The following is a 498312-nucleotide window of genomic DNA, read 5'->3' as shown; positions in this document are numbered from 1 at the left end:
TTTATTTAAATATTAAATATTTCAGATCAAACAAACTCTAATTTTAGATAAAGTTTTTTATATGATCATTTTAAGGGAAACATCTACCTGGCGCTGTGTGAAAAAGTAATCTCCGCCTAAACCTAATAAGTAGCTGTGCCACAGAACATTTTCCCAAAAGTCTCAGGGATTGTCAAGATGTTGTTGTTTTTTTTTTGGCAAATGTGAGACGAGCCTTTGTGTTCTTTTTGTTCAGCAGTAGTTTTCTCCTTGGAACTCTCCCATGGATGCCATTTTTGCCCAGTCTCTTTCTTATTGTTGAATCATGAACTCTGTCCATAACTGAATCAAGTGAGGTCTGCATTTCTTTAAATGGTGTTCTGGGTTCTATTCGGACCTCCTGGATGAGCCATTGATACACTCTTTGAGTCATTTTGGCATCCTAGTGACTCCAGGGGAAGCTTCACCACTGTTCCAAGTTTTCTCCATTTGTGCATAATGGCTCTCACTGTGTTTCGCTAGGGTCCCAAAGCCTTAGAAATGGCTTTGTATCCCTTTCCATGACTATGTTTCCCAGTTGTTATTGAATTTATTTAGATCGCAGCAATGGTGTGTTGCGTTTTGACATCTTTTAGCCTACTTCCCTTCATCAGATAGGTTTTATTTACATGATTTCTTGATTCAACAGGCCTGGCAGTAATTAGGCCTGGGTGTGGATCAGTCAATTACTTTTTGGGACAGGTAGGTTTGGATAGCTTTAAGACAATCTTCAGTTGTAAAAATCACAACAGCCCTCTTACAGAATACAATACCCCCTATATGAAACAAAGCATATAACTTCCTGCACAGTTGGCATGGAGCTTATTGTACATTAATGCTATTCTCTTCTATTCAGAACCATGTAAAAGAAGTTATCTTCACTTGATGGTCTGACCCTTAAAGCTTCACAGAGCATGCTTATATCTTAATTGATGCACAGCCACTTATAAGGCATTTAAATGTAGGGGGAGTTATTTTGTGCAATACTGGGTGTTGCATCTTTAAATAATGCAATTAAAATGTCCACAATACATGGATAAAAAGTGTTTTCTGATTGCAAATAGCATTAAATACCTATATCAATGCATATGCGCTATCAACACTGACTTAACTGTAAATCCACAACACAGCTGATGAGCTGCAAAGGCAAGAAAATGTAAGTGTGTCACACGGTCTTTATCTTTCCTGCACTGTCTTCACTGTGAAGATCTCTTCAGAAGGCGTTTTCCAGCCTGGTGGCAGACGGCTCAGAGGCATCTTAAATAAAAAATCAAAACACAACATCCAGCCCTGGTATGTCTCCATGGAGCGTGTCTGACATGCCCTACGTGCTTTGTGGTGAATAGCAATGGGACCACCGACCCACAGCTTGATCTGTGAGCTGACAGCACCCATCCCCCCACACGCCCATCTGTGCTACTCTGCATAGTCAAGCAGCCTTGGTGCATGCAGAGGCTCCAGAGTGCTCACAGCACAGAAGACACATGTGAGGTTATCTGCTAATCTCTGCCCATTTTTTTTCTTCTTTGTGCATTTTTAAGCATGCACCAAGGTGTAAACATCCCCTTTGTCTTCAGGATGATAATCACAGCCTTGTTTGTAGTAGATCACTATCAGTGCTTCCTATTATAGGTTTTCTCTCTCGTCAGCCCCGGTGTGAGCAGCTTCATGTCTGGTGTGCAGATCCACCGCATGCACGTAAACACTATTCCTGGAAGTTAATAAACACTTGTGAGTGTAGGCTGGTGCTGATGGATGGACATGAACAGCTCTTCTGCAGAATAAGGTGTAATCAGTGTACTCAGCTTTTTGAAACAGACGAAAATGTTGACTTTGAGTTTCATTGCAATCACTATGAGCACCACATAAACATCTATTAAATGTGTAAATAGGAAAAGAACGTGACAGTCTGAAGGCATTATAAGGAAACATGGTAATGGAGGTATAGGTTACCATTATTATAGATTTTATAACATGCATATTAAAGAACAGGATTATCAGGACAAGCGAATAAATACTACATGAAGTCAGATGAACAGACATGAAGATAATAAATGCAATAAAGATTTGAAAAAGTCTGAAAAACAAATCTAGACAAATCTCTGTGAAAGGGACACCATTGAAAAGCAATACTGGGTGCCCATGACCTTTGGTTCCTCAGGAAGCAATGCTTTAAAAAAGGGTGTGTTTTTGTCATGAAAATCCCTGCATGTTCCCGGGAACACTTTCTAAACTCATCATCTGTGAACATCAGTTCATTATGCCACATATGCCAGTTAAAGTTTTATCATGTCAAGAAGAAGCTAAAATGTGACATATTTTTAATGGAAGATCTTGCATTTTTTTAGAAAGACAATGCTAAGCCGCATACTGCCTCTATTACAATAGCGAGACTTCGTAGTAGAAGAGTCCGAGTAATAAACGGCCCTGCCAGGAGTCCAGACATGTCACCAGCTGAAAACATCATGAAACGAAGAATGCAATGCAAAAAAAAGAATCTTATATGAGACAAAAATGGGAAAACATTCCAACATGTGCGTATTTAGACATGCAAAAATCCTCAAATATGTACCAAAAGCTTCAGTATGCTGGCTAGTTATCCTGATAATTTTAATTTAATTAGCTAGTGATGTGTTCAATGTGCATATGTATGTAAATATACACATTTCTGTCATTTTTTTCTTGGTTTTTACACACCCAACAATTTTCACTGTAGTTCTATCAATCTAGTTTTACTTAGCTTTAGGCTTAGTGTTTTTATTTATTAAAATAATTTAATATAACTGTAAAAAAAATACACACGTACACATATTGAATATTTATTAAAGCCTGGAGTATTTCATTTATGTGATTTTACTGTATGCTGAATTATGGTGTTACAGCTTCACCTCCTGATTGAAGAGCGCAAGTGCGCTTACTGTGCGTGGGCGTAAATGGGCAGCGCGCGCACGCTGCAAACGTCAAGACGAGACGAAACGAGGCAGAAGCCAGCGCGCCCCGCCCCCCTGTGTGTTAGCATCATGGATGAAGGTGTAGAAAAATCTGCCAGGTATGATTTAAACAGTAGGCAGCTGCTGGAAACGGGTGTCCAGGGACTCTGCGTCAAGATTTAACGTCTAACTAGATGACCAAAAAAGGTAAGATCTAAAAAAAATAATCGGCACGGTGTTGTTACGCTAGTGATGGACGTCTGGTTTCAAATGATCGTTAAATGTGATGCTTTCGCCTAATAAAACATCTATTATCGATACTTTCCCGGGACATTTCTGCATACAAACAGCGTCAATTCATATTTTTACTACTCTGCCGTTTCTCTTCGATGATGTAATGCGACAAAAGATATAATAATATATGTGATGTGAGTGAGATATTTTCACATTAGCAGCCATTAACGTCGGCATCAGTGATATATTCACAGTATTTCATTAAACAGAATTCGCTCAAAAGGATTATTATGGACAAATAACTAAAGTAATCATTAATGTAATGGTATAAATGACGTTTTATTGTTATTATTATCATTGCTGTTGTAGAAAAAGTGAGCCTGGTTTAAACAAATTATGCAAAAAACAAATAAACACATTAATAATAAGAATAAATAAAAATAATAAAAGAAATGTATTATTATTTATTGATTTTTTATAATAATAATAATAATAATAATAATAATAATAATATATTATTATTATTAGCGATTATTACTTAAAATACTTCTGGTTCTGTTTAAATAAATATTTGATTTTGTAGTGAGATAATTTTGATAATCACCATGTTTTTTTACAACAATTGTTTTTAATAACAATTCTATGGAACTTTGTTTCTGCCACAATTCTTTTTAGGTGTCCAGAAAACTTCAGGTTATTGCTTCAAAACTTATGCTTGTTGTCTTGACATTTTGACTTACTCACAAGTAACTTAAGTTTCAAATAAATTTGACGTTATTATTTTATCCAGTGTTTAGCATTTGGTCCAAGAGTTTCTTTCCAAAAGGTTCATTAATATTTCATTATTTTTATTATAACTGTAATCTTTTTTTTTTACCTGATCTGTTCCTTCAGCCTTTTTGCATTCAGTCCACTTGTTCTATACATTTCGATTATATTGATTTAACATGTTTGCATTAAACAGGTGTACTGTGTTAATCTGAGGCTTGTTTTAATTGTGGTGGAGGAGGTGGAGAACTGCTGTGAACCTGAAGATGAGGCGTCTGTCAAGAAAGAAAGCGCTGAGCCTGGTGAAGGAGCTGGACGCCTTCCCCAAAGTGTCAGAGAGCTACGTGGAGACATCGGCGTCAGGAGGAACAGGTGAGATGTCCCTGCGAGGACAAGACAGCAGGAGCAGCAAAAGGGAGGAGTAACACTCTCTGCTCATCTGTCTCCTCCACAGTGTCACTTTTAGCGTTTAGTGCCATGGCACTTCTGGCTGTCTTAGAGTTCTTTGTTTATCGAGAGACTTGGATGAAGTATGAATATTCGGTCGACAAGGATTTTTCCAGGTGAGATGTTATTACTAGGTTATTAAATGTTAATTAATTGTGACTTCAGTCTGTTTTTCTTTTTTACAGTATGATGTCACGGTAATCTTTTTATCCTGATTTCAGTAAATTGAGAATAAACATTGACATAACAGTCGCCATGAAATGCCAGCGTGAGTATCTCACCTTGTTTGCCGTTGTCAATGTGGAGAAGTTGCTACCTGAAGCGCTTACATCACATTAGCGCACATATTTCATCTCTGATTGTAGATGTGGGAGCAGATATTCTGGACCTGGCTGAAACCATGATCACATCTAATGGCCTGCAGTATGAACCTGTGAGTCAAGCATGTGTCTGAAAAACCTTAAGGTCATTTCTGAGGTGTCGCTTCTGTAAAGCAAACGCTCCTGTTTGTGTCTTTGAGCAGGTTATTTTTGAGCTGACCCCGCAACAAAGACTGTGGCAAAGGTAAGGTTTTGTGCAGTTGCGCAGTAAGTTTGAAAAAATACAAAATTCTGGTAATGCCTAAAATTTGGTTATCAAGTTATAAGAGATTTCTTGTTGTTTGAAAGCTTTTAAACTTGTTTAGCTAGTTCTGCAGTCTGTTTGTTTTCCAGGACGCTGCTTCTCATACAGAACAGGCTGAGAGAGGAGCACGCTCTGCAGGAAGTCCTTTACAAAACTCTCCTGAAAGGAGCTCCTACTGCTCTGCCACCACGGTCAGTCTCCTATGGGAAATAGTTTTTAATAATCACGTCTCCATTCATTTTACAAAAAGGCAAACACATAAGTGCCCACTGGATTTAGAGTGATGGATTTAGAGTCTGTTATAATAAAATGATGTGCTCAAACATTATGTGCGTAGGGAGGATGCCTCCATGGAGCCCCTCAATGCCTGCAGGATACATGGACACGTTTACGTCAACAAGGTAGCAGGAAACCTGCACATCACTGTTGGAAAGTAAGAACCTCTGTAGCGTAATAAGCATGAGACAAACATTTCTGATGCTGGAGACTAATAGTGATTCTTGATCTTTTTAAGGCCCATTCACCATCCTCAGGGCCATGCACACATTGCAGCTTTTGTGAGCCACGAGAGTAAGTTAAAATCTGGTTTTCTAATAACACTTCTAATTACACACTTTTATAATCTACAAGCAGACCAGGGAACATTATCTGTCACCATAATCGGTGCTCCCCTCAGCTCTCCCTTTTTCTGCATTCAGCAATAAATACTGAGGAAGGCCGTGGCATTTAAACAATGTTTAGACGGTACTAAGGGACTCAAAGCGTGCCAAGAAAATATCCCATTACATTACCAACAGCAGCCTGATTTGATAAAAGGCAGTGTGGATCCATGCTTTCATGTTGTTTGTGCCAAACTGTGAGCTGAATATTGCAGCAGAAATTGAAATTCCAGGTCTGGTGAGCCTGTGTGAGTCGTAGCCTTAGTTTCCAGTTGACAGGAAGTGGCACCTGATGTGGTCTTTTGCTGCTGTAGCCCATCTGCTTTATGATTTAACATGTTGCACATTCAGAGATCCTCTTCTGCAGTTTTTGGTTGTAACGTGGGGTTATTTGTGCTCTAGTCATTTCCTTCTGAGAACTGGCTCAAACTACTTATTTTCTAGTTTTGGGAACATTCTTGAGATGGTTGTGTGGGAAAACCCGAGTCGATCGGCAGGTTCTGGAATACTCAGATCAACTTAAATCACATTTCTTCCATATTCTGATTTGAACATCAGCAGGTCATCTTGAGCGTGTCTACATGCTCCCATGTGATTGGCTGTTTAGATATTTGCATTTACAAACAGTTGAACAGCTGTACCTCAAAAAGTGGCTGTGAGTGTATTAAGCATTGTTCTTACACATTTAATAGGGAATAATTTAACAAAAACCCCTGAAAACATTAAAGATGTCAAATATGTGAGCCAGATTTAATGGCATTGGAGATAAAGAGTGTTTTTCTGTTACTAAAAGAGACCAAAGTTGGCCAGATGAGAGCCTTAGGAAATCGAGCTTATAAGGTCCTGCTACTAGTTAGAATGATTGTCCACAGCCTTGATTGAATCTGAGGGTTCTCTCATCTTTGCATTACAGCGTACAATTTCTCCCATCGAATCGACCATTTATCTTTTGGGGAGGAGTTACCAGGCGTCATCAATCCTCTGGACGGCACAGAGAAAATCACATATAACAGTAAGTCACATGATTTCAGAGGATAAAACATGCAGGAAACATTTGAAAAGGATTTTCCATTGAATGAATGAGTGCATTTTTTTTTTCATAAAACCCTCAATTATTGTTTCCTGTGTGCTTGCATCCCAGATAACCAGATGTTTCAGTACTTCATTACAGTGGTGCCCACGAAACTGAACACATACAAGATATCCGCAGACACACACCAGTTCTCTGTGACTGAGCGAGTGAGTAGCTGCTAAGCGCAGAGCTTTAAACACAGCCCAATGTTGTGACAGCAAGTAGACTAACCACCACAATGTCTGCTGCCAAGGAACGGGTGATAAACCACGCCGCGGGCAGTCACGGTGTTTCCGGCATCTTCGTCAAGTACGACACCAGCTCTCTGATGGTGACGGTCAGCGAGCAGCATATGCCGCTCTGGCAATTCCTGGTGCGACTGTGTGGTATAATCGGGGGCATATTCTCCACCACAGGCGAGTGGGCTTGGACATTTAGAGCAAAACAATTAAATATGGTTCTAGCTTTGAATTCATGCAGTTATTTTATTCTTTTTTTTTTTTTTTACTGTGCTCTTCTCACTTTTAAGGGATGCTTCACGGGCTCGTTGGCTTCTGTTTTGATGTCATCTGCTGCCGCTTCAAACTGGGACTCTACAGGCCCGGAGAGGTGCTAAACCAGGACGCACAGCTGCACCAGATGAATAATCTGAACCACCACCATACTCCTCTGCTGGCTGACAATCCCCCTCGGTAGTAGACGCCGATTCCTCGGCCTGCACGGGTGACCCGACAAATAATGATCACAGTTGCTGCTTTCTCATCAGAAACTTGAGTTTGGATTTTCAGATATTTGTTTATTTATTAGAGTTTATAAAGGTTTTTCCATTGCCAGCATTACCGTACTGTATATCACAATGTTTTTCTTCCAAATGACCAAAAACATAAAAAAAAAATAGTAGAGTTAGCACTAACTATTGCACTGTAGGAGAATGTGTACCCTGTGACTCTGGTCACATTTGATAACGGTGATGCTGACAGTTATGTTAAAGTTTAAATTCCCAGGAGGTCATTAGCACCGCTGGTTTGTTTCACAGCATTAAAGTGTAAAAAAAAAGAAAAGAAAAAAAGAAGCCCAAAACAAATAAAAGTTGATTCCTAAATGAAATAACATGCAGATGGTTTTTAAACAGGTAAACCATGAAATGATGGCAGTCAGGTTCAAGAAGGATGACTGAGCAAGTGTCATGTTGCCTATTAAGCAATCCTCTATAAGGAAGACTTATTTATTTTATTTGACTTATTTCAATAAGTCAAGAATGTCTTTAGCAGGTCTACCACATGACATGAGTCTTTATTTAACAAAAATTGAGCCAATGTGTCACTAAATAGGCCCTTACTGCTTCCAGGAGCTGCTAATCAAACCTGCTTGATTAACTGATCATCAGCCAGCTGGCTTGGTCAGAACTGAAGTGGTTCCAGGAAAAATATATCTTTCGATTTTCATTTTCTCCTCTGTAACCATGAACGAGTGAGCTGGAAGGCGAGCATGAAAGACTGCAGCACATGTGCACCTTTACTCTTCGAGTTTATTTCAGTTTTGCCAAGCAGACTTGAAAGTGTTGTCAGAGCAGGGAATACAGGCAGTCGGACGTTTTGCAAATGACACCAGAAGAAACATGAAGTCATTGATTAAGTGATGCCGTTTGTTACATACAGTAACAGTAGCTCCAGTCTGGGGTTTATGGCACCAACAGTGCTCTGCGTTTGAAAAAAAAGAAAAAAAGAAAGAAGACAAGACAGACACACAGAAGAGCAAAACTCCATACTGACAACATCATTAATATAGCCCTGTAGCTCTTTGAGAACAATCTGATGCAACTGCTTCATCGTGCAGGCCTTGTACGACGTTTCGGGTCTGAAATTAAGAGGACGGTTATCATGATTTCACCAGACATGGGCTTTGCATAAACATTTAGTTTTGTCCCTTTTTCTCCCATAAAGACTCATCACTGTTAAGTATTTTTAATTCTGTCAAGAGTAATGCCTTGCAACATATACCATACTGTACACAGCTGTCTCATTCTTTCAGTAAAAATCATACCAGCCGGTCACACTTTTGGTACACTCTGTGGGAAGCTCTGAAGACACTCAACCAAAATAAATCAACAGTCAAATAAAAGCTTTTGGTAATCTATAAGAATAATATGCAAGCATCTATTTACAGATATTCCAAATATGCAGAAAGGATGTAATGCCAGTAAAGTTTTAACGTGTTCCCAGCCCTTTACTTGGGACTTTTTAAATATAAATCTGGACTCATATCTCATGGCTCTGTCTTGGTCCAGTTATCTAGTTTTTACTCAATTTAGGAAGAATAATTTGAAACTGGGTCATGAACTTTCACATATATATGCAGATGCAGCTCAACTCTGATTGCTCAGTGCCCTGCCCCTTTAAGACGATGAAGCTGAAGTACTCTGGCATAGGGGATACAATGCCAGCTTAGATTGTAATTTAACCAGTACTTTTAAATTAATTATTCTGCAGAAGCCTCATATTCACACTGTATGTGATTTAAAAGTACCTCACGAGTCTTTAGATATCTTAGTCTGCGTCCAGAAATCAGAAGAGAAAAGAGCCTTAATCTGCACAGGTGTGGGCCTTTTTTTCTTTTTTTAAACTGCAAGCTGTTGGACATCCCAGCAACTACTTCTTTCCATTTTCTTTGGATCTACTGAAGTTGTAGTGTGTGTGTCTCTTATGCACTAACATAATGTTAAAATCACAGTGGTAAAAATCTTTTTTTAAACAATTTTCCAGCAGTGTTTGAAAAACCAGGGCTCGAGATATAACAACTGTATTTATAGGAACCTCAAAATCGGACATTGTCTTCTGAACAATTTGACCCATTTCCCCAAAATTGTTTGGTTTGGTAAATAAAAGTGCACTCTGTTGTGCAGCAGGCAATAATTTCATCCAGACAGTTTAGATTTTTAGTGGTACCTAATGGGTACTGCCAACTCAAATTTCACTCATGTTTACCACTGTGACAAGGCTGGTGAAGTCTCCTCAGGATTTCAAGTGACCTGACTTTCTATGCAATTAAACTGCCCTCTCCAACCCCACGCTGTAAGGCGTGGCATTCCTCAGGGCTCAGTACAAGGCCCACTTATTTTCTTTCATCTTCCATTGGATCATTTTAAATATGCATTATTAAATGGATCAGTTTGTCGTAGCAGTCCATTTCTCCATTCTGTGAGGTGAGGCATCTCTTATGGCTTTGTATTTAGGGTTTTAGGAAGAATTACTTGAAATTGGGGCATGACTTTTCACTCATATGCAGATGACACTTTACTCTGATCACTAAATCATAATTAATATCTCAGGAGCACTGAAAACATCTCTGGATAAGTTGAATGGGTACCACTGCTCAAATATAACTCATGTTTACCACTGACTTGATTCTCCAACTTCACTTTATAAGGTGAGACATCCCTCAGGGCTCAGTAATAGACCCACTTTTTTCCCTTTTTAACCTCCACTGTGTTGTGCACTTGCAACAAGGGCATGAATTCAGGCTCCTTTGCTGCAAGTAGCTGCAATGGTCTTCAACTTTCATCTTCTATACTATGAGGCATTGAACCATTTTAACTGAATCACTCGCTCCTGCTTTGCCTGTGAAATATCTTTCCCTAACGTGCTAACCTTTTGGGGAGTTGTCTTCTTACAAAGTTTGCTTAGAAACTGTTGGGAAACAATGTGCAGTATATACTGGGCTATACAAATAAAGTTCACTCTGATTTACTCTTATTTATAAATTCTACACAGCCAAGGTCTACCACATATAGTCGGACTAGCCTTTGGCGCAGGTATAAAGATGTAAAAGTAGTAAACTTAGTTTCAGTACAAACTGCTGTACAAACAGGCAAAAAAGTGGATGAGCATTCAAACAAGACGCACGGACATCAACATCTGTGGTCATAAATAAGTGACAACTGTAACAATAGGAAAGGTGGCATCTGTATTTGTAGCCATAGGTGACTCATGTAGTTTGAGTTTAGCTTTAATACTATTCTTAATATACTTCAGATCGGTATTAAGATGGAAAACCACCGGTGAGTTTTTTTTGGGGATGTTAAAAAGGCAGTAGATGCACTCATTGCAAAGACATACAGATATCGGAATCACCCGTGTATTGAAGACAAGAACTGGAGATCCCCACAGTAAAAAAACAAAACCGAAAAAAAAAAAAAAAAACATGAACTACAATGATCTCATAGAAATTTTCCTCCAACGATGCAGTGCCAGTATTATTCAAGTATGAAAAAAAGTACTTACAAGGCAAGGCGATGTATTGAGATTTAAGAGGGTGGAAAAGAAAATGGAAATCACACGAAAGGCTTATTGTTGCATATATAATTGGCCACTTTGAGACGAAAACAGTAGGTACAAAATGAATGACAACACTTCTTTTTGGACGGGGTTGGAGATTGAAGAGTGCACAAACCGATGACAGATATCCAAACTGAATGCTTAATTCATGGCTAGTAGACCTCATTTTTCCCTTCTTCTTCACATAACTGCCACCCCCACGTGTGCAGAGCCCTGCTTGTCCACATTAAGAAGGATTTAGAGTGTCCACAGTGGATGTTTTCCTCCTGCTGACAGCTAAAGGCGAGGGCTGCTGACTCTGGCTTGAGGCGGTGAGGAAGACTCAAATGGTTAAGGTGCTGGATGCACGGAAGTAGGAGAGGAACTTGAAACAGAGGCTGACCACAAAGTACCAGATGTTTCTGGCCATCTGGGAGCGGGCGATAAACACCCTCCAGATGAAAACGATCAGCAGGGTGTTGAAGGTGTAGCGAATGTTTCTCAGTCTGGAAGAAGACAAGAGGGAAGCAGATTAAAGACTTAACATACAAGTTCTTAAAAAGCTTAAAGATGTAAATGAGATGATAAACAAGGAAGCTTGTGCATAGGTTTTCCTAATTAATTATCACAGTGAAATTCTTCCAAAAATAGAATGATAACTGGTGGGGAAACACATACTTGAATCCTGTACTTTTGAAGGCTTGTTGACTTACTTTCTCAGGTGCTGCCTGGCAGCAGGAATGTCAGACATGTCTTCGTTCAGGACATACTTCTTGGTGCCGATGCAGTAGTTCTCAATGTACTCGGGCCAGTTCAGCTGGCGCACATCAAAGTTAAATGTCTGCAAATAAGATGGCAGAAGTTGAAAATACTGAAAATAGAAACTGAAAATAAAAAAGCTGCTATTTTTGTGACTAAAAGTGCATGTTCACAAGTGTTTTCTGTCTTGAGCTCTGTTGCAGTTGTGCATGATGTGCTCAGCTCATTTACTTATTTACAAGTAGAAATACCATTATGTACTGAGAAGGTCATGGATTCATTTTTGGAGTCAGTGTTATCTATAAAATTTAGGCTCCATGTGCGGCTGCAAAAAGGAGAATTTTTATGGAAGCTTCTTTCTGCAACTAGGTTTTTTTTTTATTTTTTAAATCAATCCATAAAGTCAAAGTTTTGGGTTATTATCTCAAAATGTTTAGGTAATGAGAAGTTCAATTTGTGAGATAATAACTTGAAATTTCAATTAAGCCCCGACTGTTTTCCCCCTCAGTGGCATAAAAAGGCTTCCATAGAGGTGTTTCACAAACTAAACTTTATTTATACAGTATGCTTCTTTCAAGGTGGTGCTGCTATAAAACTAATAAAGTAAAACATTAATATTAATCCAAGCATAATTAAAAACAAGCATGCAAGTTAAAAACCCATTAAGACAACTTCCCCATCCTCCACAAAAGTAATAAAGTAAAATAAAATTATGAAGACCAAAAAGTTTAAACCAATAAAATAACTAGATGGTGAGGTAAGTTCTGAATATTATTATTATTATTATTCTTCTTCAACACCTGCATCTTTATGTGACCCTAAAAGGTGTATTATTGGTCCAAAATTTGCACCACGTACATGGTTAACCCTACCTTCCTGTCCTCAGGGGTTAGCTGGCCCATCAGCATGCTCATGTTCTCAGAGTTCCACTCCCAGTCCTGGCTGCTGAAATACTCCAGCAGGCTGATGGCCTTGTGCAGGCGATTGAAGATGCGCATCATCCTACAAAGACGGAGGAGGTGCAGATTACAACAGGCACAAATTGATTTCTCTTTAGGCTAAAAGTGGGATTAGAAGGAAGCTGGTCTTACTGCGGCTTCTGCCCGGAGAGGCGCAGGAAGAGGTCGTAGATGAAAGCGGGGAACTTGTGGCTGACCAGGATCCAGTACTGGTTTATCAGGTAGTTGGAGGTGATGTTGGCGTTGGGTCTTCGGAAAGCCTGCTCCAAGGGGTTTCTCTTAAAGGAGGACATCACGTGGTGCTCTGCAAATCGAGATAATTGAGGAGGATTAGTCTCAGTGCCGTATTCACCTCTGAGCAGGAAACAAAAACAGCAGGAAACTGGTTACATTAATGAACGTTTATGCACCACCAGGAAGTGACCAGAGTTTCTTTAAAAAAAAAAAAAAAATTATTAATATAATGGTGACAGAAACCCAAGGCCCCTTGATTTGTGGCGGCGATCTGAATATTCGCCTGCGGCCGGATTTAGATAGCTCTAATAGAAGCATGCCGGAATCAAGTACTTTGTATAAAAGAGTCTCTGCGCTTTTTGAAGAGGTAGGACATAAGACGTATGGAGAAATCGTTTCCCTACATGGAGAGATTATTCTCATTACTCAGCTCCACATTCCCTTTACATGACGTTTGGAAAAGATAGGGATAAAATCCAATCATGTGAGATGGGTACAATAGACATAAGTGACCATGAACCACTGTATCTGACAATTGATTTAAACGTATACCCCAAAACATCAACTTGAAACTTGAACTCATCTTTGCTTAAAGATGTAACATTTAAGAAAGAAGTAATGAAAGAACTCAAAGATTACCTTGAAATAAATGATAACGGAGAAGTGTCACCTCCAATACTATGGGATGCATTAAAAGCTAAGAGGGGAGATCATAGCATTCGCCTCTTTTCAGAAAAAAGCAGACACAGGACGATATACGCAGAACTCTTCACGTAATAAATCAGATACAAACATCTAAAAGTAAAGCCATGCTTATGAATATCGATGCGGAAAAAGCTTTTGACTGTAAATTGGGACTTTCTTTACAAAGTCTTGACCAAATTTGGCTTACATCATAGTCAAGTCAAGTCAAGTTTATTTATAGAGCACATTTAAAAACAACCAAGGCTGACCAAAGTGCTGTACAGTAAATACAGATAAAAATACAATAGAACACAATTTCGTAATAACACCTCGCTGATAAAAATAAAATAAAAATATATAAAACAAATAAATTAAACCTTTCTAAAAGCCAATGAAAAGAGGTGAGTTTTAAGAGCGGTTTTAAAAGTTTCTAGGCTTTTGGAGAGTCTGACGTGAGGAGGTAAACTGTTCCACAGTCTGGGTGCAGCCACAGCAAACGCCCTCTCTCCCTTTGTCTTTAATTTATACCTGGGAACATCTAAAAGCATCAGGTCGGCTGACCTCAAAGATCTCCTGGGGCGATAAGTACTAAGGAGTTCTGACAGGTAAGAAGGTGCAGTGCCATTTAAAACCTTAAAAGCCAGCAATAAGATTTTAAAATCAATCCTAAAGGCAACTGGGAGCCAGTGGAGAGAGCAGAGAACCGGAGTGATGTGGTCTCTTTTTTTTGAACCGGTCAACAGGCGAGCGGCAGCGTTCTGCACCAGTTGAAGGCGATGTAGACAGGAACGATCTAGGCCAGCATAGAGGGAATTGCAGTAGTCTAGCCGTGAAGTAATAAAAGCATGGACCACTCTTTCTAGATCGTTCCTGCATTTCATTTCATTTCATTTCATTTTTATTTATTTCACACTTGGTACTACAAATCAAACAAAACAACCACATCTTCTGTCAACAAAACACAACAACCATGTGTGAAAAGGAGCAGGAAGAAGAAAATATTCTTATTAAACCCTGCCCCCTATCTACCATCGAACTTATATCACCGATGGGCACCAAAAATCAGGAACAAACTAATATTGACATTTCTCTCCGGTCGAATCCCAAACCAACATCACATTCATTCGCATTCTTCATACTGAGTTATCGTTTTAAACATATAACACTTTTTAAAACATTGTAAATTTATACAATTCTTTAAATTATAATGAAGTGAATTCCACAGTCTTATACCCCTAACCGTTGTGCTCATTAATCTTTGTGTAGTCCTGGCTAACTGATGTTTAAAATAAAATTTCCTTCTATTCTCTTCTCCCCTTGAACACATCAAAAATACTCTTTGTAACTTAAAAGGCAAAATATTATTTTTAGCCTTAAACATAATTAATAATGTCCGTAATTTCACTAAATCTCCTAATTTTAATAATTTTGATTCTATAAATAATTTGTTTGTATGTTCTCTATATTTAACATTATGAATTATTCGTATAACTTTCTTCTGTAATAGGTTTAAAGGTTTTATGGTATTCTCATATGTATTCCCCCAAACTTCAACACAATAGTTGATATATGAAAAAAACAAAGAAAAATATAAAATACGCATTGTTTTATAATTTAATAAATCTCTTATACTACCCAAAATATAAATACTTTTGACCATTTTCTTTCTAATATGTTCAATATGAGATTTCCATGTCAAATTCTCATCCACTATTACACCCAAAAAACGAAATTCAGTAACTCTTTCAATCAATTCTTCCTCTATAAACATAATGACTTTATCCTCCTTTACACGATTGCCAAATATCATATATTTCGTTTTTGTCAGATTCAAAGATAATTTATTTACATCAAACCATTTTTTTATTCTTAACATCTCAGAAGTCATAATTTCAACCAAGTCTTTCAAATTCTCTCCAGAGCAATAAAAATTTGTGTCATCTGCAAATAAAATCGAATTTAACCTTTTAGATACGTCACAAATATCATTAATATATAAATTAAAGAGTTTAGGTCCCAAAATAGAACCTTGAGGAACACCACATACAATCTTCAGTCTTTCAGAAGTATTGCCAAAATAATAAACATATTGCAACCTATTCTCTAAATAACTCATTAACCAATTCAATGCTACTCCTCTCACTCCATGGTTATACAATTTAGAAATCAAAATAGAATGTTGTATCGTATCAAAAGCTTTTTTTAAATCAACAAATACTCCCACTGTGTATTTATTATTATGTGTTGCAGATGAAATATCTTCAATAAAAGTCAACAACGCTAATGCCGTTGACCTATTTTTACGAAATCCAAATTGGTTTTCATGTATTAGTTGATATTTTTCAATAAAACTATCAAGTCTTTGTGCAAAGAGTTTTTCTAGCAATTTTGAAAACTGTGATAAAAGAGACACTGGCCTATAATTGTTAAAACTATGCTTATCTCCTGATTTATATAATGGTATTACTTTTGCCACTTTCATTCTGTCAGGGAATACTCCTGACTGTAGCGAAAGATTAAAAATATAACAAAGAGGAGTACTTATACAATCTATTGTCTTTTTAATTATGACCATGTCTATACCTTCACAATCAGTAGATTTTTTATTTTTACAATTTTTTACGTCAATAAAAACACTTTTCCTTTTTGTATACATTTCTTACAAATAAGCTTTCTCACTCAACTGAATATGTGAAGATATTATGGGAGAAGGAGGACTCAAATATGGGAACGTGGAATCCACTTCCTCACGAAGATGGAGAGAATTTGGATGGAAAACTATGATAAGGTTCTTATCACCCCTTGCCAAAAGACTCATTATGACAGGAATCCCCCTGTATGTTGGAGAAAATGTGGACACCAACGAGCACACCACGCTCACATAATGTGAGACTGCCCTTTGATCAGGACTTACTGGAAAGACACTCACGAAACACTACAAGAAATTTTCAACTGTACATTCCCTTTTGGAAGGAAAACAATTTTTTTTGGATGTACGCCACAGGAATGGTTTAAAAAAAAGATAAAATGTTTACTAAGTGCCTTGCTAGTTGCAAGTAAAAAATGTATAACAAAGAAATGGCTATTACAAGATGTACCAACTTTATCATTGTGGTGGAAAATAACACTAGAGATTTATAGGATGGAGGAGTTAACAGCATATGTGAATAACAGTAAGTTGGTTTTTGTCGTGCTGGGATAAGTGGGTCCAATACACTAATATACATAAGCGAATTTAATTCTCAAATTTTAAAATCAATAATCTGGCAACTGGTCGCTCCCGATTGTTCAGTGTTTCTCTTTTGTTTGGTATTTTGCAAATTGTGTTAATCAATGCCTGTAACCAGCATCGTAAACTGTAAAACTCAGACAACAAAACAAAAAAGACAGCAGGAAACTTTTGGACTGTGTATTTTAATTCAGTTTCAGGTCAGACTGAGGTTTAAGTAGGAGAGGGTTTATTTCCAGTTTACAGTTGCATGCACTTCTCCAGCATCCTTTACTTTAATGAGCCTTCTCATTAAAGAATTGCCAGGAAAAGGGTTCTTAACTCTATTCATTCATCCCTCCCATTTTAATAATTAATTTGTACATTTGATTCATGAATTATTAGTTTACTTTCTGACTGCTTTTACACTTTGTTTTTAATTTTTGGCAGTCTTGGTCCGCCATATTCGAGCTCTATGGTTCAAATGGAAGCGTGCTTTTCAGAGGTAAACAAAGAAAATAAAAGGTCCTTTGAGGACAGGGTTTTAATACAAGGATCAAGACTTCCAGAAACTCAGCTGGCCTTAATCATGGCATGACCCTGTTTCCTCTGGAGGATATCAGGCAGAAAGTGACCATTCAATGATTTCCCCACTGGGCAGCATGGGTGGCTCCTCCTCTTCCTCCTCTCAGCATCCAGTGGCGGCCAGCGGCAGGAAGCAGCCATGTGACCACAGACATTACATCACATGGCATGCAAATGAGGCCTTGTAAGGTTTGTTTCCATGACAACAATAATGTAGTGGTTCCAGGGACCGAGATGACCAGATCCGAGGTGACAGCCAGCTGTGGCCTGGCTCCCTGCAGCCTGGTTGGAAGCACCGTGGCAAACACTGAGCTGCTCTCAGAAACCTGGGACACTTGTGATATAAATATTTAAAAAAAACAAACAAAACTGAGCTGCACTAGAGTACTTCTTTTCTTAATGTCATATTTATCTAAAAAAAAAAAAAAAAAAAAAAATCTGTTTTCTCTGAGGGGATGTCCAGTGTTACTGGGGCTCTTCTGATCCTCTTGTTTTAAATTGGCTTCATTTCTAGCTCTCTTCTGGCCCAGTGAGAGTGCAGAGTCCACACTTCCTCTTTCATAACGCGATGAGTCGCAGTGATCAGACCTAATCCCGCCACGAGCCATCTGGTCACGATTTCCTTGGTGAAGAGAGCGTGCTTGTTAATCTGAGGGTCACTCGACATCCTGCCGGCCGGATATCCACACCCAGAGGGCAACGATGTGAGTTTTTTACTCTTCACATGGAATCCAAGCAGATAGATAATCTTTTTCCTAAATTCTGTGAATTCATTTTGAGACATAGACTTTTAAAATAATCGTTAACAAAAATCAACTAGAAAGTATAAAATAAAACACTTTAATCCGCCTTCAGACACTAAATGTGTTTACTTTTCAAACATATTGCAAACAAGCTTTAAGATTAGCCTGCATCATTCACTCGCCACCAAATCCATCAAAAACTTAATTTTCTGCTTCTTGCCAGCAGGTGGCAGACTCCCTCCTCTTGAAGCCTCCACCACAAACATCACAACTACATCACAGACACATTATGTCACAACACCCGAGTATTGATTTATGACGAGGAAAGCGAACACAGACGACAGTGTTGCGGGATGCCGGCAGGCAGACAAAAACAGCTCTATAAATATCCGCCTGCAGTGACAGGTTTGTGTTACCGCACAGCAAAGAGGGTACCTACCGATCTCTCCCCAGTGAAAAGGGTTGATGCCGCCGGTCGTGCAGTTGTACACCAGGGCCGTTTTAGGTCTGCAAAGTGTGGAAGATGAAGGTCATAATGATGTCTGTAGAAGGCATTTGGTGTATAATTCCAGCTTATCTGTTTGTGTGGTGAAACTGTGCTGATATAAAAGGCTGATCTTATATTTAAAACTGTTATTCACCAGTGTTTTTAACCCTTACAGTGCACATAAAATAAGTACATAAGCCTGGTATTGCACAACATTCCAAATGCCTGTACATTACAAAATTTGAGAGGTTAAGTCTTTTCATCAGCCTCTCTTAGCAGTCTGAAATGGGTGTGGATGCTGCATATTTTCTCTGCACTCTGTTTCCCGTATGGAAAATCTGACCCTCTGAGTTTTGGTAAGACTGCAGCGAAGCAATGAGTCAGACACTCCCTGGGAAAAACATCTGGCACGGCGTGGAAATGACTCACTTGAGTTTACTAGTGTCTTCTTGTTAGTGCCAAAATAAATTTGGTAAGAATCAACAGAAAAATCTTTCAAAATCTGGCATTTAACTGATTTTCCCAGACCATTCTGGATTTTTTGTGACAAGTTCTCAGTGCAATTGTTCTCTTCACATCAGGGCCAGGTTTAGATTTACACTTACAGCTTCTTTTATCACCTCAGGCTGTTATAAAAGTACTGAAGTATTACCGTTACTCTGACGCTCACTAACAAGACACACAGGAAGACCGCGACAACAGGTTTGTGTTGGGCTGCTGGTGGAAATAGCTGCACAAAGAATGTATGCAACTCTATTTTTAGAGTCACTGTTAAAGCATCTATCCAGGTGCTTGTGCCTGAACTATATTTGGTGTTCATAGAGTATTACCCCCACTCATAACAGATGTCTTCTGTCCATGTCACAGTTTACCGAGGCCAAGTAAAACAGAGTAACCTGGGAGATTTACTCTATATACAGACGTACGACATATTCGGACATAAAACTATGCAGAATATCTAGAAAAGGGACAAGAGATTGGGTTTCTGAAGCTTTCTAGCTTCTGCTTTGACTGGCCAAACTTGCCTGAGCAGGCAAGCAGCTATTGTCATATGATCATAACTTTAAGTTTATTTGCTTGTTTTGCCTTTTGTATTGAGCCCAAACATCTGCAGGTTACAGCAGAAATCCCCACAAGTTGGCCGTTGTCCCTATACCTAAAGTGCGCTTGGAAACTACAAGTTTTTAATGGAAAGCCCTCAACGTATGCATTATGGCAAATGGAGGACATTTTAAGTTTAGGGACTGAGTTTTGGGGTTTGTTTACTCACCTGTGTACAGCAGTGTACCAGCCAGCAGCCAGAGTGAGGCTGATGACCACATCCACAGGGATCAGATCTGCCACCGCATCGTTGTTGGCCCTCATGGTGCGCAGGATACCCTTTCCCGCCTTATCACAGGATGACATCATCTTAAAACTCCAAATCTTGCCACTGCAACCAAGAGCTTTGAGATTCAAGGGTAACATGTCTTACTTACAGCTATAAAGACGCCGCTTGGCCCGTTGAAGTTGTCGATCCAACCCTGAGGCATGAAACGGAGAAGAAAAGAAAAACAGCAATGAGACTGAATCAACATTAATTGATTAATTCCAACAGCAGCACACGTGTGGTTGTGTTTCTGTGCGCTAAAGCAGCTGTTCGGGGTTATGTTACTTCCTGCGGTGGGAGAACAGAGAAGCGGGGATTGTCGGCTTCAATTAGAAACCATTAAAAATGGATGAAATCACTGGTAATAGACTGCAACAGTCTCTAATGTGCGGGGCTGTGGATTCATTATGTGGGCAGAGCTAAGCCTTATCCTCGCTCTAATAATATGTTCTGGTGCAGATAAGGTGCACAGAAGAAGAGCAGGCCACTGGGGCCAGGGGTGTTTTTAGCGTGGCGATCGGCTGTCGGCTTCACGCCAAGCTGAAGACGGAGATGCAGCTTTTATTTTGCACAGCGTGTTGGGTTAAATGGGACATTTCTAAAAGCACAGACTCCCAGAATGACAGGCGCATACTGGGGTTATAAATGTACACAACACATCGACACAAACACGCTCTGCCCATCCCCCACCCGCCTCACAGCGCCTGCTGGCACGGGCTGCCAAGGCGATTGCAGGGCCAAGCGTGAGTAAGGTCTTTTGAAGAGTTGCTGCCAGGCCGAGTTTAAAACTGCAGGCAGAGCCAGAAGCTACCAACAGTCCCACTGCACAAACACAAGACCTACATTTCCTGGCTCCACATAAACAAGGACTTTCCTGTGTTGGTCTGGTATTTGTTTTCTTTTCATGCTGCATCATCTCTTCAGAGCTAGTCCTTCAGATGAACTCATGTTTTTTAATTGGGAAGAATCTGAATAGGCTGTTAGATTTCTGCTGAACATCTCTTTGAATAATCGATACATTTATGTCATCACGAGTCTAAGGCTTTTTCTGCAGTCATCAGCCTTGAGTGATATATTTATAGCTTTAACGAGGAGTCGCTCAGCAAAAAATATATATATAAAAAATAAAATGAAATGAAAGAATAAGTAAATATCTTATAAAAAATGAATAATTATTGGCAAGTTTAAAGTTTAACTCTTTCCATGCAAAATCACATAATTTCAATTAAATATTTACTGAGAAGCAATCTCGCTCACGCTGATTAGTCTGGTGCAAGTTTTCATATAAAGAAATCCACCAGAGACTGACAGCAATAATGCACTCTTCAGCTTTCATGTTTGGGTCCTTAGCGAAGCGGCCTTCAGTCCACAGCCTCCGATTTACCCTTCTGTCCTTGACGTCCGCCCAAAATCTCCCATCCCAGCAGCTGTTTAGCTTGATGAAAGGTGACTCGGGTGGAAAACGCCGGTCTTTAGCACCGACATTAGCCAATTTGCTTTAATCCAGGGCCACTTAAGATAAAAGCCACAGGAGAGCAGCACTGACCCGGGCAGGATTAGGTTGATCAATATCTTATTTCAATTTGTGTCAGGAGGACACATAATGAGGGGAGGGATTCTAGAAAAACTAGTCCGCGTCATTCATGGGTGTCCAACATGCACCTACAAAGAAACAACCAAGTCAAAAAAGGGGGCACGTTCTGAGCAGAAAATGAGCCAGCGATGAAATAGGAAAGCAAACGACTTGCACTCTGTGAGGATCCAAGCACCACAGCTCTTAATCACGACATGCATCACAGACTGTATAGAAAAGATGCAAGCAGAAAAAAAAAAAATGGTCTGAATTTCTAGTTTTGACTCTTGTTTGTGTTCATTTTCAAACACTATGGTTCCTTTATGAAAAATGACCAATGACGACATCTGGTACACAATCCTTTAAGCCTGTTTTTATTAAGCAAAGTAAGCATAAGCATGAAGGTGGCCCTACTAACTCGGCAAATCACGTCAAATAAGGATCGTACAACCATCGCAAGAGAAATGGCTGAAAATAAAGAGTGGAATATATGTTACGGAGCAATTAACTCACAAGACTTTGAGGAACAGTGTCGAGAGAAAAGGACCATGTGTAGGTGTCAATGATTGGGTGAGAACTGAAATGTTGATGTCACAAGATCAAACTGTAGAGATTAAGCTATCAGACAATTAATTTGTTGCTTTGTTTGATTTCAATTTTTTTTATGTGATTAAAATGTAGGTGTTCACAACCCAATGACTGACATCAGTCGCTGCATCCATCGTTTTTGTACACGTCTTTACAAAAACTATGTCCTATGTCTTTGACATATAGGCTCGTGAAATTCTTTCACAAAGACGTGAGCCATAGTGGGCGTGTCAGTTCTCTCTCAGCAAGATTAAAACTAGAAAAGGTCATGGAACTTTGTCAATACTTAAAAAAAAGAACATATATAAGTGTAATTATGCAAAAGTAGCTTATTTCTAAAGAGAGCAAAGTATTCAGTGAACTCACAGGAAAGGGCTCTTGCCAACTGGCTCCCACTATGGAGGGTCTGATGATGCCAATGTTGAGCTTGTCTTGCTCCTGCTGCACCACGTACTCAGCCAGGGCTTTGGTGTAGGTGTACGTGTTGGGCCTGTCGCCGATGAGCCGTGGCGTTATGTCCCGCACGATGCCATCGTCCATCCACCTGAAGCCAGAGACATAAAGCTTCAGCACTAAGCACCCATTTACAACATAATTGAGCACTTATTTTGGTGCAGTCTGAGATTTATTATGATAAAAACAATTTTTAAAAACATAGGTAGCAGGTTTGTTTTGCAGAAGAACATTAGAAGGTACAGGTTTATGAAAAAGCAATTTACAGTCCCCAGGTCATGTACGCTTACTACATTTAGACCAGCATTTTAACTCTTTACCCTGTGAATGCTGTAAAGGTCGTCATGTTGTCTTTATGGGAAAAGGAGTTAAGGCGACTTCACCTATAAGCACTGCCAAATAAATGCATGAAATAAAATGCAACGGAAACACTCCATTAGGCAATGTTCTCAAAGTTAAACCAAACCTCTGGTCCTTACACTTGAGCTGATGACAAATCTATGTAGGACGTGGCACTTAAGCTGCTTTAGTCACCCTGCAAGCCGCTATCAACCCATCTCAACCCTAGCACTTCCTTTTCATGCCGTTTCAGACATTAGTGTAATATCTGCTGTCTTTTATCATTAGTTATGCATCTCTGCCTCCCCCCCTCCCCCACAGTGTCTCTTTTGTCCCGTCTTCCTCCCCTCATGCCCAACCAGTCACGGCAGATGGCCACCCCTCCGTGAGCCTGGTTCTGCTGGAAGTTTCTTCCTGTTAAAGGGGAGTTTTTTATTCCCACTTTTGCCACATGCTTGCTCATAAGGGGTCACCTGATTGTTGGGGTTTTCTCTGTATCAAATAAAACACCTTGAGGTAACTGTAGTTGTCCTTTGTTGCTATATGAATCAAATTGAAATTACTGTGACCTTTGATATGTAGGGAGAGTCTTTGTTACTGCTCTTCAAATGCACGTGGAGGTGTTAGTCCTGGACTACATTATGAATATGAACAGTTTAAAAGCAAAGAAAACCTCCTTTCACACGGAAAGGTGTGCATGTTGCCCAACTTTTGCAATTACTTCCATGGCGCAATCTGACAATAAAGCGCTTTTTTTGACAGCCAGTTGGCCAAATGTGTGCACAGGTGTGAAAACAGGCACATAATCATGAAATTCGTGTCTCCACATTCCTGCTTTTATCCCAGTCCAGGTTCACTGCTGAATGTAAGTGAATGGATGAGATCTGTGTTGGTATCGTGCCCAGGGTGGTTTAGGCCCAGCTGGATGTGTTGTGAATGACTGCATTGTTTGTTCGTTCCTCGTAATTACTGGGCTTGATTCTGACACACTCGCCAAGTGATGCAATAGTTTATCCACTCACTATTTATTGATCTTTTGAGCGAACCTTGTTACAATCCCTTGTTTGGGAGGCCCTGTCGCGGTCTCTCCCTTGGTTGCAGCTGTTGCACAAATATGCAACTTCTCTTTTTCTTTGGGATTAATTTCCACATCACATGAATTAACCCCAAGTGGAAGTATTTCTGTGACATGGGTGAACAAAAACATCATCCACTCACTCAAGGGAGTCTATGAGTTTCTTGGGCTCGACGGGCGGCGGGTAGATGACCTCATCAATGTGCTTGCGATTGCAGTTTGCATAGGCGGTGGAGATGTGAATGAAGGCCTCGAGGTGATGCATCTGCTGGGCCAGGCTGAGGAGCTGCTGTGTGGCAATCACGTTGAGCTGCAGGGCGTGTCTGCAGGAGAGGAGAGAGAGATTCATACGGTGTTAAAAAGACTGCACGTCTCTGGGAGTGTGTGTATGTAGATGTGGGAGGAAAGGTCGTGCAAATGAGTCTGTGTGGGAGGGAAAAGTTTGTGTGTGCGTGCTCAGGTTCAGTGTGTGCAGGGAAAGTCGTTGTGTGTGTGTGTTCGTGTTTGCTAGACTACTACTATCTTTGTATTTGCATGTATAAGCGTTTGTTTGCTGACGACTGAGTGTACCATTCAAATATGAATTTGCAAAGGAGCAGGAATTTGCAAAAAAATTCAAGCCGGAGCAGAGTGACACGGCGGGATAGAGAGGCATGAAATCAAACAGAGGAGAGGGAGAGAGAACAAGACTAAATGAGAAGGAGGAGAAAAACATGTATTAGCCTCATCATTTTCGCTCTTTTCATCTTGTAGTACCAGTCAAAGCCAAGACTGAGCATTACAGCATCTACTGCGGCTCTGAATCGATGCAGAGAACGGTCCTGAACAATGCACGCTAGGGCTGTTCGATATAACGATATATATCGGATGACAATATAAAAACTTCTATCCTTTCATTTTACGCTATCGTTTGTTTCGTGGTGTCGCAAAATAAACTGTTTACGGCAATATTTTTTTCATCGTTTTGATGGTCACTGTAGTGGCTATATTAATTTCTTAAAGTTCTCTCTTTCTCTTATATTTAATATAACCACACTATGGACAGACAAGCGCCTGTTTTTATGCGTTGTGGTTAGCAACAACGACGGTAACACCATCGCCTGTCCGCTTGTTTATGTTCCACATAAACCTTTCACAATAAAGCTCAAGATCCTGTTGAGACTTTTCAAAGTAAACTGAATTACGTGAAAGAGCAGATTATTTACAGATGAGAAGTAAAAAAGAGCCATCAGGTGCTAAAAAATAAACCTTAGACTCAAACTTTAGAACAGGCTTTTCCCCGCAGCACGCTGTGTAATAGAAAACGGCGGCCGTTACAACTTATGTCTAAAAATATAGTTTCATGCATCTGTTAAAACACTGGACTCCAGCTACATGACTCGCAGCTGGAAACGCTTCCCGCAAGATGAGCTGCCCGAGATTCACAGAACTTACAGAAAATGTTACATTTTTGTGATTTATATCGTTATCGGACGACAGAATTCTTATATCGGGATATGAGATTTTGGTCATATCGCACAGCCCTAATGCACGCCGCTTTACACCTGCAAAATCTGGCAAAGTGATAACTTGTTGCTCCTTCTTTTGTTGACTTTCTCTACTTAAACACAGAGACTATAACCTTATAAATGACGCAGCAGCATTTCACCTCAACAGTCCAAAAGCAGAAACATTTTTTAAAAAAGTGTTTCTCTGAAGACAGAAAAATCCCGAAGACCACAAAATGAGAACAAATGCAGATAGAGTAATGAAGTTATTAATTGCATGATAGTTTAAGAGATTAAATCCCCCCTCCCAATTTAAACCATTGATAAAGTAGAAAATAAACATAAGTAGGGCCTAGCTGGCCATTTATTTATACAAGTCTAATAGATACTGGTCTTATAATGATGAGACAAGTGTTGTAATTAGCAATCCTCTGACTCTATACTGTCTAAAGCTGTTACAGCCTCCTCTTTCTGCTCTCCCTGCAGGGTTCCCTCCAGTAGGAGGCAGTGAGGCTTGTTAGGAGAATACTGGCTCACCTGTGTAGGCCTCCACATAAGCAGCCAGCCACTCATAACACCATGGCACATCTCATTCATCACCACTCTTACCCTGACTTCTCACGCCTCATGTTTATCGCTGCCATCATCTTCATTCTGCCAATGAAATCTATAATTGGCGTCCTCACCTGTCTTGCGTCACCTCTATAAAAAGACTCCATCTCTGGTGAAAGGAAGCACGTGTATCCGACTCAAACTTATGCAAGAATAATCAAGGTGCTGGCCTTTATCGTTTTAAAAATGTTTTCTTAAAGAGATGACAACAACAAAATCCTAACTGCCAGAAGAAGAAGAAACAAAAACAACTCAACCCACATGTGATTGATAATCCTCCTGTAGGCCACCCACACAACACATTTCACTTTATAAACCTCAGCCCTCAGCTGTGGATGTGCGTCAGCTCTGCAGCAGAACTACAACAACATACAGAGTCCATTTTGCCTAGAGCAAAGACGAGAAACGCTGTGGTCAGTTTCAACAGACACTGCATGATTCTCCGGCTCAGCGTGGGTGTCGATCACGAGGTTGCGGGAGAACCGAGAGGCAAAAAGCTGTGGGCGAACGGTCCAGTGGCACGAATCAGGTGCGGTCAGGCTGTTGGCAGCGGCAGGACGATGAAGACTGCGGTGGCGATCACCCGGTGAGCTTTTGAGTGCTGTGGGGGCGTGTCATCGCCCCTCCATCTTCTGGGACCATATGCAGGGCGTCACGCCAGCGGGACTACAGAGGGAAGATGGAAGCACCACTGCGCCCCTTCCTGCTCCTGACTCATCACCCATCTGTCTTTGCAGTTATGACTCAGATGCAACAACTACAGACCAGTATAGGCACTCATCAGAAACTACCAGCTATTGAGATCTGCTGACTGTGGAGGCCCTTTGAGTACAGCGTTCAAGACACTGAAGACGGTCCAATGTGGTCATAAAGCGATGGACATGGTCAGCGACAATACTCAGGCAGGCTGTGGTGTTTGAAGAGTGAATAACTGGTGCTATGGGTCCAAAGTGCCGAATGATTCATGCTCTCATGTTGTTTACAACAAATTCTTATCCTAACACCTGAATGTTGCTGCTCAGACGCTTCTTCTATTGTCCCAGTTTTCGTGGGCCAGTGTGAATTGTAGACCCAGTTTCCTGTCCTTAGCTGACAGGAGTGGCACACTGTATGGTCTTCTGCTGCTGTAGCAGCAGGGTTCAATGCGTTTTGTGTTCCGAGATGCTATTCTGCATATTTGGTGGTTATTCGAGTTACTATTTCCTTCCTATCCGCTTGAAGCAGTCTGACCAGTCTCCTCTGTCATCAACAAAGCTTTCACAAAGCTCACTGGATGTTATCTGTTTCAGACAGTTGTCTGTAAGGGTCACGGTCCTTTAGAGAAAAGCTCGAGTTAGCAAACAAAAGAAACTCCCAGCTGCTGATTTTTACTCATATGAAGCCACCGAGGTTATAAGACTTCAAAGTAATAATCTTAGAATAAAATCACTTTAAGGGTTTTTGTAGAATTTGTTTATCGGATAATTTTCCTAAATTTCAAGAGTCGTTTAATATCTGCTTAATGCTTAGACTGCCCCAAGTATTATCATTACTACTGTACATTTTATCAGTACTTCTCTGAAGCACAGAACTGTGTATTGATAAAGTGACAGATCGATGAATCAATATTAAATCACTAGCAGCTCTAATATTAACACTCAGTGCTGCTTTCTTCTTTAAAAAGGCCACTTCACCCCAAAAATCAAACATATTTTCCTCTTATGGCTTTCTTGCAAGTTCATTTAAAACTACAATGTCAGGAAGCAAGCTAGCAGCTACCTGACATTGTAGTTCAGCTGAGGGGAGGATACCATGAATGTTTACATCCTGTCACAGCTCATTACGAAGAAGAACCTCTACCCAAGGGTAGAGGGGCACTTGTTTCTGCACACTTCCTGGTAACCAGGTCATGATTTCTAGAAATTTTAACCCACTGCGCAGAACATTATAGGGTGAAAATCTCTCTTTACTCACAGATTACCTTAGTTTGATCAATCTTATGATAAATAGAAATAAGTTTCAAGTTAAAACCAGCTTTCAATAAATAGCAATGATCCTTTAAGTGTGGATAAAGACTTGCACAGGATGAAGACCAGCTGAGGTGTCGGGCTGAAAAGCCCTGGACTGACTCTCGAGCCTTAAGCAGACTCTTCTGATTTATGGCCTCTGCACTGCTTACAAGGCTGCCGGTCACCAGACAAGAATAATGACTCTGAGATGACAAAAAGGGGAGGCGTGAGTAAAAAACCCAGTGAAGTCATATGAAGAAATAAAAGAAGAGAGAAGATAAAGGCCACTGAGAGAGAAAGATACAGAGACAGAGAGAGACTAAAGCACTAAGAGATCGATATGAATCGGTGTGCAGCTCAGTGCAGTGCAGCAGTCCTAACTGAGCTGTCACTCAAACTGGCCCGCCTCTGAACACCCATCTTCAGGGAGCTTTTAAAGAGCAGCACTACACCACGTCAGACAAATGATCTACCTCCACTCATCCATGCACACGGAGGCTGCAAACACACTGAAGGGGCGGCCTCACTCGCTTATCTTGGGAGGAATTTCCCTGCTTAAAAGAAGCTAAAACTGAAGATCTAATCTATGAATACCGGGATCATCACGTGGGGTCAACATGTGTGTAATCAGACTTACAAAATCCCAAAAATGCAGTGCAACTGAAAGTGTCCAGACACAAGCTATAAGCAGGAATGCCAATCATTCTTCTCTTTTCGGTTTCTCGGCTCATCCGTTTCACTCTGCAGATAATTTTTTACATGAAGGATCCAGTGCAGTCCAGGCTGGGCATTTGTACAGCAAGACAAAGAAAGCTGCACACCATGTTTGTATATTTTTACACAAGCTTGCAGGCTCAGGCCCAGTCTATACAAATGGCTTCCCTGCCGCCTCCCAGCTATGACCAACTGACCTCAGACCAGACCTCACCGGCCTAGGCTGCCGGGGGCTTCCCATAATGGACTATTTCTTCTTCACTCCCTCTGTGTTTATACAGGACTCTGGATTTAATCATTAGATATTAATAATCTCTGGCTCTCAGACACAGTGAGTCTTTTGTCCAGTCTTCCTCCCATCACCCTATAACCAGTCACGACAGATGGCCGCTCCTTCCTGAGCCTGATTCTTTCAGATGTTTCTTCCTGTTAAAAGGGAGTTTTTCCTTCCGACTTTTGCCAAGTGCTTGCTCATACTGGGTCGTCTCATTGTTGGGGTTTTCTCTGTATTATTGTCGGGTCTTTTGGTGAACAGGATTCGAACATTATAGGACGGATCGTTGTTGCTTATGACAGGAAGTTACAGGTATGACTAGTCGGAGGAGAACATCAACACATTATCTAAAGGAGCACAACATAACGAGGTCATCACAGTGCTCACATCAGAATTCAACAACTCTACATTCAGCAAAGCTCCTCATAGACCAGTAACGAGCGAGACGTCCTCACTGGGACGTTGGAGCCTCTGAAGACATCACAATCAATCCAGACTGACCGGCTATCTTAATACCGACTCAACACTGACTGAATCGCATCCTACCAACACTCCGAACATGCCACGACTCCCTGAGTAAAATAGGAACCATCTATTTTCTTATAGGTGATTTTACAAACTCGTAGAAACGGTTGATTTCTCCACACCCTCATCCTGCTCCACTTCCTCTTTGCGTCATGTCAATGAAACATTACCGTCATGCTCATTGAATTGCACATCCTCTGGAGTGCACCCTCTCAACAGCAAGTTCCTGCTACAAGCAACATTTACTCAGCAATAAAGACACCTTGCATAAAGTGGAACAGGATTGTAATGAGGTGTAATAATGAAACAAAGCAGCAGGAGTCTGTGTGTTCATTGTGTTGGAAAAAAAATAAATAAATAAATAAAAAAATGGATGAAATGCACGTGGTCCTCACTTGAGCGGCTCATCGAAGCGGATGGTGGCGGCGCAGTGGAAGACGATGTTGATGCAGGTGGTGAGCTTCTCCACATCCTCTGGGCTGATGGCCAGGCCCGGCTGCGTCAGCTCGCTGCTGATTGGGATGATCTTCTGGTGGAAATCGGGGTTTTCCTCCCTCACACGGTCGAAAAGCTGCCAGACAAAACAGAAATCACTAAAGGAAAGACTTTTATGTCTTAGCTAATTCATCAGCAGCGTTCAAATAATCGAACATTTAAATGCCATATACATTTTTCTTAAACTTGAAGAAGGCTGTGCTTTCTCGTAAGATGTGGACATTGGCATTGCATTGATGCTGTGTACGAAGTGAGCTGTATAAACAAACTTTGCTTATAGCTGTCAGGGAGAGAAGAACTATTACAGTCGACTCAAACACTAAAACACCATGGCAAGGAACGCAAATGTACTTTGCATAATCGCTTCAGGTGAGGAGATTGTTCTGATGCAAATGACCTGTACATTTTCATTTCACCAAAGCAGCGATAGTCAACGTGGACGAGATAAGACCGGTCAGACTGGACTGTTTAGAATCGCAACTTAACTCAAAATGTGGAAACGGCACATAGAAAGGAAAGCAAACAGACTGAAAAGTAAACTCACCTCATGAGTAGTAATGTTGTATTAGAGTGCATCTGTTTTAACAGGGTGGACCTAGTAACTCTCATTTTGCTGCTCTACCTTATTGAAAGCTACTAAAACAAAAGGAAAGATGCGTCCAATTGAGTTTCAAAGCAGCATTAATTCCAATTATAATCATGACAGTTAATCGATAAATGAGCTCTGTGAATTGACTATGAAGTCTTAATTAAAGGTGCCTTTTTTCACTAATGAATGGCTTCAACTAAAAGAAGATGGGACTAGGTGTTAAGCCAGGTAGGCTACAGATGTGAGAGCAGAGAGAGAGAAAAAAAAAAAAAGTAGCGTGCCTGCCATCGACCAATGAGATTTATCCATCTGTGCCATGAGTCACACTGTGGAGTGTTTCTTGATAAATGTCTCAAAGTAAACACGGGTCAGTGAGTCAGCTTGCAAAAGTAATCTCCTCTCTAAAGAAAGGAATTCACTCCCCGTTTTATACAAAAACACTATCAGGGCTGTAAACCTCTGACCTGTATCTGACAGGGCCATTTGTGCCGCTGTTCGCCGCGCTTTGCTGTACATTCATGCTGAAACGCAAACCCTACTCGTGTTATTCCACCTGTTTACGCTGCCGTTCGCCGACTTCGTGCCGGAGAAAATATTCCAACATGGAGGCGGGGATTATGTGAAGTCTCGTCTAGATTTACCGGCTCGTGTATCACACGCCGTTCGCTGCCCGACACCCTGCAGAGAGCTGAGCATGTCAAGCCAATGTTTGAGTCAGGAGATGCTTCCCAAAGGCAGCGGAGTCAGATGTCATGCATTTATCTGTGCAGCTCCTACCAGGAAATTTGGCTTTGCCTTGCTGCACAGAGCAGCTGTGTTCAAAAGGCCTTTCACAGACAGATATTAAAGGATGAGAAGGAGAAAAGAAGGGGAGTGAGAGGGGAAGTGAAGGGATTGGCATCAAAACGCGTGCGCTCTGTTATGGAAGTGCCGCCCTGTGTGTGTCAGCTGTCCTAAAAGCAGAGATCTCTCGCTTAGAGGACAGAAGTTGACTTAAACAGCTCTTTACAGTCATGCTCTGTATCCTCATCAATCCCTTGCTTTTTAATGGCACCCTACTCGCTCCCAATACTGTACACCATACTGCCCATATTAGGAACGAGCCCGCATGTACAGTATGCACTGTCATAACATCTGAGAGAAAGGGGTGGGGTTGGGGGGGTGTAAGGGATTTTCTCCATGCTCATGTAGAGCCGTTATTATTATGTAATGAAAAGTAACAGCGTTATCTCCCTCTGCTCGAGGCCAACAGCTGGTAGTAACGGAGTCTGCAGGGAGCAGGAGCAGAGGAAAAGATTCTGTGTGCAGCTTTCTCCAAAAAATATCAGCACTGCAAAAACTGTCCTTTCTGTGCTGCATGATTCAAGGAGCCGCCTTTTTTGGTTTTTCCTTGAACACAAATATAACAAAAACTGAACTTTCCCCAAGTGCTTATGCTCTGCTCTACTCGCATGTGATGAGGCTCAAGGGTAGCTGTCATCAGCTAAAAGAGCTCCGGCGGTAGGACAACGTATTCACAGCTCTGACACTTAAAGAAAGAAGTGTTAAAACTCCAACAAGTGTTTTCACAAATGCCGCCCAAGCACACGCAAAATTTACAGTGCAACTGTGGCTTAATGAGATTTGCAACATTTCTTCAGGCTAAAACCACGTTAGCAACCCAGCAACTGAAAAAGGGTGAGTAATTTCCTCCATCCTCTGACCACAAACGGTGCAGAGCATGACGAACATAACAGTATGTAAGCTGATATTCTTGATATAACACAGACAGTGCAGAAAGACTAAACTGATGAGGTTACTGCTTGCCAACTTTAAACAATATATAACAAGCTATATAATGATAGTAAAGCTGCCATTTCTCCACATCAGAAGTAGCCAGTTGAGGTGGGAATCTGGGCATCTCACTAGGATGCCTCATTGGACACCTCCTAGGTGAGGGCTTTAAGGAATGTAGGGACCCTGGGGGAAGTTCCAGGATATACAGGAGAGATTATTAATACTGCTAGCTTGGGAACGCCTCATTCTCCAGAAGAGTGGACATATTGAATGTTGAATGTGGAACTGCCAGGAAGGAGGAAAAGAGGAAGACAACAGAGAAGATTCATGGGTGTAGTGAAAAATGACATGAGTGTCACAGAGAGGAAACTGGGGATAAGATGAGATGGAGGCAGATGATCTACTGAAGAAGAAGGCAAGTATTTCCTGGTTAACAGTTATCGCAGATATCGGCGCATCTCCAATATTTATACTTAAAATACTACTGTTCTTTGAAAACTAAGTTTATTTTAAAAGAAAGTGAGTGCAGCTTTTATGTGTAACAGTCCTCATCCTTCCCATAGTTTATGATTTGCAGTAGAGCTTCCTGTGATGTTCTGGATGATCTCTTAAGAGACAAGTGTCACTTTGTTGCGACAGCCCCGTCCTGACTTCACCCTACCAGCACACGTAATAAAATAAAAATAGGGAAATACAGCATTTACTCAACAGCATACGTTTATCAACTTACTGGCAAAGTCCGCCTGCAAAACATAGCTCAGATTTTCTTTGGCAAAACGAGAAACGAGCTGCCAGGAACAAAGAAAGCCTCCTCTACATTTGAACTCGTAGTAGGTGAGCAGGTACACAAGCAGCTCTGAGCAAGAAGCTTCTTCTTTCTCTCCCAGCTGCTCACTTCTCTCTTATCTGGTTGTGTGAAACTGTACTCTCTGCTACACACAGAAATGCAGTCTCCATGCACTACACAATCGGTATGCACATTTAAAAAGGATTAAATGAATAAATATTACATTTTGTCGTGCACTCTGACTACAGCTCACCAAATCATGGCACGTGCAGATCACTGAAGCACTTGTAACCCAAAGTTAAACTACAGAAAAAGCCAGAACGGAGAAAGAGCATCAGGGTCAAAAGGGTGAAAGAGGGCGTACAATGTGAGCTTCAGAGAGCTCTTTGTTACAGGCGCAGGCAGAGAATGGCATTGTGGGATTGAGGCCCTGCTTTGTAAAAAGCTCTCTGGGCGATAAGTGGCCTGTGCCAGCCTTCCACTGCACGTATTTACCACTGCACCCTTCTCCAACTCACGGGTGTTAGTGAGCTAACCGCCTTGTACAGGAAGACAATAGCCCACCAGTTTGGAGGATGCTGTGAGGGTGGGGGTGGGTGTTGGAGGGTGAAACATCACCACAGCCAAGTGTTTCAGTGCTGCATCCTGAAACAAAGTCATGGCCTTGAACAAGCAGCAGTTTCAGAAGTATAAAGTAACTCCTTTGGTTTAACGCACAGGTCTGAATGTGGTCATCACCTGTACTTCCAGTGCAATCGAGTGTCATTTTGTAGACCCAAAGGGCAATAAATCCTCCATCAAGAGTGCTTCAAGCAGCCACTGTGTGGACTTTCACAGAAACCCAACACTAATGGCACTTTCCTTTCAGCCCACCAAACCGAGATGCCATTTGAACAGCCTCACTTCTCGCTAACTGCCCTTTAACTCCACTCTTCTTGCGTGTTTTTTTTTTTTTTTTTTTACTGGACCCTTCACACAGACCATTTCCTCGATTCTCCAGGACCAAAAAAGTTCAAAGAGAGCTGCACAAAATGAGCAAAAAGACGACACACAAAAGCTGTGAGATCATTGGCGATGTCTCAGACTGTTATGCTGCCAAAATGTCAGGTAACAATGGGACACAGCACAAAGCAGAGCTAATGATAGGTATGCTTTGCACGCTTCAGGTCCAACGTGACCTCCTGAGAGGCTGGTGGCCCCGGCAGCAAACCAGAAGAGTCATAATGCTTTTAAACAAAGTCCCACATTTCTTTCTTCCTCTTTGTCTTTCTTATATCAGACCTAGGAGTGTAATTTCTGTAATTTTTCTAAAGCCGGCACCTCAGTTTTGTTTACATGCAGCTCTTCTGCACTTTGAATGAGTGACAGTACATATAAAAACATCCTGTTTGGTCACCTAGGTGACAATACATCCTGTCACCGCCTGTTGTCTTTGTTCCCCAACACGTTTTCCAGCACGGCTTCCACAACAAATGCATGCAATACCCTGAATGTTTTCAATGCTTCCGTCAGACACAGGGTTGCATAACCTTGCTGGCTTCATCAGTCTTTTCAGCCCTGCAGCATGCAACAGTCCCCCTGTGGATGCATCCTGCTGCTGTCTGATACAAAATAAAAGTTTCATAAGAATTTTCTTTTTAAAATTAAATTGACTTTTTTTTTTCTTCAGTTGGATCTCGTCAGAAGTCTATTTGTAAAGTAAAACTTCATTTCTGATCCTCACAAAAGTGCAAAATAACGGGCGGCTGGCTTAGCCTCAACTTTATATCGGCAAGAAAGTTTGAAATGCACTGCACAGCTGGTTCTATGGACAACGAATGGGAAGCATAGAGCAGATATTTTGATATTAGCTTGACTGCTTTGAAACCTGCACATGTAGGTTACTCAGAGGTCATCAGATTAATGGAAAAGAATGTGTGTGTTTGAAAGGAGATAAAGACAGGGGTACACAGCTACTGCCTAATGCCTCTCCATCTTTAATCAGTAAACAAATTCAGTTTCTTGACCTCGAGCCAAGACTCACATTCATGGAACCCTTCTCTTTTAATCTGTTCATTTGTAGCACCTTTCCCCGCCGACTACCTGAGACGACCATACCGGGTAGTTTATATTAGCCGGGGAAGCTCTACCACAACGTGTTAGAAAGAAGCAATTAATGTATCTGTACCTCCAGTGCCGACCTCCATTTCCTGGCATGCACTGACTAAATTAGTCAAATAATAGGATACTCGCACAAACCAAATCTCCTCCTGGGCTGTCAACAAAAGGTTCTAGATAGGGTGAAGGATGCTGAATAACCATCATTATATTTCCAGATACCAGTGAGGTTCCCTCTCTCCCGTCTGCCTCAGTGACAACACCCGCGGTAAGGATGAAGCGCTGAGCCTGGGGAGAAATCAGAAATGCAAGGACTCTCATGGGAAGCTGTGAAGGAGGACAGATGTGTCTAACCCTCCTGAAGCTCTCAGCAAATTAAGGAAAAAAATGGGTTCATTTCCAATCGTCTCCCGTGATATAAAACATACATTTTACAATCCTGTGTCACAACACATTTCAGCACACTCCTCCTCACAGTTAAAAACAAAACAAAACAGAAAACCCCCCCAAAACAATACCTGCCGTTTCAGAAATACCGCCTTAATAACGATTAGCTTTTTCTGGGTACCTGGCACCAAGATACCAAAAAATAGTTGATGAAAATAGGTGGAACAAGGTAAATGCAGGAGGGAGAGTTCTGGTTTACCTGGCAGCAAATGCCGCCTTTACAAGGCTTTATATTTCACGACTTGCTTAAGAGAGACAATACCCATTCTCTCTATTCAGCCATCTCATCCAACTGATCACGATTTGTGGGGAACAGCTCACTAAAGCAAAGTAATGAAAATGGAGGGTTTTCTCATGCCTGTGCTTACGTCGTACACTCAACTGAAGCGATCAATACGAGGGCAGTAATCAAGTCTGCGGTGACAGCAAATGCAGAGTTTCTGGGCTTGGCGTTCGGGAGGCCGCTGGCTTCCAGTCTTTAAGACAATGACCTCCTGCTGAGCGAAGGGGAATTTTATTACCCTCCAAGAGCAAAAGGAGAGACATAAGCAAGATTGTGTGCGCTGCTTGCTTTTCTGCCCATATTAAATGCTGCAGATAATTAGCTGTGCTCTCTTACCATTTATAAATGCCAAGTTCACTTGATAATTAATTCCAGCACTCCCCTCCTCAGCGTTAACTCTTTGTGCTTGCCACAGGAAAGCCCATCATTGTTTGAGTACCGGATTTACAGCAGTCTGGTGCCACCAATCTACAAGGCCTCTCTGGACCTTTTATAGTTTTGCTCAGGCAGTAAAAGGTCAGAGTGACATTAGCTCAAAACAAATCTCATTGCATTCGCAGCCATTTGCACTCTGCTTTTATGCAGAAAGAATGTGATCATTAACCACATGTGATGCACTGGATTAGACAAATGATGTCCGATTTGAGTCAATAGTCATAGTAATGATTTATTAGGTGCACCTGCTCAGCGACTCATTAATGCAAATATCTAATCAACCAATCATATGGCAGAAACTCAGTGCATTTAGGCATGCAGACACGGTCAAGTCGACCTGCTGAAGCATCAGAATGGGAAACAAAGGAGAACAGATAACCACAGTGATAAATAACCCAAGCACCACTCCCGTCAGCTTGCTTTACCCACTATCTGGGGACCACTGGGCATCACCATCATGCCAAAGCTCAAATCCTGAACATTACCATTAGTTCACGGCTCTCAAATGGCCTCGACAGCCAGCAGATCTCAATCCTGTAGATCACCTTTGGGATGTGATGGTGCAATGCAGCTGTGTGATGCTATCATGTCAACATGGACCAGAATCTGAGGAAGACTTCCAGCACCTTGTTGAATCTGTGACATGACTATGAAAAGGCAGTTCTGAAAGAAAAGTGGGCCGAATCTCTAACAATAAAGTGACGTTAAATATTTCGTTTGAAGACATTCTTTTTGAAGAATGTGGATCATCAACAACTGTGTATATTATTTCCGTCTACTATTAAAATATCATCTTTAAGGCAACACGTCAGAAACTAGGTTCTTTCACACTGATCTGAGGGTGTTTCCGAGGACAAAACCGCCTCTCTGTGACCCTCTCTGCCCCTTTAATGACAGGAAACAGGATTGCATTCATCTCGACCCGACCAAATCTGAAACCATGTGTTTTCGTTCTTTAGTTAAGCCCCATTTGTTGACTTCACTTGCCTCCAGCTGTTCATACAATATTAAAAAGCCTTGATTCATGATTTGATTCTTTAAATACTTCAGGGTTATTTTTCTTTCAAGGATGAGATACAGAACATAAAACGCATTCTCAGACTAGGGCTGTTCGATATAACGATATATATCGGATCACGATATAAAAACGTCTATCGTTTCATTTTACGCTATTGTTTGTTTTGTGGTGTGGCGAAATAAACTGTTCACGGCAATATTTTTTCATCATTTTGATGGTCACTGTAGTGGCTCTATTAATTTCTTAAAGTTCTCTCTTTCTCTTATATTTATTATAAACACACTATGGACGGACAAGCGCCTGTTTTTATGCGTTGTCCTTAGCAACAATAACGATAAAACCATCGCGTGTCCGATTGTTTATTTTCCACATAAACCTTTCAGAATAAAGCTCAAGATTCTGTTGAGACTTTTCAAAATAAACTGAATCACGTGAAAGATGCAGAGTATTTACGGGTGAGAAGTAAAAAAAGAGCCGTCAGGTGCTAAAAAATAAACCTTAGACTCAAACGTTAGAACAGGCTTTTCCCCGCAGCACGCCGTGTAATAAATACTCAAAGAAAACAGCGGCCGTTACAACTTATGTCTAAAAATGTATCGTTTCATGCATCTGTTAAAACATTCGACTCCAGGTACACGACGCCCAGCTGGAAACACTTCATGCAAGTCGAGCTGCCCGAGATTCACAGAATTTTCGGAAAATTTTAAGTTTTTGTGATTTATATCGTTATCGGACGATAGATGTCTTAAATCGGGATATGAGATTTTGGTCACATCGCACAGCCTTATCTCAGACAGACATAAAAGTTGGCTAACAGACACAGATACCAGCTGTATAACAGCCTAATAAAATACCTGAATTTCATTCATCAAAACTGAAGCACAAACTTACTGGACATTAACATTTTAACTAATTAATTCTAGTAAAAATACTCCAAAAGACATCAACACTACAAATAGAGACTTGAGGTACGGTTCAGGGACTAATGGTGCAGCCGGTGTTGGGACACCTGAGAGAATACACCCACTAACTTTAAGCCTTAAGCCAACAATCTGTTGAGGTAGGAACAGGAAACTGAAGACGTCTGGAAGCAGCCACATGTGGCACCTCCAGGGACTGCAGTTCTCAACACTTTCAGCCTCACAGAAACATGGCGTTTCAGGTAGTCAGGTAGTCTCCCTCCACATACATCTGTGGAACACTGAGCAGGGCTGAAACAAGCTCCGGAAGAACACCCCCTCTTCCCAAACGGCTTCACCAGCAACCTTTATTATGCTGGTCTGTTTCATAAACTTGACTTAATTTGTGGACTAACTACATGCAATCCTTTTCATTCTCTCTCGAGGGAGGAGTGTTAGAGCTTTAGGTCACCTCATTCTGTTTGCCTAATTCATGCTATTGCACGACAAACAACCACAGAGGAACAAATGGCATGCTGAAGGCCAGACTAGCTGCCATATCATGTGCTCTAAATAGTCATCTCTTTGCAGGAGTCAGAGCAGCAAATGCCAAGTCACTGCACGCACCTTCATCCTTAGATTGCTGTTTAAACATACACACCTCAACACACCTTAAACACACTGCAATGCACACTGGCACACATTAAGTGAAGGATTTAGCTAATAAGCACTAAATCAGGAATTAACATTGGGAAACAGGATAAGAACAGGCTGACGTTTCCCCGGGGAGCGATAGATAGATGCTTCAGATGCTGGCAGCTGGCACGAATTTCATGCCCAGCTCCACAAGTGAAGCCCAGGGTTGCCCGTCAGGGACAGCAGCAATCAATGAAACTTGAATATTTATACTGCTGGAAAGATCACCTGGCTGTGGATGCAAACAAGAGGAAATCAATACAACAGTGCAGTTATATTAGATCAAAGTGTAATAATGGGTAAACGACTGAAAACCACAGAGAAGGGAGAGGACCCCATCCATAGTCACGGCTGTTTTCACATTGACATTTAATTTGTAAAAAACGAAATAGTGTCACACTTTTGTTACTTGTGTTTCACAGAGCTCAGTACTTTGGCATCACAGACAATGATAATCTTTATGCTGGTATCTATAATGGATCATATCCGTAAGCACGTGTTAATACTTGAATACTTTTTTCGCTCCACGCATACTCGGGTGTGACCATTTCCATGACGTGTCTTAAGCGGAGGTATTTCAGGCATCTTATCATACATCAAGCAGTGATGCACTACATTCATACTAATAACTCTCTTTATGTTCAAGTCTGGGCAGCTTCACAATGACGCAAGTCAGCCTGCCGTAATTGCAACGTCTCTAAACATTCCAACTCCTTCCTGAAGTGCCTCCAGATGAACCTAATGCAGGCAGAACGTTTATGATCATTTAGAGCCATCTGTGCTCCAGCTGCCACACTGATCAGTGAACAGCCTCTCCAGCATGACTACAGAGCCCCCCCCCCGGTTACAGGATCCTGCCTTGTCGGCTAAATTCCAGAAGACCCCAGTTCCTACCGCAAGCATTCCACTTTCCACCTCTTCAGCTGACAGCCCAGCACATCCTTCACAGTTACAGAGCTGGTTCTGCAGTGTGCTGTAAAGCCTCAAACACTATGACTAGGCTTCAACAGCCTGCTAGTGGGTGGGAAAAGCATGCCACAGAGCAGGAGAGAGGCTTTTTTGTACCCAAAGGCCTACTTATCAAGTGCCTGACATGCCATTCGGCACCCGGTACCGCAGAAAGAGCTGCAGTCATCCAAATGTTTTCAGTGAATCAAAGAAGCCTCAGCGCAGACAGAAACAGAGAGAGACAGAGCTTAAATGTCAGAGTCGGAGCAGCGGAGAAGCACAGAAACAATGAGATTCCTATCGGTTTGTCCTTTTCCTGCTCGGGGCAGCTCATCTGATTGCATCCTTTGAAAAACACAATGGGACAGATCTCTTGGCCGTTACCTAGCAACAGGTGGTAAGAAAAGATACTGGCCTGGTTTGAAGGAGGAGAAGAGAGGCTACTTGAGAGACGAAGCGGTTCGCCTTCATGAATTATCCCAAATCTGAACAGAATAATACTGACCCGAGGACTTGCATGAATACCAATTAGTAGTTGAAGCTTGGTCATGGAAACTTAATGACATCACTTCTGAATGCAGACTGAGCATGAGCGAGCCTGCGGTTGGCAGAGCATCAAGCAGTGACCTGATAGCAGACACTAATAGACGGATGCCAAAACCAATGAAAAACCTGATGGCAGGGGAAATACTGCAAACACAAGTGGGAGATGTGTTAAAAATAATAAAAAAATCTGATTGTACACAAACAATTTACAACATTATATTTCCTTTTATTGATTTTTTATTTTTTTTTAATTTGCCTGCATGGTGCTGCTGTGTGACACAGATCTGCTAGTGCAGCTTTGTGGGGTTTCCCAGTGACTCCTCCAGGACTTGTTCTTCATACAAGGCTTCACTAATCCAGCTTAATGAATCCTCATTAGGCTGAAATTGTCTTGGAAACTTCCATTCAGCTAATTTGGCAGCAGTAAAGAATCAAACTGGCACATTATGATGACTGACAGATTTCATTAAAGAAAAAAAAACATGTATACAAAAGGTGGACGACTGGACAGCTTCCCAAAACACAGATGTGGGGAGAAAAAAAAAAGCCAAAGTCTAAATTAGATAAATTTCCTTAAAGATGGCTTCTGTCATTTATGTAGTTGTTATAAATGTTCAAATTCCTTTTTCCCTTGGTAATTTTGAATTAAAATGGCTAACTGATGCCATAAAAAGGCAGGCAATGATTGATAACCATAATTGGTAACTGACTGAATCAGACTGCTCCCAACTGCTGAAGCGACTTCTTCTGCAGTAAACTGGAGTAAATGACCTTTAGGGGTCTGAGCAAACCCACAGTAACTAACCAGAAGCAGTGTATATATGTCAGATGAAGTGTGATTTGTTTGTGAAGCCTCGAGCTGAATGTTTCTGCTGTTGCCATCATGCCAACAAGAGAGGCATGGATCTGCGACTGCAAAACAATTAACAGCGCACATCCTAATAATCCTGCCCAAAGAAACTTGAAATAAGCAAAATGTACAAAATGGGTTTCATTTTTTCTTTAATATGACCCGAAGAGAGCCAGGACCACGGGTCATTTTCCGACAGACTTCAGTAAGGCCACAGATACTGCCCCCGATGGGCTCTAAGAACAATGGCCTTACTTTTCAAACCCAGAAGCTGTCTGATGCCATCTCAAACGATTTTACTTTCACAGAGGCCAAATGTAGAACGCTTGAGTTAGTTTAATGTAGTGGCTTCAAAACAATAGCTAAGACACGTGCAACCCTAAAAATGGACTTTTTGTATGCATTTTGAAGAACTATGTGAAAGATCTGATGGACTCTGTCAGTCAGTGCTTAGCGCTCCTACAGTTTCCCCATTGTTTGCGTTGAGTACCCTGGCTTTTATTACACAAACACCATGTTATTTACTTTGTTTTATTTGATTTATTTAGTGCATAATCATTGTTCATTTAGTAACTTGTATGTATAATGTAGAAATTAAAAGTGCTCTTTAATCCAAAACCCTTAGACTTCTTACAGGTTCAGGCTTTCTAGACTTGCAGCATTAAACCAAGTTAACATAACCCTAAGTATACAAATTATGCAGCTCTGTTGCTGAAGCGTCGACAAATAAACCGTTTGATCGTCAACGATTACTTTTCTCCCCTGAAAGCCACAGCAGAGGAGGGCCGTGCATGTGAAACTCCTCTCCTTGTCGCCCACTCTCGCCATTTCTGCTGAGCCTAAATTACAGGGTGTTATAACTGGCACTTTTACAGCGCTGTTGTGTCAGAGTAAACTAATTACATGGTGAGAGGCAGTCTCTGAAGCGGAGGCATCGCAGTCACCTTGACAAGAGGAGGGAGAAATAAAACCAAAAAAAGCAAAAAAACTAATACACCCCCCCCCAAAAAAAGTGTTGTGCTACGTTAAGGTACGCATTCTCCAACTGCTGCTCCACTGCCATCACAGCAGCTGTGAGAATAATGAATGCAGCAGCAAGGTTCAATGAGAGCAGTAAAAATAGATGCTATCACAGGAAGGAGGAGTGATACAGAGGAGGTTTTCTTAGGTGTACTGACAGTTTGAGGCTGATGGTACACAGAGAGCAGAGGCCGGAGCACGCATCGCCTGCGAGCGAGCACATCGACGCACAGCCAGCGTCAATCCTTTGGTCCTCATTAAGTCGAAAACAGTTTGGAGGTTTTTGTTGAGTCATGCTTTGCTGCTGATACAGCTGACGCCACATATTCGGAGCTCATCCTCACCTCTCTCCTCCTTTCTTCCCTCTGCTGTTGTCTCCTTCACCCATTTCCTCTCAACCCGCAGCTTTTCTCTCTGATCTTTTTGTCCTTAGGACATCCTTTGCCCCAAAGCCTCCCGACTTTATTAAACATCCAGTGCACTCATATTCTCCTACTTCTCAAAGCACACCAGATACACAGGGGTGAATAATGAAGTGGACCCCCGGATGAACTCAAATCACTCCGGTCGGATTTTGGAGCCAAGTTGGACAGCATCGATATAAGACTGACTGGGATGGCGAGCGCAGTGACTGCACTGGAGGGTAAAGTCTCGGAGGTAAAGCAAGACATATTGAACCAGGGGGCTCATATCGAAGAGGCCGAAGCCCGCATTGCCGAAGTTGAAAGCACACTTGAGAAAACAGAAACGTCACTGAACTCGGCTATCAAACGAATCGCACTTCTTGAAGCCAAAACAGATGATTTGGAAAACCGCGGACGACGAAAGAACCTGCGCGTCTTCGGCATAAAAGAGGGAGCAGAGGGGCAACAATCACTCTTCCACTTTATTAACATCCTGCTACCTAAGTGGCTGGGGCTAGCGCCCGACAAGTCATTCACACTGGAACGAGTGCATCGCACGCTTGCCTCCGGGAAACCAAACCAGAGCAGAGCGGTGCTTGTTCATTTCTTAAAATTCCAAGAGAAGGAACTGGTATATCGGGAAGCAAGAAAACAACAAATTACACATGATGGGGCCAAGATCACATTTGCACAGGATCTGTCTGCGGAGACGGTTCGGATCCGACGGTGATTTCACCCGGTTGTCAAACTGTGTATTGATATCAATGCCTTCCGTGGATTCCAGCACAACCCGTGCAGACTCGGGATCCTGTACGGTGGAAAGATCCACCTCTTCTCAACACCTCAAGAAGCCGAAAAATTCTACAAGAATCTGCCGAAGGAAACAGCAGAAGATGCTCAACACCAGTGAGTCGGTTAAACAACAGGTTAACCATTAAGACACTCCATAAGACTGCCTCTGCTTCAACATAACTGACCAGTAATTGAGTCACTGATAAGAGACCGATAAAATTTTGAGCTCGAATTTATGTGGGACAGACACTATCTCTACTTTCAAGATTAGGCTTAAAACTTTCCTTTTTGCTAAAGCATATAGTTAGGGCTGGACCAGGTGACCCTGAATCCTCCCTTAGTTATGCTGCAATAGACATAGGCTGCCGGGGGATTCCCATGATGCATTGAGTTTTTCCTTTCCAGTCACCTTTCTCGCTCACTATGTATTAACAGACCTCTCTGCATTGAATCATATCTGTTATTAACCTCTGTCTCTCTTCCACAGCATGTCTTTTATCCTGTCTTCCTTCTCTCACCCCAACCGGTCGCAGCAGATGGCCGCCCCTCCCTGAGCCTGGTTCTGCCGGAGGTTTCTTCCTGTTAAAAGGGAGTTTTTCCTTCCCACTGTTGCCAAAGTGCTTGCTCATAGGGGGTCATATGATTGTTGGGTTTTTCTCTGTATCTATGAAGCGCCTTGAGGCGACTTATGTTGTGATTTGGTGCTATATAAATAAAATTGAATTGAATTGAACTTATGTTAACATAACTGAGCGTTTTTAAGCGCATATTCGTTCTAAGTTTGATCGCAATCGTTTTTGGGTTGTATATTAACAGCTGAACCTCAACTAAGTCTTTTTTTGTTTTGTCCTACCAAGGGTAAACTTTACTTTATTACTGGGGAAAAAATCTGTATCATATGGTTAGTATACACTGTCTGATTTATGGGGTTTTGGAGAGGTCGCGTTGACTAGTTACTCCTCAGTGACGTGGATTAACGCCCTCCAAATAATTTGTTCAAGGGAGGGGGGAGACATTTCCAACAAGGAAATGAAAATGTTCAATCAGAAATTGTTTACAAGTTCTTTATCTGGTATGTGTGAGTGTGTGAATGTATGTGCAAACCTGCTTCTTCAATTTTTCCTTTACTTTGTTTATTTAAGTAAACAGTCTGACAATATTTTATGGAGAGGACAACTAAAGAAAACATTTTGAACGTTAACATTACGACCTGGAACGTTAGGGGGATACGGAAGTTAGCTAAACTGAAACAAGTATTAAACCGACTAAAACATTTTAACTCTAGAATTATTTTCCTACAAGAATCTCATCTTACTGCATCAGAGATACATTTATTAACCAAAAGATGGCAGGGTCAGGTCTCTTCTTTTACTAGACATGCCAGAAGAGTCATTACTCTTATACATAAGTCAATCCCATTTCAAACTACGAGGGTGATTACAGATCCAAACGGGAGATATGTAATTGTGCAGGGCCGTATCTCCATGTTAGAAATAAACCTGATAAATATCTATGGCCCCAACGAGGATAACCCATCCTTCTATGAAAATCTATTTCTCACAATATCAACCTTGGAGGGCCTTTATATCATAGGAGGGGACTTTAATTGCGCCCTGGACCCTAACCTGGATAGGTCGTCTCAAGCTGACACTACTCATACCCAGACTAGAAAAATACTTTTTAACTATATGAAAGATTTGAGAATAAATGAGGTCTGGAGAACAAGGAATCCAAATAACAGGGAATTTTCATGTTATTCTAGTTCGTATCAAAGTCATTCGCAGATAGACTACTTTCTTATCTCTACAGAGTTACTACCTTGTGTTGAGAACTGTTGGTATAACAGTATTGTGATTAGTGATCACGCAGCAGTATGTCTATCAGTTAGATTGGGTGAAGTTGATCAAGGTGTAAAGCGATGGAGGATGCAAACATTTTTGTTAAAGTACCCATCATTTGTCAAATTTATAGAAACTCGCATTGATCAATATTTTCAAATAAATAAAGATGAAACCACAGCTAATATTAGGTGGGAAGCATTTAAAGCTTACATAAGAGGGAAAATTATAAGCTACAGTAGCAACAGGAGTAAGCAATATAACCAAGAATTAAAATCGTTAGAAAGACAAACTAAATCTAATGAAACAGAATTTTACCAGAGCAATGATCCCACTAAACTAAACAATTTGACTATTCTAAGAGCCAGGTATGATAAATTAACAGCAGAGAAAGTGGCAAAAAGTTTAATGTGGACCAAACAATTCTTTTATGACCAAGGAGAGAAGGCAGGAAAATTATTGGCCTGGAGGATAAAAAAAGATGCAAGCGGAAAAGGCCATCACCCACATAAAGTCCAAATCGGGTATTATAACAACAGACCCTTTAGAAATAAACGAAAATTTCAGAGAGTTTTATCAATCTTTATACCAATCTGAATATACGGGAAACAGAGAAACACAAGATGCATTTCTTGATCAGTTAAAATTTCAAACCCTCTCAGAAGAGGATAAAACAGCCCTTGATAGTCCTTTAACAATAAAAGACCTGTCAGAAGCCATAGACGACCTGAATAGCGGTAAAACGCCTGGCCCTGATGGACGTCCAATGGAATTCTATAAAACATTTAAAAATAAATTAATGCAGCCACTTCTTAACATGTATGAGGAGTCATATAAGTCCGGAATACTCCCAGACTCACTGAGATTAGCTACAATAACCCTTTTATTGAAGCCAAATAAGCCTCCGACTGAATGCTCCTCTTATAGGGGAATTAGTCTTATGGGATGTGATTGTGTGTAAAGCACTCTCTAGGAGACTAGATAAATATGTGCCTAATTTGATAACAGACAATCAACAAGGTTTTGTTAAAACGAGACAAGGCTATCATAATATAAGACGTGTCCTCAATGTACTTTATGAGAAAAACAATAGGGAGGACACTGCGCTGCTATCACTAGATGCGTGCAAAGCCTTCGATAGAACAGAATGGAATTATCTCTTACAAGTGCTCCCCAGATATGGACTAGGTGAAACATTCCTGAAATGGATCAGATTATTGTATACACATCCAACAGCACAAGTTTTAACTAATAATAACGTATCAAAACCTTTAATTTACAGCGATCAACCAGGCAGGGCTGCCCTCTGTCACCAATTCTCTTTGTGTTAGCAATAGAACCTCTGGCCATAGCTGTGAGAGCAAACGCAGGAATATCAGGGATAAGAATTGGAGGAAGAGAAAATGCATTTCATATTTGAGTAAACAACTCATGTGCTGTTCCTTTAGAGCAAGACAATATCTTTCCTTATGTAGGAAAGACCCTGAATATTGTATTTATCCCCAAACTCTATTGGAGAGAAATTACACTATACCAAATGGCATCCCATCCTTGTTATCCTGGAAGAGAGCATGATCATAAGAATAAAAATGTTTTTTTAAACCAGAGGATAAACAAGACTCCAACCTATCTCAGTAATACCAAACCTCCAGATCCTCTTATAGATTAACTACCGTATTTCCCGGACTACAAAGCGCACCTGAATATTAGCCGCAAAAGCTAAAATCAGGGGAAAATCCTGTTTTGTACATACATTAGCCGCACCTGACTAAAAGCCGCAGGTGTTTCAATGTTGACTTATCATATGTAAGAGAATATGCACAAAGGGAATTGTCAGGAAAGAGATGGCTGTTTGGAGACACACCCCTTTTATTAATATTTTGAAAAACAAGTTATGGGTACATATTTGCACATGTAGTACATAACAGTAACCTACAGCACACCAGAAAAATAGATTCGGACTACCTTTTAGGCTCAGGTGCAGTGACACGGAGAAGAAAAGTCAGTCATTCACCATCTTTCTCTTCTTCCTGCGCTCTAAAACCACCAAAGTCCTCTTCTCCAATGTCGGAAACGAACAGGCTCAGGATGGCTTCGTCATCCACTCTCCGCTTCTCTCCTTCGTTGTCACTTTCAAAACCAAAGAAATCCTCGTTGTCAGTGTCAGAGTCGAACACCCTCAGAAGGGCCGTGGCAGTGTCCTCTCCATCATGCAGCAGTCCAGCCCTTCAAAATCCGTTGGTGATCGTGGATGTTTTCACACTTTTCCACGCTGTCAGAATCCACCGGTGGAGTTGGGCATAACTTGCTTTTCGCAAGTTTATCGCCGCTCGTCATCCACGCCTCCCGCTGAATGCGTAGCGCTACTTTGAAGTTTGTTTTTCGCGCTACTTCGTACGGCACTACGTTGCCTGGCGGACGGACATGTGACTAACATACCACTCTTGAACCTCGATCCTTCCACCAGGCAACGTAGTGCCGTACAACAGCGGAACAAACAAAACAAATAGTCTTACGATATCACAAAAATCATGGAAAATCCATAGAAAAGCCGCACCTGACTAAAAGCCGCAGGGTTCAAAGCTTGTGCAAAAAGTAGCGGCTTATAGCCCGACAATTACGGTAGTCTCTCGTTTCTCCTTTAAGCCGTCTGTACTTCCAATTAAATAACGTCCATTTCATTAGCGTTTTGGTATTTTTGATCGGACCCCATATATTCTCTCGGTGCCTCTTCTGAAGCTCACAGATGAACTACTGGACTCTGGAGACCAGGGGCTGGATTTCTCATGTCGTTAAGCTTATTTCGCCATGGCAACACAAGCTGGTGTTATAATTCAAAGGCAAATTTCTATCGCTCTGCAAACATGCTTACAGCTGGCAATATGAATAAGCGATGTCAAATGTGCATATTCACTAAATGCCACATGGTTTAATTAATGGCTTCACAGAAGAACTTTTTAAAAGTGACTGCTGCCTTTCCTCATCAATTTCATTCATTTTAAAGCCTTAAAGCCTTCAAAGAAATGCATGGGTTCAAAAAAATATATGTCCAGTGTATTGAAATATCAGCAATACAAGGTGTTTCTGCTCATAACAGATCAGTGGATCATAAGGTTTTTCTCTATAATCTTTACCTTAAACTGCCCGGAGACAACTACGGCTTAAAATTGGTGCTTAATAAAAACATTTGAATTTAATGGGTTTTCCCCCCCCTATCTTTAGTCACAGGAAGAACAAGAAGTCCCACAACAGATGGTTTGGCCGCCGATAGGGTCCTAATCTCTACATCATGGATTCAATTTGAGATGATATGAAGAGACAGACGACATTAAGAGAGAATAAATCCACTGAATAAATGTGCCAGGTTCTCCAAGAGCAACAGAGTTGCCAAACATCTCCACAAAAAACAAAACAGTGTGCGCATGCATTTTCATTCGTACTTTATTAAAATAAATACATAAATAAAATTGATTTAGCCTTTTGTTTAGTTCTCATCCTACACCTTTTAAGCATGTTATTTACTGAACTTGTCAAACATACATACAGTGAACCGTGGCAAAGCTTTCCAAAGTTCTACTATACTATGTGTGGTAAAAGATCAGATCATATGTGCCCATTCGGTCAGAACATTATGCACTTGTAGCTCGTACCTTGCACTTCATCATGTCGCTGACCCTCTGCTGCATGGACTGCCCAGCTTTGGGTCTGACCAGGATGTAAAGGGCTTTGACCTCAGGGCAGGACCTCAGCAGCTTCTCCACCAGCACTTTTCCCATGAAGCCCGTGGCTCCCGTGATCAGCACATTCTTGCCAGCGTAGTATTCCACTACGGACGCCATGCTGCTACCCGTTGCGCCACCGCAGATGTCTGTCAGTCTGGTTTGTGCGTCTGTTGCTTGCTCTCCTAACCCGTCGAGGTCCCGGCCTTCACACAAGTCCTGCAGAGCGAGCGGGAGGATAAGAATGAGGATAGGCAACCTCAAACTTTAAATACTGTATCAGTGTCTCTAAAGCTGGTGTCAGTTTAAGCAATGAAGCATGCAGCAAGAAGCTAAATATGAACTGTGAATCGCACTAATGCAACAAGTGCACAGTTTCGCATGAATGTCCAGGCTTTGACAGATTTAGTCTCATGTATCTGGAAATGAAAACAAGCATTTCAATAAATTGAAAAATATGCATCAGTGGTGGCACGTCTCTGTTTTGACCTTCAGAGAAGAAGCATGTAACTAGTCTGCAAACTTTATGAATATTTATACCATGAGGGGGAGGGAGGGTGATGCTCGGGGCAGTGTGACATCAGCTGCATGTGTGAGCGTGGGTACGAGTGTGTCAGGTCCACCAGCAAGGGTTCAGCAAGATTTTAAGCAGCAACTGATCACCGCTAACCACAATAACCTTTATCATTTATTCATGAATGCAAAAAGCAACAAATCAGAAATTATTTTTAACTGTAAACAATATAATTTGGTCATAGATTGACTCTTTGAATACCACTGACATGAAAAAGCAGCTTAATATTTGATTAACAGATGAGCCATTTTAGAAGCAAACTAGTTAAAAAAAAACAAACATCAAAGTTTAAATTATTCTACTAAGGTTCAACTCACTCAAATTCAGTTTGATAGAAAAAAAAAAAGAAAAGAAAATATCAGTTTGGACTCTGTATCGGTCTTGAAGGGACTATCAGTGAACAGAGGCTATGATGCAGTCTAGAGATCTATTCCCAGGTGATTCAACCTCCACTTATACCTTGACTCATGTGCTTAATGACTCCCATGACACGGGAGAGTTGGTCAGTGACTCTCAGGACCATCTACAAGGTGACAACCCTATTAGAGGTTAAATATCTGAGTCTCCTTCAACAGTTGGAACTGAAGCAGCCTTTTGGATGACAGGAAAAGCATCTTCAAGAACCTAAAACAAATTCCAGCTGCCTTCTGCTGAAGCACTTCAGACTAAATATTCAAACTGTCTGCTAAAAATTCCCAAAACTCCTTTTATCCATGCATCCAAATTAAAACCAAACTTAGTTTAGAAACAAAGTAGGGAAGAATGCTTTCATGTTACTCTACTGCTCTGCTGTGTTCAGATTTGGATATATAATACGTAACTGAGGACATGCAAATATATCGCATAATATAAATAGCTTTTTATGATTATAAACCAATTACAGTGAGGATTGCTAGAATCAAAATTAGACTATTATTCCCAGCTGCAGTTACTGTATTTATATGTCACCGCTTTGATCTCGGAAAACCAAACCTAAAACAGGGAAGGCGTTAGTGACAATCAGTGTCTGAATATAAACACAGGCTTCCACATACATCACAGTTAAGTCAAAATGTTGAATGTTGTCATTGTGTTTCTTAAATTTGTAAAGTCTTGGTTCAAACTACAGGATTAAAGGCATTTCTTTGTCCCCCTCCCCAGCCTCTCATGCACTTGAAGTGAGCAAGTGCATGAGAAATTACATTACGCCAGGACCTTGGAGGCTGAAAAGACTCACATATATTAAATGTACAAGACTGCTGGTATATTGAAGTGAATGGTATGATTTCAGTAATGACAAAGTGAGCTGCAACCTTCAATCCCAGCAAACAAGTTTGGTTTAAAGCTATAATAAAAAAAATAAAATAAAATAAAAAATTAAATGCTAAGGCTTATCTTTAACCATCTGACATTATGCGTATTCCACATGCAATAAATCACATAACTGGGTTTTATGGCAGTTTTTAGTTTTAGTGGACACCTGTGTTGTAACACTAACACTGACTCTGTTGGACTTTGCCCTTATTTCCTGTAGACAATAGACGACTATAACTGAATGCAACCTGAGAAGTCACATGGCCGCAGATAAGCTGCGTTTGTGACTCAGTGAGGGAGGTTGTGCCATGAGTCCATCTGATCAAAGCACTGTGTTGATGTGTGGGCTAAAAGCTCACCAGCACACTGCCAGCATTTGTGTGCAACCACGCCAACTAAGCATTGATAAATCACACGGCTCTTAAAGACTAGATGACAGCTACCTGTCTCTGGTTGGTGTCACCCCCCCCATCCCCACCACACACCAACCAGTCACACAGGGAGGGTGGCAGCGCGCCCAGTCTCATCCAACTTTTTGGCAGCAGCCAATAAAAATGCAGGACTTGACTTGTAAAATTTTCACTTGGCAACAATAGGCACAACATTTAGCCAAGACTGATGCTTGATCAGCACCTTCAGTGATACAGCAGAGCTGTGATTGTACACAAGATGAAGCTACGCTCCTTCTCTTTGCTTCGTTCATCCTCTCTCCTGTGCTGCAGATTCCCAGCATGTCTGCCCAAAGACAAAAACCAAATCCTCCTGAGCCAAACGTGGCCCAGATAACAAAAACAATCTTGTATTTACTTGCTTTCCCTCCATTCTGCCGTCTGTGCATGCAATTTTAAAAATCAGATTCCCTTTCCACACAAACACGAGGAAAAAAGATGGGTGTGTGCATTCAGTTTGGGTTTCTACATGTCTGCACTTGAAAAACAAAAAATGTGTTCCAGAAACTAAACGCCGGGGCTCCTACTGACATCTATGTTTAATCCCAATTTTGTCCCATTATTTTAATTCGATATTCCCCCATCTTCAACTTTCAGACAAGGCAGTATCTCCAGATCTACCACTCTGTACACACAGATGACAACAAGAAGAGGTCACAGTCAAGGTCCTCTGCTGAGGCCCCAGACATTTCAGCCTTGTTCTTCACATAGATTCCCTGTGGACAAGAGGACAAGAGCACATGGGCTGAAAGTCACTACAGATTAACGCCTGACAATGGAAATGTTCCTGCAGCTGGAAGAGTGTTGGAACGGCCATGCATGAATCAAATTCATGAGACTGAATGCTTGTGAAACACACAAGGTTACACAACTCCACCTCCTGCTTCTCTCAATGCCTGTCAGTTAAGCTGAAGGTGTCCACCCTCTACAAGCCAACATGGAAAGTGGGGCGAAACTGTCCATTATTCTCCTTACAGGCCTTTAGTTCAGAATTATGCATTTACAGGATGACTACAAGAAGTATAGAATACATACATCCCAAGTATTTGCTGAAAGTTTATAAATTGAATTTTGGTTCATTGAGATAACTAGTAGCAATTAAAGACACTTGATTTTAAAATGACACACACACACACACACACACACACACACACACACGGTAAACTATATCTAAAGGAGTTTAGGCACCGCCTCACGTTAACAAGAACTCATATGGTGAGATCATGAAGTTCAGGGACAGCTCATTTTGAAAGAAAAAAAAAAACATTTACAATTTAAATTTTGCATCTATTGCCTTCAAGATGATCTCTTCGTGTACCTCAGGACCCCCTTCCAGCATCCCTACTAAGTTTAGTTTACTTTGGGGCGATCGTGGCTCAAGAGTTGGGAGTTCGCCTTGTAATCGGAAGGTTGCCGGTTCGAGCCCCGGCTTGGACAGTCTCGGTCGTTGTGTCCTTGGGCAAGACACTTAACCCGTTGCCTACTGGTGGTGGTCAGAGGGCCCGGTGGCGCCAGTGTCCGGCAGCCTCGCCTCTGTCAGTGCGCCCCAGGGCAGCTGTGGCTACAGTGTAGCTTGCCATCGCCAGTGTGTGAATGTGTGTGTGAATGGGTGGATGACTGGATATGTAAAGCGCTTTGGGGTCCTTAGGGACTAGTAAAAGCGCTATATAAATACAGGCCATTTGTAGGAGCACCATTCTGACCAATTGCATGTGTCCATCTAGGATTTCATCATGGACCACAAACCTTCATGTCGATCACTGGTGATTACGACTCCATCCAATTTGTCCCACCACCAGCCCTGTTTGCTCACCTTTCAAGGTGAAGGGTCACATTTCTGACACACTGGAAGAGGTTGGAGGTTTGCCCAAGTCAACCTCCATAGAATCTCATGTTAAAATCTCAGATTTTGCAGCGTTAAAAAGCATGTTCAAAGACTGGTGCAAAATCATGTTGCACCAACCAAAATGCAGCCAAACCCAATGACTGAGATCACGGTGGCTACAACTTTTATACCGTCTCCAGGTTTGACATGCAGTCAGTATGAGACTTCAATACAACAGATGTCCAAGGAGCTGACCTTCAAGTGCATAACCTCAAAATTTAAAACATGAAATAAATAAGCACAGTCTGAACTTTTTAATCACCTAAATTTCTGGGTAACACTAGAGATTCAGGATCTCAACATGGATGAAGGGTCTATAGATAGTTCTTTTTCCTCAGGCACCCAGCATATTCTCTTGGTTTATTTTTGACATACTGAATTAAACTTTACTTTTAAATCCCTCAGCCTGTCCTTGTCAATCACACAGATTATGAAGGACAAGCAGATATGAGGTCTGTCAGCAGTGACCTTGTTGTGTTGTCATTGGTGAATAAGACTGCATCTTCTTTTAGAGTCTATATTATGACTTGAAAGGAGAAGTGCTGGGCAGCAAGGACAAGGCCTGAAAGCTTAAGGGACAAGCTTCTCAGGTTATGATGCCATCTTGACAAAGTACCACATCACATCCAAAGTCACTCGGGGGTCACTTTAAAAACAGAGCTGGGTGACGCTCAAGGCATACAGCTCAGCAGCAGAGGTTTACTGTTGTCTGCAGCTAATGCTGCTGCACTCCGGCCTTATTTCATGTCTCCTTTTCTTCACACTGAGGGCATTTTTTGTATTATTCCTCAAAAGCCACTCTCCACAGGAAATCCACGCCGTTTGTCTGAGGAAGCTTGTTTTAAGCCACAGCTCTGCAGTCCTTCTGCCTCCGGCCTTTCCCCACACAACCCTTCCATTACTGGGTCAGCTAAATGCAGCTGGAGACGCAGGCAAAAATCGAGCTGCACAGCTGCACACTGGCTAAAGCCATTATAGCCGGACAAAAGCTGGCAGCGGGAGGAGGGGAGTGAGTGTGGGAAAAATAGAAAGAGCAAAATGATGCAAAATGCAGCCAATAATTAAAGCAGCATTAGTCAGTGCCAAGCAGCACAAAGGAACAGTCAGGCCCTTTCACTATCGCACAGTGATGGCAGTGACAAAAAGAAACCTGAAAAGCTCTGTTAAGTATACAACCACTACTGGCTGCAGTTTCACAGTGCTGTGCCAACATGGGACTCCAGGAGATGCACCTTTATCCGCCATCCAAAAGAACCACAAAAGTCAATACATCCTGCATTTAGAGACAGAGGAATCACCATCAAAGGCTTGAATCAACAGAAGCAATAGTGGTCATCCCAGCTTCTAACCCACAAGTCCACATTTCTAAATTTGGTTTTGTTAGGCTCACCGTGCTGTTTAAGGCAGTTTCTGGTTCTTGTCTCAATGACAATCGGAAGAGAGGAAATGAGTCTCTTTTCCCTGTCCCAGAGAGACTAGATGAGGGTGGGGTAATGACCTGACCACAAGATTAAATAAAATACATTAGCTGCTAAAAGTAACACTTGAGAAAAGCATGTTAATAGTGACTACTGGGCAAGCCCTTTAGTCTTTTAGTTACTGCTATTATGCCTGCAATTTACAGTGATAAGTGAAGTAAGCTAAATTTACAAGCCTCAGATAAAAATCTCACTAATATTACAAGCTTATAATCATACTTTATGCATGCTATTGGAAAAACATATGTAGCAGAAAAATGTAGAATGAGGAGAGATCTATTGTAATAGTCAAGCTAAAGTACTAAGTGGACTTGAATAGGTTTGAGCTTAAAAGTTAACTAAAGCTAATGGATTAGCATTACTCACTTGTAAAATATATAGCTCATAGTTTTAAGTTATGATCCAATAGTATAGATAAACAGAACTGTCAGCAACTAGTTAAAATTATAATAAAAACTGTATAAAACATGAGTAACAGTTAAATTGTTAGGCATAAATACAGCTAATAGCCCAGCCCAGCCTCACATCTACTTCACAGCTGATCAGGTGAGAAATCAACTCAAGAGGACGAAGGCAAGGAAGGCAGCAGGTCCGGATGGAATCTGCTCCAGACTGCTCAGGGACTGTGCAGACCAGCTCTGTCAGGTGGCCCTGTACATCTTCAACCTGAGCCTGAGCCTGGAGAGGGTTCCTGAACTGTGGAAGACTTCCTGTGTGGTTCCGGTGCCAAAAATCGCACACCCCAGGGAGCCCAACCACTTCAGGCCTGTTGCCTTGACTTCTCATCTGATGAAGACCATGGAAAGGCTCATCCTGCACCACCTTCAGCCACTGGTGGGCTCAGTGTTGGACCCCCTGCAGTTCGCCTACCGTTCTGGAATTGGGGTGGATGACGCTGTCATCTACCTGTTACACTGATCCCTCTCTCACCTAGAGCAGGCGGGGAGCACTGTGAGGATCATGTTTTTTGACTTCTCCAGTGCTTTCAACACCATCCAACCCGCACTACTGAGAGGGAAGCTGGAGGGAGCTGGAGTAGGCAAACAGCTGACTGCATGGACCATCGACTACCTTACCAACAGACCACAGTATGTGAGGCTCCATGACTGTGTGTCCGAGGTGGTAATCTGCAGCACAGGGGCACCGCAGGGCACGGTTCTCTCACCTTTCCTGTTCAGCCTTTACACTTCAGACTTGTGTTATAATTCGGCCGATTGCCATATACAGAAGTTCTCAGATGATACAGCCATCATTGGATGCGTATCAGACGGGAATGATCAGGAATACAGGGGGGTCATCAGTGACTTTGTTGGCTGGTCTGAGACCAACGTACTCCAAATCAACGCCGGCAAGACAAAGGAGATGATCATAGACTTCAGGAGGAATTCACCCCCTACAACACCGGTGAACATCCAAGGGAGAGACATTGAGATAGTGGACTCTTATAAGTACCTGGGTGTTCACCTCAACAAGAAACTGGACTGGACAACAAATACAGACGTCCTGTATAAGAAGGGCCAGAGTCGACTCCACCTGCTGAGGAGACTGAGGTCCTTCGGAGTCTGCAGGACTCTGTTAAGGACATTCTATGACACTGTGGTAGCATCTGCCCTTTTCTATGCAGTGGCCTGCTGGGGGAGTGGATGCACGGACAGGGACAGGAGCAGGATTGACAAACTGGTGCGGAGGTCTAGCTCCGTGCTGGGATGTCCCCTGGAGTCTGTGGAGGTGGTTGGTGAGGGGAGGATGCTAGTAAAGCTGACATCCATCATGAACAACCCACGTCACCCACTGCATGAGTATGTGAGTGGTCTGAGCAGCTCCTTTAGTCAGAGACTGAAACACCCTCGCTGCAGGAAGGAGCGCTCTCGCAGATCATTCATCCCAACAGCAGTTAGACTCTATAACTCCTCAATCACGATGTCATAAGTCACTGGACACTGTGAACATCCACGGTCACCACTTCATGCATAATGGACCTTCCATGACCTTCCAAGCTATATAGTTTGTCTTCCATATTTCAAACCATATCCATAATCACATACTGTGTATGCTACCATTGTATATAGTGTATTATCTTACTTTTTTTTCATTGATTGTACTTAATTGTATTTTTGTATTTCCTTCATATATCTGTACCTGAGCTGAGGTGACGCAAAAATTTCCCCATTGTGGGATCAATAAAGTCTTATCTTATCTTAATAGTTAGCCAAGCCAAGCATATGCTATAGCAAGGAGCTAATAGTGAGGCTATTAAATACAAATACAGGCTATTAGCGCCTTGCTAATAGCATTACCATTAACTCCTTTATACAACATTAGCTAAGACTGACATAGCTGTAACTGTGAAATTGTTTGTTACATTGCATAATATAGACATTGATGGATCTCGTTAAAAGAAGAGGAAACTACACACTAATAAAACATCACCCAAATAATGTTTTTGTTCTTTTCGTAATAAAATGTGGTTCTGATGTTTTCTTGAGATACTACATAAGATAAATAAAAGTGTAAATAACCATCAATATTTCATTGTTACAGTATTTTGTCTGGCTGCTTAACTTACATATGGCTAATCGAGTGTCAAGTTCTTCAAGACAGAGCTACTAGCATTAGCCATTTGAGCATGACTACAGCATAAAGGACATGGTGCCTACATGATGAATACGAGTGTGCTCCAGCAATGGCTTAATGTATGTTACATCAGATAAACCCACTATAAATGTGACAAGTTATACACTACAGTATTAAAGACTTTTTCAGCATACTGCAGCTCAACTCCCCCGCTCTGGTGTATGAGGCAGTAACTTTGTCCCTTACACAAACCCACATAATTGCGCAGCACTTTTTAAAAGGGCCCTTATCCAAGACTGCATTATCGCATAAAAACGGCAGGTCTTCTCTCTCCCACTCCATTTTTTTTTTCTAAGGCAGCTAAATGCTAATCTAATTAGAATTAATTATATTGGCCGTGGGCTTCAAGGATTTAAGCAGGACCTCTTTAATTCAACCTTTTCACTAAACTATGAGCAAGTGTCAACACAAAGGTCAGCGCTCTCCGTTAGATATCTGGCCGTGGGAGCGCTGGTGTGTGAGCTAATGTTTCTGTGTGCACGTGTATACGCTTGCGTCAGTGCGTTGTCGACATTGTATGCGATGGCAGAGGGATTCTGTAATTACACCAGCTGTCTCTGAGTGACAGAGCCTCCGTGAGCTGTGGTGTCCGTTTACGCCTGGCTTAGACCCAGGCTGCCAATCGCACCCGCAGTGCAGCTCTCAGGCCAAGAGGTCAGGAACTTGTATTGTGTGTTCAACATGGTATGAAACCCGTGCACGACTTTCAAGTAATAAACACTGTCCTCCAATTATTGGCTGGAATCAGCAGAGTTTGATGACAACTTTTCATTTTCTGTAATCTGTGTATGATTTCAACTCTTACCGACTCTTGGGAACAAACTGCCCTCCAGCTTTTCTTGAGGACAGTTGCAGTGGTGTGTGTGAAGCATATGCAAGTTATACCTGTGTACCAAACCAAATTTAACTAATTAAAAATAATAATAAATAATTCTGTAAGACTAAACCTGGCATCAGAAAATAGTTACACTAAGAAATAAATCAAAGCAATGCATTGGAAGAAAGAAAAATGACCTACACAACTTGTATCCTTAAATATATAGTTAAAACAAAATTTGCAACACAGTGAGTTTACATCAGATGGCTCAGTCATCCACACCTTTTTAAACAGCTTCCCTCAAGGCTGAAAAAGATATGCATGCTGCCATAAGCTTCACATGTCACATATTCATTTGAATTCAACTTTCCATATGGTAAACAGTTACAGTGGAGGAAAAAAAAAGTGTCATTGTACGTTTATTCTGAAATAGCATCGCTGGATTAAAGTGGAAAAGGTGACAAGGAAAAACTACTGGAGTTTCATGGAAGCCACAATTACTCTGATTCCTAGAAACTCAGCTTTCATGCACTGAGAGGAAACCGATCACCTGTCCCATTGTTTGAGGGCCATGGGGAGAACAGGCCTCTCCCTGAACCATCAACACCAACTCACTCACTATAATACCAAAACTGCAATGTTATACTTTGAAATTAAAATTAGAATAATTGTTTATCATGCTGATTTTTCCCTTAATGCAAATACAGGGATGTAAATGGATTCATGGACTGCACAGAGCCATAAATCACTGATTCCCAACCAGGGATCAGTCTTCAATCCGTCAACCAGACCAGCTGAAAACTGGGTTATCATCAAAACAGGGAAGACAAAACAGTGCCTTTGTACCCCTTTGTCTTGATGTCTTGAATGCAAGTTCAAGACATTTTTATTCACCTTCCTGGTCCTCCAACTCTAATCAGTTGTCACTCCTCTTTTGTTGAATTTAAATTCAGACTTTGCATCAAGAATTTGATTCAGTTCCTCCATTGTGTCATCATGCATTTTAGCGGTAGGGCAAAAAGCACGATCCATCACTTGAGTGTACAAAAATTTCAATTTACTTCTCACTACATCATGTTCATTATGTAATGAGTGATTTAGGACACAGCCATACATTTCTTTGATTTCACTGAGCAAGCTGCTGGCAGTACGAGTATCCAGTTCTTTCAGCTAATGTAAAAAACACCCATGCAAACTCAGGCTGCAGAGAGCCTGCCAGTGTTTTATGATCTATTTGAGGGAGCCATTAGCAAAATGGCTGACCAAAGTCTCACTTTCCATAGCCAGTCAAGCTTAAATACAGTATCTAGACATGTTGTGATGATGGGTGAGGCGGTCTCAAAAACCTAATTGCATAAACAGACCAGTAGCACAGGCCATAGCCGCTCTGTTGCTTATCCCGCAGGCTTGTTATTTCTAATGTGGAAAGAGGCTTGCAGGATTTAAAGCTGCCATCAGTTATCCATGCAAAAGGTTGGTGGCTCAGTCAGAGATTGGTCCAACCCAAATGCTTTCACCAAGTTCTTTTAGATTTTTGCCAAATTTGGTCTACTGCCTGACAACACGCCTCCTACTGTAGATAGCAGTAGTGAAAAGGTTTAATACGCCAACAAAAGCCCTTGTTGCAAAATGTTTTCTTCACATCAAACAAGACCAAACAGTCCAGGAAAGTTAATGCTATACATCCACTCAATACGCGACGTCCAGATGAACAAAATCAACTTTCTGGGATTTCCTAACCTGGATGATCGAGCATGCATCAAGACATGACCAAGCCACGAGAACAATTACCCCATGGTGGATATTATTAGCCTCAAACTGAAGCTTTAATGGTGTCATGTAGTCAACAATGGCTAATGATTGGTTCGTTCTTTTAACCAATGACACAAAGCTCCCTTGCATGGAAACAGGTATCTGTGACCAAGTGATTTAATGAGCTATCCAGAGCAAAGATGGATTACAGTGAACACAGAGTAATGTAGTCCTTAACACACTACAGCATCACCTTCTGTCAATGCCAGCTAGGTTTGTAATTAATGACAGAAGAGCTCTCTAAGTACCTCATCCATTTATGCATCCTTCTAAAAACCTCCACCCACCCATCCATCGTTCCTATATGCAGATTAAAGCAGATGGTTGTGAACATGAGAGGTATGAAAACCCACAGATTATTTCATCTGCTGCTGGACAGATTAGGTTACATCTCTCCACTATACAGTTATAATCTTTATCTTTGGCGATTGATTTCAGAGAGGGTGTTCCTTGTGTCACAATCACTCTGATCATTCCGGCACAGTTGTAATAATATCTGAAAGGTGTGACAAATTTGATAATAGGGCACATACACACAAACACATGTAGTGTTTGGTGTCAACTTCTGTGAATGGAAAGCAAATATCTTTGGGCCAGGAGAACATGGTTATTGTTACTGCTGCCACTGGAGTGTGTGTTGATTTCAGGGAAAGAAAGCATGCAATCGGCTTTGGCCGTCTGTTGGCAGAAAGATTAGAAGAAAGGCTGCTCTCTTACTGGGACTGGAGCATGAACGTGGTCTCTGAGGGCCCACTTAGAGCTCTACCTTCCTGCCAGAATAACACATGTTCCAAAAATGAAGGGGTAACTGTGGCGCACTTCAGACAGATTCTCTTCAGCTAAAAATGGGTTGGCCTTAAGATTAAATGTGCTTTATAATTCAATTTGGTCTGGAGGTAACATTCATAAAAATTCATGTTATTTACTTGTGTATCTCAAAAAACATCCTTGATTCCTAATACATCACTGATATTTTGACATGTCAATATAGCAACACAACGTCTAATGTGTTTATTCATAAACCAAACCAGACGACGATATGAGAGAAGCACATTTTTGCCAATTTAGCTCAAAATGGAACAAGATGAGCGCTCTAGTAATGTTTGAGGTTGCTTTCACCCTTATACTGCACATCTGTTTCTCTTTGGGTGAATCAACAGTAGTCGCTCATCATGCTCTTATTAAATTTGGCCTAATATCTGGTTTTCCAACAGTTTTATATCTTGATTAAGTTTATCCCCCATGCTCATCGCTGACACCGTCCAGTTTTGATGGGAAAAAGTTGAGATGAGAACGTAAAAAGTGCATTTTCAGTGATATTCTGACACTCATCAGCGCATTATCCAAAAGGTCGGCATAAGCCTCTGCTCTGAGAGTGCCAAGAAAATTCTGGAAAACCTGCATAAATACTTCCCATGCTGCTGATTCTGTTGGCTTCAGTTTCCTTTTTAATTCCTCTTCAAGCATCAGTTCACAGATTATAAAACCAACAAAAACACCTCAACTAGGTTTTAGCATCACTTTTTACTTAAGTGCTGAAAAACATTGCCGGATAAAATGACACCACACCATGAAGCTGATACAAAATTATTACGTCACAACCTCAAATCTCGATTCCACTGGATCAGACATTCTCGTATAAACAGAAAACAGCTAACAGGGCTGATTTAGGGCCATAATTGTGCCAACTTTTACTGCCTCCAGTACGTGTAATAGAAGGCAGCGTTTGAACCCTCGTTAAATCCTTACTTAAACAAGTCAGCGTTCCAACAGATCCATCAAGCTTTGACTTTTAAATCACATGTTGTGACCGCGTGCCTCAGGCTTTATCTGGAGATGGGTCTTTGCAAAACCCAAAAACAAAATTGTAAGAAATACATTAATATTTCATCTCTTACTAAGCAGATGTTACAACTCCAATTCATCTGGAACACCCCCTCAAGTCAGACAAGTGGGTGGCAGTGTATGTAAACATTAGTAAAACTTGCAACCTATACTACTGTTGTGTGACTACCTAAATGAGTCTTTTAAATAGATTTCAGAGGCGTTTTTAAGCTAAAAACAAAAAGAGCAAAAAAACCCCCAAACAAACAGAAAGCTTGCTTAGAGATGCATTAATTGATTCTTACCAAGTTGGAGCCAAACAAGTCCTGGTTGTCCCTGGTTTTCAAATTTTACTATCGGAACGGACTCGATTCAGTAGTGCTCTCACTCCCAGCTCTGACATAAGACTTCCAAGGTAAATTGATCATCTACGCCATCCGTCCTTTTCTTTGCATTGAGTTGGAAGTTTCCCGGTCGATGTCAGTCTTGTTTATCCTCCTTCTCATACTGTATGTTCCGAATACAGTCGGGAATTCTCACAAATAATAGGCTAAAATTTCTGGATTTACTTCAGCTCTACCACCATTTTTAATAGAAACTCCTTTTTAACTGAGAGCTGTGGCTGATGTAGCCACAGTAATCAAGGCGTATCTTAGCTTGCTGGATGAATGACAAACTACTGGATTAACAAAGCTGTTCAACTAGTCATTTCTTGATATAATGGTTTGCAAAGGTCAAAAATAATTTGCTAAAAGGCTTTGTTAAACACTGAGCTGTTTTCAATGTGTGTTGTTACAACGCTTAACTTCACAGCTCAGGGAGTGGCAGCCTTCGTCATCAGCTCTGCTGTAGATGGAAGATGCATGACAACAACTTTGACTAATCACTGGGTGAGTGAGATCTGTTCGATATTTAAAACTAAGGCAGTGCTGAGATAGTCGCTTTGGCGGCTAGCCATGTGTCCTTGTATAAAGGGCTGGGCATTTATCCAAAACATCCCAGATGCAGACAGCTGGGTTGGGCCACCCTGCCACAAATGGCCCTAATGGGGTCCCAGACAAACATCAGTCCAAATGAGCCCCAAAGGCTTATTCCATTTACTCCCATAAAAAGACAAAATCCAGGAGTTGTACTTTATGACTTAGGGTAGTAAGTTTAAGACACTCAAGCAACCAAACAAACTGAATGCCTCAGCATGAGCAGTCTGTCAGTCCAGTCAATCAGCCAGCTGTTACATCATTCAGTGGAAAATCTTGCTAGACTTGGGAGGTGAATGAGGATGTACTTGTTTGACAGGCAATACAAACCAAGACAATGTAAGAGTTTAAGATTAAAATGAGGAAACCATTTGGGGTATAGCATTGTTGAAGTTCTATTTAACAAGTAAGCACAACAGCAACTTTAAACACTAGAAGTTCATAAAAAAAGTCTAATTTTACCATCTTCGTAGGGCACGTGGAAGACACATTTAGGCTCGGAAGATTATCATGCAACAAACTGGATGAATGGATCAATGCAATTTAGGCATTTCTTAAATACTGCAGATTTATATAATAAATTCATTTTCTCTAGATTTGCAATAGAAACAGATTAAACTTCTTTTATTAGCACTAACTGCTAAATGAATCAAGGCTAACAGCTTCAAGAAGCCCCCATCAAACAAACAGTTCAAAGCAAAAACAAAACTAAAAAAAACTGTTTAGAATGATATAAAACCAGAGCTACGGGTCTGATTGGAAGATAACATCAATAGACACCCAATGCTTTTCAAACCATGTGCACAACAATGAACAAAGGAGTCTACAAATCCTATCATAGATATTACCGTCTGATTAAAAAAAACAAAAAACAAAAAACAACCCCACTCAAAATGTTAAAAATGTCAACAATGACTGAAAACATTACATTATATTTTCAGTATAACTCACATACTGTCGGAGCCCTTCAAAATAAAACTGAGTTTAAATCCAGAAAATATGATTATAACACACATCTCATGGCTTGATGCTGTGGAGGCAACGCATAAAGAAAAAGACCAAGTACCTCCCTTCTTATGAAGTTAAGCAACTCTTCAAAACCCTCACCGTGTTGGTTCGGAGGTTAGAAGCGCTTTATTCAGCCTGTTTCAAAGGAAACCCTGACACATTAAAGGAAGTAAAGACACAGTTCCCTTTGATATCCAACCTTTTTTACATCAAGTTTCTTTAAAACCTGGAGTGTGGGAATATATTGCATGTGGTGATTGTTGTAAGCCTTTGTGTTTGCTGAATTGTGTTTTGAACACACACCCACTAAGATAATGTCCAACCTATTATGCAACACAGGCCAAAGACTCAAATTATGTTCAGACATTGTGCGGTGGTTTGGGTGTTTGTCTTTTCTCAGGAAGTCTTATCAGATCATGACTGACTTTGTTTTTTGGGTTGTTGTTTTTTTTTAAATTCTTGCTCAATTACTCAAACGATGAATCGCTTCTTAAACAGTCACAGGTCATACATTAAAGTTAGTTAGGACATGCAGGAAACCCAAATTACATCCCTGAGGCTACAACATGCTTGTAGCCATGTGTGAAGCGGCATTCAGTGAAACTGTGAAACCCCCGCTTCACTCGTAGTATCGTGTTTCTGGAAAAGCTGTCACGCTCGCAACAATGGTTTAATGCAACTGAGAAAGTAACACTGCAACACAAACTTGAACTTTGAGCAAGTAAAGCCTCAAGTCTGAAAGAGGCGAGCCATCACCAAACATGTTCAAATAGGCCAACTGATAAAACAAGATTAAAGTGAAGACTAATCTGGTCTCGCCTACATTTATTTACACTATTTAATTGGCATCAATACACTGTAAAGAACTGCCTAATAACTACAACCAAACCAGAAGTGCTACCTAGAATCATTTTCTGGCACGTTCTACAGTTGTTTGTAATACACAACACACATCTATCTGTCCATCTACACACAAGAAATCCTGATGTGAAATCTTCTTCCATGCTCCGCTGTGACTTTGTTATGACTCTGAAGCGAGTACGAATGGGAGCTCCTGGTTTAAATCTCCCGAATTTAATTCAGACGTAACCTCAGAGTGGTCTTATGCTCCGAAATACTCCCCTGTGCTGTGGTTGGTCATTGACAACATTAATCAACACAGACAGAAAAAGCCTCTAAATCCTCCAGTGGGTATCACCCTCCAGTGACAAGCGGTCATCAGAGCACCCATGTCCCTGTGGGGATCAATGTCACACCGTCGCTTCGATATTCCCCTCTGGTTATTAACAGCATGGAGGCTCACAGGAACCACAGATGGAGAGAGAGTAGCAAGGTGACATATGCTAATTTACAACATCTGCTCAAACCTTCAATTTAAAAAGAAAAAAAAAAGGGGGGGGGGGGGGGGGAGTGGTGGTATTGCATGTTTAAACCTTTACTAGTAAAATCTGATTTTTCAACCTGATATGGTCTGAAAAATACACTGATAGAAAACACTTGAAGATGTATGGAAATCTTAATATTTTCAAGATTTTTCCCCATTTACACAATAAAAGAAACTACTGTCATACAGGAAGTTCACCTAAAATAAAATACAGAGAATTAGTAACATAAGGATTCCACCCTTTTGGTCCTACATCTCTTTTTCAGTGCGAGGCTAATCTGAGGACCAGTGTTGGGTGTAACGCGTTACTGTAATTAAATGACATTTATCCTCACCATCCACAGCCTTAAAGCACCAAACACTGATTCAGACGTGTTCAGGTATTCCTATGACAAAGGGCAAACTAGGGACATGTCTTCTTCATTAAGCCTGTCACAGGGGTGTGCTACTTTTAGACTATTTAGTCTTTTGGCATCTTTAAAAGGAACTTTTCGGTGTTTGTTGCCAGGGATTCAGATGTTTTGATGACATTATGCAAAAAAGTAATGCGCCTGCAAAACAAAGTAATTCTCCAAAACGGTACTTTGGTTAATAAACATGAACTTGCTTTGGAGACCATGACAAGCTGCGGAAAGGCGGTTACACTCCTAACCAGGGCTGCAACGATTCGTCGATGTCATCAACACATTGTTGACGCGTCATATTCTAAAACCACGCAAATGTGTTTATGTAAGGAAGCTAGGGGGCACAATTGCCTCTATCATCTGCCAAGACTGCAGTCAATACTAATGAAGAAGAACAGAGCGAACAGCACAACAGCTAGTTTGTTTTTTCCCCCCTCACATTAATCTTAAGGTTTATTTTGAATGGTAAACCTCTTCAACCTAACATTAGGTAGTTAATCTATGGGTTGGACCATATATATCAGTTTAATTGGTTTTGAACATGACACCATCTGAGACATGATATACAACCAATATACAAGCACAGGAAGCAGAGATAAGAGTTACTGAAATAATCACTGACTAATCAAAGAAAAATTGGCTGATTAGTTGAATACATAAATATTCATTTGTTGCTGCCCTACTCCTAACCTGACACACAGTACTAGGAAGCCCAGTGTGACTTGGCCCTCATTTCCCCATCATGCAGATACAAATGACCCCAACAGAGCACTTTGCTCCTGGGCTGCAGGATTACTTTTGGTTTCTTGAGTTTCTGAAAGTAGAATGGGAGGCAGAGCCTTCAGCTTTCATGCCCTTCTCCTGTGGGCAGGATGGGACTATGGGACTGAACTGTCCGATAGTTTGTGTTTTACTCTCGTCTTGGAGCTCTTCTGTTTCTCTAACTGGTAGCAGTACATGGCCGGCCCTCCCTGATGCCGTTTGTCCTATATACACACACTAATGCCTACAATACTGCATTGATGTATTTTATTGTGAACTGAACTTTGACTCAATTAAACACAAAATAGTTTTTCTTCATTCATTCGCAGGCTGCGCAGTACATTGCCGAGGGCTGCTGCTGGCCTGTGAGATACAGTTTGAGATGGGTGGATTTTGGCTTCTTTTAGTGTTCCTTTGCAGCATTTATCATTTAATAGCCAAAAGCATTTTAGCTCCTCACCAGTTCTTGCACTGGCTTAGCTGGTATGACTGCATGATTCTGAACCCTACTGTGATGAAAAGGCGGCACAAGTAATCAAAGGAGTGCAATCTGTAGTTTTCCACATATTCAAATCATCACAAAGATGAAGCCTCTTATGTGTTTATGAAGCTGTTGTTGTTGTTGCCATGAAATGAAGATGTCAGATGGGTCAGAGGATATGAATGAATGCAGATAGACAGAGATAAACGGCACACCCACCAACAGGATGAGCTTTTATTTCCTGTTAGCCTTTTTAAACACTCATTTCAGGGCAGTCCCTTTTGTTCTAATTAGAATGAACTGCCACAAAGTGACAATTCTTTTTTAAAATGTATTATTTAATGCCACCAGCAAATGCTAAATTCCCTGTTTACCCCAAGGAGTCTCACAGTCTAGGTGATAGATTGGCACAAAATGTTTCACTGTGTGGACATTTATGGCTCCGCGACCAATTAACTGACCTCTCTGAGGCTGTGTTCCCCTTTTCAGAAGACCTCTAAAGAAAGCGCAGTGAAATTGAGTTGATGCAGCTCTGTTTCCCTGAAAATTAATCATAAGAACTTTCATGCATAACCAGGCAGTTGTCATTCCTGAGACATAAAGCATAGTGTAGCTTTTTGCTATGGCTCAGTTGCACACAAGCTTTTGTGGGCATCACATGGCAGCGCTGCAACAAAGAAGGCAAATTTCCAGTGGAGTCCCATTGAGCATTAAACGTAAAGCGCTATACAAATACAGGCCATTTACCATTAAACAACCTTTAGCCCTCCAGCTCCCAAAGAGCAAAGTCTGTGCGATGACCAAGAGTACAGCTAACTATCCCTAACCCTAATGGTCGATCTCCCTTTGTGCTGCCTCCTGCATGCTTTACCCATGCAGCACCCGTGACAAAACCAAACTGAGCATTTTCTGTACAGTTCATCTCCTAGTTAGATGTGAGATCAGTGTCCGAGTCTGATTGCATGTGAAAGAACACCCCTTCCTTCATTTAAAGGTCTTGAGTGTTCCCCTGGAACAAATTAACCTACACACTTTAACTGGTACACTTCACAATATCCAGAGGTGAATGCATGATATGTTGCAGGTTACAATGGTTAAGCAGGATCAAATGTTCAATATGGCTCTCTCTCACCAGGCTGACTGACGACACTAACAATATAAAGAGATTTAGGGCCGTGCGGGACCCGCTTATCTGCCAAAGAGGAAGCGCAATCCCCTCACCTCAGACCACAACTTTATATCAAAGCCCTCTTAAAACTGCAGAGAAAGCAAAAGAATCATCTTCCAGCATGCAAGTAGGCTTAGTGTGCCATATACTACTACTCTGTGGTATGCACATGCACGGAGGAGGTGTTTTGGAAAGAGCAGAAGCACATCTCCGGAGCATTTAAAGATTTATTAGATACCTGAGAAAGGAGGGCAGAAAAGAAGTGCAAGTGTAAAGCAGCTGTTGAGAAAGAAGTTTGCAAGAACACATGAAGCAATCCGGAAGCTACATGAGGGACTTTCTTTTTTTGTGTTACAAAATGCATCAAGATCATTTTAAAGTATGTGCTGAAAGAAAACATACATGTGATTTCGAACTGGACTGCAAATGCAGGAAGGCAGCGGGCCTTACCTTTCTGCAGTCATAAACACTGTCTAAACGCACACACACTCCTGGACACGGTGTGCACACTCAGCTAACGCTTATCTGAGAGCCAAATATAGGCCATCCCTTGAAGATAATTAGAACTCATTTTGTGATCCCAATTTAGAAATCAGTGCAAGAAGCTTCTCATGTCGTCCTTTACGCCAGAAAGTTATGATAAGATACGAAATAAAACACGCTCCCATGAGGAGATGCAAGACTCAGAGAGGGGACAGCCCCCCTCAACCCAAAAATGAATGATTTTAACTGGTTTTCTCATAATGCATGAAATCAGTATTATAATCTGCTTTGCATATGATCGACGAGGACAAACAGGAGGGTGTTTATATCAGATATATCTGATTTTTATCTGCCATCTTCAACTTTTTGTTTGACCAGTCATGGAAAGACTTGGTATTGTGTGGGGAGTGGATACTGAACAGCGAGGGAGAGGCAAGTGAGTCACATAAAAATAAGTATTAAAAGAAAGAGCTAGGCAGATGTCATGATTTAGTACCGTTTTAGCTGTTTATGTGCCTTTCTCTGACTCACACATAGTAAGCAGCCTGATGGACAGATAAAGCTCCTTTAACAAGCGCACGATGGGGAATTTATGGTTCAGAGGTGTTAGCACACGGGAAGCCTGTGGGCAGCTACTGACCATCTGCATACCTGCAGAGAGCGTCTGTTTTCAGATGGTGGCAGAGTCAAATATACGTGGTACAACTGGTCTGTGTGTGAGGTTGTAACATCTAAAGAAATAAGGGAAAGTTTAAAACAAGTCAACTACCTTTGCTGTCAAACTACCACTGAAATTAATCAAAACTAAAGTAAAACAAGCAAATCCACTGTTCTAGAAACCTGCTGAAACTAAACTATATTCACAACAAAAGCTGAAAACCAACTTTAAAAGAGTAAATGGAAAACGTAAAATCATAATGACTACAGCTAAAGATGGCCCACCTCTTCATTAGATTTTTCATGAAGTGCTCAAAGTGCAAAAACAGATGCACTGGAGAAATTCAGCAGCGATGTGTTTCACTGGAAATCCTGATACAGTTACCAAGAAAACAAACAAACAAACAAAAAAAACTGGTTGTGAGCACTTTCAGGTGGGAACTATTTTCTTCCACCAACCAGCAGAAACTTGCATCTGGCTGACTTAACAGCTGAACTAATGTTTACCTTGGTCAGACTGAGCCTCTAGTCAATAGCTATAGGGTGACATATTTACTGGGTGTAGTTTATTAAAAAAGAAAATTGTTCCTACTTGAAACTGCAACAACAAGCTTTGCTGTTTTTTCTGACGAACTTGGTGATGAGTTCTGGAAAGGGACGCTGTTAGAGAGGTTTTCAAATACCACACACTGAGTGCCATTTAGTGTAATAATAGTTAAGAGAAGGCTGATATCAATAAAGGTTTGGGGACAAATGGTCAAATATCTTTAATATAATTATACTTTTTGTTTATTGCAGGGTGAACTGTCCCTTTAACTCTCTATGGCGATGACAGTTAAATTCACAAACTTCATGTACTCCAGCCTGAAAGCAGAAAAATCACATCTGTAAGGGAATCTGTACTCAGTTTATTTAGTTTCACGGGGCTCTGATGTGCGCTCAAGTGGCTCCAGAAAAATCGGAAAGTGATAATAATAATAAAAGAAAGCAAGGCCCTGAACACAAGCTGGTCACCACCGACTGACGCATGGTGGAGAGTGATCCCAGTCAGACCCCTGAGCAGACAGGAGGGGACTGAAGTGGGTCGTTTCCACATGGCACACACACACACACACACACACACACACACACACACACACACACACACACACACACACACACACACACACACACTGACAGAAAGCAATTTAACGGAATTTACATCATCTCAAATCAAGCAAACGCTCTCCACTTCAACTGCGTCAAGACACCGAGCTCCACAAGCACTTACTTCCGGTGTAAGATTTCAAAGTAAAAATAAGTAACAGGGAAAAAAAATGGTAGGGTACCAACATTATTTGTTTTTAATCAATCAATGAATCCCAAGATTATTATAGTAAACTGAAAATAACCTAAAATTATTAAATTAACATTAAGCACACTTCTGCAAACTAAAATAAAAATTTAAAAATTGAGTTTTAGTCCAAATAATATAATAATTTAAAAGCCAAAACCCAAATAACTAAAGTTAAATAAGCAAACAAAGAAAGGGACTGAAAGGCATGCCAAGGTGATGATCAAACACTCCAGAACTATAAATGTTTTTATTTAACAGGGATCTTAACATCTGACAAGCTGGAAACAGAGACTATTGGATATTTTTTGCCTGAAAGTCAAATTTCAGAGTTCAGGATTCATTACTTGGCATCAAGAAGCCAAGTAACCACAAATTAATTAGATAGACAGATAGTACTGTGAGGTACTACAAAAAAGCTAAAGGAAAATAAAAATTAGACCATTAATGCGCAAAAAGTAGAGCAAATAAATCATATGCACACTATAAATCTAAGAAACTCAGGCACCAATTTCCTTTCTGCTGTACACATAGCTATATATTTGGGGATTTGAAGCTAATAACAGTATATATATTTTTTTTTTTAAAAAGTCTTTATATATATATTTTATTTATTTATTTATTTTAAATGAGCAGTGTAACTCAAGAGTCGATCTAAACTATTTATGCCAGTGTGAAGCGACTCAAAGTGTACAAAGCCAAACTTCAAACCATCACTTTTCAGTTTCTAATCAACTGGTGTGGTCTGACTATAAATTTTAACCTTAATATGCAGATTTAGGCAGAAGTGTTTACCTGTAACAGATGGTATATTTGCGCCAAATCTGATCATCTTCAGTACAATGTCATAAAATGTGCAGAAAGCAACAAATAAACAATTAAAATGAAATTATTTAACAGGATCCTACATGTGGTTAGCTATAAAGCCATAGTTTTTTTTTTTTTAAATTGTTTTAATATGAAACCCAGCATTCCCACTTCCTGTCTAATTGGCACTATCGGCTGCCGGCTTTCCGCAGATGCTCCACGCCGACTGCGGCTCCCTCTGCCCCGCTACCCGCCGCCCTGACGTTCGGAGGCGGCTACAGCTTCGTGCTAACAGTGTGCTCTCTCTTTCCCTACACAACCCCCACCTCTACACTCAAACACATCACGGTCAAAAAGCGAAAACACAGCGAAATGTAGCAGCTGGCTGTTCACACGGACCCTCTGAGCGTTTTCTGCCCCGGCGTGCTGATGCTCAGTCCCGACCCCACATCCGACAAAACGGGTATAAGATGCTCGGCCAGCGGCGTGCCACGACACACCACCGCGTCCCTAAATCATTATCAACCACTCACCGTGAAAAGGCGGTCGCTTATGCGTGAAAGGAAGAAGAAAATCGCTCCCTACCGTAGACATCGGTCGGTGCTGGTGGATGCTTCCTCTTGAAGCTGTCAAAGAGGCTGTGCGGCGCAGCAGCTGCCGTCTCTTTGCCTCCTCCCACCGGCCGCCCCTGGCTCTGGCTCGTCAGTATACCTCCAGGGTAAGAAAAGCCCGGTTCTATAAAGTCGACAGACTGCCTGCTTGTCTATCTGCAGACTAGAGCAGAGAGACAGACCGCTACACCAATATGAGCCTCTGAGTGAGCAGGGCGTGTCACACAGCCCGTGACCCTCCCCGGTCCTGCTGCGTGCTGAGCCGCTGAGCCAGCGCCACACCAAATTTCATTAAAAAAAAACTGGGGAGTTAACGTAGCATGCTTGGTATGCACAAGTCATCTGTAGCTGAAAAAAGAAAGTGAGAGCTGTGTAGTGAGTTATCAGATTAAAAACTTTGATACATGACTGACACAAAAATAAAGTAGGATATTAGTAATTGTGAACGATTTGACGGATTTCATGGCTAGATTAGTACTATGGGAAATGGGGAATGTAGCTTGCAAAACACAAGAAAATGTAATAGCAAGAATATATACTAAAAAGACAAACCAGTTAATACTTATAATAAATATAGATGGCTCCAACTACGCAGAAGTGTAACGTTTTGTGCATACAAAATCCTCCTGAGAACCGACCTATGCATTTTTGTCCTCTGTAATGGACATTTGTTTTTGGTCTATGTCTTTTGATTTATTTGAGCCACCTTACTAAGTCCTGATGTAGTAAATACAGGACTTTTCATTGATATCTCATGTGTTTGGGTGGCCTCTTTCAGTGCCAAAGAGGAAGGAAATCACAAAATAAGTTCAATGTAAAGATTCCTTTCTCTAGGTTCCCAGGAGGATATGTGTCTTCTCCGTGCACTGAGGTGAATCATTATGTCCCCCTAAGACCCAGCAATTACATTACATCTGACATTTTTAGCCATCACAAATAAGAATGTTTTCAATTTAATTCACAACCAATCCCACACATAAATGCTAAGAGTTTGATTTCCTGTTTTATCCTGTCAATTAATGGAACTCATGATATGTATGTATATGCTTAAAAGTGCATTAAGCTATACACATCCTGTTTTTATCAATTCAATTTCAACCTTACTGAAATCGTGTTGAAATTGTAGTTTTTTGCATGAAACATGAAAATAGGACAACCCTGCCCACAACCACCAAATGGGTGATCATAGATCCTCTGATTACATCAAACAGAAAACAGGAAATATAATTATTTATTTATTTTTTTGTTCTTCTGGGTCTCAGCAGCCTATATGTTTATATTAACTGCAGTAGGTAGAAAATATTTTCCTACCTGATACCTGACATTTTATCACTTATGTTGAGCTCAGGTTGTTCAGCACTCTTCTCTCAGTGACTCCAAAGACAACTGAATTATATTAAAAGATCTAAGCTTCCTTGTGTGTTTTTGGTACACACTGGATTGTGCGTCATATCTCTTATCAGGGTTTTAAAGCAGACAAGGAAATTATGGCATGTGAGCAGAGTGTCCACATCCCAGCAGACTAAATGTGGGACAAAGATACAGGACAGTAATGCTGAGAGGCATTAATCATGTGAAGGACATATTTTATTTGAACATGACCTTCCCAACTCCCGTCAAGTTTAGTTTGATGTCATTGTCTTCCTACTCTGCGCTTTTTATCCAAATAACCTTTGAAACAGATTATTTCAGTTGTTGCTTTGTCTAGACATCATTGCGAGGATTCACCCATCGACTAGTAAATCGCTACAAAATCAAAATGTGGAAAAAAAAACTTTATTAACTACAGTTGTCAGCAGAAGTTCACATATACAAATCATGGGGATGAATGTGATGGCGAATTTGGATCTTTGATAATTTCTTTGAACTATTATTTCTATTGTGTGTCCAGCATACACCTTTAATAACTTTAAAAAACAAGAACTGGGTGCACAAGTTTGAATTTATTTTTTGTTCCCTCTTGTTCACATAGGGTCAAAGGTATACATGCAGATTCAAATGCATACATACAATCACTTAAATCTTTTAATAAGTGGTGTTGAAGGTTCTATAATGTATTGACTCTGACTTTCTACAATGAGAAAGTCCAAGCAACTCAGTAAAGATCGAAGACAAGGAACTGTAGATTTACAGAAGCTGGGAAGGTCTGTTGGAGCTATTTCTAAAATACTGCAGATTCCAAGATCATAAGTTCAAACATTTGCATGTCAGTACAAGTTATTTGGATGCGTCACTACTTTGCCAAGGTCTGAAAGAAGACCAAGCTATTACCCTGAGATGAGAGAAAGTTGGTTACGATGTAGGGAACAATGCAAGAACTAGCAAAGATCAAGCATGCCATGAGCTGGAAACTGCTGGGACACCAGCGTCACTGTCCACAGAGAATGATGTCAACACATAAAGGAGGATAACATGAAACTTCTGGAATGACCTTCTCAAATACCCAACCTCAGTCCTAAATTTTAATCCGGAAATTTATGGACTATGCTTAAAAGTTTCAGGTGAGTGCCAGAAAACCAACTAACTGACTAAATGAACTCCAGTTATTTTGCCAAGAAGAGCGTTCAAATATCCAGCCAGAACTATCCCAGAACCTCGTTGATGGCAACCAAAAGCATCTGTTTGAGGTGTAACTTGGTAATGGAGATTTCATCAAATATTAATGGGGGTGTGGACATGTATTTGAGCATGTATGTATACTTTGGACAATGTGTCGAGGACAGAAAAACCAAAATAAATTCAAACTTGTCGAACCAATTCTTTCATTTTTTAAACTCGTTAAAGAACAGTTCAAATAAAAACTCCAAACTTACCATCATATTCACGCCCACTGTGAGTGTATGTGATCTTCTGACCAAAAAGCAATTTTGAGCCTTTAAAAAAACCCTCATAACAAACCCACTAATCACTCAATACTGAAATACCTCTCACAGCAAGATACTTAAAGCTCCAGCTGATACTGTCATTTCCTATCCTACATCTTTGCGTAAATGCAGGACGATGTGACTCGTGTTATGACACTGAATAGGTCTGGCTCATGAGAATGTATGGTATGCACGAACATGTGTACGCTTGTGAGTGGAAACCTCCATTCAGTGGAAGCCTTGTCCCTAATGTGTCCCCTCACGATGTGAAGTCAAATCCACTTAAAACCACTGTGTCAGGATTCATAAAGAGAATGGCTGCAAACTGGGCTTTGACCCACAAACCTCGAAGTGGCTCTCACACGCTGGCAGGATATGTGGCGGCTGAGCTGGCTGTAACAGGACAGTCTCTCCTTTTTGATAACAGGGATACAAAACACGACAGCCTTCTTCTGCCCCAGCCCTTTTCTATAGATTATCCCGGTTATGCAACATATCGTTTAGATCTCAGCAGTCAATTTTTGCTGATGTTCAATATATAAAGCTGTGGTTTAAACACATTTCACAGATGGTGCTGGTGGATTGCATGAAATAACGCACACACAGAACTTTCCAGCTTTTTTTCCGTTTCTAAAATGACTTCATTATTTTTCCTGCAACTCTCTGAAAATCTGTCCACTTAAGGGAGGGAAAGAATAGACCTTTTCTGTTTTGGAAGGCTTCACATCTTCTCTCACATAGAGCTCTGTGAATACTGTGAAATGAGGAATAACCTGCTTTTAGGTACCAAAACAATTACTGACACACCTCCCAGCTAAGTATCAATTATGACGCTCAGGGCTATAGTGAAACAATCTGAGAGCCACACCCTGAAACCCTGACTTCTAATGAGGGACAAAGTCATTTTACTGGCAGTATATTTAATACTGATGAGAAGCTACAGAAAGATTGGAGAACACCGGAGACATCCATCAAATACTACTGCTGCAGATATCTGACTCATGCCTGCTGGCAACTGCATTAGTGTGTGTTTTAAAGATACCATTAAGGCATCATGTGGAGATCCAAGTCTGTGAGGCATAGTGTTACTAGTGTATGTGTGTGTGTGTGTGTGCACGCGTGCATTTTAAATGAACAATTTCAACTCATGAAATTATCTTCTTATACAATTTAGGTGTTCTACTGTGATTTGAGCCTAACCATGTATAAATGGATGGGATTTCCTTTAAAAGGAAATTGAATGGCACTTTTCTTTTCTTACTAACCGATCAAAGCACTATAAAACACATTTGCTCATGCAATCATAGGTAAATGCATTTGGATGGTGCTCTAGTCTATGCACTGTAAACACTTTACCTGACATCTGTGGTAAGTTTAGCATCACAGATTATCTCAGTGACTAAACAGAGGACGAACGTGCACGCACCCAAGACTCGGAAGGCTTTTGAATAGAGGACCTTCTTGCTCTATTATTTTCTGTTATACATGCATTGTTGTAAAGGTGGAAGCTCACATTAAACAGAGCCAAAATTTCAAATAACGAGGTCTGCGCATGGAGACATAATCCTATTGAATCAAAAGCTCCAGCTTCAGATGGCTTTCTCTACTCTTGGCTCTGTATGATGTCAGAGAGAGAGGATAGCCCTTATATGGTAATCTGAAGCGCAAAGCTCTGAAGCTCCACCTACTTGCTGTTCAGACCTTTTGTTTGTGTGTGGTAGCCAATTAGAAGAGAGCTGGCTTATAACAGCATGTCCCACCTTGGAAGCTGAAAAATGTTCATACCCCACATCCCATGTTTGTTTGTTTTTTTACTATTAACAAAAAAACAAAACAAAAATCACTGAATTTCATTGAAGGCCCAGCATCAGTAAAGTCTTGCTTGTTTATTTACCCTTACAACAGTCATTAATTCACTCTGAAGCAGCTCTTCTTAGACAGGATGAACTGTAGGGCAGCAGTTTTTCTGAACTGTAAATCATTGAAAAATAGTCTTAGAAAATAATAATATGGAGTTGGAATGAATGCTTAATAGGTCCACTTTAAGTACTGTTTGAAAAGCATTTAAAAGGAAGTCTTTCATCTCTGTCCTCCTTAGATGGAGCTGAGCAGGCTGTTAAGGTCTGTGCTAAGCTTGTTGTTTTCCCGGCAGAGACACGACTACGGCTCTGGATTGATTTGCTCCTGCGGTGAATACACACACCAGCCAGCAGCCTCCAGCTGGCAGCAGGAAGACCCGACCAACGTTGTCTCCGCAGGAGAGCTCATTGTCCCGCCCCTGCGGTGCATCATCTCACACTCTTCCTGCCTGCAAGATGCAAACATCTATATATGCATTGGAGACACCCTATTAACCAAAGTATGACTTTTTTGTGACATCATTATACCTTGGACACCAAAGTGCAAAGCTATGAGAGTGAAATATTGTGCATGTGCATGTTTTAAGACCAAAATATCACCTGGATGATGTGTAGTGCTTTTAGGAAACCATAAAATGCTGTCCTGAGCCAAGAATGTGGTACATGATGTGACAGACAGTCGTTTATGAAACTATAATATCCCACTGGGTGATGAAATCCTCTAAACATTTTATAAGAGGAGATGTCTGACTAATAACTTTATGTAAGTTATTACAATTATGAAACCAAGCAGCATTTAAAATGAAAGCTTGGCCTACACTGACCTCTAGTGAAGACATGACAAGTGTGCACACGGAGAACAGAAGGAGCAGATTCTATTTCATTTTTTCTCCAGCATATGAAAGGAAATCCCTAATAAAAAAACCCAAAAATATTAGCATGAACAGTTAAAACCATTAACACCAGACTATTTCCTTCGGTAGTTTTGTTGTTAGATTACAATCTGGTTACCAGACGCCTCCATGTGGCCAAACTGAGACACTTCATAGGCAAGAGTTGAGCAGAGGCAGACTGCAGAATATAGAGCAAATCAATGCAAAACGGTTTGCTTAAATAATTTATGAATGATACACAAACAATGAATACATGGTTTATAGCAGACTGTAAACTTACAATTTTAATGTGTATCAGATAGAGCTGTGAAGGTAGTAACTGCTGTTTTATATTTACAGTTTGAGTTAGAACTCGATGTAATAAATCACTTAGTCAGCTGATTTAGACCAGGGCAGACTCAAATAGTTTACTTTAAATTCACTAACTGCAGCTTTTTCACTGAAAATGTAGCTTCTTCTTTTTTTTTAAGAACATTTCCACATGCGAACTTGTGTTCTGGTAAACTGATGGGCTCAGCACTGTGTATTCAGGTGATCATTAACAACATCTATTCAACCAGTCACATGGGAGTAAATCAGTTCATTTAGTCCTGCAGACGTGGTGAAAGATGACCTGCTAAAGTTCAGCTCACATAACCACTCATTACAGCAAAGGTACATTGAGCCTCGAAGCAGATTGGATACCACAGCAGAAGATCACACCAGGTGAACAAGAAATCAAGCTACAATTGGCAAGATTGGAAAAATCTTTCCTGATCCAAGTTTGAATTTCAGATGATACATTTGGATGAAGGATGAGAATTTTGGGTAAACAACACAAAAACAGGGAAAACATCTTGGCTTGTATCAGCTGTTCAGGCTGGCAGTACTGACGTAATGGTGCAGAGCATGGTTTCTTGAACATGACGTGATGAGTTCATTGTACTCAAATTGCCTGTATAGTTACCAGATGTGAATCTGGTAGGGCACCTTTGGGATGTGGTGAAACAGAAGATTCAACTGTGTGATGCTTTCATGTCAACATGGACCAAAATCTCTGAGGAACCTTTCCAGCACCTTGTTGAATCCATGCCATTAAGAATTAAGGCAAAGCGGAATCTCTTATACTCTTCATATCTACTTTATCCTTTGTTTAGTGGTTTGGTTTATGCATTATTTAACTGCTTGACTCCCCTCTCCTTTTTGGGCAATTTTTAAAAATATTTTACATATAAAACTTATTTGTTGATTAATCAAATCTTGCATTTGGAAACCTCTGCGGCCATAACAGAGCAAACAAAAACAGCATCCATACATCCACAAGGACTCACACAGCGGCACATCCTAAGAAATTTCCCATCTTGTGTCAAGAGTTTAGTTTATTTTGACAGCGTTTCAGAATATCATACAGGTAAACAAGATTTTTGCAAAAGTTAATATATTCATAGTGTTGCATTTCATAAAAATAGTTGCTCCACTTACAGTCTTTGTGACCATCAATAGTACACCGAGTCATATTTATAGAGATATTTGTTCAGGGTCTATACACTGCTATTACACTACACAGTGATACCGAGCCGCTCAGGTTGTCGGGGTTTATATTGTGGTGCGAAAGCGTGTCTTTGTTGTTCTCAAACACACACTTTAACACACCCCTAGGTTTTTTTTTTCTTTTTAAAATTTCCCTAGAAAACTACTTACAGTTTGACTCGATGGAGACAGCTCAGATGTGGAAAGCAGTGATTTGTGCAAAGGCAGAGCAAAAAAAGACACACGTTTCCCTGCTTCTGCTCAAATCTGAAGTCACAAAATAAAGGAGTAGTCCAACTAAATGGGTGTGATGTGACGGTGTGTAACTGAGGCATTTTACAAGTGACTGAAAAAGCTCAATTGTTTGCTTCCGGCTGGTGATTCCTCCATTCCTCCCATTTCAAACCCTCTGTGTTGGATTGTGTTTTTAAGTCAGTCTGCTTAGTGCGTGTGTAATTACGGATTACAACGGCAAACATAATGACTTGTGTCCCTCTGCTCACTCAAACACTATCAGTATGTCCCTCAGCAGAAGAAGGAAAGGAGGTTTTTTGTTTTTTTCTTAGGCTCTTTGATTCTCATTCAGAGAAAAATACTCAAAATTAACAGTTTGCTAGATTCCTCCCATTCAACAGCCATTCAGTGACTCAAAGAATGCACTGCAGCCCTGTCAAGCTTTGGATTCATGCAGAGTGTGGTGTGCTTACTGTTTGGCACGTTTAAGGGTGGGTGATATCTCGGTGCAGTTATTTAGCCTCAAAACTAAAAACAATAGCAAAAGGAATTAATGCTTTATCTGTAATCCTTTGCAGGGTGACTTACAGTGTTGGGGAACAGAGAACTACATGTAACTAAATTAGTATTTTTAACATTATTTTATTATTATAGCTTGTTGGCAGTTGAACATTTGTTTTGATGCAGTGATTCATGTAATCCAATTACATGAGGGTTTTTCACTACAGAAACTACAAATAAATGTTCCATAAATGCAATGAAATAGTCCCACCCATTTTTCTGTCAGTCTGTGGGTTGATCACAGGGATTTTGGTTATTTTGTAGGGCTTTTCGGTTTCATTTAGCATTACCGAGTTTTTAATTCAAAGGTCTTTTCTGAATATTTTGATGGAGGTATCTTGAGATTTTATTAATTTATTAACTCAAGATTAGGATTAACGTTAGTCCTACTTTAGTTATAACTTAAAATGAAAAATAAAACTGAACTGTTGATTGTTATAAACAGCGACGGCTTTGGCTGCGCACTAGGCTCACATTTAAGACCCACACTGAACACCTCTCCAGACTATAAAAGTGTGGATGACACTTTTATGCATGCACAATTTAAAATGGGAATTTATTGCAGTCTGGAAATAAACCAAGATGTTTTTATTGTCAAAAGGAAAGAGGGGACTTTTTTAGCTTTTTTTTTTTTACTGTAATCTACTGAATACCAGCTACCGTTGCTTATTTTTAGACTCCAGTACATTTTTTTCTGGCCACTTTATGAGTGTGCAGCTATCTGAACATAACACTGACATACTGGTATTATGACTTTAATGCTGTTGTGGCTAACAGGCTAGCAAACAGCTTTTTACACACGCATATGCATATTTGACCTCAGTGCAGTAGCTTTTTCTTTTGAAACATTTTAGTAATATTAATACTGTGTAAAAAAAAAAAAAAAGAACTGACTTTTATCAAATTTTATTCTTTTCTTACTCATCATTGCACCTTATATGAAAACCGAGACAGTCAGCAAACATAAAGGAGCAGCTTTGCACGCTGCAAAGGTTACTAGGTTACCTCTTCTGTCTTTTTACAGGTTTGTTTTGTAAAATTACTAATTCAATCAAGTTTCCCCAACGCTCTTTATTAGTATCAGCGTAACTTTTGTACTTTTGTGTAGTTTATGTTCCAGCAACCTCAGGCAATGCTATCTGAGACAGATGAGACATTTTGTCCAACTTCACCTGACAGTCTTCATCCTAAAAATCTTTCCCTCCTGTGACATTAAATGTCAAGCTGCTTTCAAGTACCTCTGCCTGTAATCAAGAACGCGCCGTTTGAAGTCTTAGCGTCACCGTTTTATCAAACATTGTGCAAGAATAGAAAACTTGACAGGAACTGTGGCAGTTACCAAAGGCGGCAGGGCTTAGCTAGTTACGAGCTTGATGTATAGAAATACAAGCGTTGCCTTCAAAGTCAGTCAGATTCTTGGGCAGGAATGCTTAAAAAAAAAAAAAAACAGGAACCCTCAAAAGAGCTTTGGCATGGATATATATGTCTCAATATCACACAGTGTAGACAGAATCTCTTAAAAGAAATTTAATTCAGCAGCTGACAAAGTGTCACGTTCACATGAGCATTCAGTCCTTCCTTCGAGATGCAGATTGTTACGCAAGCGAGCTTCTGAGAAGGTGAGATTGATTCTCTACTGAATTAATATCAGATTTTATTAATTTGGTTTGGTTTAGGGTGCAAAGCTCTGTCTGCCATGTGGCGACGTTTGATTACACAATCTCATATAAGCAATTCTTCATGGAAATTACTGGTGTCAGACCTCATTAAGAAATCAGTAATGAAAAGCATCATGACCCGAGATGAACCACAAATAAAAAGGGACCGTGGATACCTCCGCTAATGGACTCATTTTCATACATAAGCTTGTGAAATAAATTATATATTTCACCGTGTCACACTAAAGAAATGCAGTTTATATTTATATCTGTAGAGTGGGTGTTGTATAGCAGCCTCTGTTGAACCCTCTGCAGTATTTTCACGGTTGAACCTTTTGTCCTCAGTCTAAGGCACTCTGCCCCTTCGTTGGTATCACGCAAGCTCCTTCTCTCAGTGTCCGACAGGACACCGCTGTCGCAGATTGCTTTGATCGTTAAGCACAGAAGAAAGGAAAATAGATTGAAGAGACACTCCCACTGAAGCCCGAGTGATTCAAACAGGCCGTGCAGTCGATCGCAGCAGGCTTGCTGAGACCCAGACCTGTGATCGCAGGGCGGAACAGGAGTGTGCAGGAGCAAGGAGCTACCTAAAGATCCGGGGCACGTCGTGCTGCTTCGCTCATTTATTTGTAGACTAGAATTTCTATATGTTCACTTAAAGATGATCTTATTTACAAAATGTTCCCACATATTCATATTCGTTATAATATATCTATGTCTATAACCATCTGATAGATTATTCAAGACAGGTTCAGGCCCAATACAGTCTCTGTTAAGGCAAAGTTTCTACTGATGAGTCGATTTTATTTCTGCGGTCGCTCTTTGATCCATTCACTCTCCTCAAAAACATCCGTTAAACATCCCTTTTCATAAAATAGACTCCACTGTGTAGATATATATAAAAAAATCCATCCGACATTTACTTCCTGCTATGTTGTTTATATTTGCATGTTTGCACCCCCCCCTCAGTTCAGCAAAATAGAGGTCTTTAAAATTCATTTACTCCACAAATGATTCCCACCACGCTACACAAAGACTCTATTTGCTCTTCTTTTGTGTGTGTGTGTGTGTTAACTTGGATGATTTTCCAGTTCTTAAGGTGGTAGGTGTAAAATATGTTTCTCCAAAATAATTTAAAATACAGTTCCATAAATAAAACTTTAAAAACACGTGGTCCAGATCACCCTGCCCCCCTCCTCTTGGTTTTGACTGTATGGGAGAACAGGTCGATGAGGGGATGCAGGAGCACAGGAGGGAGTGAGAATGGTACTTTCATCCAGATGGGGTGGTTTAGTTCAGATGAGTGTGGCCACTGCTTTCTGCTGAAGCTGCGGGGTTATCTGCTCAGAGTGGACGTGCCTGTGCGCAGGGTGCTGGGCAGCTTGTCTGATCCAGGGATCTTCCAAGGTCCAGGAGAGACTGTGGCCTTCCTCCCCGCTGCGATGCTGCTGCTGCTGGTGCTCTTGTTGGGTAGGCTAGGCCAGCTCTCTCCCTGGCCCCTTTCTAGTTCCCTGGGCCTTGGCTTGCTCTGCTCCAGCTCCCCCTGCTTTGCTCCACTCCAGCGCTCTACATCTTCCCTGCTGTTCCCGTTAATGTGTGGGAGCTTAGAGCTGCTAGGAGAGTGAGTGGACTCTCTATTGTCCCTAGTATTTCTCTCCTTGGACCTTCCTCTGTTGCTTCTGGAAGGTTTAGGCTCTCCGCTCTGCCCGTCCTTGCCCCCTTCCCCATCAGGAGTTGGCTGCATCCTGAGGCCCTTGTGGGTGGACCTGCCACCCTCCTTCTTAGCTCTGCTGCTCCCGCTGGTCGCAGCCGCTCTCCTCGCGTGGCCGATTGGGTCTGGGTTTAGCAGCTCGGCTTTCTGGGGGCTCTTCGAATGCTCCGTCCTGCTGTCTCGTGCCACCGGGTCTCGATGGACATCCTGAGGTGGCAGATGAGGAAGGTCGGGGGCTGGGGCTAGATGAGATGAAGGCGATGACATGGAAAGGCTTTCGATGGGAGGGGCTATTTCCGACAGGCTTGGGGAGGCTGAAGGGCGACCATCCCATGGGGCGGCATTGTCTGGAATGCATATGGATGCAGTCAATAACAACATAACAACACCACTCACCCAAAAACATTAAAAAAAATAAACTCTAATCATTACAGCAATCATGCCTATTCTACAAGCTGGAAGCACTGAGGTAAATATCAGAACAGGACGATAACCTACTTTCAGACGTGTCACAGGGCAACTCTACTTTTAGACAACATCCATCTGCCTCCCATAACTCTCTTAAAGGCCTTGGCCAACCGAAAATGTTGGCGGAAAATCGAAAACAGGTTTAATGAAATGGATGATGTGTCCAATAGGGTGGTGCTTTAGTGAGAATGAAAACCATAGGGGCAGAGTGCCTCTCTCTTTTTCTCTAAAGCTGGAGGAACTCTGTATCGGTGTAGCTTCCGCATTGAATCTGCGGTGCATTCCTCCACAACTCTCCACTCTCACAGACTGTTAGCTTCTGTTTCCGCACCGATGAGCCTCAGTCCCTGGGCCATCAGTCATTTTCAGTGGTCTAGGCAGGGGGCAGAGGCTAGGCTTGCTACACCGGCGCCATGAGGCCCAATTATAAGAAGCTCTGGAGCATTTTGAATGCAGGACGAGCAGGAGGTCATTTCTGAGCAAACTGGAGCTTCACAGTGTCGGATCACTTAATCTCCCTAAATTTCAGCGGAGTCACTTTAGCACATTACAAAATAAATACCTAGATCTGTGCTTATCAAAATCATCTGAAAAGCTTATTTTTAACCGTTTAGCAAGAGCAGAATCAGATAGAGGTCAGATACTGCCAAAGATCACTTCTCTGACTCACAAAAACTATAATTCATTAATAAATGTATTTAAAAACACTTTCAGTGACAGTACTCACACTTCCACACATTTTTCATGTTTACAAAAGATTTTGGGGTGAAATAAATAGGGGAGGAATGCAATGGGGAAATACCAAATACATACAAAAATACCAACTTAAAAAAACATGACAGAGCCTGCAATGTATTTTACAGACTTCTACTGTAGACAGTTTTTTAAGCGTGCCATTTATTCTTTTGTCCTGGACTTGTCCAGTTTCCTCAAATCTTTTAAGAATATGCTGCACACCACGCAGAAATATGCCAAGTTTGAACCTTGTAATACAGTTTTATGCCTGTCAAATTGTGGTATTTTGGCTTTTTGTTTTGGTAGATTTAGCTGAAGAAATTGCAACAAATCATGTTTTTCTGACAGGCCGGTAGTAACAAAAGTTACAATTTAAAACTGGATCTTCACAAAGTCTGTTCTGTGTAGACACAACACTGATTCATCCCTTGAGTTAGATGCCTTTTAATGCTAGAATGAGTCAAACAAAAAAAACATTCCCCTGAAAGGACGGGAATGAAAATGAATGAAAAAAGACCTTTAGAAAGCGGAGAACTACTGCTCAAGACCACTTTAAACATCTGGGTCCTTGGAAGCAAAATATAATGCTGAGGTCTACAGTTTAGTGCCGAGCAGTTAGTGTGAGGGTTTACAGCAGTTACACAGGACGTATTACTCAGCATACAAAAACTGTATCTGAACTGATTTCTGTTTCTGACAAAAAGCTTTTAAGAGAAAATTACTACGCAAAACAGAAGAAAAGTTTTGAACAGAAACATGCTAAGTGCTATTTTTACATAGTTTGCTTTCATGTTTCTTTACTAAAAGTAGCAAATGACTTTGACCACCTAAGTAGCAAGCTTAAGTGTAAGTTTTGATAAATTTGATAAACGCATACCCTTAGAAAGGGCGCACTCAATATCTCAACGCCACGCAGATGAACACAAAATAACATTTGTGCTCATACTCACAGCTACATCACACAGTTTATACTCTTGATTTTTGGTGCTTTATTTTGCATAAACCCTTAAAAATCTCACAGCAACCCGAAACAAAAATAGCTCGCTCCTTTGAACATTAGTATGCTAATGCTTTAAATAGGCAAATTAATCACAGCGCGTGATTTGAATAACCTTCCAGTATGCAAATGAATTGCTTGTAAACTAGGAATGATTAAATGCTGAATCAAACCCACGCAGATTAGGCCATGTGGGTTAAAAAATATCGCTTCTAGGCTGCAGGGGAACTCGGATAACAGTAGCTATCTACAGATAGGGTGCCGTGTTGTCTGGCTGACCACACCGGGACTCCTTGTGTGCATGTTTCAAGATTGTAGCTCAAGGCAAGTATTAAAAAAAGCTCTCCACACAGAGAGATTAAAACCTGGGCTGGAAGGGGACTAACAGAGAAGGGCAGACATGGGGGAGCGACAGGCCAGTTGTTGATGAATAAGCCTCACAGAGAGGGGGGTTAACAGATAAGTGAGCATCATGCTGACGCAGAAGCCACAGGAGTGAGTGACGCATTGGAGTTTTACTGCCCGCAGTGTCATACAAATAAATGTCCCCTTCCAGGCTCAATTCATGCTGCGCTGAAACTTTACTGGGTAAATAATCTGCTGTAATATTTCACGTTCATTTCCCCTGGCTGGCTCAGGATGCACGCTTATATAGCTTTATTTTTGAGCCCATAGGTAGCTGTTGGTGGCTGATTTATCTTTCAGTCAGGAACAGAGTTATGTTCACTAATTTTAGAACCTCCTGCAGCTCGGTGTGATTTTTGTTGATTACTCCTGGAGCAAAAAAACAGAAAAGAAAAGAAAAATCTTCAAGAGTTTGGGGCTTTTCAAAGTTATAAAACAAGTTTTGATGTGAAAACAACGCACAATACCAAAGCACAGAAAGCCAGGGTTAAGTGAAGAGAAAGAAACATTCGTATGGTCACAAACCGTGTCTTTAGAGTGGCCCGTTAGGAAGAAATAGGGGGAGCCATGCGTGTCACTTTTCATGCACATGGAGAGACTGGAAGATACCATTCCTATAGAAGGGGAAGTAACAACCTAGACCAATCAATTAGTGATAGATCACTGAAATGGACAGAAGATAAACTAGTGTTAGTTAAGACAGAAGAGACAATTAGTTTACAGCAACAGTGAAATACAGAACTAAGAGATTAAATACAAAAGGATGACGGCTACAGAGGCAGAAGATACAATATGAATAAAAATGCATGTCAGATTAATATTACTAAGAGTCGATGTGATACTAGATTAACAGTGAAAAAAATACTACGTGTTAAGAAAGAAATGATCTGAGAGACAAATAATTTAAAGTCTAGAACCTTACCGTACTCTGGGACCTGCCCTGTACCCCTCTTTAGGAGGAGACGAACCCGCCTGCCCCCAGACTTGATGAGCTCGATAGCCCTAGCATGGGTCATGTCCCGAGTGCTCTCCCCATTGATCTCAATGATCTGGTCCCCAACCTGCATGTCAGGAGGTTTGCAAAGAAAACAAAGAAAGAAGCTAAGAAGTCTGTTTGTACTTTCCTTGCAAGGTCAAATCAATAAGACATTTTAGTTATAACAATATGCTTACAGCTTTTGGTCACATGCTAAATCTAAACCAAAGCTAAGCAAAATCTTTTTGGATTGTAGACTGGGGTTTATTTGCTTTAGACTAAACGTATGGATGGTTTTTAAATAGTGCTTTTAGGCATTTTTGCCTTTATTTGATTAGTGACAATTTAGGGATACATCAGTGATGTGTCATGTGTGTAACTGTAAGCCACCAAAAAGCAAGTCTGATATATAGCCCTATTTTCCTACTTTTGTGGTTGCTTGGTCTCTTGTTATTAAATTGTTTGCATCATCTTTGCTGTGCAACAGACCAGAACATTCATACACAGCATTTATCTTCCATCCTTGCTTTCAGATCATGCCCTTTTTTGTCATTTAATTTTTCTTCATGACATACACTCGGAAATGACTCTTCAACATCAATAAACATGAAGCAGCAGAAATTACATAGAACATTAAATTAGTTACAGTCATCAAACAATGTAGTGGTAGGCTTGAAGACATAGGCCTCACAAAGGTAACAACTACACCTATAATATAATTGAATAAATCAAACGCAGTCTAGAAACTGTCAACCTGCTTCTGTTTGAAAGAAAGAAGAAGTATTTTTTCAGCCATGAACTTAGGGCAGCTTTGTTCTGTGATCGATAAATACTTTGCTGGCTGTATTCAGAACAGCCAAATACAGCAACCACTGGAACAAGTCTGAAGCTGTGTGCATCGATTAGACGGAGTATCAATAAAGCTCAATGACCACTGAAGGGAAAACCAAACTGCCCTCAATCAATCCAAAACAAAGCAGTAAGAATGGAGCAGATAAATCTAAATGATTAGATGACCCTTGCTATTTGTATGAAATGTTTCCTTGTGAGTTTATAAGGATCAATACAGATTTACAATCACTGGCCCCTTTATTAGTTACGCCTTAATAGTACTGGATTGGATTTCTGAACTTTTGCCTTCAGAGCTGTTTTAAGGTATTGGAAACATTCTCCACAGATTTTGATCCTTATTAAGACTTTCCCGTTCCACTACATCCAAAGGTGCTATAGTCGCTTGAGATCTGGTGCCTGGGGAGGCCATTTGAGTACAGTTTCATATTCAAGCAACCAGTTTGAGATGATTTGAGCTTTGTGACATAGTGTGTCATCTGGTTACTGCTGGGGACACTGTGGTTATTACACCACCACCAGCAGCAGCAGCAGGAGCTAGAACCAAGACTTGTTTTGATCATGTCTATATAACTACATGCATTGGGCTGCTGCTATCTGATTGGTTGTTTAGATATATGTGTTAATGAGGTGTTAATGAGCAGTTGAAGAGGAATACATAATACACTGGTTGTTAAGTGTATAAAATAATCATAACAGCAGCAGCTCAGCTAAAACCTAAAGTTAATATTCCCAGGCCTATCCCTTCTTTATGTGACCACTCCTTGGTGTATGTGAGGATGGCTCAAATATGAAACACTTCAAAGCCCTTCATGTGAGGGCCCTGAGGTTCACTAATGGGAGAAATCATGAGGAACAGGACAAAACATGCTGAGCCAATTACACTAACAAATGGAGAAGTCTCCCAGTAATGGTAGGAGGGTAATTTTAAAGTTAGGAGTGGACTAGAGTCAAGAGAGGGGGAGTCATTACGTGTCATTACAGTGGTCTGAAGAGGTGGAAGCCAAGACTGTTTCTCATTAAACCTCAGCCCCTAACAGCAGCAGAGAGTGATCTCCATTTTCATCTTTAATAAAGAGGGAAAGAAAGCTGAATGGACAGCACGTGAGCTCAAAAAGCAGGAGATGGGAGCGAAGCTCGGAGAAGTAATTAAATGTGCTGAATGATTATCGGTAAAAATCAATCACTTCATACAATTTTCTTAACAGCATCTACAGTGACATTTAACCTAAAAAAAAACAAACCTGTTAGAAATTGTAAGCGCTCCTTGTTGCTGATTATTTTGTTCGCAAGAGGGTTTTTTTTCCTCCTTTTTAAGAGCCTGTTGAGTAGAAACTACTTGGCTCAAACTCAAAATGTCAGAGTGACTGCAGGGAGTCACAGAGCATGTGGGCTTTTTGGTTTCCACACCTGAGTATGTTAAAGCGCTACTCAAATCCACAGTGACAGCCATGCTTTTTAACTACTGTCTGTCTCGCATTTGCTTAAGTTAAATGCAGATTGATTCCTCGCCGCATGCAGCGGTGTGGATACGTGGATTGCTGGAGGAGGGATCACACGGCTTACACTGTTTGATCAATCAACGGTGACAAATATGAAGCGCATACATGCGTCTACTTAAGTAAAATCCTGGGGCATTGGCTTTATTTACTTATTTTACATGTCATTAGGACACAAAATAAAACTTTACAGTTCAAAATTAACCCGAGAGGGTGACCGCATAGGTGCCCTCTCGGGTTTGTAAAACTTCTGTTTTGTACATTTTATATTTTGCTTTATTTGGTAACAACTGAAACTAACCAGTTTATTATGTACACCTGTTCAACTGCGTTTTAACCGAAATATCGAATCAGCCAATCACATGGCACCGACTCAGTGTACTGAGGTATGCAGACACGATCAAGGCAACCTGCTTGAATGGTCATCAAAATGGGCAAGAAAGGGGATTTAAATGACTTTGAACATGGCATTGTTTTTGTTTTGAGTATTTGATAAACACATTTAATTGTGCAAAGCGTGGCTCCAGTTAGAGTCAAAAAAATCAATCAAACCAGGGTTTGCTGTAGGGCGCGCCTACCTTCTCACTGACACAGTTATTCATGTGAACTTGTCCTTTTTTTTTGTTTGTCAGATCCACACGTCACTCGTCCACATCTACTTCAAAATGCTCAACTTGAGGCTTCAACAAAGCACTCTAAACTAATGTGTTAGTTACTTCCATGTTTAATGAGAACTGAATGCAGCTCTTTCCAACTTAAAATGTAACTTACTGTAGTAGACTGCTACATCAGTTAATTGGTACAACATGAAACCTGTCATAGGAGTTTTTTTATGTCCAGAAACTTTACTGGTAATCAGTTTGACTTTTTCTTTCTCACTTTCTTTGTTTAATACTAAATACTTAAAAAGAAACTATCACTACTTCACAGCAGTTTGTTTACTGATTTTAAGTAGAGCTCCACAAGTATTCCTGCTTCCTTTTCCACGTCCGTCTGGAGCCACTGGACTACAACGATTACAACACAGAAAAGGAAAAGTAATATCTCCCTCAGGGGCATTTTACACCATTATCTTTGACAGGTTCATTACAGATAAGCACTGTAGTGCATACTGAGGCTAACAGCCGCAGATGTAAGAATCGGAGGACATGCAAGAAAAAGAAAACAGGACTGAGGGAAACGCCAAAGACAGAAAAGCTGCTGGGGAAGTGGAAGGGTTTTATTTTCATTTCCACTGGATTTATTGTTATTACATATATATATGTAATTCAGAAAATGTGTGTGCTGCTTTGTTTTTTTAGCTAAAAGGATAACTGTGTCGCTGTGGAGACCATCAAACACATGACATCATGATGGCCCCATTAAATGATTAAATCTGTCTTTAACCTGCTGAATATCACCTGATGCTAAACAAAAGGAAGAAGTTAAGTTTTGGGAATTTGGGGAGGAGACAAACTTGCGATCAGCATCAGAAGGACAAACCATCTCATACATAAGTTATTTTGACAGATTATTTCTTAGCTGGCACAAAAAAAAGTTGCAGTTGCAGCGTTGATAACATCAGACAATTACAGACAACACCGTGTAATGCAGCAAAGATTGAAAGCAGCTTAACTTTTAACGATGGGGTAATCGCTTTCTTAAAGGAAATGATGTCATCAAACCCTACCCTCATCCTCCCGTTGCGAATGGCCGGCCCGTCCTCTGCGAGTCGTAGGACAAAGAGGTCCATTTTGTACTCCCGCCCTCCACGGATGCTAAAACCGAAGCCCTTCACGCTCTTCTCCAGCTCCACTGTGAAGAAGTCGAAGTCCTGTGTAAGCTGAGACAAGCAGAGATCACGCATGATCAGATGCAGTCGTACTCGAGCACAAAACAGACTATGACTGCAGAAAATTGTCTCCAATAATAGTTTTTTTGAAGGAGAACGGAGCAAAAGCAATGGGGGAGGTGCTAATAAGACCAAAACTTTAGCTTCAATACATGAGGTTTTGAGAAATAACACGGCATTTACTTTGACAGACAAAACCAGCTTTAAATAGAAAAACAAAGGGTTTATACAAAAACTCAAAATATCTAGAAACAAGCTTAGAATATAATAGAAAAACAATCTCTCTGGAAATATATTTTACTACATTATTGTACAAGAGACTGTGCAATGAAAAATATGTTTGAGGTAATTCAGTGCCACGTAACAGCTTTTTCACCATGTGAGCCCTAAAACATTATTTTAGACCCTGAATTTGTAACTTTAAAATGTTCCTCTCAGCATGTCCCTGATCACCAACCAAATTTAGAAGTATTTATACATTTATTGGCCACTGGCAGCTGAGCTGTGAACACAAGGTTGATATACAGCTCAAATTTTAAGTTTACTTGTTAGGAAGTAGTTTCTTATTTACACATCCAAAATATCATTGGTGAAATATTGGCAATTTTTTGTCATATTTATGGCCACCATACAACTTTAAGTCCATTTATCGCTCTCCTTTAACCTGCTCAGTAAGGAGAAGGAAGGTTTCTTTACACCTGCAATAATTTATAAGTGGTGGTACAGCTCTGTGCTGGGAGCCCGTTTCCCTTCTATGGAGGAGTTTGTATTAGTGCAAACAGCAGCAGGAAGACAGTCCATACATAACGGAGCACAGAGAACAGATATGCAGCATGAAAAGTAGGAGCTGTGTTGTAAGTGTGCCGCAAAATGACTTGGCATCTGTAGGCAGGCCTAAGATTTGGTCAGTTGGATGTGTACAGGGGTACCAGCTGAGCCATTAGCTCCTGTAAGCTGATCATGCAGGATTGCAGGCTGAGCTCAACTTTGTGACCTGCCTGAACGAACGCTGTGCTCAATTTTAGGTTTTCACCAACTCATGTCTGGCTCTTAATTGGATTTGTGCACAGATAGCAGAGATAAAATTGAAAGAAAAAGAGTTAACAGATACTAAAAAGGCTCCGTAGAGCTGTAGGGGACTGATATGATATGATTATGTCCTAGATTTCAAATATCAATGTTCATATTGACAATCCTGTATGATTTGACCTTCAGAAAAGAGTCTGTTGAAGGATGAGTCACTCTCATCCTCAAGGCAAAGTCCTTCCTTACTTGAACTGGTGGCATTCGGTACTCTGGGATGGCAAATTGTCTAGCATCTGTGGCTAGCTGTCGATAGTCCAGCAGAGGCGGGTGTCTGTAATCCAACGTGGGCGGCTGCCGGTAGTCTGCCACGGGAGGGTGCCGGTAGTCCACCGGCGGCTGTCGGTAGTCTGTGAATGGTGGCTGTCGGATGTCTGGTTTAACATCTTGCCTCGCCTTCACCTCAGACCTGTAACTAACAGACCAATGAGAATGAAGGAGGAACTTCCAGGGAGGATTCCTACAGCTGTCATCACCACCTTTGGACATGGAAGATTACTCGTGTTATCTTTCAGCGTGCTTAGCAAACAAAAGAAACCCCATCTCTAACAAACTGCTGGGTCATCCGGCGCTGACAGAAATGGCTTGTTTTTAGTTTTGAAATGACAACCATTAAACACAACTTAAGTGAGGAAATTAAACATCACATAAAATGTTTATAATAAAAACAAACTCTCTCTCACGCTGATGAGTGCAAAGATATCTGAATACTGTGTAAAGCAGAGGGAACGGAAATGAGGCTGTAAATTTTGGGACCCCTGTAGTTCTTGGTAAAATATTCAACAGATCTCGATAAAGAAGCAATTTATGTAAATAATTTAGCACTCCATAAGAGTTAAGTGATGTTATACAACAAAATAGTGAGTGAGCGTGAGAGATGAACAAAGAGAAGGGACAATAAGAGAGACAAAGATGAAGCTGGAAAAAGAAACTGAAAAGGGGAGAAGAGAGAGGCTCGAGCGCAAGGTGAAGAGAAAGAGAAAGGAGATATCTGACTCGCTCAGGGTACCTTTATTCCCAGAGGAACGGTGTTTCACCCCAGTGGCAGATAAAGAGCTAGTCTATAAAAAATGCTTCACTGCGTCATAAAAAAAAAAAAATCAAGGCAGCTGCTTGTAAACCAACTCTTACCTGCTCTCGTGAGTGTAGGTCTGAGGTGTCGGGGCAGGAAGCTGAGTCACAGGGCTCTGGTGGGGCATGGGGTTGGGCTGGCTGGCAGAGGGGCTCGGTTCTGTCACTGCTTGGTTAGACAGGGAGGCTGCAGTGTTTAGCTGGGCCTTAGGGCTGTGCTGGTGAGCCATGGGGCTCTGCTTCTCCGAGCTGGGGGCTGATGGAGGATTGCTCACCTCTGAAAAACAGAATGTGATGTAAGAAAATCAAACCATAAGGTATCAGCTAAGGCTGTCTTGTCACTATAACTTGATTGTCTTGGCCACTTGAGGGCAGCACAGCAAACCTATTGTCCTCTGATAAAGTTGATCTGCTGGAGTAACGGCGCTATTTATTTCTTTTCAACTGCTAAATCTGAGCGGAAAAGGAGATTCCTGTTTAGGTTTTCACCACATGCCTAAGGGCATATTTGAGTCTTCACTTTATTTACTATGACAGAAATGAAACAATGGCCTGAAAAAAAATCAAGCGGCCGATTAAAGCTGGGTGGTGGTGAAAGTGTTCTTGATTTGAATAATTCTTAATAAAAAATATTGATATGTAGACCTTTATTTTCTATTTTAAATAAAACACAACTACTGCCAGGGTTGGCAATTTCTATGGCTACACAATATCCTCAGCTGCTTCTTGCTGTGATTGGCCAGCAGTGGAGAAGTACAATGGGTTTAAATCTATCTAGCAACACAACTGCAGCTTTATCAAAGTCTATTGTGTAATCATTTGGTGAAAGTGTGTGTTTTTTTCCGGTTTTGATCATCAGTGAGTCTCGCTTACTCCTCATTGTAATGTGCATCCCTTATTGGGCCCACTAACAGTGGTCAAAAATCTACAGGTATTTCAAACTAATGGGAATACAAATGTCAGTGGAATATCAGTGGGAAGTGATGCAAAAAGAAAATCCTTTCTCGGCAGCCTTGGTTGCTGTGATTCAAGTTTATTGTGAGTAGTTAAGAGTCTCTTGTTGAATTGAAATCTTTCTCAAAAGCAACAAATGAAAAGAATCACTTGGTAAATGGGAGAAGGGAACACATTTCTCAGTGACACAGCCGGAGTGTGTTCTGTATTAGTGTTATTGTTAGAGACGTGCACTTCTGTTCCAAGCATCTGCATGCAGAGGTGTCATAAAAACAGAGTATGACTGGCTTGTGAATGTGACACAAGGCTTTGCAGCTTTCATTTAACAAAGCTAATTCAATATCTGTCATGAATCACCGTCAGCAGGTGTTTTGTGTGCGTGTGTGTCCATGTCTCACCTTCCTGTGGTATGATCCTCAGGGTGACACTAAGGCCTGCATCTTTGATCAGCTTAACGATGTCAGCGTGCGGCATGTTGACGATGGACTGGTTGTTCACCGCCAGTATCCTGTCTCCCACCTTCAGCTTCCCGCAGCGGTCTGCCGGGCTGCCCTCGATGATGCGGCCAATTTTGTGGGGCACAGCTGTTGGAGCATTCACACACGCAACAGCGGGTAAAGACGCGCTCGGCAGCAGATTGGAGGATTACGCTAGTCTGTGCTCACACACCACTCACTGCCTGACTGACTGAACGTGTCTCTGCCTCTCTCATTTTGCTATTCACCTCAGGCTTACGTAAGGCATCCAGTTTTTCTTCATGTGTGTGTGGGCGATGCACTGATGCTCAGAGCAGTGCGCCAGATATGTGTGTGACTGACGTGCTGTGGGAGGGCATGTATAATTGAGGAGCTAGAATGAGAGGCGCTTCACTTTTTACCAAGCCGTGACCTTGCCTACCCTAACCAATAAGTTTTCTTCACACTATAAAGAGACTACCTGATTATTGACAAGCATCTATGAGCTTTGCCACAATGTTTAGCACTCGAAGCAGTTGTTATGCTAAGCAGAGAATGACTGATGATGCTTAAGCACCTACTTGACTCTTTAATAATCACTGGACTCACTGTTAGTTGTGGCCGCCTCAGGCCGGTTGAGCGAGCTGATGATGACGAAACCAAAGCCCTCGCTCTCCTTTCGGCTGATTATGACATCGCTTGGTTGTGTGTTCGAGATCCCGTCTGAAGTAGCACCGGTGTTGCCCATGCCAGCGTTGGGAGCCTGGGGTGTGCTGGTGCTGTTGCCATACGTGAAGTCACTACGTGGGGAGCTGTGCTGCGTGGAGACAGAACCTGGGCTGCGGCCGTTTTCTGGACAAGACTCGCCTGTAGGGCGACGCAGAGAGGAATCAGAACAGAGGTATGTAGCTGAGTTTGAGAACCCTTCCCAAATGTGCAGATTAATGTCAAAGGCATAAAATTGTATGTTTGCACCAACAAGGTGAATCTTAAAGAGCTGTTAGCCCTAAACCTGACATATCTCAACTTGGTGTGAAGTGAATTCTTAAAGGTTGAGTGAACTGCACAATTGGAGGACAAAAGAAAAAAAACTATCTAAAGCAGATGAAAAGGATCTGCAAGTCACCTCCTGAACAAAGAAGAAAAACCTGTTAGGAAATCTTTGTCAAAATTGATGAAATTACGAACAACGAAAAGTATTGTCAGCTTTAAACCATCTGGAAAGCATCTAATTGGCAACGACTTAATTTTTCAGTATAATACTGATCCCAAACACACTGCCAATGCAGTAATAGTATACCTGGATAGAAAAAAACCACAGGTGAAACTATCAGTCATGCACAGACCTCTACGGAGACCTAAGAGGACGCAGTGTCGGATCATCTTGACAGAGAACAGAACAAAGTAAAGACAACATCCAAAGAAGAGCTTTGGATGTCCTTCAAGAAGCCTGGAGAACTATTCCTGAAGTCTACTTAAAGGAATTCCAAGAAGGCTTACAGGAGGTGCTGAAGAATAAAGGTGGTCATATCTTTATTTCAAACATGACTTTCAAAGCTCATTATAATTATAAAAATGTAAATGCTTATTTAAGATATTTTAAGACATCGGAGACCTTAAGGAGCCTAATGGGAGAGGAAAGGACTTACAAACCCTATTAACACTTACAATGTATACATTAATGATCCAGATGAAGGCCACAAGCTAAAACATATCAAAAATACATCATTGCTTCATAATACAAAAGTGCACAATGAGCATTTTCCTGTTGCAGCCAGCTGAGATGGAGTTTTTTTCAGGACCCTCTCTACAACGGCAACCCTGCTGTGTCGCAGCATTCAAATAAGGCAGCTTTTTTCGTGTGTGGATTTTTTATTTTTTTTGATGATGTAACCCTCTAGCCCTCACATTGCTATTTTAAGTAAACCATCAGAAAAGTGTAGCAGTTAGCAGCTTACAATTTAGACTTCTGAAACACAGTAAGAACAAAAATAATTTTTTTCTTCAGTAATTTGATCCTTAACAATTTGCTGCATTTAATAAGATCGTGAAATCCTTTATTTGCAGGTGACTCCAGGTGTCAAATTATTGTGGTGCGCTGAATAATACAATATTAAGTTCTTAAATGAATTAAAGTACCTTTAAACTCTTGTTACCTTCTATCAGTGCAGTTCATGCTCGCTACTACTGCTCTTGAGAACGGCATTTCATCCCAAAAATGATGTTACAAACAGCTGGTGCACCTTACAGGTTTTGTAACCAGGTGTGCGCATAGCAACAAGGCTGGAGGCATGAGCGATCTCTACATATATTTCCATGAGATGCTGTTGGAGGATCATAGAAATTCCCAGGTGGATTCCAGGGAGCTCCTGGAACAGTTTAATTCTTTGTTTCCTGCTTCTTTAATTCTTCTACTCACAATCCAGTGATAAAGCAGTGTTGTGACACTTTGAAGTAGTGTCACTGTTACATTTTTCCATGTACAATACAGAAATGTCCATCTCTATATTGCTTTTGCACTATACTAGAGTAGCTTTGCTTGATTCACAGGATCCCCCAACTTTAATATGATCATCCACAGTTTTGAAATGTTCAAGTGACATAAAATAAGTGAAAGCATAAAAGTCCCCTTCAAAGAAGCTAAAGATTCCTAACTAGAAAAAAATATCAGCAGGATACAGAGTTACTTTCATAGAATCCAAAGATCATTTTGCATGTGGAAAATCTACACAGTTTTGCCAGCAAAGTGTTTTTCATCTTCCCCCCTAAGCTGGAACTAGACCTCATCCCTGTGAAGAATCAAGAAGCGAACATAGGACAGCAATTCAAAACACATCATTAAAACGCTGCCTTATGTCAATCTGACCACAGCTAAAGTAGCTTCTAGCACCTCTAGCATACACTGACAAAAGTGTGCATATGCACTCTGGCACACTGACTGATCGAACCCAGTGTTGTTTTCATAGTTCACTAGTAAGTGGGGCTGCGCTCTTCTGTAGTTAAACAGTTCAGGATTTAAACTGTAAATGTGAGGCTATGACAAGCTTTGTTATCATTAAAAGGTTTGAGCCCACATTTAGTATTTCTTTACCCAATGAGTGCACAAATTATTATCACATGAGGAGGAAAATAGTGAAAAAAGCCAATGATTTGTGCAAAATGTGGGTTACTGGGTGCGGGCTAAAGTGTGAGCGGGAGTCAGACAATTAGGATGGAAGTAAGGGCCACACAAGAGGCCAGGCATGAGTCAGACTGTAGCCTTTGGTGGAGAAGAAATTGACAGACAGGGCGGACTAGAGTGGGAAGAATTTGATTGGTGAGAGGAACATGTGCATGTGTGTGGTGGAGGGCGTAATAATGAGAACAGGACAGGCTGTAGTTCAGAGGAAGAAGCGCCAGCTCAGTCTCCACGGTAAAGAAACTCAAGTAAGGAAAGGGAGCGAGAAATGTGTGTGCGTGAGAGCGAAGGTGTGCTAATGTGTTTTTCAGAGAGGCTTCAGCATAATTACTCAGAGATTAGTGGTTCGGTTTTCTGACTAATTAAACCTGAATCATTACAGGACATGAATGAGACCAGGAGAGGTAATAGAGGAGGACGAGAACAGACAGAGGAGAGGCACGCTGCACACTTTTATAATCCAGAGCAGTACATTTATGCTGTGTTAAACAGTGGATTAAAACAATCTATAAAGAAGGAATCCCAGATTGATGACTCTGCTGTTTCCTCACCTGCCGCCTGAACCCTCCTCCTGATAACCAGATTCACCTGGCCGGTACGTGCTGCCCCGTGCATCAGGTCAATGACATATCTGTGTGGCTTCCCCACCACTGGGATTCCATCAACAAACAGCAGCTCATCGCCGGGCCGCAGGCGCCCATCTAGATCCGCTGGACTCTTCTCGATGATCGCCCCGATGAGAATCTGTTTTTAAACGCAGGCTGTCAGAAAGATTTCGGACTCATAAGCCCCGAGACTCCGGAGTGTAGACTGTGTGGGTCACATGCAAGTGGGTGTTAAGTGGTTGTTATACTGACACATTAATAACTCAGTTACATGGCTAAAATATTGTTGTGTTACAGTAAAAAAACAGCAATAAACACCAAAGCAGCCACAGCCAGCACTCTCTCAGGGGGCAAAGGTCAGGTTAGGTGTTCACAGTGTGTGTAGTGGGTTAAGAGAGGAGAAAATGACAGGGTTCCACGCCCACTGCCATACGAGCCTTCTCACGCGTCTCCGGACTCACAGGCTGCCCCGCCTCATCCCCGCCCAGCACCCGGAAACCGAACCCGGACTTCTGTCGGCGCAGGTGGACCTCGATGTCCTGGTACTCTCCTCCTGAGGCAAAACAAGAGGAAAATAATTAAAGTCCTGGCCTGACAGTGTGCGGAGCTCCAGCGTCGCTGTAAGGAGTATGTGTTTACCTGAAGAGTCCAGAGGGAAAACAGTCCTTGGCTGCCCAGGATCTAGATTAAAAGATGAAGACAAAGGACAGGATGTCCCTGTAAACAATGCAAAATGCACAAAAAAATGCTCATACACATCCAAAGAGTACACCAGTAAACACAGACGCTCCCATAAAGGCTAGAAACAAGGCAGAAAGGCCCTGCCTCAGCATTATGTCACTGCAGAATTTCAGCATCATCCATAAAAGTCGGGAAGTGCTTACAGCGTGTAATATACCCATCCCTTATTTACAGCGTGAGGTGGGGTGCAAGCACTGATCTGCAATCAGGAGCTTTGCACGACGCCATGATGTGCAAAAGTAGTGAAATGAACTCAACCACAGACAAGTGGCTGTGAATGAAAAATTGATTCCAGTTGTAAGTGTTTTAATCATAGTGAGCGCTCTGCTGCGACTCCACAGGAATGATGAGAAAAAGAATCAGGACTACAGGTGAGCAGAGCGAGGCAGCTATTACCACAAATATACAGTTCTGTTTATAGAGAAGTGGTGGATTTCTTCAGTATGTCTATATTTTTTCTTTATATTTTAAGAACAATCAAAATTACAAAGTCAATTTCTACACTCAAAAACATCAAATTCAGGAAATAGGTTCAAGTATATCTGTATTTTTGGGGGTAGTTTATAATATTAGCTCACTGTTAGCTTGAATTAATTAATGGAGTAAACCCGAAAAAGTCGAACAGGTTGGCTGACTAGATAGCATGAACAAATAAACAATGCTGTTAACAAAACTTTACATCGAAATGCACTTACTGGCCACTTTATAAGGAGTACACCTGTTCCTCTGGACTTGAATAACTTTGCAAATATCTAATCAGCCAATCACATGGCAGCCACTCAATACATGTTGGCATGTAGACGTGGAGAATCTACAACATGTGAACCTTTAAGCAGATGGGTTACAGCAGCAGAAGACCGTACCTGGTGCCACTTGTAGCTTCAGACGCTGAGGCTACATTTCACACGGGCTCACCAAAACTTGACAATAGAAGATTGGAAAAATGCTGCCTGGTCTGATCAGTCCCGATTTCTGCTGCAGCATTCAGACGTTGGGGTCAAAACTTAGCGTAAAACTCAGACTGCTGCTGCTGGTGGTGTAATGATGTGGAGGATAATTTCTTTGTACCTTTTCAGTCCCTTTGTACCCACTGACCATTAGTGAAACCCGGCAGCCTACCTGAGTACTGCTGCTGACCATGTTCATCCCTTTATGACCATAATGTACCCATCTCCTGATTTCTGCTTCCAGGCATGCCTCCAAGTTCAAATCATCTCAAATTGGTTTCTTGAGCAATTGGACCCCACAGTCACCAGATCTATTTCTCCAACAATCTACAATCATGCAACTTCAGGATATAGTGTAACAGAAGATTCTCATCATGGATGTGCAGCCAACAATATAATGGAAAAAAATAAAGAAAAGGTCGAAACTGTACACACAAAACTCGAAAGTGGTGAAATTGGTCACCAGCTATTAAACTGAGCAGTAGTGACGTATGGCTAAAATAACACGCTAACAGGTAAGGACATCTGGATCAGATAACTATCTACAATTGAAAATTATGCCAAAAGTGTTTAGATGCAGTTTAAAATAAGCTCAGTTTAACAGATTTAAAGATCAAGAATGTTGTGAACAGGTTTTTAGAGTCCGTCTGACAGGGCTGCAGTAGTAGATGTAGTCAGATGAAAAAAGGTTGGGAGCACTGGTCTAAACAATCTTCGAACAATCTTCTTCAAAGATACAAACACACGCACACAAAATCTCGAGTGGTTTCAAGCAATGCAGCCTGCTTGGGATTTATTCACTCAGGATCTCACATGTCCGTCTTTGAAGTGTCTTTGACTTTAATGCGTATGAAACACAACAAAACAGGAACACCTGCTTTTCCCTGTCACACTGAATAACCCACAAAACCTACTGTGACCATTTTTAATACAGGCTCATAAAGCTGAGAATGTATGCTAAAGAGTTTGAAATACCTGATCCTATACCTCAGTCTGTTTATGTAATCGCTGACATTAATTTATTAAGGGTCAGAGAAGACTGAACTTAACCACAGCTGACGGAGTCTGGGCTGGCCTGAGGTTGTGATGCTAAATAAAAGGTCACACCCAGCTTTACCTACACCAGTGAGGCGGTCAAATGGAGCACTGCTAAAATCTGTCTGTGTGTTTTTCCTACTGAGCATTACCAGGCACAACCCCTGACCTTTACTGAGAGGAAGGCAGCAGTGATCACGGCATCCGCCACAGAAGAGGAGGAAGCGACAGTGAGCGAAACAGGAAGATTTGATGAGAAGACTTTCTGACAGCCGTGTCCTCTTGAATAGCAGGTACCTCATATACAGCAGCCTTAACAATAAAAACTTTACTGTAACTTTACTATAGCAATATCCTCCAATAAACCAGAGGAAAGATACTGTCAAGCCATGAATCCATGAGACCTGTTATCAGTTATATGCAAGGCAGATGTTAACCTCTAAAGAGAATCAGTGAAGAAACTGGCTTACCACTGTGAGAGTGGAAAAGCCAACTCAACATAATCCGTATTTCACTATGTTTCCCAGAAACACATTTTAATTTCAAGTAGGAAAGAATGTGAAATGATGATGTGAAATAATGTGAAAGAAACACAATAATATTTAGTGTAAATGTCTCGTTACAGAATTTAAGAAAACTAATTCTAGTACCTGTGTGCTATGATAATATAGATCTGTGATGTTACTAAAATCCTTATTCTGCAAATACAAATGTGCATAAAAAGCATGTCCTACTTTCTACTGATTAAAATGCTCAATTGAGCAAAAGAATTATGTATGCACAATCGCAATAATATGTAGAATTTTATAATTTTACAAGTCACAGGATGGAAATATAACTGTGCAGAAGCACCTGTCTGATTATTCAGGGACACTTCTCAGTTTACAATGATCAGTATTTCTAGTTATCTACACAGCTTCTGATTTTTATTTTATACTCGTGGTTATTGTGTGGAAAGTTCAGACACAGATCTTCAGCTCTGAAGAAAGAGGTCAGCAAATTTCAGAAGACTTTTTCAGATTTCTGTGGAGCAACAAAAGTGACAATGAATCAATTCTGTGATTGAGAGAAAGAGTGATCGCTCTTCACTCCTCTGCCTTCCCTCGTAGAAGCTGGCCTGCTTGATTTCTAGAGAGGAGTGTGTTTTCACAGCACTTCACCTGCAGTATCAACGCTGGTACTTACGCCTACTCTCAAAGATAGCCCTGGACTTCTCATAAAGGTCATATGGGTCTGGCTTTGCCAGGGCCAAGGCCTCGGAGGCAGACTCAGGGACCGAGGCCCTGTGAAGATGGTGTGTTGGGAAGGGGGCGCTGTGGGGGATAACAGGAGCCGACAGGCTGGTCTGAGCAGGGCTGCTCTGGCCCTGCTGGGACTCCCACTGCTCCAGCACCTGCAAAGCACAGCGGCATGAGCGGTCAGTATTTCCCTTCCTGCTCTCCCACTCCTGATGCTTGATTTCATCCTCAAAATCACAGTAAGAACCGTAAACTCCTAGGCACGGTTTCGTTTAAGGAGCTGTGACAGTTCACTAAACCCTGCCGCGCCCATTTATGGCTGCTACACCCGTCAAGCTTTGCCTGCTCGGACATATTTACAACTTAATAATGCATGTCTATTTTCAGAGAAAAGTAAGGAAAACTACTCATTTCTAACAAAAAAAATTATGCTTTCGACTCACAAAAAGGTGCCTGTCAATTTACATGTTTTTATGTAACTGTAACATCTGTCTCCTTCTCATTTTAAGATTAAAACATGTGGTGAAAGAAAAAACATACTGGAAAAGACTTGATGCTTTTAGCTTTGGCAAAAAGACAACTCAGGAAACTGATGATGATGCCCTGGGCATTAAAAAAAGCACCAAAGTGTGTCAGTTACAGACTCACTTGAACTCGCCGTTTACTGTTTTTTCCAAACTGTTTTAATGATGATGTGTATTCAGAATTATAATTTTACATCTTTGATTGAAACATCAGGAATGCAGCATTTTGCAAAGTCAGCCTTCGCCTTGTATTTTTGAGATAACTATGACAACTAAAGAAATACCCCAAATGTGACTACAATAGGCAGCCCTGCTAAAATATTTTAACATCTGGGAAAGAACAAAGCTTGACAGGCCTGCTGCACCTAATTGATGTGGTTCAATATTTCCTGTTAGGGGGCAGTGTTTCGCCAACTGTCAATTCAAGCATGTTAGTGAGGTTAGTAGTAGAAATAAGCAAAATACTGCCAGCTGTTTCTATTTGGCATTCAGATCACAGTGTTTATGGGGATGTGTGCAGGGAGGAAAGCACCTGACATATGTGATTGGCACATCTAGATGGACATTTAAAAAAAATGATAGACGATTCTAAGGGCCAGAGCAAAAGTTATTCTCTATCTGTAAGGTAGAGTGTGGTATATAATCAGAAATCGGATAACTTTCATCCAGAAAGACATCTGAAAATGTGCTGTCAAGCTTTGGAGGTGACAAAGGCAGTTTTGACATCACCAGTCAAAGTGTCAGCCTTGATGTGTCAGATAAGCGGGGCCGCCTGAGTCATGGCATGACACTAAGCAGATAGCCAAGATGACATGTTGACATGTCAAAAAAGGGTGAGCGACAGATCTGGAGGGAACAACAGGCCTTTTGAAAGCGAGACGGCGAGATTGGCTGCATAGTGCCATACTTTAATACTGAGAAATGCAGGTCATCTGGTTCCAGATGTACCGAGAATAAATATCAACTTCATGGAAGCTCTGGTCAGGAATGAAAAGCAGCTCCGCTCTTTGCAGTTTTCAGTCGCGTCTGCTATTGATGTGAAGCACGTCTGCATAGGGCAGGCTGCTGAGACTGGGGACCTTGTTAAGGCGGGGAGTAGACTTCTGCATCCTGATCTCTCTTTCACTCTGTCTCTTCTTATTTGAGATTAAGACACTGAAGCAAGCACACTATGGCGATGATCTACTTGATCACATGAATAGAGCGCACTGCAGGCTGACAGCATTGCTGAATGAAAAACACCTGTATGTGTTGCCACATTAAGCACTGTTCTCCGTTACCTACAGTATCGGCTGAGTTTGATTGGCAAATCTTAATAAGCTCATTTGCAAATAAAACTCTTGGGAGTTGTGGGGTGAGTGTTTGCAGGACTATAGGTCAATATGGCAATTAGGAGATTTCCTGTCTTCCCTTATTAGCCAAAGTCCTCCATATTTCATTCTCTGCTGCAGAAGTATTCCTTTAACAAATTACACCTAATTATACGAGTACTAAAGTCTAGTGTCGGGGGCTTTAGCACCTAAAAGAGAGGGGCAGGCGCAGGTGGGGCATCCAAAAAGGTGAACAAACAAGACAAGAGAGAGGTTGTGTATGCTGACTGCTGCACTACAAAAGCTCAGAGTTTAGGATTACAATTATTCTGAGAGAGATGAAAGACGATGATTGTGTTGAGATGGAAGGAGAAACGATGAACAATGAGGGGATTTCAGCAGACAAAGCATCTTAAAAGCTGCACAACTGAGGTTTCCTCTGATGTTAGTTGGGAACTGGAATGGGGACAACATTAGCTGGGGTCAGGGACTGGTCAGAGCAGTGCTGGGAAGATGCCAAGGCATGAAAGGAATATGAGGGTGACACAGATAAAGCAAAATGAATCTGATCTGAGAGGGTGTTTGGTGGACAGAGTTGTTAGAGGCCTGTAGGGACAGCAAATGACAGTGTAGTAGTGTATTTATAACAGCAGTGGAGGCAGGACTCGAAGCTAAAGGCAAGTTTGCAGAGATGCCACATGACGGGTTTTTGCTCTACTGGGTGGAAAAAAAAAGAGAAAGAAGGTGAAAGATAAATGACCGTGGAAGAAAAGCAGGGTATAGATGTGCAGAAAAGCTTTTGAAACATTTTGCCAAATGGACAAATGTTATGAAATGAAGATTAAAAAGGGGATGAAACATATCTGGCTCATGCCAAAGCATTGAACACAGATGGATAGCAGCACTAGAGCTGTAGCATAATAGTCCTAATGCCCTGAGTGTAAATTACCCTGATGGCACCCAGCCAGGCTATGAATCACGCCTGACTTGGAGGACAAGTCTAGTGATGTTATGAGTGGGCTACTTGGACTTTCTGCCATCTCATAACGATAAAGAAGGGCTGAATATCAAAAGCGGGACACGGACATATAGTGAGTCACCAGTGGGGGTTAGTACGACGGACAAAAGAGCAGACAAGTCACTGCTAAATTTAGAGTTTTTCCAGTTAGCACATACGTATGCACACTGCAGCCACTGGTGGTAATCTACAGAATAAAAAAGCAGAAATGTGGATAGTCTGGATTTCTGAGGATGTTGCATGTTACCTGCTTAGGGGTCTTCCAGGGTGAATAGTGACCTGTAATGTTGAGAGAACAAAAAAACAACTTATGTTTTAGACGGAAAAAGATGAGATGTGAGGCTTATTTTTACCCAATGAAGCCAGGGTTTCCAGGGTATATCTTAGAGGATAATAAAATGAAGAAAACATCTGAATTAAATTTAAACCAAATGAAGACAATAATGGGACATGACAGCAGTGTTTGTAAGTGGTAGAAAGGACGAAGAAAAGGACGTCTAAAACATGATGAAAGCACAAAGCAAGCGATGGCAAATACATTTCTATGAGGCAGAAACCAACTGTGAATGTAAAGTGAGATTAAAATAAGACCTGAGAAAATTCACTGCTGCACATACAGAGTATTTGCTACTGATAAAACGTGATTTTTATTCTGATTTGGAGATATCAGGTAATAATGTTTGCCTTCTGTTAAATAGAAAGCGAGGCCAAACTTTATACTGATGCATTTTAAACCTGCGTTATTATATTTATAGCCACTTGGGGCAGCGGAAACAAGCTGTAAACACAACACTGACAAATTATTACATTATTACACAAGTATTCCTAAAGGAAATTCAAATCTCCTCAGCTGCTAAATGCTTATCTATGAGCAGGTGCGATTATTAGAGAAATCAGCTGCATGTTTGCTGAACATTTTAGGCCATAAATCCAAATCAGCTGCATGAATAAAAAACATTAAAATGTAGTATTACAAATCCTGATCCTCACAAATACAGACACTCTGGTTTTACTAATGTGACAAACTGTTCTATATTATCATGTACTGCACACCAAATGCCACTAGAGGGCAGTCTACTGGTGACACAGGCTCCAGAGCTCAGTCAGCTGTGACAGGTAAAAAATATAAAAATGACTCACTGATAAATGTGCACCAGCCAACACACTTGAACATGTGCACACTTAGCCTCAAGAGAAAAAGTCACGGATACAGATGTAATCCTACAAACTGAGTCTTCAGTGAGCTCGCTGACTTTCAGTGTTTCAATGTCTGTCACATGGACAGCTGTCAGCAAGTCATCCAACAATAATCAAGATAAAGGTGGGGGTCTTAGTGGAGATTCAATTCCTATGTGATTAAATAAAATCTTTAATTCAGATTAAGCTCAGATTGAGCATCAGAATGGGGAAGAAAGGTGATCTGAGTGACTTCCAATATGGATTAGCTATTGGTGCCAGACAATGTGATTTATTTTCCCACATGTGGATCTGCAGGGTTTACAGAAAATCCTCCAAAAAAAAAAAAAAAAAAGAGCAAATATCCACTGAGCGCCAGTTCTGAGTGAAAATGGCCTTCAGTGGTCAGAGGAGAATGAGCAGACTGCTTTGAGCTGTCAAATAAACACTCATTGCAACCAAGGTATGCAGAAGAGGATCTTTGAACGCAAATCTTAAAGCAGAGACGCTACAGCAGCAGAAGACCACAGCTAAGAACAGGAAACTTAGGATCCAATTCACACGGGCCCACTACAAACAACACAAAAACATGCATCCATCCTGCCTTGTGTTAACCATTCAAGCTGCTGCTAGTGGTGTAATGGTATAGGGGATATTTTCTTGGTACCCTTTGGGCACATCACAGCCTATCCCAGTACTGTTTCTGACCATGTCCCTCCCTTTATGACCGCAGTGTACCAGTCTTCTGATGGATGCTTCCAACAGGTTAAAATGCCGTGTCACAAAGCTGAAATCCTCTCAAACTGTTTCTTGAGCTGTACTCAAATGGTCTCCACAATAACCGGATCTAACTCCTATAGAGTGTGGATGTGCATCTGACAAATCTGCAGCAGCTGTGCAATGCTGTCATGTCAGTATGAAGCAAAAATGTTTCCAGCATTTTGATGAATCGATGCCACTTCTGGCAGTTCTGAAGGGAAAAGTTGGCCCAACCCAATACTAGCAAGGTGTAGCCAATGAAGTAACTGGTGATTGTGGGCTACTGGTAGGGCTGCACGATTTTGCATAAAATGAGAATCACGATTTTTTTGCTTAGAATTGAGATCACGATTCTCTCACGATTTTCTTTTCCAGTATAAATATTTATTGCACTTATTAACTGCACATCAACTTCGTAACAGTTGAGACTGAACATAAAAACAATAAATAAACATAAAAACAACAAATGTCTCGTTTTGTTGTTGCTGCAAAATGTTGTACTGCTTGAAATTCCGTCTCCACCGTTGCTCGACACTGCGTGTATAGAGCAGGTAGTGCAACAATAGAAAAATAGTTGCGGGACGGCACTGTGTAGCGTTTGTCTAGGGTGTTGATCATTTTCCTAAATCCCTCGTTTTGCACAGTGTTGATGGGAGCCCTATCTTTGGTCAGGTGATAAGTAATAGCCTCCGTAATTTCTTTGTGCCTGCGGGAGATCGACGGGTATAGGGAAGCGCTGTATAAGGTTCCCGTTATTGATGTTTGGGTGGTTGACCGGGACGGATTTTCTCCTGTCACTTTCTCATCATCCCTGACGTGCTCTCCGTTGTTTTGTCCCAGCTTCTGTATCACGTGGTATAAGGCTCCGCCCTTGTCATTTGTTGAGCAGGAAGAGTGAGCGCTTGTTTTCATGCAGATTACGTCCCGGATCAAAATGCGGTACAATCGTCGTCTTTTTTTTTTTCTCTTTTTTTTTTTTAAATCGTTGTCATTTGGAAATGAGATCGCACATAAGTATGAATTGAGATCGCGATTTTCTAACGATTAATCGTGCAGCCCTAGCTACTGGGCTACTGTGTAACCAAACATTTAAACGGTGGTGTACATTAAATAATATGAATTGTTTTCAACTTAATAAATTAACAATTCTAAATTTTCTAAAGGCAACTAGTTGCTAATTTGTCTAACTACATAACCACCCAGCTACAATGATTTACCATAAAAGCCATCACATGTCCTATCCCCAGGTGATGTTTCACACCAGGAAGGTATGAAAAAAATTAACCTAGGTCTAAATCTGTTCATCTAAAGGTAACTAGGGGATCCAGAGGTAGTATAAAAGAACTGAACACTCAACATGAATCCATTGTTTCAGTTTTCACTTGAAATGAGGAAAGGCTGACCTCACTCAATACCTCTGATCAATCTTCAGCAAACATTTCATTAAAGCATTCAATATCAGCACTCAGCAGGACGGCAACTACACTAGGCAAAGAGACGTTTGTGAATATATCACTGATCTGTCAGTGCCTACAGCAATAAAACTCTGACTTTCACTTAAGTTCAGGGTGACCATAAAGTGGTTTTAGTTTGCAATGCAGTGCAGCAAGTTAAGAACATACTTTCTCCTTTCACTTCCCAATTCATCTTGCTTTGACCTTTAAAATGTTATTCCACACATTTCAGCTGCTTACAACGTTGTCCAAGCACAAGAACCAGAATTCTGAGTTGAGCGATGAAAGAAAATCATCAGTAAAAAAGTACAAGACATGCAGCAAGCATCAAACACTTGTATATATGCATTCATATACATGCAGACACAGAGTAATGAAGCACTTTTCTTTAGTGCAATTCACAGGAGCATATTAAGAAAAGGTGCATTCTCCATCTTCTTTATTCACTTTTTCTTTCTCTTGTCTTTCAAGTGCTGCCACAGTCTTCCCTCTGGGAAGCTTCAAGCACATGCAAATTGAGGGATCAAATTAAAGGGTGACTGCTCGAATTATGCGCCAGCCTTCCCAGTCTTGGCCTGGCCAGACTCCAATCGCACTGTAAAAACATTCGTCTCACTGAGCCACTAGTGGAATGGTGACAACATGGAAATTAACAAAGGCTACAAAGAGAACTCCAGCAATGTTTTTCAGAGCACTGGCTCTTCTCTGTCAAAACTAGAGATGGCACGATACCACTTTTTTATGTCCGATACCGATACCGATATCATAAATTTGGATATCTGCCGATACCGATATGAATCCGATATAGTGTGTTTTAATCAACAAAACTGTTTTTTAAATATCTTGCTGCATTTTGTATAAGTTCATACTCAAGTTTAAAACAACAACTACACTAAAGCTATTCTGTTATACCTGTATGCAAAAAAAAATATTTCATAGTTCAGCAATACTGATCAATCTAATAAACTTAAACCTACACCATCCTCCCTATTCTGGTATTTTAAAGAGTACTTAGCATAAATATTAAGCAACCTAACTAATAGGGTTCCAACTCCCAGCAACAACAAAAGTAAATAAATAAAAAATAGGGAACCACCCCTCACGCTCCACCTCATGATGCTTAATCGACGTAATCAACCTTAATTTGATGCAGTGTGAAAAAAATACACAGAAATCAATTATTTTTCAAGAAATATTAAATAGATTCAACATCTTTCTTCAACAAAATTGCAGACTGCACAGATGGTACCTTCCCAAAGGAAAAAGTACTATAGCTTACTAGGGTATATATATTAGACTTAACAGTTACTATATACAATAATGGACTTCTATACATTTTACATCAGATTAAAACTTTGGGTGTAAGATTCAGATAAATATTAAATAATTAAAAGCTCGACATTTTAAATGAGAATAAGAAAGAAAAGTATGTCTTTGTGCCCTCTTTTCCCTGTTAATGCCCTATCGGCCCCCCTGGCTAAACTTTGCTAGATCCGCCCCTGCACAGTTACCAGCCGTCAGCTACGTAGAAAAAGATCCTGGTGTAGAAAGTAATATTAAATACATTCTAACAACAGCTGATCAAGCTTAAACGTGCTGCTGTTGTTCAGCCGCTGGTTTCCTCTGTCTGGTGCAAAGTGGGCCAAAAGCAAACAAGAGACACGCGACAGAAAAGCCGATCAGCTGATCATTAAGCAGTTTCACGATTGAAGTAGCAGCCGGAGAGCGAGAGGCAGTCGCTCGTTAAGCTTAACGCAGGAATGCTTTACAAACATTCAGAGATGGACTTACACACTTGCTTTACTTCTCTCGGGGATAACTTTGTCGGAGATGAAATGCCAGGTTGCTAGCGAAGCTCCAAATGCTATCCAGACCACCGACAGGTCCCGCATGCCACAGCCGCTCTATCACGTGATGCATACTGCTCCGACGTGCTAACGTTCTGAGGTGAGTTACGGCGTGTTGCAAGTTTTGTGAGGTGCTTTCGTGATATTTAATGGATCGGATTACATTTTTTATTTTTCTCCGATATCCGATCCAGTAATTTAGGTCAGTATCGGACCGATACCGATACGTAATATCGGATCGGTCCATCTCTAGTCAAAACAAGCCAAATAACATTTTTAGAAACAAACCAGTTACAGGAGCTTATCTAAAACTCAATAACAATTTCACTTTCAATGCACATGGGAGCATTTTTATCAGCGCAAAAAAAGAAAGACTTTTGAAGTGTTATAACTTGAGGGGCAGAGAAGGATTTTTGCTTTTATTCCCAAAGAAGGTGAATCAATGAACAGCTTTTCAGAATACCTAGATTTGAGTCTTTGTGGAGGGTACAGTGAGCAAAAGAGGCAACAACAGAGCAGAACCTCCACATGGGTAAAAGAACCTGAGCTAAGCCAGACCGACAGAAAGAGGGTGAACTACCTGGCATCACTGACGGAGGTGATCCATGGGTTAAAGACACTGTTAGCTCAGGCATACCAGACATTTATGCAGACGTAGGTGTCAAAGTGCCCCATGGCTAGAAGTTGAGAAGGGGTGAGCGGCTGAGAGAGAACACCAAGAGAGAGAGGGAGGGCAAAAGGAGCTGTCCGTGGTGCTGAAAGCTCTTAGCCCAAATGCTAATCAGATCTGTCAGCTCAGCTACAGAGAGCTACATGAACCCTGCAGCGTCCAACTTGCACTTAAGTTCTGAGCTAACTGGTGTCCTGTCCTACTGTATGCGTCAGCCTTTTCCAATATAAGTATAACAACAGCAATACACATCAGTTAAAGTGCACAGGTAATGACTGCGTCTGACTCCACTCCATCCATGGCACAGCTTCAGGTAATAGTGAAGGGCATTTGGTTGAAGTTGTGCCTCATTTTCAATTCCTGGTTTCTGGGCAAAACTCTAATTAAAGAGTTTGGAACTGGAAATGTTTCCAGAGATGCTGGAGCTGGCAGGGACTTCACAGAAAGCACTGGTTCTCAAAAGCGCCAAATTAAATCTTACATGTTGGCTCATTAAAACCTGCTGCTGTCAAAATTAGCTTCCAATGGGGAAAAAATGGGTGAATGTCATTAAAAAAAAACAGCAAAAAATATCAGCGGTTGTGTTACTGTTTGTTCAGAACATAGACTGTATTTAAAGTTCTGTATTGAGAGTTCTTAAGTGCCTAAAACCTGCATTATATGTAGTGACCATTAGGGGGCTCCTTGGGTTACCAAAAGTAGTCTAATTAAATAAAAAAAACTGACAGAAAACAACCCTATTTCTTCCTTGATTTCAGCTTGAGTAAATGTTTAATTTTTATGAATGTGATGGGTCTTCGGTTTCTCAGTTCATTCAGCCGTAGCCATGCAAGCCTAGAGACCAGCTATCTGGCAACCACTGATTGCAATGCACATTCCCCAACTGGTTGCTGAGTTGTTGCTGGATGTTGTTATGAAATTTGTTCCTAAAACGTGAATGAATCAGGCCTTGAGACTGGTCAGTGATCCCCTGGCAACTGCTGGTCGCTAGGGAAAAATGTGTATTCTTCAACTGATTGGTGAATGGTTTTTAAAGGTTTTGGGCAGTCGCTATTAACACTAACTATGGGTGACTGATGAAATCTGCTGGTACCCAGTAAAAGGGCAAGGGTTTTTTTGGTGAAGCACTGTCTTTCCAACTGATTTTACCCAGCCAACAACTTCCAGCTACCCCTTGCCAAACGGTCCTGAATTGCACATATTTCCCTAGTGACCTAGAGCTTGCCAAGAGGCTGCCAACTGGTCTCTTGGCCAGTGTGATTGAAGCCTTACTTCTGGGGAGAGGTCTCAAAATAGAAGAATTGCTGTAGGATATCCACAGATGTGTAAGGAGACAAAACAGGGTGGTTGCCAATAAAATCACCTCTTACAGCTCATTAAACTGTGACCGGTGTGAGACTCGCAGCACCACCTGTGAGATTTGAGTTGCAGGTCTTCCCTGACCCAACATGCTCAAAAAGACGAGCTGTAAATATTAGCCAAGCTATTATCCATCGTAATAAAACTGTCATAATGCTGCTGAAATGATGATCTACCTCTTAACATATAGCAATTTGGCTCGCTTCTTTAGCCCACTGGAGGCTGGCCACACTTTCTGTTACTCTGGCTGTTTTTTGTGCCCCACAGCAGAGTAACAGAAAGTGAGAGAGAGAGAGATGAGAGGAACTGACTGATATCTGTCACCAAACAACTGTCATGCTTCAGTCTCTGACACGTTCTCCAAATATTTGCCAGTTCAGGGCCAGGCACACAGCTCATCCCTTTAACTGAAATGGCAATCTGATGCGGAGGACTGAACGAGCACCACAAGCTTAAGTTTAAATAGTGTGTATATGTGTGCATATGTTTGGATTTGATTTTTTAATGGCCACTCTTTAATCCTGCAGACAGATCTACCACCTTGTGACAAAAAACACACACACACACGCACAAAAACACACACACACACACACACACACACACACACACACACACACACACACACACACACACACACACACACACACACACACTTAAAGTCAACTGGAAGTGAGATTGACAGCTTTTATGCTTTCATAACACCCACATATTTCACAAACTCCCACAACCAAAATCCGACAATACTGTTATGGCTTTTTTTATGATGGTGTTACTATGACAACACACTTCTAATGTCCAGCATCAAAGATCAAGAATGGCTAGTGAGGCGAGGAAGGTTCAATTACAGGTTCCCCTCACACACTTAGACAGTGCATCCTGTTTGTGTCAGTTCCACAGCTGTATGTACAAACTAGAAAGAAGTAAAGTAACTCACTGAAGTAGAAACAAGAAGAAGCACAGGAAAAATGAGACTTCACAGGAAAAATTAAAAACAAAGAGAGTTAGTATGATCAACTCTTTGTTCAGCAAGCCTTGCCTTGCTCAGCTTGGTGTTGTCATGGACACAGAACCGAACATTTACTACTGTAATGCAAAGTGCACATGACTTCTCAGCTTTGGAAAGTCATTGTCGCACAGAGAAATAGAGTAGTTTTACTCACAGAGAAGGTGGCAATTCCTGCAATCTTGACAATGTGTATTTAAATGACGAGGGTCAGAAATGATAAGATCTGCTGTCAGTACAGTTTAAATAGTAAATGGTGAGTGGACTGGTGCTTAAATTTACAAACGGACCACTTTTTAAAATACATGTTCATCCATTCATGATAAGAATTAATACAATTTTTTATTCACGCTATCAGATGCACACTTACACTCCGATCGCTGCATCTTGGGATATTTAGGATGCAATTTCTTGTATTTTGCCCTTTAACTTGGGCTCCACCTGATTAGCTAGATTCCTAGTGCAAGATAGTAAATACCTTTGTATCCATCCTGCTACTATTGTCTTCAAGTTTAAAGTTGGTCATACACAATGAACTATAGTAGACCCCTTTTGTTTCATTGAAACAGCTCTGATCCGTGGGACATGGACCTCTGCGGTCTCCTATATTTCTAAGATGATACTTAGAAATATGATACTTAGAGCCCAGAGGTCTACCCCACCTCTGGGCTGTGGGGTAGACCCTCTGTGATTCAAGCTTGTTCCTGCTGTTTTCCCAGGTGCACCAACAGTTTGGGATCTGTGGAGGCCTGCGCTCCTAAAGCGCGATCCATGATCAGTTTTTGCAGCATGGCAGGCTGTTTAACTTTTGTTTGTTTAAGTTTTGTCATAAAAGCAACTGATCATAACAAAGTATTTTCTTTTAAAGTTCAGTTAAATCTGTTGTTTTAGTGGTTTTTCTTCTTTTTTTAACTCAAGCTTTATTTCCATGACTCCCAAAGAACTCGTTGTTGAAATCCCGACAATAGAAGCACGCTGCCTGTTGACCAAATGAGGACATTTATGATCAAACCTTCCAGTCAATTAAGCCTCATCACCTTGAAAAAGCCAACACTCATAATATAGTTATGATATTTATCCATCCCTTAAATTTCAGTTTGACTCCTGAGCCATTTTTGCCCAACAAATGGCCACTCTGTCGCTCATCACCAGTAATTATTGTGCCTGTGTGTATGGGTGGCACGTGTATGTGTGTCAATGCCAGACAGGCTCATTAGTGGCGATCTAGACCATTAACAGTCTGTGTCCTCGTTGCAACACCAGCAGAGATGCAGGGCTGTAATTAGCTGCCGAGACTATCATCTCTTTCACATGTACGCTCGACCATTTAGCTTCCACTAACATGCCACATTCTCCCTCACTGCTGCCCGCCCACGCACTCGCACAAACGCCGAGCCACATGGTTTGATTCACACAGTTTGTGCGCACACCTACACAACAGCCAGGCACACACTTTCCTCATCTTATCCGCACAGATCCCCAGGCAAATTTTGCACGCAAGCCCCCGCACACTTACATAAACTCCCCTTGCTAGTAGTACCATGAGTAAACTGTACATTATGCCTGGTTTGACATTTCGCCTCATGTGACCACCAGCTGCTTTAGAAACCGTGCAGACCTCAGGTGAAGGTCTGCTCTCTAGAAAAGGAAAAGAAGAAAAGAACAAGGGTTTGATTCAGTGAGCCTCCTCTAGCCTCCCAGGGAATCAGTGTGTAACTAGACAGTGATTCATTGGCTGTGTGTGTTCAAGATGGAATAGTTGGAAACAAAAGAGAGAAAGAGAAGGGGAGGAAAGAGCAAGAGAGCGATGAGTTCGGCTCTCTGCCAGTAAGCCACAGTCTGTCTGCCATGTTCACACTTGCAGCTCTGTCCCCACCGGTTCCAAAGCTGAGGCGGTGCCCGCCAGGGATCAATATCCATTCCTATCGGCACAGGGAGGGAGCCAGGGGGTATTGTGCATGAAGGGCGAAATGCTGAGATTATATCAAGTAGAAAATGCGATGGGAGCCTTATTGCCATCAAACTTAGACCACTGAACTCTATATTGTGCTTTGAATCCCTTTCCTGTCTGTGGGAGGAGTAGAGTCACTGACCTCGGTTGCCTCTTAAACAAATCAAGCGCTCCTATTTGGCTTTTAATGGGATGGCGTGATTACCCAGTGACTGCACGAGCGTGTTTGAATAAATTCTGCTTTAATATCACGCATATTCAACCGTGTACCTAGAAATGATTTTGTTTTGCACACAACTGCAATGAGGCTGATTTTTTTTTAAAACACAAGACCAACATGAAACAATTGATTCAATAGAAGTGGATAGAATCGGTTTTCTGCTGTAGCTTTGATGTGAAGCTGGCAGGCTCCTTCATGATATGAGGATACATTTTTATAAAGGGCCAAAACATTTGCACACTCTACCATCATTTCTAGTGCTATCGTTGTCTCGTTTAAATAACTGAAGGGCTAATGTTAGCCTCTCACTGTAAAATTAAAGAGATCTTTTTTATGGTGAACAAATGTAGCCTAATGCGTTTCAGATGGTTGACTGTGTGTGCACCTTTTGGCATTTATCTTTTTTTTTTTTTTTTTTACCTCCCACGTGTAGGATTTTTAAAATTTTTTTTATCAACTCACAGTTGGCTTTCAGCAAATCTAGAAAGATGGGTAAACATTAACATCATTAGAAATTATTTGATCTCTTATCAAAATTCACCAGAGACCCCAGTCTTCCTCTCTCTGTGTTGCTGTGTGTGAATTCAAGCACTGGATGAACAGATTATTTTTTTGTGCTTGGGTGGAGACAATTTCAGCTCTTATTCGTGCAGCTTATCCAGCTTGTTCTTCTCCAAGTGAATGTGCAATTAAATTTTGCCCCGTTTTTAAAAAAAAATAATATTTATTTATTTTAAGGCCACAGCAGTCAAAGCAATTGTTCCCTGCCCTGAAACAAAGTGGTAGTTCCATCATCAAAACTAAAAATTGAAAGCCATCCAACTTGTTGTTAAATGTTGTATTTGTTAGTTAAGATTGGTGCTATCTAATCTTTCCATAAAAGATAAAACCTTTTAACTGAGATATACAATTTTGCTGTTCCCTTATGTGAGAAGTAAGATCGCAGTCACCCAGGCCTGACGGAAACAGGAAACAGACCCTTTGCAGCTAAATCCAACATGTTTCAGAATGCGCAACTTTTACCTTGAATCTCTCAATCTCTGCTTTACATCATACTGCTCAGTTTCACATCCACCTAGTAGTAGTTGGGGAGTGTTGGCATCGCCCAATGATCTACAGGCTTGTGTGACTGAAGCCTAATATAAACACTGTTGATCATGCTCCTGAAAGGACTCCTCACCTGATGTGCCACCTTCAACCTGAACACTGTGGACTACACTGTGGTGTGGTGCACATGGATTATTTCAGTTTTATGGACAGAAACTTTGGTAATTCTTGATCAAATCTTGTTTCTGTCAGTGAAAATTGTGTGTCAAAAAATGGAGCTGTGCGATATGATGAAATATATTGGATGACAAAATTAAAACGCCTATTGTTTCATATTATACGCTATCGCTTGTTTCGTGCCCCAAACATGACAAACCTCTTCTACCATCTACCCAAGAATCACGTGAAAGAGTGTGGAGAGAGTTTACGGATGAGAAGAATAGAAATCACAATTACTTATTTGCAGAAATTGGCAACATTGTAGTCAGTTGCTACTCTGCAGTTCAGTGCATCCTTTTCCTTAACAGGAACAAACATGTAACACTGTGAACAAGCTTGATAAGCAAAGTATTCCTTTCACAACCCCAGAGGATCAGACATCGTAGTCAGAAATGGTAATGATTTAAGCATGGAAGGAGAAGCTGCAGCCATGTCTTGCTCTGCGTTTGATCTCACAATCCTGTCTCTTTCCCTCAAACCTACGCAGCTCCTATATCCTAAATATGGGATTCGATAGGAAAAAAATTCAACTTCTTTATTCAGACTTTATTCAGTCGAAAGAGAAATGAAGGCCCATGTTAAGTCCCATTTCAACCACAGGTATATTCACCATAGAACCTTTGGAGGGACACAAAAGAAATGATCCCCTTGTAATCCCTGAAGATGGGATGATCACCCAGAACAACTGTTTTAATGTGCAGTGACCAACTATCCAGCAAAATGCCCCCTGGAGCACAACAGAGCCACTGCCCACTCTTTATAGGTGGTGGTGGTGGTGGGGGTGTGTGTCAAAGGTTTAAGCATTTTCAAATTTTTCACCATCTATAGGTTTCTACTTTAACCCCATTTCTCATGTTAATTTCTACCAACAAAGACTTCTAACAAAACTGAAAATAGTTTATTGTGATCATTTACTCTCAGAAGAGTGTGTACTTTGATCTTAACAAGCTTAAAGTCTGGCAGAATTTTCCTGCTTAAATCCCAAAAATACTCTCAGGAGATGCACGATGTCTAAAAACTCCACCCCACTGGTACATTTTCTTAACTTTACTCACTTTGACACAAATTTGTGCCGTATGTAGTTGTGCTGCAGTAACAGCAAGCTGGGTGGCCCTGACATTTGTTCCACCTTTCGCATTTGCAACTTGTCATGTCACAGGCAATCAATGCCATCGGATGCGACACTACGCCCTGATGTATTGCAGTTTACTGGCGCTAACATAACACAACCAGATTTCAGATTTTTTTTGTGATGCTGTTTTTTGTAGATTTTTTGGATTACAAACCCCTTCCCCCCAGAAACCCAAAACATTATCTTCCCATGATAATACCTCATGTCATCCCTCTATTCCCCCCCCCTGTTTGCTGGCTCCCTGCTCACTAGCAGAGACATGGGCAGCCTAATAAAGAAATAAATGGGAATAAATCTATTCAGTGGCCGCTGCTGACCTTTGCGCGTGAGTCTCAGTGGTGTCTGTGGCACCCAGGCGGTTGGCATTATGATTGGTATGCGACATTACACTACACAAAGAGGCAAAACATGGAACTACAAATTGGTTGCACACAAAAAGAAACAGCAGTGTCAGTTTTCCAAACGAGTTGGCTCAGATTCCAGCTCGCTCTGCAAATGAGAGCGTGCTAAAGTTCATGCATCATCACTTAGAGGATGCCAAGATAAATCAAGGACAGGTAAACGCAAAGAGAGGAGTCATTTAACAACATTTAACAATAAGGTTCCAGAGACAGATCCTATCTGCTTGGTTGATGAAGAGCCACTGTTGCCGTTTCTAGATTTAATTAAACTCTCTAACGTTTTAATCTTCAACGTCGGTGCTTCGGCTGAGTCATCGCTGACAGATGCACCGCCGCCACAATTCAATAAGAAGGCAATCTCAGTTTGTAGGCAGATCACAGGAAGCTTACACACAACTTATGCTCTGTCATTTGAGTCATATGTATATTTCCCAAAGACAAGACAGCAACTCTCTCATAGACATTGCCATTAAAAGACAGCAATATAAAGGTTTCTGGCCTTCTAGAAGAATACGGACGTTTGTACACACTTAACACTCAATGTCCTCCATCAGTCCGCACACACACTCAGCTACACGTAGATTCGGCAAATAACAGCCCTGTGTGTGACTCATGACAAAGTGCAGTGCATAATTATGATTGTCAGAGAGTGTGAGAGGGCCTCCCATTCTGAAAAACACAGAGTTGAAAGCACTTCAGAGCCATTTACCAGTGTTTCAAGGACAAACTGTGCCAGTTTTGACATGCTTTGATTTGCGGGCTTTTATTTGGATCTTGTAGAAAAGGTAAAATTCACTATACATGTGAAAATGAAAAAAAGAAAAGAAAAAGAAAATCAGAAAGTGGGCTTGAAAATAACACAGAAAAAGCTTACGCTTTCAGACGCAATCAGACTATACTAGGGGACCCCTAGTATAGCTGGAGTGGAATCTGCTGTCAATGAGGAGCAAGGAACAGCGAACAGTAAAGCGGACTTAGCAGGACATCTGAGAGCAGCTGAAGATCAGTAAGTCATTGCTGTGCACTGAGGGACTGTAGCACAGATTTCTGCTGTCACTGGACTAAACCGCACATGCAAACACACCAGCAAAAGACGACAGAAATGAACAAGCAGACAGGAAGAAGGACAGAGATTCAAGCTCTTCTCCAAAGCCAGCAACACTACCTTTAACACCTTCTCACCTGTTCCACCTCTCTGAACCAAGAGGCAGGTCTCAGCTCCCACAGGGCACTCCTTGAGCAGCTCCACCACCTGTGTGTGACCGAATCCCTGCACGGGCTGCTTGTTAATCTCCACAATTAAGTCGCCCTCGCACAGGCCCGGGCAGCCCTGAGGCTCCAGGACTTGTTTAACACGCTGACCTGTGGCGCTGTCTGCAATCGTGAAGCCAAACCCATCCACGCCCTTCACCATGGTCAGGGTTAGTAGCTCTCCCTGGGTCGCGCCCGATGATGCCATAGAGACGCTGTCTGGTGGCGTAGTACCCGTGGTGGGAGGAAGCGAGCCATCTAAGTGGGTGTCCGCTGGGTGACCAGTGAGCAGCTGCTGCTGGGCGCTGACCGGGTCCTGACTGGGGTCTGTAACAAAGCGTGCCGTGCGGGTGAGATAATCTAGGTAGTTATCGTAGCCCGTCCTGCCGTTCACCATAATGGGCCGCTGCTCCATGATGCCCAGTGGGGAGATGATGGTGGTGGTGTTGTTGTTGGTGTTGGCAGCTTCCTCTGGCTCATACGGCAAAGGATAACCGCGACATAATACGAGAGTCACGCTTTGGCCAATAGGTACAGACTGGAAGAGTTTCACCACATCAGCATGGGTGGTACCCAGGACGCACACATCGTTGATGTAGACAATAACATCACCTGCAGAGAAAAAGCATGGACAAAAATATAGTGGTTAGGCATAATGGAGCTGGAACATTAGAAATAATGGGCACAGATGTGGGTGGCTAAAGGCGATTAATCTCAAGAATTGTAATAAACAGAAGCCACGTTCAGGCTCTTTTTAATTTTATATTGTACTTTAATGGCACATCAAATTACAATTAAAACAAAATGACCCTGAACTGAACCAAATTGCCATAAATCTAATTGGGCAAAGTTAAAGAGTGGCTTCAAAGTATTAAGTGCTTTTCTTAAAAAAAAAAAAGAAAGAAAAAGAAATCACAAAGAAAAAATATTAAATATTAAAATTCAAATTTAAAAATACAGCTCTTCATCATAACCTTGGTCAATGGAATTTCAGTTAAAACCACTTCATTTAAAGGAAGACTTATTCAGTCTGCAGAAATTTGACAGCAGTGTTCTGGGTCCTAGTTGTCTCACTGCAGAGCAATAAAAGACCCCCAGCACAGAACAGGCGTCAGTGACATCAAACGTGATGTACTGATTATGACATAACAGAAACAGCAGGAAAAAGCAGGTGTTGGGGTGGAGGTAGTTTGCAGGGGTACCAGCAACTGTATATGGGCTAATGGCTCAGTCACACCAGAGTAAAGAAAGGATGCAATCTCTTTTCAAATAGGATAAATTGGTGGCTGCCTGCTGATTGCACTGGATTTTTTTCACATTTGGCAAGCAGTTGTGGCAAACAGCTGAGCAACTGCCTTCAGTTGCAATGTGATGGCAATTGAAGGCAACCTATTTCCATACAATTGCGCTCCAACTCAGGCTGACAGCAACCACTCTCAGAAAGACTGGCAAAAGTTTGCAAATAACAAGTGTCTAATTTATAAATGCAGATCAATCCGAGTGTAGACTACATCAATGAGCCCAGTTCATCTGTGTCTCTTTGGTAGAGGGCACTCGACTGGCTGCCAACTGTTTGCATTCTGGTAATATTTCTGTAAAAGCATTGTTGCTAAGCGCCTGTGTCATTTCGCAGGTAATTCGCAGTCCTGCAACAACTACCGTTGGCGAAGTAACTTTTGTTTCAAATCAGGCTTTGTGCGGACTTTGAATGCAATCAGTTAATGTCATTTTCTGGTTAACCTCTGTAGATGTAGATGGCAACAGATTTGTGATATTTGCCCATCTATCACAGTTACTCACTGCATTATTGCAAACAAATTGCATGTAATTGCCAATTTGAACCCATTCAATCACAAACCGATAACAGAGAGACTCGTATCTTATTTTCATTTTTATCACCACCTCCATGCACCAAAGTTGCCCTGAGGATGTCAGCTGAGTGTGAGTGGTTGTAGAACTGGTGCCCATCTTTAAAGCAACCAAAGGCAACAAGACTGCAAGTTCATTGCATACGATCATAATAACTTTCATCACGCCACAGTCTCCAATCACTGCTTCCTCTCATTCAATGCCAGCATAAGCAGTTTAAAATAGATTTATCAATATCATGTGCAGAAGAGTATCAGCAGACCCATCAGCTGATGGACCCTGGCTGGTACTGAATTCAGCTGATTGTAGCCAATGTACAGGGACTATAGACTGTCCTAACAATGCTAACAATCTGTCACACTTCTACAAAGGCAGTGGTGATTTAAGAGAACAGAAACAGCTTACCATAGTGGAGAAAATCACTATAAGCAGGAAAAATGACAGCTATAATAGTGAAATATTGTGGGATAATAATATACATATGGGAAAAGCAATCATCACGGAAGGGCTTGAGCCTATCCCAGCTGTAAAAAAGAGAAAGGAAGGCTACACCCTGGATGGACAGGTAACCAGACAATTTACTCCTAGAGCCAGTTTAGCATTACCTGATATCCTTTACTGTGAGAGGAAGTTTAGAATCAAGCAGGCACACTCTACACAGACCCCACCACGGTGTCACTCCAGAAATCATTATGTAGAATATCAAATATGCGGAAGAGCAGCTGGCCTGGATTTAATATCAAGACTTCATCTCTCTACAGCTATTCACATTCTCAGCTGTACGCTACATCTGCGCTGTCTCTCCTCAGATGGCTTGCAGCTATAAACCATTTCTACAGATAAACATTACCACCGATAATGTCTCAGCTGCCTTTTAAGTATAAAATAGTGCATATGACAAGTGGCTAAAATGTTTGTCTTTTATGGTCCCAAGTGGTTTTATTTGCTTGCTGCAGTGTACTGCACTGTAGATAAAAACCAAGCCAACAATTAAATGTTCCCACACAAAAGCTCTTAACATCCAGGCTTATCTTTTTCTCAACCAGATTACTAAATATAGTGTTTTCTGCTCCACTGTGGAGGAACCATGCAGCTTTTTCAAAACTCTGGGCAAGTGGGACTAAGAAGCACAATCCACATTAAAGTCTGACAAACAGCATTACCTGGGTTGATAATGAAAACAATTACATTCTAATTGCAGGCATAATTGTCACGCTCTTTGGAGAGAGGGCAGGGTGACACTGTCAGTGTGCATTGTAAAGAGAAGGCGTTAAAAAACAGCAATCTTTTGTGATTAATAAGCAAAGCATGTGCTTTAGTGATTGGCTCTCACCTTGCTAACCACCCTGCCCAATTCTCATAAAACGTGAACAGCACTAATAGATGGTTCAATTACACTTTTATTTATTTATTTATTTTTACAAAAACAAGGCAATTTTTTTATTGATTTTCTGGATTGGCTGTGGAACTGCAACCGAGCAGCTAACCCCTCTGAGTGACAGCACACGTGGAAGTTAAAATATCACCGAAACGCTGTCTATCTTTGTAAACGGTGTCTCAAAAGCTTTTCGAGTTTAAACGCTCTGCTGGTATTGACAGAGCCAGCTCACACGTCTGGGCAATGTGACGTGAGGGACTTTTTAATTAATCTGGGTAAACGTAGCCAACATTTGCCTTGAGCATCAGTGTCAGAATCAATAGTTGAGCACACTGGCAGAAAACAAATGATGGTGCTGTGACCTCATGGCGCCCTCAAACCGCACATGTATCTCATTCTTTATAACCAGAGATGAAACGCAGATAAACCATCAACAGACACAGGCGGGTAGGAACTGTGATATAATCACATGTTTTACCAGGAATCTTTATTCCTAAAAGATGGATTTCAACTTCACACATGTGTGCCAAATTCTACCGCCTTCCCTATCTCCATATAGAAGTGACATTAATTTTGTTTATTACAAATTGCATAAGAGCGACTCATCAACTCCTCCAATAGTTCCCCTGTTACTCTGAATCTGTGTCCCCAAACCTTCTTGGCTCATTATACTTTAAAATGATGAAAAACACTCAATGATTCTCAAAAACGGAGAGTGCACACTCTCATATACTCAGAAAAACAGTTACGCAAAGCACAGGTGAGCACTAATCATAGGTCGATACGGCTGGCATGATAACAAAGCAAAAATAGCTCTACAAATAATTTTTACCTGCTTTATTTGATCTACTCATCAACTACTTGTGGCTTCACGGAGTAGCGGTTAGCATAGTTTGACACTGAGTGGGGAAACAGACACAGCCTGTGTACTCCTACTGCCCATCCCAGGCCCGGATAATTAGGAGGGATGTATCAGAAGGGCATGTGGGGTAAAATCTATGCCAAATCAAATATGTATATCCACCCACTGTGGTGACCCCTTGGGAAATAACGGAAAAACCAAAAGTACCGCATGTATTTTTTCTACTACTGAAGCAAAAGCCCATGCTACACCTTGATTGGCCTGTTTGTGTTTTTATAAGGTGATAAAGTGTTGCACGTGCATAAGTAAAAAAAGAAAAAAAAAAGAAAAAAAAGGTCATTTTAGCTCATAGCTAGGTGGTTGCTAGGCAACATGATAATGTTACCATACATTCTGTACAAATAAGCTTTTGTGAATATAAATCAAATGTTACTGTTGAGAAATTAAAACCTCAGTTTGCATCCATAAGGTGTTGTCGGTACATAAATGAATAATTTTTAAAAAATTGTCATTTTAGCTCATTGCTTGGTGGTTGCCAGGTAACATGATTACATTATAATATCTGATATAGATAAGAGCCTTTAGCGGCTTAAGATATGTGCCATGTTTTGCACACACACAGACAAACAGAAAACTGGTATATTGTTGGTATAAAGATATAAATTATGTTTATGTACTGTTTATGAGACAAAAAAAAGCCAAGATGCAAAGCTTCAGTTTTAAAATAAGCTAACAAAAACAAAAACAGCTAGCTACTGTATTGAAATAAGTACAACTTTGCAAAAGGAAATGTGAAATGAGAAGCAGTTGCACTGTGTAAATCCGTCTGAAACCAATGAACCTTTGAAACCAAATATTCTGTCACAACTTAACCTCCGTATATTTAATTTGAATTATTATTCGGTAAATGTTATTACTGAATAGCTATATCCCAGAAGAGGAATGTCCATTCAGTAAAAATGAAAGACAAGAACATTTATTTACTTAACATTTTTAGGGAGCAAAACTCATTTTTGTTCTTTTTTGCTATTTAATTAAACACATCAAGAGCCTACTGTCATTTTACTAAAAGAGCAATTTTCCATCATCATGAGCAGAACAAATTAAATCCATGGGAAAAGTGTCAAAATATCAGCAGATAAAACAAATTATTCACAGGGATCCAAAGAAAATGATGTATTTTTGCCATTTCGGTGAAACAAGGACAAATAAACAAACATGGCCACGAGCACGAGAGTGGAAAAAATTGAATCATCAAGAATGAGAGCTCAGACAGCAGCCCACACTAATTAAAACTGCCCTCGTTCTCTCGGTCCATTACAAAAGCTCCTGCAGGTCCCTTAAACAGTCCACATCACATTGACCTTATCTGTACACACCACGCTCAGTGGGACCAAGGCCCACGCTCCCACCTGCTTCATCTTCATTGTCCCATCCTTGCACATTCGTTATGACATATTCATCTCCATCTAATGGTGTGCTCAAGAGTCTGTCAACATAACGAGAGTTCTCTGTGGCCCTGCTGAGAAGATGAGGCCACGATAACAGAGCAGTTAAGACTCTCAGCAGGGTGGGCCGTGGTACCGACTGTGGTCGTCTGAGTGTCTGTGTGCGTCAGGCTAAATGTTAAAAACAAACAAAAAAAAGATGAAACAAATAAAAAGAAATCAAACATCTTATGGAGGTAGTGTACTTTCCCTTTTTTCTTACTTTTCGTGCAAGAATGCATTGAAATTAATTGTAAACAGATATAACACAAAATCAGGATGAAACTGCAAGAGAGAAATATTATTTCTTGACATGAGAAAAGCCTAACTGTAAGCTTAAAGTTATAATTTTTGTACTGTGTAAGGTGACACGTGATTCTAAGCGCACTATGGCCATTTTGACTGAATGCCTTTAATGATAATAAAGGTACAAATGGTTAACTGCTCATTAATTCACATATCTAATCAACCAATCACAATGCAACAACTCAAGAACAGGGCATTTAGTCATGCAAACATGGTCAAGATGACCCACTGAAATTCAAACAAGCTTAGAAATTGCTGATCAGCTGGGATCCACTTGTTACAACCAAGGTAAGCAAAAGAGCATCCCTGAACATATAACAGGTCATAAACAGGCAGATGGGATACATCAGCAGAAGACCACATCAGGTGCCTCTCCTATCAGCTGAAAACAGGGAAGCGAGACTATTATTCCTAAGGACTCACCAAAATTATACAAATGAACAAAAAGGTTTCAGGTTGATGAGCCCAATTTCCCAATTTCCTCCACAGTCTCAATCCAATAGAGCACCTTTGGGAAGTGGTGGAACAGGATATTCTCATCTCGATGTGCAGCTGAAAAATCTGCAGCAATTGTATGACACTATCCTGTCAACACGATCCAAAATCTCTTGATGAATGCCACAAAGAACTAATGCAGCTCTGAAGGCAAAAAGGGTGGTCCAACCTGGTACTAGCAAGGTGTATCTAATGATCTATCACTGTATGGGCAGGATTTTGGCCAACAGGTTGCTAAACCTTTTGAAACTTGCTTTAGTAGTTAGTTAAGATTTTTTTTTCATTGCCATCTTTGACTCGTGTTTTTCATAAACCTTTTTTTTCTTAAATAAAAAACATCTAAGCAAATATGGCAGCCTTATCCAAATAGGCCACACACTGTAAAACAAGGGTTGACTGTCCTCCACCTACAGACCCATTTCATTTCACGTTAAACACTTTCTGCCTCCTACATTCAAACCAAGCCTCTTAGCTTTTTTTTACATTAAAAAACAATTATTGCTAAAAAGAATTATTTTCTCTACACATCAAGCAATTTAATGGAAAAAATGATCTAGAGTACATTTGGTCTTATAGGTAATATATATAGATATATAAATATAATATATGTAACTATCATACATATGTTTTTGAAGCTGCACAATCACACAGTAGATAGAGATAGCCAGGAGGTGTCATAGGGAAAAACCGGCAGGAATCAGTTATCTGAAATTGGGAATTTCACACCTCTGCCGGCCTGGGCTTCCTCCGTGTAAGCTCTGAGTTAGCAAGCTAGCACTGTTCCTGAAGAAGTAGGACACAAAGTCTGTGGAGGCAAAGTTGGGGGAACGGGTGGGGGAGTACAGAAGGATATGAGCTGACGAGAGGAAGTGGTGAAGAAAAGATGTGTGATACAGTAGTAGAGAAGTGGGAAGGATATTTTAGTTATTTTGGGGGAAAGAATACATAAAAAAGAAATGGGAATTGTAAAACAAAGCAGGAGGATTGGACGAGAAGACACAAAACCCAAATGCTTTATATGTAGAACTATCAGGACAAGCTTTATTAGTCACCAAGGGATCTATTCTGGGCTGCTGCACCAACACATTTGTAAAAAGAAAGAAAGAAAGAAAGAAAGAAAGAAAGAAAGAAAGAAAGAAAGAAAGAAAGAAAGAAAGAAAGAAAGCAGAACAATTATGAGCTAGTGTTCTGCAGAAATCTGTTAAAACATTGGTGTTTTGGAGAGGAGCATTACTACAGAGGAAACACCTTGACCAGCTTGCTTTATGTGTGATAAATCACCACTATAAGCTCTGCATTTGCTGCAGAGTATAGAGACAGACACATCACTGCATACTGAGAGCATGACAAGCTGGCTACTTCTAGTCCCTTGACCTTTCAGTACAGATGGTTTGCCTGTGTGTGTGTGTGCGTGTGTGTAAGTGTGCTGCAGTGCGACCCCCCCTGTGGCCACAGCCCAACGTTGTGGGGCTTATAAAGTCCCTTTCATGATTAATGAAAGAACAAAACTGCAGTTGGTGCACGGGCATGTGCATATGTCCACACAGAGAGCTAAGACAATGCAAGCCTGGCAAGCTGCACCAGCCAAGAATATATGCAAATGGATAATACTTTTAAGTGTGTTTGAGTGTGGACCCAGTGCCATTTACTCTTGAAGAGGAAGCTCCACATATTTCTGCGTGAAGAAGTGGAGGAAGACGTACTTGGATGGTTTCGAGTAAAAGTACCCAAGTTATTCTGGAAAAAAGTAAATAATACAAAATACAACAAACCCCCCCCCCAAACACTTGGCTTGGATCCAGAAAACAGAATTACAACACAATTATTAAACCTCAGTTTCTTTTTAAAATACAATAGCTTTAGACTTGAATGAATAACATAAACACTGAAGGACAAACAAAGGATGTCTGAAAAGATTTGGGGACCCTATTTGGAAGTCTGTAGGGGATGTGGATCTAATGGAAAGTCAACTGGATTAGTGGTTTGTTGTGAACCATGCAGTTTTCTATTTATTTATTTTGTAACTTAAAGGAGAGGGCTTGTGTGAACTTGAACACTGCCATTGCTCCACTTGTCCTCTGTCTTCAGGTGAACACTTTTTTGAGGATGTGGATTTTCATGTGCTGAACGGGAGGAGCAGGTTGTTTTATTTTTGCATTTGATTAGTTCTAGAAGTAAAACTGCCCTTTCTTAAAAGGTACGCACGTTTGTGTTTTTTTTTTTGTTTTTTTTGTTGAGTAACTGGGTCCATCCCTTCTCTTCCACTTGTCCTTATCAGGGTCCTTGTGAGTGGGGCTCTAGCCTATCCCAGCTACCACAGGGCAAGTAGTGGTGTCCACCAGACAGTAACCATTTGCACTCACATTCACAGCTAAGGGAAATTTATAATCACAAATTAGCCAAACCCCACTAACTGCATCTCTTTGGGAGGAAGCCAGAGTACCTGGAGAGAACTCACGCAAACATGGGCAGAACATGCAAACTCCACACAGAAAGCCTCGGCCAGATGGTGAAGTCTAACTCAGGGGGAGCAATGCTAACCACTGCGCTGCCCGAGTAACCGGGTCATAATATTATATTTAATGACATGCATACAGTGGGGCAAAAAAGTATTTAGTCAGCCACCGATTGTGCAAGTTCCCCCACTTAAAATGATGACAGAGGTCAGTAATTTGCACCAGAGGTACACTTCAACTGTGAGAGACAGAATGTGAAAAAAAAAATCCATGAATTCACATGGTAGGATTTGTAAAGAATTTATTCGTAAATTAGGGTGGAAAATAAGTATTTGGTCACCTCAAACAAGGAAAATCTCTGGCTCTCACAGACCTGTAATGTCTTCTGTAAGAAGCTTTTCTGTCCCCCACTCGTTACCTGTATGAATGGCACCTGTTTGAACTCATCATCTGTATAAAAGACACCTGTCCACAGCCTCAAACAGTCAGACTCCAAACTCCGCCATGGCCAAGACCAAAGAGCTTTCGAAGGACACTAGGAAAAGTATTGTAGACCTGCACCAGACTGGGAAGAGTGAATCTACAATAGGCAAGCAGCTTGGTGTGAAAAAAATCAACTGTGGGAGCAATCATCAGAAAATGGAAGACATACAAGACCACTGATAATCTCCCTCGATCTGGGGCTCCACGCAAGATCTCATCCCGTGGGGTCAAAATGATCATGAGAACGGTGAGCAAAGATCCCAGAACCACACGGGGGGACCTGGTGAATGACCTGCAGAGAGCTGGGACCAAAGTAACAAAGGTCACCATCAGTAACACACTACAACGGCAGGGAATCAAATCCCGCAGTGCCAGACGTGTTCCGCTGCTGAAGCCAGTGCATGTCCAGGCCCGTCTGAAGTTTGCCAGAGAGCACATGGATGATACAGCAGAGGATTGGGAGAATGTCATGTGGTCAGATGAAACCAAAGTAGAACTTTTTGGTATAAACTCAACTTGTCGTGTTTGAAGGAAGAAGAATACTGAGTTGCATCCCAAGAACACCATACCTACTGTGAAGCATGGGGGTGGAAACATCATGCTATGGGGCTGTTTTTCTGCCAAGGGGACAGGACGACTGATCCGTGTTAAGGACAGAATGAATGGGGCCATGTATCGTGAGATTTTGAGCCAAAACCTCCTTCCATCAGTGAGAACTTTGAAGATGAAACGAGGCTGGGTCTTCCAACATGACAATGATCCAAAACACACCGCCCGGGCAACAAAGGAGTGGCTCCGTAAGAAGCATTTGAAAGTCCTGGAGTGGCCTAGCCAGTCTCCAGACCTCAACCCCATAGAAAATCTGTGGCGGGAGTTGAAAGTCCGTGTTGCTCGGCGACAGCCCCAAAACATCACTGCTCTCGAGAAGATCTGCATGGAGGAATGGGCCAAAATACCAGCTACTGTGTGTGCAATCCTGGTAAAGGCCTATAGTAAACGTTTGACCTCTGTTATTGCCAACAAAGGTTATGTTACAAAGTATTGAGTTGTATTTTTATTATTGACCAAATACTTATTTTCCACCCTGATTTACGAATAAATTCTTTACAAATCCTACCATGTGGATTCATGGATTTTTTTTTCACATTCTGTCTCTCACAGTTGAAGTGTACCTCTGGTGCAAATTACTGACCTCTGTCATCATTTTAGGTGGGGGAACTTGCACAATCGGTGGCTGACTAAATACTTTTTTGCCCCACTGTACATATCTCTATCTATAAAACTCAAACCAAAACAGTGTAAATGGATATAAAGCATCAGGTGTGAATGTGAGTTTGAATGGTTGTATGTCCCTCTCTGCTAGCCCTGCATTAGCCTGGTGACCTATCTGTGGCATACCCTGCCTCTCGCCCTGTGACAGCTGGGATGGGCTTCAGCGTGTCTTGTGACCCTGAATCAAATAAGTGGAAGAATATGAAAGGACGGCACTGACATGCAAGAAGCAAAAACTGCAGCCGACTGGGGTAGAGCTCCTTTTACTGGCAGTATAATTCTGTATCATTCATAATGTCAGGTTTTTGAAGCTGGCATGCAATTAGCTGCGTTCCCTTTGAAATATCATTACAAGCACAAAGTTCTATACAACAAAAAAACTCAAGGGGAGCTCAGGTAAGTACTGCTGTGAAATAGATACTATACTGTGTGCTGCTTTAATGAGCTTTTATTTGACTTTGTTTAGGCTGCACTCTGAAAGAAAGGCTGACCTCATTTCTTTCACTGCATGCTGATATATAGAATAGATACTGCAAGCAGAAAGGCCACATATAATTGCTCTTCTCTGCAACAATCTGTGAGCGCGATCGTGTGCAAATGCATGCCAGCCATGAGAAATGCCATTATTTTAAATTTGCAAGGATAACTTATCTACGTGACCTTCAGCTTCTAGTTTATTGAGCAGAGATCATTGTTTGGTGTCTGTGTGTGAATACGGCTATAGATTACATACTTAACACTGCCTCAAGAGAGCTCCTGGTTAGCTACAGGTAAAGAAAAGTGATTCAGTGAAAATAGCCTCTCTCTCAGTTTGTGTGTCAGTCACGCCTGAAGCTTACCTGTAGCCATCTTTGCATCTGCTGCGGCGGGCCCATCGGGGATAACGCTTTTGACCTGGAGGAATTCATCGGGCTCATCCCCTCCAATGATAGTGAAGCCAAAACCCATGTTGCTCTTTTGGAGTGATGTGGACAAGAAACTGCCTTTCAGCTGGGTGGGGTCCCGCGTGAACAGCGGCTTCTCTACAAAAGGATAAAAACAAGAAAATTAAATAAAATGTCTTTCCCTATAAGTTTTATTGCAATCACTAAAAGGCCCTAAAAGCTGGTGCAGGGGCTGCGCTCACAGGGTGGGGGGCAAGGGCAAAGCTTATTCAATAAGATACGGGTGTAGCCACAGGAAAACTGGAAGGGTATGACCACAGTAGCAAAACAGCACACTCGGACAAAGGCGGTATTGAAAGATGCAGGTGTGGGTCAAACGTTTTGCCTCCCGTGCAGGGCACCAATGCAATCCAAGTCCCTCTTGGCACACCTAAAATACACTAAACTGACACTCTGTCCTCGCCTCCCATGCTGGGACACAGTGGGCAGAAGAGGTGCAGACAGCCACAGTGGTGCAGTTTCTTCAGTTCCATCCCAAATTTGCAAAGAAAGCAGCAAAATTCAGCAAATGCCATGCTGCCAATCAGGGATCAGTTCCAGGAGAAGATGCTCAGGGAGGTTAGGGAAGAACTGGGAGATTTCTGAAGGAGGAAGAGCTGGGAAATTTTCTGATGGAGGAGCGCCTGGAGTCGGAATGAGAGGATCTCTGCCAACAAGCTTAGTCACACTTAACCAAGTCCCTCATCTTTTTGACTCGGAAAAGAGACATGGCTAGCGTGCAACTTTGCATCCTTTGTAAGCAGTCACTGGTCCAGACTAAGCGATGCCCCTCTGTACCTGCTCTTCCCAGGTGATAGGGCAGGTGACAGGGCATGGTCACTGCACAAAAACTACCTCAAGGGAATAAGGTTGCCTGCCAGTTACCATGCTTACAGTGCGTCAAACAAGCGAAGAGTCAGCCTCCTGTGCATCTTTCTTGGCCTACTTACTGACAAAGTGCCACAGGGAGTAGGGGCTACAGACTGGCTGCTCTAGCACTACAGCGCTGGCGGATGTGTGAAGAGGCCGCTGTTTCTGCCTGTGATTGGGGCACATATTCATCCGCCGAGTCAGAACACGCCGGAGCGGGGAGACATCGGCAGAGGAGGATTTGGTATACGAAGCAGTCCTGCAGCCCAGAGCTGGCGAGCGGGAGAGGTCGCTGAGGCTATGGCAGCGCTCGGGCACCGGGCCGACCTGGACGTGGGGGGATCTGGGGAGGGTGGCACAGGGGCTGGCATCCTCCACTGGTGTCAAAGTTTGAAGGGAAAAGAAGGAATAGAAGGAAGGAGGAGGCAGAAGTGGGTAGAGAGGAGGAAAAAGAGCCTCACTGGACTGAACAAAAGAAACAGGCTCTTCACTCAGAGTCGCGACTAACAACATCACTACAGAAACAAACCTCCACTTCTCGGATCCAGACAGTTTTTTCTAGCAGTACACATCCTACTGTAACAAACTGATAGAGAGCAGAATCAGGTAACCAGTCATTAAACAAAACAGTGAATCACCCTGAAACCCACATGTTCTCTTTGGAAGACGTCTGTTTATATGGCAATAAGTATTATTAGTCTGACCAAAATGCATTCCACCCACTGTTTTAATGAGGCATAGGTGTGAACTGACTGATATATCCTACCGTCAATCACTATAAAAATAATCTTTATGAGTAAAGCCTTTGGGGAAAAAAATTAACATTATTTTTTGGTAACATGCATGTTTTTTCTTACTTTTTCTTTCAAACAGCTTTTTACTCGTACATGCAGCTTTCCTGATTATATGACCTTGTGTGTATCTCTAAGGCCATGGCTATATAAAATTGCATCAGTGCGTAAATAGTTTGCTACATCTATTCAAATAATTTTATGTTGTTTGAAAGTGTTAGTGATTGCAGCACTGTTGGACATAATATTCAAGGATGAGGGGCTTAACACCTTGTTACGTTGCCACCCTGCTTCATTTTCAAGCCTAGAAATTCATATCTGGGAAATTAACATCTTTGTTTTCTGATACAGGATGTGATACATAAGATCAGTCTTAAGGTCAGTGTATACTAAAACATAATCTGCTTTATTATTATCTGTATTTATCTATTTGGGAGGATAATTCACAAATTAAACTCCACATTGTTTTTAACAAGACTTAAATATATCCATCGAGACTATAAACTCATCAAAAAAATTCTTTACCGAGTTCATAAATTAAATTAAAAGTATGGTCAATTCCTTATAGACTTTTTAAAATTAGACTGGTTATGCAACCAGAAGGAGTCGCCCCTTTTCAGATCCTGGGTTTTATGTATTTTGTGTCCAGCACACATGAATTTTCACTTACTGACAGGTGTTTTAAGCCTGTCATTGTCAGTTATATTTACATTTACACAAAGATTGTTCTGATTAGATAAATTACTGTTTATATATTAGCTTTATATATTGCCTGAAAAGTCTGCTCCAGTCTCCAAGGGGTGCTCTAAGAGGGGATCTGGCTTTCACAGAGCTCTGATCTGAACATGGTGGACTTAGTCTGGGATTACATTAACAGAATCAACTTAAAAACTCAACCCCAAAACTTTGTTGTTAAAGATGCTTTGAACAACACCTGCAAAGGACTCCAAAAATTAACACGCAAGTGGACCTAGAAGAATTGGGGCTCAAATACTGAATTTATTTTATTTCATGTTGTTTATCATTAGTTTGACAATTAGAATGAATCACATTCATTAAAGCACCTTCCCAGCATTTGCATGTGTAATTGAAGGTATTAAGAGAATTTTCCTGCATCTGCTTTTATCATTAAAGCTCTTGAGAGGCTTTCTGAAGCACAATAATAAACACAGAATGGAGTTTTTTAACAGATATCTTTATAAATGTTCCTTAATTATAGTGCAATATTAATCTCTTAATACACAAGTAATTAATAAATGGATATATATACCCTACTAATAATTTCCCATAAAGCCAAAGGCCGTTCTTACCTCTGTAGATGGTGGGAAGGGGCAGCGAGGACAGGCCCTGGCTTTGCATCTGCTGCTGCTGGAGTCTCCTTTTAGCTTCCAGGACTGGGTTCTCAAACTGGGTCCTTCTATTTATATGACTGAGATGATAACACCAGAAAAAAAAAGAGAGGAGATTTTAGATCTCACACTACACCAGCACACCTATCTCAGCCCCTTCTTGGAAAAGATCAGATCTAACAAACGTAGCACTACAGCTGCCATAACTATGATGATTAATTGAATGGCCAGTTCCCAGATTATGTAACAGCCGCAGAACAGTTCTGCTGAGTAAAAAAGAACAAACGATTGATTTCTTCCGTAATTCAACTCGTCTTGTAACCAGAATTATGTGAATCAGTGACTGGGAGTAACCCTGCACATGGAACAGCGATTTCCTTTAATGTCCTACGTTGATCTTAATTTAGTATGTACAGGGGGGAGATAGTCACTGACTACAAATGCTGTAATTTGCCAGTGTGAAATAATTAGTCATCATTAGATACTTCTCTCCATATTTAAGACTACACACACACACACACACACACACACACACACACACACACACACACACACACACACACACACACACACACACACACACACACACACACACACACACACACACACACTCTCTCCTCTCCTTATCTTTTAATGAACACCCCAGTATCACAGTCCTAATTACAAAACAGCTTAACTTTATTTTTATATAGTTATATAATTTCAAGGTCTTGCAGCTTCTTTAATGATATTTACATGATGACAAAGGGAGACACAAAGAGCATCTCGAGAGGGATGCGCAGTATATAAGGCAGAGTGTATTCAAGTGTCACTCTGCAGGTTTTTTAAAGCAAACTCAAGCCAAATGAATTCCCCCTGCCAGTCTAAAAATAGAGCAGCATCACAGTGCCCCAGAGTGGAAAGCATCCAGCCACAAAAAATAAGAAAAAAAAGGCACCCCTGAAACAGAGAGGGGACGTGCAGTTCAATACAGAGGACAGGCCACTGCAGCAGTTCCTCTGTAGCATTCAGATGCACGATCAGGGCTACAGATAAGCACATAAACTTGCAAACAAACAGTGAGCCGTCAGCAAGCAGACATTAAGAGTAACTCTTTTCTGGCTACATCGCCAGTTTGCTCCTAATAAATATGATTAATGCGACACCAGCGGGTGATGCTGAAAATCAAAAGCAAGTCATTATGTATTAAAGATGTACTGAACTTACTCGACATAGTAGCTGCCGTAAATGGGGTCATCGATTTTCTCCCAGCCGTACGGAAGCTCTGTTAAAAAAACAACAACAACAAAAAGAACAGAAGCGATAATGAAGGACTTGTTTATTCAGTGAACTTGCATCAGCATGTTGATGTTGCATGAAAAAATGTCCGTGGCAGATTAAGTTTACAGTGCCATTTTACTGTTTGGTAATCGTCAGTGATTTGATGGTACATTAGCATGATAACTGGAAGGATTATTTCTCATCTATATTTTGGAAATTTCATCTTTTATAAAAAAAAATAACTTATGGCAATAAGACACAAGATTAAAATCTAGCTATGTTTCCTTTGCAACTTGTCACATTGACGTGCATCAAATGCAAACTTCTTTCAGAAAAAAGTTGTAAAACTGCACCAAACGCTGTTAGATCTAGTGGCTGAATTTAAATCGGTAAAATATTTATGTCCTGCATCTTCACCAGGCTGTAAATATACTTTAAAAATATGGGAACATTTTCCATAAATTAACAGAATAAAACTAGAATGAGCACAAACTGTCAGGGTATTATATCTCAACATGTTAGTGAAGTTTTACTCTCATTTCACCTCCAAATGTCACGAGTTAGGGACTGGCTTAAGTTCCCAATAATAAACAGTACATCACAGATATTGTAAATGTCATATCAAACAATACAACACTTGTGATAAGCATCTAAATGACATATTAATTAAAGAGCAAACTCTTGGTGTAAGCAATGCAGCCAGCACAGAACTAATAAAAAACTGCAGTTCCATGAGTGGCCACTTGAGGCTGGCACAACAATTGATTCAAACCCTGTGACTGACATTTATATGACACGTGCATATGGAAGCACAAGTATTCCCAGATGAGACGGAACTCATGGAGGAAGATTTCTGCAGCAGTCTGGAGAAGATTACAAATGGACAAAAGCGCCATAACGGCGAGCTTAAATGATTGTGGCTGCTTGACGATGTCATCATCAGCGTGCGAAGCGACCAATGCAGGGAGGATAAATGTGCCATAAAGGTGTAACTTTCCCAAGGGCTCAGAAGGTAGGGGAGGCCCGGTTGACATAAATATCCAACGAGCATCTCTGGATTACATGGCAGGCATACTTGCTGCGTTCATACTGTAATATATATGTGTGATATATGTAGAAGCTGCTCCATTAGAAATGATTGCTGAATCATGAATTCTATAAACAGATTAGCTCGTCAGTCTGAGGACCTGTTGTTAATGGGCTTCTCTGTTTTCTTCCATGCTTGCAGACATTACAGTTGTCTTTCTGTTAATGTAGCCTGGTAAGCTTGACTAAATGTGTCCATTCCCCAACCTCTAACTGCAGTTGCTGTCCATGGTGCTAATCAAACGTGGGGATGATGCTATTGATATTATTGATTGCTGCTGTATGATAGGGCAGCACAGTGGTGCGGTGGTTAGCACTGTTGCCTCGCAGCAGTCTCTCTGTATGGAGTTTGCATGTTCCCCCCAGGTCAGCAGGACTTTGCTCTACTACTCTGGTGGTACTTCCGCTTCCCCTCAGAGTCCAAAGATATGCATGGGGTTAAGCTAATGGACGATTTTAAACCGCCCGTAGGTGTGAATTTGCGTGTGAATGGTTGCTTTTTTCCTATGTGTTAGCCTGTGGCCCGTCCAGTATGAAAGCAGGCAAGGGCCCAAGAAATACCTGCCTCAGTGCCTATAACAGAGCCTGTATGCCTGTGTAAAAGACAGAAACGTGTTTAAGTCAGGTATAATGAAATACCTTTGGTCTCCATAGATAATATTCCTGTATTTCCCTTCCTGTTATTATTATGGTGTACTGGAGCTTTGTGGTAATATGTGTTAATTTACAGCCCAGTTTAAGTGAAGGAGATTCCAGCATTTTATTAGTCCGTTACTTAATCTAATTAGCAGATATGTATGTCTGTGTGATGAAACTTCGCAGTCTACAGATGAACCTGGATAGCCAAGCTTGCTTGATAATTAAGAACTCCATCATCTCAGGGTGGCAAATGGCTCCATCAAGACCATTAAGATAAAGTCAAAGCATCAAAATGTAAGTTCACAAACCAGGTGGCGTAAGTCACTGTAGCGTTGTTCATATTTTATATACAGTCTATACATAAAACACAGACTATGAGTTAACAGCACATAAAATATATGCAAATATATTTAATGATATGTATTCTGGGATGATATTTGCAGGAAGCTAATTTCAACTGAACCTAAAATGTATCTCCATTTCTAAAAAAAACAAAACCCAAATCACCTGAACTCTCAAACTGCCACAGAGGCCAAAACAACAGATGTGAGTCATGCCCACCAAACCCTCCACAGAACAACATTGGATGGATTTACCACAGAAAAACCTAATTAAATGAGAACATTATGAGTTAACGAGCAAAACTAAATTGAAACGCTACGATTTGGAGGACCTCGTTGCGCTGACAAACGAAAACCTTCATCTAACACTTCTAAATGAAAAGTATAATGTGTATAACTTTTTATAACGAGAGGAAATCCATGCAATACATGTTTGGGAATATCACTCAAAGCAACAAATGTAACCTCGCAGGAAAGAACAATCTGAAAATCCCCTTTGTGATTAATCTTCTAGAATTGATAAATGATCCATAAATGTCAAAACAAGATTTTGGCAATGCCTAAAAAAGCAGTTGTAACAGCTGGCATTGACTACCTGGTCAGACTGAGAGCTTTACTTTTTTACACAAAGTGGTGTATAACTTTTGAACAGAGTGAGTGCACCTTGGCCTCTTTCTATACGTGAGATGTGCTGCAGAACACGCTGCAGTGATCAAAGGAGATCTTCCTTCCAGCTCTGACAGTTATCGGTCATACCGGACAGGACTTTGAAAGTTTTGCCCCATCTCCTCTTTTCTATACCCACAGCTCACTGGCAGAACACATCTCTTAAAAAAATGCCTAGAAGGAGTTCCCCCCTTTGCTTTCCAGGATATGAGCAATTAGCATTTAAAACATATTCCCACATGTAGACTGCAGAATTTTAGCATAATATTGTAATCATTGAATACCAGCTTGGGTACTCACTGTTAGAGGCTCGTACTGAAATAGAATCTAAGCTGAATCTAGCGTGGAGCTCGGGGACAGTGTGTTCCGGTCCTGCTCGGCTTAGATTCAGACCAGCTTTGATTAGTGACAATGCAAAGTTAATCAGGATGAGAGCAGAGATAACAGCAGAGAAAATGCTTCCTAATCAGAAAGGGAGGCAACCAGAGGGAGAACTAAAGCACCTCAGGCTCTCCTGGACTTTGCAGCTTGTTGTAGGCACGACTGCAGCTTGTGACAAAGACACATAAACAGGGATTCACCAAAGATATGATACAATCTATGGTCACTCTGTTCAGTGTGTTAAATATCACCCCTTGACCTAGTTAGCAGACTCGATTGAGTGCATACTGCTCCTCTGTAGCAGACAGCACTATTGCACCAATGCTAAGGAGTGTACGTGCCATATGCCTCTCTGTACCCATGCCCCCATCTCCTCCAAACAAATGATTAAAGTTTCATAAGATGCACTATTTTTTCCTGCACGCGCACGCGCACACGGTTGTGAGTGATACAGCAGTGCTGTGAGCAGGTTGACAGCCCATGGGAATTCCTTCTGTGAACAGCAACATTTCATAGAGTTAATGTTTTTGTTTTTTTAACTAGACCTTTGCTAAGTTCTACACACCTGTATACAAAGTACATACAAATTATATTACTTACTTTACACTCATGTTCAGAGGTATAACCCCTTTTCCACACACACACACACACACACACACACACACACACACACACACACACAGGAGATCAAAGGACTCAGTCATGCATCCCAGCACTCTTCTAATGAAAAGCTTTTCTATTAAAACGTCCACAGAATATTTACAGAAACAAAAACAGTCCCTGGCTTCAATAACAAGAAGAAGACAAATTGATTCTCTGTTAAGGATAGTTTGATTTTATTAAAACTTGGCTCTTATTATTATTCTTTTGACTCATTTCTGACAACAGTTCTCAAACACTAAAATCTGGCAACACAGCAACATAGCACTAAAGTCTGAGGGTAAAAATACACAAGTAGTAAAATAATGGAGTCACTGGAAACGAGATAGCTACAAAGCACAGAAAATATAAATAGAAAGTAAATATCTCCTAAAGAAATATTTTACCCAAACTATGAAAGTGACAAATCAGATGTTTAAACAGTTTAAGCCTGAACTACAAAATAATTGCCAGAAAATGCAATTTTTTTTATTGAACCTTCTGAGAAACTTCAAAAAAAAAGAAATATTATTTTACATACATTTGTATATTTTTGCTACATTTGCTACATTAATTTATTAATTTACATGAATTATTTTTTTCAGGAAAGAAAAATCCCAGTAATGACGTAAAGGTCTCAAAAAACCTCACAATAACATAAAAAAAATGAGAAACACTTAGCAATAAAGGGTTAAGAAAAAATTAGCACTATTTGAATCTGATGCCGATGTTTACTGCTGTTGAGAAAAACCACTAAAAGCAAATTTCATGACTTGTTGGAATTCACTGACCTCCAGAGAGCGACCCATTCTTTCACAAACGTTTGTAGAAGCAGTCTGCATGACTAGCTGCTTGATTTTATACACCTGTGGAAGTGATTCACCTGAATTCAATGATTTGGACGGCTGAGTGAATACTTTTGGCACTATAGTGTATCACTCAGCACTGATGGTGCCTTTCTAGATGTGCAAGCTGCTAGACGTCGGGGCGGAGGCTTTTTAACTGAGCGCAGATAACGAGCTAAATGGTCCTTTTCCTCTTTATTGCTGTCCATGTTTTCCAGAAAGAATTTTAAATTTTGATTTGTCTGACCATGGAGCAGTTTTCCACTTTGCCTCCATCCCCTCTAAATGAGCTTTGGCTCAGAGAAGATGGTGACGTTTTTGGATCATGCTCTCATATGGCTTCTTCTTTGCATGGCAGAGATTTAACCTGCATTTGTGGATGGCATGGTTAACTGTCTTCACAGACAGTGATTTCTGGAAGTAGTCCTGAGCCCATGTAGCAATAAAATCATGCAGAATAATGCAGTGCCACTGAGGGACAGATGAAAACAGGCATCCAACATTGATTTTCTGTCTTGCCCTTGGACACAGATTTCTCTAGAGTCTTGAATCTCGAGTCTTTTGATGAAATTATGTACTGTATATTATGAGATATTCAAACTCTTCACAATTTTCTCTTGAGGAACATTTTTCTGAATTTGTAGATACAGCTTTTTGCTGATCGGTGAACCTCTGCCTCTAAGATCCTCCTTTTGTACCCAGTCATGTTGCCAATTATTGTAATCAGCTGCAAAAGATTTCTTTAGCTTTTTCTTTTTAGTGCCAAGTAACCAACTAGTGAGGCATTCAAAATAACCAAATTTATTATTAAACTTCTACATTTTCTCAGTTTAAAAATGTGACATGTTTTCTGTGTTTTATTGTGAATAAAATATTGAGAGTTGCAAATCAATGTGTTCAGTTTTTATTTTAGATTTTGCACAACTTCCCGACTTTTTTTTGGAATTGGGGTTGTAGATTGTCTAAACTAACTGTTGATAACAAATGTTTATATCTCTCTGATTCCCTGATTACTCATGTTTCTTGCTGATAAGACTTCCTTGCAGCAAAATCATTTTACTCCCAAATCAATTCAAGGGAACGGATTCATGCGTTTCCAATGATAGTTATTTACCTCCTCTCTTAGCGAATAAACCTTATGAAACAGGGGAAGTCAGTTTGCAGACTTAAACACTTTTCTTTACTGTTTTAATGTCTTTGCTAGCTGCTACTTGTGATTACTGGCTATAATTCAGCATTACTTACATAGTCTTTGTTTAATGTGTTCATGTGGTATTATGGCCTCAGTGCCTTACATGCTTTACACAAATGCGCCCACACTGCAGTGCTGTTTTTGTTACTGTGCAGCATGATGATAAATGCTGAACTTAGGAGGATTGTCTCTTTGCTCGCTTTCTTTTGTCTGGCTCCACTGAGTGTAGTCTATAACCTCTTTGTCAGCAGCCTGCAATGAAGCACTCACTCCTAGGGACAAGTTGGGCGAATGTGTGTGTGTGTGTGTGTGTGTTTATATTGTGTATGCAATATAAAACCAATGCTTCTTATCAGTGGAAGGAAATGTCAAGCCAGTGTAGAATTTTCAGGTAGGAGCTCTTATTATGAAGCCCTGAAGCGAGGGGAAAAATGTTTACGACTGCTAGTCATGCCACCACATTCATCCTGCAGTCACAGGTGGAGCGCCTCTTACTACCAGCAGGAGGTATCCTGGCATCTTCCCATATTTTCTGCCACTATTATGCTCCATAATCTCTCTTTCTCTTTCCTCTTTCTCTCGCTTTCGTCCTTCCAAAAGTATCCTTTTATCTTACATTACCTTACCACATGCAGTCTCGCCAAAACTTTTTGAAGGCAGGTTTCACGCTCACAAGTGTATTTTTTATTCTACTTTTTCCAATTTGGTCTTACAAAGAAGTTGGCGAACCACACAGCCCTCAAACACCGCAGGGATTCACCAGGACCTTGTTTCTTGCCCCCCCCCCTTCTTTCATTTTTCCACCTTTTGAAAAGCAAACAAGGTGAACTGAATCATTTTCAGTGCCCTGAGCCTTTTGTAGTCACCAAAAATTAAAGTTCTGTCTTACCGGATAGTGCACTGCACAGGGCTTCATCTATCATGTCACCTTTGAATGCAGCCCACTCGAGGGCTCAGGCTCGATCACTGAACCTACTGGGAGAAACTTCTCTCAGCTGATTAATGTACGTTTCTACTGATCAACACTGGCACAAAGTCCACTAACTGACAGAAGGTATGAAAAACACATTTGAGAACACAAAATCAGCTCAATAATTCAATGAAATACACAATATATAAAGATCTAACAAGAAATAAATGGACCGTTGTTGTCGCAAAAGCTTAGACTTACCTACTGCAGAATGCATTCTTTGTAAGTAGCAGCCCAGCATCAATTCTCTAAACTTCAAATTTAAGCTGAAAAGTGTATGAAAGGCCACGGACGACAAAGAAGCTGTTTCAATACTACAATACCGGCTTAATTATTTCAGCTTCTTTTTGAATTGCCACCTGGTCTGTATTCAGAGGCACATTCCCTGCAGCTCTGTGAAAGCTTTTAATACTTTTATTTTTATCCATCACAATAAGACAACTAGATCATCCAAGACACTTTTTACATAAGGGAGGCATCTGATTAAGGCTAAGTTTATTCTTAAACATAACAGTGAACTAGGGCTGGGCCATATTATACCGTTCACGGTAATACCGGTATAATGTTAGGCAACGATAGGAAAATGAAATATCGCGATAGAATGGGAGTAAAACGCGCATGCGCAGTGCCTTTGTTTTCATACGCACATGGCCGATTGTTGAGTGAAACAAATGAACCAGAATTGGTTTGTAAAAATGGTGCAACTTCAGTGATGTGGAACTGGTTTGGCGTTTGTCCGTCAGATACACGACAAAGCACATTTTTTTGCAGAACACGCAAGCGGCCGTCGTTATTGTCGTATTTGTCGGACTAAGATGCTCTTAAATCTGGGAGTAATCTGGGTCCTAAACTCCGTAAACCTTCAGGTCAAACGAACTGCAGCATCACTGAGAGTTTAAAAACTGTCTAAATTCTTTCATCTTTAATAAAACGATCAGCATTGCTGCTTTACCAGGTGTAACTATGAAGTTTAACTTCCAGGCATCCATGAAAACAAAATTTATTACATTTAACGGAGTTAGAAGTTAGCAGGAAGCTAGCGGAAGTTAGCTCGCTAGTTTCGCTAGTTACCCAAGCATGATATAGCATGTTCTGACTGAGAGATTTCTGAATAAATTCAAACGTACAGCTCTGCTATCACTTCCAACATAAATGAAGACGGGAAACTAAACAGCAGTGACGTTTGTAGGGTTACTGAAGTTGGGCTAGCTGCTATATAATGATGTGCTACGTGATCGCTAGCGACACAGCTATGTTAGCATGACATAAACAGTGAAGCTGGAGGACGAACACTAACACTTTTCCACTTATAAAAGTTAACGTGCCTGATAGTTAGAGACAAATGCAATCGCATGGCAGGATGCTGTAAACGGACCAAACTTCAGTCAGGAGAACAACTGAGATAATCCATAACAACTGAGATAATCCATCCACAATACGAGGTTAATTAATATACTGCAACAACATGGGAATAGAGCAGCTGCCAGAGAATTCAACATTAATGAATCAATGGTACAGAAGTGGAGGAAGCAAGAAGAATGAGTTTAATAAAGTTTGATTTATCTGACTGCCTTGTTTCGCTTAATGTGCCTTATAATCCCGTGCACCTTATGGTCCGAAAAATACGTACTGCACACTGCAGTTTAATGTTGCAAAGCACCTCTTTTTAACTTCAGTGGATATTATACATGGTTATGCTCAGGATATGTCAGCCCATTTCTACTGGAAATGCCTTTTGGTTAAACTTTCAGCAAGGAATTTGTATTCGCACTGTTAAATTTTTATAAAGCTTTAATGTACATAAAAACCAGCTTCTTGTTCAAGTGAAAATAAAAGGAAGGTTGTCTTTTTGCACTAGTAATGTTGTGGAGTTGTATTTTGTCTTGCATCAATTATATCGTCAGTTATATCGTTATCGCAAATTTTCAAATATATATCGTGATAAATATTTTTGGCCATATCGCCCTGCTCTACAGTGAACCCATATATATATAGTCAGACCAAGAAGAAGTCTGAAACAAGTGGTAATAGATCCTTAAATTACAGGCAGAAGTCACAAATGTGCAAACGTGTGAAGAGACAATTAACTTTATGTCCAGTGACTGAAGTGACTTTTAATATTAGGTTTAACTGCACAACTGAGCCTGAAACCCATCACCAACTGTCAGCTAAAAAAGAAACAGGTAACTGTATTAGGTATGAGGTTCAACTGCTTAATGCTTAATGAAAACATCTAAAAAGCCAATCACACGCTGTTTTAAAGACAGACACACATAAAATACTTATTTAAATCAATCAGATAATTTTCTCAGGGAGGTCAGGGATGAGTCCCTGCCCCAAGTGGAGGAGTTTAAGTATCTTGGGGTTTGTTCACAAGTGACGGGAGAAGGGAACGTGAGACTTACAGACGGTGCTGTGGCCGCAGAAGCTCTCAATTTACTGGTCGATCTACGTGCCTACAGTAGTGACTGAAAGAACGAGATCGCGGATGAAAGCGGCAGAAATGAGCTTCCTCCGAAGGGTGGCTGGCCTCTCCCTTAGAGATAGGGTGAGAAGTTCAGCCATCCGTGAGGGGCTCAGAGTAGAGCCGCTGCTCCTCCACATCGAAAGGAGCCAGTTGAGGTGGTTCGGACATCTTACAAGGATGCCCCCTGGGTGAGGTGTTCCGGGCATGTCACACCTGGAGGAGGCCCTGGGGCAGACCCAGGACACGCTGGAGAGATTAAATCTCTCGGCTGGCCTGGGAATGCCTTGGTCCCCCGCCCGGACAAGCTGCAGGAGGTGGCCGGGGAGAGGGAGGTCTGCCCTCCCCGCAACCTGGCCCCGGATAAGCGGTAGAGGGATGATGGATAGAAATAATTTTCTCCTTAAAGCATTTTATAGATACAAAGAAACGACTTATCTGCATATTGCTTTATTTTAAGATAAAATAACTTTTTTTTTAAAGATAAAGAGGCCTTGTACATTTTCACATCCTAACTGTAGCTGTAAAAAAAATACTTTCTTTTTTCAACACTTTTTATTGTATCTTTCATTCAATACTAAAGCCAACGTTCAAGGCTTTTTGTCAACTGTGTTTGCAGTGGAGCTCAACAAACAACCTCACATTAATAAAGGTGTCAGTCAATAAATTGGCCTCTTAGCAGGACACAGAAAATTTGGTTGCCGAGCTACAGAGTAAAAGCAAAGTACTCATCAGCCAGCTGTTTGCACAGCTATTCTCTTCCAATATTTAAAACCTCAATAAATAATCAGCATCTTGTTTTTTTTTAAATGCATTTTTAACAGTGAGGCTAACCTGGTTGATAAAAGCATTTCCTGTGACTATTTCACAATAAAAGCAAAAAGCAACTTGTAAAGCATATAAAGAAGTGTAAAAAAAGAAAAATATGATAACTTATTGAACCTTTTTAAGCCTTTACCTGGCATCTGTCTACTGCAACTTGACTTGACTTGGCTTGCAACAAAAACTCTGCCTGTCTGGTAAAAATCCCACTGTAGACATCAGCTACTGCAGAAAGAAGAACCACATTGTGCACACATTTAAAGCCAGCATGTCTCGGCAGATGAAATAAGGTATTAGCACTATTTGTTTTTGTCGCAGGGACAGAACTTGCTGCCCACTTGCTCAGTTGAACATTAATATACTAGACTACCTGTGAATTCAACACCCACTTTGTTCAAAATGATAAATAGTGGTGTTTGCAGAAAAACTGAGCCATTTATTTTAAGATTATCCACGGCCCACTGTGAAGCTCAGCAGAAATTTGCAGTACTAAAAGCCTGAATGGAAAAATCAGGAACATTTAACACTCAAACATTAGTATGTAATGAACCGTGTCTATGTAAATGTATATATCTAAGCGAAGGTCTTCCTGCTCTCTTCAAGTCTTTTTCTTCATAACGCCGCCATCATTATTTCTCTCAGGAACCACCAAACAACAAAGAGCTAAACCTACTTGGTTGTGACTGAAACTGAATATTTTCAGAAGACCTGAAAGTGATGATGAACTCAGTCTCAATATTTTCTCAGTCAGTCTAACCTATAATTCATGAACTCGGCTGCCTCTCCAATCAGCACTTAAAAAAATACTCTACAGTTTTGTGCTGATAATGACTATCCTGTCTGTCATAATCAAAACCGCAATCAAAGGGGGCCTGTGCGCTTTGAGAGCTGCTCACCGGCCCCGTCGGATGATTTCTGAGACTTTCTGGGCTTGTTGATGGTCAAACAAGACGTAGCAGAAAAAGCCTCACCTGCAAGACAAGCGCAGTTTACCATTTTCTGTCACACTAGAGCAGAAGAACAGAAGGCATTTAAAAAAAAGGAGGCTGGAAAAGTGGGGGTTGCTAACTTATTCTTCCTTGATCAGGAAGTGTAGGAATATCACATCAAGGAATATAACAATGAGTCGACAAAGAGAGGGAAGATAAAAACTGTTAATATGGTGGTAAACTGAAAAAGGCGAAAATTGTTATTCCATCTGCAGTAATCTACATTTGGTGACATGCTCTCCCCTTCTGTTTGGAAGGGAAGAAACCAGACCCTCCAGTACGGAAAACAACAAGCATCGATGATAGTAGATATGAAAAATATTAACAAAGACAGGGACGTGCTGTCTGTCAGAGGGGCACACAGAAGCAGAAAAATCGAAATCCTAGTTATTATGTGGAAGCACGCTTTCTTCAGGTGAAGTAATAAAAAGGCTTTTTTTTGTCTGTCCTTGAACAGAGGGGTACACTTTCCTTTGGACACAAAATCATGGGCAAAGGACTAAGGTGGAGGTGGGTTACAAAGCGGCTTGCGGAGGCACAGCCTGTACGGGAAGGTATCAGCTGGGTCATCCCATGATGCGGTCGAGATCAGATTTTATAACCCAATGTACTGTAATTGTGGGCTAATGCTAGGTTCAATAAGTTAAAAATGTATTTAAACAATGTAAGTTTAAATGATTTTAGCAAAAACTGTCATGCAAATGTTTTATAGGGAAAGAAAATAACTGTGCGTTCTACAGGACTTTATTTCTTTAACAAAAAAATCTAACTGAAATGCGTCAGTGTCTGTGCTTTGGAAGTTAGATCTGTGGTTTTCAAATGTTAAATGCTTAAGAAACACCAAAGGGTAAGCTAAAATTTTAATGCAACAAACATGTTGGCAGTACTTCTTATCAGTATACTAAAAGACAAAATCATTTTAGATACCCCATTTGCAGCTTTTTAACTTTGCATGACTTTTTCTTAAATTTTGCAATAAGCTCCACTACAAGAGAAATCACCTGCATCAACTCATCAGACACACTGACACGGTCCAGAAAAAGCTCCTGCTTCCTGTGCTCCTGACAGAAAGGATGCTTGGTTTCTAAATGTGTCCTCAGCTTGCTTGGCACCATGTTAGCATTAGCTAACTCCTCTTGACATGATGCACTTGGGCTGAGGGGCTGTTGACATCCTAGCTCCAGCTGAGACCATAAGACCGATCTACTGACAAATTGCCCCCTCCTTTTTTCTTTAGTCGGTGCGTCACACTGGTGGATAGTTGTACTTTGCTCCACACAAGTAAGCGATCTGCTGCTCCCATCACAAATTTTATGAATCTTCTTGCTATCAGTCATGAACTTCAAGTCCAGCAACTACACTGCCTTTCATGGAGTGTTTAAATTTTGGCGGCTCTTTACTATCAGTGCAGCAAACTTGTAGTTCAGCATGTGCATATGTTTCTGTGACTACATGGCCAACAAGCTATGGCTCCCCGGGGACAACTGCACAAGCTGAGTCATTCTAACAGCTGTCAGTTAATCATACGGCTGAATCTGCTTACAGTGATTTAAAACCACACAGGCTGTGACAGGGTTTGATACACAGTGATGTGCTCATGATTTACTGCTGTATTTGTCACATGCGGGTCCAACAGATATATACCACACATATTTTTTTCCTACTGGGCAAAGATTGTTTACTCAGTCTTTCAGAAGATGATTAATAAACCAATACATCTGCGCCGTGACAGGAAAAGTCAAAGCAACAGCCGTGGCTTTGACAGCAAATCAGTTAATTGTGTCACTTGCTGGCAGCAGTGTTTTCCTCTGTTGTATATTTCTCCATTTCAATGAGCTGCCATTTTTTCCACAGCTTGTTTTCCTTTTAAATGCACCTGCGTGGCGTGGAAACCCTCCTTTCCTTTGCTCTACTTCAGTGTCTCACTGGTCTCTAACTCAAAGCAAGCAGACAACAGTTAAGCAGTAGAATAAAAGTGAGGAAAAAAAGCAGAATTCACAAGCTTGTACCTTATCAGGGCATTCCAGTGACAGGAGGAGATGTACTGAAGTGTGACCTGGCACTTATCCCCTCCTCTGTTGTCTCCAAAGTTCGGGTTTATTTGGATAAACTCTTTGGGAAAAACACTTACAGCTGCATGCAGCTGCAAACAGACAAGCGCACGCTTTCTCCTTTTTATTTTTTGTTTCTAGCGTTACCCTCCGAAGCACTCTTTTTTCATCCTGCTGGGGTCAGAGAAAAATTTGTGAAATCCTTTTGTTAGGTGTTAAACAAGGTAATTATGTAGAGTATAGTGCTTTGTTATAGCCTCCAGGATGCTGTGAATAACATAAAATAATGTATTAGGGTAGACTTTGTTCACATACCTCTGTAAACAAGTTTGTATAAACTAACTGATATAAAAATGCTTAATTTTAGATCAAATGATCCACTCAGACATTTATTAGGCACACCTTGCTACTGTAGCCGTTACACTTTCATGTTTATGAAACCAGGTTGAGATGATCTGAGCTTTGTGACATGAATGCAGCCATCAGACGATGGGTACCCAGCAGTCACAGAGGGATGCACTTGGTCAGCAATACTCAGGTAGGCTGTGGCATTAAAATGATACTCAGGTGGTACTAAGGGGCTCAAAGTGTACCAAAAGAAATATCCAGAACATCATTACGCCCGAATCATTGATATAAGGCAGGATGGATCCATGTTTTTATGCTGATTATAAAAAAATTCTGATCCTGCCTACCAAATGCTACAGCACAAATCAAGACCCCCTGGTGAGCAAGTGCAAATTGTAGTCTCAGTTTCCTGCTCTTAGTTGAAAGGAGTGCCATCCGGTGTGGTTGTCTGCTGCTGTAGCCCATCTGCTTCAAGACCGGATGTGCTGTACACTTCTACATACGTTTATTGTCATGAGACATAATTTGAGTTACCGTAGCTTTCCTATCAGCTTGAAGGATTCTCCTCTGATCTCTGGCACACAACAAGGCATTTTCACCCAGAGAACTGCTGCACTGGATATTTTCTCTTTGTCAGACTTAGAGATATCTAAAAATATCTGAGAATGCCTCAGCAGATGAGCAGTTTCTGAAATACTCAGACCAACTATTCTTACTCATTCTGATGGCTGGTCTGACCTTCGCAGGTCTTGACCATTTCTTCATGACTAAATGCAACAAGTTGCTGCTGTGTGATTGGCTGTATGGATATTTGCCCAGATAAGCATCTGACTGGTTCCTAATCTGACACTGATATCTAAGTACAGAAGAACATAACAAACACAGACCTGAATCAGCAGAATTATGTACTGTTCTTTTTTTAAAAGTCACAGACAAAGCACTTTAAAGTGAGCTTACTTGACATCTAAATCACGGGTGTCACTCTTATTTTGCCTCATAGACCACAGAAAATGTGCCACCACTGCATAATAACCCATACAAATTATATCCTTCTTTTAACATAATAAAGTGCAAGTACACTCGGAAAGCTTTAAACTTTAATGAACCATCCATTTCCGATACAGATGATGAACAGCCAAAGATGTGTTAAGAAAAATAAGCGCAACTGTGAGTCTACTGTCATTACAAAGAAATGCTACTTTTGTAAATCAAAGAAACCCATTGGCGTGGTATGGTAGGCCATGGGTAATGAAAAAAAACCATTAATAACTTTGCAGCACAGTGCTTTCCACCATAAATCATAGTGGAAAGTCCAAAAACAATGCCGGTCTTCCCTGTAGTTTTCACACTTTGCAAAGACATCCACCTCGATCTCAAGTATTAAAATCGGCTCTGAATATTTGAATTAAAAAGGAAAATGGAGTTTAAAAAGTCTATAAATTAATCTTTCTCTCAGCTCTTTACCCTCTTTTTGGCTCTCAGACCCAAACCCAACAGTTCCTTTTGAAGAAGTAAATCTTTTATAGAACGCACACAAATATAGCTCCACTTTTAAAAAAGGCTCAGTATTTTCCTATCATAGCCGGACAGTGTAGTTTGCAGCAAACATTACTCAAACAAAATTAAATAATGCATTGGATCGTTGCTGTGGAGTAGTACACATTTAATGCACTACTGACTATTCTGGGCAGCAGAATTATGTGGGTCATATTCTGCTACTTCCTGAACTTCAATACCCGTGTGGAGGGATATAACGGTGTGACCTTTTGATTGTTAGTATCCTTTAATAACTTTGGGCACCAGGGAAGCTCTGTGGCACAGTCTTAGGTTCATTTTGCTTTTTGTCTCATTTTTTCAAAAGAAAATAAATAATAATGCTTAAAGGTATCCTTAAAATCATCATAAATCAACATAAATTACCTTAATGCAGTATTGTATATATCATCTAGGTTTATTTATGCTAATTTAAAAAAAGTGCAGTGCTGGTATTTACACTGTTATTCACACAATGACATTTAATTCAGAAGCTGCATGTCACACAAACACCTGCCACACAGTCTTCCTTGCATCCAATCTCCAGGCCTCAGGCATGCTCTGCTGGGGATGTTCTCAAAATACACCCATCAATCATGCTGTCGACATCTACGCCTGCCATCCCCAACCCCTCCGACTCCGCTCCCGACTGCTGCAGAAAGGCTCAAGGTGAAGGAGGGCGCTGCGTTTCGCCATCTATAATAACTCACCTGTAGAAGTGCACACACACTCACTGCAGGGTGAGTGTGTCTTCACATTCACAAACAACACCCTGCACCCCACAAAAATCACAAAATCGATCTACAAAGTCCCGCTGAGCTGGCTAAATTGACATCACAGCGAAAGGAGAGATGGCATTTCCCAGGCTGGAGTAGCGCTGTCCCATCTGGACAGAAGTGATGAAGTATCGGAGGGACACACAAATACATGCACTGGATGCCGTTTTTTTTTTTTTTTTTTTTTTTAAATTGCAGATGTGAGAAAAGCAAAGAAAAACGAGTAAAACGCTGGTCCTGCTAGTTCCCCTGGAGAGAGCACAAGAAGGAAGTGTGAGCCCAAAGCTAGCCTGTGAGACACGATAATAACTTTGTGTGTTTGGCCGTGAAGCTCCTCACATGACCAGAATGTAATTACTTGTCTGCGTTTGCTGCCCTCTGTATGCACGAGCCCCGTCTTTTGGGATTCACAGAGGCAAAAGACAAGAGGCGCTGTAATACGATTAAGCACGATCAGAGTAATAATCCCTCCCTGCAATTTATGCGTCTATTCATACACTACGTTATACTGTATGTAGTATAACTTCCCCTGATATATAGCATATCTTCTCCAGATAGGACAAACTGACAGCTAATTAAACATGAAGAAACAGTGAGAACAAACTGCTTTTAGTTTACTTATCGGGGGAATTCTCTTTCTCTTTACCTGTGAAGGCAAATAAAAGGGAGAAAACCAGCTGAATAAGTAAAGAGGTGAGACAAGAGTATGGCCCATTCAGTTTATTTTTTTCCAGGCCAACAAATATTTGGCAGGATAGAAAAAAAAAACACAACCAGGCAATTTTAAGTGAGAGAGTGGGAATAAAAGCAAAGAGGGAGGTTCTGTAAAAAGCCTGTCCTAGTTTTTTTTTTAAAACCAAAACAAAAAAGAAGAGGCACGAGGACACGAGGGAGAGAGGATGATATAGAGGATATAGAGGTAGAGAGTGGAGGTGAGAAAAAATATAGGCAGAAAGAGTGAGGGAGAAATATAGAGCGAGTTATGTAACTACAAGGCGCCTGTGATGTCAGCTGCTCTGTCTTCACTGAAGCTGACGCTCCTTTGAACATGCAGGAATGAGCACCCTAACCCGAGCACACATTTCTGCGCATATTTTGACAGAATCTGGTTGTATGCGTTGCAACTGACTTTAAACATGAGAGGGAACAAGTTGTCTTCACCAGAGGTGAAAACATTTACTCACATATGGCTGTTAGGTACAGCGCTGAGGTTCTAAACAGTCAGTTGGGGTTTTTTAAATCTCTATTTCACCTCATTTTAGGAGGGAAACTGTAGATTTTAACAGCATAACATCTGTCTGACAGCTGCAGTTACCAGCTGCTTTTAAGATGAAAGGCTTTACGTCCAAAACACTTAAAATATCATGCATTATACTAAGATTAAACACGTCACTAGTACTTAAAGCAAATTGTGAATTGTGTATTTCAGTATGTATGACCTATGCAGGCAGCTTTCGTATTCCTTAGTCTTGTGTTGACGTAAGAGATTCGGCTCGTCTGTGAGCAAAGAAAATTCTCCCTCCACAGAATGAAACCTACCTCAGAGCCGTGTAACATAGGCATGGTCACAGTGGCTTTGTCGATCACTTAATCACTTTATTTTATATACATTTATTTAAAAAAAATTTCATATTCACACTTTTCCAAGTACACAAGTCCCTCTGACTAAGGTTGGTGATTATCTCACAGGATTAGGAGATAACAAGCTCGATCATCTGGCTCCTTATTTCTTGCCTTGTTAGCCTTTTGTTTAATCGCAACTGCTAGATAACAGTTGACTTAGAGAAATGATACGACCAGATACGAAAATAATTTGCAACAAAGCAAAGCTTTCCTCCTTAAGTGTACTCTGGTGACAGTACAATTCTCCTATCAAATTTGTAATAAAGAACCTTAAGTATTGCGGTTTAAGTCCAGTGCATAAGCACTTCTTCCATGTGTGCTCTTCACTTTCACTCCTCTCCTCTACACTCAAAGTCTGACTTAATACTGTACTCCTCTTCCTCCTTCTCTCTCCCTGTTGTCTCGTCACACCTCAGAGACTCCACCCCGCGATCCTGTTAGTGCTTATCAGAGCATGGCTCGGGTTCAAACATGGACACGCACACGCCCACACCTTTCCCCCAATCAATACCGAATTTACAGAGGCAGCTTTTCTCTCCTAACTGAGCTCAGCTCTCAGGGGTGGCTGGTGTCACCAGGCTGTGGAAGTTTGGCTGAACTACATACATCTCGTATGGCTGCTGACACAGAAACACACTTTGAGTTACTAAAACCTACAAAGCAGAGCAAAGTGCACACCACCGTATTATCTTCCCTGGCGGATCTTTAAGTCTTGGATCGTCAAAAGAAATATATCTGAAAGCTAAATAAATACAGAGGTCAACAGCTTAATTATGGAATTAACAAATCCCCGAACACAAAGTCAAATGAACCAAAAGCTGTGTGAGGCTGAGATGTTGATGCAGTGAGATGGCTAAAAAGATCCCAGAATTAAATAAGATTCTTTAAGTCGAGGTTTAACCCACATAACAACGTGCGCTTGCAGTTAACACCGTAACAAAATCAGAAATCTCTTTCAGGAAATTCAATATTCCAAACTATAAGGAAATTTGCCCATTTTGACCCACTGAGGTGCAGCATTCAGCTATAACTTATTACTGAGCTCAACAATTCTCCTGTGTTTTCCACTTGAGAATTGAGCAGTCACAAAGTTCAATGACTACAGCTATAAAAAACAAAAACTGTAACTAATTTAAATTTGGCTGTTGCATCCCTCAAGATTGTATCCCTGATGAGCCACACTGTTTTCCCAGGACTCCATTAAATGTGAATTTCAATATGGGAAAGAGGAAGAAGTTGCAAAGACTTAGCTTTAGGGAGGAAGGTGATGGTGAGAAAAAAACCTACTTATATTCAATATCATGTGTACTGGCGATGATGACACAGAAACCACAATTTATGCTTCGTTGACCGTCCTTAAACTTCAAGAAGTTAAAATAAACTGAGACCCGTTTCTCATGACCAGAGATCCTAAACATTAAAGCTGCGTTATTTCAACACAGAAGCCGTTTGATCTCTAAACCTTTAAGGCGCATAGTGAACCTGCAGATAAGTGCTGAAGGTGCACAAGGAGAAAACCTTGAAGGAGATAACAGCTATATTTCAAACAGGTGCGTTTTTTACCTTTTTTTTTTTTTTTTTTTTTTTACAGGTGCAGTCACTGAACTTTTTCATTCGGCTGATCCCGACCTGAAGCCACTGTTATCAACTGCTATACAGTTGACTCTCTTGCCTGACTTTGATTCGTACCGCTGGGACTAACTAAGTGGATGAGACGCCCTGAGAAGATCAGCAGCGATCCTTGCAAATATCAGCACATCTCCTCATGTGGTGTGTCCTTGGTGGATAAATAGGATTGGAAGTCTTGGAGATGAAAGCACAATCACATTTGGACTAATTCCTCACAGGCGCCTTTGTCTTTGTTTCTGTGTCATTTCATCATCTTGGAGATCATTCTCCCTTTAATGTCTGAAGATTTAGAGAGAAAGGGGAGTTTCAGTGACTACATGGGGGTTCTTTTGAATAAGAGGCAATTTTTTGGAAGGTTAAAACAGGCTATGAGTCCCCATGTTTAATGTTACCAAACCGCAAATACAAATATTTCTATTTTCACTTAAAACATGCCGGAATCCTTCATCATCTTATGTACTTTATGTAGGATGTAGATTTTATTTAACTTCATGGTACACACCAGGGAATATTTAATGTGTAGTTGATTGAAAAACAATAACCATGCAGCTCTGCGAGGCTGTAGTTATGCAGTTATGAAAATGAAAACATGTTGAGCAGGAAGTAGTTGTAGACAAAACAGTGCAAGCTGGTATGAATATCATTCGTTTTCTAGTTTTTTAAGGAATCTGACTGGTGTTAGGTCAAGAGCTGTGAAAATTAGATTTCTGATCAGGTGTTTGTGCGAGATGAAAGGTCAGAGTCACTGGAATTCATTTGTAGGTGGAGAGGAGGCAGTAGTGTCTGTATTGAATTTCTAGGGCTGTGCAGGAATATTGCACCATTTGAGTATTTGTTCAGCTAATTTTTAAATGATGGACTTGTGTAGAATCTCGGCTTGGGCGACCTTAAGGTATATTTTATTCCAGGTAACTTAATTATGCAACGTAAGTATAGTCAAAAACACAGCAGGAGAGGAAGAAGAGGATCACAGAATCTCTGGAAACACTCAAAACTACAGAATTCATTTAATTGTTGTCGAGGCGTTTCAGATATCAGTTACCTTGTGCTGGCAGATGAGCACCAAAGCTGTTATGATTTCAAACTCCATATAATAGCTGAGATGTTTTATACTGAGGTGGTTGTTCAGCTTTATTTCACAAAAGCTTGTTGTCTCATCTGCCTATGGCTCAGTGACAACAGAAAAAAAGTAAAAGAAGGATGGCAGCCTCCTTGAAACTAGGAAAACATCAGTGGTAGCCTACTGATTTTCTTTTCGCATTCAGCTTCTGATTGCAAGTAGCTATAGTGACCAACTGGTCCAAAGATGATGGCACATGTCACCTTCTGTCTCTAAACTTCTGTCTCTAAGACCAACTGCAATCACTCTGAATTTACAAATGCAGAAAAACTGCCAATAACTCTTTGCAACAAGGGACTCAACTGCCTGCCAACTTGTTGCATTCTGGTTATATTTCCATTAAAAGGTAAGCTGGCTGAGTGTCTGTGTCACTTGCTATCCTGCAGGAACTGTGTCATTATTTGTAGAGGAATTTCTGAACTTCTGTTTCAAATCTACATTTCTGGCTGGAGTAACTGGTTAATGTGAATTTCTGTGAATGTAGATGGTGACAGATTTGTCATTTCTGCTGATTTAATCACAGCTACAGACCGATAGCAGACTGACTCCATGTTATTGCTGTTTCGACACACCAAAGTCAGTTTAAAGACGGCAGCTGACTGCGAGTGGTCGCAAAGCTGGTCTCTGTTTTCAAAGCAACGAGCTAAAAGGGAACGAGATCACAAGTTCATTGCGCACTTTGGCAATAATTTGTGCCAAGTCTGTAATTACCGTTTTCCGTATTGTGACTGTAGCCTCATGAAAGTTTATTAGTACACTTCCAATTATATTTGCCACATTTCCAAAACTAAACAATACACCAACATATGTAACTGTCTGTCATACAACTGGCAACACAGGGCAGGTTAAATTTGACCTGGGGCGAGGTGTCATTTGCTCACATGACTTGCCGTCTGAACACTCATTCAGTGTCCAATGTATTTATGTGCTTCCAGGAATATGCATCCTGAAAAAACCTTGCTGCCCTCCCACCATAAACAAGCATGCACTGAAAAGAGAAACAAGTAAGCAAGGTAGTCACTTCTCTTCTCTGTCTCTGTCCATCCTATTATTCATATTCAACTCATATTCAACTGCACTGCTCCCGCAGCGCCTATAACTCAGTTGATAAACCCCCTCTTGGTCACGCACAAAAAGAAAGGGGAAGCAGGAAGGCTGGATGTGAGAAAAAAAGAGAAAGATACAACTCACTTGTGTATTTGTATTTGTCTATAAAAATGCATTGACATTCATCTCCTTTCTTTTTGTTGTGTGTTTATCGAGTGTGTGGGTGGATAAAGGACACTTCAGATCTCGCTCGGTTGAGAATAAAGAAGTCTTTGTAACCTCCAGTCTCTTTGGTCCTGGGTTTTAAGCACACATATCACGGGGCTTCCTATCAACTGCAGCGCGGGCTGCCACACACATTAGCGCTGCCTCTACATAACTCCTAAAACATACAAATCCTGTACCAGCGTACACAATTTAGCAAATGTCCTTCCACCGACTTGCAGGAAATCATGCCACTATGCAGCTCATCAGAGCAACAGGCAAGATTTTAATCTCTTGAAATTAATGCCGTGAGCAACTTACATTCCAGTGTGTAGTTAGCATCAGTGAATGTAAGAGGCAGAAAAGCATAAAAGAGGAAAAACGAATAGACGATGGAGCTGCTGTACTCACCATCCTCTTTGCATTCCTCGGGCGGCTTTGCTTTCTTGGCTAGCCTCGGGTCCAGCCACGATGTTGTCTTAGTGTTGTGGCTGTGAAGAAAGGACAGAGAGAGCGTGAGAGGCAGTGTGATAGATGGCGAGAGAGAGGAGACTTGGCACAAAGAGAGAGAAGGAGGTTGGTGGATTCTTAATTCAGCCAGAGAATCATTTCAGAGAGGAAAGATGAGACTCCCTTGAGTGCCTGCGTCTAAAAAAGGTGACAAGAGAGACGAAAAATGCTTTAGGTTAACAAAATGGCAATCAATACTTTTAATTTGCTCACTGTCTCTCATTAGCGGGCGGGGGAGGAGGAGAGGAGAAGGGATAGGAATGGATAGAGGGGTGACTGGGGGAGTGATGGAGAGGAACAGCTGTGGGCTTGGCAGATTCAGCCAGAGCCCCAGGCAGAGAGCTGGATCTAGATCAGATATGATGATGTGCCAGGGAAGCGCAATGCATCTACGCGGCTTGTCTGAAGCTCTGGACCCACAATGGCCTCCCTTCATGATGACAGAACAATAGTAGGAAGGGAAAAGTCAGGGGAGGTGTTGAAAATGCCTACAGTAAAAAGATAAAGGAAGCGAGAAGATAAAGGAAGAGGATGCAGCGAGGAGACCTTCTTATATCTTTTTTTCTCTTTAATACTTTTAACTTTTGTGTTTTCCCGCAGGATATTTTCTTTGCAGCTAGGCGTCAAACACATATAGATTTACAGAGAGGAACAGTCTTGAAAACATGCAAAATGCAAAATATAGAGATAATAAAGTTAAGTTAAGTGATGGTCTGTTGATGACAAAGAAGACAAAGGGAAAAACACAAAAGTAATCACCGAGCAAAAAGTAGTCTGGCATGTTTCTCTCACCTGATTCACTGAAGTGCAATGAATCAGCTTCTTTTAGGGCGTTTTCACACCGACACACTTTGTTCACTCTCGTCTGAATCAGCTGGTGACTTTGTGAACTAGTACGTAGTTTTTCTCTGTGGCTTGGTTGCTTTTCACAAAAATAAAACTCCAAACAGACTCCAAGAAAACCTAATTGTGCCACAACAAACCACGTGAGAACTCTCAGACCACACAGCAACAAAATAAAATACAAGAAGTAGTCGCTTTTGTCTGGCCTGGTGGATAACACAACTAAGTGAGTCCCTGACTTATTTTTCAGCCAGGGGCTAGAGTTGGTTTACTCTTACAGTTTACAGCATGCAGCTGGTACCCAGGTCAGATTATGAGTAGATCATGTTAACATAAAGGAAACATTCTCGTTTAGAAACGGACCTGAGACAAACTGCTGAACTGCTCCTCTTGATGCACTTGAGTGCAAGTCTGGTCAAATCAGCACAAATGAACCAGAGTTGGATTTAAATGGACTAAACAGCGCAGATGTGAAAACACCTTTAGTCTCTGTTAACACCTCCATAGAGCTTATCGCTGTTAGGAATGTGGGGCTAGGACCCAAATGCAGAGTCAGGAAGCAGGCAAGATAAACAGAAAAAAAAAAACCAACTCCTGTTTATTGGCATAGAGTCCGTAAGGTACCATACATACAGGAGTAACACCAGGAAACACACCAACAGGGTTAATGGACACTGAGGCAAAAGAGAGAGGGAAACTGTGGCTATTTATACACATAAAAACACTGAGGGCTAATCAGGAAATAAGACACAGCTGGGAGGAAAGAAGACACGGGTTCACAGATTCAGCACTATCACAGGGGAGGTAGTAAAACTAAAAGTAAGTCACAAAAGACAACTAACTGCCAAAGTGCAACACGGAGTAAGCGACAGCAACCAGGGAATCAGACGCAAGACTGAGCTTGGCACATGGGAAAGATACAGGAGGATAGACAAAAGGAAACACATGAGAATACTAGAAACAGTAATGAAATACAACTAGAAAGGAAGATTCAAAATACTAGGACTAAATGAGAACTGAAAACTTCCCAAGATGCAAAAAACTAAACAAAATCCAGAAACAAAGCCCACAGACCACAAAAACAGCACACAGCTCGATGCTAAGACTGTAAATCTGATAGCCAAGTGCATAATTTACAGGATATTAAACTGAAATAATAAGCTAAAAAATAAGAACATCCTCTATACAGCTGCCGAATTGTTGTTGGTTCTCGGTGTCTTTTCAAATTAGTCATTTACTCAATATTAAGAGGTTTTTGAAAAAGAGGTTTTTGATCTCAACGGGACATTCCTGGTTAAATAAAGGTTAAATAAAAAAATAAAACACAAGGTTAGGGTTAGGCTAACTTGTATAGCTGTTAAAGTATATAATTTTATTTGAAAGGGAAAATCTTCTGCTTTTATATGGATAAAATACATCCTAACCCCAAAAGAGTGCCAACAACCTGCTGGATGATGATGTTTATCCAGAATACTAATTGCTGGAATATTAGAATAATTAAAATAAATATATATAAAAAAACTACGTAGAACAACCAGATAGTTGTTATAGCCCTGCAACATTGTGTTTGCGCTGTGACTAGCTCAATTAACTGAGTTAACATGTTGACATTTGCTGATTAGTATTAAATGCTGCACAGAACAAGGCGTTTCTGTCATACAAATCAGTTATTTTAAATACAAATAACTGAAATTGAATAACTGAAAATAAATAAAATAAATAAATACATTTCATTAAAATATATATTTTCTTGATCAATCAATTAATTGTTTAATTAGTTATAGGCAAAACATGTCAGAGCAGAGATCTTTATATATTTACAAGGTTGAAACTGCATCTTTGCCAGAAATCACAGCTGTTTCATTGTAGATTTTTTCTCAAAGTGTATTGAGGTATTTTAGTCTGGACTAAAGTAACAGACTGATTGAATGGTGCATTGCTGTCCTTTGAGCTATGAACAGAAGCCTGAGTAGAAAAAAATGGACAGATAAAAGAGGAACAAGAAGCTTCATGCCAAATACAGAAGAGCATGAAGTGAACTTCAGTGCAAGTTAAAGTCTTTGGCTTAAATGTTGAATCTTTTTCATCAGAGCTTTTTATTCTCTTTTCTTTCCTCTACTTTAGCCTTTCAGTCATTTCTTCTCCATTACTACCTATAGTATATAAAACGTACTACCTCCTTACTCATTTTCTTGTCCTCCCTGTCACCCTCTCTTTTTTCCGCCTTTGCTATTTTTAATCACTTTTTTTCCCTTCCCTCTTCCTCCGTCTATTCCTCTTCTCAGACACCTCACTTCAAGAGCAGTAGGCAAACGAATTGATCTTATTTGGAGGCCAATCAAAGACAAGCATCCTCCTGGCATCACTTATGCGTAGAAAAAAAACCCTTGATGCTATAATGCGGTAGGCTAAGTGAATTAGTTGTGTAATGTGCTTGATGGATGTGGGAGCATGAGGTTTCTCTGTTTGGGGTAGGAGACATATGGCGAGTTGTCTGCAGAGGATAGGAATTAAAAGTTTGCATCTGTGGCAAATAGACATGAAGAGACAACATGTGCCTGGCTGGCTGACAACCCTGTCTCATTTCTTACTTTGGTGCTGCTGCGAAGCTTCTAGCAGTTAAAAGAGTGCGCTCAAGCAGGCTGGGATTCAGCTGATTCTACGGAGAGATTTCTCCTAATCACTGAAATGATCAACTGGTGCAGAAAAGCTCCCAAACTTTTTCGCAATTGCAAAACCCCCTCTCTGCTATATCTACATTTGTTAATGTTTTACAAGAACTCAAATGCACACGCAATTCCCACCACACCACTGCAAAAACACACAGCAACTCAATTATTCTTATGTAATAAAAATTCACCACATGGTTTTACTGCAGCTGTAAAATACTAACAACTCCAATGAATTAAACTTTAGAGCGTTTATAAGAGTTCTACGTAGCAAGGTATTTCTGGGGAGCTTTAAATCTTTAAAACCACCATGTATCACATATAGTCTGTGTGTGTGTGCTGAGCACAGAGGCAATTAAACAGTGCTGAAAACATAAAGTGACCACATCTTTAGCAATCTTCTTAGGATGTAAGGCAAATGACATGATCTCTGAGTATGGCGCTCAGATTCAGAGCTGTCCCTCTGACGTACTCATTTCTAATCCCGTCCATCCCGGTCACTCCCATTGAAAATCTTAACAAGCTGCCTCCAGCTCAGCTTCCCGTCTTTATGTCAGTGCTACTGTTTCCAAACCATACATCATCTAACGCTCGTCTCTATCCACTACACCCTGCCTGCGCTCTCTTCCTCACCTCGGTTTGGCACTGCCCGTTCCTTCGGACGGTTGACCCCAAGTATTTAAACCCCTTCAACTTTCACTACCTGTGGTCCTTGCAACTTCACCTTTCCACCTGCCTTCCTCTTCTCCCCAGAGCATACCTCCCACTTCACCAGACTCTCTCCCACCTGGTCCCTACTCTCACTACAGATCACAATGTTGTTTCTGAGCATTATAGTCCATGCCTGACTTCACCTGTCAACCTGTCCAATCAGTTCAATCGATTATCAATTTGTTCATTTTTCTACTTTTGTTTTTAAGAAATGTGTAAGCTGCTTATTATTACAGAGCAATGCCTTTAATGAAATTCTTGTATAATCCCAGCACCAATGTTTAAAGCAACAGTTTGTCTCATAGTTGATACCAATAATTTTTCGTGCCATGATATTTTTTAACATGCAGCCAACACAAACAGATGATTGGCAAGCAGATATTTTTATTGGTGAAGTAATATCAGCTGACATCAATGGTCAGCTGATATATTTGAGCAGCGGTCCCCAATCACCGGGCCACGGACCGGTCTGTGAGTCGTTTGGTACGGGGCCGCGATTGTTGAGGCAGGTGTGAAATTTATGGTTTTATCGATTTTTATAGTTTTTTTAAAAAAAATCGTTTTTATCGTTAACTTGGTTTCCCTGGGTCTTTTCCTGTGTGTTATGAATAAATCTTCTTTTTTTGGTACCAGTACTGGTTTTATTTTATTGTATTTATCCGCGACACCTTAAAGGCCGGTCCATGAAAATATTGACGGACATATACTGCGGCACAAAAAAGGTTGAGGACTGCTATATTAAAGGATTTATAATTATTGTGACGTGAGTTTGTACAGATATCCATTCTGTCCACAGCTGCACACAACAAATGGCTGACGGTAAAAGAAAATATTCCAATAACTACGGGAATGCAAAACAACGTTCAAATTCCAATTTTAAAAGTTTTTTTGTTTACATGTATCATCAAAACAGGCTTGATATAAGTTTTTTTTTTAACATAATACTTTAAAAATGGCAAAAACAAAAGTGAAGGAAAGGAAAGTTCTAGAAAATTATATTTTGCTCATTTTTCAGAGACCTTACTTTAAAAGAAGAACGTTTTTTTAGCTAAAGTTTTTTTGTCACTTTACACCCCGCTGAGGTCTTTAAAAATCACTTATAAACATCATCAATTTCAAGAATATCTGAGAAAAGTCTGAATGCATATATCATTCAAACACTTACTCTATGAAGTAGACTTCTCCTTTCTCAGTGTATGCCATCTCCCAGTTGTCTGGCAGCGGCCCTAGCTCATCGTTCTCATCTGGTTTGGGCACTGCCATCTTCGGGATCTGTCCATCATCTTTGGGTACCTCGCTCGGGGCCTCTGCTGGGTTGATCTGCGGGCCGACGTCCCCTGAAGCATCTGTGCTCTTGTCCTCATGTTCACTTGATTCTGAGGTGACAACAGGACAAGATGAGTCAGGCATGACATTATCATCGGAGAGGAACGGGGGAGGGCGAGGAGAGTGAAAGACAAGGGAGCTGAAGTGTGGAAAATGTGAAGGGACTGATTGAGAGAAGGAGCTAGGGGTGGAGGCAGAAAAAAGAGGAAAGAGTGATTAGAAAAAGGTGAGAGGAAGTGGTGACATTGGGGAAAGACAGGAGGGAACAGAGGGAGTGATTGAGGTTAACAAGACAGAAAGATGAATAAATCAGAGGAGACAATAGAGATTGAGAAAGTAGCAGGCGGTGATGCCCTACTTTGAGTTGTGGCAGTGTGTGAAAGTGTTAGCGAGAGAAAAATGGGAAGACAGAGAAAGAGATGGCAAGTGTGAGCTCATCCCAGAGGAGGTTTGGTGGAGGGAAGTGAAGAGGGGACAAATGAAAGTAGCGGATTGAGAGATAATCTATGGGAGGGAAAGCGCGAGGTAGTGATCTGCTTAGATCACAGAGCCTGCTGTGCTCTATTGATTCCCCTTCTGCTCTCCTGGTCAGCCCACACTCGGTCCCTTTCAGAGACAAAACTCCTCCTGAGCCGAGAGAAGCTGCCCACTTTAACAAACAACATGCCTCAGCATGACGTTTTTGAGCATCTCACTATTGCTGAAGATATTTCCACTCTTGATTTATAAAAACTTTTCAACACTTCATGTACAAATTTGAACCAATGGCATTCTGGTCATAAAAGTGGTGCTCTGCTTCAGTTTGGGGTCTCCAAAGATGACAAAAACCTTTTTAAGAAACCCCCACTACCACTAGATTGAGATTACTGTTAATAAGCAGGTAAAAACATAAAGTCTTAGCTTTTACATGCTGGGTTTTAATGAGATCACAATGTCAGAGATTTATATTATTTTATCATCCACAGCAGGCTCCAGACAAAATGAAAGTAAAGTCAAAGTGTAAAATAACATGCAAAAAAACACACAATCTACTTTTTAAACTTTTTTTTGCTTCTGATTTCCTTTCATCAATTCAGGTATTTTATGTCTCTGATCCAGTAAAACAAATATGATATTTAAAGGAAAATCATCACTTCACCCTTAGAACATTTAATCTGAGTATTTTCTGTTTGTTTTTCTTCCGCAAATCATGAATCTTACCTTGTTTGACCTCGTTGCCAAAAGGAAACCAATATTGCATCCTTTAACCAAACTTCCCTTCTCAAAATATCACCTTAACAGCTCCATAGTATATAGCCGTAATTACATCCAAAAATACAGCTGCAGCACAATATAAAAGTAAGTGCAGGGATCAGCTGAAATCAGCACTCAGACTCCTTGAGCTTCTGTGCTGCTCTGACTGATGCTGTGCAGTGAAAGTCTTTTCCTGAGGCCATGAAACCATCTTAGAAAGTCACAGGACCGAAGCGTGGCTCTGGATTTGGAATCACAAAAATCGAACTCATAATGGTGTTTTTATGATCGCCTATTCATGTGATCACGGGTTTCAGTGCGTGACGGAGCAACTCCATGTATCTGTGTTTGTGTGTTTACTTGTTATAACAAGTGAACACACTAGAAGGTATACTTAGATACGTCTTTTTAGTCTAGTCTTTCAGTGCAGAGAATGGCACCTTTCTCTATCAGTTTATGGATAACGACAAGCTCTAGAGGTTTGGCCTTGTTACACAGAATGTTAAACCCCTTTTCTGCCAATTTTCTGTATTTACAAAGAGGATAACAGCACTTTCTACAGGGCTGATTCACAAATGAGAGAAAGCACTTAATAAAATGCCCTTGTTGATTTTTAAACAGCCTACAGGCTTTTGTTGAATTGGGGAGCAAAATATGTGTTTGCCCCTTGGCTATCTGTTCTGAGACACTGTTTAAAAATGGTACCTAATGAATGATATCAAATTCTAGAGAGCAGCAGCACTAATGCTTTAATCATAAACTGTTTGTGCCGCAGAGGTAATCACTGCGAGAGCGAATTGCCGTTCACTGTTTATATATCACGTCATTAAACTACATATAAAGATATTTGTGTAACCAATTAAAAGTGATAATCTGCCGTAAAATCATTTTCAAAGAAATGCATGTAAAAACAATCTGTTCCTGCATCTGTTGCTAGGCAACCGCCCTTAAAGAGACTGTCGCTGTAACATGCAGATCAGACTGAGCCCAAGCGTGACCTCAGACCCTGCTGTCATGATGAAGCCTTCGGCAGAAGTGACCTTTGCCTCTGTGCGTCTGTGGAGGTTGCTGTCGGGACTGACCTGGGGTGACAGCAACACCGTTGCCATTGACAATGGGTCTCTCCTCCTCCTCCTCCTCGGGGGGCTCGATGCTGGCTTTTTCCATGTTGCTGACTGACTTGTTGCGTTTCCTCTTGCCCTCTGAGCTGGGTCTGGCGCCCGGGAGCAGCTGGTCCGTTACATTTAGCAGCAGAGCGCTGGGCTCAGCCGGAGGCTTTGGGGTGCCGTAAAAGTTATCTGGAAAACAAAGTTTAGCTATAGACGTACAGTAGAGTGCAAAGGAACTTTAGATTCTCATACATCACATAATATCACCAAGTTGTCAAATTCCCTGTGAAAATGAGAGCAGGATGAAGGGATCTAAAAGATGGATATCACTGACAAGCTCTGGACATCTTAAAATGCAAATTTTAGATCAAAGCAACATTTGGCTAAAGCGCAGCCTCACTCTGATGGTATATGTCCACAGCTTCTGTGATTTCCACACTTCCCAATCACTGACTACGACAGCAGCTGGGAAATGCGTTCTGTTGCCAAAGTGTTGCAGTTTCACTGAATGGATTTGATTTGGCTTCTCCCCATTTGAATCAAGTTTACATTTAGCCTATTTTATGCAAATCAGAGCTCCCCAAACCTTTTAAACTAACCACACACACACACTCTAAAATATAGACCCATTGAACAGTTTCAGGGTTCATTGCTTACCTTGGTGTTTAAAGGAACACGTTTAGTTAAAGGTTTGCTAATATATAAGAAAGCAACTAGAAGAGCTGTTATTTTGGCCCATTTTATCCTCTCCCTCTCTACTGGGAAGAACCTCAGTACTTCAGAAGGAAACATGTTGGACCGCCCCCCCCCTTTTTAAGTGTCTTAAAAGTAAATATATCTGCTTCTGTTAATCCCAGGAGATGACATGACATTAAAAAAAATAAAATCTGCATTTCCATAAAATTTTAATAAAGGAAAAGCAGCACTGAAAAATAATTCCTGTGTACATAATGTAGATGCAAAGAGGCAGCAGAACGGGCACGGAATAAAGAAAGTAAGGATGAGAGAAGCGAGAGCGGGTTAGGATGTTAGCCTTGTAATGTCAGATGAGTTCTGCACTTGAGATGTTGTTCCAGCTAATTCACCATCATCTGCACAAAGACGTGCACACTTGCAAAGTAATCTTGACCTGCACACATCTAATTGCGAGCTAATCGCAACCATTTAAAGAACAGCATATTTATTATTGCGAAGTTCTTCCATTACCTCCTCTGCATATAAATCACTTACTAGCCCAGTGCCTGGATTTCCGTGGAATATAACTATGGGTTTCTGCATGACTTGGACTGAATAATAACCATCTCTCTCTCGCTCTCTTAGTTTCGGTCTCTGCTCAGAACCAACTCCCCACCTCTGGGAACTGCAGGTTTTCATTTGGCTGTGATGCAACAGCTCCTTCCACAGTCGTCTAAGTTGATTTTACATTTTACTGTCATTCAGTTTAAGTACTGGCAGCCTCCATCAGTCAATGTGAAAACCTCATAACCTCATGTTTATGGATTTATATATTTTTTATTTTAATGAGTGCTGTTGAGATTTAATGTGATAAATCATTTTCTTCCAAAAAGCTGGAAAATGCTATAAAATGCTCACACAAAGGGTAACTGGAAGAGCCAATACCTCAAAACCTAAGGGAAAAAAAAGTGTGCTGGCATTTTTAGATGTGAAGTGACCAATAAAACCACAAAGTTACAGTCTTTCCTTAAGCCATTGCAAGTCTCAAGCTTCTAAAAGCATTTTCATGCAGAGTGAAAAAACTGCAAGTTTTATGTGACTGACCGGACTTTTTCTTTTCGAGTTTTTCGCACAACAAACAGATGAGAGAGAGTGAGACATTGGATTATATTCATCCAAAGTCTGAGAGATTCTTCTGTCACTTAAAAGATCAGACACTACTTTCCTTGGAGGCTTCCTTTTAAATCGGTGACCTCATCCACTCAAGTGTGCCTGCTAGAGCACATGAAGGCTCTGCTTATGCGCAATTAACTAGGCTCAAGCATCTGAGACAAATTTTTACACATATATCAAGGGAAACATGAAGAAGCACCTATTGAAACATCATGTTCACATTGTGAAAAACCTAAAGGCTGCAATAAGAAATAGAAGCGAGCAGCTCTAAAGAGATTACGGAGACTGGTGGGATTAGAACCTCTGAACCAAAGACACGATTCCCGGACCCTTAATGAGCTGAAGCTGAGGAAAAAGTATACGCCGCGTGTGAACTTAAATAACTCGAAGCATCACAGAAACCTGGACTTTGAAGTTTGAGTAAGTGGTGGAAATGCTGTCACATCTAAAAGCCACGGTGATTTAAGTCTACAGTGTTACTGAAAGTAACTTCTTTTCTTAAAAAAAACAGAAGGAAATCACCTCAATTAACAAAAAAGATCAAAAATGAAACAAAAGGAAGGAGGAGCTGAGATTTCTTTGTCACAACACAATCATGAAATAAAAGCAGAGATGGTATAAATAGATGGACGCAGCGATCGGAGTGGGTAGTGTCCAGTTATGAAGCTTCACACTGAAGGTTTTCCCTTATGTAAACCTGTCATGCAAGGGGTGGATCTGACACAGAACTCATTGGCAATAATCCTCCTTTCTGACTCTAATAATAACCATAATTTACAAAATGAACTTCATATTTTATTGAATATGAGTTGGAACTAGAGATTTAGCCAACAAAGTCCTCAGAACACAAAGCACAGCAAGGCAGCTGAGAGTAATTTTCCTATAGACTTCTATACAACTGGACAGCTTTTTGCAACCAGGGGATCCAGCCCCCTGGTGGTCATTAAAAATAATGCAGCCTTTAGGTACTGAAGGCCATGTCTATCTTGTATCCATACTGTTAAGGATTTTTTTCTTAGCAAAAAAAAGAGAAAAGAAAAAACGACGGATAAGAGTTTATTCGGAGACCTCATCTCCGCCACAGCATCTCTGTTCCTTCAGCAGACTACACCAAACTCATATCCAGATAAGTGAGGATCTCTCCTGCACCGCTGAACAAAATCATCTGCTAGTACTCCTCCCGCCCATCATCATTTACAAATAACATTTTGCTATTTCATTGCCTTTTAGTTATTGTCATTGTTTTGGTAAAACTTGTTCAGGCGCACTCCAATGCATTTGTTTTTGCAATTTTTAAAGCTTAAGCTACACTTTTCATGTACCCACCGGATTCTGCAGAGGTAACGCCCCTCCCCGGGGCATCCTCGATGGGGAAGAGTGGTAAATGTAAACATCTCTTTCCATAACAGCCAACCCTAAAGCTATTTCAAATTACAGTCACGAGTTATTCTAATTTTTTCCATTTCATATCGCTCTGTGCAACAATATATGTAGAAATGTTGCAGCTGGTTTTGGTTGGAACTCACTACCTAGTAGTTAATGTTGGCTCTAACTGGCATTCACATGGTGTAACAGATGGCTTTATCTATCTGACGAGCTTCATCATTACAGCAAATATAACCTAAGGTGTACGGTTATTGTAATATTTAGAGCTCACAATCAAAACATGAAAAAACAAAAAGATTATTTTATTACGCTGGAATAATGAAAATGAATGGCAATGGCATATTTTTACGCTATCATTAAATTACCACCCAGACTCCTGTTTTATAAGTTGAAGAACACCAGGGATGTAATTAAAATAACCACTGTGAAAAAGTAAGTGGAAATTAACTGAGGAAGAAAAACTGGAGTTTCTTTCACTTTGTGACACAGCTGATTAAAGATATTTGTTAAAAAATAGAGCAAAACAGTAAGATGTTTGGACTTTGGATGTTTGGATGTTTGCTTTTCTCTGGGAAATGTTTTCTAGGAATTGAACCTGAGAAATTCCTATTTTTTTTCCTACTAACAAGTCAAACCTCTCTCCTTTTTTTACCAGGCAGCTCTTTCCTTTAAAATTCATGCCTTCCTTCTTTCTTCCACCTCTAATTGGCCATTAAATTATTAAAATGTATAAAAGGCTGTATGATGGCCGAGCGACCGCGCAAGAAGGAACTCTGTCTCCCTCTCCCCATGGAAGGCAGCTCCCATCGCCAAAAGGATCTAACATTGCTTCTGGCAACCGACCATTAAATTGGCCATCTGCAATTTCCTTTTTTTTTTTTTGCTCCATCCTGCAGGGGCGGCAGGCTGACAGAGACTGGAGTCAGGTGGGAGAGAAGAAAGTCGGCTGCTATGTGTTATCTATATAATGGTAGAGGTCTCCTGAGAGTTGGAGGTGGACAGGCAAACTAGGCGCTGGACTTTTTGAGTGGTTTAAAATCTAAGCCTCAGGCCTGTCTGACCACAGGAAAGAGATGGAAGAGAGTATCTGTTTGTCTGGATTAGGAGCCTGAAGAGCCACTGCAGCTCAGGCTCAAGTGAGCCAAGAAAAAGCCAGCATGAACGTACTGTGTGTGTGTGTGTGTGTGTGTGTGTGTGTGTGTGTGTGTGTGTGTGTGTGTGTGTGTGTGTGTGTGTGTGTGTGTGTGTGTTTCATTGAGAATTTACTTTAGATTGGTTTTAGTGTCCTTCATGTCAGATTTCACTCTCATCTCCATAGAGCCAAAAGATGGATAAATGGAAGCAGACTTGTGTGGGGGAAGTGTGGACGTGAGGTGATGAGCCCCATTCATTCAAGCTGCTGAAAACTACCCATAGTGCCACACTGAAGCATACATTCCTTAAAAAAATATAGAAATATCACAAAGAAGAATGGCCGCAATCATACGCGTTATTAAGCGTGTCTTAAATAAATCCTTACCTTCATATGTTCCACTCTCTAGCAGGGCTCCACTTTTCTCCAGTTCCATAAACCGGTCAATGGTCACAAAATTATAATCCACCCCCGGGACCTCTCCTTCCTTGGGCTGCCTGGTTGTGCCTGCAGAAGATAAGCAAGAAGAGCTATAATGTGAATAACTACTGAATGAGAGGGGGACTTTGATTAAGGGTGAGTCTTTTTCAGTGTTTTCGAGACGATCAGAACAAGCTGACCCAGGCCCAGCTCTATTCATTAAATTCCCTATCTTTACATTCCTTTTTTTGTCCCATCCTTTGTACAGCTGAGACTGAATATTTAACAGAGAGGAGAAGTGGCAAGGTATGATTTCAGGAGCTAAGTGATGCAATTTGGACACCAAGAGGAGAAATCAAATCAATTTGCATGGAGTTGACAGCATGTCGAGGACTCCCTGACAGGAGCAGCGGTCCTGCCAGCTGACAGGAACACGGGTGCGGTGAAAATATTTTACCCTGTGATAGCAGCATTTTAAGTCAAGTCACGACCATCATTTCTCCTCCAGTTACTAAAACAAAGTGTGTCAAAGTGTTTACAATGTTAAAATGAGGTACAAATGACTTCCTAAATACGTTCTCATAGCTGTGTGCTAATTAGACTAGTTAAAACTGATCCCAGCTGTGATAACACGCAGCACTCTACCCCTGAGGTGCTGAATGGGTTTTCACATCTGAGGGAGCGTTACTCACACTAAAGCAGAGCCTGTAAACCACACTTGTTAAAGCCTGACTATAAAGTATCCAACTGTGTGTTTTAAAGTTAACGGCGGAGCGTTGTGCCACCGATCGCCCCTTGTACGCAGCATGGGGTGATTTGACTTTATGTGAGGCCAGATGACATCGCTCCTGCATTACAAGTTTCAAACAACGCCTGTAAAAGTTTGTGTGTTGTGTAGATGTGGGCCAAGAAAAGCCAAAAGTACGCAGGTTTCAGTTTCCATAAACACAGATTACTGCACTTTTAACTGTATAAACAGAGCTACATCAGTTAAAGAGCTGATCTTAAAACTACCAAGTGGGAAAAATGGGTATGCTTAAGAGCCCAAGAGGATGAAATTGTTAGTTTTTCTTGGTTCACTTCATGAATAAGAAGAAAGGGGATAGAATCAGCAAGCCTACTTCATCTTACTGCCCCTAAAGGGTTTACATTAAAGGCTGAAAAACTCCTTGAGGTTCTCGAGGCTGCAAGTCGGCCAACATCAAGATCGGGCAGTTTAGAGACATTTGCATGGTTTGTGTTTTATACTTGAACTTTTCAGCAACAACAATCAGAAAATCTTGCCCTCTTTGGCAACGCGCGTGGAGGTGAGAGAGCAAGAAGAGGGTTTGATCTTCTCTCAAGCCGTCTGATCACTTCAATCACTTCTCATATGTACAAACAAGAGTGAGGCTGAATGCTTTGAAGGAGAGAGTATTCAAAAAAGTGCATACGCTATTCGCATTTGAAATGCTGCCACTTGGATCAGGTATAAACAACTTTGCCATCAGACGTGACTGAGCCTCACATGGGGTGTATGAACTCACTGAGGTCTGCTTCTTTCATGTGTCAGCGTTTAGACAGTGTGATCAACATCATCAGCCCGAGCTTAAACTTCTTAAGATTTTAAAGTTTGGAACTGAAAAAATCTGAATCCAATTAAGATTTTTTAAACCCCCTAATCTTCAGGGCACCCAAGGGTTAAAAGGGGTCACCGCTTTAAATAGTGAAGTTTGGACAAAAGCAAACAGGTAAACAAAAAGCTCATGTTCAGAGTGTTTGAAACACTTTTGTCTGCTCTTGGTTCTTAATAAATTCAGAGAATCAATATCCCTAATATGGTCCTGTCAAAGGAAAGGCTTTGCTGTGCACTGGTCCTATGCAGAGCCTACCCACAGCTTTGCAGACCATTATCCACATGTAGCCATTTACTGTCATCACTGCCAAAATATATGAAACCACCGATCTGCTGCTGGTCCTTCAGCTTCTACCTGAGACTGAAGTTACAGTATTTTGTCGTCACAGTTTTCATCGACGACTGTTTGTTTTCCAGGCGATGTCTAAATAAAAATGTATGCATGAGGACAAAAAGTATGATGAAATGTGTTGACACTTCCGTCAACAAATAAAAAGTTAAACAAACTGTTCTGGAGAGATGAGAGAAAGGCGGAACGAGTTTGGAAGTGATCCAATGAGAAGTAATCTTCTGGTGCTGTAAGGTTAGACGGGCACATTTTCTCTGCCACCAGGAAGCAGTACAGTACAACAACTAGCTCCTATGCTTCCTGATGCTCATGAAAACGTGACAAAATGTCAGCGCTTGGGAGGAAGAGAAGATTTGACATATAGACACATTTTGTCTTTGTTGTCAAGGAAACTGAGATGCTTTGTTAAATGTATGGAGCAACTTGCTGGTAAAAAATGACAAAGCAACTTTAGATTTAGTCTATCATAATCTTATGATATTTAGTTGACTCAAACTAGACTAAAATAACTTAGGTGCCTAAATTAGGACTAAAACTAAATCAAAATTTGTTGTCAAAGTCAACACTTCTGTCTACTGTCTGTGTCAGTCACTCTGTTCCCTGTTCAAGCCCACATTACAACTAGTCAGCGTTCAACCTACGTATAGCATCATCCCTGGTAGGCTACATGCTGTCGGGTTTTGGAGGACTGCACACAACCACATCTTCGTAGTTTGCTTACCTACAAACGTCACTTTGTGTAGCCAAAGGGACATGAATGCACCACGGTGAATCAGGCACAGAGATCTGGCTTTGGATAAGTGCACAGATGCCCCATCCAACGAGTGTTAAATGCTGCATTTAGGGTGTAAGTTTAGCTCACTCTGTTGAGCAGCCTCATGTTGTTATTGTAGGCAAAGGCACGGGTTCAAATTTATGGTGTGTGTTAGCCCTGCTCTTTTGCCCAGCTTTTTTATCTTACCTTATCACATTAAGGCCCAAAAATATATTAAAAGAAAGATGGAATTTAAAATCTTCCTTAAATCTAGATAACTGCAAACCCTTCTGAAACCTAACGTGCACTTCCCTAGCCTACATCGTCTGTGAGTGTCCTGTTTCATAGCTTTGTTTCCTCCGATTGATTTCTGGCTGTTTGTTCTGCCACTGCTTTTTTAATTGGCTCAAAATGAAATGAACTCTCCAGAAGAAAACGTTAGTGTTTTGACAGTGAAACGGTGGAGCAAAGTAGGCACACCACACACAAGTATAAATGCTCTTCATAGAGTCAATGATGAAGTTTGAATAAGCTTAATCTTTTGTTGATGCGTTATAGCCAGTAAGATGCAAGCTAGCTTAACAGGGGAAGAAAAGGAGCTAAAATGTTTTAATGCTGATAAACTGAAGGGGAGCTGCAAGGTCTAGTATGAGATAAATCTGAACCATTTTGAACTATGGATCATGCAGAGCTATGGTAATAGAGTCCAAAAATAAAATATGCAATTGAAAATATATACGCTTGAATCATTTTTTGTGTGTGTTTCTTGTCATTCCCAGTCTCTATGTTGATAGATTATCTGTCTTTTCAATATTTTGCTCTGAAATAAAGGCAAAAACTATCCCAGAATTTTTTACTTAATTTAAATTTTTTTGCTGTGAACAACAAAACAAATCTTCTTTACTTCAAACCAGCTGCATGCCGTTAACCTTCGTGTCAAACCTTTTCATTTCTTCTTGTTAACAGGTTGATTATTGGTGCTTAAATGGAGAGAGCAAACCCCGAAAAGAATCAATGATCAGCTGGTGTCCTGGGGACTGCAGCGCCCGACTTTGTTCGCATAAGATTCACTCAGAGGAACCCTTTCATTTCTCGAGCACATGATACTGACATGACTATTTCATGAACTAAAGTGGCACCCTGTATGCACTTTTTCAGATGCTCAAATAGAAATTTACTGTCAAAACTAAAACACCAAGCTGGAACCTGCTGAGAGAGTAAGTGATGTGAGCTGATAAGAGCAAATGAGCAGCAGGGAACACCGTGGTCTACGCAAAAAAGTATTTTTGTGTTTCTGTTTGTGCTGCACCTCCAGAGGAGAAGAGCTTCTTGATTGTGTCTGTCTGCATGGGGGCTTGTGTACTCGTCAGATTAGCCTCCCTCCCAGGCAGAGCTCCTGACTGAGCAGCAGACACACATACACACGAAATTTCAAAGAGGACCTTTGATGTTGGGGGGCTATATTTAGCCGAATCTTCTGGTAGGACTTCTCTAGGGTGACAATTTCTAAAAGGAAGCACCCACAATGCCTCTCGATTTTCAGTCCTTTGTATGTGGGTCATGATCCTTTAGTGCTGATCTGTGAAAATAGAAACACCCCGCTCAAGTGCGCAGTATTTCTTTAGGAAGGTAAGTCATGATTATGTATAAAAGCCTCGGACACTTATCAAGATTTACTACTTTGTTCATAATTTAGTTAGTTTACCAGAGTCTGGGGTTAAAAAAAATCCCCTTAGGTGTGTTTCAGGAGTGTGTGAAGCTCTCCTTAAAAATAGGCATGCATACAAAACTTGAGCACAAACATGTTTCATTGATGTTTGAAGTGGGAAAAACTGAATACTACCCTAGCAGCAAAAATATTCTACCAGTTTAGAAAAAGAAAGAAAGTAAGACTTCCCTCTTAGCATTTGATTAGCATTTCAAAAATGAACAGGAGGTGCAATTTGACCAAAAGAATTGTAGCAGTTTCAGTTTTTGTGTGTGTGTGTATTTTTAAATCACAGTCATCCTCTTTTGCTACGGTCTTCTTTATTTTGGAATAAAAACTGAAGATAGAGAGAAAGAGAAATAGACCTTAGCAGATAACCAGAAGTGATTTTCACACCTTCCAACTTACACTTTGGACTCTGATTGGTTTTCCCACTTGGTCCAGGTGTGATTTAGGGCAGGTGCGAACCCAGTAAATTCACGTGGGTGCAGACAAAAACAACTGCACCGAGACTCTTGAGTTGAAATGTCTAGAACTCAAGTGCTGTGTTTATCCTCCCTTCAGATGGTCTGCTAGGGCTTTACTGCAGACACCTTCAGTTTTGGGTTGCTTTTGCTGAATGTTTTGGGTCATTATCCGTTTGCACAGTGATGCACCAACTGACCACTTATGCAGCATTTGGCTGTGTCTGAGCACAGAGTATAGCCTTGAATACTTCAGGATTCATTCAACTACTTGGTGCGACTGCTGATAGAAGTATCAGCAGTCGCACCATTAATAAGTAGTAATAAGCACTTGTGACCCAGTTCCATTGGCAGCCATACATAACATTTCCTCCACCGTGTTTCACAGATGATGTGTGTGTACTTCAGTTCGTGAGCTGTTTCTCTCCTTCTCCGGTTGATCTTGGATTCATCTGTCAAAATAAAATCCTGGTAAAGATCTTTCAGATGTTTCTTGGTAAAGTCTAATCTGACCTTCCTGTTCTTGAGTGTAACCTGTGGTTTACACCTTGTTGTAAACCTTCTGTATTTCCATTGATGAAGGCATCTCTTTAGACAATGATACGCCCACCTACTCAACAGTGTTCCTGGTCTTTCAGGCCTTTTAGTGTTGCTGAGTTGACCAGCACATCCCTTCTTTTTGAGAATAATGTATCAGATTGTTGATTTTGCCCTAAATCCTAAAGTTTTTTGGTTTCTCTCTACAGCCACACGTCTTTGGACCTCACACTGAGAGTTTCCCTGAGCATCTACATTTCAGTTCAACTTCAGATCTTCTCTCTGATTACTTGCTCATAAAATAAAAAAGCAGCAGACCTCACCCAGACAGGAAACTCCTTGTCGGTCAATTGTCCAGTTACTTCTGAGACTCTAAAAAAAGAGGGCACTAGTGTAGTTCAATGTCTGCAATCAATCACTAATAGTTGTTAATTCAACCTACAAGCTATTATTTTTCTGAAAGCAATTGTGCAAGCCTGACAAGCTTCAAACTGAAACTAAATCATCCGGCCTGACAATGCATGACACAGTTTGGTGGTACTGTGAAAAAATAAAATACATCTCTAAAGAACATTTAGTTTCTATACATGAGGCATCCACAGCAGACGTGTTGCGCTCTTAAACAGACGTATAAATCCACCTTTACATCTTTAGAGTCTAGGACAGTCTTCAAAGGCAGGGGAAGAGATAGACAATGCCATTGAGTACTTTAGCAAATAGCAGCTCATTTCCTTGTTGTTAGCATTTGAAAATAAATTATTGTTTTCTCCCAGGAGATGCAAAACAAGAAACATAGAATGGCAGAAAGTTAACAATGAGAACATCGCACTGAGCTGTTTGTATGCTGAGTGAGAGTGAGAAGTGAGTACAGGTGTAAAAACAGAGGAGCGGATGAGAGAGCAGCTTAAGTTGTAGCGTGGGCTGCGGCCCTCGTAGCCTACAGCCATCCTGCTGCTCTCAAGTAAGTTCTCGAGCCAGATACAACTCCACAGTCACGGGCCACGAGTCCAGCCCTCACTTGTGCAGCCAAGCACCATTATCGGATGCCCCTGTCAAAGCTAACACCTGTAGTGGTTTCACACTGGGACTAGTGCTCCTACAGAATACATTAACATAGCTCTGAGCCCATCTGTATGTTAATCAAATACACCAGATGAAATGCATGACCTCTGTGTTCTGCCTCACAGTTGCACATTGAGAATAAAATCACTGTAACCTGCGCACAATTTGAACTTAACTGTAGGCAATACAAAAAAGTGCAACAGGGACCCAGACAGTCTCTGGAAAGCAGAAACATTGGCCTCTATTTAAAACAACAGATTCATATCCAGAGTATGTCCTGAAGCATGACAGAGAGATGTTGTACTGTGTATTTATGATAGGGAATCAAAGCATGTGCACGGGCCCTGAGGAAAAGATTATACCATAAGAATTCAAACAAATCATTTCCATACAGTTACACAGTGCGGTCTAAAAGCAAAGAAAAATATGGAAAGTAAAGCAAATGTTTATCTTTGATGTTTTTGCTTTAAACTGAGCGTAATGTCCTCTTACAGAATATTGGGGTAAAAAAAAATTAAGGCTCATTTTTGCAATTTCAAGGTGATGTACTTTTTCAAAATCTGCCCAAGGGCTTTAATAGGATCAGCTTAATCTTTGGTCAGTAAACCTAAAGAGTTTGATGCTAAAGTGGGGATTTAAAATTTCTGTCATTGGCTGACACTTTGTCCAGTTTGTCATAAACGTTATTTATGATTCATCATGTTTGATAAAGGTCCGCCCCTGTATGCCAATTTTCAATAACAGTCACAGCACCACCTAGTGACAACAGGAAATGACCAGAGCCATCTGCTCAGCCTCTTTAGGTTATATTATTTTGAAAACTGTGACTTTTCATCAAATGTTGCGACCCTGGCAGCATGGCCCATTTTGATATTTTGCCATGAAGCACGAAATTGCTGTAACTCAAAAACGTATTGTCCAACCTGTAGAATGACCACTCGGTTGCTTTCTTGTGACGCTGCTTTATTGAACGTGCATCCAGCATGGGTTATAACAGCTCAACAACGTGTGTGTCAGCTAAGACATAGAACAGGATATAGACAGCCCCCTGCCGCAGAGCAGGTCCTAGTGGCGTAAAGCCGTAAAGCCCAGTACATGACATCTCCCCCCTTTTCATGTTATGTCCAATAACAAACCCCAAATAGAACAGCAATGACACAATGATAACATGCGACACTATAATAGCCTCTGGGCGGTTCTCTTATGGTCGAGCACAAATGGCGTACTGTCAGCCTGAAGGGCAGTGTCCACAAAACAGGACCCATGAAACATGGCAAACTTTTAAGGTAATTAACTCAACCAGGTAACAGCAGTATTGGTTGCAGCTGAAAACATAAGTGCAAAACAGCAACAATACAACATTCCCACTCCCCAGTCCTTCCTTCTGTCCCATCACCCCAATGTCTATAGATCCAGCCTGCTGACTGGCTTACGTACCCGGCCGCACCTCGTGCGTAGCAGAGTCGGTACGTCAGCGTGAGTGGGTGCGAGCGTTGGGGCAAGACTAGGGGCCAAATGTGGGGTCTCTGGAGTGGACGCACCAGTGCACTGAGGTGGCGGCTCCTCAGCGTCCACAGTGGGTGTTGGAAGGGGTTGTGGCATAGCCCGTGGAGAAGGTTCGAGGCGGAGATGGCGGCGGTTCCGTCGCAGCATCGCACCTTGGGGTGTGGCAACGAGATAGGACCTCGGAGTGACGCTCTCCTTGGAGATGATGGCCGGTGTTGTCCAAGCCTTCTCCTGGTCCAGCTTAGTTAGGACAGCATCCCCTGGATGAAGTGGAGGTAGGGGCCTAGCACCATGGCGGCGGTCGAAGTAGAACGCCTGCTTGGCCTTCTGACCAGCATCCCTTCGTTTAACTTCTCTTTTGTTTGGCCATTTAGGTCGAAGATTCTTCTCCAAGGTAGGCAGGGTCGTCCTGATCCTCCTCCCCATAAGAAGTTCCGCTGGGCTGAAGCCTGTAGTGGCACAGGGAGTAGACCTAAAGCACATTAGCGCCATCAGTGGGTCGTCGTGCCGGAGGATTTTCTTTGCAGTCTGTACTGCCCTCTCCGCGTGACCATTTCCCTGTGGGTGGTGGGGACTAGACGTTATGTGGGCGAAATCCATCTCTCTCGCTAAAGCCTGGAACTCAGAGCTGGAGAACTGAGGGCCATTGTCACTCACCACCACGTCAGGGATCCCAAACCTAGCAAAGGTCGACTTCAGTTTCTGAACAACTTGGCCGCTGGTCGTGGATGGTAGGTGAAGTATTTCCAGAAAACGTGAGTAGTAGTCCGACACAACGAGGTAATTATTCCGGTTGTGTTCACAGAGATCCAGGGCTATCCTTTGCCATGGACGATCTGGCAAAGGTGTGGGGATGAGCGGCTCCTTTGTCTGTGTTGGCCTCTGGGCCAGACATGTGTGGCACTGCAGCACTACATTCTTTAACTCAGTGGAGAGCCCCGGCCACCACACAGATGAATTAGCCCTATCCCTGCACTTGGTGAGGCCTTGGTGCCCTTCATGTAGTTTGTGTAGAATGGCTGTTCTCTGCGACTTTGGAATGGCAATTCTGCAGCCTCGTATAACCAGGCCGTCAGCCTCTGATAGCTCGTTTTTCACTTTCATGTACGCTTTAATGTTCAATGGCACACTAGCTCCGTGTGCAGGCCAACCCCTGCGAATGTACGTAATGACGGTCTGTAGTTCAACGTCCGTTGCAGTGGCTGCTTTAATGCTTTCCATTCGGCTTGGGGACGCTGGAATGCCCTGTAACACGGTGGCTATGTAGCAGTCCACTTCACTGTGAGTGCTAGTGTCATCCTCAGCCCAAGTCTGTGGACTCCGTGACAGCGTGTCGGCGATGACAAGCGTTTTGCCAGGGACATAGACAGCCTCCGGCTTGTACCTCATGAGCCTCATCAGGAGGCGTTGACACCTCAATGGAACATTGTCAAGGTCCCGGCTATTGACCAGGGGTACCAAAGGTCTATGGTCGGTCTCAAGCCTGAAGCGATCTAAGCCACATAGATACTTATCAAACTTCTCGCAGGCCCAAACACTTGCCAAACACTCCTTTTCGATTTGTGCGTAGCGTGTTTCAGCCTCCGTGAGGCGTCTAGAGCAGTAGGCAACAGGTTTCCACTCTGCGCCATGAAGCTGAAGCAGCACAGCCCCAAGCCCGTAGCTACTGGCGTCGGCAGATACGGCTGTGAGTCTGTTGACATCATAGAAGGCGAGAACGGGTGCTGATGTAAGCGCTCTCTTTATGTTCTCGAAGGCTGCCTGCTGTGGGTGATCCCAGGTCCAACTGTTTTTGCTTTTAAGCAACTCGTACAGTGGCTGGCATATTGTGGCAAGAGCAGGAATATATCTGCCCAGGTAATTAACCATTCCTAGGATCCGTTTAAGCTCTTGCACATTTTCTGGTGATGGCAGCTGAAGAATGGCGCTCACTTTCTCAGGGTCTGGCCTGACCCCAGAATGGTCGATCAGGTGCCCTAGGAAGCGAAGCTGGCTCTGTCTGAAGGAGCACTTCTCTCGGTTGAGCTTCAATCCTGCTAGCTCAATGCGCTGCAGCACCTTCTCAAGTCGGGTGTCGTGTTGTTCCATGGTGGCCCCATAGACCAGGATGTCATCCATAAAGACCTCCACACCTTCGAGCCCCTCTAAGGTCTCCAACATCTTTCGCTGAAAGATCTCTGGTGCACTCGTTATCCCAAAGGGCAGCCTCTTAAAGCAATACCTGCCAAATGGCGTGATGAATGTCGTTAGTTTGCAACTCTCGTGATGCAATGGGATCTGCCAAAATCCACTGGCTGCATCCAGCGAGGAGAAGACCATTGCCCCACTCAACCTGGACATCGTTTCCTCAGTGGTAGGCAAGATATAGCGCTCTCTTCTGACAGACTTATTCAGTTTTGTCAGATCAACGCAGATCCTGGCCTTTGCTGTGGTCTTCTTCAAGACAGGCACCATTGGGGCACACCATTCGGTAGGTTGGGTCACCCTCTCAATGACACCATGGTTCTCCATTCTTTGTAGTTCCTCCTTCACTTTCTGCAGCATGGGGAAAGGCACACGGCGTGCCGTACGCACCGCGTATGGCACAGCATCGTCCCTTAACTGAATTTTGACTGGCTCAGTTTTTAGTGTTCCGTGTTCACCGTAAAGTGGTTGGTTCCTGGTGGGTGTGATCGTTGCTTCATCAATTCTTCTCACCAGGTTCATCTGCACTGACAAGGAGCGGCTGAGAAGGTTGCTGACTCTGTGTCCACGAACCACATACACCTTGGACAGGTAGTCTTTGCCTTTATAACTTATTGTGGCCTTTAAGTAACCGAGACATAGCAGCTCTCCTCCTGGGCTATCTAGAGGGCGATCTGAAGGCTCTAGCGTTCTCTTAGGAGCAAGAGTGTGCAACGTGTCCTCATTTATGATAGTGACATCTGCTCCTGTGTCAATCTTAAATTCTATTGGGGCAGAGTCTAGCAGTAGCTGCACAGTCCATGCTTCACTATTTCCGTTTGCATTACACACTGAGCCTAGAAAATATGAGGCCTGCTCTCTTTTCTCTGTCTCTGTAACCTCATTCACTGATCTGGTGTTACGACACACCCTGGCCCAGTGTCCAATTTTTTGGCATCCATGGCAAACAGATTTTGCTGCCGGGCACCTTTCATCCCTGGCATGCTGTGTCTTCCCACATTTACCGCATTTTTTGTCACGCCCCGCCCATTTTGTTTTCGCGGGTAGCCTACCTCGCTGTTGTTGTGATTTCCAGTCCATGCTTTTCCGTTTATCCCGTACCTCCTGTACTGAGCCTCCCGCATCTCCCTGCAAGCTGACCTGCGCTGCGACCTCCTCTGACTGTCTGACGATCTGGGTCGTTTGTGCCAACGTGAGGTCCTTCATCAGCTGTAGCCTGCGGGAGAGGTCCTTGTCTCGTATCCCGACCACAATACGATCGCGGATATTTTCCTCTTTACATGCACCAAACTCACAGTGCTCTGAGAGGTCATACAGGGCTCGGATAAAACTCTCCGCCGTTTCGCCTGGCCGCTGGACTCGCTGGTGAAAACATGCTCTTTCATGTATCGTGTTCCGCTGCGGGAAAAAATACTCGTCGAACTTCCTCATTACGACGGCGAAGTCGTCACGACTCTCATCGGCGGCGAAGGTGAGTGACTTGTAAATGTTCTCTGCTTCATTTCCCATCGCATAGATTAGGCAGCTCACCTGTACCTGTCCTTCGTCTTTGTGGAGTTTCGTTGCGATCCGGTAGCGCTCGAAACGCTGTTTCCAGTCGGGCCATTCCGTCGGCTTATCGAAGGGGAAGCCCGTCGGGGGATTAAACTTAGCCATTCTGCTGTTTTCTCCCCTATGGCGTTATTCGGCGATGGTCCGGGCCACTTCTGACACCATGTAGAATGACCACTCGGTTGCTTTCTTGTGACGCTGCTTTATTGAACGTGCATCCAGCATGGGTTATAACAGCTCAACAACGTGTGTGTCAGCTAAGACATAGAACAGGATATAGACAGCCCCCTGCCGCAGAGCAGGTCCTAGTGGCGTAAAGCCGTAAAGCCCAGTACATGACACAACCTGCTCCAAACTGGCCCCAATCTGAATACAGATGACCATTAGAGCGTTACCTAGAAATGCCAGATTTATATTTAAACTGCTTCTCCTCCTCAAAAGTGGTGATCCAAAATCTTATAAAATCATGAACCTCGGCAAACTCATCAGGCATAAAGAACTGTTTGGATTTTATGGGTTGTGCATATGTGTGTGGTAAAATGGGTGCATAACGCCCATAATGATCTGCTAGATTATGATCTTTTAATTAATTTATTTAGAGATCAAAAATTTGCTTTTGTACAGATATTTTGTTATGTGTCTGTTTGCCATGCCCAACAAAACTAACGTTTTCTTACATTTATATATTTTTCAATTGCTATTGTGGACGTGCAGGTCTTTTACAATTGCACTGGAGACCAGTACATTCAATTAAATCTATCATCTCTTCAAGTAGATCCTGATTCATAGCCACTGTGGATTTACGGTGGAACAAGCAAAGTGAAAACAGTTCACAAAGTTCCTCCATTTGTCATTAAGTGGCCAAGCCCTTTGGGGTGCAGGCTCTGATCATTTAAAACAACCCTGGATAGTGGCGTTAATATCTATAGCACTAATTGGCTATTCGTTAGTTCTCCTGCGGTGCTCACTGGACCGTTCTTCAATTAAAAAACATCTGTTTCCTTCACAGTGTTGGAAAAATCAGTCGGCTTGGTGAAGTAGCCAGGCAAGGTCGAAGGAAAATATCTTACTAAACATACCTTGGCTCTTATTGGCTGCAAATGATTTTTTGGATTGTTTACTATGAGAAAACATGTTACATATTCCTGACAACAAAAAGAAATGAATTTTAGCAATAAAGTTAGGGTGAAACAAGTTGTGTTTATTTTATTTGCTTTCTGTGCAGCCCACTGTTTTAACTTTTCTTCTGATAATTGATAATGGCAGTTGTTAACATTCTTAAATGAATATAACAACAATAGCCCCACATGTATTTTATTGTTATTGCAACAGCTTTGGATGGACATAACATAACAGCTTGTTTGTATTGTTACTTTAATGTGCCCATCTCATTCTCTCTGGTTTAAATAAATAAAACATGTACAATAAAATACAGGCGCTAGCCACAGAGTGAGTGCTCGTCTTGAATCATCTTAGTGTCGTATATATGATGCTGTGTGTGAGTGTGAGAGTAGGTAGTCTAGGTAACAGCCATAGTGAAGTGACAGACTGCAGGAAAGGAAAAAATAGTGTCCACATGTCTACTACTCTTTGCTAAAGTCTCTCCTCTCTTTCCATTTTCCCTCTTATATGTTTCATATTCTAATCACACAAATCTCCTATGGGCAGAGTAATAGCATTTTCATTTAGCTACGGAGTTGCAACCTCCCCTGCATAATCTCACCGCATCAAAGCATAAAAGTCATTGTGCAATTTACCTCCATGAATTCATTTTTAAATCTTAAAGAAACTGAAAAGAAGAAAATGCCTCTACAAGTTTAACACTACAGTACCACATTCATCATGTTTATTCAAATTAAAGAAAAAGTAGTTGTGTTAAGATGTTGAGGTCAAAGACAGGATTAGACACCTTACAACCTCAAAAAAGACCAGTTTAGTGCTTAAGGCCGACCCTGAACTCCTCCGCCCCAAAACCCTTTGTTTTGACTGTCTAAAACAGTGTCAGCATGGCCTATTGTAACCATCCAAATCTAACCATTAGCCAATTAGGAAGTGATGGGCAGCTGTAATGCCCTTGCATTAGAGGGATGGATTAGTTTCCCATTCAGCAGCTGCCTGTGGGCAAATGGACTGATGGAGGACAGTGAAATGCTGTACCACGCCACTGAAAGCTGCTTTCACTGCACTTTGCCTTCAAAGACAGCAAGAGTAGCAATGTGCTTATTCACTGTTTCCAGCGATGATAAAGAGCAGGGTCTTAATAAACTGTGATTACGTATCATTTAGGTGGCAATAATGTGTGCTGAACTGGGAGTGTGAAGGATGCTGCTGTTTTCACGACCAAAGTTAATTCTGCTCCTTTAAAATCTAATCATATTGAATGCTTTGGTTCATAGATACAAAACCTCACTCTTGGTTCCTGACCAAAGATACGTAATATTTTTGTCCTATAGCCCTCTTAATGAAATTTTAGGTTCATTCGAGTTCAGTCAAGCTCGGTGAGAATGACTGCGTGTTGCTCTCCTGCTTATTGACAGCCAGTAATGTGGGATAGATTGGAGAAAGCCAAGCACTGAACCACACTCCCCTGCCTGTTGGCCCTCTGCCGCCCTCCCCTGAATTCCATTAATAGCTCTGCCCTCCAGGAGGTGCTAGGTGGACCGCCTGTAATGCAGCCAGAGATATTAATGACTGCTTCCTTCCTGATAAAGAGAGGGCTGATAAAGAGATAAAGAGGTGGGAAAAGCGGGGATTAACAGGGAAAATAATTATGCAGAGCAGAATTTGCTATGTTAAAGGTAGTACTACAAGACATTCACAAGCATTCCTTAAATAAATTATAAATTTTAATGGACATTAAAGAGATAAACCAGCAGGAGAGATATTGCAGGAGATCTGCTCACTTCTTTTTTATTTGTATTTTGTCTGACTAAACAGTCACTTGGGTTTTCTCCTATGCAAAGCACTTTGCATGATATTTACTCAGCATCAGTTTCTTGCTGTTTGTCAGCTCACAGTAGCCAATGCTTGCTGCATAACAAATGCACAAATAACACTCTGCTACACCAAAAAGACTCTCAGTGGACATTTTCCCAACAGCTCACATATCCAAAAGGGCACTTTCCTCTGAATCCTATTGTAGGAAAATAAAAGTCATATATAAATACTTCAAATACTATTCTACTGGTGCAAAGATGCAAGTAATTATATATTCACAGAGACTCAGTTGCTCCAAGCTCATGCCTGAAGAACAATGAGAGCTGCTTGAAATCTAATTTATTCAATCACATGTCAGTTTAAAGTTGGAGCAGAGCCCCGAAAATCCTACCAAACTACTGAAGTTGGAACAGGTTGTAGCATCTGATACTGCAATAACCTGTCAAAATGTGACAAGATTTCCCCGTAGATGGGATGAACACGTATTAATGCAGTTAACTGATGTGACACATAAGCTGAGCAGAGTTTTTCACTTTTTATGGCATAACACGTTGAGCGGTTCTGACATCTGAAAGAGTTTAATAACTTGCACTCAATAAAAATGGAGCTTCTAAACATTAGTAAGTCAAACTGTGAGTTAAAAATGTTTTTATTGCAATTTAAAAGTCCTGCAATCTGAATAGCTGAGAGGTTCTTTGTATTTTTGTCTTGAATTATTTACGTTCAAGTCAGAGTGTCACCAATATATATGAGCCAACATATTGGTCAGTATACTGTCATGTGAAAAGGACTCACATGACAGAAAAGGCCGCATTCGTCCTAGGTGTAGAATTCAGGATCAGACCATGCAATACTTGCTTTGCTAAACTGCAAAAAATCTGAGAGCAACATCTCAGACTCTACAAGCCTCAGTTAGCATTGTAAATGTTAAAGTTCATGACAGAACAATTAGAAAAAGACTGAATAAGTATGGTCTGTTTGGAGGAGTTGCCCTGAGAAAGCTTCTTCTCTCTAAAAAGAGCATGGCAGCAGGGCATATGATTTGCAAAGCTGCATATGAACTCCTCTGAATACCAAAGTATTCTAAAGTCAAATGTGAGGCCATGTGTCCGACAGCCAAAGCTTGGTTGAAACTGGGTCCTGAAGCACGACAAATCTACTGGCTGAAAAAGAAAAAGAAAAGAAGGTGTGGTAATGGTCCAGTCAAAGTCAAAACCTCAACCTGATTGAAATGCTGTGACGGAACCTTAAGAGAGCTGCACATCAATAAATGCCTGCAAACTTCAATGAACTGAAGCAACTTTGTAAAGTATAGTGGGCCAAAAGTCTTCCACAACTGATAAAAACAAACAGAAAATGATTACAACAAGCTATTTCTGCTAAAAGGGGTTCTACAAGCTGTTAAATCAATGAAATGGTGCGGCTGCTGTCCTTAAACTCTAATTTTCACGTGACTGTATAAAAGCATTGGTTTATATATTGTCCAATACGCACCTATATTATATTTTGACTGTCTGCAGTACATGCAGCAGCTACTATAATTTAGTCAACAATTTTACGATTAAAATTAAGTGTGCATGCAATTGGATTCAACTCTATTTGGAGCTGAAATGATTAATAAATGAGCATAAAATTCATCTCCATAATGTCAAACACTAACTTCTCTAATGATCTAACTTTTTCCAACGATCTGCTATTTTTAATTGTCTTATAAGCTAGTAAATTAGACTTGTTTGAGTTCTGGGCTGCAGCTTGAATCAAACTGAGTGTCATGGAGTTGTACTGTGTAATACTCATCACATTAGTCCACATCCACACCCACTCAGTGTAGATGTTTCTTCATGCAGAGCTGTCACACAAACAACTGATAAATTACTAGTGACAGATCATCCAGTCATTTAAAAGACCTCTTGGTGTTGATTAAGTGCTGTGACAAACTCATTTAAGGCAAGACATGACTGTGAATCCCCAAAACTGGCAGCAACAAGTACCAATGCTGACATTCAGGGTGTAACTCATATGGAAGTTTTTTGTAAGTCTATCCTACAAATGTAATACAGTATGCAGAAAAGATAAATATACAGAGTATAAAAACAACCTACCCCTACACAGGGATGTCATCATGAAGTCTTTTATCATTGAGAGATGAGCATGCTCTTCTATTCTCGCTCCTGTTTCTCTTGTGAGAAGATGTGAATGGATTCTTTAACTGTATCTCAAGCTTCCTCTAAGCCTTCGTGTTTCTCCATAGGCTAAGAGAGATCTCCTTTGGTCTTGCTCAGCATCTCAACTTCCACAGGGATCAAAGCCATCACGTTTGCGGCAGGCGCGAAGTTGAAATGAAAAAGAATAAAAGCAACAAAAAACACTCCTATAATTATTCAGAGCTGCGGAGGAGACCCCTGACAGACAGCAGCTGAGCGAGCGTTCGTGTCAGCGAACTTTAATCTAGAGAGATGCCCCCCAAAAATATCACGGAAAACGCAAGAAGGCCGTTTCATTTTCTCTGCAGCTATTTCAATATCTCTCAGAATCCGGCGAGGACGGGTGCATCACATTCACACACACAGTGGACGAGGAGGAGGTATAAAGAGAGGGGGGAAAAGAACATGAAGGAAAAAAGAGGGCAGAGATATAGAGATTAAGGGAACGCTGATGTCATTCATTCGGGTGGGTGTTTTTCAGAGTGTGCATAGGCAGTGATCAGGGACGTGAAAGTGCTGTTTTGTCAGGCTAATCCTTCAGTAAGGGCCACTCTGGCTCGAGCACATTACCATCCAATGACACAATCCTGTTCGTCAGGATGGCCCACACCATTTTGATCAGTTTATAAAGCCTGTCATGACTGCTTAGCAATAAGACTTAGACATGAATTTCTATCAGAACAACAGCTCAAAAACTTTTCAATCAATGCTCCTATTTTAACCCTGCTTGCTGTTCAACACCATCTCCCCTCACAGTTCTCTACTGTCAACAGCTGCAATGACAGGCGAGCCAACTCGAGGGTTTCCAGTAACCTCTTTGGATAAGGTGAGGGATTTGAGCCAGTGGCTCTATGGGCCACAGAGGCTGGAATAATCATCACACTCCACATGGCGGTAATCATCTCATACGGAGACCTCCTGACCCCTTAATACTGGAGGCTAAGCTGTTTCACCCTGCCGTCACCTCTGCCCCTTTCCCACTATTGGATCTACAGCGGCTCAGCATGTGAGAGCAAGATGTGGAGAAGCCTAAGCATTTCAGTTAAAGCTATAGGAGCTCACGATTACAAGGGCAGGAAGTTAAAACCACGGTTGCGTTTTCCCGTGACGCATCAAGACGTTTCTAAATTGCTTAATCCTTTTGAGCCGGAGGTTTTTGTTTTACTATCAGGCTGATTCCCACAATGTGCGGTGTTAATCATTTGGATATTATCTTAAATTTTAGCTGATTTGTGTGCGCCATTTTCCTGGATGTAGCTCCTGGATGGATCCTATACTCAAAGTTGAATAAACACATGTATAAAGTGAAAGCATTAAAAACCTTACACCTGGCGCTTGAGTCTGATCTCAGTCTGAACTCGTCACATGCTTATAATTTTCAGAACCTGTGGAATCACATTTTAACATACTGGATGGCCTTAGCATAATTCTTTATTGTCATGGCAGGCATAATGTAATCCAAACTTTGATATTTCCCCAAAAACCCAGAGAAATCCAAAGAAAAGACAGAAAAAGCTTCCACCTACGACACAAACCACAGCCTGTTTGCTGACAGCACTATGATTTACACCACTGCCAGCACTCTTGCATTCTTATGAAGACTTATGTTGTCCAACACATCGCAACACTCCTGCAAACTTGTGAAAATCTGTGTCGGCATCACTGTTGGCTGTGACAAAACAGTGGTATTTGTTGCCCTAGGAATGATAACAGGCTGGTTTGTGTCCATGTTGTGAAGCTCACTAAGTATGTGCAATACTGGCTCTCCCTCTGGTAGACCATGAGGATTAATGGCAAGCCACTGTTATGCTGTCACAAAAATAAAACTTTTCTATGTGCTTGGAAGTTTCTTCAAATATGAAACCTTCATGAACCTTCACGAACTTCATAAAACATTGAAAATTGAACTAGCTAGCAGATTAATAATAAACAAATTCCTCTAGTTGCTTCAGCTTGTAGAAAAACATTCAATTTTGCTATTTTATAAAACTGTAGTGAAGAAGAAAACATTTATAAGAGCTGGAATTGAGTGGACACATTAGTCTGTGCCGAGTACAGCAGTATGTGTGTGATGTTTTTGTACTGTCATTTATGCTGAGTTATAGGTACAAATTACAGTTAAATTAAATGTTAAAAGTGACTCAAGCTTATGATACATAATTCTACCCAGCAGCAAAAGTGAGTGAAAACACCCAAATTCTGATAATTTTTCCCCTGCATTGCAATTACTCTGTGACAGTGAAGAGTACCTCACACTGTGAAAAATATTTTCTGCAGAAACCTTCCAGGGCTGGAATTATTGTTTGTGTGATCTGTGCTAACACACTGAAGATTTTTCGAAAAGAAGCTCTAATAACAGCACTTGTGATAAATTACAAGCGCCATCATGGGGAATAATGCTGACCTTCTCAAAAACAAGCACTGACATTTCTGTCAGTGGTGCATTTAAGTCGTCAGGTGTGTTTTTTATTTATGCCTCAACTAGAGCTGGGCGATAGAACGATAACGATATGCATCGCGATATAACTTTTACTCGATAGAGAAATTAAGCTATCGCGATAGACTTCGCCGCTCTTGTCCTCTTAAAATAAAAAAAAAAAAAAAAAAAAAAGGTCAGCCAATCCAAACTAAGTAGCGCAGAGCCGAACCAATCACAGCCCAGCGTCACGTCGCGTGACTTGTTACGTACAGCACAAGTGCCAGGCCGCACGTGTGTTTGTTTGGGAAGCAGGCAGTGGGTAATAATAATAATAATAATGGATTGGATTTATATAGCGCTTTTCAAGGCACCCAAAGCGCTTTACAATGCCACTATTCATTCACTCTCACATTCATACACTGGTGGAGGCAAGCTACGGTTGTAGCCACAGCTGCCCTGGGTAATGGAGCCAGTGCGTAATGGAGGAAATGAGTGTGCCGACTAGAAAAATCTACCGAGCGTGACCGAAGAGAAAACAGATGATGGTTCCAATGCCGGAGAGATTGTCGAACGGAAGAGCCATAGAAGTTCCGTAGTGTGAAGGTATTTCGGCTATTTCAAGTCTGACAAAAAACAGAGTAGCGTGCACTGTAAATTGTGCCGAAAGCAAGTCTGGAAATACAATAAACTGGTGCATGCGTCACACTGTGCGCCACGTTATTGTTTCGGTGAAATGAATTTCTACAATACTGTTAATTCTACTCTGCAGTGTTTAAATGCTTACATATACACACAGTTACTGTCCGTCCACACATACGACTCGGGTCTGCTTCTATGCCCCAGCTTTGTTTACTTTTTCCCACCGAGGCTTCTAGACTTCTGATTGGCCAACATTTCTGCACGGTTAGGAATCTAGCGCCACCTGCTGCTTTGGCATGTTCATAGCAGCGTTTTCCTTCATTTCTGCCTTTATGTGTGGACGGGATTATTTTTTAAAATGAAAACGGAAAATCTCCGTTTTCAAAAACACCCGTGTACGTGTGGACGTAGCCTCAGTCTCTGACTGGAAGCGCTAATTCGTCATTCGGCTTTTGTCAGACTAAAGTGACTGTTAAAACTGTTTGAAAAGCTCAGCTATACAACAAGGAGAGATTGAGAATTTCCTTTTAGTTCTCAGTTTATTTGATATTGACAAAAGTTAGTTTTGTCTGTTCTTCTGTAAAACAAACTAAGATTTATTTTTAGAATTAATATTTTGTTTCTAAGTGGAATTGACAATTTAGTCTGTTTCGTTTGTTCTATTTTGAAACTTAAACGCTTTAGCGGCTGCCTTTTGTGTAGTTTGCAATATTTGCCTTTATCTATCTGAAAAAGTCTCATGTTCCTTAAGTACATCTACCCTGTTGAACTTATTATGGGAAATAAATATTTAAATAAAAACAAGCTGCTGATTATTTCACATTTTACTTGTGAGCAACGGCACATTTAAATCTTACAAATATAGTTATTTGGCTTATATCGTGATAGATATCGTTATCGCCTGAAATGAAAAAAACATATCGTGATATGAAAAAATCTCATATCGCCCAGCTCTAGCCTCAACTAAAATCTACTCCGAAGTTGTTCACAAAATTGTTAAAACATCCGAGCTAATACAAATCCATGAATAATGAATAGTGGTTTTTTAAAAAGTGACAGAAAATTATTCATGAATTCTATCTTCCTTCCTGTTACTGGCTCAAGGCAAAAAAATAAAAACAGTTTTAAAAAAATGTGTTGGCAGAAGCTTCTAGAATAATGCGCTATACTTGGTATAAATAATGGTTTGTGGAAGATGTTTCTATAAATAATAATGAAGGTTGTGTTTAGATAATCTTGATCCTCTGAAGGTGGACTGAAGGATAAAGAGAAGCTGTTGGCGCCAGTAAACATATCAGAGGTTTGTCAGGACAGCAACTCGGAAAAAGCCCATGAAAACTTTACATTCCTGCACTTCAGTTTTTCAAATGCATTTGACAGGGTAGCTGTTTCCCTCCCACTCCTGTTTCAGACTTTTATTGATGTGATGGTTTTCAAGCACTTGGTTAATATTAAACTCCTTGTGGGATATTTGCTACAAAAACATTTTATAACAGCACTTAAATGTTGGCTTGAACTCTAATAAGGCACCAATCTTCTGACTTTACTCATATCTAACAAACAAATCGCCTTATTTATTATCTATTTATAGGAATAAACTAAAATATGTCAGACAATTTGATTAAAGAAGACCTTTTAGCTCAAATCTAACATAAAGAAATTTTGGCTCACAGGCGGTAAAAAAGGTGGCTTTCGGGCCTGCATAGTGAAGTTAAACCTGCATCCTTTTTAATGGCCACCAGGGGAATACACCTGTGGTTGGAGCTGTTGGTGTTGGTTGGTTTGAAATCAATATTGATTTCAAACCAACCAACTATTGAGCCCCCACTGCTCAATAGTGGGGGCTCCCGGACAAGCCCCCACTACTGAGCCATCGGACTTGACCTCTGTAAACACTTCACTGATGAGTTTCTGATTTTGGGTCATGATGAATAAAACAATGCATTTTTAAAATTTTAGTCAATTGAAATGTTAGGCCTAGTGTCATATTCACATCCTTACTGGTTGGACACAGCTGGTAATCATGGAAATCTGCAAGAACCCTAACCCATCGCATGGAGATTTTTGCTGCTATACATTCTTGTAGACTGATTTCACCTAGCGACAACCAGTCGCAATCCTTGTGTAGGCCCGTGTGACCTTAGAAGGCCTTAGAAAGGAGGATTATCCAAGATGCCAGTGAGCATGCAACCTCACAGTCAGATTCAGCCTTCTGTTAGCAAGGTGAAAGCAAAAATAATATATCATATCCTAGTCTGAATCACCACCAAAAATAACTATTTTCTTTTGGCTTTGCATTGTCCAGCATCTTTTGTGCTAATCCTTTGAAAAGCACTGCTACAAACCCAGTTGCAGTCAAACATACTGTGACCTTCTTTGCAATAACAGCGTAGATTCTCTTACTTAAAATCACATCAAACAACAGAGTACTTTTTGTGTTCTGTCCTCTCAGTGAATTCATGAGCACCCCCTCTTCCATTCACTTATTTTTACTTACTTTTCTGGTCTCTCTTACACTGTCACTGTATTTCATTCCCTCTTTGACACAAGTGTCCATTAACACAGGATCCAATTACTTGGACTGCTCCGAAGACCCTCCCACCCGCCATCCATCTGCAAATACTCAGCCAATGTACAACTCTCCATGCGTCAGATCAAATTCCACCTCCACAAATAATCCCTCACTAGAATGCTGCTGCCAGCGTCACACAAACTTTAATTGGATCCTTTTAATAGTCCTCACTATGGCCACTTTCAGCCATGTAATTAGGTTTCTCATCCTATAGAGTTTAATGGTTGTGGGATGGGTGAGAGAGGGAGAGTGGATGAGGGAAAGAACGGAAGAGACAGAGAAAGAGAGGAAAAAAGGCCAGACTCTTCGTTTTACACTAGACTTAATCCAATTTCACCCACAGAGAAATCATCTCATGCCATATATACTTTTTCAATGGGGTTTTTATGGGCCACCATAAAAACAAAAGACTAGTGTTGAATATCCAGCCTCATTGATTTTTTTGGCTGTGAGCAAAGTGGCCTTCCTTTGCTCTCTTTTTGGCTCGCACCTTTCCAAACTGGCTTCCCTGGCTAATGCAACGCTCCCAAAACGGCATCACCAAAACTCCCCGAACGGGATGCAAATGATGGGATTTCTGCAATGATTAATTCCTTCCACTTGTGAGGCGATTAGAGGGAGTCAATCAAATGAATAATATATGTATAAGCGCTCTATCAAAAGGCAGTGGCACAGTCTCAGGGATGGATGGATGAATGGATGATGGGAGAACATAAGCAGCTTAATAACAATAAATACAAAGAGGCACTCCCCCAGGGACAGAAAAGGAACTGACAAAAGTAGAGAAAGTAAGAAGAAAAAAGAGATGGTGCTATATAAGCCACTGTGGATATACAATAGATGGATGGGTCATCCACCTGTCCAGGTGAAAAAGGACTTTCAATAACTCTAGGTGACTGTTTTGACAGTTCATACCTCAGAGGCAAAAAAGTGCATTTGTTTACACCCAAAAGTCGATTCCAAGCTGTTTTTATCATGAAGACTGATCATCTTGCCCTTAAAAATATTCCCTGCTTAAAAAAAGCAGTGCAGTCCACTCAGACCACAGGGCAACACTTCTCCAAAGGAAGTCTGATCGTGCTCTCCGTCATTAGTACGTATCATCAATGTTCAGCTCATACTGGAGAGTTGGTGGTTCGCTTGTGGAATTTTCCCCTCCAAAATAAAATATCTTTTGAAATTTGGTAAGGGCTAAAATTTACTTTGAAGGTGAATGTTTTCTTTTTCAAACTTTGGGCATCTCGTCATAATTTTTCAACCTCTCAGCTAGTAGTTAGTGACTTTTCTATATGAGTTGGCATTTTTCTGAGTGCCTCATGCACCGATTGTGGCAATCAAAGGGTACCAGAAGCCTGTGTGGCTGTGGCCTTAGTAAAATGCCATCATCATGAAGTGTGTTATGGATGATGTGTGTGTGAATGGGTGAAAAGGGCTTGTAGTAAAAAGCTATGTATTCTATTTTTGTCCAAGTCACCTTTGTTGCCATTATACTTATTTACTGTATATAGTTGCAGGATGAATGATATGTACTACATAGTCCAGCATAGTGCACATGCAATCAATACAACACTGACTGCTCACATAAAAGCTGCATGTATCATTACTAACAACAGTTATATGGTTGCCACTTTTAACCACACCAATCAAACTGCATTCTTCTTTTCACCAGTTTACAAAAGAATCAGAGTCGGCCCCACTTCAGACTAAAGCACAAGTGACCAAGAGAAGAATCTGCACTTCAGTTGCTCAATTAAAACAATGACAGTTAAAGCTGAATAAAAACAGGCTTTAAAATGGTCTTTAAATTATACACAATTGGCCGAGTAAGCTGGTTTGTTCAAGGTAATTTGACGCTAATCTCATCAATATAGTGGTTAATTCAGCATCCTGGGTATTTTTAAACTCTCAGATGACAATCCTTTGAATCACTGAGCTGCCTGATGACATGAGCACCTGCAGGTTGTAACCACAGATCATTTCCCCCTTAGAGGTAAATGTGGCATGATGCAATATAAGCTGAAACACTGGGATGATCAGATGATTAAACACTATTAAGAAAAATAAATATCTAGAAGCTATTTCAATAAGATTTTTTTCAGTTAAATATCATTTTTATTCCAGTTGTAATGCCTTTCTCTTTCTTATATGAGTGTAAAGTGAAAATCTTTTGGCTTTCAACTGTAGATTGGACATAACGAGAGATGCGACGATGAAATGCTGAAAGAGGGTTGGGCATTTTCTTAACCAATAATCAAGAAGATCAAATGAAAGTAATTGTAAACAGAAAATATGAAGCAGAAAAACTTCAAAGCAGCATTTGGCTATAACTGAAGGAATGGGATGCCTGTGTCATGACTCAGGCAAAACATGCATCTCTCTAGAAGTAAGACTAGAAATTTTAATCACCTGTCTACTTCACCTAATAAATTGTTGGGGGAACAACAAATTTGGAAGAACACAAGAAAGATGAGAAGGCCCGAATAAAGAAAAAATGACATCATTACACCCTTTCTTGAACAACACAAAACATTTATATTCAACCCTCTGCCACAACATTGAAATGCATTATAGGTTTATAATGTATACTATAAAACATGCAGCAGTGTAAAATAACCAGCAGGACCATCTGGCTGAGGCTTAATTAAATACACTTAATCACATTGGAACATATGCAACGCACTCACATGCCACAGCAGTTTAGCAGGGAGGGAAAGACAAAAATAAAATCCATTTTGATTAAGACTAAAGGACAATTTCTGAGTGGCTCAGAAAATCATTACAGCTACAATAGCGGAATATAACGAAACAATGGCGCTCAAAGTGATTCATTCATCACTCCTGGTATGTTAACCTTTCTCCCTCTTCCACCTGCTGAAAACCTCACAAATGAATCTGCCTCCTTGTGTTGGAGTTAATGACAGCTGAATGGAGAGCAGGCTGCACGCATGTCGAGCCTGTGAAACACCGGCTGTTGAATAGAATGGAGAACAATGAATGTACGGTATGCGCATATTCATAAATGTTTATAGTTAAAACTGTGGAATGTGGTGTCAAGGTTAAAATGTAAAGTAATTATGAAAATGTAATCATGATTTAGAAATGAATGTACTTCAACGTGAAGCATGTGTCATGCATGCAGCAAGTAGCTTTGGAGGTCTCTTTGCCAGGCAACCATGAAAATGGACTTTTGATAAAGTGGCAACATACACCCAAACCTTTTCCTCCTGCCTTCCTCTGTCTTCCCTTGTCTCTGTCTTCATATTTAGTTAATCTTAATATTTCAGTGTTTACTAGTTGCCTTTTATAGTTACAGTTTCATTTTAAGGATAGCTTCTTGTCGGTGTGTTTTTGCTCAGTTTCTTTCATTGCGATCTGCCTCACCCTTATTGGTTTCATTTGTGTGCAAATGTTCCAACCTGTGATTCATTAATGCCCCACGCCAGTCTGTGACCACTTAACAACCAGTGGTTGCTAGGGAAGAATGTGTTTTGCCTGATCAGCTGGCAAATGGTTGATGAAGATTACTGGCAGTTGCCACGTGAAATTAATCACAAAAAGGTGTACATTACAGCGTCAAACAACTACTTGTGGTTGTGTTGATTGCTAGCAGATTGCCAGAGTCATCTACAGATTTATGCAAGACGCTGACCTCTCCACGAGCACTCACCTTAACTACTTTCTAAATGGCAATGCTACTGTGCCAACACGTTTCAAAATGCACAACCTCTGCATTCAAGTTTTATTGCTGGACTAGTAGTTAGCAAGTTTTTGCAGACATATTCTCCTGTTTTAGCCACACTACAGGGGACCACATCAATCTATTAGCAACCAAAGCAAGCAGGATGCTGCACCAAAAACCTCCTTGCTGCGAGCAGATTTGCTGCAGCCTTTAGTTTTTATGGAAGATGCCAACTTCCATAAAAACTAAAGACTGTAAGTACATGCTTGGGAAGCGGTAGTAAACCTCTGAGTCAAGTAAAGTTTCAGTAGTGCTTGGTGGTTCATTATCAGTTGTTTTCAGAGATCTCATTGTACTACTACCAAACTTCTGCCAACCACCATGGCAAGCTGCTAGACACCAAAGCACTCACAACATTGTTTTTGATGCAGAACTCTCTTTCTGACCAGTGTCACCCACCGACTGCCAGAAACCTCCAGCAACCACTATCAACCAGTCATGAAATAGAATTTTTTCCAACCAACTAGTGTTTGCCAAGGGGTCGCCAACTGCTCTTTAGACCTGTGTGACTGTGGTCTTCCTATAGTATGTGTGTATTTCTTAGATCGCTTGTTTGGACCCTTTAGACCTTGTTCATCCAATAACTGCTTTCTTTTTGCTGCTTCTTTGGCCTGCATCTTGCTTTTGAGTCTGAACTTTCTGACCCTAACCATGTAGTTTTGCTGCTATTAAGTATAAAAGAAAAATCTGGTATCTTGTGTGAGTGGCAAAATGATTCATGCCACTCAATTATGCGCTCTTGAATCCTAATGTTGACTTGGTCTCCATTAAGAAGTGGAAACTCTTCACTTTATGGACACTAACACAGATGAGATTGATCTGAAGAAGGATTATAGTCATATAAACAGATAAGATAATAAGGTGAGGGAAGCTCTTGAATCTTGTATCCAGAGACACTAATAAACTGGAAAATTATCCCATAAAACTGTGATAGTGAAGGAGAAGAAGAAGAAAAGTATGCATAATTATCCCTTATCTGCTTGCTTTTTCTGAGATTTAGGGATAGCATGCTGCTGGGCCTAAAGTTTCTTAGCTACTAGCAATCCTATATCCTGTTGTTGACTGCACGAGCAAGGGTCTTTTTAAGGGTTACGTTTTTAACAAAACACATTTTAGTTAAATGTTGGTTCGCATGTTAGCATGTTAGTTGTTTAAATTCAAAGTTCATGTGCATGAAAACATGGCCCATGTGTTTGTGTGTGTCTTCAGATAACTACGCACTGTGCAGCTTACTGTTCACCTATCTAGCCTGTCCCTGCATGGAGTCAATGGAAGGCCCTTATCACTGACTCTCAGAGCCCCCTCATCCCTTAACTAAAACCGCCTGCAGAGGCAAAAATAAATAAAATATGGGGGAAATGAATAAAGAGAAACCCTCTCAGAAAGTGATATTTTTTCCCTAGAGATGTGGCATGCATTTGTGTTTGTTTATGAGAGTGTCTGCCTAGACCTTAATGTCCTGGGTGGGTAGAAATGAAAGAGGGTTATAGAGAAACAGAAAGGCTGAAGAGAGGGAGGCAGTGGGAGTGAAATAATAAGTCTTGGTTTTTGATATAGAATGAAGTTATTACCAGCTGGTGATAGAAGGTACTTGGAAGCCAAGGAGGAGTTGGAACTTGAAAAGGCACAGAATAAAAGAGCCAAGTTCATATGATAGAAATTAGGGGAAGAAAATTGTGATAAATGTCTGTCATCGGGAAAATGAAAATCCACAGACCGTCTCCATGTAAGAATGGGCTCTGAACATTGTGAAGGGATGAAACTGCAGTTTGCTCATGTGTGAGCATCAGAGAGAAAGAGGGGTCAGCCAGGCATTTTCTATATTTCCAATAATCCCATGGGCTAGGTGGAACAGAGCTGAGAATCATGGGACGTGTTCTTCACAAGTCCCTAAAGACCAGGCGGCTCATTTCCCCCTCAGAGCTGGTTCGGATTATAGAAAAGGAAAAAGTAGAGAAGATTTCGTGGGCATAAAACATCCCTTAGTTTTGATGACTGGTCTCCGGGCTTAAAAAATAGTAATAGAGTTTCAAGAGTATTAAAAAAAAAAGGAACGAACAGGAATCAAACATTTTCTTGTTCATTACATTCAGTGAAGGTGAAGCTGTAACACTGAGTTGAAGATTGAGTGAGTGATCATTTAAGCCACAGCAAAAGGGACTTTCTGTGCTGCACAGGTTAGGAGCTCCAATTTCTCTGATCACAAAATCCAAGCTAGCTTATTTCTTTCTGGCCTTGACCAATTGCAGAGTTTATAGAAACAACTACCCTCATTCTGACCAGCGGTAGTTAACAATATGACAAATTACTCCAAGAAAACAGGAAAAATCACGCAGTAAAATACTGTTTCCCATTGAAACACTATGTATTCTGGGCATATTAGCAAATCTCCCCAAAAGGAAAGATGTCCAGATCCCATACCAATGCTATATATATTATCCTTTAGACAGCCTGCAACTACGTTATCTCCTGGCTGCAACTTTGTATTTAAGCTACTTTAACTGCTGTTCTAGTCAGCTGATAAGCTGCTCTGGAGACATCAGTAGGCACCTACTTTGGGACCATTTGTCACTTTTTTCTGACTTTTACTGACAGAAAAAAAATAATTAAGAAACCCATTGATTGTCTTGTTGTATCACAACAGACCATAAAATCTCTATAAAAAGATGCTGGGATGTGTTAAAATGAACTAAAATGCTCTTCTCCCAGACAGTTCTTCAGTGATGGATGCAGGGAAGTGATGGAGAGGTGCAGGCAGGCCGTGAAAATATATCCTGCACCCCTGGCCCGATTATCCAGGGAATATAAACCAGGTTGGTGGGAGTCTGACAGCACATCATGATGGGAGGTTGTCTACTTGAGTGACAGATGGGAATAGCCCTAAAAAACTGATGGATAGGTGAGGAAAATAGCTGAACAGTCATCCCTAGAGACCATGCAGGCTGAAAAGCACAGGGAAACTAGTTAAATACAACAGTTCAGTTCAGTTCAAATGAAATGTATGCTTAAACCTCCTTCTGACATATAGTGCCGGACAGCTTTATTAATGATGTTCCGGTAAGATATAACTTGATAAGTGTTAGATCTGTTAACTGCAAATCTCCTTGTTCATCTAATAAGAAAAGGCCTTGAATCACAAATGATGTCAGTAATGGATGCACTTAATTAAAGTCTATTAATTCAGAGATTAATAAAAAACCTTTAATTAATGAAGCTAATAACAAGTGCAGCTTAATGAGAACAGTAAGGCAACAGAAGAACATAACTGGGGAATCTGGTTGCAGTCCATCATAATATGTGTCCATTGTTTTTACTTGTAGGTCACAAATTAAAGACTCTTGATCAATTGAAATTAGTGCAGCAGAAACAACAGTGGCAGTATTTTGTGGTTCGTGTTGCTGCTCCACTGCTTGTTTGTGATGTAGGTAATGGGTTTCCAATTCTGGACTTGACCTGAGTAGGAATAGTTGGCATCATCTTTATCATCTTGGTGGCCCGACACTACTCTGACTTTGTTGGTAATGTCTCAGCCACACTAGAGTAAATAGAATGGAACCCCCTCCCAAGATTGTCATCGTAGGAACAATTGATGGTTGCCCCTGCGACGTTTTTTGTATTCAACAACCAACTGCAAGTAGTTGTAGCAATCAACTGGTTGGTTAAGCATGCAGCATCCTCAACCTCTTTTGAATGCAAGTTGACTGCATAGGTTGCCTGGTGAGAAGAAACCCTGCAAACACAGAGTGTGAACTTTCAACACTTTTCCGTGACCTTTCTTCAAAAAGGTCTAACATCTAAAAATGTATGTACTGTACAGTAAATGGTCTGTATTTGTATAGCGCTTTATTAGTCCCTAAGGACCCCATAGTGCTTTACACGTTCAGTCATTCACACACTGGTGATGGCAAGCTACATTGTAGCCACAGCCGCCCTGGGGCGCACTGACAGAGGCGAGGCTGCCGGACACTGGCGCCACCGGGCCCTCTGACCACCACCAGTAGGCAACGGGTGAAGTGTCTTGCCCAAGGACACAACGACCGAGACTGTCCAAGCCGGGGCTCGAACCGGCAACCTTCCGATTACAAGGCGAACTCCCAACTTCAAACCTTTTGTTTGCATGGGGCAACCAATCAGCAGAGAGATAGCTTGAAGGGTGGGCTGCCCCAAGCTAGACAGGTACTTTAGGTTGCTCCTTTTTTCAGCACTTGGAGGACAGTAGATTGTGACAACCTGAGGCTGGGTTTGTGTCTCCTCCCAGAATTGAACTGGGAATGTGTAACCCCAAAGTATTAACCATTACAACATGCCCCACAAAGTCCAACAAAACTGGAATTATTTTGAAGTGTAAATCTAATATTACTGGAGCTAGAAATGAGTTTAATAATAATCATAATGAATCCCTTTGAAAATATATAAATTATCTATATCATTCAATTCATTTCTTGTTGGTTTTTTTGGTGCTCATATAAATGAACAAAACTGAACAACATAAAGAAAATGAACAAACTATATAGAAGGACACGACATGCGTGATGAGCACTCAGATTAATGAAAACGTGCATGAGGCCTATTTTGTGCTCACCCTGTTAGCATTTTGTGCCCTTGATGTTCTAAATCTTGGCCTTAATGTTGTTTTTTTTCTATGTCTCTCTTTTTATTTCCCCATGAGTGCCTCCCAGTCTCTTTGGTGCACTGATATTTTTCCAACACAAAAAATACGACAAAAGGGCAAAATAACAGTGGAGACTAATTAGGACAAATTCTGGGATACACAAAGGCAGATGAAAGAGATTTAGGAAACAAGTGAGAGCTCGGGAAACGCTGAGGTGGGTATTAAATCTGAGCCAATCGAATTCATATAAATTGTCACTGCTCTGTCACTGCAATCAAGTGCACAGTGAATCTGAAATGTTGGCTTCAGGTTATTGCAAATTCAAACCAAACACAGAACACGAAGAACAACTGCAAAATGTAAAATAGCAGCAATATCGGTGGAGCCAAATAATGTAATATATTTTAGTGCAGCAGGTTTGCAGAATGTAGGCAAGGGTTAGGAATGGTTTTCAATCAATATGTGTTTTTTCCCCCAATTAATTTATAATTTAGTTTATAAAATCACAAAAGCATGTCTAACAAGCTGTTTTAATTCATTTCACCCACAATCTAAGGCTCAGAATTACTCTGTATCATTAACACTGTATGCACATATACCAGCTACTTTAATAGATACACCTTAATAGTACCAGGCTGGTGTTGGTGCTGCAAACATTCCTTAGAAATTTCGGTCCATCCTGACATGATCGTGCGCTTCCATGATACACCATTCCTTCCCAAAGATGCTCTGTTGAATTGATATCTGGTGATTGTGAAGGCCATTTGAGTACAGCTAACTCTTTATAATGCATTCATAAAGAGAAAGACATGGTCTGGACAAAGTACTAGACAGCAGGATATATGGTTGTTGGTCTGAAATATTCAGACCAACAATTTTGATGCTCAGTTTGAACAGGTTATGTACATGCCTAAATGTATTGAGTTGCTGCCATGTGATTGGCTGATTAGATAAGTGTATTACCGAACAGGTGGTGAGTGTAAGCATTTATATAGGCTACCATATAAATGTATACAGACTGAACTATTTATATCAACAGTATGAGCATATTGTGTCTAGTACTCCCGCAGTTTTATTTTTGGGCCATTAGAAACTTAATCTGTCATGAAATCACTTGGTTCTGTCAGTGTTCAATGAGCCTGTCCTGCGGTCACATGGCCTGGCTTCTTACCAGCTAGACTGCTGCAGAGCATTGAGAAATATCGAATTCTTCCAAGTGTTCAAGTTACATGTTCGTTTTCATCTTCATTTTTGTTGTTGTTGTTGTTTATTTATTAAAACCGCTGGAACCTCTGGTCTCAAAACACCTCCCTACAACTTTTATTGTTAAGAGGTAAAAAAACGATGGATCACACACTGGGAAGTGTCGGGCATTTAATCACGCTACTAAGACACAATTCTTCAGAAGTTTCTTCAAACTATTTAAATCCAGAGGTCCAGAAATGTATCAGTCTGTTTAATTTATAAACTTTTATACTGCATCTCACTGACCTTGCAAATCCATTATCAACTGCTCATTCCTCCTAAAGTATTAAGGCTTGAAATTTAAAAGAGGAATATACTGAATAGAATTTTTTTATTATTGAATGATCCTTTGGTCTGTAAAATGTAGGCAAATACTGAAAAAAGCCCATCACTTCCAAGAGCCTGATTTTGGAACTGCGAGGAGAGGTTTTTCTCCAAGGCAGCAGTCCAAATGGTACTTAACTTACACAATCACATTTGAGCATCTGGAATAAACAAAACCTTGGGATTTATTCTTGATCGTAACCTGGGAAACAATTGATTAAAACTGTCTCTGACTCAGTTTTTGAACATCTTCCGTGAAGAATCAGCTACTGCATAATTAGAGTTGAGTATGTGGGTCATTATTGTGTTTGCCTAAGTAAACTGAAAAACCATCAAGCTTATCTCAGCTAGATGCATATTCACCCCCCCCCCCCCCCCCCAAACACCCCCTTCTCATTATTTTCCATTAATCTGCTCCAGACTTTGTATGAGACATTCTGTGTCAGGGAGAGGCTACTCAGAAACAACCTTGGAGACAGAGAGAGGGGGGAGAAGGAGGCAACAAGGAGGAGAACTGGTTTATTACCACTTCGCCTCTTTTTGATCTCTAATGGAACAGGAGATGTTTATGAATTTGGCGAGGAAGAGGGGGGCAAGTGAACAAGACATACATAGACATAGAAACCCCATCTGTTTCAAAAGTATCCCACATTTAAATCCAACCTAGTTTCATTAGTTAAAGCTTTCCTACCACAATGATCAAGTGCACTCCCTAACCCAACCGAATGATGCAGGCACCGCTGTGCTTTCACTATACCATGATGTCTGCACCTCGGAGAGCATCTGTCACAATTTTACATGCAGTGTCAGTGTGGGTTTGCTTCTCCGTGATTATTTCATATGCGTGTGTGTGGAAACAAATGTAAAGCGCGTCTGCTTTCATGTCCAAGCACGATAGAAGCACTCTGACGTGCTGCGCAGCTTTTTCGAGAAAAGTGAAACAAGTCTTCCCATCCTTCTGCTCCTGCTGTCGAGTGTGCCAGCATAGATGTTTGGATGCCTTTAGCTTTGGAAGAAAATGCTTAAACGTATGTTTGAGTTTTTGTGTACTTTTATGGGAGTGTTAATGAGATTTTTAGGGGGGGAAAAACAGCATGCAGAGTATGCATTTGGGAACATCTTGGCAGGCATCTCAGCCGCATGATCACTGAGCCACAGTTGCAACTTAGAAATGTAATTGTTTAAATTTGGCAGTGCTGCACGTTAAGTGCTCTTTTTGTCTTTTTATTTTAGCGATAATATATTTGATTGGGAGACAACAATGTTGATTATTGAGTATTAATTATGAACAAAATGGATGGAATACATTGTTCGATTTTTTTTTAATGCTGTTTCATCTAAGAGGTTTAGATGATTGGATAGGACATAAACTGAAAGTGTGAACCACAGAGCTGACGTATTGGAATATGAAATGTTCACTTTTTGGATATTTTACAGACTAAAAAATGAAGAAATTTATTGGCAAATCAGGGCTAAATGTCTACCTTTACTTACTTTACAAACTTTAAAAACTTAATTTAGTGTTTACCGTGGAAAACTTTAAGTAAAGCTGAGGCCTATGGAGATGTTATCTCATTACAGATATTAAGCAGGGAGAGAAATGCAGACGTTGACCTTCACTGGCTTTAAGAAAAAGTTAAAAGGAAACCAAAGTACTTGAAAGGGCAACATTAAGGTTTGCACTGAACGCAACAACAATCTATAACTCACAAATATCACCTTTGTGGTTATTGTAATCACCTCACTAATAAAAATACAATAATATTCTGTTCTTTGTAAAGATTGCTGAACACTGTAATGCCTTCAGAAAAAACACTATGCACGGATCTAAAAATAGAATATAGTATTTTTTATATATAAGAACATAATATTTTATAATATTAAACTCAGAGCTTTACACTGCAGAATAACAGATTTCAAGTAAATGTAGCAGCCAGCAGTTTACTGTAACTTATTAGGGACGTTTGTTCATTTATCATGTGACATTTGTTACGGTAATCACTGATGTCGCTGATTATTGATACAGTAAATAATGTTTAGCCAAAGCCCAAAAACAAACCTTGATATTACGCTGTCATCATGTCGTGCTAATCCATCTCTCTAACAGCCCCTGTGCCACTAAGTCCTTCATTTACTGGAGCAGCCACTGTCCGCTATGCTCCTGTCTCATTAAAGACATTGAAATATGGTGGCATTTCACATGCCGCTGTCACATTAAAAAAAAATCCTCCACAGGTCGAGGGGGAGTGTACGAGTGAAGGTCAACTATGTCCATTTTCCACCCACACATGCATATACTCACTAATGTGGCAAAGACTTTAGAAACACTGTTATAAGAAGTCCAAAGTTCACCTATTTAATCTTGGTTTGAAACTCACCAAAGATTTTCCAATGATCGTAATTTGATCACTCACACTCAAAACACTAGCCTTAAGAAAGTCAGCAGTTGGAACTAACAATCACTTTAATAAATCAGTGAATCTGCCCAATGCAATTATCTTAATAGTATTTTCAAACCTGGAGCTATCTGGTTTACCATCACATAGGAATGTTAGATTGGATCTGTAAAGTTTCAGGGAAAATTAAAGCAATTCTGAGAATAAGAATCAGTTTTTTCTTCCCCTACAATATCGAGACTAAACTTCAACAGTAGTACTGCACGTGATTTGGTGAGCTGATGATCACACCGGCTTGCCAAGGAATGTATGTTGAGTATTTTACGTGTGAAAGAGAAGATGGGAACTATGTTCTTCCCTTGCAGCATACCACCCTGCTGTGCTATATTAAATAGGAATCAAAGAGAAAAGTGGGCTTGAGCTTTGACGGTTGACAAAGCCATTGTTCATTATCTGCCTCTCTTTGATGAGTATCTGCTTTCAAAGAAGAGAGCAAATTATGCAATAGCACTCTAGAAGCCAAGGGGCCAGCATGGCATTTTCCAGAGTGCCTCTTTTCTGAGAAGAAGTAGCGCACAGGTGAAGTCAGCATCAAGTGCAGGTGAATTTTTCCAAAGTCACTGGGCTGAGTGACCTCTGATCACGGCATCTGCACAGCTGCTATAGCATTAGGCGGAGAGCAAGGAGGGAGACAGGTAAAGTGCTTTGGCTATTTTGTGATCCGTCACAAACGACGGTACACTTTAAATGTCTTGATGGACCATCTTTGATGCTCCACTGAGTAGCGATTACAGAGCACTGTGTCCATTCAGCCCACATGGGTCAAACTATAGGGGGACAAAGAGAGATCTGTGGCAGTAGAACAGAGAGACAGAGAGAAATGCACCCTGGAGGCAAATAGACCCATATTAGCTAATTAGCTTCCGCCGGTGGGCTACAGGGGACAATGACATGTGAAGTTATTTTCTAAGGTGTGTTTTTTAACCTTATTATAGCCCGCTAGGTTGAAATTCAAAGTGCTCATTACCTCTGTGGGGGCTAAAAGTCTGAAATCTGACAGATGGATCGCCATTATCTGTTATTTGGCTTTGTCTGTCATTGAGGGGCAATTTTAGACAGTCACAGGTGTACGATAAACCCCAACCTGCTCCTGCTATGAATAAATATATAGAACATTATGCTGTTAATAGGGGTGCAACTTTTGTGTTCACTATAAGCCAAATACCATTGAATTACTTTTTAAAGCCAGCTCTAAATAAAAGCAGCAGTGCATTTGTTAAATTCTGGCCTGAAAACGCACAAATATGTGCACAGACACATACAGTGCGAAATAAGTATTGATGACTCATTCAATCAATTTTCAACGTAACACTGATTTTATTCATAAACCAGAAAGATATGGACAAGAAAAAAAAAAGATTATATCAAACTTAATTTTTGTTCATTCTTAACCTTCTAAGATATTCCAGTATCAAGGCTCATCATTAAAGGAAAGGAAAGAAAATAATCCCACTTGCTTATGAAGCTCTATAAATTGCTATTTTGACCTTGTGAACATTTTGGCAGCTAAATTAAACTCTCATCACATACGATGCATAAGACTTACACGGGTGTCAGGTGACTGAATTTAGCAGAAGTTAAGTAACAAATGTTTATGAGATCAGAGATGCCCAGTGGTCTCCTGAGAGGAGTTGATAAATAGATCTATCTATAAATAGATAAATAGGTTTTGAAAGAAAAGGGGAAGATATTATAAGTCACTTTGTTTGTCACTGTCATTTCATAATCATCTGGTTTAGTGTCTTGACTCATACTTGACTTTTAACCATTGAGATTCTTGGTTAAACATGCATGAAAAATGAATTTATTTAACTTGAACTGCTATTTATATTGTCTGTGTATATTTAATATAATGTAGCTGCTCTTAAAAAAAATCTAACTGCTACTTGGGATTGGCAATTTGTGCAACAATAGGGTGGCTGTGGCTCTAGAGGAATATATGCTTGGGCACAATATTGAAGTGCAATAAATCAGAGTGTGAGTGTGTGAATAGACACCATTTAAATCACACAGGTCAGGAAACCCTGGAAACCACCAGTTGCTAGGGTAAAATGAGGATTCTTCTACTGGTTGGCTAGATGCCGATAACAGTCATTCAAACTGTGGTCATCAAGCCATGGATGACCTCGGCCAACTACTTGCCGAGGAGTAGCAAAGCTTGAAAAAGTGTGATACAAAAAAGGAAACTGAAAATTTCAAAGTAAAACTTGGATGCAGCAATAAAGAACAAAACCCCACTAGGGTTTATATACCTGGTTTTAGAACTGAAGAAACTACTCAGATGACAGGTGAAACGTCTTCAAGAAGTCCAGTTGCTTTCTTTCAAAGCTCCTTAGACTAACATGACCTGGATGGCTGTTCAATCAAAACTCTCCCTTTCTGCTCTGCGTTGCAGTTTTCAGTTTTACTGCTCAGGGGTGAGCAACTGACTAGTTTTTGCAACAAGTCAGTGTGTTTCATGCAAATGTGTGACTGCAGAAAACTGCGACCAAAGCAATCACCAGAAGGTGACTGAAGATGCAACACCGTATGTCTCTTTGAAACAAATTCAGCAACTGCCAGCAACAACTTACCAGCTGGTTGGGGAATATACAGTTTACCAACTGATCTCTAGGCCTGTATAAATGAAGCCATATTTAATAAGTGGACTATTGTAGTGGCTTGATCAATACAATATTAGATCTGCTATATTGGTTAAAAAACAAGAATACATTTATTTTGAAAATCAACCACAATAACAGGAGCAGTTTTATCCCAAAGCAGCAAAAACTCACTCCAAAATCAGTCTCGATGTGGCACCGAATCTAATTTTAAAAATCAGATTACATATGTGAAACACAACACTTCATTTTGAACATCTATATTTGATCTGCAAACCTGACAAATACGGTTTCATCCACAGTTTATGACACAACACTACAGAGTGATAATATTAAACTTTCCATATATTTATTCATAACTGTCACTACACATATCTGTGGTAAAATATTCCAATATCAAGGCTCTTTTGGAAGATTACAATGGAGCTTTTGACTGCATTAAAGGAAGCTGCACAAATCCCAGCTTCTTTGCACTTCTACAATACCTGATAATATGGTGACCTTGAAACCCACACTGACAGGTAAATTGAATTCACACCACATACAATGGATAAGGCTTCCTCAAGAGTCACCATGTGACCAAATTTAGCTGTGAAGTCACTGAAAAAGCAAAAAAAACAGGGCTGTGGAGATGAATCCGTTTTATTTCTAGCCTTATCTTCACAGCACATCGCATTATTCATGTCTTCATCTCTTTTTCATCATGTGCCATTCACAACGGCGCGTGATGAAAATGTCTCACCAAATAAAGATAACACTGGCTTCTCCTTGTGGGAAATTGCAAACGTCCAGGGTGTAAATATGCACAAATATAGTAGAAATATATTACCAGAGACAAATGATATGCTACATTAAGTTAAAAGCACAATTTGTGGAGATATTGGAAATCTAGTCATAATATATTCTGTATATAGTTCACTGTGCCACCACTCCCAGGCTTGCGGTGTGAATTAAATATAACTGTCATTGTGTTTCAAAGGCAGGATATTGTGTGGAAGGCTGTGAAAAAAATGTGATTATAATATAATTTGTGACATGAAGCTCAGTTTCGCTACGAAAAAAACAAAACACCCTGAAGGTTTATTTCTGCCGTGAAAAAGTGTCAGACTACAGAAGTGTTGCTTTCTCCAGGACAGAGACAGAGAGGTAGCGCCTTGTTGTAACTACTGCTTTATAATGCTGTAAATACGCTGCTATCTGGACAGCTGATGCTGAGAAGGAGCAAAAGATTACGTCCTAGATTTTGCTAAGGATGAATTATGCTGGAAGTAAGACATCAACAAAGCGCTCCCCAGCCTGGTTAAAACCTGCCTGCTTCTTCTTTGTTTGTCCCTTTTTCCCTTTCCTCTTTGTGTGTGTGTATGTGTGTGTGTGTGTGTGTGTGTGTGAATGAGCTCAGGAAAAGTTAATGAAAGCGTGAAAAGCAAGGTTGACTGATGCTTGCAAGTCAGCGATAGAAGTAAAACATCTCTAGAGTGCGGCGGCGAGTCCTTCTGGGGATGCAAATGAAGGAGGAGAGGACCCTTTAAGTATGCACATGCGCATACACACACACACACACACACACACACTGTCAACAAGAGAGGCTAGAGTAATAGACCATGAAGCAGACAGAGCTGGAGAACAAGTGAGGCTTTGATGTGGAGTGATGGACAGGGCCAAGGCAAGACTACACTGGCATATTAGCAACAACTTTGAAAAGACAGGAAAAGGAAAGAAAACAGGAGGAAGAGACTGAGATGAAGAAAATAAATATCGACGAGGGAATTACAAAAAAGAGAGAAGGTCTTGGAGATAGATGCATAGCAGATGAGAAACACCAAAGATATGAGGATGACAGGGGAAAACACTGGTTGCAATAAGTATTTTCAGTTTTACTTGTGCTCTTTTTCAAGCAGTCGGCAGTTGAAGATTTCTGAATTCGAACACGGGACGTGAGTAGAAAGGAAAAGGAATCGAGTTGTGAACACGGTGTTAAAAAAAAGAGGAAGGAAAGAGAAACAGAAGACACCAGCTTCGAGAAAACAAACATATTTGTGAAAAGAATGCGGCTGCTGAGAAACTATTAGCTTTACATCTCAATCACATGGTTGCAAACATAGCACTCATACATAAACCATAGCCTGAGCCCTCAAATACATATTTCATGGGTCACATCTGCGCTTAAGTCAAGAACTACATAATTTGCCTACTTGGATCTCATGATTCACCGTCGGAAAAAACAGACAGTCATATTGAATTAATGAGAAAACCCAATGTAAGTGACTAAGCGGCAGGGGTTAAAAGGGGCTGAACGTTTCCTGCTGGGGCTTGTCGACACAGTGTTCACACTGGCCGCCGAGAGCGCTGGATCCTCATCTGCTTTGACAGCGCTCATATAGAAGCCATTACACAAACATTTCCTATGGGGATGACCACACAGCGAGAGCCGTAGATCAATCTGAGCTTCCCACAATCCCTGCAGGAGATATGTCAGGGAGAAGAGGATGAAAAACGCATAGAGGGAAAGTTGAGAGAGGACAGCATCAACTGCAACTTTTGATGTAGACGAAACAAAAGAGTATGAAAATTTGAAGGGCGGCACACTGTTCACACTCATAATGGCATAGTTACCGTGTAATAAAGAAAAGATTCCTTCCTTTCAGGACTTTTAGTGATGATCACCTCGCCGCAAAGAATGAAATGGTTTTTAAACAGTGAAGTAAATTAAAAGACAGGAATGGTTTTTAATATCCAGTCTCATTTTGGATCTAACATACCCAGATTTATCAAGCTCTGCAGCTACAGAATCCTCAATCTTTTATTCAGGCCCTGCATTAGTTAGTCTCTTTGGCATCTATCTCTGACACTGCGAAGACTGTTGTTACATATATAAACGAGTGATAACTCTGCTAGAAAACATGGCAGGCTGATTGAAATCCTTAAACCAATCAAATAACTGCAAAATGTCACATCTGTGGAAACAGTGGTGGAGAACCTTTCTCACTTTGAACGCAGCTAAAGTACGAATCCATCATATATAGATAAAAAGCTAATAAACTGACAACGGTACAGACTCTTAATATTCTGTATCCCAGACCTTTGCTTGCAGGTGACATTAAGAGCAGTAGCAATAGCAGTTATTTAGCTGACAGATAAAAATAGTTTTTATTTTTTCTTATTCTGCAGCAGCAGCAGGAGCAGCAGCACAGCCCACCTGCTGAGTAAACTGAGTCAGGATGGGGTTAATGAAAATATAGCTATAAGTCCTACAATCCTTCAGGGTGATAGCATATCCTAGTTCTTAGATCAAAATTAAAGCATGTTTCTAATACTCACTAAAGCCTTGTCTGGTTCAGAATGGACGACTGGGAGTGACTACACACAGAGGCACCACCGCTCTATGTGCAGCATGGCCTGATTTAGATTTCTGCTGGGAAGCTTTGTGGAGCCTACGACACAACATTACCAGCATTTATGCTTGTGCACGGTGAATTATGTGTTAATTACTTTGTGGTTATATCCTGGTGTGGTATATGTGGAGCCAGCCGATAGGAGCAAATAAAATGGTGGGATGTTTTTTTCCCCACACTTTGCTGTGGTCAGTTTTTGTGGATTTGTCCCTCGAGTTTTTCCACTTCTTTGTACATCCCCTCACGTCCACTCCGATAGTTTTGCCAATCTCTTTCCACTATGATTATTTTTCGTTGTATTTAACGGTCAACTGTAAGTGGTGTTACTGCACAGGAGAAGTGTTTTAAAACCTGACCTCGTAGTGTTGAGTGGCACCAATCAACTGTAGAGTTTCAAACTTCCTCTGGCATTAACATCAGCTGTAAAACTGTGTGCTGGGAGCTTCATGGCAGTACGTTTTTTTTCATATAGTGTATTTTAAGATCCTAGTATGTAGGTAAAACATCCACAGGCAGACATCTACACTTCTTAATGATCAGACTGTTCAGAAAAGGATTATCCCTAAACTTCCATATATCCTTGCACATGCTAGTCGCATTCCCGATAGGGCATTTAGCCCATTGCACACCTACCCTGACATTTTGAAGCTACCTCATTGCACGGCAAATTGATTTTGGTAGTATTTCTTACTCCATTTAACCAGCACCAAGCTAATTAATTTCCTTTTGTGAAGCTTTAGCTGCTGGAGCAAGTGATTACATAAATAGCTAATAGAGCTGTTCATAGTGATGCGGCTCTTGTCAATTTCACCTATAAATTCTAAATAATGTGAATCATCGAGGTACGGGTTGTCCTCTGTACCATCTTACAAGCTGAGTTATACACGTTCACTGTCATTAACAAAAGACTGGATGCCTTCCACGAGCACAAAGCTGCCTGCCAAGAAGTACGAGAGAGACAGAATGAGTGCAAGTGGGGGATTTTTATTGTTGCTGTTTTGTAGCAATGAGGAGAACAGGGAAATACTGAGACAAAGGAAGTACGAAACTACTTGAATAATAGTAGTTTTACAAAGTAACACAGTAAAGTATCTTGGTGAAGAATAAGAGCTGCTTTGCGGAGTAACCAAGCAGTGGCCAATATTCAAAGACACACTGTTATACAACTCTTTTGTAAAACTTTTGCCCAAATGGACCGTAAGCTTAATAGTGACTGATTTGATAAGGTAAAATTATCAGCCTTATGCACCTGCAGATATAACTTGATAATGATTATTAAAATCTCTGCACTACTGAGTTTTCTGCTGTGCTAAACCAAATGATTTTAAATATCCAACCAAACATTTCTGGACACACGCTCTTTTTATAAAAAATTAAAAGTATCTGTATTATTTTGATAATGTGCAAAAGTATATAAATATAATAGAAGTGTTGAGGATTAAATGATAGAAATAGTAATTCGAAATTGGCTTGGCAAGGAAATAGAGTTCCACTGGTGCCATAAACTAGCTAACTGCTATGTCTGTTTATTTAAAGCAATGTGGACACAGTAATAGGGATATCCTCAGGGTCCAAGCCAGCATAAACTCTGTAGAAGGTTTGCATTTCCTTATGCTGACCATCCATCAAGTTGAAGTCCAGCCAAATTTACTGTGAAAAACTCAAGAGAACGATTGGCAGACTTACAATACAGCTCTTGAGAACAGCGCAGGGGGTAAGGTGGAGGATCAGAAGGTGAGAAAGCAAAAAATGATTTAATAATCTCCCTACCCCAGGAAAAAAAGGTAGAAAAAAAGTGGCAGAGAGCAACTTGTGAGAGTGCTGCAAAGCTGAATAGAGCCTGACAGGTCTAAATGAATGTTAGCCTTGGCCAGGTCTCAGAGCTGAAGGTCTACATCTCATCACCTGAATAATTCACCTGCTGGGATACTGATTCACCCCTTGGCCTCAGTATGATATAACCTGTCACGGACCCGGTTCCAGGGACTCGGGGTTCGTGAACAGTGTGGACCTTTATTGTTATTAGTGTATTGGATGTATGTTTGCTGCACTGTGTTCTTGTGTTCAATGCTGGTGTGTGTATGTGTGTGAGGCTGGAGGATGAAGGACAGCCACCTGCAGGCCTGATGGGTGTGGCCCTGCCAGCTGCTGGTCACGCCTAGCTTACCACACACCTGCTTCTGATCAGGATCGTCGGGGGAGCTACTTAACAGAGCGATGGAGCTTCCTCCGGCGCAGGATCGTTGAGTTAGACTCCATGTCAGTGTTTCTAGTGTTGTTAAAGTGTATGCCTGCCGGAGTTGGTGCCATAACGGCTGTGTCTGTGTTTTTCCCCAGGAGGACAGTGGAACACAGGACTGCAAGACACACGGGGTGTGTGAAGGCACAGGGGCAGAGAGCACGGGATACCAGCACTTGGGAGAAGACACGTCACGGGAGTCGAGGGAGCACTTTTGGAGATTTAATGTGTGGTGTACATTTACCTCACTGTAAATAAACCCACTGTTCATTCCATCAAGTCTGCGTTTTGGGTCCTTTCTCCTACATCCCCCACGGTCTGCCCTCCAGACCGTGACATAACCTGACTCTGTCACTAGGTCGCTGCCACTGAAACAGTCTCATCATAATCGCTAGGAGTGAAGTTGTTGGTCAGAAAAGTAAAAGACCCCAGGAGAAGAAATATGACTATCCCATTACAAAGCCCAGACAGGACCGATATCCCATGTTATGGATGGTTTCACCCCCGAGGCAGTAAATCTTTCTGCCAGGCTTGGTCCAAGCTGAAAGAACAACAAATTATTATGAAGAAAAGTCCTTATTAAATGTAATATTTTTGACAACTAAGTGGTCAGTTTAGCTCTTTCCGTTCCTTGTTAGATGACATGATAAATATCACTACATACATTATGTAATTATTTATATGGTATATAAGCTTGATTGACAACAGTCTGCTCAAAGGACTTAGGTAAATGTTGAGCTATTATTAAAATCCTACATTAGCCAGTCCCTATCCACCTGATGTGTAATACAGTGTAGTGAAAGACTGGAAATGATCAATAGCACACGGTTATCTACGGGCGGCTCTAAAATAGTGGATTGCAGTGTGACAGTTTAGTCCAGATTCAGTGCTATACTGACACTAATCTGGGAACCCATGCTTACAATCTACAACAAAAATCAAACAAAAAGACATTTATCTTTGTGTTATTGCTATGTTTTAGAACAGGTTAACATTTGTCCAAATCTATTTAAAAGCAATAATCAGACGCAAGTGCTAAAATGGATATTAGATGGTTTCTTTACAGAGGTTTGTTCAGGTGTAGTGGGGAAAAATGACTTTTCTCAAAATAACTTCCCATCTGGTTTGAAGATATCATTGCTGCTTTCCAAGCTACAGTCAGTGTTACATATCAGCTTTGAAGACCAGACTGACTAATGGTCTGTACCAGTGCAAACCTCTTTTCTGGTGCTAAAGAAAAGTGAATGTGAATGCAAAAAAAGCATTTTTACTTGTGTGACAGTTGTTGCCATTAACATTAATCTATTTGGTGAGAATTAATGCTTAATTTGCATAGGTGGATCCCTCAACGCAGTGGCTTTCCCAGGAGTCCTTATTTCTTAGGTAGTACCTGTAAGATAATCCAGAATGAATGGACACCTATGGAGATGTATCTGTAAATTGCTATATTTACACGGTGAACAAACGTGACAAAGTTTGTTGTTTTTAATAGAAGAAATCGAGACACAGATCCATCTCCTCTGCTTTGACACGACCACACTCTCCTGCTATAGTACAGCCACTAAGAGAAATTGTCCTCCTGCAATCACTCATCTAGAAAGGGATCTTTGACAAATGATGGTATAATGATATTCATGGGATTTGAACAGGGTCTCCAGATAGTCACTGGTAAAGTTAAAGTAACGGGGGTATTATTCGTTTTGAAACTGTTTGGTCATAGTACAAGGAATTTAAAATCTGTGATGACAAAATAAAATTTTGTGAGGAGTCAGTGACCAAAGATATATATTGCAGTAAAACTACATGCCTTTAGAACTTGAAGTCAGGGGTTCTGTATCCAGTGAGGGTCCCTAGGCTAGACCTTCACATGCTAACCAAGCCTAGCTCGGATATGAGTGGGAGAGATAAAACTGAAGCCATACTGGTTCAGACGTCACCTTCCTAGCCAAACCGACTGGCCAGGAAGTGACATCACTGGAGTCATGACACTAACTCCTTCACAAGAATCAATCCCAGCATCTTTGAAATCCACCAGTAAAACAAAAACATACACAAAAACCAACAACATGGTCCAGCAACTACATGCAAATGTTCCTTGTGTTGTGTTTGTGTCACATACAAATGATGTCATGAGAGTTTCGGGCCATGTTTCTATAACAACCCCACCCACTTTGAGATGATACTCAACTGCATTAGAAAACGACTAAAACCTTGAGTCCAGCATACTGTATGTCTCTCAGCTGGCTTGAGAACACCTAAGTGTCCTACCAGAAGACCTGGAGGAGGTAACTGGGGCGAGGGTGATGCAGGCAATTCTGCTTGGACTGCTGACTCTGAGCACATCTTAAATTTTATCATTACAATGAACTAAAATGGAAAAGTGTTAATTATACGGTGAAATGAAAGCGGTTAATAGAGCCATGATATCAAGAAGCAAATCAGCAGAAGATTAAAATGTATTAATGAAAACAAAAAGAAGGAAATACTCCATCTTAGACTCGGGCGATGATCCAGGTGGGATAAAAGGCTTGAATGGTCTGCAGACGATTTTCAGATTTCGATGAGCTGTAGCAATCTTAAGTTTGCGAATGGCTGGACTAGACCAAGACTGTTTGCTTAGTCAGCGCTGGCTCGATCAGCACAGAATATTAAACACTTCTGTGGCACCATTTACATTCATGAGACGGACAGAATACCAGAAACAATATAATGAACCACAACAGTGGACCTCACTTCAGCCTCAGACCGAGCATTAAGGTTTAAAACATAATGGGCAACTCAGATAGAAAGGATATATTATGTTTGCTGAAAAAAAAACCCCCACGGGGTATAGACATGTATCCTGTTAAATAACAGAAGAAACAATCAGCTGTAGCTGATCAAACAGTCTTTCATAAACAAACTTTTTTTTAATGTAGTCTCTGGTGACAGCTTCCTTCTCCATTAGCCCTTCACTTTTCTTTCCTTCAGAAGTTAAAATGGATGAAAGCCAAAAGTGCTTGTTAAACTAATACCACAATTACTCTTCGGCAGACAGTTCCTTTCTGCACAAGCAGTCGTTAAAAGCAACACGAGCTGGAACTGTTAGCTCGCGTGTTGCAGTTCACTTCCTCCCGACAGTGCTGATCAAACAAGCCATGTTTTCCTAAGAGTTACGTGACGGTCTGATAAACATGCTGCCTTATACTGTACACCATCAGGGCTTTAGATAAAAGAGATCTTAAATCTCTACACAAAGAGAAGACAGAATGACAGGCAAGGCCACACTGCTTTTGATTAAAGGGCAAGTTCACATGATTAGACAAGGCAGTGCCCACTTTTATCACACATATATTCAAGTAGAAGCAAAAAGATGACATGACACTGCCTATGCATTAGGGCTGAACGATATATCGCATTTGCGATAATATCGCGACATGATCAAGTGCAATTTTCTAACCGCAAAGGCTGCGATTATACTCTGGACATGTCCAAATTCATGGGCTGCATCCTCCTGAGGCCGCATTTGTAGACCGATTACGTCACAGCGACGCGCCGAAGGCTGTCCAAATTACTACCATATCCCAGAATTCATAGCGCGGCCCAGCCAAACTCCAGTTTCCAACAATGGCGGCCGCTACTAAGTTTTAAAATTACTCATACTAATCTTTCTGGGTCACAAAATAAACTTTTAACATATTTTCAGGCGAGAAAGTAGTTGTGTAAACATCAAATATCTGCTCGGTTTATCAAGATATCCCATATTTGCAAAAGTGCTTCGACGTTTTCAGAGGCGTCTGCTACCCACCAGCTCGACAGCTAGCCGGGAGCTCGAGTGTTACTGATGCGGCCGAGAACGGCACAACTCCCGGCACATCATTTTCAGATCACCGCGGAGTTTCGCTGCTCGGGTTAAACGTAATATATAAGTCACTTAGACAACCTAAAAATGTTATTGTTGGGCTTTTTTCAGTGTTTTGTTTGTTCGTGAGTAAATCGGTTTGGCTGAGATTAAAGTTATTAGATTAGATAAAATAAAACTTTATTAATCCCCCGGGTGGGTTCCTCCTTGGTTTTCACACAGCTGACTAAACGTCAAACAGAAAACTTATTAAACAGAAGTATGAGACAGTCGAGAATTTACGCCAGTGTCTGGTTATATTTTAGATAGCAAGAAGCAGACGGCCGAGTTTATTAAACTCCACCGAGACAGCGGTGACGCTAATCAGAACTAGCCTTCTGATTCAGAAGGCTAGACCGTCCAATTTCACGCCTTTAAATTTTAAAGGCGTGTTTGTGTGTGTGTGTTTATACAATTGCTATTATGTTTGCACTTTATGTGTAATGTTACTGACTGCAGAGATCAGTAAGATGTGTGTATTTTTTATTTATTAGTTTTATTTATTTAATATTATTTTTTAATTGAATGACTGTCTAGTAGTTCACAGATGTCGAAAAACTGAGTGTGGTAAAGCCACTGATTTTGTTTATGTATATTTCTGCAATCTGCACATTGTACTGACTTTCATTTTAATGTTTACACCAGGGTTCCTTGTCAGCACTTTATGCTCAGATGTTTGTAAGCTAAAAATAAACTATTGTGTATGTTCAAATATACTGTTGTGATTGAAGAAGTTAAATAAAAATGTCAGTCATCAATTCATGCATCACCTCATGTCATCATAACAGAGGTCTGTCTTCCAGGAAAGAACAGTTTAAAATTAATGTAATATAGTATTGGCCATACTATATGATGTATTGCTTGTCTTTGTTTAATAATACAGAAGACAAAGACCTTAAAAAATAATCGCATATCGCATCGCAATCGCAATATTGGGGCAAAAAATCGCAATTAGATTATTTTCCATAATCGTTCAGCCCTACTATGCATGATAATAAAGCAAAATTAGGAAACTAAAAAAAACAAAAGTGTCACACCTTTTATAAAGAATTAAAAGGAAGAAAATAACTGAGGCAGTGGTGGAGATGAACACTCTTTTCAGTGCTCAGACTGACAGCCAAGTTTCTGCTGTCCTGAAAGATAAAAATCTGGCAACCAATTACAGCATACAAGAGGTGAATCTAAAATGGTTTGACTTAAAAGGAACATAATGGCACGCAGGCAAACAATATACAACAGAAGAAGGCTACAGAGCATTAGGGAAGGACTCAGAAACAGATGAGTGCATTATTAGTGAGTCCTCAGTATGAGCTAGTCTAGGAAAGTAGAAACTGCTGACAAGAATTTCTAAATCAGTCATTCTGCCAGTTTTATATAGATTCAAAAGTCAACATATTTTTTATTATCATTTTTCAGCAGAGGAATGCATGCCAAAATCTAAATGTAGTCATTTCTGCTACTCATAAAAAACAACAAAACAAACACATTTTATATGCTTCAGGAAAAAGGGGTTCAGAGATGTTCTGGGTGATTAGCATCACCCTCGGTAGAGCCTTTGTGCTCCTGGCGATCTCGTAAAATTCCTGAAGTGCATTTTTTATATTTGCATCTGGAGAAATGTAACAGCAGTGGCAGATGCACTGATAAAATCATATAATAAAACAGATGTGTTAACATTACTAAAGTCCACATTAGGTAACCACTGTCCTTCTAAAGTGACTGCATTTAAGCACCAAACACTGACGATACGAACAAAGAGTCTCCTACTCCCACTGGAGTCTTGTATGATGGATTGTGATGGAGTTCGGTGTCCAAAAATGATGCGGGGACAATATTCTTAGGTTTCCAAGCTGACCTAGCTTTACTTTAATCAATGTCCTCATAAATGATTTATTTAAAAAATGCCACGAGTCATTTAGACAGTCAGTCATTCAGCTTAAAAATGAGAAACCAAACACTGTTATATATATATGACAAGAAAAGCATCATAACCTCTCATACAATAAGCTCCAAAAATCTATTTCAATTTTAATCAGGATCAGTGTTCTGTTAAGAGTATTTATGAGAGGAGAACTTAGCCCAACATATCAAGGCTATCTTCCTCCTGAAACCTCGCCACCTCTTTCATGTTTTTATGACATGATCCCACTCTTCTTGTGTTTCAGTGATCAGCTCACACACAAACTGTACTGAGCCTGGGCTGCAGTAAAGAGCGTGAGTCAGAGAACATTAGAGTGCAGCGGATTCAGTCTTGAGGAGACACAGCTGAGACCAATGCCAGTGCCGCATTCAGCAGAGGCGAGACTCGACATGGATTTCTCACAGAAGCACAAACTACTTGACATTTGACTTTTCTTCCTGCTGCCCCTGACGTGGGCAGAAAAGGAAAGCTAAGGGGAGTGTGTCAATTTTGTAGTGGCAGAGAGGAATGGGAGGCTGTCGCACAGGATGGAAAACCTCGGCTAAATGCTCTCATCCTGAGCGCAATCAGAGCGTAGCACAGGAGGTGGATGCTCAGGTAGCGTGTTGATGAAGGTTTCCTGTCATCATCGCTTGTGAAAGACTAATTTTATGGTAAATGGTCTGTATTTATATAGCGCTTTACTAGTCCCTAAGGACCCCAAAGCGCTTTACATATCCAGTCATCCACCCATTCACACACAGGTGATGGCAAGCTACATTGTAGCCACAGCCACCCTGGGGCGCACTGACAGAGGCGAGGCTGCCGACACTGGCGCCACCACCAGTAGGCAACGGGTGAAGTGTCTTGCCCAAGGACACAATGACCGAGACTGTCCGAGCCAGGGCTCGAACCGGCAACCTTCCGATTACAAGGCGAACTCCCAACTCTTGAGCCACGATCGCCCCTCAGGCGTCCGTATCAACAAACATTAAGGCAGAGCAAAAGCATGTTGTTTGGATGTTTTAATGGAAGGCTGATTGTCATAATAACCGTAATAACCTTCCTCTCGCTTTTCCGTGCTCAGTCTCATTCCTTTACTCACTTTTTCATCTCTCTTCCTATTTTCTGGCGGTTTTCAATCCTCACTTCTGCCCTCTCCCTCTCCCTGCAGACAGAAATGCTTCTGGGGTCTACATCGATTGTAAGAACTTCACAAACCCTTTCATCACAAAAGCCCTGATTCAACAAAACCAGCTGCACTGCATCAAATGTGAGAAAACCAGCAGGTAAACAGCACAACAGTCATTAGACAGGTAATTAGAAACCAAGTAGAAAAGGCCTAGACAGGTGAAAATCATGAACAATGTGCTTCCAATGAGAGACATAAGATTGCAAACTGATGTTTTAAAACCATAATGTTCTTTCTTAAGTTATTTTTCTGAAGTAGATACAAGTCTCTGGTCTGAATTCTGACCTTTAAAATCGACAATTTAAAGGCCGCGTTCAGCAGGGATGAGGTGACTGAGAAATTCAGGGCTAAAACCGATGCTGGGCTGATAGCTGATGTCAATACTGATGTCTTTTCTGTCTTCGTCCCTCTTCTGTGCAAGGCAAACAAAGAAATCTCTATTTTCAATATGCAGCTAATCTAAAGTCTTTCCGTGCTTCATTACCCCAAATTCCTAAAAATTAATGGGATACAACAGGTGCAAAAATCATCCGCCGCCATTGCTCATTGTCTATTCGCCATCAACACGCTAAGTATCGTCAATACGTTCACTCTGTGTTAAAAGCATTTTCGGGTTATATCAATAACAGGCCTAATTATCATGGTACTGGTTGTGGACTCAGGAGCTTGACTGGTTGTGTTCTTGTTTATTATGAAAAATTCTTTGTTTGGCTTGCTGTTGTTCTACTTCTCATTATTGTACATGGTGATGGAGTAAAGGTCTATTGTTTCGGTCTCTGTTCGGTGTCTGTTGTATCTGCCCATTGAATTTAGCCATCAGCATTAAAGGCTCGTTTTTTTGTTCTAAACTTTGCCTTCTGTGTTCTGCACCGTGGTTCCTCTTCACCCCCACAATCCACACAACCACCAGATTATGATACTAAAACATATTGCTGCGTCTATAAATAAAGGAGAGGCTGAAATGGAGGTGGGTTGCAAAGCAGCTTGCAGATGCAGCAGGAACTGTCAGCGGACTAAAGCAGCCTTAAAATCACATGATATAAGATTTGCTAATGGGACATTAACTGATGTGGGCTGGCACTGATTTCAGGTGGTTTCCTCCTTTTTTTTTGGTTTTAAAATAACCTTTATTTCTAACAATAGAACAACAACAGAACAAGACATTGGAGCAGAACATGGATACGCAACACATACAGGCACAAGCCAAAATTGGTTTAAGCAGTAGGACAGAAAGATCAGGGGATCTGATGGGATTGGGATTCAGCTCCGCATAGTGCTCGATTACAGTTCAAAGAGGAACCCTACATATATGATGACCTCCCTTTCTCCACATCTGTTATTGGAAAAACACTAACTGATGCACAAAGTTATGAAAAAGGTTTAAAAGTGAGTTTTGTTTCCCAATAATTAATCGTATTTCAGGAGTCATGCCTTCTCTAAAACATGAAACACCTAAGTTGACCTTTTTGTTTAACCGTCACGTACATTGTTCTGTCTTTTTGACCCTGACAGTTACAGCAGTAATTGTGTGTTGCTTGACAAATGATTCAGTCAGTCTTTGCAGGTAATGCACTGGTAATATGACTTTAACTTCTGTGTGGTCTACCTGTTGCTGTGTCTATTGTCAAAGGCTATTTTTAGGTCAAAAGTTGATTTGATATAACACCTTGTGACAGGTCTAGCCTCCAGGGAGTCAAATCTTGAGTAAGTCAAGTCCAATTCTAGTCCAAATTTAACCTTTGGTGAATGTCAATCCTACCTCCTGCTTCTTTCCTCTGTGCACTGTGTGGCAAAGACATAAAATGTACCAAAAATTCTTTAAAAAGCTTCACAGGAGAAAGTGACAGAGTCTACAGAGACTCGTTTCTTTTGGAGAAAAATGTCTTCATCTAGTAGCCCGAGAGAAAATTTGTGCCCAGCTTTTTCTTCTGTGCAGCCGATTGATCCGAGACTGTCTGCTGGTGTTAATCAGCCACCTTTATCTGGGCCAATCAGTAGGCCAAGCTCGTTTATAGTATGGAACGTCTAGACATCGTTTCACACACTGTTCCTAGTTCCCTGGGCTCTCGCAATAAATAATGCAAGTCCACTATCCTCTACTTTTGGGCCACTCTTTCCTTTCATAGAGCACGCGTTCCCACTGAAAGCAGCATTGGTTGGATACATTGATGCTGGCTGTGTATTTGCATTTATGACACACTATGTTGAGGCAAAGGTTTGGACACAAAAAGCTTTCTGTGCTTTCATACCTATCCCAGATTATTACACTGTACCTGGGATGATCACCGATGCATGACAGCAATATTGTGGTAATATTGTGTGATGGATAAGAGTCCAAAGTGCCTGCAAGGTTTTCTGTATATCATGACCAACATCCCCAAGCTGCCTCTGTAGATGGCAGAGTTCACATTTATCCGTCTACTGCAGGTAAAGGAGCCATAAAGAACATTTAAGGAGGAGCATTTAACTGTGGATCCCCCTGTAACCAGCATTGAAAATGTTTATATTTCTGGCCATCTTCACTTCTGTAAAAGCATCTGCCATTTCCTTCATCCTCATCTTCAATGGGCGTTCAGCCTTTTTCTTTCCCTGCTGCCGCCAATTAACCTGTCTCTTATCTCACTTTATTTGCCACCAGGCTTTTCCCTTGTTGCTTTTCCAGCTCCATTCAACTCTCTCACATTGGTCCCTTAACTTTTCCAAAGAAACACACAAGTATACATTTGGACACATACCTCAGCAGTAGAGTCATTCGCTGTTCAGGAGTGGTGAGTAGACTGATAAGTATTAGTGAGAGAACGCACAAGCCAATGATGTCACATCGAGACAAAGCATTTTGTCTACACAGACACATTTTTGAGATGACGTGATGTAAACACACTGTAATAATGAAATTACATACTCATTTAGACATACTGTGTACATTATTGTATATTCCCTTAAGAATCTAGGCTAACACAAACAACAGTACAAATCTACAGTATTTAGCCAGCACAGACATACACACATGGGAAATCTTGGATTCTCATTTAAAATCCAACACACTGTATAAGCTCAAATGGTAATCATCCAAACAATTTTTCATTTTGTCTAAAATATGCATGTTTCTACGGTATGGTAACACACACACACACGCGCACAGAGATAGTGTTCATTCAACAGTAGACTGTTACAAACACAGTGTAGGACGGAGCACTATCGCAGATCCTTCATGCCGACAGCAGGTGACTGTACAATGCATACATGATAGTTACCTGCTAAAATACGCGTGTATATATTATCACTCCCACTGCAGTTTATGTAAATATGCAAAATTACCTGAATGTATTTAGAGAATATAGCAAGGATTTGTAAATAATAGTAATTATTTCAGGGGTTTTTTGTTTTTTTAACCTGTCCACTTTTTTTCCAGTCAATTTTTTCAGGAGCTCTAATCAGAGGTTGGCACAATCAACAACCAACCACAATCAAACTGAGATGTATTTATCTTTCACAAGTGTGTCGCTTAAGTATTTTTTTGTTTGTTTTTTTGGCTAGACTTCTTTGCACTGGACTTTAAGGGACAGTTATTCCCTTTATACCCTCTCATTGCTCTGCAAAGGTTGCAGTTGGCAGGGTGGTCAAGTGATTGCAAAGAACGAGGGAAAGCAAGCGAGAGAAAGAGATGGTGAGTGGGCAAGGTCCAACTTCAGGCACTACCGGAGCGTGAGCCAGCAGCTCCAATTGATAGTGCCCGGGACCACCATGGTCTTCCACCACACTAAAGTCCGCTACAGGGATTTCCGAAGGGAACAATGCCCTTCACCTCAAAAGGGAGTCTGTGGCAGAGGTGACTTGAAATTCTGTGTCGTTTTCCATTTTCCTGTAGCCTGAGGATGGCTGAACAACTGCCACTCCTCTGCTCATCCTCTCTAGGTCTTGCATACTTTTTAGCATAAGCGGTCATACTTTAAGCTCAAAAAGTTAAAGCCAGGTCCCGCATTAATCTACTTTTTTTCTAGTGTTTCCAGCCACTCTTTAGGGAAATATCTAATTCTTTACCTGCTAAATGCTCCACTAAAACTTGTTTACTGTTAGCCACTGGGCTGCCAATGTACGAGGCTTTTCAATGAAAAGAGCAGTAAAGTCTGGGGCCGTAAAACCAAAACAATTAGCCGAAAGATGCGAAAATGTTATTTACAGCGGCGAGGAACTGCAGATAATGGGTGATAATTCATCACACTTAGCTACCACTTTGATGAGTGCTGCTTTATATGTTTTTATGCTCCCTTCTTAGGTTTTCCAAATCATATCAGAGATTTAAATTAGACCACTGATTGCCAATTTTCCCTTCTGAGATGCTGAGATCGGTTACTATATGTCAACACCTCTGCAGAAATTACCATATCACTATACATCTACTGTCACCTGTACATATAATCCCATTAGAAATGATATTGTTTGTCATCAAAGAGATTAGAAGAAGGCCGCAATGCGATTCCATATTTATCCATGTTTTAAGCTGAATGAGCGATAGTAAACTACTCTATTCAGTGTGCTCATTTAATTTTCACACTTCGCAGCACCAATAGCTGGAGAAGAAGCACTTAAATGCCGCTGTTTATGGTAGATATGTCGTCTCCTTTCTGGATTGCTTCACACTGATACGAATTCTCAATTTTTTGCTCGCTTACCCCACCCATTCACTGACAGCTACTTTGCATTACGTAGCATTATCTGCTTGTGGATTCTCATGAATACGCAAGTATTGTTCTCATCAAAGAATCAAACACACAAACAAATACCCCCAAGAACAGAAATAGATCCACTAAGGAGCTACAAAGACAAACAAACTGCACTCCTCTGTTTTGTCCGAGCGCAGCTGTAGTGCTCCTATACATCTCAAGCAGCAGCTTATTGGCTCTGAGCCTCAGCAGGGAATCGAGACACATTTGTGTCTCTGCTCTGTTCTTCGTCCCTTAATACAGACTGTATTGGTTTACGCACTACAGCTGACCTTGTGGGAGCCAACCTGGTCCTCAAACAAATGAGTCACTGCCCGAGTTTCAGTTGGGAGCTGCTATTAAATAGATCTGTTTACCAGATGCAGAGGGTCGGAGAGTCTGCTTATGTGTGTCTGTCTTTGTAGGACTGGAACACATGTTCATGTTGCACTTTGTTCTGAGTTTCCCTGATTACTGATGTTCCTCTCATTTCAGTGTGACTGTGGAAGATGGTTAGGTCAAGTCAGAATGAAAGCAGATGAAGAGGAGGCAGGAGAAAAAGATTTCAGCATAATGCTACTGTATTTATAGTCCTTGCAGTGGTGTCCCTTTACGTCGCCGTTCCAACCTTGGGAGTCACTGAAGCTCAACCTACCACCACCATAATTACCTGCTCCCACCAATGCTGCGTTTCTCTTACCTCAAGTGGCTCTCTACCATAAGACAGCCATAAAATAAACTGCAGCAATGGTTCAACTCAAAAAGTCATTTAGCTCCTATGTGGCCCCATAAAAGGACCCAAAATGTAAAGAGAGTTCATGCGCAAGAAGAACACTTTTTTATTGCCATCTTCCAAAAAACAAAGCTCTATATGAATTTGTGTTATCGATTCATAAAGTTGTTAAAAGGAATCCTGCCTATGAAGGCATACAAAGCTTATTATACTACAACTGAATCATGAAAAAATAATAATAATTAAAATGACATCAGTTGCTGAACCTTAACAAGCCAGGCATTAAACAAAACGCACATCAAGGCGATCGCACAACAAAACCTTGGCGTCTATGTGCTCCTTGCCAATCAAGAGGGCGTGTGTTTGTTATACAGCCTGCTGAGCTGATTAAACAGTCAGACCGTCAGGTACCTTTGTGGTCAGGGTTGTAGTTTGCTTTTAGAGGAAGCAACTGCCTTAGAGGATGGTTTGCCTAGTAAGAGATCCTCCAAAATGTCCTGTATTTCATGTAATTTTCACTCACCATCTGAGGGGGTTCAGACCTGTGTAAGAAAATTGTAGGCACAGCATTTGGTTTTCAAATGTTGTACAAGCCATAAAAAAAGACTCACACACAAAGGCAAGGTAAAATCTAAAATCCAAATGTTGAATTCACAAAGCAGGCAATGGCCATACATGAGGAAGCAGTCAGAAAGGCTAAAAAACCCAACGGAGGAGCAATAAAATTAAAAAGTCTACGAAATAATGAAGGTAAAAAACAAGGAACACAGCAGACAAAACATTAAGACTCAAGAAAACAAAAAGTGTGAGAATCTGTCTAGAAGATTGAGAATAACTAACAAGAAGTAACAGACTAAACACAGGTAACACTGATGAAGGTGGGGCAAACATATGAACATTGTTTAGATCAATAAAGTATCCACCTGTCTATAAAACGGGAAATTACCCAAGAAGCCCCGCATCACGACAATAACCAGCAGCATTTCTGAGCGCTTTCAGTCGACTAGATACTTCAAAGGGAAGTGCGAGGGAGGTGTGGGTCTTTGTTCACAAGCTTGTTTCTGTTCTTCTTGTTATCAACAGCCGCGCTGTGAAAACTAATATAACTTTCCTTGTATTCATTCAACTGGAAAAGGGTGGCATTTTCTTCTATACTGCTACAATAATGGCCAGCTTGAAAAAGCAACTTTGTAATGTTAACTCTGGAGTGCAACCGCTTCTGATCACTGCCTTAGAGTGAAATGAAATGAACTGTTTCCATATGATTTCGGTATATTAAGGTATTTGGCATTTAGACCAATAACAAACAGGTATGCCACACAAATGAGGGTGGAGCAAACACCGTCAAACACCATAGGAGAACAGGTCTGTATCAGGGTTTAAACAGTCCCGTTCCAGATACAGAACAACAGCACGATTTGGTAAGAATCAGGTTTGTGCCCACCAGGCTTATCACAAATTTATCACTAAAACAAATGCTTGCTGCTGCTGCTGGAAATGAGGTTGATGAGAGTGCAGAACAATAGGGCCTAACAAGCTTAGTACAAGCAAGAGGAACAGCAGTGTTGGTTGTTGTTCCGTCATAAAATAGCTGCATTTCATTAGCCTTTGATTAAGTGTACCTGGTAATACAGGTGTTTATTACCGAGTTTCAACAAAGGATTCATAGCGTCAGTGGGACCTTAAACATGCCAGGCAGGGCTTGAATGATTAGTGAGTTAATCACATAGGCCAGCCAAAACTTTGGGTGCTGTTGTGATGTGCTGTTTTCATTATTTTCTGACATTTGAAAGAAATGTCAGAGAAAAACAACAGAGACATTATTGATGAAGGAAAACAATCCGCTCTACTGCCTGGTGAACTAGAGATTCATTTTCTTTAGACTCCTCCGAGTGAAATAGGTTCATTTGCAAAATACTAATCAAATCTGTACACAATCATCACTAGACTCTAAAATATCCCTCTTTGTGAAATATAGACCTCAACTGAAAAAAACAACAACAAAAATGGGGTGTATTATTTCCATTATTTATTTATTACATGCAGACAATCATTTGAGTCTTTGGCAGGTGGAAGATGAGCTCTTACGATTGACTATTAAGGGAAATATTTTGTATTCTGTTCATGATTTTCATTACTGACATTACTGACTCCTCATCCTCAGTTCTGATGTCATCACTCTGGTCCAGTTATCTTTTTGTTCTGATTAGTTTTCTGTTCTTTAAAAACTATTTTCTGTTATGAAACTCTGCCTTTCAAACCAGCAACACTGGTCCTCCCCTTCAGCTGTCCAACTCATCCTGGATGTTCAATCATTCCTGTGTCTTCCTACCATCTGCACTCCCACCGTCTAAATTCTCGGGGTTCTTTCCTATTTCCTATCTTTTTTTTCATCGCTTACATCAGCTCTCTACTATGTTGCCCCGTCGCACTAATTTGATGTGAATTTTTACCATTCACCAAACAAACTTTCTTCTACCTGTTCCTTTCTATAGGACAAAAACAATTTGTACCAATAGTTTTGACGGCTCATTCTCTCGACTTTTTAAAGTTATTTTTATGAGTTAGCTATGCAACAATTCTCAAATTCTGGGAAATCATATCTCAAGAATTAAGCCGCACAAAATAAATTCAACAGGCTTCTTTTTTACAAAGAGCTGGTGCAATCAGCTCCATGAGAGCAAACAAAAACAGGATTTCCTCTGATTGCTGGATGTGGAAGACAGAAAAATCTGCAATAATAACTGGACCGCTCATATTTGCTCTCCCGTGTTTAATGTTTCCAATCTGTTTTGTTTTGTAGGACACATAAGCCAGAGCTAATATAAACAGTTTAAACAAGGGTTCTTTTTCGGATAAATATTGGAGTAGGCAGTGCGAGCAGGAGAGCTGTGGATGGTGTTTGACAGACACATGACTGTTGGCAGAGCTGCTGTGGCTTGGCAGGAGAACAGGCGACATATCACCAGTCTGTATCAGGGTATGATGCTCTCACTGGCACAGATATACATTAGAAATTCAGGACAGGTTTGACCAACATGTCTGCATAACCTACATAAACTCAGACAGACACCGAACAGACAGGTCGGACGCCACTAGAGGTCTCTCTGCATGAACGAAGCGCTGCACTGTGGAGAGCTCATTTCTCTCAAGCAGACCCCAGGGAGTAGGAGAGGATAGGAGTGGATAGAGGAGATGTGAGGACAGGGCCACTCTCTGCTGTCCTTGTTTCGCTGTCAGAGAGCTTCACTTCCAAACGTGAGCGGAGCCTCTAATGTTACCAAGACCAAGACTTCTTTAAAGGTTTCTGTGAGGTGCCGCAAAGTCAAACAGCTCTGTGAAGCGCAGCTGGAGGGGGTTTACTGATTATTTCAGCCTCGTTTCCTGTTCAAAGCAGACCTTTCCACCACAAAAAAGAGTGGGTTCCTTTCCAGAAAAATATGTCTGCTGAATGCAAATGTCAAAATATTAGAAAGCGGATTCATGATGCAATATCGATCGCCCTGAAAAAAACCCAGCATGCTCAACAGAGGTGATAGAAATAAAAAGAAGCAGAGAAAATGAAAATTTTATTGATTCTATAAGAATCTCTGTCTCAATTTAGCAGCGTCCAGGTTGAGTATTTAAAAAACAAAAAACAAAGACATATTTAACCATGCTGTTAGAAAAAAATCCAGAATTACTTTCTGTGCAAAGACCCCTGATTAAAAGAAAAAAAGGAGAGAAGTTGGTGTAATCTCGGACTCATGACCATGATACAGTGAAACATCTGTGTCAATAATTATGTCAAACAGTGAAGTGCCTTGTTTCATCTGCATTGTATTACATAATGGCAGAGCCAGGCGCTTATGCAATCACGTCTACTGTGGAGCTAGCCTGCTTTTTAATTGGAGACTGAATTATAGACTGTCCTAACCATAACCACGCTTGACTCTGCAAAGGAAAGAAGAGCAGGGCTGAATAATTTTCCATCAGATGGGGGAAATTTTAATGCAGGAATTATAGTGAATTTCTAAAATGTTGCCAGTAGGGAAACACTAGGCTGGGATTCAGAGGAAAAGCACCACATACAGTAATAGATGTTGTGAAAAGCTGCTGTTTCAATCTCAGAAGTGATCTCGAAATTCCAAACTTTCTTCCTCACCATGCTTGATGAGTTATTTAGTGAAGATCTGGTAAAAAAGGGGAAAAAAAGCTTGTTTTCTCCGAACAGATGTGCTCCACGCTACTTTGATGTTATCAGTCGAAAGGCTGACGAAAGCACTGGACATCAAGATATCAATTTGTTTTCCGGGATCTTCCACAACAAGAAAGCAGAGCTGCTGAATGCTGATGGTGAGGAGGGACTAAATCAATCATTACTTAGGGCCTGATGCTGCGTTTGTTGCACTGAATTTATACTTTTCTGTGGCTGCTTCTGTTCTTTTGATTCTAAATCCTGCTGCAATTATTTCCCACAAAATAAATTATTTTGTGTGTACATCCAATATTTAAAATAGAAATGTAACGCAAAGTTTGCTTCTCTATTAATAATCAGATCACTCACCAGTATGACTTTGATGAGCTGAAAACTCACCAGCTGTCTTTTATTTACACAGCTGACAAGTTACGGCCTAGCTACCTGTACAAATCATCTTAATCCGCAAATATAAAACATGCAAGAATCCGCCTCGGTATCAAAACAACCTGGCTGTGCTGTCGAAAAGGCTCTGAATGTTTGCACTGCACACTTTGGGCACATTGGTGGTGACTCAGTGGTGACTCTGAGGTAGTTCCAGTGCATCCATCAGATCCTTGCAGATGCTCGGTTTAGGATTTGAAGAGTTTGAGAACCGGCTCTTGGGTTCGTGTTATGTGGAACGATGCATTCCCCCAATGCAGGAGATCAAGCAGTGCTATTTCTAATACAGCGTGTGGCTCTTTCACATATCAGTTTACATCTAAAAAATTAGGAATTCTTCAGTCAGTTTTCAGTGTTACAACATAAATTTTTCTATCGTTAAGGTATTTGCTACAGCACACGGCTGTAGTGCGGTGCAGTTGTTATTCTGTTAATCATTACACGTAGAATAAAAAAACTATTACTTGTAAGGGTTTCTACACCTGTCACATCCACCTGTCTGCATCCATTTTTACTCTGTGTTTGAAGATGTGCCAAAATGTGTGTGTAACGTCTGAATGTGCCGCAAGCTCTTCAAGTGTTTAAATAATGAGAGAGAGAGAAAGAGAGTGAACGGCTCTCAGGGAGAGACAAACAGTGAAAGTATGTAAGTGTGTGTGTGTGTGTGTGTGTGGGTGAGAGAGCAAGTGTATGTCTGTGTGGTGGTTAATGATGAAGATATGCTGTTCTTCATAGCTCCTCTGAGTTGTTTCAACCTGCTGCTGTTTCTTTGATGATCCCCAAACACACACACACACGCGTGCGAGCAAATATATACAACACACGCATCCCCACCGTCTACCCAACCTCCTTCACGTCATCGGCGAGACCTTCTCTGAGCAGTAATCCTTACGGACCCTTCAGAGTCATCATCAGTCATCTAGGCATCTACATCTCTATGGCAATGACCTAAATTCTTCCAAGTGTGAGCAAATGTATGCATGTGTGTTTGTTTTATCTTTATCGATGTTAATGCTGTGAATGTCTAACATGTAAAAAGCAAGCACGTGAAGCCACACAACTAAAACAGGAATAATATACTGCAGGCTGCTTGCCAGTGACTTTCAAATGACATGAGTTTCTGGCAGATCTGGAGGCTATATTGGCAGGATAATAGAAAGAAAGACTGCAATGTGGTGAGATTAAAGCCTAAAAATAAATTGTCTTCATGATTAAAAGAAATCAACCTTGACTGTTGGAAGGGGATGGGGAAGAATGTTTAAAAGCCATGACAGTACTGTAAAATAAATTCAATTTCAAACTGTTTCACAAATGTGCCTTGTAATGACACATCTCGCGATTATTATTTTATTTAGCGAGCCAGAACCAAAGATTTGTCAGACAAGTAACTAAAAGGTCACCAAGTTGGCGACCTTTAGCCATGTTTTTCAGCTAAGCTTGTTTTAGAGTGTGCACTCCAGAAGCTGTCATCACAAACAGAGAGTGCAAGCTGGCCAAAAAAATCAAGTTTCACCCAATTTAAATAAAGAAGAAACTCACAAAAAACTTTGGATTTTGATAAATTTATAAATGATTTATGGACTGTAAAACCTGCAGTCAAAAGTCTGGAGTTGCATTCACTGAATCCACTGTGCAATGATTTTGTTTATATTTCTACAAGTCTCATGATTTAAAGGCTCGACTACCAGAGTTTCAGCCAAAAATGTTGTTAAGCCTGGTGGCTGTGACAGGACGGGAGAATGAGTGGTGGAGGTGGAATATTGCACATGATTAATGTTACTATTATGCTAATTGTGTGGCACAAATGGAAAAGGTGCACAGGTAGCCTAAAGGTAGCTGATCTCGCCACTTCTATGGAAACGAAGCAGGTGTGTCAGAAAAAAAGAAAAAAAACCACACAGATACTTGACAGAGAACATCAGATCACAGTTCCTCTTAAATATACAATGAATGAACATTAGTGGTCAGATATTAGCTAAAAAAGCAAAAGCTTTTTTTCTTTATTAATTAAAAAAGCACTCTCTTAGATTTTTTAAGCTGTTTTATATGTAAAAGACAAAAAGATACCTTAATTGTATTCTACAGAGGCAGGCCATTTTGGGCTCGTAATATACTGATTGTAATGATGCCAGAAACTTGGAAGTTAGAACCAATACCAGTAGAATTAGATGATTATCACATGTCTTGAAATATGTCTGTCTTATCTTTTGTTGAAAAAACACTGACTAAATTGACTGACTAACACTGACTGCTAAGAATTTAGCAATTCCCATCCCATCCCATTTAGGTATGCCATTAGCTACATTAGCTTAAGCATATAACTTGTTGTAAATACTTTAGCCTATAAAAACATAGCTGCCTAGACTAGGTAACAACAGAGTTCTTGCCCCTCTGTTGCCCCGCCCCCCGTAAATCTTTCTATATCCGCCACTAACCACGAAAAGCACCCTGACTTTTTTTTTTTTTTGCAGTTTGATTTTTGTCAATGAGTTATCACCTCTTGCCTCTGCCTTGAACCTTGTAAATAAGTCAAGACTGAGCTACCGCAGCAGCTGTGTCTGTCACCATCTGTAGTTTTTCCTGTGGACATCTTCTTCCTCCCTATCATGTTTGAATAGCCTAAAACATTTATAGATGTTCCTGGAAGAACTGCAGTCTTGGTACCAATGCTGTGAATGATACTTACAAGTACAGCGGCATTTACAAGATTTTGGTGTCAAACTGTATTTTAAGCATCTGGTCAAATCCTACATTGATGAGACGATAATTAATTGTGGAAATATCTAGTTTTTGCATAAAGCAATGTATTGTTCTTCCATTACGGCATAAATAAGATGATTTCTTAACTCAAGTACAACCCTAGTAGTTCATTCGGTTTTAGATAAACTAACTGATATCAGTTTATTACAGAGGGAAGCATGTGGATTTTTAAATTCAATGTTATACTTTTATAACTAATGGATTTCCTGTGAATGAGTATAACTAATAAGCAGAGTGATAAAAATCTGAATTCACATTGCATAAATCTACTAATAACACAATCTTTCTCTGGTGTGAGAAAGAATTTGAATCTCTGACATAAAACCTTTTGTATTGTTGCTATAATTTGAGTGTTTTTTTCCCCATCTTGATGATACGAGGTGTCTTTGAAGAGTCTGAAAATAGCCTCAGAACACCCGTTAGTGACCTTCTAGTTTTCATAAAAACAGAAGCTAAGCTCTAGTTTGAATATTAATAGATGAAGGGCACAAATTGGGGCTATTCTACTTTCAGCTTTGCTTGTGAATGGAAGCATATGTCATTGTTAGCATTTGAACTAGCTATTACTGCTCTTGTTTCTCCAGAGAGAAAACAGCAACAGTCCATTACTGTGAGCAGCACAGGTTCGTACTCTGTATGTATTGTGTGTACGCTCTTGTTTAGTTAACAATGCAGCTGCTGCTTTGAACCTGTGATCCCATTAAACAAAGACAAGAAACAACAGCATCTCTGACACCATAGCTAGATTATCCGTGCATGTTATTAATATTGATTGCAGCAACGCCTTTAAATATTATGCACATTTTAAGTGTGTCTTGGAGGGATATTTACAATTTCAATATGCATTCTTCAGCAGTGAAATACCACTTGCTGTCTAATTAGTTTTCCTCAGAAACATTTACAAAGGGCTCTGAAAGGTTGCGGGAAGCTTGATCTAAAAGCTCTCTGACACCAAGCAGACTGAGGACAATTTCACACTGTGCTCGGCTTTTATCAGTCTCAATAGAGAAAGGCGTGTGTAGGATAAATATTGTGTTCGAAGCCCACGCAGAGGTCAAAACTGTTCTGGAGTTCTGAGGTTAAAAAAACTGGGATAAAGAAACTACCAGTTACTCCTGTTTCAGTAACATTCATGTTTAGTTGATCAGTACAGGATGAACTAAAAGTAGCGATTTCAAAATTAAAAGCATCACAATTAAAAAGAAAATGTTAAAAATGAAGAAAACACCCCACCTAAAAGCAATAAATGTAGTGCATCTCTAAATATTGAGACTCAAAACGTGAACTAGTTCTTCCAAAATTAGCTCTTTTCTGAAGAGCTTATTTCTTTTGAAGTTTTTTTCCCCTACATATGGCAGCAGTCTTCCAATTTATTTTTGAGTGAAGAGCATCTGGTTTTTGATTGAAGCAACATCTCTGCTTTGGCACCTGAGACCCAACAGCAGAGTGTGCAATTACCTCTAAGGCTGGGGAAACATTATATGACATTAAGGCTGATTATATCCAAGATGAGACAGACCCGTTGGAGCTTTGTGAGCAGACACAGAGAATCATAGGAGTTGTGTGAAAGTTAAGGTCTTCAACTCTTGCTCTTACTCTTCAAGCCAACCAATACAGTTACTTGTGATTTAGTGGTACAAGAACAAAAACTGATCTTTTCCAACCTATGCAAATTGTAAGCTCAATCTCTTGTTCTTAGTTTAAAGGAGCGACACCTATTGTGGTCTTCTGCTGCTGAAGTACGTCTGATCATCTGCATACCTTGGTTTTAATGACTGGTTATTTGAGTTATGTCCCAAAAATGCTTCAGTGGGAAATCGATGTCATAACTTATGACATAATTGGAAACCCTTCTTATCCCAACCATGCAACTTTCCATGCTGTTCGGTCACTGTGGGCTGCGTCGACTCGCCATGGAGTTACATTTCTCAGGAGGTGCTGCCAGGTTATGTGGAAGATTACGGCGTAGAGTTAAGAGGGGTTTTCTATTACATCCTAAGTTAGGATGTGGCTTTTCAGTTGATACATAATTCAGGCATTACAGTTGCCTTACTATCTACATTGAATCAGTCTGGCCATTCTCCTCTGGCCTCTGGCATGAACAAGGCATTTTTACCCAGACACTAACTTGGTAACCATGTCAGAAGCATCTTCTAAATAATACATAATATAATAATCTGTTATAGGAAAGGTTGTCTGAAAAAGACTGACAGCGGGGAAGCTGCAAAGAAAACCAGATGAAAGCCACAAGCTGAAACCTGCATTAAAAAATAAAGTGTGTGTGTGTGTGTGTGTGTATATATATATGTATATATATGTATATGTATATATATATGTATATATGTATGTATGTACCCATATAGAGGTTTAAGCTCTTTAAGGGTGCGTTCATTACAAAGATACGTTCTTAAACAAAGGTCTGTTTTGTCACAGTATTTTCTGTAATTAAATTTCTACAGTTGAGTAATATGTATGTGTATATGTATGATATGTAAAAACACAACTATCTACAATAAATTGTTGAAAGGACAAAGTTCCTTTGAGGTGTCAATACTTTCTTTTTATACTAAACTCTCAAGAGAACATAAATGTTTGCATTACAGCGGTCCCTCGTTTATAAAAATATATAAAAAAAATATAATAAAAATTATAAAAATATCCCACGATTGATGAAATCAGCCAACTTTATATTTTACTATTATTATAGATGTTTCAAGGCTGTAACAAGCATGCAAAATTGAGCAATAAAAATCTGTGAAACAGTGAGGCAGCGAAAGGTTGATTTGATTTGATTTGCATTCAAATATCTCAGTCAATACAGAATAAAGATTACCACAAAGCAAGAAAGCACAAGACAAGGCTAATCAAAAGGTATTGGCTGAAGCATATGCTTATTACGTCAACCCTTTGGTGAAGCGAGGGACCACTGTAAATCCGTCATGCAGCTGTTTTTTCCCAGTTATTTAATCATGTAATTTAGGTACTGTGAGCTGGAAGTTGTGGACGGGTGATTGTGTAAATTGCCTTGAAGCAGGTATCTAATCAAAGTAAAATATGGTGATTTTATTTCCTGTCTGATGGAACTACATAATCTGTGATCGGTTTTCCAGTGGTCAATCGTCTTCCTTTTCTCTTCCAAAATCAATTACTGCTAACGCTAGCAATGTAGCCCTAGCCTTTTCCATCCTGCATTCACTCTTCTAGCTTCTAGGCTACGTTCACACTGCAGGTCTTAATGCTCAATTCCGATTTTTTTGATCAAATCCGATTTTTTTGTGTGCTCATTTACACCACAAATAAAATGTGACAGCAAACATGCTCTAGTGTGAACCCTAAAAGCGGCCCACATGCGCAAAAATTTTGCTTTAAGTTATAGTTATTTTGTTATTTTCATATGGCCTAAGAATGATCCTTATTGCTGTTTTAGAGAGGAGCGGTGCTTCAAAGGATAGTTGCAGATTGCTGTCAGAATCTGCAGATTATACAGTACAAATAAAATGTTCACGTTTCTCCAACGTTGTCTTCCCAACAGTTTCACTGACATCTGCACTGGATGGCCAGGAAGCATTCACGATGTCTTCTCGGGCGCTTCTCTGGCGCTGATAATTGGCGTCTGTCTTGTTTCAGTGACGTAAAAGGCGGATTTAATGCAACATGACCATTCAAACAGCAGTCGCTTTCTAAAACATCAGATATGTACTGGATTCAGTACCACATACGAAAGTGACCTGGGTCGGATTTGAAAATATCGGATTTGTGTTGTTCACACTGTCATACCATGATCGGATATGGGTCGCATAGGGTCCAAAAAGTCGGATTTGATGCGCTTTCGCCTGCAGTGTGAATGTAGCCTTTGTCTCTTGTGCTGTAGTCAGTTGGATTCCAACTACACCGACTGGGACTGCGTCTGGCAATGGTTGTTTTTGTTCTGCTCTGGAGAACTGCTGCAAGTTGAAAGGCCACTCTAGCCAGAACCAGCAGCATGTGGAGAACCTGTTCATTTATGAACAAGGACTACTGTTGCCAGCTGCAGTCTAAGACAGTGACATTGGACTTAATCATAAAGATGACACTCGAGCAGCAAACAGAATCACATCTTGCAGGAGCTTTCTTCTCTTCAGGAACTCTCTGCAGGAGGGGGAGATACAGGAGAGGTGGAGGAAGATCTCAGCCTGGGCGTTTACCGTCTTATGTAGTCTGGAAGATGTGTGGTTGGTGGGGTGGGTGCAGTTTTCTCTGTGGTGGGGTTGGGTGGACTGTCCAGGGCTCTGTGGAGCCGGGGGGCGCTACTGCACTGGGCCCCGGTCTGATGGGCCTGGGCCCCCCTTCCCTGGCGGGTCGCGGAGGGTGGGAGTGCCTACTGGGGTCAGCGGGGGAGCTGGCCCCAGGGAGGGGTTACCTGCCCCTCCCTTCCTTCCCTCCCCATCTCCAGCTGCCTCCCTCTTCCCGCTCCTCCACAACCACCCACACATGCAGGGCCTTGGAGTGGGGGTATGTCACCAGGGTGCAGAGGAGGCTACCCCCCCCCCCCTGTCCCCTTCTGGCTGCCTCTGCCTCAATTTTATCCCACAACTTAGACACTCACATTATTCACACTCTCATTACACATACATATAGGATCTTGGGGGTGGGCACAATCACGGAGTCCAAATCACCATCAGGGTGTATACCTCACCCCTGACGTCGTTGCCCACCTCTCAATTTTAAATACACTTAGTCATTGAGGGCTAGCAGGAGGGACTATGCGCTTACCTGCTGCTCCTTGGCAGGTAGCTCCATGCCCTCCTGGGTTTTAATTGCACCTTAGAACACATATGCATCAACACTACAATGAGCGGGTGGAGGGAGGTTTGGAGTCTTCTCCCACCCCCATTCTCTGCGGCCTGCTGGAGCGGGAGGGCTAGTAGGAGGAGTTGGCCGTCCGACTGCGGTCTGGGGTGTGGGGCCTCCCTGCTGCTGCGGAGTCGGGGTGGTCTGCCTCTCCCCACCGCAGGGAAAAGGGTAACACCACCTGGGTCTGGGTGCAATTCCCCCCTCCAGGGGCGGGGGCACCTAGACCCGGTTTGTAGAGTACGCTTGGGGAGTGTGATTGTGTGTACAGCGTCTCTTTATGTCTGTCTCCACGTTGGTTGAGTGTGGAGTGAGTGCATATGAGAGCATGAGGGTGGGAATGGATGTTTGAGTCTGTGTGTGCCTGTATGTCTGTGTCTATATGTCAGGTTGGGTATCAGACGCCACCTCTCTGGGGACACCTCAGGCCCTCCAAGGTTTGGAGGCCTATCTCCACCCACCACCACTTCCCCTGCCGGTGGCGGACTCCCTCAGGTGTCGGTGTGTTGGTGGTTCTTTGTGTCTGGGGGTGGGCGTCCGGGTACACACCGGCTCACTCCTTGGCGGCCGCTTGTCGGGGCCTGGGGCCTGGGGCTCGCTCGGGCCCCTTTGGAGGTGGGGTGCCCCCGGCCTCTCGGCCTAGGGCTCGGTCACTCAGGCGCAGCTGGGGGCCGGCGGAGCTCACGGGCGCGTCACTGCAACTCCCCCTGACTTCTGCTCCGCGGCTGCTGGGCGAGCCCTCATCTGGGACTCTCCTCAGCTCTTACTGGGACAGTGGCGCGGCTGCCCCTCTGTTGGTCTTCCATGGTCTCTTGTGTTCTGGGGGCCTCTGGATGTCTGGAGTTTTGATCTCCTCCATACCCGCTTCACACCCTGGAGGACGGGGCTGTGGCCCCCCCACACTCCCTAGCAGATCATTACATGGAGAAACCTTTGGAATGCAAGCATGCTGATCCACACAGGTATGCACACATGGGTATTCACAGACGCGGACTAAAGCTTTCTTGGCTGCTGCCTCAAAGCACACTGTGCGCTGTCTATCTTGCGTGCTGCACAATATCGTTTATTATTTAGTAAATATTGATATCTATGACTAGCTAGTTTATTGTGATGGTCCTTTGTTTTCTCTATTATTATGTTGCTCTTTGTTGTTTGCTGTCTCCTCTGTTTGTTTTTGTTTGTTTGTTTGTTTTTTTTTCTCCATACAGGTGACCCAGGAGTTCTTTTTTTTCTCTCTCTCTTCCCCCCCTTCTCACCGTCTCTTCTCCCCTTTGGTTTTCTTTCTTTCTCTCCCCCTCTCTCTCTCATTCATTCCCCCTGTCCTATTTATTAAAAAAAAAAAAAAAAAAAAAAAATGACAAAGGATGAACTGAAGCTCTGCCATCACGTAATGTCGCATACTGCTGTTTCTGATGTCATTTAAAAAAAAAAAAAAAAAAAAAAGAATCTGACTCTGTGGGGAAAACAAAGTTTGGCTCCTATAGCTGTTTGGCCATTATTATTAATCACTACAAATGTACTTTATGCAGCCAAGAGTTTTAAATTGATTAAAGCAATTCTTTACACCAGAAAAGCTATTTGTCTTTGAAGACATTCCAGGAGTTAGATGTTAATGTATATAATCTAACACAAATAAATGGTGCTTTACAAGAACATTATCTTTATTATAAATAAACACACAGAAACATGTTTGTTTTTTTAAGAAGGGATAGGGAGCATTTTTTGTAAAGGCAGAGGAAGTATTTGCATATTATATATTAAGCAGTAATATTTAGAACACACACCCACACACATATCAGTACAAGATTATTGTATTGATGTGCGTGTCCCAAATCTGACTTCTTATCAGCTGTGTGCGTCGCTTCACCACCCTAGAATGAAAATAAATGAAAAAGTCAAACAGCGCAGGTGCAATCTTGTGTGTGTTCTGTTCTCGTTCTTCAGAATCGAACATAATAGCCCTCTGCCACCTGTGCTTGTTGCAAATCATCACTTTTACACCATGTCTCCAAATAATAAGTGACCGATGTCTGGTGCTGAAAGTAGCTAAACAGGATCCTTTGCTCCATGCATGAGTTTATCGATCGCGCGTCCTTGAGAAAACACTTTAATTTTGCGCCAGGTGGTGCAGGCATGTAATGTGCTCTTTAATAATCTTTAGGGTGATGCTGATTACACAGGGAGAATGAGTTTATAGTCTGGCAAACCTCCGCAGACCAGCGCTGACATCACGTCTGTCTCCATGGCAATGTGGAAGAAACGTAGGCTGTTGGTATCTGGAAGCAACGCGAGTGAGGAGAGGAAGGGAGGCAGAGATAGAGGGAGACAGACAGAGAAAGAGAGTGTCGGAAATCCTCTAGGAGAGGCGTGAAGGAACATAGTGTCAGGAAGCTACCCGCTCTGAATACTAATATAGGAGGCTATAGATGGACAGGCGAGCACGTGCACACCCAAACTCACACACACACCAGTCAGTGACACGGTCTCTCTCAGTTTTGTCAACAGTCAGACAGTATCAAGTGAAAAATGGCCTTTGAGCACAAATGTCACCAAAGCCAACGGTGATATTAAAGACTATTGGACTAAAGCTTCGGGCTGCTCTCTCCACAGAGAGCCGACAGCCAGCGAAGAAAGACAAAAGAAAATGGAAAAACAGATAAATATGAAAACCTGTTCTCACATCTGATAAAGTATTTCTTTCTGTCAGTTTCACATCTTGAAATAAAAAGACCTCTGAAAGGCTGTGACTATTTTGTTAGAGCCACGTAACTCTTCAAAGCCTTTTAAGTGTCCTAAATTTCACCACCCACTAGGTTAAAATCAATCATTAAGAAAATGTTTTCACATTGGAAAGTACGTTTTTGTGCCAGTGTAGCCGTAGCCTTTGCAGAGCCGTGTTTTGCCTTTCATAAATGCAGCAAGAAAATCTTGTCAATTCATCTTTGTGGAAAAGTTCAAGCTCAATCAATATAAGAGCCTCTTGTTTGAGTCTAGTCTAATAGTTTTGGAAACAATAACCCCGGCCCTGAGAAGTCCTCGTGATTCATGCTCTGTACTGCATGCAGGTTGGAGGTGAGTACATAAAGGACAGGAAATGCTGCAGATAGGCAGAAGTGTCCTGGAAAGCAGCAGCTGCTCTTATCTGCTTCCAGCATGCAGACACTTCAGAGTAAGGAACACGGGGTGATATGATTCTGATGTGATGCTATATTTTTAGTAACTGACAATATATTAATATCTCTACGAGACAGATTTGTGTTATTGACGCAGCACAACCTTTATGTATGCTAAAAATATCAAAATCAAATGCATAACAATATAAATCTGACACTCATATTGGTTTCTTTCTCTTTTATTAATGTCAGCGACACCAGCCTTCTAAGTTTTATTAAATAATATTCACAATATTGATCCAGCGCTGAAATACAGGCTGTCTGACTCTGACATGTAGGAGGAAGTGCACAACATGTAACCTAGGGATGCACTGATCCAACACTTAGTCTTCGTTATCGAGGTCAGTCCATGTTGGCCATTTAAATTCATCTTGTCCAATTGTTACAACATCTGACATCAACAGCGTTGCACAAGTTGCAAGAAGGGCTAACAAATCCCTCTTGTGGTATTTTATATTAGCTCCATGGAGAAGTGTGCTTATTGGAGAAGTTTGCAGCTCGTTTTTCATGATGAATAGCTGATGAACTGTGAAATTTTGCTAATGTTAGCTTTAATTCACCTGTCTCTCTGCTCTTCTCCAGACACATGGACCATGTACAAAAAATTGGGCACAGTAAACCATAAAACAGTTGCAGAAGACTTCGGCACGACCAAACTTTTGCAGCCGAAATTGTTCCTTTGAAACAAGCCAAGGACCAGGTCTGCAAGCGCTTGTAGTCAGCTGCGATCTTCAAACCAATCAACAAAATGGAGATAAAAAGCCAACAGACACAGTCTGCCATCGGTCTACTTTGGTTAGTGAATTAATGGAGTTCAATGGCGTTGTTTTTTGGGTTCAAAAAATGCACTGCAGATTAGTTAAACTGATTAAGCTACACCGACTCAGTGATCGCAGTCAGCCCACATCAGACTGTAATAGTTTGTAGAGAGGTTGTCTCACACCAGGCAATCTCTGCAATTGCCTCTCAATCAAAACAGGATTTTCCCCTGCTGGCCATTAGATTCAGTAGCATTGCAGTTCTAATTTGAGGTCATTGCTGTTCTGATTTAGGGTTTTTGAAAACTTTCCATTTCCTGAAATTTATATAATGCCTTTGGTTTGAATAATTAGGAGACAATATGTATAGCAAGAAAGAGAGGGAAAGTATGTTTAGCGCTGTAGTTATGTCAGCAATTAAGTAACAGTCACCTTTCTGAATTTATACAAAATAAGTGACAATTTGCAAAACTGCTTTGCTGAATTGGTATTCTCCTCCTATAGTGTAGCACCTATACCTCAGTACCTTGACAGGCAGACCTGCCATAGCTGGCAGGTTGTCAAGCCTTGGAGTTCTTTAAAAGATCGAGTGTAGGGCTGTTGTTAGAGAGACCTTCCTTTTTTTTTTCCGAAAACCAAAGACTCAACTCAAAACTGGCAAAAATTAATTAAACAGTACACTTTCAAAGGCAATCTGTTAGGTCAGAGCTTATAGTAACCAAAACATAATGTGATGTGCTATTTTCTCCTGTGTAGAAGCTGGTAGAGTTTAGCAGTTCTCTGCTGCCTAAATCTTGACTCCGTCATGCTTGTCCAAGTATGCAAGCTCAGTGTCCAAACAGGTTTACATTAGACTCAAATCACAGTCTGACACTTTGGCAGGTGTAGTAACACTCACTGACTGATCAGGGCTTAGTAACTGTTCAATTATGCATAAGCTCATAAAACAACAACAAAAGGTCATTTGTTGCAGAGTAGGCTGAATTAAAATGTTGTTTTACTTCATGAAAGTAAGAAAAAGACATCAGTGGATCTCTATGTAGGTATTCAATTCTGATTAATCAACTGCAGGAAAACCACAATAATTACAGAGGGGACGTACAGAAGTGCTGAGATTCTTCTGCTGACTTTCCCTCTGGGCTTGTGCTGGGTCTTTCTAGGATGCTAAATGGATTTGGACTTGTTTTGGCAGCTGTTAATAAAATACAAACTTATGACGGATCGTTAGCCCAAGTAGAATTATGTTTGGACCTTGGATTCAACAGATACGTGAACACAACAACAGGCGTGACGCAGTCTGTGCAGCAAATAAAACAAATTAATAACCAAGAAATCTATTCAGGGTTGGCTTAAGCCTCTGTAGGAGTCGTGAGGAATCCCGAATAATTTTGTCTTCTCGTGTGTTTCTCAACAGCTTTGACCTATTTGTTTGGTAAAGTCACCCCTCTAAATATAGACATTGGTGGGATTGAGAAAGACAGGGGGGCGAGAAGAGGAGGAGGCAGAATTATCAAAGTACTTTATGGTTGAGCTCAGTGTGAATTAAATCTGTTTTCTCCCCGCAAAAAGAGAGGTGGGGAATAAGGAGACAAGGAGAACACGACAAAGGAATAAAGGCGCACAGCTTAATTAGCAAAGACACAGATCAAGCCGGGGAAGCAAAGCAAACAGAAAACGGTGGTCTGCGTGGTGTCACGTACTGTTTGACTGCAGCAAATTCCCCTTGCTTCTCTACTTTTTTTTCTTTTTAAACATGTGGTCTTTCTTCTTTTTTTGCCTGAAAATACCATCAGGCTGCTAACAAAATCAGAGGCACAGAACATTATGTTTCCATTTCTGATAGACAGCATTGAATCCAGCAGATGGAGGCTGTATTGTACCTGTTTACCACACCAAACACTTCTGTTCAGTGCTTGGTTCATCAAAGTGTCCTCTGCAGGCTTGTTCACTTCGGGAAGCACTGAGCTATTGATTCTGCTGCTTTGTTAGCCTTTCTGTATAAAATAACACCTTCTTCTCTATAGAGTTGTTTGCACTTTAGGCAGCTTTATGCTTTTTTTTTTCTCTGTGTGGGTGCACACATGGTATATGCATTTATCTAGATCACTGTTGAAGCAAGCTTGTGCAGATGTCTGCTTTTAGACTTCTTGTAAGACGTGCCTCTTCTATCAATGTTGCTTCCTTCCAGACACAATGCTTGTCCACCTAATCCAGTCCCAGTGCTCTAATTGGCTAACTGCAGCCATTTTCTCTGCTCTGGGGAGCGTGGAGATTAGGGGGAGTGTGTACTCGTTGCTGCCCGGCGCCTAAATGAGTCATGCTGTGGGTACAATGTCTCTCCGAGGGATAGATGGAGCACGCCCACACATACACACAGAGTAAGGACTCGCCACAAGATTACTGAGCTAGGCTCGCCAACACTCAAAACACACGTATAGATTATGATGTGTTATGTCTTTAACACAGAACCAGTAATAATTTGCATGTTTTACTGGCCAGATCAACGCTCTCACACCTGAGCTTACCTACTGATTCCTGCCGAGGTTTTCCCTGCTCTCATGTAAATATCAATAATGAATGTTGCCTGGGGCTAAACACTCGAGTTATGTTGTTCACAATACTCACAGTTCATGAATGCTACATGAAACACTACTATTGCACAGCTCTGTTGTCGGCTCAAGATGCGGCATTAAAGACCAACGAACACACCACTGCTCCAGCTTCATCTGCAATGTTTAAAACCAGTTATTTTAGCTTACGTTTCATTTATCAGAAGACACTGATTAATTAAAAAACTAAAGAAAGTACTGTAGTTACAATTAGTGAAGCACAGATGTGATGTACCAGTGCCTATGCCAGTGTTATTGAACAAATTGGATACTGGCCAGATGTCTTTGATCCACATGGAAAACTGTCTCATGGTGCAAAAACCTGAAACTAATATTCATCTATGCTCCTTAGCAGGTGGTAAAGTAATGACAGTAGCTCAATTCAAGCACCACACAATTCATCAGAAACAATTTTGACAATCAATTCATGTTAATCAACTTATTCATTGAGGGAAAGCGTCAAACACTAGCTGGTTTCAGCCTTTCAACTGTTATGATTCAATGCTTTCTTTGCTTTCTTACTGGTACTCAGACTCAAAGTTTTCTGAATTGAATTTTCTTTGACAGGTACCCTCAACCTAAAGATTGCTGCAGGCTAAGCACACGCCTTCGTACTGGCAGCACTCTCCAGAAGGACAACACAACTCACAAAGCATGATAAAGAGCTGACTTGGTCTCCAGATTCCCTTTGTTTATGATCCAGTCAAGCAAGTCTAATTCACAAAGGCCATACCCCACAGCCAACAGGACCCAAAGGATCATGATGCCACACATCAGATTACAGATAGACACGGGACAGGTGCAATAGCCATGTCCATAAGAAAGTGGATCAAAATGCTAATAATCAAATCAATTACAACTAAATGCCTCCAATCTTCTTTTCACCAATGCATGCACAGTTTTCTGCCGTAACAGTCATTAAAAACCTTTTTAGACCTCTTTGCAATTTAAACACGCAACATTGTAAAATCAATAAAGGAATTAATAAAAAAACAGACCTATGATCTTATTAATGTCCATCTTTACATGCGTTTGTTAGTTATTAAGTCACTTTGTAATGACAAACCCTTCCTTATTTAAACTGAGGAATAAATTATTCCATATGTATATTATCCTCACTAATGATCCAAATCAGCTCAGCAAATACTAAAAAGGGAGAGAAACAGCGGCTCTATTGAACAGGTTCTCTGTGTCCATCAATACTGTGAGTTTACTTTTAAGGGGAAAAGTGGAATAAATGCACACCTGGTTATCATGCCAAAGTCTCAAAATGAAAAAGCTGTTCAGTTGTTACAAATTCAGAATTTTCAATGCTGATACTACGCGTATTTGTTGAGGGATAGGTGCACATACTGTATACAGCTTTGTTCACAAACACAACAGCATTCAGACCGAGATACCATTCAAATGTAATCTACTTAGTCTTTATGCTGCTTTTATCATTCATAAATATTGGAGTAGGCGGTGCTTTAGATGTTAGCTAAGAGTCACATGATTGTTGGGGCAGCTGCTGTGGCTTTGCAGGAGAACAGGGTTTATATAAAGATTTGATGTTCAACAGCATATACGCTATAAATGAAGCACAGACTTAACCAAAGAGTTCTCCAAAGCTCCCATAACTGCACCCAGACAGGGAAGACGCCACTAGAGGTCTCTCAGAGTGAGCGAGGCAAAGCACCATCGAGAGTTCATTTCTCTCAAGCAGACCCCGGGGAGAGGGAGTGGATAGAGGAGATGTGAGGACAGGGCCACTTTCTGCTGTCCTTGTTTCCCTGACAGAGAGCTTTGCTTCCAAACGTGAGCTGAGCATCTAATGCCCATCAGACCAAAAGACTTCCTTGAAGATTTCTGAAGCACTCGGAGGTGTCGCTAAGTCAAACGGCTCAATGAAGACAGCCATAAGGTTGCCAGTGATCGTTTAAGCTTTTTTCGAATTCAGAGGAAAAGACTTCATGGGTGCACAATCGCTGAAAATGTTTATTTCATTCACAACGGATCTCTTCTCAATTAGGAAAGCCTGTATTGTTGAGTAGTGGTGGAACTGTGAGAGAAATTGAATTTATCCGCTCTACTTTGAGGAGGAAAGGTTCTATTTGCATGTGTAAGTACTATCTACCAGGAGAGGTACTAGCTATAATCCCATTAATCAGCATAATTGGCTCATAATTGGCTCTCATCACGTCCCTACAGATGCCATCAGTCAAGCCTCAACATTACTGCCAGACATCTCAAGCACTGGCTCACTCTCCCTGCAGAGATGATACAGGTTTGGTCTTTGCTGTTACACTGGAGAAGCAGTGTGCGCAGACAACAAATAATGATCTTCAAGCCTCACTAAAAGTCACTCTTTTATCCAGTAAACAGCCATGTGTAAAAAAATACACCGAGACTTGCTGCATAAAAAGCAAAAGCAGACATCTACCTTCAAATCCCCAAAAAATGAGATGCGGACTGGCAGCAGTGACAGAAATCAATCACTTTGCAGTACGAGCAGAGCCGATCACCTGTGCACATGTTCAGGTACATGTGAGCAGGTGGGTGTGTGACAAAAGACTAATGAAACCAGACGTGTGCATCTCACTCATGTGACAGATGTGTGATGGCTCGGGGAAAAGGGCTTTCTGTTTCTGAGAACTAACGCAGCTGCTGAGGCAGTTTCACAACAAAACATCAGAATGCAGTTGTTTTGGAATTATAAAAAAAAAAAGATTTTAAATCTGTTTTCAACATTTGTGGAATTGGAAAAGTTATAAATAACTAAAGCAACTACGTTTCATATCTGGAGTTAGGCTTTTTTTGTTCAGGAAAGACAAACCACAGTATTTTTTATGTTTGATGTTCCTGAAGTCTTTAAAGTCAAGTAAACTTAAAAAGGAAACCAACTACTGTGGCAAAAGCAATTAAACAAACCTAACTTTGTAAAGGTTGGTGAAATTCTAATTAAAAGTAAGCTCCACACACATTTTTTTTAAATTCAATCAAGCTGTTACATCTCTAAAACAATAAGCAATATTAACCCAATTCTGGCAAAAAAAAAAAACCACTGGCTGAAATAAAATTTAAAGTTATTCAGTACGATTAAGTTAGATCTTTAAAAAAATAAATGCACAAATCTCTGTTTGTTAACTTGTAATCAGTTGAGAAACCATGAAGGTTCTTATCTATATCAGATATTATAACATTATCACGTTGCCTAGCAACCACTTACCAATGGGTTAAAATGTAACATTTATGCACCTTTGATGGCTTATAAAGGGCACTGTATCATTTTGATTTCAACATTGATAACATCTCATTTACATGCACAAAATATTCATCATGCTTGACATATTATCATTAAATTGTCTACGAACCACCATTCATTAAAATGATCTATTTGTTGAACCTAAAAAACTTAGTGAGAATCTACTTCACAGCAAGTTCTGTGGATCTAAATTAAAGTTATTAGTTAACAGTTATTAGTTATCTGTAATTTACATCCACAAAACTTTCATTTTGCATCTAATCTGACATCATCATGTTGTCTAGCAACGACCTACCAGTGGGTTAAAAATGAACATCTGTAGCGTTTATGCTTAGAAAACTATCATATAATTTTTATTTTATGTCAGCAACATCTGATTTGGAACCACAAAACATTATGCATATTTTATGATGTCATCACGATGCCTAGCAACCTCCTAACAACAGCCTAAAATCACTGGCATGTGCTAGTGAACTTAACATAAGGGGGCCAGGACATGAGCTCTACTAATTTGACAAGGCTTTGTTTTTTCACTTAAAATTGAACCAACTCAGAAAATGTGATTACAAAAAACCCTGTTTACTATTTTATGTTGGACAACAGGGACAGTAGCTAACATTCAAACAACTGGTGATTAGCTATATGTTTATGTGTGTGCACTTTAGGGTTGCAGCAAGTGTCACTGGCATACATTTTAAGATAGCTTGTTGGCCTGGTAAATATGTCAGAAGAGCAACATTATGGTGTTATTTGGCATTTGTCCTTTAGGAGATGATTTTTTTCTCAGTGGAGTTCTCAAGGAGTTCTCTGTGGGAGATCAGAGGGTGATATAGTCGTCCAGTTATCTTACACTTAAACAATATTAACATCTATTCTCAGGAGATATTTTGGGATGTGTATGTGTTAGTAGCAATTCCCACAGCCCATATACTGCATGGCTGGAGAGACGCTGCTTTAAGTAAGATTTAATAACCCAGAACATCGACACGGGAGAAAAATCGCTAACAAATATAGCGACATAGCGATAACATTTTTAATGCTAAACCCTAACCCTGTTCCTGTCCACAAAAATATACACTGAACAGAAAACTTGGTTTAATTAAAATGCCAAGTTAAGCTGAATACATAAGTAGCTTAATACACGAAAGGTCAATTAAATATGTATCTGACAATACAGAAGACAAAGCTGTTTGCCAGGCAAAGTGCTGAAACTGCTGGCCCTGTACTCCAACCTCTTGGGTGTGGATGCGTCTAATGCACATTTTTGTGATTGTCTGTGAGTAAATGCATTGTATGTTTGTCTGGGGAGGCGCACTGCTCGTGTCAAACAAAAGAAAACGCACTTGCTCTTTGTTGATCAGTGTAGCAATCTAACCTTGAGCAACCAAAGCATCTTGCTGCGCACTGAAGCGCACTGCAAAACAAAGCAAACACAACTGAGAAACAGACAGAGGTGGAGTAAGTAACGGAGGGAAGGAGAAGTGAGCCAAAAAAAAGGCCATGCATATTTTTGTTTTTCCTTCAGTGAACTGATCGGCAGAAAAGAAACTAAAAGCCTGTGGTGACAGAGCGCAGTTTATCTGAACAACCAGGTAAAAAGATTCTCTGGAGTGAGAAGGAATCAAGTAAGCGCTGCCTTGCATTTTGCCGAATTGGATGAGAATATGAAAATTCAACAGCTGACTGTTTCTTCTCTTTAATATTGTACAATAAAACGATTCTGGGGCATGGCAGGATTCCAGTGAAACAGTGTGAGGGAGAGAAAAAAAACCAAGATAAACAAAAGAGAGATAATTTGTCTTATCCTGTAAGATAAATTGATCCCCCAGCTTTTGATGCTCATTTAGTATTCCGTGTTCAACTCACTAGTAGCACACTGAGCTCTTGATCGGATTTGCTGGCGTACTGGGGATAACTGGTTAAGAAGTATTTTCCAAGAATCAGTTTTGCACAATAAATTTGATGAACTTTTATTAGTATGAAAATACAATTTCTGACAGAAATGAAACACTATTTAAACTGAAATTAACCCCACATCTTTACTGAGGAGTACAAAGGAAGCTGTAAGCTTTTGAGAAATAGTGATTTTATTTATATTGCAATATTTATGTCAGTATTCATTGATGTGAAAAAAAAAATTGTAATCAGATTATTTACCATATCATTGAGCTCCATATACTAATACTGTGTATATGTTTTTCAAAATGAAGCAGCTTTTACTTTGAAGGCCAATAGTGTTTGATTCTGGTTTGGCACTAGTTAGCAAATATTCACAATCTGGTTCTATAAACCAAAGCAAGATCAAGGAGGTGTTTGGTGCAGTATCCTATTCCATCCAGTGACAGCAAGCAACCACTCCCCAGTCAGTCGGGGAATCCACATGACAGAAGGTTGCCAGGGGGCGTCATTGACCAGTCCCGGGGGCCTTACCTCCATCAAGGCTGATAATCCCCTCGACATGAAGCACAAACTAAATCCTTGGATCAGAAAAATATCAGAATGTGAAATCGATTCTTGAAAACATATCACATCATATCTCGGTTTGCATATGTGATGGCAAAGAATCCAGTCAAAAATTCCTGAATCCAGATCTGATGCCAGGCCAAGTCCCACTTCTAGTAAAATGTTCACGCAAATACATGCAGAACTTTTTCCTGCTAAAAGGCATGAAAACAAACAGAGGCAAACCGAAACAATCACATAACCATCCTGGCGGAGATAATTAGCAGACATTGGAAAACTCCTCCAGGGAATCAGTTGCCTTGACAAGAATGAGATGCTAGACAAAAATGGATCCTCAGACAGGGAAGTTTTAAATTTTTATGTGTTGACTAGTACTCTCTATTGTCCCGGCCTAGTTTGGAAGCGGAGAGCAGGTTGAAGAAATGGTTATGATTGTAAATACTCTCTGTTGGAGGACAACCTTCATACATCTTGACAATTTGTGTATTCATGTTTTTTCTCCTTGATATCAAGAAGCAACAAATATTATTGTTTGACAGCTGTGGTATGTTCCTAGCTGACTTCAGATCAGCCTCAGAAATGTTATGGCAACACTTAGAACAAGGTAAGACTAAAAACATGACATAAAGCTCTATCAATATCCCCAAGTGTCTCAAACAGATTCAACTAAAATCCCCAACACCTTATTTCTATTAACAGCTCTGTCTTAAAGACAACTTAAAACATCTGAATACAAATCCCGCCTGACACTTTCCCTCTGAAATGGATCAGAAGTGATAATATTAAGCCCATCTGTTCAGATAAGGACATCTACAAAATCCCTCGAGTTATGTGTCACTCTAATAAATAAATGAAAACGGGACTCAAACAAACAAACATACTGTAAAAAGGGCTGAACGCTAATCCTACCCTTGGAGACTGCACTGTGCCAAAAAAAAAGTCAAAAGGATTCCCTTTCGCTGGTAGCATTGTGATTGGTCAATCTGCTTTACCTGAATTAGCTCTTCAACCTGTGGGAGAGCTACTGCATGCTGTAATCTCGTTTGAAGATAAGATGAAACTTTAATCACCCCTGTAGGGGAAGTGGGCCATTGCAGCAGCAAAAAAATGGGATGTACTAGATAATAAGACAAATAAAAAGGCCCGAGATAACATAAGAAAAAAATAATCAAAGGGAATGAAAATGTTTATTATCTCTTTTATTATCTGACTGTATGTTATTGACCCAAATTTGGGACCAGCGTGCCGTTTTTTCTGTGTCGGGATGTGTTTGTACACACCGAGCGGGTTGCTTGACCGAGACGTTTGCTGCATTGCACCATGCACTTTGGAACAAAATGAAACCTGCAAATGTTCACAGTCTGTGGCTTTCTCATAAAACGTCATGAAAGTTCTACCTGCGTCAGCTGTGACCTGAGCTTCGACATCAATAGGCTGCAGCATGTTTCAATCTGTCCAATTGAATGCCTGCTGTAATGCTGCTATTAGGGATGATTTGAGTGCATACACTTTCCGGCGTAATATCATTACCATCCAAATTGAATACTTGTAGTGTCAAGCTTATATGCGTGGATCGTACCAAATAATGATACAGACAATCTGACATTCTGATAGCTTTCCCTCATTCAGCAGGTCACTATATGAGATAGCGTAGCAGCCTCTGCACATTCAATTCCCCATCCCACTGAGGTGGCAAAGATGGAATATTTCATTAGGATCTGGGCTAAACAGAATCACCGCTCTGATATATCTGTGGGAGCAGGCAGGCTAAGCAGACTAAGCATTTGTCTTGCTATTACCTAAAGCCACAGAGAGCAGGGGAAATTATTACTTGACTATCACATACATGATGGTCAAAATCCTGCTGATGCTATCTGTAGCAACACTCTGGAGATCATCAGCCTGGGTGACTGTGCACCTTACTGTCAACTGCAGTGTCACACTTACTTTGCACACTTCATGGAAAAGCACATGGGGTGGCGGATGAAGAAAACATTAACTTCAAAAAAGAAGAGAAATAGCTGGTGGACAGAAGGGTTGGGTTTTTTTAACATTTGGGATACCCGATACCGGAGAATGATCCCTAATCTTAGCCTCAAACACTGAAACTTGCAAACACCAAAAAATATGCACAGAATTTTCCTTCGAATAAAAAAACACTATGATCTCTTTTTGTCTGCCTTAGCTTTACCATCCAAAAAAGAGCCAATTACTTACACAGCCCCTGTAATTAACATGAGGGAAAGGAAAGCCTAATGCTGCTACAACTGGAGAATTATGACAGAGAAGCTGTCTCTAATGAGACAGGCCTTGGGGATTTTCTTCTCTCTTCTCTGGCCTTACTGACTCCTCAGGTCTCTACAATGAGTGGTGGCACAATACCATAGCTGTCACTTTGAAGCCTATGATTTTTTTTTTTTTTTTAAAAAGCAGAAAAACAGGTGGGAGGCAGTAACGCAAATATATAATTTTATGACGTTAGTTTACATGGAAGCGACTATTTAGAAAGAATGGTTCAGAAAAAAAGGACAAAATGTTTCCACAACAAACTGGTCCATGAATGTCAAACGCTCAACATTTTAATCAGCCAAATTCAATCAGCCAAAACACAGACAGACACACATACTTGAGGACTAATTCCTCTTACACGTGATGAGAGTCCGTTAGTGACTAGTGTCAGTTATTAATTGGTAATAGCAGTGGTAAATGTCAATAAAAATAATACGAATGAATAAGAATATTTTCCTTTTGCTTATCCAATTCAGCGTCATGGGGAGGCTGGAGCTCATGCCAAGTGTCACAAGGTGACAGGCAGGGCCACACCCTATGCACCAATGTTTGAACATTCAGTATCGGCCTTATTGAAATATATCAGCAACATCGCTTTTGAGCCAGATAATTTTAGATAAAACATTTGTAATAAAGACATCTTTCCTTAAGCTATATGTGAAAAAAAATAAATAGTAGATAAGCATCAAAAAGATGTAGTACTTGAAAGTTGCTCTTTCAAACGCCGAATTACTCATCAATGCTTCCTTCGTTCAACATTGAAACAGAGCTGTATATTCACAGAAGTATATCTACTGTACATACTGATGGAAAACAAAGACTTTCTAATCAAGTTATACTTCCCCTAATTAGTACCCTCATAATGACTAAGATAATATGATCAAGATCCTTATATAGCTCTGTAATCAGACTACTACTGTCCCTTTTCATAATAAAATTACCAGAGCAAATATAAATATGGAATAAATATTATTCAGCCTTATGCGTGTGCAGCTCTTTCCAGAAGGGAAGGGTTTGTCTTATGGTTGGTCAAAGAAATGCCCTTTTGGCCACAAAGGCGCTGGCCACGAATATTAAGACTGTGGGTCGGTGTGTCCCCATGCTGCTCTCTAGACCGAATCAGTCTGCAGGCAGCGACCTGAAACACCAGTCAGAGAGGTGGAAGAAAGTTGACAGACATCTCAAACATCACACATGGTCAGTTATTGCTCTTTTGAGTTTTTAAAAGAATGAAGATTTTATGTTAAAGTCTAGAAAGTAGAATATTTTGTAGGCCTGTCTCAGGACCCATCATTTAAGTGGCAGCTAAAACTAACCCCAGAACAACTGTCCAATCATAGCTTAGCAACTGTAACCTCTGGTGAGCACAGTCAGTTAAATTAGAGTTCTAGTCAGAATCTCTGACAAAGTATTATTTTATAAACGGCAAAACCCTGGAAACAAATGATACAGGTACCAAGTCCCTGAGCTGCCTGAATAAGTCAGCCAACAACCACAATTTACACCAGAGAAGAAACACAAAACATCAAAATCTGAAGACCTTTGCGGTTTATTTGCTGTTAATATGTACAAATTAAACCAAGAGCGCCGCGTTTTAACCCAACCCCAGTTTCTCTGCCTGTTCACTCTGTTTCTCTGGTACAAAATCTGGCACCGTAATAGAAACGTTTACGAGCTCCAGTCACAACATTTGAACAAATTCGATACTCCAAATTTGGTTAGAGTAACACTTATTAGCAGCTCTGTAATTTATTTGCACGTTACCTCGGGTATGCCAGTCAAACAAACTGGCAGCTCACAGCAATAGTAAGGGTGATAATCAGATGTCTGATGAGTGGAGGGTGTGGTGCCTCTGGAGAAGCATCCTCTAGACTATTTGAAGACAGCCACCTAATTAACAAGTAATGGATAAAATGCTATGGGTCAAACTGTGTTTAAATGCTTGAGCTGCCACAATGCCCACGGCAGCTCAACTGCAGCCAAAGTTTCAAAAAGTACTACTCTCATACATATCTGGAATTTGTAGTTCGTAGCATAAAGCCTCTTCTTATATGCCATTTTAAAACAATCTACTTTTATATATATTGTATGGAGCCATTAAGCTCATAGCCAAGACAACCTTCCTGTTTAAATCAAGCTAGAAATGTTAACAAGTCAGTTGGAAAAGCAGTTTTTAACTAATGGCGGTATCCTAATATGCTAATTCATGTTAGTTTAATTAGTTAGCCACTGATAAAATCTGATAATGACAGTTTTCATTTTAACCAGAAAAAACATGGCTCGCTCATTTTTATGCTGGGAATTAAGGACCCATTGTTCTAGTGATAATAACAGTAATCAGAAGGGTGCAGGGACGTCGTCGTCTCTCCTTGTTATCAACCTGCAGGATTTTCTCATTTATCTCTCAGGTGTAGCACGCACACTGTATTCTAGGTTTGGCACAAAAATGGTATCGGAAACACACTTTAAAAAAACCTCTCTGCAATTCACATGTTTATGCATATCAACACTAGGGCTGCCACGATTAGTCAACTAGTCACGATTACGTCGACTATCAAAATCGTCGACGACTGATTTAATAGTCGATGCGTCATTTGAAGCTTTGTAAGATCACAAAAGCAGGAATAAGTAGCAGGATTTAAGAGTGTAATAACGGACTGAAACAGAAGATGGCAGCACTGCATGTACAAGGATGCCAGCTGCCGTTAAACCCCGAAGAAGAAGAAACTGTGTCCCAGAATTCATAGCGCGGCCCAGCGCAGTTGTCAACAATGGCGGCAGCTAGTTAGTTTTAATATTACTCTTATTATTCTTTCTGGGTCACAAAATAAACGTTTAACATATTTTCAGGCGAGAATGTAGCTGTGTAAACCTCAAATATCTGCTCAGTTTATCAAGACACCACATATTTTCAAAAGCGCTCCGACGTTTTCGGAGGCGTCTTTTACCCACTAGCTCGATAGCTAGCCGGGGGCCATGAGAGCACCGGACTCCCGGCAGATCGTTTTCAAACCCACCGCCCTACTCAGGTTAAACATATACAAGTCACTTAGATAACTTAAAAATGTTATTGTTTGGCTTTTTTCAGTATTTTATTTGTTCCTGAGTAAATCGGCTGAGTTTATTAAACTCCACCGAAACAATCTGCACATTTAATTAGAATTCAATTAACTATCATCTTGTCTTTATTTTTAGTTAGCACAGACCTTAAACACTTAAAGCTGTAAGCTAATGATAGTTATATAAGAGCAGATGCTGCTGGTGCAATAAGCTGTACTTTTACGTTCAATGGATGATGATCTGATTAGTCGACTAATCGCAAAAATAATCGGTGACTAGTCGACTATCAAAATAATCGTTTGTGGCAGCCCTAATCAACACCCAAAAACTGTGCACACAATTCTGCTGGTTTTCTAACTTTACTTATCACAGGTACCAGAAGTTACGTTCTACTTCTGATCAATACCATTTTCTCACATATGTTGCATCATTGTTTTTATAAAGGAACAGAAAACTCCTTTGTCACAATAGGGTTGGATTCAAAACGATAGCCCGAGTTTTGCAGTTGGCGATAAGGCCAGCTCAATGGTGAACAACAGTTTGAGCTGTGCACCTGTCTGCGCTGTCCTGCCAAAACAGATACAAAGCATTTAGTAGAAAAAGTGCTAGGGGAAGGGCTTGGAAAAATATAGATGGGAGGTTTGGTTGTGAGCATGTGGTGGTGAGATGAAAAACACAGCACTGTAAGAAATAAATAAATAAAAGGCTTTCTACACTTGCTGGTTCAACGAGTTCTTTCCACATGTGGGTAATAAGGATGGAGGTAATAACTGCAGTCAGTCGACAGGAGAGTCGGGAAAAGTGCCCCAGATATGTGCTGATAAGAGTTCAGTCCCAAGGCACATTTACTGTGATGGTGCATAGTATTGTTCTTTTTAAATATCCGATGATGGTGTGAAATTTTGAAGCTAATGTGGAGAAGATGAAGTAAATCTTTGCAGTGAAACTACTTAATAATACCAACTTTAATCTATTACTGTCTGCCTATTCTCTGATTCACAGAACAAACTGCCACCTAACAATATATGCCCTGTGTTTGATTGACTGAGCTAAATTTGCCATGTTGCGCTAAGGGCTCTGTGTTGACAGCACTCTGTGAATAAGACATACTTAGACTACTCCTTGTGGACACAATTATGCGAGTTGAGGTTTTACTCTCTTACCCAACAGTTTCTATTATCTCCAGTGTCCAACTTAAAGAAGCAGTCATTTTCAATCGTAATCCAGGAGCTTCCAGCAGGCTGTCATGGGAGCGATGTGCTGCAGTGGAAATATGCCCCATTAAGATTGTGCCGCCGTTCTGTTAATGCTTTCGCTTCCATTTAAAATAATTCATGCTTTGGAATAAGAAAAATGTGTAAATACTTTTTTGTGAAACCTCCTGAGAAGGATCAAGGTCTTCGTCATTCCCCCAAAGACACCAGATCATTATACCAAAGACAACCGAGGAAGCTCTCATTACAGCATTATGGTGAGGTGACCGCAGGCGGCACACCTGATGGATCTGTCTATCTGACACCGTTTCTTCACTTCCAAGGGTAGGAGACAGCAGGAGCTTGATGATGAGGCGTGGTGATGTTGAGGAGGTTTATGTGATGAAGGCCAATTAGAGAGCAAATCTCACACCTTTTCCCCTTTGCGTCTAAAAGCCGCATCTGCCAGCGAGCAGAGAGTGCCGCGTCACGCTTGCCACCCGGCACATTCACATCTGTGTCCTGCCCTGTCAGTCAACCCCCTCCCACACTCCCTCACCCTCAGATGAAAACGCGCACACCTCTCTAACATATGGATTATACACTCAATTTTACACCTTGAAATCCTATTTCCAGCAGGCGGTGTACTTTGTGCTGACCCCGAGTTGCCAGGTTTTTCTGACCTACAGTCTTGGCTTGGAGAAAGTGGGATGAAGTAGAGGGGAGTGGGACAGGAAGGGCACAGGGAGGAAGGGAAAAGAAAGGGGGCTGAGGTTTTAAGAAGAGTTGAGCCTCTGACGCAGATGGGGAGTGGAAACGGTTGCCATGGAAACCCGGCCCTGCCTCCAGTGAGTCAATGAGTAAGTGAGGAGAGGGAGAGCGGAGTAAATGGATGGATGAAAGAAAGTGAGCTTTTGACTAGAGGTATTTGATCTGCTTAACCTTCTTCACAAAGACTGACAAAATAATATGCAAGCAGGCAAACAAGCTCACGAGCAGCACGTTTTCATGTTTTTCATGACCAGGATAAAAAAATAAATAAAATTAAATTTATAAAACACACAAACTGCTCTTCATTCATCTCCACACCAGGCCTCATCTCAGAGCTCCAGAGTAAGCAAGGCCACTCTGAGCTCCTCATTCAGGCTCACACTTCTACGGTTTATTGGGTTTCTCACAGAGATGCTAAATATTGAATGGCGGGGCACTGGGGAGCTGTTAGACTGTTCTTATTATCCTGATTATTGCCGTCATCTATCAGAAATCAGGCTATTAACCAGAAACACAGACATGTGACATGCTGCAAAAAAGAAAGCAGGGCCAATCACAGATACCTGTGTGATCTTACAAGTTACATACTGGACTTGCAAATCTTCTTTGCAATGAAATGCACACACGCACAGCAAAAAATCCAAATCAAATCAAAACAAAACAAAACAAAACAACAACAGGACTCAGGGAGAAAAGAATGAGGGGACGAAGTAAAGATAAAGACGGAGCAGCAGAGCAGCAGGAAAGGAAAGGAAAGCCGGAGAGAAAGTCATATTTCCTGCTATGCTGCAAGACTTCAGAATGATCCAACTGACAACTGTGGCAGATGGACGTCGAGTATGTCTCTCTCTCTCATTAGTAAACACCATCCATATTGTGCACGGCTGCCCCGGCCATTAACGCAAAGTCAGTGTCCCTGTAGGCGTCAAACTCCCCATTAACTCACAGTATCAATCTCTACTTCCTGCTATTTAAGCATATGTTGTTTGCACATGCATGTAAAGGCCAAAGAAAACAAACACATTCACACATTAATGCAAAGACTCATAAGAGGCAACTTGTGGGCATTAAAAACACATGCGGGAGTATCCAATCACACCGGTCATAAACTTTACGTCTCCATTAGCGGATGTTCGCTGAAACGCTCTTTCTTCAAGAGGCCCACCTCTGCTATCAAATTGCTTGTCGCATTCTTTGCAAGGTAGCCAAGCTGTTAGCAGTGAAGGCAGGGTTCCCAAAAGGATCACAGTGTGGGGTTCTATAATTGGGCAATAGCTTCTGTAACAAGGAAAAAATTGTCCAGCAGCTGGTATATTAACATAGATTTCGTGCTTACAGGTATACACATGTCCCTTAGTTTGAATTGTGGATAATGCTGCAAATGCTATTTAATGGCAGCTATTGTATTTACGAGATAAGAGCTATCACTTAATGTCATTCCCATTTACAACAAACTTTTGGTGTTGCAGCTCAGCGGTAGCGTCTTGCGTTGGTCTCTGGTGACGTCTGCTCAGTGTTTCAAACAATAATATAAAATAAAACAATGTTCTAAATATGTTGCTTTTATATTCCAAAGAGTTACATTGGAAAGCAGATTACAATACAATTCATCTTGACATAATGTCATAGTTACTAAAATACATTACATTAATTTGTTCTGTAACAATACAGCACACTAAGTCTGTGGTTGGGTTATTTTACGATCATAGAGCAATGTTGTCACAATGTCACCATTTGCCGCTTACGACATTCTTACCTAACAGGCAATGTATTTAAATTGTGATGATTTAAACTGTTTAATACAATTTAACACTTCTGTGAGTGCTAGAGGCCATCACTGCTTTGAACTGTGCGATAGTCACCGCAACAAACTGTAAAAAAGAAGTCCGACCATACGGACGGAGGAAATTACCTACCCGTTGCACTTCATGATTATACATTTTTTTCCTCATAAAGTCTTTTTTAATACAACGTGATGTTTATTTTGCCTATTTATGTTCAAAGTGGTGGGAAATAATACATATAATGAAGAATGGTATGCCTTCTGGCATGGCTACCAGGCCAAGGATAAGTCTCCATTATGTGAGAGTGCAGTATCTTTTGCAGTCAGATCAACCTTGTCATGTCCAGGTTTAAAAATATGGTAAGGCAGATATGCTCAGCTTCCATCCATCCATCCATCCATCAATACAATGTCTAGGACACAGGAAACACCTCACTTAAGAGACACCAAAGAGGCATCCTATATGTATGTGTTTAAGTCCCAGCGTGACATTAGGTATCGCGCAGGCATTAAAACCAGAGGAATACAAGTATATCAATCCCTGCCCACCAGTTCTCACTTAAGACAGCGAATGACTGGAACACCTCAAACCATATGAACCCCAGTGGCTCATCCTGTGGCAGGTGGGCCCATAGGAGGTTTCAAAACAGATCATGGTCTATTCCATTATAAGGACCAAATTTTCTATTTCTATAATTAATTCAGTAATAGCCTACTATTAAACACTAATAGTCTGCTCCACTGGCTCCTGACTCTGGGCTGGGACCCTACAAAGTCTAGTAATTTAAAACAAAAAAAGGGAGAGTGGAAGATTATTAACATTAATGGAAACAGAACAGATAAATTAAATTATATTACTCAGACTCTATTTTGATCTTTGCCTTTTTTTCTTGTGGATTATTGGATCATTTCTGGCATTTTAAGCTTTTGTATAGACGGCTTAAATCAACATTTTGTTACAAATAGACACTCTAGATCTTGTTCTAAGAGGACATGTTACTTACATTTCTAAGAAGTTGAAAGGAAGTGACAAACTGAGCATCTCCTCCCTTTTCTACCTCCAGATGGCCTCCTGATCATCAGCTCTATTATTCAGAGACCATCAATGACACCACGTAACTAAGTGCTTTATTGCGTCCACTGAGATAAAAAGGAGTGCTTGAAGTGTTCTTGTATGAAGAAAGTAAAGTAAAAGAGAAAAATCAGCCAGGCAAGGAAAAACAACAAGAGACGAACAAATATAATAAGTACATGAAAGACTGAGTGGCTTCTGGGAAATGAGTCATATTATCCTGATGACCTTGATATTTTTAACACATTTTTGTTCCCCTGTAACTGAGGCACTGTGCATATTTATATTTGATTTGGTATTCGATGGGGAAACAAGAGTAACATTTGTATTTTTTTAATCTTTCAGTTGACCTTCAAGTTATTTACTCTAAATATCTAAACACTTGTAAATTAGTTCAAATATTTATAGCATCTTTCAAATAACTTTCTGCTCAGCTGTGACGTTATTAAATGAAAGCACAGTCAGGAGTCACTCTGTTGTTTAAAAATATATATTTACTCCATTGTCGTGTTCTTTCAATTCACTCTTACCTAAATAATTCATCCAATACAGCACACTTAGGTCTCATGACTAGTCTGCACACACCTTGTTTCACTCCGCTTTCTATCCCTCCCATCAAATCTATATGGATTACCAGAAGATAGGCCTGATTTCACATAGGCTCAGGCTATTAACGCTCTGACCTTGGATTTCAACCAGGCAATTTGTCTAAGAGCTGGCACAGCCTTAGCTGCCCTCGCCGACTCCATCCAAGCCTCACGATTGGTGTGAATGGCAGTAAGTCTCCTACTGTCTGCCCGTCAGCCTCCATCCCCACGAAAAATGTCCTTTCTTTACCACTCAAGGGTTACGTGTAAATTGTGATGATGAACTACTTCACATCATGCCTTTTCTCTCTCACCTCTCAACCTCCTTTAGATTCATCACACATCTCGGGAGTCTTCAGTGCAACTCTTTTTTTATCAGTTTGAGAGAGGGGGCTTTACTTCATGAATCTCCCAGTGGTTTGTCCACAATTAGCTCATTTAAGTCAAATGCTCAATTTAAACCTGGCATATTATCAGTATCCTAAAAGAAAGGTTTGCACAGTGTGTAAATATGAATAAAAACACAAACCAATGATTTGCTTGTCTTTTAATCTCATTGTTTACTAGAAATAGTACAAGCACAAAGAGAAAAACAAACTTTTGGCTGCTCTGTTATTGCATAGGAGTTGCCAAAATGAACGGATCTGCTTGTTTGATTTAGGATCCTCTCATTTTTCTGGGCTTGGGATCGGCACTGGGAGTACACTAGCTTGTGACGTGCCGAGGCTGGGTTTGTATTAACCCACCGCTAAGCAACTAAACGGTGCCAGTATAAAAACATAAAAGAGAAATTTTGTCTTTAGAAAAATAAGCTCATTTATGCCTGATTCATCTCTTCACTTTAAACTTTCTGCTGTTTGGAATCTGAAATAACTTGTTTGAAGGGGAAATGTCTTCCCATTCTTTACCATGGATAAGATTTCAGATGCTTAGTCGCAAAGGGACACTTGTTGTTGTTGTTGTTTTCCAATAAAATAATCTTGCATCGCTTAACTTTAAAATGTTGTCTGAATGGCAGCACATGTTGCTCTAAAACTTGTAGATATCACTGAGTATTAATGGTGCCTTCATAGATGTGCAAGTTACAACCTACTGTACTACTAAAGCCACTCTGGACTTGGAGGACTGGAGGACAACGTTCAATCATCAGACCACATGACAGTTTTCCAGTTGTCCTCTCTCTGGCCAGAGAAGGTGGCATAGTGTTTCTGGGTCTAGTTTATATTATACAGTATATGTTTTTTTTTTTCCTTGGTAGAGACTTAGGATACATTTGAGACAAACTGAGTTTTCAGAACTGTTTCTTCAGCCCATGCAGTGATTTTCTAACGCAGTGCCACCTGAGAGGCTTTCAGTATTGGTTTTCAGCCTTATCTTCTGCCTACAGATTTCTTTGGCTTCACGAATTGATTAATGATATGACTGTATGAGACAATATCACTAAAGTCTTTGCAACTATGTTATTAGCTAGGTTATTCTTAGCTAATCCATTTCACACAGCATCCCAATTTTTTTTGAAAACAGATGCGTACACAGGACATTTGAGACTGTTGGAAGGATTTTTCTCATAAGAAAATAAAGTACAAATGAATCTGGTTGAAATACACTCCAGTTGAAGACCAACTCCAGATGTGTCTTGTCCACGTTGATTGCTTCGCAGTCATAGTGCATTGTTTCTTCTCAATAACATATGTTTTCCATATTTAAAAAAAGAACACATCTATGCATCCAGATATAAAAAGCCTAGTTCAGTCATGACTAAGCCCTCTTCCTGTCAGCAGCACTAAAGCCCATTGTTAAACCTTCATTAATGCACCAGTTAACCTCTCTTTGCCATTTCACTATGTGGTTATGTGTATACAGCCCGTGTCCCTATCATCAAGCTTCATCCCCTTTCCCCCGTTCCTTTTCGGATTTCTTTCCCTCTATTTGTTCCTCCATTTGTTCTCAGCCTTTACTGTTCACCTCTTCTCTATCTTCACTGCCTCACTGGCAGTTGCTCTATGAGTGGTTATCAGAGAAAATGATGCTTGTATTGTAATATAAATAGGTCTCTTTTTGTTTCTCCTGCTGCATTCTGTGCAGTCAGGGAGACATAAAAGTGGTTCCAGTGATATTTGCCTGCACCTAGGCTTGAAGAATGCACCTCCATTAGGGGATTCAGGGGGGAGTTAGCCACTAGACAGCTGGGTCTAAATGCACAGCTAGGCTAACAAACAGTGTGCACAGATAAGAGTTTACAGACAAACACCCTTTAATATCACAGTCCTTTAATGGACGGCTGAACATCCAGGAAACAAAAAGCAAACAGGAATCAGAATAATACTTACTAAATATTGTGTTTTCTTAGCCCTAGCACATATAACATTGTGCGATAACCTGATAAAAGAAAATGTCTTCCAGCATACAATATTTAAGACTTAGATAAGCATTCAGTTTAAAAAGCTATCCTGAACCAAGAACACCAAGTATCAATAGCTTAAAGCCCTCCAAATCTTATCTTTGATTGTCTACAGAGCACTTGGTTGCAGCTCTGTGTTCTTGTGAGGCAGTTAATGCAGCTAATTAGAGACAGAGCTGCAGTAAACATTTGATTTTAAAGAGTCGAACTTCCAGACAAGGCTGATTCCAGCTAAACTAACACTCCAGCAGCTCAATCGATCACCGCACAGATAGATATTTGGGGGATTTGGGGCTGAAAGCAAAGGGACATGGCAAACAGGGAAAGAAAATATCACATCACGTACTCACATCAGAAAGAAAATTCAGTATATTCAGCACATACCGCGCTTGAAAAATACTCAGAGGGGAAACAGTTCACGCGAAGCAAGAAGCTGGATCGACCTGTCGGGATGCCCCTGTTGGCCCCCTGTTCCTCCCACCCTCTCTGCATGTGTATGAGTTCTGCTGCATTCAAGCACTAGACAATGTACGCAGCGGACTATACACAACAACCTATTAGTTTGTTACATTTTCTGCAGCTCCAGAAACCAACCACCTGCAAGAGTACTGCCTGCCCTCAGGCTTGCTCTCTGTCAGCGGGGTATGTATGAAATTGCCTGAAAATGTGGTAATATGTTGAACTTGACCTCAGCTTTAGATCTATACAGTCCATTGCTCTTGAGCTTTTGAAAAAAACACAACAGACTGCACAGCTGCCAAAGATGAATCATTAACACAAAGTGAGAGAAGACAAACCTGTTGTTATTATATAATTGGATGTTGTGGCTTTCAGTGAGTTTTATACAAAAAAGTTTAGGGTTTAGGGTTAGTGATAACTCTCAAGGCTTCTGCAGCAGTACATTTTTCCACATTAGAATACAGTTAGAATACATTAGAATATAAAATTGCAAAAAAAGAAAAAAAATCATAGCCTATATCTTTTTTTTAAAGTTGCAGGAAATGTAGACAGCCAAATTCATGGCAGGAAACATTTTTGCAACTGAAAATATCACAACAGTGCACATAAATGGCTCCACTCACTCCACTTGAAGGGTAAACATTGCTGCTGTCTCTAGTTGGCAACAGAACTGTTAGCAAGCTAAACAAAGTATTCAATCCATATGTATACACACACACACACACACGCACAGGTATTTTGGTAAAGTGTGCTCTGGTCTTTCATCCACATGTGAATGGTGTTTCGGGCCACTAAAATCAAAGCTTTTGAAAAAAGACTTCAGTGTTTCGATGAGGAAAAGGAATTTTTGTCTTGCAATGTCAAAGGTGTGCACCTTTATCTCCTTTTTTTAATGTTAAATTGTGCACATTGCTATCATCTCCAGCCTTCCGATTGGCTAACAATTCATACAGTTAGGGTTATATCACCACATGTTGCTTTTGACTGTGCTCTTAGTGTCTCTATGTGAAAATCTCCATCTTAAAAAAATACCTGCATTTGTATGTGTGGATGTAGTCTCATATTTGTTAATCTACAACAACTGACAAATAACCTGGCATACACCTCTGAAGGAGAGCAACGTGTAAACATGGTTTGATGAGGTGCGTGGACAATCAAAAGAAAAAGAAAAAAGGAATTAGGAAAAGAATGCCGCTGGTGCTAGCGGTGCTAATTTCAGCAACACTTGGAAACCAACCTGACATCATAAGTTTGCAATATTATGCACACATTATGCAATATGTCACAATTTTCAACAAAATTTACAATGTGATTTGATCACTGAACAATTGGCTTTAAATTGCTCTTAAATACGTCATCCTGGGCTCAAATTTTGAAGTTTGATATTGTAAGACTAGTCTGCTTGTCATCTCATTTTTTTCTCTCTTTAATTAATTTACAGGCATGCTTAACCTTGATGTCATCAGTGACATCACTGTGGTCTGAAACCTCGTCACAAAAAGTGGGTATTTAAACACCATGTAGAGGGCAATGAAAGATGCTATTGAACAGTGTGGGACACTGGAGATCCACATGCAGACATTAGGCCTACTTACAGCTCTGTTACACAGCTGAACTGACAAGGTGGATCTATGGTTGAGCTGAGGCAGCCAAAGTCATCCTATGTCAGGCAAGGTCCAATGTGGCCAAAAGAGAACTGCAGATGTGAGCCAAACACTCATTTCTGTCTTGTTTTTTGGCAACTTACCACATTCAAACTGTCACAGAGCGAACCTGGAGCTTTTACTGCCCCCTTTGAAATTGCACACTTGGCTTTATTGATGATCTACCCTTGGCAAAGCACTGAATGTAAGTGTCTCACTCAAGGAGGTGAGTGAAGGGAACAAGGATGGACAAAGGGAGGTCAGGTGAGCACAAGGTAACTCACAGGGGACGGTGCGGAGGTAGAGGTTGTCCCGGATGATCTGCTGCAGCTCGTGGTCCACTGAGCCTTTCTGGAAACGCAGGTTGAGGTAGTGGCGCAGGTCCTTGTCTATCACGCCCCCTGGAGGAACACAAAGGTCAATAATCAATAATCAAAAGCACCAAATTCAAATAAATGCAACTGCTCTAAGACTGATACCAAAATTTGTTCCAGTCAATTTATAGAAGGAAAGAGCCTAATCAGCCTTTGATCAGAAATGGGGACAGCTGGATGTGTTTGTGAATTATCCAGGCAAGGAAAATTGCTTGCCTCACACGTTTTTTTTTCTTTTCGTGCAAACCTCAACAACAAGCAGAGGAAGATCCAAACACTGCAGCATCAAATGACCCAGAATCTCCCAAGACCACAGTAAACAATTTAAATTCGCTGAAAATCCTACAATCCAAACACTAATGAACACACTCGGCACTCACAGATCCAGCATTTGTCAAGCGCGGCCACGGATTGGCGGAGGTATTAATTGGAGCTGTGGCCAAACACGTGTGGAGATATGTCTACACATAAATCAGCCACCAACTTCCCGAGGGGCTGTTTTTACTCCCTCTTATTTGCCCTCACCTGGGTTACCTCCCCCTTCTTTTCTCTGTGTCTCTCTAGCAATCCCAGCTCTGTAAATGGACTTCAGTTTAAAATCAGTGAATCCTGCTGGCTCAGCAGGACTGAGGGGGTTAAAAAGTGATCAAGGGACCACAGACAAATGGAGGTAAGGGATAAGCGGGAAGGAAGGCAAAAGCAATCCCGTGGCAGGGGTGGGGGGGTAGAAAGTAGCAAACTAAAACAAGCTTTACCTCCACCTCCTCCTTCTGCAACAAATACTCCATCTATCTACTCTGCCACACACTCGTTTAATCACATTTGAAATGGAGGCAAGACAGGACGGCTAAGTGGAGGAGGGGGAATGGTCGGCTGATGTTACTTAAGGGATTCCTCACGGTGTCGCTTTAGCCAACATACTTGTCATGTTTGTTACTCCTCTGCATGAACCGAGTGGATTTGACTAACCTTCAACATCCAGTTTGAAGCGGCAACTTGGCACAGTGCCACATACCACTTAGCTGCCCCCTTCTTTACCCCCGTGTGCTCCCGAGGCAACGACATCCACGCATGATATGTTGGAGAGCATGCATATCACCAGTGCACACATGTAGAGACGGGGGTATCCACACAATCGACTGAAATAGCAGCAAATATAATGAGTGGCACATTAATTCAAGAATAACCTAGTTTGGAAGTTTTCTGTCATACTGGGGATCAATTATTCAGCACATTCTGGTTCTTCACTTCTGTGTTCTTGAACTACACACACACACACACACACACAAATACAGCAAGATGCATAAATCCCAAACCATTTCACGCAGCGTTGCATTATAATCATGCAAACCTGAAATACAGAGACCGGCTCCATCTGAGTCTCTGTCAAAGGTGTAGAGCAGTACAACCAGCCAATTTACATTTGCATAAGAAAAGAAGGCAAGCCGGTGAATCTGCATACTGAAAAGGTGACACACACACACACACACACACACACACACACACACACACACACAAAAGCACAAAAATTAAAACAGTGAATGGCACCTCTTCCACAGGCAGCGGTTGTGCATCCACTACACAGAGAGAGTCACAGTCCTCTTTCCACAGGTTTTGTGATGCAAATAATCTCCACTGGAGGTAATCTTGCGCTGTATCTCTCCCAATGGAATCCCCCCCCTCAAACAGTACTGTCCTGTCCCTCAGGTCCTCAACTCTGTCTCTGTTTGCCCAGTCCAGCAACTGCCAGTCAGCCCGCGAGCTGAATCACCTCTCTCTGCACTCCACAGAGGAGAGATGACACGGGCGAGCGCAGCAGAATGAGTGGTTGAGAAACACTGAAGCAAAGAGAGAGAGTGTGTGTGTGTGAGAGACGGTGGCAAAGCGGAGGGGAAGGGAAGTGTGTGATGCTGCGAGTGAGGGAGAGCGACTGTTGAAGCACAGCTTTGGCTGTGGGGACCGATCGCAATGAAATCCCTGGTTTTCCCTTCAGATTCGCAGGTCCTGCAACGCCCCCCATCTGCTGTACAGTGCACTACATGGGTTTTTATATGCCTATTAGTGAATAAAAGCAAATCTCTGCCACATCGTCTTCCTTGGCTTATAGCATCCAGATGGCTTGGAAATGACCATCTTCCACCATCAGAAACCATGTGGCGAAACTAAATAATATGCTTCAGCCAAACGCAGTGCTGTCTCACTCCCACAGAACAGTATTCCTACTAATTAATTTGCTGTTTGTTTACTCTGTGTTTAGAAACCCATAGCAATTTTTTCATTTCTGGTCACGTCATACGTGCCATCTTGGCAATGACATTTATTCTCTGTTTCAAATTGAATCTTTGTAAAGCTTTACAGCACACTGATGTTGATACTGATATAAAATCCCATATATGTAATGTTCCATTTTCTAAAACTTCCCACAATGTAAAAAAGGGTTTGGTTTTTTTAATGGTTTATCAGCAATAAGAAATGCATCTTTTTGCTCTTTGTGTTTCTTGAAGCAGAGCTGGATGTCTAGTTATGAACCAGAGACTAAACAGCAGTTTTCAATGAAAGAAGACGACGCATGAGTTCAGGAGCATGACCAGGAGTGAGCTTGTTTTTTTTCACATTTTTTCACATTTCACATTTCACTTTTCCACATTCACAAGGACGTGTACTGTGAATTCATCTTTCAGGATCAGACTGTCAGGGCAGAGTTCTACTGCAATTTCCTGAAGCGTTGGAGGTAAGACACTGGTCCCAAATCAACTAAACGGTTGTGCGTGCCATCGTGCCATTACCTTGCCGCGCACAGGGCAATAAAAAATGTAGGAGCTTTTTGGAGCTTGCCAGATTTGACTCCCTGTGACTTCATCCTCTTCACCAAACTGAAATTCAAGTTGAAGGGTCACTGTTGTGATAGAGCGGAGATCAAACACTTGCAAGTGGTCTGAATGGGACTTCCAGGCTAAAAATAGCAGCAATACTGGAACAAGAATACTACCTTGAAGGGAAAACAACCCAGGTAAAGGTTTTTGAGATATTTAACTTCTATTTGAGAGCGTAGACAGCAAAGCAGGGAGAAAATTACATAAAATACAGCAGCACGTAAACTAGGTGTGAGTTTTGATTTACACGGGAAGATGTGTACTAGTTTATATTCATACAGTTTAGCTATTGTCCCTAAACGAATCAGTCTCATTCCATTACTCGTGAAGTGGAATGGTTTTTATTATACACTATATTACCAAGTATTCAATTACTCATCCAAATCATTGACTTCAGGTGTTCCAATCCCATGCATGGCCACAGGTGTATGAAATCAAGCACCTACTGTAGGCATGCAGACTCCTTCTACAACCATTTGTGAAAGAATGGGTCACTCTTAGGAGCTCAGTGAATTCCAGCGTTGTGGCATGATAGGATGCCACCTGCGCAACAACTCTAGTCGTGACATTGCCTCACTAGTAAATATTACACAGTCAAGTGTTAGTGGTAGCTAAGTGGAAGCGACAGGGGAACAAAAGGCACTCAGCTAGGAAATGGTAGGCCACTTTTTCAGTAGTTGCAAGTTGCCCACTAGTGCACAAAGCAAGGTCCATAAAGACATGGATGAGCAGGTTTGGTGTAGAAGAACATGACTGGCCTGTACAGAGTCCTGACCCTTAACCCAATAGAACACCTTTGGGGTGAATTACAGTGGAAACTGATCTCACAAATCTACTTCTGGAAGTATGGCCAAAAATTTCCATAAACAACAAGAATCAGTTAGAGCAACCACCACCACAGTCTCTACTCAATACATCCCAATATGTGGCCACAGATCCAAAAATAGATTGTGTGAGTATGTGGGCAGGCAAGAGTGCATAAGGGTGCAAATCAAGCAGCAACTCTATAGTCAATGAGGTGTATAAGGATGAAGGAGGTCTTTTAATGTGATGCAAAGTTGTTGTTTTTTTCCTGTTAAGGTGGTTCCTGACAGAGATGCCCTCATAACATCACAAAGCTGCCAATGGGGAAAGGTGAATGACAGAGCGAGCGTAAAAACAAGAGGGCTGGAGGAAGTACAAAAAAATGACTGCAAATTGACAGTACCCGAGGAAAATCCACTCGCTGATGCATTATCAGCTTAACATGAATCAAGCATTCACGTCTATTAGGCCGTTATTGCTTCCACTTTCACCTTGAGCAAATGGCTCCATGCACGCAAGACATGAAAAAGCATCTTAGCACGATGCAAAATGAAAAGACTCCTCCGTGCAGTTGAGGGAGCACTTCTGGTGTGTTTAGAGCCAAAATCAGATTTTTTTTATTACTGTTTCTAAAACAGATGGATGAAGGAAAATTGTTGTTGCTCTGCAGAAGAAGACAATTCCCTGTTTAAGCTCAGCAGGTGTCATGTAAATCCCCTGGGAGGCTGGGAGAGAGAGAAAGAGCAAACAGCCTGTGGAGAGTCAAAAAACAAGAGAGCAGCTGGTTCCTCCAGGGGATCAAGGTGTTATAAGAGTTAACTGCCTCATACCTAGGCACAAACCAGTCAAGCTCACAGAGGAGTTCTGGCTACCACTGCAAGATATTAAGGTGGAGGAAAAACTCTCAAGGACAGCAGTCTACTCTAAAAAGATGTCAGTTTTTAAATGCATGGCATATGGCATATGCCCTTTCAGTTCATTTGCCTTCAACAATTTAAACTAGGCTTGCAATGAATTATTCATGGTTGGTTGCACTTGGCTTGCAGTTGGAAATAAGTTGTTGACAAATTCTTAATAATAGATTTCCTTACTCAGCTAAAACATAAACATAAGAGACGTTTGAACCACGTCTTCAGCGAAGCTACTCCTGCATCAGAGCAAAGCAGCACTTGTTTTTAAGATCAGTTTTACCCCAAGAAAGAAAAGCTCTTTTTTCTTCTAATCTAGGCTGAGTTGGAAAACTTCTTTGCTGATAAAATGGGACGTCCATTTTTAGAGACAGCCTCAAGTGGCCACTTAAGGAACTACAGTTTCCGGGACTTTCACACCAGCCTCGTATTTCAGCTCCAGAGATGGCCATTTCCTAATATTTGCATTTGTGATTGAAAAGATGTTGTCACCTCTAAAACAACCCCTTGGTCAGAAACGTCTGAGTGACTAAAGCTTGTAAAAATAAAGACAAACCACCTCACATGGTCATCTTGATGGACTAAATACACAACCGGCATATAAGGATCAATATATTGTCTATTGGCAGAGCCTATTGTCATTTCAAGACTTTTTTGCCCTTTTTGATCATTTAAGAATTTAACAAAATCTTCCACAATTGCCCAAAGACCTTTTGCACTGTCAAGAACAGCGCAGCATGGAAGATTTCATGCTGACAGTCAGTCAGCTTGGAGTGCTGTCATCACAGCTTCAATGACACTATTTATCACACGCGCTCCAAGGGCATCCGTGAGCAGGCGCATATGTAGCATCATCACTCAGCGTGCACGCATGTGTTTGTGTGCGACTTGAAGTCAGAAAGAGCACCAGCAGACAGCTGTTTGGATAATCAGACTAATTAAATGATCAGGATGGGCTTAAAACCTTGCCAGTTTCACCAGACACACACTGCGCTCTGTTGATTAGTCTTCAATAGGAAAGCACGATGCCAACTCTGTGGTGAATCGCTAGAATCCATAAACGCCAACTGGCTTTCAGATGGAGCTACATGCAAATACACACAAAAATATTATTTAAATAGTTCTGGGACGACATTTTTTGCTCCTACCACCTACATAGGTTTACATGAAATGAGAAAAAAAACTGACAACCCTCATTAATCTTTATGCCTCAATTTATATGATTTGGGGTAAAAGGAACAAAGCACTGTTTTTACAATTCGTAGCTTCTTAACCATCAGTCAAACAGCTGCTGTTATTTACAACTAATTTAATACAGAATTGGAACAAACAGTTGTCCCATGAAACAGTTGTATTCATCTTTCAAAAGATAACATAATGAACGATGTTCGAGAGTCAAGGAAATGAATGAAAGCAAGTATACGTCTGGAATATGAGCCTTCATGTTTCCTTTGTTAGAGCCGAATGAGTGGCTCCATTCAAACAGGTTTCTACTTAAGATGATTTAATGAACGCCATTCATCTAATATGAGGAGGTCTGATTCGATGACTATACAGACATACTCTACACAGGCTTTTTTGTACAGGTGGCTGAAAGGCCTTTGGAGTCTGCTATCTTTTCAATATTAAAATAAATGAATGATATACGTTATCGTAACGAAGAAAATGATATAATGATATATTATATCATCTGGAAGGCTTTGGGTGGATTTAAGTCTGGGACTGTTAAAAATAGCCCTTGGAAATTGAAACTCAAGTGAGGGTTTTCAGAATTCATATTTTCACTGTTTTGGTGATACCAGGCTGCCGTACATAATGTTTTGCTCTAGGAAAAAAAATCCTCTCAACACCCATTAAATGAACAAAGGTTGAAGCTGTGCGATGTTATTATAGAGTCACTAATTTTCATAAAGAGAAATTGTGCTGGATGATTAGATTTTAACTAACTCTTTATTTTATAGCCTATCGCTGATGCCTCGTTTTTTCTAAACCAACAGGGATATGGAACCGTTATCGGAAGGAACATGATAGCAGCATCACACATGGTAACACTTAAAGATAAGTGATATTTTACGGGAGGACAAATAGTCTGCCAAGACTGAAAACCCTTATAAGATCAGTACTTTGAAAACCAATCATCAGAAATGGGAAACAAAAGTATTCCCACAGCAATTTTCTTATAAAGCATTCTGCTGAAGTCGGGTCACAAATTTGAAGTAATTGTTAAACATCTTTGGCCCAAAGAGATGTAGAGTCAGACTTTTAAGAACCTTTTTAAAGCCAAAATATATATTAAAAACAAAATACAAAATCACTGGAGGAGAGCAGATTCAATTCAGCCTTTTTTATTGGACGCCCACAGAGGTGCAGGTTCAACAAAAACAAAGAGGAAAGCAAGAAGCACCGAAAGAGAGTAGAACTTAAGCATATGCAGGTCAGAGGCTGAAAGTGACCAATGCCCCTTATATTGAGAAAAGAACTGCTGGCGCTTCCTTCTTTTCCTGTATGGCTGTCACGGTACTGGGTCGTGTGACCCAGTGTTTGAGTTTTTATGTATCTTTTGTATTCATTTGTGTTCTAGTTTAGCTCATCCAGTTAATTTCTAGGCTGCAGTTTAGTCCTTTGTTTCTAAGTTGTTTCTGTCATCTCCCCCTGTACTGTCTACCTGTCATGTTTCATGTCCGTGTGGTCCTTGTTGTCAAGTTCGTGTCATGTCTATGTCTCCATGTTTCCTGTTTTATTTTGAAAGAGTCTGGTGTTCTTTGTTCATTGTATTTAGTTTCACTGCCCCTGTCCTGTCATTAGGTTCATCTGTGTCAGCTGTTCTTCCTCATGTGTTTCTACTTCCCCTGATCATCCCTGTGGGTATTTAGTCTCTGTGTTTCATTCAGTCTGTGTACCTTCCCACTGGTCAAGAATATGCCATTTGGTTTATGTTGTTTTTCCACGCATCCACGCGATGAGGTTCCCTGCAGGTCATGTTCATGTCCGTTTCGTAACGCCATTTGGTTCACAGTTTCCATGCATCTGCACAGCATTCTGTTCACAGTGATCATAGTTATTCCTTTCAGTCATGTTAGGGTTTTTCCAGTTTAGGTTTCTGGTTAGTTGCGGTCTCTGTCCCTGTTATGTTTTGTCTACTCCCGTCTGTATCAGCCCAAATGAAGGCTCGCTTTCAGTTTAAGTTCACTCCCATCTCCTCACCTGTGTTCGCACCTGGGTCCACCACACACACCTCCGCACGGTCTGTCTCCACAGACCGTGACAGTGGCTCTTTAAATCTTGGTTGTTTCAAACTTTAGGCACCAATTATTTTCCAATTTGAGTCCAAATCTTAAAACAGTTACATACTCATCATTACCAGGTTACCAGATTACATTCCTGTTTATGGTTAATGTCAGCATATATGGTCAGAAGCAATGGCCTGTTATGACAGATTTACAGTGTGGTATATGTGCTGACATTTCTATGATGTAGACAGCTTGTACTGTCAAAATTAACCATACATCTTATCAATTAAGGGGTGAAAGAGGTGTAAAACTGTCATAGTCAACCATTAATACAAATTATGAGGTCATAAAATAGGATTTATACATAGACAAAGTATTTAGTATAAAGTATAGATGGAGTATGATAACAAATGAATAAAAAGTAGAGGGCACTCAGCCCTAATTTTTTAAAATTAATTTTTATACATATTGAATATATGAAACAAACCCTTAATATATATATATTTCAGTGTGTGTGTGTGTGTGTATGTATATATATATATATATATATATATATATATATATATATATATATATATATATATATATATATATATATATATATATATATACACATACACACATATATATCAATCATAATTATATGACCGTCGAGTATATGTTTTGTACAGATGTCATGAAAACCAAAACTCATGTTCTGAAAATACAGGACAAGACCCTGAAATATGGCTCCAAAGTTTCACCAAGTCCCACAGGTGATTACACAGCATGCCTTCCTTCCATTGCTTTATGCTGACCAACTTCAGCTCATCCACTGCCACGGAAATTCATTCACCCCACCAGCTGCTGACTTATATGTGAGCATTTGTGTGCGTTCCTGATGCTCAGCATCTGTCTCTTGGCAAGGAAAGCCTGGAGCCAGAAGCATAAAATTCTGGATAGATTCAGCACATTAACAGAAATGTGCATACATATTCTTGTTGTCCAGTTTATATCGCTGTGGATACATGTTTATTTTTTTAAATAAATATCCAAAACTGCTCAATTTTATCGACAGGAATCCTTTCCATTCAGTATCTTCACCCTTTAAAGGATGCAGAAAATTCCTTAATGTCATTGCAGTACATGAATGAAATCGAAAGTAAAGAAAAACGCAATTTGAAAGTGTAAGTTTTTTTGCTGCCATCAATACTAAAATCACAAATAGAACAAAAACTGCTGAAAGGAAGAAAATGTGCCAACACCCCTGTCATTGTAAAACAACACGACCAGAGGTTAAATAAATAAATAAATACACATGGAATAAAATAACTGTCAGACTACAACCATCATCCCACATGATCACACACTGCCTCTGCTATTTGTAGCATAATCAGTTAATTAAGTCACTCTTGTTTTAAATCAGTGATCTGATAGAAATCCTTCCTATAGCTAAATCTAAAGAGGAGAACTGGGAAAGGGTCTCTAGCAGTGGACATATATGCATGTGGATATCAGATGAACAGGTAAAAACTATTAAATAACATAACTTTTCCCCCCTCTAATCTTCTTTTATGTTTTTACATCACATCATGAGCAAACTTCCCTTCTCATAATACAAAACCACCTAGGGCTGTGCGATATGACCAAAATCTCATATCCCGATATAAGAATTCTATCGTCCGATAATGATATAAATCACAAATCTGTAAGTTCTGTGAATCTCAGGCAGCTCGACTTGCGGGAAGTGTTTCCAGCTGTGCGTCATGTAGCTGGAGTCGAGTGTTTTAACCGATGCATGAAACGATACATTTTTGGACATAGGTTGTAACAGCCGCCGTTTTCTTTGAGTATTTATTACACGGCGTGCTGCGGGGAGAAGCCTGTTCTAACATTTGAGTCTAAGGTTTATTTTTTAGCACCTGATGGCTCTTTTTTAATTCTCATCCGTAAATAATCTGCTCTTTCACGTGATTCAGTTTATTTTGAAAAGTCTCAACAGGATCTTGAGCTTTATTGTGAAAGGTTTATGTGGAAAATAAACAAGCGGACGCGATGCTGTTACCGTCGTTGTTGCTAACCACAACGCATAAAAACAGGCGCTTGTCTGTCCATAGTGTGGTTATATTAAATATAAGAGAAAGAGAGAACTTTAAGAAATTAATATAGCCACTACAGTGACCATCAAAACAATGAAAAAATATTGCCATAAACAGTTTATTTTGCGACACCACGAAACAAAGGATAGCGTAAAATGAAACAGACGTTTTTATATCTTCATCCGATATATATCGTTATATCGAACAGCCCTAAAACCACCTATTTGGGATTAAATCAGATTAAAGCAACAAGAAAAGGTGCCTCTTTGAAACTCTTGGGTTGCTTTTACAGTGTTCTTCAGGTCAGTATTCATTTATACTTTTTGATCAATATTGATTTAATATATATGTCAGTATACTTCAGAATCAATCCTGCTACTTCTATCAGCAGTAATATCAATAAACACTAGTGGCCTGATTTCACAGACAGATATATACACCATGCTTCTACCAAACTTGACAGATAATTTGGTGCGCTTCAGATCACGGGCTGTTTCCCTCCTTCTCCACACTTTTTATCTTCCCATCCTTCTGGAAGAAGTTAATCTTGGTTTCATTTGTCCAAATAATTTTATTTACCAGAGCCTTTTAGATGTTTACATTTTTTTTTATAAACTCTAATCTTGTCTTTCAGTTCTGGAGTGTAACCAGTGGTTTGCACCTTATTGCAGAGCGTCTGTATTTCCATTCATGAAGTAATCTTTTGATTACAGACTTTGACAATGATGACAGTTTTATGCCACTTCTTAAATCTTTGCTGTCTCTCTGATTAATTTAGGTCTGTCAGCCTGATGATAGCCTCCTTCACTTGCATCAACACCCAGTTGGACCATGGAAGCCCAAACCTAATTCTGGCTTTTATGCAGACTTGTGCAAACAAACATTTTTGAACCTGCCATACACTGAAACACATCAGACAGCTACTTATATTCATGAATGTGATTTTTGTGGTATGGCAGAGGTGAACTAAACGTTTGGCTGAGCTTCATTTAAACCTGATTTTGTGTAAAAAGGATGTGATTACACAAAGTGTTCTACTGAGCAAATTATCTGCATGCATGAATTTTATTTGATACAAACCAGGTGTGATTTTAATGTGTTGATCAGCTGCAGCATGTATGAGTAGCGTCACGGCTGAATTGGCATGCAATGCGTGTTTGTGCTGTTTACGGTTAGGCCTAAAAGGTCAGTCCCAAAGGGTTTGTGATAAATAAATACTCTATAAACACTCTAGAAATGCTAGATAAATATTGCATTTACACTGATTGGAGCTGTAAATAAATACTAGTACGGAGAACCTTAAAGGTGTTTTCATTAATCATTTTTAACAGTTCTAGAAATTATAGTAAATCAATACACACTGAGCTTTATTGTGAAGCTCAGTGTGTATTGAGCTCAGGGGGTTGGGAAGCGTATCTGTAACCGGAAGGTCGCCGGTTCGATCCCTGGGCTCTCTGTCCTGGTCGTTGTGTCCTTGGGCAAGACACTTTACCCTACCGCCTACTGGTGTTGGCCAGAGGGGCCGATGGCGCGAAATGGCAGCCTCGCTTCTGTCAGTTTGCCCCAGGGCAGCTGTGGCTACAACCGTAGCTTGCCTCCACCAGTGTGTGAATGCGCTTTGGGTGCCTTGAAAAGCGCTATATAAATCCAATCCATTATTAAATCCAATCCATTATCAGAGATCAGTAAACACAATTTAAGCTGCTATATCTCTCAATCCCACTCTTTAAAAAGAAGAGATATTTGGCAGATTAAACTGACCACATATCAATAATGCCTCTACAGGCTGCTAGATCGAGCTAAATTTGGCAGCCCACATTAACTTGACAGCCAGATTTACCCAGATTTCCCACTCGCTGCTGCAAAGCACTTAAGCACTTTGTTCCACAACACCAAGAAAAGCACAGTGGGGGGGACTGTGGAGAAGGCAAACGAACTCAACAACTTCTTCAACAGGTTTGACCAGCCCACAACCCCCCCACCCTCACCCTCACCTTCACTACAGAGTCCTCCCCCCACTCTCCTGCCTCCCTCGCTTCCCCCCCTTCCTGACACCATGACACCCCCCTCCTCCAATCCCTCTCTCAGCAGCAAGACATCTCCCCCCCTCCCCTCCTCCCAAACATCTCCCAGTGTCACAGTGGATCAGGTCAGGAGGCAACTGAGGAAGCTTCGCCCCAGAAAGGCAGCAGGCCCAGACAAGGTGTGTCCTAGGATGCTAAAGGCGTGTGCTGCTGAACTTGGGGAGCCGCTACAACGAGTCTTCAACCTCAGTCTGCGACTGGGGAGAGTGCCCGCCCTATGGAAGACATCCTGCATCGTCCCGGTCCCCAAAAAGAACCGGCCCAATGAGCTGAATGACTTCCGACCGGTGGCACTGACGTCACATCTTATGAAGACTCTAGAGCGGCTCTTCCTCAACTTCTTCCGACCACAGGTACAACATGCCCAGGACCCACTACAGTTTGCATACAAGGCGGGTGTCGGAGTGGAGGATGCCATCCTGTACCTCCTACACAGAGCCCACTCACACCTGGATGGGGGAAAAGGCACGGTCAGGATACTGTTTCTTGACTTTTCCAGTGCCTTTAATACCATCCGGCCCTGTATGCTTCAGGAAAAACTGAACAGGATGGAGGTGGACCCCTGCCTGGTGGCTTGGATCTCCGACTACCTCACCGACAGACCACAGTACGTCAGGCTGAAGGACATCACGTCTGACACTGTGGTCAGCAGCACAGGAGCACCACAGGGAACTGTGCTGTCCCCTCTTCTCTTCACCCTGTACACCTCTGACTTCTGCTACAACTCTGAATTATGCCATATTCAGAAGTTTGCAGATGACACGGCCATCATGGGGTGTATCTGGGATGATCAGGAAGAGGAGTACAGAAGTCTGGTGAGGAACTTTGTCGCATGGAGTCACACAAACCACCTGCAACTCAACACCTCAAAGACTAAGGAACTGGTTGTGGACTTCGGGAGGTCCAGAGAAGGTCCACTGCCGGTTCAGATAGAGGGGGAGGAGGTGGAGGCGGTCAACAAGTACAAGTATCTCGGGCTGTGGGTGGACAATAAACTGGACTGGTCATGCAACACAGAGCACCTGTATAAAAAAGCCCAAAGCCGACTGTACTTCCTCAGGAGGCTGAGGTCTTTTAACATCTGCAGGAAGCTCCTGAGGATGTTTTACCAGTCGGTGGTTGCTGGAGTACTTTTCTATGCTGTGGTGTGCTGGGGGAGCAGCACAGCAAAGAAGGACTCATCCAGGCTGGAGAAACTGATCAGGAGGGCTAGCTCTGTGGTCGGCATGAAGCTGGACACTCTGGTGACAGTGGCAGAGAAAAGGACATTAAAGAAACTGATGGACATTATGAACAATGCTGGGCATCCTCTGCACACGGCCATAAACAACCAGAAGAGTCTGTTCAGTGACAGGTTGCTTCTCCCAAAGACAAGAACTAACAGACTTAAAAACTCCTTTGTCCCACACGCCATCAGACTGTTTAACTCCTCTCTGGAGGGGAGAGGGAGGGGAAACAGGAGGACAAAGGAGGGGGGAACAACTAAGCTGTAGTGCCTCTTCACCTCACTGTACAATACCTTGTGCAATACTTTTTGTAAATAGTCAACAGTGCAATAGACTCAATACTTGAAATGTGCAATTCACTTGTATTTTTATTTTTTATTCCTATTTATTCTATTTATCCCCTTTGTATATTTTATTTATATTTGTCTCTGTATTTATATATATGTGTGTGTGTGTGTGTGTGTGTATATATATATATACATATATATATATATATATATATATATATATATACACATATATATATATATATATATATATATATATATATATATATATATATATATATATATATATAACAATTCTGTAACTGTAACTTCGGTTGTTGCTGTGCTTTTTGGAAGTCGAATTTCCCAGAGGAACCCACCCGAGGGATTAATAAAGTTCTATCTTATCTTATCTTATCTTCTGCTTCCTAGGTTTGTTTCACACCTTAAAGAGAAACTATGCCTGAAAACAACAAGCACATATCGAATGACTTTTAGGATATGGGAGCCAAACTTTACAGATATATAGCCTATCCCCATATCCTACACTTCTAGCTTACAATTTCTCAATTTGTTGTTTTTCCCTTTCACACTATTGTTGACTGAGGGCTTCCCAGAGACTAGTCCAGCCTCCCCCAGCATCTCTACTGTTACAAATAACTTTATCTTCAAGTGTTGTCTCTGGAAATCAAAACTATGAAACAGAAGAAAAGCATTCAAGTAAACCCTGTTTATTTACAAATGTTTAATGTTGATTTTCCAGTAAGTTTTAGTGGATAGGCATGAATGATCTCTTAGCCTCTTGTTTAAATTCCTGGATCTGATTCTTATCACTTAGAACTACATCAGGCCAACCTTGTAACTGCTTTAAAGTCTCCAGGAGTCTAAAAATGACTCGTGTGTGGCCAGCTTAAGATGCATTAAACAGAATAAAAATTTCAAAAGCAGTCACCAGCTGAACACAGCTCTATAATGACTTTCACATGTCACTTTTCTCTCCTTCCTTTTAGTCCTTCTCTGCTATTCTCCTGCCCTCTTCACCTTCTCCTCTTTCAGGCGATTCCTCTGTCTCCCTCCCCCTTTTCTCTCTTCTCCACTTTCTCCCAGGTTTCTATATTTGTAGAAGAAACATAATAATCCTCAAATGGTGTTGTTTATTTATTCATGAGTAAGGTCACTAGTTTCAAGAAGCAACTAAAAGTCGCCGTTTGCCTCATTAAATTGTTGAAAGTTTGTTTAAAAGGACTGAGAGAAATGTCCTGCTGTCACACATGATGAATGCTCGACGCTAAAAGGTTGCTCATTTCGACACACGGCACATTAGCCTGGAACGTGGGTAAGAGGAGATAAAGGCCATTTAAAAAGCCTATTTAAAAACAGCAAAATGTCACACTAAAATACAATTATTGCACTGGGGCAAAATGAATCTGTGTGAGAATTTGGCACCAAGTTTGGCGAACTTTTATGTGATTTTTGCCAGCGACCAGTTACACTTCAGTGATAACCTTCATTAAAAGCAAGAGAAGATATTAGATTTGGTTATCCATCCATCTCTTTATTTAAAGATTTACTGTGAGTTTAATTAATTATTTATTTTTTCCTCCTCTGTATATTCTGACTTACAAAGATGATGTACAATTTTCAGACAATAGCTGTAAATTTCTCAAAAAACTTTCTTCAGTTTATCAGCCATTATTAGCTATTTACCTAAATATAGGTACTGGCATTTATATCAGCTGACAAACAGTCAAGCTGCCCTTAAATGATATTTAGAACTGGGTGAAGTGACCTCAACTTAGTCAACTGACTGAATAGTTTATAAAGAGTAAACATGCTAAAGCCAGAGTGCTTTCAGCTCAGTAAAGATGATGTGTTTTTGGTCAAGTGTGGCATCACAAAAGTATTTATTTGACATAGGTTTTGTCATCTACAACACGCTAGCTCCACAGATTAGAGTAATAGCTTCTAATATTTGTGTTAATTAGGAAAATGTAGCTGCAAAATAGAAGCCTTTCACTGATCTTGTGGAGCTTCGAGGTTCTGATTAGTGCTGCGAAGATGAGATGAAGAAATAAAGCAGTTAGACAATTCTCCCCTTAGTGAGAGTAGCAAAGGCCTAAAAGGGAAGGGAGCAAGAAAGATCAATATTTGTTTCTTATCCGGACTTTCATTATAAAGCAGGACCCACATCGACTAATCAGTGGCGTGGTCCTCTCATAATAGACCCGTTCAAGTCTACTGAGCTATGAAAAAAAAAATCAATGAAGAGAGCTAAAGAAGGGCTTAAGAAAATAGATTCATTGTGTGTGTGTGTGTGGGGGGGGGTTGCAATTTACAATGCAGTTACTTTATATTACATTTAGTAAATCTAAATATAGTATAATAAAAAGGTTGTGTCAAGCAAAATGACATCAGTGCTGATGTAGAAGAAACAGAAGACAGGAAATGATCACAAATCATAAGTTTGCCAAATTTATTTATTAGAAGAGAAAACCAAGGTATTCACAGGTCTCCAGTGGGAAGAGTGTGACCAATTACACTGTACCACGATTAAGTGGACACAGCTTTCCTTTGCATTGGGGGAGATTATGGATAAAATGTGAGTACACTCCCCTTTTATCGCCAAATGAAATGGTTTCAATAATCAGGCTTAAGTTTCACATTGTTTATATCCTGTCTGATCATGTGACTCGCCAGCTCTCTGAAAACAAGGCCTAAATTGTAACGAGGTAGAGGACAAGTCTCATACACGAGCCCGTCGTACATTAGCATCTCACTGCAACTGAAGTATCTGATTGTCCCGAGTGCTGGCTTAGTCAGCAAGACTCCAACTTAAACTGCATAAAACCAGCTTTTTGGTATTGATGGGTCACTAGGTAATAGCTAGGTAAAGCTATAATGGTTACCACTGGGTTTTACTCCAACACGCTGTCACTGATACAGCACAGTTCTCATTACACCTTGCTGGGGCCAGTTTAATTGAACTAACACAATCAGAGCCCAGAAGCGCTTCGGTCTACAGAGCTCGGCAGTGCAGGTAATAGAAGCTGATGGAAGAAAGATTAAAAATATTGCTGCTGAATCACGCTTTGCATATCTCACGTTCCCTTCTATGTTTATTTGTGCTGGCAGAGTTGAATTATGGGGAATTATAAGGGAGCCATGTAAGCTGCTCATGTAGCTTTCTGAGAGCAAACAGAGCTGAGACGATATTGTATGTAAATGTTCCTTTAGCAAGTGTAATGGGGTAAAGTGGTCTATGTGCAAAGTGAGCTGCTGAATATTCCATTCAATTATGTTTTAATGAACTGTGACAATGTGAGGCTCAGAGGGGAAATGCCGGTGAAGTATTTGCTGGGCATTAAATAGGAGAAACTGCAGGAGGGCTGTGCAAAGATGCAGAAATGTTGGCTGTTTGACTTCGTACACACAGCCACAAACACCCTGCTTTCACAAGAGCTAAAATGTAATCCATCAAGCCTCCGCCGCTTTTCCCTCTCCTCTCTCGCTCTTGTACACACTCGCATAGGTTTGAAGTGATTTAGTAGGTCTTTCTCACTAACACAAACATGCGCATGCACGTTCACATCTGAGATTTATCGAAAGCTAGCCCAGTCTGACCTACACACTTACTGTAGCTCCAACACTCGCCTCCTCGTCACAACCTGCGCTGTCAGGATAGCCGCCACACACAGCCAATCATGGCACACTTCAAAGCCCTTTTCGCCCAATTGCATTTGGCAGTTCGGCTCCAGATCACAGCGTACTGAGCAAAGAGGAGAACGGTTTCGGAGTTAACGTCCCCCAGCAGAATGCCTTTTATGGATAAACCAATACATTGTAAAGAAAAGGAGATGCACCAGGGAGTTCACAGACATACTATACAAGCAGCACATACACAAGCAACCAACACAAGTCGGCACCATCTGGATGAGACCATTTAGTGTGCAGTGGAGACTACAAGCTGAAGTAAGAGTAGATCATTTGAGGTAATCAAACTCCAAGAGGGGCCCCCTGTCAGGTCAGATCTCGATAGGTTTTCAACAAGAATCCTCCACAGCTCTTCGCTGTTGCACTGGGACCACTCAGCAAGCGGTATTTTGGATTTTGGTGTGCAGAGGAAGTTTTTGGAGGGAAATGTGTTTCGAAGTCTGAATCCCTACAGTGTCTTATTAAGTACTGAGTATCTGGGACGTGGTCCTGAAGAAAAGGTCATCTGCATACTTTGAAGATGCAACATGCATATTAACTGCTTTACATTTGCATACGAATGAAGCTATGTTGGATTTTGGTCGCAACTTGGCTCGAGATTTGTTTTGGACACAGTTTCTAGTAAGATTCGTGAATATTAAAACCTGCTGCACCACTCATTTATACTTGCACTCATATAAACACTGGATCCAATGAGCGTGTCTAGTAATGTGGAAAAGTGCACAACCGTTCAGGTCTTGAAATTTTGCTTCCACGCTGCCAGCCTTTCTTAGCTTTCTAATGTGGTTCTGAGCAACAGTTATCCAGGCGTTCTGAAGGTGATTTACATGTTTTTCTTTGGACATTAGCTGATTTTTCATTCAGTCTTTGTACCTGACCAATTTCAGTAGAATGTTCTTCTGTTTGCTAAGCCACTCAACACTTAATTGAATTAATTTAGCAACAAACCAATTTAAATTGCATGTTTTTTTACTACCACCCTGTTGCAAAACACATCATTTATTCCCATTTGTTTGGTTGAAACTATAAAATGCCAAAGAAAACAGTTTGACAGACAAAATAGTATTTTTGTTTATATTAGATGATACAGAGCTGATAGCTCTTTAGCTCTGCAGAATGTCATTCAAAGGTTTAAGGGATCTAGACAAATGGAGGACAAAAGAAAAAGTGTTAAGCATAAAAAAACGTCTACAGGAGATTAAAAGTATCTGAAAAAAACAGGAAAATAAAATCTCAAGAGCTGACATAGGACCTGAGAAATGCACCTGGCCCTTCAGTTAACCAATCTACTGTAAATAATGTTTTCAATTATTCCTAAAGAAGACCTGAAACCTTCTGATTTTCATCTCAGCTTACAATCATAAACCTTAAAGCAAACCATGTGACCAGGATTAGTGGTCCCCTCAGAGGGACTCAGCTTAGATTCAAATCTTTGTCGTTGTATTGTGCTAGCTTTCATATGCATGATGTACCATGAGCAAATCTACTACTGCTACTGGTTCATCCAGGTCAGCCCTCTCAACTCCGCCACAACAGTGCAACCGGTCAACCATCTCAAATTCCCCCATGTCACCCCCCCAGAAACATCCCCGTAACAGGCTGCCCACGGCTATCTGCACTGTACCGGTTCTTGCACGCATAAAAGGCTGCTAAAGAGCTCCAGCTCACAACTCAAACACACGGTTCAGTTATTCCTCTTAGTTTTGTCTGTTGCTCTCACAAGCTGAACATTACAAACTTTTTTCTTCAAAGTTTCTTCACACAAACAATCACATCCCTTTATGCCTTTTCGTAGAACTTCTCTAAGCTATTGCTCTTTAACCAGTCTCTCTAAATTGTGGCATTTCAATGCTTCCTCCACCTGACATTTATAATAATTTCATTAGAGCCTTTTGGCATTTTTGTCAACTGCCCTTTACTTTTGGGAATGGCACTGGAGCTTGCAAATCTCTATGTGTGTGGTTTTTCATAGTCAAATCTGCTATTTTTAGTTTTATCTATAACTTCCTTCTCACATTTGTTTTCTTTCTAAATGTACCGTGCTCTGATCATACTGTTTTCCAGTCAAACAATTGAAAATTAAGCCAGACGCATTAGATCTTATTTTGTAAGCTTTATAGGTTCCTGCAAATCTGTGATGAATTCAAGTGATAAACAGGACTGACCAACCGCTTGATTGGTTAAGGCTTTTTAAATTCTAAGTGCAACCTATTACCTGTAAAGCCCTCCAATGGAGTGTTGCAGACTAAAGAAAATCAACATTTAAACAGGCCAGTGCATGGCCTGCTTTCCCAATAATGACTGTGCAAAGCAGCACATTGATTTTTTCTGCATGAGAGGTTAATTACAAACTCGACAGCGGTCAATGGCATGCATTCAGCGGCATATACAGACCTTTATATCTGTGTGTGTTAGCATAGCAATAGGAAAATGAAAAAAAGAATTCATTACATAAACCTGAGGTCAATTTCAGTTTCAGTGACGTGTTCAGTGAAATTGACCTCAGCTTGAAGGGCTTCAGCAGAGCAATGGATGAGAAAAGAAATTCTGCTTTACAACTACTGATATGTGCTGCCATTTACTGTCTAGAGCTACCTTAAGTGCTTATGTTTGTTCTAGCAGTGTGGGTACAAAGCACTACACATAAAGGTTTTCATAACTTCAAGAGAACAAAAAGAGCCTCTCTATAGAGCTGCTTCAAAGCTCCTTGATGTGAGCCTGGAATATTTCCCATGTTCTCAAACTCACATGGTATAATACAAACTGGGAGGGGGGCAGCCCAACATGGGAGTCCTGGTGAAAGCTAAATAAATGCTTTCAGCATAACGTGGAGAAGTTAATAAAAGGACTGTCAAGTAGATGATGAGCAGATAACATGCTAGATATGTTAAGAGTAGAAAGGAAAGTAGAAAGCAAAAACTGATGAGACTAAATGTAGATTTTGGGTAAAGTAAACATTCAGAAGCTCTTTCTGTGGAGCGAGTTTTTCCTCAAATATAACCACCACCAAGTATGAATGCTGTTTCCTGTGATTATTGTAGTGATTAGAGCAATCATCTTACTGAATATGTGGGCTTTGTGTTTAACGCCTCTGATCAATCTCCAGCTTGATGAAGCTTGTGAACTGGAAGTCTAATAATTTCCTCTCATACTAGTGGAAGAGTCTTTACTTCAGTAGGTAATATTCTACAGGAAGCTTTTTTGACAATAAAATGATTTAATTGTCATCACTTGTACTGAAGAAAATCATGAAATATTTGGTAGCTCCAAGCTGCTGTATTTGAGGATTTTCGGCTTCTCCGTGTATTTAAAGTGAATGTGTTTTGGATTTGCACTGTTGTTCAGATAAAACGGGCACTTATAAGCTGAGCAGAGCTTTAAGAAACTGTGAGGGCGCATTCGAAATGAATGGGGTCAGGAAACTTGCAATGAGCCATGAAACTAATCATATTTTAGATCTATTTTATGTCAATATAATGACATCTGATCATGTTGGCTTTATATAGGAATATTATCTTAAAAGTGTGCATGTGTCTATCCTTCATCTGGAGCTTCTCTGCTCTCTAAAACATGACTGTTTTGGAGACTGCCTTTAGGAAAAAACTGTGAGGCACTCACTTTAGTCTCTGTTTCTTAGCCCACTGTGTGCAGACAAATGTCACTGACCCTTAAAGTCACATAGTACACAGTATCATGCAAGTACTGTGGGCATGTCTGCATAAAGCCACGGGAAACATTAATGTCATAGCTGATGTTCATGTCTGAGCAACTAAATGCTGTCACTTTAACAGATGCGTGAAACCAACAACGCTACATAGTCCATGTCTGAGAAGAGCTCAAGAATGTTTACTTATATTTTGCAGTGCAAATGATTCTTTCGTTTTCTTCTAGGTGCCACTAAGGGAAACGCCACCTGTCATGTCCCATCACTGTTGCATGCTGGTTGATGTAGTTCAAATAGCTGAAGGCTGCAGAGGACTCAAACCTCCTCAGACAGCTCCATCAACTGGTTTACCCGCATTTCCATCTGAGCAAATGACTGTTTTTACTCCTCTTGCAGTCTCAGTCAGGGACACAAATTCACGCAGTCTTGCAGAGCCACCCCATGCAGGCTGTGGCTGCAGCCCAAGTCCCAGTCGCCCCGAGGGCCAAGTGGGAACACGCCACAATGGCATGAGATTGAGACTCCGGCTCAAAGCCCTCTACGAGCGTGCCTTCTTGCTCAACAGTTTATCAGCATCAACGTCAAACCGCTCAGACTACTTTGACTGTCTGAAGTGTGCTGCCAGGAATTGACCTCTGACCTCACTGAATTAGCCTCTTCTTGAGGCTATGTTTACAGATGGGGTGGGGCGTCAGTTGCAGTTACAAATTAAATGAAGCCTTAGCTACAAATTGAGTTTATTCATTGCGAACAAATACCTTCAGCCTTGAAATCTCTTCTTTCCTGAATCTTATTACACAGCAGCTCTTTTCTCGTCCTCCTGTTGCTCCCATCCTGTCTCGCCCCACCCCTACCTGTCATAACCAAAGTGGTGTCAGCAGAGAACTCTGGAGAGGGAGAGGTTCATCAGCAAATGGCTCCCTAAAACCCAATCTCATTTATATGTAGATGAAATAAATATTGATGTGCTGCCACCGTCCTGTCGTGTTTTGCCTAATTGATGCCAGCCTTCTTGTATCACTAGTGCTAGGTATGTCTATTGGCAAGAGGCTTGCTTGGTGATCTGACTTGTCACAGACAAAACAAAGCCAGAGCAAGTGCTTAAAGTGAGCAGACAGACAGACAGCGCTACGCAGTCCCCGGAAACAAAGCAAACAAATGAAGTGAAGTGACACAGACGAGAGAGAGAATGAGAGAGACTGGCTGAGATGATTCATGGATGGGTGGGTGTGTGGAGAATACTGATAATCAAAGCTGAGCCATCCTGTATGGATAAAGCATTGCACAAATAATAGAATGCATTCAGGGCTGCGACTACTTTTAACATTAGAATTATTTTGTTGGTTGCGCCAGAAAAAAAAGAGCGGTTTTGCTCGGTAGACGGCAACGTCTGTCTGACATCTCAACAATTCATTAATGGACTGCAAATGAAATTTGGAACAAACATTTATATCTCCTGGATGATGAATCAATCAAGAGGTCCAATCTTTGACTTGCAACCAACCACCTCCAAGCTAACAGCATCTTCATCAGCCTGATACTTTGTTTTACTGCTAATAAAATTGAATACATACTTTTTGGTCACTTGCTTCTCATTGATCCATTCACACTCATTTTGATGACAATCAAGAGTTCTTCACTTAAATTAAGTAAGGTATATTTTTGGTGTTACTGGACATGAAACACTCTTTTTTTATCTGGAAAGGTTGGGTTTGAATCCTGGCATGCACCAAACAGTTGTTTTTTTCAGCACACCTGAAGAATACCCATGTGCATGTGCTCATCTCTTGAAAGAGGATTTAGCACATTAGGAAAAGTGAAAACTTACAAACGGCCACCAGCGCTGGCTCAAAAACCTCATGGGACGAAAAACATTATAAAAAAGCTTCAACTTCACATGAAGAAAACCAAATAAAACAACATATTAATTTAAAATAAGTTAAATTAATTACCTTTAATCAGTGTCAGAGGTCTTTTTGGAAATAAGGAGAGGACAAATACCTACTTTACAACAAAATCAAGCGTCAACTAAAAGATTTGCCTCCTATACCAAATATATAGCAGTCTCAAGACACCCCTCATTCCTTTACATTCTGCTTCCACTTTAAGTGATCTTGAGGAACAGCTCTCCAGGTTTTCTGAAAGTCTTTTCTTTGGACATAGGCTTTTCCACTCATATTCAGGTCCAGTCCTTGTACCTGGTCATTTTTAAAACAACTTAACACTGACCTGTGAACCACTAAAGCATACAAAATACCCAGTGTTTAGTCTACAAATAACAGACAATTAGAGCAAAGAACCGATTTTAAATTGTATCTTTAGGCACTTTATTATAAACAGCCTGCCAAATAATTTGTTCCTATTTCTTTAACGAAAGCTACAAAAAATACTAAAGACAGCGCAGTGTGACACACATAAAATTGCATTTTTGGTAACAGCTATCTGTAAAACATGGTGAAGCCTCTGTTTGGTTAGGGATGCATTTGAGCCCGTGGTGCTGGGGATCTTGTCAAAATTGATGGAATTATTTAGGCAGAAAAGTACCGTCAGTCTTTGATCCACAGTGCAATGCCATCTGGAAAGTGTCTTACTGGCAGTGGCTCCATTTTTAACCAAACACACTGCCAATGCAGTAAAAGCATAGTGCCTCAACAGAAAAACACAGTGAAACACTACCGTGGATTGGCCAACGAGGGGAGAACAAAGGCAGCCAACATCCAAAGAAGAGCTTACAATGTCCTTGAAGAAGCCTGGAGAACTATTCCTGTTCAACTGTGTTGAAGTATAAAGATAATCATACCAAATGCTGACTTGTTAAGCTTGTTAGAATTTTAAATTCTATTTTTTGCCTTATGTACTAAATTTCCATGTATGTTTGCACATTTTAGTAAATCATTGTACCTATTTCTGATGTTCTATATAAAGAAAATATGAAGAAATAAAGGATGGCTCAAGATTTTTGAGCAGCATTGTGTATATATATATATTTTTTAAAAAATGCTCAGAGCCAGAATTTAGATTTCAAAACAGACCCACAAAAGATAATGAATGAAATGATTATGTGGCTAAGAAGTGGCTTCATCCACCTCTTTCACATAGCCTGTGGCTGAACTTTAAGCCTCATTGCTTATTCCAAAATATTACAATGCAAAATGATGATCACAATGAAGATTAACTTTCAAATTTGCCATTACTATTTTATTATTATTATTTCAGGAGATCATTTTGATTACCACCCTTCATTAAACTCAATTACCTAATTAGCTAATATACCAATGGACTGTGTCTGCTGTGCTTAAATGAGGCTTGCTATTAGGCTTGTGATAAAATCACTACACACCTGCAGGTGATTGTCATTAGCTCACAGACCTGAAGAAACATTGTCAAGCACACGCTAGTTTAAAAAAAGGTAATTATTGTGACTCTAGCTGGCTGCTGTCCAGGTGAAAATGGAGTTAGTACAGTTCAAGTGGAGGGGGGAAATATATGCTTTCATTTAGACACGCATTAAGAGGTTTTACATGGAGTCAAGTGGCACAGAGGCCGGCTATAGAAAACAACAGCAAAATAGAGAGAGAGCTTCTTTTGTATTGGGATCAGTCCTCTGAGCTGTCACAATATTGTTGCGTCAGTGCCACACACTCTGCCGCTGTAAAAGTCTTTTCAGCATGAGCAAAAAATGTCTTCTGACATGTGAAAATTCTCAAGAGCTGCTATTTGTGAAAGTCGCTGGCATAATGAGGATGAGCCAGGCAGGCTGAATGCCATTTATTTTTAATAGGCTGTGTGGAGCCTACCGCACGACTGTTTATCTATAAACCGGTCCAGAATGAGACATTTGTTACAATAATTATTAGCCTGCCAGAAAATCAACAGGGAACAAATTTAATAATTACCCTGCAGAGGTGTCTTGTGGACAGTCGAGTTTTTCATTAAGTTTTAATAAGCAAAAAAAAAAAAAACAGAGATACCTGAAAAGTGTCTTCAATGCATTTCATTATGCAAACACTTGCAAATTCCTTTTTATTGAATACTTGAACTCATCTTCTTCCTTGACTTCTTCTGTCTACATATTTTGGTCAGTAAAAGTCAACATGATAAACTAGATACAGTATAAACTCGCAATGCTTTACTTACATAGCTGTGTCATGTGACCATAGAGCCGCGCACCTGTTTATTAAAATGGTAGTTATTTTTGCACATTATTCTATGTAAAACAACATTGAGCAACCTAAATATGAGAACAAAAAATGAGTGACACTTGGATCATCACCCATACTGATGAGATCGAGCTTGGCGGTTGCATCACCTCTAAAATGTCGATATCCGTAGATAGCATGCATCTACAGCGGTAGAAGTGCTGTTATGTTGAGAACTGTCCAGTGCTGTGCTCTCCGGCAGAGACTTGTGCAGAGGGAGAGAGCCTGCAGCCCCAGTCCTATTTTCAGCTTCAGTAGGCAGAAGAGAGCAGAGAGCCAGGCCAACTCAGGGCAGACAGGATCAAACCCCAGACCTGTTTAACCCTACACGATCCACTTCACACAAACACATAAACACACAAACACACAAGCACGTGACTCGGCTTTTTTACAGTGCCGCCAATGAAACGTATTACACTGATCAACGTTACACAGCACAAATAATATAACAATAGTCATGAAGCACATCTAGATATTTCTTAACAGAACAATACAGAGGCTATACGTTACCCATTGATAACAAATTGTGAGAATTTGTTTTTAAAAAAATTGTTTCCGTTTTAAAAATACTACTGAAGGAAAACAAGAGTTTAAGGACATCGTGATTGAACACCTCCCCTGTATTTGAGCAATGGCCAGCCACAGTGCAGCACCTGGGGACCAACTCCAGATGTAACCCAATGTCTTGGTCAAGGGCACACTGACAGCAGAAAGGACTTACTATGTTTTTAATGTTGGGAGAAACCAGAACTGAAATTAAAAACCACCCTACCACATGTTACTACAAATAATATATTTAATAAATGTGCTCACTATATGACTTAAAAAAAATATGTAAAAGAGAGGAACCTTTCGGTGACTAACACCGTGGTCACATTACGTGGGATGAATGGGTTTAATAGGAAAGCTTTAACTGAGCCGAGTCAAGATAGTAAAAAATTGCAGGTTTGCTGTTTACGATGACGGCATCACATGTGTCTGAATTTTAATTGTTACAATTTAACAAGAGAATTAGTGATAAAGCTGAAACTGGTGGTTTTAATGCTATTTAGAGGCTTGACAGCAGTGAAGACTTTGTTGTAGTAAACAAACAAAAGTGACACTCCCAAAAAATATTTATGCCTGAAATGTTTACTTTAAGTAATTTGATTACATGTAAATTTTTCATGTATTTTGTTGCACAAGCACAATGTAAAACATTCAATTTAATGGAATCTAGTGTGAAGGTTTACATGATTGGTATACATTCAGTTTATAACAGCATTTTTTTTGCTTAATGATTAATTATTTGAATAAATAAATCTTTAATTTTGTACATTTTAGTTGCTTTTACTACAAATTATTGATTTATGTTACTGAAAAAAATCATTACATAAAGAAATAATTATCTTTTGAGTGCATGTTAGACTCTGGAGTAATGCTAAAATTGCTTATTTTCTTCTAGAATAATCTGCTTATTTTTAACGACCTATTATGTAGAAGGCCATGTTGCCATGAACCTCTGAAACTACTATTTCACAAGGCTCAGCTATTTTTGCAAAGTAAAAATAATAAGAAGTGGCCAAACAAGCACACGCAATGGCAATTAATTAAAAAAAATGCTTCTATTTATTATGTTGCACTGACTTTTAGATCGTATAAAAATGTTTTTAATGTGTCATCTGTGTACTACATCATTAATTAGCCATCTGTTGTTAACCATGAACCCACGGACTCTCAGGGCAGCCTTACAAATGGATATTTGGCTCGTGATTGATTGTCAAGTGAAATGTCATCTCATTTCACCTCATCAGAAGGAACGAATCACATTACATTAGTCTAAATGCCATTGACACATGCTTGCAATGGCACCACAGTGGGAATACAAGCACCTCTCTGGGAGACATGTTGTCAACAAGCGAAACTAAAGAGAGAGGGGAAACACTGCTGGCCATTTACAGAGCTGGAAATAACACTTCACTGGCTTGATAGTGTTTAAGGTTAACAAAGCCCTGGCATAAACAATAGGCAGCAAAAGGTTAACATAGCAGTCAAAAAAATGCAACAACACACACGTAATACTTTAGACAGACAAATGAAAGAGAGTATAAAAAGAAAAAAATGTAAAACGGTAATTTATCTCCAAAAAAGTTACAAATTGAAAAATACCCTTTTGATCGCTGATAATTTCGTGATTCATGGTGTAATGGTCCCACTGCTCACCTGTCAAGCCAAGCCAACCGCAACCCCCACAGGCTTGGAGAATCAATACAAGGATTACTGTAACTGATCTTGTGGCTAACAGTGTCCCAACACCTTTCAACCTCCTTTTTTTCTGGGAGACTGTTTTGTTTAAAAAATAATGAGAAATTAAAAATGTCTTAACTAGTAGACCTCATTAATGTGTGAATCAGTTGCTAATAGACAACAAAAATATCCCTGTCAGCATCCACTGCAAAAATATCACAATCAAATCCCCAAAGAAGACATTAAGCTACCTATTCTTTGAAAATGAAAATATTATCATTTATTCATATGGGCTTTATTAAGATAATACATTTAAATACATTGAAATACTCATTTAAGCTTCTAGATAACATTTGGTCACTGGACATACAGTACTGTGCAAATGTTTCAGGCAGGTGAGAAAAAAACGCTGTAAACAAAGAATGCTTTCAAAAATGTTAATCATTTATTTTCATCAATCAACAAAATGCAGTGAATGAACAAAAGAGAAATCGACATCAAATAAGTATTTGGTGTGACCACCCTTTGCCTTCTTCTAGGTACACTTGCACACAGTTTTTGAAGGAATTCGGCTGGTAGGTTGTTCCAAACCTCTTGGAGAACTAACCACAGATCTTCTGTGGATGTAGGCTTCCTCACATCCTTCTGTCTCTTCATGTAATCCTGGACACACTCGATGATGCTGAGATCAGGGCTCTGTGGGGGCCATACCATCACTTCTAGTACTTCTTCTTCTTCTTTACGCTGAAGATAGTTCTGAATGGCTGTCTGTTTGGGGTCGTTGTCCTGCTGCAGAATACATTTGGGACCAATAAACAATCATTTATATTTCTGAAAGCAGTCTTTGTTTGCAGCATTTTTTCACACCTGCTTAAAACTTTTGCACAGTACTGTACATTCATTGTCAACTTGACTGGACCCTTTGTGCCTTCAGTACTGCACTAACTCTTTCTGGTAAAGATTCAACAATGTGCTGAAAACAGTCATCTGCGATTCTGGTCTATGTTTATATGATAGGATCAGACAGTTGCTGCGCATTCATGATGCAAAGCTCCTGTTCCACCACACCCATAGGTGCTTTATTGGACTGAGATCAGGTGACTGTGAAGGCCATTTGAGTACAGTGAACAGTGATTTCAGGTTTGTGACATACTGGAGTATCCGGCGGGAAGCAATGGCTTTTAAATGATGCTTAATTGGCACTAAGGGCACCAAAGTGCGGTAAGAAAATACACCACCAGGCTGAACCATTCTTATAAGGCAGAATGACCCATGCTTCTATGTTGTCTATGCCAAACTACCACTCTATTGTCCAAACATTTTCTTCTGCAAACCTCTCCTGACTAATTTTGGTGAGTGATGGTGGACTCAGTTTGGCAGGACTGTCGTCTGCTTCTGCTGCTATAGCCCATCTGGTTCAAGGTTCAATGTGCAGATCTACATAACTTGTTGTTGGTTGAAATCAACGAATAATTTTTGCTACTAACTAGATGTTGTTTTGTTCCAGTCTCTGCAGGAAACCCCAGTTCATCAAGGTACGCTCATACTCTCAGCATCATTTATATCACCTTTCTTCCCCATGTTCGGTTTAAACTTTAGCAGGTCGTCCTGTGAATATCTACGTGGCAACATGCAGTGAGTTGCTGCCATGTGATTGTCTAATTAGATGTTTGTGATAACAGCAAATTTTCACCTGCATTTCATCAAGTTTAAATAGATTTAATTTCTATTTTATGTTTTACTTTTAAATTGGTGCAGTCAGCAGTGCAACAGTCACACCTGGCACTTACTGTGAGTACATGCTGAACTTAGTTCTACACAAGAATTTATTCATGTAGTGTAACCATTTTAACTTAGTTATTACCCGTTTCCACCTTGTGTAGTTCTTGTCAGATTAAATCTGAAATAATGAGCAGTTGATCCTGGCTTCAATTTTATGACCAACGTGGGTATCAATTATCCATTACTGTGTATATATACAGCAGTTAATACTACAGAAGTACACTAAGGTAAAAACAGACATTAAAGCATTCTGATAGGTAAGCTAATGCTACCAAAGTTAGCTATATTGAAAGCTAACTGATGAAAGCTTGCTACAGCTAAGCAACTAGCTGAAAAGACTGTGGTTATATTTAGTGGTTAGTGATTTGGAAGTGCAGGAATAAGTGCTGTTTCATACTTCAGAGAGAACGGTGTAAATATTGCCATCTTTTTGTAAGTCCTTTTATTTTTCAGATTGTTTTATTTATTCACATATACAGCTTTATACGTTTGACTCGCATGATCGCTAACTTGTGCTTTTTCCTTTGCTTGAACCCACATGTGGAAACTTGTTCTGTGCTGTTAAAAAGCTTTTGCTCCCTGTTAGAGCTGAATTACAGCTGCTTCACACTCTCGAACTCAGAAAAGGTCAGAATATAATAAAGGCTTTTTGTAAAAGTACATTTGAAATGCCCTCTTTCACCACACATTCACCTTTTATGTGATTCTTTTTTCTAGTTCAAACCCATTCCACTCAATTGTTTCAAATATTAAAAAGCCTGTGAAATTCTTTTTTTTTCTTAAACGCAACACACTTTTGATTTGGTGAAGAAGAAGATTTGTCTTCTTTTATTTTGCCTGGCCAGCTTCACAGCAGACGTTAAAGTAGAACGGCATCCTAGAGTCAGTTTTGTAGCTTCAATGTCATTTTCAAGGACAAGTCAGCAGGGTGCAGATGTTGTAGGGTCATTAGTTGGTGTCATGATAATTTATGTAACCTCTTCTTATCCAGAGGACCCATTTACTTGTTGTAAAACGCCATTGTATGTTTGAGTCAGACCTACTTTTCCCCCCCCACTGGGATTGATTAAGCCTGTCACCACTACTTCCTTTTATAGTGGCCAATCAGATCTGAACACAAATTGTAAGCACACAAGATTAAACATTTATGTAACTGAGACTCTGTTTAAGCACTCTGGCTCTGATTTTTATTCCGGCCACCGACTTAGCAGAGGCAAAGCAAATATTCTGCCTCATGTTTCACGTCCCATTTCTTGGTCTTTTTAGGTGAATGCTATTTTTGCATGCAGGTGTACGCTTGTGTGAAGGGGGGCTGTGTAAGTATGAGACACGGAATGTGTGCGTGCATGCTTTTTGTGTGTTCAAAGTCTACATCATGTCTGTGTCTTCCTTTCCGGGGAGGGGTGAAGGGGCCTCGATCTGGCTACAGCTCGATACTGCCATCTATGGGAACTGACAAGCTCATATGGAGAGCTGGAGATCCGGCCTGGAGATAAAACAAACTACAAGGTACTGCGAGTTCTGTTCCAAGTCAAGTCAACTGAAGTCAAGTGGCTTTATTGTCATTTCAACCATGTGCAGTGGTACAGTACCCAGTGGAGCGAGACAACGCTCCTCCAAGACCATGACATATAATAGACAATCAACACGGGACTACATAAAGTGCAGGTCTGCAAAAAAACGAAACAAAGACACAAGAGTTCAAAGGAAAATTGCAACAATGACAGTGTATTGTGCAAAAGACTGAGCATTGTGCAAAAAGTAACTTGATATATGAAGGTGTGCGTGTCTGTGTGTATGAGATTGCTGTTAACACTAAACAGTTTTAATACTAAAGAGTTTATCAAATCACTCGTGGAAAAAAAGTAACATTTCTGTCCCAGAAAGGTGGGTGAAAGAACAGTTTTTAAGGACACACTGCATGCGGTAATGAGATATGCCAGGTTTTCAGCTAATAGCTCTTTGGGAATCACCTTGTTGGTTAAAAAATACATTTTTTATGCCTGTCAAACTGTGTAATCTTTGGGATCTTTTGTACACTCAGCTAAACCAATGGGAACATTTGTTTCTGTGACAGGCTGCTAGTAACAAAGTGCCCAAGAATACAATAAAAAATTGTTTCAATGCCAGTTTGTCTGTTATTTGTAGATGCAGCATTGATTCATCCCTCAAGTTAAGCACTTTTTTACGCTTGCATCATAGGTCAGTGTTTAAAAAAAGAAAATTTCTCTGAAAATGATCAGGTACAAGGATTGGGCTGAAAATGAATGAAAAAGCAGCCAATGTCCAAAGAAAAACATTAAGATACCATCAGAAAGCCTGTAGAAGTATTACTCAAGACCATTTTTTAAATCACAAAAAAGTCTGCCTATTTGAAAGCAACATATAAAGAAATGAGGAGTGGATCAAAACTTTTGCACAGCACTGTAAAAAATAATATTCCGCTACAACAAGAAACAATATTTCCCTGGATTTGTAAGTTAACCACTAAAATGAATAATTGTAGCACAGTGGCCAAAGAAATCTAAGCTCTTCACATGGCAGTTTGGGATTGCAGCCATAGATTCATGATAATCCTTTTAGAGTCAGGTCCAGCAAGACCCCTCATGATCTGAAATACAGTTTTTAGACCTGAATTTCACAGAAAGGAATAATCAGCGCTTCAAAGGCAAACATGAAAGTCCAAACGTACAAAGTCATGAGGGTTTCTGGCAGGAGGCTTTTAAGAAAGATAGAGGGGAAAGAAAAACCCACTAAAAGTCTCTCAGACTTCTCAACTACCTGGAAAAAATTAAAACTTATTTGAATCCATAAGCAAGCAAATCATAGCTGTGACTTGATTTTAGATGACTAAATTTGTGCGAGCATGTTGTTGAAGATGCCATTTTATTTAGCCGCTCTGTGCCCATTTCTCATTACTTGCAGATTTCCTCTGGAGTCCTTTATAATAAGACCATTGCTTAGGACGGTAATCACAATCTGTCAAATACTGAAGCGACGTCTCGCACTTTATAAACACAGCAACTGTCAGTCAGCGCTGCAAAAATATTTGACGACAACAGCTACCCTGAAACGACGAATCTGTACACCCCAACAAAAAGATATACCCGTCAGGATGACCTGCTAAGCCATGGGTAGTCTTAATTATTTATTGAGCCAAACATAGCAGACATGATAATACAGAGCTTCTCTATATCCTGGAAAAGACTTTGATGTTGTTTTCTTAGCCAAACCAAAAACAGGAGATTTTTTTCATACTGATCTTTGAAAAGTCAATCTCTAATAGTTCTAACAAAAGTAAGATCTGCTATTGATTTCTCCACTCCAGTAGTATAATCACTCACCACGCTTCTCTTCTCAGCTATATCAGCTATTCTCAGGCATATAAGAGAAAAAGCAGTATATGGAACGGAACTAACTCCCAACTTGTAGTTCCTTGGAACACATCTCAGGTGTCTTCCTTTCAAATTCAAAGTCGGCATAATGATTCGAGTGTGAGACCCCTACCCTGGAAACAGACAGACACCTTTAAAATATTTGCAAGCTATACCTCTTCAGCCTGGAGTCTCCATTTCCTTTTGTGTCAAACCAGTCAGCTACTTTTACCTGAAGCGAATGCTTTCTGATGCATGTGCGACATCTGTATACTAATTACTCATAAACGCACGCTGCCTGGCTCTCCCAGGCTCGCTTTTCAGCAGTGACGGCACAATTAGTTCACAAATGAGGAGCTTATATTCGTAGCCTTGCAACATTGAGATTATTCGTCTCCCAGAGGGAGCAGAGAAAAGCTGAGAGATTTGAGCACTCACCTTCTCCACCAGATAACCTCTGCACTCCACGAACACGAAGGAAATCCTACTGTTATGGTTGTCACATTTTACATTAGCATGCACAGACTCATGACAGGTTAACACACCTGGAAGAAAACACACCTGAACAAACACCAGAAAATACGCAGTGGGATTTCATGATTCAGAAAGAGTTTAGAGTGTGTGGCACTGAGTTTGAGCAAGCATGTGTACACTACACACACAACATGATGCACATCTCATACAAACAAAATGGAATAATAGATGAAATGTGGTTACATATACAAACACGAGATCTAGTAGTGTTTATGATTTTTTTCTGGGTCTTGGTGTTTCTTTGTCCTGGACAAACAATATTCTGATGATTATTTATTGATTGATTGTTTATTAGTTGTTGTTTTTTTTCTAACATCAGTGGTAAAAATTGATTATAATAAAAATGAAAATCATGACTATTTTTATCTTTAATATTATAATGCCCATTATTTAACATGGTGATTCATTAGCATAGACATCAAGCAAAGACTATGACTAAAATTAAACCAAAATTAGCTGTCAAAATGAACTCTCTCTTTTAGTCATACATATTGAACTAAACAGCAACTGAGTCTTAGCTTTTAGTAAATGGTAAAAGCATTCTGCTGTAATTAAAAGAGATGTGTTTGACTTATAAGAAAAAAAAAGTGAATGCACAAAATGCAATTATCTTACCCCAACAGTTATTCATAATTCAAAATAGGGGAATCATGTGGCCTGTTATCACTGCACAGTTTAAAATCTGGCATCTGTGTTGATATGCATTTTCTTAAGAGCTAAAGGGCATCCTGCACACCTGAGAAGATCACATTATTAGAAAACTATGTATACTGGTTTAATAGCAGCATATACAGTCATACATGTTTCAGGAAAATAATGCAAAACAACAGCATGTGTGTAATATAAAAATCCAGGTGCTGGACAGTTTTTAATACATATAAAAATAAATAAGGTTTGATATGTTTTCTTTGTATTTACATTTATTATGGGGTTTAACATGCTGTTTTTAAAAGACAGAGAAATCAGCACAGAATCCTAATTGTAGCTTTCATCATCAGATAAGAGTTTGATTCATGAGAAGTGTCTGAAAGCGGAAACTGGAGCGACTGTTTTCGAGGTTCTGGTAATAAATTCCAAATATAAAGCAAATGAGTCATATGCCTTTCATGGAGGTACATTTATTTCTGAGCTGTTGTATCAGGGTGTCGACCCGTTTGGCTTTGTTGTAGTAGCAGTACTTTTTCTAAATTCCTAGGTCACCTTCAGCAGGTCCCTGTAGGCTCAAAAGTCTCCACCTGAGAGAATTTTCAGCAGAGTGGATCACGCCTTTCGATTTGACGGAGTTGTAGCTGTGCTATGGTTGTGTTGCTAAAGTAGGAGTGTCTATATTCAAGATAAATGACACTTCAAATTCAGTTTGACAGCACTTCATATGAAACTCTCATTAAGTGCAAAATAAGCTCGTTCAACAGTGAGTGAGGAAATGCATTCTTCTCCTAAAAACAAATCAGATTCATTTCCGCTAACACAGATGCTGGAGGCAACTGGAGTTCTCAGATCTAAAAGAAGAAGTAAATAAATAAAAAACAACCATAACAACGTATTCACCTGACTAATGGAACACATTGATACGCCTGCCTCGGCCTTCAGACAGACAATTTTCCAGATTCTAACAGCATTACCACAATAATGAACTCTATTTGTCATTTAGATTTGCTGAGACCACAGAGGTCAGATATTCTGGTGTGAAAATAATTACGTATTAGTCTGCATAGTGGCCTATACATGGTTATATACCACACCGGAGAAACGGGGCGAGCCAGCGCCAGCAAAGACTAGATTCAAATATGTTACTTCACTATATCAGTCAAATATTCAAATATGTTGTAACACAGAGACCTTAGGTACAATTGTTGTCACAGCTTTTGAAATTTCTACTTGTCAGACACTCAAGCCGCCTCTAAATCTTACCTTGATCTTTGTTGTGACTGATAATGAATTTTAATCAGGTGATTTAATTAGTGTTCATTTCCAGCATCAAGGTGATGCAATGTCTAAGATATGAAAGGGTATTTAAACATTTAATTTGTTTCTTTTATTTCTTAATTTGTTTATTCACTGATCTAGGTAATTATATTACTTTCACCTTAAGGACCTATGACTTTAAGGTGGAAGAGGATGTGTCACAGCTAGTTTAAACAAATATGTATCATAAGGGTGTAAAATTGTGTTTTTCTCTCAAGAAAATCTGGTAATCATGATTCAGCATTTAGAATATAAATAAAATGTATCTGTTGGATATAATATAAAAAAAGGCTTCAAAACAGGATTTTAACATACTATTTTAGATTTGTTTTTGATATAAACATAATTTAGGCACTCTTTTTAGGCTTCAGATTCTAGCCCCAGAACATTTTGCTGTTTTTCTTACTGTGAAAGGTACCTGTTTAACTTTGACTGAATGCATTCTGGCACCAGGCAATGATAAGTGTCGGGTGCACTAGTAAAATAAAAGCTTTGAGTGGCAACTACATGCACTTGTAACTATTTTTCCCAACCAAAAAAAGAAAGAAAAGAAAAGAAAAGCAAGAGAATGTTGAAATTCTTTGAAGGCGTAACATCCATGTGGGTGTAGTTGCTGACAGGAAAGAGAAACCAATGGGAGCAAAAGCTCCAATGCAGAGCAGTATTGTCCAGATATTTTGCTAGGCACCAAAAAAAACTCTTCTAGAAAAGTAAGACAAGTTGCTGACTCTGTGTTACAATGTCAATCCATTCGCAACAGTGGGGTAAGCTAAAGGATGATAACCACTGCTGACAGCAAGAGAGAAACAAACAAATACAATAAAATAGTTTATGTAACAATTTTGGGCCTAAAACATAGCATATCCTTCTTTTTTACCATTGCCTAGTAGCACGCAATATCCTGCTACCACCAGAAAACGATGCACCAGAAACTTGTTAACTAGCCATTAAACCGCAAAGCTGGAAGAAGAGCAGCTACCAACTAAGAGGCACTCGACTACTAAGGCATGTGTTGCACTGTAAGATTAGATAGAAAAGTACAAACACACAAAAAAATGCATAACCAAGGATGACTACAGCTGTCAACTTCTTGTTTAGAACTCCTTAAACAAGTATTGGTTGCCAGGGCATGATATTTAAACAATAGGTGAATGGCTGTGGGGGGACTAAAGCCTATCTCAGCTGACATAGGACAGAAGGCAGGGTACACACCGGACAGACTGCTAATCAATCATAGAGCTAACAGATAGAAAGACAACTATTCATGCTCACACTAACACACTGAGCCAATTTAGAACAACCAATTACCAAACATATGTTTTGGACTGTGGGGTGGAGCCACAGGGCCTGAAGAGAACCCACACAGGCAAAGTGACAACATGCAAACTTCACACAGAAGACCTCTGTAAGCCAATGGCTTTGAATTCTTACTCTTAGTTGGTGGCACTAAACACCACACTACTGTGCTAGCTAAATGATTCCCAGTAAAATCACTGAATAATAATTTTGCATGAAATCTGTAACTGTAGTGCAGAGGCTTGGTGACAGAACAACGATTCTTGTGTTATACTGAAGCTGTTTGATAATACTCGACATTCTAAAGAAGCACATTTATCCAATAAACCTCACAGTAATGGACTAGTTTGGCGTGGTGCAGAGCAGGCTGTGATATCCTTGAACACTTTTAGTCCAAAGTTTAATATTGTAATTTTTAGTGCTATTCACTATTACTTTCCAAATTCCACATCAATACAATGGCAAAGGATCAGAAAGCAGGCAGCGGGCTAAATTCACAAAGAGCAGTAAACCTCAGAGCCACAGCAGCAGACGAGATTATTACATGGCCTGTCTGTAAAGAAAATTAGTCAACGGAGCTCATAGGAGTCCGCAACACCCACCTTAGGGTTAGCCCACCTGGAAAATAAATTTTAACCTTGCAAAATATTATTTCAGATAGTAGTAGATGTAAACACAGAAGTTACATCTGTGTTTGTAAATTTAAAACCAGTCTTTTGAATAAATGGCCACATGGTTTGCATCCCACTATCAACCTGGAGCCACAGGACAAACCAGAATGCATCCGGTAACATGAAGATCCTTCTCTCCAATCAGTCTAGATCCAACCAAGATATTTTTTCCTCTGTCCTCTGTGCACTGATAAAGACTTGTACACAGAATGCATGGCACATTATTGAAGCAGCAAACTATTCTTGGTGGGTGAGTGGGCGTCTTGCCCTGTTTCTGAAGGGCTTTCATAGCGGGATGAGCATAGCACAGTGTGTCTGGTATGATGAACACACACACACACAAAGTTTAACAGAAACACACATCTACAAACAAAAGCACAGCAAACACACATACACACTGTTGCTGGTGCCCTTTCTGCACAAAGAGTCTTTAGTCCTTGGTGCACTAATTTGCTTATTAAAGGTTTATTAAACCTTCTTTAGTACTCCCAGTAAAGCCTCTATACTGGCATGGAGAGATGACAGCTTTACATACATTAACAAAAAGCAAGCAGAAAACAAGAATCCAGAGCTAAGGCTGAGAGAGAAGGGAAAAACCAACATTAGCGAACGGAATGGTTCACGAGTACGTGTGAAAGAAAAATGTGCAAGCGAGGCAGAAGCACCTGCAGGGAGAGTAGGAACTTATTTCACGTATTTCAGCTGTGTTTCCACCTAACTGCCGAGTGCATTTTAGGGGCAGCTTTTGAAATGTCACAAAAATGAAATATGAATTACTCACATTTTTGACAGAAAGGTTAGAATGACTAAAAGCATTTGCTGTGCGGATAAACTGAGAGAAATGTATCCATAAGAAATTGGAATGGGTTCTGTAAGAACTGATTAGTACTGGGAAGGGAGGTGAGGTTGGGGGAGGGTATCCGGTTGTTCAGTCTGACGTCACTAGCCGTGTCTGGGTCTAAACTCCGCTGCAGATCCATATATCAAACGATCACTATGGCATTACTGAGAGTTGAAAAACTGTCTAAAGTCTTTCATCTTTAATAAAATGATCTACCAGGTGTAAAAATTGAGTTTAACATCCAGGCATCCATGAAAACGGAATTTATGACATTTAACGGAGTTAGAAGTTAGCAGGGAGTTAGCTCGCTAGCTTCTATCTAAATACAATATAGCATGTCCTGACTGCGGGGTTTTGGAAACAAATTAAAACGTACAGCTCTGTTATCACTTCCAGCATAAATGAAGACAGAAAACTAAACAGCAGTGACGTTTGCAGGGTTACTGAAGTTTGGCTAGCTGGTATATAATGATGTGCTACGTGACCGCTAGCGACACAGCTATGTTAGCATAATATAAACAAGCTAACTTTTTTTCCACTCGATAAAAGTTACCGTGAGTGTTGTCGGTGGTCAGGAACAAATGTAATCGCATGGCAGGATGCTGTAAAAGGACCAAACTTCAGCCAGGAGAACAACTGAGATAATCCATCCACAATACGAGGTTAGTCATTCATATACTGCTGCATGGGCTGGGCTATAGTTACATCCTAAGGTTTTAAAAACTGAGCTTAAATAAATGATTAGTGGTAATAAAAGCCGAGGGAGGTCAACAGGGATCACCGACTGTTTTAGGAGCTTTTTGAGATCAAATAGAAGAAAATACATAACATTAAACATGTTAACAACACAAAAGCCATATTAAACGCAGACTACTTTAGACCCGGAAGTAGGATTCGTCGCGTCATCACTGAACAACCGGATTGTTTTTGTTCCTTTGGCAGCGTTTACGATATTTAATACTGCCTGCAGATAAAAACAACAAAAATGTGATGGCTAATGCCGCAGTAATGCCCAAAACAAGCCTCTTACATGTATAAGTAGCAGCAAATGGTGGCCTCTGTTGGGTCTAGACATTTGAGAGATGACACTTTGTCTCCCCACTCCCCAGAGCCATTTCTCTACTGTTTAGCCATATTATTAAACCTTTTTTCTGGAGCAATAATAGCAAGCATTATTCTAAAAATATGGTTCCACTTTATTTGATTGAATCACATAAAAATAAAATTCCCTCTAACTTGAAACAATATTACTTCTAAAATGATATTTGGAAAAGCACACCGGGTTGTACTCACTGGATTAAAAGACAGAAGAAATCAGGAAAACATAAAATCAGGAGCAGCAGAGATACCAAGAAACCATACTGGGCAGTCTCTGTCTTCATATTTCCTCTCAGGCATTACTTCCATCTAATTTGTCTGTAATTAGATGACCAGGATTCATCCTACTGGGTGATTAATTACTCACAAAAATGATGAGAACCCCACCACCACCACCCAGGTAGTAACCATAGCAATATGAGGGGTGCAAACACTCGTCTGTAGGAGGAGAATAATTGGTGAGTGGATCTGTTCCTCCGATCATTAAGAGCTTATTTAGATACACAAACCATAATTTGATTTGAAAAACAGTGAAGAGGTTTCTAATCCTGTGATTTAAGTAGATTTCATACAAAAAAATCCAAAGAATCTTTACTGTACAATTCAACGTCTTTCATCACAGAGGCAGTGGTTATAAAAGCTTCATTCATTCATTTCCACATGCAAACTGAATTCCTCAATGAAATTTAGGCTGAAAAACCTTAGATACGAAGCATTTAGACAAAGAACTAAAATTTAATCTGTGAAAGCTGCTGGGCTCTGAACAATGTTAACAAAATGATATAAAACAAAGAAGCGGTGGAAGAAAAACTCGAAAACATAAATCACCCTTAAAACTAAAAATATGGAAATGTGTAAAACAAACTCATTAAAAGCCTCTTACTTATTAAAAAAAGAAAGGAAAAAAACAGCAGCAGCAGACAACGCCCACGGGACAGCTTTTGTCAACAGCATGTGTTTTTCAGTCAAACGCTGCTTGTTGACACTGTCAGTCAGCTGTCTTAATCTGACCTTTTAACATTAGTACTGTGCAAAAATAGATGTTCAGGCTTTTATCCATCAAAGATGCGCCTTCTTGTTTTTGACGTCATTCTGCAGGATGACACAGTATAAGACCAGTTTCATGCAACAACTCCCTGATCTCAACATGAGTCAAAGAGTATGGCTCTATTTGAACGAGCAAGTCACCAAATGCTTCTGCTCAGCACTCAAATAAACAAATAAACCCCACATTTTCTCATTCATATAGGCTACCAGGATAGTTACTAAACTGGCCACTATGTTCATTTGGTAGGTAATGTATTTGGATTACAAAATGCAAAAATTGAGAGCTTATCAGGAAGTAGCCAATTTATAAAACTTAAAGTTAAACGTACAGTGCTTAACAACAACAACAATAAAAACATTAAATCTGTCAAAAAAAAGCTTAAATGTAAAAATGATATTGTTATAATTATAATTACCTTTATAATTATAAGGCAAATAACAAACTGGATTCGTGTTTTATGCCCAGTTAAGTTGGCACACTGAATCAGGAATATGGGCAGCAATCTGTGCCATCAGAAACTGAATTTGAATAAGTTACATTTGAATTTGAATTGCTCAGACTGAATCTGAATTGTAACTTGAATAAATGCTTTTGAAAACCGAATTTGAATTAGTCTAATTTGAAATTGAATTTATGGTTTGAAAATGATCATCACTAAATTGAAATTGAATTTTATATTTTGAAAATGAATTGATTTGCTTTGAAACTGCATTTTATCCTTTAAAAATTCAGCTCTCGAATAATTTCAGTTTCACTTCTCACCATTCAGTTTCAGTTCTACAATTCAATTTCAGTTCCAAAATTCCGTTTTTTGGAACTTACATCCGGTTCCGGTTCAAGCGCAGATTAATAGAACTACGTTTTACTAGCGGACCGAAAGTGTTACTGACGGGAATCTACAGCGTCTTGAGCTGAATTAAGACTTCAGAAGTCATTCGTCATGTCGAATGACCAGCGGATGAACTCTCAGGTTGGTAATAAATGTACTACATGTATAAGAACAAGCGTCATGTTAACAAATGATAGCCGTACTGTAACTGTTATGCTTATTGTAGCTGCTAGCTAAAAACGCTAATTTAGCGTAGTTTGCCCTGAATTGAGCTTTGACAACAAATATGATCGACTGTTTCTAGTAGAATTCCAAAGTTGTCATCTTGGACCCTCTCAGAGTACCCCCTCTGTATGCTTGCAGAGACACCTACAGTAGGGAAACATGCAAAACGGTGTCCAAACCTTTGTGTTTTAGCTTTATTTATGTCTTACACAGCATCCCAACTCTTTAGCTAACTTAATAACTTTAGCTAAAGTGAATAGTTAGTCTAATTCATTAGTGCAGCATTACTGGGTCACCTCTGTTTGAAGTGATATAATATGATATACAACTATCACTGAAACAGCAAACTTTGTAAATAAGCAAACAACACTTCTCATTCTCTAAACGTTTGGCCACAGCTGTAGATTACACTATCAGTGCTTGTTCACTCTTAACAATAATAACATTTCTAAATTTACTTTGTGCATTTACAGGTAAACAATATCTAATATTTTATCTAAATGACTGCTTTGTCTTTGAAAAGGGTGAAGAGCCTGAGGCCGGTGACAGTCCAGTTCTACTCTAAGTACATCCTTACAGTGGCTCACAGGACAAGGCCACATTCCTGCCCTGCCAGAAGAGAAGAGAAGCTTCAGAGTCTTCATCCGTCAGTAACACTTTCGGTCCGCTAGTAAAACGTAGTTCTATTAATCTGCGCTTGAACCGGAACCGGATGTAAGTTCCAAAAAACGGAATTTTGGAACTGAAATTGAATTGTAGAACTGAAACTGAATGGTGAGAAGTGAAACTGAAATTATTCGAGAGCTGAATTTTTAAAGGATAAAATGCAGTTTCAAAGCAAATCAATTCATTTTCAAAATATAAAATTCAATTTCAATTTAGTGATGATCATTTTCAAACCATAAATTCAATTTCAAATTAGACTAATTCAAATTCAGTTTTCAAAAGCATTTATTCAAGTTACAATTCAGATTCAGTCTGAGCAATTCAAATTCAAATTTAACTTATTCAAATTCAGTTTCTGATGGCACAGATTTCTGCCCATACAGGAATTAATAAAAAATAACATTCAACCACTAAAACTATTTTTTATGTTCATTAATGCCAGTAAAAAACTGTAATTTGGCACTTAAACAAAAAATGAAAATGATGCGCTTGACTATTTTTTTCTACCTTTTTATTAAAAAAAAAAAAGTGAAAATTCATGGATAACAATAATTATTACCATTAAAAATTCTATTTTCAATTAAAAAGCTTGTGCTCATTGATGGATTAACCATTACAGAAACATAAAAAAAATTATCTGGGTAATTACCAATAGTGATCAATTGGAGCAGCTGAGACATAAACCTTACACTGAGTGGTTGTCTAATAAATTTGTTAACCCCTGTAATGTACAGCAGATGTACAAGGCTAGACTTTAAGGTCATGTTTTTGACTGGGATTTATTTTTGAACATTTAGCTTCCAATCTACCAACGGTCTCTTTCTTTTCCTCTTCTTCTCACTGACCATTTCTACAGGTGAAATGTTACTTGCTGAGACAAGGGCTTTCTGCAAGCACCTGCAGCCATGTGAAAACTTCACTTAGTCATATGAAATCAGTAGGTATATCACAGCTAATCAAAGCACTTGATCAACTGATCAAAAGCAAGTGTGACCACATCTATAAAAGCAGAAGGTTTGGCAGTTTGATGGTCTGGAGCATTAAGGCGACACCTGCTATCTCTTCATGGAAGAGATACATAACAACAATCTTCCAGTAAGTGGACATCCCAGGAAATTCCCCTCAAGGTCAGACCATCTTCAAAGAAATTACAACTTCTGCTAATGATGTCTGTCAACTCACAAACTGTAAATCAGTAAAAATGTGCAACACTATACATTCACATCCACTGTAGCCAACTGAATTTGAGTATAAATGTGAACATCAAATGTCTCGGTAATATAAACCAGGCTCTGCTACAAGCCTCGTGTTACTTTTCAAACACAGTCAATTAGAGAATGTGCAAATAAAAATAGCTGGAACATCTGTTAGAGGTTAACACACATTGTAATGAACAACAATATTATACACAGTACATAACCACTAGATATACTGTATATGAGTGACACCTTGTCCCACCTCTGTAACAAACTACTTACAGAGTCATGGAGCAAAGCAAGCCGCTTATCACTTCTAACACCCACAGCTGTAGCAGGTGACGTGCCGTTATATGTACCAACATGCTGACACACAAAGCCTGAAGATTATGGAAATAAATAGATATGACTGACCATGCTGTATGCATGAGGCAGCAGCAAGGAGTGAGACATTATACATTCAGATTCAGATGCCTCAGGGGGGCTCAGGGGAGCAGTTATGGTGCAGCGCAGAACAAATATTGAAGTGTTGGTGTAGCAAGAAAACATTATGACTGAAAGCATAGTAATTTAACAGACGCATGTGTTGCTTTTTTGGGTGTGTTTATGCATATTTGTATTACTCTTGCTGTGGGGACATTTACCTCTCTATGCAGTTACAGTGTTTCTCTTTTGGGTACAAAATGCTATTCTAGATAAAGTAAATCATTACATTTCACGGTGAAGACTTGGTTGAAGGTTAGGGTAAGATTAAGATAAGGTTCAAGACAGGGGTGACTTGAGAGGGGCTGTGGGAGTTGATGGCATTACAATTGCATTTTAGGGTGAAAAACTGGGCTAAAGGTTAGGTTTAAGTCTGTGTAATTGAAGCCTATTAATTGAGGCCTTACTCACAGACCTAGAAACTCTAGTTGATGGGGATAAATGTGTATTCGCTGACTGGCTGTTGCCAGGTGAAATCAGTCACAAAGAGGTATACAGTGCGCTGCCTGAAACGTTCCTCTGGTTGCTAGCAGATTGCTGTAGTCGCCCCTAGTTTGCATGGGACTCACCAACTCCCTGTCTTTGCCTGTGTTTGCAGACAAGACGGCATCATGCAAACTACTGGTGACCACAGCAACCTATTAGACACGAAAGCAATCACACTGGTTTCACTGCAGCACCGTATACCTCTTTATGACCAATTTCTAGCAACTGCCAGCAACTTCCTGCAACCTCTTGCCAACCAGTCCTGAAATACCTACTTTTCCCTAGCAACCAGTGTTTACCACTGGTTCACTGACTGGTCTCTAATACTGTGTGACTGGGGGCTAAGTAGAATTATTATATTTACTTACGCAAAGGGTCTAAATATTTGTTATAATGCACTTGTCAAGTCCCCTTTTAAATGAAATGTCATCTGTAAACACAGGGCTGCACAAGAGCTTGAAAATCCCACTATTTTCTACTGGTTTAGGTTGAATTCAGAATTAGTTTAGGGTTAGGAATGCAGGCCTTATGGTCATGGTTAAGAGAAGTCCCATGAAATTAATCTAAGTCAGCGTATTGTCTCCTAAAGGGACAGAAGAATGTCTCTGTGTGCATTTGGCTATGTTTGCATGCAACACAACAGATGACAACACTTTAGCCGGGGTGGAAATAAAATAGATTCTGGGCAGCTCAGTGCAAAATTTGAATACAGATAGTTTGTAAAGGCACATTTATACAATATTTCTTATCTGCGAATGAATGATTTATATCCAACATGAAGATATGAAAACATGGTTCTTATGAAAATACATTCCATTTGTATTGAAAACCTGATGTGTGGAGAATATCAAGTAGGTGAGTGCAAAAAGTGCAAAACCAGACTATCAGTGCATTTAGTTTCTGAGAAAAGCTGATTGCTTTATAGCACATAAAAAGATTTCTTCAGTGCTCAAACAGGTAAATGTGCCCTTTTATGCTTTTACAAGAGATGGAGGAATGAGTGGATTGTATGCGTTCTAAAAGATATATACCAAGAAGTAGAGCTGGGCGATATATCGAGTTTTTAAAACATATCGATATATTTTTATACGAGATATAAGATGTGACAATATCCTTTATATCGATATAGTCTATGTTACGTTATAATTATAGTTGTGGAGCCGCAAGTTTGCCTCTCTTTCGTCCACTTTTGTCTCTACGCAACGTTACTCCGCCTCGCCTTCACTGAAGACAACTCCCCCTCCTACCCCATCGCTTCACGTGCAGGCAGCGACAAGACGGACACGGCAAATCTCCGTTAACGAATTACTGCGCATCGCCCCATGCGTGGGGCTGGACGGCGTCAACGTGCTAACGAGCTAAACATGCTAACGAGCTAACCGCGCTAACGAGCTAACAGCGCTAACCCTAAAATCCTTTCATTCTCTCAAAAGTTGATAGCGCGCCTTATGTATGAATTCTGGTTGTGCTTGATGGCCGCGAACCGATTTTATGTGGTACACGGCGTTCAGCAATCTGTCAAAAATGTTTGAGTACGACTTTGGTAAGCTACGGAGCTGCACCGCTTGATAGATTGTCGGCGCATTACGGCTACCGAAGAGCTTCGCGGAGTGATACGTACTGTGCATCAACGTAATATTACCGTATTGTGTGTGTATAAGGACCATAAATGGCACCTGTAAGAGACGTGGTTATGAAGCGGATTTCAAACTCCAGGCTATCAGTCACACAGTAAAACTTGGGAACAGAGCAGCTGTGAAATCTGTCTGTCTTTGTTATTACGCTCAGCGTCTTTTAGTTTACATTTTGACTGCACAATTGTGAGCTCTTTGTTTAGCACAAAAACAACCTTGTTTTCTTTTATTTATGGAGCATTATTATTTAATGAATGCTCATAATTTAATTTTGAGTAATTTTTCATGTACATCTGTGCTGTATGTTAATAAAAGTGCCTGTGTGACATCTGGGACACAGCTTTGACTAAGAACTCTCTTTTTGTTCTTACTTTATGGCTTAAAAAAAAATATATCGAGATATATATCTTATATCGCCATCCAGCTAAAAAATATCGAGATATGAATTTTGGGTCATATCGCCCAGCCCTACCAAGAAGATGTTTTTCTTACAGAGAGGTTATTATCTATAATCCTATCACTGTTCATGTGAAGGCCTTTGAACTTTTGAGAGCAGAGGCTAGCGTCCAGTAATGTCAAGAGGAGGTCGAGCTGAGGTTGTGGCTCCCAGGTCTTCCATGTGATTATTCAGACATAGCACGAGTGGGTGAGGGTGAGCTTGCATATTCAACATGCTTTATATAAGTGTGTGTATGTGTCTAACAACCATCTGTTTAAGCAGCATGAAGAAAAAATAAAAACAACCTACAACTACCAGTGGATTAAAACCATTTGGCATGCAGTAACATGGGCCAAAAGCAGCTGAGTAATAGTCCCAGCTGCATGGTGAGTCAGAATGTGAATGGTTCAGTATAAAAAAAAAATAGATACTTGGCATATAATTTGATTTAATCTCACTTCTCTTGTATATATGCTCTCTAGAAAAAAGTCAGTGATGCATATCATGTCAAGAAGTACTTATGCAGTCTTACAAATGGACCTTGGGCATCTGTATCCATCACTACTTTTTAAAACATTGCGCTGACCTTTAAAAGAAGCTGCCTTGAATTATCAAGAAAAAATTTCTTCAATAGGCTAAATTTTGAGCACTTTGGCAACAGAAGTTACCGGACAATAAGATAAGCATGTCTGTGTGGTCATCTTTCAAAAGAAAAGGAAAAAGAGTAGAAAAGAAAGAGAAAAAATGGCAAGATAGGTGCCCTGGCCATGTTTCAGAGGGAATCAAGGGAAATATTTGCAACTGTGCTTGTGTGAGTGTGTGTGCACAAAATAGTTCATACAAAAAGAGTTTTTAGAAGTTTGACCTTCCTTCAACCCGGCAAAACTGTAGCCACAGCAAAGGTTAGAAAAATACAATATTCATAGAAAGATAACAGCCTGCAAACATTTGACATTATTCATAAAACCTTCTTCTCTGCAAGCTTCTGAGAAGCACTACCTCCATTTTCACTTTCTTCTGAGCCACGGCCTTCTTGCCTGTTTCTCTCTGTGTGTCAGAGAAAACTTGGAATGCACTACTTTCTCCAAATGGGATTTGCTGAGAGCAGCACCTCCACTTGATTGAATCCCAACCCAAATTTTTTTGTTCCAAAGGACACAACTGTGCCACAAATGGAAAGAGGCCGGCAGCCCGAGTGTGTGGCCTTACTGGCCGGCTCCCAGGTGTGAATGTGAAATGGGGTTTGATGAAAAAAGGGAGCAAGCTCATTTGACATTCCTTGGATAAACAGAGGTAAAACAAGTCGCCAGCCATGCTTTGAGCTGTGTGTGACTCACAAAAGATCTTTGTTTGAGAGGATAATGTTTGGGTATAATGTTTATTATCCTTGTTTAGCATGTTAGCCTGACACCATGCTATAATAAGCACTAAACACAACGCAAAGGTTAGGTTGACTGAAAGTAATTTGGCAGGTATAATCACAAGCTGTAGAAAAATACTGATGTGGCCATTTTTCCTGTTTTCTGCAAACTAAGCGCTTTATAGCTCAGTCTAGGAAATCAAATACACTGGATCCTAAGACAATAGCACCTTGTCAGTCACAAGGCCGACACAATTCAAAGTATTCCCTATTATAATCATACTTTATAATCTCATAGGTTAAGAGAAAACATTTCTCATACAGTCAGACTTTGTCTTATCACCAGAAACGTCACCCCCACTGGCCATTAGAAAAGAATGCAGGTTTAATGTACTTTCACACCAAACCACAAATGTCTGTGCAAATTTAAATAGCCATCCTTCCAGTAGTTTTTAAGATATTTGCATGTGGGTCTAAGTAGTTTTTAGAAGCAGATGCTATCTGTCCTGCTAATCTGAAACGTTTTAATAGACAGTGTTGATTTTAGATTTTAACACAATTATTTGCTTCTCTTAAAGACTGAAGCTACATAGACTTGTATGTGTAATATTGGGCCAAGGCACCAGAAGTACAATACTACCTCAGATAACCTGAAAACATTGTTGTTTCTTGTTTGTTTGTTTTTTAACTCTAAGACAATCTTAAAGTATTTATGTTAATTTTGTCATTTTTTTGCTCTGTTGTCTTGAAAATGGTATTGAGAATTTTCTGAGGCTTCTTTATCAATATTTAAATGCTAATATTGTGACAACAATCATGCAGACATCAAGAGCCTCACTGGATCAAAAACACCTCCATTATTTATCATAAACTACTTGAAACTGAAATATTGACTGAAGATTTGCACCTTATATATGATATGATTTAAGAAAGTGTCTAATGCACAAAGTAATTCTGCTGTCACCATTTCCATTACATTATTTACTTGCACGCTTTTCTGCACAGGAGGAACAGCTGGTACCATTATCTATAAACTCTAATGAATCACATGTAATTTTTACATAAGCGCATGAGGTCAAAACATTTCTTTTGGCAGCTTTTGTCTGCATTTTGTTCCATTGGATACCGAGCTCCAAAACAGGCTGAACCATCGTAATAATCATAATTTTGAAAATGTCAGGTTGCTTTTTCATGCACTGCCTGTACAGCCCCTTCACAGGAATGACGTCTAACAACCTAAAGACATTGTGACAGACTGACCTCATCCCACAGTGAAGTATAGTCATTTTCGACGGGAACAGTTTATCCTGTTCTGAGATTAAAATATCCAACCAAAAGGCCACGATACTTTGTGTCATTAAATAAGTTAATGAGCAGAAAAATGAAGCAATAACCTGATGGACGCAGTATGCCAAGGCCAAAGTATTCAACAGGCTCAGCATGTTCAACTATTATCAACAACCAGCAACAAAATTTCATAAAGAGAAAGTGAAATCAAGTTAAGTAAGTTAAGTACTGAGCAACTCTGAAGGGAAATAAAGAGAATTTTCTACAGCGCCTACACACTATTTACCTTTCTGCATAGGTTTATTCCCCTTATTTACTACAGGCAGTAAGACAAAGTGCTTTGTCTCTATTCTCCCAGATTTAAATTGGAGAGAGAGCATCCCCTGCTGCAAAGAGATTTTAATTGCTTTAAGCCAATAAAAAAAACCAAGGCGGCGAATGAATGGCTTTATGTGCTGCTTCCCAGGCAAAACGGCAAAGGCAAACCATCCTGCTCACACAGATTTCCTCACAGCTAAATCCCAGAGACTGTCTCATTGTTTCAATCCTGAGTGAGAACAGCAGATAGGGAGGTCATAGCAAAGAGAGCGAGAGCCGAGATAAGTTGAATGAGCAGATTTTCATTTTGACATAGCTGCTCCCAAGGCGCAAATTGCTCAGTCTGAATCAATGAAGTCATTCTTAAACATTGCAGAGCTTCGAGACTCTGGGAACAAAGTCCCCGAATTTAACAGAAATATACAAATAAGCCATCAAAAGCAGGGTGACAGCAAATACGGAGACTGATCTGTTGTTTCCGGCACTTTTATGAGTTTACACCCTCTTGTAGTCTGTTGTCAGACTGTGGTGATTAATCTGCCCATCTGGGGAGGACTAGAGACAGAATGGATCATTCTTGGGTCTCAGGGCTTTCTGCCACTTTGTTACCCTGGTGAGGCCATCTGGGCCAGAGGAGAGCTAATCAGTCATAAGCAAGCCGCAAGCCTTATCCCATGTGGCCACCTGATCACCCACAAGCATCCAGACTTGAATCAGAATTATTTTTGTCAGCATGTGAGAGAAATGCAAGTTTGTTGTTTTGGCAGATACAAGTAGTTATGAACACTGTGCAAGAAATGCTCCTGTTGCTGCTGCAAAAAGAATCGAGAGTCTGCCAAGAGTAAACAAAACGACAAAGACACTATATATGATGTGGCGCCATTATGAAATGCATGATCTAATTTGTCTTACAAGGTCAATAACTACTACAGCACTACAATGTTAAAAGATGTCTTATCATCATCATCATTATTATTAGTCTTGTTATGACGATATTCCTCTTAATTATTTGGTCCTGATATCTGACATAAATAGTTAAATGTGCTCAGTGTGTATAGCTGTTGCTGTAATTTTCTGGGTCGAGCTATTACTATAAAAGACCAGGCTTTGTTTAAAAAACGTACTTGATGTGCAATCTGTTAAGCCTCTTTAAATCTTAACATTCTGTTTAAAAATGACTCATCATTAACTCCTGGCTCAGAGAAATGATTGTAGATTCATTAATGAAGGACTTAAAGACGGGGAGATGTAAGTATAAACGCTGCCTTAGAAGCAGGAAGAAGGATTTTGCTTATTTCTAAGAATAGGAGGTCTGTTCAAACATATTACAGACCAATTGTCATTTAACCTCGAGATATCTTTGCTGCGGGCACTTTTGGCACTGCTCCTGTCATGTAAATTCTCCTCAGACCTCCTCTTTGGAAAGACAACTGAAACAATATACTGCCCTAGTGCTTTTTATCTACCGCTTAGATGAGGCTGCACATCTGTCATAAGCCCATACTTTCTATTGTTTTTGTTCCAGCTGCATTCTTTACATTCCCGAGGTTGTGCCTCCTGTTGACTCCAGAGAGGAGGGAGGAGGGGATAAGACACTCCTGCGGGCTCATTCTGTTTAACTCGCATCAAGACTCCTTGTAAGGTGTCATTTAGTGAGTTTAGCAAGTCTTTGTACAGTGGCATCTGGTGGTTACAGTTTTCTGTTATTACAAAGATGATTTAGAAATGGATGTGGTCACTTGATCACATTTACCAAAAAACTAAACTTGGCAGGATACTCTTACTTTAAAGTCTTTGATCTTGTGATTTTTTGAGAGGGCAAATTTTAAAAAAAGAAATGTCAGTTTCATATCAGTCAATATTCAGCAAACGGAGCTGGCACAGGAGTCGCTACATGACTTAAGTGTGCGACTGGTGTAGTGCACCACAGATGACTACTAATCAGTAAGACACCAAGAGCCTAGAGGCAAAACCGTTGTAATGATGCCAGCATCCATTAGGTGAACTGCAATTAGCACCCTGCTGCTGGAGTTTGCGCACTGAGTGAACTTGCCCAAAACAACGGCGAGGAATAAAAAAGACTGCCATATCATGCTGCAGTGCTGCATGCACTGTGTCTGTAGCATCACAACTTAGAGACCAGGGTAAATACTATATGCATGTATTAGTATGACAAAAGGATGACTTAAGAGTTACAAAGGTGCCAATATCAGAAACCTGCTGCACAGCTTACTGTGCAAATCTTTTGCTCGGCATCTAAGTTTGCGGTAGATAATTTGCTGTTGGCTGAAATGAAAACATTCTGAAACAATAAATAAGCTACATTAACAAGTAAGCAAGTAAACTGGCACATCAGCGAATCAGCCTTTCCATTCCAATATAATGTTGCAAGAATAACATCTCTGCAAAAAAGCTGAAGCAGTGATGCTCCATCACAATTGGTCTCTGTATTTGTTCCACAGTGAACTTAAATATAACTCACGCACTGACTCACTTACCGCTAATATGTTTATTAAGTCACAATGTTTCAGACTGATTGATTTTTTTCCACGTAAACAGAGAATATCCTTATATTCAAGTATGCAGACACACATCCATACTGTTTACTTTCAATCATCCAATCAGAACTTAATGGCTTACAAGCTTACAAGTTTTTCTATCTTCTACGAAAACATTCGCACAGGTCAAAAATGGAACAATGGTTAAATTGATCTATCCAGCAAGTACGCTACACAAGATTTGTGTATTTCCCACCCAAACAAGTATATAAGCTGCTAAAGAATGAAAAGAAAATATCACAACAAGTAAATAACATGTTCATGAAATGACTTCGAAGACGCATCATTTAAACTCCCCGTACTACCTTCAGAAAACTTCTTCTCTTTATTAAAATTACATTTTTGGTTATTTTATGATCGAACATTTAAATCAAAGAGAAATTATGACATTACATTCATCACTTAAAAATGTCTGTAAAGTAAAGTCTTGACCTGTATCCCATTTTCAAGTGGGCTCTAACTACATAATCTCTATCCTCTCAATGAATCACACTCATATGTCTGGTTATTCTATGTTTTAAGTCTCTGAAAGTTTTACCTACATACATGAAGCCGCATGGTCAGCACATCATACATAACCTGGGTAAATGCACAGGATTTTCACTCCCAATTTAAATGTTTTTCCCCATGTGTGGAGTTGCTGTATAGTTTTCTGCCCGATGATTGTGTTGTCTATCCACATTACAGCTCACATTTTAACCAGAGTATTCTGGGATTAGCCCCAATCATTTACACTCTTAGAAAGATGGCTTGGTACTTGTCAGTATCTGTTTTATTTGGAATTAAGCCTCCTAACACATTAATTACCTGGAAAATTCATCGCACTAAACACCAACCAAAACATCAGTAAATATTGTAAATAAATAATGTTTGACTTGATGGGAGTTAGGTGTTGGAATATTAGTTTTGCATTCCACAAGCACCACAAATTCTTAAGGTTTTGTGGCCAATTATGTTATATAAAGGGTTTTTATTTTACAGTGACAACCTGGCAACAGAGATATGTGGCAAATACTACAGCCAAACAGCAAGCTTCTCTAGATATTTTCAAGGTAGTGCTGAGGATGATAAATGACTGGGAGCAGTAGTGAACATCAGCTGACCATAAACAGTTTAGTACGGTTCTTGAATAAAGACTTTTAGGTGGCCATCTCTCTACCCTGTGGATGTAGTGGGAGGAGGCTCTGATAAGTTACAGAATGACATGAAATTCCCATCTTTCCTAACAGCATTAAGGCAAACATCTCAGCATGCTGTGGGCCAAGCTGCTATGATAATTTGCTGAACCACAGTAAACATGGCTTTCTGCAACAAGTAGAAATGCCTCCAGGCTGCACAGTGGCTGCACCGGAATGTCTTGGACAGTTTTTTTAGGCGAATGTGTGTATCAGTTTGACCTCATTAGTACCACGGGCCAAGGCTGTACAGTCCATGAGCCAAGTCTTTACACCCCCCACTAGTTTATACACACTAGACGATAGCTTGTTTGTTGGAATGAATCCGGGCTGCTGCGAAACGAGAACAAGTGTTTTTGTTTATTTGCACAGGGATTAACTTACACCGTTGGCATGTTGATAAGGGCACCAACGTTGTAACATGAAAGGTCTTGGATATTAGCAGAGAATGAGAAAGCAAACACACCACACACACACACACACACACACACGTGCATGTAAATGCAGACGCTATTCGTTATTCACTAGCATACTAATAAAAAATGAATTTGCTCGGGCAAAGCATGCAGTGCAAAACACAAAGTGCAAATTATTCCAGAGACAAGATTTCTATCCTTTTTTCCCCTTCTAGTGTAAATTCTCAAAATCAAATCTTCCATGCACCACTCTTTTTCATGCAAAACTGTGCACATACCATACCTCCCCTCACCCACCAGCATGGATCTGTAAAGGCGCACAGGTGCACAAAACTCGACACAAGACTGTAATGCTTGATGACAAGAGGCCAAGACACACAATCACTCATGAAAGGCGGAGAGAAGAGAGCGTTTTGAAATGTCTCAATGCCTTCCTGTGCAGGCAGTTAATGTACAACTTAAATAAAGTGGGCACATTCAGCGTGGAGACGTCAGCTGGATAGAGGTCAGTGTAACGGAGAAGGCCAAATTGGTTCTGACATTGTAGAGAAAGTGGGCATCAAGATACAGTAGGCAAGGAACGCTGAATTATTTGCTATACATCATATATATGGATTCGATACAGCAGATTTCATGTGCATGGGCATGAAGCAGTCAAGACAGACCCTCTTTGAAATTGGCAGAGAATAATTAGTTATGCTGATTCATCTGCATCCAAATGTTAATGGTTGTAAAGGACCTGGAACTACATCAAAGACCTCCACTACAGTATTGTGAGTTAACAGTAAAGTGATGCTGAGCTCCAAGCGATTGCATTGGAGAATTATTTTCAATGCAGTCACCATCAACTGGTATTCTAGTACATGTCCTCCCAGCTACTTTGGAGGTTCCAGCTGCAGATTTAAGGCCACTGCACAGCAAATGAGAGCTAAATTTAATTCTTGGACCCAATTAAGTTGATAGCATTTAAGCAGAATAATAACCCTACTCTGCTACTAACTGCAACTAAACAAGATCCATAATTAATGTTGTACCAAACAGCTTTAACATTTTACCCATTTCTGTTCTGTGTGATTGTGAGTGATTTAGTATGTGACCTGTGAAAATACTGATTACATGACAACATGCCTCACTCAGGTTTACAAGCAGAGCTGCACTGGACAGAAAGTGTGTGCATTTCAGTGACACTTCCACACCTCTTAATGGAGTTGTTAGTTTATGAAGATCCTGAATCTTTTAGTTCACCTGGGGATTAAAACTTGACAAAAATGTACAAGTGCAAAAGCAGGGGAAGCAAGTGGTATAACTGAATAATTTTAGATCATAACACAGCTGTTTTTCAGTCTATTTAGTGCATTCTGTAATTCTAAACGGTGTCGGGAACAGCATCTTTTCAGGGGCGGCAAAGCTGGCAAGACATTCTTCCAGTTGGGACACATTCAGCACCAAGGCCCTTCCTGTAGCATTCCGTCACAGATACAGAAAAACACCATACAACTCCTCTCTGCATGGGGTCTGGGTGTCGCAACGACACCTACATTGCAAAGTGGCACAGGAAGAGAGGCGGGGAAGCAAAGTGAGAGAGCGTAGGAAAGCATGAGAAAGTGTAGTTGTAGAAAAATGAGCGGGGAGGTGGAAAGGAAGCTTTGCAATGCAGTGCTCGTTTGGCTCACCTAATTAAAATAACAATGGGTGCTTTCATGTTAGTATAATAGAGACCCATCGCTCATCATAATGGTTAGGAGCTCGGCCTGGCCAGAGGCACATGAATACAGTCAGGCACAAGAATCAGGGCAGGCTCGTATCCCTTTGGAATTACCTGTATGTTTTGTCTTTATTAAACAGACTGAGCAATCATTCATATGACAGCCTCAAAAAGTAAGTGAACATTTTGTTTAATGACTTTTCAAAAACTATTTAAAGTCCAATTAAGAAGATGACATTTAAAGAGTGAGTCGTAGAGGTTCCTCTCCCTAAAGGCAAACATAGTCTGGATTCTGACAAAGTCTGTCACTTTCAACAAAAAGACTGGTTTGTTTCATGTGTCCTAAAAAGTGCTGCAGAGATGCACAAAGGCTGTAAATCCTACTAAAAAAAAAAAAAAAGGAAAATCTGTTGCTAGTGCTCTTCCTAGAAGTACATGTCCTGCAAGGATCACACCAAAAGCACAACATGCAATACTGAAACAGGTAAAAAGGGACCCAAGGGTAACAGCAGAACACCTACTGAAATCTACAACCTGCTAAAATCTTTATGTGTCCCTTAGGGCAAAAAAACCTCAGTAAGTCTGATGTTAATTAGAGATGGACCAATCCGATATTACGTCTCGGTATCAGTCCGATACTGACCTAAATTACTGGATCGGATATCGGAGAGAAATAAAAAATGTAATCGGATTTATATTGGTATCGGCAGATATCCAAATTTATGATATCGGTATCGGACATAAAAAATTGGTATCGTGCCATCTCTAGTGTTAATGCTGTTAGGGAGACAAAAAAAGAAAACACACACATTGCAACACATCTTAAGTTTGCAAAAGACCTGTTCACAGAACATGGTAATGACTTCTCTTAATGAAGTTTTAAGAACAAATGTATCTTTTAAATGCTTTTGTTACCCCTTCCAGTGCTGTGTGTCTCTATAATATTTGCAATGATGCCAATACAGAGAACGAATTGAACACCAGTGACAGATTTAAAAGGTTGTATTCTTTACTCAGAGGAGAAAGAGATTTTTTAATGTTTTAGGCACCAACTTAAGTGGTTCCCCACCTTTGTAAAATAAATGAAAAACATCTCAAGATGATCTACTTATTAGAAAAATAACAGATGATAAGACCGGGATATATAAAATTTAAAAAAAAATTGCACTCATCTCATTACGTGTTAGTGAGTCATTAGACTACACTCTCATTTACAATCTCACTAGTTTCTCTTTTCTCTCCTCTCAGCTTGTCTCACTCTGAGTGCACCTCCTGACACACAGGTGTGTGAGGCTGAGAAGCGACAGGTGAAATGTAATTATACTGAGGTGAGCTGTGTTACTGTAAGTTCATTAAATGCTTCCCAAGAAGTGTTAACCTGACTGTTCTTAATTTAAGATACGAGTTAAATCAACACCATTGTTTTTTTGTTTGCTTTTGTCAGTAAGCAAAATGCCTTTTATAACAAAGTAATACTTCTAATCTCAGCATATCCATGGGAACACTCAAATACCATGGGAGAGTGAATATGTATGAAATCCAAACTGTATGAAGAAATTTTACAGGAGAATTGCACAGCACAGTGGCTCTAAACATACAAGTAAATGCACACTTATAGCGATAGGGAAGAAAAGATGAAAATCTTGTATTAAACCTTAAATTGATTGATAGGCTTGACCTAAAGACAGCTCAATCACAACATCCCATAAATAACACAGAACAGTTTCATAGTAGGAGTTCCTCCTCACCACTGTGCTAGCGGCACCTCACGGAGGTTGAGTTGGTGCTAAAGCGACTTCTACCAGGTGCAAAAGTCCAAGAGGTCCAAGAGATTACTCGCTTTTTGCAGTATGTCACTGTGAGTGGTTACTCTTTGAATTCAATAAGGACATAAAAAGAACTGCTATCTGGGCGTGTCTGTAACTGTAACTTCACTGTTAGGTGAAGATTCCTAAATAATTTGGAAATCATCAGTTCAGAAATTCAGTTCTTTCCAAAGTGTATTTAAAACTTTGTATTGGAGTTGTAGTGGTCCTGTGGACTGAAGGAGCAGCTAATAGAAAAACTCTTCGGGTCCACTGAACTGAAGCCAGAGGCAACTGGACAATTTAACGAGCTTAGAGAAGCCAGCATCTCAGCATTAAATATTATCATAGCAGTCAGACTTTTTCATCCGGTTGTTCAGTCTGGCGTCACTAGCCTTGTCTGGGCCTAAACTCCGCTGCAGGTCCATATATCAAACGATCACTATGGCATTACTGAGAGTTGAAAAACTGTCTAAAGTCTTTCATCTTTAATAAAATGATCAGCGTTCTGCTCTACCAGGTGTAACAATTGAGTTTAACATCCAGGCATCCATGAAAACGGAATTTATGACATTTAACGGAGTTAGAAGTTAGCAGGGAGTTAGCTCGCTAGCTTCTATCTAAATACAATATAGCATGTCCTGACTGCGGGGTTTTGGAAACAAATTAAAACGTACAGCTCTGCTATCACTTCCAACATAAATGAAGACCGAAAACTAAACAGCAGTGACGTTTGTAGGGTTACTGAAGTTTGGCTGGTTGGTATATAATGATGTGCTACGTGACCACTAGCGACACAGCTATGTTAGCATAATATAAACAAGCTAACTTTTTTTCCACTCGATAAAAGTTAGCATGAGTGTTCTCGGTGGTCAGGAACAAATGCAATCGCATGGCTGGATGCTGTAAAAGGACCAAACTTCAGCCAGGAGAACAACTGAGATAATCCATCCACAATACGAGGTTAGTCATTCATGTACTGCTGCATGGGCTGGGCTGCAGTTACATCCTAAGGTTTTAAAAACTGAGCTTAAATAAATGATTAGCGGTAATAAAAGCCGAGGGAGGTCAACAGTGATCACTGACTGTTTTAGGAGCTTTTTGAGATCAAATAGAAGAAAATACATAACATTAAACATGTTAACAACACAAAAGCCATATTAAACGCAGACTACTTTAGACCCGGAAGTAGGAATCGTCGCGTCATCACTGAACAACCGGATAGTGAGGTATAAAACAGTTTGAACTGGACTCTTTTTTTATTGTCAGGTTTTTTTTTCATTAATATTTTCTTTATATATTTATTGATAGTTCATTTAGAAACAAAGACTCAAATGTACTTGCTTGTACATAGTACTGGGTGCTGATGTAGTTGCACGCAATCCAGCACACAAGGCTAGCTAAAGCCCAATCAATATATCGGCAATGTTTAAATGAACTATTAGCCAATTAGGGTATGGGCACTTATCAGCCAATAAATTCAATTTAAAGAAAGTAAAAAGAGAAACACCCTTCAAGTGTTGATGCTGCATAGTTTGTCCACCAGAGGGCACTTGTGGCAACAAAATAAGTTGTTTTGATTTTTGTTTTTTTGTTTTTTTACACTGCACTGTTATCTTTATAAGGATTTATAAATGCTAACAAATTATTTGTGTGTCTAAAAGAAAAATTAATAATGGCTCATGAATCAGATTTTTTAAATCACCAAATATCAGGCTAGCATACCAATAGTTAATAACATGAGCTAGGTGATGTTAATAATGTTACCTGACTACTGCCATAACAGTAAAATTACATCTAAGTACGTGTGTTTTAGCATAGCACTTTTTGTTCATTTTTAAAAAATAAAATTTTATGTTAATTTGGCATTAATTATTATTTTGTGGCATCAAATTTGGTGTTAGAATGCATTACACCAACTATTATCGTCATCCCAAGAAAACAAACACTGCAAATGAAGTATGGAAATAACGGCATGGGACCTTGAGGCAGTAAAAAAGTCACAACTGCAAGAACTAAACTTGCAGGTCAAAATTAACAAAAAGGTCAACAGAGTCAGGAAAAATTATTATCTGAATATATAATAAAAAAGCTTCGTCATTTCAGTCAATTTTTAAATGTGTCCATTATTTTGTTTTAGATAATCACAGCAGGCTCTAATCACATACTAACACTTGGTTTAGATATTTTGCCATTTCACTTTTATCCACTGGATACTCCTCCAACATCGCATTTATCATGCAGAGCATGTAGATGTGGTTAATGTCACACCATAATCATTCTCTAAAGTCAATAAAATATTTATGGTGTCTAGTCCTAATGAAACAGAAGATAAAAACAAAAGTCAGGGAAAAAAAAGTTTAAAACTCTTCTGGGTGAAAGTTGCTGTGACTCATTTAACCGTCCTTCAGCTTCATGAGATTGTCATCGGAATAAAATGTGTTTTCTCTTCTGCTTTTATACACAAACATAATAATGGAAAGAAGAAGAAAAGAATGGCAGAACAAGGTGAGGGAGTTTGAAAACTAGATATTAATCAGTGCAGAGGATAAACAGCAGGGCAGCAGTAACAGGAGTGAAGAACTAGGGTGTTTTTGCTAATTGTTAGAGGAGGTTGGGCAGCACTTCTAAACAGTATGTTGCGTTGGTACAGGAGGCACAGAGGTCACACACTCCCCTGACCTCAGTCTAATTACTGCATACCCTTTGGTGGAAACAATTCTGTAGAGAGTTTCGAAGACATGAGGACATTGTGATGCCAGACGGCTGCCTAGCCCCCTTTGTACCTCCCTGTGGTTCAAAAAGCAGCACAGCATGGCTCTGCTGCCCAGGGGCAAAGAGAACTAGTGAAAGCAAGTTTTGACTGCACATCTCTGTGCTCTACATTCTCCACTAACTGGAAATGTACTTGCTTAACATGTAGGAACAAGAAAGTCCAACTGAAATTTTGGCCAAACAGATATCTTCCACTTTTTGTTTAGTATTATAAACACCAAGCTCCAAATGTCTGACTCAGAGGTGCCAAAAGGATATAACAGCTAAGAGCCCTGGGTTATTTAGAACGCTGTAGCACTATATGGCCAATAACCAATACAGTTGGATCATTCCAAATAAAATCTAATGAATTTGACTTCTAATAATCAGCTGATATTTTTTTGTACAATAACTTCAGTATATTTAATAAAGCATTACCAAATGCTGCCTTTATACTTTTAATATAGTTCAAGTTACAGGCTCTTCCCTCCACCAACAACCCCTAGGAGGAAAGAAAAAAAAGACACAGAATAGTACTGAAATACAAATTTAACTTTTCAGTACTAGAATAGCAAAGGACGGGTCAAAGACAACGGTTATGACTTGATAAATACACCATGAACGCAAGGTGTTAACTTACCGGGCACCATTGTGAGCTAACATTAGCCAACGATGGCAAAGGCAACCCTAAATCCGCTCAATGAAACACCAACCAACACTGGACACCCTTAGTTTGACATAGCTCCCAGTTCAGTGTAAGCTAAGAAAATAGCTTCACCTCCTTGATTTGTAAAGCCCTGCATTCATACAGCGTTCTGGAAAATGAGGGCTTTTGTTACATGCTCAAGACAATGAAACCCAGGTATGTATTTTTGCAGGGACACAGAACTTTATTGTATTAATTTGGGCAACTGTGGAGTCATGTGAGACTATGATAGCTCATTATTTAACAGAGGACTGGCGACTGCTTAGCGTGCGTCTGTGTGTTACTATTAGCCTGCGTCTGCTCACGTGCTGCGCATGTGTGAAACAGACCAGCTTATAATCAGACATACACGATCAGCTGGTGAAAGCTAAGAACCCTGGAAATGGGCAATCTCTGGTCTTCGGCCAATCAATCTTTGCATCACTATCAAAAACAGTGAAATTCTAATGATATAAAATGATTAAATGAGTATTGTTACGAACTTGTATGTCCGTGTGTTTGTTTGTGCAGGTGCTGTGTTTTTGTCTATGTTAATTTAGCTGTGCCAGGGCCCTGTTCCGATTGGTGCATGGACTTACTGCCCCGGCGTGATTGGATCCAGTTGGAGGACCCGCCCAATAAAAGGAGGCTGGAGTGCTACAGCGGGAGAGGTCCTCGCATTTCTCCTCATCACCCAGCAGTAGTCCGGTGGTAGCCGCTGGCTGCAGTATACGTGCGAAAATTGTGGAAGTGGAGTGGGTAGGGGTGAGCTGCCGTTTATTTTGATCACCCGTTTTCTCCTGTTTTTGAGTTGGTTAAGGAGGTCAGACTCTGTCTTTATTTTGACTTTATTTTGGTGAGGTCAGGGGTGCGGGATTTGTGTAGGTTTGTTTTGTTTATTGTTTTGGCCTTGGCTCACCCTGAAGTGTTGACACTCCCGTTTTGGTTCTCTTTATTCACCTTGTAAATAAATCACTTCACATCTAACGGATTTGTTGCGTGTGACTGCTTGGGTCTTGGGGGGGAAAGCGAGTGCCTCGCTCATGTTATGGCCTGGCCCTAGACGTGTAATCACCTAATTATAGTAAATTTATTTTTTGACTACTAAACTGGGTGTTCACTAACTTGGAAATTCTAGGATATCTGCACACCCACACTTACACTTGAATGTAATAATACTTAAGTGGCTGGTTTAGTCAAATAAAGCTTGTTTAATGGAAGACGCCCTTTCTAACCCACGCTGCTTATTTAGCTTGACAAGCAGGAAGACAGAGAGGCATGCAATTAACTATCCTGCAGCTACTCAGGCACAGATCATTACAATCAAGCGTGAGTCACTGACAACGCATTTTTTAACATAATTTCTTGTGTGTGTGTTACTATTAGCCTGCACCTTGTTTTTCTTGTATTATGAAAAACTACCACGGCCAATGAACGATCTAATCTAAGTGCCATCCAAGTGCAGAGGAACTGGGCACAGCTGAAGATTTGTCAGTGCGCCCCAGGGTGGCTGTGGCTACACTGTAGTTTGCCATCACCAGTGTGTGAATGTGTGTGTGAATGGGTGGATGACTGTGTATAGTGTAAAGCGCTTTGGGGTCCTTAGGACCAAGTAAAGCGCTATACCATTTACCATTTAGAAAAAAGGGCCTGACTGTTGTACAACTGTGACACATTTAAAGATTAGTCATCCAGCTGCTTGCCAAATAATAAAAGATGTTCTCTCTGAGGCTGAGCCAAGGCCAAACGCTATATTCCTTGCATAGTACAAAACAATCTGATGTAATTAAAAATATCTCTGTTTAAAATGATATGCAGTATCTGGGATTGATGCCACTCGTGACACACAAAATCACTTTATTGCAAGAATGAAAAATGGAAGACGCCACTGATGAAAATAACTCCTCGCTTCCTTTAAATGTGTCCTGTGAAAATACAATAACAGACTGTGGTGACAATTTAATCTCATTGCAGTTTTTTTTTTTGTAGTGAAGCAAAAAGACAACAGCAGAGTTTTAATGTTTTTTCAGCACACTGAACCATGCACCATCTCTCAAACAGACGGCAGTATTACTAATTCCTTTGGAGTTTTTCTTTTGCTCTGTTTTTAATACAATAATGTAAAAGTCAATTAAGTAGAAATTAGTACTTCAAATCACGTGCAAATAAAGAAATAAAAGCAAAAAAAAACCCCCAAGCTGCTCAAGGATTTTGTGTTAAACGAAGCAAAATTGGTGGTCAAAGCTGTGTTTGTCATCAGATGTTCTGAGAAGAAAACAAGTGCAGAGTGTCTTCTCCTCTTGCTGTCTGTCAACACTCCTTCCTTCCCTCTTTTTTGTGCTTTTTCTGCATCAATTGAGCATCAGGTGTTTGTGTCTCTCTCATTGCCTCCTTGTCTTTCAGGCAGACCCGTGGAAGGCATGAATAATGTCTACGAGCACGGGGACAGCACGGCCTCTTCATCTCCTGTAACTATTTTAACATGCTTCTCTCCCTCAGCTCCCAGTGGATGAGATGAGTGTATGAATGCAAAGGATGGGGACAGAGAAAAAGGGTGATAGAATAGTGACAGTGAGAGACCATGCTGCATATGTAAAAACATCCCAGGAGTGTTGATGTGAGCTGGCTTAAAGCAGCTGGAGGTGACCTCGCTTCAGGCAAAACTAACATCATGGGTTGGGCAGAGAAATGTTGCTAAAGGGAAGCTAAAGGCTAGTATGAGAGTTGACAGGAATCCCAAAAAGTCAAAACTACATTCCGACAACACTGGTCTCAAGCTTATGAACCACTGGTGTGAAAGAGGAGAGTAAGACAGATGTGGTCAGCACACAGATTTGTTGCAACACAGAGACAGTTATTGAATGGACATGCTAATAATGTGTCTCCTTGTAGAATCTATACAGCTGGGCATTAAATCAATGTCTTGTTTACAGTCTTATTGCAGACTCCTTGTGTTGTCAGAAACTGCTGCTGTGTCAGTTCTGAACTGCAATTCTTCTGCACACACCACAGATAGATCAATATATCAGGTAGACACTTTTGTTTTCTTAATTGTATATGTGCTAAATGCCATCATTGGTCGAACAATACAGTCTACTTTGCTAGATTACACATGTAGACTGGCAATTGAAAAAAAGAATACGTATGTATATATATAGGGCTGTTCGATATAACAATATATATCAGTTGACGATATAAACTACAGACACTACAGACAGACAAGGGCTTGTTTTTATGCGTTGTCGTTATTTCCACATAAACCTTTCACAATAAAGCTCAAGATCCTGTTGAGACTTTTCAAAATAAACTGAATCACGTGAAAGATCTAGAGTATTTACGGATGAGAAGTAAAAAAGAGCCGGCAGGTGCTAAAAAATAAACCTTAGACTCAAACAGAACAGGCTTTTCCCCGCAGCACGCCGTGTAATAAATACTGACAAAGAAAACGGCGGCCGTTACAACCTATGTCTAAAAATGTATAGTTTCATGCATCAGTTAAAACACTCGACTCCAGGTACGCGACGCCCAGCTGGAAACACTTCCCGCAAGACGAGCTGCCTGAGATTCACAGAATTTACAGAAAATGTTACATTTTTGTGATTTATATCGTTATCGGACAATAGAATTCTTAATATTGGGATATGAGATCACGGTTCAGTTCGATACTTTGGTGTCACGGTTCGATATTTTTTCGATACAAAAAAATGTTCATGCCTTTTTAATTTGTCATTTATTAAAATTATAAATATATATTTTAACTCAAAAGTACAGTTTTTAAATTTAATGTTGCTGAAACAACAAAATAAAAAAATAAATCTATCTGATTGAGGAATCACTCATCTTTGGAAAAGAGAGTTTATTACAGAGAAATGGCTCTTTCCAAAATAAAAGCTATACTATACGCTTCTTCTGGGCTATATTCTCAGCAGCATATTAAACATATCAGGTCCCCATGAGGAGAATCATGTGCTAACGGCTGTCTAAATGACTCGGGTAAAGTTTGTAGCATGTGTGCTTGTTGTTTTTGTCTGCTTCCACTTGTATGAAGAAAGCTCCACTGTCTTCATCTCAGCTCGAGCTAAACTGAACAGTGAATGAGTTTAGACTTTCAGGAGGAAGACCTCAGTTAGCATGTTAAATGTCAAAGTTCATGACAGTAGAAACATACTTAAAGCATGGCTTGTTTTAGAAGGGTTGCTAGGACAACAGACATGGCAGCACAGCTTAGGTTTGAAAAAGAATAGGAGCAGAACACAAGACTTACAGATAAATGTCCTTTGGACAGATAAGACTAAAGTTGCAATGTCTGGCCATAATGCACAGGGCCACTTTTGGATAGCTTTGGATAGCTTATTTTGCAGCCACTAACCTGGACACTTTGGAGTCATTCAGTCAACCATGAACTCCTCTGCAAACCAAAGTATTCTAGAGTCAGATGTGAGGCTCTATCTGACAGCTAAAGCTTGGCCAAAAGCACACAAAAGAAAATCTACAACAGAAAAGAACCAAGGTGCTGCAATGAGCCAGTCAAGTCTAGAACTGAACTTGACTGAAATACTATGGCAGCAAAATTAAATTAATGCCTCAATAAACTGAAGCAAGAACGGACTAAAATTCTTCCATAATGATTTGGAAGACTGAGAAAAGCCACAAGAGAAAAAATATCCGTTAAAAATGATTCTGCAAGCTAAAGAATCATAGTGTATACTTTTCACAGGACTGCATAGTCATCTTTTGCAGAAGAACACACAGACAGACAGACATCGGGGAGACTGTGGCTCAGGAGGTAGAGCAGCGTGTCTACTAATCAGAACACTGGTGGTTTTCAATTTCTGATTGCATGCCAAAGTATTCTTGGAGATATTGTATATGTATATGTATCATGAACATCTGTTTGGTAGTAAGTCAGGGTGACAGAACCTGACAAAATGTTTTGCCGAGAAAAAGGAAGTAGTTCTGCTACTTATCCTCAAAAAAAGAAAAAATCTATTGTGCCCAAACCAAAAGGGAAAGGAACGACCCCAGATGGATACAAATGCAACCATCCTCTCTCTCACACACACTTGTGGTAAATAAAAAGAGCATTTGATCCTCGCCAAGAGATTGGCAGTGAAGGACAGAACGACCACCGAGGCACTCAGAAAGGCTTTAATCGCTCCATATCGATTGTTCCCTTTTTTGGTGAATCAGCAACAACTGGTAAGGGCTGAGGAGTTTGCTTAATATTCCCTTCTCTCAGAGAGCAGGTCAGCCAATTTCACCCTCCCCAGTGTCTACGCTTCAAAATATCCTATTTAGATCTCATTTATATTCATACCACTGGCTGTTTGAGGATGTCGAATGTGAGCTTTTCCCTACATGAAATATGAAAACTTACAATATCTCCCTCTGCAAAATCTTATGGTATCCAGGGGGGCATCTATCAAATTTTGCAGGTTACACAACAGCAACTTTGTGATTCATCACGGCTTCACAACCAAAATCTGATGTTTTCTTTTGGTTCATCATCTGCCTAGAGGGCTGCTGGGTCTGCACTATTCCACTTTCAGAATTTGAGTGGCTTTTGATAAAGAAAGTGCCCAAAGGAGGCTGAAAATAAGCTCTGTGCAGAAAAAAAGTGTAAATATGACAGCTGTGATTTGTTGCAAAGATGAGGAGAATCGCCACATCTTTTGGACAAAAGAAGTGTCACTGAGATTTGACAATAAGACAGGTAGATATTTTATGATCAGTGAGCATTCCTGCCAAACAAACAACACGTCTAGTATCTCTCAAAGCAAATCTGTGTACATATACAGTATGAAATAAATAAACCATTCACTCTCTGGAGCTGAAAATACTGTACTTTTACACTTACTGTCAAAAAACCCCCCAAAAAACATCCACTACACAATACAGGCTCTCTAGGAAACAGATGAGAGTTGCAGTTCCTCTGTCTACAGTTCATTAAAATTCACAGACTTGCTGCAAAAACAGTCTTGCTAATTGCTGGATTACCAAAATCATTCATCAATTATTAAGCTGCACAAGCTCCCTCTCCCACCAGATGAGCACAGGTAAACCGATATCCTCCTGCTCAGACTTCACCTGTGTCTGGCACATAAATAAAAATCCTACTTAGACAGCATGTAGGTGTGTTAATATGCAAGACTTTTAGCCCATCTTTATTTAGAAAACCAGGACTAATAAACTCACCAATTCTAAAGTAATTCTTGACCTAAGTCTTGCCACTTGGTATCCATCTGAGTAATGCCTCCAGGCAGTTATTTGGACTGTTATTATGAAGCCACTAAATAAATGTATGAGGAAACAGCCAATGGTAACGGAGCCATAAACACAGTAAGTCAGAGACCATCCTGAACCAGTCACCCCTAAAGGGAATCTGGGTGCTCTTTTATTCTGCAGCTATGGGCCCACTTTACTCCTTAGAGGGACAAAAGTGCAGATTTGCAAGTTAGTCAATTAACTTGTAAGCTTTTTTTGCATTTTTGTGATACTTTGAGGATTCATCTAAAGCCATTAGTTTTTACAGAGTCCAATACTTTGGCTTTTTACCAAATACCTGCAAAACCAATTACATTCCCATCATCCTCACCTGCACTGTCCATTGACAAAATCATATTATTCAGTGTGTTAAACTGCACTGTCACTGTGACCTCTTAAATAGTTTCCTGCACTCTCACACGAGTTAAAGGGAAAATAAGAATTTTACTTTCACAGAGACAGCTTCACGCATTCTTCTATAAATCAAGTTAACTGTAATTCAATAACACAAAGACACAAACGCACACAAAAACACCAGTGTACTCTGGTATCCAAATTTAAATAATGCACAGCACCACATATGAACACTATACACACACAAGTGTTTACAGCCTACTCATTGCTCAGTCCTTGGAATTCTTCAGCTTGCCACAACAGATGGTTGATGTTGACAAGGAGGGAAAGACAGTCATGTGTGTGTGCGCATGCGTGTTTGTGAGAGTTTGTGAGTATGTTATCCTTATCGTTACCTGTCCCTAGAGGTGAGCCTGGCAGTCAGTGTAACAGAGGCAACAACAACAACAGCATCTCTCCACCAAGCTTCTGTCAAGCATGATTGGACAGGATGTGGTAAGTGGTGCTAAGGCTCCAGGGAGACACACATATATAGACACACACATAGACACAAACACATAAACACACACAGTGGAGGATAGCAGGTCTTTATGCGTGCATGTGATGTGTCTGTTTGTGTATCACACTGTCTGTGTTGAACTTGCTGGTGCTACTTTACACTCTCAGTGGGGTCTCTGACAACAAGACAGATGAGTCTGACTGCACTGACAATCATTACCACCCTCCCAACAACAGTGTGTGTCTCTGACTCAACACAACTTCTCAGGGATTGCCCAGCCCCATCTTTCAAAAGCCCAACAGACCTGCCACCAGTCCAAAGTCATCATCACTCACATCACTCATTCCATTGGCTGGGCATGCACCATTGACTTGATAGTGTCATAACATACCACTTTTCCCTTGAGCTATTGAATAGCCTGCATGGTGCCATGTTATAGACTGTTCTTTGGTATGGATTTCCATGCTTGAGATACAAGTCTGGAAAACAGTTTCTGCTGAGACCTGCTCTTTTTGTATGAATCTGCTTAGCTGTCAGCTATGCAGCATGCACAGCTATATGTATAGTTGAAGACAGTGACTCAACTATTGCAGGAGCAGTCCTAATAATGGAAGTCAATATGCAACCAAAGACTTGTAAATAAAATTGGAAGGTTCAGAAAAAAAAATGACATGCCAAGATTTTAATGAACGAGCGTATCTTTTAATTTATGAATCTCTATTAAATTAGCCTCTCTGGCTTCACGCTGTCAGTCAGAAACAAATCATCTTTGCTGATGCAGAGTAAAAAGCAGACTGCAACAATTCAGAAACTGAGGCTGAATCCACGTTTCGTGTCCTGCTAGACACGAACCAAACTGCCGCCACAGCTGTTACTCCATTTCAACCATTATTACACTGCAAATAGAGGCAAGACTGGGTGTTGAGCAGAAGAGACACCGTGAAAGCGCAGGACCTCAGTGCATGAACAGAAACACAGACACATTAGGAGGATTATGTGACAGTAATGTCCAAGAAATGGAGGGATTGCTTCATCTCTATAGCTAAAGACCTCCGTCAGACAAATGTTGATGCTCGAGGAAAGTGTGACTTATTACACTTTTTGTGTTTCTGTAGACATATTTTTTCAACGTAAGTTAAAATAGTTTGGATAAAGGGCATGATATGCTAAATAGCAAAGCAATCATGTTCGTTATGCTAATTAGCCATACGCAGCTGTGGTGTTAACATGTGACCCAAACATAGTAGCCTTGTAAACGCAGTTGAAAAAAATATCCTGGTAAAAAAAAGAAATCAAAAGCTAACAAATAATGCACTTTATTTTTGTACAAATAAAGTCTATTTATTCAAAACTACAGTGCCTGAAAAATATGCAGTCACAGAGTGAGCAGTTAAGCTGCTGCTGCTCTGCTAGCATAATAGGGCTGCCACAAACGATTATTTTGATAGTCGACTAGTCACCGATTATTTTTGCGATTAGTCGACTAATCAGATCATCATCCATTGAACGTAAAAGTACAGCTTATTGCACCAGCAGCATCTGCTCTTATATAACTATCATTAGCTTACAGCTTTAAGTGTTTAAGGTCTGTGCTAACTAAAAATAAAGACAAGATGATAGTTAATTGAATTCTAATTAAATGTGCAGATTGTTTCGGTGGAGTTTAATAAACTCAGCCGATTTACTCAGGAACAAATAAAATACTGAAAAAAGCCAAACAATAACATTTTTAAGTTATCTAAGTGACTTGTATATGTTTAACCTGAGTAGGGCGGTGGGTTTGAAAACGATCTGCCGGGAGTCCGGTGCTCTCATGGCCCCCGGCTAGCTATCGAGCTAGTGGGTAACAGACGCCTCCGAAAACGTCGGAGCGCTTTTGAAAATATGTGGTGTCTTGATAAACTGAGCAGATATTTGAGGTTTACACAGCTACATTCTCGCCTGAAAATATGTTAAACGTTTATTTTGTGACCCAGAAAGAATAATAAGAGTAATATTAAAACTAACTAGCTGCCGCCATTGTTGACAACTGCGCTGGGCCGCGCTATGAATTCTGGGACACAGTTTCTTCTTCTTCGGGGTTTAACGGCAGCTGGCATCCTTGTACATGCAGTGCTGCCATCTTCTGTTTCAGTCCGTTATTACACTCTTAAATCCTGCTACTTATTCCTGCTTTTTGGGATCTTACAAAGCTTCAAATGACGCGTCGACTATTAAATCAGTCGTCGACGATTTTGATAGTCGACGTAATCGTGACTAGTCGACTAATCGTGGCAGCCCTATAGCATAATGCCACCCCTCCTGTGTAGATAAAAATCCCAGACTTTACTACCAAAGATTCAAAAAAAATCCTCAGGCAGACAACCAGGGAAACCAGTTTTGGTTTGGTTAAAATGTCAACACTAAAGCCTTGAAAAATTTTTAGGGTAATCCCAGGGAGGTTCCCGCATTAGGAAAACTCTACCCCCCACCCCCTCCAAGCCAAATCTGAGAAAAATATGTTTTTTCCTTTCAAGCGCTTGAAGCATGAAGGGTTTGTCATTTAAAGAAATTTGTCACATTAGCATAACCCTTTCTACTCTCTCTACCCTCTTTGCCCCAGTATTTCCCAAGCTGCTAGCTTTCTTTAACTTCCAAATTGCCCTAGCAACAGGTTAAAGGGTGGCTTTTAGGGCACATACAGGCCCAACACTACTCTTATACTACAGTAAATACTTGGTGTTGCAGTTTTTGTTTTTTATTTGATCTGTAACATTCATACATAATTCCCAAAAAGTTAATCAATGGCGGCAGTAATGAGACAAAGTTTGAGGCTCAACTTGAGCAACAAGATGAGAATGCTTGTTGTTTTTCTAACGTCTAAAATTAACTCTGAATTATAGAAGTTCACATTTAAAATCAGAGACTCGTCAAAGCCAGTTGTGGCCAATCCTGTGGGAACTCAGGTCTGCTACAACTTTGGCAAAAGCGTATTGAAAGTGACATGTAATAAAAGTGCTGGGCTGACAGACTGACCAGCACTGCTGTCTCTATAGAACCATGGCTGCTGCCATTTCTGACTTGCTAAAGCTCCCCAAGCTCAGGTTGCTGTAATGACTTTCTCTGCCACCAGCTAACACAAAGTGGACAACCAGCTAGCAGACTTGATTGGCTTCAGCTTACCTAAAAACGCTCCTACCTGCACCCCCAACACCACTAAGCGAAGCTCAATCAGCATACGGTTCTCAGTCACGCTGGAGTACAGCCACAGTAAGTGTGTTCTCACTGTAGAGGCAGTGAAAGATACAGTGACAGACTCCATAGCTGGCTGCATTAATCCTTGGTAAAAGCTGAAATAGGAAACTGAACTGGGACATTTGAGTGTGCAGGAAGGATAGAGTAAAAGCAGCAGTAGATGTGATATAAAGATAATTTACCTTGATGCTTCAGCAGGAGCATTTATGATTTTATTTTCATGCAGATTTCCCACTCATGACAGCTCTTTTTGCTCATGGATGTGACTGCTTAGAAACCATTCTGCATGCTTAGCGTATACCTGACTCCTCGCTAAGAAGCAAATAGCAAAAGACGTACTGAAATAGGTTAACATGATTGTGACAGAAACTACAGCGTGGGGGGTGAGAAGCCCGACAATGTGTTAATTTCTGCTTATCAGAACACTCGCCTAGAGTTGCATCAACAGCATCTGCCACTTTGTGTTAATTCTGCGAATTTAAAGTATTAACATCCTGCCCCCTGTTCTCACACAGAGCTTTGCATAGGCGAATCCCTCATCACCACAGCTAGCTGTTTCAGCATACATCAGTGCTATGTTTTCCTCTTACTCAATGTGTACACAAATCACCAATCTTAATAGGGATCAGGAGAAGTGTTAAAAGAGAAACAACAAGCTGATAAGCTGCAAGCAAAAATTCCAACATGTATTGCACATTTCAAAAATCAAATTCCAGTTGCTCAAGGCATCGCAAGTCTCCCAACCCTGTTATTAACTCCTGACAGTTATTAACTCATTAGTCTTCCTGATATCAAGATGCATCTTCCGGGGACAGACATGGGTGTTCATTCAGTGACTTAGCTGTACTGTAAACAGCCAGCATACTCGTTCCTTTTCTTCTGTAAACTTCATGGTGAACAATTGAATGCAACATAATGAATGTCTGAACCCAGGAGAGAGACTCTGAAAATGTGCATCATTATTCTTTACTAGCATCTAATCCACAGGGGCCACAACAGCCACATGATGTAGTCTTAATGCCACTCTTACATTATCCATAATGTTCTGCTCTAAGCACAATTCATCATTTCTCTGGGAATGTAACTTTTCTCTAATATTCTTCTTTGTGTTTTGCGGACGTCCTAATTATGTCCTACAGGGCACACCTGATTGCTGATGGCAAACTAATCTAATCCTCACCTCAGAGACTAACAAAAGCCCTGCTATAGTGTGTGTGTGTGTGTGTGTGTGTGTGTGTGTGTGTGTGTGTGTGTGTGTGTGAGAGAGAGAGAGAGAGAGAGAGAGAGAAAAAAGATAATACCCAAGGATTTCAGTTGACATGAAAAATTAAAGACGCATACATTATGTAGGAAATTAAGTACTTAAACTCATAAACAGTACTCATGTTCGCCAAAAGAATCAAGATCCACGTTTTTAATTACAGAGAAGAACACGGTAAACGCTAACAATCCAGACAAGACATCCCAAGAGAAAGAGAGAACACCTTTAGAGTTGTGGCATTAGTGAAGCAGCAGAACACTGCAAAAGAGAACTTGATGTATTATTCAGAAAGGCCATGGACATCTTTTGGAGATCAACCATGCATGTAAGCCAGTCATTGACCCTGTTCCGTGACTGGAGGCAGAAAGAAGCTAAACAAAGCACAGCTTATTACTGTTTTATTGGAATGTAGCGGCCTCATTGTAAAACAATCAGGTGGCTACATTGCATTAAAGTACTTTAATTACTGGCAGTATGTCTACTTCAACTTGCTCTTCGTTTTAAAGCAAACAATAAAAGTTACATTTAAGGGTGTAAAAGCAAATCAATTAATGGCAGTGCAAAGTGTTTACCTGCTGTAATGCCTTAGTTGTAATACTATGTTACTTATTTCCAATAATTCAAAGATAGTGTGAGAAGGTGTGGAACGATTTTAACAACAACTTTAACAACAAAATTAAAAATCATTACAAAGGTATTTTGTTTCTCTGGCACCAAATGGGAAATAATTACATAACAAAAGAGAATTCAACACGAAAACAAAAAAAAAATTCATTATCAGTATTGGATGTCAGCCAAAGAGGCTTGTTTTTAGTTGAGCTTAAGGACAGGTACACAATTTCAAAATTGTTTTTCAAGACCACAGAGTCTTGACTAGTCACAGTAGTGTTATCAGTTCAAAATAGTCAGTGTAACAGATGCCACTGTGCTGTCAATGTTTGGAGCTGTTTAAAAAAAAAACTAGGTAGTGCTAGGTTATTCGCTAACGCTAGATTGCTTGGTTTGTCAGTTGCATCCATAAACTGTACTGATTCATCATACTGACAGAGTTCATCTAATTAGCTACAGGATCGTGCAAAATTATTGAGCCACCTCTCATTTTTTATATTTAGCTAGGAGAATTGTAAAAAGGCGCACTGATTAATTGAAACTAGGGCTGCCACAAACGATTATTTTGATAGTCGACTAGTCACCGATTATTTTTGCGATTAGTCGACTAATCAGATCATCATCCATTGGACGTACAGCGTACAGCTTATTGCACCAGCAGCATCTGCTCTTATATAACTATCATTAGCTTACAGCTTTAAGTGTTTAAGATCTGTGCTAACTAAAAAATAAAGACAAGATGATAGTTTATTAAACTTCACCGAAACAATCTGCAAATTTCATTAAAGTTTAATAAACTCCTTGCTATCTAAAATATATCAGGACACCGGAATAAATTCTCGAGCATCTCACACTTCTGATAATCAGCTGTCTGCTTGACATTTATTCAGCTGTGTAAAAACTATAACTTTAATCTCAGCCAAACCGATTCACTCAGGAACAAATAAAATACTGGAAAAAGCCAAACAATAACATTTTTAAGTTATCTAAGTGACTTATATATCATGTTTAACCTGAGTAGCGAAAGACAGCGGTGTGTTTGAAAATGATCTGCCAGGAGTCCGGTGCTCTCACGGCGCTAGTGAGCCTAGCCCCCGGCTAGCTATCGAGCTAGTGGGTAACAGACGTCTCCGAAAACATCGGAGCGCTTTTGAAAATATGTGGTGTCTTGATAAACTGAGCAGATATTTGAAGTTTACACAGCTACATTCTCGCCTGAAAATATGTTAAATGTTTATTTTGTGACCCAGAAAGAATAATAAGAGTAACATTAAAACTAACTAGCTGCCGCCATTGTTGGAAACTGAGCTGGGCTGCGCTATGAATTCTGGGACACAGCTTCTTCTTCTTCGGGGTTTAACGGCAGCTGGCATCCTTGTACATGCAGTGCTGCCATCTTCTGTTTCAGTCCGTTATTACACTCTTAAATCCTACTACTCATTCCTGCGTCTTTTGTGATCTTACAAAGCTTCAAACGACGCGTCGACTATTAAATCAGTCGTCGACGATTTTGATAGTCGACGTAATCGTGACTAGTCGACTAATCGTGGCAGCCCTAATTGAAACATGTGCAAACATACAGTAAATGCAGTATATAAGGCAATATTGCTTGCCTAAGAGGTCAGGCTTTCTTTTAATTTCTTCAAGTAGTCTTCAGTAATAGTTCTCCAGGCCCTTTGAAAGACATTCAAAGCTCATCTTTGGATGATGGCTGCCTTTAGATGATCCCATACTGCTAAAGTAATGTTGAGGTCAGAGCTTGGGAGGCCAGTCCATGATTGATAGGGGTTCACTGTATGTTTCTCTAGTGTTTGGAATTATTGTCATGCTGATAAATGAAGCTGTTGCCAGTCAGATGCCTTCTAGATGTTATTGCATGGCGGATCAAAATCTGACGGTATTTTTCTGCATTTATAATTCCTTAAATTTTGATAAGAGCACCAACAACACTGACCGAAATGCAGCCCCAAAGCGTAACAGAGCTTTACAGAAGCCTGTAAGCACAAACTGTTGTACCTCTCTCCTGATCTCCTCTGTACATGCTGAAGATGATTTGAACCACAAATTTCATAATTTGGATTCATCACTCCATAATACCTGTTGCCACTGATTTTCAGTGCAGATCTTGAATAATTTGGCATATCTCAGCCCCTTTTCCCCAGTTTCCTCTCCCCTAATAATGGTTTCTTGACAGTCAGTCTTCTATTGAGACCGTATCTGATGAGGCTTCAGCAAACCACAGATGGATCAAATAAAAGGTGAGATGTATGCAGGATTTAATGGCTTAAACAAAAAAAAGAGTGGCTGTCATATACAAACACTGGACTAAAAAATTCAGTGAAAGACCAGCTGATGTCCAAAGAGATATCTTGAAAGATCATCAATAAAATCTGGGGACTGTTCCCACAACAGTTTCTTTCTGGCATCTTAGTTTAACACTTTTCCACAGGAGTTCAACTAACAGACTAATAACACATTGGATTGTCCCTTGCCAAAACCAAACCACAACTTTGACGCAACGTCCAAAAACCTGGATGGTCCATAACATTTTAGACATAATGCTCCAAAATGCACCAACGGCACACAGTAAAGAGGTCCAACTTAACACCTGTCATTTAACTACAGTATCTAAGTGGAAGAGCTATAATACAAGCCCCACTCATGGGTCTAACATGAGTCTGATCCACTTTTGGAGCTAGCTTTATGCGGCACCTAGAGGGACTGCAATTTTTTAGCACTTCCGCTCTGGCTTCACTTTTCAGCTTCTGAGATTGCCCCTTGTTCAAAACCTCAAATACCAAGAGTTTCTCTCTGTGAGCAAAGGTTTTGTTTACAGCTGGGTTTGAGCAAAACCTTCAGCTACCCTCAAGTACACTGCGAAAACAAACAACGCTCAGAATTTCAAAGCTTATTCTACCCACCCATTATTATGGGATGTTGCTCATCCTTGAATCATATTTGGGTTTATAAATGCAAATTTCTTTGTTAAAAAAAACAACAACTAATAAATAAATAAAAACACACAATAATGAATGAGAACCCAATAAGTAATCTGTCAAGCATTTCTGAATGCGAGGTGCACACTACATTAAGAACAAGGACATCAGAGAAAAAGCTCTGTTTACAGTGTAAACCTGGCAGGTGTGCCTAGAAGCAGATCATCCCCTGCTCTATGCTATATGTAAGAAAGGAACACTTCAGGCAATGTCTCACGCTTATTCTACTCATAACCGGGATGGATCTTGTGTTAACTTTTTGATCAACTGATACATTATTTAATCTAATGGAAACCCCTTCAAATTTCCCAGAGTCCAGCTTTAAAATTTGCCCAAGTCAGTGAAAATCCAGAGGCATTCGGGACGCTCTGCAGCGCGTCTAAATTAGTTGTCTCTCTGTTGGCTCTGCGATAGACTGGCAACCTATCCAGGAATGGATGGAATAAAGAATTTGTAAACAGACACATTTACACATCTTTAACACTTTTATCTGAGGATAAGATCTACACACTGAAGCACTAAAGCCTGCAAGTTCAGGTGAAAATCTCAAAACACTAAATGGGTAAGTAGTGCCTTTTCATGTACTGTTGTCATAGAAACATTGTTACCATGAGGCGCCACAGACTAAGACAAATCTTCTCAAAGTTAAATGCGTTTAGCGGCTTAAAAAGAGGGAGAGCGAAAGAGGCAGAGAAGAAATGTTTCTGTAATACTTAATATAAAGGCCACAATCTCAGATCACACACAAAAGCTAGTCCTGATTTGCCACATTTATCTAAATAAAAAGAAGAGGGTTGCATTTATGATTACAGGTCTTATATAATAAACTCTAGACCCTCGAGGAAAGCTGGCTCTGAGATTAATAAACGTACGCTACAGTGGAGCTTGAATGTTCATAATGCCTTTAGATTTTTTTTTATATTTCTGCATAAAACATTATCAGCTGTAATGAATGGAAATGACACATGTGAGGGTCAAGAAGATTTTGGTCACTCTTGCCTGTCACCTTTTGAGAATTTTCCTGCACTCCTTACACAATCTATTCCATTTTGGGACATTGCTGGTTTTCCTTACATGAACTGCTTGCTTCAGTTTCTATTCGATTAAAGTCCGAATTTGGTCGTTCCAAAACATTCTTTTTTACTATTCTTTGGCAGCACAACCTGTGTACTGAGGGTAGCTGTCTTCCTGCATGACTCACTTTGTCTTGAGATTCATTTCATGGATTGGTGTCCTGACATTTTGTCTTAGTATGGTATTTAGTGGTGTCTTCCAAATTGATGGTTCCATCAATGGCAGGGGGGTTCGAAACAGGTCTTAAACCATGACATTACCACCAACGCGGGATGCAGTTCAGATGTCTTCACCTGTCACAGAATGAAGAGTTATTGTACAGCTTTACAGAGAACAGTAGGAATGATTTCCTTAAGCATTCTTTATGGCAGCGAGGTTGAATCAGTCTGAGGGAGAAGGAGCTCCCGTTGCCTCACAAGTGTGGAGTGGGTGTCATGGGTTGTTCATGATGGAGAGCAGTTTGTTCAGCGACCTGCTGTCCCTAACTGACTCAAACGCCTCCAAATTTAACCAATGATGCTTCCAGCCTGGTGGATTAGTTAGTTGATTGAAAGTAGTGTGAAGCAGGGCACTTTGGAAGTGTTCACACTTCTAGAGTAGTAAGTGCGCAGATATAAGCTCACAGTATTTACCTTGTCCTTTATTCCATTTCTAAACTTCTTAAGTTTTTTTTTTTCAAGCTGCTCGACCTCCTCTGATGTGCATGCCAACAAAGTAGGTTTTGAAAATGACAAGAGTGCATAAATTTAACTAAGTTATTTTCTCGGTTATAATTAGAGTACCATCTGGAAACTATGTACTGACATTTTTGTTTTTGTTTATGCGATACCACTTGTCATATTTGCTCAATCCAGCATGAAAGTTGAATGTAAATAGCATTTTCTTCATTTTTGTGACCTGGTAAAAAGTATTACACTTTTTTTTTTTGCATTATTGTGAAATATAAAATATATACATATCACTGCTTTAACTTTTTTTCTGTATTTTAGACATCTTTGACAAATCAGTTCAGATTGATCTTGTAAGAAAAGCCAGTGAAGCTTTTATCCTTAATAGCTTTTATCTTTAATGTTCTTTTTTTTTTTTTTTTTTTTTTCTTAAATGACACCAGAAACAGCAGTATGCGACATTACGTGATGGCAGAGCTTCAGTTCATCCTTTGTCATTTTTTTTTTTTTAATAAATAGGACAGGGGGAATGAATGAGAGAAAGAGGGGGAGAGAAAGAAAGAAAACCAAAGGGGAGAAGAGACGGTGAGAAGGGGGGGGAAGAGAGAGAAAAAAAAAAAAAAAAAAAAGAACTCCTGGGTCACCTGTATGGAGAAGAAAAAAAAAAAACAAACAAAAAAACAAACAGAGGAGACAGCAAACAACAAAGAGCAACATAATAATAGAGAAAACAAAGCACCATCACAATAAACTAGCTAGTCATAGATATCAGTATTTACTAAATAATAAACGATATTGTGCAGCACGCAAGATAGACAGCGCACAGTGTGCTTTGAGGTAGCAGCCAAGAAAGCTTTAGTCCGCGTCTGTGAATACCCATGTGTGCATACCATATCTTTAATGTTCAAACATGACCTCAGATTTCAAAGTGTGAAAAAAAATGCTGGAAGTTGGCCGACAGACCAGAATGCTAAAGTTTTACAACAACAAAAAAAGAAGAAGAAAGAAGAAGGAAAAATCCCAGCGCTTAGACCCAGTGGGGATGTCAGGCTTGGTTGAAACCCTGAGGTTCTTGTCCCATGCTTTCAGTTCCTTTCTGCAAAAGTTCTATTTTAGCCTGAAAAACATTGTTTGAACAGCCTTATGGGTTGTCCATGTGACCTTTTCTTAAACTACAGCCAGGACTCCTTCATGACCTTCTAGAGTACTCCTCACCTCCCTTTTGGACTTTTCTTTATTGGTTAGACATTCCTGGAGAGGACATTATTATTCTTCTATTTTCTTAGTTTGGACATAATGTCAAACTTATGCACAAGTTCAATAAAGAAGTTCTGTATTTGCTCATTCCTTGCCACTTTTTCAGGCCGTCCAACACAATTCTGTCCTCATCACTCTGAGAGCCAATCAGAATCTCCTCAGTGCGCCTTAAATCTCAGTGCTCTTCTACCATTCTGCCTTTCAGACTTTCATACATGCAAACCAGAACCTTTTCCTCTCCCTCTCATCCTGGCCAAGGAGAGATCTTCATCCAAGTCTCCACCCGCTTCATCTCCATCACCACCAGTGTCTAGATTCTGACTGAACACACCTCACTCCAAGCTCATTCTAAAATTTACAGTTAGATCTTGATGTACAGATACGTTTGTAATACTGAATCGTTTCCTCAATGACTGAACGACCAGCTGACCTCTTTTCTGTCTCTCATCTGTTTAATACTACTTTAATTAATATCTATGCACAAATACAGACATTTCTAGAGTTCACCAACTTTCAAGCAGCACGTGATAAACAAACAACTAACCATAAAGATAAAAAAAAAAACTTTCATTACACAGTCATATTACCATATAACATCAGAACAAGTGGACTGAACTGTGCTCTCTGACTCGCTCTGCTCAATAAAGAATCTACTGAGACAGATTATAGGAGTTTATGTGCGTCTGCTTGAAAGTGAAAATATTTATTATTGAGCACACAGCTGCAAGGGCACTGCAAAAGCCTGTTTTTCCCTCCAAAATATTTACTTAACGTACATATCAATCATAATAAAAAGAGCTCAACACTGTAAACAACCGATCGCGCAAACACGAGCACAGCTATGGGGAAATATCAATCACTTGGAAAATTGCTGGAGGATATAAATATTTCATGAAAAAAAAGTTAACATTTTAATTTGGTATAGGCTTGGCTGCCTTTTGAATAAATCCCTGGGGTGACGATGAACACACACACACACACACACACACACACAGATACACTTATGCAAGCACACAAGCTAGGACTTTGATCCAAAGCTTCTTACAGGGTTTCGCTGATTTTTCACCCCAAAATGAGATCCCACAGATCCCGGTCCCGGCGTACAACACAAGACACGGAGAGTCATTAGCTGTTGAGATCAAAACCACAGACAGCCAGAGGAGCGTGTCCGTGACATAAGAGCTGCACATCCGGAGGACAAAGCTGACAAGAATGAGATGAGTCTGAACCAGGGACAAGTTAGGAAATTCTTTTTGACTTGTGCTCTTTTTAAAATGTGTGTTCTGGCTACTCCATATACTGCAAAACCAAACATTTCTTCAACAAACTATATAGCCTCTGGACCACATAATCACAGCCTCATGTGTATCCAGCGCAGCTACTACACTCACTTAAGCAATCCACAGCACTTCCCACGTAAAAAAAAGAAGCCCTCTGTAGTAATCCTGTGCAGGGGGGCTTTTGCTGTTTCATTGCACCGAATACCAAGCTAACGGTGACCTTATCATACTTTATGATATTTTTCATTTTCTGTGACACAACTATAATGTTGAAATAGGGACTCTGGGATTTGCTCTAATATTTATAAAATTTCCCTTCCAAATCCAATTTAGTCCACTCAGTGAAGCACAAATTGGATAATAAATATTGCATACTTAAATGTGTGCTCTAAAGAAAAAAAAAAGAGAAAAATTATATGTAATTCAAAGGTTAAACTGAAAATATAGTGCAATTTTCTTTTATTTAAGAATCTGGCAAGAATAGCAGAGGTTCCATTTGGGCAAATGGCACATGCATTAAATGCAAAAATGACCAGTTCTCTTCATTTATGATCATCCCCGCAACTCCATGTAGGCGTCCATAAATGGCCAGCAAAATTACCCCAAAAATGACACAATCCTAACAGCTTGCTATTACAGACAAACTGACTAAAACTTATCAAAGTCATTAACGTTGTTAAAATGAACATCTTACCAAAATTTTTTTTTTTTATTTCAGTCAATTCCCTTATTTTTGCCGAAACATTTTTTTGTTTCACTGGACAAGATTATTGGTTCTTTCATTTGGGGAGGGAAGCCACCTAGGGTCTCTAAAACTTTGCTGCAGCGATGCAGATTTAGTGGAGGACTTGCATTACCTAATTTTTTAGTCTATTACTGGGCCGCTCACATCCATAAACTTTGCTACTGGCTAAAATCTTCTGGTTCCTCGTGGTGTAAATTGGAGCTATCATCATGTAAGGGCTCTTCTTTACCGGCTTTGCTCTATTCCTCTTTACCCGTGAGACCCTCTCTGTACACTGATAATCAGGTGGTTCTTAACACACTCAAAATCTGGTTTCAGTTTAGACGTCACTTTAATTTTGTAATGCCGTCTTCCTCGGGTCCTCTAAGCGAAAACCATTTGTTTCCCCCTTCACTTTTGGACTCGACATTTTCAGTGTGGTGTGACAAGGGTATAAAACAGTTCAAACATTTATATGTGGATGGTGTTTTCGATAGTTTTCCCAACTTGTCTTCTCGTTACAATCTCCCTGTTACCCATTTGTTTCGCTATTTTCAAATTCGAAACTTTGTTGCTAAGTGTTTCCCAAATTTCCCCTCTTTACCTCCAGAACAGCAGTGGGAAACTACGTTATCATTTGTTCCTCATCACAGAGGAACCATTTCGAAACTCTATGATGCTATTCTGTCTTTTAGTAACCACTCTAATGTTAAGCTTAAGCGTACATGGGAAGAAGAACTGGGATTTCGAATACATGAGGAGTCTTGGGAACGGGCTATAACGAGGATACGATCTTCCACCTCCTGTGCTCGTCTTGGACTTATTCAATTTAAGGTCATACACAGGGTGCATTTCTCTAAGTCTAGACTTTCTGAATTGTATCCAGAAGTGGAAAATAAATGTGATAAATGCCATGGTTCTCCTTGTCACCTTAGCCACATGTTTTTTCTGTGCCCTGAGCTACAAGGTTTCTGGACAAGGTATTTTGCTATTATGTCAACTGTTCTTGGGGTAACTCTTCATCCTTGTCCTCTGATTGCTGTGTTTGGGATTCCTGCTCGCTCACTTACACTTGATTCCACACAAAGGGATATTATAGCCTTCACATCCCTATTAGCGAGACGTCTAATATTGTTGCATTGGAAGTCTGCTAAGTATCCTACTATTTCCCGGTGGCTTAAAGATGTCATGTTTTTTTTAAAACTTGAAAAAATTAAATATACGTTGAGAGGTTGCACAGCCAAATTTTTTCACAAGTGGCAACCCTTTATCTCTTATTTTGCTAGTCTAGAGGTATTGCCTGTTTAAATCTACTTTTGTTACTGTTATATTCCTCTAATATGTTCGATGGTTGTGTTGATCTGTGTGGGACTGGGGGGGGCGTTGTGTTTTGTTTTTTTGTTTTTTTTGTTGTTTTTTTCATATATATATATATATATATATATATATATGTTAATTTACTTAGGAAAATTAAGAAAGGTTGATTGTATTTCGGTAACTGCAAGTACTGTTTTCTTTTTTCAATAAAAATATTTTCAAAAAAAAAAAAAAAAAAAAAAACTTATCAAAGTCAGTCCTGATTAATTTTCTGCCAATTAAATAATTGCTTATTTTTCTTCCTCTTTTTTGTTTTTAAATCAGGACATAAAATGTCTCAGTAATTTAGATTTCTAAATATAAGAAAGATCATGTATGACTGTAATATTCTGCTGAAATAAATGTGTGTGCAAGGCTCAATCCAATTTAATCTGATCCAGCATCTCACATAATCCACTGTTTATATCTGTGGTATCATGCCAAATATATTGGATTAATACTTTGTTACACTACTGCAAGTACAGCACGCCTAAAGTAATCCATATCTGTAAGCTAGTAGCTGGGTTCAAGGCTGAAGGAGTTGGCGCAATACTTGTAAATGACTTCTTATGAATTATGAATAACACTGGAATGTGTTTTCTGACTGCCACAACTGTAACACACCCCCTAACTCGGACGAGTGCCAAACACATCAGGAGCACACCACGACCAACACAAAAACACGCCACAAACACCTCTTAGATAATCGTTTCTATACGCCTAATAAGTGTAGCAACAAAATAACGGCATCATTATAATATATATGTGGCAAGTATGTGATTTATTTGCATGGTTTACTGTAAGTATGGAGCCTTGGGGGTAAGCGCATCAGTTTTGGGAAACAATAGGTGCTGTCAAAAGAGAAAAGCGCGTTGAGGGGGGGAAAGCTAACGGTTTTCAAAAAAGAACCGAAAGAAAAACTGCGACATGCGAGAAAGTTGCGCCGAAAGCTTACAAACCTCACCTTGTTTGACACACTTGAGTCGGAGGGGGTCTTTGCTGTGCTTGACCACAGCATGGACGTCCCTGGTGGTGAGTCCAGCCACAGGGGTATCATTGACTTCCAGCAGGAGTTCATCCTGGAAGAGTTTGCCGCTATGGCAGACCGCTCCGCCCGGGAGAAGCTCGCCGATAACCGGGAACTGTCCATTCTCTGCGCCGCCCTTCAACTCCAGCCCCAGTTCCCCCTCCTCATTCCTGCAAAGGACACTCTCGTGGACTTTGTTTGTCCAGTGGTTCTTCTTCTTCTTCAGGGTCTTGGACATGGCTCGAAGAAAGGGAAAATCACATGAGTGCGGCTGTGGAAGAAGTTTTGTCGCTCTCGGAAGTGCCTCAGTGTCACGGCAGCACTGTAAAGTGATCGGTTTCAGTGGTAAACGCCAGCTGTATCCATGTCCTCGCACACACTCACGCGCACAGCAGCTGGATCATCAGCCTGCCTTTGCAATAACTGAGAGCTGCCGAACTTGTGCCGCCTTCAGGGGATATTTTAAAAATCGGAACTCACACGATCGCAGTTTATGCAAACGCCATCGCGAACAAGAAAAACGCAGTTTAGGAGAATTTACACTATGTGAATAAGTGATTGTAAGAAACACTACACTTAAAATTTGATAAAAAACAAACAAACAAACAAACAAACAAACATCTGTGTAGATAATGATTAGGTGATAATGATTAGCTCCTGGAGAAATATAGGTGGTTTTGTGTGGTGATGTAAGAAGTTATATTATTAATTAAAAAGTTTGGCATTCTTGTTTTCTATTGTAGGACCTTAACTAGTAAAATGTAGAAAACAAGACTCAAACCAATTGCAATCTGACTGCATCTACCAGCAGAAATGCAATAATATGCAGTGAGATATAGTACTTGTTCTTAATGATAAAACTAGATTATACTTTGTTATTATTTCACTTTAAAAACTTTGCTGACATGTGCAATAGAAACACGTCATCTTATTAAATAAATCAATGAGGCAAATCAGTATTTATCGTTGTAAAACCTTTACTTGCATTCCACACATTCCAAAAAGGAAGTTCATCTTGAGCGCCAAGAATAAAGCGCTTAAAACTTCTCAACTTCGAAATGCACAACATTACCAGTGTCATTTGAAAGCGACATCCAGCTTTGACCAACCCAACTGACCCGGAAGTGAAAGCTGAAGAAGGAGGAGAGAGACAAGGGTTTTCCCAAAATCCAGCTTTCCACGAAAAGAAAAAAGAAAAAGGAAAGAGGGGGAGGCAGAGCAGCGGTATTTCCACTGGCATGGCAGCAAAGAAGCGCTAATAACAGGGGGTTTCAAACCACAAATATGTCTCTTCTGTTTGACACTTGTTTACAGACACTTCTAATACTACAGTTTTAAAATAAATGCGAAGTATCTGCCACAGTGTAGCCGGTGAGACCATAACTATAACTTTAAAAATGTGATCATCTGAGTCTACTCAAATTTCTTTTTTCCTCCCCCAGCATCATTGCGATTCCTTTCTCCTTAAACATGACTCTGCTTCAATTAAAGTCTCCTTCTGGTTTGACAAGAAGCTTTGAGGGTGACTTCAGTGTGTTACTTGAATTGAAGCCCCAAACACATTTTTTTAACATTATTTTCAGGTGAAGTTGAAGGCAAGATTGTATTTACTTGAACAGCCTCGAGGTCTTGTGTGACGTTTATATTACGGAGCATTTTCAAAGGCTGCAAGTATTTATCAGCTGAGAATTCCTCCTCTATATTGATACTCAGATTTCAGAATCATTTGTTCCCTCTAACGGCATTTATGATCCGCTCGCTTAGTTGGTTTGTTGTAGGCCTAATAGTGCTGTCATGCACCAGAAAAAAATGGCTCTTAAGTGAAAATCCCCATGTGTTTATCTCCGACTAGAGGAAAGGGACATAAAGCAAATGGAGAATTGGCTGACTATAATCCGTCTTCAAACAAGTGTGTGTTGTGGGTCTCTCCGTCACAGCACTGACATCCTCCAGTCTGCTTGGTGATGAAGCCTTTTCTCACGTAGTTACTGATCCCATTCTCAGTAATGATAGTTTGCCGCTTTGCTGCCACAACTGTATAGATATGCAAAGATAATTGCTATTCTACAATGCAGAGTTATCAGTCATTCTTAATCCTTTTCAAAGCCTTAAAAATAGCATTTTTCCCCACAAGGAAGCATTCCAGTAATGACGTGAGATAAGTGCCCTGTTTTAAACCCAAAACGGCTTCCTCTTGTGTCATGATGTCATTTATTCCACCCAGTTCAAGGAAAGGTTGTTTTTAAGACTTTTTTTTAATTCATTCATTCAATTAACTGTTCAATAATGTTTTCTCCATATTGCCACTACTTGTAAAATACCAGTAAAAGCTGATGGAGATATTGATACTGACAGCAAAGGACTCGATCATTAAAATGTTGTGTAAGCAATTTTAATTGTTATAAAAAAAATTAATAAAAAAAAAGAAGAATACCCTGGTAGCTGTAAGTGGATACTGAGTCATGGCAGCCTTACAGTGCATGGTCTCCGCTGCATCAATCTGGTAGTCTGGGGAAAGAAGATGAGCCAAATCTGGCAATAACTACAATAACTGTATGGGAGTGTTAAACACAAAAACAGGGGTTTTTGGAGGAGGTTTCATTGCACCATGAGCAGGCAGATTAACTCGTGTCCTGTGCAAGAATGGGACTTTCATGGAACAAACAAAAATAGATGGAGCACTCAAAGTAGTGCAAAGCTGCACAAAGAGCAATTCATGAAGGTCATAGGAGTCAAACTGAAATGAGGAGTGCTGTGTGGAAGTTTTTTAGATTTCTCTCATTTCTTTACAATTTGCTTGCAATGAGCCATACTTGAGTTCTCTGGGCTTTCTGAAGATCTTTTAAAGTTTTCCTTTGGACACTGTCTGATTTTTCACTCATTTATAGTCCAGTCTTTGTGATCTTCTCACTTTGTACTGGTGGATCAAAGTCTTTCTAGAAAGCACATGTTTGGCAACAACCTTTTTTTCAGCATGACCTCAAAAACATGGCCAGCGCAGTAAAAGCATACCTGGATAGAAAAACACATAATGGACCGCTATCAGTCACGGACTGGACTCTCTAGTGCCTGGACCTAATCGTTACTGAAGCAGTGTGGGATCATCTTGACAGAGAACGGAAGAAAAACACAAAGGCATCCAACCTCAAAAGAAAGATCTTTGAATGTCCTTCAAGAAATCCAGAGAGCTATTCCTGAAGACTACTTAATCTCATTGTTAAGTTTGCAGATGACACCACAGTGCTCGGACTTATATCCAACAATGATGAGACAAACTATAGGACAGAGGTGCAACAACTAGAGTCATGGTGCCACGACAATAACTTGGTCTTAAACACCAAAAAGACCAAGGAGATCATTGTAGATTTCCGGAAGAGGGGTCATAACAACCATCTGCCTCTCTTCATTGGCAGTGAGGCGGTGGAGAGGGTGAGCAGTTTTAAATTCTTGGGGGTAACTGTGACCGAGGACCTGTCCTGGGGCAACCATATCACCTCAGTTGTACGGAAGGCCCAACAGCGCCTCTACTACCTGAGGAGACTGCGGAGCGCACACATTCCCAGATCTCTGATGTTGAACTTCTACAACTGTGCCATCAGCAGCGTTCTGACGTATGGATTTCTAGTGTGGTTCCCCAGCTGCACCAAGGCCGATCAGCAAGCACTCCAGCGGGTGGTGAAAGAAGCTGGCAGAATTATTGGAACAAGTCTGCCAGAGATCAGTAATATCTTCCCCACTCGCTGTCTGAGGAGGGTGCACAGTATCCTGCGGGACCAACATCACCCTGCGCGCCACCTTTTCCATCTGCTGCCCTCAGGGAGAAGGTACAGGTCTATACAGGCCAGAACATCCAGACTGGCCAACAGCCTGTATCCACAGGCTGTGAGGCTCCTGAACTCTCTGCCCCCCTCTCACGGACAATAACCATATCCAACTTCTTAATAGCAATGAACTGGTCTGCATTGGTGCATCATATCTTTATTCTCTTCCCCCTCCTGCCCCCCCCCCCCTCTTTCTTAAATAGATAACTATCATATCTGATATCATATCTCACAGTACAATAATATTGAATGGGTTGCATTGTTGTATTTTGTCATGTTTCTCAGGTCTTTGTCTGAATTTCTACGAACATTATTGCTAAGGATTGTCTTATTGCATTGGAGTCACACTGGGTTAAATATGTACACTTGGGTTTTAAGGGGTATTTATTATTTTCTTCTTTTTTTTGGGTTGTATGGAAGCCCCAAACGCAATTTCATTGTTCTTGACAATGACAATAAATAAATAAATACTAAATACTAAAATACTAAAGAAATTAAAGAAAGCTTTCCTAAGAGAGTTCAGGCTGTGTTGAAGATTAAAGCTGGGCATACTAAATATTCACTTTCAAGCTCATTACAATCATACAGACTCTGTTCTTGTATTTCCATGTTTGTTTGCACATCCTCCAATAAATCTCAGCACCTATTTTCTTTTTTATGAGTGATGGTGCAAGACACTTGCATAGTGGCTGTCCAGAAGTTCTTTGTTATAACTCGTGCAATGAATGTGCTTTTATGTAAAATATGAGATGCATAAGTCCCGTATAACTAAGAAGATTAATACTACTCTTATCTTTATGTCAAAGCTAAGCCAACTTTGGAATCACTATCCTGGAAGCAGTCGGAGACAAATGTAGTAATTCCCTGTAAAAAAACACTTTTCTTTTTGGTGTAAACGAACTACAGATAACATTATAATTTCTGAGCTAGGGTTGTTTGCATGGATTATGTTACCCATGGACACTCATCATAGCTGTACCTCCACACACAAGAAGGCACATGCAGCAAGCACAAGGCCTTGAAGCACGTGTTATTCTGCAAACTCAACTTACCTTCAGCAAGGATGCAGAAACACATACTTTATCGTCTAAATATGTAAAAATATGTACATTTAAACTTTTCCAGGTTCAAAGTCCAAGAACAAAAACACGCTGAGCAAAATTGTTGAGCAAAATAAGGAAATGCATATCTGAAGATATAGTTCCACAATGGACATCAAATCAACATTGTTTTGCAATTAATTTTTGCTCAAAACAATCTTTGCTGTCCTTGAGTCATGATGACAGTAAAGCAGCAGACAATGCTCTGTTGTCTCCTCAGCGGGATTTGGAGAAGTGCCTCTGCATTCCAGAGGTGGGAGCACTGCTGAGTGAAAATTTAAAAAAGAAGAAGAAAGAATCCAAACAAAAGAGAAAGGGAGTATTTTAACAAGGGTAGGAATTCTGGAGGCAGTGTTTGAACAAGGAGAGGAATGCTCTGCGCGTGGCAGAATAAGTGCCAGGGAGGTGAAGAGAACAACAGCCCAGGAAATGAAAGGACTGGAAAAACAGTGTGGGATTAAAATGTGTTAGATGTGCTGGGTGGGCTCCTGCCTGCCACACTGAGCCTTTAAAAGTGGATTGAGGAAAATGGGTTTTTACAACAAATAATGTATATGTTTGGAGAAGAGCATTTTCAAAATTCCTGTTTATGTGATCGTTTTCCTGGAAGCACAAGGCACAGTACACAAACAGACACTTCCTGCCTTTTCTACAGATTCAGATTGCAGGAAATCATTCTGTTCAGCCATCAGTCACATCTACACGACCAGATGGGAGTTCATTGGCTCAGCCAGTGATGCTGCCCCTGGGATTGTTACACTGCTCTGCTACATGATGTAATGGTTATGACAGGCCTTATTGCAAGATAATTAAAGCTGGTCAGGAATAAAGTGAAATTGCCTGACGATGGCTTCCACCGCCAATGAAAGAGGAAGTTAATATCCACTCTGTGCGAGCGAACGCTGCCGTTCCAGCTCCAGCTGAGTCATTCTTGGTGATTTGGCAGGTTGTTTTACAATGTCACGCTCCGTACAGGAATGAGTGAATGACTGTGTGTGGCCACTTTGTCTTATTCAAGCCCGGTCAATCTCAGGCATCTGACCTGTTTACTTTGCTGCCATCTGTTCTACCTCGCAGCACAGAAAAGATTCAGTCTGTCACTCTCCGTCTCCTGTTGCTTGACCTCAACTGAAAAAGAAGTGCCAAGAGATGTTCAGCTGAATCTCATACACTGCCGATGTCATGGGGAAACGCTGTGAATGCCGAGAAAATGTGGAGGCAAAACAGGACATTGCAAATTTCCCAGATCAGGTATGTTATGATATATTGTTTAAAAACAAAACAAAAAAATGCTAAATTAATGTATTGAAGTCAACGCATTTAAAAGTAACTCCTGTGTGCTAAAAGCTGCAGCTTCCGACCATTTTCCACGCTTGGTTCCCGATGGGTTTTTTTCTCCTCAAGAGGATATCAGCAAGCAATGGGTTATCTGCGGAAGCTGTTATATTCTGGTCTCATTCATGACACACTCCAGAATATCTATTTCCTACCCAACGGGGTAGTAAGTTTTATTAACAAGTCATGCGACTCAGATTGGTCCTGTGCCATGTACAACAGCAACATACAGTCTAACAATCCTTACTTGTGGGTCACTCTAAAACGTCCGTGCAGCAACACAATCCATTGTGGAACAAACCATCTTGCAAACAATAATTCACATTATTACATCTCTTCTCTTTTTTTTGTTTTTGGAAAACCCTGCTCCAAGTGGAATGGCGGTCAAAAGGCTGAACTCTGACACTGTCCCCTAGCTTAAAAGAGTCCATGTCTCGTGCCGATCGGTCATAGCACAATTTTTGGCGCTTCTGTTTCATCTCCAACTCCCGCAGGGCTGGAATGACTTTTGGCCTTAGCAGGCTCGTCCTGGTTGGCAAAAATGTCTGTGTCCTCCTGCTGAGCAGCCTCTGAGCTGGGCTGGTCACCATGCCTTGCGATGGTGTGTTGCGATGGTCCAGAATCGCAAGACACGGGTCCTGCCCTGCCATTTTTGCCTTTAGCAGCAGCCTCTTTGCTGTCTTCACTGCTGATTCTGCCTTCCCATTACTCTGAGGGTAACCTGGTGAAGATGTTTTGTGCTGGAAATCCCACAGTCGACTAAATCTCAGAAACTCACCGGACGTATACTGTGGTCCATTATCTGAAACAACAATGTCCAGGAGGCCCTGTCTGGCAAAGTGAGCCTTCAACTTTCTAATCACTGTGATGGACTTAGTGTCCGGGAGATAGTCAATTTCCCAGAAGTTTGAATAGTAGTCCACTGTGATAAGGTAGTCCTTGTTGTCAAACTTAAACAGGTCTGAGCCCACCTTAGCCCATGGTCTAGTCGGGATCTCATGTGGGACCAAGGTCTCTTTCTGCTGTCTGTAGTCAACTGACCTACAGATGTCACACTTAGTCACATAAGTCTTAATTTGTTCATTCATGCCTGGCCAATACACACACTCTCTGGTTCTCCTTAGACAACCTTCTACACCTAGGTGTGCCGAGTGTAGTCTAGCTATGATCTCCTGTCTCATGGTAGTCGGGACAACAACACGTTCACCTCTAAACACAAGTCCATCCTGACTACTCAGTTCATCCTGGAATGAGAAGAATGGTCTGATGTCACCGTCAGTGTCTCTTGTCAGTCGGCCAACCTCTGTGAATTGTATCTATGAGGATCTGTAGTGCTTTGTCCTCTTGTGTAGCAGTCCTTATGCTGTTTAGTCTGTCAGGTGAGATGGGTGCATGAGTGACCATGTTAATGCTCTCTATCTCCTCCTCTATGGAGCCCTGTGGTGAGCACTCTGGAAGATATGCCCTACTCAACGTGTCTGCTAATAACATGTCTTTGCCTGGCACATACACCACATCTATGTCATATTTCTGAATGCGCATAAGCATCCTTTGCAACAGTTTGGGTGCGCTCAACAGCGGTTTTCTTACTATGGTCTCTAAGGGTTTGTGATCACTGTGTACCACCACTTTGCGACCATATGTGTACTGATGAAACTTCTCCATACTGAAAACTACAGCCAAAAGCTCCTTTTCGATCTGGGCATAACCTTGCTCTGTACGTGTAAATGCTCTACTCGCAAAAGCCACAGGCTTACCCGTCTGCATGAGTGCTGCACCTAACCCTTTGTCAGAAGCGTCACATTGTACTGTCAGCTCTTCCTCTGGGCAGTAGTATTTCAGGACAGGAGCCTCTGCTATAGTCTTTTTCAGTCTCTGGAATGCGTCTTCATGTCGAGTCGTCCAGTTCCACTCACTGTCTTTGTGTGTCAGTTGTCTCAGTATGTCGCAGTGGTCAGACAGATGTGGGCAAAACTTTGCTAAGTAGTTCACCATACCTAACAGTCTCTGTACTGCCTTCACGTCTGTAGGTCTGGGCATTTGTTCTATAGCCCTAACCTTCTCTGGGTCTATTTTCAGACCGTTGCATGTCAGCTGATGTCCAATGTACGTAGTCTCCTTCTGTTTAAATTTAAACTCGTCTGCGTTTAACTTAATGTTTTTCTGCCTGCAACGAGTCAAAAACTGTCTCAGCTTCTCGTCATGGTCACATACTGCTCCAGCATCTGTGTCCCCCTGACCTGTGATCAGCACATCATCTGCAATGATGTAGATCCCTGCCAGTCCATCCAAAGCTTGTGTGAGCTTCCTCTGGAACACTTCCGGAGCTGGACTTATCCCCATTGGCATCCTCAGCCATCTGTAGCGTCCAAATGGAGTCGAAAATGTTGTCAGGTAGCTCGACTCCTCCTCCAGTTTCACGTGCCAGAACCCACTCTTCACGACGCAGACAGAGAACACTTTAGCCTTTGACAGCTCCGTTGTAGGGCTTTGTTTAAGGGTTTTGGATCTATGCACACCCTTAAGTCCCCACTCTGCTTTTGGACCACAACCATCCCACTGATCCAGGCTGTGCTGCATTCTACTGGTGTAATGATCCCTCTGCGCTGAAGATCTTGAAGCTCCTTTTTTAACGGCTTTATCATTGCAATAGGGACACGCCGTTTTGGTAACTGCACAGGTTTCACATTTTCATCCACCTCGAGCCTTAACTCTCTTTCCAAACAGCCATCTCCTGTGAAAACATCGGCATACTCTGTTTTAATCTGATTCATGTTCCACTCATTGGCTGTTGGGTGCTCTGAAGTAACGATGCTGTCCAGTTTCAAGATGTTTTCATAGTGCACTTTTATGAGTTTCATCACTTTGCTGGCTCTCTTGCCCAGCAGTGGTACTTTACAGTCTTTGTCACTTGAAACTCCAACAGATACAGTTTCTGATTTCTCGGGTTACGTAGCTTAACTTTGCATTTTCCCAACGGCTTTATCTTACTTTTGTTGTACATCATCAACACTGTCTGTGTGTCCTCCAACTGTGTGTTCGGGCTTAGCATGTGGATTGGCATTACATTACAACTGGCACCACAGTCAATCTGAAAATTTACAATCTCTTTGCCCATCAGCATGCCTGCAAAGAGTTGAGTGCCTCTCACTTTGTCAGTGTTCTTTGTATTTGAATCATGTGTGTCTGCCTCTGTAACACAGAGAACATCCTCATACTCATCACTCTCACATGCTGTCACGTTGTGTACATTCCTCCTTGTCTTCTGCTCTGAATGTACCATGCATTTAACTGCAAAGTGGTTTTCTCTGCCACACTTTTTGCATTTCTTCCTGTATGCTGGACATTTTTCTTTTTTTTTTCCATGTGTTCTGCCACAAAACTTAAAGTCCACTGCGTCGCCGATCCGTTTCTGGCACGCAGCTCCACGCACAGCATGCACCTCCTCCACTGCAGCTCCCGAAATGGTTTTGCTGTTTTCCGGCGACAGCTCCGCAGTATGCATGCATCCAGTGTCATGTTTTTCTCACGCAGCAGTCTCTCCCTCAAACTCGGGTTGTTAAGTCCACATACAATCCTGTCACGAATCAGTGAGTCCCTTATTACGCCAAAGTTGCACGTTTTTGTCAGCAGCTTTAACTCCGTCACATAGCTGTCGATTGTCTCACTGGTGCCTTGGTTTCTCGTGAAGAACCGATAACGCTCTACAGTTTCATTAACTACAGGATTGCAATGATTGTCAAACTTCTCAATAATGTCCTTAACTGTCCACCGATCTCTCGCTGTGTCGCCCATTAGCGTGTCTAGCAGCTCCCTGCCGCTCTCCCCAACGAGATAACTGAACAGGCTTACTTTTTTCTGTTCGCCATCTGAGTCCATGGTCAGCTCCAAATAGAGCATAAACTCGTCCCTCCAGGTCTTCCATGTCCGTGATAGGTTACTGGAGTCCAATACCAGCGTCGGCGGCGCTTTAAGGCCCTCCATGCCTCGCGGTGGTGCTAACTCGATTAGCCGCTAGTTGCTCACCGCTCCGACAGGTGTCTCCCGGGGGTCCACTCCAGCCGTGCAGCTTACTCCGCTGTCCGCTCCGCTGCCATCATGTTATATTCTGGTCTCATTCACAACAGACTCCAGAATATCTATTTCCTACCCAACGGGGTAGTAAGTTTTATTAACAAGTCATGCGACTCAGATTGGTCCTGTGCCATGTACAACAGCAACATACATGTCGTGTCCAAATTCATGGGCTGCATCCTCCTGAGGCTGCATTTGTAGACCGATTACGTCACAGCGATGCGCCGAAGGCTGTCCAAATTCGTAGACTCCTCTGAATGCAGCCGACAAATGCGTCCTCCTTTTCCCCGAATTTGAAGGATGGGTCGGGTGAGTCCTTCGTGGCCTACCATATCCCAGAATTCATAGCACGGCCCAGCCAAACTCCAGTTTCCAACAATGGCGGCTGCTACTAAGTTTTAAAATTACTCATACTAATCTTTCTGGGTCACAAAATAAACTTTTAACATATTTTCAGGCGAGAAAGTAGCTGTGTAAACATCAAATATCTGCTTGGTTTATCAAGATATCGCATATTTGCAAAAGTGCTTCGACGTTTTCGGAGACGTCTGCTACCCACCAGCTCGATAGCTAGCCGGGAGCTCGAGGGTTACTGATGCGGCCGAGAATGGCACAACTCCCGGCACATCATTTTCAGATCACCGTGGACTTTCGCTGCTCGGGTTAAACGTAATATATAAGTCACTTAGACAACCTAAAAATGTTATTGTTGGGCTTTTTTCAGTGTTTTGTTTGTTCGTGAGTAAATCGGTTTGGCTGAGATTAAAGTTATTAGAATAGATTAGATAAAATAAAACTTTATTAATCCCCCGGGTGGGTTCCTCCTTGGTTTTTACACAGCTGACTAAACGTCAAACAGAAAACAGATTAAACAGAAGTATGAGACAGTCGAGAATTTATGCCAGTGTCCTGTTATATTTTAGATAGCAAGGAGCAGACGGCTGAGTTTATTAAACTCCACCGAGACTGCGGTGACGCTAATCTGAAGGCTAGACCGTCCAATTTCACGGCCGTTTACTTCCGGCCTACCCGACCTTCTGAGGACCCGGCCCACGTAGACCGCGAAGGCCGGGTCCTCAGGAGGATGCAGCCCATGAATTTGGACACGACCACAGCCTAACAATCCATTGTGGAACAAACCATCTTGCAAACAATAATTCACATTATTACAGAAGCCAGGTGAGGGGCAGCCAGTCAGAAAAGAATTGGGCTTTTAGGAAGGAGGGGGCTTAAAAAGATAGTTTGTTCCAAACAAAAGTACTGAAAAACTGCAAGTGAGTATAATACAAGTTGTTAAAGCTAGCTTGTTCTCATTCAACTTCATTCTTTTATATTTTACATTCTAATGCTTCATAATAAATTATGATAATAGCACAAAATAAAATAATAATAATAAAATTTGCAGACGTCATTCTTTCTCCATAATGTTACGTACTATAAGTAAGTAATGTTGAACTTTTACCGGTAATTGAGAACGTTTGCATCATTGTGATTTTAGAGAAATATAGAAACTGGTTCCTCTAAATTAAAGCAACAATTGCACTCTCACGCCTTCACTGGAATTAAATCACAGGTGTTCTAGAAATTGGTTGTGGTCTCAAACTGAAGAAAACCTGCACACCCCAGCCACATTCTTTGATTAGGAACAAAGGATTTTAACATGAACGATAGATGCACAGTGACTTTTTTGTGTATTTTCGCAGCATGCTGAGCCCCGTCTCAGTACAAAGTGAAAAAGCCACTGTTAAATCATGATACAGGGCAAGGGCCTCTCCCGTGCACCTCCATTGCAGGGCCCCCAGCTGCTTTCTGTTGCTGATGAACAGGGCTTCTACCATCACCGCATTTGATTTGATTGTCCTTTGCATAATTTTTATGGTATTTTACCTTCACTAGTGACCGGTGTTTTGATGGTCTGGTCTCTGCCCTGCGGTCTGACTGTTAATTTATGGCCTCTCTTGGCTTTCACACAGGGCGATTTAGGCGGCATTCTGGCACAGTTGAGTTCTCACGAGACCGCTACTTCACAAATCCAGCTCTCTGCAACAACATCCAGCATCTCCACCTCTGCTTTTCCTCCCTCATTCCTCCTCCCCTATCAGCTCAGACAGATAAGTACCTCACTGAGGGCTTTAAACTGCCTCTAGGGCTGCAAAGAGTCCCATTGCTCAGCCCCGTAGACACTAGACTCTCCTACCCTCTCACAGGGGAAAAGTTGCATTTATGCTATCACAGTCAGTCATCTGCCTTCACAAGGTGCATCGTTCATCAGAGAGGGAAGCCGTGTCACTGTTGCCATGCAATCAACAGCGTGACAGCTTTATAGACTTTCACAAGCCTCCTCTCATATCCCATCACAAAGCATATCTGACAAACCAGCAGAGACAGGTCATCAAACTAGACGACAGCAGCCTATTAGGGATGAGGTGTAATACTTTCTCAAATAGAACTGGTCAGCTCTTTATCCACATTTGTACTAATGCACCTTTGTATTCCCACGAAATTGCGGATTTGTTAAGTAATGACAGATTTGTCTGCATATCATGTCTAGGATTGGTGGATGAGTGGGAGAGTGAACATTTTGTTAGCTATAGCTAATAGCTATGGGTGAGCTATTTTAATAGCATGGCTGTCATTCCTAAAGGACTGCTACATTTAATTTTAAGGATTTTTAAAGCTTTAAAGATATACGCCCATATGTAGAAGAAAGGCAACCAGAGGGTTCAAATTGGGAACCCACTTTATTTTACAAGTTGGGCTGATCAAATAGTGCTTTAATATAGACCCGGGGAATTTTTTTAAATAATCCCATACTTTCCTATCACCTACAACATAGAAGCATTCTGGTTAAAAACACAACACCATCTCAAAATATTTCCTGAAGCAGAATCATCATATCTTTGAAGTATATCCCATGCAGCTTCTGGTTGGATTTACTTAAGCAGTTTCCTCGTCTCCACCTTGTCCAGTCCCTACATACATTTATACATAAGGTTCCTTATCACAGTCTAACATGTAGGCACATTCATGCTGTTAGACATATGACTAGCATTAAAAAACCTGGCACACAATGCCACCGTTATGGCAGTAGGGTAAGTGACTGAATATTGTACTTTGTCTGTGACATGATGCTGCAAAAAGGAAGCCTTGGTCAGCCAGACTTTTACAAAAGTTGAACACATGAGAAAAAACTAAAGACAACTTTGCAATGAGGTCCAGAGGCCCAATTGTGTCAGTGTGAAAGTATACTTGCATGGAAAAATGTTATATCCATATATCAAACCATAACTATGGCATTACTGAGAGTTGAAAAACTGTCTAAAGTCTTTCATCTTTAATAAAATGATCAGCCTTCTGCTCTACCAGGTGTAACAATTGAGTTTAACATCCAGGCATCCATGAAAACAGAATTTATGACATTTAACGGAGTTAGAAGTTAGCAGGGAGTTAGCTCGCTAGCTTCTATCTAAATACAATATAGCATGTCCTGAGTGCGGGGTTTTGGAAACAAATTAGAACGTACAGCTCTGCTATCACTTCCAACATAAATGAAGACAGAAAACTAAACAGCAGTGACGTTTGTAGGGTTACTGAAGTTTGGCAAGCTGTAGCTAATGATGTGCTACGTGACCACTAGCAACACAGCTATGTTAGCATAATATAAACAAGCTAACTTTTTTTCCACTCGATAAAAGTTAGCATGAGTGTTCTCGGTGGTCAGGAACGAATGTAATCGCATGGCAGGATGCTGTAAAGGGACCAAACTTCAGCCAGGAGAACAACTGAGATAATTCATCCACAATACGAGGTTAGTCATTCATATACTGCTGCATGGGCGGGGCTGTAGTTACATCCTAAGGTTTTAAAAACTGAGCTTAAATAAATGATTAGCGGTAATAAAAGCCGAGGGAGGTCAACAGTGATCACTGACTGTTTTAGGAGCTTTTTGAGATTAAATAGAAGAAAATACAAAACATTAAACATGTTAACAACACAAAAGCCATATTAAACGCAGACTACTTTAGGCCCGGAAGTAGGATTCGTCACGTCATCACTTAACGACCGGATGTGCTGACTGGAAATATTGTTAGGTACACCTGTTTGTCAATGCAAACACTAATCAGCCAATCACATTTCAGCAATTCAGTACAGTAGACATCTAGACATGATTGAATTCAAACGAACATGGCGTGAACGTGAGTTGTTGATGTGAGATGGGTTCGTCTGTGTATTTCAGAAACTGCTGATCCACAAAGTTTTCCCCACATAACTATTTACAATGAACGGTTAAGAGGAAAAAAAAAGGTGATTGGCATTTCTCAGGGTGAAAATGTCTTTTTTGGTGCCAGAAGAGAATTGGCAGACTTCTTTGAGTTAATAGAAAGCCAACAGTAAATCAAATAACCACTGATTACAACCAAGGTATGCAGAAGAGCATCTTCTACATACCTTGTGAAGAAGGGCCTGTATACAGTAGGTTCTGCCCTGGCACTTTGACTTTGTCCCAAATTCCAGTGGTTCTGAACTGTCTGTAGGTGTCAACGTGAGTGCAGATAAGTACCTCTCTGTGTGAGCTCTATAATGGACTGACAACATATTCCCACCTCCCACGACTGGTATTTGGACAAGAAGGTGGATGGGTGGAATAATAATCTCATCGTGACAGAAACGATCTCGACAAATCACGGAAATATATATATATTTTTTTTACTTCTCTAAATACCATGTTTTCTACAACAGACACACTGTTGTAGATTAGTGTATAATCCCAAATTAAAGTTAACATGCCCTTACAGTCGCTCTGTCAAAGGGAACATTCAGAGTTTGAGCAGCAGGCTGAAAGGTTACACATTGCCTGCAACCAGTGACACCAACACCACCAAATGCCACAACGAAGTTTATCCTAATGTTTTGAAAATTCAACAGAGCAGTGTTATAGAGGTTAGCTGGGGCTTTCACTATCAGTGTAATTAATATTCAGAGCTTGCAGCTATACGAGCTAGTGCCCCTTAGCCTTCCCCAGTCCCTTGTTTGTCCAGCATGAAGGAGTTTGTGTTGCAAGACAGATATCTTAGCTTCCAGCTAACGGACTCACTGAGGCTGTCTCTGCCGCTGAATGATTGCGCGACCCCGGCGAGCTTTTCCCAAAGGCCTTTTCGGTATTCTGTTCACACAGCCTTTTTTCAAAGACCCTCATTGATCAGCTGCTCCTTAAGATCCTTTTTTCTCGTTTAGTGAGGAGTAACTGTTACATCACTGTCACAGAAAATGAATAAATGATCATGTGATTTATGAGGAAACGTCTGGATCGCGGTTTCTCATCTTACAAATGTGAATGTTCTTATTTGTTGCGTTTGAAATCTAGAATAATAGTATTAAAAAAATCAGTACAGGGGATGATTTGTTTGGATATAAATTCATGTAACTTCTTTATTTTGAATTTACATAAATTGGGATGAGCTAAAAGTTTCTGGTGTTTGTGCATTTCCCACAGTTTAAAACCAAAGCATTAAAAACTTTTGATCATATAAAATTAGTTATCATAGTAATAGGTAACATTCTTGTTTATGACAAGATCAGCATTAAAAACATGCATTTTTAGGGCTTTGGCACGTCCACTGACAGGCGGGCGCAGCTTTGTCTGCTAAGCATCATTTCAGCTAAATGGAGTAACTGGACTGTGTTTGTGGTGTTGGTGCTTTTTGAGGAAATTTTAATGTACTTATCTGATCAATAATAAAGGGATTGCTGTGTGGTTAACTGTCCTAACAGATAGTTCTCAGCCACTTTACATACCTTCCATCAGTGGATTGCATTCAAGCAGTGGGACTGGACTGGTTTGCTTAAGACTTCGTAGATCTACTAAGATGCTGAATGATTTACCAGGGAAGAAATTTGCTCCTCTGTTGATGTTTGAATCTGGCTATTGATTATACGGTTGAACACGAAGGGAAAAATTCTGAAAGAAAAGGAAGTGAAAAATCTACCGCTTTTATACATTATTCAGATTATGCAGCAGTATTTCATGTATATAAATGAGTGATTTTCAGTCGAATGAGGCATCGTTATGAAATATAACAATCCCTGTCACTTCATGAACTCACCTGAAGGTTACGTTCCCTTCATAAATGAGCCTTTCCACCTCTGATATCATCAAAGGCCCTCTCATCCCCTTTTGACTAACTACCATGACCTACAAAACTCCCAACCACGTCTTCTCCAAACCTTCCACATTAATCAAATGCCTTATTTTTATTCATCACTCTTCTCCCATTTTCTCCCCGAAGCCCTTTTGACAAGGTAGCACCTCCATCACTGCATTCCACTGTGTGTGCACATCCTCTGTCATGCAGATGCAGCCCACAGCTTAATTATTCATCCCCAATCTATCCTTTAACAGGAGCCTACACTACAAGTCACTCAACCTCAGTCAATAAATATTCTCTTTGCTAAGATTAGAAGATTTTTGCATGACCTAGATATTAAATCAAGTTATTGTTCCAGCTCTGTCATGCTACATTTTCCTCTGACAGTTAAGGGAAAGGAAAGAGAGAGAGAGAGAGAGAAAGGTAGAGCGGGTCTGAGGCAGACGGATGCCATTTTAAATGAATGCTTCAGTTCAACAGTGACCCCTGCTGTAGGGTGCAGACTGCCTTTTCCTCCCTTCAGGCCAAATTGCTTTGAGGACACTTCAGTTCAGGGGGCCAGCCTTTAGTTCGGCATCTCCTCCATGCCAAAATCCCCCACACATTTTTAAGCATATCATCCTGTGTGCGACCTTCCTTATCCAACTATTCAAACATAATTGTACAGACTCAAAAGTTATAAAGCAAAACAATACTGCAGGATTAAATGGGATGCCGTGATCTTTTTATACGTCTAAACCCTCATTGAGTGCTGCACAAACTGTTTCATGCATTTACACCTTTCTCCCAGGGTGCCTTTTCATGAGTTTGATGAATCACTGTACAAACAGCGTTGCTTTTCTGACGACTATAAAGAAACCTTTAATCACCGCTTTTCAAACAGGCTCTTTAAAAATGACCAATTTAATAACATTTGTTTTTTAAATGATTGAATGCATTTAAGCAATGAATATTATGTAATTTCTACATATTTTAAAACATACCTTAACTGATCTGTGACAACCTTGTGCCTTTTCAGGACTGATTATTTCAATGCTTTCTCCTTTCAGGTAATCCTTGGCCTCCTACCTCTGGACAAACACTTCTCCTGATCAGGACCATATATAAGCTGCTTTCCACCAAAGGTGGCTGTCTTTCCCACTGGATGGATGGGGTTTGTCAGGCATCCAGCTTAGATTTCAATTTTTTTCCTTCTTTTAAGTTACATGTATTTTTGGTCACCTGTTCTGCTTGGCTTATCTTTCTTAGGTTACAATTACTTAAATTTGAACTTAGATTAAATGCCTGCTGTGTCAGTCTCCTTTCTTTGTTAGGTCTTGAATAACCTGGGAATAACACTGCAGACACACACACACACACACACACACACACACACACACACACACACACACACACACACACCATCCTCAGAGAATGTCTGGAATGAGTTTGCCCCAAAACACACGTATCCATGACACCTAATCCTGCACTAATCGTCAACTTAACCACTTATATATACACAAGACCTGCAGACTGTTGCTTTGCTGGTTTAAAGAAGCATTAAATCAAGCTAAAACAATTCTGGATGATGAGCTTTTGTGGGTTTGCTCTGAGTTCATACATCAGTATGAGCTCCATTCACAGTAAAGTGCATATACTGTAACATAGAAAGAGAAGTGAGTCCCTAGCGCACAAGGATTTTTATTCGTTATATTTATATTTAGGAAAGTGTGGTGGGGTGGTGGTTAGCACTGCAGCAACAAGGTTCAAATCCTCTCTCTGTGGAGTTTGCACATGTTCTCTCCGGGTGCTTTGTCTTTCTCCCACAGTCCTAAAACATGCATGGGTTAGATTAACTGGTGATTCTAAATTGGCTGTAGGTGTGAATACAACAGTGAGTGGCAGTTTCTCTGCATTAGCCCTGGTGATTTGTCCAGGGCGTGCCCTCCCTCTCACCTTATGACAGCTGGCATAGGCTCCAGCTACAACCTGACCCTGAACTGGAGAATCAGAAGAAAAATTTAGATTTCCTCTAACTTTACTTTTTTACAACACAGTTTCTCGCAGATTTAATCAACAACTATTTTGTGAATTTTAAATATTCATTTTTTAATACCTTATTTTTTTGAATGCTGTCAGTATGATTATTTTTAGATGTCAGGAATGCAGTTTCCCCCAAAACTCACTCATACGGGACATCTAATCCTGCCCTAATCCTCACCTTGACCGCTCCTCTGAGCGACAGGTGTAATCTTTCTTTACAAGACTGGAAGACTTGAGTTTGGAAGATCGAGCGTGGGGTATTTGAGGGCATACAAACCATGCCAGGGGGACCATGTCTGACCAAGTCACAGCAGTCCCCACAGCTGCAGCCTTGTCAGTGCAGTCAGCATGCTTTATGCTCCCCAGTTGCAGGGAAGAGTAATCACTTTCTGCAGGAGCGGTGGAGATTTAGCTGTCTGCTTACCTTCAGCCTGAACCGTCACTCACTCAGGATAGAGCACCTGCCTGGAGGCTGCCACGGAAAGCATACATCATCCACCTATCATATCCTCATCCTGCTGCTAATTGCTATTACGCTTTATGAATCAGCGTGTCAAAGGGAAATATTCATGAAAGGCAATTAAAATAACTAAGAGATCCATCAACCGAAAAACACAGGAGCTGACAAGATTACCATCTTGATGAATATTTATCAAAAGAAATGGCAAGATCAAAGGGGTTTCTACTGCTAAAGCACATGCAGACCTCTCAAAGAGCTGAGGAAAAAGCAAAAAGATGCACCATGGTGTTTGCTCACAGATGAATTTGTTAAATGATAAGGATGTTGGTTTAAACAGACACCGGGGACTTGTGGGTAGATGTGGCTGCAGGTGGAGGAGCAGCTGAAGAAGCAGGACGATTTGACTTATTTCTGCAGGCGCCGATATATTTAGGAATAAGGCACTGAAGCCAAAGAAGATTTTCTAAAGGCTATGTCAGACAGATAAGACAGAGTTCAAAGTACTTAGTCCCAGAACTCCATATAAGAACAACTTAAAGTGCACAAAAGGACCAAAGAACCTAAAAAGCAAATATTCAAAGAAATCTTTTTTTCAGTTTAAATATTTTGCCTTTAGAAATACAAAGACACAATAAAATGAAACTGAAACTTTATGCATTGCTACTTCCTGCAATCGTGTAAGAGAAACACTCATGAATGTGGATGTGTTTCTGAAAATCTAGAATTCAGGTCGCCACTACTTGGTGCATCTCTCTCCGACAACACTGGGATCCAACAAGGATTATTTGATGCCCGAGATCGAGAATATTTTGGTCTGGATGCAATTGAACTCTCTCAAAAACAGTTGAATGGAGTTTCATAAATTGCCATGACAATTGCTTTTTCGAAAGTTCAGCGACCATCGCGCAATACGTCACTATCCGCATGTGAAACAATGACAGCGCATTAAATGAGTTTAGGATCCTGCACAGACATGAAATGGTGTGAGACAGATGTCAGACTTTTACAAGGTCCATTAAAAGTATCATTAAATTTGCATATGACCCAGGACTGAAGGTTGTTAAAGCTTAGCAGATAATTTGAACATTTGATAGAGTTGAACTATACTGTTTCCATTCAAGGCTAAACTCTACCATCAGCATTCAGACAGGATGAGTTATAGCCTTTTCTGGCCTGAGCCTTGAGTGTTAACTGAATTAAGATTCAGTTTGGAGCAGAGGACATAGGACTAGAGAACCTTTTCCTGTAAGGTAGCAAGGAAGAAAAACAAAATGTGGGCACTGGGGAACTGTTAGCGGCAAACAACTCAAGAATTTCCAGCAGGTTTGAGATGATTTTTCTGTGTAACCAGTAGGCAGGAAACAGCCTCAAAGATCAGAGGTGAAGCTGTGGAAGTGATACTTTGAGTGAGGAAGATAGCAGAAAGTTAGTTGAAGTGAGGACATGGCAGGAAAGGTTCCTACAAAGATCCTCATTACTCCAGTGCTATCACCCTCCTAAAATGTGCTTCTGTGCCGACTGTTATCTAGTCAAGCTGATATGTGAGTGAGGGGAAGAGCAGATAGCCTCCTGTGCTTTCCATCTGGCTATCGTCTTACACTTTATGTTTACCAATGAGCTTGTTGAGGAGATGGCGCCATCCAGGTCGACAGACGGGTGATGTGCAGTGCAAGCCTGTCAGTTTGTGTCTCTCTTCTCCAGTTTCACCTCCATGAATTGAGGAGGAAAATTGGGGCGGTGTTACAGCCACTGACTGCACTATTTGTACCTGACCAGCTTTTTAATGTGACTTGACTTCAAGAGTGGCCTTGGCACAACTTCTGCATTTTTATGCTATCCAGTGTAGATCTAATGTTCCCATATCTCAATCAAAGAAAGGTGAAACTTGGCAACTTTAGTTCAGATATATATATATATATATATATATATATATATATATAAAGTCTCCCAGTGGAGAACACAGGGGTGCGCTTGTAAGGCAAATAAATGAGAATGTTAATAAAACTTACCTAAGATAAAATGAAATGCCTCTAAGGGAAGCAGGCAGGTTCCTGTAGAGCGAGCCAACATCAGTTCAAACAAGAGATAATCTGCCAGAGGAAAAAACAAACAGATGAGTGGAAAATAGGAAAACAATTGAGGGTAAAACACAGGAACACCAGGGGACAAATAGGGAGTTAGGCAGGAGCACAGGATGGTGAACAAACGAAAGGACACGGTCACAAACTCTCACACAAACAGCTTGATTGGGTGACAGGATGCAGGCGGAAACAGTTAGGCCAGAGCAGGCAATCACAGGCGCAGGAAAACAAGGAAAGGAAACACTATCGAGGACACACTCTGTATCTCTAAGTACTTTACCTTGAAGATAGCAGTAGATGTAGCAATACTATCTATTTTACTATCTCTGGTAAAGCTAGACTACCAGCAATAGTTATTTTCCTTTTCAAACTGACTGGAAGAGCTTTTAAGGGCCCTTGTAGCAAAGAACCCAGCAAGAATGATCAATTCTCACCCAACTTCTTTTTTTCAGGCATCACATTTGATTGTACAGGTTAGCCTGTAATGTGTCTCATTTTTGTCAGGAAAATAGTGAGAAGTATTTTTGCAAGTACGAGAACATGCTCAATGCCAAGAAAGACTATTATTCCCAGTTTCTGATTTCTCAGTTTTTTGTACATTTGTCGTACTTACGTGTTTCAGATTGTCAAACACATTAGAAAATATAATCTGAGTAAATAATGAAATGTCATTAACTAAAAGATTTGAAAAAGTGGTGCATCATGTCACAATCCAAAGGAACTCAAGAAAAGCTGAAAAACAAAGTCATTGACAGCTATCAGTCTGGACAGGGTTGCACGGCCATTTCTAAGGGTTTGAGACTCCAGAGGACCGTGGTGAGAGCCGTTATCCGCAAATAGAGAAGATTTTGGAACATTAGTGAACCATCCGAGGAGTCAGCTTACGAAAATTACTCCAAGAGCACATCACGTACTCGAGAGAGTTACAAGCAGAAAACCACTGCTGACCAAAAAAAACCCACAGGCTACTCTTATGTTTGAGGTGGCTTTAGTGGAGCTCATTGAAAGGCTGGTGGTTCAGTCTTTGGCTACTCTAGTCTCCAGTCTGCATGGCTTAGTATCTTTGTGTAAGATACTGAACCCCAAGTTGCTCTTTGATGCATTCATCAGAAATGAAAGTGTGTAAATGTTAGATAGAAAGCTCTTGAATGGGGTGAAAGAGGCATTTTGACGAGTTCCAAGACCTGTGGTAAAATATTCTGTGGACTGATGAGGCCAAAGGTGAACTTTTTGGAAGTTTGAGTCACAGCTTTTTATAGAAAGAACAACGGACCAGTCGCTAAGCATGGTGGTGGTAGTATGATGGTCTGGGACTGCTTTGCTGCATCAGGACCTGGAAGACTTAAAATAATTGATGGAACTATGAATTCTGCTCTCTACAAGAGAATCCTGAATGTAACACTTGCACAGTAATTATGACCAAACAAGTTCAGAGCTTAAACATTTAAGCACTGGCTTTAAAAGAATATTTTAATGTATTCTTTTTAATTAAATTAACATGTGCAAAATAAGTGCTCAGGCTTCCTCTGCAGGAGATCCAGTTAAACTAGAAACAGTTTAACGTGGAGAATGAAATCCCCCTTTCATGTAGCACCATTTGGCCAGCTGTGCCACTTTAACCTCAATATTTAATATGAAATTATCTCAAATTTCCAACAGTGAAAACAGCTCTCAGTATATTCAGCAGAAATGGATTCCTACGTATCAGGCATAGAAAACAGTTTGCTTTGGTAGTGGACCTTTTCTGCTTTCCTGTGGACCGCCTCTTTTAACCCACATCTGCAAATCTCTGTAGAGGATCTGAGGCACTCACTGTTCCATTTATCGAGATCAGCAGCAGACTTTCAGAGTTTAAGAGTCATTAAATAGGGGAAAATTACTCAGCTTTGTAATGTACCACAGGTTGTAACTTGTGAATGATGCAGCGAATGACGATCAGGTCAGAATTAATCTTTTTACACAGGAGTGGGGCTGCTCTCCTCTAATGCCCCATCACTTTCATAGCAAAGCTTTCTAACTGTGAGATTTCACAGACAGCAGCCTTGGTGCATAGCTGCAGTTCAACAAGTATGAAACTGCAGTCCGTGGGGAATTCAGATGTCAGTGTTTGACACTCAGTGGGAACGTTTTGGGGATTTTTGTTGTGAGTTTGTAAAATATGACGCTCTGAATCCGATTCATGTCTCTTTTACTTAGCTACGGTGATGCACAATGGCTTAATGGCAACTGGAAAGACACAGATCCTCACTCCCTCAGGTAGTTTTAGTGTCTGACTGGACTTTTGTTTATGCTGTGGACTATTTTGCAGCATTATAAATCAGAGAGAGGGAGGATTTTTGATTTTCATCTCCACCAAAGATAAAGGTGGGGTACCAGAAGAGATGGAAACACCTCATATACTTTTTTGTCAGCTGTTACACTTCCTCAGTTAGGAAAATGGCTTTTTGAAGTATTGCCCCTCATACTAAAAAAAAATGACGGAAAAGGTAATGACAAGGATTGGTGATCAAGTGTCGGCATCTGATAAGTGAGGACTGAGAAATTGTTAAGGTACCTCCTCAATGTTTTTGGCACCTTTAAGCTCATTGTTTTGGTTTCTGGCCTGCTACATTACTGGTTTAATGGACTGGCACGCCATTCATCAGTGTCATTTTTAGCCACAGCAGGCAGCTCGCAGATTTAGTGAATAGGTGGCAAAGAGGAGCAGAGAGCAACTTAAAGGTCAGGCATGCTTCTCAGATGTTTCCACAGAGCAAAACTAAACAAAACAAAGGGTGAATATTGCAATTACATGCATCAGATGGCCAGAAACTCAAGAGAACACTTTGTTAAATGGATCATATCACCTGCAGCAGCAATTTGATTGTTGGGGCAATTGTTTGTACATAGGATAAAGCTACCTCATATGGGGAAATACAGATATATTAACAACTATGAATGTGGGAAATGAGGCACAGCTCTGGGAATTGGGGGTCTTGATGAATCGTATTGTTGTGGCTTTTAATGGGAATGCTGTTCTGCTGGATGAGCGGAGGCAGCTGCGTACTTGTTTGCCATGTCACATTGAAATCCAATTATGTGTCAGTGTGGCATTTGCAACTTGTTTCTAATGACTCAAAATGGCAAATTAATTCATGTTTAAGGGATTTGGACATACAAATTATACTGTGTTTACTTGGCAAACCTGCAGTCTTTGTCCCATCCCTCTAAAACTAGAGTCTTTGGATGTAGGGATAATACCGAAAATATAGATTAGGAATCGATTTGAAGTCCTTTCCTAGCACCTAAAAAGCAAATATTTATATTGTTAATTGAATATCAGCGATTTACAGCAAGAACGTTGAAACAGATGACTAGCGTAATTTCATATTCATGTTCAAAACACCTGAGCTGGCCTGACAGCCAGCAGCTAATATCCTCGACTCCACTGGGTGCCACAGCACTGATTAAGCTCTGATCCAGCTCATAACCACCCAGTCTAATTCCAGGAGCACAGATACGACACCTTAGGGGGTCTTTGTGTTTTATCTCAAAATGAGGTCCAACCATTTAGTGACACAAAACAGAATTGTTCTGGAAAATAAGGAAAAGAAGAATGTAGACTAAATGGTGAGCATCCAGAGAACAACGGTGGTTGTTATCAGAGGGAGGCAGGGCACTGGGAACAAAAACAGATGTTGTGTTTTCTGCTTAGATTAATTCTTTGCAAACACATGTAGAATTTCTTTATATTGATCCAGACATTGCTTTGTTGAAATTTGCATAAAGCTTTGTTTTATACTTTCCTCCCTCCTATTTGCAGTGAGTCAGTCTCCATAAAAGAAAACAGATTGTATTGCAGTCTCAGTTATGAGGGAAATATTCTCTCCTAATGCCATGCTGACAGATTTGCTTTCCCCAGCAGTGATGGTCTCTCATTGCTCCATCACTAATTCTATCAGACGTCACACACTTTTGCAGGCACTAACCCCCCCCCTGCTAAAACCGCCTCCGAAAAGACATGAAAAGCCTCATAGTCTGACAGCTGAACTGCAACTGATGCCTGTCAGCGTGATGGGCAGTCAAAGCGAAGCGGGGAAATGCACAGAAACAAGCAGTGATGTCAGTGCCCACTGAGCATCACGCATGACAGCTGCAGCAGTGTATCCAATGTGATGAACGCGCTCCTCATCACACCATGAAAGGTGAGCATCTGTTTGGATGTCAGAGTCATGCATCTCACAGCAAAGTTCCTACAGAAGTTAGATAGCTAAGCATAACCAAGTAAGACTTGGGAAGATAAATGGAACAAAGAGCACAATGTAAACACTTGAAGTTGAAGTGATCAACATATTCTGTTGTCATAGTTTACACTGAGCAGTCAAGTGCAGTGGCAGTGAAAATGTTTGAAAGGTTTAATGAGCAAAAATCTCAAAATAAGAAAACAAGTTAACTCAGTAAGACCTAGATGAGTGTCTTAGAGCAGGCTCTTTGCAGGTCTGGCAGGAACCAAACACAGATAAGGGATTTCAGATTCTCTATTTAATTCAATTGAGTTTGATTTATATAGCGCCAAATCACAACAACAGTTGCCTCAAGATGCTTCATATTGAAAGGTAAAGATCCTACAATAGTACAGAGAAAACTCCAACATTTAGATGAAACCCTAATGAGCAAACACTTGGCAACCGTGGGAAGGAAAAACGCCCAGCTCAGGGAGGGGCAGTCATCTACCACAAAAGTATGTTAGTGAAGGGAGGAACATGGGGCAAAAGATTAATAATGACTAATGATTAAATGCAAAGTGATAACCACTCAGCGCGTCATGGAAAGCTCCCAGCAGCCTAGGCCTATTGGAGCATAACTAGGGGAGGATTCAGCAACTTGGGGTTAGTATCGTTCCAAAGGTTATTTAGCATGCAGACTGGAATTAAACCACCAACCTTCCCATTAGGAGGTGCCCTGTGCTATCTCCCGAGCTACAGCCACCCTGAAAGTTGACAGAAAGTTAATTTTCCTCATCCGACTATTTTTTCAAAAACTAGCTTCCCGATAAACAGAATAAACTTTCTGGCATGATTAAATATCTAAGATATTTGATGTTACATTTTCTTTTGTTTACAATAAATAGCATCTTTAAGCAAATCAATATATCATGTTTATATTGATACCAAGCAGAGTAGCTGTTGTGGCCTGTATTTTATCATCTGAAAACCTGATGATTCTGATCATCTGTTTTTCCTTCTAGTTTTTTTTTTATTTTTTTATTTTTTTAATTTTAAAGGTGGATATTAAAGACGTGAGAAAAAATGAGAAGACATGATGTAGGATTGTGGCAAAAACCCTCACAGGCATAACTAAAATGCAGGCTACAAACAGAGTGATTTTGCCATTAAAAGACTGGAGAGAGGTTGTGCACACGGAATGGGAATTCCAGGGACAGTGGACAAGAGGGGGGTAATGGAGGATAAAGCTTCCGTAGTAGGGAGTGAAGGAAAAGCGTGTCAGTCTGAGGTAGGCTGCTGATTGGGAGGTTGTTTGCTTGCTGGCAATGAGAGGAACAGGCGGCTAATGAGTGCGAGACACAGGAGGCTTCTCTTGTTAGGTTAGTAACAAGATACACTGGAGCAGAATCCTTAGAAACAAATCTTTAGTTGGCCTTGAAGTGTTAGGACCACTGCAGCTGAAACAACAATCTGATGAAAAATGGATGAAGAGCTGCTTTAGATGGGAGGCAGGTGTGCAGCATGAGGTGACAGCACCCACTCAGACAGACGGCAAAAAACAAACAGACGGAAAACACATGAAGGAAAATGTCAGCAGAGTATTTCATAGTATTTAGTTTAAAGATAACCTTAAGCATAACCCTTATAGCTCAGCCACAACAGAGTGAAAATAGGATGGTAACCTCCTTCTGACAAGGAATAACTGGTGGTTTCAACCAACCAGCAACCAACTGCTCAGAGGTTGATCATGCAAAACCCTCAACCTTTGGACAACCACTTTTGATCAATAGTTGAATGCACAGGTAATCTGATGGATGGCAACATGTCTCTTTGCAACAGTTCTCTGTATGTTGACAGCAACAGATTTGCAACAGATGGCAAAAAACCTGAGGTTTTTGCTCATTTACCAGAGTTAATTGCAGTATGATAAACAGACCTCATGAAATTGCCAGATTTAACCCATTCAATCACAGGCTGATTCCATCTTTTTACTGTTTTATCGTGGCCTTGATGCACCACAGTCACTTTGAGGATGGTGACCGACTGCAAGTGGACACAAACCTGGTTCTAATCTTTGAAGCAACAAAACCCCCCCCAAAAAACAACAAGTTTGCAAGTTAAAAACTTTGGTTGTGCAGCCACTCTTTTCTGTAATGTGACTGTAGCATTAATACCTATCATGTTTATGGATTTTCTCTGATACTACTAGACTAGCTTTGCACGATAAACAGTAAAGCTACCTATTTTAGCTTCTCTCACTTTAAAATCTCACCTTTTTTTGTTTGGCTGCTATTTGCTTGGCTTCTGTGAACAGAAATCAGTGCTTGTAAGTGCAAGCTACACCACATGCTGTATAAGGAAATCAGTGTCTAGCTGATGTCAGCTAACGCAATAGTAGAAAAAAGTTGGAAAATCATTATTTGGAACAGTCTGGAGCCTCAGCTTTAAGACCAGCTCCTTATTTTTAAACTCTGACAGTTTAAATATAAGACAAAAAAAAAAAAAAAAAAGCAGGAAAGTATTTTAGGCCTCTTTTAAACATGATACCATCAGAACATCATAATGGTTGAACAGTTATTTCAAAGAAAGATGTCTAGTGGAGTGGGTGATATTTAAAGTAAAAATCATTATTAAGACTATTTATTCTTCTGAACATACACACATACATTACACTACATTACCGCCGTAGAGAAAGCTACAGTGTCCACTGAAGAAGAATTCATTTTACAAATGTATAATTACACCTAACTGGGCCCTCAACATAATTGTGTAGCTACAAATAAGTACAGAAAGTAATTTAGTGCCAAGTTCTCCCCCATGGCACTCAATGCAGGAGGCAGATGAGAGGGATTTTTGAAGGGATTATGAGCATTAGCACCCCACTACCTCCTGCCCTGGTGGGTGTTATTAGTTGGCTGAATATTTTATTACGAAAATGTCTTTGTCTGAATATCTGCTGTGCAAAACCCTTCTATCAAAAGCAGTCAGAATTACTTCATTTTTGACTTACAGAGAATAAGAAAGGCTGATGCTAAAAACCACAAGTTGCAACTTGTGGTTTTTAGCATCAGCCTTTCTTATTCTCTGTAAGTATTGTATTGTATTGCAATACATCAAACTGAAAATAGACTAAGCAAAGAAGAACATGTATATTTAAATATGTACACGATTGTGTCCTTTTATGATCTTTTCAATAATAATGGAAACACACATCCACTGTGTCTATTTCACGGTTTGACTCTCCAAAGCGTGAAATAGACATGCGTTCAAAAGCTGCTTTAAGCTACAATAACAGCAGAGGGAGATTTTAATTTCAAGCCAACTTGAAAATAATCACGGTAAAATGTTTAAACAGACATTATTAACACATTTACATGTATATACATATTAACCGCTTAGCTTAATCGTTTCTGACAATGAATGTACTTCATACGTTTTTATTCACTACTGACTTCTTACCTGTATGTTTTAGTGTGATATTGGGTTGGGTAAAACTGCACTTCTCTCAGTGAAGAGAAAAAGCCGTCAGGACATGGAAAAATGCATAAACAACATGAGGATGATGATTTTTGGACCAGGGGCTTCTTTCTTGGTCTGTATCCTCTCAGTCTATGATGCTACACTTGCTAAACTGTGAACAGTGACACTGATGTTCTAGCAGTTTCCAGTTCTTTGCTTGCTTAAACCTTGGTGGTTCCTAGATTGTTTATGAACATCCTAACTCTTATAAAAGGATGACAGTTTGGGTCTTCTTCCAGACCTTGCAAAGTGGTGACGTATCTGAATAACTTTTAGACAATTGTTTAAACAGATGATCTTGGAATCCAGAATTCTTTAGAAATAGTACAAGAAACTTTTCCAACTTTTTTAAACCTGCAACTCTTTGATCTTCACTGAGATTCCTGGACTTTCCCATTGTGCAACAATCATTAAGAGATTTAAATGAGCGTATGTACGTTTAGGCCTTTTTGAATTCTTGTGAATGGTCACAATAGCCGAAGGCCAGTACCAGAACTGGACTCCAATGCAGAAACTGGACTTAACCGTACTGGGCACAGAGCGACATGGAACGTAACTATGGTGTGGCGCCGTGGTTGTGGGCCCAGAGAGGGTAATGGGAATTGGAGGAGCGACTGGAGCGTAACAGGTACGTCTAAAGGTTGTACTGAGGAGAGAGGAGAACGGTGTTAGAACGGTGGAGTAGAGAGGAGCACTTGAAGGAGGTGAGTATATCTGGATGTTTAGCTTTCTTGTAGCTGGAGTGAAACAGGCTTTGAGGGAGAGGCAGTGAGTGTCTGGGTGAGTTAAATGGTGCGACATGGCTAACCTGAGTTCCGCAGGATCTGACAGTGTGTGATGGCTGGAGGGCAGGCAGGTGAGGCTCAGAGCGATTTCCAGAATGAGATTATTATTCAAGACAAGAAGCTGAAGCCAAAGCTTTGTCGTAGGAGTCCAGGAGAGCTAAGGCACAGGAAAACAAGATAAGTAACGCACTTAGTAGCAAGAACATGGAGCATAGTCTGTGGTCCCCACATGCTTCAAAAGATCCACCATCATCCCTGTGCCCAAGAACAGCAAACCCTCATCCCTGAACGATTACTGGCCAGTTGCACTGACCTCGGTAGTAATGAAGGTGTTTGAGAGGCTGCTGAAGAACATCATCTCCTCCTCCATCCCAGACACTACAGATCCGCTGCAGTTCGCCTACAGATCCAACAGATCCACAGAGGATGCCATCGCCCACGTCCTACACACCACTCTCAGCCATGTGGACAAACAGGGTAACTATGTGCAAATGCTGTTTGTTGATTACAGTTCAGCGTTTAACACCATAGTGCCCTGCAGACTGTTCACAAAGCTGAGGGATCTGGGACTTAACAGCCGTCTGTGTGCATGGGTGTTGGACTTCCTCACTGGCAGAACTCAGGTGGTGAGGGTGGGCAGGTGCTTCTCCAACAGCATCACCATCAACACAGGAGCACCTCAGGGATGTGTCCTCTCGCCACTGCTCTACTCCCTCTACACTTCAGACTGTGTGGCCACCCATGGCTCCAATACCATTGTGAAGTTTGCTGACGACACAGTGGTGTTGGGTGCCATCTCCAACAACGATGAGGCGGCCTACATGGATGAAGTGAAGAATCTGGCATCATGGTGCCAGGACAACCACCTCCAGCTGAATGTCAGCAAGACCAAGGAGCTGGTGGTGGACTTCAGAAGGGGTCAGCACAGAGACTACAAGCCCATTATCATCAATGGAGCTCCAGTGGAGAGGGTGCAGTCCTTCAAGTATCTTGGTGTCCACATCTCCTCAGACCTGACATGGGCTGCCCACATTCAGGTCCAAACCAAAAAGGCTAGGCAGCGCCTGTATCACCTACGACAACTGAGGAAGTTCAGGGTCTCTCCAAAGATCCTCAGGATTTTCTATACAGGGGCTGTGGAGAGCATCCTCACACAGAACATGACATCGTGGTTTGGGAACAGCTGTGTGAAGGACCAAAAAGCTCTCCAGAGAGTGATCCGTACAGCAGAACGCTGCTGCAGGATTGCTCTCCCCCCGCTTTAGGACACCTACACCAGGAGATGCCGGACTAGAGCAGCGCAGATACTGAAGGACCCGTCCCATCCAGGCAACAAACTGTTCCAACTTCTGCAATCTGGTAGAAGGTTCCGCATCATCCGGGCAAGGACAGGAAGACTCAAGAGGAGCTTCTATCCCCAAGCCATCCGTGCCCTAAACACACACACCCGCCCTCTCACATCATCTATAATTGACTGAGACAGGACTCTTCCAGACACTCTAAACCAAGGCACAATGTACATTTCAATTCCTTTAATTTTAAATATGTTTATATTGTCTATCCTGTAAAATAGTCAGATGTCCATTCATATTAATGTACAGAATTCACCTGCTTGCTGCTACTACTGCACATTCACCCAGTGTATATACTACATATATATATATATATATATATATATATATATATATATATATATATATATATATATATATATATATGTAGTATATAATGTTCTTCCTCTACACCCCCCCCCCAATTTTTGCACATGTCGAGGAGCGTGTCAGGCTACATTTCACTGTGTGTTATACTTGTATAACTATGCATGTGACAAATAAAGAACCTTGAACCTTGAACCATAGGAGCTGATTCCCAACTTGAAGTAGCTGAGGAACTGGCGGTAAAGGAGAGTCAACAGCTGTGTGCCAATCAGGGGCTGCATCCTTCGGAGGCACCGGCCCACGTAGACCATGAAGGTCGGGTCTTCTGAATAATGCAGCCCCTGAATTGGACAGCAAACGTGGAGTTTAAATCGCTCAGCCTGATTGCTCCAGGTGCACAGAGCTCCTGGAGAGGTTGCAATCCTGCCCAGGGGCCGAGACCAGAGAAACTTGGGGGACCTGGTTGAAATTTCCAGCTCCTCACCCGGATCATGACAGAACCTGTCTGGAACTGAGAAAATCCAAAATAAATTCAAACTTATGCACCCAGTTATTCATTTAGAACGTATTTAAAGATGCATACTGTACAATCATTCCACCCCGGAAAAAGTAAAGTTCAAAGAAATTGTTAAAACCCCCAAATTACCATCACATTCATGCATGTATTCTTTCTGTTGGTCTGCTTTCCCCTCTGATTTCTCCCTGAGGATGAACCCTAGCTTCTAAAATCTGTTTTATTGATCTAATTAATTTGAGTGCTGGTCCTGTCATTGACAGATGGAACTCTGAGTGATATAAAATATTACAACACACAATACACATCTCTCCACAGAATATCTAACTGAGATTGATGACGACAACTAGTTTTTATTTCTTAGTTTGTTGGAGTGTAATTCACATCCACTGCGTCACTGCAGCAGAGGAGCTCCTTGAGCAAACATGAATAATTGAACTGGGTCTGGACAAACACGACTCATGATTAAAAACACACTGTGACAACATTAAGAGCTTTACAAACACAAATCAGCAGAAAATGCATAGGCAGGAAACCGTGGAGTCCGACAATCTCACCCTAGGGGACAAGTTTCCTGCCTGACCTGGTGATGATTTAAAATAGAATAAAATTTAAATGAAGGAATTGTGGCTGTAGCTAATAGAGGTGAGGTCCCTCGCCGTTTGTCGGCAGTGCTAAGGAACAGAGTCTGGCTCTCTGTGGGAATGGCTTTTACTTTTACTTCAAACTGCAGGAATACCAATGAGACATTCATAACTAGGACCGCCGCCAAAACAAGCTCTCAAAGCCTCCTTTCTAGATGGGCTCTGATGTCCCTGCTTAGTGCAGTAATAAGAAGTTGAAATTAAGTATTGGGGCTGAGAGAGAGAGTCTGCAGCGGAGGACTGCCTCTTCGCATTTCTCACTCTGACTGTAGATGGGGGTTAAGTGGGTATATTACTGTAGGCAAAGATCAAAGAGATGATTATGATGTACTGTGAAGTTGCACTTGAGACTAAAAGTGCTTCTTGGCAATGTGTCATTATTGTAAACAGGCATTACTTCTGAGCATGGATTGAAGTTTGATCAGGATCATTCAAGGCTCCAATAATTGACAGCTAAATCACATCAGTGCCTCACTTTCTTTTTTTCTGCATTTGTGAAGGTGATGCAAAAGTGACTCCATTTAAGCTATTTCATACCTTTCTGTATTGTTTCTTAATCAAAATTCTGAATTGATCTGATGAAAAAGGTTTGCCTGTCCACAAATATACATTCACTGGACACACCTTAACAGCAGTGGATTGGACCCCTGTTTTGTATTGAGAACTGCATTAATTTTTCATATTGATATGACAGTTTCACACTGTTGCTGAAGATTTATGATACAAACTACATCTCAAAGGTGCTCTATTGGATTGAGATCTGGTGACTATGGAGTCTGTTTGGGTACAGTGACATAGCGTGTTATCCTGCTGGTGCAGCAATCAGAAAATGGGTACACCTTGATCATAATGGGATGGACATGGTAAGTGAATACTCAGGCATAACAATGCTCAAGTAGGCTGTGGTGTTTAAATAATGCTCAGTTGCTGCAAAAGGGATCAACTGTGCCAAGAAAATATTCTCCACACCATTACACCACCAGCAGCAGTCTGAATCATTAATACGAGGCATGATACTCGATGTCCAGTTATCACACAGAAATCATCTCATCAGACCAAGCAAAGTTTTCCAGTCTTGTATTTGTTTTTTCTAATCTTGGTGAGCTCATGCCAGTGTCATTTTGACTCAGTTTCCTGTTCTTGGGTGACTGGAGTGCCACCCAGTGTGGTCTGTAGCCCATCTGCTTTGGGGTTCAATTTATTGTACATCCAGAGATGCTCTTCTTCAGTAGATCAGCAATTTCTGAACTACTCACATCAGCCTGCCTGGCACAAAATAACATGCCACGTTGAAATGTGTCATACCTAAGTGCACGTCTCATACCTAAATGCACGAAACTGCTGCCACGGTTGGTCAGATATTTGCATTAATAAGCAATCGAATAGGTGTACCTAATAAACAGGTACCTTAATTAGAATGCACCTTGGTAACAAAGCTAGCTAGTCGGTCCAAGCATTAGTAGATAACTCCCTGTCCCATGCTGAAAACAAAACAAAACAAAACAAAACAAAACAAAACAAAAAAACAAGTTGCTGAAGCCAAAATGCCAACCTTGCATCTTCAAACAATAAACTAAATGCGACTGTAACAAATCTCTGGATCAACTAGTACAAAGACTTTTTAAATGTGACATACTGAATGTCCTGTCCTATTTTTTAAATGTTATAATCATTAAGCCATTCAATAAATACTTGACTCCATGTATCTTTGTCACGAGCCAGTTTTTGAGTTTACTTGATAGATGTTGGTGACATTTCCCATAACCTGTTATATACTCTATGGTATTTAACCTCCTAAGACCCGAGCTCTTCCACGGCATGCATTTTTAATTTCTCTTTGATATTTGGGCATATTGGGACCCGATGAACGTAAATACAAAGAATTTTTTTTACCTGATTTTTGTTTCTAAGAAAAATAAGAGCCACATATGAGGATATTTGTTTAAAATTTCGATAGAACAGCAGCAGTATAATGTCCTCGTAAGTGGATATCAGGCCCTTGTAGAGCAAAATTGAGTATTTTGGTCTAAATAACCCAAAATGTGATGTCCACATATGTGGACGCCAGGTCCTAGGAGGTTAAAGAACCAGTGTAAAACATTTCAATTCAGATTCAGAGTTGCAAAGGTACTGCATCCTATTACCCCGTATAGGGCAGGGTCTTGACAGTACAAAGACCCAATGAGGTCGAACGTGCTTCAGTGCACTTGTTCCTGATTGCGTACCCTACCGTTTCCCCATTTCCTCATGCACATTATTTGCCTCGCCTGTCGCTAATACCTTTTTGGAAGCAGTGAAATGCACTTTACTGCTTTCTCTAGTCAAGCATCAGGAACTAGGTGTTTTCCAGGCCAGTGAGTGTGTGTGTGTCACTTTGGCCGCAAAGAGCAAGAGAAATAAAAGCTTTGAGAGTGTGCGAGCATCAATTCATTATCAAGGAAATGTTGAAGGGCTTTGCCCTTTCACCTGCTTCTCACTTGAATGGAGCCATATTGCTTTGTCCAGAATGTGTGCTGCTCGAACTTCCTTTTATTCCTTGCTTGATTGACCCCTTTGCACGCTCTCTGTCTCCCTCCTACAGTGCTTGTTTTCTCTTGCTTCTTCATATTCTTCTTTCATGCTCTTTTCTTCTCCCGGCGATGTGCTTATCAGTGTGATAAGATATAAGATAGGACATGAATGGAATATTTTAGAACTTAAGTGCTGTAAACAGTAACAGTACTTTTTAGAGGTGCAGCTGGGAGAAGCTAATGTGTGGCCACTGGCCACTTTAGGCTGGCTCTAAAAGTAAGTCAACACCATAGACCACCATATTAAACTGTCCAGCAAAATACTTTGTTCAACCAGAAGTGAATTTCTGCACAAATCACCCTTTTATTTTGTATTAAGATGTGTAGACAGTGTTTGATGTGTGCCGACTCTGAGTGACTGGGTGCTGTTTGGTCTTGTTTAACTGTTGGTTGTATCAAAAGGAGTCAGATGGTCATTTTCTTTGGAAATACATTATTTTAAGCCTGTTTACTCCTGGAAGAAGAAGCATCCCATCTATTATTTTTTCCCCTGGCGCTGTGTATGTGACAGCCTATTACAGCAGCTCACATTATTTAATTTTTAAAGAGTTCATGTGTTGATAACTGTGATTTAAGGACTTTTTGGTTGGACACTGATGTTAATCTGAGCAATAAGAAGAAATGTGGAGGGATTGCACTGATTGTGACCGAATAGAGGTGTAAAACTGATAATGCTACTGTGAAGGAACATTTCTGTGGCCTGGATATTGAAATGCTAGCTGTTTTCATGCTTTCATTTTACTCATCAAGGAAAATCAGTCTGAATTGACACGCTGTTTGGATTCCTCCATCAGCTGACGCAGAGGTGATCCAAATGACTGGTTAATGGATGTGGATAATTTATGCATCCAGACTGTCCTCTGTATGTCATGGTGTGAGGAATATGGAGCCAAATGCAAGATGGGTTAATATAAAATATACACACATTGAGGGCTAAGGGGCAATGAGTCACATCTGGAGAAATATACACATCTAAAAATTTACCATGAAAGAACACAGGGAAGGCAAGAAAAACTGAAACAAAAAATGCAAAAATTAAAATTGAAAACATGAGCAAAAATCAGATAGCTGAACTAAAATGAAAACCGCCTGAGAATATAAACATAAAGAAACCACATAGGAAATATCTGCTGAAGGTAAAAGAATGCAAAACTCAAAATACAAAAAACAAGAATCCAAAGTAGATAAAAAAATTAAACTGACTCCAGTTTCAGAGCACTTGCAGAAACTATTTCTCTGTGTTTCAGCTCTGTTTGCCTCAAGGACAAATACAGATCTTTACACCTCATATTTTAAAACCTGCATTAATTTTACATTTGAGCTACTTAATGTATCATTCATATATATATATATTACATCTTAAAGATGAGGTGTAAGATAATCTGTAAAGAGCTGAATGTTATGCAAAGTTTTAAAAAATGAGATAAAGTGCTGAGCTTTAAGGTATATATAACAGTGATCACTGGTTCCTTTGAAACATACTGTATGTTTATTTCAAGCCAAATGATCCAGGATCGCTGAATTGGAGACCTGGCTTCACACCCTTGAAAAACCAAAAGCTAGGCAGATTGTTCCAAAAAGCCAAGGAAACAGGATGGCCGGGTACGGTGAGGAGGAAGCATAGTCTTAAACAGAAGCTCCTGTACATCACTAGCCTGTTCATGTGTCAACCCATTTTCCCCTTTTCGGGGACACACCCACCGGGAATCAAACTCTGTTAATTGGCGATTCTGTTCTGAGACATGTGAAGCAAGAGACACCAGCAACCATAACCAATTATCTTCCAGTAGCCGGAGCAGGTGACACTAAGGGAAATTTAAAACTGCTGGCTAAGGTTAAACATAAATTCAGTAAAACTATAAGTCATGTCGGCAGTAATGACACCAGGTTACGTGAGTTGGTCAATATTGAATCGGTGTGTAACTTTGCCAAAACTGAACCAGGTGTGACATGTTTAGCCGCATGTTTTCCTTAAATTGCTGTCTGAGTGGTGTCCAAAAAAATGACGTGGACTTTATAGATAATTGGGTAACTTTCAGGAGGGAACCTGGTCTTGTTAGGAGAGACGACATCCATCCAAGTTTGGATGACGCAGCTCTCATTTCTAGAAATCTGGCCAAATTTATTAGGCCCCCCCAAAATGTGACTATCCAGAGTCGGGACCAGGAAGCAGAGTTGTAGCCTTCAGCTTCTCTCCTCCTGTTATTCTCTCAAAAGCCCATCCCCTTAGGTGGGGGCAGGATGATTATGTTAGTTTAAATGGATCAACACTCCTGAGTTATTGTCAGAAGCGAGGGTGTATCAGCAATCTTCCACTCCAGCTTGTTAATCAGTCACAGACATTTGAAAGCCTGACACTTGTCCACCCTAGCCTAGCTGGGAAAACTCAAAAAACTGTTTTATTTGTTATCTATTGTCTACTTGGACCTCGCTTGTCTGATTTTTTGTAATAACATTTAAATTTACAATAATTGATTTCATAGAAGTGGGAAATAGATTCGATCACAGAAAATGTGTTTCTGAAAGTGCTGTAACTAAGTTTAAGAATATAATTCATCCACTGATATCGTCCTCAATGCCTTGTGCCAGCACAGTGCAGAGCAGCTACCTGATGGTGACTATGATGTAAATATTTTTACTTCTTCACTGCTTACAACTCTGGATACTGTAGCGCCTCTGAAAAAGAAAGCCTCAAATCAGAAGTACTTGACTCCCTAGTATAATTCTAACATTTTCACTTTAAAGCAGATAACTCTTTAGATCCCATTCCTACAAAAACTTTCTATAAAGATGTCCTGCCATTAATTAATGCTTTACTCTTAAATGTAATCAACCTATCTCTAATAATCGGCTATTTATTGCAAGCCTTCAAGCTGGCAGTAGTTAAACCTTTACTTAAATAGCCATCTCTAGAGCCAGCTGCCTTGGTTAATTATATATCTCTTTCCTTTCCTATCAAAAATGCTTGAAAGAGTACTTGTCAAACAGCTAACAGATCGCCTCATACATTAGGTGCTGCGTCCTCATGCTGCATAATCTGCAGACTACCTTGATGTGATCATCCACAGTGATCACATCTGTCAAATGGGAGGCTGCGGTCCTTGAGACCCTGAGGCAGGCGGGGCTCACAGCCAACCTGAAGAAGTGTGCAGTTGGACGGAGGGAGATACAGTATTTTGAGTACCACTTGGGGGGCAGTCAGGTGCGTTCACAGGCAGAGAAGATGGCAGCCATTGGATCCCGCCCTGACGAGCCCGTCGACTGATCTCACCTGAAAATCGTGCCCCAGATCTGGTCCAGTGGATGGAACGGTGGCCAGGTGGCATTTGTACAGGTAAAAAAAGCTCCCTATAGGGAGCCGGTGTTACACACACCTAACTTTTCACTCCCTTTCATTCTGCAGACCTGACACCTCAAAGAGAGGGCTGCCGCTTTGTCCCAGCAGGTAAGGGGGGGTCAACCGCCCAAGAGTGTACATCAGCCAGAAGCTGACCGCACGAGAAACGTGGTACAGCACCATGGAGAAGGAGTGTCACTACGCTATTGTCTCGTGGGATGCTCGTTCACCTGCTCAGACCACAGGGGGGTAGGTTCGGCAGGACGCGACTCCAGCCTCAGTCGGGCAGTGGGGATGTGTGGCAGGGGTGTTGCACTGGGCTCAAGGGGCTGTGCCAGGAAGGCTAATGGAGATGATTGTGTTAATGAGGTCTCTGTGACACAAGAGATGAACAACTGTTTTCTACACATAACAGAAAACTTTACTGGGAGCTTGTCACAAAACAGTCATTTCTTTTCTTGAATTTATGAAAAATGATAAAAATTAAAAAGTTCAAGAGGAAAAATACAATTTTTACACCAGCAAGGTGATTCCCAAAGAGCTATTAGCTGAAAACCTGCCATATCTTGGCAAAGGTGGAATGTTTCAACTAAATTATCAGGAAAAGTGTGGGCTATGGGAAAAAGAAATTTTGCAGTAAATCATGGTGATCTCTTGGATCACTGGAATTATCCTCTTGATCTCTCTTGTCCTTCTTTTGTTCCAGACATTTTGAAAACAAGTTTTAACAAAGTCCTGGAGAAGTGCCCAATGCTGGAGGACCTCCTGCTTTACCCCTGGCTCAGATAAACTCATCTCTGACACACACACACACACACACACACACACACACACACACACACACACACACACACACACACACACACACACACACACACACACACACACAAAATTCACATTTTACCATACAAATGTGATACAGTAACCAACTTTCTTTCTGTTTGACAGAAAAAAAAAGGAAGTTAGTGGATTATAAATTTTCCTCACAATTCTGCTTGCATCAAACTATCCAATTCTAAAAATGTTGACACTGTGTGAATTATTTTGTAGAGCATTTCAGTCCTGTGTTTGATTGAAAAACACTAGAGATGGCACAATACCACTTTTTTATGTCCGATACGATATCATAAATTTGGATATCTGCCGATACCGATATGAATCCGATATAGTGTGTTTTTAATCAATACAACAGTTTTTTTAATATCTTGCTGCATTTTGTTTAAGTTCAAACTCTAGTTAAAAACAAAACAAAACACTAAAGCTATTCTGTTATACCTGTATGCAAAAAATACACTGCACCCAAAATATTTCATAGTTCAGCAATACTGATCAATCTAATAAACTTAAACCTACTCCATCCTCCCTATTCTGGTATTTTAAAGAGTAAACAACTATTAGGGCTCGAAAACTCCCAGCAAAAAAAAAAAAGAAAAAAAAAGGGAACCACCCTCCACCTCATGATGCTTAATTGACGTAATCAAACTTTAATTTGATGCAGTTTGAAACAAAATGCACAGAAATAAATTATTTTCCAAGAATAATTAAATAGATTCAACATCTTTCTTCAACAGAACTGCAGACTGCACAGATCGTACCTTCCCAAAGGAAAAAGTACTATAGCTTACTAGGGTATATTAGACTTAATAGTTACTATATACAGTGATGGACTTCTATACATTTTACATAAGATTAAAACTTTGGGTGTATTATTCGGATAATTATTTATTAAAAGCTTGAAAGGGTGCCTCAGATCTGATCCAGTGGATGGAGCGGTGCCAGGTGATGTTTGTGCAGGTAAAAAAAGCTCTCTATAGGGAGCCGATATTACACAGACCTAACTTTTCCCTCCCTTTGATTCTGCAGAAGGATGACTCAAAGAGTGCTGCTGTTTTGTCCTAGCAGGTAAGAGCGGTCGAGCGCCTGAGAGTACATCAGCCACAAGCTGACCGACTGAGAAACGCGGTACAGTACCATGGAGAAGGCGTGTCTGGCGATCCCACGGGTGGTTGATTCACTACGCTATTACATCATGGGTTGCTCATTCACCCTCTGCTCAGACCACAGGGAGATCGGTTCGTCCGGATGTGACAGCAGCCTCAGTCAGGCTGTGGAAATGTGTGGAAGGGTGTTGCACTGGGTTCAAGGGGCTATGCCAGGAAGGCTAATGGGGCAGGTGGAGATGATTGTGTTAACGAGGTCTCCTTCCTTTTAGTGACGCTGGGGACTTGGGATGAGTGTGGAGTACGCTGCAAAGCTGACTGCCAGGAAAAACCACAAAGGAACATTTCTGTGCTCTAAATAAAAGGTCAAGGTCAAGTTTATTTATATTTCATTTCCAAACATGCGGGTTGTGACAGTTTGATAGAATAATGTCAAATAAGTTTTTTTCTTTTGGCATCTTTTACATTTTTTTTGATATTGACGCCAACAGTCCTTTAGCATATGGAGTGACACTTGTAGTTTTAACTTTTTCCACTTTTCCGCTGAGCTCGACGGCACTCACATCTGCCAGCTCAGGTTGTGTCGGTCTGGCTGCATAAAAACTCAGGGATTTTACAGTTCTGGTTAAAAACTGCTGAAAACTGCTCAGCAGCAGCGCGAGGTTTAACTGAGGTACAAGTAAGAGTATTTGGGGTACCACTTGGGAGGGGGGCAGGTGCGTCCAAGAGCGAAGAAGACGGCCGCCATTGCATCCTACCCATGTCCCAAGACCAAAAAGGAGGTGAGGCAGTTCCTGAGGCTGCCTGGGTACTATTGCCAATTCACAGAGAAAATCCGGAGGAACTAGCTCAAAAAAGCTAGGTGGAGATCTTAATGTCTGAGGTACCAGCTTGGGTAAACGTGTGAAGGTTACTGTAATCCACGCCACATCCACGGGTCTGAGGCCACTTAGGGAAGTAGAGTTTTGGGACCAGCGGATCAAATGTCGTAGGAGCTCTAGGGACAACAGGCAGGATCCATCAAGGGGTGTACTCTGCTGGTCCTGTAGTTCCACGAGAAGCAAGAAGATAAGCCCTGACTCTGACGGGTGTACCAGCTCGCCTTCCCTGTTTCCTTGGGCGGTTCTTCCATGGTGAGGTGTGAGGGTGGTGGCACAGGTAGGCTGGAACAGGCGACTCAGAAAGTAAGAAGTCCAGACGCTTTTCTTTCCAAGTTCCTTAGTCCTAGGACATCTGTGGACATTATAAAAAAGGAAAAGAGGTAGCATCAGCCAAGACAAGACAGGCAAAGTTGACTGACACGATGCCGTCCATCTTACTCCATGTAAGTTTCATTTCAAAACTTCTTCAGAGAACTGAAGAAGCTTCTCGAATGAGAGGTGAAACGCTCTTTATGAAACTTAAAGAAGTCCAGACGCTTTTCTTTCCAAGTTCCTTAGACTACAATGATCTGGATGACTGAGAACCTTCACAGATGGTTTGACTACAGTTCTTTCCTTCATTCATCATATCTGATTTCAAAACACCAAGATGGGAATAGTTTATTTGAAGAATTTCAGTCATGTTTTAGAGCTCATCACAGCCTAGAAACGGCTTTTGTCAAGGTTAAAAATGATCATCTTATGGCCTCTGACAGTGGAAACATCTCTGTACTTGTCCTGCTAGACCTCAGTCCAACATTTGTTCCTGCTGATCATAACATTTTATTACAGCGATTAGAGGATGCACGTTCCTCAGGGTTCAGTGCTAGGACTCAATTGTGTTTACATATATATATACATGCTTGCCTTAGGCAGTATCATTAGAAGGCATAGCATACATTTTCACTGCTATGCAGATGACACCCAACTTCATTTACGGTATTCATGAAGCCAGATAACACACACCAATTAGTTACACTGCAGGAATGTCTTAAAGACATTAAGACCTGGATGGCCTTTCTGCTTCTAAATTCAGATAAAACTGAGGTTATTGTACTCGGCCCTGAAAATCGCAGAAATGGGGTTTCTAGCCAGATGCTTACTCTGGATGGCATTACCCTGAAAAACTATTTTATGCACTTATTACTTCTAGGGTGGACGAAGGCAATAAGTTATGATCAAGATATCCTAAAAACTTTCTGAAAAGCCTTCAGGTGATCCAAAGTGCTACTGACAGGTACTAGAAAGAGAGAGCATATTTCTTCTATACTGACTTCTCTTCATTGGCTCCCTGTTAAATCCAGAATCAAATTTGAAAATCCTGCTCCTCACATACAATATCTTGAACAATCAGTCTCCATTTTATCCGCATAACACCGTATCACCCTATTAGAGCACTTGGCTCTCAGACTGTGGGCTTACTTGTGGTTCCTAGAGTATTTAAAAATAGTAGAATATGAGGTGAATTCGGGAGACAGACACCCTGTTTACTTTTAAGGTTAGGCTTAAAACTTTCTGTTTTGTTAAAGCATATAGTTAGGGTTAGATCAGGTGACCCTGAATCCTCCCTTAGTAATACTGCAATACTTCTAGGCTGTTGGGGCATTCCCATGATGCACTTAGTGCTTCGTCTTCAGTCACTTTTATCACTCACTATTGTATGTGTTTATACACCGCTCTGCATCCATTTGTTATTATTAATCTCTGTCTCTCTTCCACAGCATGTCTTTGCCCTGCTTTCCTGCAATCACCCCCGACTAATGGCGGCAGACAGCAGCCCCCCTGCGCCCCATTCTTGAGATTTTCCTTCCCACCGTCACCAAAGTGCTTGCTCATGGGGGGGTCATTTAATTGTTGGGGTTTTCTCTGTTCTATTTGCATTTTTGTAGGGTCTTTACCTTAGAATATGACCCACCTTAACCTCCTAAGACCCGAACTCTTCCACAGCATGCATTTTTAATTTCTCTTTGATATTTGGGCATATTGGGGCCCGATGAACATTATATTTGTTTTTAAGAAAAATAAGAGCCACGTATGAGGATATTCGTTTAAAAATGTGATAGAACAGTAGCAGTATAATGTCCTCGTAAGTGGGTATCAGGCCCTTGTAGAGCAAAATTGAGTATTTTGGTCTAAATAACCCAAAATGTGATGTCCACATATGTGGACGCCAGGTTCAAGGAGGTTAAGGCAACTGTTGTTGTGATTTGGTGCTATATAAATAAAATTATTTGTTAGGTTACATTATTGGAAAATCATTTTACATTGAGAGTTTGCAGAAGTTGGCTGAGGATGCAGAAAGGGACTGTCTGCCATCCTAGCTTGTACTATGAATTCATTTTGTTCTTTTTCTAATACATGACATTAGCAGGTTGCCTGGTTGTGGTGGCAAAAAACTGAGGAAAGCCCAATCAGCTGACTAACGTCTCTTGCAATGAGCTGGGGGACCACAGAAAAAAAGTGCTACTGATATATGCACTTACATAAAGTATCACTAAATTATTTATAGGAATTTGTAAATGTGAGTCTTCCTTGTATTCTATTTTATTTGGTGTTAATATATTTAGACATACCTACATTTAGAATAGCTTAGTACTTGCCCGCTGTGTACGTATGGGAACACTTGTGTTTAAGACATGACATATTTTTGATCTTATATTTGATCAGCATTAACACACAACAGTGTGAATGAATATACAGTATATTGCATGCATCCACCCGTTTTTACCTGTGGAATTTCTGGTAGCTCCTCATGTCTGTAGCTTCAGTTAATCCACTGCTGTAAAAGGCTTGGCAAGAAATCCAGCACTGCATTTGGAAATCATAAGGATTCTGCAAACCCCATCACTGGCCTGCAAGAGGTCAACCACACTGCTGATTCTACATGGACATGTCAGGAGACGCCTGCTCACAGCCCGGGTGCCACCGCTAGTTTCCACTTCAGTCTTCTGCAGAATGCCAAAACAAATGAGCAACAACTTTCCAATATTTTCTGAGTGCCATCTCGCTCTTTTCGAAAATATAGAGAGTGATGCAGCTACATGAGCGTAGCGTGCATAAAAGATGAGTCATGAAATAATGTGAAACTGCATATGAATGATTGCTCCCGTTTTTCTGCTCCTTTCCCTCAATACTGAGGAGATAAAATAACAAAAAAAAGAAGGTCACATCTTCCCAACACTTCACAATTGAATAGGTTGTCCAGAGGGTTCACAAAAGATCAAGGTTTTGTTTGTAATATGCACAGAGAGAAGGGGCAAAACCTTGGTTCAGCGTTTCTGATGAAGTTTGATCTTCAGAGGGAACTCTAAGTGAAAGTACAGAGAAGGGTGAAGTGGAGATGCAATATGGCTATCACAAAAGAACAGCAGAATGACTGGGTTTGTGTACACACATGCACAAACATGCACGCGACTGTCCTCTGTCTGTGTGCACGCAGAGCATTATGATTCTCCCTGAAGCATAAGGAGAGGAGACGATGACAGATTTCTTTCCCCTTGACTGTCAGTGTTTCCGGTCTCTGTGTGGGCCGATAACGCGGGAGCTTGCTAATTAATTACCTGTTGATGCATTTATCGTCTACCTCAAGTGTTCATAACAGTCAAACAGCTGTGGCCTCTAGGATGTGGCGTTCTGATGCCCTGCAGATACTCGGTTAGGTTGCAATGTAGAAACCATGAAGTCAGCTTCTTCCCGAAAACACAAACCTGCAATAAAATAGAAATAGCTCAGAATAAAAAAGCAAAAAATAGCACATGATTCATAGTTTTTGAAGAAACTACGGAAAGAAAGGAAGCTTTACACTATACAAGTACGTGTGTGGATGTTAAGAAGTGGCTTTACATCAGCACCTCACTGGTATTTGAAGCTCAATAATTTTATATGAGCAGCCTGGATGACTGATGTTGAACGTTAAGAGAGCTGCTCAACTAACAGAAAATCATCAATCAGTGCTAGAGTTGCTGTCAGTTTTATTTAACACTGAATCATCTCTCAGCTCACTGTTTTAATTTTATGAAAACTGTTTTGGTTAACTCTCACTTTTGTCAACCTTGGTTTCAATGACTAAACCAAGGAGACGACTACACACCAGTACAAGTGAAACATGGACGAAGTGACTCAGCTAGAAACACAACTCCAAATAAGTCTTGAGCTACCCTTCACTTCTTTATACAAGGAGCCAGATTCAAGTAGTCTTGAACATCAGTTCTTTCTAAAGGCCTTTCAAACTTTTCATTCGGACACTGGCTGTTATTTTAGTCATTTGCAGACCCCCCCCTATTTGCCAAAAACTTGGCATATCTTGGCTTAGTGTGCTTTGTGACCATTTTTATTTTTTTTAGGAAACTGGACAAGTGGAAAGAATAAAGAATAAGTGTCAGGCCTAAAAAAAATTCTGAAGCAGGTGAACAGTATCTGAAAGGTAGGTCCTTAAAAACAGAAAAAAAAAATCGATCAAAGACCTGAGACATGACCAGAGAGATCCATCTTAAGTTGATCCATCTACTGTTCACTGAAGCTTTATCAGAACTGGTCTCAGTGGAAGGGTGGCTGTCAAAAAGCCATTCTTAAGGAAAGGAAACAAAGAAAAAAGGCTGAAGAATGCTAAATTTAACAAGAAAGTAAAAAGCCACCAGACTTTTGGTCCTATTGAAGTCTATGGGACTATGACCCCCAGACTTAGGTCCATATCAAATAAATGAGTAAGACCATTTTCTGAATGTCTTCATCCACGCTTCAGAATACAGGATTATGCAGGTTATGATCATTTTGGAGGTGAATATGGAGAACATATAATACCAAACACCAAAATAATTGAATTTCTTTAAGAGGAAGAATGACCGTACAAGCTGTTGCCACAGTAGACGTTTGTCAAAGCAGGAAAAGCACGTGTTAACAATGGCTTCGTTCCAGTTGGCTCTGTGGCATTGCTTATTGGGACACATAATGGAACTGTGCCATCATTACTCTGATTGATTGTGCCTTTGATTTACCAGCCCTGGCAAGCTAAGATGCTTTGAAAAAGGTCCATTACTGTTCACTTGGATGCTGCAACTGAAGTTGAATATTCTGAGAATATAAAAAAACAACAACAAAAACCTAAATCTGTGCCTAACAGGGAAAGCTTTAATTAAGACAAATATGATAAATGCACTAAGAAAAGCTTTTGAATTTTAGACACTAATGGTCTTGGAGATAAAGATCAAAACTAAAAGCCGAGCATTTGGGAGAAAGTTGTTTGATAAAAGTTGTTTGGTAGCGTTTGGTGTCTCCACGTGAGCTTCCATCTTAACAGCACTTCTGCCTCCACATTATAATTAACTTGACAAAACTAGACCATTAGGGAGAGGACTGGCAGCCTCTGTGGGCTGCTACACTACATTTCAGCTTTCATACCACTGTGCTGGCTTTCATGGGAAATGTGCTTTCTTTAACTACACAGTTTCTGCTTCATTGTCTTTCCACAAAAAAAAAGCAAAACAATTTGGGAATATGAGAATTTAACTGGGAAAAACCTAAACCACAGTCACAGAGGTTCTACTACAGGCTTGCGATCATGTAAAACTCAAAATCTTCACTATATTTTAAATAATCGTCACCTTGTTGGAAGTGCCAAAGTTAATAAAACTGGCAAGAAATTGAAGTTAGAGAACTGGAATTCTTAATTAACTGGAGATATGAGAACATCTTAGAAAGCAGTTTAACGGTGAGATTAAGCACGAATGGGCTTCTTTAAATATGCATGAGATAATGTTTTGAAGTTTAAAATGATTCTCAAAGGGCAAAGTGGAAGATTCCCTCCATCTACTAAAGTCACTTCAGGATCTAAGTTCTCTCTGTAAGTTTCGGGCCTCTGGCTGTAAGTTGAAGGACAGACCTGAAGATCACTTCAAATTAAATTTTTGTCATTATCATAGAGTTTGTCATAAAAGGCTGTAATGGGAGAATTATTGCTCCGGGCTAGTCTTGTTTTCCCCGGTCTTGTGACACTGTTTGATGTTCCATGGTGATTGGGATTGCACCCCCACACCTTTCACTTCCCACCTACTGCTCATCTCTTTGTTAAATCGGAGTCATTTTACACATAGCGATGACTGAGTTGACATAAGTCCTTGTATTCCTGCCAGACGCTCCAGGCACAATTTTCTTCTTTCATTAACTTGAATAAATATTGCTGCCAATGCAGTCAAATTTAAATAAAAGCTCACTTTGTCGTGTATTGGGAAATCTGTTTTCAGACTGATTTGGGATTTAGCTCGCAGAAGAAAGGACATTAGAAGTGTGACTCACTCTGGAAGATGGAAAACTCCGGTGAGGTCATAATGATCAGGTTATACACTGACATGCAACGCAGCTGGGTCGACATCAGAGCAGTAGTTGTTTTGTGTTTGTTTTGCAGACATAGTTTTACATGTGGAGCTGTTAAAACCACTTCAATCCACTCTTTCTGACATCATACAAAGCAAAGAGCAGACTAACTATCTGGAATCAAGCTTATAGAACAGTGTGTCGCTTAATGTGCACTGACAGTATTAAATAAAAAATCCATCCATCCTATCAGATATACCTTGATACTAGTTGATTGGATCCCTCTTTTGCCTTCAGAACAGCCTTACTTCTTCATGGTATTGAAGAAAGTGTTGAAACATTCCTTAGAGCTTTTAGTCCATGTTGACATGAAATCATCACACAGTTGCTGCTGATTTGTCAGCTGCACATCTGTGATGCAAATCCACCACATCCCAAGGGTGCAGTGTTGGATTGAGATGTGGTGACTGTGGAGGCCATTTATGTATGGTGAAATCATTATCAGGTTCAAGAAACGTGGACCGTTGGTCATAAATAGATGGATATGGTCAGTAATACTCCGGTAGTTTGTTGGTACCAAAACCCCACAGATGGTTGTGTGGCAAGATTCCAATAGATCAGCAGCTGAAATGAAATACTCAGACCAGCCCGTCTGGCACCAGCAACCATATCACATCCAAACTCCCTTAAATCACCTTTCTTCCTCATTTTGTTATATCAATACAATATCAAATTGTATTTGACCCAGAGAGCAGTGCAGGTGCAGTAGTCCCAGTGGTCAGTCCCAGCAGGATTTCCAGCAAGCAATCAAAATAGCAGGAACGCTGGAAGTGTTTCAGAATCCCACAACGGGAAGGCCGTAGAGGATCCATCTGCCATCCTTTATGTTTTTGCTGTTTATCAGTGAACTCACTGAATCTTTTACCCGTTGCATGTTTGCAAAAAGCAAAAGATTAAAATAACATGGAATTATCCCTTTTTGTTCATGGATTAAAGAGTGCATTGTGAATTACTTATAAGCAGGGCTCGCAATTGATATTGGAGATGAACAAGATGAAATTTAAGCATAACTGAATGAAAAAAAAAATCATGCATCATGTCTGTGTGATCAGATTTGAACACGACAAATTCTGATGCAAATTGAAGCAACTCAACATTTAAGGGTTGTCAAGCAGCCCAACTATCTACAAACACACAACTTCTCACCAAGTTAACAAGTGTTTTAATAAACTGTTGCCACTGAGTACCAACAATAGCCACAAGAAGTGGTTTTGCAGCCTGGATTGGATATTAAATAGTGATAAGTAACTTTGAACTGTTACAGAACATCACATGTCACCTGCTTCTTTAACTTTTCTGTGCTCCTGCCCAGGATACCATTTCTCAGAGTTTAAAAAGACCTCAGCAGTCTTCAGTGGGACACTTATTGAGATAATTTTAGATGACACTACCTGCAGGCAAAGGTGATTATTCATTGCCAATCATTCAGTCTTGGCACTCAAACTGGCATCCACCACATTAGTTGGCAGGGATGGGGCATTGAGGCACTGCGGTGTCTAAATTGCTTCCACAGGGCAATCCATACTGCTTACACAAGTTAGTCCTGCTTATCACGAAGTCATTACAGCCTGGGGTGGATTATAAAAATCAAGCACTGCCCAAGCAACAAAGTGTGTGTGGAGTATAAGAATCAGTGGTCTCACTGCGCAGCGGTGTGAATTTGACAGGGCAGCGCCGACTTCTGTGTGTGTGTCTAGATGTCTGTGTGGGAGATAGAGGGCGAGTTTGTGAGTGAGCTCCTCCAATGAGGAGAATGCGTGTTCCTCTCACGCTCCGCTGAAGCATGAAAAACATAGTCGACAAGCAGGCTGGCAGCCAAATCAACACACGCTGTTGGCCAGACAAAGACTTTAAACTCCCTTTTTTCCCTTGAGATGTGACCTCAGAGGGATGGAGAAAAAATTAATTCATCAGCTTTTTGTCTTTGGTTGTGACATTACCAACGACAATATGATGATACTCACGCAATGCCATGCTCGTGTTGGGATCCTGCCAAAGCAATATGTTACATGTCTGATGTTTCATCCTGATGATGACATCAACACTTTAATCGACAGACTGCTTTACCGTGATTGTAGATGGCATAAATCATGATGCACAGGGTCAAAAAGCTCAAATATACAGTGCTGTGAAAAAGCAATTACCACCTTCCTAATTTATTAGGTTGTTGCTTAAATTCTAATATTAACAAAGATAACCCTTGTAGTAGTAACCCCAGATGTTAAATGACTCTTCCATTTCTTAAGGGAAAACAGCTTTTCAAACCTACCTGACCCTGTGTGGAAAAAGTAATTTATTGGAAAGCTGATTTCTGTTTCAATAGACACATCCAGGTTTGACTACTGCCAGACCTGCTGAATAATGAAATCACAAAATAGAACCTGTCTGACAAAGTGAAGTAGGCTAAAAGAAGCAACTTATCATGCTGCAATCTAAAGAAACTCAACAGCAGATGTTAACAGAGTCATGGAAAGCATTATAAAGCCGTTTCTGAGACTTTAGGACTCCAGCGAAGTGAGAGCCATTATCCACAAATGGAGAAAGCTTGGGACAGTGGTGAACCTTCCCAGGAGTGGCCAGAGAACCTAAATTACTCCAAGAGGACCTGGTCTGTGATGGTCTGGAGCTGCTTTGGCGCTTCAGCACAACTTGCTGTAATTGATGGAGCCATGAATTCTGCTCTCCACCTGAAAAATGATAAAGCAAGAAAAATAAAGTCTGGACTTAGATCCCACTGAGATGCTTTGACAAGACCTTAAAGAAGCGTTCAATGCTCGAAAAACCCTCCATTGTTGCTGAATTAAAACTATTCTGCACAGAAGAGTGAAAAATATGTAAATAAAAAAAAAAAAAGAAAAGAAAAAGAAGGAACGGAGTAAATACTTTTTAACAGCACTGTGAAAAACCGCTGTATAAGATAATGTTTTGGTCAAAGAGCCATCATCAGCACAATTTCCAACTCATTTTATTTTTGAGAAAAGGAACGACCCTTCATAAGTGGTCACATAAACGAACACTATACTTTCCACGCGTACTGCAGTATTTGTCATGTGTAGGCTGTGTGCAGGTATGGAGGTCCCACAGGGCAGACTCCGGAGACAAAACTCAAAAACAGGTTTATTACTGAACAGAAAAACCATACAAAACCTAATGTTACGTCCCTCTGCAGCCTCTAATCTGCTCAGTGTGTTCAGCTGGTGCTAATTGGCCACACCTAATCAGGTGTGGATAAAAGCATACCTGAGGCAAGCTTCCCAGGGAGCTCACTAGTCTTTGCTTTGGTATCACCAGCCATTTTAGCCAACCTGATAGTCCATTTTAAGATAAAACCTCTTTTCACCCACACTCTGGTATTTGTCTCCTTTTTTATGTTGCGGCTTTTGAGCCGGGTCGTAACACTAAACTGGGCAAAATCTAACAAAACACACACACACACACACACAGGGAGATGCAGGAAGAGCTACACAGCATGATGGAGATCGCAACATAGACAAACAAAAACACAGGGCTTAAATACACAGAGGGAGCAATCAGGGAATGGGAAACAGGAGGGAAACAGCTGGGGCAAATCAGGGCTGACGAGACAAAGGAAGCAAAACATGATACAGTAAACTGAGACATGATGATGATGAGAGATGATGAGATAGCCTTTATTTGTCAGTTGCAGTTGCCCACAACCGAGATGACAGACCTCGCCGACCGTACATACAATACACAAACATCACACTGGGGAGACAGGTCAGGCTAGGTAGCAAGGGGAAAAAACAACAACATCGAAATGTGTAACACAAAGGATAATACAGGAATGCAACACAATATCAACACAATAAAACACAGACAAGCAACATGGGAGAGTATTCCAGTGTGTACAGCTGATCTGGGACCGCTGCAATCTTCGATTGCGCCTCCAGCTGATCCGGTGTCCACATCGGATGGGAGGTAAGCATGTGAGGAGGCGTTGGATCCGGGGTAGGGAGGGTGATAGTGAGGGCGTATCAGTGTACGTGCTTCGTGCGTGTGCGCGCGTGTATCCTGTGTTCAGCTGAGAGAAAGTGTCACCACGCCCGGTTGAGCGTCAGTCAACAGTCTCCAGTGGACCCAGTTGGCCTTGAAGGAGGGACAAAGACCAATTTTTACAGTTGGTCTAATGTCCATCACTGGTCACCAGGACATGGACTTCAAAGTAAAACAGGAAACAAAAGGCGGAGGCGGCCAGGAAAACAGTTCCAAAAAAAAATAAAAAAAATTCAGGGTGCCGGCCCGGAGGATGACTGCACAACAGTCCAAAACATTTCAGCTCAGGAGGCCAACAGTGTGAAAAGCAACCGCGGCGCTGCAGGCGAAGGAGGTCCGGAGGCCGGCCGCGGGGCAGGACCAGTCGAGGGCGTGGAAGCCGCAGGTGGTGGATGACCGGACTCACCAGAGCCGTCAGCAGCAATCAGGGAACGGGAAACAGGAGGGAAACACAGCTGGGGCAAATCAGGGCTGACGAGACAAAGGAAGCAAAACCTGATACAATAACCTGAGACATGGACTTCAAAGTAAAACAGGAAACAAAAGGCACAGAGACGCGGACTTAACAAGGGGATAAAGCAGACAGGGGAGACAGAGCAACTAAAGAACACAGACAGAAACCAGAGAGCAGAACATTAACAAAGAAACCAAAAGACTAGAAACAAATAATGGCAAAATCAAAAATCAAAACTCCGGGTCAACGACCCAGGCACCCTAACAGTATCGATCGATAGATAGATAGATATCCTCTTCTTTTTTTGGAAAGAATCCCATAACAGTAGATAAAACAGTGGGATGGGGTGTGGGTGCAGTAAGAAGGTGCCTGGCTGACAGTCAGTTTAGTGCAATTTGCTGTTACTGGCCAGGACATATAAAATTGTGCTTCAAGGAAATGCATATCTACTTATTATTCTTCAAGCTTCAAACAATATTGGCAGTGCACTGTTCCAATCAGTCTTCTAATCTCTTGCATTGTATTGTACAAATTAAAAAAATCTCCAGTAAAACCATGGGGTAGCTTATTATACAGTGCAAGCCACCTGCCACTGAGAATGACTCATAACACATTTAATATCTTCAGTACTTTATAAAAAATACAGGTAACAAGTTGCTTATGGTGTTCGTATTTGGCACAACAGCTGTAACTTATTCAAGGCTACCAATTAGTTGTGACACAAACAGGATCTGTCAAGGCCACATCAGACAGCCAGGTTTTGCAGTGAAATCACTTGTTACACGATGGTTCTCTTGATTGTTCGTTACTGAAGTTACATCACAGGTGTGATGTGATCAGGTCAAAACTATATTACTTGCCAACAATAGTCGTTTTTAGGTTCCCACCCCTTTAAATTCAAAGTCAGTATTTGCAGGAGTGATTATGGTCTCATTACTGTGCCCTCACTAAATATTACAAGAGGAGAGTCATTTCCTCTGAAATAAACACTACTATCTCCTTTTCTGGGCTATTTAAAGGGCCGGTTCATTTAAACTACCCAGGGTGACTACAAGCTGGATGCTGACAGGCTTGTAGTGACAAGAAAGTCAGAGATAAATAGGAAACTATTTTAAAACACTGCAGATACGCAACGGTATGGCAAAGAATTCATGATAACACAAAGAATCAGAGCACTTCCCACATGAGAATAAAATTATGTCACTAACATAAAAATGTCTACTTGCAGGACTACTTGAGTTCTTCTTTGCTTTCGATTGTGATAAAGCCTTATAAATGTGTCGTTTTCTCTGCTTGTAAAGCAGTTTGCGACTCGTGTTTTGAAAGGTGTGATAAAGATAAAGTCACATTTGCTGTGTGTGAAAGTTTGGGCATGGGCAACAGCAACACTAACGTCTAATATATTAGAAGCAACACCTTTTTTTCTTTTTAACCAGATAAATAAATAAATAATAATAAAACTCCAACGCCTCAATAAGAGGACATTTAAGGTGACTGTTAGCACGGCAGAAAAATACCTCTGAGTGTTGGGTGCAGTGAAGTGGTCATGCTGCCATCTGCTGGTGGGAAAGGCCAGTTAAAAAGTTGACATGTATTCTAATCTGCTGATGAGGAATAAAAATACAGGATACACGTACATGAACTCAAGTTAAAGACATGTGGTTTTACCCTCAGCGATGTGATGACTGCAGGAGTGAATCCACTAATCTAATGTCAGAAAATATGGGTAGGTGGACCACATCTGAGTAACTCTGTGATAACTCCCTTTGAGCCTCTCAGTGGAAAAAGACTCACTGTTATGAGTCAACTTTTGCTGTATCAACAGAAGTGCAAGTACACACACTACAGTGTACACTGAATTTGTCAGTCACACAGCAGGGATGGTTTGAAGCTGAGTGACTGTCCTATCGATTCAAAAGCTTCTCTTCACCTCTGCCAGTCATCCGTGCCTTAGTTTCTGCTATTGATCCCTGTCCTCGCACAGAAGCGGCGGCAATGATCGACCTAACAGGCAATGTATTGAAGATAAATTTCACAGCCATATCTCCCTGAGCAGTCTACAGCTGAATCCACTTTTACTCCTCTAATTACTGGAGTGTGTCAGAAAATAACACAGGATCATTTAATTCATATTCTCTCAGATGTGGCTAGCACATTAAAATGAGTAATAACCGCCCCCTTACCGTCGCCAACACCACTCCTTTTCCCAGCAGCTGCCTGTGGGCATTCTCGTGATGAGACTTCCAGTGACTTTCTGGCCTATCAGTTTGGAATGATGTGCAACAGCAGGCACGACCCCCTGTGTGGGCAAACAACAGGGTATTGTTTTGAGGCACGATCACATCAGTGGGGAGTTTAGGGTGGAATGGAGCAAACACACCCCATGCCACACACTGATGGCTCGTGCTTCACACCGACAGGAAGGGAGACGGACTGCAGGAAGTTGAGGACAAACCCTATTTTACACTTTCATTTATTCAATCAGTCGCTTCACTGTCTCTCACACAAATCCATTTCCCTTCTCAGAGGAGTAAGACACAGTAGGGGACACCCTGCTGCATACTGAGATGAGAGGCACGGGTGACATATTGATTTCTGAACGCCGACTTACCGATCTGCCATAATCGGATAACACTGCTTTTCATTGCATCACACTGTAGGGCAGGAGTGAAACTGCTTGTTTTAGACACAGGGAATCCTCCATTAAACTTTATCCAAACAGTCAGCTCAGTGGGGGTCGCCTAACAAACAGGAGCCGAATGGTGGAACATCACAAACAATGTAGTGGTTGCAGGAGACATCTGTTCATTTTCTCTGCCTCTCTCTGCTGAAAAACACGGAGAAGCCTGACTGGCCCGGGTATGTGTTTTTTTTCTTTGTTGCAATGATTAAATTATGTTTGTGAAGCAGGTGGGGTGGGCTTGACGCAAAGATGCATCGTCTGATGGATGCCAACCACACGTGGCCTTGGTTGATGAGCTGTTTCCACAGCAACATGGAGCCTTTATCGTCATCAGACAGAGAGCCGGGTTACGCCGGAGCAGGAGTTCTTTAAATAGCCATCAGCAGTTCACAACAACACATGATTAGGCCGACGTCTGAAAACTCTCAAACCGCCAGTGTTTTCACCTCTACGATAACAATAGCGCTTATTTATAGAACAATTTTCAAAAATAGCAGAAGAGAAACAGCAAAGTAAATGGTTAAAAAATGTGAAATGAAGGTGAAAAAGGTAAAAAAAACAAAACAAACTGAACAACAGAAGAGATGCTGTGTGAAGCGGCACACTGCTGTCCTAATTCATTTTAAACACATGTGCTACAGATCATGAAGGCAGTCAGACTCTAGGAAAAGAATAATACATCTCATGTTGATCTACTGCACACGTGGAGCTTATGCGTCCAGGAGACATATGGATTTAAAAAGCAGTCTAATAAGAACAGTTATTGCCATGTGAAAACGTTTTCGTTCACTTTGAGATTTTCTAGAACTAGATGAAAATAGTTCATACAATTCATACAAGACAACAGTGTCTCAGGGTCACACGTGGCTTCTTTTTATGCATCGTAGAGCTTTAACTTGTATTTGTGAATGGCATGGTTTACTGTGTTCATGACCACTTGCAGTGATTTCTATGATGCAATCATGTTTTTTTTTTAGTGCAGTGCAGCCTGAGGGCCTGAACACTACATGCACCTAATATTGATTGTCAGCCTTGTCTCTTGCTCATAGAGATTTCTTCACATTATACTGTTGAAAGTCTTCCCAATTTAAAGTTGAGGAACTCTATTTGGATGTTTTTCCTACAGTTTGTAGATGCAGTTTTTTTTTGCAGATTGATGGATCTCTGCTCAAGCATAGGTTTATGCCAATTGTTGCATTCTCTTATTCACATTTTACACAATGGAATTTCTGGATGACCTCGGGAAAATTAGTTTGCAATCATCTTATGAACAGTTAGTCAGACTGTTTACAAATCAAGGAAATTCAAGAACAGTCAACCAATGAAAATCTCTTGAGGAATGAGATGTGTAAGAGCCTAGGAACAATTCTTAGCAATTAACGCCCATGAGCCAGTGATCGGGTAAACACTAAACAATGGTATACTTGGCACAATTGCAAGGCGACATTCACTTCTTTTTCAAAAGAGAACTCCCCCGTCTGTCAGCAATTTGCTAAAGATCATTTGGAGAAGCCAGAAGCTGTTGGAACAATAGTTTGTGGACAGATGAGACCAAAATAGAACTTTTGCTTCGGGTAGAATGAGAGATTTGGAAAAATGCTTTATTTTAGCATCAGATTCTTATTTCAGGTGTGAAACATGGTGGTGGTAGTATCGTGGATCGGGTCTGTTTTACAGCATCTGGGACAACATGACCTGCCCATCACTGATAGGGCAACAGATTTGTAAATTATACCAGAACATTTTAAATCAGAGGAACAGAGTAATGCAACCTCTTGCTATAAATTCCCAAACAACATAAAACATCTAGACAACATTTAAGTGACGACGGGATGACATCACAGAAATTTCACAGTTTTCAACCAGCACTGAATGAACGCTCAGCCAGCTGTTACTCAATTTCCAAATGTTTGCTGGGTATTCTGGCAGATTCCTTTCATTTTCACACAAAGAAGCACTCTCTTTCCTCAACATACTTCTCCCAAGAGGGTTGCTAATATAAATAAAGGTTATGTAACTGTGTGCTGATGTCTCTTTGTAATAAGGTGGAGAAAGATTTTCTTTTGCCCTAAACCTGACTAATCTAGCTGCTGGTTGTGTAAAAGTGGAGTAAACACAGCTGGTGCCCGTTTCAAAGCCGCTGAAAGCGGGAGGGGTTTATTAAAAGAGTGTCTCCTGGTGAGTAGTCCCTTGCTCTTAAAGAGCTTGTTGATGTCCTCAAGCCTTTTATCTTTAAAAGGTTTGTGTCTCGTACAAGATGCAAATGTGATCCATGTAGCAGCCTTCGTCGCTCTTTATTATCCCAGAATTTTTACCTTTTAGTTTTTGATTTACTGTAAAAATGTGTTTCGATGGTTTTTGCTGACATGTCTTACTTTGAATCCTAAATTAGTCAAACAATCAAATAGACACTACGTAGCTAGTGTCTATTCAGTGAAAATATAAAGTTGCACACCATTAACTTCATTTATTTTGGTATTTATGTGGCCATAATTGGCAATTTAGTAATGGATTATTGCCCCAGGAATAGTTTTGAATTACTGAATAAACACTCATTGTACAAATTTGAAATCTGAGCTCAAATGGATACAAACTGAGGTAGCTCTGTTTTGGGGGAAACTGCGAGGGTCTCAACACTACATGCCTTTTGTTAGGGAAAAACAAATATTGCCATGATGAAGATAAGCTTGCCATGTGACACGGAAAAGTGATAACAAAATAAAGAACAACTCCGTTTTAAGCATATACAATGAAATGTAACTAAATCGACTAAATTTTCACTTTGGACTGTCTTTGAATTTGTTATAGAAATGTCTAATAAAATGTTGTTGTCCAGAACATTACATTTTTAGAACAGTACAGACATTAGCCTGTATTAAAATACTGTCATGTACATCATATATTATTTTCTGCATCAGACAGATGTGGCAACACGCACTGCTTAGTCATAGATGTAATTATCAGTGAGTTGTAGGTGGAGACTGACTCATGTGGGAAGCTTCAGTCAGAGCAGTGTCAGCACAGAGATGTGGCAACATCAGCTGCGTCTTCAAGCAAGTGGAAATGTAGGAAGTGACAACGGTCTAATCCAATAGGAGCCAAACGCCTCTGTAATACGAGCGCAGTCATGATATTACAGCTCAGGAAATTCGCTTTAACTCTAAACCACGCTGTGACCTATTAGTTTACACACAGTTGCAGTGGTGTTGAAAAATCTCTAGAGGGTGCTATGAGTAAAGATGCTCAGGAGGTTGGTGCTCAGTGTAGGAAAGGTTTGTCATTAAAAAAATGTAACGCAGATTTTTAATAAAATGCCTTTGAATCAATCACGTTTCAGTTGAATTTAATGAAAAAGGGCAGGATCTACGTCAGAACGATGTAGAAAAAGATTATTTGTATGAAGAGAAAGACATTTTATGTTTTTCCAAGTTGTAGAATGAAAGTATTGTATAAAGGAGAAAAACTGCACTGGAAAAGCTAAGAAAAAAAATTCCAGGATCTGATTGGATGACTGGTTAAATTGGATAATATTACAGCAGGACCACAAAAAGCCATTAAGTAGATGCATCCACTCTGACTCTTTACTGCTGATAGTCGGCTCCTTCTCCTCCCTTTCTCCCCATTAGATCACAGCCTGCTTCACCTTAACCACCCTGACCGCAATTTCCGGATACAAACACGAGGGTGGGGTGTTGGGCGTGTGGATGTGCGGGTGTACAAACAGAAAATGATAAATAATTAAAGCCAGCTTTATAGCATGGAACATGCGGAAGGAGACATGGCTTAAAAAGAACACAGATGGAGAGTGGCTGATAATTACGTCTCAGATTGATTATGTGCTTTGTCTCTGTGAAAGTTTCTCTTTGGAATTAGGCATTGGATTCCTCTGAAAGTGCCTCTAAATGATCATTTACAGGATTAAATATAGATGAGTTCTGCTTCAAACGTAGTAAACCCCACTCCCTGCTCCATTAACAACTACCTGTCTTTACATCAGCTGATGAATACAGATGAAAACATACATTTGGCCGAAAGCAGGCCATTAGCATATTAACCATATGTAGAGGCATTTGTGCTTTTGAGAGGATGAAACTGAAAAAAACCTCTTCCGTTCCACTATAGAAGGCCATACTAATGAATGCAACTTTGTTTTATTTGACAAAAGCAGCCAAAAATAATAAGTGCATGGCATGATCTTACCAATAAGGTGTGATTTACTCACAGGAGGAGCTCCTTCCCACATGCAGTCTAAGTTAGCAGGGGAGGAGGTCCAATTAGCAGAAACCAGATTGCCCGGCAGTATGACAAGAGTACATGAACTTTTTTATTACCTAGAAATGAATCATAAATCTAGGAAATCTGAATATTGCTACCCCTTGTCCTTGTCATCATCTATTTGACAAAAATAATTAACTAGACAATCACGCGACAGAATCACGCCAGCTGCAACACCAGTGAGTTCTCGATCATGGAAAGTAGATGCCAGCTAAAAGTAACTCATGCGAGTTCATTAAAAAGTCTATGAAGAGGAAGACGGGCTGTAGGAAAACTTCATCAGACTGCACTTGCTATATTTCCCGCCACATGACTACATGGTTTCTCTAACACGGTGCCTGTGTAGAGTCAGTTCTGGCCTGGTGCCTTTTGAGAATCAGCCTACATTTCAACAGATTTAGAAGCTTAATGTTACAATGAGAAAGCTGACTGAGTCGTGGCCGACAGGCTTGTGATGCTTCAACCACCAAAGGTGTAATTGCCTTCAAGGCACATTTTCCCATGACAAACACACTCGAAAACACTGACAGGCAAACTCAAAAGGTGAAAACATTACCAGTCATGCTACTGCAGCTTGCAGTAAAGTAAGTGCAAGAACATCACCGTGCCAGTGTTTGTATTTACACTGCTTGAAACATTATCACACATTATCACTGAGCCTGATAAGTCCTCAGCATTAAAGCTGTAACAAGTTATTTTAGGACTGGCAATGTGATACTGGAATTTGAGTCTGGAAACTTTCTGTGTAATGCTATTGTCATTTCTTATTTATTTATTAATTTTGTTGGAAGACGTCGTCCACAGTTTTGGCTGAAAAGCTCATGTGATTGGCACTGGGGCTGTAATGTTCCTCAGCAGTGGGCATGCAGGAATGTTAAGAGGGAGGAAACGCACTGTTTAATCCCAAACATCCTCATCCATAGATGCAGGGCTGCTTACTGGACTATTGTTCAGGCCACTGAGACTGAAAACAAAGTAGCACTGCTCTGAAACTCAACAAGCTTTCAGAAAAGTATGATCACAGCCATTTTCTAAGCAGTCCTCAATCTTTTTGACCCATGATTACATATAAAACATATACACAGCTTCAGGTTTAAATGTGTTAAAACTGCATCCTTTCTAATGGCCACCAGGAAAACAGCCCCCTGGACCTTCTTATGCTAAATACTCTCCTGGTGAGTTTATGAGCCCAATCGCTCCCACCCGCTGTCAGGAAATGCACCGTGACCAATTTAAGACGACGTAGCAGCAGACTGCAGCATCGTGAAGTCTCTGTTTCAACTTGTGCCGAAAGTGTAGATTTCAAATTGTGTTGAAAGACCAAGTAAATTAATACTGCTTTAATGCTTTTTCTTCAATATTGCTGTCATGTTCAGTGCCGTATTTCTCCAGTTAGACAACAGTAGTTGTGATACATCCTGAATAGAGTACAAAAACACCTGAGACATTTCCTCTACGTTAATGTAAATAGTTGTAACTAGTTGTATATAACTATTGTTGTTTTGCAAAGTTTCAACGTACCTTTTTGGATTTTACAGTTTATATTTGCATTTCAGCCTTTGGAAATTATTTTTTAAAACATGTTTGAGGTTTCACATTAAAAAACTAAACTAATACAAACTTTCCTACTCCGACTAGATGGTTTTTGTCATGATTTGCACTGGCAGACTGCGTGGAGGGAGGAAGAGGACCCAAAATGCAGACACTTGGAACGAAACTATAACTTAACAAAAGGTGAACTGTTTATTTGTGGCTGGGAAAAGGTACAAAACAAAAGGAAGATGCACACTGAGGTGAAACCAACTATGAACTAAACTAGGAAAAACTAAATGCTAAACACAATAGACAATGAACAAAACCTCGAATGTGATAAACCCTGAACATGGAAAAACCTGGAAACATGACGAGAACTCACCAGAGAACCTCACAACGGAATGAGGTTTTAACTGTAATCACAGGAGGTGATGAGGGGAAGTGGAAACAGCTGATTAGAATGAACATAATGATGCCACAGGGGAAGTGAAACTAAACACAATGAACATGGGACACCAGGCCTCTTCAAAATAAAACAGGAAACATCATGAGACGCAGACATGACAACACGAGCTTGACAACGTAAGACACGCAGACGTGAAACACATGAAGGTCAAGGGAGACTTAAACACAGGGGTGAAGACGCAAGAGGAATCTAATAAACAACGAACTATAACAGAGCAACATAGGCAAGAATAGAAATGAACTCAGATAAGACCTCCAAGTAAATAATTTGCCCACTCCAACACCTAGACCAAATACAAACAGTGGGGAAGAGGGTTAGCTCAACCCACCACAGCTCCCAAGCTAGCAAGGAGTATATATTCATGCTAGCATTTATGGCGCCTAAAACACATTTATGATACACACATACTACACACTTATCACATCTTACAAAAACAGGCTTAATAATGACAATAACTGAACTAACATCGCAATCATAAACATCAGGGTGGCTAAATATGAATTATGTGTGTTTTTAAGGTGTTGGAAAGAAATGACACCCACCTCTCCCACAGGGGAATTGTAGAAAAAGGGGAGAGGCAAAAGGGGTACACTGTATTTATAGTATTGCACCAAAGAAGAAGAAGAAGAAAAGAATGAGGAGGGGCTCTAACTGATAATGAACACAACTACAGGCTTGGAGGTCCTAAAAGTCAGGTATAAAAGGAGCAGTTTGGGGGTTTAGAACACATTTTGTGTAATTATAACAATGTGATTTATGACTCTGTTACACTGGGGCTGCACAGCGTGGTTAGCTCGTTTAGCTTGTTAATGCGTTAGCGCCATCCAGCGTTAACATCATTTTAACGAGATTAACGCTGACAGCACAAAAATATATTAAAACTCAAAACGCTGGGTCAAATGAGCCAGGATCGACAGTTTTTGTGTGATTTTGTGAAATATAAATGTAAAATCAAAATTAGGCAAGAATTTGATACTCTTGACCTTGGATGATTAAAGTCATGAAGCTAATTTTGTAAATGTAACATGTTGAATCCCATAAAGGCGAGCATGTAGTGACAGAGGGGCGGGGAAGTCCCCTTTTAACTGAAAGAAACCTCTAGGATATATATGCTAAGAGAGAGTGGCCATCTGCCACAGTAATTTGTGGTGAGGGGAAAGAGAAGAGAGGAAAAGAAGAAGAAGACAAAACCAACAAACATGACATAGCACAAACTACTGGATAGAGAAAATACAAAGTTAGTGACAGACACTCTACAGCAGCATAACTAAGAGATATCAAAGAAAGTGTAAAGCATAATCTTAAAAGCTGTGAAGGTTTCCGCCTACCAAGAAAAAAAAGAGAGCTGGTTTCATATAAAAGAAAAATTCAACTTTTGAAAACTCTGGGAACAAAAAGTAACCCTGCACTCTAAGCATCAACAGGGTACTATCAGATCTTTAAGGTTTGGTGGCGTCTGATCATTCACGATTTTATGTGTTTGGAGAAGCATTTTAAATTCAGCTCTTGATCTTACAGGAAGTCAGTGAATGACACCAAGGAGTATGGGAGAAACATGATCTATTTCTACTCTCTGTTAGTACTCTGGTGCACCATTTTGGAAGCTTTTCAGCTTTTTACTTATTCACAAGGCGGCGCCACAGCAGATATCTCTCGACGCTCTTTCTGTGTCTCCTCCCAGGGTTGAACTGTAGACCTTTGGCTTGTTGGGCAAATATGTAAACCACTGCATTATGGAGTCACTCTTACAGGACACGCCAAGCACAGGTAAATGGGAAGGCACTTCTAAAGACTAGTTTCACGTGTAGCTTTCTTGGTTTGGTACCAGCTGGCTCACGTTCATATGCGGGCTTTAGAGACTTTGCGGAACATGGGGCATTTACTGGACCAGTTTACTAACTTTATGGTGGATCTCCTCCTTTAGTACTGTTATAAAAAGCCCTTTAGGTAAATACAAAGCAAAGCTATTTTTGCTTGGCACTACAGCCACCTCTATACAGCAGATTTGCATGGTGATATTTAGTTATGTTGATAGAAAACAAATGTTAGACGAAGAGGATTTGCTTACTTAGGCTAGGACATCACTGTCTGAGCTGCAAAGGTTTCATCATGTTTACATGGCCGCTTCTTTTCTACTTCAGAGTTTTATATGTTTATATGTTTTATAAACATATAAAACTCTGAAGTAGTTTTATATGTAAAACTACTTCATATCTGAAGTAGTTTTATCAGTCAAATCTGATGGTTTTATATGGTTTACAAGTCTGCTCTGAAGTTGAGCTGGATGTACCAATCATATTCTTGTTCAAGACTGAGTGATCCATTATTGAAATTAATGATGGGTGCATACAGAAACCAGGGATGGGAGAGTTGGAGGTAATTAAAAGTAACCACATGGCTGCAGAAAAGGGAATATATGAGAACAATAAAGAGGTTATTACATTAAATGAGTGAACAATGGTATCCATAAGACCTGTAAGCTAGTTTTAGCCCATAAAGCTCACAGCGCTTTCTGGTCTACCTACCACACCGATAAAGCCCTGAGATAACAGGCCCATTTCTGACAAAAAGTTTCTCTTAAAGGCCACGTATGACTGTCGTCACTCTGAGGGCTCTGAAATTGCCACTTGACAGTGACACAATGTTCCAGTTGAAACCCCCCCTTCCCCCGGTCCCCCTCGTTGCCCGAGACCCTCCCACCCCCGTCGCCAGCCACGTAGAAACATCAGGAGCTATTTATAACATCTTCACCCCCTCATATGAAGGAATATCTCTCTGTTTTTCTCCTCTCTCCTCTCTCGCTTCCTCGCTCACTGTTGCCATGGCGCTGTGAATCAATGACATCACAAGTGTGTGCATGCTTGCGCGTGTGTTTGTGTGTGGAGATGAAAGCTGGAATCTGCAAACTGAATGAACACAGCTAGCGAATATCAGGTGACGAGCAGAAGCACAGACAGCAGGCATCCAGCTGGAGCATGCACACAAATACACACACACACACACACACACACACACACACACACACACACACACACACACACACACACACACACACACACACACACACACCAAACTCATACGGCCCTTCACCCACCCACTCGCCAACCCACACACGCACAACCAACCAATCTGTCACGCACCCTGTGACACACAGTCAAACAAATGGACAAGAAAAACTAATTGGGTTAATGATGATAACTGCTCATGCTTTTCAAAATGCCTGCACTGTTATGTTAGCTATATGCAACTTCAAATAGAAGTCAGACCGGGCTGCACATTTATATCAAAGACCTGAATTTAGACTATCTCAGATTAATGACATCGAATATAATCATTCACTCATTGTTTTATTGAACTTATAGGAAACGGCAAAACATAAAAAAATGAATTTTGGATTTACTTACATTTTACATCTAAGCTTGTGCGTGAATTTGGATGTTTAGGAAGGGCAAAAATCATTGCAGCAAACAGAATGTGGCACCGTTACTGTTCTAACTGTATTAGTCTGCTTTCTTAATAAAGTTTTACCAGCTTGTAACAGGATATGCATTTTGCTGTAAAGTTGGGCATTTTACTACGTTGTTAACTTAATTACTTCGAAGCCAGCCTCTGCTGATCCCGAATTCCAGTTTATGTGATTACCTGTTTAAATTATTCCATTGTAATTGTTTTTTGGATTTATGTATGCTTATGCATGTTTTTAAATAGTGCATAGCATCATGATCATTTTATTAGGGACGACTACTCAATTGCTTGTTAAGTCAAATATCTAATCAGGTAAAATCAGCACAAATAAACAAACAAACAAACAAAAACATTTGCTTTTACGCGTGTAGACATGCCTGAGATTAAACTGAGCATCAGGAATGAAGGTGACTTAATGTTGCCTGATCTGATGAGTCCTGAAGTCAGAATTTAGTGTAAACAACATAAAATCATGGATTCACCCTGCCTTGTATTAACTGGCCAGACTGGTGGTGGTAGTGTAATGTTGAGGGGGTTGATTTCTTGGCACACTTTTGGCATTACCGTAGTTTGCCCTGCTTGTAGCAGGTTAACTCTCTATGTCACAAAGCTCAAGCGCTTTCTACCTGGTTTCTTGAAAATGACAGTGAGTTCACTGTGCTGAAATGCCCTCCACAGTTACCAGAACTCAACATAGTAGAGCACCTTTGGGATGTTGGAACAGCAGATTTGTATCATAGATATGCAGGTGATGAATCTGTAGGATCATTGTGATGATGTTTACAGCACCTTGTTGAATGAAGATTTAAGGCCGGTTTAAATGTGATAGGGTGGGGGCGGTTAACTGAGTACAAGGTGCACCCAGTAAAGTGTCCAGTTAGTATATGTGTTATTGTATTTGAAATACTCTCATGTCTGGGATGTGATAATACAGTGGGTAAAATAAGTATTGAACATGTAAATATATTTCTAAACGGGCAGTTTAATTAAATTCTCACTAAATGTAGGTAACGATCCACCCAAACCACATATGCAAAGGCCATAGATGTCCATAAATGATGGTTTGTATAATAAAGAGAAATGGCATAGGAAAAAAAATATTGAATACGGTTACTGATATACCAAATACATCTAACACAATACAAAAGCCTTTGTTGGTGATGAAAGCTTTAAGGTGCCTCGTGTATGGAGAAACTTGCTCTGGTGTGATTTTGGCCCATTCTTTAAGTCTTAAAGGTTCAGTGGGCCCCTTCTATGAACTCTGAGTTTTAGATCTTTTCATACATTTTTGTTGGATTCAGATCAGGTGATTGCCTGGGCCATTCTAGCAGATTTCTTTTCTTTCTCAGAAACCAACTGAGAGTTTCCTTGACTGTTTGTTTGAAATCATTGTCTTGCTTAAACATCCGCCCTCACTTCATCTTTATGATCCTGGTAAACGTCAGCTGATTTTTATCAAGAATGTATTGGTACATTTTTCCATTCGTACTTCCTTCAATTAGGTGAATTATGCTGAAAAACAGCCCAACACCATGATGTTCACACCTCCAAACTTAACTTTTGGTATGGGGTGATATGCAGTGCCTTTTGACCTCCAAACGTAGTGTGCATTATGGCATCCAAAGAGTTTAGTTTTGATCTAATTTGACCAAACTATATCCTCCCTATTTCACGGGCTTGTCTAAATGTTGTTCAGCAAACTTTAAACATGCTTGAACGTGGTTTTTCTTTAGCAATGGAGTCAAGCATTGCATGGTTGAGTGCACTACTTACTGTTTTTTTTTTTGTTTTTTTTTAATGGCATCTCATTTCATTGTTATGCAGACAACTCACAGATTTACCTGCCACTGAAATGTTAATCTGAGTTCTCTGAAGGTTTTACTAGATTGTTTGGAGGATGTTAAGGCATGGATGGCCTTAAACATTCTTTAATTTAGATGAACAGATCTTGCAGGGAGCCCTTGCTTGTGGCTGGTTAACGGGAAAATTATTTTCTTTCCACTTCCAGATTAGTGCCCCAACACTGCTAACTAGACTCTTTAGTAGTTTAGAAATTCTTCTGTAAAAAATGCCATCAGTATTTTTTGCAACAATAAAGCTGTGATGGTCTTGAGAGTGAGTACTGGATTTACCTATCATGAGATATTTCACATGTGACACCTTGGTAATGAGACACCTTTTTATAGGCTATCAGTTGGGACTGAACCAGGTTTCAGCCAGTGTGCTGACTTTCTTTCTTCAAGTGTTCAATACTTTTTCCCCGTGTCATTTTCTCTTTAGCACACATAACTTTATTAATAGACATCTATGGTTTGATTTCTTTGCATGTGAGGATTGGATGGGTTGCAAAAGTATTCGGCCCCCTTGAACTTTTCCACATTTTGTCACATTACAGCCACAAACATGAATCAATTTTATTGGAATTCCACGTGAAAGACCAGTACAAAGTGGTGTACACGTTAGAAGTGGAACCAAAATCATACATGATTCCAAACATTTTTTACAAATAAATAACTGAAAAGTGGGGTGTGCGTAATTATTTAGCCCCCTGAGTCAATACTTTGTAGAACTACCTTTTGTTGCAATTACAGCTGCCAGTCTTTTAGGGTCTGTCTCTACCAGCTTTGCACATCTAGAGACTGAAATCCTTGCCCATTCTTCTTTGCAAAACAGCTCCAGCTCAGTCAGATTAGATGGACGGTGTTTGTGAACAGCAGTTGTCAGATCTTACCACAGATTCGCGATTGGATTTAGACACCAGACAGGTCAGGGATAAAGTTATTGAGAAATTTAAAGCAGGCTTAGGCTACAAAAAGATTTCCCAAGCCTTGAACATCACACGGAGCACTGTTCAAGCAATCATTCAGAAGTATGGCACAACTGTAAACCTACCAAGACAAGGCCGTCCACCTAAACTCACAGGCTCAACAAGGAGAGCGCTGATCAGAAATGCAGCCAAGAGGCCCATGGTGACTCTGGACGAGCTGCAGAGATCTACAGCTCAGGTGGGGGAATCTGTCCATAGGACAACTATTAGTCGTGCACTGCACAAAGTTGGCCTTTATGGAAGAGCGGCAAGAAGAAAGCCATTGTTAATAGAAAATCATAAGAAGTCCCGTTTGCAGTTTGCCACAAGCCATGTGGGGGACACGGCAAACATGTGGAAGAAGGTGCTCTGGTCAGATGAGACCAAAATGGAACTTTTTGGCCAAAATGCAAAATGCTATGTGTGGCAGAAAACCAACACTGCACATCACTCTGAACACACCATCCCCACTGTCAAATATGGTGGTGGCAGCATCAGTCTCTGGGGGTGCTTCTCTTCAGCAGGGACAGGGAAGCTGGTCAGAGTTGATGGGAAGATGGATGGAGCCAAATACAGGGCAGTCTTGGAAGAAAACCTCTTGGAGTCTGCAAAAGACTTGAGACTGGGGCGGAGGTTCACCTTCCAGCAGGACAACGACCCTAAACATAAAGCCAGGGCAACAATGGAATGGTTTAAAACAAAACATATCCATGTGTTAGAATGGCCCAGTCAAAGTTCAGATCTAAATCCAATCGAGAATCTGTGGCAAGATCTGAAAACTGCTGTTCACAAACGCTGCCCATCTGACTGAGCTGGAGCTGTTTTGCAAAGAAGAATGGGCAAGAATTTCAGTCTCTAGATGTGCAAAGCTGGTAGAGACATACCCTAAAAGACTGGCAGCTGTAATTGCAGCAAAAGGTGGTTCTACAAAGTATTGACTCAGGGGGCTGAATAATTACGCACACCCCACTTGGAGAAGTGGAACCAAAATCATGTATGATTTTGGTTCCACTTCTCACGTGTACACCACTTTGTGTTGGTCTTTCACGTGGAATTCCAATAAAATTGATTCATGTTTGTGGCTGTAATGTGACAAAATGTGGAAAAGTTCAAGGGGGCCGAATACTTTTGCAAGCCACTGTATTTACTTTGAAAACTGGTGACATGTTCAATGTTTATTTTACCCACTGTATCGAGAAGAACTCCAGAGGATGTGGAAGGTGAAGGTAACACTGGTCCCAGTTGTAATGTAGCTTGTTTTTGTTTTTTCAACTATCCAAGCTTGCGTAGGAAAATATGTTAATTTTAGTGAACTCACCTTATAAATCCCCAACCAGCCCACTGTAAACGGGTGGGCCTATTCTCTGCTACTGAGAGGTCACTTAAGAGCACAAGGCTAAAGCAGCAGAAAATAGAAATCGCTTGAAAGATAAAAGAGTTATGCGATAAAAGACTCGACCACAAACAAGCGAGACATCTGCTGTATTGTGGAAACTCCAGTGTGTAAAAGAATGTGTCCAGACTGAGACTGAGTGTGTGTCCAGTTTGGCATTACACACTGTCCATGACATGGCTGCAGAGCAGATAAGCTTGTCTTATCTTTGTTGCCAACTCCTACCCCCAGACAAAGTGACTGGGAGGAGAGCAGACAGCAGTGGAACAACTCTGAAATAATGCCTCTATTGTTCAGTCTATTTACACCCCCCTCCTCTCCCTCACACACACTTCAAACATTCCCCACCCTCTGTTTATTGCTGCGAAAAAAAACTCAACAGTGTTGCTTTCTTTTTGCTTCATCATGGCTGCCCCCTTGTTCACTCTGGCTTCTTCACCGTCTCATCTTTGAAAGGTGCTATAAATACAGCATATGCACCCGCACCCACGTAAACACACTCTAACTCCTCCAACTGGCAGCACCCATGGGAGCCACCCTACCACAAACACAAAGCCTAGCCTCACACTGTTTTGTCTCATTTATCTCTCTCAGACTTGTTCCACCTTTCTGCCAACTTCCAATAGAAGTTTAAACATCGGGATGCCACACTGCAGCTAAAGAGCGAGACAGCACGCACGCAAATCAGCAGTGTTTATCAGTGTGCAAACAAACCACACATGCAAAATATTTGGGGCACCCAGATCTCTTAAAATGCATATTTGAAAAGGGAATCCCTTACTTCAAGAGAAGCAAAGGGATGTTTGAAGCACTGCACTGTTTTTTAAAAACTCTTGCGAAGCCAGACTGTTCAACTTGCACATCTTACATATACTGGATTCATTACTGTAGCACTGACACACCTCATTGCTCAGTTCATTAGGTTTTACTGTAGGTCTGCTGCTACAGCCTTATGGCCATTAGCATGTTGTTTGTAACAGTGATAGGTTCTTAGTTCATTTTATTTTGTTTTATTAAAGATGCATTTTTTTAGCCTTCATTGCAAAATGACAATAGAGTGAAAACAGGACAAAAGATTATGGGATGACAAAGTGGGGCAGGATTTGAACCTGGTCCTTTGCATTAAACATATGGGTCACTTGCTCTATCCAGTAAGCTAAGCTAGCTTAAGACACATTCATGTGACGAACATAAAACTATGACATAATCAAAACTACAATAAACTTAATGCTAATACCAATACCTATTTTGAGTACTATTTAGAAACACTTGGGGCTAACTAAAAGCATATAACCTGTAGGACATAGTTTTTAAACATGGCTTACCAGCCTAGAATCATTTATCTTTAATCTTTAGCAGCTGATGAGTCAGTTCTGTTGCATAAGTGCCCTGCCCTTAGATATTTTCTCTCATGGAGAGATTAAGAAAGACCACTGTGGTCCCTTATAAAACCCCAGCACACACGGTTCACCTCCCTTTGCCCTTGGCCATGCTGAGGATCGTTGAATATGATCCGAGCCCTGCAGCAACATCGGAAAAGACAAAGATGGACGTTCCATAAATGCTGGCAACTTTGGACATCCATGTGGCCTATTTCCTCCTGCCTGAGTCACCAGGCTGTGGCCCCATCTGCCTCATGCCACTCCAAAAGAGTGCAATTGACAGCAGCAATTCATGAAACCCATTGCTAGCGATAGAGACAGAGGCAGCATGTACAAGTCAAGGCGACTGGACAACAAACAAACAAAAAAAAAAACACAGTAGCTATTGGACATAACTCAAGTTATGTTAAGTCTGCTGCCGTTAAGTTTTCTGCTTAGAGGCCCTCTGGCTTCTTCTTTAGTTGATAATTCTTCAAAAGGAGATGAGTGGTGTATATTATGGGATTAGGAGATCAGGGTGCCTGGTTACTACCTCCTTCTATATCAGCAAACCTTCCTAACCTGAAAGCCAAGGGGTCACATTTAACAGAACATTAAGGCAATTTTGTAAATTACAGTCATCTTAAATTATACTTAGAAACAAGCATTATCCAGGGTATGGTCATTGACTAACTACTGAAGTCCTTAGCTAGTGAACGGTTTCACAGTCAAATCTACCATAGCCACTGTGGTTTGCTGACTATAAATTTAAAGCCTCAAGTTTTGGTCAGTGCCATCTTTGTCTTTTAAATGTCTTGACAAAGAGCTGGATCTGACTGGGAAACCAAGATCACTTCCTGCTAACACAGTAGAGACTTGTCAGTCATGTAATTCAGCCATTCAGATCATAAATACATAAGTAGCCATACTTATGTTTGTATTCAGAAGAGTCATTCCAAAGAACTTTGACAGTTTAAGGCCTCACATTTTAGACCTAGAAGCTACCTTCATGTTTAATACACAGTCTATGCTTCACAGCCTGCCATGGTGGCTAAAAAAAAAAGCCATAATGTAAATTAGATACAAATTAGGCAAGAGAAAATTGCATACAGCCACGAATGTGTCGAGACAGTCCTACAGCTGCTTTACACTCCAGTCAACACCAAAGTCAATAGGCAAATGAGATCAAAGTGACCATGTATATAATAGCAAATACACGCCAACCTGTTTCACGTAGTAACATCTGGGCATGATCAATTTTTATTCAAAGAAGCCTTACCTTTAGATTCTACTGCAGTAGCGCAGCATTCAATGCCAAAGAGCAAAACAAATGTGCTAGACGGAGGCTGTTTGTATCAGGCATTATAAGGAAAGCACAGAATATATATGTGCACATAGTTTGTGTCCCGAGCTTACCATTCATAAAAATTCCAACTGCCAGTCAGACTACAGAAATAGTGAAGTACCAAGAATGAATGCCTGAGCAAATACTGAGAAAATCATCTAAGCAAGGAGTTGCTGCAATTTAGATACATTAAGAATAAAAGCACTTTTACATATAAGGTTTATCTGGTCAGAAAACACAAAAAAATCATTTTAGGTTTTTGTCCTTGAGTGTGATGTCTAAGGTTGGGGTCAGAAGATTGCATACAGTGATCGTGGGCATGACTGTTTTGGTATTTATTTTTTGAAACAATTTCTTTGAACTCTTTATCTTCTAGTAAGTGGTGCTGGTGGTTCTACAGTGTTATATAACTTCACAAGACAAAGGCCTATAATTTTCTCATAAATGATCATAATTGACTACAACTGGTGGATTCTCTTTTTCAGTATAAACAGGGTTTGTATGACAACTGATCAATACAATCAAGAAAGTTCAAGAAACGTCAGGTTCTTCCCACATGGTGGAAGGTCTCTTAAAGCAATCTTTTTTGCGCCACGGACCAGTTTATGCCCAACAATATTTTCACGGACCGGCCTTTAAGGTGTCGCGGAAAAATACAACAAAATAAAACTAGTACCGGTACCGAAAAAAAGAAGATTTATTCATAACACACGTGAAAAGACCCAGGAAAACAGAGTTAAAGATAAAAACGATAACAAAATAACGCTGAAAACCGATAAAAACCCTGAAAACCATACATTTCACACCTGAGCCTCAACTCTCGCGGCCCGGTACTAAACGACTCATGGACCGGTACTGGTCCGAGGCCCGGGGGTTGGGGACCACTGTCTTAAAGCCATTTCTAAACAGCAAGTTCCAAGATGATCATTTCCAACAACTGCACAATAATACGAGTTATTTGGCTACAGACCACTTTTATTCCAGACCACTTTGCCAAGGTCTGAAATAAAACCCAAATGGTTCCCCTAAGATTAGAAGAAATTAGGATGTTCAGGAGTAACCCAGGAACCACCAAGGTTCAAACCTGCAATTCATTCCTGGAACACCAGGAATACATCACTGTCCACAATAAAGTTTTCGATCTTTATGGACTGAGTTTGCTGACTAAGGAAAAAGTCCCTGTTCCAAAACAGACACCCTAAAGCTTCAATGAAATTTGCCGCTGCACATATGGGTCAAGCCAAATGCCTTCAGGAGTAAACCTGAGGCTTTCAAACCCAAGTACCACCTGTCAAGCATGGTGGTGGTAGTATCATCCCAAACACAGATCCAAAATCTTTTTGGAATGGGAAGCATCTGAAATGACCTTCCTGAAGACCCAACAACCCTACTGAAAGAAAGCTCTGTGGCAAGAAACAAATCAATTTAAATTAACTCCACCAATTCTGCCAAGAGTGGTCAACATCCGGCCAAGTGTGTGGTTGAGTTGCAAATTGCTAAGGGACTAAATTTGAGCCTTTATGTATACATTTGATTGTTTTTTTACAGTAATTAAAGATGTATGCTGTTTGATCATGTAAAAAGCCCCAACTTACCATGACGTTCGTGCCCATGAATGTATGTAACCTTTGGTAGACTAGAAAAAAAAGATGTTTTTAAATCATTTTAGTAACCCTGTAAACTTTAGTCATCAGGGAAAAAAAAAAAAAAAAAAAGAAAAGCCCCCAGATGTCAAAGAAAGTCATTATATACGATACAGCAGCCACATTGTTTGTAAATGGTTTTTATTAGCAAAATAAGGGAGATGAGTCTACAAAGATTCTCCTTCCACGGAGAACATACATACACTGACAGTTGTGGCAGTTTCTTTATATGAACAGATCCAGGATGACATTTTACATCACTCTCTTGCCAAAGTATTGCTGATCTATGATAACAGACCAGGCTTCCTTGACCATCACAGTTTCCAGGATCCTCAAGCAGTGTCTCTACTCTCAAAAATCATCATTAGCCAGGATCCAAGAACAGCGCCTGAATTTTAAAACATTTCAGACCTCATCCTCACCTTCATAATCTATTCTGAGATTTAGTTTCTCTTCTCAACACCAAATTCTCCATAGCCCCCCCCCCAAAAAATACATTAAAATATACAGTAAAATGTGCCTACTCTGGTCTTAGTACTTAAAACACTTAAGCATATTATAAGCTCAGTGCCTCAGCTAACCATTTTTTGAATGTTTGGGAAGAATGGATATTTTACAGATAGTTTAAAAACCAGGACCCCATATTTGTGGGGTAAATGTAACAATATAGATCGCAGTATTGTACTGTGTGATTGGCTGACGAGGCCTTCCATTGTCAGGGTGGGTGGGAATTAGGGGACCGTGGAGGCTACATGTTGGTCACAATGGAGACCCATGTACCTTATAAACTAGAGGTAAATCCTCCTGAAAGCTCAGTGGTGTGCACACAGAAGATAGCAGAGACACTAACATATGAAAACAGTTTACCTCTTAATGACTAGAACAATTCAGCAGGCAAAAGAACAAGCATTTGTACTACGACCGCAGTAAAAGGCATGCGAAGGCACAAGTACCAACAAACTGGACTCAAAGGTTGCACCCCTTTTCTTCCCTTTTGGTTGCGGGGAAGGGAGAAAAGAAGCATTTCCATCAACAGTGAAGTTTCATTTTCCAGAGACAGTGGCAGAAGGAACAGCAAAAAAAAAAAAAAGATCTTTCTCAAAAACAGAAAAACAAAAAAGATGAAAAGAATTTTGCAGTGACGCCTTTACAATGATACAAACATCCTACACAAATGTAACGCTAGTTCCAAAGGTTCCAAGACGAAAAACATAAATAAAGCTGTTAAAAGTGGCATATAGTACAGCACTGGTCCGTGACTGATTTTCCCCATTCTTCTCATCTTCCCCACTAAAGATGCACAATAAGCTGGCTCCACTGCCTGAGGACACAAGGGGAGAAATAAAGAAACATGAAAGACGAGTAGATGGAGGAGGGGTGGTGGTTTAAGGAGAGGCTTTGCAGACCTCGACCTTGCCGCTATCGTTTCACATGCATCTAAATTAAGCAGAAAATGAATTCAAGCCTTTGAAAAGAAGACGGCACAAATTTGCACACATCATTGATTAAATGATGGATTATTTTCCTTCTTTATGCTCTGAATACTTATATTCTGGAAACAAAAATACACACACACACACACACACACACACACACACACAAAAGTAAGTTTTTAATCATCATGGAAAGATGTAGATATTCAAATAAGGCTCCAGTGGTTTACTCAACTCCCACTCCATCCTGGTGAGCACATAAGCAGTTGTATTCCTTATATGTGCCCTCATCCATGACACACGTGTGCGCCACATGTGAGGGCTTACTTACCAATAATAATAATAAAAAAAGGTTGTCATCTTCAGAAGAGTCCACAGTCTTTCAGGTTGTTCTTGATAATGACGTCAGTAACAGCGTCAAAGACAAACTGCACGTTCTTGGTATCTGTGGCGCAGGTGAAGTGGGTGTAAATCTCCTTGGTGTCCTTCCTCTTGTTCAGGTCCTCAAACTGACACTGGATGTAGGCAGCTGCTTCCTCGTACGTGTTGGAGCCTGAGAAAGACGAGGAGGTGGAAGTGAAGTAGCCCGGGAAGTTACCATGTAAGGAAGGGACAGGGAAAGCGTAATTTTTGTACGGCGCTAGGAAATGAATAGCATGGCTGGGCTTTATCCTGCTAAGTGTGCTTCCTTTGTATGAAAAAAAGAAGAAGAAATAAATGGCTAAATTGTTATGCCAAATGCTGGTATGGCCCTACATCATGATCAGGACATCCCTAATGGCTATAATGCTTTGATAATCCACTAATTAGGATGCATTTGAATTATTGTGTATAAAAAGCAGAGATTGAAAAGAAAATTCGGCAGGTTTATGTAGACGAACATGCTGGGTTGAAGCAATAATTTGAGAAGGTTACTGGTGGTGGCCAACAAGTAGTCTGGCACATAGATGCTACACAAAAACAACATTTGGGTTAAGACTGATTACTGAGATTCAAAGATCGAGTGGTGGGCAGATTATCTCTTAGCTATAACTTTGTATTTAGCAGGAAAGTAAACAGTTTTAAAATTTGCCGTAAGACTTTGTTTTATAACAACACCAACTGAGGGTATCCTGAGCACAATGTGAATCGATGAAAAAGGCTTTTTACTGCCAGACTCACCAGCGTATTCTGGGTAGCAGATGGTAAGAGGGCTCTTCTTGATTTTCTCTTCAAACAGGTCCTTCTTATTGAGGAAGAGGATAATGGAGGTGTCTGTGAACCACTTGTTGTTGCAGATGCTGTCAAACAGCTTCATGCTCTCGTGCATTCGGTTCTGAGGAGAAAAAGGAAAGTGACGATGGGTCTTTGTGCGTCGCTCAGTGATCCACGAAGATGTCACGAGTGGAACCGATCCTTCGCTTCTACTTCTATGACCATTGTGATTATAATACGCAAAGACAAAGTTCCTGCTGTGTGTGAACATAGAGTGCCTGCTATTATGTCATGTTCCATGAGTCACACAGCTGAACCACTCACCATCTCTTCATCCTCAGCCAGCACCAAGTCATAATCACTGAGAGCCACGCAGAAGATGATGGCCGTCACACCCTCAAAGCAGTGGATCCACTTCTTCCTCTCAGACCGCTGACCTCCTACATCAAACATTCTGGGTTGAAGACAGGAGTGGGATCGTGTGAGCATGTTCCTCAGCATGACAGCTTACATTAGAGATAGTGCTTGTGAAATCCAGAGGTTTACAAAAAAAAAAAAATGACTACTATGGCGAGTAGTGATAAAAGTACAGAAAACAAATGACTTTGTGGTTATAAATGAAAGATGAACTTTAAAAACATTACTACAGAAAACACTGAGGCATACAACAAGTATAAACACAAAGAGAGATTGAGAATAACCAAGCCAGGCAACTCGTATTAGTTTCCTTTTCATGCAATATTACAGTGAATTACACATTCAACTTGCTAACTAAGCTAGCTTCATGAGACTAGTGTTATTTAACTCCACAGACATACCCTTATGGTAACATCTGGCTGACAAAACAAAACAAAAATAAAAAAACAAAAAAGACAGCTAAAGCCAAAATGCCAAGCTTGAGCCAGATGTGATGGTGGCTACTTCCATCTTTCATATACAGGCTATCAGAAAAGCACTTTTCTGGTTTTACTTGAGAGGGCAATGTAGGTACTTCAATTCGTGAACAGGACTATGATTTTCAATTAAGGCTCATCACAGATATCACTTTATATCTACAGTTTTTTCCACATTTTTAAGAAAATCAATCTGAGCATACATTACGTGAGACACCCTTGTGCACCGATGTACAAAAACACACAGCTGTAGTGCAATAAGAAATACCAAGGGAACCATTCAAGGCCTCATTTAGCTTCTGTAATAGCTCCTACTGGTGTATAAAACTGCACAAGTCCCATCTGGAAATACTTTAGTTTTAAAGATGGAACAGGAGGCGGGCTTGTGAAAGGAAATTAAACCATACTTGGTGTTCAGATTAAATTGGAAGCAAATTCAACCAGATGAGTACCTAAACTAAATAAATACTTTGTTCTTGAGAAAACCTGTAAACTCCCGCATTACATAAAGCAATATCTACTTTGGCTTTTGTAAGTGAAGTGTGCTTTTATGGAGCTAATTACAGCGATGTGACGCTGAATTGGCTAAAAACATTCCTGGTATCATGACATCACCAAACCTCCTGCACTCACTTCCTGTCTGTGTACATTAAAAGAGGGTGACAACTGAGTCATCGCTGATGTGCGCAACACCTTTGCAGACTGTGTCACAACTTACAGCTGTGAATGCATAAAGGGAATTTCTTTTGGAGTGAATGAGTCAGTAACAGGAAGGAAAACTAATTAAGACATCTTGTAAAACACTCTGAGCCAGTTGTTACAACAAAATTCTCACTTGAAGTGCAGGTCCTTAAATGTGAAGTGCGTCTCAACAATGCCCGTGGTTTTCACTCGGGTCCTCAGGACATCCTGCTGAGTTGGGATGTAGGTGGCCTGGGATATCCTGTCCAAATCGTTCAAGTAGCTGAGAGAAGGACATAAAGAAAAGGACATGAGGAGGGGAGGGTTGGAGAAAATGGATCAAGGTCACCTGTCTCTGCTCCCAGTGCAGGGAGGTGAAAACCAGGTTAGATTCTATATTCTGGTCATAAAACTAGTCATTTTATGTACACATTTCAATACAGCCCTGTTTTACACATTTGAATTCAGTTTTTCAGTAGAGACAAAACAACAACAACAAAAAAAGAGGAAGCTAGTGACAGTATAGAGCATTTGCCATTGTGTCTAAATTTAACAGTGGTTTTGTGGTTAGAGCTGTTGCCTCACAGCAAACAGGACCTTGGTTTTAATCTAAGTCCTGCTCTTTTTCAGTGGGGAGTGTACATTGTTTTCGCTGGTTGCGGGGTTCCCTTCTATGTGCTTTGATCCCTCCTACAGTCCTAACAACTTGCAGCTGAATTGGAAACTCCCTACGTGTGAGTGCGATTGTCTCTGTGCATTAGCCCTGTAATAAACCAGCCATCTGTCCAGGGTGCTGTCCCACATTTTGTCAAATAAAGTACCTGCTGGGATAGACTCTCATTACCTTGTATGGGAATAGCTGTGTACTGAAAATAGAAGGGTGGAATTCTATTTATTCTTTATCACTTCGAGTAGGTTTTTGCTTTCTCGACAAAATTCTTGGACATCAGTGCAAACAAAAACAACATTCTCTGCCGACTGTAGTGCTGCAACACATGTATGAAGATAGAACATTTTGCAAACAGAGTAGAAATATTTTTAATCTTTTAAAATATGCAATACCGTTAAGTATATTAGACAAACTAAACACACTTTGGATGCATTACGTTTTAAGTTGATACCTCAAGGTTACTGGTGATAATTTAAAAGGAAGGAGGGGGGATTAGTAACCTGTAGTTGTTAGCAGAAGCAAAGTAATCTCAATTTCATGCAGACAAGCCTGCTGTTTGTCCTGCAGGATATTATGTGGAGTGAAAAAATAATAATTCAGAAAAGCCCCTGGACAGCAGGATAAGCGGAACTAATTAGAAAATGGACAACTGCTGCAATATAACTGCTGATGTTTGCTCTATAGAAGCAAAACAAGGTAGATGGCTTTCCAACCCTGAAAAATAATAAAAGGAAAAAAAAAAAGCTGCCTTGTGATAGAATTTGTTGAAGTGCCAGGGGCAATATATGCTAGGTTCCAACTAGTAAAGACATGTTCAGCTACAGAAATTTCTTTTTTTTTTTTTACTGAGTTTTTAAAATCTTTAAGCATGTGCTAAATGTTCCTGTGCTGAAGGAGAAGGTCAAAGATTAAATAGTCTTTGCAGCCATCGCTCTTCAGGCACGGTAGAGGAAAGTAAATATTGACAGATTAAAAGTCCAGACACATCAGCCATACAAGTAGCTCTCTGAGTATGGTTGAAGGTTGGGGCAGCGTGTGTCTGGCTTCTGTGTTTACAGTGGAAACGCGCTCATTTTGGGCTCCTGGTCATCGGACGTGAAAGACTTTGTCATCGCCCGTCTTTTCTGCCGATGACTCACGGCTGTGGTGAACCCGGCGATTATTAACGTGGTTGCTTATGTGTTGGACTGCGTGACTCACTATGCTGCCGAGTCGTTGAGCTGATATTCGCGGGAGCGGCTGAAGCAGGCTTGAACACCTCCGTCCTTCCAGAGTCGCTTGATGACACCGGCCAGCTCAGCTGTCATGAAGCCTTCCTCTGCTGAGCCCGCCAGCACAAACAGTTGCCGTGCATCATCCTGAGAGAGGAGTCGGGGTGGTGTCAATATCATAAATCAGCCATCTCAGTCATTACACCACCATTGTGATTCACATGAGCTATCAAGCTAAAACACCAGTCACATTTTAAATACATCGCAGGGAAAGCTACAAATTAAAAGACCCAAATAAATGACCCTACTATTTTTATAATGTTATGTTGAAGGGCGTGTAAGCAGACTATTGTTCCTATTGACAGTGATCACTTAATGTAACTACCTGCTTGTTTCCCCAACACCACAAATTTACTTTGGGTTTCTACTCTAAACAGACCAAATTACAATCTTCTCTCTACTCACAGCTCTTGCTGGGTCACCGAAGTCGATCTTGAGGCGCCCCATGGCTCTGATGATGGCGATTATGGACTGGATAGTGTTGCTGTAGACCACAGCCTTGTACTGCTTGCATTCCTCTTCTGAGTAGCCTGCCTCATGGATGATCCTGTAGAGAAGGGGGGGGGGGGGGGGGGGTACTGGTTAGCAGTGGGCCTAACCAATTCTTCCTGCTGAATGATGTACAATTTTTTTTAATCATTTTTAGAAATCCTTCTTCCTCTTTAGCTCAAATTTAGTATCGCTTAAAAAAAAAAAATCCCCATCTGCACAAATACTGCCTGGCCACAGTGGCCCTGAACTCTTTGCTCCTCATTTCTGGCTGCAGGAATTATTATCCAGGGAAAAGAAGCTTTTATTCACCCTCTTATAGTTGCACTCAGTGTTGGTTACTAGACAAAAGCATCAGCTGAATTCATGCTACGTAAAAATAATATCTTGAAGTTCTTTCAGTTTATTTCGCACAAAAATTCTGAATAGAGCTTTGGTTTTGCTGCTCAGAAGGAAAGGCTTTATGCCATACTTCTGGCAGTCTGCAAAGCCACCTAAAAGCCCCAAACCAACAATGCGTCAGTCAGTCTTTCGGCAAATTCCATCTTCCTTACACCATCGCTGGCTTTCAGCCCTGAGTCCATCTTTTGCTCCTGAAGATGGGAGCTCTTTTAATGTTGGTTAACTTAAAGTGCCCATTTTCACTGAAACACATCACCCACTGGAATCAGGTGGCTCCAGTGTTTTGGTCTGTTTTTGAAGTGCTTAAAAACATGATAGTGCAGATGTAAGCCACAAGCAGAAAGATTAATCTGCCTTTTATTTTCTTAAATATCATTTTATTATTATCATCATTTTGTCTATAAAATAATAGAAAATCGTTAAAAATGATAATCGTCATTTCCTAAAGCATTTTTTTGGTTTTGCAGATTAACCCACCAAACCCTCACAAATTGGAGCTGAACCTCGAACAAAACCCAGAGAAGAATGGTGGTTGCTGAACCATGAAAAATACAAACCAATGGTATTACAGCATTGACGTCTAAGCACAGAAAAGGTTCATAACATCCTTAACTGCGTGATGGTGGTCACATCTACTCATTATAGTTTAGATATTATATTCTGACTGTATCGTTAGCATGATCTTTGTTAAAGAGTGCAGGTCGGGGAAACAGAGACGCCGATCACATTGGGACTGACTGAAACTGACGCTGGCTTCAAAATAACTGCCTGGTTGCATTACAAAGAATGCTTCAGTGGCAAGACTTGCTCCTAGAAGGCTTTAATTTAACTAATCAAATGACTAAAGAGCCTTCAGCCAGTTATTTGAACTGTTCCAGCTTTACTTATCAGATGATGTAATTATTCATTTTGTCTTTTAACTGAATTTCTTTAGACCAGCTACAAACACACAATTCAGCTCTATTAACACTACACTAAACATAATGTAAACACTTTCCTTAAATCACTGTTTAAATCTGTCTGGGGACTGAATGATGATCTCTTGCTTGTCAATAACAAATAAAGTAATATTACAGTAGGACAGGTGCTGTAAAAAAACAAAAACAAAAAAAAAAAACCCCAAAAAAACTGTACAAATATATTGTGCTTCTGAGATGTGGATGGCTGGTGATTGACGATGCAGCCATAAACATTTATCAAAAATGTATTTCATATGCAGGACATTCGCACGCACGCACGCACGCACGCACGCACTGATGTATGCTGCTGTGTTGTTTCCATGACCATTATGCATGACACCTGTTTGTACTGCAACTTGCAGGGCGTATTACCACCCATAGAGACTATGATGGGTGTTTGACACTGTTTAGCTGAGGAAAATGAATACTCTTCCAGTGTGTAATCTAGTGTGGTGTCAGTTGTGCATCTCATCAGAGAAGCCAGTGGAAGAAGAAAAAATAGAAGCGAGAATGGAGTTCATTTTGCTCGTTCAGTACAGGAGAGAAATGTACTCACTTCATCTGCTTGACAATTGTGCTTTTCCCTGATTCGCCAGCACCTGGAAAAGACAAACATAAATAAATAAATACAAAAGTGGACTTTACTTGAATATATCTGAAACCAACCCTTATATTAACCAGCCCACGAAAGTCTATGCCTTTACACGAGGATTCAGTGCGACCAAACAGCATGACGGGAAACCGTGAAAACGCAATCTGATACACGATCACGTCAACCAAAGGACAACTCCTAAACAACACTGTGATTGTATGAGTGCGCTTTGAGGTCTGTGCATGACTTTAGCGTTTAGGTTAAAGATTCTCTCTCAGCTCCGGGCAGTTACAGCCTCTAATACCCTGATTCTTAAATCCCCAAAAATGGGACTGAATCTGTTGCTCTGTAAGCTGAATGCTCGCCTGGGATTTCTATCAGCATTTTGTTCACTTGGTATGAAGGCCGTGGGCGCATAACTAATGATAAGGAATTATTGACAGCAGCAGTGAGGTGCCTTTTCAGGATGGCAAGACACTAGGCGCTGACCACTAATCAGATTGACATCAGTTTCCTTGATTGATGAGACAATACTAGTGGTGGAGTAGCGGGTGCTCATGAAGAGAATGCAACCGTCGGCATGGCTTTTGTGGATCTCGAAAACCTCACAGTGTCATGATGACTCCTCTCGTTATTTCTGAGCCACAGTCACCTGAAGAGACCATGTGGCTCTGTGTGGGTCACATGTGGGTTTTGACTGCAAGTCCACTACCTATAACACATCCTTCTGCTCCCTTTCCTCTACCACACCAGTCCAGTGGGTGCGCCCTTTTACTGATATTTCTCTTTCACCGATAAAAGCCCATATGCGATATCTTTACAAACCACATTCATTAGACTTGCGTGCTCTAATGGGTATTACCATAAACTACATCAGAACTGCTAATGCACAATCAATGTCCTCATATTACATATATATAGTGAAGCAATTGGCCACTTCTTGTTGACGTAACACTCCTCTGCCAGTAGGGAAGGTGTTCCTAACCACTAAAGCGTGGCCATTCCCCCAAGTAAACACCCACAGCTCCTCTCTGTCAGCCCTAGAAACAGAATAAGAGGAAGTGGAATCATATCATGAAATCTACCACTATCTTTTACCTCGTGATGGAGTCAGCAGGGACAACATGGTGTGCTCTTGCATAATAAATCACCCACTTAATCTAGTTCCACTTTCTTTGTGATTGCAAAAACAAAACGACGAAGAAGAAGAAGCAGAAGAAGAAGAAAAAAGGGACATATTGCATTTTTTAGTGCCACTTCTTGTCCAGCCTGCCTTATGCAGTAAGACAGCATTATTTATAAAAACAAAATAAATACGTGTGTGTGTGTGTATATATATATATATATATATATATATATATATATACACACACACACATATATACACACACATACACATTTACTGCAGTATACACAGCTTGTGACTGCATTCCTGCGAACTTTCCTTCAGTAACAGCTGCATGCTGGCAGAGCACTGGCACTTCACCTTCAGTATAATTGGACGAAATTCACCTGAGGACACATTATTTTAATTACGTGTCACCACTCGGGTGCTGGAGCGCCCCTGAGGGGGTTGACGGTGCAGTGGCAGCTCCCCGTGCTCCGAGGCCAAAACACTCGGCTGTGTGAAGCCCTGCAGGACTTGCGCACAGACGGTGCAACCGCTGTTGCCTGAGCATGGCTTGCTGGTGAGCTGGCACAGTTGCACCCCTCGGCCTGCCCAAGACCCATTTTGACAATGTCGCTGGGAGTACTTTCCTACAGAAAGGTTGCACTAAGCATGAAATAGTTCAGAGCTGAGAAGAATCAGTTAATTAAAATCAGCAATTACTGATCATTCGGGATTAAGAATGACCATATTTCGGTACCCTTTTAGAGGGATTCCTTCATATTCAAGACGACAAATTATCAGTGACTCTTGAGCGAACTGTTGCTTAAATTCAGAGCAAATCACGAGAAGAACTTTCTTTATTATTACACCAAAGAAAGTTTAAAAAAGACATCTATGAAACATAAGCCACGTGTTTATACAAGTGAATTGACCCTGGTGTCTCAACAGCGACATAATCAGGGTGTGGCTTTCGTCAAAGTCTCACTATTTGAGGAACATAGAGAGAAAGTCGAACCGACTCGCTCTCTCCTTCACTCACACACACAGACCTTTAAGGGTTACTTTAGAACCACGGGCCTGACCTATCGCTCTTCATGCAGAGTCATGTTACACGCCCACAGCTTTGATACACCCACCCTAAAACAGCTAGAGTCAGAACCACTGGAGCAGCTGGTTTCTGTTTCTAGTGGTTCAAACTATTTTAGGAAAATTCGAGCAAACCCTTGCAGTGAAAATTGTGGTTTTCTTCCCCCCCTCTCTACTTCTTCCACTGAGAACAGAGCCGTTTCTATCTACTGACCGCAAACACATCTTCCCTCCTGGACCCTAGTTGGTCCTTTCCTCAAGTAGGGAGATGGGGAGGATATTTTAGAAGAATGTGATTAAAACGGCTGCCGTGGCCGGGCTGTCTCATTTATAGATTAACCATATGTTGCTGATAAATGTTGTGGAGAATGAGTAATGCGATACATGCAAACCAAAATTGCAGTTAGTAAAAATTCTCTTCATTCGTGCTGGCTTTGGGCTCGGATCGATGGCATGAAGATAAATTTGTGTGGGTCATGGGGTTTAAGCAGTTCAGGGGCTCAAGGAGAGCTTATGAAGTTTGGCACAATGTGCTAAACACATTAGTGATGCCACATTAGCAGCAGGAGCCCAACACCACGGAACCCTTCCCTCTTTTAGTTTTCCACTCTTATTCAGCTGCACGCATGCTTCTTCCTCTTTTACATTCTCCCAGTCTCCTATAGTCATTTTCTCTTTATGATTTAATGTTCCTCTCACTCACTATCCAATTCCTCTTTTCCGCCCCCCTCCCCTCCTTCTCCCCCTTTCGGGGATTTAAGTATGAGTCACTTGTGAAGGATTCCAGGAGCCTCGGAGAGGTGCTACCCGCCGCGGGAAACGACCACGCTAAATCACAGAGATCGATCTGCCAAAAAAGAAAAATCGACAACTAAAAGATTGCTTACCACACGCACGCTGGCACAGACTGACCCATTCGATGTCTAATGTGCTTACAGCAATAAAAGAGTTATTTAACTACTTTGTCATCTCTGTTTACTGTGAGATGGGGGCCATCTTCAAGCCATCTTGCAAAACTGGTTTTATAATTAGTAAAAGAACAAAAACACGGGGGGAAAAATTGAAAGAGAGACCGATGACACGAGTCAGAAAAAGCCCGAGGTGTATTAATAAAATCTTCCCACAGTTGCGCGACAGCTATAGAACGAGTAATTAGGCTGAGGAGATTGTAATCTATTTTAGCATGTAGATATGAATAGTAGGATAATTGGGTCCTGGAGATGATGGAAATAAAATGAGAGCCATATTAAGACTAGAGCTAAATGAAAAATATGTTTCGCAGAAAAGACCACATTTCCTCACTCTGCGAGAGACACCTGAGCCTGCCAGCTGGTTTGGACTTGACGCCCTACAAAGATTCAAATCATTTTTTTCATGCAAATTGAGTTTTGCTTTTTTACGTCAAGGCAATTATTCTTTGCTGCTGACAGGGAGAGACCATGAGCCTGTAATTAACATTTAGGACAGCGCTTGAAAACCAGGTGGTCATCACACCAAATTGTGGCCAAACTGTGGCCACCTGTTGTATACAAATATCTCGACACCGGGTTGAGGTCACCACCACAAGCTGCACAAAAGATTTAATGTTCTTTGAGTGCATCCAGAGGTATACAACAGCATCCCTGAATACACTGTTGACAGGGTGCGTTTAGAGAAAAGTATACTCATGAGTGGCTTGCAAATCACCAGCCTCAAGTCTACTCAGTGACTGTTTTTCTGCAAAGTAAACAATTCAAAAGCCCGACTCGGGTCCCCGTGCTTCACCGCACCGCAGCTTTTTTCATTTTTAATGCTCTCGTCATTAGCACTGTTCTCGTCTTACAGGTCCTCTTTTTCTTTTCTCCTGGCATCTCAAACTCTGTGTGTGTGTGTGTCACTTCAGGCAGGAACCTGAAGAGGCCGAGCGGGTTACCTGGCTACCACACTGAATGGATCAAACACAGATGACAGGCGATGGAGCCAAAGCAGCCACGAGTGGCGCCACGCGACCTATTCTATCAGAAACTGAGAAGTGCAAAAGTAGTGCCACATGTTTTTGTGTATGATACATGTTTAAAAAAATTAAAAAAAAACTAACCTAAAACTAATATTCTTCCCTACAGCGACATAGCAGAAACTTGACCTTACTTGCTTGCTTTTACTCAGCAAGCCCCATCTGGCCTCCAAACACCGAAGGAATGCAACTGATCTGTAATGGGAAAATATGCACCTACTTGTACAAACAAAACCATACCCTAGTAAAAGTCAATTGTGTCCCATCAAGTTTCACACACACACACACACACACACACACACACACACACACACACACACACACACACACACACAGTTATCTTCATTCAAAAATTAAAAGTAATGGTAGAAAATCTGCTTCTGAATTGTGTGTGCCTTCTGTTAGGTATTTGCCTGCTACTGGCATTTCCCTCAGACTTTGTGTCCTGCTAACCCACATACCACATGTGTGCATGTCAACACTTCCCAAAGTGAGCCACCTAAAAAGGGTTGATGGAAAAGTTTTTCACCTGTGGTCTTTGTTTACAAGCAAAACAGTGCTTCCCCACATCTCAGCAACACTTTTAATCTACACACACGTCTAGCTACTAAATGGAAACCGTTCACATAATGGTACACGCAGGGTTGTCAGATGGAGCTAGGAAATGACAAAACACATGAAATAAACGCAACAAATCATAATTATGAAGTGTAATAGTTATCAGTGGGTGTGCTGTGCCATTTAAATTACATCTCTGAGGTCAGTGGCAATTTAACACAGCAACAGCATATACTAGGTGGATTCGGGTACACAAATGAAGATCAATCAAAAATGATCACTGCAAAGAAGTGGCATGAGGCCACTATATCTACATCAGCATCTAACTTCATACAACTTCGGTTGTAAGTTGATCGGTTACAGCTTTGTTTAAATGAGTTCTGCTAATGTTTATGTGGCTTCTCCTAACTGAATCAGCCTTTATTCTGGCCTCTTGATTACTGTAATTTTCTGCATTTGTTGCACAAGCTGTGTGCCTATTGCTTGCAACACGCCTGCTTACGTCTTCAGATGAGAACAAGGAAACAGTGTTATAAAATAGGAAACAATAGGAATTTAACCTATAACGTCCTGAAACGAATTAAGTAAAAAAAACAAAAAAAAAAACAAAAACAAAAAAAAAAAAAACAGTTTTCAGTCACTGACTCAGGCCTGGGCCCCTAATGAGCCAAAGGCCTATTTTCACTGCACTGAACCGGACCAGACGAGAGGAAATGTGCCATTGTTGAAAGGATTTAGTCAATAAATTCTCCACGGAGACGGGCTGAAAGAATTAACGCCAACAGCTGGCAAAACAAAGAAAGAAAAATCTGCCATGCATGTGTAACCAAACTACAAAACTAACCCCTTAAAAAGCCAAATAAACGCAAAATGACATATCACTGGTATTTCGGCCACACTGGTGTCGTTTTTCCTTTTAAAAGGACAGGTTGTGTTACAAGTGAGAAGATTGGACGCTTAACTGTAGCTAGCAAGGAGGAGGGGTGTAAGCTAGCGATGCGGAAACTCAGCAACACTTCACAACTAATGTAATCTAACACAACCCCAACACTGACCATTAACCAGGGTGGTTAACGTGGGTTTCACAGCAGGGTGTGTTCCCAACCGTATCCTTTGAACTAGCAGTTCTGCGGGCGAACACACAGCGAAGTTCGTTCACCGCCCCCCTCCACCCCAATCTTCCTTACCGAGCAGCAGAAGCTTGACCTCCCTGGCTGCCTTCTCCCCGTCGTCCCGCAGATTTCTGTCGATCATTTTACTGCGCTCCACCGCAGCCTTGTCCTCGGTACTCAGTGTGCATCCCATCCTCGACTGTGTCCTTTAGACCCAGCTGGTGTCAAAGAATGTCTAAAATATCATATATACCCACATTAATTGGTTAATGCTGCCTTCACCCCGTACACACGCCCTTTTTTTTTTTTAAATGACTGGCAATCGAGCTCTTCAGGGGGAAAGGGAAAGCGATTCGACTTTTCTTAAAAAAAAACAAACAGCAACAACTCAGTTTTTCTTCACCCGACTGAAATGTCCTCAGGTTGAAATCCGAGGGAAAGCTATTTCGACAGCGAAACAATTCCTTGCTGATGTCTCTCCCACCCGTTCGCCTCCATTCGTTGCAGCGCTTAGTACTGTGTGTGGAGTTGCGGGTGGTGCGCGCTGTACTGTGTTCCGAAAGCAGCAACGGAATCAACACTTCCGGCTTAATTTTCCACAATAAAAGAAACACCTTTAAACTGCATACAAAATCCCTTAAAATAAGCTTTATGCTATACTTTTACATATTCCGTGCATCGAAAATCAATCATTATATATTTTTACAAGATTTTCTTTCTTTTAATCATTTCATTATTATTTTCTTTTAGCAAGAATAAATGTCAAGCGATTCGTATGAAACTTTTATTTTGAAGGCAATCACCGTCAACTGGAAATGTGATCAATTGAAAAGCATTCCCATAGCACACCCATAGCTTACAACTGCTTGCCCAAATAATTTTATTTTTTTTCTAACTTAAAACTATTATTTTGATTAACAGTATACAACATTTTTATTTCACCATATGTGAAAAATATAATTTTTTTTAAATAGCCATGACATGTTTACAGTACTATGCAGTGTTTCACTTTAGTTCAATATTTCACCACATCTGCTTAGACTTATTGCAACTGGTTAGGCTACATAACAAGCATGTATTGCTCCCATGGGAACTACACCTCTTACCATAGCAGTCCCATCCCCCACCCATTCACAGCCGGTCACAACCATTGTTTGTGGCTTAAATAATTTAGCCTGGCAGACAAAGTCTGAGCATTCAAAGTAAGCAATGCACTTTTGTGCACACATTCCTGCGGAGCAAACGTCATTTCGTTGCCTTTCTGTACAACTTTTATTTACAAATGTGACTTTTTACGAGTACATGCAAATATACAACACTGACCTTTCTATTTTAGTCCTGTTTAATGTGGAGATTGGTTATGCAGCTCATCTCCTGCATACAGTTTGCTAGTAGATTTTAGGTTGTACACCCTAAGCAGTACTACCACTAGTACTACTAAAAGCTGATATAATTTTATACAAGAAAACAAAGTTATATGGATGTAATGAAAGAGGACAGAAGACTGGTGTGACAGAGGGGGTGCTGGGGATAGGGTGAGATGGAGGCAGATGATCCACTTTTGTGACCCCTAAAGGGAGAATTTGAAAGAAAAAGACTTAAAAAAAAAAGTAACCTATAAAATACTGTATAGCTGTGGTGCATTCATATTCTTCGAAAACATGATGACTAGACATAGTGAAGATATATACCTCAGTTTTTAAAAAAGAAGAAGTTATAAAATACTTTCCCGGGTTTTACTTGCAGCCATAAGCACTGTATCTATTTTTTTTCTCTTCGTTTAACAAATCCTGTAACTTTCTGTGCTTAAAATAGCTGAAAATGTTCCAAAACTACTTGAAATTATCATCAAAATATGAAGAAAGTACAACTTTGAACACATTTACTGTAAAGCATTACCAGTTTGTACCACGGGATGGTGCAACAAGTCAATGTAATGTGTGTCTAACCAGCCAAATGAAAAAAAAGCATTGTTAATTAACACCGGTGTACCCCACCTCATGTCACCTTATGAGACTAGGGAACCCGTCCCAACAGACACACCCAGTCCTGAACTGCCCTGAAGAAGATGATGGATAAATGGATGGACTTTTAAAATGTTTGACTGTTCCAGATTAAAAAAACAAACAAACAAACAAACAAATTTGCTTGTAGGTGTAAGGTGACCAAACATAAGTCAAGGAGCTAGAACAGAATTAATATTTAACATATTTAACAGCAGTACCATAGTGCTAGAAAAGTTACATTCTGTTTTGAAAGTCGCTTCTGTTTAATTGAAGAAGGTGACAGAAAAACATCCTAGACTCTTCAGAGAGATGAAGTAAGCCAATCTTACGGAATATATTTAATGCCCTTCTTTTTAAACATTGCTTACTGTTTTGTTGTGCTGCTCTTCACAAGACTCAAACCCCCGTGGGAGCACTACATGGCTTTTAAATCAATAAAGCCCTTATAAAGGTGTACATTTTTAAGAAATACAGACCAATTTTGTGTGCATCCAAACAGTTTGCTAGTAAGTTTTTTCTTCCCCTAGTTTTAAACATTTTATGATTAAAATTACATGTTTCAAATTAGAAATAACTAAAGACATTAAAGTAAAGAAAAGAAAAAGCCTGTAGGTGTAGTGTGTGCCCATGCAAAGTGAAATCCTGGAGTCACACTTGCAATAAACAATGAAGTCAGTCAGGTGAGATTCATCCTGTTTGACAACTGTATTTGTTTAAGCAGACAGAGACTGGCCTTTGGCAAAGATATGTAATGGAATTATTGTGTAAGCAGGCCCACTGTGCTGAACGTGCGGCGAGTAACGAGGCAAAGGTGGTGCTGCCCTCTAGTGGCAATAACACGTAACTTCAGAGTGCATGTGGTGGAAATCCTGAGTGGATATTTTTTTACACAGCACCAAGCTGCACGAATTCAGAACGTTTAAAAGAGGCACTCCAATAGATTTACACCTAAGGAGTAATTTGCTTGTCAGATTGGGTAAAATACCCCCTTTAGAAAGCAGTACTTTAATGACTATTGTTACACTGGAAGAGCTTTCTGTAATCGGACAAAATTACACCTCATCATGTCAGGGTGATGTCATAGGGGCTGTTATGGTTTCGGCTTGAAGCGTCACCTTCATAGCAGAAAGCATTTTTAGAATCTGTGTGCTTCCCAGGGAGGGTCTAAAGGCAGTTGCATTATGGGAAGTGTAGTATTCAGTGATTCTGAATAAGGCCTATAAGGAATGAATTTCAAAACAAATCCACGCTAATTTTCTTTCTCACCGCTTATAATATTGAAATGGCACACCAGGCATGCAGTCTTTTTTTAGCACGTAGTCCTGTATAGCCAGAAAGACCCATCTATTAATCTATTAACTAAAACAAGTGTGAACGATTTTAGTGCTGTTCACCATGCCAGACTATGTAATTAAAGAAACACAAAAGATAACAACAACCTTTAAATGATTTTTCCATCCTTGCATGATTGTAATCAATATTATATTGCTGCTGAGCAAGCTCCAAACAAATAATGACAATAAAAAATTATTTCAACATAGACTCATGATAAGCATGGGGGGAAATATCTTTGCGAGATAACGTGCAATTCATTTCCAGCCACACAGACACAAATACAGATAAGGCATTATAAATGCACTGTGATAATGGGAATATTCTTAATGATTTATGTGTTTCTTCTTTTTGAGCTTGTGTGGTCTTCCCCAGGACTGTAAATGAGTAGAAGTAGTAAAACAGGCTAGAGATGACTAGATATACATATGGATAAAATATGGATCAGAATAAGAAAGGACTGCTATTATATACTCTTATACGTCTTTGTCAGTGGTTTTATTATAAAATTTGCAATAAGAATAAACTAAAATCTAACAAAATCATGTACAATAACAACCTGCTCACGTTATACTCGCTCCCCATGTCCTGTTTCAACCTTTCTCCTCAGCCAAACTGTTATCACCTTGCCAGAAAGTGCTTACTCATACCAGGTTAAAACTCCTATCAGCTGAACCATAATCCTGTCTTGTCATTATATAACTTAATTTATCTGGCACCTGCAAGATATGTGTGTGCCTTTACCTGGCCTTTGCTGTTCTGTCAACTCCTCTGATAGTACCGCCTGCCTGTGCTGCTGCTGCTGTTCCTGATACACGGGCAAGCTGCACATACTAGCACACACCACAAACACAGAGACAGAAGGAGAACAAGCAGCCAGGCAGCCAGACGGACGTACGGTTGGAAGGAAGGCAACACACACCACCATGGGCTGCTTTAGCATTAAGTGCGGGCTTTTAGCCGGATCTGTGTTTGGGGCGGTGATAGCCATCCTGGGAGGCATCCTTATCCCAGTGGGGGACATGATCATTGAGAGGACAGTCAAGAAGGTATGGTGCTCATGTTTCACCCTTGGAATCAGGATAGGGAGTGATAGAGAGTGTGAGTGTGTGTATGTGTGTGTGTGTGTATGTGGAGATCAAGGTGAATCAGGTGAAATGAGAGGGAAGAGGCGTATGTTGTGGAAAGCTGCTCCAAGCACTAAACAAGAAGCCGTGCAGAAAGCCAGGCGTGCCGTCTTGTTTTCGTCTGTCAAAAGCATGTGTGATTTCTTTTTAGACATTGTGGAGACGGTCTAAATCTGAACGATCTTTTAAAATAACAGAGCATCCTCCTTTTTCATGTATCAGGGGAGCTGCTGGCCTGCTGGCAGTCTTGAGGCATGTTAAAAATAGATTGTGTGTGTGTGTGTCTGTGGGGTTTTAGGAAGCTGTCATTGAGCCTGGAACGACAGCTTATGACAACTGGGCAGCTTCAGAGATCGCAATTTACAGGCAGTTCTGGTTCTTTGACGTGAAAAACCCACAGCAGGTCGTGCAGGAAGGTGCATTTCCAGAGGTACAGGAAAAAGGACCGTACACATATAAGTAAGTTGGATTTGTTTTCCTCCTGCATATCATTTTAATTTCAATGTCATTCGGTATAGTGATATTGTTTTAGTCCTTTATCACATTTATCTCATGGCACACCACATGCATTCATGACCCTCTCCTCATTAAGGACAAGATATCTTCCCAAAGCGAACGTCACATTCAACCCCAATAATACTGCCTCCTTCGTGCTGCCCTTGGGTGCCATCTTCGAACCATCCATGTCAGTGGGACCAGAGGAAGACACAGTCACCTCACTCAACCTGGCAGTGGCCGTAAGTGTCAGGGGCTGTGCATAGTGATTCCCAACTTGTGTCAGCTCTGCTTTTAACAGTTTCTGTACCCTCTTTTTTTCTTTTCTAATGCCAGTACGAGCACATGCCAAGGCAAGCTGTGCTGGCTTGCTTTTCAAACATTAATTTTAGATTCCAAACCTTTTTTGTCTTATGACCCTCCGTATCATTTTGTTTATAACGAAAGAAGGGTTACACTCTACCTTCCAGGATGGTTCATTTAAATCACAAATGAAAGCAAGGATAAAAGAAAGGGCTCATCAATGTATTGCAGAAATTGTGTATTTTCTGTTTCTATTTCATGAACTAATTAATTTATTTATTTAAATTTTTTTTTGTGATACCACTGAGGAACCTGGGGCCTGTTCAAGGAAGCGGATTTATTGCAAACTCTGAGCTTGTTAACGTTGACATAATGGAAATCCTGAGCTTTCTATTCCAGAGTGAGATCTTAAACTCTGGTCTGCTGTGAACATAATAAGTTAGATGTTAGGTGGTTACTTGTTATATTTAGACAGGGTTTTGTTACCACAGTGACTTTATGGACAGCACATCAGCTATACACTAGACTGAAACATTTACTGTACATTACTCTAATAATCCCTGCAATATACTAATAACTTTAAAATAATAAAACGGGACACACTGTAGTTTAAAGGGAGTTATTGAGTCTAGGCTACACATGGTCTGTTAGCATTTTAAGTTGAAAATGTTAACACATATAGTCAATAAGTAATGCTGAGCAACATTTTAAAATGTACGACAGATGTATGAAAAATGAAATTAGTAGTTAAGAAAGGCTTCAGTTACATAGATTGTCAGCGACCGCCTCTGGAAACCTTGAATCGCTGGGGAAAAATGTATATTTCCTGACTGGTGGTTCTTTGTGTCATTCTGAGTAGTTTGGGAATGTTTGCAGCCAAGTCAGTGTCTTCCATGAAAATTACAGGTGACCACTGCACCCATTCACCTTCACTTTTCCTAGGACCAAACCAGTTTCTGGGTGATTTTTGGTCCAGTACGTATAGATATTTGGGATCAATTTCATGCGTACGACTCTCACCAACCTCTAGAAATCACCTGTACTCATTTTAGTACCTTATCCCAGGTACTATGATCAAATTGAAAACTCTGAAAACTGTGGCGAGTGATCCGAGTAGGTACTAATGGAAAAGGGGATCTAGAGAACAGCTGTTACTACGGGATCACTGATCGATCTGTAGGCCTGTTTGACGAGATCTTTAGTTTCACAGCAAATGCCAGCAACCGCTAGCAACCATCTGCCAACCAGTCAGGGAATACACATTTTTCCCTCACAATGGGTGGTTTCATATGGTCACCAACAGGTCTTTATGCTCTTTCCGTTTACAGCCTATTCATTACATTTAAAACTGGAAGGTAAAATTTGACAGGATTTAAGCCTTTAATCTCTTAGGGGAAATTTAAGTTGGGTTAGAAATGACTGAGTTGATGATGCTGAAAGTTACAATTCCTCTTTTCCCCCTGCTGTACAGATCCACATTTACTTTCTTCAGTCCACAGGACAAAAATAGAGACTGTTCAGACTGTGCTGAAATTAACTAACTAGCTATTCTGGAACCCAAAAAGCTGAGTTTCCTAAATCAGAGTTAATCAACTCAGAGTTAAGGGTTAGACTGAGAGTTCATTAAACACACCTGCTGGAACAGGGTGCTGACCTCCAGGTCTGTCTGGAACAAGTGCACAAATTGGTAACTGAATATTGAGGGCAGCATGGTGGTGTAGTGGTTAGCATGGTGGTTGTTGTCTCTCTGTTAGCCCCGTGATAGGTTGGCAACCTCTCTAAGGTGTTCCTTGCCTCTTGGATAAATGGAAGAGAATGGATGAAAAATAGAATATTACTTGCTAGATGAATGGGGCTTTGATTAGCAAAAGAAGTTGACCTGAATTTGAAATGCATTTAGCTGCACTAAAATAGCAAATCTACACTAATCTTAATTTTAACATTATACATATATAACCCAATATACTTGGGTTGGTTAGTAAGATGTTTACCAGCAGATAGTATATGGTATAGCCAAAAAAGCTAATATGGGAAGCTAATATCTCTGACAGCTCCAACAACTTACTCTGACAACTTTAACGCTTTAAATGAATAGGCTGCTTAACTGCCACGTTGCCCTGGAAGTTTGCAAAATATACAACATGTTTGCATATTCACTCACACTCTAAGAAAAGGTTTTGAAATGCTTAGAATAGCTTTAGTGGTACTTCCTTTTATAGAGGCGTAAAAAAAAAGTTCTCAAGAATTCTCTTTTATGAAAAATTATAGACACCTCAGTGTTATCTAGTATCACCTTTATCATCACTATCTTTAACTAATTGTTCTCTGTATGACTTTATCAGTCTGTCACGCTGTGTTGGGAGATTTTTGATCCACTTTACTTTATAATGCTGCTTAAGCTCATCTTAATTTATTGTCTAAACTCAGTTTGATATTCACCTTTATACTTACACACACACACACACACACACACACACACACACACACACACACACACACACACACACACACACACACACACACACACACACACATCTCTTACTGTGTTTGAGGGTGGAACATACAGACAAGTGGCAAGTCAATGGCAATTTTTCTTTATGAGCAGTTTATGAGTGTTCTCTCAAAACTTTGATAAAGCTTTAACAATGAGTGTGAGTTTGCTTGTAGTGCTTGCAAGTAATTAAGAAGAATCACTCTCATAAAAGAGGATTATTTTCTGCCTTATATCCTGAGACAACAGCTGCTCTTGTTTGCACATTTAATATATGTACATAATACATATGGAACCATATTGCTTTTTTTTGTGTGATACCTTCATTGATGATAGCATTTTCCAAATGTAAGGGTTTGTGTTTTGGATTTTCTTTCAGGGGGCCTATTCATTGCTTCCTCCAGCATCACATATCTTGCTAGACATGGTCATAAATAGCACAAATTCTTCCCTATTCCAACACCGTACAGTTAAGGAGCTGTTGTGGGGTTACCATGACCCAATATTGAAAGACACCATCGGCCTATTTTCACCTGTAAGTAAACACTTGTACCAAATGCCAAATGCAGCATAAAAATCAATTATTTAACAAATTTGAATGAAATATGTTTTCCACAGTATAATGGTACCACTGATGGCCCCTACAATGTCTTCACTGGAAAGGATGACATTTCAAAAGTGTCTGTAATTGACAGATGGCGAGGAGAGACGTGAGTACAATTATGACTAAAAATACCGCATTTGAAGTCTGTAACTTTGATCAAAATTCGTTTAATGGATAATTAGATGTTACATTTTAACTACAACCATTTATTTATTTTTGTTGTTAAATCCAATTGTCAATTGTCAGTGTTTCTGACAAATTCAATCTTGTCCCACAGGAAATTAAGCTTTTGGAATGATACATATTGTGACATGATCAACGGGACAGGTACGTAGGATAAAGTAACATGTGTTCATGTACATGTAACGTATTTCTACAGCTCCTGATGCAGATGAATTACCCTTATGAACAGATTTTTCCCTGATTCTTTTCCTTAGATGGTTCTTCCTTTGCTCCGTTTGTGGATAAGGATGTACCCCTCTATTTCTTCTCATCAGACATCTGCAGGTGATAAATAATTTCATTTGTAGGTAAAATTTAATTTGATCGTGCCTGATATCAAGATCTCTTGGTATTTCCTGGAAAGGCAAGTGTTGGAGCTTTACTGTAACCTTTGGACTTTATCCTATCAGTAACCACTAGGGGTCAGAACTTTGTTATATACTCCTGTGTGAATAAAGTTGCTATGTGGAGCCAAAGATGAACCTGAATTGACTTCTTATCTGTTTGTCTTCAGGTCTGTGTCAGCTAGCTATGAGAAAACTATGAATCTTAAAGGTATTGAGGTCTACCGCTACAGCCTCCTATCATCCACTCTAGCCTCTCCTGTGGACAACCCAGACAATAAATGTTTCTGCAGAAATTATGAAACCACCAAAAACTGCACCTTGGCTGGAGCACTGGACATGAGTTCCTGTTCAGACGGTCAGTCAGCATACAGCATATCATGATTCAATTGGAAATTCATGCATCCTAAAGTTATAAGGATTTATCAGTCTGCCCAGCAGCTTTTAATTCTCTGTTTGTCATCTTAACAGGTAGACCAATCTTCATCTCTTTGCCCCACTTCCTTCAAGGCAGTGAATATCTACGGGAGGTTGTGTTGGGCCTACACCCAGATGAAGAGCACCATAAAACTTTCCTGGATGTGGAACCTGTATGAACCAATGCTATTTTATTTGATGTTTTTTTTACATTTTAGGAACAACAGGAGTTTGTAGATGCTAACTTTTATTTATTGTATATTTCCACTAGATTACTGGTTTTACCCTTAATTTTGCCAAGAGAATTCAAGTCAATATGATGTATGGACCAGCAAAAGACATTACGTAAGTTATCGTTCACCTTTTTAAAGGAATTAAGAGGTGAAAATTTGCTGTTTGTGTAGATTCAACAAATATTCCGTGGAAGGATGCAGACAGACAGAACACAATTATGCCCTTCCAAAGCAATTTGTAACTCTTACATGACTTTTTTCAGTATGAAGGTGCCTTTTTGCAATCTTGTATGCCAGTTAAAGAATTATGAAAAATGTCCAAAAGGCTACAGTGTGGTGGCTTGAGTTACCAACAGTGTAAAGAACCCAGGACTAAGCAGTCTAACTAAACAAAAAAAAAATAAAAATAGAGCTACTGAATCAGGAGAAAATGACTTGGGCTAAGGAAAAATGGGATAACTGTGGGATCCTGGCAAGTGTTAGGCTATTATTTAAGTTAAGCTCAAGCATTTGGATAGCTTGTCTTGCACTGGAATGTGAATAATTTAGAAAACTATCGGCTATTGTCTTTACACGTGCCGTAGCTAACAACATCAGTTTGCTAATACATAGCATTAACCATCTTGGAGTTAATTTGACTTATGGTGTTACAAAAATAGCAAAATTAAATGTTTTTAGACAGTTAGAGGCATTTTACTACTGTTTCAACCAAGCGATAATTGAATATAGTTATTTAGGTGCTTTTTATCTGTCTCAATGCATCTCTTGCCATAAGCTAACTATGGCTAATGGTAGCTTTAGAGAAATTACATGAAAGAGCTATTTATATTCTTATATTTATATAAGAAAGTGACTAAGCAAATTTCCTAATCTTTAAAACTAGCTGAAGAAATACATTTTAAGAGCAGTGAATATGAATTAATTAACTCTTTGTCCTGCAGGGTGCTTAACAAAGTGAAAGATCACACGTTATTACCTCTTGCTTGGATGAATGAGGTACGTAAAAGTAAAAAATTATGTGCGAAGCCTGTTTGTTCACTTTTTTTTTAATAAGTCGTTTTTTCATATTCTGTGTCCTTTGTGTAACCAGACGGCAACGCTGGATGATAAAACTGCTGACATGTTTAAGAGGGAACTTCTCTCCCGCATTGATATGTTGGAGATAGTACAGCAAGTCTTGCTGATTGCAGGTGTGATCATCTTTTGTGTGTGTTTAATTGCCTTCTTCTGTGTGAGGAGGAAAAGCAAAGCAAACCTTGGATGAATGAATCATTCATTTTACTGTTTGTTGTATGAGCACAGTGCATTGAAGCTGCTACATCAAACGTTTTGATATAGACTCGCACTTTTTTGGAAATTTTTGCGTTATTTTGAATTATTATACCTCCTGTGATAACTGGGAGGGATACTGTGATTTTGTAAAGCTGTAAAGAACTCATTTGCCAAGTATAATTTTAATTGCAAACACTGTAATATTAACTGTATCAGGGATTTCTAGAGGGAGAGCACATGGAAACTACTCTTAACTGTCAGGTAATGCATCAGACCTCTGAGAAGAGAGACATGGAATAGTTTGCCATCATATGAAAGAAATGTACATGAATTTAAATATTATGTGAATGTATGCTTTGCTGAACTAGTGTATTTAAAATAAATAAATACTGGAAAAGAGAGACTGTTATCCAATACCCTATTCCTGCATTGTTCTTTATAATTACCAGGATATGAAAGCAGATCTGCCGTATATCCCTTTTGGTCAGGATACAGCTTGCATGGCCCCCATGGCTAAAACAAATCTCTGCATCACTTGCTTTACCTTGAGTGGCCTATAAATCAGACAGAGTGATAAAATAAAGCTGGTGGGATCACTATACTCTGGTTGTGAATGGAACTTGTGATTGCTTGGTAGGAAAACAGTATTTCTGCCACTCTTTAGTAGTTTTAAATGACCCTCTGCAGGGTCCTATGGGTGTCTTTGAGTCTGCTGTTCCACACGAATCTTGCTTGTCACTTATACTGTAAAGCGTTTTATTGAGATTAAAAAAAGGCAAGTCTCTTTGCACTTATATTTGAGATTTGGTGTACAAGGCCTGTTTGAAAGTCTGAATCCTCTTAAGTTTCCATGTCCAGGTATGATCTAAATATTTGGCAACTTTTAATGTTGTCTGTTTGTGAAGTACAGTGCTGTTAGTGCTTTTGCTACGCTTACATCACTCTTGGATCTACTCTTATATCCACTTGCATGAGTGTTTCATGTGATTTCACCGTGAACTTTAAATTGAAAGTGAAACTTAACGTCTGTGTCAGGCTGTCCAAATCTTTGAAATAAGCATCAGTGAATACTGGAAGATCAAGATGGCGCCGAGTATGGCAGCCTCGTCGCGAGCTCCCCCAAGCAACGGCTTTCTTCTGTGTTTAATTTTACTTTTCCTTTATTTTTTCACGAGCAGCACTTGTCTCCTTGTGTACGACCGACAAACCTTACTGGACATAAAAGACGGTCTTTCTTATAACTTTCCGGAGTTCAAGTTTTGCAACACGGACGCTCCGTTTGCAGACCCCCCATTCATCTCACCTGAGACGCCTTTGTTCTCTGGCCCTGGAGGCCGCAAACGCCGACGCAGAGGGAGAAGATCTGGCGTTCTGGTTCGACTGAGACGGCGCACTTACAGACCACCGTTACCCAGTTTATTACTGGCTAATATGCAGTCTCTGGAGAACAAGCTGTGAGAGCTTCGGGCACGGATCTCATTCCAGCGAGAGATGCGGGACTGCTGCGTGATCTGCCTCACAGAAACCTGGCTATCGGACAAAGTACCGGACTCCGCAATACAACTGCCGGGGTTCTCTGTGCACCGCGCGGACAGGTCACAGGATCTTACTGGGAAAAGCAGAGGCGGTGGTGTGTGTTTCATGATCAACAACAGCTGGTGTGATTATGCGAACGTGCACCCGGTCAAATCCTTCTGCTCACCGGACCTGGAGTACCTGATGATTAAGTGCCGGCCATTCTGGCTACCGAGGGAATTTACAGCAGTGATTATTACGGCCGTTTACATTCCCCCACAAGCCGACACTGACCGTGCACTCAGGGAACTGTACAGCGCGATCAGCAGCGAGGAAACCGCACACCCAGAGGCAGCGTTTATCACAGCCGGAGACTTTAATAAGGGAAACCTGAAGAAAGTCTCACCAAAACTCCATCAACACATCCTTTTCAACACACGTGGAAACCGGCAACTCGACCACTGTTACACCTCTTTCCGGGATGCGTACAAAGCCCTCCCCCGCGCCCCATTCGGCCAATCAGATCACTGCTCCATCCTGCTCCTGCCCGCCTACAGGCAGAAGCTGAAACAGGAAGCTCCAACCCGGAGGGCGGTGCACTGTTGGACGGACCAATCGGAGTCTGCGCTGCGGGACTGTTTTGATCACGCGGACTGGGAAATGTTTCACGTGGCCGCCAGAGACATTGATGAATCACAGACTTTAGAGGGAAAACCAGCACACCGCAGACCACGGCCTCTCTGTGTGAGGATCTAAACGTATTCTACGCTAGATTCGACACAGCGAACACCATGAGACCGGACAGTGTGCGCACCGCGGATGACGTCAGTGCGCACACTGTGTCTGAGGAGGATGTGCGGAAGTGCTTCAGGAAGGTGAACGCGCGCAAAGCTACTGGTCCGGACGGGATTCCCGGCCGCGTCCTCAGGTCATGCGCGGCTCAGCTGGCTGGAGTGTTCACGCACATCTTCAACCTTTCCCTCTCTCTGTCTGTAGTCCCAGCCTGCTTCAAAATGGCCACCATCGTCCCTGTACCCAAATCCTCCACCATCTCCTCATTGAACGACTGGCGACCTGTAGCCCTGACCCCCATCGTAAGCAAATGCTTCGAGAAGCTGGTCAGGGACTTCATCTGCTCTGCACTACCCGACTCACTGGACCCTCTACAGTTTGCATACCGCCACAACAGGTCCACTGATGATGCCATAGCCCTGACACTACACACTGCCCTGTCACACCTGGAGAAGAGAGACACGTATGTGAGGATGCTGTTTGTAGATTACAGCTCAGCATTCAATACCATCGTTCCCTCGAAGCTGGACAGGAAACTGCAGGATCTAGGACTGAGCAGCTCCCTCTGCAGCTGGATCCTTAGCTTCCTGTCTGACAGACGCCAGGTGGTCAGACTGGGCAGCATCACCTCATCCCCCATCACACTGAACACTGGTGCTCCACAGGGGTGTGTACTGAGCCCTCTCCTGTACTCACTCTACACCTACGACTGCACAGCCACTAACAACTCCAACATCATTGTGAAGTTTGCGGACGACACTACAGTGGTGGGTCTTATCACCAACGGTGATGAGACGGCTTACAGGGAGGAGGTCAGCGCCCTGACCCACTGGTGTCAAGACAACCATCTCACCCTCAACGTCGCAAAGACAAAGGAGTTGATAGTGGACTTCCGGAGGTGCAGAGAAGTACACACCCCCATCACCATCAACGGCGCTGCTGTGGAGAGAGTGAGCAGCTTCCGGTTCCTTGGCGTACACCTGGCTGAGGATCTTACGTGGTCAGTACACACAAACAAAACAGTGAAGAAGGCGCAGCAGCGCCTCTTCTTTCTCAGGAGACTGAAAAGATTCGGCATGAGCCCCCGCATCCTCAGGACCTTCTATCGCTGTGCCATTGAGAGCATCCTCACTGGATGCATCACCACCTGGTATGGCAACAGCACCGCCTACAACTGCAAAGCTCTCCAGCGAGTAGTGCGGTGCTCTGAACGGATAATTGGAGGTGAGCTTCCCTCCCTCCAAGACATCTACAGGAAGCGGTGCCTGAGGAAAGCGGGGAGGATCATCAAGGACTCCAGTCACCCCAGCCATAAACTGTTCAGACTGCTTCCATCAGGAAGGAGGTTCTGCAGCATCCGGTCCCGTACCAGCAGACTGAGAGACAGCTTTTTCCATCAGGCCATCAGACTGCTGAACACGTCATAGACACCTCAGCTTCACTACTGGAACTTCAACATTATGCACTCCACACTGTATATAAATGCCACTTGTTTTGCACATATTATTATTATTATTATTATTATTATTTTATTTTATTTTTTTACTATTTAATTTGTAAAAATGTGTACACACACACACACACACACACACACACACACACACACACACACACACACACGTAGGAAAATATTTAGTATACACATCCAGAAATGCATACACTATTATATATTGTACATATATTTATTAGTTTCAGGTTGGCCATTCTTGTATTTTGCTCGTTTGTGTTGTTGTGTTTGCACATCTCTGTTGCTTGTGGGGCTCGCACACAAGAATTTCACTCGCATGTGCTGTGCCAGTGTGCCTGCACATGTGATGTGACAATAAAAAGTGATTTGATTTTGGTGATGATATTTGGTATCCAGCTACTACCCAGAGACTAAATTGCAGTTTTCAGTGGAGTCCACAGGGTTACACACCAGAGGCTCAACAAAAATTTAATTTCAATCTCCCTACTAAATCCTCAGGCGAGCAATTTTGTCCACTCAGACAAAGCCTTCAAACTGGTACAGGAGTGGAAACTTTTGAAAAAGAAAGCATGGAGTCCTACTTGAAAGTTTTCTTGCTAATCCATGACTGTTGGCATTTTATTGTGTTTTTCTATCCAGGTATACTATTGCATAGTGAATCAAAATGTGATGGCACTTTAATGCATTCATAATTCCATTAATTTTCACAAGACCTCCAGTACCACAAGCTGAAATCCAGACCCCCAAACAATGACAGAGCCTCCACCATGTTTAATGGATGGCTGCTCACACTCATTGTTGTACCTTTTTCTGTACATACTGATACACTTTAAACCAAAAATGTAAAATTCAGACCCGTTGCCAACTTTTGTACAGTACTGTAGTATTAAAAATGTACAGGACCATTAGAAGTTTGTCTTGTGCTGTGGTTGTATAGTAAACACTAAGATTTGTTGGTAAAACTGGGAGTGATCTGAACAAATTTATTCAGGCTACCATGACATTAATAAATAGAAATACATATTTTTCATAGGACTAAAATTACACTGTTGACATGATGCTGGAGAGATCTGTACGAGAGAACGCTAGAAAGTCTTTTTCTCAAAATCAAAATAATACTGTATGCCTCTACAATTTGCAGACAGTCGCAGTTAGTTGGCGAAATATGTTGAAATTATATACACATTTAAAACACAATACCTGGCACGACATTAAATTAAAAGAATGAAACATCCAAACAAACAGAGAAACAACAACAAAAAGCTCTGTACACAAGCAACAAATAATCGCTATCTACATTAACTATGCTTAGGAGGAAAAAATTGGCTTTTCACATATGTTGAAGGCTCTAAATCACAGACTACCTCACTGACAATTACTACTTCTGAATTAAAAGTATGTCCAAGTTGCTGGAGATAGCTCAGAAAATGTGGATCCAATAACGGATACTGTCGTGTTTCAGCAGCTGCGTAGTTTTACACTAATTAAAATGTGCGTATCTGCTAGCTTGGTTGCTAAAATCTAACCGAGGCGAGGATTTAAGACACCTTCTATGAACATGCGTCTGTGTTGGAAATGAGAGAATTATGATACAATATGCAGATTAAACATGAGGCACATATTCATACAGCACATGTACATCTGAGTAGTAGGAATAAATATAGACGACATGTATGCAACAAGAATTGCCATTTGGGTAGCATCAGCACTGGACGTAAAGCTTGGCCTTTGAACTAATAGAGTTTTAACTTTCGTCCCTTCAACACCACACTTTTTATTGCCGTGGGCTCTTAGCATGACCATTGTTTTTGTAAACAGTATGCTAACTACATATATTCTCAAAGTCCTGTAGAGTGTCCCATAATTTAATCGTTTGGTTAGTTAAAAAATAAAATATTCAAAAAGGAGTAGCATCTAATAAACATGCATCTGCCTATTGCTTGTCCCTTTTCAAACAGCTCCATTTAACACGAGCTTTTTAAATGACTTTCCTCTTCTTTCAAGAAGCACAAATTGACTGTGAGCTGATTTGTGTTGTGACTGTGAAAAAAAAAGAATGGCTCATGTCACAGCCTTCTGGTCACAGTACCTCATGCAAAAAAAAAGGACATATTGCTATATAACATTTCCCCATGCTTCTCCCTCTAATGTCTATCAACTACGGAGCTCTGAGGTTGAGATGAAAGTTGGAATATGGGGATCTGTAACTGTTTTGTGGGGACTATAGGAAGTTGTGCATGTCTGTTTTTGCAGCTGCAAGCTCCTTCTGTCAGTCCTCTGGGTGATTGCGTCTATTGCGGCTCTTCCTCCGGTCCAGCAATGGTTTCAGTTTGGCCAAATCCCCTCTGAGAGGTCCGGGCGGCTCCGATGGCTGCTGCTGCTGCCTCTGTTGGAGGTTCTTGAGCTCCTTTCTCTCTTTGCAGTATTGTTGCACTGCCAGGTTCTCTGCGGGACTGAAGGCTGCCAAAAGGACCTTGGGGTGCAAAGAGCTGGTCCATGCCCAAGGCGACTGCTGCTTGTCTGTCAGCATGCTCACCATGGCTTCACTCAGCACATGCAAACGGATTTTGGCGACAGTGCGTTTAAAGCCATTCTCGGAGGTCAGGCAGTAGTAAAGACCCTGGTCGGACAGCTGCACAGAGCGGATGAGGAGGCCGTGCTCGGTGGAGAGGACGCGGTCACTCAGCTTAACCTGCAAAAATATGCAACAAAAATCCTGGCTAAAAAATGCAGATTTAGGGGATCACTTAATGATTAATAAGATAAGATTCTTTATTGTCGTTATTCAAGAATGTACAGCAAAATTATGGTGCACCGCCAGGATAAGGACTCTTTGCAATCAGCTAATGAACACCTATGAGAAGACTAACATTTTTAACATTAATAAAGGGACTATTGCTTGTAAGACCGTTGTTTATTCCTCTAGTATGGTTATTTTTTACTTTAATTTGTCACTCAATAACGTAGGGCACAGATTTATTGCATGACTGGAGACATTATAGGAGAGAGACTCTTAAGAAATCCTGATAAGAAGCCTGTCAGAAAATTGTGCAATGGCAAGGATGACCGTTGTATGACTTGTCACACCCTCAAAAGTCAAATTAGGAAACATGTTTATTCATTTATGCATGTGCTTTTATCCACTGGCTAAATAAATGCCTGTAATAAATATCTTGGTGCTATCAAGAGGGATGGCGAGTGGCGAGACTTGACTAGGACATTCAAGTCTCAGTTATTCATGATTACTGATTAGAAGATCGGAAGACAGCAAACTGTGAATGTATATTTTTTTTCTAAAAAAAATTGAAGTACCCCAAATTTTATATGTGTTTACTGCTCAAAATTATAGTCAATAATGACTAAAAGTACGCCTGAAATGTTAATTTAAACCTAAGAGCTGTGGGAAGTTTAAGTGTTGGTTTGGCCACCTGAAAGTTAAAGTTAAAGACTTAAACTTCATTGCAAATGCTTTGGTCACCAGGATATTGATGTCATTGCCTGTACTTTATATAGAATGCTTCTTACTTGTCTGTAAACCCCTGCCAACTACTTGCTAAGCAGTAACAAAACTGTGAAGAGTGTGACTTAAAGTGGAAACAAAGACTATTTGTCTTCATAGCAAAAGCTGCTACATTTAAAAAGGTGTTGTTACAGCAGTAAGGAACAACCTTTAATTTGAAGGCGGACATTCTCTGATTCAGATGTGGTTCGCACTGTTAGAAGTTTAACTATAACTCAGAGGTTAGTTAGCAAGTGTTTGCAGACAAGGCCTTCCATGCAAACTACAAGCCACTGTGGCAATCTGTGCGATCAATGCACCAATAAGGGAGTTTTGGGGGCAGTGCTCTCCTTGCAATCGATTTCACCAAGTGACAGGCAGCAACCTACACCAACCACTTGCCAACCAATTAGGGAACACACATTTTTCCCTAGGGACTAGAGGTTGCCAGGGAGTCACTGCAATGACAGGTATTTTAGATATATGTGCTTGAAGCGCTTGAAGCTTCATGAGACTCGTCCTTATAGCTTACCACTGCATACAGCATACTACTTCCAAATCAGTCTGGCCTCAATTTGGAAAAGGCTCCAGTGATTACACATCATAAAACTGAAGTGATTTATTTTAAGATCCCCCCCCCCTCCCCCATGCAACCCTGCTCGACAGAGGTGAGAGCTAAATGCATAAAAGATGTGTTTTCATCATGCCCAGCTTTGTTTAAACTTTCGCTGCCTTTTAAAATGCTCCCTCTATTTAAGTGCCGTCAAACATTTGCAAAATGTTTCCCCACTGAGCATTGAGTGTGTCGAGCCATTAGTAAAGGCCCATATCATGTTTGATCTGTATCAACACTTATTACGATACTCCCCTGCCAATAAGCATTAAGAGTGTCATTCCTCAGGCAGTGCACATCCTGATAACTCATATGAGCTCACTGGATTGTTACGACATGTTTAATCTTTGCTGTAATATTTAACCAAACACTGGAGCAACCCCCTACGGGCTGACAACAGGACATCTAATCAAATCGCTTGCATCGTGAAGGGTTTATCTTGTTAAATTCTGCAGCTAAAGTGGGCCGTAACATTGACCTCTTGGAGGTCAATGTTAATGGAATTATGAATGCATTAAAGTGCTTTAAATGTCAAACAGACCTCTTTTCTTCTGTCATTGTCTCGCTGAATCAGCCAGCGAATAGACGCCTGAGGAGACTTGGGAAGACACTCCAGAAAAGTGGTGTTGTTTTTTACGCCGTACTGTGTCATCTCCACTGCGTTCCTGTAGGCTAACAGACACAAAGACACACACGCAGACACAGGCAGACACATGCACAGGGTCAAGAAAGGCAATTCATACGTCATTTGCTGACAGACACAAAGAGCACAGATGGACTCAAATCTGTCTCAAGCCTCAACAGTGAGAGCGAGATGTTGACTCAAAGATTAGTCTGACACCTGCGGCACAACCGAACCCCACCCCAGACTTCATTTTCCACTAACAATATACACTTTGACGTATCAAACCAATTCACTTATTAACTGTGTCATTTTTCTCCTATCTAAACGGTTCATCACTCAGTCGGGTGTATGACAGGGTTGCGACTAATTAGCGGTAATGGCCATATGGCTGGTTCCCCACGCTCGTGTTAATTTAGTAAAGTAAACTGTTCATGGAAATTGAACACTCTGGGGAGCCGATTCTCTCCTCTCATTAAACCGCACCTGCTAGTGGACTGGATATATATTCATGAAGAATGAAGTCTGGAGTACGAACTCAAAAATAGGCCTAAATGCTAGCAGAACACACACAGAAATATGTGCAGGCACAGGCTGTGTGTAAACCTCAAATGAACTTACATTAGGGAAGAAAACTTACAAATCCAGTTTATCAAAACAGCATTAGCATTCATGAAGAGTCATGTTTCTGGCCACCTATACAAATATTAGTCTAATAACTAAACCTCTTTTAGCTCTGTTTTGAATCTTTCACATTAATCAGGATGCCTTGAGCCATTGTTACCTTTAAAAGGATATTTCCGGAGCTTTAATTACCTTTTAAATTGAATCCTCTACACTGAGTGAGTGGATTTCCATGCATAATATCCTGCCTTCTGCTTCTCCTGAAAGAAGGAGGGAAAAAAACTTGGTCGATGGCTTACAAAATAAAATACACAATCATAACAACCGTCCGTCTGTCATATTGAAATGGTGGAAGAAGCAGTCGCTGCCAAAACAATATGAGGAAAATCTGACCATGTTCTTCCACTCGGTGTAGAACACTCATATATAACAGCTTGAGGAAAAAAGCAAGTAAACAGCTGACACATTTCAGAGACATTCTCTGCAGAAAAACAGAGACGCGCCTTTTGTTCTACGACCAAACTAAATTTGGCCTGCGTCTGACTGAACTGTCAGGAGACAGGCAGCTGGTCCTTAAAGGAACCAGAGAGACACCGGAGCAGAGGCGAGGTGTCGCTCATACCTCCTCGTCTGTGTTATGTCTAGGCGCCGGAAGGGAAACTACAAAAGTGGAATCTGGCTTACACAGAAGTGTGCACTGAAGGATTGCAGTCATGTGATCTTTTGGCCTTCACAAGTTTTGAGCAAAACGTTCTATTCCAGTTTAACGTATAGCACATCAGTTGCTTCCCATGCTTTGGAAAGTCGATTGGTTTGATATTTGCTGTAACTTCACTGGCTACTGTAAACCTCACTGTAATAATCCTGCAAATTGCAAAATGTTAAGTATAATCAAAGTGAACAAAAATAGTGTTTAATATTGAAAAATGTAAAAGTCGCTAATGTTTATTTAAGACTCGTGAAAGTTTTGCCTCCATGAATGGGTTTCCTGTCAACACCTATCAGTGCTTATTACCACTGAATAATTTGTTTGGGGGCTTGCAGAATGTTTTTTCATGCAATACAAGAAAGCAATCCTCACTGGGTACAATTAAATTTAATACTAGCAGGAAACTGTAGCTATAAACCCTCAAACTGGAAACGTTTGTCTACCTTTTGCCAGTGGGGTAGAAGCGGGAGCAGCTCAGTCCATCCCAGGCACAGTAGGGGTCTCTGGCGAGGCAGCAGTCAGCGCAAGCTGAGCCGTAAGCCTGACAACGGTGCAGGGAGACCTGCGAGACCCCGAACTCCGAGCTGGCGTACAGCTGTTGCTGCAAAATAAACAGTTCAAATGTCAGCAGCCCTGTTTGTCTTAATAAGTGGCCGGCTGACAGGAAAATGAGGCAGGGCGCAAGAAAAAAAAAAAACGGCTTATTATTTCCGTGCCTTTGGGAGGCTTATCACGCACAGGAGATTACTGTTGAATGCATTACGTAGTGGCCTTGGACAGTGAATGTTTTTAAACAATATAAGTGCACTTAAGATAAGCAGATGCATACATAACATATTCAGAATGCTTACTTTTTTAGAGGATATTCTTAAGTTTGTAACAGGAGCCTTATTCTGAAAAACAGCAAAGACAAAAACAAAGTTCAGAGTTTGTGTGTTGATGAAATAAACGTAGAACTTTCTGGAAAATATACATTTTAATTCACAACACTTAGATGAGAAAACAAATACCAGACTTTATGGTAATTATATAGCAAAGAATGGGCGCTCTCAGAGTTCTTGTTTCATGAAATACAGTCCAAAATAAATCAGGCCCTATGAAGCTATTGCCTATAGAGTGTTCTACAGGAATAGTTCTCCAGGCGTCTTGAAGGAACCTCAAAGCTCTTCGTTGGATGTTGGCTGCTTTTGTTTCTATTCTGTGTTATGATGATCCCACACTGCTTCAATAATGCTGAAGGAAGTCAGGGCTTTGGGGAGGCCAGTCCATGACTGATAGTTTTCTATTGTATGTTTTTCTATCCAGGTATCCTTTTGCTGTAATGGCAGTATGTTTGTGATTGTGTTCATGCTGGAAGATAAAGCTGTTGCCATCTGCTTCCCAGATGGTATTATTAATGCATACTCTCTGCATTTATATTTCCATCAATTATGATAAGATAAGAAGCCAACAATCAGTCATGAAAGAGCCTCCACCCTCATTTGCCAATGGCAGTAGACTAACTGTTGTACCTCTTGCCTGACGTCTTCCCTACATATTTATGATGGGGTGAACCAAAAAAAACGAAAATTGGGATTCATCCCTTCATAAGACCTAATAACCTGATATTTACTTTACAGATGTTGATATTTATGATATTAACTTTATAGACTTCAAGACACCTCTTGATCTTGAAAAAGAGCTTGCAAAGCAAACATAATCACAAGGACTGCAATGCTGGTGCAAAAAAGCACAAATCAGTCTAGAACAGGGGTAGGCAACTCCAGGCCTCGAGTGCCGGGGTCCTGCAGGTTTTAGATATCACCCTGGGTCAACACACCTGAATCAAATGATTAGTTCATTAGCAGGCCTCTGGAGAATTTCAAGTTATGTTGAGGAGGTGTTGAGGTAATTTAGCCATCTGAATCAGCTGTGTTGGATCAAGGACACATCTAAAAACCTGCAGGACACTGGCACTCGAGGCCCGGAGTTGCCTACCCCTGGTCTAGAATAACTCTGGACAGATGTCTTTAGTAGCCTGAGAAATAAATTATGTCTTCTAAAGAGACAAATCTCTTTAGATTGAAGTCTATGTGTGGCACCATTTGGTAGAAAGATCAAAGGAGACTTTTTCTTCTGATCACAGGTCTATCACCTAAGATAAAGCAACATATGCAAAGGTTCACTTGAGGGTGACTTCCAGACTTGGAGTATGCTAGCATGTTTCTCATCACTCTACACTGCTCTGCACTACAGAACATCCATCTCGCAAATGCCACCCTGCCTTTTGTCTGTCTGCCCTTGGTCTTTGTGTAGTGGCCAAACACATCCTCCTCCCAGTCCCTGCCTTTGATTTAAGGGGAGAAAGGGGATTAAAGTGAAAGAGAAAAAAAAAGAGAGAAGGAAGAAATACAGAGCAGACCTTAAACACTTCCAGCTCCTCCAGGATCAGATCGTCATGCAGGGAATGGTTGCTGGGTAGCACAATCACCTTCTGTATTGTACCTTTGTCTGAAGGGCAAAAAAGCACACGTCTCATGAGTTCCAACCACACACATGCATTTAACTACCGTGTGAAACAGATACGGCTACGCAGCAATGAACCTCTAGAGTTGTGAGGCATCAGTAAAAGCAGAACACGACTGCTGGTGGAAAAAACCCCACCAGCTCCACCAGCAGTCTGTTTGTCTTTGCCCATGTTTGCTTTTGAATTAGGCATGATAGCCATGACCAGTTTCCAAAAACAAAATCAGCTGTGACAGGAGTGGGAATGGAAGCTCTTAAGGCAGGTCAAGGACCACAAAAAGGGCAAAATGCAGCTCTATCCTCATCAGTATGGCTCTTTTGGCCTGGGAATTTGAGCAGCAGAGCAGGGAGGAGGAGGAGGAGGAGGGGGGTACAGTAACAGCTCCTGGAAATGCCTGATAAGACCGTCTCCCCCATCCTTGAGACAAAGCGCCATTTCAGGAGCAGATATGGGTACGCGGCACTGGCTACTCTTCAAAAATCAAGGCAGGAGGAACAGAAAGGAGAGGCTGCTCGATAAACACCGGCAGCTGGGCGAGAGACTCCCAGAGCAGTTTGCTGAATGCCAATGTTCACACGTGGACAATTACAAGCATGAATGCACACGCACTTCTGCTAACAAACACACATTTTTCTATTATCTAAATCTGGTGTTTTTAAGCACAGAAACACACTGGCATATATTCGACAAATATTCACTACACAGCAAGCTGTTGCACAATATTGCATGTCAACTAAATCAGAACTGTAGAACCTTTTTGGAACTGCATCACTTCGAATGCTTAAGTTATACTTCTGCAGCAAAACTATGTAGAGCCTATGCAGCTAATGTAAGTGACTGATATTGTTACCAAACTTTATGTTTCACATATTAGTGTTAGATTATGGTATAGGCTGCAGTGTAGGGTTTCAGAAGGTTTTGCACTTATGATGCACCGACAGCATAGATGTAACGATTTAATGGGTCTGGCATTTTTCACTTTTTTTACTTTGTCAGTGAGGTTTGGATCATTGGAATATTTGTGATACATGACAGGTTTCTGGAGACTGGGTGTCATCTTGTCAGCCAGTATTTTGGTATATCTGCTTATGGCATTCATGTTGTTGTCTGTAAATATCAGCCCACCACTTCCTCAGCCTTTTGTACTCACGCAGCGCCATAAAACGGTAGCACCACCATGATAATACTGTTATCACGTGGGTCAATGGGTTGAAAATGAGAAAAGTGTTGATCATACATTTAGGCTGATGAGAAAATAATCACATGTTACTCTGCTTTATCTCAATGATCACATGCAACTTTTAGCATTACATTTTTTTCTGTCAGGCCTTTTTTTTATAGCATAATTTGTTCATAAAAATTATTTCTGCAAGTGCAAGCCATTCTAGCATTTTCAATGACTTGACATTTAAGTGATGTTTTACAATGGTGTCCCTCATTTAACCTTATACTCAGGAGGTAGCGACTTTCTAAAAAAGTGGCAATCCATTATAGATCCTCCTTCCTTATGTAATGGAAAAAAATCTACTTTTAATGGACTTTATCTTTTGCTCTGATCTATCTGTGCACTGATTTATACTGCATGCAGCGCCATGTTGACCTGTTTGAGCTGAGTGGCAACAACACAAGTACTCCAGCTTATCTGTGTATCTGATAACCAGCTGTGTCATTGAGTTTCCAAGCAATAACCTGTTCAGAAAGAAAATGTCCCTATCAGCCTCTGTGTACTGCATGTCATTGTAAATGAATTTATAGTAGCACTTAAAGCTCACCTTCCTAGAACAGGAATATGGTGGTGCCACAGTCTTCGGAAAAGACGATGGCTATATTTGAATGTGCTGATGCCACGATGTAGGTCTTATATGGAATCCAGTTTGTATTTATTTTATACACAGCGTCTTTGCACCGCAAACATTGATCTCACTTCAATTAAATATATTTAAATGAGCTAGTAAAATTAAAATATTGAGATGCTGGTAGTCTGGCTGGTTCGTTTTTATATTTTTTTGTGTGAAGAAACAAAGAAAAATGCATCCCACTGCTCTTTAAGAAGCAAAACACCCATCCTGTAATACCTGGACTATTATGCCTCTACTACCAGGGCTTTGTTGACCTCACTTGGACCTCGTGCATCTTCTCATCAGGTGGAAAAAGCCAGAGAGGGGCTTAACTTCTTAAGGAAGTTAAAGCACACTCACCTCCCTCATCACCTGCTGAGCTGACCCTCTACTGGTCAGCAGTAGAGAACCTTCTGACCTGCTGTTGCACAGCAGGAAACAGGAAAGATCTGAAACAAGTGGTGAGGGCAGCAGAGTGTATTATCGTCTAATATAAATAAGACCTTCCTTTGGTTGTGTTTACAACAGCTGACTGTAAAAGAAAGCTAGTTGTATTATAATGGACCACACCCACCCCAGACATCAGCCTCTGAGGAAAAGATTAAGCTCAATCAGGTCCAAAACTAACAGATAAAAAAAAAAAAACAGTTTCTCCCCATTGGCAGTAACCAGTAAGCCCCTCTTCGCTCCCTAAAGCTCTGTTGACCTTTAGCTCTGTTATCTTTATAGTATAGTCTCTTTTTGTCTTTTGCTGTCAAAACAGCTGAAGAGCTACGAAATATTTGTTCTTTGTTGCACGAACAATGACAATAAAGGACTATTCTATCGTATTTCAACACAAAATTACATCTATCGGAAATATTCTGCATGAGACACCTGCCTAAGGTATTTTTTAAATACCAGAACTAATACCAGAAAGCTGAGGCCTGTAGAATGCAGTCATATTGTTTTTGTCACATGTGTACAAAAACCATATTTAAAGTGTTTCTGTATCTGAACTGCAGAACGCGTACCTGTGCCAAGGAAGAGCACCTGGTAGTTGCCGTCAGCGGCCATGACCTGGTCCACAGCCACTGCCGTGTATTTATAATCAGCATTCGTACGAACCACCAGGGGTCTCCTCCCCACCGGATAGATGGCGTTAAACATTACAGGATGGTTGCGGACAAAGGTCACCACATCATCTGGGAACTCCTTTGTTGTCTGAATGTCAGGTGTGAAGGCTCCACCAGGACACTGCAGAAACATAGGGCGGGTTTGAACAGTGCAAAAACAAAATCTCATTCATTCATTTCCACAAGTTCTTTTTCTTTTTATCAATTAATGAAAATTTAAATAAACAGAAAATAGTATTGCAAGTCCTGCTGCAGAGAAAATACCTTACTTATTGTTTAATGGCTTTAAATTGTTTGGAAATGTTATTTAGAATATAAAACAATATGATCATACGCTCATATGTTAGTAATTATCGGTTATCTTATCATATCATGAAAAAGCAATAAAAAATGACTGTCTGGCCTAAATGTAACTTACAGTTCCAGGCCTTGGGTAGGGGATGCGCCCCTGGAATGCAATCCACTGAAAGTTGGGCCCTTCTCTATGAGCGAAGGGCCCGTTGAAGACTGTGAGAATGTCCGCCATGTTGTACACGCACACTGCTGAGCCTTTAAACACGGAGCTGAAACGACATGCACAACCTGGGTGAGACACTGCAACAGGAACCAGTATTCACCATCTCAAGACCCTCCCAGATGAAATATTCTGAGGTTGTTTATTAAGGTCTCCTTTTCTGAGTTGAGCCTGGGTGAACTTGCTGTCACGCTCCGCTGACAACAGCTCACCTATTTCCTCCTCGATGGTCTGATGTGGTTTGGCTCAGCCATTTAAAACCACACTGCTTAACACATAAAAGAGGCTTTGTTGAAAAGGCGAACAGAAGCGTATTGTGCAAAGTGGAGAGAGGGAGGAAGAAAGCAGGAATAACACAGAGCTCAGAGACCTCGAGGACCTCAGTGTTTAGTTTGGCTGTTTTTTTTTTGAGCCAGGAGACACTACTGCAGGCTCTACAATCCTGAGGTAACAAGTGGATCGAGGGTTGTGAGAGTGTCACACTTGGTTAAACAAACAGACCCAATTAAAGATCTGACCAGAAGTATCGAGTGATCACTTTTTCAAACTTCCAAATTTGCCTTGTTGCCCTGCTGGCTGTGCTTTCTGCTGGAGGAGAGCAGTTTCAGTAATCAGTTTGTTGAGAACATTTTTTTCAGTTACCACAGAAGCTCATGGATTTTTTCCTTGATCCTCTTTCTTTGTGTTTTTTAGTATTTTCTTTCCTATTATGTCATCCATGTCTTTTCCTCTCTTTCACTTACTGAGGTCCCCTGGGCCATGTATGTGTTCACTGTTTTGGTTTCTATAATTTATTTTCACAGTTTTTGCCTTCATTGACTTTTGTTGGTCAACTTTCTTCCTTCCTGCAGTGTATTTGATTTCTTTTTGTTCTTTTTTTAGTTCTTTTTGGGCCCATTTTAACAACTTAAACACAAACCTAATGATCTTTCACTACTGAACTCCTTGTACATATCTGAAACTGTCTTTAACTTTGTATAATTAAATGAATTTTAATGCTTTTTTAATCCATCCATCCGTCCGTCCATCCATCCTCTTCTGCTCATCTATTTTAAGGTCACAGAGGTGCTGACAGTGTACACATACATATAACCTCCACATTGGACAAATGAACTCAAGATCTTCTTGCTGTGAGGCAATAGTGCACCACTGTGCTACCCTGAATGCTGAAATGTTAGACATATATACCATACTGTGGCTATGAAATGAAATGAAAAAAATTATTTCCAGGATTTCAAAAATTAAATAAGTATCTAAAGATTTTTATGTTGTTATTTCTTAAATTTCTGATATTATAAAAATACTCTGTGATATCAGGCTATTGTCTTCCAATATTTTTCTCAGATTTTTTTTATAATGTGTGTTTATCTAGTTGCTAAAAACCATGGCTGGGTTTCAGCTATTTAAAAAATGCAGTAACTAAATTCTTTGTGCACTCAACAATCCTACAGAGTATGCTTATGGAAGACATCCAACAACATCATGTCATATGAATTCTAACATTCACATGTGCTATAAATGTATCCCTCGCACTTGGTCTGCAACATGGCACAATGCTGCAGAGGATCTTGAGGAAAGAAAATCAAGGAATACCATATGGCCAAACCACCAGGACACTGTAATTGATAGTTCATCATCTGAATAAGCTGTTCTGCCACGTGACACATGATATTTATATGTAAGTGGCCCTTTGACAAGCACATCCCCATCTGCTGATATCCCCTGAATGATTACCATACCTCCGAGGCCTACAGGAATGTTACAGTTGGCTTCATCGGCCTTACCTTGTGGAAGTGAACACGCCAAACACCAACAGGCCCTTGGGCAGATCCGTTTCCAGCAAAAACACACTTTCTATAAGGGAAAACACACAAAGAGAAAAGCACACACCTTCCAGTTTAATACCTTCAGCAAATTCCCCAAATCTCATTTCACATCATCCTACAGATAAAAAGGCCAAAGAGAGATGAATGCCTGATAAATGTACATGTTGACAGATGGAGTCTGGGTCTCAAATGCTACGTGCTGATGTTTGAAATTTGAGGCTAAGGCGAAGAAAGTCCTGGATGTGCTTATAGTTGAATACCAGGTAACCAAAAGCAACAGAACAATTGTTTTGAAACTGGACAAATGGCTGAAATTCTTATCCAGACCAAACATGGGACGTTCCCGGGATTGTTTATGGAGAAAGCAATCTGTTTGAAACCTTGGAACATAAATAGCAAGCTTTTGGAAATTAGCAATCTCTTTGGTTCTCGGCATTATATTTTTCAAACAGTAAAATTTGTTTAAACTTGGTCCGCAGACCATGAAGACCCCGAGCATGAAAATGATGTGTCAAAAGTAATACATTGATAATAACAGGGTGCATTGCTGCAAGTATGTTCTTCTGTTTAACTCACCAAGTTCATCAAAATGGGTTTCCGTGCCATCCTCCTCCACAACTGAACAAACCATCCTGGCTTTAAGAAAGGTGGTCCATTTATTGACCAGGCTGCGCTGTCCGCCAATATCATTCTGCCGACAAAAGCCGCACATAGCAACGCAAAAACACAAAAGAAACTGTGCTGGTTTATTTTGGCGAAAGCAAAAGGGACTTACCGGACACACTCTGGCCACCATGGTGTGGATATTCTTAGTATTTCCACTGTTATCTGTTAGCCTCTCGCGGAAGAAAAAATACAATTTGGAGTCATTGGGGTCTGTTCCATCTGGTATGAGGTGGGCGTCGATGAAAATGGGCTCTGAGTGAAACAGTAAAAAAGGTAAGAGGCCTTCTAGATCTTATTTGTGTGAATTCATACTTTACATAGAAGCTCTGACATGTGCTCACCACTAAGCCACTTAGAGTTGTGCTGATCTGTCCGCACTGCATTTCTCTTGGTTAGGCTCCTGAAGATGGCAGCATCTGTCCCCATGAAGTCAATGTACATGCCTGAGAACAGCTCCTGATCTAGAAGAATGCACACAAGCCCAATCAACAACATTCCCACACAACAATCCTGAAAACATTACCACAATACACATAGAGCCTTGCATGACTTTGGTACATTCAGATGCTTTAGTAATATATTTATACCATTATTATTTTTTGAGAATGAACTCAAACCCAAACGCCTATAGCACTAACGGCACTTACACTCTGCGTGTGTCCTGCTGTTAATAAGCATGTTCCTCACAGCTGCTTCATGCTTTTTAGCATTCCTTTTCTCTCACTTAATCGTCTATCAGTTTCGGACCATATGTTTTGGAGGATGTGGGGCAAGTTAGGGGAGGATTAAGGGTATGTGGCCCGTATCCAAGCCAGCTAGCTAAGGGGTGAGTGTTGACAGTACTCAGACAGCGACACAGGGTCCAAAACATGAGGATTTGGAAATGAAACACAGCTTTTTATTGAGCCCAGACACTGCCTCAGATCTTTAGGGGCTCCGCGTGCTGCATCACTGCTTTCACAGCACTGCCTTTGACCCTGGCTTTGGATTATTCTGCACCCTTCCCTCTGGCTCCCTCCCGGTGATCTCTGACATCGCTCACTGGCTGGCAAAGCTGCTGCTGACATGGCAATACTCAGGTGTCAGAAAGCAGAGCTGAGGGTGGACTGTTTCGCCTTTAGACATGTCAACAGCAACCAAACACCCCTCGGCCAATCAGAGATCAAAGGAAGGAGAACTGGAGAAAGGGATGGGTTTAGCCTGACTTGACTGAAGTATTAACCTGGGGATTTCTTGTGTATTAAAATTAAACTACAATTTTAATTCACTTCACTTTTCTAGTGAGAAGGTGTAGGCTACAATGTTTGTTTGAATTCGTAGACCCATTTTTCATAAAAGGAAAATTTTATTTTTATTGCATTTCATATTGTGCAAACTGCATTCTGGATATAAACAACCACATTATATCAGCTCTTTGAAAGCACCTGCACAGAGAGCATCCTCATACAGGCGCATCACGTCTTTAACAGGTAACAATCTGTTTTTGCCTGTTCATGTTTCTAAAGTAGAATCACTGTGGTGTTCATTTTAAAGTCTCTTTGGGCTGGTTTTCATCTTGCTTTTGATGGCCGCTTTGTTTTATAGGAAAAAACTAAAGAAACTGCGTGTCCTCTTTAGGGCAGTCATTTGTTTTGGTGTGTTTGAGTGTAGCCCAATTGGTTAACTGGTAATTATGTATAATGCATTTTGGGTCATTTTATGAAATAACAAAAAAGTAATGTAACAAGTAGTGTAACAATTAATTCCTCCAGCCGAATTACTTTGAAAGTAAAATGATGAGTAATGTGAAATACATTACTTTATTTGAGTAACGTCCCCAACACTGCCCATGGCAAACTGACGTTTGAGGTCAGAAGACACGCTGCTAACTTTAGCAGTGTGCAAGTGACATGGCACATAGCCATGTATATAGAAACTTTAAAGAAAGGTTGGGTATGCACACCAACCTTATAAACAGTACATTTGCATAATGACTGAAACTAGCACCACTGAAGGAACAATGGGCTGGGAGGTCAGTTTCTTCATCATAATTATGCAAATTCTCATGACCATTGATCAACAACTAGTGATCAAAATATTTCCCCCACTTAAAACGCTACGTCCAGATGAACAGAATCAACGTTTGGAGACAAATTAGCTAATCTTGATTAGCTTTTGGAGACTAATTATCTATTGTTGATATTATTTGTTCAATACTTGCTAGCCTCTATGAGCTAGCCTCCAGTTTGAAAAAGTGACGCCAGTTTCAAAGTACCTTCCATCGTATAACTTCTATTTGTTTATTTGTTCAAGGCTCATTTGATAATTTGCCTAAGTAAAATGTTTATCAAGGACTCTTGAACTTCATTTACAGCCAAATAAATAACAATGCAGATTATAACTTAGGGTGTAAACCATAGTCATACGGCTGCATACGAAATGAGCCTGTCTTTGGTCGTCATGTCACAACAAAGGTATAGAAAAAGATTTCCCAGGCAAAAGGTCAGAGTGGCCATCTTTTAAATCTAGTGGCTTATGCATACTCTTGTTTTTGCTTCAAAAAGTTCACTCCAAAACAAAGGAAATGTAATTTTGTGGTGAAAAATAATGTTGTTTTCAGGGGTTTTATAAAAAAACAAGAAAATAGTAGATAGCGATTGAGGCACCTACTGAGCATGACAGAGACTGTATTCACTTGTGGATTGAAGGAGCACCTCCCTTTTCCTGACTCTGTCCTGGAGTCAATGTGAAATACTTGTTCCTGCCACAGAGAAAAAGAGGAAGTCAGACATTTTGGAGACAGTTTTATATGATACGTTCTTCTGTCTTGTGCTCTCTACCGCTATAAAACTGAATATTTGAGTGCAACAGTGTATTTTGCGTCCCACAGAGTAGCCCTGCTCAGAGCCTCCTTTAAGGAGACACAGAGGCTGTCCTGCCCTGGTCTACCTTAACTGCTCCATGTGGGATAGTAAAAGAACATTCCGTTTGGGAGGAGAAGAGGAGGAATTTCCCTGCTTATTTGTTGGACAGCCAACTCCTCTTCTCAGGCGGAAATGCTGCCAAGTTTCAACAGCCTCCTTGCGGCAGACTGGACAGTCCAAGCACCGCAGCAACCTAGGTAAATTATAGCACTTCCTGTCCCATCTTATTTAGATCATGCCCATGGCGATGGTGCAGCTTCCTTGAATGGGGATGACGTCAGCTAAGCACTGTTATTCCAGGAAAATATGCCTGTTCGCCAAGAGGTTCTGGAAGTGGATAGACTCCATCTGGCAGGTCCTGTCATTAACCTCTACACTGCAAAAAATAGCCATCTTATTAATTTTAAAGCCCCTCTCATCTGAAAAAATGTCTTATTTATTTGTAATTCATTTGGCTCATTGACCTTTGTTAAGCAGCGTTGTTCCAAAAATTTGCACAAAGATGAAGGGATAAACGTGCAGTTCATCATCCACAGATTATTTGATATTAAGTTCAGATTGTTTTTTTCCTTTTATTAGAAGGAGATCTATAAAGTAATTTTTTTTCAACAAATAAATATGCTATGTGCACTCGTGAAAAAGCAGACTTACGACACCATATAAAGATTTAAAGACTAAATAAAAGATTATTTCCCCGACTAAGACTGACATTTATCGCAGTATGTAATTCACTATGTGTTTTAGGAGTACTTGAAAAACTAAGGCCGAAAAACACTAACACGTGCAAAAAAATCTCGTTAGATCCATTCAACAGGCTGCAGCACGTTCACAACCTAGAGCAAAGGTCCATGATGAGAGCTCACTGTCAGCTTCCCACTACAACAGCTTGTTACACTTAACAGATCACTTTCTTTGAGACACTGACATGTTTGAGTTCAGAAGTTGCAAACATAGCAGTCTGCCTGTCAAACAAAAACCCCAAATGACAAAAGGCCCCGCGGTGAGGAAGGAGCCTGGTTTGCAGCTCTCTCGCTCTGCTTATTAGTGTTTGGCAGCAGCTGACGGTCTGTGGCTGAACGCTGCTCGCTCGGTGAGCACTTTTCTCCTGGAGGGCTTCCCTGCTCTTACTTTCAGGGCTGTGTGGCTGGAGATTAGAGCTCAGAATACAGCCATCCATCCTTGACACTAGACCTCAATTTTCTCTCTCTCAGCCTTAGCATCTCTGCTCTCATGTGGCATCAAATTGACTACATGAAAACTGTGCTCAAAAAAAGTTACGAGATGTATGTTTTTTTTTAACCATATGTTGACACTTCCAACTCCTAGGAGATCTGCGAAAACAATGTTGTGGTATGATTATAGCCATTTTTCTCATGCACCAATTGACATCAGCTTAATGTATTTTCCGCACTTAGCGATTCTGAATTTTGCTGTTCTCATTCCAACAGTCAGTAATACAAGGAAAATTCAATTTTCATGTTATTATAGCAATCAGTCAAAAACATGTCATGTTGGGTTCAAACCTCTAAATAATTGTACATAATTTGATTTGTTGCAAAAAAGGGGTAAACAGACCTCTTGAGGCATTTTTTATGATTACTGTCACACAGTGAATAAGATTCGCTTATTTTCTCTGTGTGCTAGTACTCACACTAATTTCACTCATCGCGCATTGTATTAACAGTCGACTAAAGTTTTCAGGAGCTAAATAAATTACATCATTTTAATTATATTTGCTCAACATAGTTGACACAAGCTTGTTTTGGAAATAACAGAGAAACCAAAACTTCCATAAACTTTACAAAGTGTCCTTAGCCTCACTTGTGCACCATTACAACCCAGTCATTTACAATATATTTACAGATGTACGAGAGTGCTAGACTTTATTTTATTTTTCCACTCTTGAGATCATGTCTGTGTATAATCACTCTGCACAATGAGAATTTTAATCTGTAACAGCTGTTACAGTGCCAGTTGCAATGATCACCTACTCGGTGCTCCCCCAAAACATTTATTCCTTCATGAGTTTGCTTTTCTAATGAAGTGCTTCCTTCATTTATACCCACCTCTGGTCTGCGGCCCCTGTTGACATACACACAGACGGGACTATACGCTCCACTGCCACACATGAACAGATGAGTCCTGTTATAAGGCTGCACCACCCGGATGAAGTTCCCACAGCCGTGCTAGAAAATAAGGATAAACAATGAGAGGCACATGCTAATGTAAGTGATGTAGATTTAAGAGAACAAACGAGACACTTTTTCTCTAAAAAATTCAATTTTGAATTCATAAGCTCTTGCTTAATTTAATGAAATCAGGGATTTAGCATCTGTATCCTTTGCTGATCCAGTAAGAAGGGGTTTTCTGGTATTAAATGTAAGCTAATGTGAACTAACTGACTTTATGACTCTACTTAGAGAGACCTCAAATAAACTAAACTAAATGAAACAACTGAACTGACTCTTTAGACCAGTGGTGTCAAACATGTGGCCTGAGGGCCAAAATTAGCCTGGCAAAGACTTTAATTCTGCCTACTGCCTTTACAATGTGTCCACAGTGAAATAAAGAACAAACAGAAAAATATTTAACAAAAACGTTGTTTTATAATTACAGGGCAGTCTGCGAAATGAGCTATCAAAACTTTTTCTGTAACTTCAAAACATTTTTCTTCCAATTTAAGCCCAAAGAGCCATGCTGACTAATTTATTTCATTAAATAGAGCATTATTTCTTTATCATGTACAAAAACTGAGATGTGCTGTTGAAATCACACTTTTCCTTATATTAAGAAATCACAGTGATTTTAATGTGGAGATAAACTTGAGATCAAAGTGTGCTCTATGTGGCCCCTGATGTAAAATAAGTTTGACATTCATGCTTTAGACTGTTCTTTACTTAATTTTAATATTAATTATATCAATAAACAGAGGAAAGGTATGTAGACTAAAGAGATTTTAATACGGTACTATCTTTAATCAAAGGCAGCCTCAAGTGGCCGTGACAGGAACTGCAGTTTTTAGGTCCTACAGCACTGGCTCAGGATTGGTTGTGCCATAACAAAAGTTGAATGTTTTAACTGATTTTCATTTATAGCCATGGTGCACTTAGTCCCACAGGTATTCATATTTGAAGTTATATTTAATCTTTACAGTTATTACAGCAATAACAAAGATAATCACTGCTGCCTTTTTTTTTAATCCCACAGATTGCACCAGACCAGCCGCTGAGGAGAGACCTAATTCGTGTTATATAGCCAAGGAGACACACAAATAAAGAACCTATTTGTCGCTCTGGAAGTATCTCTTTCCCATATGCGGGAGTAATTCAAACTTATCTCACTGTTGTTGTGACGGTTATAAAATCACATGCTGCACAATAAAAGGATCCCGGAGCTCACAGGTCTGGTATTAAGGGCAGTGGAAAAAACGTGTCAGCGGTATATGTGACATATCTAGGTAAGACTGACTACTACTCTCACTTCATCTCTTCATCTCTGCTTCCACTTTCCAAACCCCACAGCTGTAGGTGTGCTGGACTTTGTGGCTAATTAAGCCCGAGTTTGCAGAAAATGAGTGGAGAAGTGAGGAGAAAGAAGTGGGGAGAAGAACACATGTCCAGGGAGCTGTCAGGAACTTGGCCAAGGCTGCTGGAATGACAGCTGCTGCGACGCATGGTCACTGCACAAGGCTCCACTGAGAGCGATCAATGCAAAGTAACAAAACGTTTTTACTGACACGCACCCACATCTATCATGTTTCGCACTGTTTTTTTTGTTGTTGTTTTTTTTTTAAATCTAACTCTCTGTCTGTCTCATCAAATCCTTCTGAGGCCTTTCAAACTCAAATATATATGAGCTATCATGTTTGATTTTATGTTTCCTGACATAAATACAGCCTTCTTTTAAAGTTGATACATTTGACAAAGCAGCAAACAGACTTAATATCCCCCATGATGTTACATGCGTGACCACAGATCGTACTGCAGAAGGGAAACCTTATATTTATAACAATAACATATGTACAAGGGCTCTGATAAAAGAAGAAAAAAAGCTTGTGAGAGGGGAGACTGTGTACGAGAGAAAAAAAAAACTGCAGTGTGGTGTAAGAAGAAAAGAAAGGGAGAGATGTTAAAGGAGTTGGAAAAAGTGACCAAGGAAAAATGGTAAGATGGAAACAGAAAGTAAAATCTTTAAAGGAAAACTCGCAGGGATTCAATAAGAAAAGGCATGACAGAAGGGAGAAGAGGCCATCAAGTGGCTCCACACAGAGATGGCTCACCCAAATATTTGTGGTAGCCTGTCTGCAGCAGGCTTGCTATGAGTCAGAGCAGCACAAATCACACCATGACTGGAAACAGCTTTTTTTTCCCTGTATCTGCAACAGCATGTTGAATAAAACCCTGGCTCTGTTAGCCCAGGGCCTGTCAGATGATGCAGAGATGGTGGAGAATGTGTGAAACCATGGAGGACTGGCAGCAGATTGACTCTTTTTTAGTTACATTAAAAATTAGGCCTTTCTTTTGTGTAAAAAGTTAGTTTTTCTCTTTCCATTTGCATGTCCTCAGCCCTGCTGTATATATAGACAACTGTGCGTGCACTTGTTTCAGAACAACCCAATTAGAGGAAAACAGATGCGGAGGAGGAATAAATTGACTCTCGCTGTATGTCTTCATTAAACCTTGTTGTAGCTAACAAGTGCTTCTCAGAACCAGGGTGGCTTATGAAATATCTGCGTCAGTAAGCTTTGAGTCTGTTTTTTTTTATTTTTTATTTTTACACTGATCCGTGGCATTTCAATCGCCTCCACACCTCGATCTTGCACTGACTAACTGTGACGATGCCACAAGGACTCCAGGCCAGGCGGTGACCCTGCAGACATCTGCTGCTTGATAGAAATACAGTTGGATCTGACGCAAACTCACAGATGCGAGAGGGAAATCCCAGGAGGCAACTTCCGCTGCAGACCCACTTGGAGGAGCGGATCTTGGAACAGCTGACTAAACCTTTAGTCAAGATTAGGGGTGTCAAACTCATTTTAGGTTGTGGGCCGCATACAGCTCAGTCTGGTCTTAAGTAGCCTGTGCCAGCAAAACTATTGCTCAGTAACCTATAAAATTCTTCATGTTCTTTTAGTGTGAAGGAGTTTAACAACACGTCTTAAGAAAAAGAAGAGTAATTTGTCCCAGTTTTAATGACACTGTAGTAAATCAAAGAAACCCTGTCATGTTGACTCTTTGGGCCCAACTTTGTTAAATAGGATAGCTCATTATCTGTATTTTGTCCTGTAATTATCATAACTCAGACAAAGAAAATACGTAGAAGTGCTGCAAAGGAAACCAAGGAAATTGTACAGCAGGTAGTGAAAAAACTAAACAAGAAAAAAACCCTTTTTTTTTTCAAAGCGGTAATAGGACAACAGGGGGTTTGGGAGGTCTAGATTGATTCTTGTCCACCAAATATAATAATAAGGAGCTTTTTTTTTTTTGCCTTAATTCTTGTCAAAGGGAAACAACTTTCTTCTTTCTTTATTTGTGCACTTACATTCAATTTGACAAATAAAGAAATAAAGCTTTCAATGAAAAATATAAGCAAAAGTATGTTTTTCTAATCATACTTTAACTGTTCTTATTGTGGGACACTGACAGATTTAATGCTGAATGATCCAAAAATGTTTAAAAATGACCGTTATGGGATTATGATAAACAAAACTAAATATTACATTTATTGTTTAGCTAGATAGTGATATAACTGAATTTGAGCTAAAGGGTGCTAAAGAAGCTAAATAACTTCTAAATAAGCTACCTTTTTTAGTTAGCATTGGGGATTTAGTTATGAATTATTAGCGGTGTGGCTACCTTGTACTAACTAGCTGTCTGCTAGCAATGTTAGGCTTCTTGTAGGTCACTAATTTCACTTCTTAAATGTTTTTGTAGTGTTGGTTCTTAATATGGCAAATAATATGGTGTGCTGTAACGTTAATTTCATTTACATACTGTCGGACTGATTAACAGATCAGTGATGTGTGTGACCCATCTTTGATCTACAGGGAGTGCAGAATTATTAGGCAAATGAGTATTTTGTCCACATCATCCTCTTCATGCATGTTGTCTTACTCCAAGCTGTATAGGCTCGAAAGCCTACTACCAATTAAGCATATTAGGTGATGTGCATCTCTGTAATGAGAAGGGGTGTGGTCTAATGACATCAACACCCTATATCAGGTGTGCATAATTATTAGGCAACGTCCTTTCCTTTGGCAAAATGGGTCAAAAGAAGGACTTGACAGGCTCAGAAAAGTCAAAAATAGTGAGATATCTTGCAGAGGGATGCAGCAGTCTCAAAATTGCAAAGCTTCTGAAGCGTGATAATCGAACAATCAAGCATTTCATTCAAAATAGTCAACAGGGTCGCAAGAAGCGTGTGGAAAAACCAAGGCGCAAAATAACTGCCCATGAACTGAGAAAAGTCAAGCGTGCAGCTGCCAAGATACCACTTGCCACCAGTTTGGCCATATTTCAGAGCTGCAACATCACTGGAGTGCCCAAAAGCACAAGGTGTGCAATACTCAGAGACATGGCCAAGGTAAGAAAGGCTGAAAGACGACCACCACTGAACAAGACACACAAGCTGAAACGTCAAGACTGGGCCAAGAAATATCTCAAGACTGGTTTTTCTAAGGTTTTATGGACTGATGAAATGAGAGTGAGTCTTGATGGGCCAGATGGATGGGCCCGTGGCTGGATTGGTAAAGGGCAGAGAGCTCCAGTCCGACTCAGACGCCAGCAAGGTGGAGGTGGAGTACTGGTTTGGGCTGGTATCATCAATGATGAGCTTGTGGGGCCTTTTCGGGTTGAGGATGGAGTCAAGCTCAACTCCCAGTCCTACTGCCAGTTTCTGGAAGACACCTTCTTCAAGCAGTGGTACAGGAAGAAGTCTGCATCCTTCAAGAAAAACATGATTTTCATGCAGGACAATGCTCCATCACACGCGTCCAAGTACTCCACAGCGTGGCTGGCAAGAAAGGGTATAAAAGAAGAAAAACTAATGACATGGCCACCTTGTTCACCTGATCTGAACCCCATTGAGAACCTGTGGTCCATCATCAAATGTGAGATTTACAAGGAGGGAAAACAGTACACCTCTCTGAACAGTGTCTGGGAGGCTGTGGTTGCTGCTGCACGCAATGTTGATGGTGAACAGATCAAAACACTGACAGAATCCATGGATGGCAGGCTTTTGAGTGTCCTTGCAAAGAAAGGTGGCTATATTGGTCGCTGATTTGTTTTGGTTTTGTTTTTGAATGTCAGAAACGTATATTTGTGAATGTGGAGATGTTATATTGGTTTCACTGGTAAAAATAAATAATTGAAATGGGTATTTATTTGTTTTTTGTTAAGTTGCCTAATAATTATGCACAGTAATAGTCACCTGCACACACAGATATCCCCCTAAAATAGCTAAAACTAAAAACAAACTAAAAACTACTTCCAAAAACATTCAGCTTTGATATTAATGGGTTTTTTGGGTTCATTGAGAACATGGTTGTTGTTCAATAATTAAATTATTCCTCAAAAATACAACTTGCCTAATAATTCTGCACTCCCTGTATAGCTACATCTTGCTAACCAAACTTAATGTTGCTAACTGCTAAATTAACGCTTCGTATTGTTGTTAAAATTTGGTCACTGCTGGTGCCAAAAACCCCAACATGGTGATACGCACAACACTAAACTCAAAGCTTCAAAACACAGGGTGATGTTATGGTGACCAAAACTATCTTTTATATAGAGTCTTTGTATTTAGCTGAATGCTAAAAACATGTAAATGAACAACATGCAATCTATGCTGTAATGTGTTATTACAGTAGTGGGAGTCTAAAATAAATCAAGAAATCAAAGAGGTTTAATCTCCTTACTGTAGGGTCCTTGCCTGCCATTTGGCATTCTTCTATTTTGCTTGTTGAAGCAGGCCAAAACAGCTGATGGTTAGAAAAAAAAAGGCACATCAGTTAAATTAGCGACTAACAGATTGAAAGAGGCGTAACATCAATATGCTCATGAGGTTTCATTATATCCTAAGTACATGGGCAAAAAAACACTGTGCAAAATGAGTACAATGAATGCCCGGACATTTTTTAGTTTCCACACAAGTCTCGGTGTCAGTGATTACAGCTTGCTATCATCTGTGGAAATGTGTGTTTTCAAACCCGGGAGAGGTGCTTAAAGGTCGCTCTCAATGAATATATCAAGCAATTTACTTGACAAAAATGGATGCGGTGCAGCACTCTCTGGGGGAACCTAAATGCTTTCCCATCTGTTTATGCACTTCATGCCTGTCAATTACACAGAAGATGATTCCTTTGCTGCATGCGGAATTAGTTATAAGTGAGCATGAGCGTTTTTATGGCTATTTTGAAAAACCCTTAAAGTGTACGGAGGATAGCAAATGCATGGTAATTTGCACACACATTACAATAATATCCTCAGCAGTGGTGTTGTGTTGTCTCTTACACAGTGTTTTTACATAACATTCATGTTTTCTTCTTTGTGCCTGTGAGAAAAAAAAAATAGCGCACCATGATACCAACGCTGCAATGGCATAAAGCGTTTCTGTTTAACTGCAACAATAAGCATCTGCTGACCTTAAGTGTGCCATGGGTGATGTTGTTGATGTCCATGGAGAGAACATGGTCCTTGCAGCCCACATACATCCTGTCCTGGTCCTCATCCATCTGCAGCAGCCTGTAGTCCATGGCTTTGTCTGATATACTATAATGTTCAAATGACTCAGAGGCCTGCAGGTCTAAAAGGCACACAGAGAAAGCTGACTAAGTATAACATACAAATAAGCTTGTTTAAACACTGTCATAGGAGAAGCTTTTCCCAATTCTACTAAATTAAACACAGAGAGAGACAGATACATACAAGCCCACACTGATCTCTTGTGTCCACACCGGCGCCTCAAGGATCCAAAAAGAAAACTTTTTAACATTTGGAATCAGTTTCTTAAACACACCTTATAAAAGATAACCACAGCTGCTGCAAAATATTTGCTTCAAATGCACTTCTAAGTAGCACAGAAGGTTGCTAGAAGCATCAAACTGCTTAACATTAACATTCATAATCTCTCTTCTTTGTATTAGAAACATGTGTAGTAGGGGCAATTCTTGATATAGAGAGGGCTGCAGTAAAGTCCACGCAAGGTAACGCCTAGATAAGATCACATGCCAGACGTTTACAGTGGAGACCCAAACAGACTTGAGGCCGAAGAAGCAAAACCCGACGTCTGAAATCACTCAGATCTTTGGATTTAGAAGTCTCAAATGCTGTTTTGTGACTATATCAACTGATTTAACTTAGAGGGGGAGAGGTTCATATTCATTGAAAGGGTATGTGGGAGCAGTGTGCGGTTTTGTACAGCTGCAAAGGGGGAGCTGGGGAAAGGAGTGTTTAAGGAGCAGGGCCAGTATGAGCTGAGTTGTTGTGCTGTGCTAATCTATCCAGTCGAATGCTGGCTGCTAGGACTTGGGCTGCCACACATACCAACCATGCTGAGGGAACACCAGGCCTGTGCATTACTAAGGATTAGTCATTTGTTAATTTTATGAACTGTATGTGCTCTAAAAGTGTTGAGCAATGTCAAACGTCCGTGTGGTTGGGTGTAAATAAAGACGTTACTTCAGCAGTCCTGCCTGAGGTTGAAGCTAAGCTCAGGGATACCACAGTTGTCGTGCTTTGGGTTTTGAGTTTTTGGCTTCTTTTTTATGTATTTTTGGTTTGATTAGGATTCTGCATTGTTGGAATTTAGCTTTCTATCCACAGTTATTTCTTTTACATCTCTTCCTGATGCTTCATACAAGTTCCTTCTAGTGTTGTTATTCCATGTCCTCGGTTCTTAGCTTCTGTTCCTGAGATCCTTATTTCCTGCTAGATCCAGATTTCCTGCTCTGCAGATGCTTTGAACTTTTTGTACTCTTGCAAGTTAACCCTTATGATGTTAACAGCATTAAAGCTGTTTTCAGAGTTTATTCCTTTTTCCCTGAGCCCTGCTTTCACACGCTGCCTTCCCCACAGACAGCCTTTGACATCTGGAGTAGCAGCTCCTTTTAAAGGTCACTACAATGATTTCACTTTACATAATATCAGAATAAAAAAAACAAAACCCTTAACTTCCTCAACCACAGACGACATATACAAAGTAGACAGAGCCACCATAATGCCACCTGTTGGTTTATGTCAGGGGTAGGCAACTGCAGGCCTCGAGTGCCGGTGTCCTGCAGGTTTTAGATGTCCTTGAACACAGCTGATTTAAATGGCTAAATTACCTCCTCAACATGTCTTGAAGTTCTCCAGAGGCCTAGTAATAAACTTATCATTTGATTCAGGTGTGTTGACCCAGGGTGAGATCTAAAACCTGCAGGACAGCGGCACTTGAGGCCTGGAGTTGCCTACCCCTGAGGTTTATGTACACCGATTCTGAAACCCATAGTTTAGCAATTTGGCACATTGGGTTTTGAAACCAATAATAATAACCAAGCACTGGATCTGATTGACAAATCCAGGATATGGCAAGCTTTAATATTAGGGATTTGTGAATCACCAGCCAAAATAAGGCTTTCTCTAATTGGCTGGATGCTGTATTAAACAACTTGAATAAAGTAATAGAATGAATGAATGAATGAATGAATGAAGTCATCATGAAAGTGTTTATTGAGGTCATAAATCCCATGAGGAGTAGAATCATCATTGTACAAGAGGAATGTTTTTGCAATTAAATGAATTGCCTCCTGTTGGACATTTCCATATTGGCTCCTATTTTTTGTATGCAGTCTTTGGTTGGTTTCGCTGTAAATCTACTGTTTACAAGTTCAATCCCAGTTTGCTGGATCATCAACTGTCACTTAAAATGGAGAAGGCCATTAGTACTACAGAGAACCAGGGTAGCTCTATGTCTATCTTTTATGTACACTCTGTGGTCACAACTTGGCACTTTCACTCCTCTAAAACAGTTTTAGATTTTATGGCTCATAAAATGGTGCAAACTTGAAATCACTTTCCCCCCCCCTAGTCTGAACATCGAGGACTGGAGAACAAATGACCACTGAAATGAATCTCACTATAATGTATCAGTAAAGATCTATGATTTTTAACTTAACTTTAATCAACACAGTTAAAGGAAAGCTGTGAGCACAGTGCACATGTTCAAGGCAGATGCCGCATGCGGGTATGTTTAAATGCATAGAGTACGGAAAAGTCTTCCTACAGACTCTTTTCTACTCATTAAAAGTGAACATTGTTCAGATGCGCACAAAGTAAACCTTCTCAGACAGTTATTTTCAGCCTATTTGCTCCAGAGATAAAGAATTCTCAACCATACCATCAAAGGCCTTCACTGTCGAAGCCAAACTCATGCATATTTATCACTTTTTCAATCTTCACTGAGAGCAGGGGGTATGGGGGTGGGAGTGCGGGTCACTGTAGATCTACACCCTCCATTTCCTTCCTTCTATTGACCCTTTCTGAGCTCTCTTTGCATTCCCTCCTCTAATCAACAAACAGGTTGTCTATACTTTGCTCCATTGCCTTCGGCTAAAGTCACATTTTCATTATTGTGTGACATATGCTTTTGAGGCTGGAGCCTTTCATCTCAAAGGAGAGTGGCTGTTCTGTGGCACCCCTCGCTCTCATCCCAGGCTGTTGTTTGGTGCGTTGGCCACGTAAAAAAGCCTGGAGTATTTAACTTTAAATAAAGACGAGTTAACCACTTCAGTCACAGGCGAGTTTCCCACGACTCTTCGCTCTCTACTCCAACTATGTTTAGGTAAATTGCCTTACATGGTTAATGTCTTGAAGTGAGAGAGCTGGGTATTTTTAAACATTGTATCATCCGAGTGAGAGCATCGTCTGGTGCCTAATGAAGAACAGGCACATGAACACGACAGTGTTTTTACCTGACTTATGAGACACCAAATTAGGAGGGAAGGTGTCCTGTCAAGAAGATTTGTGTTTAATGAAAGAAAAACTTTTAGGATCACGCTTCAAAGCAACCATAAGGATAGCATCGTAGATAGCATCACAGAGTGAGCTCTGTGCGGAGGTAATATTCTTCTAATGCTGAAAAGGCTAATGATGTTGCTCTGGCACAGTGCAAGCCACCAAGGGTGAAAGACTAATTAACAGCTAATTAAAAACAGGCAGGGTTCCAGATTATTTAAAAACAAAAACAAAACAACAACATTATATTAATCTCCTGAAATAGTTTCTTGGATGATATTCTAGAAAGACCTAAATATTCTTCAAGATCTTAGTTTTGTGGAGCATAAAAGTGGCAGCTGTATTTAAAACATGCAGCTCTTCACAATGGAGGGACTAAGTAGGGGTTTAGGTTTTACAGTCATACATTATAGCCTATCCAGGCAAGAATAATCTCAGTGGTTGAGTTAAACCTCAGTGGGTGGAAACTAAAGGATCAGTTATGTTAGTTGTGGCCTTTAAAAAGAGTAGAGGTGGCGAGGAGAAGAAGAAAGACAAGTATATGAAGTTTGGACAATCCAGGGTTATTATATTTAAACTAGCCATAACTAACAAAGACAAGATTTAACTGCTATAGAAGCTGATTTATTCAGGACAAAAGGTAATTTTCTTATGTGTGGCATGTCTGGTATGCTAACAAATGTGTTAGACTACCAATTTACCAATTTAGACTCCCCAATAAACCTAACCATGTCTTTGGACCGTGGGAGCTAGCCGGACTACATGGAAGCACAGAGAGAACATGGCAGCAAACACACACACAGAATCCACAACCCACCAGGAGGTTCAAACCCACAACCTCCATGGTATAAAAACAAGAATCCTAACTACTGCACCACCATGCCACCATTTATATCAGCATTCACATTTTTTGCTTAAGTAAGCTAATGTTAGCCAACATGTACAAATATGGTCTTATTTAACAAAACCACCAATAACAAACTAGTCTATGCTTACTAGGATTTTGGGAACATTTAACTGTATCCCACACTTTTTCTTTAAAAAAAATCAGAAGTTAAAAATTTCTAATACTGCTGAACAGTCGGAGTTTACATTGAAAGATTTAATAGTGTATTTTTTTTTATAAAGTCTGGAGAATATCTTTAACTTAACAATTTGAAATGTTACAAATCTTGATACAATTGACATCAAAACAAAGATTATTCGTAAAATAAAGGCAAATTAACTGAAAACCTAACCGGACCTCATCTAGTTCTCATATTTTCCAGTTGATTTTTTGAGTGCCTTCCCCATCTAATCGAAAATTATTTATTAATGTCTCCTGTGAAAACCAGGTTTGACCAATTTTTGACACTGCTTCAGTCTCACTGACACTAATAAGATGAAGAACTCCTGTTCTTTCTGACAGAACCTTTCCAGAACATTCCACAAAGAGAACGAATTGTTCGGACGGGCAGGGTCTCGGTAAAACAACTGTTTAATATTATGGTGAACTTTGTAGTGTTTTGTCAGTGGGGGGAAACGGGAGACTTTCATGTTCCCTCGTGAAGGTGGAAGACCAGTTAAGCCTGGTGCTGAGACGGGACGCAGCAGGGGTGTGTCACATGGATCCGGCCTATTCAGCTAGAGACAAACTGAAACCCTCTGGAGCCTGCATACCTTTGGATCCAGTATCTTCTCTGTGCTCTGCTTTCAATCTCATATAAACACACGAGTCACGCCTGCAGTGCTGCAGCGTTGTGGACCAGCATTTAAAGTTCAAATTGCCAGATGGTGCACCTGCTCTGTCAGGGAGAGAGGGCTGCTCTGAACAGTCAAGGATTTCCAGAGTCATTTAGTACATTCATTGGGACCCAGTGTTTACAGAATTAGCACCAGCTCATAACCTGTGTACGAGGCATCCGTAGACCTCCCAAGGACCCCTTCAGTCCACTGAGGCATTATATCAAGTTCTTTTTTTTTTTTTGACAACACGACTCTTCTTGTTTTAATCAAAACAGAAAACAGAAGTTGGAGGACAACTGCATTGTTTTCTATGTCCAAGATGACGAAATCCCCTGGATCACATGTGGTTCTTTTGTTGTGGTTTTATGGGCGTTCTTAGTTGTTGAGATCACACAAATGCTGAGAGGCAAGAGTGTCAAGACTGGTTGTTTACACAGTTACTGAAGCATGACCGAGACACTTGTTGGAGGTTCAAGGTTTACATTTTCTAACTGGTTTATGCACGAAAGACAGAATACATTGGAAGGATTGGGGAGCTGCATTTTTAAATATTTCTTGAAAAGGGCTAAGGGCGTGAACCACGCTTTTAATGATAAGAAATTAAAAAAAGCTGAATTAATGGGGATGATGAAATGGCTTTATCTTTTTTTTTGTTCTTGTTTTTTTTCTTTTCCTCTTAATCTGCAATGATGACACCAGCAAACAAAGACAGAGGAACTGGGTCTGGAAATACTGACAGCTGGTGGGTTTTCTATTATGTATGTAGGCAGGTGGGTTATGCACTTCCCCATGGATGTAACACCAGCCCCCTGTGTCCTGGCTATGACTTTGAGCTTTGACTCATAGTGCCCTATGGCCTAGATGGAAGACCAATTTTAATAGAATTCATCCTGATCGGTCGGATGGACAGTGGGGTTAGCGGAAAAGGAAAACTAGTGCCGGGAAAGCTGAGACTATCTCTGTGACATCTCTTTTTTTCATGAAGTGGCCTAGCAGAAGAAGACCCAACAAAAGGCTTTTGTTCAGTTGAGAAACCCCAGTAGTCCTCCAATATTAAACAACAGATTACTTCCTGGTCATCATATAAGCAGAAAATACTCTTCATGTATTGATAGATGAGGTTTAATGCATTACAATTAAAAGAAAAAAAACCTACATTAACTTAATTTTACTGCTTAACTTTATCTGTTTAAAAGAGAATTTGATTTTGCATCACCTTTAGAGAGTTAGTGGACTAAAACAAAGGTCTCCATTTTATTTTGAAACTCCATAAAGAATATGGCTCATATTTTTGGAGGTTCAAAAAAAAAAGGAGAACTTTGTTTCTTGCCAGAAGACTCCCCCACCCCTTTTCTTTGAAGGATATCTGAAACAACTACAAGCTGTGATCAGTGTGGCAGTTAATTCAGCCTCTTCTAAGCTGTGATTGTTCATGGGCACAGGGTCCAGTGCAATAACCAAGATAGGTATCCCACAGGGTAACGAAATGAACATCCCTTTTTCTGTGACTGGTGAAAAACGTAGAAGAAATAGAAAGAAAGTGTGTGTAAAATGAAGTGACCTGCCATTGTGTCCCTGTTGGTTGTATAGCAGCAATCAAAACCCAGAAGAGGAAGTTGTGCTGCACAATTCATTTTTTTTTCTTCTGTTGTCATTACATATCCAGGAGAGGAAATGTAACAGCCACCATGAATCTTCTCTCAGGTTTTAAATCCACAAGACTTTCCGATACAATTGCCCCCCAAAAGTGCGTGAGATATCAGATATGCGAGTTTTAAAGCAGTGACTCCAGAAGAAAACAATGCTTCTGGTTGCGGATAATAATACAAGAAGTGGTCTGTTGTAATGTGGCATCATAAAAATTAGAACTTCACAGTGGCTGGAAAATATGTGAGATGTTTATGAGAGAGGCATTTGTAATGTTGGACCGCCTGGTTTCAGATTTTAGGAGCTGGTGCCAACTCACTCAGCTGGTGTCGCTTCATGCAGCCTTAGGGATCTTCATCCAGTTTGATAGGAAATAGAAACAGCGTGGTGTCACGATTCATTTTAAAAGGAAGGCTGTAACTTGTTTGAGTCATCAGATAAGGGAGTTACGTCGTAAAAATCCATCGGCAGGTACTTTTATGTCCACACGACAAGGTGGTAAAATCAGCATGGGAGAACAATATCGGATTATTCTGTCAGGATGTTAGCTTAGTCTTTGTAGATCAGCTTTAATCAAACTGACTAGGTGTTTAGAGAGTTGAATTTTTTGATTAATGCTAATGTCTGAACATGAGCCAAAACATCCATCCACCTAATTAAACACACTTCAAGGTTGAACGGGTTGAACGGTGGGCCAATTACAAACCAACCTTAGTTTCTCTTATGCAAATCAGCCCTCATCAATTGGCTTTTTACCTGAAAGGCCAGTGTGAATATATTAACTCCATGCTAATGAGGCTTGCTTTCCATTTAGTTAAAGCAGAACCCGTTCTGTGGTTGTCAGGGGTAGCTGGTGGGAGGACCCCAATCACTCATCTTGATAAATATTGAAGCAGGGGCTTATACCGCCCCCTTTTCATTCATCTCTCCTCACAAGAAGAAGGAGTGGGTTTCATCATAGAGGCCTGACTTCAAACCTGGTGCCAAATGCCATTGCTCTTAGTCGGAACAATGCAAAGAGCTCTTGGGCTCACTTCTGGATGGCTGCACTCACCTAACACTGTGCTGACCAACTCACACATACTGGGTCTGCAAAAGACTTTATCCCGGCAACTGCCAAGCCTGTTTAGAAATAAAAAATGGCTGGTGCTGGAACATTCAGCCATCCATTTTCCTTGGGGATTTACCCGCTGATATACAGTAATGGCTGGTGGCATATACATATGGCAGAAGGGAAGTTAAAGTGTCGATCTAGTACAAGAAGACCACCCAGGACATCGTGTGCTGGCTGACAGAGTCGTCCGATTGTCTGTGTAACTGACATACTCCAAATTCCCAGGAAAGCTGCACTCAGCATGTGAACAGCACTCTCAGCCTTACTGTACTGCAACTGCTGGTCATGGACAAAAGCCCTATTGGAATTATATCTGCTGTGTGTCATTAATTTCCTGATTGTTGTCTGTCATCAGTTATCTACATCCAGACATTTTTAATGTGAATCACATGGCTGAACAGAGTGCGTGAGTTGAAATATATGCCTTCTCTCACACTGGCGTCCAAAAGCAGACACCATATCTAAACATGACATGCGAGATCGCAGCGTATTTTTCTCCCTTGGCTTTCTGCGTGTGTTTGTGTAGAGTGATGTCAACTGCTGGTGCGTGGTTGACCTGTTAAGGTGACAGCTAGTATTTCGAAGAGACGAAACTTGAGCTGATAAACTGTCCATCATCCGCCCTGCAAGCCAGCTAGCTTGCAATCCCAGTGCCTCAATTAGCATTTATGCAGCGTCCTCAGATGTCACCAACAGTCGATCCTTCACACAGAATCAACTCATGCAGTCGCCATGACTTTTAGCCTGTGACCTCTCACCTGCCCACATCAGGAGTCCCTAGTTACTTCTAGTGGACAGTAAATCTCTGAGCTTTTACTGTCAGGAAGGATCTTGTAGAGAGTCTCAGAGGGAGGGGAGGCCTGCAGGAGATATGGGTCAGAGGATTTTTAGAGCTGTTGTTTTTACAAGGCATATAGGAAAACCATCTTCAGCCACATTCAAGATTGAAATTATATTATACACCAGGGCATAAAAAGTCATCTGGTCCTTAGCAAGTTCTAAAATAATTTAAATACAACCAAGGAAGAAGAAGATCCGCAGAAGCAATTGCTTATGCCTGTCCAGGTAGAAAAGTTTACTAGTCCATCTCTAAGCAGTTTGCAGCCAATCATTCTTCACAAGTAGAAAACATTCAAAATGGTTTACAGTCTTCCGAGAAGAGGAAGTCCCACTGAGGTCATCCTAACCTGAGTTTGTATAATGCTCAGAGAAACTGCAAGAAACCCAAGAGCTACATCTCAGACTCAACAGTTAGTATGTTAAAAGTTAACGTTCATGAAAGTACAATTAGAAGATGACTGAACAATGATGATCTTTTTGGAACGGTTGCCAAGTGAAAGCATCTTCTGTCTAAAAATAACATAGCAGCACATCTTAGGTTTGCAAAGCTGTATCTGAACAAACCACAAGATTTCTGGAACAACGTACTTTAACAGATGAGTCCAAAAAGGAGATATTTGGCAAGAATAGACAGAATCACATAAGGCAAAACGTAAACACAGGATCAGCAGCAAACATCTCAGACCAGCCATCAAGTACGGTGGTGAAGGAGTAATTATTTGGGCTTGTTAGAATACCAAAGTATTCTAGAGCCAAATGTGAGGTGATAAGTCCAACAGCTAAAACTGAGTCAAAACCAGGTCATGCAACAGGACATTGAACCTAAGCACAACAGCAAATTCACTAGCTGGGCCCATGTCCTCATTTTAGGTTTGACAGCGTTTTAGTAGGTAAAAGTGAATGCTTTGACATGAATTGAGGTGCGGTTTGGGGAAGGCCTCGAAGGGGACTGGCGATGGCTCCCGGGCGATGGCTCCCGGGCGATGGCTCCAGCCGGAAGGACCGTGTTTGGAGGCGTGGTCCTGCTCCTGAAATTCTGGTACATAATCTCCAATATACAACAGAATGGCCAAAAAAGAAAATCGTGTAGCAATGGCCCAGTCAGTCCAGAACTCAGTCTGATTGAAATGCTGTGGCAGGATGTTAAGAAAGATGTGCATAAACAAATGCTCGCAAACCCTGCTTCTGTATGTTGGCTTAATTTTTGTGAAATATATAATGACATGCTGCAATATGTCCTGTGCTGTTGCTCATTTAAATTTGTGTGCATTTAAATAATTTTAGAACCGGATGAGTACTAAATGATTTGTTTTGATGCATAAACACTTATCAGAAGAAATCATTGAGGGAATGAAGCAACTGGGTTGGTTCTGTTGTGCTGACTTAAAAAAATGACTGTTTAGGGGTTTCCAGTAAAGTAAAAATAATGCATCTTAAACCTTATTTCAGCATATGAATGTAGCCATTGTCCAATTCAATAAGGCGAGCTTACACTATACTACATACCTGAACAAGTGATGGAAGCAAACAAGCATAATCCTTTCATAAAATCGGATTACTGCTTTGTGTTAATGCCAATCTTTGACTAAAGAATTTTTCATAGACCTTGGCTCTCCCTAAAGAGACTCTGTCTTTGTTCGTATTGATGGCCATTGATTACCTTTCAACATGTTCCAGAGGGGCAATAATAAAACATTCAACAGGGTGTGCAAGGTCAGACTTGGAAACGGCTAAAAACAGGCGGAGGAAGGCAGAGAAAGGCCAGCTGACAGAGGAGCTGTCAAACATCTCACGGGCTGTCAGCCTCAAGCTGGAGCTCACCACATTCCCGAATACCCCTGAAGAAAATGTCACTCAGGCAATTTCATAGAGATCTAATGACACGCGTGTGGGTTTGTGTGAGAATGCATACATACACCCTTAAGAAATATGCCACACATATGCTGGTATTCATATATGCACCACTGACCTATAGCTATTTGTACCGTACCTCTCTGTGTTCTGACAGACTCATGCTTTGGCCTGTCATGAATTCCTCGCAACAACAGAGCATCACTGATTTTTCTTCATTACTCCAAAAAATGAAGACGCTAACGTGCAGGTGAAATGTGAAGCAGAGGCAGGAAAGCGGAGGCATGTTGGCGCGATGTCGCAGTCAAATACATCCTGTTCTGCTTCTGGCTACTTGTCAGCGTTGCCCTTTGACCCTTTGATCTTTTGTTGACCCCAAGAGAAAATGCACGCCATTATTCAGTCCGTGTCTGGTGTCTGTGCTGCTGAATGATCATGATGCTCACTTAACAGGTAAAAATCTTATAAAAGGTTTATCAAGAGTGGTTAAATCTCAGGCGAAAAAAGTTCATATTTAAAACATCACATGAGAGGTTAATGTACAGTAATATCATCTGGGTCAAGCAAGAAAAAGCCTTGGTTTTGAGGTATAGCTAAAAGGCTTGGAGACTGTGTCTCATAGCTGCATGCGGTTCAGAAAGCTGGAAAAGCACATAGCTTTAACAATGACTCATTGAAAAGTTTGCTACTTAAATGCAATCAAGTCAAAGAATGCACAATCAGGCACTTAACATTAGCACACACTCACTCACTCTGTTAGGTTTACTGACATGCACACGCTCACTCACACCATGTAAACATCCTCAACAGACAGCATGAACAGCACTATATCTGTATGAACAAATGGGGGGTGAGGGGATGCAGAAATGACTCATGAAAGGGAGCGTATCCGCACGTCGACGCCTGCTTCCTGATCTCTGTGCCTGGTTCTGGTTCAGGCCATGGCACGTGTGGCTCATACCAGTGCGATTTAACTGCAGACATCATTTTAATCAATCTGCCCTTGGTCTCAGCCAGGCTCTCAAACATGTGTGCACCAAAATCTACATTTAACACAAAAGCATACGGCCCATTCACTTTCAAATAAACATTGCTTCATGGCTTGACATTCCAAACGTATAGACTTGTAAGTTAATACTGTATTGAATATGGAAGTTTTCCAGAACAGCGGGAGACTGTTGATGAGGGTAAATGATCCCGATCGTAAACACAGACCGCTGCCCCATCTGCCTACCAGGGAGATAAATGAGCCGGAAAGACATTTGGCACCAGTTAGGCCAACCTCTGATACAGTAGCAGAACAAGTAAGCGGCACATTACTGAATAGTAGCTTATTTTAAATAACACATCTTACAGTTTCAAAGTTTATACAGCATAATAATGTCTCCCACAAGTATGCAGAAACCTATTTACAGTGCACCACCCAATATTTAAACCACGTTTTGAATCACAGGAGTATTTTAGTGTAGTAGTAGTATTTTGTGAGATACCCACAGCAAACCTATGTTGATTTGGTTTGGCTCAACCACGCAGCAGCCTCAGGGGTTGAAAAATTGAAGCGGACAAAAACAGTTGCTCTTGCGGCCACTTGAGGCTGACTCCAAAAGTGTGTCGTTCCCAGTAGACATCCATGCTAACGAGCCCAGATTTACAGCAGAAATTAACATGTTTTAGGCTGGTACAGAACATCTCTGTAGCTTTATAGGCAATTTCCTCCATAAAACCATGTCTGGTGTCTGTGCTGCTGAATGATCACGATGCTCACTTTATGTATGGGGCATTAAAAATGTATTAAAGCTTAAAGATATGGCTAAAGTTTGATCTTGCTCAGCATTCAGTTTTAGTAAATGAATGGATTTTAATTATAGGGTGGGAGTACCTCAGGAGGTAGATCACTGGCTTCGTGCCTAATATCCTTGGACAAGGTACTAACTCCAATTCCAAATTGCTCTTTAATGAATGTATCTGAATGTTAGACAGAAAGCACTTAAGCATAAAAAAGTGCTTGATTGAAAAAAGGTTGAGAATAGGTTGTTTGAGCGCTCTGGTAGAGTAGAAAAGCACTTTATATAAACTACGCAGTTTTCACTTCTCACTGTCCAGGGTTAATGTGGTGAAGGTGCATATTTAACTTTGTGGCTTGTTGAAAGGGCACTTTTACCTCCCAGTATCAAGCATTACTGCAGCTGCGGCCTCAAGGCACCGAGGCTTGGCTTCTTGAAAAGGTCTTAGAACTTAATGTCATGGATTGGAAACGAAAATCAATTTTAACTTTGTTCCGATGAGACCAAATCTATAGTAACAACACTGCAGACATTGATCTGAAAGTTGGAGGATTTCTTTGTCTGAGAGCAATTAAGTTTCTCCTCGAAATCTGTAGTCTCTCAGCATTTCAGCCTGATTCTGAAACAGCACATGCATCAAACATAGCATAAAGCAGGCCAAAATAAATGTTGAGAGAACAATAGATACTTAAAGCAAGTGAAGGGGAGTATAGCAATTATCTTTTATCACACTTGGTATCCCTAAATAGTTTTGCTATAAGCAAAGGAGGCCTCTGTTTATTATCCGCGGCACGGAATAGAAAAGCACCACTTGAGAGTTTATTATTTGGGTTAGCTGCATTTTTCACTGTTTATTATGCGTTTTTAATTGCGGTCTGGCTGCCTTCGCTTGAAGAGTGCAAGAGCAAAAGGAGAGCGGGAGAGAGGAATGTTGGAGACAGCAACTTCTCTGCAGGACGTGAGGCTACACCGGGAGTCCCACAAACCTGCCTTACCCCCGGATTGGATTTCAGCAGTGACACGAGGAGGAAAAGGGAAAGGGATATTCAAGTGTTGTGAAATGATCTATGTGCAGTTTAGCCACTGGTTTATTTTTTTTGTTTAGTTTGCTCCAGCTCACAGTAATTAACTGGTCCTCACATCTGGGAGCAGAAGAATCCAGACTGAATGACTGACCTTTTAAACACCCAGCAGGTGCCAAAACACCTGTGCTGTCCTCCCCGCTGGGACACCAGTCTCCTATACATCTTCCATGACTCTTCATTTATCTTTCTGGCTGCTTTGGACTGAGCACATACTGCCTGACTTGTTCCTCCCCCGTGTTTTTGTAAAAAATGAGCCTCCACCTTGCTCTCTGTAAGACCCTCCTTGCATCTGGTGTTCAGCCATGCCAAACTTTCTTCCAGCAACCAAGAGTTCAAAATGCTTTCTGAGTCAAAAACACAGCTGTTTACTTTTGACTTGGTGTTACTGTTACTTGACTTACTCTTACTGACACTCTGAGATGACTGCTTTTGACCAAAACCTTCCATGTTGTTATTCTTTGGATCAAAATCCTATTTTTAATGTATTACTGGCAAACACCTTGATCCTCTGCACTCCCAGTGAACCTATATTAAGTGCATTGTCTCAGACAGGGCTGCTCTTTGTAAAGTCAGTGTCACAACTGCTCAAGCACTTGAGTACTGCAGAGAATGTCCCCCAATTCCAGGCATATTTGTAAAGAGCAGCGATACACAGAGACTAAAGGTAAAAGTAGGACACTGGACACTTTTTAGCACAGCTTTTTCACATATTGTTGGGAGACTGCGACTGATCTACTCTGGTTCATTTACGCTAACATAAATGACACACAGGGCATACTTGTGCCAGTGTAAGCAGGAAACAGATGGTTGCTTGCTAATAGAAAATACTACAGAGCAAGGATGGCAAAAGCAAAAAGAGTTTTTTTGCTTGGAACTAGGTAACACAAGGATATAAGGCAGTTATAGCAGGGGAAAACATAGCTTGGAAGCTGTTACAGACAAAATATGGCAGCATATTAGAGGAGCACCCACAGAAAAATGGTAAAAAAAAATGCTATGTGAGCCCAGCTTTAATGACCCTTCAGGACTCGATTAGGCCATGAACACAGGTGTCCAATTGCATCACATGTGAATATTATACAGATAAGCACTCATCAAAGATCAAGTCCTGAGCTGGTTTAGGAATTAATGTGCTTCAGATAGCGTGCTTGAAACTCTCCATTTATGGTCCTCCCTGTAGTGAAAAACTCTTTCACTAAGCAAAACAAATCTAATCTAATCCACACGTAGAAAGAGACTCAATCATTCAAGGCAGACTGATTTTCAGCATGGCCACCTAAGACCTTTTTAGGTGGCTGTTTGGAAACAATAACGAGAAAAGAGTTGAATAAATAATGTGACCAAAGATACGAACGATAGCGATGTCAGCTTTTTTGCTGTCATTAGTTTGGGCTTTTTTTTCTTAAAGATGGCAGTCACATTTAACAACTCAGAGGTTGCAGAGCAGAGACAGTCTGGATCTGGACCACAGACTGGTTCATTTATTTGGAATGAAGCAATAAGCAAAAGGAAAAAACATGAAACCATAAAAGGGAAAGAAATAGAGAAGAAGAAATGAGAATGAAAGAGGAGGAAACTGAACTTTGAAGAGTGTGTTTCTGGGCCAAAACTGGGAAAAATCTAGAAAAAGGGAACAAAATAAAACTACACCTGCTTTAGACTTACACTGCGAGGCTGCAGTCACTATTTGAGTGCAGAAACCTTGCTGATGGACAGCCTCAGCTGCTCTGTGCTGCCTAATCCACATCGAGAGGTACTGAAAGGTGATCAAACGTATCCTTCGGCTCCTGCACACTATCCCTCTATTGCAAAAAGGTTACGGCACCACTAGCTCAGGGGTATGAGTGATCCACTATCCCTTCCATGGATACACGCAAACATGCAGACAGACACATGCACAAAAATCAAACCTCCCCATCCAACCAAAAGAGAATTCAAGAATCCCCAAAATAATCTGTGTCCAGAGAAATAAATGAATAAAACAGGAGAATCAAAACCAGAGGCAGCAACAATGCCCACATGCCCACAGCACAGAGTGGTATGATTAAAGTTTAACTAGGAACAGATACAGGGTAGCTCTGACAGGCGGTGCCACCTCCTCCCTTTGGTAGACACACAGGAAGACAATGGATAGACAAGGACTGTCCACAGATGGAAATTTAAGGCCTGGGGCATATTGGATTATATAGAAGAAAAGGTTTCAAACTCTGATCCATCAAACAAGAATAAACAACTAAATAAATCCTCTAGCATAGTTGCTAAAGATCCCAGGTGAGTCCTATTCCACTCTGTTATAATGTACAGACTTAGCATCAGTTTAGCTTCATCACACCAGAAGATAATCATTACAATTAAGTTGATGAGTATTTTTTTCTTACCTTCAAAGGAAAGGAAGACTCTTGGCAGAGGCTGCGGGAGGCTGGAGACCCCGGTGCAGAGGAAAGAGAGAGCCAGGAAGGAAAACGCCATGGCTGACACCAGAGGTGGCCTGGCCAACCCCTCCGGCCTGCCCATAACTGCACCACTCAGGAACCAAAGCCAGTCACCACTGCTGCTGGAGAGAGGTTTTGGAGAGAAAATAGTGAATTCTGAGAACACGTTTCCTCATACTTCTTCAGGTTAACGACATTCATGTGCCACCACAGGTATTGTAACAAAAATGGCTTATGTACCACAAAAATACCTAAGATATGTCTCAAATGATGTCCTGGTTCAATATAGAGTTAGCATTTTCTTCACATACTATTTTAAGTAGGATTTACCAGGTCAATCATAGTGCATATTCACATATAATCATTAGGAATAAAACACTTTTCATTGTGGTAACTGGGGGGAGGCTTCTGAAGAACATTGCAATTAACCTTTGATGTAGCAAGTTAAAGGTTAGCAAGTTATCCACAAGGTCATATGCAATAAAGATTTACAAAACTATGTGCACTTTCGGCAAACTTTGTGGAAGTGGAAACCACCATGCAAGGACCAGGAAAATTCTTAATAGCTATCCATAGAAAATGTAAATCATTTGGCTTTTTTGCAACACATGGAAAAATTGTTGCTAGAAGGTTACTAGAAAGTTAGTACTACTTAAGAAATTGACTGAAACCACTGGTGGACATGTTCATCAATACAGTAGCTGTGGATGACTGTTGCTCCAGTGGTAAAGCTAGTTGGTCAGTGGCTTGATCACTGATTCCTCCAGTCGGTGTGCTGAAGTATTCTTGGACAAGATACTGAACCTTAAGTTGCCCCTGATGCATTAATTGGAGTACAAGTGTGTTTGTGAATGTTAGAAAGCACTTATGAATGTGTTGCATGATTATTTGTATGATTTTGGTGAATGGGAGTTTAGCAATGTTACCAAAATGTTGCTGGAGGTCTTGTTTTAGCTCTGGTTTGGCATTCATTAATTCCTGACAGAGACATTTGGCTCATTAACCAGCAAACATACAAGTAGCTGAGGCCTTGAAATGATTTATAGCTTTATCTATCTGAGATTCGGTATGCATTATGGGTTTATGCACAACAGAGAGTTAGTTGATGGCTTATTTCAAGCAGTAAATTTCAAAATGGAACTGATTTGACGTATAGGTTACATAGCAGTGCAGCATCAAACTTTGTGACAACCAGTGAAGCCATTAAATTGAATGTAGTCAATTTAATGGCTCTTAATCTTCAGCTTAATGCAGCCCAATTACAGTGACTATATATGACATATGAAGACTGGTTAATTGGTACCACCCAGTGGGATCAAGATTTGAAATGTGATTTTTTTTTTAAATGATGACAACACCCTACAGCATACAGCACACTGCTAGTTTCAACAGCTAATGCATCAGTTTCACTGATCTAGAAATGCTGAGTTACAGAGAGAAGCACTGAACAAACAACACTGAGTAAAGAAAGAGATAAAAAACAACAACATGTCAGTTAAATCCCATCATTGCTTTATCCTCGCAAATGTACGGCTCTTAAATATGGATGAGTGAAATCTGCACAAAAGAGCTGCTGGAGAAACTCTCGCCACAGCCTCTTCTCATTCCTTTTCCATAACGGGACAAGAGCAGCTCAATTATTGATAGAGGCAGGTACTGTACTGCCTGTGAGGCGCTAACTCCTGCAATGAAACACTCCGCTGCTGGAGAACGGCCGGGCTGTTTTTAACCACTCATTTGGCCGCTCCACCACCTGTGCTGTGCAAAACCACATCGCACTAGACATAAAACAAAAATGACCCTTTCACATGCAAAAACAAAATAAAAATTTCACAGACTAAATCTCTGATGTCATGCCTTATGGATGTGCAATAAAAAATTGATGGCCAAGAGATAAGAAAGCTGCAAGTTCGCTATGAAAATTTCAGTTTGGGGGTGTGGTGTACAAATAGGTTAAAATATGCGTGTGAGGTGGAGTGCAGCATGACTGATATACAGCTTAAGTGGAATTCTGGTGTTCAGGTGCATAAGGATAACATATGGAGGACTGCTGGGGGATGAGATGTCTTTGGCTGCACTTGAGAGAAATAAACCAGCACGGGGCATTACCAGACGGCCCCAGCTGCTGTAACTGCAGCCCTTCTCCTGCTGCATCATCCACACAGCCTCACACATGCACGCACACCCTCCCCTTCAAGCTCAGGCATTCACACAACTTGCCCTGCTCTGGCTTCCGTCCCCAAAAGATCTGGTCCCTGAAAAAACTGGTCAGTTTGTACATAAAGTCCGATGTGCTGCAATTCTGGAATATTGCACAGTGAGATTTCCACCTTCGTCATAATACAATTACAGCAGTTTTTGCAAATCCTCCAAGTCTTAGAATATCGAGTATAAAATGAAACAGTTAAGTTTGTGCTAAAAGCAGAACATTGGTAAAATTACTTAAGTCTAAAGACTCAAGACTTTGCAGCATGCTGTCTTTTTCATTTATAGCTTTAGACTTCATCAGGTCAAATATCAAACTTGAATATTTTTCACAGCGTTCCAGCTTTAGGTAAGTTTTCCTTTAGGTATGACTTGAATGTTTATAAGTATACAGATGGTGCAAAAATGGTGCAAAAACATTTTGTACCAAACCTTGTCCATGTGCCATCTTTCATAAAAAAAGCATACTACAGTTGATATTTTAGAAAGCAAGATCCTTGAAAATAAAATTTAGAGACAACCCTAATTTTTTAAGTGAGAACTACATTTCCCCATATTTTTAGGTGGACTGACCTTTTGAGCTGCCAAGCTTCCACACCTACCACTCCCTGCTCCCTTCAGAGAGTTGGTGATCTCCCCACGGAGAGGCTCTGGTATAGAAATGTTGGTCTCACAGCTGCTAAACTCATCCTCAAGGGAGTCTCATGTGCATACTGTGATATCCCCAAGCGGTTGTGTTCCGACACTTTGCTATGCCACACTAAATACATGAATGAGCTCACTCTCCCTCACACTCAAGGAGCACTGTAACGCTCCCCTCGACGAAAGGGTTTCACAGTAAAGGATGTTTTCCTATTTGTTGCCATGAACAAAAATAATAAATTCTGCAATTAATTTCTCTGAGCTCTTCGGACGAGAAATTCCAGGGCGTCAGTGTGCCAGGAAATCTCTGTAACACCAATTAAATGTCTTCTCACAAAGCAGGTCAGTGAAGTGAGCGAATAGTTACATTTCCAGTGAGGTGTAACGATTATTGTGTTTATTGTGCTCATTGCTTGGCTGGCAGCCTAATGAATTTTCCATTTTGCCATTTTGGAGGCTCAAAAACTAATATTGATGAAAGTGGAAAACTGCATGGATTATCGCTCCCATCTGCTCCTATTAATGCTTTAAACACATGAACCCAAATCAGCTGTGAGACGAGTGGGGACGAGTCCTCCCGGTTGGAATCAATTTGGCATTTTGATCAATACAGGAAAAATTAAAATCACAATGATAAAGAAGTTTTGTCCTAGCAGGACGGTGTGCGTTCATACCACACCCTGTCATTCGGTTGTCAGCAGCTCTATTACAGCCACACATTCCCCTGCACACATGACCAGCAGGCACAGCTAAAAGTGTATATTTCAACTCTTAAACTTCACACAAGCACATTGACCAAGATTAATCTTCTGATTTCAAACCCTGTGACTGACCACAACTTTTTTTTAAAGCTCTAAATAAAGAATCTATATAGTTATAGACAGATGCTGGTGGAGACTTAAACCAAAGATTTAAGCCTTTTTAGATGAACGAGGAACTAAAAAATGTTCATAAAGTCATGTTTTCCATTTTACTGGCTGCAGCGTAATAACCAGCCACAGTGTATTTAAAAGGAATTGTTCACCAAGCACATGAGTGGAAAATAAAGCATGACACAGAAGTCTGATGTAATACCACACATGATCTCAGAGAAGCACCAAGTCATAGAGTTTACTTGCAGCTTTTTTTTAAACTAATTCTCACTGGTGGGACTCTGCACCTGTTAGCCTGCTGCCTACCACCTCCTCTCTGCATCCACTGCGAGATCCACTCCACTGCATAAAAAGTACAGTGTGGTACAGGCAGTACAGGCAGGTAAACCTTCTACCTTTAGAAAAAGGAACACATCAGACCTTTGCCAGTGACTCACCTCTCAGGAGCTTCCTCCGATGCTGGTCCAAGTTTCGGAAGGCAGGATCGTATTTCTCGCCTGTTTCTAGTATCCTGTAATAACACCAAAGAAGAAAAATGCTGCTATTCCATCTAAGTGCTCAGAGAGCAGACTTGACTGAGAGAGCACAGGAGAGAGGAGAGGAGAGGAGAGGAGAGAGGGAGGAGAACGAAAAGACAGAGAGAGCGGGTGTCCTATTACACACTCTTCACTGAAGTCCCCCCTCCTCCTCCTCCTCTTCCTCCTCCCCACCCCTCCATTCCACGATCGTCCTCCCTCTCTCCGTTAACTAGACAGCAAACAGATCACATGCGCAGCTTAAAACATCAGAGAGGCAGAGGACGTTTACCTCACCACAGTAAGAGGGTGAAGCCCGAAAAGGTCAGGCACACTCACATCACAAACAGATTGCATTGCTTTTAATCTGTGGGTGATCCACTAGTTAGATTGCCTCCAGTGATACCAACGAAATCAGATGTTTTCTGCTCCTTTCCACTTTTATGGGCCTTTTTTGTTTTCCACTGGGAAACAAACTATTTTAATTACTGGGTACTTGAAACTTTGCAAATCAAATAATCGTCAGATAAGAAGCATTTTCTCTCTGAAGATGGTTCAAATATGAACTACAGTCATGCTCACCACTATGCATGACATCACTAAAGTCAGGTGATGTCTGTGTAGTCAGCTGTTATGTTAAATATGACCCACATTGCCCAATAAGTATAGCAATAGTATTGATGGTCTCTTTTAGCACTTGCCTGAAAGTGATGGGAACATATTGAGTTTGCAGATCATGAACAGAATTATGACCATGAACGAAAGAAACTGTGGGATTTTTAGAAAGATCTCAACATCAATAAAGATTTCACTTTGTTTTTACTAAATTTAAGGGGTTTTCATCTAATCTGGACATCAGGGGAACACCTATAAGCCAATATAAGTGCCATGCTTCAGAAGAGCATTGCCACCCTCTGAGCAAACTGACTATCTTGGATGAAAAAGAAAGAATATTACTTTGTTTTTTTCCATCAAAGTCTTTGAAAAGACAAAGAGCAGTATAAAAGTGATATTTTTCTCTTACCCTTGTTATTTATCCGGTACACAAATATGATTCACAACAGGCATGAAAACAGAACCACTCTAAAGTGTGCAGATGACTCTTGTTATTGTTAGTCCAGCTCCAGGATAATGAGACCAGCCACGGCCTGTCATTGATTACTGTGTTAAATATCACGATCTTCAGTTAAACATATATGACAAGAGATATGATCACTGATTCTTAGAAAATATACTCATACACAAGATTAAATCATTAATGGAAAGATGTTAGGGGAATGTTCTCACATTTAGAAATCTCTTAACTCCAAACTGAACTGAACAAACGGTGCAGCTGTGCATAAAAAAAGGCACCAATGTCTGTTGAGTTTGAGGAAACTTTCCAAAATCCACATTGATAATTTTATTTCGAGTCTGTTTTATTCTCTTCCTTGGTTCCATGGTTTGGATACATATCTGTAAAGAACAAAAGCAGATTAAATCAACTTGTTAAATGGTTAAAAGAGGCCACAGCTGAGCCCAGCGTCCCCGAGTACCAGACAGTCACAGCAGTAGGCTGGCTCTATTATATTTGATCACTCGCACTTTTCACACTGAGCTCCAGTTTCCAGCCTTTCAGTCCCAAAGTTCAGAACAACAAGGTTTAAAAACAGCTTTGTTCCAGATTCTCCATTATTATTTATTAATTTTTATTCCTCACTATGTTGCGTATGCTTGTCTGTTGTCTGTGTTTGTGTTGAAAAAGTGCACGTCAGGATGGATGACTCATTTTACTGCAGACCAGATGTACCAGCGGGTGCAAATAAAGTAA

The 498312-nt window shown here is 40.7% G+C and overlaps 6 protein-coding genes and 1 long non-coding RNA gene across 29 annotated transcripts; 3 read left to right on the top strand and 4 right to left on the bottom strand.

Moving 5' to 3' along the window:
• Positions 1–2988: 2988 nt before the first annotated feature.
• LOC309692060 (endoplasmic reticulum-Golgi intermediate compartment protein 2-like) lies at positions 2989–8491 on the top strand. Of its 8 annotated transcripts, none has more exons than XM_082510220.1 (13): positions 2989–3155; positions 4192–4322; positions 4405–4513; positions 4619–4665; positions 4763–4830; positions 4921–4961; positions 5111–5212; positions 5359–5454; positions 5536–5591; positions 6594–6692; positions 6822–6919; positions 7006–7168; positions 7282–8491. In XM_082510220.1, the coding sequence occupies exons 2-13, from the start codon at positions 4217–4219 to the stop codon at positions 7446–7448; spliced, it is 1152 nt and encodes a 383-aa protein (XP_082366346.1). In that variant the 5' UTR covers positions 2989–3155; positions 4192–4216; the 3' UTR covers positions 7449–8491. The 8 variants fall into 8 exon arrangements, with proteins under 8 accessions (XP_082366346.1, XP_082366347.1, XP_082366344.1 ...); XM_082510221.1 differs by having other exon boundaries at positions 4189–4322; positions 7352–8491; XM_082510218.1 differs by having other exon boundaries at positions 4189–4322.
• Positions 8492–11095: 2604 nt separating this feature from the next.
• LOC309692059 (fatty acyl-CoA reductase 1) lies at positions 11096–72475 on the bottom strand. Of its 2 annotated transcripts, none has more exons than XM_082510217.1 (12): positions 72124–72475; positions 49292–49579; positions 30117–30292; positions 24265–24444; positions 22621–22798; positions 20203–20247; positions 19995–20113; positions 18677–18744; positions 12916–13087; positions 12697–12826; positions 11779–11906; positions 11096–11571 (listed from the first exon to the last, which is right to left on the bottom strand). In XM_082510217.1, exons 2-12 carry the CDS (start codon positions 49478–49480, stop codon positions 11409–11411), a joined length of 1548 nt encoding a protein of 515 aa, XP_082366343.1. In that variant the 5' UTR covers positions 49481–49579; positions 72124–72475; the 3' UTR covers positions 11096–11408. The 2 variants fall into 2 exon arrangements, with proteins under 2 accessions (XP_082366343.1, XP_082366342.1); XM_082510216.1 differs by having other exon boundaries at positions 72176–72475.
• Positions 72476–79157: 6682 nt separating this feature from the next.
• On the bottom strand, positions 79158–348819 carry magi2a (membrane associated guanylate kinase, WW and PDZ domain containing 2a). 9 transcript variants are annotated; one of them, XM_082510727.1, is made up of 23 exons: positions 348297–348819; positions 265768–265884; positions 170219–170338; positions 165439–165654; positions 162963–163173; positions 157476–157555; positions 135646–135703; positions 134401–134519; positions 132380–132676; positions 131346–131528; positions 119830–120510; positions 105657–105688; positions 102505–102712; positions 99236–99313; positions 99058–99149; positions 98543–98735; positions 95423–95680; positions 94757–94942; positions 93465–93681; positions 92523–92748; positions 91089–91241; positions 87018–87156; positions 79158–83837 (listed from the first exon to the last, which is right to left on the bottom strand). In XM_082510727.1, the coding sequence occupies exons 1-23, from the start codon at positions 348595–348597 to the stop codon at positions 83116–83118; spliced, it is 4887 nt and encodes a 1628-aa protein (XP_082366853.1). In that variant the 5' UTR covers positions 348598–348819; the 3' UTR covers positions 79158–83115. The 9 variants fall into 9 exon arrangements, with proteins under 9 accessions (XP_082366853.1, XP_082366854.1, XP_082366856.1 ...); XM_082510728.1 differs by having other exon boundaries at positions 99034–99149; positions 99236–99277; XM_082510734.1 differs by lacking the exon at positions 132380–132676 and adding an exon at positions 86621–86709 and having other exon boundaries at positions 83663–83837; positions 99034–99149.
• LOC309692366 lies at positions 323197–326747 on the top strand. The gene is made up of 2 exons (XR_014272289.1): positions 323197–323280; positions 326288–326747. It is a non-coding gene; the product is annotated as an uncharacterized lncRNA (long non-coding RNA).
• A 72602-nt stretch (positions 348820–421421) lies between the features above and the next one.
• gnai1 (guanine nucleotide binding protein (G protein), alpha inhibiting activity polypeptide 1) lies at positions 421422–436296 on the bottom strand. The gene is made up of 9 exons (XM_082510755.1): positions 435817–436296; positions 429846–429888; positions 427845–427986; positions 427369–427526; positions 425653–425781; positions 424249–424378; positions 423892–424045; positions 423062–423283; positions 421422–422618 (listed from the first exon to the last, which is right to left on the bottom strand). The coding sequence occupies exons 1-8, from the start codon at positions 435932–435934 to the stop codon at positions 423093–423095; spliced, it is 1065 nt and encodes a 354-aa protein (XP_082366881.1). The 5' UTR covers positions 435935–436296; the 3' UTR covers positions 421422–422618; positions 423062–423092.
• A 3538-nt stretch (positions 436297–439834) lies between these two features.
• Positions 439835–447076, top strand: cd36 (CD36 molecule (CD36 blood group)). Of its 2 annotated transcripts, none has more exons than XM_082509585.1 (12): positions 439835–440128; positions 440505–440665; positions 440799–440943; positions 443875–444030; positions 444114–444205; positions 444377–444426; positions 444537–444606; positions 444836–445023; positions 445137–445255; positions 445354–445427; positions 446257–446311; positions 446406–447076. In XM_082509585.1, the coding sequence occupies exons 1-12, from the start codon at positions 440006–440008 to the stop codon at positions 446577–446579; spliced, it is 1407 nt and encodes a 468-aa protein (XP_082365711.1). In that variant the 5' UTR covers positions 439835–440005; the 3' UTR covers positions 446580–447076. The 2 variants fall into 2 exon arrangements, with proteins under 2 accessions (XP_082365711.1, XP_082365710.1); XM_082509584.1 differs by having other exon boundaries at positions 444836–445027; positions 445141–445255.
• Positions 447077–452393: 5317 nt separating this feature from the next.
• sema3c (sema domain, immunoglobulin domain (Ig), short basic domain, secreted, (semaphorin) 3C) lies at positions 452394–496629 on the bottom strand. Of its 6 annotated transcripts, XM_082510741.1 has the most exons (18): positions 496425–496628; positions 492215–492390; positions 476439–476599; positions 475713–475775; positions 469864–469983; positions 467544–467634; positions 465236–465355; positions 465004–465146; positions 464805–464919; positions 464187–464256; positions 462307–462451; positions 461787–462009; positions 458831–458919; positions 457281–457322; positions 456873–457030; positions 455913–455980; positions 455016–455146; positions 452394–453054 (listed from the first exon to the last, which is right to left on the bottom strand). In XM_082510741.1, the coding sequence occupies exons 2-18, from the start codon at positions 492348–492350 to the stop codon at positions 452632–452634; spliced, it is 2298 nt and encodes a 765-aa protein (XP_082366867.1). In that variant the 5' UTR covers positions 492351–492390; positions 496425–496628; the 3' UTR covers positions 452394–452631. The 6 variants fall into 6 exon arrangements, with proteins under 6 accessions (XP_082366867.1, XP_082366863.1, XP_082366864.1 ...); XM_082510737.1 differs by having other exon boundaries at positions 464805–465146; positions 496425–496629; XM_082510738.1 differs by having other exon boundaries at positions 464805–465146; positions 492215–492387; positions 496425–496629.
• Positions 496630–498312: the final 1683 nt, after the last annotated feature.

This window comes from Aulonocara stuartgranti (genome assembly GCF_965226115.1).
Source record: "Aulonocara stuartgranti genome assembly, chromosome: 17".
In the NCBI taxonomy this organism is placed as follows: domain Eukaryota; kingdom Metazoa; phylum Chordata; class Actinopteri; order Cichliformes; family Cichlidae; genus Aulonocara; species Aulonocara stuartgranti.
Note: the sequence above shows the minus strand (reverse complement) of the source record. Positions and strands in the feature narration are given on the sequence as shown.

What these genes read in the sequence shown, in the direction of transcription:
- LOC309692060 (XM_082510220.1), top strand. Translation starts at nt 4,217, where the DNA reads ATGAGGCGTCTGTCAAGAAAGAAAGCGCTGAGCCTGGTGAAGGAGCTG. An exon ending in GTCGACAAGGATTTTTCCAG is followed by an intron (nt 4,514 to 4,618) that starts GTGAGATGTTAT and finishes TCCTGATTTCAG; the next exon opens with TAAATTGAGAATAAACATTG. An exon ending in CAACAAAGACTGTGGCAAAG is followed by an intron (nt 4,962 to 5,110) that starts GTAAGGTTTTGT and finishes TTTGTTTTCCAG; the next exon opens with GACGCTGCTTCTCATACAGA.
- magi2a (XM_082510727.1), bottom strand. Translation starts at nt 348,597, where the DNA reads ATGTCCAAGACCCTGAAGAAGAAGAAGAACCACTGGACAAACAAAGTC. An exon ending in CTACCTCCGCACCGTCCCCT is followed by an intron (nt 170,339 to 265,767) that starts GTGAGTTACCTT and finishes TATCTTCTGCAG; the next exon opens with GCACAACCAGGCAGCCCAAG. An exon ending in ACCGAATGCCACCAGTTCAA is followed by an intron (nt 91,242 to 92,522) that starts GTAAGGAAGGAC and finishes TGCTTGTCTCAG; the next exon opens with CTTACACAGGACTTCGACTT.
- sema3c (XM_082510737.1), bottom strand. Translation starts at nt 492,350, where the DNA reads ATGGGCAGGCCGGAGGGGTTGGCCAGGCCACCTCTGGTGTCAGCCATG. An exon ending in TTCTACCCCACTGGCAAAAG is followed by an intron (nt 455,981 to 456,872) that starts GTAGACAAACGT and finishes TCCTTCTTTCAG; the next exon opens with GAGAAGCAGAAGGCAGGATA. An exon ending in ACAATGACAGAAGAAAAGAG is followed by an intron (nt 453,055 to 455,015) that starts GTCTGTTTGACA and finishes ATATTTTTGCAG; the next exon opens with GTTAAGCTGAGTGACCGCGT.
- LOC309692059 (XM_082510216.1), bottom strand. An exon ending in GCGACATGATGAAGTGCAAG is followed by an intron (nt 30,293 to 49,291) that starts GTACGAGCTACA and finishes TTTGTCTGGCAG; the next exon opens with CTTTTCGACCGTGTGAGGGA. An exon ending in CGCTTCGATGAGCCGCTCAA is followed by an intron (nt 24,445 to 30,116) that starts GTGAGGACCACG and finishes CCTCTCCTGCAG; the next exon opens with ACACGCCCTGCAGCTCAACG.
- gnai1 (XM_082510755.1), bottom strand. Translation starts at nt 435,934, where the DNA reads ATGGGATGCACACTGAGTACCGAGGACAAGGCTGCGGTGGAGCGCAGT. An exon ending in ACAATTGTCAAGCAGATGAA is followed by an intron (nt 427,987 to 429,845) that starts GTGAGTACATTT and finishes CCTTCTCTACAG; the next exon opens with GATCATCCATGAGGCAGGCT. An exon ending in CTGCTACCCAGAATACGCTG is followed by an intron (nt 423,284 to 423,891) that starts GTGAGTCTGGCA and finishes CGTCTTTCTCAG; the next exon opens with GCTCCAACACGTACGAGGAA.
- cd36 (XM_082509585.1), top strand. Translation starts at nt 440,006, where the DNA reads ATGGGCTGCTTTAGCATTAAGTGCGGGCTTTTAGCCGGATCTGTGTTT. An exon ending in AAAGGACCGTACACATATAA is followed by an intron (nt 440,666 to 440,798) that starts GTAAGTTGGATT and finishes CTCCTCATTAAG; the next exon opens with GACAAGATATCTTCCCAAAG. An exon ending in CTCTTGCTTGGATGAATGAG is followed by an intron (nt 446,312 to 446,405) that starts GTACGTAAAAGT and finishes TTGTGTAACCAG; the next exon opens with ACGGCAACGCTGGATGATAA.